Source organism: Dasypus novemcinctus, chromosome 14, assembly GCF_030445035.2.
Source record: "Dasypus novemcinctus isolate mDasNov1 chromosome 14, mDasNov1.1.hap2, whole genome shotgun sequence".
In the NCBI taxonomy this organism is placed as follows: domain Eukaryota; kingdom Metazoa; phylum Chordata; class Mammalia; order Cingulata; family Dasypodidae; genus Dasypus; species Dasypus novemcinctus.
In genome coordinates, this window is record NC_080686.1 from 98,557,047 (window position 1) to 99,133,762 (window position 576,716).

The window sequence follows — 576,716 nt, forward strand, 5'->3', positions numbered from 1 at the left end:
CTTGTGGATCTCCACAGCCTTCAAGAGAACCAGCACCTAGGGTTTTATCTGCTTTGGCTCTCTCTGGGGTCCTCCTGAGGTTTGCGTAAGCGTGACCCCTCTAATGACCTCCTGACTCTTTTTGGAAGATTTTATCCATATAAACTCATTTGTTTTTGCCATTTCCCCCTTTTATTCAAGGTCAAAAAGCAGTTTTTAACACTTGATCCTATATGTAGGCTGAGATATTCTGCTGGTCTGAGTTGACCCTTTTATTCAAGGTCTCTTTCTAGTTGCATCACCAGTTAGTGATTGGTAGTAATCCCTCAGCACTAGGGAGGCTCATACCCAGGAGTCATGTCCCATGCTGGGAGGAAGGCAATGCATTTACATGCTGAGTTTGGCTTAGAGAGTAGCCACATTTGAGCAACATGGAGGTTTTTAGGAGGTAACTCTTAGGCACCCTGCAGCTCTAGGGTGAAATATGAAATAGTTCATATTTCAGGCACACAGGCTCATAAACACAGTCGTCAATATCAAGGGCTCATTATTGGACCATCTACCTTGTTGGTCTTTGCCGTTGCACTTGGGGGATTAGTGTTGTTCCATTGGGGTGTGTGACAGAGCTCCCCTGGGTAGGAACTAAGCACTCCCTCAGTTGACTTTGTAACTGTAACTACTATAAAAATACCCAACATATATATCAGAACATTTTTATGTCCCCTATATACATGTCCTGGAGAACTCATGTGCCCCCCATCAATAACACCCCACACCAGGGTTCCTCCCCTGCCATAGTTGAACCTCTCTGTGGTCCAAAACTTCTTCAACAATGAAGCCTAATATATTGCCAAATTCAATTAATAGGAAATTGAAATATGGTGATGGGTTTAAAGTTGAGAAATAGAATACATAATAATTTAAAAATACTAAATAAAGTAAAAATATTTTGGTATATTAATAAAACGAAAAATATTGTAAAGCTTTGTTTTAAACATTTTGCCAGGAAAGGTAACATTTGAAGACTTAACTATGAACTTTCCAGAATGAATGAAAAATATAAATTCTGAGAACCTAAGACCTGAGCTGGAAGGGTTAAATAACTTTCCCAAGGCCACATAACCTATATGCAGTGGAGTCATATTCAAATTGGTTCAATTTGAGTCTATAGTTCTTCATTTTAACCAGTATGCCCAGGATACAAGCAAATCTTTGGTATTCTCCATGAGGGCTCAAGTCATGACTAACTCATGGAACAATTAAGGCTGTAAAAAGCCTCAACATTTGTCTGGTCCAAACTCAATTACCATCATGAAACTGCCAAGCAATATTTTCTAAAATGCATTTCAAAAAACATTTGCCCAATAAGATGTTCTTTCATGGGTGGTGGAGGGTGGGAGTGAGGAGGGTTCTCTAGTCAAATAAGTCTGGGAAACACTTTAGATGGTATATCTCATTGTAGAAGCACAGTGTATTATAGCATATTAATCTTTCTGTTAAGTCTGAAATAAAGACATCTGTTTGACACCAGAACCAATTTCTCCCCCAAATATCAAGAACTACTGACTTTCAGAATACTCTTTGTGCATCAAAGCCCTGTATAATACTGGAGACAAGTAATTATTCAATTTCCATTGTTTGACCACTTTCATTGTTAGAGAAGTCACTATCAAGGCAGCCTTCCCTATTTTTCAAACAGGTCTTATTGGCAGAAAATTATTTTTAATATTGAAAGGCAATGGTTCATCTTCTACCCATTGATATTACTTCTACCCCTTGAAGTTACAAAGAAAATTTCTTAATCCAGTTGAATCATGCTGCAGTAACAATGACTTCGAGATTTCAGTAGTTTACAACAACAAACATTTATTTCTTGCTCATGTACAACAGATCAAAGTGAATGAAGCTCTGTTCTTTTTCTTTTTCTTTGCCAGGACGTGGCCTGAAGGAGCATCCTCCATCTTGGCCTCCTGGGCAAGGAAAAGTGGAATGGAGGAACCACACATGGTTTTAAATATCAATTGTGGCAATCACCACTTTCTCTCACATTTCATTGGCTAAAGTAATTAACCTAGCTAAACCTACTGTCCGTGAGGATAAGGAAGGGAAAACCAATATTTGGGAGCAATAATACAAACACTAAGTCTGAGTTCTCCCTCAGAAATATTTGACATTAGCTACCATGTGCCCCTGAACGTTGTCTTCCTCTGCCTCCCCAGTATCCAATTCTTTTTTTCTATCTCTCTATGATATGATTTTCAGTATCCTTGGGGTATCCTTTCTGGATATGTTCCACTTAATGTTAATAAAACAATAATAATAATACATAATTGATGAATATAAGCCAACCATGCTCTACCCTTCATAGAGATCATACTTCATAATCCTCACCACAGTCCTGGAGATAGGTATTAATATGCTTATTATATAGATGGGGAAACTGAGGCACGCCAAGCTCAGCTTAACCAAATTCATAACTGCTGGTATACAGCAGAGGCTGTCTGACTATAATGCTCAGAGCTTAACCTCTGCTAAAGACACTGCTTCCTGACCTAGCTCTGTTCCCTAGATATGTAGGAGAAGTTGAGAATGAGTTGACATCTTTCTGCTCTTAAGAACATATGCTGTGGGACATAAATGTCCAAAAGTGAGATAGAAATTCTATGACTTAACATTTGAAGACTATTTTGGCACCTCTTTTAGAAGTGCCATGTCCTCCAAGCACCTGGAAGTCCATTTGTGCATTTAATGTACATTAAAACCATCTGTGCACTCTGGGTGCAATAATCAACAAAGTAATTTATGGGCATGATCTGGGCCACAGGTGGAAAATATATCTTACTTTATATGTCAACTCTGATTTTTAAAAAGTGACCACTGTGATTGCTGTATTTAGCAGGGTTCTAAGGCTTTATTCGGGATCTATTAAAAAAGTAACAAAACCAATGTTGGCTAAAAGAAAGAAAGAAGGAAGCTGTGACATGCAAGTAGTTATCTCTAAACCAGGGGAAACCTCCCATATGATCTAGGCAATAGATGTTCCTGCAAAAACACTAAACTATTATTTAATTTTATAAAAAGGGAGGAGAATAATATTATTTTAGTACCTCCCTTTGATCATATACTTTTTTCTCTTACTCTTCAAAACACAATGCAAATGCGTATCAGAGTTCCCATTTCACTGTCGAGAATACAAAGGCTCAGAGAGGCAAATGAACTCCTCCTGAGATCACATGGCTAGTAAATGGCAGAAACAGGATTCAGCCTTAGATTTGATGGACTCCGGCAGCTAGATCACAGCATGCCATCTTCTATGATTATAAGGCCTCAATAAAATGTCCCACTGTTCAATTAGTTGTTTTGGCATGATACAGCCCAATTTCAGGCTATCCAACTCCTCTCAAGTCCTGTCTTTCTCCATTCTTAACGGCTGAAGACTCATTCTACTCAAAACACAAATGGCTGCAATGCAAGTCACTTAGTGTTGGACCAGATCGTGCCTCCTAAAGGTGACAGGTTTGCATCACGACTTTATATAAACGCTCTTGGCAATGACTGCAGGAGGCAGGCAGGAGCGTGGCTCTACCATGCGACAAATATAGAGCTGTTGAACTTAAAGATCTAACAAGAGACTAACCCTCAAGGGAGATGCCATGCAATAAATAATTTTTGCCATAACACATTCCTTCCTTTTGCATAAATTTAACACTCCATTCTCTGCACAATATGTGATCTTCCTGCTAACTCCCCATAGACAAAAATAGCTCTGGTAAGATGTGATAAAAGACAAGTGGCAGAAGGGAAGGGAGACACGACACACTGGAGAACTTGACTTTAATGTAGGCTTTTCTACAATGGATATTATTTCTTGCATTCTTTATGAATAACAATACACAAAGGATGACACGATGGCACAGCTCTCTAGTGTGATGCAATCTCCAAAGCAGGAAATGAGTTCTATTTCTTTGACCCAAAAATACTGGTCCCCTGGTTTTTCTGCCCTGTGTTACCTGGCTGCTAGTCTCTGATTTCCTTCTTTTCCTGACAGCAAATGCCAATGGACTCCCTCCCTCCCCCTGAACGTGAAGGACAGCCCAGATTCCAGCTTTCACAGCCAATGCTGCCTTAGGTGGAAGGGTTCTGAGAAGATCTAGCAAAACTCAGATACACAGCCAGTACGTTTCTGGCTTTGCAGCTCAGTTTAGACTGTGTAGAAACTTTGAAGGGTACTACACAAACATATATAGGGGTCTCCCTTTCTGGAGATCAGACCATTAACAGAAAAGTCAGTCTTGGATGTTTCTAATCTGCCTAAACAATTTGTCCCATATTATACATTCCCCAAACATGGCCTTGTGGCATCTGGAAAATATTTCATTGCTGGACTGAATCTTGTGTTCCCTTTGATCTCAACAGCTTGCGTAATTTTGGTGTTCCTCTCTCTAGGGAGGAGGTACAGTGTTCTGAAGAATCCCTTATTCCCAAAGACAGAGAGCACCCTGGTTAGGTAAGGGCATCTGCTCAATATTCCTTTATTCTGGAAACAGCAACCTTTCTTTTCACTACCCTTCACCCTTCCCATTTCATTCTGCTGTGAATATATTACAGTAACTGGCTCCACCCCCAGGCTTCAGGTGAGCCCGTGCTGTGCACAGTACCTCGTCCCCTGCCAATTAGACCACAGGGAGAGTTCGAATAAGAGTGATCAAATCATAGGCACTGTAGTCATCAGAAGATTTTCAGTTTCAAGAGGCAAAAACCCCAACCCAAACCTGTGTAGACAGAAGATGGACTGTATGGACCTGTGTAAACTGAAAAGCTCAGGTGGATTTACTTCAGAGATCATTGGATAAAGGATTGCAAACGATGCCGTCAGGTGTGGCTGTCTCTGCACTGACCTGTGCTTCCCTTTGCCCCACGGCCAGGTCTCTCTGCATTTCTCTGGATGGGCTTCTCCGTCAGGCACTCTCCAGATGTGTTGGTAAAAGTACCCAAATGGTTCCAGGTTTACATTCTATCACATTGGCAATCTGGAGAAAGAGGATGCTTTTTCCCCAGTTGATTTAGTCCCAGGATTGACTCATTTGCCTAGCTTGCCTCCGTGTGCCTATTCCTAACCCCAATCACTGTGACTGTGATTGACCAAGCCTAGGTCCCAGGACCTTCCCTCCAGCTGGGGATGGAGGATGAGATTAGCCCAATACATGGACTAAGAACAACAAGGGGTAGTTCTTCAAGGGAACAAAGAGAAATATCACCAAAAGAAAGAGAATAAGATAGTGGACAGGTCCCCGAAGGTATACAGTTCATGCACAGTCAATCAAAATTCTTCCCAAGGATTTTGTATATAGGAGAAATGAGCTCCCTTGCCTCTTGGATTCTAAATTCCTGAAAACTCTGGTGGCCATGCCTCTGTATCAGGATGTGTTTGAGGCAAGTATCAGAAAACCCACTAAACTAGAGATACTCAATTTTCTCACATAGCTAGAAGCTTGAAGGTGGGTGGTTCAGGTTTGTCTTAGCAACTGCACAATGCCATAAGGATCTAGCCTCTTATTCTTTCTACTCTGCCTTCAGTGTCATGGTTTTTCATCCTTAGAATGGTTCACCTCATGGTTTCAAGGGAAGGCCATAACTTTCTTGCATGCTAGTATTTAAAGCAGAAAGAAGAAAGGATAGGTGGAAAGAGATCGTTTTCCTACAGCATTCTTTGTCCACGAAGTTGTTCTTGTCCCAACACTTGAAGCAAATTCCCCCCTTTTTCCATTGACTGATTCACATACCCACCTCTAGAGCAACTATTGTCAAAAAAGTAATGGCATTTCCATGATCTTCTGAGATGGATCTAAGTGGGAGTGGGGGAGGAACACAATCACTGTCCATCATTACCTGTAGAAAATCAGGGTTTTCTTAGCAAGGAAAATGGGAGGAGTGGTAGCAGATAGGCAGGTGTTTCAGTTTATAATTCTCTTCCCTGGAATTATGGCCCTAATGAATTATTCTCTTCAGCCTTGCTTCTGCCCTATGAGACACCTTTCCTTTTCAGTGAGAAAGAGTCTGTGTTTGCATGTTTGTAACTTTCTCAGCCTGCTGTTTGTCTGCAGAAATTTGGGGACCTGGAAGCCTCCTTTGATTTTGAGTTTTTCCTGTCATTTTTAGTACAAGCTGAGTCAATTCCCTTGAACGCTTTTTGGGCTTTCAATGTATCAGATTATACTCTATTCCATTAGACAAAAATCATCCCCATGATTTTTTTTTCAAGACTAGCTTCTCTATACTTTGTATGGCATGTCAGAGTGCTGTGTGACAACTTCCTGTGAATCACTTTTGTGAAGCTGACAAATGGCCTTAAATCTCCAGAAGTTTTAACAAAGGGTCCTAGAGCCACAGTCTTGATTAAATATTTGCCCTGAGATATATGCATGTTTTGTAGGCTCATGACTTTTACTCTACTCTTATTGTTTAGGTATGTTCTTGTATGAATGATACACTTCAATTAAAAAATTTTAATGAAAAAAAAAAAGAATTGTTTGCTACCTGGATATGAGAAGGGGCTGGATATGAGAAATATTTAGTTTGGGTCTAAGTCCTGGACTTTCTAGATCTTTTCTGAATTTGCTTTTCAAACTGAACAGTTTTTTCTTTAATTCATATTTCTCTTGAACTACCTTATAAAATACAACTGACACTTCCAGAATTCTAATCTAGAAATTTTCTTAGCCAGATCTACAAATTCATTTGGTACATTTTCCATCTTCCAAGTTATCACAGGTAACAGTTATCTCAACCATTTTTTTCTTTTACATAATTCATATTTCCATTTTTCCTGCCTCTAAAAATATCTTTCCCTATTTTATAGCATCTACCTTCCATTGGCCCCAATGACAACAAGCTTTATGTTATAGTAGCACCCGACCTCTAAGTACTAATTATCTACCAATAGATAGTGCTAAATAACAAACCATAAAAACTTAATAGTTTAAAGCATTTATTTCTTCATGATTCCTTGCTTTGGAAATTTGATCTGAGCCCAGCAGAGAACTCTTCTGCTGCATTACTCATGCTGGTGACTCAACGTCCAAAATGACCTCACTCACATGTTTGGCAGTTGGTGCTGGCTGTAAGCTAGTCTTCTGTCTTATTGCGGTCTTTCATCCTCAAGGAGGCCTCACGTAGGTTACCTCATATGCAATTTCAGGGTCCCAAGAAGGCAAGTATGGAAACTGTAAAGCCACTTGAGGCCTGTCCTCAGAACTCCAACAGTTTCACTTCCAGTGACATTGACTGGTCAAAGCAAGTCAAGGGTTAATCTGGATTCAAGACAATGGGAACTGGAGTCTTCTGGTGAAAGAATGAGCAATGGCACACTGGAAAGGGGCTTGAGTAGAGGGATTGGAGGAATTGTGCAGCCACATTTGCAAACAACCCACCACCACAGATATCCTCCCTACCACATGTTTAGCCACAATGTCCTCCCTACTGCATGTCTATGTAGGTCAATACAGAGAGAGAAACAAGGACAAGAGAGAGGGAGGGAGAGAGAGAAAGAGAGAGGGAACATTGTGCAAGTTTGTGAAATCTACAAGGCCAGATTCATTCCTGTAATTCTCCAGTAAATTCTCTTTTTGCACTTAGCTAAAATAGCTGTAGCTATATTTAGATGGAATTCTGTCATGTGCAACTAGAAGAGATGGACTAATATAGAGGTTCCTTTCTGATGGTCTATTGACTAAGACCTTGGCGTACTAAGGGCACACAGGACATTAGACCACTAGGAGAGATTCCAAAGCATAAACATAGCTGAATTTGGAGAGATGATAAGCTAGACCAGACACCAACCCCAGCTCATGTCTCTCATCTTTCCAGACAAAGGCACTGACTGCCTGAAATGGACTAGCACATGTGGGAACTTCTGTCAAATGTTGCCCCTACCATATATAGTTAATGCTTCTCTAGGTTGATCAAATGGACTTGAGGGTTAAATATTTCATAGAAGTTTACTCCTGAACACTGAGCTTAATGCCACATTGCCTCCTACAACAATGCTAGTTGACATCATAAGGTCAAAAGAGGTTCCTGGTCACTGTCTTCATTACACTGATGACCCAAGAAAAACCATAAGTATTAGGTGGAAACACTAACTATTGAGCCCCTACTGCATTGTTGGTCCCCATTTTTATCACTCAATCTCTAAGTCACTATGTCCTAGTTGCAGTTTTGGCTGCTGGCCTTTGTGTCAGTCTGCCTAGGACTTTGTTCCCCTGGAAATAGAAGCTGTATCCTTAAACTTCCAGACCATGTTGGAGGGCTATTATGTCCTGGCATCCCTGCAGGATAATCATAGCCTGCCAGATGGGTGAAAATCATTTTTGTCTTAAACTCAATAACTGATGTGCCTGCTTGACATCTTCACTGTGCTATCTTTACCTCTAGGCAACATGACCAGAATTGATTGCACAAATCTCTCCTTCCCAATATGCTCTTCCTCCAATGTTCCCAGTTTCAGTAGATAGCATTATTGTCATTCCATTTACCCAATCCAGAAGCCCAGGTATACATCCTTGACTATTTTCTTTTACCCCCTATATATATCAACTCTGACATATAAAGGTCTTATTGGTTCCTATTCTAGTAGTTCTTCAGGGCCATCTATTTCTCTCCATCCCTACCACCACCACTCTGGCCCAAGCCACCAGCATCTTCTACCCTGTTTCAGTCTGTTTTAGCTGAAAGCAATATACCAGAAATGGGTTGACTCTTACAATGGGGATTTATTGGCTTACATGTTTACAGTTCTGAGGCTGAGAAAAATGTTCAAATCAAGGCATCATTAGATGATAATTCCACTCCAAAGCCTGGCTGACAGTGATTCTGGACTTCTCTGTCCCACAGCAAAGCACATGACAGTGTCTGCTGGTCTCTCCCTTTTCTTCCAGGTTTTGTTGTTTTCAGCTTCTGGTTTCCATGGTTTTCTCTCCCATTGTCTGGATTTCACTCTCTTATTAAGGACTCCAATAAGAGGATTAAGACTCATCCTGGGCCATGCCTTACTGAAGTAACCTAACCAAAAGGCCCTACGTACAATAGGTTTACACTCACAGGAATGGATTGGCTTTAAGAACATGATTTTCTGGGGTCCAAATGGTTTCAAACCATCACATTCCAACTACAGGTCTTCCTTTCTCCATTCTTTTTTTTTTTTAAGATTTATTTATTTATTTAATTTCCCCCCCTCCCCTGGTTGTCTGTTCTTGGTGTCTATTCGCTGCGTCTTGTTTCTTTGTCCGCTTCTGTTGTCGTCAGCGGCACGGGAAGTGTGGGCGGCGCCATTCCTGGGCAGGCTGCACTTTCTTTCGCGCTGGGCGGCTCTCCTCACGGGGCGCACTCCTTGTGCGTGGGGCTCCCCCACGCGGGGGACACCCTTGCGTGGCACGGCACTCCTTGCGCGCATCGGCACTGCACATGGCCAGCTCCACACGGGTCAAGGAGGCCCGGGGTTTGAACCGCGGACCTCCCATATGGTAGACGGATGCCCTAACCACTGGGCCAAAGTCCGTTTCCCACCTTTCTCCATTCTTACCCAGCTCCACTTCATATTTCACTCAGAATCCAGGGTGAGCTCTTCAAAACACAATATGAATGATGACAAACCAACACTTAGTGTCCTCCAATTGCTCCCTTTTGTCATATCTCCTATTTATCCTCTAGATGACAGATTAAATGTTACATTTATCTCAACAAGAAAGTATCAATTGTGTGTCTGCCCTAAATTCCATGAAAGGCAAGCTCCATATCTAGTTTTCTCACCCCTGATTCCCCAGAACCCAGTTCCCCCATATAATTAATGCTCAGTTAATATTTGATGAATAAATTTTTTAATGAATGTCACTGCACATTCTAGCAGTCTAAGAGGGGCCTAATTAATCATCATTCTGAAATATTATAAAGAAAAATCTCTGTTCTGAAGGTTGGGCTAGATACTTCTTAAACTCTTTCCAATAAATACTTTTTGATTCTTCCTTAGAGCCTCTTTGTCCTAATTCTAAAATTTGGTAGTCACTACTTCATATTCCAGCTGCAAACATAAAAGATATAAGAAGCAATCTCCGTATTTATTAACCTATCGTAGGAGGCGCTATTTGTTGTTATATTGTGTTCATTAAGTCATCTTGTTTCCACTTCATTTTCAAGCCCTTCCTCCTAAATATGGGAGAAGGGACAAAATTCTATTGACTTGATTTATCATTATCTATAAAAATTTAAACTTTCCAGCCCAATAAATTAGGGGGTTGTTTTAGGCCTTACAAAAGTATTTGTCAAAGAGGTTACTTGAAATAGCAAACTCTCAAAGAGCATTTAAAATTGGATTTGATTTACAAAAATTTTATTTGTGCATAACTATTCAGGAACATATTGATTGCTTAAAGTGAGTATACTAGGACATAACTACCTTTAATCTTTTATAACAAAAGCAGCAATTAAAATTGCTTTTACTAAGCAATTTTTGAAATGGAGGGCTTGATCCTTTTGCTGGCTTCCCTCCCTCCATACCCCCACCCAGAAGACTCCCTCTCTCCCCATACACTTCTTCCTCCTAATTAAAAGAGGCAACAATTTTGGATCCTTTGTAGAATGCGTTTTCTGACAGATTGCATTCCATCTTATAGAAACTGAAAAAGCCAAGCTAGGGGCTTAATTTCATTTCAGTCCCTCTTTGTTAATATAGTCTCTTCTTGTTCTCACTTCTCAGAAGCATTGTTAGAAAGGGATCGATTTGTTGGTTATTAAAAAATGGTCAATTACCATGGTATTAGTTGGACCTGTATTCCCCAACCACAGCACCATTTTCATCCTTCGAAAAAGTTTGCCCTCTGTGTGCATGTCTGTTTGTTTGCTTTATTTAGCTTGTGGTGTGAAGAGCCTAATAAGGAATCCAAAGAAAGCTTGCTCCATCTCCACATTGAATTTCTTTATAGATCAGCCTCAGTCATTCATTTCCCAACTGGTTCTGATCAATACAGCTTGACTCGGCTTAAGGTTAGAGAAACTAACAAAAAACCTGCTACAAAAAAGTGGTACTGATTGGGTGCCTCCAAGCACCTTCTTCATAAAGGCTCTCTTTGATGGTGACCCATCACACTGATCCGCTGCCTCCTAGTGGACTTGGGGCGTGAGCATGACCCCAGCCCCAAAGCTGTCATTGTCCTGTTTGGCTTTGATTCTGTGAGTCACAGGCCAGGGAGCATGGTGTGAGCAAAGACAAGCAATGGCCCTAAAGAGTATGAGCGCCTGCCTCAGTTCTACTAACAACTTTCTGCTTGCGCTGTAGTGAGTTGCTCGACCATTTTGCAATTCCATTTCAGCATTTATAGAAAAAGGCAGGCAGGACTCTTGATACCAAAGGTCCCACTGAGCTCTGAAGTGCTAAGATTCCTGTGGAGGAAGAAAGGCTTGCTGTAGTGTCCAACATTTGCCTTGTTTTTCAACGATGTGCCCTGTTTGGGAAAAAGGATGAAAAACCGTTGTTGCTAGATCATGGAGAAGTGAGAGCTCTCTGCCACAGGCTTGCAGGTGGGGCTCTCCTACTCGCCAGCTCTGAGGTCTTGGCCACCTCACTTTCTCTCCCCCAGGCTGTGTCCTTAACTCTAAAATGGTGACGCCTAATTCCGCCCATTATCCCTTCAGGGGCGTTTGGAGGGTGGAAGCCACAGACAGGAGAAGTACTTTGGAAAGTAAAGCAGATGCATGGAAGGTCTGTTCATCAGGTGGCGGTTTCTTTGCCAGAGAACAGAGGCCTGCATGCCACCCTGGAGCTTCATAAATCCAGCTTCCTCCTGCTCCCCACTCTCCGGCCAGAAATCGTGGGTTATTTACAAGCTGTTGGAGGGCAGAGACTCATTAGGTCAGTGATGACACCCATCCTCTGAGGCTGCAGAGATTCAGGCGAGTGAGCTCAGCCAGCCTTCCATCCCACTAGGTAAAAGCCCTCACACCTGCTGGCCCACTAACCGGGCTGCCCGCAGATAGCGCACCCAGCACATTGGGAGCACAGAGCTCACAATTGTTCTAGGTGTGAAGTTGAAAGTGAGGCTAAGCTAACCCTATACCCTATTAGATCAACGTGGCATTCAAAGACTTAGTGAAGTTCTAACATGAGGCACAGTTAGTCTTTTCTCTTGGGATATTACTGATTTTTTTCTCAAATGGAGTATCCATAGATCCTAGTATCTAAAAATAGACTTATATTCAGCAGCCATTTCTTTTACACATCTCTGCATCCCTACTCTTTTGTTGTTGTTATTGCTGTTGTGGATACTTTATATAAATTTTCTCCTTTAATTTAATCTTTCCAACATTCCTGAAAATTTGGTATTCATATAGTAATATTCTTTGCATGAAGGAAGAAGGAGTGAAGGAATGAATGAATACAGTTAAATAATTAATCTTTTTGGAATGCCTTCTACATCCTGGGCACTGTGTTAAGTACTGGGGACCCAGAAATGAGCAGAACAGGCAAGGTGCTTGTCCTCATTGAGCTTATGAGACACATATTATGATCCCCATTTGTAATAAACTAAGAATACAGAATACAAATTACCTTGCTCAATCCCACAGCAGGAAAACATCGGATTAAGGTATCAAAACCAAGTTTGACTCTGGTCCCTATAGAATAACTGAGATGAAACTTATCTCTCTGCTCAAAGCAATGATGAAACTCTACAAAATATATGAAGCCACTGATTTTAGGCATTGGACACCAAACAGCCCAGTACTGAGATCCTTCAGAAAAAAGACTCACACAAGGTGAGCCTCCTACTTGTCCTATCAGTGCAAGGATGCTTCTCCAACTTCATCACAGAGAGGTGAAGCTCAAGCGAATGGCAGTCCCACTGAGCAGAGGAGGCAGAGATCATGTTTAGGGGCAGCATACCAGAAAGGAAGTGACCACATGAGATGGGAAGAAAGAATTATGCATGGAGGTGCCCATTGCCCATGCACAAGGCAAAATTCCACAAAGCCTAACGTAACAGAGAGCAGCTTCTGTGGGCTGAGAACTGAATGGAACAAGCCAGAGCTCATGGAAGACTGGAAGATATTGGAATTCCAGACCAGCCAGCATGGCGAGACATCATTGAACACCTTAACATGCAGGTGAGCCCTCAGAAAGGCCAAGTTTTATCAGTAAAGACCAATCCCTAGAGTAAGGATCATCCCTTAGGTTAAGTACAAAAGAAAAACCAACCAGCCTTAACAGAGTAGAAAACCAAGACTGGAAAATATAGAAGATCTGTCAGTAATTTAACACTCCCCAAACAAAATTTAATACTCTTTAAAGAAAAGCAGCATGATCCAGATTTTCTGCAATGTATCTTTCCGAATGTTCAGCATATAATTAAATTTCTAAACATGTAAAGAAGCATGAAAATGTGAACCATAATCTATTAAAAAAGTAAGTTAATAGATGCCAAGGTGACCCAAACAGGAATTAGCTGATATTAAAACAGCTATTATAAATAAATTAAGGTGGTAAAGAGAAAGATAAATATAATAATTGAAATGATTGGGAATCTCAACAGAGAACTGAAAACTATTAAAATGAAAAGAACTAATTGGAAGCTCTAAAACTGAAAATTATAATACTTAGAAATTTAAATGGCTGGACAACAAATTAGATAAGATAGAAGAAAGAGTAAATAAACTTGAGATTGATCAACATAAACAACCCAATCTGAAGAATATAGAGGATGGGAGAAGCATTTTTAAAAAAGGTAAAGAGCCCTAGTGACATGTGAATTAATATTAAGCAATCAATACCAATGCATAATTGAATACTCAAAAGAAAAGAAGAATATGGTAGAAAATATATATCAAGAAGTGATAATGGGTAGCAGATGTGGTTAAAGTGATTGGGGTTCTGTCTGCCGTGTAGGAGGTCCAGGGTTGAAGATGAGTTGGCCCAAGCAGAGAGCTGGCACAGCAAGATGACACAACAAAAAGAGACACAGAGGAGAGACAATAAGAGATGCAGCAGACCAGGGAGCTGAGGTGGTGCAAGAGATTGAACGCCTCTCTCCCATTCCAGAAGATTCCAGGATCGATTCCCAGTGCTGCCTAAAGAGAAGGCAAGCAGACACAGAAGAACACCCAGCAAAGGGTCACAGAGAGCAAACAGTGAGTACAAAACAATGGGGGGGGGGAGGGCAGTGGATAACTAACTAAGTAAATCTTTTTAAAAAAAGAAGTGATGGCTAAATTATCCCAAATTTGATTAAAATATCAGCCTATAGATTCAAAAACCTCAGCAAACTTGTAGCAGGATAAATACAAAGAAACTCCAGAATACCAAGAAAGGATAACAGTATAGAACTTAACAACATTAAAGTGATAACAAAGGAATATCATAAGGAATATTTTCCAATTAATTCTAAAACTTAGATGAAATGGACAAATTCCTTGAAAAGCATAACTTAACAATAATAATACAAATATTTAAAAATAGAAAAATTCATTCTAAAATTTATATGAAGAAGTAAAGAACCTAAAATAATCTCTTCCTGCAAAAGAAAAAGACATATACTATCTAATTTCCAGATTTACCAAAAAACTGCAGTAATCAATATAATGTAGTATTAGCCTAAGGGTGGGCAAATAGATCATTAGAACAGAGTGAGACAATCCAGAAATAGACCTAAGCATTTGGGTCAATTGCTTTTCAAAAAACGATGCTAGCAATTTAATAAGGAAAGTAAATTTCATTCAATAAATGGGGAAAAGAAAGGAATTTTAATATTTTCCTAATCAAACACAAAAATTAATTCAAGATGGATCATGTGTCAATAGATAGGTAGATAGATAGATAGATAGATAGATAGATAGATAGATAGATAGATAGATAGATAGACAAAAGTTGTAATTATTAATCTTCTTTAAGAGAAAAGAAGTAAATATATTCAAATTTTAACTAGGCAAATATTTCTTAGAAAGGACATAAAACAACTAAACATAAAAGAAAAAAGCTGATACATTGGACTTTTCAAAATTAGAGAGATTTCTAGTCATAAAAAAGAAAAAAAATTAATGAAGAGGTTAACTATAGACTGGGAGAAATTATTCATAGTACATATATCTCACAAAAAGACTTGCATCCAGAATATAAAATGATCCCTATGAATCAATAATCAGAAAAAAAAACAAGCAACATCATAAAAAATAGGCCAAAGACTTGAAAGACACTTTACAAAGAAGATATATGAATGGACAACACCTCATAGAGAGCGCTCTACATCATTAGTCATCAGGGGAATGCAAATTTAAACCACAACGAAATACCACTCCAAGAATAGCTAAAATTTAAAAAGCAACACCTAATGTTTACTGGGATATGGTGCAACTGGAACCCTCACACATTGCTGGTGGGAGTGTAATGATACAAATGCTTTGGAAAACTGATTGGTAGTTACTGATAAAGTTAAATATACATCTATCCTATGACCTAGAAAGTCTACCTGTAGGTATGGATCTACCCCAAAATAAGTGAAAATACATGTCTAAGAAAAGACTTTTATAAGAATTTATAACAGCTTAAGTTAATAGTTGTCCCATCCTGAAATAACCTGTCAATAGGAGAATATATAATATAATATTATATTCATTGAATGAAACTCTAGCAAAAAATTACGAAGTGCTGATTCCCATAGCAACATGGATGAATCTCAAAACATTTTGCTGAATTAAAGAAGCCAGACAGAAAGAGTTCATACTGCATGATTACATTTATATGAAGTTTAAGAATAGACAACACTAATCTATGGTAATTGAAATCAGAACACTGGGGGAGCTCTTCTTAGGCAACAGAAAAAGTTTAAGAGGACAAATATAACCATGCATTACATTTCAAGCCTTTTCTTGCTTCATTAATGCTACCATCCTTTGACCAAAGTGGGTAACACAGTAGAACCCAAAGTCAAGGAGTGGAGAAGTATTAATATATATTCTGCTCCCAATGGGAGCAAAGGGAAGGGTGAAAACTGGGGCCAATAAATCTACTAATAGGGCATAAAATTATAAGATCCATCTAAGAACCAATTATTGCTGGAATTATTTGAGTATGGTCCCTTTACTTCTACGGGAAACACCTGAAAAATGAGTCAAACAAAAAATCTGGATAAAAGTGACATGATACAAAGAAAAGCACAGATTTTTGAAATTCAATCCTTCTTTCCTCCACTTGTTGCAGCCCTTCAGCAGGTCTTTCAATTTCTCTGAGCCTCTTTTTCCTCAAAGTGAGTAGGTATATGTTAATTTATATTCATTTTCACTACCAGGGTGAGGTGAAAATGAACATAAGTTAACATATATGTACTCACTTGACACTTCTGTGTGCTTAATGCTTGTTTCCCCATCTGTCCTGATAGAGTGACAGAGAAAATGGAGAGAGCTTTATTTCCCAACTAGCTTCAGAACCTGGACTAAGGCAGGGAAGAATTTGGCTTTCTTGACTGACAAATACATAAGGAGGGAAAACCTGTGCCAATTCATTTTCTTTTTCTTTTTTTATTTTTTTATTTCTCTCCCCTTACCCCGCAGTTGTCTGTTCTCTGTGTCTATTTGCTGCATGTTCTTCTTTGTCCACCTCTGTTTTTGTCAACAGCACGGGAATCTGTTTCTTTTTGTTGTGTCATCTTGTATCAGCTCATGGTGTGTGCAGCGCCATTCCTGGGCAGGCTGCACTTTCTTTCACGCTGGGCAGCTCTCCTTACGGGGCGCACTCCTTGAGCGTGGAGCTCCCCAACATGGGGGACACCCCTGCGTGGCATGGCACTCCTTGCGCACATCAGCACTGTGCATGGGCCAGCTTGACACAGGTCAAGGAGGCCCGGGGTTTGAACTGTGGACCTCCCATGTGGTAGGTGGACGCCCTAACTACTGGGCCAAGTCACTTCCCCCAATTCATTTTCTTATTGCTTAAAGACAGATGAGTGATTGCCATCTCTTTTGGGTACTAAAACATTAAGTTATTGCCATAGAAACATAATGACAATGAGTAATTAAATGAAAGTGTTTTCTGAAATCTTTTTGAATTTCTACTTTTTTACTCAGTTCATATAAGCATAAGTCAAAAAAATGTAGCACCTGTCTTAACTTCTTCCAAATCAAATCAGTGAGTTATTTATGATAATTTTTAAAAATGAAATGAATGAATTCTTCTCCATCCTTATTCTGAGTGTGGAACTTCCATCTTTTTCCTAGGACATGGGATCTAGCCAACCAAAGCAATCTGGAGTTTAACCTTGTTTTACTTTTGCATCCTAGTAAAGGTCTCTGAGCAGATTGATAGATGTTGAGAAGTATCTACTACAACATCTGAATAAATCTAGATTCTCTTTGCTGGAGATTTCCAAAGAGTGATTCTTCAAAATTCGCAAGAGATCTCTCAGCTTTTTTCTTGTCTGTCCCTCTCCCTCATCCTTCAACCAGTCCACCAGAAGTCAAAATACAGTATACAGAATACAGTCCACATACTTTTGCACAACCCATTACCAATGACCAGGATTCTGGCTAGAGCCTCTTGAATCATCTCCCTGCCGCTACTCTTATCCTCCATCCCAATTTGTTTTCACATAGCAACTGTAGCAGTCTCTAAAAAAAACCATAATAACACCACTTCTCTCCTTCCTGCCTTTCAGGGTTTACTTACTGTAATTGAGATAAAGGTCGAAACTTATTTAGGGGCCAACAAAGGTCTATTTAGACTTGCGTGATGGTCCCCTGGCCCGTAGTTCAGCCTCATTTCCAGTTACTTAACTGAACCATATTGAGCCCTCTTCCAGCTCTTTGATGTTCTAGTTTTTTCCGCCACAGGTTTTTTTTTGCACCACAGGTTTTTTTGCATAAGCTGTTCCATCTGCTGGAGCACACTTTTTCCCCACTCTTTGCATGTTGAGGTCCTTCTCATCTTTCAGGTCTCAGCTTAAATGTCACTTCCACATAAAGGTCTTCCTGATTCCCAAAATAAAGTAGATCACCTTATTATTCTCTGCTACCACCCTATACATTTCCTTCCTAGTACTTACCTCAATTTGTTATTATAAACATGTTTATATTTTGACTTATTTAATATCTGACTCACCCATTGGATATAAGCCCTATAATGTCAGGAATACTACCTCTGTTTTGTTCACAGTACAACAGTGCATTGCCATGTTCCTGACCCTGAAAGATGTTCAATAATTATTCCTTAAATGGATGAATGAGTAAATGAAAGAGGCTGAGTATCAATGTTTACCAGAGAACCTAAAATTCCTCCAAAGCCACATCAGAGGACCCTCCCTCAATTATTGCCCACGGAACCAGAGGGAATCTACCCTGAAGTCAGGCAAAATTTCCTGGGCAATAAAGCACCAACCCAGGGATAAGAAAGATTGGCTCTTGTCCCTGATCTGTTTCCAATTTCCTATGCGACTCTCAGCAAGTTTTGGAGTCTCTTTGAGCCCCAGTTCCCTTGTAGTTAAAATGAGGGGCTGCAATCAAACCATGGGTGCTTAACCACAAGGCCCATGGACCCCTACAGATATTCATTTTATCTTATTTTAAGAGAGTTAGTTTTGTCAAATTTTAAAAAGTTCTTGACTCCAAAAATAGTAAGAAACACTGGATTAGGTTGACTGTAAAGTCCCACATGCCACAGACAACCTGTGCATCCATAAAAGGAAGATAAGTGTACTGGCCAAGATATGGTAAGGTAAGAGATCCAGCATAACAGTGTCTTAAACCAGATTGAGGTCTCCTTATGTCTCTCTCTCCTATCAGGCTAGAGGACGGCATTCCAAAGCTGGTAAGGATTCTATGGCACCTTCTGTCTTGTAGTGCTACCAATCCTACAGCGTGGCCCTGGTTGGAATGGGTTTTCCACCACATCTCTGTCTAGCCAGCAGGATCCGGTTAGAGGAGGAGTAAATAAAGGGAGTCCCTGCTATCTTCAAGGACAGAAGTAGAGATGTCACCTAGCACGGATGCTACCTTCCCTTTGGCTACCCCTGGCTGAAGGAGAGGCTGGGAGTTACAGTCTTTATTCTGGATGGCCACGTGCCCAGCTAAAGGTCAGGGATTCTAATATGGAAAAGTAGAGCAATGAACAGTCAGCCCAAAGCAGGGATTCGACAAGTCTTAAGTAAAGCGATGCATCATCGCTGCCCACTATCATACGGCATAAGCTAGGCAAAGGGAAACTCGGCTTGCAGGCTGCCCTGAGCCACCAGAAGTTTTGTAGATGTTGGAACATCTCAAACACTCTCAGGCTGTAAGAGAATTTAAGACTTGTTTTAATCCAGCCCTGTTTGTCTGCAAAAATCCTTCCTCAGCACCATTATGGTTTCTTCCTCTATTTCATTTATTCCTGTATGGAATTGAATATTTTTCAAGCACCTACATCTACTGCATATGCTTGAAAAACCCCATTTATTGAGAGCCTATCCTCTGGGAATGCACAGTCTAGTGGGGAGGCATACAATACATTGTACACTTATAAGTTCTGACAGAAGAGGGTGGGAACACAAAGAAGGTAGGGAGGGCTGAATTTTGAGGCATAAGCAATGGGCACAGTGCCTGGCAGGAAAGAGTCAAGGAGGTACTTATACAACCCTTGAAAAACGATGAAGCAAGGGAGGGAAGAAGGACATGGGGAAACAGAATTTATTGCACTGAAGCAAAAAAATGACAAGGCTTTTAGATCACTCATCCTGGTAACAATTACAACTCATCTTATGTTTAAAAATATATATTGCAGTATTTTCATTATCCAAAAATGGTGGTTCAGTGGAACGAACAGACTACATTTCTCTTTGCCTGTGCCCTTTTCAGGACAAACCCCCATTACTTCAAGTATCTTCCCATTCTGAGCTTGTTTGCCTGCCCGTCTCCCCTCCAGACGGAGAGCATCAGAGGGCGGAGGTCGTGTCTGTTTACCTCTGTTGACTCAGACTCTCGCAGTAGCTGACACAATAGGAGGTTCAATAATTGCTTGGCAAAAAAGTGAATGAGCAGGTGTTAGCCTGATGGAGGGGGCAACCTTCTGAGCAGAGGAAGCAACATGCAGAAAGACAGGAGGCTTCAGAGCCGCTGGAGCAGCGAGCGAGGCATCTCTGTTCAAGGGTAGCATGCAGAATCGGGGTGGAGGGAGTAAAGGCAGATGGATGAAACGGCCGTCACCCTGATGCTCTTCCCCAGGGAAGCTTCTCCAACCCCTAACTGAATACAACACTAATAGCTTCAGACTCTCTTTTATAGGACCTACCATAATTTGTAACCATGCTTTGAGCTCACGGTGGTAAAGAGTGCAGGCTCCTCTCCTGGGTGCAAATTCTGGCCCTGTCACTCATCAGCTGTGGGACTTTGGGCAAGTTACTCAAGATCTTTATGATGCAATTTTCTTATCTAGGAAATGGGAATAAAAATACCTGGCTTAATACCTTATTGTATGGTTTGGATGAAAGAATTCACTCAGAGTGATTAGAAAAGATCTTTGATCATTAGTGCTTGATAAATGCCAGCTATAAGATTGATTAGATAGGGCAGCAAACTTGGCCCAGTGGTTAGGCCGTCCGTCTACCACAAGGGAGGTCTGCGGTTCAAACCCCGGGCCTCCTTGACCTGTGTGGAGCTGGCCCATGCGCAGTGCTGATGCACGCAAGGAGTGACCTGCCACGCAGGGGTGCCCCCCGCGTAGGGGAGCCCCACACGCAAGGAGCGCACCCTGTAAGGAGAGCTGCCCAGCGTGAAAGAAAGTGCAGCCTGCCCAGGAGTGGTGCCACACACACGGAGAGCTGACATAGCAAGATGATGCAACAAAAAGAAACACAGAATCCCGGTGCCGCTGACAACAACGGAAGTGGACAAAGAATACAACGCAGCGAATAGACACAGAGAATAGACAACCGGGGCATGGGGGGGGAAGGGAAGAGAAATAAATCTTTAAAAAAAAAGATTGATTAGATAGATAACTGGCAGATAGATAGATAGACAGACAGATAGATAGATGATAAATCATTTGTGTAGGAAGTTGATTGAGTTATGTCTACCTTACTACATTATAATTGAGAGGTGGGAACACATCTTACTTTTATGGAAGCAGCCTAGCGAAATGTCTGGAGTGGAGAAGGTACCCAATAAATAAAGTTTATAGGATGACTGTTGGAGATGCATCTGGAGAGGTAGGCAGGAGCCAGGTGACACAGGACATTGTGAGCTGTGTTAAGATGTGTGGCCTTTACCCTGAGGGCTAGTTCAGGTTCCTGGAGGGAAATTAAACGGGGTGATTTGCAGTAGCACAGAGGATGGGCTGGGGAGGAAGGGGCGGGAGGCTCTGAGACCAGTCCCACCCAGTTGGCCAGGGTTCAGAGCCATCCAGGCTGATGAGAGCCTGGACTGAGGAAGAGGCAGCACGGAGGGAAAGGGGTTTTACCTTCTCCGTGGCTTTATGTAAGTTAGTGAACATCTCTCAACCCTAGTTTCTGTATTAGGAGAGTAGAGCTAAGAATACAATTCTCGCAGGGTTTTTGTGGGAAATAAATAAAATAAATGCAGAGTGATTGATATATACTCAGTGTGGCAGAGAACACATTTTATTCCACTGGCCCTCCCCCCTTCCTTCACCAACACATCTCTCCCTATAATACACAAACACACGTACACATATACTAAATTTTCCTTGACCAATAATTTAAGGAAATATAGCCTGATCTTTGAATAATAGATTCTTAAGGATGGGAACACTCTTCAAGGTCAATTAGTCCTACTTAGATTTTTAGAAATGAAAGGGATCCTAGATCACAACTACTTCAAACATACACAGAAATGGAGGGACCAGAAAGATAAGGTCACCTGTCCAAGGTTGCACAGGTAATAGGATTTAGAGCTGGAAGGTACTTATATCCCACTGCTGATTCCACAACCAGCACCTACTTATTCGAGCTGAAAGTTAGACCAAGAGCAATGACTATGTCACATCTAGGAATTTTATTAACCACATTCACAAATAGCTATGTCAGTTATCCCAAAACGAAGCAGAAACACTGGAGTAATAAAAGCTATGACAGTAACATATGAACTGTGTCTCAGGGACTCAGCTTCCTGCTTTACTTACATTAATTATTTCATTATTATTCACATTTCACAGATAAACAAAGTTTCAAAGAAATAAAATAATGGCTTATAAGTGATAGAATTAGGATTCAGATAAGTTCAAACATTAAACAATCTCCATTAAGTAGTTATTTGAGATTTGGTTGTGTGCCAGAAACTCTACTAGATACTAGATCGGTCTGACTCCAAACCCAGCAGTCTTACTCCAACATCCAGGCTCTTAAATCACCGTTCACTCATGCAAAGCCCTGTTGAAAACTTCATGTACTGAACCCCAGGACCAATTTCTCTTCATTATTCTGGTTCTTTTATATTGATATTTTGTCATCATTTTTAAATATATTTTGATATGATTTATTCTTACTTCCTGTCTTACAGGGCATTAAATTTCAAGTCAATCTAATCCAACAGGTGGTTCATTGAGTCACACTATCCAAATATAATATTCTAGAATAGGGGGTAAGGAAATGCAAAGATCACTAAGACTGGATCCTCACCCACAAGAACTTTATAGCTTCGTGTTAGTCAGTGTAAGGATTAAGTAAAGGTACCAGAGTGGGAAAAGGAAAGGGAAGATAAAATGGCACTTAATGAAGGTCTCTATCATGCAGGTTGGGTGCTTTCCATATGGGTCACATATCACCTTCATAAGAGCTGTTCTTGGTGGAAACAGAAGCATCGAGGGCTCAGAAAGAGTACCTAAACTACCGAAGCCCATACTGCTACTGCTACTGCTACTGCTACTGCTTGTGAGTGATTCTGACCCAAGTCTGTCTGACTCCAAAGCTTGGACCCTATTCATTACAACACACCCTCAACAGAAAGCAATTAGTTGGAGATAACAGAGGGAACAAAATTCTGAGTGAGAAGCTCTGTCTCCTTTAACTGTTCTCTAGAAAACTGAACATATAATGTTGGAATTGGAATGGGCCTTAGAGATCATCTGCTCCTAGGAAGGCAAATGGATATTTATGTTCTGGGCCAGCAGGAACAGCAGCTCCAAAGCTAACGAATATTACCCCCTGATTTATGGGGGAGGTCTCCATGGCCAGCGAGCTAGCTGTATTTGTGTGTTGTTGAAGACCATGAAATTAATCCCAGGCCTGCTGCTTTGCTTCCCATCCCCACAACTGTGGATGCCATGCAAAGTTTCTGGCGTAGGGATGACCTGGTTTAGCTCAGGTGGCTAGAAAGGTGATAGGATAAGAGTGGTTCAAGCCCAGGAGAAAATAGCTGAGATGGTGCTGAGGTTCTAGAACCAGGAGAGGGAATCAGGATGGAGACATATCCAGGGCCAGAAGGATGATTTTAAGAAGATGGTCAAAAGACAGAGGCAGGTGAGAAGACCCAGGGAGTGAAGACAGACAAGAGGGAGTATCTGAGCCCTTGAAAACAGCCAAGAACAGGGGACAAAACACAGAGAAGTGAGGCTTAAAACCTGTAATGAGACCTTGACAGTGAGGCAGGTCAGGTCCAGGATCAAGAGGGAAATGAATATTAATTGGACACCAAACAGGTCATTTTGGATACACTAATTCATTTATTCCCCACAATTGCATGTGGGGTAGGTGTTGTAATTCAGGTTGATAGATAAGGAAACTGAGGCTCAGAGAGGCTTGCCACAAAGCTGTCCCTGGAAACCTGGTCTTTTATTTCTAAGTAAATTGATCTTTCCACTACACCAGTGGCTCTCAATCAGGGGTCATTTGGTCCCCAGGGATACTTGTCAATGTCTAAAGAGCTTTTTGGTTGTCCCCACCAGAGGATGATACTGGCCTCTGTGGGTAGAGGCCAGGGATGCTGCCTCCCACAACAGAGAATTACATGGTCCCAAATATCAAACGTGCTGCCGTTTGATATACCACAGAGCCCAAAAACAATGTACTTTGAAGCAAGAACAGTTGAGCTCCTACAGCTAGCCTGGGATATGGTGGCATTTACCAGGGATTAGATTGTGGATAAGTGAATTTTTTTTCTGTTGCCAAAATCAGGTCCTTGCATTTCCAAAGAAACCATAATGATAATTTGAAAAAGTGTGTTGGGTTTGAAATTATGCATTCATTCACACGTTTATTGAATAGCCCACTACATCCCAAGCACGTTTTAGACTCAGGGGATACAGCATTGAACAGAAATCTTCAAATACTGCTATCTTGGCATTTACATTTTAATGAGAATACAGACAATAAGCACATTAGCATGGAGATGGCATATAAAACCACAGATGGAGTTTTTCTAGAGAGAGTGCATGTGGAGAAGAACAGGGCCCTGGGACTCCTCATTTCAAGAATCAGTAAAAGAACAGCGTCCAGCAAAGAGATGAGACAAAGCAGCCACAGAGGTGGGGGAGAACCAGGAGAGCGTGAGTTTCCCAGAAACCAAATGAAGAAAGTGTTTCAGAAAGAAGGGAGTCATCCTTCAGTCAGAAGACTGGTTGCAGATTCTCCTCCAGTGATACGGGTCACTGGCATTCCACAAATGTGTGTACCTCCCAGAGGCTCAGCTTGTTCTCCTGAACCTGGGAACCTGGAAGACTGTCGTGGGGATAAAGTCGGCTGGTAGATATGGAGTCCCTTTGTAAATCACTTTATGGATTCAAGAAGTCCTCACAAAGCGCTCCAGGAAACTAGTGTCCAGATTTTGGTTTCATGGTGTTTTGGGTTTTTTTTTTTTTTCCTATTTGAAACCATCAAAACAAAGTGAGACTAGTGATGGGAACAGAAGGAAGCTCTTGTCTGACAAATGGCAATGTCAGCGAGCCCAAGGCAAAGAGGAGACGATAGAGCACATCCAATGAAGTGCATCAGAAACAACCTGATAAAACAGTGAAGGAGAGATATTTTCAGGTTCATTAAGGATGCTCCGGCTATATTTTTCTTTTGTAATTTATTTTTAACAAGTTCACTTCATGGTCATTTTCCCTGACATTAGAGTAGAGCCAGTGTGGTCTAAAGAATCCTCTACTGTCTGGTAGGCAGAGAATCTGAGGGTGTTTCCCAGGGGATATTTGGGGGTTTTAGGAAAGGGAAAATAGGGAAGTGAATGCTGGGTAGGCAGCCTAAAATATCCACTAATGTGAATGACTCGCAGTTTAAATCTAGGAGAAGTTTTAAAAGGGATCCTTGATTCTTATAAATAGCAAATGTTACAGTGTGTTTGGGCCAGGCACTATTCTAAGCACTTTGAATATATTGATGCAGTTAATCCTTATAAGAACCCTATAGGCATGTACTACAGTGACCCATTTTACAGATGAGGAAACTGAGGTTTAGAAGCTTCCAAAGATCACATGGCTACTAAAGGGCAGAGCTGGGTGTGAACACAGAGTCCATGCAATTAACCACTATTCTATGTCCCTTCTCACCATAGAAATGAGTTAATGAGTTAACAGAGGTGCAGAGTTGAAGCACCTTAGCCAAGCTTGATCATCTGGCTAAGGTTTGGCTTATGTTTCTCTACTGGTACCATCCTCTTTTCTTGGACTTTCAACCTCTGTGGGGGTTGTGGACTGGCCCCACACCCAGAGGTGAAAGTCTCTCCCTCCAACAATTCTGCAACCTCAGGATTCCTTGAGAACAGCTTCTCAGGCAATCCTGGGGAAATCAGTCACCCAGCCACACAGCCAGATAAGTGTGTTTCCCTCTGGAATCCATAAAGACCACAAAGAAATCAACAAGTCCAAATTAAGGGTTGTCAGAGCCATCTGTTAAGATCATAGAAATCTGGACAGAAAACTGGAAAGCACATCTCAGGGCACAATCCCGGGCCAGTGAGCAAAGCAGAATGATTGGCTGCCTAAACCTTGTCCATCCCTATTACCTCCAATCCTATTTTTGTCAGGTCTCTCTAAACCACCTAGTCAATATCATCTCTCAATGGGGTCCTATACCAGGTCTGCCTGTGGAGATAACACCCTTTCCTTTCTCTCATTCTTCTGTTCTCCCACTCTGATCGGGAAAACTCCATGATGAATTCTGCAGTAAGATATTTCATTTTGAACTGACTCTTGTTTACTACAAATGAAGAACAATATGCCTGCCTATGCCAAGGCTGTTGGGAAAATATAAAGAAGAGTGGAATTGTTTCTGTACTTTTGAGATTAAAAATATGCTTTTCCTGATTGATCTTGGTACTTACATTTCTTACTCAGCAAGGAGAGGGATATATATATTTTTTGTTTGTTTGTTTGTTTGTTTGTTTGTTTGTTTGTTTAACAATTGAACAAAGAACATCAGCCAACTATCTGCTTAATATGGGTAAATCCATAGTATGGATGGATGCATGGATTGACGCTTGGATACTTGGATGGATGAATGGATGTATGAGTAGATGGATGCATGGATGAATGAATAGATGAATGGGTGCATGGACGGATGCATGCATGGATGGACAGATGCATGGATGGATGAATGGATGCATGGCTGGATGGATGCATGCATGGGTGGATGGATGGATGATGATTGGATGGTGGGTGGGTAGAATAATGTGTATACATTGAAGTTGAGGTTTACAGAGGTATTGAAGTTTTATATTGAAGCAGAGAAAAAGTTATTGGAAGACCATTAAACTGAAGTTCTCTTTTTAAAGATGAATTACATTCCTACTATGTGTCAGGCACTGTGCCCAAAGATTCACATAGATAAACTTTCTTAATAATCCTAGGGAGTGGACACTATTATTATACCCCCTTTATAGATGTGAAAACATATACCCAAATAGACTATGCAACTTGTCCAAAATGATTCAGCAAGTAAGTGGCAGGATAGTTAAATTTCCCTGGTGTGAGTTTTGACCCAGTAGGAAATAAGGAGGAAGCCTAACAAATCGTTTATCCCTGTGTCCTCCCTACAATGGACTGTTGGACAGTACAATTCCTCCACACAGGTTGTCTTCCCAAGATGTCCTGCTCACCGGGCAGATGCCCCAATCCACAACCTGCTATGCCTCTGTTGATCTCATCAGGGAGCAGTGGCCACTAACTAATGCTTCTATCTTTATTTCCTTTTACCCCTTTATCCTATCCTAGCTTTTACTGCCCTGGGTTTGCCAGTTCCAAATAAAGCCTCAGGATTTAATCTTTTCCAGGAAATTCAGGAGTAGACAACGTTCGTGAATGCCACATTTGTGATTTCAAATTCAGTGTCCAGCTGCTTATGACAGCCCTACCTTTCCTTCTTAGCCTGGCAGAGATCAGGTGATCTCGTCATTCCCCCACTGTGTGATTCAGTGAAAAGAGTTTAAGCCTGGTGGTTGGAGCCTTCGGGTGGCATCCTTCACATCCACCATGGCTCTTTTGAATTTTTCTAGAATCATCGACTGAATAACTAAAAAACTGCCCCCAGAAATAAGTAACACATGTAAGCATAAATTATTTAAGTTTGGTTTAAAACTATACTCATTGTGGTTTATAGTAGGCTCTAGTTTAACAGTTTCCCACCAGGTGAAAACTCCCCAAAGGAATGGGCTGAGAATTTCTCTAGCCTGGCATTCAGCATATAAAGATGAAGTTGTTGAATGAGACTGTGGTAAGTACTTCTGGAGATGGATGTGCTCATAAAGATGCCCCACAATATCAGATGAAACCCCATGGCCTTATCTGTACAATGTGGCCCTGAGCCAGAGGCAGAGCTTGCTGATCTCAGGGTGAACACCTACCCCTCTCCATCTCCTGGGAATTTGAAGGTTGGAACAGAATGTCTGAAATTAAAGAATGTTCACAAATTCTCTCTTTGTCCATAAATAATGTAAAATATGGTTTGACCTTGTAATACCCCCACAACATCCTAGTGGCAAGAGAAAGTTGATGGAGCCAGATATTAGTGCTCCCCTGGCAGCTGGATTTCTGCAGGCAAGATATAGTCATGGTGTCCAGTAAGTACAATAAATATTAATGGAAAGTGTAAATGAATGAGTGAATGAATGAATGATGGATTTGTGTGACATTCTGTTAAGAGACAGACACCTTCCCTCCTCCTCTCTTTGGCCCTTGCTTGAGAAATTTGCTCTATTCCTTGGAGCCAGAGAATTAATTAAGGTCTTTGTATACTCAGTAAGTGACTCTGGATTTTAGACCCCAGGGTAGACCCTCTTCCAAGTCAGCATCTCCTAAATGCAGGGGTGGATTTCTCTGAGTTGCCTAGACAACTTCCTTTAGCTTTACCCCCATCCCCATACTTTCCATTGCACCCTGCCTCTCTCTAGCCTAACTTTCTACTCCCACTACAATTCCCATCTCCAGCCCAATAAATAACAAGTGTCTGATCACCAGTGGTTAGGCATTGCCTTACATTGGATATGGTGCCTCGTCTAACATTCATCCATTCATTCATTCATTCAACAAATGGTTATTGAGCCTCTACCATGTGCCAGGCTACTGGAGAGAGAGCAGTGAACAAAGAGATAAAAATCCCTTTCCTTTTGGAGTTCATACTCCAGTGAGGGGGCGACAGAGAATAAACCAGTAACTGTAACTGTTAAGAAGAGAATAAAGCAGGGTACTTTGTTCATAAAAACTTAGGAGCACTGACTACACAGAAGGAAACAGAAATTCATCTGGCCATCCAGGGGCTCATGGACTGGAGAAGAGCCTGAAGGCTATGACAGAGGTTTGTAGATGTTCAAATGGAGGCACAAAAAAACAGAGAGGTAATCTCTATTGAAGGTGAGAGATGGTATAAGAAGGCCAGAAGGTCTTTGAAGCAGGCACTTCTTAATCTGAGGTTAGAATTGTTTGTTCACTGATCAGGCAAGGAAGATGGTTACCTCTCAGGTTGAATACTATTTTAATCTAGACCCTTGTTACTCAAGTGTGATCTGCAAACTTGCATGCTCATCCAAGCTGAAAAATAAAATAAAATTTTTAAAAATCTAAAAAAAAAAAAAAAAAGTGTGATCTGCAGAACAGATGAATCAGCATCACCTAGGATCTTGTTAGAATTTAGGAGTCCCGGGCCCACCCAGACCTACTTGAATCAGAGTCTGCATTTTAGCAAGACCCCTCCTGACCAGTATACAGATCAGAGTTTGAGAAGCACTTTTCTCAACCAGTGGCTTTCAAACTTAGCTGTACATGAGAATCACCTGGGGAGCTTTGAAAAAAATCTTAATGCCCAGGCTGTATCTTCTACCAGTTACGTCAGAATCACTGGGGTTTGGATGAGTCATCATTAATTTTTTAAAATGACTCTCCAGGTAAATCTCTGCCTTATAAAAATTTCTTGTCAACCCTAACCCATGCATTTTGTCACCAGTAAATATATTCAGCTGTCACACAATGGGACTCTTGTGAAATAATAATTCTCAACCCTAACTTTGCAGCTATGGCAAACCTGATCATAAGCCCTGAGAAAGCTTAATCAGAGAAAGGAGAACTTCCAACTGGTAAGTGGGGGAGGATATGAAGACTGAACGAGTGTGAAATGGATTTCCCCGCCTGGTGACAAGTTGGCAGATCCGGCCTCCTGCAGATGGCTCGGCTGTTGCAGACACAGTGCCGGTATATCTGACACATACGTGTTGGACTTCGTGTTCCTTCCTGAGCCAGAGCAGACGGATTTGGGAAGAGAGGACAGCGGGTCTTCAGAGAGAAGGAAAGCAGGCTGTCCCAAGTCCTCATTGACAACAGGCTCTGTTCTTGAGGAGCAGCCAAAACACTTATTTCTCACCAAAACTGAGTCATACTAAGAAAGGAAGAAGTAGAGCCAAGAGGCAAACTTTCCTCAAAAAGTTTCTTCCCAAGCCTAAGTCTGGTACCATTTGCCTATATGTATCTTTGGACCACTGCTTTCCAAACTCCCATTCCCCAACTCCAAATCTATAGGAAGGAACCATGGTCAAAAAGTGGAAGGCACCCTCGACTGGGGTGTCTGAAGACTTAGATGGACACCCTGAATTGGGTAGTAATTGCTGTTATGCCTTGGAAAGGATGATATAAAGTCTCTGAAGCTCAACCCTTGGAACACTGTAAAAAACTTTCATCACTATTTTATACCCTCTGCCTCATACTCCTGCACCTTTCCCCATTATTATCAGAAGTGGGGGCTAGCGATCTACTATCTCTCCCAAGGATGAAATGATGGAAGTGTTCAGGGTCAAAGCCAATGGCAAGGGGTTCATTATGGGGTTAGTCATGAGTCAATATCTCTACCTCCCCTCTCTCTGCATCCTAATTCTTTTATTCTATTTCTACTCTAGTTGGTCTCATCCACTCTCATGGCTTTAGTTGTATCTCTATCCTAAAGGCTCACAAATCCATGTCTCCAGTCTTGGCTTGATCTCTTGAGTCTGGCTACCCAATAGCCTTGAATTCAGTCTAAGCTAGGCAATGTGGTTTCCCTGGTCTGTACACACGCTCAGGTGCAGACACACTCAATAGAACCTGAGCCCCCTCTAATGGGCCCCACTCTTCATCACCCAATTATTCCTAAAAACTTGGCTATCATTCTTGACTTCCTCTCCTTTTCTCCCTACAAAGACTGCCAACTTCTACTGAGTCCATAGGAGAAATTTACCCCCACTTCTGTGCATTCTCCCTGCCATCATCCCAATCATTGTCATTGATCACACAGCTTCGTTTCACCCTCCCAGTACTCTCCAAGTCCTAGGACCCTCCAACCCACCCTTCTCACAACAGCAGTGACGTATCTGGAATGCAAATTTGATCATGTGATTCGTCTCCTGAAACATTTAGACAGCCTTCCATTGGCCATAGAGTAAAGCCTAAGCCTCTCAGTGTGCCTTCAAGGAAGGCTCTCAGAACAGCTTTACTTCACCTCAGAACCTCCCCATACCAGCTGCCCTCAGCATAGAGAATTTCTTTCAGTTCTTAAACACTCCATAGTCCTTACCTCGGCAACTGTGTACATGACTGCATCTTCCTTTCTCGTATACCTCCTCTTCTGGATGAATTTGTCTCATCCTTCAGGCTTCATCTTATGTTCCACTTCCTGCTAGAAATACATCCACAGAGAAACTGCATTGGGTGACCCTGCTAACGGCTCCCAAAGCTCCCTGTGTTCCTCCATCATAGAACTAACAGACATCTACTGTTTACAACCTGGTCAGGATGGTAATCTCCACAAGAGGAGGATCCCCATCTGCATACCCACAGTTATGGCATAAGAACCAGTGTAGAAAATCACCAAATATTTGCTGAAAAACTGAATGACTTCCGATCTCTTAAACCCTCATGGAGCCAAAGTCTAGTCAATCCTTAATATTGCTCTGATACAAGCATAAAAAAGGAAAATACATCAAACTACCTACAACTGTGGCTATAAATGTGGAAGGGGAATGGAAAGATTGAGAGACGAGACAAAATTAAATTAAAATGAAATCTTGAACTAAACGATGATGTCTCTGTGATGTGAACTAATGTGTCATGTGCCCCTAAGGCTCAATATTTTAAAAGATTGCAGATACAAGGACTTTTCACCCACTATCAACCTTCACACATTCATGTGTTTGCTTGACTCGATCCCTCTGACTGGAATGCTTTCCTTCCACCCTGGCTAATTTCCAGACAATAAAGTGGGGACAGTTATTCCTATCTGAGACCCAGATGGGCAAAGAAGATGAATTAAATGTAAAATCATGCAAAGTTCTATCTGCAGATACGGTTTAGACTATAAGAAAGAAAGAAGAAAACCCTGAGTCCTAGAGGACTCAAGCTGGCTTTAAGTAGTCCATCTTTTAGCACTTAAGTGAGTTACTTTCTTCACAGTAGCATCTAACCAGATTGCCCATAATAAAACTCCCAGCACCCTGTGGGGCACCCTAAGTGCTCTCCTACCTGCCAAAATAGCCCTCCTGCTGTCTTTCCTGCCAGAAACCCTGGTTTCTCTAGCAGGGACTCTGGGTATCTGAGTCAATGACTTGAAATGCAATAGATAGTCAATATAATCTTGGAGTATGAATGATTTTGAACAAATACGCTAATGCTTCTTTGTCGGTAGTGCCTACAGTCACCCCGTTGTCTGAGTCTTTCTTCACAGGGCCAAGTTCTGTGTAACGTGGACGTGTGACAATGTAACAGGCATAAGCTGTCTCATACATTTGTCTTTCTCAGTTTGAAATACCTGAGTCACTTGGGGAAAGAGGAGTCAGAAAATCATGAGAAAGGGCCTGGAAAAGAGAGTGTAGGACACATATTGACCTCTTCATTGCCTTACCTAAGACTGGTTCTGAACACACTTCTAAACCAGTACTACGGCTCCTCGCTCTAAAAGATCTCTCTCTCCTACCCCAAAAGAAACCCCCCTAACCTTCCCCACTACACCCGATCTTGGAATTTATTTTTCAAGCTGTCAAAACAGGAAGGCCTCTTCAGGGCACTGTTCTTTGTAAATGAAAGGGTGCCCAACTTAAACCAAGGGCACATGACATAAGAAAAGGATTCTTGTCTAAGAAATACCATCAAATAAGACAGCCTAGCCCCTGGTTTCCTTTCTGAAGGAAGCCTAAAGGCTGATAATAAATATTCACTGACTCCCAACCACATGCCAGGAATGGTGCTAGTCCTCAATTAATCTTCATGGCAAATGCAAGAGAGAGCTTTAGCCTCATTTCATAGGAAAGAAACCAAGGTTAAGGAGAGTCAGTACGTTGTACACATGGAAACAAAACAAACAGAATAGGAATTTGAACCCATACCTAGCGGATTCCCAAGGCCCTGCAATTTCCTCTAACATGATAAAATGACTTCCAGTTATTAAGCATTGCCTGGACTGACCCACACAATAAACATTTGCACACATGGCCTCATTTAATCCTGCATTGGCACTAGACTTGGATACTGCTGTTATCCACGTTGCACTTTTAAAAATATGCGGAATGAGTGGGTCAAATTCTTGTCTAAAACCACACAGTTGATAAGTTAGTAGAGCTTGCAACAGTGAGCCCCTGATGCTAATGACTATGCTTGTGAGCTGATAAACCTAAAATAAGAACAAGGCCTAGAGCAACATTGTGCCTGGGAATTTCCTCCTGTCAGCCTTCATGTTACTCAAATGTGGCCAGTCTCGAAGCCAAACTCAGCATGTAAATGCAATGCCTTCCCCCCAGCGTGGGGCATGACACCCGGGGATGAGCCTCCCTGGCAACGAGGGACCACTATCAACTACCAACTGATGATGCAACTGGAAAATGACCTTATACGGAAGGTTCAATGCAGATCAGCAGAATATCCACGTCTACATAAAATACCATGACTTTAAAATGCTGTTTGACCTAAAGTAAGGGGGAAATGAAAAGGAGAAATGAGTTTATATGGCTATGAGTTTCTAAAAAAGAGTCTGGAGGCTGGCAGAAGGATTGCCCTCATGCACAACTGAGCAGAGTCAGAGAGACAGATAAAGCAGATACAACCCCCAGATATTGGTTCCTTTGAGGGCTAAAGAGACCCATGGGAGTTATGGTCATGGCCAATGGGGTTAACTACCAGGGCAGATGGCCCCTCTTTGGAAATGGTGTTTATGTGTGATGAATCTGGACTCAGATGGGATCTCCCTTCATAAGACTTTCATGCTAATGTGCTGGAGGTGCAGTTAATGTTGGGGTTTAAGATATATTTAGGGGATTTGAATCTCTGGACTGACAATGTGATAGCCAGGTCCTGAGCCTCAACAGACTCCAGCACCTACAATCTGATCTATTGGACTTACCACACTCAGCTAAGATGGAGTTGAAGAAGGACAACCACCACACCATGGAGCCTAGAGTGATTACAACTGAAAATGGGAGGATTGCATCCAGCATCCATGTGGAATCTGAGCCTCCTCTTGACATAGAGGTGCAATGGACACAACCAATCCAATGTCCACATAGAAGAGGTGGCATTGGATTGGGAAAAGTGGACATGGTGGACGATGGGTATGGGGAAAGGCAGGAAGAGATGAGAGGTGGAGGCGTCTTTGGGACATGGAGCTGCCCTGGATGGTACTTCAGAGGTAATCACCGGACATTGTAAATCCTCACAGGGCCCACTGGATGGAATGGAGGAGAGTATGGGCCATGATGTGAACCATTGTCTATGAGGTGCAGAGGTGCCCAAAGATGTACTTACCAAATCCAATGGATGTGTCATGATGATGGGAACGAGTGTTGTTGGGGGGGGGGAGAGGGGGGTGGGGGGGTGGGGTTGAATGGGACCTCACATATATATTTTTAATGTAATATTATTACAAAGTCAATAAAAAAATAAAAAAATAAAAAAAAGTTAGTAGAGCTTGGATTCAAAGGAATTCTGGCCTGCCTGACCCCAAGTCTTTGCTCTTAATCATTCCTCAATAGATTATTTAGTCAACCTCAAAATAGGTTGACCCTAAAGATTTCTCTTCCAACCCAAAAATATCTTGATTCTCGTGACTATAAACATGGTTCTAGGACAAAGTGTATTTCTTAATTGATTCTGCTCCAGGAATTCCTTGGTATTTTGTCATTAGAAGCTCAATGAATTCTTGAACTTCATTTAGCTTATGCGCATAGGAATTGAAGCAGAAGACACACTGGAGCTTTTCTTCTTAAACTCTTCCATGCGTAGGCCTGAGGTGACAAAAGGAGACCTCAGGGGAGGGGGATAAGGACCCACTCTTGACAATGGATGGCAGGGTGAGACATAGATGCACTGCTTTGTTGAGGCAACAAACTGAAAGTTGCATATTACTGTGTCTGGAAAATTTACTGTTTTTAAGTAATATTTATATTGGGGAAACTTGGGGAATAAATATTATAGAGTTGCTGCCTCAGAGCCTCCTGCCCCCTGGGAGTCACTCACCATGGAAATGGCAGGGTTAGTCCAACATTGAGATGAATCAGGTGTTAACTTTACTCCATGTAGCTGATTCTTGACTCAAGACTCCTTTTATCCCCAAAAGCCCCTTTCACAGCCCTTCCCTCCTTCAGAGACACCAGAAGACTTCAGGGGATGACTTCATACTAAAGCAGAGAAAGTGATGGATTGGTTATGTGATTTACTCACTAATTTCCTCACGGTTTTCCCATAAATCCTAAAATATTGTCATTAGAGGCACAACTTTAGAGTTAGGAAGACATCATTATAAAGGAGAAATATTATGCAGTGTCATTAAATATTCTTTGCAAATATGACATCTAATGAATGAATAGTATTGCATTGAATATTTCTATTATTGGAAATTAAGGTTGTTTCCATTCTCACTACTTTAATGCTGCAATTAACATTTTTATACACCGATCTCTGTTAGAGCCTATTATTTACTTAGGGGAGTATACTTGAAGTGGATTAGGAATTCAAAAGTTCTGAAGCTGGTATGCATTGATATAATTTTTTAAAAACCGTTTTCCAAGTTCCATGATTTTGAAATTTTTCAAATATTTTGCACGATTTGTTATTAAGCTTGGTGTCCTCTCTCCTGTACTTGTGCCATTGGTTTGTCATGCCTATGTTCATTCAGCACATTGGGCTATCCTTACTAATTGTGTTCTTACTAGCATGTGTCTGTCCTTAGAGTCTGCTGTTGGCCTTTAAAATTTCACTATAGCCATCAAAGATGTAATTTGCTCCTGCCAACACTGGGTCAAAAAACATATCTATGTCTTCTGAGCCTCTGACTGTTATCCATGTGCAACCTCTCTCCAGGCTGAAAGAGATTTTAACACTCATGAGCACAAATGTTTATTCAGCTCTCTGTCTACCTCAGTGCATTACAAGTCAAGGACTGTCCACCTGGTTGTCCTTGAAAATTGTGACAATCTCCTGCCCACCATTCCAGTGCTAGTGCCAGTAAAGAAAAATGACCTGATAAAGGGGGATTACATTGGTTTCTGGGGAGTACCACTACCTCTCTGTACCCTCTCCCCAAGAAAAAAAGAAACAAAAATCTGTAGAAGACTATGTTCCAGAATTTCTCTAGGCAGGCAGATGTTTATTCAGAGGAGATGAATTTAAACTTAAGATACAATTGAGAAAAGTGTCAGCCATACAAGTATCAGGACAAAGAGCAATGTCAAAGCCTTGGAGTCTCCCAGGTCCAGGGCTGAGGGAATGAGCGGAGGATTTGATAGAGAATTGCAAACAGGGCCTTGAAGCTGTGGCAGGTGGAGCTGAGAGAGATACCAGCTGGCCGGAGCTGACAAGGAAGGAGAGTAGAAGCAACAAGCAGTGGGTGGATGCTGTTTTTATGACATTTTCTTCAAGTGGTTTTGCTTTCTGTTCTAAGATTCTGTTCTTCTTTAATCCAACTCAGAACTGATTTTCTCATTACTGATGATGTTATATGTGATATATTTGCTTATTTCCATTTAGCTTGTGCCAGAGGGATTCTTACCTACTCCAAACAGGGGAGAGTGTTTGTTATCTCTGGCATGCCCTTTAAGAATATGGACATCCCAACCCAAGATGGGGTGGGAGGTGATTTGTATGTCAGTCATGGAGAATTACGGGAGACTGAGGCTGCCCCCGGCAGCTCTCTATGTAATGGCAAGATACAGAAGACATTTAGTACTATACCAAGTTTGGGTTAAGGGTATATCTTACTACTAACAAACAAGGGCTGGGGGGTCAGGAAACAAGGGTTCAAATTCTCAACCTTAACCAACCAATTCCCCTTTATGGGTCACCATTTCCTTGCATATAAAACAAAAATTCTTTAATTGAGTCTAATAAACCCACTCTTATGCCCATCCTGGTCAATGAAAGCAAGTTCTCTGCTACAGCAGAAATTTGAGTGATCACTACAAAACCCTGCTCCACTTATATCCTGCCCCTATTCCCATCCTGGTGAGACCCTTCTTGAGTTCTTCTCCCTGGTTCTGAGTCCTGCTCTTCACATCCAGTCCTGGACGACTGTTCTATTGACCAGAAATCACCATCTCCTGACACTCCTGTGCAGGAAGTACCAATCCTTCAGAAGTAAAGTATAGACACCTCTTTGGCAGAAGGCAGCAGGACAGGGGAGACTTGGATGTATGTTAGCTATGATTTCAGCATGTTTTAACAACTCTTGAATTCTTTTTGTTCCTTTTATCATTATTGGAGGCTTTTGGAACTTTCCATTGTGGTGCAGAAGCACAGAAATGGAGTTTTATCCAAGCTTAAACCCAAATTCCTTAGAACGGTGTATGTTCCTCACACGTACTCTCTTTGAGTTTCTACTTGAGGCATCTCTACAGACAACCTAACTCCTCCTCAAGAGGAATTCAAAGGGTGGGAATATTGATCCCATGAGTGAGATGGGGAGAAGTGATTGCACGTGCTGGCAGCCTTGCAGATCCACGTGATAGGCTCACAGGACTAACACACTCTTCTGCCCCTGCAGCGGGGAGTCCTGAGAGTTGGGGAGGCCAAGTTCAACTTGGGGCCTGGGAGAGGTAGCATATTAAACTACAATGTCCCAACCATCCAGGTCAGTTTTAGAGCTGATTATTACTTATACTTCTCTGTCTCCAAGATGTCATTTCTTGATTTGGGCCCTCTCTGAAACACAGGTGTTTTTTATTGTCTCCCTTATACTCTCACTCTTTAGAGGGCTGGCTTGGAACCTTCAGAGATGGGCATTGGAACATCATTCAGAGACCAATTAGTGCAGAGAGACATGGCATCTGGCATGGTCAAGGTGGAAGTTTGCAGGGTTTCACACTGGTGTGCAGTATTTTTTACCAGGGTTGCACCCATGACTGCTAAATGACACTGGTCATAGACTGTTAGTGAGCCCTGATCCTTGAGTCTCACTGGCTGATTCAGATTTGAGCAGGTACCACTGAGGCAAGCATTAACTCTGAGGATAGAGTCTTTCAGGCCTGAGGAAGGCCTGTCTCAGAAGAGACAGAGCTCCAGTTTATAGACCTTTTCATTGACAATGGGAGAAATATAATTTTTTGCTTCTTTTACTGTGCTTCTTGGCAAGGACTGAAAATTAGGACTTCAACTGGCTGTAGGCCCCCAAGTTCTACAGCATAAGATCTTAAAAGGGAAATGCTGGGCATAAGTGGATCAGCTGCCCCATGTTCTTAGAATCAGTTGCTCCAACACTAATACTTCACCCCAGACCATGCCCGTCAACTGCAGAGACCGAGGTTTTTCCATCCACTAAAGCATAGTGGGTGTCAACAGAGGCATAAAAGAAGCAGCAGGGGGAGTGGCTGTCGGGTCAAGGGGTTGAGGTCCTACCTCCCACATGAGCAGTCCCAGGTTCAGTTCCCAGTACCTCCTGAAAAAGCAAAAACAAACAATAGGCAAAAAAAAAAACAACTCAGGGAAGCCAATGCGGCTCAGTGGTTGAGCACCAGTTTCCCACATACAAGGTCCTGGTTTCACTCCCCAATCCCTGGTACCTCAAAAAAAAAAAAAAAAAAAGGAGCAGGGGCTCATAGAACATAGGGTTTATGTTGACTTCTTGTGTTAAGTTAGAAAACAATATAATGACAGTTTTACAAATTTGATGGACAAGAAAGTATTTAAATGTGTGTGTCTGGAAATCTCTTTCCAGGTTATGGTTTGTCTCAAAAATCTCAGAATTGAACTTAATGAAAATATACCTCAGACTTACGATCAAGGCAAGAAAGAGAAATGAAGGTGGGCAGGTTGACTGAAGCCCGGGGAGAAGGCTAGTTTCCTTTACGGGGATTGAGATCTGGGCCCAGTCGAAATAGACATGAAGTTAAGTGCTATTTTAGAGAACTGGCTGGACAGAGTGAAAGGGAAGCAAAGACACTGGACTCACCTTCTCGAAAGAGGGAGCTAACAGGAAAGAAATATCTTAGTGGTTACCAGATTACAGAAAGCCCTAAATGTAACAGAGAATAAGAGTCAGGAACTGAGAACTCAAACTAGAGTGACGCTCAGAAAGGACCTACAGGTCCAGAAAAGTATTCAGAAGCATGTCCTCCCAGCCAGAGGTAGAGCCCATAACTGGAGCACCTGTAGAACCCCCGCCTGGGCCCCAGGGGAGCCACACCAAGTGGTCACGTACTTCTAGACAGACGCGAGAGGGGGAACTGCAACGGTTGAGAGAATAAAGTAAGCTTCAGGGGGAAATTGTGTAGAAAGATGTGCTTTAAGGGACACGCTCAAATAATTCCTGGAATTAGAACCTAGCACAGGTATGGTTCTTACAGGGGAACAGTCATGCAACAAGACATCGTGTTGAACTTGGGTTAGATGTTGGCCTATGGAAGGACTGTTCCTAGAGGTCATGAATGAACAGGCTTAGACAAGCACATGTCGTCATGGTTTGTTTGAATAATGAATGCTTCTGGAAGACCCAGTCGTTGACTTCATCTATTTTGCGGTGCTATGGTCACACGATAAAATCTAGACAGTATCTGAAAAACAAATGCTCCTGCCAGTTAAGACAACGAATGAAAAGAAAAAGGAAAGGAAGTTCTGGTCAATGGGGCATAAAAGGAAAGAACACACCTAAAAAGCTGGTGAAAATGCTAATAATTTAGCCAATCTAGAAACAAATTCAGAAACAAGGAGAAAGTGGACCATCAGGGCACATGCTGTGACTACAGGAAAATGCATGGCAGGGGAACATAGTTGCTATACACTCACACAAATCACCCAGGTCTGCCAAATTGCAAAGCTGTGTAGAGCAGCATTCTGGGATGGGTCCAGGACAGAGCTTCAGATCTCATTAGGCCTCTGGTGCCAGAATTTCAGAAGCCTCAATTGTATCTGCCACTCAGGAATCTGCTAAGGGTGCTTCTCCCTTAGGAGGCTAAGGGTGCTTCCAGCCCGCAGCAAGGCTGCAGATAGAGAAAGAGACAGCAGACCCTCAGGGCTGCAGCACTGGCCAGAGCTCACACAACTCAGCAGAGAGGAGCGAGGGTCATCCCAGAACTGACAGAGGCATGGCCATTTAGAGGTTCAGAGTGGAGCCCCGAGAAGAAGAGTCTCCGCAGGAGGCCTGCAAAAAAAATTATAAGACAAGATCACCACTGCAATGCCTCAACTTTACAACAGAGGCAGAAATTTCTCAATGGCCACATCTGAGAGGGGAGACAGTGTGTACAGGGAGATGTGGTTAATACAGCACCAGAATGAACTTTCTGATGCAAGAGGAATCTGGCAACTGGATTAGACCACCTGGCATCCAGAGACTTAGTATTTCTCAGACTTCTCTAAGATTTCCCCTAAGATTCTGCTCCAGGCTTTGAAGGACAGTGACTTTGGTCTAGATTAGGAAGGTGGCTCAGGGAATATCGTTTTGCTGAGGGTAGCTAGTCCGGGGATGGGGTTTTCTAAATTACTTGGGGCTGGTTGGATGGAAAGATTGGAACTGTGATATTGTTGTTTTATTAACTATTTAGATTCTTTGAAAGGTAAAACAAATATAAGAAGATACTCAGGATTGAACTAATTTGCAGGTCTTCAAGAACATTCATTCTAGTAGCAAACCAGACAGATGGGCTCTGGGGAGTACATATATCCAAGTTAGAGCACTTTTATGTGGTCATATAATCTCAATGCAGAACATCTGGGCATTGCGTTTAGACAACATGGCTGTGCATAACTGGCGATCTGGAGCGAATAATGAGGAGTGATTTTTTTAGCCTAAAGCCAGGGGACCTCATCTGGGAGGTTTCCATGTCAAAAGTTAAACTACCAAGGCAGACCCAGAAGAAAGGCTGACATTTGGGAGTAAGCCTTTAAAGGTGGAAGGGGGACTTTCCAGATCTTTCTCCTAAGAGAGATGCAATCCTGGTTGGCCACCCCAATGGATCAGGAGGACAAGATGCCCACATGTGTTGGAGGGGAAACTTTTCCTCTGTCTTCAAGTGTCTCCCAGTCTCTCTCCTCCTCCTTTGGTTTTCTGACCCAAGAAAGTAAGAGAGACGTATCTAGCTGTGGAGGCTGGAGAAGGCATCCAGGTATCGTGCTGCAGAGGCTGGAGAGGACATCCAGGCATCCTGGTCATCTGTGGGGGAAACTTGCCAGGGCAAGTGCTGCCCTTTGCAATTTGGGAAGGGCAAGTTCAGTTCCAAGGGAGATGTATTAGGAAACCCAGGTACATTCTCCCAACTAGCCTCTATTCTCCAACCTTGACTTCGGCTTATTAAAACTTATGTAATTTTTCATTTAACAATTTTCAAATTGCTGCAAACTGGTGTAATGTTCCATATTGCTTCCTGCTTGGATACTAACAGCGTCTTAGTGGAAATCAGAAATAGCAGCAGAGATTATCGAGGCAGCTCAGGAAAAGTGAAATTCAGGGGATGAAGCTGGGGCTGCATGGACCATCTATTCCACACCCAGAGACCTTTGCTTCTAAAACTTCAGAAACTCTAGAGCTATGTGTTGAGTGGCATTTCCTTTACACAAGATAAAATTATGTAATAAAATCACTTTTATTCAGCTATGTATTACATTCAAGGCTACATGCTGTATTTGCACCATCCATTTAACTCTCCTATGTATCCTACAAGGAGATTCAATTATTATCTCCATTTTACAGATAAGAAATTTGGCTCAAAAGCTCAAATGACTTGTCCCAAGGTCATAATCATAGCAAATGGCGGAGCTGGGGTTCAACCTCAGCGCGGTCTGACGCTGGAGCTAGTACTTTAACCACACCGCGCTACGGTTTTTCCTGAAATATGATTTTTAACACCTCATGGAGGGAAAGATGGGGTCTATGTGATAACCCTCAGGCCAACTCCCATAGGATTTTTTCAACAAATATTGAAGGGATGTCAGGAACATGAGTAAGCATGAGCTTTCATACCCTGGTGTAGAAATTTAAGCACAGTCTTTATAGAGCTCAATTTATTGATGCGTAGGAATTTGTTCTAGGAAAAATGATTATACCAGGGAACAAAGATATATGTGCAAAGCAGTTCTCTAAAACATTATTTGTAAAAGTAAAAAAAAATAATTTAAACAACCTAAATATCCATCCCCAGGAGGACCAGCTGAACGCATTAGAGTAAATCCATCTAACATAGCACCAGGGCCATTTGCAACGATAATACAGATCTATATGTATTGACTCGGAAATACGTTAACTGAAATTAAGTTACACAAGAGTACGCATAAATACTTTTGCTCTAAAAAAAACTTAAAAGTGTGGGTGAGTTTGCGCGGGCAAAGCCTGAAAGGATGCGGCAATCTGGCATCGGCAGCAGGGAGGCCAGCTAGCCTAGCGGTTAGGAGTGAGCACTCTACTGCCACGGGCCTGGCTTCCATTCTCAGCACCTGCTTGTGGCTTTCCTTAACCTTCTCAGCCTCAGTTCCCTCAACTGAAAAGTAGAGACAGTGATTCCTACCTTGTGGTGGTGACTGACGTTTAAATGAGATGAAAGTCAAGGCTCAGCACAGAGAGTTGCACACACAAGGCACATCTTGGGTTGCTATTTTAATCTTTCCATGGCTGCCTGCCCCACTTCTCTAGTGCTGTCACTACCCCAAACTCAGTGGATACAAGCAACAACCATTTTATTCCGCGGGGCACGCCATAGGGCAGGGTTTGGCTGAGTGATCCTCGGCTCCCCATGACTTCTCGGGTCGTTCAGTGGTACCTGTTGGTGGATGAGCTGGCCTAGAACGTGCGAGATGGTACCTTGGCAAGGATGTCTGGAAGACCGGGCTCAGCCGGGCTCTCGATTGGCACGCCAACACACGGGCGTGGTCCCCCCAGCATTGTGGTCTCAGTGCAATCGGGCATTTTACATGGCGGCTGACTGCCCCTAAAGCAAGTGTCCCCAGAGAGCCAAGTGGAAGCTGCCAGGCATTTTATGACATCCTCAGAAGCCACGCGGCGTCACTTTCAGCAGATGCTATTGGGTGAAGTAGTAGCAAGCCCCTCCCCAAATTCAAAGAGGAAGAGCTGTAGACCCCCTGGATCAAAAAGTGGATGTCGTTGTTGCCATTTTTTGGAAAATATATTCAGCTACAGAATCTGTATATGTCTATCTTAGCATTTTACAGATACATAGTATATACATCCATAAGCTAATGTCTCTCTCCATACAGAGATAAATGGAGAAATAAATGTAACTAAATGAATGAGCACACGAATAGAGATATGCATAAAGTTTGTATAAATTCTGTATCAGATTGCTTGGGTTGAGGAGGCGCATGAGAAGTCTGAAATGTTTGTGCAGGAAAGTGATGAAAAGAGGAAGGGGGCGCTTCCTTGTATATATAGCTTAGGTTTTGCCCTTTACAATAAGATGATGTATTTCATTTTGCTTCTCCTGTTGCTATGGTATCTGTCACTTTATTTATAACGATGTCTGTTCAGTTGCATCCATGCAGTCGAGAGGCTTTTCTGCTCTAAGAAAGAGCTATCGCAAGCACAGGATGCTCACCAGGGTCAGGACGTTCTCGCTCATTCTCTCTCACTGCCCTGCCTGAGTTGCGTCTCTAGCTCCCCCAAAGCATCACAACCAGAGCAGTCTTACCCTCGTCTCTGTCCCCCACCCCCAAAACTTGTCATGCACGCTAGAACGGAGGTCTGCCCTGGGCTGGCTCTGACCTTGCTGGCAGTTGCTCAGTCCCTCTGAGCCTCCCTCTTCCCTTCCCCCATTCCCTTTGTAAAACAAGTAGGCTGAAATGTCTAGCAATAAGGGAAAGGCTAAATGTAGATAAGTGTAAAAATGAGTGATACAAGGTAGTGAAAAACACTGAGACATGAAATGGCACAGCACTTTAATTACAACCACCCAAGACTGCATGTTAAGGAGACTATGGGGATGGTGGGCTCGTAGAACATTCTACTCCGCCATTCCAAGTTTTCTGTAATGTTACTATATTTATTTTCTACTGCAAAAAAAATCCTGCAACTTCTTCAAGCTCAATGTCAGTCCCAAATTCCATATGAATGCCCTTACACAATGTTCCCCCAGGTCACACCACTCTATTTTCTGAATTTTTACACGATGTATGGTTTAAAGATGTATTTTTTTATTTATTTCTCTCTCCTCCTCGCCCCCCCTCCCCAGTCCAGTAGTCTGCTCTCTGTGTCCATTCACTGTCTGTTCTTCTGTGACCGCTTCTATCCTTATCAGTGGCCCTGGCAATCTGTGTTTCTTTTTGTTGCGTCTTCTTGTTGTGTCAGCTCTCCATGTGTGCAGCACCATTCCTGGGCAGGCTGCACTTTCTTTTGTGCTGGGCAGCTCTCCTTACGGGGTGCACTCCTTGCGCATGGGGTTCCCCTATGTGGGGGACACCGCTGCGTGGCACGACACTCCTTGCACGCATGAGCTCTGTGCATAGGCCAGCTCCACACGGGTCAAGGAGGCCCCAGGGTTTGAACTGCAGACCTCCCATGTGGTAGGTGAACACCCTATCCATTGGGCCAAGTCTGCTTCCCATGATGTATGGTTTATATGACACATTCTGGCCCTTGATTAAGTGCCCACTAGGAGTCAGAAACTTCATGGATGGTCTTCTACTTAATCTTCTCAATACCCTGAGGAGTGGGTATACAACCCATTTCTGGATGAAGAAATTAATGGCCAGAGAAGGGAAGGAGCTCACCCAAGAGCGCACACCTATTAAGAGTTAGGTGATGGGAAGTGGATTTGGCTCAATGGATAGAGTGTACACCTACCACATGGGAGATCCAGGGTTCAAACCCAGGGCCTCCTGACCCGTGTGGAGCTGGCCCATGCGCAGCACTCATGCAAGCAAGAAGTACTGTGCCACGCAGGGGTGTCCCCTGCTTAGGGAAGCCCATGTGCAAGGAGTGTGCCCAGTAAGGAGAGCTGCCCAGGGTGAAAAAAGCACAGCCTCCCCAGGAATGGCACCACACACACAAAGAGCTGATGCAGCAAGATGATGCAACAAAAAGAGACATGGATTCTGGGTGCCGCTGACAAGAATACAAGCGGACACAGAAGAACACACAGCGAATGGACACAGAGAGCAGACAACTGGGGGAGGGCGGGGGGTGGGGTGGGGAAGGGGAGAGTCATAAATAAAAAATAAATCTTTAAAAAAAAAAGAGTGAGGTGATGATGGGCCGCCCCCATTTCGCAGCTCTCAGTGGCAAACCCAGCCTTTCCAGGGAGGAGGCAGGTGCCTCTGGGGCCCCACCTCTCTCCCAGGAGCTCGTCTTACCCACTGAGGTGCCTGTTCTGAGCACGCAGGGTTCTGTACCCATTGGCTGCACCCCTCTGCTGAGCATGGTCCACCTGCGCCAAGGAAGTCCAGAAGGGTCTGAGAGTAAAGGGCTCCAGGACCAGCCACCGGTGGGAGTGGGAGTTGGGGGATGGCTACCCCAGCTTCCTCATTCCTTGGGTCGGACATTTCTCAGGCGTGTTCCACCCTGACTCCCAGAGGTCCCCACTGGGAGCAGCTTCAACACCTGCAGGGACGCCTCCGCACTGATGCAACATGCACTGGCTTCCTCCCTTCCCACCTCCTCGTCACTGCTGCCTTGGATTCCTTCCCAAATAGACCACTGACACTCAGGATCTGCTTGCAGGGCAGCTCGGCCTCAGGCAAGGGCCCCAAGGGCCTGGAATCTGGTAGGGAGGTGGGGCTAGGGCCCTTGCCCTGGTGCTGTTTTTACTTAGCCTTTTTTTTTCCCGGGCACACACAACAGTGAACTTCATTTATTTATTTTTCTCTCTATTTTTTTTTAGTGTTACATTCAAAAAATATAAAAGGTCCCCATATACCCCTCACTCCCCCACCCACACCTCCCACATCGACAACCTCTTTCATCATCATGGCACATTTGTTGCATATGGTGAATACATATTGGAGCACTGCTGCACCACATAGATAGTGTTTTACCTTGTAGTTTACATTCTCCCCCAGTCCACCCAATGGGCCATGGCAGGACATACGATGTCCAGCATCTGTCCCTGCAGCACCATCCAGGACAACTCCAAGTCCTGAAAATGCCCCCACATCATACCTCTTCTTCCCTCACCCTACCATCAGCAGCTACCGTGGCCACTTTCTCTGCATCAATGCTACAATGTCTTCCATTACTAATCACAATAGTTCCCTAGTAGATATCACTAAGTCCACTCTAATCCATACTCTATTCCTCCAGCCTGTGGACCTGGGATGGTGATGTCTACTCCTCCTCTGTATCGAGAGGGGGCTTAGATCCCACGTGGCTGATGGATGCAATTCTCCTGCTTGCAGCTGTAGGCACTCTTGGCTCCCTGGTGTGGTGGTTGCATTTTTGATTACTTGGGGGGTTGGAGGCGAAGCTTCAGGGGGAGGCTAGTACAGATGGGGGGGCCTGGGGGGATGTGGGAGGAGCCAGCCCTGGTGCCCATGCTCTGACACACACACTGGGGGGAACCTCCCCTGCATTTCTCCTGCAAAGCAGCCTCAGCCGCCCCCACCCCATGCTCTGGGACAACAGGCCCAGGGTCATCTAAGTCTGCTGTCTCCACCCCTCAGGGTCTGGCAGAGTCGGACCAGCCCAGCCGTTATTGGGTATGTGGTTGTCTGTCCTAAAGTCACTGGACTTTCTCTTTAGGAAAGGTAAAAAGACTCCAAGATGGGAAGCAGACATGGCTCAACTGATAGAGTATCCGTCTACCATATGGAGGGTTCAGGGTTCGATCCCCAGGGCCTTCTGACCCGCGTGGTAAGCTGGCCCACACGCAGTGCTGCCGTGTGCAAGGAGTGCTGTGCCATGCAGGGGCGCCTCTGCATAGGGGCGTCCCATGCACAAGGAGTGCGCCCCACAAGGAGAGTCGCCCTGCGTGAAAAAAATGCAGCTTGCCCAGGAGTGGCGCCGCACACATGGAGAGCTGATGCAGCAAGATGACACAACAAAAAAAAAGATGCAGTTTCCCAGTGCCACCAGATAATGCAAGCGGATGCAGAAAAACACACAGCGAATGGACACAGAGAGCAGACAACCGGGAGAATGGGAGAGAAATAAATAAATCTTTAAAAAAAGACTGAAAGTTGTAAAACCAGATTGATAAGCCTCCAGGACCCTGCCGGGCGGGCATGCAGACTCAGGGGAAAGAGTGAGAGCTAATGCTGGTGAGGTATCCCCTGCCCCCCGCTGGGCCACCTTGGGTGCCAAACGTTCCCCATCCATAAAACGAGCACAATAAAGGCTGCTTTTGCATCTTTCCGAGGGTCCCACGAATCACAGTTATGCAACCCAGCACTGGACCCACACATGATAGAAACTTGCTAAATTGAAGGGTTTTGTCCTTCCCTCTTAATGCATCCCAGTTGCCCCCAGATCTAGAGCAAGGACTTTCAACCAATTGGGGAAAGGGGACTGGAGACCAGTGGGGTCAGCACCGCAGAGCAAACCATGGGGTTTGTATTAGTTAGCTAAAGGGGTGCTGATGCCAAATACCAGAACTGGGTTGGTTTTTATAAGGGGTATTTGTTTGGGGTAATTGCTCACAGATGCCAGGCCATAAAGCATAAGTTACTTTCCTCACCAGAGTCTATTTGCAACAGGATAACAGGATAGCTGCCAATGTCTTGTGAGGGTTCAGGCTTCCTGGGTTCCTACGTTCCTGGGGCTTGCTTTTCTTTGGCTTCGAGGTTCCTTCCTTCCTGGGGCTGGCTTCTCTTTCCTCTGCATTCTGACTTCCCAGGGCTCCAGCTTAAGTCCTCAGTATCAAACTCCAGAATCAAAACTCCAACATTAGAAACCCTCAACTCTGTCCTCTGCCATGCCTTTTATCTGTGAGTCCCCACCCACCAAGGGGTGGGGACGCAATGCCCTAATCAAACTCAGTCATGCCCAGATCAGATTACAAGCATAATCCAATATTTCTTTTTGGAATTCACCAATTTTATCAAACTGCTACAGGGTTCAGCCTTCCAGAACACTCAGCTTTCCCTCTCATTATCTCTTCTCACCCCAGTACTTCCCTTTTGTCACCAGGAAGTGAGACCCAAGGACCCAGGTGACCCGGCCCTGCCCTTGAGCCCTGCAGGGGACATGAGGTTGAGTGGGGGCACGCACCAGCTTGGGAGAGAGCAGCACTGAGGGTGAGGCTGGGGGCCCAGGGGGCCCAGGAAGGGGAGCAGTTGGACTCAGAAATAGTCCTGGAGCTGGACAGGGCTGGGGTCCCCAAAGCAGAGAACTTCCCAGGCAGTACCACCAGGTGAGTGGAATCCCGTTGGCCCCGAGAAGCGTCTTTCCCCACGGCTGCTCCACAGAGGGGTGGGAGGGAGCCAAGGAGGGAGCCAGGGAGGGACAGGGTCACCGGCCCAGGATTCCTGGGGGTGGCAGATGCCCACGAGTCTCCCTGTCCCGGAGCTGCCTCTGCCCACCCTCCCCTCTTCCTGGTCTGTTTGTGACCTGCTGAGGGTAGAGCTTCTTCAGCCATCGATGTGCTCAGAAAGATGCTTTGTGCCCTTGGGAGGCAAAGCACTCCGGAGACTTCTCAGATCAGTCCATAAGGGCGAGAAATCGTCGGGAGCTTACAAGATCAGGCTGCCTCTGCCTGACGCAAAAGGAATAGCCCAAAGGGAAGCAGTTTTGATTCACATCAGGGCAGCCTTGCCCATTTTGATAACAAGAGTCACTGGCAGCTCAAAAGTGGCCCTTGCTTAAAAAATAAAAAAAAAAAGCGGCCCTTGCTTTTTTCTGACTACAAACGGCCCACAGCTGGGAAGGCAGCACAGGTTTGAGGTTCAAAGGAAACTGAGGTTAATACCCTTCTCTGCTAATTAATTAATTGCTGGGTGATCCTGGGAAAGTTACCTAACACCTTCAAAGAGCAGGTGCTCCTTTTATAAACCTGTAATCATAGGAACTAAATCACCTGGATGGTTGGCATGTTAAAATAATGTATTTATGTCAAAATTACTCTGGAATTTAAAGCGCTATTTTGATTATTTTTGTGACTTGTCTCTTGCACTTTCTGTGGGTTCCCGCTCACCCAGAGACTTTCAGGCCCTAAGTAGTAGTAATACTTCTGGTTTCCAAACTCTCATCTGGAACGGATGCACAATGGCCTTGAAAATATTTGATAGATGAATAAATGAATGAACTATTGTGCAAATTAATTAACTGACCTATAAATTAAAGAAATAATCCAGGAGTAAAATCCAAAGCTTCACTTCAATAGCAGGACCACTTTCTACCTGGATAAACATAAAGACCAGATTAGAAACTTTCAATCCCAAGGTAAGCTGAATCCCAAGCAAAGGTGTGCATGGAAAACAGGGTGGGGATAGAGAAAAGAAGTAGGAGGAAGAGGGGAAAGGAGGTGAAAAAAAGGCAAGCAGGGAGCACAAAGCCCAGACTCCATGCTGGGAGGAGCTGGAGGGAGTTCAGGGGTGGGTCAGACCATGTGGGTGAATTTCAGGGGATAGCACGGAAGCAACAGCCTGCCTCATTCTTGGTGGCCCCAGCTCTGCCCCCATCACCAGGCCTCCTGCCACGGGACACCGCAGGGAAGCTGCTGATGTCCCAAGTCCTTTTTGGAGTAAGGGGAGAGGAGTAGGTTGAAAATAGTAAAAGAAAACCAATGGACAACAATGGAAATAACATCTCTGCTTCTGAAACTCTGGAATCCGTCATCTGAGCCATGACGGGCTGTCACTGGCAGCCATCGCAGCTCTTCTTTACTGGGTCCAAGGATGCCAGTACAGCCCTGCTGTGAAGGAAACAGGACAGAAGGCCAGGGCTGCCCTCGTGGGACTTCCAGTTTAAACACAACAGACAGAACAATCCAAGACAGCACGGGCACAAGGAAATACTGCAGGAGTCACGGCTGCCCAAACGCACAGTTCTTTTCCTGCCTCCGGGCCTGCATGCAGGTTCTCCGCCAGCTGAAGACTCCCCCGCCCCTCCCCCCCGGGTGGGTCAGCTCCTACTCACCGCCGTGTCCAGATGGGAGGCTCCTCGCTCGTAGCTCCTTTGGAGCTTCGTACCCACCCCACCCCAGACCTCCCTCTCACCTTGTATAGCTGTGGGCGGGCCCCCCTCTAGAGAGGGAGTCCTCTGAGGAGGGAGGACAGAGCACACACCTGCTACATGATTACCGCACAGACAAGCAAATGAATGAGTGAGAGGGTTTCAGAGCCCACTCAGCAGTTACGATACCAGAGGCCCTCAACGTACTTGACTCCTCCAAGTCTCAGTTTCCCCACATATGAAATAAAGAAGTAGATGAGATCTATGGGGTTTTTACCCCTGCCCCCAGCCACAAAGGGGAATCTACATTTGTTTTTACCATGGCACGTATTGCCCAAAATATTTACATTAATTTCTGTAGATAAAATCATATGATGGTGTTTCCTATGGCTTTACACGCTGCACATGCATCCTCTCCCGTGCCCCCCTGCCCCCCTGGAGAATCATGATCACGCATCACTCCATCCTCCCAATCTGAGGGTGTTTCCGGCTTGAAGGGCTGATTTTCAGTAAACCAGTCCTTCCACAAGTTTATTAAGCCTTCATTACGCGCTAAGGATCTGAATAATCTTGCCAACAGTGTGTCCACTCTCAGAGCTCACTGGCCAACAAGGAAGGTTAGCAGCTGAGCAGACGGTGAGGAAATGGCTGCACAGCTGCAGCTGTGAGCAGCTAAGGGCCTGTGTGGGGACAGAGGCTGGGCCACATGTTTTGTGGGCAGCATTTCGCTGCAACCTCACAAGAGCTGGGTAAGGCAAGTGCTGCTGCCGTTCCTTGTTTTGCTAGTATGCAAACTAAGACTCAGGCCAGTAGTTGAAGGCAACGACTGATAGGAGGTGGTCCTGGGAGTAGAACTTGCACAATCTGTCTTGAGCTTATGTTTTCAGCCTCTAGGCTGTGTTGGGTCCTGGGGTGGAGAAACCCAGGATGCTCTGGGGGCCAGAGCAAAAGCCAAATGCACAAGGGCAGAGTCCGAGCAAGTTCAGTCTAGCAGGGAAAGGCCAGAGGGACAGGTAGCTCTTCACTGCACTCCACCTGGGTTTGGGGTCCCTCAGGGCCCAAGTCAAAGAGGGAGGTGTTGGGAGCAAGTCACCTGGAAGGGCCTGGAAGCGCTCTCTTCTGTTTACCTACTGCTTGCTGGTCCCAAGACCACTCAACTTAGCAATTTTCCCCTCTTTTGTTTTTGTTTTTTCTGTTTTTTTTTTTTATTAACTAGACCTGACAGGCACAAGGACAGAGCCACCGCTTGTTTTCATAATCGTTTGACGAGCACATAATGAGAATCACTTATCAGATAAATATGCTGCAATTAGCTGGGAACCACAATGCCATCTGTGTTTTTTTAACGCCCAAATGCAGCTGAAGTCGGGGGGGGGGGGGGGAGCTTTCCCGGTGATGTGCAGAGGGAGGCAGGATGACGTGGGAGGGGTGCAGGCGCAGGTACTGCCAGGTGCTCTGGACAGAAGGCTGCAGCGTCGGGGACCTCTTGGGGTGGTTCAGCGGTGGGACTTAAAGTTCTGGCTGGGGAGCTGAGAGGAAACTGTCACTTCTTGAGGTTTCAGCCTCCTCAGAAGAGAGAAGTGGGCAGCCACACATCTGCTCCCTTCTTTAATCACTTTGTTAATTGGCCCTTGAAGGGAATAAGTCCTGTTTGATGGAAAACACAGCATGTTGTTCATAGTAGACACTTGATAAATATTTTCAGGCTTGAATTGCTTAGCGGCTTCTCTCAAGTCCAGACCAGCCCTCCAGAAGTCTCGGGCAAGGTGGCTGAGCCCAGAGAGTTCTTTGGGGATGGGGGATCCATGTGTCAGAATTGGAAGAGCTCAAGCTTGGGGGGAATATAGTTTGTTATGTTTGGTCTTGAACACTTAAGTATTAAAATGGAAGATTCGTTAGCATCTCAGTGCAAAAGCTGATGCCCCGATAAAGCTGATGGATTTTGTTCTCTGAAGCACCCCTTCTTCTTTCCTTTACCCCCTCTTCCCATTGTGCCCTCTTTTTGAGCCCCCAAGGTGATTCCTGGCAAGCCAGTAAACGCGGGCCAAAGGTCCTTGCCTCTGTTAGGAATGACATTTGACTGCATGTAATAGAAACCTATCCAGGACAACTTAGCCAAAGGAATATCTGAAAAGAGGGACCTCCCCCCAGAAATCAGAGAATAAAATTGAAACTATAATGTGATACATTTTCACACTCAGCAGACTAGTGAAGAGTTAATATTTGTGAGTCTATAGAGAAACTGGAGCTTTCATACATCCCTGGTAGCAACGTAAATTAGAAAAACCACTTAGAAAAGCAATTGGAGAATATCTGATAATGTTGGAGATGACTGTGCTCCACCATCTTGCAACTCCCCATCTTAGAGAACTCTGGAAAGACACTTTCCTGTGCCCAAGCAGTCACCTCAGGGAAGCCAATCTGGAATCCTTTGGGAGGGAAAAAGGAAGAAAGAAAAGGACCTGCCTATCTACCAAAAGAGAAATAGGTCAATTGTGGTATTTTTGAGAAATGGGACACTTATCCAGCAATTAAAATTAACCAATAAGATGTACATTTATCTGTACAATATTGAAGGAGAAAGAGAAGCTATGAAAAGTCTCATAAGCCTAAAATCATATGTGTAGTTTTTAACATACACAAAACAAAAATATGTGCATGTCTAGTAACAGCACAAAAGCGTAGTTTGGTAGGAGGGGCACAGTTTTTAGATCCGGATTACTTCAGGAGAGGAGGAGAATTGGGTGGGCAGGCTTCAGTTTTATTAGGTTTTATTACCTTTACTTTTTTTTTGTCTTTATTTTTTTAATGTTACATTCAAAAAATATGAGGTCCCCATAAACCCCCCACCCCCGTCACCCCACTCCTCCCCCCATAACAACAACCTCCTCCATCATCATGAGACATTCATTGCACTTGGTGAATACATCTCTGAGCACTGCTGCACCTCATGGTCAATGGTCCACACCATAGCCCACACTCTCCTACAGTCCACCCAGTGGGCCATGGGAGGACATACAGTGTCTGGAAACTGTCCCTGCAGCACCACCCAGGACAACTCCAACCCCCGAAAATGCCCCCACATCACATCTCTTCCTCCCACTCCCTACCCCCAGCAGCCACCTTGGCCACTTTCTCCACACCAATGCCACACCTTTACTTTTTAATAGTATATGAAGCAAATGTCTGCACATGGGGTTTCACTTCTCATTCTCTGTACTTCTAGGTACTTTTCAAAATGTCAGCGATTGTGGATAACAAGCAGATGCATGCGTGTCCGGCTGCCTGAGACTGGACAGTGGGAAACCCCAGCAGGAGTGCTCATCAGGCGGCAAGGTCGGGGGCGGGGGGTGGGGGGGCTCTAGCCTCCTCCACGGGGGTGGCCTGACCACACCTCCCAGCTCACAATGTCTGTTTTTCCCAGGACTCTCATCATTAAGATTTCAAACATAAACCACACCTCCATGTCAAACTCCAGATATTTTTGACCACACTGTACTTTCTGGAGCCAAAATCAGCCCCTGACTTTGAAAGATCTAGGTTTGCTTAAGTTGTTTATGCCAAGTATGGATTCCTAGCCAGGACCTTAAAAGCTATAAGCAAAAAAATACAGGAGCACAACAGAAACAGTATGCAGCAATTACCTGGGCCAAGAAAAATAAAAAGTAAAAGATGAAAAAGAAAAATTAAAAAAAGGAAGAAGAAGGAAAGGAAAGTTTTCATACATGTGTAGGACCTTTAACCTGTTCTGAACCTTTAAATGGAGTCAAATCTGTGGCATTAGCTGGAGGAAGGGATTGTGGGGGTCCCAAATATTTCCCTCCTGCCTGCATAGTTTAATCCATTCTCTCTGAATACTAAAATTCCAGAAGGATAGTATTCTCAGGACAACTGATGTCATTTTGCAGATGAACTGATTTGCATTAATATCAATAATAGCTACTATTGATGTAATGTTTGCAATTTGCCAGGCACTGTGTCAGGCATTATGCATTATCTCACTTAATCACCACTACTGCCTAGGGGTTGGGAATCCTTATTTTTATTTTACGGATGTAGAAAGGTAAAGAAACGTGTCCGGGGCACATGGTGGTAAATAGCCAAGCTGGGACTCAGCACAGTAGCAAATGAAATAAGTGTGTATCCATTCCTTATTGAGTTGTGCCTTTTCCTACTGTCTTAGTTTGCTGGAGCTGCTGTGACAAATACCACTAACTGGTTGGCTTCACCTACAGGAAATTACTGTCACACAGTTTTGGAGACTAGCAGTCCAAAGTCAAGGTGCTGGCAGGATCCTGCTTTCTCTGAAGTCTGCAGGGCCCTAGGGGTGGCTCAGTCTCTGCTTCTGTCCCGTGGTCATCTGTCTCCCTCTCTCTCCCCCTCACTTCTGCTACCATGCCCAAACCTCCTGTGCTTTTAAGGACTCTAGTCATGCTGGATGAAGGCCCACCCTGATGCAGCAGGGCTTCACCTTAACTAATAACAACTTTGAGGTCCTGTTTACCAGTGAGTTCATACCCACAGGGCCGGGAGTTAGGAAGTAAACATGTCTTTGTGGGCAACACAACACAATCCATAAAACATACCTTCCTTATACTGAAGCAAAGGCTATCTCTCACCCTTACCACTCCCTTCTGCTCCACACTGCCTACTCAACATCCCTGCTTGGACATCCAGCACACCTCTTGAATATAACATGACTTACTAAAGGATTCTATTTCTGTTCGCAAACTATTCCTCTCATAGTCCTTCCAGTCTTGGTAAATCGTCAACCCATCCCAAGTGCCTGGATCAAAAAGTTGCCTTCAAGTCCTCTCTGTCCCTCAAGCCCATCCAATCCACCAGTCCTGTGGTCTTCACCTCCAAAGGAGATCCTGGGTCTGAGCACTCACTGCCCCACTGCTCTGTCCTGTTCCAAGCCACCACCAGTCTTTCCCAGACAACAGCAGCACCCTCCCAGCTGGGCTTCCATCCTTCCTCCACCCCACCCCAGCCCTTCCAATTCACTCCCTGCAGAACATTCAGAGTGATTTCAGTGAAATCATTCACTGCACCCCTGCCTGTAAGCCTCCAGTGGCTTCTCACACTGAATAAACTAGTTGGGAAGCGTGGCTAACCAAGCCCTACACACCTGTCCAGCTTTGTGGGTGTGTGACCTGTGCAGGCACACTCAGAAGGCCCCCAAGCCTGGCTCAATGCTCTGCCATCTTGGAATTCTTCATTTTCGAACAGGTGCCTCACATTGTGAAATTAAAGTCGCAAACAAAGTTTATGCAGATTGTGATCAGTGCTTGGACAGAAGCAATTAGGGTGACTGACAAGGAAGCAAAAGGGTTGGGATGGGAATGGGGCAAGGGAGACCCCTGAGTTCTTGAGAAAGACCCAACCATCCCTTCAGAAAGCTCAGCACACCAGGGGGCTGGTCTGAAGTTAACATAAGTGGTCGGTTGGGAGAAGAATTTATCTTTAACTGGGAACAGGAAAGCTGTCAATAGTCAGAGGGGCTGTGAACTTCAGAGCCGGACCCCCATCTCCAGATGGAGTCCACATGAAGGATACGTAGGCAGAATGTAAGGAAAGTGGCTCTCTTCTTGGGAAAAGGGCCTCAGCAAAAGGTGTGGGAACACAACGTGCACTCAGTTCTGTCCTCACTGCCAGTTCAGTTCAACCAAGAAGCATGGAGCATCTTCTTAGGATCACGTACTGGTGATACAGGACTGAAAAGGAGCCATCCCCATCTCCAAGGAGCTTGCAATCTAGAGGGAAATGAGGAGTAAATGAGCAAATACATAGAGTATGATGAGGGCTAATAAGACTGGGGAGAATGAGTACCCAACCCAGCCTGGGATGGGGGGAGGAGACTGCCTGGAAGGAGGATGGCTAAGCTGAATCATGAAGGAAAAGTAGACCCACCAATAAGCTTAACAGGAGACATTCACCTCCAACACAAAATTTAAGGGTGTGCCATAAAGAAAAAAAAAGTAAGAGTAATTCAAGATAAATAATATTTTAATACAATATTTAAAAATTAATGCAAAAATCCATGATGAGCAAATATCAATTTTTTAGATAAAAGCAAGATCTATATTGCTGATTTTTCCTTTTTGTCTTGTGCTCCAATGTGGCTTGGCACAGCATTGTGTAGACTTTACCCAGATGAAGAAGGGTATGATGCACAGAAGGAATTACAAGAACAAATGCACAGAAATGTGTGATAGCAATCACTTTTATCTGCCCACCCAATATACACTGCCCCTTTCTTCCTTGATAGCTAAACCCAGTTTTATTTGGAAGCAGTGTGATCAGCTCAAATGCTGCCCACTTTTTCCCAGTATTCACGCAGCTTGACTTGGCAAGGCCACAGGGTCTGGTCTATGAAAATGAATCAGAAGTCTCCTCTCTGGGAACACTTTTTTTCTGATGAAAGAGAATTAAGCCCCTGGCATCACCAGTTTCCCACCTTACCCTTCCCCCTTCTTCCCAACTTGAATAACATGACTCCCAGATTGTGGCAGACAACATGAAGGAAAGGCCAAGACAAGCTCAGAGACCCCAGTTCTGATTTTGACACCGAAGCAATGCAAGCAAGGGGTGCTCCAGGCTTCTTGTTTCATGAAAAGAAACAAGGTATGTATTTATATAAGCTGTTGTGTCAAATTTTATCTTACTTGCAGCCAAATCAATCCCAACTGACATGATGCAAAGTGGGAAATGAACAGCTTCCCTCACCATCTGGGGCCCTACAATTGCCTTCTTTATAGGATGCAGCTTCACTACCCTAAAGACCCTGGAAGGCTGGCATCTACAGGGGATTCATTCTTGCCCTGACAGTAACTAAAACCTCCATTGTGAAGTTTGAGTCACCTCAGATTCAAGGTCTGTATCCCAAATGCCATGTTTCTGCTTCCCTGACCTTCCCTGGCTAAGAGTCTGCTGCTGACACCCGATCTTAATTAGCATGTCCTTTCTGATGCTTGGCTACTTTTAATCTCAACCCTATCAGCTCAGGCACCCTCCACAGATGGAGTTACATCCCATGCCTTGTTCCTAACTTCTTTCCTTACCCTACCTTGACTAACTCAACCTTGCTTCTTCCTCTGTGTCGGGAACGGTCCTGGAATGACATGGCCATGTCTGATCATATTTTATCTACATCCTGAAAGATGGTGGACATTGTTTTTCTAATAAGCAACATATTTCTCAATTCACAATTTATTATACATTTTTCGCTCCAGTTTTTTGTTGCTTGATTATTTCCCAAATTGCAGGACCTCACTTTAAATTAATGCTGATTACGATTTTTCCCTAGATATATTATCTTACATTTATCTATATTAAATCTCATTTCATTTGCTTCCCCAAACTTCTCTCTAGCCTCTCCAATATTCATTGTTGTTTGGAATTTGGTAGCACCTGAAATGTAATCAATATGACTTTTTTCTTAATCAAGAATGAGCTTAGAATAAATGCTTCTAACATTTATAGGAGAAGAACTAGTATTTATGGAACAGAATACCACTGCCTTGGTGTCTTGGCTGGGGTTCCCTAAAAAGCAGGCCCTAAGGCAAAGACCCCACGTATATAGTTTACGGGGAAGGAGAGCCCAGGGAGCACAGTGGGCAAGGGTGAAAACAAGACAGGGAAGGCAGCAAAGAACACATAATTGAGTGGGTTACTTCTGCTGGCCTCTAGGGCTCAGCCTGCGGAACCCCTCTGAGGGACCACTTAGAGCACTCCTCGTTAACTCCCATCCTCAGTGGCTGGTGCTTTCTCCTGGGAATGAACCTAGCTCTGGCAGCCAGGGAAAGTGGTCAGGCAGAGAAGCAGATGTAGAGGAGGAAGGCTTTCCATATACGAGAATTGTCCACAGAGCTGTGGGTGGCCTCAGAACCCAGGGGATGTGACCTGGGCATCCGCCATGGTCCACACTTTGCACCACTCAGACCCACTCTTGCTCCATGTTGTGTCCACTTTGTCCTATCTTTGACCCTCCAAGGTGGTGTCCTCAATATTCTTCATTGCAGTCCTCTACCGTTCATTCAAGACTATTGTCTGCCTTGACCAGTACTTCTGTTGGGGTAAGTTACTTTTCCCAGTAGGAGTGACTCTGAGACCCTGATTACAATGCCCTTGTCAGGCCATGGCTGATGAACTGCCCACTCATAGTTATTAGTGGACTTGAAAGTGCAAAGAAACACCCCAGAGAGTTTACTGTATTCCACACTTACTCCTCTTTGCTCTCATTATAGGCAGCAGCCCCAGCACTTAACGGTAATCAGTCATTTTTCCCTGAAAGAATAGTAACTCCTTTCTTTGCCTCGTGGTCTATCAGCATGAGGAGTCCCATATGACAAGGCAGCAACATAATTTCAGGCTTAATAGAACATTTAATGAGTTGTCTGGAAGAAACAGCCTTTCCCTGAGAACTAAGACCTTTAGTCCAATGAAGTCAAGAGTTGTAGGGTAGGAGGCCTTCCAGGTAGGGCTACCAGCAGATCCTGTCATCATGTGGCCATGGTCCCATCCCTCCATAAAGTGGGTCCTGGGTATGAGCTGATAGTATGTAGGATCTCAAGATGTTAAATCATGTACCCTTGATTCTTTGGGTTGTGGTGTTGGTTGGACACTGTGGGCAGGAAAAACAATGCCCAGGGTACATTTCCATTACAGTAAAGACAAGCCACCTCTGGAGTAGAAAAGGTCTCACTAGCCAAGGGGCTGCTTGCTCTCCTGGAGAGATGATCCCATATCATGACCTGTAAATATCCTTTCCTCAGATGACTTCTACTTCTATAATTCAGAACTTCAAAGGTCTGCTCTGCCAAGGTAAAATAAGTAGAAGAGGGGCTGTCCTTCCTTTCTGCCAAGGTCATTTCACCTCAGTTTACCCACAGCTTCACTAACACCTGAATATAATGGATTCAGTGAGGTAAGAGCCCATTCTTTGGAAACCAGCAATGATGCAGGACTGAACAGATCAAATGAACAGACTGAAGCACAATTAACCCAGTTAGCCAAACCACCAGCATCCCAATCTTTGCATATTTCATTTAAATTTAATAGCAAAAACAACTCAAAGAAATGAAAAATAAGAAATTACAGAGGATACACCAAGGGGTGAGAGTGTACTTTCTAAGCAAGTCAGGAAACCAGAAGCTATAAAAGAGAAAAAGAATGCACATAAGACCATAGAAAAATTAAGGTTTTTGCAGGATGAGAGGGTATAAAACAAACTCAAAAGATAAATGTTACATTGGGGGTAATATTTGCATTGCTCATGATAGATAAAGATGAATGTTGAAAGAGGTCTTACAAATTAATAAGAAGAATACCAACAACCCAAAAGAAAAATGGGCCAAGAATAGGAATAGGTAATTCACAGCAGAGGTTATCCAACAGACCAATAAACAAAACAGCTCCTAGGTAGAAACCAATCTATTTCAATAAAAAGCCCCCTCTTCTGTACATTGGAGAACAATTTCATGCTGAATGGAATGAAAATAAAGTGTCTATGCCTGTTGGAATGGGGACAAGAGATGCAAATGGGAGCTTCCTCTGACTCCAGCTCAATGGAGCAAAACACTGGCTCCTGACCAAGGGGCCTAGGAGGCTTACGAGCCTCCAGCACTCTGCTGGAAGGACTCGGGAAACTGTAGGAAGTGATGAGCCTCATTCACATTTTGGTAAGTAAACCCCCATCTATTCATATGCAGACTCCATCAGGTGAAGAGAAGAGAGCCAGGTCTGGTCTGAGCCCACCGCTGCCATTTACTAGCTACAAAACCTTGGCAAGTTAACATCACTTGGTCTCAGGTTCCTCATCAGTAATAGACAAGCAGCTCTACCTCCCTCCCAGGAGTGGTGTGCAGGCAGATGCATTGTTAGGTATGAAGTGCCTCTCCGAAACTGTGTGTACCTTCCAGTGTCCTGTGTTTAGAAAGAAGATACAGTACTGACTATGTGTTTTCTCTCCATTGATATGGATGCAAGATGCATTTTAGAAATAAAATCTCAGATTGAATGGTAGAACTTGCATCAAATCCACTGATTAAAACAAAAGGAATTTAGGTTCCCTCCCTAATTTTAGGGCCCAGGGACTCTGCATTTTATTGCCAAGGCCCCAGGAGATCCTCTGCCCAGTTGAGTTTGAGAATCACTGTAGGCTATGTAGGAACCTGGGAGCTATTCATGAAACTGGAGCAGACCGAAGGCCAGGAGGTGGCAAGTTGCCTTGGGAGCAGCACTAGATTTGGGATCAAAAGACCTGGGTTCAAGTCTCAGATTTTCTATTTCCTGGCATGTATCATTGGGTAAGACACTTGATTTTGTTTACTATGGCTGTTGTAACAAATTACCACAAATTTGGGGGGGCTTGAAACAACATATAATTATTCTCCAACAATTTGGGAGGTTGGTTTCACTGGCTAAAATCAAGGTGTGTGCAGGACTCATTCCCTCCACAGGCTTGAGGTGAAATCTGTTTCCTTGCCTTTTCCAACTTCTAGAGCAGCATTCCTTGCATTCCTTGGCTCCTGGCCCCTCCCACCATCTTCAAAACCAGCAGGTAACATGATATTTCCGTTGTCACAAGGACCTCCTCTGTGGTCAAAGCTCACTCTGTCTCCCTCTTCCAAGGACACTTGTAATTGTATTTAGGACCACCAGGATAACCCAGGATAATTTCCCCATCTCAAGATCTTCACCACGTGTGCAAAATTCCTTTTGTCAAGTAAAGTAACATTCACAGTTTGCAGGGATTAGGACCTGTATATCTTTGGGGTCCAGTATTCTGGCTACCATAAGAGCTTCTGTTTTCTTAAAACTGGGATAATGATGCTTACCTGATAGGGTCACAGGCATGATCACATGTTATTCTACACACATACATTTGGAAGCATCTGGCACGGGGTCTGGGAAATAGAAACTGAGCCATAAACACTAGTTGGCATGTAGTCTCGGACTGTGGGAACATGCCTCCTTGGAAAATCCCCCCACTATGCTGCTTCTTTACCAGTTAGTCACCCCACAGGCTGCAGCCAGGGAGAGATGCTCTGGGGGTCAAAAATAGCACCCAATTTCCAACACCTACCCTATACGACTGTGTGGCAAACCAGATTCTTCTTTACCTGAGTCTTGAGTGAAATGATCTTGCAGTTTCATTTTGCCAAATAGAAATTGCTTTATCTCTTATTGCTCTTTCAACCTTAGGGGAAGTGCTGCTTTTTTTTTTTTTTTTAATCCTCAAAACCTTTTAATATGGATCTGCCAGCAGATACCCCTCACTTTAAATAACTCTCCAACACTATGTTCTCTTCTTTCAACAGATTCTACTTCTCTCTCAAATTAATCTTCATTCCTTTTATTTATTCTTGATTCATACAGGTATGCACACACTTCTCATCTTGCATTCTTTAATCAGAGTTGTGCAGTTGTCCTGTTTTAATTATAGCCCTGCTTAGAAATTTATTCAGCATGTAAAATAATAACCTTTTTTTCCCCCTTTCAAGCCAGGATTGTAGCAAACACTATCTATCAAAGTTGACAAGTCAGTGGTGGAAACCATTCCACCAGGTCTCTCTAAAATTATCACGTGTGAAGATTTTTCAAAGAGAGTTCCTCAGAACCCAAATCAGCTTGTTCCTCCAACTGATGCAGCTCGGTAGCAGAGAAAGGAAACACAGAAACTTGTAGCCGGGAGCCTTCTTAAGAGGCCACCTGAGCTGTGTTTGCTGGCTCTTCTGCCCTTCCTAACTTGCTGCATGATCTTGGAGCAAGTGGCTTGGCCCTTCTTTGCCTCAGGTTCCATATCAATCCATGTAGGGATGTTGCTGTGAAAATTAAACTAGATAATTACTGGCACAGTTCCAGATATATGTATTTGTGTGCACAGGTCTATCTTCTACATCTATCTATTTACTGATCATCTATCTGTATACATCTATCATCTATCTATTGTTATTTATCAATCTATTCATCTATACCTCTATCTATACCTCCATCTGTACTTATGTCTATATCTATATCTAGATAGATAGATACATAGGGAGATGATTAGGTAGATAGGTAGGTAGGTAGGTAGATAGGTAGATAGATAGATAGATAGATAGATAGATAGATAGATAGATAGATAGATAGATAGATAGATAGATAGATAGAGACAGATAGATAATGGGTGGATAGAGAGAGACAGACAGACAGACAGAAAATGGATGTATGATGGATGGATGGATAGATAGGTAGATAGATAGAAAGATAGATAGATGGAGATGCAGACAGAGATGGATCTAACAATGGCTATGGCTATAGAGTTAGATGTAGATCATTGTTTGTTTTCTTCCACCAAACAAATAAGTAAATCATTTCAGGATATATTACTGCACTCATCAATCACTTATTTACTCATTCATTCTATTAACATTTATTGAGCACTCATTGCGTCCAAGACTGATGCTCAGGAACATAAAGCTGGGACCACAAATTCAGCACCCATGCCTGCCTGGTAAGCCATGCTAAGGCCCAGGGTAGCAGATGCTGTCATTGTCCACTCATTTCCCTCCCCTTCTTTCCTGTTCACATTTGCCTCCCTTCCAGCTGCCATCTTCTGCATTTCTTTGTCTGAGGGTTTTCTTTCTTTGGTGCCACTGGACTGGAAGGCAAAAGTACCAGGGAATTACTATGCCCCGGAAAGGAACGCTCAACCACTGACTGACAGGGTTCATGTCTCAGTACCCCAGCTTCCTCACCCCCTGTATGAGGCACCCATGTCATGCAAGGGCCAAGAAAGAGCTCCAGGTGAGAGTAACTTGCTGTGTGCACACGGGATGGGCAGATAATTCCCTCTATTGCCTGCCTTTCCTTCCCTCTCTCTCCTCCCCACTCCCTAACTGTTGTTTTCTTCACTTCCAGAATGAACTAGCAATCCAGTCATGCCTCGGGCTCTGCTTCTGGTTGCTTCCCACTGGTCCCCTGGGTGGTTCAGCTGCAGCCATTAGGAGCACTATGGATGGGAGAGCCACAGAGAGGAAGGGGCCTGGCCCCAGTGGGCTGCCCCGCAGCCTCCGCTGCTCACCTTGGAACTGCAGGGAATCCAAAGGTTTTGGTCCTTAAGACATGCTGTCGGGGCTGTTTGCTGTAGCATCCTAACCTTTTCCCCTAATTATACACCCTTCAGGAGCTCTCAGTCTAGAAGGGAAGGCAAACAGAAAGTAATGATAATTAGTGCCTAAAAATGCTAAAATACAAGTGTGCACAGGTTGTCAGGAAAGCCTATTTCTTTCACACATTATCTCAGATAATCCTCCCATAGGCCTGTGAGATGGGCGAGTAGCTCCATTTTACAAATGGCTAAATTCAAAGCACCAGCCAATAGGACTTCTTTCTGTCCCTTGAGTTGCCAAACTTCTTTTTGTTTCCAGACCTTCCAACTGCCTGGATCTTCTTCAACCACCACCAGCCCACCTCCCCCCGACCACGGCTCGATGACCCGACACTTCTGCAGGTCTCAGGATACCTGCACATCTCAGAAGGTCTTCTCTGATCCTCATGCTCTCCTGATTTGGGTCTTCACGGAAGCCCAGATGTGCCCTTTATTAACACTCATCATATTTGTTTACTTCTGCCCTGGTCACTGCTTGGCATGCAGTAGGCACACAAGAAATATTTTTTTAATTGAGTAAATGAAGCTCAAGAGGTAAAGGGACTTCATCAAGTTACAACAGGTAAGAAGCTCAGAACAGCACTGGCACTGTTTCCTGGAAACTAAGGGAGATGGTTAACTACTATTATTTGTGTTAATATTATTAACAAGTTGACACTGCTAGAAAGAAGCAGAAACAGGGCTCAAGTTCCACTTCTCTCTTCCAACTGCTCCCCAGTCTGTGCAGGATGTTTCATTTCCAGGAAGTTTCCCCTCCACCCCTCCAGCTCTCCCGCGGTGGGCTTGTCCTACCTCACAGCCCACAGCTATGTGCCTGTGTCTTAGCCCCCTTGCTAGACAGGGGCTCCTGGGACAGAGCTGAGCATTGCCTACCCTTCTATATATGACAGGTGCTCAGCAGATGCGTGTGGAAGGAAGGGGGAGAGAGAAGAAGGGAGGGCAGCAGGACCGACCGCTTGGGTTTGCCCAGGACTTTCCCGATTTGGGCACTTGAAACCACACATTCTGGGAAACTCCTGGGTCCTGAGTAAAAAGGATCAATGGGTCACCCTTTTCCCAGCCCAAAGCACCTCATGGCTGAGGGCATGGGAGGTACACAAACTACAGGGGCGGGGTGGGGGGTGGGGTACAGCTTGCCTTAGGAAGTTCTGAATCAATGAGGAAATGCCTGGGGGAGAGGCAGCTGGGATTTGGAGCCGGGTTATCTGAACCTCACAAGTAGAGCACTGGGACTTATCTATGAGGGTGGAGCCAGCTGGGTCCTGCTAGACTTACACTGCTTACAGAGACACAGTCAGTGGGTTCCAAGGCCAGGTTAAAGAACATCCTGGTGACCTCAGGTGAAGCTCCAACCCTCTCCACCAATTGGGAGTAAGGCTTTGACTCTGCCTACCTTTCTCCTTGGTTGATACATAAATGTGGGGACATGCTTGGCAAACCATAAAGGGCTACGGTAATGATAGCGCTGGCTTAGTTTTTTTAGATAACTCAAGAAACACGTACTTAAGCAAGAGTTAGGTGAGATGAGAAGCAGATGAGGCTCAAGTGATTGAGCTCCTGCATACCATATAGGAGGTCCCGGGTTCAGTTTCCAGTGCCTCCTGGAGAAGCTGAGCAAGAGAGCAAGCTGGTGTGATGGGCAGATGCAGTGAGCTGATGCAACAAGATGACACAACAAGGAGACACAAAGAGGAAAGACAATGAGAAACATGACAAAGCAGGGAGCTGAGGTGGCTCAAGCGATTGAGCACCACTTTCCCACATGGGAGGTCCCAGGTTTGGTTCCCGGTGCCTCCTAAAGGGAAGACCAGTAGACACAGAGAGCACACAGTGAATGGACACAGAGAGCAGACAGTGAGTGCAAAACAACAAGGGGGGCAGGGGGGCAGGCTGTGCTAAATAAAGAAAAATAAATCTTAAAAAAAAAAAGTTAGGTGAGAGATTTCAGGGATTCTTTTTATTTTTTTTAATACAATCGACTTTAGAGAGCGTAAACTAAGCTGCATAAGATCAACCCGTGAAACAGTAGAAGCCTGATGACAAGAGAGATTCTAATCCCTGAGAGAGGAAAATTCTAAATCTAAATGAGGAACAAAGTCCAGTTAATGAAAAGCCTGCAGGTTATTTACTCAGGCTGTCAACCACGGCTTATCTGAGAACCAGGGCAGATGTGCCTCAGAATAAGGGGATGTGGGTTTCTGCGACACACTCCGCCAAGCCCCCTCCCTCTTTACTTACAGAGCCAAGAAGCAGCACGGAATTCAATTTTGTTCTAACCCACAAAGACTCAAGGTGTTATCTTAGAATCACAGAGGGGATCAGGCCCTTCTACATCAGCTGGGGGTAGAGATGAGCTGCCCCTTACCCTTCCTTGGCCTGCTAAGTCTAGATATAGTCTCAGAATCCTTCTCAATACACCAAGGCTCTTGCTTTACATGTGAGCAAATTGGCCCAGACAGATGACATGACTCAGTCAAGCATTTTCTCCCCTGCGTACACTATGTGGAGAAAAAAAGAGCAAAGGGAAAAATTAAAAATGAATATAACATATATATTTATTCAATTGTAGTATAAAGCATACTAAAACAATTTTGTGGGGGGGAAAAAAGAATTAACTTTTCATCACTCCAAAATCTTTCCTGATCTTTATAAGCATATAACTTTACACTTATTTTTCCTAGCTATAATCAGTGCACGCACTCTACTTTCTTTTCTGCCTTATTTACCACCTTTTAATGCATGCAATGATGTGCCTTGACCCAGTCTAGAAAATTCTAAGTTTAACAACCATATATTAGGTCATTACCTTGTTGTACCAGAATTTGCTCTCTGACCATTTTCTTCAAAGTATATATTAGGTCATTACCCTGTTGTATCAGAATTTGCTCTCTGACCATCTTCGTCCAAGTTTGCTGATGTAAACTGAATGGCTTTGGAACAATTTTGTATAAACGTCTCCATTTTCACTTGGGGCTCTTCTTTGGTCTTTAGACCTGGATGCCTCCTGGGTCCTTGGCCACTTTCTCACCACCCATCAGTGCCTCGGTGATGTGACCTGGAGGCTCAGGGAATTTACGCCCAGTGGGCAAACACTTCCCAGACACATCCTTCACCTTTCCCAGCCAACAGAACACTCGATGGTTTGTTATGGCATGTCTGGGGATGTCCTGTACAAACAGAAAATCAGCCTTGTTCTCTTGGGTAAATATAACTTTCGCAATAGTCTGTTACTTTGTATTTTCCTTCCCTTTTTGCTCACTCTTTCTACCCTGGTATTTTATCCCCCAAAACAGCATTAGGTCTTGAGCTGTGCCTCGGGCTCTGTTTTTTCTAAGGAGACTGAGCTGAGGCATTGCCTAAAAGAATGTACTTGGATTTTCATCCATTTTATCTCATTTGAAGTCATCGGAAATAATTTCCAGGTCAAAGAAAATAGTTTTATGGATTTAGTAGAATGGTGCATTTCTCCACGAAGAGCAAAATCATAGTGTCTCAAACAAAGGAAAACTGTTTCCCCCGCATCCCTGCCAGCATTGAGTTTAATTTTTTGTTTGTTATTGGTTATTCAATAGGTGTTCAGTGATAAACGAGAAGTTGCTTTCACTTAATGTTACCTAAATTGCTAATGAAGCTATGCATTTTAAGTAAGAGTTTATTTTTTATTTTACTGAAAAAGAAAAACATTAGCCGTAAACTTTTGTCCCAGCCAGGCCTAGGGACCCAGTAGCCACAGCAGGGACTTATCTAGGTGTTTTATTGGAGTCAGATGCTGCAAACAGGCTTCAAAGAAACAGTGGGGCCCAAACTCCTGACCTTCTTGAAAGGGGGATCGCATGCCCCGGCCCTCTAATCCAGGGCCCGAATCTCCAGCTTCCAGGCTCTTTGGCCAGGCGAGCCTGATGCAGTCCATCTTAGACCTGCCAGGGCTGCTGAAATAAAGTACCACAGTCTAGGTGGCTTAAACAACACAAATGTCTAGAGGCTAGAAGTCGAAAATCAAGGCGTCCGTAGAGCCCTGCGTCCCCTTAAAGGGAAGAATCTCCCCGTGCCTCACCCCTGCTTCTGGAGGGGACCCAGCACCCCACAGCATTCCATGGCTTGCAGCAGCCACGTGGCTGTCCTTCCCTCTCTGACTCTGTCTGTCGTCAGTATCCAGTCTCCTCATGATGACACCAGTCATCTTGGATTAGGACCCGTCCTAATCCCGTTTGACCTCGTCTTAATGCCACTGGATGTTCACATTCACTGGACTGGGGGCAGGACTTGAACATGTTTTTTGGGGGGTCACGATTCAATCCATAGCACAGCCTCACCAAGGTATTTCTTCTGATATCTACACCTGGACCATTCTCTCCTTCAATCACCACTGACCTCAGGCTCAGTCTGGATTTCATTTCCTTAACCTGGGGACCTTTGAACGGCCCCCTCCTGAATAATACTACTTGTTGCTAAAGTGCTTTAAGACTCTTCCAAGAAACCTGGAGTCTTAGGACGAGGTGTTATTATTTGGTTGATGGGAAACAAATATCCACCTGATAATCATAATTATATTGTCAAAACTGCTTAAAATATCTACACTGTTAGGACTAGAATGATGTCAGGGAGTTTTGTGACTAGTAAATTGGAGCATTATCATGAAATTAAAAAAGAAAAGTTACATTACCAAGTAATTCAGGGAATGATTTGATATTTCAAGGATAACTACAAAGCAATTTCAGGAACGTGCAATTATTTTTTCACTCATTATTTCATGATGCATTGCTTGGCAGCAGTGTGGTTGACAATACCTTGGAAAATGGAAGAATAATGAATAATAAGTTTTTAAAGATCAAAGTAGTAAATCTCGGTGGGAAAACAGCTTGGATTTTCATGGTCCTTTAGTATTTTTGGAATCAAAACCTCATGATCTCACTGATATGAAAAAATTAGAATAAGCAAATTCATACAGTCAGACACTAGAATACAATTTACCAGGGCTAGGGTGGAGGTTGGAAATGGGGAAGTAAGTCTCAATTAGTACAGAACTTCTGTTTGGGGTGGTGGAAAAGTTTTGGTAAAGGATGGTGGTGTTGCAAGCACAACATTGTTAATGTAATTAACAGCACTGAATAAGATATTTGAATGTGGTTTAAGGAGAAAATTTTAGATGGTATATATGTTACTATAATTTTTTAAATTTTTTAAATTTTAAAAATACAACACAAACAGTGAACCCAAATGTAAACTATGGACTATTGTTAATAGTGCAATTATAATAATATTCTCTCATCAATTGGAACAAAGGTACTAGATTAATGCAAATGTTAATAATGGAGATGAATATATGGGAATTCTGTATTTTCTGCATGATTTTTCTGTAAACCTACAATTTTGCTAGTAAAAATAAAACAAATTTTACTGTCAGGAGGAGGGAAAAATAAACTCTTGTGGTGACAGACACTCTGTAATCTCTTGTACCTGAAATACACCTGTGACATACCGGGGCTCAGAAAAACTGACTTTCTAGCTGTTTCCTTGATTTGGGTGTTCTCTCAAGCTTCCATGCCTTTGCACATGCAGCTTCTATTGCTGAGATCCTGCTTTTCTCTTCTGGCAAACACTTAATTATACATCAATCCAAGGATCACCTTCTCTGTCAACTTTTAACAACTTCCCAGGTCCATTTAGGTGTTCTTTTCATGGTGGGCCAATGCTGCATAGACACACCTCCATTTGAGACCCACCACATTGAACAGAAATGGTCTGTTGCCTTACGGTAAGTTCCTTGAGGACAGAGATCACCTGCCAGCCTCTCCTCCCCCTGCCAGCTTCTCCTCCGGCCCATCTGCCTGCCTTATATGAACAAATAATGAATAAGCCCTGATCGGGTCAGGCACTTTGCTATGTGCTCAAGAAGCAGAGGCAAATAAGACATGGCCCTGCCCTCATAGAGCTTTTGTTTTAATGGCCTGTTATTTGGCATTGCAGACAGTGTCTGGCACAAAACTTGCCATTTAGTAGGTGCTTAATAAGTGTTTGAGGAAGTAATGGCAGAAAGAGAAAGGGAAGGAAGGGAGAGAGGGGGAGAGTAGAGAGAGGAGGAAGGGAGGAAGGGAAGTCATGGGCCAAATATAACAATATAAATTCACTTAGGACAAATGTAGGGTCTTGTTTTTGAGTCCCAAAATATAACTATATAGCCTAGGGGAGAAACAACTTAGCAGAAGTACCTGAGGAGGAGCACACTCTAGGTTGCAGTTTGCTTGAAGTTCAATTAATGGAAAAGACCACTCAAATGGCAAGGGTATTCTTGGGAGCTCAGACTGCTTTGGTAGCTGTGATCTTGGTAATTAAAATGGATGCTAAAGCTGACTCCACTGAAATCACAGGATTCTCACATCTATAACAGGTGACCAAAAGAAGAAAGACTAAAAGAGATGGTCCATGATCAATGTTGGGAACTTGCTACCTCTGTAGCCAAACATCCCCCACAACCATCGGCCTGGATCCTGGGATATGGGAGCCATACAGCAGGGTGCCACAGCTTTAAATGAGCCCGCAGAGCAGATGTTGATCTGTTCATCAGGACATCCCAAGTCATGCCCCTTTATAGTTAGATTTTCCACCACTTTGGCTTGTCTTTTTCACAACCAACCTAGCCCAATCAGAGTCAGGGCCCAGCTTTCCCATTTTTGCCCAACTCGACTCTGCGTGCTCACAATGTAGTTCCACCATGGTGGAGCACACTTCATCATCTAGTATAAATCGTTCTCCTGTTATCAACTCCATTGGATTTCTATTAATGAATTCATTTGGAAATGCCACCACTTCCAGCCAAGGGTGTGCCAGGAATGAGATATGACCGATTCCCAATAGAAATACAGTTTCTAGAAAACAGAAGGAGGATTTGTGCTCTTCTTTAGCCTGCTCAGATCCTATTTGTATAATAACATGTCTTTCTCGTATACAATTCATATTAATATATTAATCTCCCCCACTAGACCTTGAGCAGCTTTAGTGCAGGTGTTCTGTCTTAGCCATTGTGATGTGTCCTGTACCCCCTGTACATAAAAACAAACACACAGATAGAATGCCTGGTTAAACAAGCATTGGATTGTTAAATACCTGAAAATACCTGAAAACAATTCATTTTCCCATAATCACCTTCCTCCAGGAGAAAATAAAATCAAAGGTCAGGACACACTTGTAATCTGGGCCCCTGGACAGAACAGAAGCTTCCTCATTATAACTTGATCAATTGGTATCTGTCTTTTGCTATAATTTCTTTAGTATACATCAATTGCCATTTTGAAATGGCGTTTGAAGTTGAACTGAGATCAGTCTTTGATATGTGGTGGACTCTGCTCAGATATTGTCTACCCAGTCGGCCCCATCAGCCAATTTTGATCTTACTGGGATCTTCTTAGCCTTCAACAGCTCAGTGCAGGCCCTTCCTCCAGTCCAGCTCAGAGAGCCCTGGCATGCACTTCTGTCCCTGCTTAAAGTTCTTGGGGGTCCTCTGTGGCCTCTAACAATAGTTTCCAAAGGAATGTGTGGGAAGCAAAACCATGCTTCACATCATTGCTTCCATTTTATTTATAGTGACATTAGTGATAATATATAACTTATTTGCAATTTTTAAAAATGTTGAAAGAAGACATGCCATTTTATGTGTGGGGGTATTAAGAAGGTACACAAAGTAATCCTGTCTGATGTTCACATTCCTTGGCTGACTCACAAGATTTTGTGACCTGGTTCCTGCCTGCCTCTCTCTCCAGCTTACCAGCCCCCATTTCCCCAGCAGTACCAAAGTCCTAGCCCCTCCAAGACCCTCAGGTTTCCTGTGCTATCATATGCTGTTCCTTCTATTTGGAACACCCTGCCTCTCTTCTCTCCCTGGCCAATCCTGCTTATTCCTCAAGGCACAAATGCTGTAACCCCAGCAAAACTGCCCCTAGGTTCCCTGCTGACAGCTTGACTATATCCCTGGGAGAGAACTTAGGTTTCTCTTTGTTTCTGGGGCAGAGAAAGTGGCTTTTTCACATCCGCTCCCCCAAGCCTAGCACAGAGTCTGGCAAAGGCTGATTGCTCAATGGATATTTGGCTCATGAAGGTTTGAGAACCAGAACCCACATGAAACACACTGCCACCAGAGTCTCAGACCAGCATTCCTTGAACCACGCAGCTCTACTTGCCTCTTAAGACTTCTGAGGCCTCTGTGGTGGGGGTGGGGTTCCATGTTTCACCCTCCAATTGCAATGGGCTGATTAGGAAGGCCCTTTCTTGAGGTCTCTGCCTTGTTCATTCCTGTTAACTTAATTTACTTCCCTGGGCTTGCGCTCCACATCAAGCCTTTGCATTTGCTATTTATTCACTAAGTTTATCAACAACATCGGGAATTTAATCGAGATGTATGGACTATAAAAGGATTTACAGTATTGGCACATGTGTGGTTGAGGTCAGAACTGGAGCCATTAATCACACCTGAAAACTTGTCAACGAGGTGAAATGGCCAGATGTCTTATTTTCACAATTTTGTAATTCTCCTTGAACAACAACAAAAAATGCTCCATCTAGAAAAGATATTTCTCTTCTAATAGATGTCACCTCCAACTACATCTATATAACAAAATGCATTTTTATATATATACAAAAAGATTTGATTTAGACCCTAACAATGGGACTTAGGAAAATAGCAAGAGGGAGATGAAAGTAGAGCTCCTGATGGAACCAAGAATGACAAAAGAGGCCACTCTCACAGCCAAACTCAGCGTGTAGATGTGATGCATTCCCCCCAGCGTGGGACACGACACCCGGGAATGAGCCTCCCTGGCACCGAGGGATCACTACCACATACCAGCTGAAGAAGCAACTAGAAAATGACCTTGAATTAAAGATTCAATGCGGAACAGCAGAATATACCTGTCTACATATAATAACATGACTTCGGGAAGCGGTTTGACCTAATGTAAGGGGGAAATGGAAAGGAGAAATGAGATTATAAGGCTGTGAGTCTCTAAAAAAGAGTCTGGAGGTTGTCAGAAGGAATACCCCTATGTACAACTGAACAGAGTCTAAGAGACAGATAAGGTAGATACAACCCCAGGTATTGGTTCTTTTGAGGGATAAAGAGACCCACGGGTTCTATGGTCATGGCAGAAGGGATTCACTGCCATGACAGATGGCCCTTCTTTGGAGCTGGTGTTTCTGCGTGATGGAAATGGACTCAGAGGGGATCTCTTTTCACAAGACTTGCATGCTACTTTATTGGAATTGTAGTTGGTGCTGGGTTTAAGATATATGTAGGGGATTTGAATCTCTGGACTGATAATATGACACCCAGGCCCAGAGCCTCAACAGACTTCAGCTCCTACACTTTGACTTATTGGACTTACTCCACTCAGCTAACATGGAGTTGAAGAAGGTCAACCACCACAACATGGAGCCTAGAGTGTCTACAACTAGAAGCGGGAAGAGTGCATCCAGTACCCATGTGCAATCTAAGCCCTCACTTGACATAGGTGTGCAATGGACACAACCAATCCAATGTCCACAGAGAAAATGTGGAATGGGTGTGGGAACGGTAGCCATGGGGGCTGCTGGGTGTGGGGAACGGGAGGAAGAGATGAGATGTGGAGGCATTTTCGGGACGTGGAGTTGTCCTGGATAGTGCTTCACGGACAATTACGGGACACTGTAGATCCCCCCAGGGCCCACTGGATGGAACGTGAGAGAGTCTGGGCTATGATGTGGACCATTGACTATGGGGTGCAGTGATGCTCAGAGATGAACTTACCAGGTGCAATGGATGTATCACGATGATGGGAGAGAGTGTTGCTGTGGGGGGAGTGGGGGGCGGGGGCGGTGGGGTTGAATGGGACCTCATATATTTTTTTTAATGTAATTAAAAATAATAATAATAAATAAATATTTAAAAAAAAAAAAAGAATGACAAAAGAGTGGCCTATGAAGCACAAGGTACCATATAGAAATGGGGGAGCTTGAAATGGGGCAGTTTGTGTCCTCAGTGGGGCCACCATGTTCCTCAGTCCAGTCTTCATTTCTTAGTCCCAGAGATTTCACTTTTGGGGTTACTCTCAATATGACAGCTTCTGAAGGGTGCATAAAACATGGTGAATAAAGAGGTATACTTGGAATCAAAGATGGCCTTGGGCAAGTGACAAGTATTCTGAGCTTCAGTTCCATCATCTTGTAAATTCACCCACTAATAGTATTTATGTCTTGGAATATCCAAAGGGATAATTTGGAAAAAGTATGAAGCAATGTAGCTGGCATGTAGTCAGAACTTTTAGAACAAACAACTATAAAATATGGAGTATGCAATAAAACAATTGTCCATAGCAGGAAAAAGATTGGCAGTGCCTTAGTATGATGCTCAGTAAGATCCAAACTATAATTAATAAAATTTTTAAAAAAAACAGACTTCTGGGATGAAAAGTAGAAAATGCAGGATTCTATAGACATACAGACCTGAATTTGAACCCCAAACACTCTACAACTTAGTTTTGCAGACTTCTTTTCATCTTTATACTTTATCTTTAAAATGGGTCCAATATAATCCTCCTCCTGGGGCTTGTGTGAGAATTAAAGTACTAACACACATAAATTGCAAAGCTCAGAACCTGGCACATGATCAGTAAAGAGCTGTTATATCAATTTTCATTGGTTTCTACTAAAGGTACAGAAGGAAGAGCACTGCACTAGAAGGATATTGAGTTTGAGGTGCAGCTCTTTTACTAATAGGGGTCGGATATTTAATCTTTTGGGCACCTCAGTTTCCCCATCTAAAACACAAACTTAACTGTGTCATTGAGCAATTGCTGCATAATAAACCACTCTAAAATTTAATGATTTAAAGTAATGGTTTTCCATTCTACTTGCCAACTTTAGACTTCTTCTTTTTTTTTTTTTTTTTTTTTAAAGATTTATTTTTATTTATTTAATTCCCCCCCTCCCCCGGTTGTCTGTTCTCTGTGTCTATTTGCTGCGTCTTGTTTCTTTGTCCGCTTCTGTTGTCGTCAGCGGCACGGGAAGTGTGGGTGGCGCCATTCCTCGGCAGGCTGCTCCCTCCTTCGCACTGGGCGGCTCTCCTTATGGGTGCACTCCTTGCGCATGGGGCTCCCCTACGCGGGGGACACCCCTGTGTAGCACGGCACTCCTTGCGCGCATCAGCACTGCGCATGGGCCAGCTCCACATGGGTCAAGGAGGCCCGGGGCTTGAACCGCGGACCTCCCATGTGGTAGACGGACGCCCTAACCACTGGGCCAAAGTCCGTTTCCCTAGACTTCTTCTGATTTTACAAATCACTGGTTATACAACTCATTGGTTGCCAATCTGTCTTGGAATTGGAAATACCTCTACCTATTAGCCTTGCCCATATCTCTGAGGGGGGAGCACCTTGGTTGCCTGTCTGTCCTTGCTGCCCATGACTGCTTATCTCTGAAAGTTAAGTGCTGACATTTGACATCTGCTGTTCCAGAATCTTACATCTCAATTGACAGCAGGGAGCTACGTTCCACAAGAGCATCTCCTGGGGTCAACCCTAGTCTAGAAGACATACACCACTGAGCTTCTCAACAATACCAATGCCCCACTCAGCAATGCTTTTTGTATAGTCTAAATATGAAGGGGGTGTCCTCTGGGCCTTCTCAAAGGGTGTAGTCGGGTGGTGGGTTCTCTATTTTCATGTACTATTTCCATCCTAACACCTTCCTTCCCTGAGCCTTGTGACCTCTTCCTCAACATTCTCCACCTAATATTCTATAATCCATCGTATTCGCCAAGCCTCAAGGAACCACCAGAGCAGGGCACTAGGACTGGTTCCACCAGTCTTTTCCAGAATATTAGATCCCCAGGCATGAGCATGCACTCCAGTTTCAAGAAATTCTCCCCTAGCCAGCCTTGTCTTCCCCCCTCCTTGAATTAGTCCTCTTTCCTGTATTCCCTGGGTCTCGGCCAGTAGATATTGGCTAGATCCTTCCACCATTCTGGTATGTGAGCTCTCTCCTCCCAGTGCAGGGATTATGCTCCCCTCTTATTAATCTACAGGCAATGATGAGTGGGAGGTGGCTCTTGAAGAGGACATCCATCACCAGCCTCAAGTGCAGTGTTTGCAGGGTCTCTAGACAAAAAGAGGCAGCTCCCTTCTAACAGGGGAATAGGGCAAATTCTGCCAGCCCAGGAGGTGCACAAAATCCAGCTGTTAGGGTTCTCAGGCTCATGCACTCAACCAAGGTCTTAGGGTCTCTCTATTTTCCTCTCAAGTCCTGACACTGGCATAGGAAACCTGTCAAGATTATCTTGTTGCAGACCTACCATTCTATAGTTAGACCGTGGACCTGATTTTCAGTAGACTATGCCCTACAACTGCCACAGATAAGGACTCCTTTAAATGATGTCATCTAGACTTCTGATTTTCCGGTTGATAAGTGGCTGACCTGAGCCTGTAACTTCTGTCTTCAAAGCTACTAAAGCTCCCTATTGAATAAGAGTTAAGAAAAGCAGTTAATTCCCAACCCCTGGAGTCACTATTGCCTTGACACTTGTCCAGTACATTAACTCACATCATCCAAAATCTCATCTTCCACCTATGCCTCATTCTGATCCACACCAGAGTGAGTCTTAATGATTATGGTGCCACAGCATGCCAGTGGTTACCCACCACACTTAACACCAGCAGGGGACTTGTATTTCCATCTCACCAGTGACTTATCCCATTCCAGAGTTCCAGCATCTTATCCCAAAAGACTGCTCCTAAGACCAGTACTGGTGGGAAGCGGTTGTAGCCCAACTGGTAGAGCATTCACCTACCATATGGAGGATCCAGGGTTCGATAACCAGGACCTCCTGACCCGTGTGGTGAACTGGTCCACGTGTAGTGTCTGCCGTGCCTAAGGAGTGCTGTGCCATGCTGGAGTGTCCCCCACGTAGAGGTGGCCCATGCATAAGGAGTATGCCACGCAAGGAGAGCTGCCCCATGCAAAAAAAGCGCAGCCCACCCAGGAGTGCTGCCACACACAGAGAGAGCTGACGCAACAGCAACAACAAAAAAAGTGAGTTTTCCCAGTGCAGCCTGACAAGAATACAAATAGACACAGAAAAACACACAGCAAATGGACACAGAGAGCAGACAAGGCAGTGAGGGGAGGGGAGGGGAGAGAAATAAATAAAAAATAAATTTTTTTTTAAAAAAAGGGACCACTACTGGTACTACCTCCTAGTTTGAGCTTCCCCCCCCAAACCAGAGGCTAAGACAAGGATGTATGCAAGAAGTTTAATTTAGGGCAAATATAAGGGAGCAAGTGTGAAGGACCAGTGAATGTGAAGAAAGAAGAAAAAGTCAACCTAAGGGTGTGTTGCTGGGGTTGCTGCTATGAGCAACCAGGGCTGCATCCTGCCTGGGTCCTTCTGAAGAGGGCCCAGAATGGCTCTCAAGGGCTCTCACCCAAGGAGCTACCAGAAGGAGTAACAGCCACCTGCCAAGTCCCCCATTGTTTGAGAGTTGCTCTAGTGAGTGTTTCCCCCCGTGTTTCCAGGTTTACATGGGTGCTTGAGGAGTAGAATTGCACCAGCATCTGTCATATCAGAGAAGCCCCAAAATATGCTTGATGTGTGTTTGGGAGAAGAAATCCCAGCAAGAGGGGGTTCAAGGCTGCATGGAATTATCCATCCTGCCAGGGCTGGGATCAGATGAGCCTGAGAGGATGCCAGGCAGGACACAAAGGGCCTGATGCACCATATGTGGCAAATAATTTTTTTCTAGCCATTGTTCCCTTCCAGTTCTAACTTTGGTTAGTCTTGCCCTGAGTTGATACAACAAAAACTTGGTGTTGAGTGAAAATGTCTTTTAATCAAGTATGTGATGACAGATTTCTGAAAACAGCTGGATGCTTAATAAAATTTGTAATCTGTTAGCACTCTCACACACACACAGACATGAGAGAGAAGCAATAACCTCTGAGCAATATCAAGAAGGTGGTAAGCAGAACCTCCACCTGCCTTCATGCCTCAGCCCTCATCTGCACCCCCATGCTTAGGATAGTGCTTGGGGAAGTCCCATCTTGCAGAGACTATGGTTGAGGGGCAGGGAGGAGAGACATCTCTTCATTGGGTTTGACTAAATCATGGTCCTAAGGTCTTTGAAATCTCTTATTTCAATGCTTTGAGTAGTTCCGTGTTATCAGAGGTGGAAAATTGAATTCATCTTTGAAGCAGACCACTCCTTTGTTGTGGGAAAATCACCTTGCACATGGGTAGGGAAAACCCTTCCTTGTTGCCCATGGCTATTCAGACATAGAGCAAAATCCTTCTTCTCAAATTGATAATTTGAAGATACTCTAGATCGTACCAGCTAATTGGTTCTGAATGAAAAGGTGGTCGTATCATGAAAAGCTGGGTGTCCACAACTCATGTTTCCTAGAAAAATGTTTCTTCTCTATTTATGGATTTTAGATGGCAATGAATGTGAAATTTTTCATTTGTTTTTAGATGTGTGTATATAGGTGTGGGGGTGGGTCAGGGAGTGCATGGGAGGTATTGGTGTGTAATCACTTTCTTACAGGGCATTAACAACTGAGACCCTAAAGATGCAGAGAAGAGACATAGGCCTGGCTGCCATCTCCAGGTATAGGAGAACCTTCAGTTGACTCCATAGCCAAGTACTGTAAGTAGTCAGAGAGTCAGAATTCTGGAATGAGAATCACCAGCTTTGTGCCTTGTACTGCATATGGACAATTGTATTCTGATAGGATTCTCCTGCTGGAAGATGTAACACACAGATGCTTCCAGAAGGGAGTGGGCTTTCTCTAGAAAAAGCAGATCGGCAAAGAGAGGAGAGGAGTCTCGAGGCAGATGTGGAGATCAGGAAAGAGAGGGACTTTTGCTAATGGGAGTACAAAGGAGGACTCAGAGGCTTACTCAAAGGTGGTGGTGAGAGGAAGACTTTACTGCCTAGTGGGAGGGGCCACAAGTGAACACAGGGCACCCCCTATGGGCCAGCCCCTGGGAGAGACCTGGGCCTGCACAACACAACAGGAGCTCCATCTGGTGTTTAGGGCCCTCAAGGTGTAACTCCCTTATCTTAAGCCTGCACTCAGGTTCTGTTGACCCTCACAGAATCACACGTCTAGGCAGGGTGGGGCAAAGGGAAAGAGAGGCACCCACCCAAGAAAGGTTGGTGCTTCCCGAACTGCAGCACTCAGTAGTGAAAGCTGCCGTGGAGGAAGAGACATCTACAGTGAAAAATCAAGTGAGTTGGGGGCACCCACCCCAGTAGGGGCTGGGAAAGAGCTCAGTGGGAAGAGGCCCTGGTGCCCTCAAATACTCAGGTCAGAAGGATCCAGGGACAAGGGGATGGGCCAGGCAGAAGTCTTGCCATTTCTCCAGGGGATCTCAGGATGCACAGTGATTTGGAATTTCCTTTTTTCCTTTCTAAGTCAATTCAATACCCACCTGAGCTCTCCTTCAAAAGTCCCTGAAATTCAAAAGTCAGAGTTCCTCCATAGTTACCTGATATATGTCATTAACCATCTTTTAGCTGAAAACGGAACCCGTTAACGAAACTCATCTTAATAAACTTAGTTCGTATTTTTCACTCTTCTCATCTCCCTTTACCTAAATTAATAGATAAATTGAACCTGTGATAAGCTTTTAATTAAAAATTTCATCATAATATACAAAATACAGAAGATAAGGACATTTAAATATTAAATACAGATTATTTTCCCTCTCCCTCCTTCTCCACATTTCCTGTTAGTTGGCATATACAAAGCTTATTAGAAGAGAGACAGGAAAACTTTAGCATAACAAAGCACAACACTGGAGAAGGTTAATTTGGTGATGTGAAAGACTGATTGCCTTTTAACCCACTAATCCTGAATGATACCCTTATATACCTGGGGTTTGGAGACCCCTTCCCACTGCCACCTTGATGAATAAATGGCAATCTATGCCAGAGGCTGAATACTATGGAGGAAGTGGTGACAAGGAGAGTACATGGACTGTGGGCTTAGAAAGATAGATGCCTGGGGAGAGGAACTCTTCTCCTGACAAGCAAAGGACTTGTTATCCATTCATCTTTTGCCTCACTGGCTGACAGTGACCTTGTCTGATTATCTCCCATGACAGGGAGTATAAGACTGCAGTTGCAGAAGAAACAATAAAAATAAATCTCAAAATGTTTAACTTTTATAAATGATGTCTATTATTCTGGTCCAAAGAAATTTAAAGAAAGAAAATAGAACAACTATAATATATTGCAGTTTCATAGGTAATTGTAAAATATTATCAAGTTCTTGATGAATAAAAGACTCTTACAATCTAAGTTTGCCTCCATAGCTGAACAATCCCTTTGGGTATTTGGGACTCAAAGCTTTAGGAGTCAGGATCATAGACTTTCCTTGGAAATTTTCTGGTGTGGTTACAAACCAATTCATCGCTGATGTAAAGCCACAGGACCTTGAAATCTACAATGGCAATTAGCAGCATAAAGGATTTATCTAAAATGCCAAGGGTAGGTTAACTGATATCTTTCTGGGTGGGGGAGTGATAAGAAAACTTGAGAACACATCAATGCTTGTTGTGAATTCACAAGGATACACATTTCTTTGTTGTGTGATTATTTAAATCCAATCTCATTCTGCAAAGAATTTGAGGCAACTGTACAAGATAAAAAAACAAAAATTCAATTATTTGAGTATAGAGAGGCCAGGACTCAGGTAAGATTTTGAGAAGGAAAAATGGTTTATTGATGGACGGCCGGACTCGGGAACTTTCTGTTTCAATCCCGAGCCCTGAACAAGACTTTTTAGTCCCTTTCATACAGAGAGGAAAGGCCAAATGGTCCTTTTGTTTCAGTTCTCAATAGGCTTGAATTAGCATATATTTCCACATCTTAGGTAAGCTTTAGCATGGACCTCAGGCATTCGATAAGCTTTTAGCATATTTGGTTTGCATTTCCCCTGAATACTTAAAGTTTATAGACCTTGCATTGTTAAACTGTTTCCTGCTCACCAAGGGCAGGACTGCAGCCTTTTATCATCCCACACCCACAAGTCACAGATAGTTTAGGTTATCTCTGAAGAGACAAAGAGCCTCCCACCCATAGCCCACATCATTTCCCCCCTTTGCCAAAGTTCAACTTGCTAAGCTTTGGCATAATTATTGTTGGAGCTATGAGGAGGATGGCTGTTTGTTGTTTGGATTGATTAGAAATCTTTAGTGTAGCATCCAGGACTGTTTTTAAAAGTTTAGAAGTTTTCATTCTGGACAGCAGAATCCTGGGGCGGGGGGCCTCCTGTACGAAGTTGGATGAAGTTTTCATATGGTTAATAAGATGTTCGCTCTGAAAGAAACAAACTTAATTAAAAATTTGGAATACCTGTTTTTAAAAGAGGACATTGGATTACAGAGGTAGACAAGGTTAGGTGCCTATAAAGATGGCACTCCTTAAAAGCTGGTGGGAACAGCATATATATTCTTTTTTAAGTTATTCATCTTTAGAGAGAAATTGCAACAGACACTTAGCTTTGTCTGAAGACACATTCCAAGCTGTTCAATGATTGGCACTCATTCGCTCTGTCAGATGCTCCTGGGCAACTGGCACTCCTTGGGCAACTGGCTTCACTCATGATTAGAACACTAAGTTGGAAATTCTCTTAGTTTTCACCTGTGGGAGTGATCAGAAATACAGAATAAAGGTTTTTTTACACCTTGGCTTTAATTGTACAATTTCTAGCAATTTTGACTTGTTCAATAGGTGACTCACCATCAGCAAGCAAGCCTCACCTTTGCTACAAGCAGAGTACAGTAGAATATAGAAGTTGACTGAGACTGGCTGAGACTGCCACCTTATTCTATAGACATGTTTATTAACTGTTTAGAAAATGATTTTACCAGGAATTTAACATGTCTAATATACTTCTGCACTTGATCCAAAATAGAAAAGATAACATTATAATTATTAGGCATATATTTAGTACAGGATAAAAGTATACCACTTAATATTAACTAATGTATTACTTAATGCATAAGGATTCAGAGTTGCAATTATTAGTTTTGAGTTTCAGGCTTGTAATATTTTACATGTTATCTCTCCATGAGAACAGGCCATAATGCCAATTGTGTTTAAGTTTCACTTACAGTATCCTGGTATCATGGCTCCACTTAGCATGGTCTTCAACGCAGTGAGCAAGTCGCAGCATCCTTGATCTTAGAGAGATTTTCCAGTATTCTACTAGCCTGGTGCATAGTGCTCTCTGGCGATATCCATTGTACACTTGGCTATACTGAGTCATTATTGGCTGCTGCAGGAGCTTGAAACTGCAACATAGTTCCCATCAACTTCAGGAGCAAAACCAGAGGCTGATATAGCAAATATTTTTAATTGAGGGGTCAGTGACCAGCCTAGCCAATAACTCACATGGAGAGGCAAAATGCAATGTATACAGGGCCTGGTTTGAATGCACAAAAGAGTTTGATAATGTTAAAGTTTATTCCTTGTTTTTATATATATATTTTAAACAATTTAATGCAACATATCATATATTAAATGACTGTTTACTTACACAATTTTACCATGAAGATAACAGTAGGTACTTTAGTAATAGAGGAAAAAATATATATATTTCTCATTGTTAAAATGAAAACAGAATATTTCCAATAGAATCAAGATAACTTTTTATTACCATTTACTTAAATGTGTACTTTGCAGTGGCCTTCAGACAGGTTTTATTATCATGAAGTTATTTCTGCTACCAATACCAATCTTAAGTTTTTTAGTTAACAATGATTTCTAGAACTAAAAGTATTTAAACATTTTCAGTTTGGAAGATGTTTTACAAACTCTTTATAATTGACTATAACCACATTGACTAGCCACCTCATGTTTAAATAAACTTACTAAATTACAATTACCAATGAAAGAAATTTACTCTATTTAAGAGAGCATATCTACAATCTTTTTCCTTTAGCCTAATTTCACCAATGTGAACTTACAATTTTCATTACTCTAAAGATTTCGTACATATGTTAATTTAGTTTATAAATTAACTATGGGAGATTACACTCAAGTTAAATAAAATTGAAACCATAATAGTTTAAAATTGAAACCATAATAGTTTATGCAAGGAATGTTCTCTTTTTCCCTTACAGGAAGCTAAAAACTTCTTTTCTTTAAGTTATGAAAATTAATAATTTAAAAGCATACTGACTACCAGGTTTTAAAACACATTACACAATTACTTAATTTTTTTAATCATAACTCAGGAAAGATCTCTCCATAGTTTTTATGGACTTTCCTTTACTTACTGAAATTTGTTAATAGAGCCACTAATTACCTTTATTTTGTTGGAAAGAAATCTTCTGGAAGAAAATAAGGCTCACCAGATTGTGGAGAAAAAAAGAATTTATTCTCAATCTTGCAAGAAGGGGTGCAGAGCCAGATATGGCTGGTGCCCCGAACAAAGAAAAACGACACAATTTATACCCCTAAGCCTAGCCCGCAAGCTCTTCCTCTGTTTTTCCATAGATTGGATACTTCAGAAGTTACAGCTTATCTGAGATCTAACTTTCCCATGCAAAAGTTTGTGATTTAACTGATCCCTCTATCACGTTCCAACCATTTAGTTTTTACCTGCTCCCCTTTGTCAAATAAGGAATAGAATTTAGTGCTGAAATGGCACCGACTTAGCTCCTTCTTGGGCATCCTTCCACTGCCAATAGGACTGGCCTAAACTGGTCTCCTCCACTGCTGTCCAACCCAGGAGTGGGAGACTGAGACAGCAGGCCACCAGGTTACACCAATCAACATTTTTTTCTTTTATGTGAAAACTAACCTAATCTTTGTTTGTTTGTTTGTTTTTTACATTTTATGACTGACAAAAGGTTTAAACTGGGAAATTACCAGGCAAACTGATTAATTCCCTAGCCTAGTAGATAGGTTTAATCTGCCACACCTAGTCTTGCCTTTAAAGCTCTTGCAAAGAGGAGGCCCTTTCCCAATTGTTTCTATAATCAGATTTCTATGACCTTTTCATCCTGCTTAGTTTAATTTGGGCTTTAAGAATATTTATTTACATATATAACTGCATATTTAATTAACGATTTGAATAGAGCTCTTTTAAGAATTTTCGTTTGTTAATTTGATATTATCCTGATGTATGAAGACATACACTGAGCAAATGGGCAGACACAAAGAGTTAGACACAGAAACAAAACTCATTGATATTACTTATAATTTGCATTATTTTATATACTGTTTAGCTTAATTTGGGGTCCTGAAATATATATATTACTTATAACTGCATACTTAACCTCAACAATTTGAGCAAATAGGCAGACATGAATAGTTTGACACAAAAACATAACTTTAGTTACTTTAAACTTCTAATTCTTACAAAACAAGTGTGACTGCAAAACATTTCAAAGACTCCTGAAACTCTTAATATGCACTATGACTGTGCAGTTTTATACTATGACTACGCAGTTTTACACAAGAATTTTCTTTCTTAATTAATGGATTATTAACCAAAATGTTCTCAATGCTTTGGCACTATTTTTTTGTTTCAGAACTTTATATTTTACTTTGAATTTAGCAGAATTTTGGATAAGCAACAAGATTAATGTTATATATATTTACTGAGGCTATTTGAAGCCTCAGGGAGACAGACTGGTTTCTCTCATGAATTGCCACTCTTAGGATCACTGACCGTCAAGGCAGGAGACTTCTCCCCCCCCACCCCTCTTTTTGATTTTGGAGATAATAAAACTCCAGTGGTCATTTAACCTTATTCCATCAGGCAGCAATTTATTTAGTTTACACTTGAATTCATGAGAGAAAAGGTTACTAATACCAAGACAGGAGACAGTGATGTCCCAGCTCTTCTCTGGCCTGTAGGGGCAGAAGCTATTATGAAATAACCATAGGCAAAGGCAAGGGGTGAGGTTAGGCTTGAAGTAACCATAAACTAAGGAAAGGTTAAGTTTAGAGTTTACACTTAAATAATAATTTCAGGCTAAATTCATCCAGCTATAATTTCAGTTATTATCTTTCCACTGTTTTATAATATAAATGCATTTATAAATTATTTTAACTTAGTTACAGTTTTTATTAATTTTTTAAAAAACTTAATTTTGTAACACCTTTAAACACCTTTTTTTCGACTTATATTAAATGAACTTAACTATTACTTTAGTTTTTTTTTTAAGGTAAAAGAATAAATCTCTTGCAGTTAGTTTGAAATAAAAAGCTACTTTTCAGGATTTGATCTCTAGAATATAATGTTCTTTAAAAGAGAAGACTCTTTACCAGGTGCAATGGATGTGTCATGATAATGGGAGAGAGTGTTGCTGTGGGGGGAGTGGGGGGCGGGGGCGGTGGGGTTGAATGGGACCTCATATTTTTTTTAATGTAAATTAAAAAATAAATAAATAAATAATTTTTAAAAAAATAAATAAAAGAGAAGACTCTTTTTCTAACACTGAGGAAATGATGAGGTTAAAGCACAAGAAGCTATTTTGATAAAACAGATTCTTTGTATATTGATCTTATTCAATTTTAATAATAAAAATTTTCCTTCCACAAACCTTCTACACTTGCAGTATTCATTCAGGTTTTGTCCCACACTCTACTCTTTCCAATAATCAATCATTTTATCTTAGGACAAAATAATCTTCTGTTTCCTTAACAATAAAAACACATTCCATATATCCCACATACTAAGTTACCAGGAAAACTTACAACATAATTGCCATTAATACTAAAGAAGCTTGTTAAAATAATGAACCTTTCTTCACTTTAAATACTTAGTAGCATGTAATACCAGAAACAGTTTCTTTGGAAGCAAGTTGGCAGGGGAGGCTGGCTGCCAAATATATTTGTTATAAAATTACCTTTTATATTATCAATTCAGTTTTTGTTTAATAATGACTTTTTGCAATTAGCCATTTAAATACCTTAATTTAAACAATGCTTTGTAAAACTTTTATAATTATTTATACCTTTAAGACAAATTTTACCTTCACAGAACACATTCTCTTACTTAAAGTTACTACAATACCTTCTAAGAGCCTGGGCAGAATCCATACTGCATTTATTCTGATTCTGCTTTTTCACCCCCTTCACTTCCCCCCCTTCCAGGCAGTCGGCTGCACAACAATCAAACTGGAATGCAGCTTCTGAATAGAAGGTGTGGACTCACTGGAAAGGGGCAAGCCACTCCCCCCTTTCCAGCTTTCAGGCCAAAATGGGCAGACAGAACCTACTCAAATTCGGCAACTCTCCAGGGGACCCAGCCACCCTGACTGGGGCAGCCCCAATAAACTTGGGTGCGTGGCGCGGACACAGATGGCCTTCAAGCCCTGGCAAAGGGCCAGATCAGAGACAAGACAGCAGAGCATGCGCAAACATCCAGACTCCTCAGTTTTGCCCCATAATCATTTCACCCCCTTGCCAATGGCAAAGGGAGGGCTCCAGCTCAGCTGTAATTTTACTTTACATAAGGACACAACTCCAACACTAGCATTGAGCTGACACACACAGAAGCACAAAGGCCACTAATCTGACCCACAAGTTTATATATATATTTTCACCATGGCTGCCCCCACAGCCATCACAAACCTCAGAACACTTAACATTTGGTATAAAGTGAATTCATTCACAATTTAGCACCATAACAAAAGATTTCAGCTAGACTTTTTCCACTGTTTAAACTTTACACCCAGACCAAGCTCCACTAGAAAAGCCGATCCATTTTCCTGTAACCAAGTTTTTTTTTTTTTTTAATCTAGACCAATTTCCAGGATGTTAGGACTTGAACCTATAAACAGCCCTTTTTATTAAAATCAAGCCTCCACTCCTTTAGTGGATATAAGACTAGTACCAGATTCTAACATGCAGTTAGATAAACCCAAAACACCAGGGTTTTTCCCCGGTTTTTCTCCTTTTCCCAAGCCTAGAGAGAGCGGCTTCCCCCCAACTTTCTGGGGCTACTAGGGTTCTCTCGGGAGGTGATCAGCCTCCCCTTCCTAGCTATTAAAGCTAGGGCCTTCCAGACTGTGCTCACCCGGGGAGTCTTACCTTCTTCCATGTTTGGAGTTCTTTTTCGTTCCCAGAATCTTTCTCTTCAGATCTTCCCTTGCCCTCGATTTTTGTTGGGAAGATTCTGGTGGAGCCCACATCTTTTCTGGATTAAATTTAATCCAGGGGCGCCCAGATTTGGGGTTCACCTGAGTCCTCCCAGCTTCCTCGGGGATTTGGAAGGGGCAGCAAAATGCTACCGTCTCTGGCCTTCATTTGTTATCCCTTCGTGGTCGCCAAAAATGTTGTAGAATTTGAGAGAAGTTCAATTATTTGAGTATAGAGAGGCCAGGACTCAGGAATGATTTTGAGAAGGAAAAATGGTTTATTGACGGCCGGCTGGACTCGGGAACTTTCTGTTTCAATCCCGAGCCCTGAACAAGACTTTTTAGTCCCTTTCATACAGAGAGGAAAGGCCAAATGGTCCTTTTGTTTCAGTTTTCAATAGGCTTGAATTAGCATATATTTCCACATCTTAGGTAAGCTTTAGCATGGACCTCAGACATTCGATAAGCTTTTAGCATATTTTGTTTGCATTTCCCCTGAATACTTAAAGTTTATAGACCTTGCATTGTTAAACTGTTTCCTGCTCACCAAGGGCAGGACTGCAGCCTTTTATCATCCCACACCCACAAGTCACAGATAGTTTAGGTTATCTCCGAAGAGACAAAGAACCTCCCACCCATAGCCCAAATCAATACCTTCTTCCTTAAAAAGGAAAAAGGAAAAGCCACTGTTTTCATTTTATGGGGGTGAGTGCCCATGAAAAACCTTCAAAGCCAATTTGATGATTTGATGCTTTACAGATGGTTCCTTCCTTCATTCATTCATCAATGATGTCCTGAGCATCCTGTGCCAAAAGTCATGCTGGATGCTGGGAATAAAGCAATCCATAAGTCAAGGTCACTGCCCCCATTGAGCCACGGGAGGCAGACAAGCAAAAGGCCAATTTCTCCTTAGGGGGTGCTGTTCACAGATGGATCTGTGGGGCGGGATGGGTATAAGCCCTGGGGCATGTGGGAGGGTGGCAGGAGAAGGCAGTCCCAAGCAGCCTTCTAGTCTGAGACTGACAGTCCTTTGGTCCATAGGTATCTTTTTATCTCTTCTCCCTCCCTTCCTCCCTTCCTCCTTTCCTCCCTTTCTTCCCTTTCTCTCTCTCTTTCTTTCAACAAGCCCAGAAACCATTCACTTCCTTTGTCACATCTCCTTAACTCCTGTTGTCAATTGGAATGTCTTCAAAACCTCTAGATAATTGTCCTTCTCTCAACAGAAAATTGATTTTGCATGTATCATATCCTCTCCATTACCAGATATACCATACAGGGTAAAAGGTCAGATTGGAAAAATTCCTAGAACTTGAGAGCAGAGGATCTTCCTTCAGGTCTTGGCTTAGCGCCTTTTAGTTTTCTGACCTTAAACAAGTCAGCCAAACTCTCTGAGTCTCAGCACCTTACCTGTAAAATGGGGATTGAAAAGTGCCTGTCTCATAGAATGAGCATTAAATGTAACAATGGATGTAAAGTGCTGAGTACCCAGAAAGTGCTTGACAAATGCCAATTCCTCCTTGGGCTAGAAAGTATCTCAGAGAAGTGTTTCTGTAATCAATTCAGTTTTTCAACAAACACCATATGCCAGGCAAAGTAATGCGGAGACAGAGAAGACACAACCCTGGTGATCAGAGGCAATTCCAAATGCCTACTGGATCAATGGCTTCTACCTGCAGGGTCACAGTGTCACAAGACCTCATCTCCCATTTCTATCCAAAAACTATTCACCATATAAGGCGATCCTATTATATCCTCAAAGCCAATCATTGTCTAGTATAACAGCAAGTCTCCACAGAAGTCCCCAATGATCAGTGCTGCATACTATTCCTAAGCTTGTCTAAGTCTCCTCCAAAATTAAATCTTGGCTGGTCCTGTGCCTCATTTTGACCAGTAGAATGTGGCAGAAGTGACACTGCACAACATCCCAGGCTTGGCTGTAAGATGTCTTCAGTTTTCCCTTTCACTTCCTGAGTTACTCCTTCTTGGAATCCAGTCACCTTGCTTTGAGAAGCCCATGACACATGCTGAGGGCAGGTGGAAGAGAACCAAGGCCTGATAGTGACCAGCCCCAGCTGAGCTCCCCTGTGACCACCAACACCAACTACTAAACAGGTGAATGAGCCATCTTGGATTTTCTAGCTCAGTTGAGTCTTCTTACAACTGCAGCCCTGGCCAGCATCACATGCAAAATTCTGAGCCACCCAGCTGAGTTCAGTCAACCCATAGAATAGTGAATGGTTGTTTTAAGCTTCTATTTTGGGGTGTTTTGTTACACAACAATAGGTAACTGAAACAGTCAGTTTTGGTCCTGTTCTTTGTTTTGCACTTGTCCAGGTAAAAAGCCACCCAGAGAAGCCCCCTTGGCCCTCCTAAGGATTTGAACATCCATAGAAAGGAATGGCTGCTGAAGGTCCCAATACTTCCAATGTGCTGGCTTCTGTGCAGGGGTAGGAGAATATGCCACTGCCCCAACTCTGTTGCAGCCTTTGATGCTAGAGCCCCATAGTAACTCTGCTTGGGCCCACAGCTTCACGTAGGCCATCTTCAAGAGACTGCTTTCAATCCTCTCTCTAAAAGGACTGAAAATGAGTCCCTGGGGATGGTAGCAGATGCTTTCAGTGCCCTGGCTGGTGCCCCTGGCTTAACTCTGCCAATGTGCTTCCAGCATCTTCCAACGACAAGCATCTGTGTCTCTGGGCCAAGGCTCTGACTAGGGCTCTGCTCAGTGCCGACTAGGAGTTGGAGTTGGTGTATAAATATCCCAGCCCTCTTATCCCTCAGGTGGGATATTGCTAAGGCATAGGTTTTCGTTTCTCATAGTTTATCCATGGGATTAAGCTCCAGTGCCTGATATGGTAGTTGGCTTAAAAATGCACTCTTCAGGGGCTGCCTTCTCTGGGGGATCCCAAATTAAGACAGAGCTCATGTGGAACAGTTGCCATTTTGTCCCCACCTAAAGCTCTTCTTCTCCACCCCTTAGCACATATGGATTTATTTAATTTTTAAAAAGCCAATGTATACTGACCTAAAGATAGATCCTTGCCAGGTCAGTAAACCAAGTCATTGGGCTTCAGTTTCTTCACTTGTAGAATGGATGCTGTCTTAGTTTGCTGGGCTGCCATAAGAGTCTGAAGTGAAGGTGTTGGCAGGGTCAAGCTTCCTCCTGTCAAGGAGAAGCTGCTCTACGCCCCTCTCCTGGCTTCTGGCGGTGGCTTGCTGGCATCTGCAGCATTCTCTGCCTCGGGTGTCACCTGTCAGGCTGCTCTCTGTTTGTCAGTGTCTACCCTTCCTTGCTTATAAGGACACCATATTGGGTTAAGGGTCCAGCCCACTTCGATAGGACCTAACTGTAACTTGCCTTATTCCATCGGTAATGACCCCGTTTCTGAATAAGATGTCATTCATGGGTTAGAACTTAAACTTATCTTTTTGGGAGATTCCATCCAAAATAGGTGCCATAATAGCTATCATGCAGGTTATTGTAACCTCAGAAAGAGCATCTGCAAAGCCCCTAATATGCCCCCTACTATACAGTAGGCATTGGATGAAAGCGAGGTGCATTTATTAAACATTTACTGTATTGCAGACATTGTCCCAAGCATTATATATATATTAACTAATTTTGTCTTACAACAATCCTCCCAAGTAGGTATTATTACCATAATCTCTATTTTATAGATGAAGAAGAGGAGACAAAGAGAGGTTAACTAACTTGCTCCCTGGTTACAAAGCCAGTAAGTGGCAGGAAGAGGATTTGAACTAAGGTTGTGTGCCCACAGAGCCTACCCTATTAAGCACAATGCTACATTATTTCCAAAGTATAACTATTAGCTATGAAAGCAAATAAAGCGAGCTCAGGCTTGCAAATACATTTTCTTTTTAGATGCATTCAAAATATTAAAATTCAGAGGAAAAAAGACAAACCTGCTACTTGGTTAAACTGAGCTATTATTTTGCTAGTGAGCTAACTCTAAACTGCCCAGTCAATTCAGCCCAAACATGATTTAGATGTTTGCTGCATAACCCGGAGCAAAAAGAATGGAAGGTGCAGTGTAGCAGATCTTGGCTCATTCTAGAGAAGAACTTTCTCAGGATCAAAAATGTCCCACAAGCAAGCAAGCTGGGGCAATTTCTGGATTGCTGAGAGCATTCGAGTTGACACCACATCCCCGTGCCCTGGTGTTGTGATAGGGTTTATGCTTCACATGGTTAAGCTATAAGACTTTAAGAGCCCTCCAAACCTCTGAGATGAACAAAACACATTAGTCTTTACAACCCTAGAGTTAGAAACTGTTAATTACAGGTCAGTGAGATATTGCAGTTCTCCCAGGCACCTCTCCATGCCTCTCCCTTCCCCGCTTCTTATAAACAAGAGAAATGCTGCACAAAAGGCCCCAGGCACAGAGCAGGCAGCTGAGATGGGGTTGTCAGGTGGTGGCTATTCGCCGTAGCCTTGATGCTCGCTTCAGTGTGCCTACCGCTTACAGCTTGGCCGCAGGTGTGCTAAACCTTCAAGAGCTCTTCACAAGATCCCTCTGAGTGGGTGTCTTATCCCTTCTGGAGGCGAGGACACTGAGGCTGGGAGAGGGGCCCAAGGTCTCACCGTCGCTCAGTGGGGGCCCCAGGAAGTGAGCCGGCACCTGCCTGACCCGAGGCCTCTCTCTTCGCGGCTTGCCCTCTCCAAACCAAGAGCCGACAGGTGGCGGCAATCAATTCCCACTCATCATAACATGGGCGCTATCCCTAAATAACCGTGCTCAGTTTTTGGTGAGAACTACAAGAATGACTTAATTGAGGGAAACGGACTTTGGCCCAGTGGTTAGGGCGTCCGTCTACCATATGGGAGGTCCGTGGTTCAAACCCCGGACCTCCTTGACCCGTGTGGAGCTGGCCATGCGCAGTGCTGATGCGCGCAAGGAGTGCCGTGCCACGCAAGGGTGTCCCCCGCGTGGGGGAGCCCCACGCGCAAGGAGTGCGCCCGTGAGGAGAGCCGCCCAGCGTGAAAAGAAAGAGCAGCCTGCCCAGGAATGGCGCCACCCACACTTCCCGTGCCGCTGACGACAACAGAAGCGGACAAAGAAACAAGACGCAGCAAATAGACACCAAGAACAGACAACCAGGGGAGGGGGGGAAATTAAATAAATAAATAAATCTTTAAAAAAAAAAAAAAAAAAAAAAGAATGACTTAATTGAAAGAAAGGGCATTTTGTGGTAAGGAAAAGGTTGCCAGTTTGTTCCTCTGACTCTTGGCTCCTAAAGACATATATACGATTGATGGAACCACTGGAAGCACTGTTTTTCAATTTTTTTCCCCTGCATCCCACTGCATTGTGGTCATTTTCTAATAGCTACAGCTGTCACACCAGTTTGCCTTTAGCAGTCATCAGCATGCTTACCACCCTCACCGAGGGAGGGGTGAGGGGAGAGCACCATGGGGCGGGAAGGTGGCCTGCAGAAATTTCCAGACACAGCCAGGGCCTCAGCAGCCAGACCTTTGAGTATCAAATAAATCCTTGCCCAGGTGAGACTTACCTGAAAATTAGTCTACCTGTGGAAATGGAACTTAAAAATAGTAACTCTGGAAGCTATTCTTTTGCAAAAACAGAATCTTAGCATAATGAATGATAATGCCTGGGGTTCTTCAAATTGCAGCCCTGCTCCTGGTAAGATGATAGCGCAAAAGACTATTCAGGCGTGCAGGAGTGCTAGTTCCCAGCGCCAACCTTGGGCCAGTCATTTAATATATTTGGCCTCATTTTTTTTGGCCTCATTTTTTAAAAAGAAAACAAAAAGACGGAGGGAGAAGCAAAGTAGGTGGAGGAGAAAAGGGAGGTGTGGCAGGGGAAGGATTGGGTGAGAAAGGGAAGAAGGAGAAGGAGACAGAGAAAAAGGAGGAGATTAAAGAGAAGAAGAGGAAGAAGTGAAAAGGCGAGGAGGAAGATGAGGAAGAGAAAGAAAATAATCAACAGATTAGACATATTTCTCAGAGCACATGGACCTAAAATCTGCTTCTCTGACCACGTGTAAGATTCGTTTTCAAAGCACTGGAAACTGGGCGTGGCCTCTCTCCCCGTGGGGATCCGCTGGCGCCTCCCCCCAGTTTCCGCTCCTGCCCACAGGTGGGAGCCAGGCTGACCTTTCTCCCCAGGGCCTCTGCTCCCAGCTCCCGATCTGCAGAGGATGCAGAGGGGACGTGCCAGCGACCCCTGTCTCAGGAAGAGATCTTCCACCTTGGAACTCCGGACCGGGCAGTCCCCCTCCCTGCCCGAAGGGTCTTCTCCCTCAAAGTACAGCACAGCTCAGGGACAGAAACCAAGGCCCCGGCCGGGCGCTCCGCTGTCCCCAGGCTCGCCTCCAGCCGGCCTGCCTGTCCCCCGGACGTGCTGCCTTCCAGGAAAGGCTGGCCTCCCTGTCTCTGCCTCTAGACTCCTGGGTCCGGGGCTCTCTTCTCAGGAAGGAAGCAGCCCTGCTGAACAGGACCGACTGATAAGGGCTATCTGGTGAGTAGGTCAAAGGAAGGGCATGAAGCAAGAAAAACAAAGTGCATCCGGAAAAGGTTAAGTTCGTGTAAAACAAGCCATAGCAGGAGATTAGGCTGCAAAGTTGAGCAAAGCTTTTATTTGCCAGAGCCCCAAGAAGGTTTTTAGCAGCAAATGGTCAGATATGCATTTTAGAAGGGTCACTGCCTTCATCAGAAGATGGGGATGGGGGGACAGGAAGGAAAAAGTCCTTCTCATTTACTTCTCAGTATCCAGTACTTAGTGTGATGCCTGGTGCATGGGCACTCAAGCCAGCTGTTCATTAATTCATGAGCAAATATTTTTTATTTTTTATTTTTTAAAGATTTATTTTATTGATTTCTCTCCCCTTCCCCCCACCCCCACCAGTTGTCTGCTCTCTGTGTCTATTCACTGTGTATGTTCTTCTGTGTCCACTTGTATTCTTGTCAGCAGCACTGGGAAACTGCGTCTCTTTTTTGTTGCATCATCTTGCTGCCTCAGCTCTCCATGTGTGCAGCGCCACTCCTGGGCAGGCTGCACTGTTTTCCCATGGGGTGGCTCTCCTTATGGGGCGCACTCCTTGCGTGTGGGGCTCCCCTATGCGGGGACACCCCTGTGTGGCAGGGCACTCCTTGCACGCATTAGCACTGCGCATGGGCCAGCTCCACACAGGTCAGGAGGCCCGGGGTTTGAACCTTGGACCTCCCAAGGGGAAGGCGGATGCCCTATCAGGTGAGCTGAATCTGCTTCCCAGCAAACCTATAAATGCTAACATCTATCTAAGGGTCACTCTAGGCCTCCCACTCTGCAGTGATCTGGATAAACATTTCTTGTTTTATCTTCAAAACAACCCTACAGGAGAGACACACTTGCTCCCATCCTATGGGAGAGGACAGCAACACTTAGTTTGGTTCTCTAATTCATGCCAGGATGCAGAGTAAGACAGTGGCAAAGCTGGGATCTGACTGGGTAGTCTGGTTTTGAAGCCCCCGTGTTCCCAACTACTAGGGCCCAAAGTCACCCAAGCTCCCAAAAGATAGAAATCACGGGGTGCTTGTGAAACCTGCCATGACCAGTCCTCTCTGCTGGAAACTCTGATGCAGGGGTCTTTTGTCTACATTATCACTGGGTCCCCAGGTGATTCTTCAGGGCAGTTTGGGAAACATGGTGAACTAATAGAAATTTATTGAACTGGTCCAGAAGGTGACGGAAATGCCCGGGTGAGAAATGCCAGTGCCTCACCCCAAAGTCGAGTGGCAGGAAGAGAAGGGAGGACCGGACTGGGGAGATGTCCAAGGTCTGCACAGGGGTGGAGACAGAGGACGTGAGCCGGCCACTCCCTCGGCCTGACCACCTTCAGGGTCTGTGTAGCAGGCAGGGGAGGGCAAAAGAGGCAGACGGGGTCCACGGGACACCGCCACCACTGCAAGCACACGAAATGAGAGGGGACATGCAGTCCGGCCCGGGACTCTGCTCGGGCAGCGAGGAGTCCTCCAGAAGCCACTGCTGGGGGCCAGGGTGGCCCATAGCAGCTCCCCTGGGGGTGGTGTCCCACATCCTTTGCGGGTTGGATGAGTTCACTGCCCAGGGCTGTCCAGGGTCCTCCCTCGGTGACCTAGCCCCACGTTTCCCCTCTGTGTATCATCCCCAGATGCCAGAATAGTCCCTCTGCAGTTACTGTGGTTTTTTGGCAATGGCCACCCAGACCCTATTTGCTTGGCACCTCGCTTCATCCCTGTTCAGGTCCCACAGGCTCCTGACTCTTGATCTCGTCCCCCATTTCTGGCCTACTTGCTGGTCTCTAGCCTTGCTGACTGATTGCAGTCTTCTCGACATGAACTGCAATACCTGCTAAAGGACTTTGACCTTGATGCAATCCCCTGCTTTCTCTCCCTCCTTGGTGAACCCACCTACTGGCCCCTGCCCCCACCAGGCCCCCTGACACTGACCGGCCAGGCCTCATGGACTCACATCCCATCGGGGGAAGATGGGGACTTCACTGTAGGCCATGACCAGGGAAGTGGATTTGGCTCAATGGATAGAGAGTCCACCTACCACATGGGAGGTCCAAGATTCAAACCCAGGGCCTTCTGGCCCGTGTGGAGCTGGCCCCTGTGCAGTGCTGATGCGCACAAGGAGTGCCGTGCCACGAAGGGGTGTCCTTCACGTAGGGGAGCCCCATGCACAAGGAGCGTGTCCCATAAGGAGAGCTGCCCTGTGGGAAAAAAGGGCAGCCTGCGCAGGAGTGGCACCGCACACATGGAGAGCTGATGCAGCAAGATGATGCAACAAAAAGACACAGATTCCGGGTGCCGCTGACAAGAATAAAAGCAGACACAGAAGAACACACAGCAAATGGACACAGAGAACAGACAGTTGGGGTGGGGGTAGGAAGGGGAGAGAAATAAATAAAAAATAAATCTTAAAAAAAAATAAAGGCCATGACCAGTGGTGTGAACTTCTTGGTGAACCACAAGTGAAGGTAATTGGTGCAGACATTGCCGAAATCAGAGTTGCTTCTGCTTTGATGTCCCAATGAATCACCTGAGGAGCTTGTTAAAAGGCAGATGCTGATGCAGTAGGTCGGGGGTTGGGTTGGGGGGCCTGGCCTCAGGTGTTTCCCATGCTGCACTGGTCCAGCAAGCACCCTCTGAGCAGGGCAAGCACTGCAGTCTATTCTCAGGCAAACTCAGCCCAAGAGCGTGTGGTCAGGGGCCCCTCCCTGACCCACCCCCCTGCCCTCACTGGGCTAGCTGTCCCCTTGGGAGCTTCTCTAGCCACCGGCTCCACTTACTATCTTCACAGCACTTACCTACATAGCAGTCATCCACCTGCATATGCCCACTAACCCAACAGCTCTTTGAAGGCTGGGTAGCTAAATCAGGTGTGCCAAAAAGCAAGAGTCAGCAAACTTTTCCCATAAAAAGTCAGACAGTAAATATTTCACATTTTGTGTACCAAAGGGTCACTGCTCAACCCTGTCTTTATAATTCAAAAACAGCCACAGACAATGCCTATAGGAACGGGTGTGGCTGGGCTCAGCTATTTACACATGGATGACCACAGCCCCATTCCTTTTTACAAAAACAGGCTCTAGTTTGGATTTGGTTCAAGGGACACAGTTTGCCAACCCCCGGCCTAAGAAATTGTCTTGTTAATTTGGACAAAGCGTCAAGTTTGGTTATTTGTGTTTTATACCAATTATTTTGCTGAATTATATAGAGTCTACAAGGATTAATTTACTTGATTGCGGATTAGAGAGGTGTGCCAGCTGTTAGGCAAGGTCTCTTGGCTTCCTGTAGAGTGACAAGAATAGTGATGAGCTCACAGGTAGCACCTTCTTGTCCAAATGTCCCCACCAGTTGGCTGCCTGCCTTGAAAGATTCCCCAGGAAGGCAGCACCGGATAAAGAGACACTTCTGTGTTGCAGTCTAACAGCAACGGTGGCACTTTCTCATCTAACACTTGACCCTTCTCACGTTATTCGGGGAGCCCTTTCACCTACTCCAGATTCTTACCCATGCAGATCTGTGACGCTTTCATCAGTCCAAGGTAAAATGAGATAACAAAGGACAAGTCTCAACTGAAAGAGCATCCACCTATCATATGGAGGATCCAGGGTTCAAATCCCACGCAAAAAAAAGTACAGCCTGCCCAGGAGTGGCGCTACACACACGAAGAGCTGATGCAGCAAGATGATGCAACAAAAAAAAGAGACAGTTTCCCGGTGCCACTGACAAGAATGTGAGCGGGCACAGAAGAACACACAGCAAATGGAGCAGATATTGAGGGGAGGGGGGGTAGAAATAAATAAAAATCTTTTTTAAAAAATCTGTCTCCCTAGACCCCCAAACTTCCCATGATGGAGGGCCTTGTTTGTTTTGTTCACCTCCCAATGTCCAGCAAGAGGGACGCTCTTCAAGTTTGCCGTGGCTGGTTTGGTGCAGCAGGTTCCTGTCCATCAGAGCTGAGGATGGTCAGCAGGCTGGACAGGTGGGTCCCAGCTGACAGCCAGCCCTGCCCAAAGCCAAGCGCAGTGCCCAATATATGCTAAATGCTCCATTGGCATTTTCAAAATGATTAAGTGAATGAAGTAAATTGTTCATAAAGCTGAGTCAATTCAAAGAACTGAACTTTATTCTAAGAGTATATCCTTCCCATTTCCTGGAGTCAAAATGCTCTTTTAAGAAATGATTGTGATAGTAGATAGGAGGGCTTTTTTTCTTTTAACATCTTATTTAACAAAATTAAAAATTGTCAAACTATTTGGTTCCAAAATTATTTACAAATGTTGAATGTTCACCAAATTCAGAATTCAGGGAGCTGCTGCCCTATAGTATCTTTTATATTATTATTACGATATAATTCACATACCATAAAATTCACCCCTTTAAAGTTTTCAATTCAATAGTTTTTAATATATTCTCAGAATTGTGTAACAATCACCACTATTTAATTCCAGATCATTTCTTCAGCCCCCAAAAGAAACTCTGTATCCTTTAACAGTCATTCCCCATTCTCTCCTCTCCTCAGCCCTGGGCAGAGAGTAATCTACTTTCTGTATGTGCAGATATTTGCCTATTCTGGACATTTCTCTCACTTAGTACACTGTTTTCAAGGTTCATCCATTTTGTAGCCTGTATCAATGCTTCCTTCCTTTTTATGAGGGAACCACACGTTGTTTATCCAGTCATCAGTTGATGGCCATTTGGGTAGTTTCTACTTTCTGACTACTATGCATCATTGTTGTACAGGTTTTGCGTAGACATAGGTTTTCAATATATGCCTAAGACTGGAATTCCTGGGTCATATAGTAACTCTACATTTAACTCTTTAAACAACTGCCAAACTGTTCTTCAAAGTGGCTGCACTATTTTGCATTCCCACCATCAGTGTATACAAGTTCACTTTCTCCACATCTTGGCTGGTAGTTATAATTGACCATCTATGATAGACATTCTAGTGGATGTGAAGTGGCTTCTCACTGTGGTTTTGATTTTCATCTCCCTAATGTCTAATATTGTTGATCATTTTTTCATGTGCTTACTGAGTTTTTATTTATTTTCTTGGAAGAAATGTCTATTTAAATCCTTTGCTCATTTTTAACTGGATAATTTGTCTTATTATTGAAATGTAAGAATTTATGCATTCTGGAATCAGTCTCTTATCAAATATATGGTTTTCAAATGTTTTCACCCATTATGTAGATTGTCTTTTAGCTTTCTTGATAATGTGCTTTGATGAACAAAAGATTTTAATTTTAATGAAGTTCAGTTTGTCTATTTTTCCTTTGTTGCATGTGCTTTTGATGTCCTATCTAAGAAATCATTGCCTGATCCAAGGTCACAAAGATTTATGCCTATGTTTTCAAGTAGAATTTTATAATTTAGCCCTTAAATATAAGGCTCTGATTCATTTTTAAATAACTTTTAATATGGTGTGACTAGGGGTCATGTTTTACTCTTTTGCACGTAGATATCCTGTTGTCCCAGCATTGGGTTTTTTCCCCACCTCCTTCCCCTCCCACACTTTGCCCCATTAACAACATCCTTCATTTGTGTGGTACATTTTCACAATTAATGAACACTTATTGAAGCACTGCTACTCACCGTGGACTGTAGTTTACATTATAGTTTACACTTTGCACCACACAATTTTATAGATTTTGACAAAATGCGTAATGGCCTGCATCCATCATTGCAATGTCAATCAGGACAACTCCAATGTCCCCAAAACCAGCATTGGGTTTTTTTTAAACATTACATTTTCCATTGAATTCTCTCTGCATTCTCACCAAAGTCAACTGACCATAAATGTGTGTATTTCTTTGTGGACTCTATTCTATTCCACTGACCTGTGTGTCTATCCTCATGCCGGTAGCGCACAATCTTGATTACTGCAGCCTTTTGTAGTTTTGAAATTAGGAAGTATGAGTCCTCCTACTTTGTTCTTTTTCAAGATTGGTTTGGCTTTTCTGGGACCCTTACATTTCCTTATAAATTTTAGGATCATCTGGTCAATTAATGCCGTACACTATCTTATCCAGGCCTCACCTCATTCCTAGAATGTCATTGGGCAGAGATGATGATTTCCAGAGCCTAGGGGCTGTGTGTAATAGGCCTGCCAAGGATCCTGGGCCCACCCTGAGACCAGCTCTTCCTCTGACAACCCTCACAGAAAGGCAGGAGAAGCCTGAATGGATGGGACCCCATCCTGAGGATATGGGGCTCCTCATCTTGGACTCTACTTGTGAATGGCCTCTGGACCCTACTTCTCCAGGGTCCCTGTCCAAGGAGAAATACCAGTGGTTGCCAAGAACTTTGCCACCCGGGGAGCCCAATGGACCCATCCTGTCTTCCCTGCACTATTATTGTTGGTCTTTCTACTCATTGACCACAAGCCCCATGAGGGTAGGGACCATTGCAAACATCCTCTAGCCTGCTCCTCACCTGCTAACCCAGACTGACCTCCACCTGCTTCAAGCACTTGCTGGCATCCCAAGGTCAGCCAGTGTTCCAGACAATCTGCCCCAAACCTCTAGCTCTCCCTGACCAGCCTGTACTGGAACCCAGACTCTTGTGGCCATAAACTCATGACTGCAAACACAACCTAGTGAATGGATAAACAAAATGTGGTATAAACATGCAATGGAATATTATTCAGCTGCAAAAGCCGTGGAGTTTCTGAGACATGTGAAAACCTGGATGAACCTTGAAAACATCATACTGAGTGAAATAAGCCAGACACAAAAGGACAAATATTGTATGATTTCACTGATATGAAATAGAATAAGTAAATTCATAGAGTCAGAAACTAGAATACAGGTTACCAGAGCCAGGGTAGGGGTCAGGAATGGGAAGTTAATGCTTAAATTGTACAGAGTTTCTATTTGGGGTGAAGGAAAAGTTTTGCTAAAGGATGGTGGTGATGGTAGCACAATATTGTGAACATAATTAACAGCACTGATTGTGGTTAAAGGGGGAAGTTTTAGGTTATATATATATGTTACTAGAATATATATATATATATGTTTTTGAAGCATACCACTGAGAGAAAAGCAAATTGCGTAAAGACACCAAAGAGGCTGGACTGTCAATTACATTCCCCACATGGCAGATGGACGGACTCAGGCACGAGGTCAGACGTTTGCCTGCAGCCACCCTGCAGATCACAATAGAGTCGTCCTTCTCTCTCCCAGCCCAGGGCTCTCACCACTCTTTTTGTTCTTCAGCAGCCACATCCATTCCTTTCTGGCACCATTACTATACCTATAAATAGTATGTGTATTAGCCAAAGGGGTGCTGATGCAAAATACCAGAAATGTGTTGGTATTTATAAAAGGCATTTATTTGGGGTAGAAGCTTACAGATACCAGGCCATAAAGCACAAGTTACTCACCAAAGTCTATTGCCACGTGTTGGGAGCAAGATGACTGCCAGACATTGGCATGGTTCAGGCTTCCTGGGTTCCTCTCTTCCCAGGACTTGCCTCTCCCTAGTCTCAGCTCCTCTGTTATTGCCACAAGGCCAGCAGTAGACTATCATATGAATGACTTGTTTCTCTTCCTGGGGCCTTCTCTCTTTCCTCAAAGCCAAGCTCCTCTGTGTGCTTACTTCCCAGCTCCAGCTCAAGACACCAACCTCCCTTCTCTGCATCATGGTTTTTCTGTGAGTCCCCACCCACCAAGGGTGGGTGCACCAAGATGCAACGTCCTACTGATGTGACCCAATCAAAGCCTTAATCAGGGAAACGGACTTGGCCCAGTGGTTAGGGCGTCCGTCTACCACATGGGAGGTCCGCGGTTCAAACCCCGGGCCTCCTTGACCCGTGTGGAGCTGGCCCATGCGAAGTGCTGATGCGCGCAAGGAGTGCCTCACCACGCAGGGGTGTCCCCTGCGTAAGGGACCCCCACGCGCAAGGAGTGCACCCCATAAGGAGAGCCGTCCAGCGCGAAGGAGGGAGCAGCCTGCAGAGGAATGGCGCCACCCACACTTCCCGTGCAGCTGACGACAACAGAAGCGGACAAAGAAACAAGACGCAGCAAATAGACACAGAGAACAGACAACCAGGGGAAGGGGGGGAATTAAATTAATTAATTAATTAATTTTAAAAAAAAAGCCTTAATCATTATTTAATCAAGTAAAAGTAAAATCTCTGAATCCTATACACTCTAATATGCCCAGAGGAAAAGACCAGTTTACAAACATAATCTAATATTTGCTTTTGGAATTCATCAATAATATCAAACTGCTACACACGTATTATTATTTTTATCATTATTATTATTACTTTTTTCCATAATGTTGCCCACTACTCTTCCCCCACAACCCCACCTATCTAGGACTCAACTGACATTTTCAGGGGGGCGCTAAAATGATTTATTTTTTTAAATTAATAATAAACACATTAAATATTAATATAAATAACATATTATGAAAAATAATTATATGTTCTAAAACAAAAATTTTAGGTAAAAGAGTGGCATCGTTTTACATTTTTATGAGTCTCTTTAATCTCTGATGCAAAAGAACAGAGCTAGATTTTCATATCAGCTTCTACATTGAATCTGTTGTGATATGTTGGGTTTTTTTTGTTTTGTTTTGTTTTTGAAGCATATGAAGAAAATCCAACTTCTCAAAGATAAGTAATTAGAAAAGAAAGGAACATTTTAATAGCCTTTTTTGGATAATTGTGCATATTCTTCTTTCCACAACAAAACTCAATAACTAATTTGAACCTTAGCTGCAAATTAGAACCATCGAGGGAGCTTTTAAAATGAATCAGCTGAGTGTTTTTACTCCGCATCTCCTCCCCTATTCCCTGGGATGGCTCTTCCCTTGGCCACTTGGGTGGGCCTGTAAGTACCTCTGCCCTCTCTCAAAAGCTGTTTGCATGTAGATTCATGTAGTCCACAAATACTTGTTAAGTGCCTACTATGTGCCAGATGCTACACCAATACTGGAGATTCTTAAATAATGAAAGTGTGGCCTCAGCTCTAAAGACTTCTGGGATTTGGCAGTGACTACACATAAAGCCTTTACCATGTGCTAAAGGCACCATCTTAGACACTGTTCTAAGTGCTGCAATTATCCATTTAATACTCACAACATTATCAGCTCCATTTTATAGAAAAAGAAGCTGAGGCCGAGAGATTTAGGTCATCTCCCCAAGGTCACACAGCTAGCAAGTGGCAGAGCCAGGAGTCAGGCTCCAGAGTCTGTGAGTTCAGCTGCGACATAATATCCCAAAGCAGACAAAGACCCAAAGCTCAGGGGGCTGTTAGAGCCCAGAGAAAGCTCCTAACCTGTGGAAAGAGAACGGTCTTTCCTGGAGGAAGCTACTTTTGAGTTGTGAGGATGGCTAGAACATAGCCAGGTGAAGCTGGAGAGATGTTCTCCAAGCAAAGGGCTAAGCATGTGCAAAAACCCAGCGTGTGCGGGAGTAAGCCTTTTCAGGGACTGTGGGAGGTTTGATGAGGCAGGGCTGGAAGGACCAAGAGATCCATTCAAAAGCTTTCTTTAGAAGGTAGCATTATAATGTGTAGAGGCCAAGGCTCAGGTCTTGGACCCAAGGACTGCTCTGGTTCAAATCTTAGCCCCAGAGCTTCTTAGCTGTATGAACTTGAATCTCATCACGCCTCATTCCTCATTGGTAAAATGGGGGTGGTGATGATGTGCTTGCCTGTTAGGGGAGGGGTTGGGGTATGAATTGAATGAGGCAATAAGTGGAAAGCTCTTAGAACCATGCCTGGAACTGGCTAAGTGTTCTCTATCATCGTCGTTGTTGTCATTATTATTATTTGCTTTCATTCATTCATTCATTTAGCATACCTTTTGGGTTCCAAGGCCAGATGATTGAAGGGTTAGATGAACTCTGGGGGTAAGTCCCAAAGCTCTTGCTTGGAGCTATTCTCGTGGGAAAGAGAGTCCAAGGCGGGTGACAGGAGGGACATGCTTTCAGCCTGTCACTTGGAGTAATGCAGAACGTCCCCACATGTCCCTTTCCGATGACAGCCAGCAAGGCCACCACTGAAAGAAAAGGACTCCTATTAACACAGAACACAAAGGAGCGGGCATATTAACATTTGACTTTGCAGAAGGAGAGACAAGGGCACGGAGTGGGTCTCAGAGACAGATGTGGCCTCAGCGGGCCTTGGTGGGCTCACAATCAGTAGGCAGTCGCTCCCCAGGGGGACCTCTGGAGGCAGGTGATCCTGATAGTGATGTTCACACTATTGTGGTCACGGCATTTCTAGGGTGTTGCACTTTCCATGGGCACTTACAGCTATTGTTTTACTTGCTCCTCACCTTTCCTTATGAGTGAGCAGAGCTGGTCTTCCTTTTCCTACTTTATTGATTTGTATTGATGTAGTGACCTGCTTAGTGACAGAGCTGGAATCGCAATCAGGCTCTCTACCACTGAGGCCAAAGAATTTTTTATTGCAAATATATCCCACCTTACTGCTGATTGTTCCCAGGAAAGAGTGAGCAGATGTGGCTCTGTGCTACTGGAGCATGCTGGCAGAGTGGCCGCTGCTGTGGCCTGAGGGCTCCCCTAGGGGTGCTATGAGGAGGAAGGGGTCCTCCATCCATGGGAGGCCGCACCAGTTCAGGGATTCCAGACTTTGGAATATAATGGACCAGTGAAACTTGAATATTAAGACAAACATAGGGTTGCCAACTTTTTATTTGGCAGTGAGAACATAAAAAAGAAACATGAAAAACTCTTACTATATAATATCACAATGAAAAGATACTTCAGCATTTTCCCACTCCTTTAAAAAAAAAAGTAGGAGTAACTCGATATCAGATAAAGGACAATTCCTGTAAGACAGGTAAGGGCAAGGCCTTAGACCAACACATATCCCTTTCAGGTTTGCTTATACAGGTTGTGCACTACCTGACTCCAGGGTTGGGGTGCCATTCACGAGAGTTGTCCTGATTTGTCCTTATTTTCTCCTTCCCCACAGACTAGCAGAAATTTTTTAGGAAATAAACTGGCAGATCAGAGTGTCTTCTAGCCCATCAATTCCATAAATTGCAGTGCTCCAAGGGAATATAGAAACCATGAGGTCTAGAAGCTTCAAGTCTTGCTTCGAGGATAATAAAAGAATCCACGAAGTCTTCTCAAGGGCCACCTACCTAAGCAAGCACTGCCTTAATCCTGTTTATGTAGCAGCCTTCCATGCAGACACTTGTTGAAAAAAGTGTTTTGCAGTGAACAAAATGTGGAAAGCCCTTGATCCAAACCACATGTCCCATTTTACTGAGGGGTAACGCAAAGTCCCCGAGAAGTCCTATGACTTGGCAAAGACCACACGAGCCAGTGCATGGCAAACTGGTTTGGTGGTGGCTGGGAAGATGGAATATCATCCCTGCCAGTCTCTTAGATTCCTGGGGCTGCCATAGCAAATGACCACCAGCTGGTGGCCAACACAACAGAGAGGGATTCTGGCCAGAAGTCCACCCTCAGGGCGTTGGCAGGGCCATGCTCCCTCCAAGGGCTAGAGGGAAAATCTTTCCTTGGCTCTGTCAGGTCCTGAGGTTCCGGCAGTCCCTGGGGTCCCTGGGCTGGTAGCTGCACCACTCCCATCCCAGCCTCCAACAGCACGTGGCTGCCTCCCTTCTGTATGTTGCTGGGTCTCTCCCCTTCTTGTGAGGACTCCAATCATCTTGGATTTGGGCCACCCTACACCAGCATGTCCTTATGGCCTTACCCTAACTTGATGACATCTGCAGCAACCCTATTTTGAAATAAGGTCACATTCACAAGTACCAGAGTTTAGGACTTGACCATACCTTTTTTTTTTATGGGGGGGTGGGGAAAGAGTTCAATGCATAACAGGTACCAAGAGCTGAGCTTCAGTCCAGCCCCTCCAACACCCATCTTGGGCTGCTAAAGCCTAGGGGACCAGGAAAGGAGCTCTGAGGGCAGCTTGAGAGAGAATGAAAAGCATGATGACTTGGCAGGCCGGCTTTCCCTGTTCCCTCCCTCCCTCCCTCTCTCCTTTCCTTCCTTCCTTTGTTCTTCCCTTCCCTCAACCCTTTTTTCCTTTATGTTTGTCTTTTTGAAGTGTCACAAAAAATATATGAGGGGAAGCAGATGTACTCAAGCAATTGGGCTCCTGTCTACCATATAGGAGGTCCAGGGTTCAATGCCCAGGGCCTGCTGGTGAAGGCAAGCTGGCTCACACGGCAACCTCGCCCATGAGGTGTGCCAGCTCATGCAGAGCGCCACACCGCGCAGGAGGGCCACCCCACGTAGCAGTGCTACCCCGCACAGGCCAATGCAGAGAGCTGACGCAGCAAGATGATGCAACAAAAAGAGACACAGAGGAGAGACAATAAGAGACTTAGCAAACCAGGGAGCTGAGATGGCACAAGAGAATGATTGCCTCTCCCACTCCGGAAGGTCCCAGGATTGGTTCCTGGAGCTGCCTAGTGAGAATGCAAGCAGACACAGAAGAACACACCGTGAATGGACAAAGAGAGCAGACAATGGAGAGACGGGGGAGAAATATAATAAAATAAATAAATCTTAAAATATATATATATGTGAGAATATTTTCATTGGAAAAATATCCAGTAATTCCAAACAATAGAGCAAAAGCATGAAAAGTCCCTCCACCCAAAGAGACCAGATTCAGCTGATCATTGCACGTTCTTTCAGTTCTTTTTCTCCACCCTTAAACACACCCAAATCTACACATACACATATAGGAGAATACTAGTATGACTCTGCAAATTGCTTTTGTCTCTTAAAATATTCCATAGCCCTATTTCTGTATAATGCCAGGCTCTCTTTCAATAGCTAGGAAGTTTGCCCTGGACATGCTTTGAATTGTTGAACCACTTCTCTTCTAATGGGCATTTAGGTGGATTCCACTTTTCAATATTAAGAATAAATTTCTAATTGATATCATTGAACTAACATGTTTGTGAAAAGAATAAATCTTTACTTAGGATGTATTCAAATAAGAACAAATACAAATAAGGATGTATTTTGTCTTATGACAAAAGTTTATTGTAAATTTTTATACCTATTGCCAAGATTCCTTTTTAAAATCTCTCACAAGAATATATAGAAATGCTTATCTCCATAGTTAAATGTCATTGCTTCTAGGCCCTCTAAACTAACAGAGCAAGGAAATATATGCGTGTATACAACCTCATGCATATACACATATCTATAAATATTTCCATTGTAAACGTGTGTATCCATATTAAATGAAGCGTGAGTTCATACTGATGTCTCCAATTCTAATCCATTACCACATGAATCATTCTTTTTTTTTAATATTTATTTATTATTATTATTTTTTAATTACATTTAAAAAAATATATGAGGTCCCATTCAACCCCACCGCCCCTGTCCCCCACTCCCCCCACAGCAACACTCTCTCCCATCATTGTGATACATCCATTGCACCTGGTAAGCTCATCTCTGAGCATCACTGCACCCCGTAGTCAATGGTCCACATCATAGCCCAGACTCGACATGAATCATTCTAGCTTCCTCCTCATGCTTATCTAAAACTCCTACTCCACCAGTGAGACCCAGGCATCTGTTTACTTATTTTTCTTTCAACTCCAGAATACATGTATAGCAGTATAGGAGTAGAGGAACCTATGCCCCACGGACACCACATTATGAATTAGAGTGCCCATGTACAGTTTCTTTTGCATTTAGTTTCATATTCTCCACCTATTTCCAAAGTTCCTTAAATGGGTACCTTTTTCTTCCCTTCCATCAGTGAAGTCCTTTCATACATTGGTAATACAGTTACATTGTTTTGTCTCATTCTGCATTCTATTCTGGAATCTCCTGAACTTCTAAATGGTTTTCATTAACTTGCAAACCTTGAGGTTCACTTTATGTTCTGTAAAGTTCTGTGGGCTTTAACAAATGCATAGAGTCGTGTGTCTGCCTTTAGAATATCATACATAATAGTTTCACTGCCTTAAAATATCTCCTGTGCTTACCTTCCCCTTCTCCCTATCCACCCCTCCCCCCACCTCCCAGAGCCCCTACTAACTACTGATCTTTGACCATTTCTATAGGTTTGCCTTTTCTAAAATGTCGACTGGAATCATACAGTAATAACCTTTTCAGACTAGCTTCTTTCACTTAGTGATATACATTCGAGATTCATCCATGTCTTTTTGTGACTTGGTAGCTCATTTCACTTTATTTCCTAATAATATTCCATTGTACCCCAATTTGCTTATCCTTTCACCTATTGAAGGACATCTTGAATGCTTCCGGGTTTTGGTGATTATGAATATAGTTGCAATCTTAGTTGGCCAGGTTGCTGTGACAAATTCCATACAATGGGTTGACTTCAACCACAAGAATTTATTGGCTCATTATCATTTAAACGAAAACCTCATAATAAAACCCAAGGTCACATAGATTTTATCCTATATTTACTTCTAAATGTTTTATAGTTTTTTCTTTTACACTTAGGGCTGGGCTCTATTTGGAGTTAATTTTTGTGTAAGGTCTGTGTCTAGATCCTTCTCTCTTTACATGTGGATACCTGGTTGTTCCAGCACCACTTGATGAAAAGACTAACCTTTCTCCACTGAACTGCCTTCGCTCGTTTGTCAATGATCAGTTGACTATATTTGTATGGGTCTATTTCTGTTCTCTACACTCTGTTCCATTGATCTATTTGTCTACTCTTTTGCCAATACCACACTTTCTTGATTATTGTACCATTATAGTAAGTCTTTAAATAGGGTTGTGTAAGTCCTCCATCTTCATTCTTCTTTTTCAGTACCCTGTTGGCTCTTCTGGGTCTTTTGCCTTTCCATATAAACTTTAGAAAAAGTTTGTCAATGTCTATAAAATAGCTTGCTGAGATCTTAATTGGGATTGTATTGAATTTATACATCAAGTAGGGAAGAAATAATATCTTAACAATATTGAGTATTCCAATCCATGAACACAGACTATCTCTCCATTTATTTTTCTTTGATTTCTTTCATCAGAGTTCTGTAATTATCCACATATAGGTTCTGAACATATTTTTGTTACATTTATACCTCTCTGTTTCACTTCTTGGTTAATATAATAAATGTTATTATTTCTTAAATTTCAAATTCTGATTGCTCATTGCTGGTAGGTAGAAAAGCAATTGACTTTTGCATATTAACCTTGTATCCCGAGAATTTGCTATACTTGCTAATTAGTTCCAGGAAAGTTTTTTTCTGATTCTTTGGACTTTCCTATGTAGATAATCAAGTCATCTGTGAAGAGAGGAAATCGTAATTCTTCCTTCACAATTTTTCATTTGCTTGTCTTATTACACTAGTTATAACTTCTAGTAGAATGTTGAATAGGAGTGGCGAGAGTGGAAATCCTTTCCTTGTTCCCAGTTTCTCACCATTAAGTATGATGTTAGTTGTAGCATTTTATAGATGTTCTTTATCAAGTTAGGAACCCTTCCCTCCATTCCTAGTTAGCTGATAGTTTTTATGAATGAATATTGGATTGTGTCAAATGCTTTTTCTGCATACTTGATAAGGTTTTAAAATTTTAATTATTTATTTATTTATCCGCCCCCTCCCCTGTTGTCTGCTCTCCGTGTCCACTGTGTCCACTCACTGTGCGTTCTTGTGTCTGCTTGTATTCTTGTCAATGGCAGCGGGAATCTGTGTCTCTTTTTGTTGCATCATCTTGCTGTGTCAGCTCTCCGTGTGTGCGCCACTCCTAGGCAGGCTGTGCTTTTCTCATGTGGGGCGGCTCTCCTTGTGGGGTGCACTCCTTGCACATGGGGCTCCACTATGTGGGGGACACCCCTGCGGGGGACACTCCTGCATGGCACGGCACTCCTTGTGCACATCAGCACTGTGCGTGGGTCAGCTCACCACACAGGTCAGGAGGTCCTGGGTTTGAACCCTGGACCTCCCATATGGTAGGCGGATGCTCTATCAGTTCAGCCAAACCTTGTTCCCTGCATACTTAATATTATTATCTGATTTTTCTTCTTTAACCTTGTTGATGGAATGGATTGCATTAATTTGTTTTCAAGGGTTAAACTAGCCTTGCATATCTGAAATAAATCCTACTTGGTTATATATATACTTCTTTTACATTTAGTTGGATTCAATTTATTAATATTTTAATGAATTTTACATCTATATTCATGAGAGATATTGGTTTGCAGTTTTCCTTTTTTTTAAATGTTTTTATTTAGTTTTGGTATTAGAGTAATCCTGGACTCATTGGACATTAGAAAGTATTCCCTCTGATTCTATTTTCTGGAAGAGATTCTAGGGAATCGTTATCATTTATTCCTTAAATGTTTGGTAGAATTCACCAGTGAAACCATCTAGGTTTAGTACTTTCTGTTTGGGAAGATTATTAATTTTTTATTCAATGTATAAAATAGATAAATTTCTATTCAGATTATCTTTTTCTCCTTGTATATGTTTTGGTAGATTGTGTTCTTCAAGAAATTGAACAATTTCATCTAAATTATCAAAATTTTGATCATAGAGTTGCTCAGAGTATTCTTTTATTATCCAGTTAATGTCTTTGAAATCAGTAGCAAGGTTCCCTCTTATATTTATGATACTGGTAGTTTGTGTCATCTATCTTTTTTTCTTGGTTATTCTGGCTAAAGATTCATTAATTTTATTACTGTTTTCAAGTGGCCACTTTTTGGTTCCACTGATTTTCTTTATTGTTTTCCTGCTTTCAGTTTCATTGGTAGCTGCTCTAATTTTTATAATTTCATTTCTTCTGCCTACCTTAGATTTAAATTGCTTTTCTTTATCTAATTTCTGAAGGTAGAAACTTAGATGATTGAGTTTAGGTCTCTCTTCTTTTTTAATATATGCATTTAATGGTATGTTTCCCTCTAAGCATTACTTGTACTGCATCCCACAAATTTTAAGTTGTATTTTCATTTCATTTAGCAACTTGCACTGTTGGGGTAAGTGAATAAAGCTTTGACCACTATTTTCAGTTTGGCTCATTGTTCTAGCTGATCACCTCAAAACCTGATTGCCAGGCACCTGGGCTTTTAAGAAGAGTGAGCCATGGTTCGATTCAGGTGTTCAGATGAGCATGCTCACCGCATCACCTCCTGGCTTCTTGTGTTCATTGATGCCTTCCCCCCAATCAGCATTTCGACTCCTAGTGGGAGAAAGGTTCTCTCTGCCTGGCGCCTCGCACAGCACAAACAGGATAAAAGCCCTTTATCAATGAATAAGTACCAAAGATGTTCATCAAGGGAAGGGAATTAAATACTGTGGCGCAGCCTTCATGTGTTAGGTTTACAGTGTCTCCCTCAGTCCTCACCCAGCCCCTCAAGAGGAGGGCATGATCCTGCACATTAGGGTAAGCAGCTGAGGTTCAGAGATGTGAAGTGACTGAGGGAGGTGACCCTGCAGCCCACTGGACTTTCTCCTGCATCTTTGGCTCTCGTCCTTCTCTCCTGGGAGGAAAAGTATGAAGATTATTCAAAGGCAGCCAGAGCAAGGTGAGAGGAAGAGGGTGGGAGAAGAAACAGCATTTCCCTAAATCCCCAGCTGTGCCAGTGTCTTGCAGGTCATACCACGGTGAATCCTCATGCATCCTCTGACCTGCTGTTATTGGGGACCCCTTTATGGGGTCTGAGACTCAAGGTACCTCCATCTCTGGACAAAGGGAATCAATAATCTGTGAATTTGCAGAATATGATGAGGTCCCTGTGCCCCTTTCAAGAGATAAGCTGCCATTTGCATAGGGGAAACGTCTAAAAAGAAACTCTGCTTTAGGTCCTCTGTTCAGAAATCATACGTGCTTAGTTTCTCTGTATACATAAAATTATTGACAAGCTTGTCCTTGAGTGCCCATGTAAGGACAGGTCCATAGAACCACAGTAAAAAAGGGGGCCTGAACAGTTACCCTTTCCCCCAGTGCTTGATAAGTGGTGCTTCCAAACACTCAGCCATGTGGTCAACAACCTCTCTGTCCTGAGCGCTTCATGCCACACAGACAGACTCCAGGATATTTCAGAGAATTGAAAAACCCCACATTCAAGCAAAGGACCTGGATAATTCCTAGCTTGCAACTGATAAGAAATAAAGGACAAATAGAACTCCTTGACCAGACTTTGTCTCTTGGTGTCTTGTGCTTTCCTTCTTACTGTGCTGAAATTTGAAGAATCAATGTATAATCTTGCTCTGTAAAGAAAGCATGTGTAATTTTGGTAGACCCAGAGAGGATACCTGAGAGACCTTTGTCAATTCATCACTATTCCCTTCCCTTCTCCACTCTCCCCTGTATCACACAGGAGATACTAGAAAGTAAATTTCCAGGAAATCCATGCCAGCAGGTTCCAGGTTACGTTTTGCCAGGAAGAGGCATTCACGTGAGTGGCGGAAGGTGGAAGAGAAGCAGCAGCCATTTTTCTCTGGTGTTGTTCCAGGCAGGCTCAAGGGCATCAGAAGACAACAGATGTGGGGTTTTACCGGGAGCATCCAGGTTTACTCCAGGCCAATGCTGAAGGACCTAGGAGCGGGGACAGAGTTTTCCCCTGCTCTTACACTTCCTGACTCTCTGGGACCAGCAGTGCACTCGTGATGTCTCCTCCCCAGCACTTGCAATGACAGAACAAGTCTCTCGCTGCCTGCATTTAAATCCCTTCCGGCTCAGAATACCGAGCAGGGTTTTCTCTTCTGCCTCTTTCAGTGTTTGGTACGGGAGTGGATGCAAGAAACATTTGATGCCAGTTAGATTTGATGGTGGTAAGGGCCTCCTCTGCAGTGGAGAAGCAAGTGTGGGGAGTGCTTGGCTGTTAGACAAGCCACTGCAAGAAATAAATGAGCTCAGGGGACTATTAGCTGGCAATATAAGCAGACACGAAAGAAAGACCAGAAATGGGAGAGCCTGAAGGTTCAGAAAAACCGACGGATTCTAGACTTGAAATGGTAGAAAATATGATAGAGAAACTCTGGGCTACGTAAGCAAATGAACAGTAAGACCAACCCTTCCCACTTAGCTGCTATAGCCTCAGAGCCCTGTGAGGTCGACAAAGGCGTGAAGGTAAGGGCACCCTGGAGCAGAAAGAGGCTGGAAATTCCACTTGAAGTCTTGGGTCTGAATTTCTCAGGATAGAGTGGAATGTGTAGTTTTGAGGCAGAATTCCTTGTGATTTCTGGAACCTTTTTAGGACCTCCATCCCTCTACCTGATTGAGGGTAATCTCCTTTAATTAAAGTCAACTGATTTTAGATGCTAATCTCATCTACAAAGTACCTCCTTATGACAACCAGACCAGTGTTTGACCAAACAACTAACTGGACACCATAACTTAGGCAAGTTGATCCATAAATATAGCCATTACAAGGAGGAAACAAGAAATAAAGTACATTTGAAAAATGTTTTGGTACGATTATTGGTACCTAGATCTGACTGAAAGCAAAATGATAAGAAGTCTACTAAGTTATGGGGAGGATTGTATTACCAAAGAAACCACAAGCTCAGATTTAAAAGATCTTTGACTATTTAAGACTTAAAAGTTAAAAAAAATAATCCATCAAACTGCACTACACAACAAACCCTAAGCTAAACCATGGATTATAATTAATAGTACAATTAGGCAGCACACTTGGCCCAGTGGTTAGGGCGTCCGTCTACCACATGGTAGGTCTGCGGTTCAAACTCCGGGCCTCCCTGACCTGTGTGCAGCTGGCCCATGCGCAGTGCTGATGCATGCAAGGAGTGCTGTGCCACACAGGGGTGTCCCCCGCGTAGGAGAGCCCCACACGCAAGGAGTGCGCCCCGTAAGGAGAGCCACCCAGCACGAAAGAAAGTGCAGCCTGCCCAGGAATGGTGCTGCACACACAGAGAGCTGACACAACAAGATGACGCAACAAAAAGAAACACAGATTCCCATTCTGCTGACAACAACAGAAGCAGACAAAGAAGATGCAGCAAATAGACACAGAGAACAGACAGCCGGGGTGGGAGGGGGGAAGGGAAGAGAAATAAATAAATAAATAAATCTTAAAAAAAAATAGTACAATTATAAAAATGCTTTTTCATCAGTTGTAACAAATTCACCACATCAGTGCAAGGTGTTGATAGCAGGGTGTACATGGGAACCCCTGTATTTTACGCATGATTGTTCTATAAACACACTATGTCTCTAATTTTAAAAATAAGACAAAACAAAAATCCCTTGGGCCTCCAACCACTTTCCCCAATGGCCTAAGTTTCACCCTCTGGGGGTTCTTCCTTGTTAATTGTCTTCCATGACCACATCTGTAATAGGTGGTGGGACGAAGATCCTTCTCAGGGGGCTGTACGAACTTTGGAGGCTGCTTGTTTGAAGCATTAGGGCACCAAGATTATGGAGTTGCTTGATAAAGCCTCTAGACCTAATTCCCCTGACTAATGCATTGAATGACTATGTCAAGTCACACGGCAACTCAGGATAAAACAGGTCCAGGGTCTAGGTCTCTTGACCCTAACCCAGAGTCTAAAATGACAGGTTCCCCGTCGCCCCCACACCCGCCTTTATTCACTAGAACAGCGGCACCCTCATGTTGTTGATCAGCCAACCAACCCAGCCCAGGTTAGAAGCACACGGGAAGTGGTTACACATGGTCCACGGACCCAGTTTCTCTCCCCCTGCTGTGGGGAAGGACATTATGGAGGACTGTAACTACACAATCACCCTCCTTTATGAGCTCAGACAGCGTTTCCCTTTTATTACATTTACTGTCCTGGCTTGCCAAGGCGCTTTTACGACTGTGGCAATGATTGCCTCACTCTTGAGAAGCTCGGAATATCCCTCAGTGCTTCATGTAACTTGTCACAATATTTCTAACAGCAATTCCTCTAGTGTTTTTCTGTGAGATCCTCTCACAGACAACTCTTCTGACGTCGCTGCAGGGCCGGATACTCTGATGTAGGCCTCTTCTTTCTGGCCAGGGCACCTCTTTCCCAGGGATGTGCCCGCTCGGCGTCTCCCCTCTTTTCCACCCACCACCCACCGTCTGCCCAGGAATGTAAAGGCTGGAGGTTGGAGTCTGAAGGTTCAGAGCATTCTTTGTGTGGGGAGATAAAAGACACAGGCCATCCTGAAACAGGTTCAGAGAAGCAAGGGAAGTGCGCAGCTTTATGGAAAGGTAATAGTCGCAAACATCTGTTCACCAAGTGCTTTCCAACGTAATCTCTTTGGCTGGTACAATGGTTTGGAGGCGGTGACGGTGGGTGTCTCTGTCGTCTAGTGCTGCGTAACAAAGTGCCACAAGCTGGGGGGCTTGCAACAACAGGAACTTATTGTCTCTCCGGTCCGGAGGCCAGAAGTTCCCCATCACGGTGTCGCGGCTGGCCTCCTGCGACGTCTCCAGGGAAGACCCTGCTCCTGCTTCTCTCTTCTGGCCTCTGGCGGTGGCTTCCACGGCGTTCTCCCCTCTGTTCACCTCTGTCCAAATGTCCTCTTCTTGTAGGAGTTCCACCCTCCTCCAGTTTGACCTCATTTTAACTTGTCTAACTCCATCTATACAGACCCCATTTCCAAAAGAGTCACATTCTGAGGCACGGGGGATTAGAACTTCTCCATATCTTTTTGGAGGATGCAGTTGAGTCCTTACAGGAGGCTTTATGATTTGGGACATGGTCTTTAAGATTCACATCCTACTGGTCCCCCTGGGAAGACACTACCACCCCTACCATCACCCCATTTTATTTGGATGCTTTGTCTTTCCTTTGTTCTCCCCTAGTAGTCTTCACTTTTCTCTCATACTTTTATCTATTTTGAGAACAGAACTGTCATTCATCTCTGAATCCCAGATGCCTGCCGTATTCAGGGCCTCTCTCAGAGTGAGCTGTCAATGAGTATTAAGCCAACCTTGATTGAGCACCTATTATATACCAGGACCTGTACTAGGCACCAGGGAAATGAGGATGGATGGAATCTGATCTCAGAGAGGTTTAGTTCAGTGGGAAGACAGACAAGAAGCAAGTAGGCAAAGAAGAAGGAGAATGCCACAGAGCAGGAGGAGGCATGGAGAAAACAAAATGGGGACGGTGCAAAGGGTGAATGGTTGGGAGGGAAAACATTAGCTAGTGGGTCAAGGGGGGAAGACATATGGACTGAAGCTCGAATGAAGAGACAGCAGAGCTGGGAAAGGTCTGGGAGAAGAAAAGTCTGGGCAAGGAAGCAGCTCAAGGATGAGGATGTACTTGTGGTGTTAGAGGAGCAGAGAGGACAGCGGAGGGGAGGGAACAGGAAGGCTGCTGGGACAGCTCAGGCTCGAGCTGGGAGGCCAGGGTGGGGCCAGGAGCTCATTCTGAGAACAATGGGAAGTGACTGCTGGAGGGTGGGAACACTATGATTTGGTTCATATTTTTTTAAAGATCCCTTGTGACTGCTGGTAAAGAGGGAGGATGGTGGAGGCTCCGCCTGTAGACCCACAACACAGTGCCTCCAGGCTGGCGGGGAGGGTGTGGCGGAGGGAGCAGGGCTGGAGCTGACACGAGCACAGCTTCCCACCGAGATGGAGACAATCCAACTCCTAAAGATCGCATGAGCTTTTTAAAGCCTTGGCCACGTAGCAGGTACCTTCCATTTGCTAGTGCGTCTTCGCGTTTACAAAACACTTACTGATCAGCCCATAGGCCAGGCACCAGGAAGTGGGAATGAGTGTCTCCACGCCAAAGCTTGGGAAGGTAGAGGGACTTTGTTAATATCTCAGAACTGGGAGCAAGTTTCAAATGTGACTCCAAGTCCGTGCTGGTTCTGGTATACTAAGCTGTGTTCCCATCTGTGTGCACCAAGGTTCGGAACCTCCCAGGATTTTATGCTCTTCCCCCAAAGTAACTGCAGCTACATATGATAATCATAACTGACAATTCCCGGGCACTCACTGTGTGCCGGACTCTGCCCTGGCCATAAAGCACATCATCTCATTTAATGCTCAACAACCCTTCTCGACACAAGGAAACTGAGGCTCAGAGAGCTGAATTCACTTGCCGGACGTCACAGAATTAGTATAGAGCAGAGCCTGGTTTAAAACCAGGACTGTTAGACTCTCCACTGCCAAGGCTTTCTGTCTCCAGTAATACATGAATAAAACTGTTAGTGCTCCTAACACTTGGTGGGCGTTCTTCAGAAGTCACCTCGGCTCCTACAGGACGTGGACCATGGACCAGCCCAGGTTCACGTAACCACAGCGCCTCGGGACAAGGCAGCGCTGCTGTGCTGTCTGCTGAGCCCCTCCCGTCCTGCTGCCATGTTTCCGAGAAGACAGCAGCTACACAGCACAGCGGTCACCCACAGGGGATGACTTTCAATAAGCACATCAAAGCACCTGAACGTATAACCCAGGCAGAGCGCTTCAGACCGACACCGGAGAACCACCCCGGAACGATATCGAAAACCTTGCCAATAAAAGTGATGAAACACTTTTGCAAGTGACCCAAGACTAAAACTTTTTTTCTTCTTTGCCTGGAACGGCATCCCCTTTATCTGCCGTATATTGTAATCAGATACAACCTTGATAGAATGAAAGCAGAGGTCACACGGAACAAACTGGCACTTTACGTGCCCGGAAAATGGCTCCTTTGTAACGGGGAAATTATAGCATTTCTATAGAGGGATTCTTCTTAAAAGGACAGGCTGCTTTGTTGGAATGATGCTGATTTCAGCACTCTGAGGAGATGGCCCTTTCAGACTGTGGACCCGCTGAAATTTGTGGGGTTCCTTTTGTTTGTAGAAGCCTGCATATTTTACAGGGAGCAGATTAAAATAGAAATTCTAATTCATAGGCAATGTAGTCATTGTCCAAAAACATCAGGCCAAATGTAAAATGGTTTCCACTTTGCATTTTGCTCATCTAGTGTCAAATGTCATGTGGACACTGTGTAAAATACAGTTCAACAGAGCTCTGTGGTTCCCAAGTTTTACTTTCTGCCTATAACCATGTTGATTCTCTTGGGAAAACAGCTGACATTTTTCAGCAATTGTATTCCAGATCACAGTATTAGACTTGAGCATTTAAAAAGGAAAAAAACCTCTTAAGTTGAAATAATGTACAGGAAGAAAGGAAATATATGTTAGGTTTCTTGTGTTCTTCAATCAGCTGGAGCCAAGCCAAAATTTGTGAAATCATATTGCAAAGCAGAGTGTGAAAGTACAAGATGTGTTTGAGCTAAAAAACAAGATTTTGTGTCAATCCAAATGCCATGCATGTCATGTCTCAACATGCAATGTTATCAAAAATTAAGCAAAGTGTTTCATTTTCCCAGTGTCAAATTTAACACTTAACAATATTTTTGGCATTGTAATTACTGTTTTCATTCCATTAGGCGTTCTGTGAGTAGGAATGTTTTGTCTGCAATTCTAATAATCACTTATACTTTTTATGAGCAGATGCATTGCTTCATTAAACCTTATTATTTATAACTAATAATAAAAGTTTTACCAAACCTATTAAATCCCAGACTTGTGTTTCAAAAGTGCTTGCTTCTCACTCCCTTAATATGTTATGAATGAAATCGATATGATCATATTCATGAAACAGCTGTATTTATGGTGGGGTGAAATGAGACTTCTAATCTCCTCTCTTAGGGATTATACTTTAAAAAGGAGTCCAGTATGATGATGTTCTTTAATTTCATTCACAACGTAGAAGGCTATGTAATTGAACCTCAGGGCAGGAAGGGGTCTTTATTCATCTCAGTATAATGAGGCCATTATATTATTTCCCAAGAAATAGGGTAAAAGTTATGTTAATAGGAGAAATATGAATGCCTTGTGGTGACCAGACGACAAGTTAGAAGGAAGAATCAATCCTAGAGCTAGCAAGGGGAGTATGATTTCAGATATCCTGGGAGAGACTTAGCTCTAGACAAGATAAGAAGACCCTCACCCCACATCCTTTCCATCCTCGGAAGTAGCGTTGGGCTTCCAACTCCATATTGTAGCCATTTCCCCATCAATCTTGTCCTGCAGCAAAACCTTTAAAATATCTGATACTCATTGGACTCAACAGATCTGGACTCAAAGAAGGAGAGTGATGGAATAGATAAGAGCACTGTCCATGCGGTCAAAAATACATAGACTTAGATTCTGGTTTCTACCATCTACTCCATGACCTTGAACGAGTCTCTAATCCATCTGGACTGGATTTCAGTTTCTTCACTTCTAACCTGGGGTAATAGAGACTGGCTTTTCATCCCATTTCCTTTTTCTGGGCATTCTTTTCAACTATATGCACTGGGTAGAGCATTGTGACTAGTTCTCACCAAAGGAATGTAAGTGAAAGTAGGTTTTATTCCAAGCCAAGGTGGTTAAAAGTTAGTGTGCTTTACCAAGCTCTTTCTCTTTCCCTGCCTGCTGGCTGGATGACATCAGGACAAACTTAAAGTCATAATATGGTGGAGCAACAGATTGGAAATAGCCTGGATCACCCATTAGAGACAACCCACTCTGGAAAAGCTCTGTGAAAAGCCACCCCTCCGCCTGGATTTGCAAGACCAATAAACTTGCATTATGTTAAGCCATTGAGATTTCAAGATTTATACCTCATTGCAGCAGAACCTAGCCTATGCTAACTAACACATACTTCTTAGGCCTGTCATGAGGGCTAAATTAGATATGTAAGTGGACTGCCCAGAGCAGTGCCTGACATCTTGCATGTAAATGGTTACCACCTCCCCAACCCAAACTTACCCCTCACCTAAGTGGGGTGGTGAGCACGGATGAGGATAGAAAGCTTCACCTGGGGCCCTTGTGGGGCAAGTTGCTCCCACTTCATCTCTCAGGTTGTCTAACTTGCTCTGAATGTCATGACAGCCTAGAACATGTTGCAGGCCCTACATAGGTATATGCAAATGAAGTGCAACCGTCGATTCATATAAAGCTGATGAGGTTAACAAAGGCAGCTCTTGGGATAGAAGGTTAGAAACAATTTTGATGCAAAAGGGATGATTCCTCACCACCACCTCCACCATCTCCGGTCTTCCATAGCTGGGACAGATGATAAACCTTGGAAGCCTGCTAGTCCTGTCCGGGCTGTTGATCAGATCTTCCAATCAACGGAGCCAGGCTGGCAGGCCCCATAGTCTGACTCGGGAAATCTGTCCATTGCCACAGAGGGAAACGGACCCTTGCTGGAATGCACTCATCTCGGCCGTTTGGACACAAAAGGGACTGGTTTCAAGTCCCTTTTCTGTCTCAAATCAGCTGTGTGACTTTATTTCCTGCCTTATCCACGGGCAGCTTAGGGCAGAGCATGCTTTTCACATTTTATGCAGCAGCAGCAGTACCCACTTTTCGAACAAAATCTTGTGCAGAAATATAACATAAACATGTAAAAACAGGAATGTTTCTGTTGAAACAGTAACAAAGCAGGGAAACACACCCGACAATCCACTTCAGCAGCCTGGGAGGCAGCTCCCCAGGATCTTGTGCTCTGCAGGAGTCGGTCTGCAAACGTCAGGCAGAGCTATCTCTCAGGTCCTTCTGATCTCTGATATCCTATCACTTCTACGGTTTCTTTAATGTTCAGCTTCCACTCCCCAGAGCGGGCCCTGAGCTGCTGCCTCTCGTGGATCTCACTTTGCAACAATCAGTTTGCCCTCTTCAGTTCTTCTCAAATCTAAAGATGGGATGCTTTTCCTTTAAGGAACCAGAAAGAGATCTTTTTGCAAGTCTGAACCAACCCCGCCCCCTGAGATCCTACCCCTCTCGCTCTCCGATGCTGGAGGGATGAAGTGGATAATGATATGAACTGTACTTGTATATTAGAGTATTTGTAGTTTGTATGAGCAACTTTAAAGCCACCGCTTAATTTAAGGATGTGTGAAAGGGTGAGAGGAGGCAAGAACATGCTCCCTCACCTAGAAAGGGACCCACAGATGCCCCTCAAAGAATAGCCCCAGGCTTCTTGAACTGATGCAGGGTCTTCCTTCAGGTCACGCAGCCAGCCCTCTACGCCAAGCCCCTTGCCCTCCTGTGCCTCCACTTCCTTCCTGCCACCTCAGGTCAGATTTTCCTCCCTCTGGATGCTGCACTTGCTGGAAGACCTCCTTGCCTCTCAACTCCAACTTTCCTGTGGACACTGGCTGTGCTCCATAAGGGTTCCATTGTTCCACGCCCCTCCTGGAATGCAGCCCAAACCTGACATTCTACTCTTTGTCCTGGAGAGCCCGGAGACAGGACAAGACACCCAAAATATCCTGGGCACCACAGATTGGGTGCTCTTGTGGCTTCTCACAGGAAAAGCCTTTATCCCAGAGATCTGGCCCCTCCCACTCTGAGCGCCCCCAGATCCTGAGGCTACTCCCCACCCATCTTTTCCTGCAGGGTGTGCAATGCGGCTCTGCAGCTAAACCCTTGGCTTCTGGACATCATCTTTCTCATTCTCTATTCCTGAAATAAAACCCCCTCCAATGTCAACTGTCATACCTGCAGGGAAAGTTCTCATCTGGTTCTCCCTGATCCTGTAAGCAGAACTCAGTCAAGAAAAAAGTGGGAGAATAGAAGGAGAGAAGGTATGAAGTTTGCTTTAACAAGGTGCTCTGCAGCCTCTCATATGTGAACAACATATATTCCCATTCTCTTGAAAGGAAAACAGAAGCTAAAAGAGGACAAGTTGGTGGGTGGGTAAAACAAGAAGAACAAAATAATAATAATTGCTGACATACATGGCACATGCCAAGCATTGTCATGGTCATATACCTTAACTATTTGGCCTCATCACAGTTCTAGGGGCCAGGCACTGTAATTCCCAAAGACATCCTTTTTCCAAGGAACATGGTAAGATCTAGTGCAAGACTAGTAAGAATTCAAATTCATCCTTGCCACTTTTTGGCTTCCTGACAAATCCCTTCATTTCTGTGAGCCTCGGTTTCCTTACAAGCACAGTGGGAATAGTGACACCATGCATTCCATAGGCTAGTTGTGGATGTTAAAGGAGATCTGCACATAAATGCTTAGCACAACATTTGACATAATCAATAAACATCTGCTCTTTCCTTTATTCATAAATTTACTCAGTCCTTGAACACTACTGAAATTAACTAACCTAAGTGACAAGAGTAGAAGCAGGAAGTTAAATGAAAGTCTCAACACTTCCTCTGAGCCATATAAGTCTTCATTCATTCATTCATTATGAGAACCAACTCTGGGCCAGGTTCCATGAGAGGTGCTAAGAGTACAGTGGTGGCCAAGACGGACAAGACCCTTCTCTTATGGAGCTTACATTCCAGGGATGGAAACTGACCATAAACAAGGAAACAAATTATGTTAAATGCTTTGAAATAGACACAGCAGAGACAAGTTTATGTCTTTCTATATGTCAATACACATGAGTGTGCACATATACATGCATACACACCTGCAGGAGCACTCATGATACACAATGCATGGACATGCAAATGCACACACACGCATGCTCCCTCGCATATATGCATTTTTGCACCTTCTTTTACACAATCTTTACCCTGCTCAGCTGGAAAAATCCATTGCCTTAGGAAGGACTGGAATACTTAAAGAAGGAACACTAAGGAAAAGTATCTTTATGGAACTTTTGATTTCTAAAATTGTCACCCAGAGTGTAAGGACACTGGAGGATGTCGGGCAAGAGAAGTTCTCACCCAAGAAGGAGAAGAAGTAGGGGAAGAAGGAGAAGAAGGAGATGAAAAAGAAGGTAGAGGAGGAGAAGAAGTAGAACGTTTTCTAAAGCAAGAAGAGGCAGAGCAATCTGAAGGGTTCTCTTCCAGGGTAGAAATGCTGCCTCAGTCTCTGAGAAGCATCACCCCACCCACATATCCTGAGCCTCAGTCACAGGATGGAGTAATGCTACAGCATACCCTGGTAGGTGATGGTAAATATGACAATGTCCAGTTAGAGCCCCTCTTCTCCACTTTGCTCAAGTTAGAGCACAGCAGCATATGGATGGATAGCCCCAAGATGCTACTCCTATCTCCCATGCCATGTGACTTTCACACCACGTGTGCCTCAGGCAGGAGCCCGAAGCTGGAGGAAAGTCTGCAGAAAGTGGGGACATCATGAAGTCAAATGGCCGGGACTTTAGCAACAGACCACATCATCATCATCAAAAGAACCAAGCAGGGACACTAGGACACAACACTGATGACCCAATATTGGACCAAATTGACCACAGTACAGAGGAAACATCAGGTTGGGCTGCACACAGAAGCCCCATTCTCCTAACACTGGGAAGCAAACACTTCCTGAGTCCTTAGACAATATCTAGGGAAAAAAGTGGGGTGAGAAGCAGGGGGTGAGACTCAATAAGATAGAGGAGGAGCACAGAAAGAGTTTGGAGTTAAAATTGATGTATTTCCCCAAAGAAACTGAATTTACCTGAAATAGGCTGTTTTATGCTGTTTTAGATTAAAAGTTTGAGTTCTATTCTCCCCATCGTCTACTACCCATGACTGCCTCCAACAGCTGGAATGAAGAAGGCTAGAGGGCAAGATGAGATCACCTACAGAGAAAAAAAATTAAGCTATCATTTTTGCACATCTGATTTACAGTTTGTAAATTTCAGTTCCACTACATAAACAACACGAACAAGATGCTGAGAAAAAGAATAAGGGATAAGGGAGGTAGAGAGTCTTATCTAGTGTGATTAGGATTGGTCTTACAAGATGGTGATGCTCAAGCCATGACCTAAAGGATGAGAAGGAGCCAGACACACACAGTTCCTAGAACAAAAGGATCCCAGGCCAGGAGAACAAGATACAAAATGGCCCTCGGGTAGGAGAGAGCTTGAGAGGCTGGAGGTGTAAGAAGTAGAGTGATGCAACCTAGGATTAGCTGTAAACAAGGAGCAGGTCATGTCAGGCCTTGTAAGCTAGGGCAATAAGTTTAGATGGTTTCCAATGACCAGGGAAGTCATTGAAAGGTGTTAAGCAGGGCAATGGTCTGATCCAATCCACATTCCCTAAAAGATTCTTCTGGTGATGTGCAGATAATACAGTAAGGGAGCAAGCATGGAGCAGGATCATCCAAGAAGGCTATGGCAATTGACCACGCTAGAGGTGAGATCGCCTCTGGCTGAGGGAGTAGGAAAGGAAAGGGAGAGATCTGAATGGATTTGTGGAACATTCTAGAAAGGGACTCACCCAGATTTGCTGATTGCTGGTGGGTTGGATATGGGGATCAGGGAAAGGGAGGGGTGAAGAATGACTCCCAGGTTTAGAGCTTGCACAACTGTGTCGAGGCACCTGTCACTTACTGAGATGATGGACACTGGCTGTGGAAACTTTAAAACACGGCTGAAAATTATTAGTCATCCCCCCTCCCATAAAGAGGGGGGCTCCAGGTCCCATCCCCTTGAATCTTGTGACTGTGCAGCCAATAGAATACACAGTGGAAGGAACTTCGTGTGATTTCTGAAGCTCAGTCTTAAAAGGCCAAGAAGCATCCTTCTTCTTCACCAGAACACGTGCTCTTGGGTCCCTATATTGTCATCATTGCAGCTTTTGAGGCTGAAAAACAAGTTATCCAAGCAAGCATTTATTACAATCATGGATTCTTTGGGTCAGAAATGTGGACAGGGCAATGAGAGGAAGGCTCAACTTGGCTTCACTTGGTCATCCTGGTTTCTCAAAGGTTGAGGGCTGGGCTGATCTGAAGATTGGGAAAATTCAAACTTGTCTGGGTCTCCTTGGATATCTCTAACTCTGTGTCATCTCTCCATATAAGGCAGCTTCAGAGTCACCAGGCATTTTGTGTGTCAGCCCAGTACTCCAAGATGTGTGTCCCGAGAGCGTGAGCCAGGTGGAGCCTGCATCACCTTTTCTAAACTAGCTTCCAAAGTGACACAACATCACTTACACTCATTAGAAGCAAGCCACTAAGGCCAGCCCATGTTCAGGGAGAAGGGAATCAGACTCCACCTTTTGTGGGATCTGTGTAAGAAGTACATCGCTACAGCCATGGAGAAGGTACATATCAGCTCTCAGATCAACAGCTCAGATGAGTCCAGATTTCTGGCTCTCCCCACCAGGGCACCAGGCGTGTGAGTGAAGCTGTTTTGGACCCTCCAGAAGAGCCCATCTGCCAAGTGAATACCACCTAGCAGCCTCCATCAAGGCCATGTGGAACAGAAGAATCACTACGCCGAGCTTTGCCCAAATTCCCGACCCACGAAATTGTGAGCTATAATAAAATGATGTTTGTGGTAAGTCACTGTATTTTGGAACAGTTTGTTACACAGCATTAGATAAAAGTAGCACTGGGAGAGCGGAATCCTTTTGGGGAGACAGGGTGATTGGGAGAGGGAATCAAGAGCGCAGACGTAAACCTGTTAAGCTTGACGTTAATGACATTGTCCGCAAGTCACCTAGAGGAGTGAGCCTGGAGTACAGTCCAGGAGAGACGGGGCTGGAGCCTGGGCTTCATCTGGGGACCACGTCAGGGGCAGCTGCCGTTGGCGGGGGAAGCACTGACTTGCAGATCTGACAGAGCATGCTTGAATCTAGTTCAACCCTTCATTCACCGCGCAGACCTGGGGAAGGTCACCTCTCGAGAACCTCCCCATTCTCCGTGAGGAAACAGAGCTGGTCCATAGTTCCTGTGTAAGTGTGAAGCAATGATACCAGCGCAAAGCACTCAGCAGACCGAGCTTCCTTTCCCATGCTGCCCTCTAAGATGAGAAAAAAGAGGATAAACTGAGGCCTAACTTGGGGGTGGAAACCTTCACATCCCAGTGGAATGTTAATGAAGTGGAAAAGATGTTTATTTACATTATAATTGCCATGATACCTTAAAAAAGAACAATGTCCTAAGATGAATTGCAATTTCTAAGTAAATTAAAAATAGAAACTGCAAAAGCACGCCTCTCAGGTAACTCCCTTGCTTGTCTTACATAAACCGTCAGGAAGCCCAGGGTAATTTTTTTTTTACTCAAAATATCTAGAAAAAAATCCTTTTCTTTTTTTTCGCTGCTCAACCATATTCACATCCTTTTCTCCCCTGTTGAGATTTTTTTTTCTGTTGCACTTGACAAATGTGAAAAGATTTTTTTCCCCAGAGACTTTGTTAGGAATAAGAAGGAGCGAGGCCCCTGCTGTGTCCTCCTTCTGTCTTGCCTCCTTTTCCCTCACACAGACGACTCAAAAAGAGAGGAGGGGAAATTACACATCAGGGAAGGGTCTGAACGCGAAACAGAAAACAGGCCCGCGGAAATCACAGGCTGGTCAGAGGCCTTCTTTCCCAGATGGGTCCTCGATGGAGGGTGAAAATCCAGGGAGCTGCTTTACTGAAATCTGTTCTGGCCTCTGGAAAGCGAAGTGCCATTATCCCCCCCACCAACACCCTACAAAAGAATTTGTGCATAGAAAAACAAGATAATGTGGTAATCATCCTTCTCCTGAGATAAGTAAAATACTGTGAATAACTACAGGGATCTGGGGGCGGGGGAAGGAGATCTGGCTGGGGCTTCCTGAAAGCTTCTCTAGTCAGTTCTCCAGGTCCCTCAACACTCCCTCCTCCCTGGCAGAGGTCACAGAGGTTGCAAGGCTGCTCTGAGGTTTGTGCGTGGGAAGGCAGGTGTTTGGAGCCCAGGTGTCATGATCACCTGGTTTTGTCCCAGCCCCACAGTTCAGGAGAGAAAGGAGGTGACCACAGGGGCCAGGGCACCTAGCAGCAGCCCGGGGGACAGACCAGATCTGAACCCCACTGCTGCCGAGAGGGCTGCTCGCACACGAGCTCAAACCTGGCGCAGGTCCTTTCCCCGCCAGCAGTGGGCTTCTAGGGGCTTTTTGAAGACAAACTTGCATCCCCCAGCGGCCCCGAATGGAAGAGGAAAGGCACAAAGGCTGCAGGGATGAAGCACCAAGTTGAAAGCTGCTCCTGCTGGCCTGCAGAAAGGGAGGGCAGGGAGGTTTAGGGAAAGAGACATCCCGAACCTTTAACGGGGTCACCAGGCCCGTGACCTTGCAACTCCACTGGCCACTGAGGCGTAGACTCTCTGGTTGGAAGGGACCTTGAGGTCCGCCAGGGCAAGCCTGCTGCCCGGCCAGCGGGGGATCCTGCTTCCAGGGCCTGCATCCCCCGCTCTTGAGTCTGCTCCAATCGTCTCACCAAAGGAGCATCCCAAAGGAGCATCGCCTCCTGAGGGTGCTCCTCTGTAGCTCCAAGGCTCGGGCGAAATTTGTCTCTCAGTCCAGACAGATGAAGCGGTGCCTAAAACCTGCCCCCTTCCCTCCCACACCCTGCCCATCGTGCCTGGCTAGGAGGGGCCGCTACTGGCAGGAAAGCAGCCTCAGGGGCCTGGGGTCTAGGCCCTTTTGTCCTCTTTTTTTTTTTTTAAGATTTATTTAATTTATTTCTCTCCCCTTCCCTCCCCCCCACCCCACCCCACCCCACCCCAGTTGTCTGTTCTCTGTGTCTATTTGCTGCGTGTTTCTCTTTGTCTGCTTCTGTTGTTGTCAGCTGCATGGAAATCTGTGTCTTTTTTTGTTGCGTCATCTTGTTGTGTCAGCTCTCCGTGTGTGTGGCACCATTCCTGGGCAGGCTGCACTTTCTTTCACGCAGGGCGGCTCTCCTTACGGGGTGCAGTCCTTGCGCGTAGGGCTCCCCTACATGGGAACACCCCTGTGTGGCAGGGCACTCCTTGCACGCATCAGCACTGTGCATGGGCCAGCTCCACATGGGTCAAGAAGGCCTGGGGTTTGAACCACGGACCTCCCATGTGGTAGACGGACGCCCTAACCACTGGGCCAAGAGTGCTTCCTGCCTTGTCCTCTTTGAGCCTCCCTTGCCCACCTGTCCCATGAAGTACGGGTCCCTTTTGCCCCATGCCTGGTGATCCTTCCTCCCCATCCTCCCTCCCACCATCAGAAGCTCACCATTGAGCCCACAGGCTCCACCCACGGCTGCTCCTCAGTTGCCAGTAGGTTGTTTAAGGCAAAAGCAAATACTCCAGATAAACTCAGAGCAAAGGAAAACCCAGAGTAGAGAAAATAGGAAGCAGTTCCCCAGGAGCCATCTGCAGAGCTCTGCATCTGTATTAGTTTCCCGGTGCTGCTGTAACAAATGACCACAAACTTAGGGGCTCAAAACAACACAAATTTATTATCTTACAGAGTTGGAGGTCAGATGCCCAAAATAGGTCTCGCTGATCTAAAATCAAGGTGTTGGATGGGTTGCAGTCCTCCTGGAGCCACTGGAGGAGAATCCCTTTCCTTGCCTTTTTTAGCTCTGAGATCCTTCCTATGTTCCTTGGCTCTCTTCCATCTTCAAAGCTTGCAGTGTAGCATCTTCCAATCTCTCTCTGACCCTGACAATCATTCTTCTGCCTTTACATCTGAAGGATCCTTGTGATGACATTGGGCTCATCAGACCAGCCAGGAGAACCTATTTTAAGGTCAGCCACTCAGCAGCCTTACTTCTATCTCCCCTTGCCATGAGGCATCCCATATTCACAGATTCTGGGGATTAGAACATGGACATCTTGGGGGACAAATATTCTGAGAGCCATAGAATCCATGACCACCTCTGCCCCATAGACTGTGCATGATATTGGACAAGTCAAGAAACCACCCAGACCTGTGGCCTCATCTGTGGCCACTGAACCCTAAGGCTAGGTAAGCTCTCCTTCTACAAACTCCCATAGCACCACCCGCATCATGGGACCCTGAACAATTTATTATACTCATTTATTTAATATCCATGTCCCTGATTAGACTGTAATTTCCACAAGACAGAAAAAACAGTGTCTGTCTTACTCAGTGGTCCACCCTTAGTAATATACATAGTGTATTAGTCAACATTTGCTGTGGTAACAAGCAGCTCCCCAACCGAAATGAGATACAATGCTTTGCTCAGTGTTACAGGTTGAATGAAGTCATGTCTGCTCCATGTGCTTCCACATTTGAAGACCAAGGTAATGGTGGGAATGTATAATCCTCTTTCAGGGAAGGGAGCAAATAATTGGAAATAATAACACAATCTACCCCACCTAGGATACTGCCTGATGCAAACATTATTTTTTGACCAGGGGCTGCATCTGTAAAAACTGGCAGAATTTGGAATGACTGGGCAGGCCCCATACATGGCCACACCTTTTAGTCTTCATAACAAGTTTGCTGGGGATGCCTTAAAATTTCTACCTCACAGTTGAAGCAACTGCCTGCTGGAGGGAAAATTAAAGCTGGTTTTCTCTGTCCTAAAGTCATTGCCTTCTACCTGATGTTTTTCCCTTAATGAGTTCCTAGGAGGCTGAGACATGTGCAAATGTTTTCTTAAAGGACCAAAATTTACCATATAAGCACAAATTATGACTAGAGGAGGGAGGTTTGATGAATACGAATATGTTCTTCAAAAAGTTAAAAAGTTGATTTGTGTACACTTTCAGATCCCGTCTCATAACATAAAGCAATCACTGCAGAGAGAGCTTGTATCCAGGTTTTGCACCCATTCAGATTCTTTCCCCTACTCCTCTCTGAGCCGAAGCTGCTTCTCCCTATGGCAACATGCAGTAGTTGACATGTAACTGGTGAAAATTGCATTTGCTTTTCACCTTCTACCAGGATATGAGAGTCAACAATCCAGTAATCCAATTGCCTGGTGCCAATTTCATTTGAAATAATTGCTGATAAAATCAGAAAGGAAACTTCAGCAAATCTGAAAACAGAGTATGGCAGAACTCAATGGCACAATGGGCAAATATTAAATATTGTTTCAGTGCTTGGAATCAGACTTGATATTGAATCTCTACGAATGCTAGGTTAGGGGATTTGGATTAAAGTCAGGCAGAGTTAAGTCTGCTGTCATTCACGGCACATGGATTCTGACTCAGGAACTGATTCCTAAAGCAACTTACCTTCTCCGCCTCAAGTTCACAGTGATTAAAGATTTGGACTTAAGAGTAGTATCGCCTGAAATTAGGGTAGCCATACTAAGTACTTATGGAGCATGCCCTATATGACATCCTACATAAGCTTTGTATCCTAAAAGGTGGATATTACTCCCCTTCTATAACAGATAAAGAGTTTGATTCTTGTCCAGGTTTACACAGATAGTAAGTGACAGGGCTAGGACTCAAAGGACTTGAACTTTCCATTAGACCACACTGACCCTGAATATTTTCTGAATGGTAGTAGCCATATCACATATTTGAGGGTCAAAAATCTATCTTGGATAATCCTGTTTAGCTTTCCACACTGTTTAGTTTAATTATATGACTGCCACAGTCCACTTCATAATGTTGCACAGAAAAAAAAAAAACTGAATGTAATTAAAAGAACCAACTATTCAAACAGATGTGCTTTCACAAAGCTGATCGCAAAATGAATTTTTAAGCAACCTATCGTGTTTTACATGCAAAAACATCCCCATTAATTTATTCATTCAACAAACATTGATTAGTGCTTTGATGCCGGCGGGCGCTCTAATAGACACTGGGAACACAGAGACAAATGTGACGTGTCTGGCAGCAAAGGGTGATAGATCCAGGAAAGAGGTGCTAGGATGAGGCTTCTCATCCCCTCTTGTCTTCTCCACCCTGGGAAGGGCTCCAGCGCCAGCCCAGGCTTCTATACCAGCGCCACCTGCAATTCTTTTTTCCCATCCTCCAGCCTTGTCGGTTAGGCCCTTGCAGCCCTGAGACTCTGGGAGGGTCCAGACTGGCCCTTGGCCTCGGAATTGGCATCGCTACTCGTGTAGCCTGGGTGTCATCTGGGCCCCCCTTCCCTGAGAGACCAGGTGCATTCCCACCACTGCCCCACTGGAAGTCCAGCCCCGCCTGTGTGGCTTCTGCTCCTTCCTTTCTCAGAGCTGCTTCTCTTAACCTCTCACTTGGTGGGCGGTGCCTGTCCTACACCATGCTCACCCCAAGGTGAAAGCCAGTTCCTCCTCTGTTTCTGCGCATACACACATGATGCATTCGCAGTAAGAATTCCTCATGTTTGGTAAATTTTACTGAAAATCTGGCAACTATGGGGAGCAAATGCATCACATACCACACAACTTCCCGCTCTTATTTTCTTGCCCGGCCCACCTCAGAGCGCCCCTTCCAACTAACTGCCCCTAAGGTTGCGCTGAGAGATCCCAAATGCCTCTTCTTCTATTAGGCAGAACCACTCAGTTCCTACCCCCAGCTCCTCCTCCCCAAACTGCACACTCAAACCCAGCAAGCAGAGCCCAAAGGCCTTCCACTTCACAGGTTCCACCTGCCATACACCACCCTTATAATTCTAGGTAGAAAAACCTGCTTTGTTCCTGCTATACTCATGTCTTCCTTCATTTTACAAATTCATTCATCACTTACTACATGACAGCACTGTGCAAGCTACTAGAGATGCAACAATAAGTAAAATACTCAGAGTTCAGAGTCTTGTGATTACAGTGCACAAACCATGTGGACAGCACATGGTTGGGGGGGGTGCACTAGGTGTGTGAAAACATTCCACAACCAAGGTTCTGGGTACTCCAGGGAGCTTGCCTTCCTACTTTCCACCCCATTAGGATTAAGGTGGGTCCCAGCCTTCCTGGGGGGAGTAGACACCAGCATGCTCGTTCATCTCTGCTGCTACATGTCATTGTCCCTGCATATTTCTCTTCCTGGTCCACAAATTCTCTCCATCCAAGCTTTTCTTTCCCTCCAACCTCCAGTCTGACTGGTTTTCTTAAAACACAATTCTCCTCTGTCATTCACTGGCTCAAAAAATGCAATGCTTCCTCAGAGCATGCCACCTACCTGCATAAAGTCTGCAACACTCAGCACAGAATTCAAGGTTTCCCAAGATCAGTCTGGGTTATTTTCCAGCCATATGGTCCCCTTCCTCCCCTTCAGCCAATCTGGACCTGTTTTTGTATGTGTGTGTTGTTGTTTTGTTGTTGTTGTTGTTATTGTTTTCAACAGAAGGCAGGTGCTATCCTTGGTCCCAGCACACTGAACACATTTGCTGATCTTCAGGTTGTTGTCTTCCCCCGACATTCCTTCCCTGTCCTGCCAAGCTCCACTTGTCAAAGCCCCACATGTCCATCTTGGCCTGGAGCCACTGCCCCTTGCCTGAATCTTTCTCCAACTCCCAGCTAAAGGCATGTACCCTGTTCTCTGGACTCCTAACAACTTGTGGGAACCTAAATCATGTACCTTGGTTTGCCTTATCTTGTGGTCATTTCTGTAGGTGGCCCATCTCTGCTACTACTTAGTGTCCTTCTCTGGGGTAAGGATCACCATCTGTGATCAGGTTACCTGGGGGTAATGGGAAAGACAGTGAGTCCTCTCATTGGGCAGGGCCAGAGAGAGGGTTATGGACCTACTACTCACCTGCTTTTGGGGCTAGGATAACTGCAGGTATTGATTGCTTCCTCTATTCCAGAAACATTCATTGACCTCTTTTTGTGTTCCATGAAGCTTGTGGTAGATTGCATCATTGGCCCCACGTCTTCACACCCTCCTGTGTGCCTTGATTTGCATTTGGCGATGGGGTTTGCCTTGAAAATTGGGATGTGAGCAGACATGCTGTAAGCAAAGGTTTTGTAGAGAATCCCATCACAGTTCTGGCCAGGTCACTTCAGATCCTTTTCCTGTTGCTGTGACCTCAACCCTGGCTTGGGTTGTGCTTTGCTTCCAATAGCCCAAACATCCATCTTTTCAATTTTGTGGGTGGGGGCCAGGAACAGGAAATGCCATCTGAGACAGCCGGGCCTCAGGTAGCTTAGTTCAACCCTAACCCTTACCTAGCTGTGCCCCTCCCCTAACAGCCCCTTCCAACTGACACACTTCCTATTTCCATTCAGATTTCCAGGTCAGCAAATTCAAATTCCCTGTGCCAGCCCAGCCAGACACAGACCTACTCCCTCCCTCTCCCACCAGGTACTAGGACACTCCCACCTCCCCACCCAGGTCAGAACTCAACCACAGATGAGGGGTCCCACCCCAGGGACCCCTGTCTCCCCAACCTAACTGTCCCCAGGGAAACAGATAGGTCGAATAGGTGGGAGGAGGTCAGGGAAAGCATCTCAGAGCGCGTGGCATAAGGGGGGGATTGAGCTTTGAAGGATGGTTGGAGACAGTGAAGGGCAGGAGTTCAAGGTAGAAAAAACAGCATGTGCAAAAGCCCAGAGCATGAGAGCATAATGCTCCGTTCCTAGAATATGAAAATAACAGTGGATGTCGACCAAGCCCTTTACTACTCAGTCTTCACTACAGCCTATGCGGGAAGTGCCGCCATTAACCCTTATTTGAGGACAGAGGAACCCAGCCAATATCGGGGTTACTCGCGGTCGCCCCTCTAGTAAAGGAAGTGGCACTGTGCAGTGCTTCCTCCAGTCACTCACTCAACGTTTGCTGAATTGGGTTAGCAGAGCTGAGCTGAACCGCGAGGTCAGAAGCACCTGAAGAGAACCGGGCACCTCCCGCTGAGGAGCTCGGGCTTGATCAGGGAGGCAACGCCCCTTGAACGTCCCCCCGAAGTCCTTTTTAAGGGGCCCTGAAGGTTTAGAGCCCATCCCCCAGCAAAGTGGGAAATGTCTTCAAAAGGCCAACTTTTATCTTAAAACTTCCAAGTTTGCACACTAGACCACAATAGCTCAATGTTTATTTTGACTTAAAATAATGTCAAATTCATTAATATTAAATGTATTTCCTACCCCAGGAAGACGTTCTGTGTTTTTCTAGGGCTTCATGTCCTGCCTGGCCCAAGGTGGAGGATCCCAGTGAGAGGACCCCCATACGAGTGACAAGGCTGATGGACGGCTCGGGGTTCACCTTTCAAATGAGCTCTTTTGCGTTTGGACTATCTACACTGATAAAATCAGCCATCAGCTTCCTTTATTTTGAGGGGTCTAAGCTAATCAGGTTCAATTGGCAAAAATTCCTTTCTTTATCCCCATGAGAGGTCACCCCAAAGAGATGTGGGATGAAATAGTTCAGAATCAATTTTACATTGTAGCTCTATCCTGTACTGCTCTACCGACTGATGGGAACTAAGCCTAAAATGATTGGGCTGGAGGCAGAGGAGTCAAAAGCCTGACCACCATCCTTCTCTCCTTTACTGCCTCCTGGTGCACACAAAGCCCCCAATCTAGCCCCTTTCCACCTGTGCCCCTCCTTGCCCCCCTGCCTTAACCTAGGGGCTGAGATCTATTTCCACATGGAAACCTGAGCCTTCAGTGTGACTGGGGCTTAGGGCCCAGTCCTGCCCAAGGACACTCTGCCTCCCTTCTCCTGTTATCCCAAGAACAGCATCTGCAGTAGGTAGTCTCCAAGCTGGCCACCGTCAACACCTTCCCTCCCTGGACACATATGCAGCTTCTTATGTCAAGAGGTGCCGTTGGATACCAATCTTCTTGGATCTAGCCTGGCCTTAGAACTTACTGAATAAGAGAATATAGTGGGCTTGCAACTCCTACCGTCTGGTCTGTTGGACTTACCCTGGCCAGCTAACAGGGAGGTAAAGAAGGTCAACCACCACACCAGGGAGCCAAGAGTACCTACAACTGCAAGGAGGAGAATTGCATCCATCATCCATGTGGAAGCTAAGCCCCCTCTTGATATAGAAGGGGAGTGGACATAACCATCCCAGGGTCCACAGGCTGGAGGAATAGAGTATGAATTAGAGTGGACTTACTGATATTTTACTATGGAACTATTGTGATTAGTAATGGAAGAAATTGTAGCATTGATGTGAAGAAAGTGGCCACGGTAGCTACTGAGGGTAGGGAGAAGGAAGAAAAGATATGATATGGGGGCATTTTCAGGACTTGAAGTTGTCCTGGGTGGTACTGCAGGGACAGATGCTGGACATTGTGTGTCCTGCCATGGCCCACTGGGTGGACTGGGGGAGAGTACAAACTACAATGTAAACCCATTATTCATGTGGGGCAGCAGTGCTCCAAAATGTATTCACCAAATGCAATGAATGTGCCACAGTGATGAAACAGGTTGTTGATGTGGGAGGTGTGGGGTGGGGGGTGGGGGGTATATAGGGACTTCATATTTTTTTAATGTAACATTTAAAAAATAATAAAGAAGGAAAAAATAAAATAAAATAAAAAAGAATACAGTGGGAGTGTTGTTCTGGGACTCCTGTGGCCAGGTCAGAGGAAGCCTTCCAGCCTGCACCCAGACCTCCTGGAAGGTTTGCTCAGGGTGTACTCCTTCCCGGAACTCAGCCCCCCTGCTGCAAGCAGCTGAAGCCAAATGCAGGAGGCATGTGGGGGTGTCCCAGTTCACAGCTCCAGCCAAGAAACCAGCCATGTGAGTGAGCCCTCCTGGACATCCAGCTCGGGTGGGCCTTCGGGTGGCTGCGGACCCAGCTGACATCTTACTGCATGCCCTGAGAGACCCGAGAAGGAACCTCCCAGCAGGGCCCAGTCAAGCCACAGAATCAAGAAAGAGAATACTTTCAGGGTGGTTAATGTTAGGCAGCAGCAGATTCAGGAACACTGTCTGGGCCAGTAACCTTGGTTAAGGCAGCTCCTGCCAAGGTCATGTGTTATCTAGAGTTGCTGCAGCAATCTCAAGCAAAGCAGCTGGAAGAAAGCAGGGCTTTCCTATCAATACTGAGGGATCTGGACCCAGAGTGAAAGGGACAACCCACCTGTAGGTTTCATCCCGGACGGAAAGTAGCAATCTTTTTTGTTTATTTGTTTATTTTTTAAAGATTTATTTTTATTTGTTTCTCTCCCTCCCCCCTCCCCCCCATTGTCTGCTCTCAGTGTCCATTCGCTGTGTGTTCTTCTGCGTCAACTTCCATTGTCAGGTAGCACTGGGAAACTGCATCTCTTTTTTGTTGCATCATCTTGGTGCATCAGATCTCTGTGTGTGCAGTGCCACTTCTGGGCAGGCTGTGCTTTTTTTTCTCACGCGGGGTGGCTCTCCTTGCAAGTTGGGCTCCCCTACGCGGGGGACACCCCTGTGTGGCATGACACTCCTTGTGCACAGCAGCACTGCGCGTGGGCCAGCTCACTACACGGGTCAGGAGGCCTTGGGTATCAAACTCTGGACCCTCCACATGATAGGCAGACGCTCTATCAGTTGAGCCATGTCTGCTTCCCAAATCGTTTTGAATTCAGTTCTTCTGCAGGGCATGGAGGTGGAAGCGAGGGCTCCTCTTCTGCCCAACAGGAAATCTCTGACCCCTTGGGAGGGAAGATTCGACAGCCGTTATGCATGATGCTTATGATACTTATTTCCATGAAGTGTGAGAAAGCAATAGAAATGGTGTGTGCAGTACCATGTCTGGACCCAGGGGGCAGCACCCCACATGCCCCACACCTCTGGTGGGGGGAGGGTGTCACTGGTGGGCTGGGTGGCCTGAAGGCCAGGGCATGGGTGGGGTGCTCTCCTCCTTTCTCTGCCTCACTGAGTGGGATTCCCTCCCTCTCCCTCCTATACCCACAGCAGATGTGGTAAGAGGCCCTCTTTCCTCTTTCCCAGTATGATGGGGGATGGGGGCATAAGGTTGGAAATCTGGTCTGGGGTGAGATGGTGCAAGAGATTCCTCAGACCCCAACGCAAGGCCACCTGACATGGCCCCGCCTACCAGTGCGCTCTGCTTGGGGGGCTGAGGCCCAGGTCAGCGGGCAGTGAACTATTCCAGAACCTTCTGTCGCACATTGTTTCTCGCCTGTAGGGCTGGCTCCCTTGTGGGTTTCTGGGCAAGGGTGAGGTGACCTGGTCTAAGACTCAGAGGGGCCTGGGTTCCTTGGTCATAGAAATAAATCATCCTGATGCCATTGGCAAACACCTCAAGTCCCCCGTTATTCCTTCACTCAATATTTATTGAGCATCTACTGTGACAGGCTGAGGGAATTCATCGTCGAACAAAGAAGGCAGACATCACTGACACAATGTCAAATAAAAAACAAATTGTGTAATACCTTAGAAGGTGAAAATTGCTAGATGGTGTGACTGAAAATAGAGCCGAGAAGGGGGATGGGGTGTAATTTAAAATAGAGCAGCCAGGAACGGCTTCACAACGAAGACATTCAAGCCAAGATTTGAAAGGGGTGAGAGCAGGTCAAGCAGGTGTCTGGAAGGGAGAAGGAAAGCTTCTTTGCTTGGGGGTAGGAGAGTGCCTGAGGCAGCGCCAGCAGGGAGCAAGGGAGTGCGATGGTGGGAATGGGGCCAGGGAGGAAATGGAGGCCCAGAGCAGGAAGGGCGTTATCACATTTGTGGCCTTGACTTTGAAGGAAGTGGGAGCTCTAGGAAGTGGACAGGGGCCTGTGTCTGTTTGCAAGGACTCCCCCTGGCTGTAGCATTGAGGACACACTCTAGGAGCAAGGGGGAAAGCAGGGAGCGCAGTTAGAGAGAGGTCCTGAGAAGTGGCGAATTCTGGCTTTATTTTGAGACCATGAGAAGTGGCCAATTCTGGATTTATTTTAGGTCATGAGAAGTGGCCAGTTCTGGCTTTATTCTGAGGCCATGAGAAGTGTGGCCAATTGTGGATTTACTTTCAGGTCATGAGAAATGGCCAATTCTGGATTTACTTTGAGACCACGAGAAGTGGCCAATTCTAGATTATTTTTAAAAAAAGATTTATTTTATTTATTCCTGTCCCTTTCCCCCGTTGTCTGCTCTCTGTATCCATTCGCTGTGTGTTCTTCTGCATCCACTTGCATTATCCGGCAGCTCTACGAAACTGCGTCTCTTTTTTGTTGTGTCATCTTGCTGCATCAGCTCTCCATGTGTGCAGCACCACTCTTGGACGGGGTGCACTTTTTTCACACAGGGTGGCTCTCCTTGCGGGGTGCACTCCTTGCGCGTGGGGCTCCCCTACACGGGGGACACCCCTGCATGGCATGGCACTCCTTGCACATGGCAGCACTGTGCGTGGGCCAGCTTGTCACACAGATTAGGAAGCCCTGGATATCGAACCTTGGACCCTCCATATGGTAGACAGACGCTCTATCAGTTGAGCCACGTCCGCTTCTCTTGAACATGACTTTTGAGGGATTGGGTGTGGTATATGAGGGAAAAAAAAGTTTGGGCCTGTGCAAAAGAAAAAAAAAGACTCATCATTTAACTGAGACAGGAAATCTGCGGGAGGCGCGGGTTCCTGATATATTTCATCACAAATGAGATGATCGTTACTTATAATGGTTCTGTTTTGGGATCTCTTATTAACGGCATAAACTTGACTATATTGTTTAACCTCTTGAACCCCAGCTTCCTCCCCTGTACAATGGGAGTAATAATAACTAGCTTACAAGTTTGCTGTGTGGATGGGCAATAATATGGTAAGACACCTGCAGGAGATGCTTAATTAGCATTTGCTGAGTGACTGTTTGAAAGGAAGAATAAATGAGTAAATGAATGAAATATCTGTGGACATGATCATTACGTAGGAAAGGCCAAAATCACAAGTACGCTGTGTTCATGCATTCATTTTCCTGTACTATGCATTTAACATCATCTGAAATTGGTAGAAAACTGCGATTCCTGGTTCGGCAAGCATTCCACACTAACATGCATTACTTCCACGGTAGATTTTAATGCTGTAAGAAAATGGGAGCGTGGTTCGTAAGTTCTCCATCCTACTTGCTCTGAGCCATGAAGGCAAGGCAGCCATTGTTTTTATTTCCTAACTAGCGTTCCAGACAGAGAAGGCAGGTTGTGGGAGCAAACGGTTTAAACCCTTCTTTCCATTTGCATCCAGGGAAGTTTGCAGCTGGCCCAGCTTGTTACCAAGTAATGAGATGGATTAAATGATGTATTCAAACATAATGATGCTTCCTTGAGGGCTGCAGCTCTGCCTTCATTTTCTCTTGTATCTCACGTAGCAGCAAACATGTGCTTAACAAGTAAGGGGTAGAACTGAATTGAACTGATTCATTTGCACATTTGTTCATTCAGCAAAGTATCAGAGAACAATGCCAAGGCTAGGATTTACAGTTCACCGCTTACAACTCTACCCTTCAGGTAACTGTGGTATCAACATGCTCAGTCATTATAAAGATGTATTGGGCACCTATTATGAATCAGGAGCTATAGGAGGCCTGCTTATGATCTTATCTCCCATCCTCATAGCAGTCCTATGAAGTATTGTCACCCCACTTTAAAGATGAAGAAACTGAAGCTATGAGGATTCAATGGGTTGCCCGAAGTCCCACCGCTGCTATGAATCAAAGTTAGGATTTGAACACATGACTGTCTGACCGCTGACACTTTTCATTTCGCCATGGAAAGAAAAGCCTCTCTCCCATGTAAATAAATATTTTCTCACCAGCCAGCTGTGCACAGTCGAAGCAGACTCAAATTCCATAATTCCAAGCTAGTAGGTCTGGACTTAATTCAGTCCAATTAGCTTCCTTGTTTGAACACCAGACATTGTAGCACACATTGCTCAGAGGCAAGGAAGAGACTAAGACCTCCCTCCACAGGTCTTGTTTTCTGTGCCAGTGGGAGCCCAAGGGTCTCCTGAGTCCTACAGGTGGTTTGCTGGTTCCAAGCAGGTAAGGGAAGGCCAAAGTGATGGCAGTTTAGTCTCCTCACTTCCATTTTAACTGGAAGAATTGATGTGTTTTGATATTTTGGATGGGATGGAGAAAGGAATGGAAGGAGGGAGGGAGGGATGGAGGGGGGGAGGGAAGGAGGGAATGGAGGAAGGAAGGAACGAACGAACGAAGGAAGGAAGGAAGGAAGAAAGGAAGGAAGGAAGGAAGGAAGGAAGGAAGGAAATATGAATTACCTCTACTAGAGAATTTCTGTTCAATCTGAAACAAAGCCTTAGGCACAAACAATGAACCCACCATGGTGAAATCTCAGAAAGCAGTTAGTAGACAAAAACAATGTTTGGGGTGCTGAGACTCATTTCAGAGATAACCAAAATTCTATTATGAGGACTATGCCTATTTTAAGAATTTCTTTGCAGTCAAGTACCATAGAGGAAAAAAAAAGAGGTAGCAGATGCATTATGGGGAAAACACTTTGTATTAGAAAAATAATGTTGTTGATATCCTTTTAACAGATCTTTAAACATAATATTTTTCTTTGTTTAAGATAGCAGAGACCTTATACTGTGACAAAACTCTGTTCTATTGACACTATTGTCTATTAAAATATAGATTGTTGTCCACATAGAAGAGGTGGCATTGGATTGGGAAAAGTGGACATGGTGGACGATGGGTATGGGGACAGGCAGGAAGAGATGAGAGGTGGAGGCGTCTTTGGGACATGGAGCTGCCCTGGATGGCGCCTCGGGGGTGATCACCGGACATTGTAAATCCTCACAGGGCCCACTGGATGGAATGGGGGAGAGTATGGGCCATGATGTGGACCATTGTCTATGAGGTGCAGAGGTGCCCAAAGATGTACTTACCAAATCCAATGGATGTATCATGATGATGGGAACAAGTGTTGTTGGGGGGGGGAGAGGTGGGGTGGGGGGTGGGGTTGAATGGGACCTCACATATATATTTTTAATGTAATATTATTACAAAATCAATTAAAAAATAAATAAAAATAAACCACACACCCAAAAAAAAAAAAGAACTAAAAAAAAATAAAATAAAATAAAATATAGATTGTTTTAGATTATTTCAGAAAAATGCATTCTGCATATAGATGCTGATTATATAGATATTAAACAAGCATGAATTACCTGGCTATATCTTTCCTTCCCCAGAATTTCCTCTGTTGGGTTTTCAATAAATCGTTTTGTGCCTATACCTGTTTGATGGGGAGTTCCCTTTTCAGAGTCAAATTATGTTGTGGAAGATGAAAGTGGTTTTCAGATATTAAGAGAAAACATATTTTAAAAAATGAAAATAAATCCCCCAAAGGAATCACCATGATTGGTTTTAGTCAATGATTCATAATGAGATCAGCAAAAAAGGAAAGTATTCAATATGTGTCTAGTTGAGTGGATTTAATTGAATAGGATCACAAACTATTAGAGGCAGAAGACCTTAGAAATAACTTAGTCTTATTCTTTCTTTGTGAAGATGAACCAATAAGCAAAAAGGACTTTGAAATGCACACTGCAAGGTAAATTCTGGCCTTTGATCAGATCTTGAGTCAATGGTAAACCTTTTGGTCTCTCCCCAGTCTGTAAAAGTAAAAGGAGGATTCAGGACAGTGGCTCTTTCTCTAACCTGTCACTTTCCTGACCATCTGACTTAGCTGGGTCACCCTCGGTTCTTTTCATTCACAGCATTTATCACCATTTGTAATTTCCATATTGATGTGTGAGTTTATTTGCTTAATGTCTGTCTTCCCCACTGGGAAGAGGGTAACTCCACAAAGCCTGGGCCGGCTGCCTTTTGCTCCCCAGTGCTAGGGCATTGTATTCAGTGTTTTGCTGAATGAATAAATGAATGAATGTGTTCCCATCACGGTGGAAGTCGAGACTATACCCTGGATTTCCTAATAGCAGTAAAGGGAGAAAAAAAAATCCCAACTTTTTGGGCTCATGTAGATTTCAATTTGTATTAGAATGTCTGTGGATTTTTTTTTTACATAATTGACTTTCTAGACCTGATATATAACAAACTATTAAGTAATTTAACACTCTTTTTCACACTCTTAGCTGCTAAAACCCTGAAACCTGATGTTTCTCATGAGTACAGGAAAAGAATATCCTGTATTGAAAGCCTCACCTCCCACCTCCTTTAAGAATTCTCTAGATAATAGCTATTGGCATTTTTTCTAAATGCTAAAACTAGTTATCCATAAGGATCTTTTTTTTTTCCTTTTTCTTTTGTATTTGAGGCTACCACAGCTCTGAACAAATCACCCCAGTGTCAATTTGTTGAACAGGAAATGTATGCAGATGGCTTACGCAGCTCACATTAAAACCTATTTTTTTTAACTTATTACAGGGAAAGACTTGCTGTGAATGCATGACTATAGCAGTGACAAATCATTTGCCCATCTATTCGGCTAATATTTACTGGGCACTTGGGACCTCTGGCCTCGGGAAATCATGGCCCAGTTAGGGAGGGGGGAAAGATGGATAAATGAAGGGGAAGCTGCTGTGCCTTGGGAAAACCCAGCATGGCTTCACCTGAAAACGAGATCTGGAGGGTGAGTTTGAGGGAGCTGAATTGGGGACAGAGAAACTGGTCTTTCAGAATGCAGAACAAGGCCAGGAAGGTACGGCCGGCCGGAGTGACAGATTGGGACCAGGATAGGGATGTGTCAATGGCAGGTTTTCCAAAGTTGGTTAGGCTCCTGCATGCAATCATTCCTTTAATACACTGGGCCAGGCACAGTCCCAGGTGCAGAAGCACAAATGAACCCAATGAGCCTGGGCACTCACGATCCGTGGGTCAAGGAAAAAGTGGACAATTTCATTTAGTAAGAGGAATGCTTTGGCAGGGGAGGTTCAGAGTATTGGTGTGTACTTCGGAGTCATGGGCATCTCAAATGATCCAATCAAACTGACCAAATGATGATGAGTTTTGTGTACCAGGGAAGGCTGCAATTCAGCTAAAGAGACAAAATAGGAATACATAGAGAGCTAAATCTCAAGAGAAAAAAAGTTCCATTACTTATTTCAAGGCCTCTGCGGACTTAAAAACTGATGACCTTTGGTCTCAATTTCTTTATCTGTGAGATATGACTGATAATATCTTTTAGTAGATATTACACACACACACACAGACACTGATTTCAATTTTCCTTCTACCCTCCAAAATATCCTGATAATTCCAGCACTTTAGTATCTTCACATCTCCTTAGCTTCCTTTTCAGAGGTTGTGTCCTAAATCTTGCATCAGAAAAATAGGGCTTCCTCAAAAAGTACTGCTTTAATTTGAAGATAATTCAGACATTACTTCCAGCAGGAAGGAAATAGTGCATTTCACTCATGCTAGAATCACTGGAATCATGTTTCTCTCCTCACTCCTCGTCACCTCTCAACCAATGTTGTTGGGACTTGCCAATTTCACAAGTCTCCAGATCTGTGCAATATGCAAAAGGAGATAAAGGGGAAAATAAAGTGGAAGGAAGGAAGGAAGGATGGAGGAAGAAAGGGGGCAGGCACAATTTCTGCCCCTTGAAAATGTAAGTCTTTCACACAAGAGGAGATCTACGTCTAAGTGCGACTGAGGTCCTGATTTTTCCAGATTGGTTCAAGGTCACTGTGAGCTGGAGCAATCCAGAAGCTTCCTGAAAGAGGTTAGCAGTAATCACGAGTAAAATTTATTGTGATAGATCCAGAGAGCCTGAGAACACGGAGCAAGGAGAGGAGAGCATTGAAAGGTGCTGGACGGGGTCTTCAGCAGGCAACTCTTCAGTGTTGCTGAGGCAGCCCTTTACTGGACATGCTGTCACATCCTCAGGTCTCTCTCTCTTCCCTGTAAAATGGGGTGAAGAGGAGAATCCACGTTACTGAGATGTTGTGAGGACTAAAGAGAATTCATGGGAAAGGCCTGGGTTGGATTATATGTTCCATGTCCTCCTTAGCTATCGTGATGCTTCTGGAATTGAGAGTGGTGAAATGGAAAGGACCCAGGCTGGGGAGTGAGATTACCCTGGCTTTGAAGCCTCACTTAGGTGCTGAGTGAGTGGCCAGGGCAAGTGTTAGGAGGATGCTTGGTATAGGGAGCATATGGGGGGATGGAGAGGAGCCCAGCATCTATTAAATGCCTGCTATGAGTGGGACTCTGTGCTTGGTGATTTACATGAGCTATTTTATTTAAATCTACCACATGGCCATTATCTTCTCCATTATTATCTTTATATTCGTTCTCTTTATTATTGACATTGTAATTTTCATTTTACAGATGAGGAAACTGGGCCTCTGAGAGGCAACGTGATGCCCGAGGACACACAGCTGGAAAGCTGCAGAGAAGACACGTGAACGAGATCTGTCTGTCTAGGACACCCACATTTGCTCAGTTGCAGCCCGGACCTGGCCTTCTGCTGGGACCCTCGGCTACTTCTCACTTCTCACTTGTCGTCACAGCTGCCTGTTCAGAGGGCCTTTCCCTGATGACACCTGATGGTGATGCCATTCTTTATCACTGCACCCTGCTCTTCTCCCTGCAGAGGACTTGTCACAACCTGCAGTTCCACAGGCCTTTGTCTGAATAAAATTAACAATGAGAAGGAGGAAGAGAAGAAATTTTCATTTACTGAAGACTTTATTCTGGCACTATTCTAACCACTTTTCATTTATTATCTCATTATTTCTCTTGTAAGGTCAGTGCCTAGCAACTTGCACAGGTCATTTCATTTGAATTCCGTAAGAACACTCTGAAAATGACATCATTTTCATTTAACAGATAAAGGATGAGGGGCACAGAGCAGTTAAATAACTTACTCAAGCTCATAGAGCAAGTAAGTGGCATGTGTGACTCCTCCACTAGACTCGATGCTTTATGAAGGCAGGAACCCTGTTCCAAAGCAAGCAATTCTACTGATACCTATATGCTTAATAAACATTGGGTCAATAGATAAGAACCAAGGACTAAAGAATTATGAAGTTAGTGGTGATGCAAAGTTGTTTCCTTTGTGCTTAGAGACAGCTGCTGCATCTGTGATCACATTAATTTATTGAGTTCGGTTTTTGGGTGTTCAGGCACAGGGCTAGGTATTCAGTCCAGGTACTGGTGTGTGTATGTGCATGTGAATGGGTGTACATGTGTGTGCATACACACATGTATATATGTGCAAATGTGGGTGTGGGGTATGCAAGTGTGGGTGTATGCATATATCTATGTGAATGTGTGCACACGTGTGTGCATGTGCACATATGTGCATACATGAATATATAACTGAGTGTGTGCATGTGTGAACAAGTGTGTGCATGTATTATATGAATGGGTGTGTGCATGCGAATGTGTGCGCATGCATGTGAGTGTGTGTAGAGTATTTGTGTGAGTGTTTGTGTGTGCACGTATAATGGGTTGATGGGTGGAGTTTGTGGAAGTCAGTTGAATCTGGCCTAGTTCACCACCATGAAGCCCTGGGAAAGGGACCAGAATTTGAATGTATGCCAGCTGTGCTGCCCCCACAGTGTGAGGCCAGCCATAGAGGAACTGCTTAGCTCTAGGAGCAAAGAGGCCTTTCTCATGGGAAGAATGGTATGGAGGAGGAGGAAATAATGGAAAATAGGTTAGTAGCTGGATCAGAGGATAGTAAAATCTGACGCTATGGGCCAAAGGGAGCCATTGTGGGTTATAGAGCATCCATTCAATTCATTCATGGTACATTCCCCAATTCAAAGGATGTGTGTGGCTGGCGTGATGTTAGAAGAGAAGGGCAAAGGAGCAGTGCCCAATCCTGCAGAGCCCTGTGGGCTGAATAAAGGATTTGGGCTTTCATCTTAACCAGTAGCAATGGAGACCACTGAAAGGTTGCAAGCAAGGAGGAAATGGCCAGCTGTGCAGTTTTTAAAGATCATCTGGACTGTCCCATGGTGAAGGGACAAAAGGAAAAGAAGTGAGAAGAAGAGGAGGGAGGGAAGTGGAGAGAAACATGATACTCAAGAGGAAAACCAGGAGGGAAGTGGAGAGAAACATGATACTCAAGAGGAAAACCAGGAGGAAGAGTATAGAGTCACTGCTGGGAGTCAAGGCCAGGGCATCATCTTCCTGGGTTCTGGAATAGTTTAGGGGGAGGGTATTCAGTGAGTAGAAAACACTGGAGGGGAGTAATGTGGGAGATTGGAGAAAGAAGAAGAAAACAAGTCCTATTTGTAAGAGGATGGACAAATATTTTATGAAAGGCAAAGATGCAAATGCAAAATAAGTCACAAGTATCCTTTAAGCGGAGATTAGTTTGTTTTAAGGGCTCTTAAGCTAATTTGAGGGACTTGTTATAAGAGCAGATTTGACATCCAGGAGAAAGTCTTCAGTGACTCATGGCAACTGCTCCCACATAGACTCTAATTCTCCAGCTAATTTTAAAGGACTGTTTAGAAGCAACTTCTCCAGCACTGAGCATCTGCCTGGATTGTACTAGAAGTAAATTGTCCTCAGGTCATTAAAACATAACAGCTTCTTTAGCAGAAGTGGCATTATTTCTTTGGAGGACAATGTTCAATTCCTCCCTATATATTAGGAGATCTAGAAAATAAATCCTTAGTGCAGCCAGCAACCTCTGCCCCAAAGTTATGTGCACAGAGTGAATTCTTCTTTGACCTCTTTATTTGGTCTCTTTGACTTGATAAGAAGCGTAAATTTATTTCAAGGGGGATATAAACTTACTATAACAGTTAACATTTACTAAGCCCTACTGTGTGCAATCTCTATGCACATTATATTGCTCAATCCATCTCATCTTATAAGGTAGATATTTATAAGTGAGGAAACTGAGGCTTAGAAAGTGAGGCTTGTCACTTGCTAAAAAAACATAACAAATTTTGGAGTTGAAAAGCTGCTTCCAAAGTCTATGATCTTCCTGTATACCTCCTAGGGATCAGCCCTTCTTTTATTCAAAATAGGACAACAGAGCCTTCATTCTCATTGGCACAGGTAAGAAGCATCATTGAGCATTGACTGGTTAAAAAAGAAAAACCCACACAAAAATAAAAGCAAAAAAACCTCCCACAACCCTTTGTTTTCTAGCTCATTGATGTTTTAATTAACTAATGCCCTCTGTGAAATCCAGTCTCCCCAACTAGTTCCCTTCCAGTTCCCTCCCAGACTTCCTCCTTGTTCAAAGGTTTTCAGAGGTGGAAGGTAGAAGGAAATTATGGCCACTTACTAACTGCTGTGTGCTTGTATGAATATTTGACACAGGAATGATTATCCCCTTTTCACCGAAATGAATCTGAGGCTCAAAGGGGCAGTGAGTTGGCCGAGTCACACGTAGAAGCTAGAAAGGCGGAAGCAAGACGTTCTCTCCTACCTGCTGCTTCTGTTGCCAGTGATCTGGAGGCATCACTCTGGCTTTACTTTATCCGCAAGATAAAAAATCAAAACACTCTTACAGATTATTAGGCTATTGAATGCTAAACAGCAGATCCAGGTGACGTGTCAATTAACAGTCCTTTTGATTTCGCTGACTTAAGCATTTTCTATCTCTTTCCTGGACAAACATAGTTTTGATTTGTTTTCAGCCCCCAAAGGAGAACAATGTCTCAGACCAGTATCGATACTAAGGAAATCGATTGGCAAAGTTGGTTTACTAAACTGAAGCTATTTGATTTATTTAAGAAACGTTCCTAAAGCACTTACTACATGCTTGGCCCTATTCTAAGCACTTTGAAAACAGTTGCTAATGGAATAGTATAACTGATTTCTTTCTTATCACAACTCCTATCAGGTAGGGGTCATTGTAATACCTTTTTCACTAATGAGGAAACTGAGGCACAGAGATGTTAAGGAATTAGCCCAAGATCACATAGCTAGAGAAGCTGAGAAATGCAGGCTCTTGCAGTGATGTTCTTATCCAGTCCACTAAGTGGTCCTGGACTTGGGCGAAGTCCATACTTTTGGGCTGGAAAGGTGGCATTGGGCCTTCTGTGCTGACATGCCCTCTGTGTAGGCCAGGGAGCCCCAGCTCTCATGGGCCCTATCATATACGTCACTGCCTGCTCAGGTGCCTAGAAACTCGCCTCTCTCATAACTATCCTAACAGGGTATAGGAAGAAATTCTTACCTTCAGCTTGGGAGAGTGCAGGGAGGCCGTGTGCTGGCTGTGGGTGCTTGTACTCCCCTTACTGGAAGGAAGGAAAAGGGAATAAAATATGTGTTGAGCATCTTCTGTGTGCAGCTTGGTGCTTTGCATATAGTAGGGGACCCTGAGTGTTGGTAAGTGCCAGTGCCACCCTCTCTTCTCAGCATTTCTCAATTAACATCTCATTTACTCTCACCACAACCTTATATGGTTTTCCCTCTGTTTTGAAGATGAGGATGCTGAGATACTAAAAAGCTAAGTAACTAGTCCTAGGCCACAAATCTTCAATAAGCCAGAGGCGCATTCCAACCCACGGTTTCCCTTTCTAGGACCTGGGCTCTTAAACTCTGTGTCTACAGCTTCCTTAGGGTAACAAATAACAGAAGCAGAAGGATTGTGTCATTCTGTGTAACTCACGACTTTCCCTCCCAGGTGAGGAGAGAGGCATGGTGGAATTCTGGGTCATTCCAGAACTTGAGTTCCTTCTACAACACCAAGATGTCTTGACCTAGGTATTCTCCACCAGAAATCAGGGGTGCAAATAGCCTGGGTGAAGATAGCAGGCACCTAAGGGGAGAAGAGCATTCACCAGAGTAGAAATCCATAGTCAGCTCAAGACAGTCAAGGTTTGCCACTCCCCCTTTGCCCCTCCGATCCACTCTGTCCCCTCCTCAGCCCTGTTCTGTCCCCAGAGGTAGACCTCTATGAATGCATCCTTTGGGCTCCCCTGGGCTCCTGCTTCAGTTTGAGCTCAGCCAGTGGGAGGCACATGAAGATCAGAGGGGGGTGGGGGAGTGCAGCCAGGTGTTGAGTCCCCATCTCCAGGACAGGCCACGCCTTGGCACTGGCTGGGTTCTCTGTCTGCAGCCACAGCTCCTGTTGCTGGGCCTCCTCAGACCTCCACATCACTCCCGGGTTCTGGGACCTGCTCCTCCCCTCGCTTCTTCAGGCCTAGGAAGGCAAGGCTTTCTGCTGGAGCCCCAGAGGGCTCCATTTTCCTCCTGTTCCCCTGAGGCCCTTTATGAAAAATAGCACATTCGCCAGCTTCACCCCTTGCAAATAAGAACGGCCACAGGATATGGTTCTGGTTAAAGACAGGGAAGTAAAAGCCACTCGGAGGGGCCCCAGGTCAGCTTCTTCACAGCAGGGAGGACTCAACAGCTGTTCACCATCTTCCCTGTTCCCCTTCCCCTGCCAGGAACGAGGTCATTTTGTGTCCATGTGCATCGGGGACATCTCATCCTACCACCCTAGGGTTGGCGAAGCACGAAGATTGGAGGAGCTGGCACACTGACGACACCTGGCAGCTGCTGCGCCAGGCCTGGACAGTCTCCTCCTGCACCTCATTTGGTGTAGGTCAAGGACAGTCTATTTGGGTAAGCACTGACAGCCTGGTTTTCTATTCCAGTCCGTGAACCTCTTCTTCTAATTCTGCACAGCCCAATAACATGTCCACTAGCCACATGTGGCTAATGGGCACTTGGAATGGGGCTACATGAGTGAAGCAGCAGTCTTAATTTTATTTCGTTTTAACTAATTAAAATTTAAAAACGGAAGCAGTGAAAGATAATTTCCCATTAGACCCAACTTTATGGTTTTGGTAGGACCACATTTTGCTTTGTTGAAAATTCAGCATCAGGACTGAAGTGTGGTGAAATAAAATAACAGTGGATTGTGAGACCTTGGTACCCTCAAAAGTGAAATATCTCATTAATAATTTTTAAAGTATTGATTACATGTTGAAATAAAATTCTGAATAATGGGTAAATAAAAAAATCTTCTTAATTTCATCTGTCTCTTTCCACGTCCTTAACGTGGCTCCAAGAAGACTGAAAATACACGGGTGGCGCACAGAACCTTTCTGTTGAGGCTCGGCCATTTTGGGCCCGATGGCTGCCGGGCTCTGTGCTAAGCACCTCACACGCATCAATCTCGAGGAGATCTTGCAGTGACTGGCTGTAGGAAGTGATACTGCGTCCTTTTAGGAGTGGGAGCAGAGAAGCGGGGAGGCTGCCTTGCCCCAGGCATGCAGCTAATTAGGGGTGTGAGTATGGCCAGTGTTTGTCTCCCTACCTGGTGGGTTCAAGGGTAGCTCACCATGGAGAACTGTACGTGGATTGCTATGGTGCGTATGTCTATGCCGTGTGCAGACCTGTTACCAATGAGGTGGCTCAAAAACCGCGAGAACTGAGTCCCAGCGGAAGATTTGCCAGAAGAAGCTGGAATGCCCCTAGATACCTCCACCGCCTGAGGGCCGTTCAGACCAATCAAGACCACCTGATCATACCTCCTTTCGCACCCTGCCCCCCCCCCCCCAATAAACAATGGGCAAGGGATCTTGAGGGGTTATGCATCCTGGAATAAATCCAGACAGAGTAGTGACGCAGACTGATTATCTGTGGGAAGGACAGGGCTATGTCACAGAGAACCCAAAAACAGAATCTGCAGGGACACATAGAAGTCCAGGCAGGTTACTTGCCCAAGTCCACACCTCTCTCGTTTTGAGAACAAAAGTTTATCTTGTAATTCAGTTATCTTACATGAGTAAAAAGCTTCAACTTTATGTCCATTCTTCTTGGATAGCCATTTTTGTTAAGTTTATCTCTTCATTTGTTTACTGAATAAAAAAATGTGCAAGCTGCCATTTTAATATGAGCCTCGGACAGGTTTACTTTTGCAGTGGATGCTGAAAACTTCCAGACCTCCTTGGTTGCTGTTTGGATACTTGATAATGCACAGAGTATCTTATTTCTGATCATTTTGCCATATTTGGACGCGTGGAGCTTTTTGTAAAAAGTTCTGCTAATGTGGCAGGAATTGTTTTGTATGTGTATTGATGCATACAAGAAATAGTGCGTTAGGAGATGGACATGGATCTTTTTACGATTGTGGCAATAACGTTTATACATTTCAACAGTGCCTTTCAAATCACAGCCTCCTACAAAGCACTGGAGGCTGATAACTTGATACGTTGTTGAAATACAGCAAATCCTTCAGCAGTTCAGCATCACATATAACCTTTTAGACCAGGAAGCACAGGATGGAGGGCTGCTGCATGGAGGAAAGTAATAAAACCCATTTCTATGGTGGTTGTATCTGAGAGCTCAGAGCACTTCCCGGGCTTTCTCAGCAAATCTTTATTGTTCGCATCAGATCTCAATAAAATAGGAAAACTACTGCTATTAACCACCCTTTACAAGCTCAGAAGTAGGCAGAGTTTAGAAAGGGTTGGATGGTGAAAAGATGACCAAGTCAGCCTTGACGGGGTCGAATACCCAGGGCCAGCCCCGCCCCCAGCCCGTTCCTGGAGCCACCAGCTGCGCCAGCGCTCTCGGGCAGGTCCCGCTGCAGTCCAGGGCCGTTTGGTTGAGTTCATCTTTGAGAGAGAGAAAGGCTTTCAGTGAAAAAACATCCCTCCTGAAGGGGTTCTGCTTTTGTTTTCTTGCTGTCTCTCCCACTCTTCTAGGTATTTTCTTTCTTTTGTCCTTTTTCTCTTTGTCCTCGTTTTCTTCCCTCTCTCACAGTTTATCTTTCCTTTTTTTCCCACCTCCTCTGCCTTCTTCCTTTTTCGCTTTATTTCACCTAAGATGAGACTTCGTTATCCTCCTTCCTGGGATGGTGCAACAGTTCCCTTTGGGGTTCCCTTTGGGTGGAGATCTGCTAATGTCCCAGCAGTTACTTAACTGAAAAAAAAAGACTTTCGGGGACACGCGCGTCCAGATGTGGCCACTAGGGGGTGTGTGCGCGATAGCTGTGGTCGCCTCAGCCTTCGGCAGCCGGAGCCAGGGCGGCTTCCCTTTCGGTGAAATGAGAGTCTGTTAGAGGAACTGGCCTTTGCACCCACCACAGTGAGGGGAGGCTAGATCCACCTGTAGAGCAGGTGGATACAGAGGCAGAGGAGAGGGGCCCTCAGATAAGTAAGTTGGCAGGGCCACAAGGTCTGATTGCACCATACCTCGACAGGTGGTAGCACGTGTGTGCCCTGTGTGTGTGTGTGTGTGCGCCCGCGCGCGCGTCCAAGTCTCTACTTGCTCCCTGTGGCCCCTGGGACTTCCTGCAACAGTTTCCTATCTCTAAAAGTGGGTGGCCTGAGGGCTAGCTGGCCTGCGGGGTTCCTCGCAGCGGCTTTCTCAAAGTCGAGTGCAGGCGTTTCTTGGAGGTTGTGGGAATGAACTAGAGGCGAGCCCCCTCTGGCCCGTCCCCTGATTCAGGGGCGGCTTTGTGACTCCCCTCCCCCCCCACCCCTCTGCGGAGCTTCTCCGTGACCTCCCGGAGAAGCACGAGGAAGCTTTCCAGCCTGAGTCACAGGCGTCGGGAGTGCTTTCCCGCCGGCCTGGCAGCGGCAGACATCCCTGGTGTCTCTCCCTGACGGGAACGGCTGCTTTCTGGGAAGGCTGTGCCATCTTTCGGCGCTGGGCTCACATGACAGACTCACCTGCCGCAGGTGGCGGGAAGCCAGGCGTTAGGGCTGCCTTGGGGCGCGGACGGGCTCAGAACCAGTTTGGCTGGCGCGCTGTGGGCCGACCGCGGAGGAGGACAGGCCGGTCCCTGTCCACAGGGCTCTGGGCACGGGGGAGCCATGTGTGACCCGGGATCAGGGCGTGACCCATGCCGGGATGGAGGCCGGGCAGGCTGCAGAAGCTGTGCAGCTCTGAGGCCTAGAGCCTCCAGGGCGCGGCGGCTGCAGGACACCCTGAGGCCGTCCTGGAGGGCTGCGTTCTCCCTGCCCTGTCCCCGGAGCTGACTGCAGATCACAAAGCCAGGCCCAGCCTCCAGGGCAGCTGGACTTCGCCCCACCCAGGGCATGATAAGGTCCGGGGAGACTGGGATGGGACCCACCTTTCTCCAACAAAGGAAACAGGGAGCCTTAGTGGGAGCAGCAGTCCTGGGCAAATGGGAAACTGCCCCACAGATGCCCCCGCCCCCCTCCCTACCCTTGGTGCTTCCTCAGCAATTATGGGCAGGGCCTGACTTCCTGCCGTTGGTGTAGTCTTGCCCAGGTGGCAAGCCAGGTTGTCCTTTTCTCCAGGGGGCCTGAAAGACAGTGCCCTGCAGGTGGCTGGGCCTGGAGGGACATGCTGTGGGAGGCCCCGGCGACCCAGGGTGGCGCAGGGTTGGGGAGTGGCCCTCCTGTCTCTGGGGCTTGGAGGTGAATTGCTGAGCTGGGGGTCTGAGGGGAGAGGGCAGCCAGGATTTCTTACTTAAGGCAGGGCCCCCAGGTCCAGGCACAAGCTGTGCGGACTAAGTGGCCCCGGCAGGGCTCTAGTGGCTTTGGGGAAGTCTGCCTTTGTCTACAGCTGTGTCCCTGGGGCCCAAAAAGGCTCTGGCACATGGTAGATAGGTGCTTTGTATTAGGTGCTCTAATAAGCACCCATCAAGTGCTCTCCAGTGGATACCTGCAAGGTGGGCCCGGACGCCCTGATGGTGGCACTGCCTCTCAGGACTGCCGTGAGGTTGAACCTGCAGCTGCTTGCAGGAGAGTCACACCCGCGTCGGAGCTCCAACTTCCTCATCTTCGAAGGGATCTTCCAAAGGGCGAGGCCCCTGCACAAGGGCAATCTTGTCAAGACTTGCACGGTCTGCAGCAAAGCCAACCGCTCAGCCAGGTGGGGGTGGGGACAGTTTCCTGACAGCTCACAGAGACTTGTCTTCTTCCTCCATCGACCGCCCAGCACCGTCCTGTCGGAAGGCCCCAGGGCAAGGAGGGGCCGCAACAGGAGGGTCAGTCCTTCGTGGCTGGCTTCCAGGGGTACAGCACTCCTCCCCAGCTGCTGGGGCGACGTTTCTGCCCACCACTGGGACCGCGGAGGGGGCAGCGGGGCAGCCAGTCTTGAGCCTGCAGACTGCTACCTGGGAAGGCGGCGCAGGAAGAGGAGAGAGGGAGGCTGGAGTGGCAGCCGGGCCTGGCATCATCTGCTGACAGCCGCGGGACCGCGGGACCTTAAGCTAAGCAGCGAACTGCTCTGAGCCTCAGCCTCCTTCCCTGATTTGTACATGGTGATAAACAGTATCTTTAAAAGTATCTTTCCTGCAGGGTGTCCGGGAGAATTGGAAACAGTAAATGCAATGCCCTGGGCAAGGTGCTTGCACTTAGTCAATGCTTCATAGGAGGTAGTTCTCATTGAGGGTTTGCACAGCTGCTGGGCAGAAGGTCCCAATGGAAGATGGAGAGAGAGAAAGACCATTAGGACGGGGGCAGGGGTCTCTGCATGGGTCCAGGGCCCAAGGGTCACAAGGAGCAGATGTGTAGCTGGTCCTCATTCGCCTCTCCTCTTTGTGTGTCCCTGAGATTCTCCTTCCCCTTCCTCCCTTTTAAAGCAGCTGCCAGGAAATCACACCGTAGACTGGAAATCCTGTAAGGTAGGAATATAAGCCGGGTGCTTCCATTCAGTTGTTAGAGGAGGAAACATTTCCCATGGATTCTTTTTTTTTTTTTTTTAGAAATTTATTTTGTATTTATTTCTCTTCTCTTCCCCCTGCCCCCCCCCCGCCCCCAGTTGTTTGCTGTCTGTGTCCATTTGCTGTGTGTTCTTCTGTGTCTGCTTATATTCTTGTTAGAGGCACCGGGAATCTGTGTCTCTTTTTGTTGTTGTTGTGTCATCTTGCTGCGTCAGCTCTTCATGTGTGCAGAGCCACTCCTGGGGAGGCTGCACTTTTTATGCATGGGTTGGCTCTCCTTATGGGGCGTACTCCTTGTGGGCTGTGCTCCCCTATGCAGGGTACACCCCTGCGTGACACAGCACTCCTTGCACACATCAGCACTGCGCATGGGGCAGCTCACCATGGGTTAAGGAGGCCTGAGATTTGAACCCTGGACCTCCCATATGGTAGGCGGATGCTCTGTCAGTTGAGCCAAATCCGCTTCCCTCCCCTGAATTCTTAAACTGCCTTCAGGGAAGGCTGTTGGAGATGTGGACTCCGAGGCTCAGAGGGATAAGGTAACGAGGCCTCTCCTTGTCCTACTGGTCACCTTCTGGGTCCTGGGTCAGAAACAGAGGCACGTGGGATCCTGCTGGCAGTGCCCCCCGTCCTGGCAAGAGTGGTGCTTGCTAAGTGGCCCTGGGAGGTACAGCTGAAGGAGAGAGCAGGTGCAGGGGGTGAAACCCCACACAGCTAAGGCTTTATACTGTGCCGGACTGCTTTGGGTATTTCCTATGAGACAGCATGACCAATTCTCAGGCCCTCTTATGAGGTGGTACTATGATTGTCTCCATTTCACAGAGGAGGAAAATGAGGCAAAGAGAGGTAAATTAACCTGCTGGGGTAAGCGCTGATGAGAGCAGGGCAGGGATTCCAAACCCAGGCCCTTCAGCCCGAGGCCCCACGCTAAGCCTTCTCTTTTGACTGCTTCTTGCTTGACTGCTTCTGCGAGTTTAGACCGGAGAGGGGAGGAAGTGGAGGTGGGGATGGAGTACTGGAGAGTGAGGGACAGATGGATACTGGGGGGTGGGGGGCTTATAGCAGCGTTTTAAAGAGCCTGGGTGGCTCCTTTGATTTCGGATCCCAAGCTCTGGTTATAGAGCTGACTCGATTTGCATTGAGAGTGCAGGGGTTGGCATGGGGGGCTGTGGGGAGGGTTCCCATGGCCACAGGTGAGGGCACAGGCCTGCTAGAGGGGTGACAGGGCTCCCTGGCTTATTCCTTTAACAAACTAGCGTTTCCCCGCCTGCCCCCCACGCAAGGCCCTGGGGACCTTGCCCCGAAACCCAAACTCTAGCCCTGCCAGTGAGAAGCTCATGGCTGGGAGCGGAGGCCGAGGGGACGAGCTGTACTGGAAATATCATTCCTGCGGTCTCTGGGATTGACCAACCTTGCTGGGAAGTCCAAGAAGGCCCTCCGGGGAAGGTGACACTGCTGCCGGGACTAGAGCTTGGAGTTTGGCGGCCAAGGCAGGACAAAGACTCGGGTGTCCTTGGGCCGCTGGGGCTGTTTCCTCCACACATCCTGGGAAATCTGACAGCGGGCTGGGGGAAGGTGGGGGGACGGCACTGAGGGTCAGAGGACATCACCCCCACGTGTGTCGGGGGCCCTCCCCGCGAGGGCACTGGCGGCTCGTTCATCCGCACGCGGGCACGGCGGGCTTTTGGGGCGCAGAGGGTGACAACCGGGTGCCAAGGCGGGCCTGACAGTGACGCCCTCGGGGCGCGCGCTTTGCTGGAACCGACCTCGGCGCCAGGGCGTCGGGAGGCCCGCGCCCCGCGCCGCGTCTCCTTGCAAACACAAAGGGAGGGCGGCAGAGCCAAGGAAGTTGGGGACGGAAGTCCTGGGTGCCTCGCAGCGCCGGGCGCTCGCCCCGCAGTCCTGACCCAGCGCCTGCGGGGGGACGCCAGGGGCGACCCCGAGGCTCCCCTCTCCTTTCTCCCGGTCCCGGGGGGGGGGGCGGTGTGCGCACCCCGCTTTCCGGGGTCACTCGCTGGGTGACCTTGGGCGAGCCACGGGGCCTCTGGGCCTCAGTTTCCCGGCCCGGGCGATACGAGAGCGCGCCGGCGACGCTCAGCCCCGCGCGCTCCCGGTCCCCCTCCCGGCGCCGCGCCGCCCCCCGCGCCCGGGGCCGCCCGGGCTCGGGGCCCCGCGGAAGCGCAGCGGCCCCACGAGGCGGCGCGCGCCGCGGCGGGCGGGCGCAGTGCGCAGGCGCGGCGGGCGGGGCGCGGGGCGGGGCGTGCGGGCGGCGCGAGCGGGGCGCGGGGCGCGGGGCGGCCGCTCGGAGAGCGCGGGCGGCGCGCGGCGTGCGGGTCGCGGGGCAGCTCCGGCACGGCGCGGCTGGCGGGACTCGCGGGGCTCGCTTCAGGGGCGCGGACCGAGCGGCCCGGCCCGGCCCGAGGCGCCTCCTCAGCGCGCCGGCCCGCGCCCGCTCGCCCTCGGCGGCGGCGGCAGCGCGGGGCGGCGTCCCGGAGGCAGCGGCGGCCGGCGCGGGGCACTCGGCCGCCCCCGGGGACCGGGGCTGCGCGACCGGCGCCCGCCCGCCCGCCAGGCTCGTCCCGCAGCGCCGCGGTCCGCGCCGCGGGGGGCGCGGGCGGAGTCGGGGTCGCGGGGCCGCCGCCGCCCGCCCGCCCGGCAGCCTCGAGTCGGCGTCGCGGGTCCTGGCGGCCGGCGAGCATGGAGGAGAAGTACCTGCCGGAGCTGATGGCGGAGAAGGACTCCCTGGACCCCTCCTTCACGCACGCTCTGCGGCTGGTGAACCAAGGTGAGGGCGCGCCGGCCGTTAACGGTCGGCCGGGCCGCTGGGGCCCCGGAGGGAGCGGCCGGGGGCCGGGGCGGGGGCTGCCGCGGGGGGGCGGGCGGGGGGCCGGTGGAAACCTGGGGGCTTTTGTGTGGGGACTCGCGAGAATACGGGATACGCCGGTTTGGGGGGCCTTGGGAAGAAAGGGAGAACCTTGGGGGCTGGGGTTGTCGGGTGAGACTTGAAGAGATAATCTTTGGGGACTCGAGGATACCCCAGGGAAACTTCGGGGGGCGGGGGAGGACGGGGAGAATCTGGGGCTCTGTTGGAGAGGAGGGTGAATGATCTCATTGGAGGGGAGAGTGCGGGGGACTCGGGGAACTAGGGTGTTTGGTGTGTGTAAGGGACTGGAGAAAGAGCTGGAGGAAAATGGAAGGATTTGAGGGGATCGAATACAAACGAGGTGAAGTAGCAGGTGTCTGGTTGTTGGGGAAGTTTGGGGACATTGGAGGAGGTTTGGGATCAGACCGAAGCATCGTAGAGGAGAGGGACCCAGCGGTCCCAGTGGACCAGCCTTCAGTTCCTCCCGTCGGGCGGGTAGGACCGGCGGCCCGCTCTGGAGGTGGGCGCCTCATGCCAAGCCTTGCAGGCTGACCCTGGAGCAGGCACAAGAGCCCCCTTCTTGGCTTGCCTGTCCTCCCGTTGGGAAGCAACGGGGTGGGCGACCCTCATTCGTGTTTGGGGTTCAGAACATGAGGTAGGGCAGAGTCATTTTAGCATCTCTCCAGCCAGCCCCGCGTGCGAAAGGTCTTGGGCAGTCGGAATCGGGGTACGGAGGCAGGCGCACCCACCCGGGACAATATTCCTCAGGCTTCATCGACCCCGTGCTTCCTGAGTAATCTGCTGGGATGGACGGTAAATTCACCCTTCCTGGGAGCGGTCCCTGTTCCTCTTGTATTTGGAATAGATGTTTCGGATCAAGATGGGTTTGGGGAATCCCTGGATTGCTTTTTCTCTGGGCGATGGCAGAAGGCTTATCTGGTCAGAGCCGTTACCTTGTGCCCCAAATCGCTGTGTGCGAGTGAGAAAAGGTGGCTCCTGAGTTTAATCAGGTCTGCTGAGCTTAATACCAGTCCTGGCTCTTTTATTGTTGAAAGTGAAAGATGAGGCTCGCATACTCTATTTGTATATTTAAAAACAGCAGCCTCTGATACTTGCCTGTTGCAACCCGTTCTTCAGAGTAGGGTGTGTGTTGTGGAGTGGTGGTGGTGGAGAGGGTCTTGCTGTCCCCAAGAATCTGAGCATGATGTTTGAATTGTTGGACAGGAATGGGTTTATAGAGCTTCCCCATTTTATTTTAATGGCAGGCTTGTTTTTATTTCCCTAATAAAATGGGCTTGTGAAAAAGTAATGGGCATGTATTCTTTAAATTAGAGAAAAAGAATTAAAGTTTTATTCCCATGCTCTTCTGAACAGTTCTACAGTTAGGCTTGTACTCATTGTTCTTTTTGATTTACATATATCTTTTTTGGCCTGCTGGGCCGTCATCTCTATGAAAGAAATTTCTTTGTACATTGTGTGAGCTCAGTGGCATTAGAAATCTTCTGGATTGCGCGATGAAGTACATTTTTCTTAATAAGGAAACTGAATCCAAGTTATGTTGTACACATTTAAGGAAATAGAACAACTAAAAGCATAATGAGTTATATTAAAAGTCAGAATTATTTTTGTGTGTGTCATGTTGCTATAGCATTATGTTGCTAATACATGGAGAATTCTTTTGGTTTCTCTAGTGTTAATGGCTTCCAGTTACTTGGAACAGGTATTGGAAAAATGTTTTTGTTGTTGCTAAACCTGATATCCTTTACCTTTCCATCAAAAATGGAATTTTAGTTAGAGTTCTCAAATTGAATGGTTACATGAAGGAAAAAGGTGCTACTCCATACTCTTATTATTACTGTTAATTTAGATGACTTTAGACCAAACGTTGTCCCCTCACATCATAGACAGATATCCAGAATGCAAAGCTCTGTCATTTAAAATATTGATTTTACTGTTATGTAAGTCCAAGATTGCAAGTGAGGTTTTTTTTTTTAACAAGTGAGTTTTTAAAAGTGTCTTTAGTCTGAATTACAGTTGATTATTAGGAAGGTTTGTTTTTAAATCCGATAACCATCTTGCTGTTGGCTGTGTGAAAAGATTTATCTTTATTTAGCTATATGTTTATTTTCCTTTAAAGGGAAACTATATTTCCAGGGATTCTGCTTCTGGCCTCTGGATTTGATAGTACTAAACTGCACAGTGATAATGGGTCAGCATCGCAAACCTTTGTTATATTTTATGGCTTACATCTCCAGTGCTAACATTGCCTTATGTTTGTGCAGTACTTTAAAAGTTGATGAGGCACTCTAACAACCAGGCAGGATGTTCCATTCTCATACTCGCGTCCCTGCGAGGCAGGTGCTGGTGGCTCCATTTTTCAGGGGAAGGAGCTGAGGACCCCAGCTGTACAGGCTGGGAGGCGCCGAGGTTTAATTTGAACCCAGGTGGTCTGCGCCTGTGACCGTGCTGTTCTTTCTACTTCTGCCTTCCAGAAAGAGGAAATGAAACACTTCTCACATGCTAATTCAAACCCTGCGGAAATTCATATAAATACTATGATTGTTTCTGATTAGCCTAAATGTAGGGGAAATGCATCCTTCATGAAGACTTTTTTATTGGTCTCCATTGAAGCAGCAGACATCCCCGGTGGAAGAGTTTAATGCTTAGGCCAACGGTCACTTTTGAATTAAGGTACTCCTGTGACCGTTTTATTACTCTCATAATCAACACAGTACAATAATGAAACAGTTTAAAATTGACTCATGGTCATTTTTAAATTTCAGTATTAGTAAACATTGGTCAACTTCTAAACTGTGTTTTTTCTGTTCATCTGTAAGTAAGAACCTGAGGTAGGATGATATCAACATATACAACCTAATGCTTGTATGGGTCAGATTTTTTTACCTTTTTAGGCTTGTGTTTCATGGTGAGCATTAGTTGATAACTTTTATTTTGCTTTCCTGGGACAGCTGATTCTTTTATCGCCCTTCCCCTCTAAAAATATTGACTACTTTTGTTTCTTTACCAAAAGTAAATTGAGATTGGCAGTACTCTGGATTAGGTAATGTTTACTTGGTGTTAGGCTGAATCAAAGAAAATAGGTATTGGCATCCCTCCCCCGCCCCCCCAGGTGCTTCTAGGGTGACTTGACATAGTCGTCCTTTGCCAAGTTGGAGATGAAAGAAACCCTGCGTGTTCTATGTGATGTTTGCTGGTAGGGGATGTGCTGACTTACTGAAACACATCTTCAGAAATGTCTTACACATTATAATTTAATCCAACTCTCTGGTATTGCTTTGGATGGTTTTCAGTCCAAGCTAAGTAACCATTAAATAAGATTACATAACCCTGTATTTTTAATTATCTGATATAATGTATGGATTGGTGGCTGGTTCACTGCCAAGTTATATTTAGTTGCTGGTTACAAGAGGAAGTGAAGCAAAGGAGTCAGGATTAAGGTGGTGTGTTTGTGTCCGGATTGGTAAAGTAGGCATATTTAAAAATATACCAACTTCTGAAATATTAGGATTCTTAGCAGTACTTAGGATAAGAGTGTATAAAAGGAGGAACCTTACTTTGCCCTAATAACATTTCTTTGCCATCCACAACACCCTATGGCTTTTTTTTTTGAGGAGGGGGGCTCCCCTTTTGGAAAATATTTTTAATTTGCTTGAACATTATCAGACCTGTAGGGTAAGAGAGTAAGAACGAGGATTCCAGAATTATATATAGTGCTTTCATGCTAGTGTGTGGCCTTGCTTCATTCAGAGACCATGATTAGCTTAATTGTCTGTCTGTAAGGTATCAGCATTTTTTCTTAAAGAAAATAGATGATTTGACTCACACTTTGATGTAACCTGTTTCTGAGTTTTCTATAATGTATTTCAATTCACGGTGGTCCAGACACTGGGACTCAGTGTGTTCTAGTATCTGTTCATTAGTGACATGCTGATGGAGAACCTCCCATGCCAGGGATTTGGGCTGGGTCTTGGAGGCAAAGAGGGAAAACCCAGTCTCTGCCTTGGAGAAGCTCCTGCTCTAGTCTGCCTTTGCTTGAGGATGCTTGCCTTCACGGATGCCCTCTTCTTTCATAAGGAACATCATACGTTCATCCTGCCGCTATCCTGAAATATTTAGTGGCCTCAATGGTTTGGATTCCACTCAGTCTGAGCAGTTCTGAGGCACCTCTGTGCCAACTCACACCTGTAATCTCAGTTCTGGTAACAGCCAGAGTCATGGAAGTTATCAGCCCAATTTTTCATTACAGAAACTGAGACTCAGACAACTAAAGTGACTTGCCCATGGTGACACACTTAGGAAATGTCAGAGCCAAGTTCAAGCTTTGTTCTGCCCCACGTCCATTGTTCTTGGCTGTGGCGCCACTGTCAAGACTCAGCCCCAGCCACTGAGGGTGGTTCCTTCTTTTCTTTCAGCCTTTATTGGACTTCGAAGATGCTTCAATCCTCAATTTTCTGCTCTAAGACATCTCCTCTGCCGGTATTCTAGTTCCCACAGCACTGGGTGCTTAGCTGCCTATGGTGTGGTGCTGGCCACACGCTAGTGTTTGGGTCTTTGTGTCTTCCCTGGTTGAGTTGGAGCTTCCTGGGAGGCAGGGCCTAGCCCAACAGCTCTTACACTGACCTTCCTGTCAGTGTTACACTTTAATTATTGTAAAGATAGAAGAATTGGAAAGTATTTTGATTGTAATTCAGCTGTTCACTCATTAAAGAGTTTGGCTCTTTAGTTTGTTAGGGTACCAGGTTTGTGGGTGGGCATGGTCTCTGACAACTCTAGGAATAAAATAAAAGTAGGTTCTAGTGAAATGCAGTGTTAAACAAGAAGAACTCATTGCTCTTTAAAAGTGGTACAACGTGGTACAACAGTAGGGGTCCTTCTCTGGGAGATAATGAGATGTCATCAGATCTGCCTTGAATTAGATGTTTATTTACTTTTGTTCTGTCTTGAGCTTATTGAGCCAGTATACTCTAAAACAATTAGATCTCTTTCCCAAAACTCCTAAGGAGATTTCTTAAAACAGATTTAAACCAGAAATTTGGAGGCCTTTGTTGCATGTCTTCTTACTTGAAGGAGTTAATCTTCAATCTCAAATGCTAAACAGAAACCGAAAGCCAGAGGATCAATTGAAATCACAGATTGAATGCCAGCAGCCACTGCTGTCCGAAGACCCTTTAACGTGTTGCCACCATCCCTGCTCAGTGAAGATAGATGGTTTACATTTTTTTACCAAAAAAAAAAAAAAAAGCTGAGTGTTCCTTAGCATTGGGGATAAAGGTAATACCCAAATCTACCAAACTGAGGGCCTCTTCTGTGCCAGGTGCTTTTCAGGCATTACCTCTGATCCTCACAAGGTTCTGTGAGATTGGTGGTTTTATCCCTGACCCCTTCCTTTGTTTGTCCAAATGAAGTCTCTAAGACTCAAAGGAGTTTGCACAGTTAAGGTGCACAGCTGGTAAGTAGTTGGGCTAAAATTTTAAGTCAAGTCTGTAGTGTTTTAACATGATAATTTAAGAAAAGAGATAAAGGGACAGAATTTGGCATTGCTGTTTGTTTTTTAAATAAAACTTTCATTATACTAGAAGCCAGTTAGGATTTTCTATTGATAATGGTGAATTTTTCAGAGATGTTCTTGAAAATTTTTTTTTCTGAAAAGGCAAACTCACTTTTCCCTGTGCTCTCCAGAAGTATTTTCAGTCTTCAATAGGCATTCAAGATAAGGATTTTTAATTATGTACATTTTAGTGGTCAAGGAGAAATTAGGAAAACTTTCTACATTAGAGGGTAAATCAGATTCTCAGTGAACTAGCTCTGTTTTGAAGCAGCCTCTCAGAAGCACAGAACTTCTTATTTTAATACTCTGTTAATACTCAAGAATTGGTTGAGAATTTGATATGAGGAATTTATAGAGTCAGTTTATGTTGTGTTTAGAAATTCTCCGTCCCAAGAGAGACTCAAGGGAAAAAAAGTGCCACATCTACTCTCAGAGACCTGGTGTTGGTTCTCTGAAGGGGACGAGGAGTATGTTTGAACGTACTTGCCACACAATTGGGAATAATTTATCAAGAGCTTTTTCTGGGTTAGATGTCTTATGTATATTATTTCATTTAATTCTTCTAATCTTAAAAGGCTACATTATTTTACCTTATTTTACAGCTGAGAAAAGAAAACTCAGGTCAGGAAGGTAACGTAACTTGCCCGAGATCAGGCAGCTGGAAAGTGCTGGCTGGAATGCAGTGCCTGCTCCTCTGCCCCTCCCCAGGGGCGTGCACCTGTAACCAGGTGGAGCTGGCTTTTCCTACTTTCCTCTTTGACTTTGGTGGGGAATTCTCTTCTGTTCAGCTCTTAGAGTTAACTGCCAGCAGGGCAGATTGCATTCTGAACAGAGAGGCAGACAGTGGCGTCACAAAATGGGGCAGGAACTTTTTCACCAGTGCTGGCGTTGGAAGTCTGGTGGGTGGTGTCCATGGGGGCGGTGTTGCTACTCACCAAGGGAAAGAGCAGGCCCGGAAAGAGCCAGGCTAGTAGTGGATGCACCGACTTTCTAGTCTGTAACCTTGGGCCAGCTACTTAATTTCTTGGAACCGCAGTTTCCCTACCTGTAAATTGGGGACCTTTTCACCTTCCTTGCAGGGTTGTTGCTTTCAACATGATAAAAATACAGTGTCTAACGCATAACTGGTGCTTAATAAACATTGCTTGTTGTTTTTATGGAATGACCTGAGGCAGATGTGTGCATATTGGTATCACGTTCTAGACATAGAATATAAAATAAATTAATATTGTAACCATTTACTTCATTTCTTAGGGTAATTGTATGTTTGTAGAATTATTTTTAGTTCTCTAATCCTAGAAGTATTGAAGGAGAAACTTGTTCTTTAGGAAACTTCTTTCATTAATATCATTTGCAAAATTAGCAGCAGCTCTGATTAATTTTTATTACACTATTCAAGATTCAGCACCTGAAGCTTAGCTTAACAAATGAAGCTTCCATAAACAGTTTATGACTGCACATCTGAAAACATGTCTGGACACTCAGCATCCTCTCCCCACAAGCACAAAATATTTCACTCTGAATAAGTAAGCTGTAAATTTCCATAATTTTTCACCAGTCAGTCCCTGCTGCTATTTTAAGACTTTAAAAGGTGTTCCTGGCATATACTGATGGTCTTCCTTGGTATGATAAAGGGCATGATTATGTTGTAGCTCTCTTTTTGATATCTCTTTCTGATAAAAATGTTACATGTGGGGTCACTGTTGGTTCGAGCTCGCCTGGAGAAATTATAAAGGAGAGAGGGTCATTTTCCCTTACTCTTCCATACTTCAGCGCCTTTTGTGCTCTGCTCTTCTTCCACTAGGTGGCGCTCCACATAGCTAGGTTACCACTTTCCATCCACACTGGTAGATAGATAACTCCTGCACCAAAATTAGTCTTGATCCACAAGCTTGCATTGCTTTTGATTTTCACGCATTGACATTAAGTTTTCATATTTCTAATATCTCAGAAAGTGTGTTCTCTAAGTGTCCAGTATTTACAGAAAATCATATTTTCCGTTTGTTTAGTAGCCACCATTTCATGAGGGCCTGAGGTGTGCCAGGCAGCGTTGCTCGGTTCTTTTTTTTTACGTGTTGTTTAATCCTGGTGACCTCCCCATGAAGTTAGTTTTGTGTTTCTCATTCTGCTGATAAAGAAACGGAAGTTAGGGTGAAGGGACATGCAGTTAGTTCAAGGCTGTGTAAGAAGGTAAGTACTAACTTACTTTATAGGGAATACTGCCCTGAAAAAAAAAAAAAAGATACCCCAAAATGGGGAGTTGAAAACATTTTAATTTTTAAATTTGAAGTAACGTCAGACTTACAGAAAAACTGAAAAAGTAATTAAAAAAACTTACAAAGAACTCTAGAATACCCCCACCCAGATACCCAGATTTACCAGCTTTTTATATTTTGTCACATTGGTTATCTCAAAAAAGGGGGTAGGGTTAGTGGTCTGACTTCTGCCCCATGTCAGTTGTAATCTGTTTGTTTTGTTGGGGAAAATTACAGGCCTCACTGTTATTTGCCTTGGAGTGTATATAAGTAAATTCTTATTTGTACAAGGAAGTAAACAGTGTAAGGAAATCCCTGCTGCCTCCAGCCTTCTGCACTTGTGGGTCTGAGTGGATTTAGGGACTTGAGCAGTATCACAGACAAGGCCTGGGAAGAATTTGTGGTAAAGCTGCGACTCCATTTTTAATGATTGTTTAGCAGAACTAAACACTGGAGCAGGAGTCCACAGGGCCTTCCCAAATTTATGCTGGTGAGGTTAAGTATCTGTACTGCTAATTTACACTATGCTGCTTTATGTGCCTGGGCCTCCATCCCTCCTCTGCACATGGCAGTGATGCCCACCTCGTAGAGTGTCATTGGGATGAAATGACAGTGATTTCATGTGGCAGTGATTTCGTGCTGGTGTGGTGTATAAATTTTCAGCCTATTAGAATATATTTGTTCTAATTTGAGATTATTAAACGTTTATGTTTCTGCTCTTCACATGTTCTCTTTTATGCCTGAATTTTACTCCTCACCTCGTGGTTATCAGCTAGTACAGTGGATTATCAGCACGTAACTCTTTTTTAGGACTGTCTTTCTCCTGCTACCCTGTTTTCAGCCAGGGTATGCCCAGTGAATGTAAATGGAAGCAAAACACTTAGAAAAACCCATCTACCTTTTGTTTGCCTACATGTGCAAGCCATAGTCAATTGACAGTAATACTGAAATAAGATTCAGATATGGTAAAAAAGTAATTAAGAACATAACTTTTTGTTAGATAAGCTTGGGTTTGTCAAATCCAGGCACTGTTTCTTTGTGGCATGACCTTGGAAACCTTAACCCTCTCAGCCTCAGTTTCCATGTCTGCAAAGTGATGGTAAAAATTAATAAAGCCCCTTTTGGAGTTTTTGTGGGGTTTAAATGAGCTACAGGTGAAGAGCTGCTTAGTGTCATACTACGTGCCGGGCATGACACTAGAGTAAATACTTGTTGCTGCCATTGCCACAGTTGTTATCATTTCTTATCAAGGAATTTGTGGTACAGTAGGGGAGAGAAATGTGTAGAAGGAACAATTTTCAGCTTGTGTTAAGTGTTATGGTAGAAAAATGCAGAGAGAAGTTTTTGGTTCCTTTTTGTTTGTTTGCTGGTTTTTTTTTTTTTTTAGGAGGTACTGGGGATTGAACCCAGGACCTCGTACATGGGAAGCAGGTGCTCAACCATGGGGATACATCTGCTCCCTAATGAGAGTTGATTTTTTGTTTGTTTGTTTTTTAGGAGGTCCTGGGGATTGAACCTGGGACCACTTGAGCACTTTAGCTACATCCGCTCCCTGCATAGAAGTTTTGGGAGCTTGGAGAACAACACTCAGCTTAGGCTCAGGGTTAGGAAGGGCTTTCTTGGGTCTTAAGGTTTGAAGAGGTGTTAGGTGAGTGAAGAAAATCATTACAGGTATGGGGAGCAACTTGGGCAGGGATATGGAACTTTTTTGACTCCCTCAATAGTGAATTCCTGCTTCTCTGTGTTTCCGTATTCTTCTTGTGCTCCTACTTGTCATGATGCAGTACAGTTATTTGCTAACCTGTCCTTTCCCTTTCTTTCCTCTTCTCTGTCCTTTCCCCTCCTCTTAAAGGTCTGTATTTCTTCTTGGCATTTAAAAACTTTCCTTTGGAAATAATTGTCAACTTACAAAGACTTAAAGAATAGTGCCCCTGTATGCCCTTTTGTCTGTTAACATGTTGCCGTGTTTGAGTTGTCCTTTTCTCTGTATAGACGTATTTTCATGACTCTTTGTAGCATCACGTGCATTTCTTATGTCCCTTTGTCTCCAAATAAATCTTTAAAGTATATATATATATTTATTTTTTTCCCAGCCCCACCCTGCTGTTTTTGCTGTCTGTGTCCATTCACTGTGTGATCTTCTGTATCTGTTTCTCTTTTTGTCTTTTCTTCTCATCTTTTTCCTCTAGGATTCACCTGGATTCAATCCTGGGGACCTCTGATGTGGAGAGAGGTTCCCTGTCAATTTCCCACCTCAGTTCCTGGTCTCTGTTGCCCTTCTCTTTGACTCTCGCCTTCATCTCTCCTTTGCTGTGTCATCATCTTGCTGCATGACTCACTTGCATGGGCACTGGCTCACTGCGCAGGCACTTAAGCGGGTACTTGGCTCACCACGTGGGCACTGGCTCACTGCACAGGCATGCTTTCTCTTCTTTTTTACCAGGAGGCCCCAGGGATCAAACTCCCGTCCTCTCATATGGTGGGTGGGTGCCTTATCACTTGAGCCACATTCGCTTCTCCCATATATATTTTGAGTACTCTTTTTACTATTTGGCACAGCATTTTGTTCCAGACTTATCTTGTACTTGCCCTGGCCCAGCCCTAGAGTCCATCACTACTCCAAGGAGCCCTGGTTTCTCTTAGTGTGGGATTGTGTTTAGAAACCAAGATTCCAGCTTGCCTCAAGGCCCTTTTATCATCCAAAGCTGGGAAATGGATATGTGCCAGTGTCTTTATGCTAAACTCTAAGCCTAGGGACAGCAAAGTGTTTTTTATAAAAGGTCAAGTAGTAAATATTTTGCGTGGACTCTACATTCTTCTCAGGCTGTAGCTGTAGGAGAAAAGCAGCTGTAGACAATACATGAATGAATGAGTGTGGCTGTGTTCTGATAAAATGTTTTCAGAGAAACAGGCAGAGACCTGGGTTTGGCCTGTGGGCTGTGGTTTGCTGACCGCCCCCAGCTCTCAACTGTTGGAGACTAAGGACTCAGCCTTGGACAGCAGGGACACAAGAAAAGGTTTTTCTGGATGAGTGAATTAATGATAATTATGAGCTGTTTCTATTGAAGGCCATTCATTTCTCAAGATACGAGTCTTTTACAAACACAATATGCAAAGTAATGCTGAGAAAAAAAAACTTCGTACAGCTTGTGCAGGTGCATTTCTTGTCATGATGGAACGTTGCCCTTCTCTTCATGAAGGCCTGTCTCGAGGCCCAGCTGCACGTGCAGGGCCCCCAGGGGTGCCTGCCCTGTCAGTGTCCTCACGGGCTGCCGCGTCCCGGCTGAAAGGCAGAACTCCAGCACCCGCTGATCTGGTGAACAGTCTCAAAACTAGACTCAGAATAGACTTATTTCTTCACAACTTTATGTCATTTAATGATGTAGTTTATTCAAAAAAGAATTTCATTATAGCAGTGACAAATGGAAACTATAGAGGAACGATCCCATTCTCAGAGAAAACTCTTATCGATAAGAAGCCCACCTGGTGGCGAAGCAGTGACTCGAGCACAGAGTGTTGTACACTGAAAGTAGAAGGCAGCACCAAGCGGGTGGCCCCAGGCCCACTCGCGGCTTACATGAAAGGTGCAAGCCAAGTCAATGTAGAGTTTCTCAGATGATGCTAAAATAAAGCAGGCTTTTAATGATTGCTTACGTTAAGAAAACACAATCCCCAGAATTCAAATACCAGTTTTAAATTTGGTGAGCAGTATTTCTGTTTGTCAGCAAAGTATCTGCCTGTTGATCAGCCAGCAGCATGACTCCTGCTCAGTTCTTCCTGAGCAGAATTCAGAGAAGTGGTTTTAAAGTTGTTTCACAGAACAGTTCATGCATCTGTGGAAGCTTCTGGTCTGATGATATAGGAAAACTGGCAGGCCTTTTGTCCCCACTTGGCTTTTATCTTCAAGGTCTTTGATTTGATTAATAAATTTTAGTGTTTCTTTATAAGCACGGAAAGTCCTGTCCTAAGGAGACTATGCCTCAGTGTTTCCCTCCCCCTGCTACTGGGAAAGGAATATACAACCACTTTTGGCACGTTGCCCATTGTTTGGTACTCTGCCATTTGAGAAGGGGGGGGGGGAGGGCACACAATTCCCCCCCTTGTATGTACACAGCTCACAGTTACCCAGAGCAGCAACAGGGAGGCCAGAAAAGTCATGTAATTTACTAGCCAGTGATTGCATTGTGTAGTGGTGTACTTACTCTAGTCCCTTTTTTTCCCCAGGACAGGGCTTTGCTGGTTAATAGGTGTGTTACCTTTGGTAGTAATAAGCTCTGTGAGCTTGTTTCTTTTTCTATGAAATGGTCATTACACAATCTATGTAAAGTACCTGACTTATGGCAGATACTCAGAAAAGTCTTTTATTTCTTTGTCTTTATGCCAGCAGACCTTTTTCCTTTTAGCACAGGGTGGAGACTTGTATCTGGGAATATGTGCCTAGAAGACTGCTTAGAATTCTTGGCTCACTGGTCTTTGCTGGGGTATATTAGGTCCAATAAAGGATTCTCAGCAGAAAGTAGTTTTTGAAGGATGGTGTATTAGTCAGCCAAAGGGGTGCTGATGTAAAATACTGAAAGTCTGTTGGATTTTATAAAGGGTATTTTTTTTGGGTAGGAGCTTTACAGATACCAGGCCATAAAGCATAGCTTACTTCCCTCACCAAAATCTGTTGCCCCATGTTGGAGCAAGATGGCAACTGGTGTCTGCTTGGGTTCAGGCTTCCTGGGCTCCTCTCTTCCTAGGACTTGCTTCTCTTTTCTCTGTGTGCTTACTTCCCAGGGCTCCAACTTAAGACCTCAGCATCAAACTCCAACATCAAAACCCCCCAACTCTGTCCTTTGCCATGCCTTTTATCTGTGAGTCCCCACCCTACAAGGGTCGGGTACTCAATGCCCTACTGATGTGGCCCAGTCAAACCCCTAATCATAGGGCTAAATCATAATTTAATCACACCCAGGTACAGGCCAGTTTACAAACATAATCCAATATCTATTTTTGGAATTCATAACTACATCAAACTGCTACAGTTAGAATCAGCGTTAAGGCATAAGAGTATGTAGCATGATCTTTGATTCCAACTTCAGACTTTTTCACTCTTGACTTTCAGAAAATTACTCTCCATATTTCTGGGGGAGGAATCCTTTAGAAGATGATAGGTGTGAATTTTTCCACAGCTGTATCTTTCCCACTAGACTGGAGGAGGATTCCTTGGTTTATTTGTAAGGATCATGTGCCTGGGCTGAGTAACACCTCCCTGCTTAAAGAGTTTCCGCTCAGTAGGGAAGGTGGCCAGGTTAAAAGTCATTTATACTTTAGGGGCATTGCTCACTGCACCACGTGGGGGTCGTACGCCACCCTGACTGTGGGGGTGGGTGGGTTGTGTGTGTGAAGAGGGCCCCATGTGGGCCTTGGCAGAACTATGCCGTGGTAGCCTCTCAAGTTGCTCTGCTCAGTGTCACATCCTCGCCACTGTGGAGGACGGCAGGGCACTCGTCTGGCATGCAGCATGCCATGAATGAGTTCCTTCCTCCTCCCCTGAGGTGGGACTCTCGTCTTCCTCTTGTATTCGGAGCACCTAGTAGAGTGCACCCCTTCTTTTTTACCATTGCATTTATCACATTCGTTGATGATAATTTGTTGGGGGGTTATTGCTCCCACAGGAATCTGAGCTCCCTTCAGGCTGGAAATGCGACCTGTTAGCTGTACTTTCCTCTCCAGTGCTCAGCCCTGTGCCAGAAAACACTGGTAGGATAAATAGATAGGTGGTCCTCGTTTCTTCTACGGATTAGGGCAGTGAGTTAATTTCTGTGAGGAGAACGAAGGATTAGAAAGATTAGAAGAGAGTGTTTCCTCTTGTCTGAGCTTCCTGCTTCCGACTTTGAGGAGACACCTGCCATCTCAGGCGCATGTGCCAGGGGTATGCTGCCCAGTGAGGGAGTTCCTTGGGTCTGTGCTCAGACCTCCTAGGAAAGCCCCCTCTGCCATGTAAGAGTCGTTGGCATGTCCTACTCCAGTGCCGTTCTTTGTAAGGTGGGCGTTCTGCCACTTACCCGAGGTCGGGAGGATTCAGGGACATGTACTGCGCTGTGGAACTAGACTCCAGGCCCCGGAGCTGGGCCTTGGTTCCTGCTGTACCTCCAGCCCCTCTGCTGGCCTATCCAGCTGTCCCGCGACACGCAGCACGCCTTTGCTGAGCAGATGAAGTGTGGAGGGGCTGTCCTGTAGACTGAAGTGCTCAGTGCTGGGGTGACGGGGCAGGCAGGGACGAGAGCGGCAGGGGCCTTAGGGCCCACGGAGCAGTGTGAGTGCAGGTCCCAGCTCTGGAGCGCAGTGGACGGGAGTCAAGCAGGGCAGTGACATGCTGGCTCTGTTAGGAAGAACATTTGGGGCGAGGAACAGCATGGGCTGAAAAGTCTTGCGTTAACGGGAGTTTGGCATTGTAGGTGGTATTTCTGAACTTCACTCACTCAGGATGCACTGCTCTGTATTTGAAACCGTGGTTGAGGATGAGCTCCTCCAGGGAGAGGGTGCAAATCAAGAAGGAAAGGGGACGAGCGGAGGAATCCGCTGTGGCATTGCAGTTTATCTGGCTTGTCCACAAAGCTTAATGGCTCCTGTTGCTTCTCCCCCTCAGTGATCACAGGCTCCCAAATTGATTTGGAATTGGTTCACACTTTCCCAGTAGATTTTAAATTTAAACGATAGGCTTTGTGGCTTCTCATGCTCGCGGTACAGGTTGAAATTGCTGCTTTCTCTGTGAGTGATTTTAGTTTTTAGTTACTTGTTACAGCAGCGGATGGTCGGGCCCTTGAACCTGAACCCTGCAGCCTGGCAAAGGCCTCCTCTGAGCCTCAGGCTCCCTGGGGATTTGGGCAGTTGCCAGCCTTGCTCCTTTCCTGCAGGGCTTAGACTTGAGCAGGCTCAGTTGTCTGCTTCCTTTTACCTCCCTTTTGGCTTGCACCCTGGTTGCTGTTTGATCTTTTGAGTCAAGGTAGATGCCTCCTGCCAAATGGGTGGGACCCCAGGGCTTGCTTACTGCCACAGCCACATGGTGAAAGTGTGCCGAAAAACAGTTCCAGGAGAAAAGCCCAGAAGAGGTCTCCTTTTCAGAAGATGGCTTTCCTTCCCTTGCCTCCTTCCAATAAAAGCGCTACCTCCTAGTGCTCTCATAGAGCCTAAGCTCTTTCTCATTGGTGGTGTTGGTGCCTCAGGGATCCTTGGCATCCTTGAGATTGGAGTATGTCACTGACACTTTGTTCCTCATTTCCTTTGCTTAGAGATCATGTTAGGAATTAGTGAAGTGAATTCACAGTCTGCTAGTACATTTACTCTTACTTTTAAGTTGTCAGTTTCTATTTGAGAAACCTTTAAAAAGCCCTTTTCTAGAATAGTTTTGTCATCTGTTTGAAAAATGACAATAATCAGCTTTTCTAAGTACCTTGGTTTGGGTTCCTCATTTGAAGGAGAAATATTGACCTCAAGTCATATTACATAATAAAGGAAATTGTACTTCTTTTGTTTAAAAAAGAAAATCACAATGTTCAGGATAAGTTTCATACCATAAACTTTGCCCTGAAACCTAAAATACAGTACTGCTTGAGGCTAGCCAGATGCCCAAGGGAAATATGTTCTGTCTTGCTTAGCCTGTAAAATGCACACTTTATTTGAGTTGGCTGTACCTTATGAGGGCAAATTCGTCTTTGCTAAGTTGCAGCTTAGCTGTTCTATTTAACACTGTTGGTCTAAAATGCTAATGAGTCATTTCTGTCCTTTAATATCCTCTGCAGGTTCTTTATGGCAAAGGCTAGGAACCAGGCACTAGGAAGAGGACAGCTTACTCAACTTAGTTCGCTAAGAGGGGGTTTTCTTAGATTTCATTTTTTAAAAAATTTTTATTTTTTTATTAATTTCTCCTCACCATCCCCCCAGTTGTCTGCCCTCTCTGTCCATTCACTGTGTGTTCTTCTTTGTCCGCTTCTATCCTTATCAGCGGCACCGGGAATCTGTGTTTCTTTTTCTTGCGTCATCTTGTTGCATCAGCTTTCTGTGTGTGCGGCGCCATTCTTGGGCAGGCTGCACTTTCTTTCGCCCTGGGCGGCTCTCCTCGTGGGGCGCACTCCTTGCGCTTGGGCTCCCCTACGTGGGGAACACCCTGTGTGGCAGGGCACTCCTTGCTTGCATCAGCACTGTGCATGGGTCAGCTCCACATGGGTCAAGGAGGCCCCGGGGTTAGAACCGTGGACCTCCCATGTGGTAGGCGGATGCCCTATCCATTGGGCCAAGTCTGCTTCCCTCTTAGATTTCATTTTAAGTGAGGTACATTTGTACAAAGTAAACCAACAAAATTGCTTTTTCCTTTTTAAAATTTTCAGGCCAAGATGTTCTTTTTCTGTTCATTTTTTAAAAAAATAAATGATGTCTTAGATTTATTTTATTTATTTATCCCCACTTTAGCTCATTTTTTGTGGTCACTGGTCACTGTTTGCTCTCTGTGTCCACTTGCTGCATGCTCTCTGTCCGCTCGTCTTCTCTTTAGGAGGCACTGGGAACCAAACCCAGGATCTCCCATGTGGAAGAGAGGCACTTAGTCACCTGAGCCACCTCAGCTCCCTAGTTTGTTGTCTCTCTCATTGTATTTCCTCTGTGTCTCTTTTTGTTGTGTCCTCTTGTTGCATCAGCTTGCCGCGCCTGCCCACCGTGCCACCTTGCCTTCTCCAGGAGGCACTGGGACCTCCCATATGGTGGACGGAGACCCAATTGCTTGAGCCACATCTGCTTCCCCAGGTGTTGTGTTTTTTAATCATGTACAATAGAACAGAGAGGCTGGAAGGAAGGATGTGTTCGCTCTGTGTGGCTGCTCTAACAGATCACCACACCTTTAGTGGCTTTATTATCTTAGTGTCCTGGAGGTTAGAAGTCCATGATGGTTCTCACGGGACTAAAATCAAGGTGTCAGCAGGGCTGCATTCCTTCCCATGGGCGCTCTAGGGTGCCTTGCCTCTGCCAGCTTCTAGAGGTCGCCCCATCCTACACACTCAAAGACAGGAACGTTGCTGAGTCCTCTGCGGGCTGCCGTCTCTGGTTCTCACTTTTCTGCCTCCTCTTCCAGTTTATAAGAGCCCATGGGATCACATTGACTCACCCAGATGGTCCATCGTCATCTCCCCATCTCATGCCCAGCTGATTAGTAATCTTCTCTCTGCAGTCTTAACCTTAACCTTTGCCATGGAATCTCATATTCATAGCTTCTGGAGATTAGGAAGTAGGTATCTTTGGGGTCACCGTTATTCTGCCTACCACAGAGGGGCTGGGGGGAAAATTGATGTTTATTAAGGGCCTAGTATATCCTTGGCCTGTTTTTAGGGATTTTCATATATGACAGTATTCTTAGGGGGGCTACATATGTTAAATAACAAATGCCACAGAATAATAATGAGCTATTATTTGTTGAGTTCTTGCAAGTGTCACACTGTACCAGAATGTTTACAGACTATATTGCTCTTGATTCTCAGTAAAGCCCTCTGAGGCAAATGACATAAATTCCATTTTACAGGTGAGAAACCAGGCTCTCATGGGGTTTGCAACTGGCACACTGTCACGTGGCTAATATGTAACAGAGTTCTTTGGACTTTACCCATCTGATTTCCAAGCTCATATTTTTTCTGTTAGATTATGGTGGAATAGGAACCCCGGGCCTTAGGGAGCTGATTTCTCTGCTTCCCATATCATATTGAAGTGTTTTTAGGGTAATATTTGGAGTACCTATTAGGTATTTGTCAAAGGTTATTTGGTATCCATGCCAAAATGACTGGTTAGTGTAACAAATGACATGGCAGCTTTTCTTCCTTCCCTCTGCCCTCTCACTTCTTATCCATTCGTAAGCCATGCCACCTTTAGTAAGTATTTATTGAGCTCTTCCGTAGCCACCATTTTTGTTTTTCCCCAAAGCAGTCTCTTCTAATCCTAGCATAATGTAATGTATGAAATGGGAATCTTGACTTCAGGGAAAATCTGATGTATGAAACGTTGGGAGTTAAGTGATTTCCTGTCACACCGACTACACATTTCCCTCTGTCTGTGTGGCAGTGTTGTCAGTCTCAGGGCAGTGTAGACTCATATTGTAGCTAGGGCCTTGCCCTTCCTGTTTTTTCTCCCTGTTCTGTGCTTGGTGTGTTGCATCATCTGCTTCTCACAACAGCGCCTTTAAGGTAGGTCCTGGCATCACCATGGAACAGGTGGGAAACAAAGCATTGGAAAGGCTAAGTGACTTTCTCAGAGTTACGTAATATACATTGGAGCCAGGTCTCCAATTCAGGTCCATTTGATTTTAAAACTTCATAGCTCATGGCCTCAAAAAATTTGTACTTTAGTTGGTTAAACAGGATATAAAATTAAATAAGTAAAAAAGTTAAATTACATTCAAAAATGTAATTTAGAGAAAATGTCAAAAAGCTGTAATTATATGCTAGGTGAATTATACCAGCAGTTCATATGTTAGAAGTTCAGAAGGGAAAGATCATTTCAGGCTATGATAGTCAGTGATGGCTTTTGAGGGGGGGCGTTTATTATTACTTAATTTCCAAACAGTTGTTCTGGAATATTCCATAATCAGAAATGAATCCTGTAATGTTAACAATGGAAGCTACTACCTACATTGAACTTACTCTTCAGTTCTGTTTTCCTACATTAGTCATATAATGTTTGTAGCAGCCTTGTTCAAATAGGTGTTGTTACTCCCATTTTATTAGTAATGAGCCTGAGCCTGAGAAAGGTTAAGTCTGAGGTCTGACTAATGTGCAGTAGGACCATATTAAAACCAATCATTGTTTTCACAGATGTGTGCTTTACCAGATCACTTGAAATAATTCCATAAGATATGGGTGAAAATATTGTGTAAAGAAACTAAAAATGATCAATGTGGTAATTAAACAGATAAAGAACTCCCCAAGAAAGAGGGTTAAGTAGGGCTAAAATGTACTTGATTTATATTGACCCTGATGAGTTCATGACCTGACACAAACTAGGGCTTGATCCAGCAGTTTGTTTCAGGATACTTAATGTCTGTGATAGGTTGAGTAATGGCCCCCAGTGTCCATCTTACTGTCTAGACCTTGTGAATTTACCTGGCAAAAGTGACTTTGCAGGTGTGATTAAATTGGATCTTGAGAAGGAGAGATGATTGTGGATTATCTGGTGGGCCTGATGTAATCTCTCTGGTCCTTGTAAAAGGGAGGCAGGACTCCAGACAGAAGGCGGTTTGACAATGGAAGCAGAGATTGGAGTGGTGCAGCTGTAAGCCAAGGAATGCTAGTAGCCTGGGAAAGGGCAAGGAAAATAATTCTTCCTTGGGTCCTCCAGAAGGCCTTGTGGACACATTTTAGATTTCTGATTTAAAATCTATAAGATAAAACATTTGTGTTGTTTTAAGCCACTTAGAGTTTGTGGTAATTTGTTATGGTGACAATAAGAAACCAAAACAATGTCCATAAATAACTATGGACTGTTTAACAGTAATGGTTGGAGACTTCAGTACCTTACTTTGACTAATAGAACAAGCAGCAGATCAATAAGAAAATAGAGGATCAACAACAGTATAAACCAGTTACACCTAACAGACATCTATACAACACACCTCCCAGCAACAGCAGAAACTACATTTATTTCAATTGCATATGGAACATTCTCCAGGACAGACTATATACTAGGCAATATAGTAATCCTTATACATTTGTAAGGATTGAAATCATGCCAAGTATGTTCTCTAACCATAGTGGAATGAAATTAGAAATCAGTTATAGAAATAAACTTGAGAAATTCATGAATATGTGAAAATTAAAAGAACACACTCCTAAATAATCAGTGAATCGAAGAGGAATCACAGGGGAAACTAGAAAATACTTTGAGATGAATAATAGTGAAAATAGAACATACCAAAACTTATGAGGTGTAGCTAAAGCAATGCATAGAGGAAAACTTTTAGGTATAAAGCAAAAAAGATCTCAAATCAATTACCTACCCTTCTATTTTAGACACTAGGAAAAGAAGAGCACACTAAATCTAAAACAAGTGAAATGAAGGAAATAATATATTAGAACAGAAATTAATGAAATTGAGACTAGAAAAATCAAGAAAATTAACAAAATTGAAAGTTAATTCTTTGAAAAGATCAGCAAAATTAAAACTTCAGCTAGATTGATGAAAAAAAAATTAGAGAGGACTCAAATTATTAAAATCAGGAAAGAAACATAAGGCATTACTACTGACCTTATAGAAATAAAAGGGATTAAGAGAATACTATGAACAATTATTTGTTAGCTAATTGTAGTAGACTAAACTGTTTTCCCAGTTTGGACCTGTTCTTGGCCTTGGTCCACATTCTGCTGGGTGTGGACCCACTGTAAATAAGATCTCTTGACGATGTTGCTTCAGTTAAGGTGTGGCCCCACTGAATCAGATGGGGTTTTAATCCAAATTGCTAGAGCCCTTTATAAACAGAGTGAGAGACAGAGAAGTCCCAGGAAGCAGCCAGAAGGTAGAAGTCAGTGTACCCAGAAGGGAAAAGAGAGAATGCTGCCACATGTATTGCTATGTGCCAAGGAACCCCAAAGATTGCTGGCCAGCTAAAAGATACCTACCTTAGGAGGTAGCACGCCTTCTAGCCTCTGACACTGGGAACCAGTAAATTCCTGATGTTAATCCAACCCATTGTATGGTATTTGTCTTAGCAGATAAGAAGTTAAAACAGTTTTTGGTATTGGAAAGTGGGGTGCTACTATTGAAATAAATAAAAATGTGGAAGTGGCTTCAGAATTGGGTAGTAATGGTGAGAGGCTGGAAGAATTGTGAGGGCTCAAAAATGAGTGAGAGCTGCAGAGAAAGTCTTGTCATATTAGAAAATACATGACTCATCATGAACAGAATGTTGGTAGAAATATGGACGTTAAAGGTACTTCTATCGAGGCTTTAGAGGAGGACTGTGACATTGGAAATGGGAAGAAAGGCGATCTTTGTCATAAAGTGGCAGAGAACTTGTTGAAATTGAATTCTGGTGTTAGATGGAAGGCAGAGTTTGAAAGCAATGAAATTGGATATTTAGCTGAGGCAGTTTTCAAGCTAAGTGTGGAAGGTACAACCTGGTTTCTCCTCACAGCTTAGAGTGAAATGAGAGAGGAAAGAGATAAACTGAAGATTAAATTGTTAAACAAAATGAAACCAGCAGTTGATAATTTTCAGTAGTCTCAGCCTATCCAGATAGTGTGCTCTGAGACTAGGGCTGGCAGTGGCTCCATTGAGGAGCTCCCTATGCTTTCAGGAAGTGAGTTCCATGAGGACAGACCTCCATGGGAGGGTGTAACTGAGCAGTCCTTTGCTGAAGAGGGTGTGGCTAAACATGGCTCCAGTCATCCATTTCAGTGAAGTCAGGATTGGAAATGTAGTTATCCAGGGTGGATCTGTGGAAGCTTCCGTTGTCTGATGGTTTGTACCTGTGTGAACTGCATGCACAGTCGACCAGGTTTTTGCAACATTTGTATGAGCAGAACAACTGCCAGCCTGGAGTGAAAGGGACAGGCTCCAAAGTAATCAATGAGTCAGAGAGGAATGAATTGAAGGAAGAATGACATCAAGGGCAGAGCCGTGGAGGCAAATGTCTTGACCGAAAAGATCTCCTCAGGCTAGGAGAACAAGCAGGCCCATCCATATATGTGGAAGAAGTGGGTCCACCCTGCTCTTGGAGAGGCCAGCCATCTGTATAGATGTTTGGAGGGGGTCAGCTTTGCACCCCGTAGTTCACGTACAGTGCTGCCCCTCCAGTGCTCAGAGGGTGGGGCCTACACCGAGTATTGGAGGAGAGCATGTCCTCAGCACAAGCACTTGGAAAATGTGTCCTAATTCTGGGTGGAGCACTCTCTTTCCTCTTGACCTCTCAGAGCACTCTTGGCATATCTGTGTCATAAACCTTTATCACACTGGATTGCCATCTTTTTCTTACCTTTGACTCCCCTTTAGAGTTTAAACTTCTTAAAGGCAGCAGAGGTTGTGTATGCACAGTGCATGGAACAAAATAGGTATTCTGTAAAGGTTTATTCAGAGAATGCTTTAGTGAACTTATTTCACATACATCTGTGCTTTCCATTCAGATCATTTCTTTAGGACAGTTTTCTAGAAGTTGGATAGGTTAGAGTTCATCAACTTTTTAAAGGCTCTTGACGCAAATTACCAAAGTGATTTATAGCTTAAACTTCTGCCAACAGTATGTGTGAATACTTAGGTGGGGCCTTATAAATCAGAATTTAAGGTAAGATGTGTCAGGATAATTTGTGTTACTGCTCAGGCCATGTTTATTTAGGACTAAGTAGAAAACATCACCCTTTATGAGTATTTGATAATGGGAACATAATGTAATACTAGAAAAGTAGATATTTGGTTTCCATTTCCCATCCTGAATATGGTTACTCTTCAAATATAGCTTATTGTTCCTTGATAGAGTTAGATGGCAGAAAAATTTCTTTGGCATTCATCATAATGATCAGACAGTAATAGGCACACTGCTGGAATAAATCCTTTCTCAAAACTTGGAGAAACTCTTGGAGAAGCAAGTTCTCTCTGATCTCTTTATGGTTTTGCAGAGTTTAAAAAAAATTTTTTTAAGTTATGTGTTATTGGCTATTATATTAATATATAAATTTAGAGTTGCTGGTCACGTTGATGATCTTTAGGGGCTAAAGTTGTCCATAGGCAGAGAGAAAAATAAACAGTGATGCAAGGGGTGTTTGGATTTGCATCTGATAAAACCTGCCGTAGAATTAGAGTATTTGCAAAACTGCTTTGGGAAATAGGAAATGGATAGATATCTTCCTTTGCAAGTCTTAGTGCTAGAGAAAAGGGAGAGTAGAAATGAGTTCTGGGTTGTCAGACATTTCTGGAAGAAGCCTTGTGTCCTTGGCTGAGATAATTCATTATCAGTTCTGTGCTCAGATTGTTCTCATGTCTCCATATACCCAGCTGTATGTATGTGCCATCTTTTTATAATCTCTGTTTCTTCTCAGGTTTTTGATGTGTGTGTTTGTTAAGGGTGGGATGAAGTGGTGGTGCTTGGGAGAAGCTTGCTTTCTTCAGATTGATTTCATTTTTTGGACGAGTGGTCTGAGGTAGTTCATGTTCAGCAGGCTTGGGCCAGCCATCACCTCTGAGGACATGGGCAGGTTGAACCCCCCACAGCACGTTCCTCATCTGACAAGTGGGGCACCACCACCTCATGAACAGGGCTGTGGGAGGTGTTGTATTTGAATTACAGAGTGGAAAATGAAATGTTTGTCAAGTCTGACTAGTGCCCGGCACTTAGTGGCTTCTCAACAAATGTTTATTTCTCTTCTATAGGCCTCTTGTCAGAAAACCTGGGAAAGAATTCTTTGCCTTAACTAGGGGATGGGGCTTTGTTGTTCTTGTGTTGGGGTTGGCATCATGTTGTTTTTCTCCCATAGCCTTTCTAGACCTCAAGTCTCTTTCTACCCTGCAAACTTTCTCTTTCCCTTCCTCCATACCCCGTTCTTGCTAAAAAGAAAGATCAAAACTGATGAGTTTTCTCTATTGAAAAGTTGCATCTATTAATTAAGTCCTCCTTGCATCTGGCCTGTGTTTGAAAGTTCCTGATTTTTTTTTAAAAAGGAGTTATTGGGGATTGAACCTGGGACCTTGTACATGAGAAGCAGGCACTCAACCACCAAGCTACACCTGCTTCTTACATATTGTAGTTTATGGACTCCTTTCTTTCACATTAAACATGGAGCACAGTGGTCAGATCTGTCTGAAAATAGCTTCATCTGAGACCAGTAATTATAATAGTTGTGTCGTTGTACAGCACCAGACCCAAAATATGATGGATTGTGGCAAGTAGACGCACTCAGCTGCCCTGAGTGCATCTGTTGTGGTTTGCAGCTGCCCACACAGCTTGTAATTGCTGCCAGGCTGTGGTGTAGTAGAGCCTGGTCATGGCGGCTATGGGGAAGTCTGGGCATTTTCTGTAGTTGGGAATCTTTGAGGCTGATTAGTCTTTGGAACTAAATAGTGTAAAGCATGTGAATCAGATTCATGCTCTGAACAGACACCGGTTCCTGGCCTCTCCTTTGCCAATGCAGGCACTAGGCAGGCATCAGGTTTCTGCGGCTGCTGTGCAGCTCCCTGCTTTCCTGCCTTTGACCTGTTGTCTCTGGCAGGGCCGAGTGCACTCGGCTAGATCTCTGAGGCCTTGCAGCTGCTGCATTTTCTCTCATTTGAGCATTGGCGTTTTCCTGCTCATTTTCTTTCCCTGTCCAGGACGTCCAGGCCTCTGTTTCTGGATATGCTGTGTGTGTGTGTGTGTGTGTGTGTGTGTGTGTGTTTTGGGGGGGGGGGGGGTTCTTAACCTTCTTTGTTCCACGGACCCCTTTGCCAGTCAGGTGAAAAACATGGACCCCTTATTAGAATGTAGTGCCAGATAGTTTCATGACACTCAACGTTGGCATGTCTTTAAATTGTAGGATTATTCAAAATTAATTCAAGCTCACAGACCCCCTGAAATCTTTCCACAGACCCCTGGTTAAGAACCCCTACTGTAGAGCATGAATGCAGAATTCCAGTTTGTTTTCACTTGGAAAAAAAAAAATCCTTGATTTTGGAGATCTGTATTGCATAGTGACTTTGAAGAAGTGGCCTCTGGAGTCAGATTGCTTCAGTTGAAATCTCTTCTCTGGGCCCCCACTGTGAGCTGTACCCCGTCGTGCAGGTCATGTAACCTTTCCCTACCTAATAACTACCTCAAAATGTTGTTTTGAATCACTGACGTATGCAAAGCTTTCACTGGCTGGTAGTCAGTAAAAATAAGCTATTATTATTTTCACATTTCTATTAAGTGTCGTGCCCATTTCTGAGGAGGTGAAAATGAATAAGAAATAGTTCCTGACATAAGAAACTGCCATCTACTGGGATGTAGACAGTGTAACTGTGTACAGTGATGAATGCTGCACACAAAAAAACCATTCTCCATCTCACCCCTTTACTCAGCTTAGTTTCCTAGTAATTATAGCATTCCTTTACTCTTTGACATAGGATCTATTTGTTAGCTCATCGTTTATCATCTTTTCTCCCTACTGAAGGAGAAAATCATCTTTTCTCCCTGCTGAACTCTGGGGCAAATAGTCCACTCTGCTCATTGCTCTACCCCAACCCAGTAGCAGTGACTGACACACAGTAGGTATTCAGTAAAAGATCTTGAGTGAATGAGTACTAAAAGTGCTGTGGAGGCACTGAGGACTAAGCCTGGGTGGGACGACAGAACTACGGACAGATGGTACTTTTTAAGCTGGGCCTTGACATATGAGCAAGAGGTAAAGGACCTGTCAGCCAGAGAACAGAAGTTTGGAGATAAGAAAGCATGACTGAGGAAAACTGAGGAAAATGCATTACATCTGTTGTCACCATCAAATAATCTGAGGTCTAGTTTGCATGGAAGTGATAGCAATTTGTTTTCTCTTTGGTTGCTTACTTTGTTGTCAAACCCTGTCCTCATCTAAGCTCCTGCTTATTTAAGCAGGAAATTTATTTTTTAATGTAAGATTTCATAGATAGCTTCATTTTTTTTTTTCTACATTAAGTTAATTCCTAGAATACCAGCTATCCTTGAGTGATATAGTCAAGCACAAACAGGACTAAATAATGACGGCTAAAAATAATGGTAGTGGTGGTGGTGGTGATGATGACGACGGCATTTGCAAAGCAATTTACTGTCACCGAAGCATTTTTATTCTTGTTAATTCACTTGAGTCTCTTAAAAGCATTATGGGGTATACAGGATTAATTGGCAACCCTAGTTTCTATTTAATTACTTCATTTGCTTAGGTCCTCACAATATTTAGTTTACAAAAACACCAGGCAAGGATGCCTTATTATTATCAAGAGCCTTAGTTCTTGAGTTCTTTGTGGTCTCTTTGCTTTTGAGCTGTGCCAAGCAGTAAAACAGCCCTGGTTCCTAGCCCTGGAGAGGAAAGAGTAACTGCCCCGAGAAAACTGGTTCTTGCCTGCCACTCGGGTTCTCACTTAGCTTTTCTGGGGTGGGGTAGCCCCAGGCAAGAGCAGTCCTGGCTCCTTATCCTTATCAGCATGTCAGAGTCTTAGTTTGAGAAGCAAAGCAAAAGGGGACATCCGTGAAGGAGTCTAGGTCTCTCTCCAGTACCATTTATAAGCCTTGATTTTTCTCTCCAATGGTACCATCCCATCCCCAGAAGGTAAGCTCTATGAGGGCAGGATCTTTGTTACGGCTGATCCCAAACACCTGAAAAAAATGTTGGCATGTAGAAAATGCTCAGTTAACATTTTGGATTAGTGAATATTAAATGGGTGGTAGCCTGATTTTGACTTTAAGGAGTCATTTTGCCCAGAGCCCTTACCTGAGCTCCTTTTTATGAGTGAAAGAGAAGATTGGGGAAGTTTAGGTTCTCCCCAGAAATCAGAGTTTGGCTAGTAAGGTAGGGCAGATGGGAGCTTCCTTTTCTAAGGGAGATGATGGAGGCTGAGAGAGGTTAAATAACTTGCTTAGGGTTATAAGGCAGGTAAGTTGCAGCAGCACATTCAACCCAAGTTTCTAGAATCCAAATGGAATGACTCCTTCAGTGCCATTAGAAAGGATTATTAGTAATTTTCTGTAATCTGTGCATATTTAGTTATGTAAGTCTTGTGTTTTGTCTCATATGTTTTCAATATATTATTAACAAAGTTCAAATATAAGTAACATGATGTTTACGCATGTAGCAAACCCCATTCCATAGTATTCATGATAAATTAACATTCTCAATTGTGACAGAAATTTGTGAAAATGCTATTATCAGATCAGATCTGATCAAACATGAATCATACTACATGCAAATACTTATTTTCAAAGCACTTCTGATTGAAGAAAAGCAAGTTAATTCTTTTTCTCTCTGTTCTTAAAGTGGTGGTTTGAGTTAATCTGTTTGGACAAAATGATTTTTTTTCTCTTCTGATATTTTGATCTTAAACCTTCTGACCAATTTAAAACAAATTTTCTTATATGCTTTCATTTGTTTCTCTTTAAAATTTTTCCACATTTAAAATCATATAGATATTTCATATGTAGGATCTGTGTGTATTTGTTATTTGACCTTATTTGTCAATAGTTTTTAATATATTTACCATTAAATTTTAAGGTCCAAGAGGGCTTGTGTTGTGTTTGTGTCTGCTCATTTTAATTCTTAGCACATAATGGACTTCAAATGTTTGTGGAATAAATGAATTCATTGAACACCTATTGTATGGGCACTGTGCCAGAACTCTGCTCTCTAGATGTGTGCAGCCAAGAAAAAGACAGGAAGAGACATGAAGTTAGCTGTGATACTGCCATGAAGGACCCTTTACCCAAGTGCGGGAAGAGCACAAAGAAGACTGACTGATGGGTGTGTTTGGAGGAAATCTTCACAGGAGAGGCACACCTTAGACTGAGTTTAAAGCTTAATGGGGACTGAAGGAGAAGGGAGAAAGGATAACAGCATACAAAGAGAGAAACAGGGACCATGAGAGACCGTGGAAAATTCTGGAATGGTGAAGAGTTCTGGTGGATGGTTGCTGTAAGGAAGGACAGACAAAGAGAGGATTAGTTTGCCTTTTTTTTTTTCCCCCCCCAGCTTGCCTTAATTCCTTCTGAGTAGCCCTACTGATTGATGGAACCCAGCATGGGGTGAGGGTAGGGTAGCTAGCACCAGCGAATTATGGAGGTAAAACTGACACGGTGGATTTGGGCCAAGTGTGGTGGTATTGTTGTAGAATTTGAGAGAGGTTCAATTATTTGAGTATAGAGAGGCCAGGACTCGGGAATGATTTTAAGAAGGAAAAATGGTTTATTGATCGCCGGCCGGACTCGGGAGCTTTCTGTTTTAATCCCGATTTTTAATCCCGAGCCCCGGAACAAGATTTTTTAGTCCCTTTTATACAGAGAGGAAAGGCCAAATGGTCCTTTTGTTTAGTTCTTAATAGGCTTGAATTAGCATATATTTCCACATCTTAGGTAAGCTTTTAGCATGGACCTCAGGCATTGGATAAGCTTTTAGCATATTTGGTTTGCATTTCCCCTGAATACTTAAAGTTTATAGACCTTGCTTTGTTAAACTGTTTCCTGCTCACCAAGGGCAGACCTGCAGCCTTTTATCATCTCACACCCACTAGTCACGGATAGTTTAGGTTATCTCTAAAGAGACAAAGAGCCTCCCACCCATAGCCCACATCAGTGTTATATGCATTTCCAAGGATTATGGACCTTGCCCGGAAAGGGACTGGAAGACTCCTTTTTCTCTTTGATTGGGGCTTACAAGATTGTTTTACCATTATTGGAACTTGTCATACAGTAGTGCTTTAAAAATTATCTTTTTAAAGGAATGACATTCTGATACTTGTTACCTGGGTGAACCTTGAAAACATTATGCTGAGTGAAATAACCCAGTCACAAAAGGATAAATTTTATGATCCCAGCGTTATGAAAAATCAAGAGCAAGGATATTCATGGAGACATAAAGAAGATTAGACGTTGCCATGGGCTGTGGGAATGAGGAGTGGAGAGTCACTCCTCTGAGGGTAAAGAGTTTCTGTTTTGGCGATTAAAGTTTTAGTAATGGAAGGTGGTGATTGTTGCACAATTGTAAAAGTAATTAATGACACTGATTTATACACTTAAACTGGTTAAAGCAGGGCTATTGGTATTCATGATAGGAATTTCATATTTGATTGGAAATCCATCTGTTACCAGAAGCATTGAAAGAGCCCATGTTCAGCTTGAGGGCACTGAACAGCATCGTGAATTAAATACTGTGTGCAGTGTAACTTAGGTGGAAAGATGTGTCTTGATTATTGCTGTCAACTGAGTATATAGGTAGTTCCTGCTCATAACTGATGCTGAATAAGTGTTCTCTGAGTGAATGTTGTTGAGTGTTTATGTCCGGTTTTAAAAACCAACAATACTGCTTATTAGCTGTGTAATTTTAAAGAAGTTCCTTAACCTTTGTGGCCCTTCTCTTTTGTTAGGAGAATTAGAGTTAGGAGTAAAGGCCCAATAAAGGCATCTACAGGTAGGGGATGCCCATATCGGGAGCGGCAGTTGCTCTTATCATTATGGTTAACTTTTTAATATTGTTACCATCACATTATATAGCTAGTAATATATTTAGAGGACTCCATATTTGCTTTGTATTTCTGTCCATTCCTCCTTCTCTTAATGCCTTTACACAGTCTGTCTCCTTATCAGGTTGCAAACCCCATTAGATAGAGCCTTTTTCTGTATCATTCACTGCTATATCTATCCCAATGCTGGACAGATAGCAGGATTCCAGCCTTTTGAGTGATGGACAGACAGACTGCATATCTGAGGCTACCTTGTTCTGTTGGCATGTGGCAGTGACACCCCTGCCTTACCTTGCTCGGGACTGCCCATGGCTCTGTCTTTGCAGCCTCCTCCTGCACCTCCACTGACTGCCTTGGTGAGAAGCTCGCTAAGTGCGTGCGGGTTCCCTGGCCACTCAGGCTCCGCCTGTATGGCAGTTATGTTCAGACCGAACCCCTTACTAGTTGCATGACTTTGGGCAAAATGAGGTTTGTGTAAGGACTAAACTATTTTTACATTAAATCTAGACATCAGTATTATAGGCGCAGAAGTATTTTAACAGTCCCTGGCATTTACAGAGCACTTTTCATGCTCCCCCTCCATGCTCCCCCAACCGCCAGAAGCATCACAGTGACCCCTTGTGCCTGAGGAATATTGGCGTCCTTACTTGGGAGAGAGAAGCCATGGAGTTGTGTCTATGAGAGAAGGAGACTTTCCCTATAATCCAAGTCCCATGGCTATTCTGGTGGCCTTGCCAGCCCTGGTAAAGGACGAGTCCACCCAGTGCCCCTTACTTTTGATATACATTGTTTTCATTGAATTACAAGGCTTTGTGTAATCAAGTCTTAAGAGGTGTGCAAAGGAGCTTATTTAGAAAAGGAAGAGTCACCTGAGGTTGAAATTCTGTGGTTCACTGCCTGCAAATAGTAATAATGAACAATGGAGAATTGTGGGTTTTTCCTTTTTGTTTTTTTGTTAATTGGATTTTTTAAACCACTTCTTTAACACCTTTAGGTTTAAGCATGTCTTTAAAATAGGCAGTGACAATAAAAGCATGGGCAATAAATGGCATTTAATGTATGGTTTCATTTATTTATCTAATACTTATCTAAAATATGCTATAATTTGCCACTTGTTAGACACATGGATATTGAATGGCATCGTTTAACTAAAATATTTTCTAACATTTTATCTTTATCCATTCTCAAAGAAAAGTAAATATAAGGTTGTGCTGTTTCCAACGTTCAGGAATGCAGGAGAGGGAGCCAGTCCTTGGGGGACAGGGACGATGAACTGAGTTTGTGCCCTGCTGCACTTGCTTGACAGCAGCATGTGGGTGGAGGTGGTTGTGTGCAGGCTGTGGTGCTGGGCAGCCACCCGGTTGAAGCTTCTCCTCCTCCACTGGCTGTGCACCCTTATTTTGAAGTGGGGATATCAAAACATCCCTCTTAGTCTTGTTCTGAAGATTAAATAAGGTAATATCCTTTTAGTGTCTTTCAATTGTCTTTTTCCTTTTTTTTTTGACTTAGAGATTTTCCTGGCTCTCAATGTGTCAAAAAATTCTGGAATATATTCTGGATGATTTTCTGAGGCTGTGGGTTTTGTTTAATTCCTAAGGACAAGGTTGATTTTGTTTGCTTGTTTGTTTTAGCAGCCTGTCATCCTGGTTACGCTCAGGCCTCAAGCTCCCACAGCTCTCTGTTGGCTGCTGCTCCACAGCTCTGTGTTCTCAGTGTCTACAGTTCATGCCAAGCCTCTCTGGAGCTAGGCTCGGGCTCGAGTGGTGGTCAGCGCGGTAACTGTTCTTGAAGGCTTTGATGTGATGGGCTTTACAGCTTTGGGGTGGGTCCAGGAGTTTAAGCAGGACTTTATGAAGTTGTTTTCCTGGGCTTCCCTCTCTCTGGGGTCACCCTGGCACTTTGTCACTCTTAGTTTTTCACTCCCGTGGTGTTCGTGGGTAGAAGGACTGGGTTCGTTGTCCCTGCTATACCATGCTCTTTTTGTCAGCCCTGCTTCTGCTCCCAGGACTCGGCAGTAGGAGGGTAGATTTTAAAAATAGACTCTTGGTACCACAGTTACTCTGGTCAGAGTAAAGGGTTTTTTCCCTAAAAATTTTAAGCTCTGTTTGACCAGCACTGCCATTGGTTCCACTGCCATGTGATTGCCCAGTAGTTGGTGAGAGAACAGATAAAATCAGAAAAACTGAGAACAACAAACTAATCCAGAGGATTTTCCCAGCCCTCTCTGATGCCCTAAGGAGGCCCCTTTCCTGCTCCTTGGGGCAGAGCGAGAATAATTCTCAGCAGAAGCTGTGATCACAGTAGTGAATAGATTTAATATAAAATATCTTCTTTGAATAAGTCATCACAATTTAAAATGAGGGCCGTTTATTCTTGCCTCTGGTACTTTTCTCTTAGTAGCGTAAAATGTTAAGAAAGCAAAGAAAAATATTTTGAAGATCTGAAGAATGCCAAGTAATATACTTGATTTTGACAAAATCCTGGCAACAGTCTCCACCCTGTGATGGTGTGTGATCTGAGTCACCCATGGTGGCTTACGGGCCACATCTGGGTCTGTAAGACTGGCCCACGTAAAACGATTGAAAAAGAGTAAAAAGAAGAACACTATTCCTTGACATATAAAAATTGTATGCACTTCACTTTTCAGTGTCCACAAATAAAAGTTTGGAACACAGCCATGCCCAGGTGTTTGTGCTGCAGCGGCAGAACTGAGTTCTTTTGACAGATCCTGTGCTCCCAGAGCCTAAAGTATTTCCTGCCTGACCCTTTCAGAGAACGTTATCTGACCCCTGTTCTAAAACAAATTGGTAATAGAAATTTGACACATTTTACAGTATAAATCAGATTATTCAAAGTGGGAGCCAGATCTGGCTAGATGTGCATCATCAGGCTGCCACTCAGCTCCACTCAGCTTCGTGAAATATGAGCTGTGAGTGTTAAATGAGAGCATGGGAGCAAAACCCACTGCTCCCTAGTAGGTCTTCAGTAAATGTAATTTGCTTCCTGGCTTCCCTTTAGTTTCCCTGCTGACCTATTGATGTCTCTTTAACCCAGTCATGTAAATGAACTATATGTTGCCAGCTCCTTAGGGGAGCTTCCAGCCCCCTGGACTTCACCATGTGGCCTCCCCTCCCCTCTTGTAGCCCCTGGAAGAGAATCTTTTTCTATTCATATTACCATAGGCCTGAGAAGTGGTGTTTTCCCCCAGTTCCTGGTACCCCTAAAAGCAGATCCCCTTTTCCTGCTGCCTACCTGCCTACTTCCTGTATGGCTATTTATATTTATTCGTTCCAAAGTCGCTTTTTTATATTCACAGACTGCTTAATGCATATTCAAAGTTAGAACCAGTTTTTGTCCTCACTTTAAAAATTCAGTCGGGAGCACAGTGTGGACAGTTGGATAATATTAATATCTGCTTTTCTTTAGTAATGTACAAGAGCTTTCCAGATAAAAATAATAGTTAAAAAGAATAATATGATTCAAAAGACTGAAAGCTTCCTTTCTCAGTTTAACCCATTATCTTTCTGCTTCTGAAGCTCCTGTACGTGGGTGGTGTAGAACAGGAATCACACCACGCATTTCTGACTTTTTAAACTTGAAGGAACAAGATAAGGCTTAGATAATGCGGAACAGAGGAAAACGGCTTGAGTTTGGAGTCAGTGAGTAATCCCCTGATCAAAAGTTCCTGGCCAGATAAAGTTGCTGTGAGGGAAGGGAGCTCTCTGTACTGGGTATTCCATTTGTAAATTGATAATACGTTTAACTTAAAACCATACATTTTTATCTTAGCATTGTTTTCTTAAGTACTGCTTTCTGTACACTGATGGTGTATTATTTAGAATTGACGTCATTGCTTCCTTCTGCCTTCTTTCTTTGTATAGATTATAAACTCTTGGAGATTAGGTTCCCTGAGTTTACGTGGGTATATCTGTCTGTCTCTTTTAGCTTTGTTTAGAGGAAGGCTTAATAGAAAGATGCAGGATCTGCAGTTATATTTCATGTCTCTAGAGGCATGTGCGACCTCTTTTCTCTCCAACTACCTCTTGTGTTCCTAGAAGGGACAATTCTTAAGGTTTCAGGAAAAACTAAAATTTCCATTAAAAAAAGTCAGAGATGAAATAAATGAACTGGAACCATACAGTAAGCTATGCTTTATTTCCATCCAGATAAATTAGTGCTATGTAAAGACGTTTCTATTTTATGTGTTGATGTATGTGTGTAAGTTTCATTTTAAAATTAAGCTAAAAGAAAATGGCTTTGGTTAGAAAGCTGTGGATTAGAGAGCCTCAAGAGATAAGAACCAGGTGCCTGGCTTTTGGTTGTTGGGAACCGCGGAAGAAGAGTTGACACAGCTGAACTGTACGTCTGGTCAGTGGTTCTCAAAGTATGATCCATGAACCACTGGAGGTCCTTGAGACTCGTCCAGGGGTCTGCAAGGTCAAAACTATTTTCTTAATAATTCTAAAATGTTGTTTTTGCCTTTGTCACCGTGTTAAGTAATATTTTCACCAATAATTCTAAAGCAATGGTTGGTAAAACTCCTGCCCCCTTAGTGCTTAGCATAACTGAAGGTAGTGGCACCAAACTATTCTGGTAGTAAGTTTATTCTTCATTGCCAGTAGAAAAAACAAAAACAAAATCCACTTCCACTTATGAATGCCCCTCTTGGAATTGAATTTTGCCCTTTGAGTGCATGTCTTTGTAATATTCTGTGGTGATAAATGGCGTCAGCATAATCTCTTCTGGATACTGTATTAGACAGTGGTTGTCTCTAGGGAAAGCACTTATGTGTTTCAGTTGTTACTAGCCACTTTTTCCATGAAAGTCCACTTTTACTTGAAAGATCGACAAATAGATGAAAGTTATTCCTATGTGGGGTACCACAGACTTTTTCTCCAAAATGAATGCGTGAGATAATACTTAAAACAACTCACAGTATTTTTTGCCAGTGATAAAATTTGAGCTTTCAAGTAAAATTAGGATTTTATTCTTATCACAAACAGAACTGCTTTTCAATTCTTAAAGACTTCTGATGAGAGATTGGTGATATAAATAAAGGTGGTTTTTTAATATTATAAAATGAAATGTGTCAGCATTTGGAAGATTTATATGATTCAGTCAACCAGCATTTAAAAAGTTAAAAAAATTTTTTTTAAAAAAAGAGGCTTTAGATTACATAACTGCTACATAAAGAACATATTCCCATATGGCCTACTCCCTCCTTATCCCACACTTTCCCCCATCAACAACATCCCTCATTAGTGTGGTACATTTTTAACATTTGTTACAATTGATGAACAATGCATTGTTACTAAGTGTGGATTACCATATAGTTTACACTTTGTCCTGCACAATTTTATAAGTTATGACAAAATAAACAAGGGCCTGTATTGGTCACTGCCGTGTCATGCAGGACAATGCCAATGTCCCGAAAATGCCCCCTGTATTTCACCTCTTCTTCCCTCTACCATCCCTCAGAACCACCGGTGGCCACTGCCTTTCTATCAATGATAAGAGTTCTTCCATTGCTAAAATAGTAATAAGTCTATAGTAGAATAATAATAAGTTTAACTTTAGTCCATTGTTCATTTCCCAATCTTGAGGATTTAGGGATGGTGATGCCCACTCTGCTTCTAATTGAGAGGGAGCTTAGATCCCATGGGGCAGATGGATGGAACTATCTTGATTGTAGTTGCAGACGTTCTCTGTTGGGATGGGTGTTGTCCATCATCATCTCCTTGTTGTACTGGGTGAGTCCAGTGAACTGGAGAGTAGGTGTTGCAACTCTGCTGAAATTCAGGGTTCTACTGGCACACGGATGGATCAAAGATTTAAGTCTCTGGACATAAGTTTATCAGTATAGTGCTAATTATAGGTTCAAAAAAAAAGGGCCAGTAGAACCATGTGTAGAGACAACCTGTAAATGAGTCTAACTCAGTTATACTGGGTAGTGTAAATTCCTAAGGAAGGCCCACTGACAGGGTGCCAGATTCCTGAGCTGCTGCCTTCCTTATCTTTCTGGTGTCTCTAGAGCCTCCAGGAGCCTGACTCTTTGAGGCAGTTTGCTGTGGCAGTCAATGAGATTGTGCTGAGGCTTGCATAAGTGTAACCTCTGGAATGACCTCCCCACTCCCTTTGAAATCTCTTAGCCATAAAACATTTCCCCTGTTTGGTCAAGGTCTTTTTCCAGATACATTGCTAGTTGGCCCTTGATAATAATCCCTCAGGTGCCAGGGAAGCTTATCCCTGGAAGTCATGTACCCTTGGGGGGAGGGCGGATAGATAAGGAGATAGGTAGTGAGTTTATATGCTGAGTTTGGCTTAAAGAGAGACCACACTTGAGCAACAAAGAGGCTCTCAGGAGGTAACTCTTAGGCAGTATATAATACTAGGCTAAGTTTCAGTTTCACAAAAAAAGGTTCTTAAGTACAATCATCAACGTCAAGAACCTGGCATAATGGTCTGTCTTCCTTCACCTTCACTAGGTACTGCCCTTGTACTTTGGGGATCTTTGCTGTCCTATTACAGAATGTAGCAGAACTCCCCAGGAGGGAATTCAGTATTCTTTCATCAGCTGGCATTTTTGATATGATCATTACATGCGGTTACAAAATCATGCATGGGTAAAAGCCATTCAAGTACAAGACGGACCGATGAATTGAACAGAATATAAAAAGTCTATTGATACTCTTTAAGATTGTACAGTGCAACTCACCTTTGAAGAAGGTTATCAGAGAATATCAACAATTACCTGAAAAGACTATTAAAACACATCTCTTTTTTCCAAGTACACATCTGTGTGAGGCTGGATTTTCTTCATATACTTCAACCACAACAACATATTAACGCAGATTGAATTGCAGAAACATGAATTAAATTCAGCTGTCTTTAAAGCAATACGTTAAAGGTGTTTGCAAAAGTAAAACACTGTTGCCCTTCTCATGATTTTTTTCTTTTTCTTTTTAGAAAAGAGTTATTTCATGAAGATGTTATTTATGTTAACCTGTAGTGGTATATTAATTATTTTAAAATTAATAAATGTTTTAAAATTTCTCAGTTTTTATTACAAATACAGTAAATATAGAGAGATTATGACACATAAACAAAAGATCTTTGGTGTTATCAAAGTATTTTATGAGTCTAACTCTAAAAGGTCCTAAGACCAAAAAGTTGGATAATTGCTAGATGTGTGACACCATGTAAGGTGATATTGGAGAGCACCAGTGATTGTTTTTCTTCCTTTTTGGCTTCTTTACCTCGTGCTTGTAGTACTTAGGGGGAACAGAATAAGATTCAATAGTTTGTTGCAAGATACTTTTATCACTTACCTGTGGCTATCTAATACCAACTTATTATTTCTTATGACTCTTTGGGCTGGTGGGGTGGTTCTTTGGGTTGGTTCTGCCCATCCGGCCTCACATGAGTTCACCCAGCTGCCTCTATTCAGTGTAGACGGGAGGCTGGGCTGGAAGGTCCAGGATGGCCTCAGTCATGCCTGGCAGGTGGTACTGGTTGTTGATTAGAGCACCGCTTGTTTTCTTCCACATGGCCCCTCATCCCCCAACAGGCCGGACCAATTTCCTTAAAAGGCAGCTCTGGGTAGCTTTCTAAGAGAACAAAAACAGAGACTACACGGGTCTTTTAAGGTCTATGCTCCAGAAGTCTTTTAAGTCACTTCTGCCACCTTCTGTTAATCAAAGCAAGTTACTGGGCCAGCCTTCATTCAAGGGGTATGGAAATAGATCCACTTCCTGATGGGTAACTGCAAAGAATTTGTGGCCACAGTTAATAATCTATTATAATATTGTATTACTATTTAGTTTATTCATTCAAGAGGTAATTTTTTGTTTAGCTACATTGTGCTTGGCACTGGCTATATGCTAGTGAAGAAGCTCTTAGTTTTTTTTTTGTATGTGTGTATGGGCATGGGTTTGAGGAAGGCTGGTTACAGAGAAGTAAATGAGTAATTATCATACATTGTGATATTGTGATAAATATTATGTTAAGGATAATTTCAGAGCACTATCTGACCACCTAAGAGGGTCCTTAACCCAGGTTATGTCACAAACCCTGAAAATTTTATGTCATTACCTTTAATTTATACAAAGAGAAAGTGAGACCCAGAGAAATTAAGTAATTTCATGAGGAACTGAGTTAGGAATTGACTTTATGTTCTGGATGCAAAATATGTGTCACATCTATGACAATTCATTGTACATATTAGAGACTCCAGAAAGCTTGTTTTATGAATAAATTATATTTCTTGTTCAATAGCTAGTAACACCTCTTTGGATATTGTTCTTTCGTCTATTTAGTGATTGGTTACTCTGTAAACAATTCTGTATAAAAATATAGAATAGGTTGTTTTTTAAATTAATTCTTTTGTATATTTAAGACTATTTTAGTAGTTGTATACTTTCCCCACCCCAACCATCATTTTTATGATTATTTGACAAGCATATGAATTTGTAACCTGATAGAATAAGCCTCAAGACTGGAAAGAACAAATAAAATGCTAATAACTATTTGCCAAAAACCAGGGTTATGGCAATGTAGTGATATGAAGTAATGTATAAGAAGGCCCTTTCAGTCATAGAGTATGCTGAACAAATATACAGGACTGTTAGTATTAGATATGTGGGTTGTATCACTTCACTTGGTTATTTTCCAACTGAATTTTATGTGTCTTAAGTTCAAGCAAAATGCATTTTACGATTTATTTCTAAATAATAAGTCAAATGCTTGTGTATCTGTGGGTATTAAATTATTAATATCCACAGATATATATAAGATTTTATGTAATAGCTTAGGCAAAGCTTTATGTGTGGAGAAAGTGTTAAGATATATGAAAGAAAATGGGAATCAGAAAGGGAATGTTTAGGTCTGTGTTGCATTTCAAGTTAATTATTGTGTATGAGGATCAGACTTATTTTTTTGGCATGTGTGTATCTAATTGTTCTAGAACCATCTGTTCAAGACTACCCTTTCTCCACTGAGTTGCCTTCGATTATTTTTCAAAAATCAATTGATATATGAGTAGTTCTAGTTCTAGCCATACTTGCTCTGTATGGCTTTCCTTCAACCAGTGCCATGCTGTCTTGATTACTGGAACTTTATAGTAAATTCTTAATCAGGTAGTGTGAATCCTTCAGCTTGGTACATCTTATTCAGAATTTTCTTTATTCATATTAGGACCTTGTATGCATGTTCCTTTGCACTTATATATATATATTTTGGAATTAGCTTGTCAGTTTCTATTAAAAACCTTGCTGGGATTTTGATAAGGATTGCATTAAATTTATAAATGATTTATGGGAAAAGTGACTTCTTCACAATTTTCAGTCTTCTGATCCGTGGACACGGTATAGTCTCAATTTATTCAGATCTTTATTTTCTACTAGTGTTGTTTTATAGTGTTCAATGTATAGGTCTTGCACACATTTTTATTAAATTTTAAATAAGTACTTTATGATTTTTGATACTGAAATGTTTTTAAGTTTCCATTTTTAATTTTTCTGTGCTACTACCTAGAAATACACTTATATCAAGTAATTGAACTAAACTAACTCATTCTCTATAAGATTCCTTGGGGTTTTCTACATAGGTGATCATACCATCTGTGAATAAAGGCAGTTTCCATTTTTTTCTTTCGAAACTGGGCTACTTTCATTTCCTTTTCTTGTCTTACTGTGCTGGCTAGAATCCCCACTTCAGTGTTCAATAGTCACGTTTCCTGTGCATGGGTAGGAAGCATTCAGCCTTTCACCACTGATTATGATATTACCTGTAGGCTTTTCATAGATGCTCTTTATCAGATTGAGGGTGTTTCCTTTTTATTGCTGTTTTGCTGAGAGGCTTTTCATGAATGGATGTTTAATTTTTTAAAATGCATTTTCTGCATCTATTCAGATGGCCATATTGTTTTCCTTTTAAGTGTGTTAGCCTAGTGAACTACATTCAGTCATTTCAAATGTTAAACCATCTTTCCTTTCAAGGATGATCTATACTTGGTGATCATATAGTATCCCATTTATATTTTACTAGATCCAATTTGTTAAGGATTTTTGTCATCCTTTTTAATGGAATTATTGGTATGTAGTTTTCTTTTCTTGTAAAATCTTTATCTGCTTTTGGCATCAGGCTTAATGGCGACCTCATAAAAAGAGGTAGTAAGTGTTCACCCCTCTTCTATTCTGGAAGAGTTTGAGTAGGATTAGTATTATTTCCATCCTAGATATTTGGTAGAATTCAACAGGGAAATTCTATTTGGTCCTGGAATTTTGTTTGAGAGAAGGAGTTTAACTACAAATACAATTTCTTTAAAAGATACAAGGCTATTCAGGTTATCAATTTCTTTTTGAATGAATTTTGGTAGTTTATATTGTTCAAGAAAATGTAACTGACTTATCAAATTTGTTGATGTAAAGCTGCTCCTATACTTTCTTATTATCTTATTAATGAATGTACAATCTGTAGTGATGTCCATTCTCATTCCTGGTATTAGTAGTTAAGTCTTTCCTCTTTATTGGTCAACCTGGCTTAAGAATTTTGTGGAGGTTTCCAGTAGAACCAGCTTTTTGTTATTTCCTTCCTTCTGCATTGCTTGGGCTTAATTTGTTCTTTATTTTCTAATTTTTCTATTGGAATCTCTAATCATTGAAAGTATAGACCTTTCTTCTTTCTAATATAAGCATTAAATGCTTTTTATCAATGCAGGATCCAAAGCAAACTGGTTTCCTGGCCTTCTTCTAGCAGCAGATGCATTTTACTTATTGTCAGTATAGTATGTGTGTGGGGGAGAGGTTTTTATCTTCTCTAATCAGTGCCTTTTGCTTTAAACCCAGGTAGATTCAAAAGGATTTCCTCCTCTTTTCCCTCTTCTCCCCAGTGACCTATAGCTTTGTTTCTAACTGGCTGAAAACAGGGCAGGTGAGGAAGGGTATTCTCAAGGTTACCCATCCTGCCTCAGTGGCAGATGGTCTTGGCTTTGTATGAGAGCAGGGTCTGAGATGTAACCCGGTGTCTTATGCCTGCCCCCAAGTGTCATCTGATCACTTCTGCACTAACCAGAGGAACTCTCTTGGTTTCCTGCTTGGCCCGGTTTTGCTTGTGAGCATCATCTATTGGAGGCCTGTGGAAAATAGCTGGCAAGTGGGTGTGCTCTTCCAGGCATTTAAAATTATCTTGCTAGCCCACACTCAGCCTCTAAGAATTTGATAACGTTTCAGTTGTTGTCTTTCTTTTATGACTGCCACTTTTTTCTTCTGTGTTTTGCCAAAGGTGAAGCATTTCTTTGGAATATAGTTTACCTAGTGTTGTGACCTCAGTCCTTGATGAATTAAAAAAAATTTTTTTTGTAGATAGCCCAACTAAACAGTTTCTTTTGCTGCTTTCTATACCCAAGTTAAGGCTCATCCTGCTCTGATTTTAAATGCCTAAGTAGTTAATTACCTTTGGGACCCCAGGGACTAGGTGAATGAACTACAAGTATGGGAAGTATGTCCTGACAGAAGTTCAGTTTGGATTAGAACATTGTATCAGAAGGGTGATGATGTCTCCTTATTGAATTTATACCAATAAAAGGTAGTTTAGCTCCCTATTTCCTTTTCACCGTGGGTGTGTGTGGGTCTTTTATATTTCATTTACCATGTTGTATCATGATTTTGTCATTACAAGTCTGTTTATTCTATTAGATTTCTAGTTTCCTTAAAGTCAGGGATTGTTTTTATTATTCTTTCATTCCCTTTCTGCCCCTCCGTCCATGGCACCTGCGTCATCACTGTAGCTGGATGAACAGATGCCTAAATGGGTGAGTGATTAGGGGAAGAACGGTATGAAAAGCCTCTAGGGAGGACATGAGAGAAGTTGGGGAATGAAACCCTGAGATATAGAAACAGGTTACTTGTGTTGTAGGTATAGGTTTGTGTATCAGGCACAGTTCTCCAGAGAAACAGAACAAAAGGGTATATGTGTGGGAGAGAAAGAGGGAGAGAGAGAGAGTTATTTTAAGGAATTGGCTCATGTGATTTTTCACATGATTGTGGGGCTTGGCCAGTCTGATATCCATAGGGCACTCATTAGGCAGCCTGGAAATTCCAGTAAGAGAGATGCTGCAGTCTGGACTCAAATTTCTTAGGGGAGGCCAGCAGTCTGGAAATGGATGCTACAGTCTTGAGTCTGAAATGTTTAGTGTGACTGGCAGGCTTGAAATTCTGAAGAGAGTCAATATTATAGTCTTCAGGAAGAATTTCTTCTGTCTGGAATTTCTTCTTTGCTCTTCATAAAATCCAAATGATTGAATTGAGGCCCACCCACATTATGGAGAAAATTTCCTTAATGTCAACTGATTGTAGATGCAAACCCCATCTGTAAAATACCTCCACAGTACCATATAGATCAGTGTTTGATAAAACAATTGGATACCATAACCTAGCCAAGTTGACATATAAATTAACCATCACAGTGCACCCCTTGTCTTCCTGGAACCCATCAACATCTCTTCAAACCATCTCCAAATAAAGACAATAACAAAGGCATGTCTTCACCTAACATGATATAACTATCCTGTGTACAGTGGAAAGTACACTAACCCATTCTCCAGCACGAGAGGATGCAAGTCCTTGGTCATGTTCATTCTTGATATCCTGTCACTCATATACTATTATATAAAGTTAATACAACTTATGTAGGGGCTAAGAGAGGGATGAAAACAAAATATATGCTTTATATATGAGTGTGTGATATATATATTTACATATATGCACATACATAAACATTTTCCTAACAAAATTAGAAAGAAATAATTACAGTCCTTGTTCCTGCAACTAGTCATGTGGTTATAGCTGGTGTTTTTTTTCCACCACACATTCTGTATTCCCTTTGCCCTCAGCAAGCACCTCCATTGGTCATGGATCTTTGCCTGGTGGGGTGGCTCAGATTTTATTCCTCAAGATTCTGGGCCATTAGGTGGTACTGGCTGAAATGTGTTGTGGATTATTGGGGTTTCCATAGACTTTAATCACAGGGCATGGCAGTACCTTTAGAAATGCCCTAAGAGTTCTCCTTTATTCCATACATACTCTTCTTTACCTCTATTGTATAGTAGCAGTCCAATTTCTCCTTGGAAATTAGTATCAGTCACCCCATCCAGTGCAATAACTGTATTCTTTTACTGTTGCTTAAGAGGCATGAGAAGCTTGCAATGACCTGGTGGCAGTCTAAACTTCCATTTGAGTGCAGTCATTGTTGCATTTCCTCATAGAAGCATTGGCCCCTTTGGAACTAAGACCCCTAGGCTAGCAGAGCCTAGGGTCGCAAGGACAAAAGCAGAAAATTTCCTGATATATCTTTTTTTTATTTTTTTAAAGATTTATTTTTATTTATTTAATTCCCCTCCCCTCCCCCAGTTGTCTGTTTTCTGTGTCTTTTTGCTGCGTCTTGTTTCTTTGTCCGCTTCTGTTGTCGTCAGCAGCACGGGAAGTGTGGGCGGCGCCATTCCCTGGCAGGCTGCTCCTTCCTTCGCGCAGGGCGGCTCTCCTTATGGGTGCACTCCTTACGCATGGGGCTCCCCTACGCGGGGGACACCCCTGTGTAGCACGGCACTCTTTGCGCGCATCAGCACTGCGCATGGGCCAGCTCCACATGGGTCAAGGAGGCCCGGGGCTTGAACCGCGGACCTCCCATGTGGTAGACGGACGCCCTAACCACTGGGCCAAAGTCTGTTTCCCTCCTGATATATCTTTAGAGATAGTAGTGACTGATGCTACTTCCATTTCCACCCCTTAATTCCAAAACCCATTTATTCTGGCTTTGGGAGAAACAGCACCATGGATTGGGTCATGATTTAGAGCATATAAAGCTTCCTGGAGAGCAGTGCTCCAGCTCTGCAAGCTGTTACCACCTAACTGGAACCTTAATTGTCAAAATTTATACCAGAATTTATACCATTCTGTCAGCCTACCTGCTTCAGGATGATGGGGAACTTGGTAAAGGCCCATTGTCCCACTTCATGTGCTGTGAAATGAGTTTCTTGATCAGAAGCAAAGCTGTGTGGAATACCATGACAGTGGACGCAACATTCTCTAAGACGAGATAGTAGTTTTGGCAGAAGCCTTGTGTGCACGGAAAGATACTCTATATCCACAGTGTTTATTCCAATAAGAACAAAATGCAGACCTTTCCATGATGGAAGTGGTCCATTGTCATCGGCTTTGCACCAGCTAGTTGGCTGGTCCCCTCAGAGAATGGTGCCATATTGGGGCCTGAATATTGCTCTCTGCTGCTGGCAGATTGGACACTGGCCATACCCAGATTGGCCTTTGTGAGTAGAGGTCCATGTTGCTGAATGCATAATCTCCATCCCTGTACCATGGCCACTTTGTGACCCCCATCAAGTAATACAGAAATGGCTGGGGAAGAAGGCTGGCTGGTAACCATAGAATGGCTCATCCTAGCCACTTGATAATTAAATTCTCCTTTGCAGAGGTCACCTTTTGGTGAATAGTCACCTGGAATGCAAATATCTTCTTGTATTTTGCCTGCTCAGAGAGGTCTTTCTGCATATCTCTCCCAGATTTCCTTGTCATCAGTTTTTCAGTCATGATCCTGCCAAGTCTGACCATCCAGCCAGAGGACAGCCCATGAATTGGTATACAAATCAACTTTGGCCTTTTCTCCTTCCAGGCAAATGAACAACCAGGTGCACTGCTCAGAGTTCTGCCCACTGGGAAGGTTTTCCATCACCGCTGTCTTTCAGGGAAATTTCAGAAAGGGGCTGCAGTGCTGCAGCAGATTTGGGTGGTGCGTATCTTGTTTGGGTGGTACATATCTTGCAGACTCATCTGTAAACCTGGCCCCAGTTTTCTCTTCCTCAGCCACCTGATTGTAGGGAACTCCCCCTGAGGTCGCAGATACTGGCTGGGAGAGAGAGGGCAGTGTGGCAGGGATGGGGGCTGTGGACATTTGACCACTTCTTTGGGTAACCTACTTGTGCCATCAGGGCCTGTTTGAGCCCCAGAATGATTGTCATGACCATTAACTTAAGTTGGGATGGGCGAAGAGTGAGACTCTTAGGAGTGAGGGATAGCGACAGTGATAGGGCCAGTGGATTGGAGGTCTCGATGGGGTGGAAGCATTTTTAGGGATGAAGTAACAGAGAAGTTGGCTGCCTGAGAACCTGCAGAGTAGGTTCCGCCAGAGTTCGATGGGCACATACGACTGAAAAATGGAAGTAGGCCACTCAATAAAGCAAAATAGTGAAAGTTTATTAGGGAACTTACAGACTGGAAAGCTGGTCCTGGGCGGCTGCTGGATACTCAGAGTAGCGTTCCACACTACCCAGGGGGTTACAGGGCTATGTATGGGGTAAGGACAGAGGAAGGCACAGAGCTAAGTTGGGATGTGCAAGATCATAAACATGTTTCTTTGAAGTTGCTGATATGTAGCAGGAGTAGTTTAGTACAGATACCTGCCGTGCTTAGGACCATTCATGTGCACTTTATATGCACATACAGGGTGTTTTTTTGTTTTTTTGTTTCCCTTATTTATCTAGGAATGACTTCTGGTTTATGGCCTTACAGGAGTGATCTGGAAAGTTAGGATAGTGAGAAGCAGGAGAGTAAGAAGAAATTGTATTTGCTGGAAATAAGATTTGTGGTATGTCCATGGGAATGAGCACGTGAAGAAGAGGGTGGGATGGGATTATTGGAGAAGAGGGCAGGGCTAGGAGCTGAGCTGCAAGGTTTTCGGAAAGGTCTTTTTCATTATTGAAATCACCAAGAATTTTTCAGGAATCCATTTTAGAAAGAAAAAATGCAGGTGGTTCAGGTGATAAAATAGACAAGGAACACAGGGGAGTGACTGAGGATTCTATAGCAACGAAAAGGTATTGGTATAGTCTGATTGCTGGAGTGTTCGGGGAGGCAGGAGAGCTAATGGTCTCTAGGTGGGAAGATAGAATCTGGAGAACACTTACCTCATCTCTAGGTCAAGGGATGCAAGGGACAGGAATTAAAAATGGACACCTCTCTTGCTTCATCTGTAGGAGACTCTGTTCTCAGCAGGGAGCTCCCATTTCCGGTGTAGGGTTTTGTAAAGGAGACACCAGTAGCAATTTGGGGGCAAGGCATTTTGTGTAGGACTCCTCTGTGTCTCTGTGTTTTGGAGAACATTTCACCTCTCCAGCTTATGCTTACTAAATAACAATGTACCCTTTCTCAGTTGTGGTAAAAACCAAAAATTGGCTTCACTCATTTCCATAAGCCTTCCTTCCTCTTCTCAGTCCCTGTTAAGAACCTGCAAGAGAACAGTGGTGACTGTGAAGCGGTTGTAGTGGTAGATACTTTCGCTGATGCCTCCTGGCTCCTCTAGAGGGCAGTGACACAGTTTTAGTAATTGGGGAGAGGTAGGAGATGGGGTCAGATTAAGGAGTGTATAGAACGGATGTGTGTGAGAGGCTGCGTGGTGAGAATGATGGGAGTTTGGACTTCTTACAAACAGAAATCCAGGGCATGAGTCTTGATGGTCTCAGCAAGCTGTGGTGGTAAAGCCGTGAGTGCTGGGGAGAAGGGGAGTGTGGGGGCTGCCTGGAGCAGGCTGAGCTTCGAGGTCCCCTGCATGCCTGTTGAGGGGAGCATGCAGGTGGGGAAATGGTGGTAGTGTGGACAGCAGAGAGTGCCTGGGGCCTCTTTTCACTTGTTGCTTTATGGTGTGGCTCTGTCCAGCTCTCTTTACACTGTAAAATTTAGTAAAACATAACAGGTTGTTTCTCTTTCTTCTTGGAATCTGAGTTTGCCAACATCTTTAAGCCCATTGCCTTCATGAAGCTGTTAACATGATTCCCATGGGATAGGTTGATTCAGTGCTTCTTGTGCTAATAAGTTTATAGCTTCTGGGTTACATACTTAGCCTAACTATGAAGGAATTCTCCTTGTGTGGGAGGAGGCTTTTGTCGGTCTCCTTGCATATTTCACAAGGTTATGTCATTTCTATCCATTCTGCATAATTTCTTGCCAGAGCATCAGAGTACCTGGCTGCTAAGTTTCACAGCAAGGGTCTCAGGATTCAGACCAAGTTTGATTCCAAAGGCTTGCTCTTAGCCACAGCTGCCTTCCCTATCCATTACAGCCACTGTCTGGATGGAGAAGGGAGGTGGGTTGATGTGGGGTTGGGCAGTTGGTATCCTGAACTGAGTGCTTTACTGGTTTCACAGCCTTTTGCTTTCATGTTCACAGTCTTCAAGTGTCTCCAGCTCTTAGTACTGAAGTATTAGGAAGTGAGCAAGTAGGTGGGTAGTAAAGCAAAGCAAAGATGAAGGACTGAGGCTAAGAGTGGTGGAGGTTTTGATCTGCCAGGGCAGATTCAGGATATCATGGTAGTCATAATTCCATCCCAAGGAGTTGCCACATAACCTTCCACATGTTCCTGTGAATGCCTTCCCATCCTAATGGTATATTACTTGAATTGTGGCGAGAACCAACAAGTTTCCTGATTTTGCAAGGTCTTGGACCAGAATAGCGTTGTTCAGTTTGATTACCCCCACTTCACTAAAGCATTTGGCTTGGAGTACCTTTTTGGGGCTTCAGATAATCAAGTACGTGGTCAGGAATGGGTATGTCAGAGATGCTTTATTGGTCCTAAGGTCAGCTTTCGAAGAGTATTTCTGAAAAGAAGGAATTCTCTCATGACCTTAGCAGTTCCCCTGCAAGCCATTTTCTCTTCTATATTGCTACATTTTAATGGCTGCTTAAAGGCTTTCAGGGTTTGTAAATGTTTACTTTCTGCATGAAATGCATTACTTTTTAGTGCAGCCATCTTTTATGGCCTGTTATTAATCAGAAGCAACATACCTGAAAGCACCTTTGAGTGGGAAGGGGTCATCAGAGGCCTAACTTGTGAGGTTATGAGGCCAAATGTGTCCAAATAAAGTGATCTTTCAGAAGAAATGGAGAACTTTTAATGTGTCCAGACACAGCAGTCATTACTGTCTGCTCTGTGTCAAGCACTGTGCTTAGCAGGTGCTTTTTATGCACTGAACCTATTTAGTTTCTCAATAACCAAGAAAAGTAGGTGGCATTTTCTCCATTTTTTGGGGGGTGGAGGGAGGCGGTACCAGGATTGAACCGGGACCTTGTACATGGGAAGCAGGCACTCAAACTACTGAGCTATACCTACTCCCTGTATTTTCTCCATTTTTACAAATGAGGAAAGTAAAATGAAGTTAATATCTGAGGTCAAAGCTAGAAATTGATCATTCTTTTTATACTGTTCCATCCTGTTTCTCAAAAATGTATTACTCTGTTAATAACTAGGTCACTGTCAGATGGTGTACATGTGATGATAAAATAGGAGACAGTCCTGTCCTATTGTACTAAGTCACCTTGGCTGCTAGTAACTTCCTTTTCTTTAGGCTTCCCTGTGAGCCTAAGGTTTATGGTTTGATTCTTAGGGTAATGTGTTCATTGAAGGGTATTGCCTGGCTGTATATGAAGGGAATGAATGGCCTTCAAGTTGTTCACAAACTCAAAGATGAAGAAACTCAGTTATGTGCCATCTATTTTGTGTGGCTTGAAGGAACTGGAAGCTGTCAAACATAAACCATCTTTTTGGGGGGTGGGACAGGGAGCGGGGCAGTGGTGAAAATTAAGAGCACATTTAGTCTTAGTTACGAAGTGTGTTGACTGCAGTCTCCTAAGTGCTCACTCACCTGGGGCAGACCGTCCTTCCAGGACAACCAGAGTGATCTTCTGGCACCAGATGTGAACACATGTGTTCTTCTCCCGAAAGTTCTCCAACAACTGCTACCTTACATATCCCTTCTTTGACCCTACATGGACTAGATCATGCTCTCCCGCAGATGTGTTCTCAGAACCTTGTACACTCACCTGCCCAAAAGCCCCTCATCCTTCTCTATAGTTGTCTCCTTAATGTCTGACTTTCCTGTTCGAGTTTGGGGTTCTTGATTGCCAAGGCTGTCTTTGATTCTGGCTAAACTTGCTCAAAGGAATTCAGCAAATATATAAACAAAATTGACTTCCAAATAATGATTGAAGCTTAATTGCTATCTTTTTTTTTTTAAAGTATAATAAGTATACATATGTCAGCCATTCATTCATTGACGCATCCAAGGATATAGAAATTTAAAAGACATGGATTTTTTCCCCCTCCAGTCTCATGTACTATGTTGGGAATGACATGCAGTACTCTGTGGTTGTAAAAAAAACCAGGAGAATTTAGTTGTGTTTGGGAAGGGTAGATATTATCAGAGTGTTACTAATTTTTTTGCATCCCCAAAAAAGAAATGGAGTGTCAGAGATTAAGGAATTTGGTTAGAGTCCTATAGCTACTGAGTTCTGGACCTATCATTTAAAACTACTCCTTTAAAAAAAAACAAAACCTTTCTACTAATCCATCCTGATGCTTTTACAACTCGTAATAGACTTGATTGTATGTATATGTATTCCTTAATCTATACCAAATGCAAATTATAGCTCTTATCTGTAACTCTTGTCTTTCAACACTTGATCTTTTTGAAGATATAAAATCTTAGATGTAGGAAAGAGCTAGCAGGTCATATTTTCATATGTCACAATATCTACTCAGTTTTCTTTTTTAATAATTTTTATTCTAGAAAGAGATCAGTGTCTAAACTCATTTATCTTATTTCTTCATTGGAGTTTTTTACCTTGCCAGAAAGAAGGAGATCTGCTCAGGATTTATATTTGATCAGAGACTTTTTACATTAGGTGGCAATGAAAAAACATTTTTAAACAGTTTCGTTTTGCTTTTGTCTTGTCCTCTCCCATGTTAAAGTTCTTACCCCCTCCCACCTAATTAAAATGAAATAGAAAAACTTTTTTTTCCGTTTAAAATAAAGTTTACAGTTGTTCATCTTATTCACAATTTATGTTTAAGCCTATATAATGACTACAAAATGACTACCTTCGTGATTTTTTAAATGGAAAATCATGGTCTCATATTTAATGATGTTGCATCTCTTTTCTTAATAGAGGAGAATATATTACTAATCCCAGAATATCACTACAGTTGCGGAAGATCAGATTTAGCCCTAAACATGGGAAAAAAACTTTCAAGAAGAGTTGAAATTTCAGTCAAAAGAAGGGCAGTGGCCAGCCAGAGAAAGTGCATTTCATTGTGCGGTTCTGTGCTGGGATCTAGTAGTTTGGTTACTTTTTTTTTTTAATTAAGGGGTTAAGAACTAATATTTGAGCACTTACTGTGTGAAGGAGACTGTAATACATATTGTGTCATCTACAATTCTTTTTTTCCAAGCAATTCAAAACCAGCTCTGGCTAACCTATAAAACTTGAGTTTATCAGAAGGATATAATGGAAGATTGTAGAAGTAGGTTTTGAAATGTGCACAAACAACGGTGATTTGGAAGAGGAATTGTCTGGAAAGGAAGCAGAAGTACCCTCCCCCCTTCTTCCCAGAAGGCAGTTCATTCCCAATTGTAGGCCTCCACTGGGGTGAGGAGGGGTAGGGAGCTCAAAAAATATTTCCCAGAAGAATTGAAAACTAAACCTCAGGAAACTTGTGATTTAGCCAAGGTCACTTAACTAGTTCATGGCCAAAACCAAAAGGAACTCTGTTCTTCATGATTAAGACTCTTATGTATTTATTTACATAGTACCTCTGTGTGCATAATACTGTCCTAAGTGCTGAAATTTAGCCATGAATAAGTTAGATGGAGAAAATCATGGTAAATGCTATAAATAGTATAGGGTGAATGCTTTGGAGAGATGAGTAAAATGATTAATCAAGAATTAATGGAAGCATGCATTAAATATATCATTCTTGGATTAAATATTTCTCACTGAAGAATGTGATACCATGCTATAGCCCAAAACACGGACCTTTGATCAGGCCTGAATCGAGTACCTCCTACTTACAAGCTTGATGATAGGTGGGTAAAAATGGCCTTTTGTCATTTGTCTCCCTTCCTTGAAGATGAAGATAAAATTTAAAAGTGCCTACGTGCTTTTCTGATATTTAGTAGATTCTCAGTAAATGCTGCTTCCATTTCCTTCCCTCCTTTATTATATGCAGTACTGTTAAGGCTGGATAGACATTTATTTTATATAACAAGCAAAAACAAAAGCTGGCTGAATTCTGAGCCCCTTTTCTTTATTCCTTCCTAGAATTTAGGCCCTTGACTATATGGCATACGTAAAGGGGGGTGATTCCTTGACATTCATATTTTCAAAAGTTCATATAAAATGTCAGTCATGATATGATTCTTACTTTAACTTACAGCATGTTATTTCTATGAGTTGTAAAAAAATCACTTCCCAAATAATCAAATGTAGTTATTGTGCAAGAAATCTAAAAGGTAATAAAGAATGCCTAAGATCTAAATGTATTACAAGGACGGGAACGGACTTTGGCCCAGTGGTTAGGGCGTCTGTCTACCATATGGAAGGTCCGCGGTTCAAACCTCGGGCCTCCTTGACCCGTGAGGAGCTGGCCATGCGCAGTGCTGATGCGCGCAAGGAGTGCCGTGCCACGCAAGGGTGTCCCCCGCGTGGGGGAGCCCCACGCGCAAGGAGTGCGCCTGTGAGGAGAGCCGCCCAGCGTGAAAAGAAAGAGCAGCCTGCCCAGGAATGGCGCCGCCCACACTTCCCATGCCGCTGACGACAACAGAAGCGGACAAAGAAATAAGACGCAGCAAGTAGACACCAAGAACAGACAACCAGGGGAGGGGGGGGGAATTAAATAAATAAATAAATCTTTAAAAAAAAAATAAAAAAAATAAATGTATTACAAGGAAAGAATAAATTCAACAGATAGGAGCTGGAAGTGAGACTAAGGGAAAGGAATATAAAGACATACATTTTTATCTTTTCTCAGTAAGTTTTTTAAAGTATTTTGTCAGTTGTCTAAAAAAAATGCAGATTGTTTATCCTTTTCTTCCTGTCTTGTAGAAATGTTGTGCTGCATTCAGCTCACAATAGGTTGGCTCGAAGGGAGGGCAATGCAGAAATAAAGACACAAGAGGGGAGACAAACCTGGGACCAGAGTACTCACAGTTTCTGGAACTGAGAGCCTCAACCCTAGTTTTCCCATCACATTTATTGGGAAACTACCAAGCAGCTGTTGGCTATTTGAACTGCAGCATTATTCACAATAACAGGGAACAACTGCAACATCCACAATAGAACAGGTGTAACATTTACAAAAAACAGGTAAGTCAGTTTCCCACAACAATGTTAGTGTTTAGGAATTTTTTTCCCCTTTCATAGATATCATATATCAGAATTTTCTTTAACAAATATCTTGTTTATAGTGCCCGAGGTAGATTTATCCTTGTACAATGACCTTGTAATCACAAGAAGACATTTGGTAATTGTCACTTTTGCAGCCTTCAGCCCAAGGCCTTGGATTTAAAATATAATGTGTGCATTTCTTTCACTGAAATTCATATCAGCATATCTTGCACTTACTGTAGGAAATAAAGGATTAATTTCATTTTTCTGATGTAAGTAATATGTGTTAAGAGTACTTTGTGGTCAAGAGCCTATTGAAGGTTTCAAAACCACTTTTTCTTTAATATATTATTTTTAAGATTCCTATACAGCCTTCTTCTGGCATCTTTGTTTATTAAAATAGTGCGGCCTTAGCACAAATAGCAGTGGACTCGAAATAATCACTCAGAACATAGTAATCACTGGACATTGCTGTTCAATGCAGTTTCAATCTCCCTTCCTCCCTCCCTCCCCCTTTCCTTCCTTCCTTTCTTGTTTAGTTTATTTTTATTAGAGAAGTGTGATTTATAGAAGAATCTTGCATAATATATAGGATTCCCATATACCACCCTGTCTTTAACACCTTGAATTGGTGTGGTATATTTGTTACAGTTAATGAAAGTGCCTTTTTATAGTTTTAAAAATAGGCCATGGCTTAACTGTTCACACTTTGTATTGTGCAGTTCCATGTTTATTTTTTATTTTTATTCTAGTACTATATATACAACCTGACATTTCCCCCTTTAACCACATTCACATAAATCTGTATTTCAGTGTTGAGAGAGAAGTATGCTCACGGTGTTGTGCTACTACCACCATAATCCATTACCAAGAAATTTCCGTCATTCCAAATAGAAACTCTGTACAATTTAAACTTTCTGAACTATGAATATTTTTTTCACCTATACAAATGCCTCTCTAGTTTTACCAGTCCTGTGTTAAAGGAAATGATGCATTAAATGTCCTTTTCAATCTGTCTTTAGCCTACCCTTTCAGCTTTATCATATCTTATACATTTTTTAAATTCTGCTGTTCCTTATTTTTTGAAAACATTACCATGGATGTGTCTACAAAGTTTTACTCATGGCATTCCCTTCTGTATGGGATGCCCCTCCCACATATCCAAACCCACTCATTTCGGTTCCATTTAAAATACCACTTATTCACATTCCCCTTGATCTTTTGACCTAGAAGTGTTTACTACTCCCTCCTTTCAATTTTATAATTCTCTGTTGTACTTTTCTATTCTTAAGGTACTTAAAATATGTACTCTGACTTGTGAGTATTCACATGTAGTCTCTACAAAATACATAGCTTTTGATATAGGGTCAATGTTATTAACGTTATACAGTAACATAACTACCATTTATTGAGCCCAGAACTGCTTGACTTCAAATGCCATGTGTGCTTTTCATCCCATCAAACTACCTTTCAGGATCATTTATGTATTTATGGGTGAATACTCAGTAAATATTTGTTGAATGAATGGATTCTTACCGGATCTTCTGGGCATCTCTTCCTGCTGATCACTGCTTTTCCATATCCTTTTTGGCTTATAGCTATGTTCTAGATATCTATCTGTGCTGTATTACTAGCCTCTAGCCTCATGAAGCTATTTACATTTAATTAAAAGGAAATAAAATTAAAAATTCAGTTCTTCAGTCACACAAGCTACATTTCCAGTGCACAGTGGCTGCATGTGGCTAGTGGGTACTGTATAGGACAGCACGGACAAAGAACATTCCCATTGTTCTGTTGGACAGCGCTGGTCTAGATGTTTTTGGCTGTAGCCTAACTAACACCGTGCGCACATGTGGCATGACTATGAGATGTACTTCCAGGACAGGAATAACTTAGTAGACAAACTGGGCTTCATGTGGGAATATACCTGGATATACTGTAATAACACTCTGCAGTTTGGCATTTCTTTGTTAGGTCATCCCAGAAGCATAGTTGTCTGTAAACATTGTACATATGCACACTTCTGTTAATTGCTCTAGGAAGGTTTGTTTTATCTAGCATACCACCTTCACTGCTCTGTGGGGAAAGCAGGCATGACTTTTCCTCAGAAGTTCTGGGCTTAATTGAACTAGTCAAGCAATAAAAGGCAAAAGTCAGGTATAACCTGGTGGCCCTGGTTTAGCTGTAGTTGGAAAGGTGTTCCCTATACTTTTGTGCAACTTCTGCTTAGATGTGGTCTTCTGGATAAGAATTGCCTCGGGACCCTGGCTGTGGTCCTGCTGGTATTTGAATATCTCTTTTGGTCTCTGAGCTTTTTCTTTTACATTATCTCATTTACTGTCTACTTAAACCACTTGAGGTAATAAGTAAGCCTAGCTTTACGGGAAAGGAAACTGAGGTTCAGAAAGGATCAGTAACCCATCTCAGTAAGCCATTAGCAAGGGGTGAATTAAGACAGAAGGGCTTTTGAGGCTTCTCTTTCGTGTTCAGAGCCCTTCCCATTTTTCAACGCCTGTGTCCTTCCTGACTGTGAGACTACTGCCGTTGATTGGTTTTCGGACCACAGGAGAATTGGGAGGTATGATGACTCTCTACCTTTAGATTCTACCTTTTAAAATGATCTTTACTTTTAATTCTAATTATATCAATATTTCAAGTTCTTATTACATTTTTATTAGCCTTCATGTTTGCCTCTGCTCCATTAATATGCTGAAATATGGGAGTGTGGGATGTTAAAGTTTGTTACGTGTGATAACTAGGCATGGGCATGGAGGTACATCATTAATCCCCACAGCTCTAGAGGTAGATATCAATATCCTCATTTGATAGGCAAGGGAACCTAGAGCTCTGATTTGCTCCTCCCCCTCTCCCTTCTGGTGTCATACTGCAAGTAAGTGCTGGTCTGTGATTGGAACCCTTGTTTTTTATTAGTTTTTATTACTCCCAAGTCTCACTAAATCAAGCTCCTCTCTCCATATTATCATTAATTTATGCTCTCTTATTACAGGTATCATAAAGCTAGACAGTTGTGCTTGTTTGGAGGCTGTAGGTTAATACACTGTTCTGGGAGTGCCATAAATAAAAACAGGTGACAAAATAATTCGATTAAGCATTCACTTAGGGTTATTTCTGCATTTTCCTTCAAGCAACTTAATTTCAGATTCATCTTATGCTCATGTTTTGGCTTCATTTGTTCCCAAGCTTGAAATCGTGGAATTTAAAGGACTTGGCTGGCTGTAGCATTTGTGTATAATACCTGGAATACAGATTCTTTGTCAGAGGCGTAATTAACAGTATGATTTGTACATCTCCTGCCTTCTGCTATTCACCACACAGTTTGTAAACTTAATTAGTTCTTGGGAATAGCAAATGTTTTGAAAATGATAAACACTTTCTCTCTGAATAATATGTGTAGAATGGTTATATATTCGTAGAAATTTACCCTGTGCTGCTGAAATTAGAATGCTGATAGGTATGCCTCTCAAGGTAAACATCACCTGCAGTTACATATTCCCAGATTATATTGTCTTCCTCATCTTTTCACAGGGGAAATCAGAAATTTAGCTCAGACAATTCATCCTCCAAGAATATTCATTATGGTTCCATTGTATAGAGAACACCTATGCTAATGTCATTACATAGATGCTATTCTCCGAACTCTGGTGGTTATCATGATGATATATACTGGAGAGGTGGGGAATAAACGAGCACAGCATTCTCCAGGCCCCCCTCCTCTCAGCTCTCTAAGATCGTTGAAGTCTAAGAAATAAGGAGTAAAGTATTCTGGGTACCTAAAAGAGATGCTACAAAAGTATGCTGTGTGCCCAGGAAGTCTGATCTGACCTTCTCTTCAGAGCCTTATTATCAGTATTAAATCACAGGTCTAAAAAATTTATTTGGTTTTCCAAGCAATGTGGAACTAGAAGGGGCTTGATGCCATTCATTGCCTTAGTCATTCCTTACCCCAGGAGTTAGGCATGGGCATGTTCACACATGCCTGGATTTCACCCCATTTTCACACAATAAAAACTAGAGTTCACTGAGGCAGCATGACTGCAGCTCAGTGTGCCCCTTTGGCCCACGTCCTTCATGCCACTTCACTGCCCTGCCTGTGGCCAGTGGGGACCTGAGGGCCTTCTGAAGGCCTAGCATGTGACCCGCACAGTACCCAAGACCTCCAGCCTTCTGGGTCCCAGGAACTGTCCACCGTATTTCCAGGAATTCACTAGGATGGTGATGCAGACAGGGTCTTATCAGGTAAGTAGAAACCATGCCAAGCATTTTAACAGGGAGGATTTAAGAAAGGAGTTGGTTAGACTTGTGCTAAAGGATTGAAAAGATAAATGGTGAACAGCGGTGGCACAGGGACTACAGCAGACCGTCACCTCAGGAGCCGAAAGAGGGAGCCGGGGAGCTGGGAGTCAGATCTCTGAAGAGAGGGTCCGTCTTGCTGAGGTAATGCCGTGGGTCTGGTTCAGGGAGTATGGGGAGAAATCCCTGCCACTGCCAGTGTGGGGGGCCACTGTTCTGGCTGCCTGCAGGAATGAGAAGCAGGTCAGGAGGGATCAAGTCCCCCAGTCTCCCTAGCCTTCCCAGAGGGCCAAACCTCATGGGAACCACCTGGCAAAGCAGAAATATCGTTTCAGACCCCTGCCTAATATTCCAGAATAGGGCATAGATAGGAGGTCTGGGGCTCAACTGATGAATTAAAAACCTCTAAGATAGCTTGACACTGTCCTCCTCCCCCTGAAATAGTAACCCTTCTGACATACTCTGTATCAGTTCATGCTTTGAGGCCTTTTGGTGGTTTGGAAACTGTCGTTAATGTCATTAATGTAGTTACTGGTGAATTGTTGGAACTGCTGCTCTAAGGAGATTTCCTGGCTCCATCTTAGTGTTCTTACCCTGATTTGCCACTAAGATATAACAGAGCAAAACCATCCCACCTCATACGTTCATGGCAAGGGGATAGAAGACAACTAGACAGCAGCCCAAGGTACTTATCACTAGTTGTAGCCAAGAGTCAAGTTCTGTGTTTATCTTTAGAGTCTTTCTCATTTGCCCAGATAGGCCACATGATTACAGTCTGTAAGGTAATATTCACTTTATATTTAGCCTTAAAGCATTTCAGTCAGATGTTAATAAATTTGACCAGTAGAAGCCACTAGAGTGCCTAATTGTTTAAATACTTTATAGGCTGAAGGACCAAAAGAAAATGAACAAATGCCAGGGACTGGCGTTGGGGTAGTTACTTTATTTTAAAAGTTCCAGATGATTTTAATGTGCAGCTTGGTCTAAGAACTACTGGTCTAGAATGTGAAGAATTATACCTTACTTGACAACATTCTTTGGAAAACATACCCAGCAGACAAGTCCACTGTTCAGAGAACATCTGACTGACAAAGAGAAGAAATATATAAAATGTGACTTGAGTATTGTAGTATGGACTGCTTTCCCTAGCTTTAAAGTGACGTGGAAAGATGTCCTTTCCAATTATTGTGTATGTATCTCCATGGAGTTATTTCATATCCTCAAGGCTGTGAATATTAAAATATATGCAAATTCATTTTCATCAGTGTCTTAGCTTTCTATCCAGATTAAATCTGAGTAACAGCACGCATGTTTCTGTTGCATTGAATTTTGCATTTTAGAAGTTTTAATGCCTGTTACAGCAGTTATAGGTGGCTTAGAGGAACATTGAGTAATGAGGGAATAAGATTCGTTTTGTACTAACATTAAGTTGCATTTTGTTTTGTTTTGTTTCAGTTTTTAGTCTTACTCATTTTTCTAGCTTGTCTCGTATGGTTTTTTCCATGTTGTCTTTTAAATAGCACCAGAGTTGATGTTTTCATTGGGATCTGGTTTTCATCCTTGATTATGCTATATATCTTTAGACTTCTTTTTACAAAAGTGACCCTGGTGATAATAATAAAAACTATGATTTAATGTCTTAACTTCTTCTATTCTAATTTACTCTGACTCTTCTTTGCTTTATAAATAGGGACTCTGAAATCAGCTTGAAAATACATGGGCATAACATGACTATATCCTACTTTGAATTTATTTTGAATAGTCTGTTAGCATCCTTATAGTCTCTATTATTGTACATTCAACCAATAGAAAATATTCATTTTTAGTCTTATTAGATATGAAGGTAACAGAGAATGAAATGCTTGTATTATATGGTTGTTATAGAATATCATTAGTACAGTCATATTTCTGTCTCAAAGTGTGATAATGCCAGCGGGATAAATGAGGTAGATGATGAATCTTCACACAAAGGAAATGGGTTTTATAATGAATGCAGTCTGAACAGAACTAATCTCTTCCTTGGATCATTACTTCACCTAATCATAAAACCTTTTTTAATTCAAATCTTTGCAGGGTTCTAATTGGTGACCTCTGGAGCCTGATAATTGTTTAAGATAGCTGGTCTTTTTTAGTATTTCTAATGATATTTGCAATTAAAGATGAGAAATGTGGTTTAATCCTTGGGCAAATATAGCTGAAAAATAGGTATTCTTTATTTTCTTTCTTCAATCTTTAATAGCTATGATCATCTCCTCCTAATAGTTCCTGACTAAAGTCATTATTAACTTGAATTAACCTAATGCACTGGATTCTTCTTCTAGTCTGTGGGTTCATTGAGAATTCATTTGATAAATGTTTTGGGTGATATTAAGAATAATCCTGATTCCTTTGGAATATCCAGGCAGTTTGTCTTTTAGGGAATGTAAGAGCTACTTCATTTGCCTGTTGTCCAGGTTCATCGTCTTGCCTGTCCTTTTGGGTAATTAAGTAGAAGCGGAGCCTTTTTTTCTTCTTTTTTTTTTTTTTGCAACAAATTGCAATAAATATTTAGTTCAGAGCTTTCCCTACTACTAGATGACAGTGGGTTGCTAGATAAGGAAGTTTTTTCAAGTAATTTGCTGATTTTACTGTAAGGAAAGGGTAAAGGTAAAACCCTAGATGAACCTGAGCCCCAAGCATTTGTCGTTTTTATCACTGTGTATAGCAGCACACTGGAAAAAAAGTTTGCACTGTTGTGCATTCATTATGTGTTAAATGTGTTAACTTCCTCTTTTGCTTCTCTTCTAGTTCTCAGTGAGCAGCTGACACTCGGTGAACACAATTGACTGTCTCTAGAAAATCCCACTGATTTAGTGGAACTGGAATTTAATTTATTAGGTTTACCTATTGCTTGAAGGTTTTGTTTTGTTTTAAAGCCAGCACTGAATAGTGTGATATTTTGGGGAAGAAACAAAACCTTTGAGAATCAGATAATCTTAGAGACAAATTTTTGTTCTGCCACTTATTAGGAATAAAGGGAAAGTGGTTATGAGGACTAAGTAACCATTTGTCCTCACACTCTGAGCACTTATGAAAACTAAATAAATGTATGTAAAGCCTCCAGTATGTGTCTGGAATACATTTTTCAACTTGTTAGATTCCTTCTACAAGTTTTAGTGAACATCCCATCTCTAATTTCTACTCTCTGATCTTTATTGTTTTAAAATTGTAAAAAGCCTTTTGCAGCTTACATTGCAAAATAGTTTTATATTTTTGTGAATACTTAATAAACATTTATAAATGTTTTATATTGAAAATCATTAGAATTAATTACCAAAATCTAGTAACCTTTCTGTTTCTAAAGGCTTTTGAAGTCCTTTTCTTTATTTAGAGGTTAAATTTAAACTTTATGGAGGTACTCAGGAACTGTGTCTCTTTTCTGCCATGATACCTTTTGTTTGATGAATGACTTCATATGTTGAAGCGGAAGTTAAAGTGCTATCACACTGGAAACATTTGTTTTCTTTAAAAGAATATGACAAAAGTTTTATAATTTTGAGTAGCATTTGGAATGTTTTAGTTATCTGAATTTGATTGTCTAGAATCATTTTGTCCTCATAAATTCTTCTCGAAGTCCTTTCTACAATGACATGGATATAAATAAGCCGTCACAAATTAGGCATTGTTTTAACGAAATATATAGTGACTTACAGGAAGTGGACTTGGCTCAGTAGTTAGGGCGTCCGCCTACCACATGGGAGATCCGCGGTTCAAACCCCGGGCCTCCTTGACCCATGTGGAGCTGGCTTTTGCGCAGTGCTGACGCGCACAGGGAGTGCCCTGCCACACAGGGGTGTCACACCCCCATGTAGAGGAGCCCCATGCACAGGGAATGTGCCCCGGAAGGAGAGCCACCCAGTGTGAAAGAAAGTGCAGCCTGCCCAGGAATGGTGCGGCACACGGGAGAGCTGTCGGCACACACGGAGAGCTGTCGGAGAGCTGTCGCAGCAAGCTGACGCAGCAAGATGATGCGGCAGAGGGAAACGCAGATTCCTGGTGCCACTGATAAGGATGAAAGCGGTCACAGAAGAACACACAGAGAATGGACACAGAGCAGACAACTGGGGCAGGGGGTGGAATAAATAAAAAATAAAACTAAAAAAAAAAATTAGTACTTATATTTGATTTGCCTTGTGTTAGCTTTTCAAAGCATTTTGATAAACGTTTTTTTCTTTTGATACTTGGAATAACTTGAAATTTCCCCCCAAATAAAATAATAATCCAAGGCATTTTATTTCTCAGTCAAAATTCAGATCCCTCTAATACAGTAATATCAAGAAACAGTGGAAGGAACATGGACTGAGGAGTCAGATAAACTGGGGTTGGCATGGTGGATCTGTGTTAGCTGTGTGACTTCGGCTTAGTCATTGAGCGTCTCTAAGCAGTGATTTCCCCTCTGTAAACTGAGGATTATATCTACTTTGCAGCTGTATCACAAGGTTAAATGCCTGGAAGTTAGTCATTAAATAAATTCCTGCTGCTGCTATAGTTGCTATATTTTTGTGAATTATCCATAGTAGAGACTCAATCAACCCCTCTTTCCCTCTCTCACTGTCCCAACCTTCTACCCTTCTCTTTACTCCCTGTAAAACCTTGACTGTCATTGCCTTGGTGTTTAAGTGTTGCATGTATATTGAAGGCTATTTTACATATATGTCTTTGTTCTATGCTTACAAAAATGGTTTGCTTCCAACAAAAGTGGAACCATTCATAATACAGAATTATTTTATCGACTGTTTCTTACTCCCTAGCTGATGTATTTATGATGAGCTTCTTCCTTATTAGTCATGATATGCATCTCTACTCTGTTGTGCCATTTCTTTCTATTTGTGGAACATTATTTGCAGGATCATGAGCTGTTTGAATCAATCTTGTTTGGGTGGGTTTTAGTGTATTCTATTCTGGTTTGAATGTAATAGGTGTAGATGTTCAGTTTGGATTGCTTAAATAAGATAATTCCCCAGTAAAAACATTGGTTATGTTGGTGGTTAAAATTTTTTTCAGACGGGCGGCCATGGCAACATTTTAGTCATCTGTCAAAGAGCACTTATAGTGGATCTGCACACTATATATCTTTTAAGGTTAATTCAAATCCTGCAACTGGCCTGTTGTATTATTTTGAAATAGATTTCTGAATGTTGAGCATGTGGGCATTGTCGTTCCTCTTAGATGAGCATCTTATTTTCTTATAGGTCCCTGGTAAGTCCTTTGTGAACAAGCAAAAACAGGTCATTGTGGAGGGTGTCAAGAGTCACCTCTTATGCGGGGCGAGGGTGGGGAGGTAGGTAAAATGGGTAAGTTGATGTTTTAATTGAGTTGAACACAAGTGCATTTGCTCAGTTGTTATAAAGGTGTTAAACTAGACAAGCGCTCACCCTTTAAGAACTGGCAATATAGTATGGGCATTTATGGTATTTGATAAATACTGACACGGAACTTACCCTGTACTAGCTATTACTGTAAGTACTTTGCAAATATCAATCATCTAATAAAAACCCTTTGGGGTAGGTGCTGTTATTTTCTCTTTTTCTGATTAGGCAACAGAGACACAGAGGGATTAAATTATTTGTCAGCAGTCACATTGCTAATAAGTGCCAGAATAGGGATTTGAACTCAGGCAGTTAGGGTCTGGCTAAATGATTCCAAGGTTATTTCTCTGTTTCAGGTTTTATGTTTTAGTTTCTTTTTGGAGCAGTCTTACTATTAATGAGCAGATTGAGAATTAAGAATTTGGTAGTGAGCAGGTTGCTAGAGGTATCCTGGATGACAGAAAATTCTCTTATCTCTTTGGTTTGGGGTAGAGTATCAATTTTTGTCTTACCTTAAAATCATGGATACTGACCTGGTGCATTATGGGGAACCCTCCAGGAATGTAGTACACTTTTTATGTTAGTCATTTTAGCTTCAACATCTAAACAGGACATAGGAGGTATATTAATTATTAATACTTCTCCCCCCCCACCTTTTTTTTTTTTTTTTTTTTTGCTTCAGCTGCTATGTGCAAAGACTGCTTCTCTTTGATTCCTTTGTATTCACCTATCTGTATCATTACTTTATTTTGACAATACTGGAATCTTTCTTTACTTTTTCATTTGAATTTGGGCCTTGAACATTCCCTAATGTTATGCAGAATTCCTTCAGTTGTTCTCTTGACATTGAAGCAGCAGTTCTCACACAACTTCATTGTGTTAGAATAAAGTGAAGAGATAATCAGATGTGGCTACGTTAAGCAAGCCTGATACTTACATTTGAGCTTTACAGTTTCCCCAACATTTTCACATCTCGTTTTTAGGAAAAATAAATAAATTAACCTATTCATCCATCCATTCCTCCATCTATCGATCCATCCATCCTTCTCTCCATCTGTCTAATCAATGAGATTAAAAGGTATGGGCTTTGAATTCAGATAGGCCTGACTATATGAATACTGTCCTGCTACTTTAGTTGTCTAGTCTTTGGTAAGTTTCTAACCTTCTGAATACTCAGGGTCTTATCTGTAAAATGTAATGTAAACATAGATTTGTTAGGATACAGAGATAATTTAAATCAAACACAGAGCTCTATACTTGGCATGGCATTGTCAATAAAGAAATAATTAAAATTAGTCCTCGTATAATTGGTCTCTAAAGCAGGAGGAAGAAGTGAGATCAGGGTGTTTATTCTCTGTGCCTCCTTCCCTGCTGGATCCCGGTGGGCTGGCTGCCTCGCTCCGTGGAAGTCGCTAGTCCTTGTCAGGCTGTCCTTTCCATACTCTTTTTCTGGGTTTCAGTAGCTCTACTTTTTCCTTTCCTTGCCCTTCATTACCTTTGTTGCTATTATTGTTTTAGGCTCTCCACACCTTTGTGTATAAGCCCTTAGTTAAGCTCCCTTCAGATGAACCAGTTTAAGTGCCCTCTCGTTCCTCCTGGGACCTTCCCCTGAGCCTCTCTCTAGTCATCCACCCAGTGAAAGACCAGAAACTCTGGGGATAGGCCGAGTTGCCTAGGTAAAGGATGAATCCACAAGGGCTCGGCCTAGGAATTCATTGGCTTATTAATGCATTCTTTCATGGACCAATTTCACAAAGAATTTTTTTTTTTCTTTATAGAAACATTGCACCACAGATTTGATTGGATTGTTATCTAGACAAAAACATTATAATGACCTCTTGATGGAATGTGCTGTTAAAGTGCTCTGGACTTGAAGGTCTGGGTTTGACTCTTGGTATTGGCTAATTGAGTGGCTTTTGGGAAAATAATGCCTGGCTTTTGTCAAATGTCAAATGTGAATAGCAGTCAACTTTCTTGGAATATTGTCAGGATCAAATGAGATGAAGCAGGTAGGATTTCTGTATAAAAGGTAAAGCTGTTTACAAGAGCATTGTTTGCGATGATAATTCAGTGTCATTATTCATTCTTTTAGCATGTATCCCTGTAGAACCTACCAAGCCCTAGGAAAGGAATGAAAGGGGAAATTCCCAGTCCATTGGAGAAATCACATTGAGTAGGAAATTACACAAGTTCTAGCATAAAAGAATGCTGTGTGTTTATTTACCAAGTCTAGGAATTCAAGGACAGCCTTTCTAGGAAGTGAAATTTAGGCAGAGACACCAAAGAGAAGGAACTTGCTAGGCAAAGTCTACGAAAGTGTTTTAGCCTTGGAGAACAAGTTCAAAAGCGTAAGGCATCGTGAGTGTGGTGCTTCAGCACTTGTGGACTAGATTGCTCTAGCATAGAGAGCAGAGAGAAGAAAACGAGGTGTGTCCCTGTGTGTTTACTTTAATAGGCTTGACACTTTCTCTTTGTATGAAGGGTTTGCCTCCTTGATATGGTTCTCATCCATCTTCTGGAAAGACACCTTCTAGTTCATCCCTCATTTGTTCCTCCTCTGGACAGATTGTTTTCTCTCTCTAGTTGTGTTTGTAATCTGCTTAATCTCTCTCCACATACTGTCCATTTCTTTTTCTGCTCTGCTGCCAAATTAATTTTCCTCTAGGATGTCTCTTATGCTACAACTCAGCTAACAAGTTGTAGTAGCTCACTGTTGTGTTGTGAAAATACCTGGCAGTATCTTACCTTGACATTAAGACACTGGCTTGCTGCTTACGTCCTTATTTCTCCTCCGTTGGCCAAACAGAACTTATTGCCCTGAATCTGTCCCATCGTTCTACAAGAGCCCAGGATTTGGGATTAGGAAATTGAGTTTGTAACCGGGCTTCTTCGCATATTGGCTTTGTAAGTACAGGATTTTGTCATCATTACCTGCCTGATTTATTTCATTTGGTTTTGTTAAAAGAATAAGGGGGGAAAAATCTCATGATATCTTAGTAAACTTCAGATAATCAACTGTGCAGTCTAATGAAACAGATGAGAAAATGTGAACTAGTGTATCACAGGCCAATTTACTCCACAGAATTCATTATTTCTTTGCCTGGCACTCTCCATTCCTTATCCTTTAAGAATTGAGCACACATTTATCAGGTTTTTGAATAATTTTCAAAAGGTTTTTATTGCACTCTATATTTATTAAATTTGTGTACCTCCCATTATTTGAATGCATGTCTCCCCTTGTATGAGACTTGCTATTTCCTGTTTCCAGTACCAAGCCTAATTTCTTCAATGTATCAGTTACTAAGTCTGTCTTTTCTGGATAGATGTTAGTTTTTTCCCCCTTCAAGTGAAATCTACTGCACCTAAAATATAATGAACTTTCAAAATAACGTATTGCATGTAAGTCTCATAATACATCTTCTGCTTTAAGGTAGATGAGGCAGATTCCCTATCCACAGTTTCAATAAAGGTATACTTAGTAAATAACATAAATGAATGATCAAGAGGTAATAAAGCTCTGGATTTTCTGCCAATATGTAAAATACTAGCATGACCATCTCTGGAAAGTTTTTCATTTCACTGTCTTTAAATGGTTTTTTTTTAATTCTACAAAATTTTTGAAATGATAAAATATGCACGATTCAAAAATTTAAAGCAATATTAAAAGAGATATAGTGAGGGGAACGGACTTTGACCCAGTGGTTAGCGCGTCCGTCTACCATATGGGAGGTCCGCCGTTCAAACCCCGGGCCTCCTTGACCCGTGTGGAGCTGGCCCATGCGCAGTGCTGATGCGCGCAAGGAGTGCCGTGCCACGCAAGGGTGTCCCCCGCGTGGGGGAGCCCCACGCACAAGGAGTGCGCCCGTGAGGAGAGCCGCCCAGCGTGAAAAGAAAGAGCAGCCTGCCCAGTAATGGCGCCGCCCACACTTCCCATGCCGCTGACGACTACAGAAGCGGACAAAGAAACAAGACGCAGCAAATAGACACCAAGAACAGACAACCAGGGGAGGGGGGGAAATTAAATAAATAAATAAATCTTTAAAAAAAAAAAGAGAGATATAGTGAAAAAAAACCTCTTAGCCTCTGCCCTGCAATGTCCCTCCCATGCCAAAAAATAACCTCTGTTATTAGTTTCTCATATGTCAGTGGAGAGATATTTTCTGTGCATATGCAAGTGAGTCTTAACATGTTCTTCCCCCTCCCCCCTTCTTTTTCGTAACTGTCTTAAACCTGAGTGTGTCTAACAGTATAGTTGGTGGAGTTCTTTTTCTAAGTTTTTAAAACATTTTATTTTGAAACTTTCAAACTTATAGGACAGTTACAAAAATAATATAAACTCCATACTACGGACTACAAGATAACCCCTGTTCCCCAGATACCCTGATCCCCCAGTATTAACATTTTGCCACATTACTGTATCTTTCTGTCTTAGCTATCCATCCTCGTATAACCCATCTTTCTCTCTGTCTGCCTGCCTGCCTGCCTTTCTGTTTTTCAATCCATTTTCTGAACCCTTGAGTTTAGGTTGTATACATCATGCTCTTGAACACTTAATACTGCCATGTACATTTCCTGTGACCAAGGATATTTATTCACTTACATAAATAACTACCTTAAGTGCAGTTCTCAAGTTGAAGAAATTTAACATTGATGGGAAAGTTAGTTTATATTCCCACTTTTTAATATGTGCCAGTAATGTCCTTTAGAGTTTTTTCTCCTCCCTTAATTGGATCCCTTCCGGGGTCATGTATTACGTTTAGTTACCTTGTCTCCTTAGTTGCTCTTTATTTTCTTTAATTGTGGGAGAATATATTCAACATAACCTTTTCCATCTGAATCACTCCCAAGCATATCATTCAGTGGGATTATTTTCAATCACATGTTGTGATACTCCTTGCCACCTTCTATTGCTAAACTTTCTTACCTTCCCAAACCAAAACCCTATACCCATTATGCATTAACTCTCCATTTCCCCTACCCCCAAACCTTGGCATCCTGTACCCTACTTTCTTTATCTCTTTATGAGTTTGCCTATTCTCCAGTATTTTCTTTGTAGTTACCTTAAGGCTTAAATGTAACATCCTACATCTCTAACAGTCTTGTATGCTTTGATACCAACTTAACTTTTTTTTCTAAAGATTTATTTATTTCTCTCCCTTTCCCTCCCCCCACCCCAATTGTCTGTTCTCTGTGTCTATTTGCTGCGTCTTCTTTGTCCGCTTCTGTTGTTGTCAGCAGCACGGGAATCTATGTTTCTTTTTGTTGTGTTATCTTGTTGTGTCAGCTCTCTGTGTGTGTGGTGCCATTCTTGGGCAGTCTGAACTTTTTTTCGTGCTGGGCGGCTCTCCTTACAGGGCACACTCCCTGTGCGTGGGGCTCCCCTACGCGGGGGGCACCCCTGCATGGCAGCGCACATCAGCACTGCGCATGGGCCAGCTCCACACGGGTCAAGGAGGCCTGGGGTTTGAACCGCGGCCCTCGCGTGTGGTAGACAGACGCCCTAACCACTGGGCCAAGTCCGCCGCCTTAAGTTTAATAGTATACACAGAATATGTTCTTCCCTTCTGCCATCTTTATGTAATTAAATGCTTATACATGTAAGTCTGAAACCTCTGTTTAAGCCTTGTATTTTATGCATTTGCCTTTTAGATGCTGTAGGAAATAAAAAGTGGAGTTACAAACAAAAATAACAGTAGTACTACCTTTTATTTTTACTCAGGTCATTACACTTACCAGAATCTTTATTTCTTCACGCTGCTTTGTACTATGGTCTATTGTCCATTCTTTTTAACCTGCAGAGCTTTCTTTAGCATCTCATGAAGTTCCTCAGCTTTTATTTAGGAATGGCTTATTTGCTTTCTCATTTTTGAAAGACAGTTTTGTCATGTATAGAATTCTTGATTGGCAATTATTTTCAACATTTTGTGTTATCCCCCTGCCTTCTGGTCTCCATAGTTTCCTATGAAAAAATTGGCATTTAACCTTATTGCCATTCCTTTGTCCATGACACATTGCTTCTCTCTGTGCCTTTCAGAGTTCTCTCTTTATTTTTTGGCATTTGGCAGTTTGATTGTATTCTGTCATGGTATAGATCTGTATGGCTTTTTCCTGTTCGGAGTTTGTTGAACATTTTGGATGTGTATAATCGTATCTTTTTAAAGTTGGAAGTTTTCAGGCATTATTACTTTGAATATCCTCTCTACCTTTTTCTTCTTCTTCTGGAACTCCCAAATTGATTATAGTGGTAAGCTTGATGGTATCCCACAGGTTCCTCAGGCTTTGTTCACTTTTCTTCATTTTTTCTTCTTTGTGTTCCTCAGACTAGTGTGGTGATTTCATGTCTTATTTTCCAGTTCACCTATTCTTCTTTCTAATTCCAACTCCAATCTGCTGTTGAACCTCTCTAAGAAATTTTAAATTTCTCTTACTGTGGTTTTCAGTTCTGTTTGATTCCTTTTCATAATTTCCACCTTTATTTTGTTATTCTCTTTGTGATCATCATTTTCCTGATTTCCTTTAGTTCTTTCTCCATGTTCTCCTTTAGCTTTTTAAAATTTTTATTTATTTTTTTAATAAAGAGGTTGAAGGTTTTACAGAAAAATCATGCAGAAAATACACTTTGTATTAGTATGGTCCTTTGTTACAATTGATGAAATGATATTGTAGTAGTACTATTAATCATAGTACATAGCTTTGTTTCCTTTAGCTTTCTGAATATATTTAGGATCAGCTTTTTAAAGTCTTCGTCTGTAGTGTCTGAGGTCTGGTTCTCCTTATTGATGGTTTCTAATGGTTTAATGTTATCCTTTGCTGGAGCCATTCCTTCTGGTTCTTTGTATGTTTTATGATCTTTTGTTGAAACCTGAACATTTTGATATTTAATGTATTATTGCTGGAATTTAGACTCTTAGGTTCTCTAAGCTTTTATCTAGCTAGTGTTACGACAGAGCTTTTCTTGAATGCTGCTGTCTTTCAGAGCTTGTCCATAAAACGAGTTTAGGGAGTATCTTCAGGCCAAAGTGTAGGGCTCTCTGATCCTTTCTGTGCATGCCTTTTTTGGGGGGCATGCCTGTATGGCTGTGTGAATTCCTCCATTTACATCGTTACAAATGTTTCTTCTTTGCTAGGAAACAGTGTCTTCCTGGCCCAGATGGACACTCTATGCCCCTCAGCCAGCAATCCCCTGCCCCAGGCAGCCATGACTTGACTGCTCTCCCACAGCATTCTGCAGGAAAATTCCATGAGTCACCTTGTATTTGCAGAGCACATTGTTGAATGGTGAGCTTGATTCAGTACCTAAGTCATCAGCCAGACAGATTGAGCCAGGCATACACACTTCGGTATGTACGCAAGGTTTTACTTAGGTTTCTTGAGAGCAAGGAATAAGGGACCCATGCTGTGAGCTTGGGCTAGCTCTGAGTCAACCCAGTGAGTGGCATGAGAAGCTCCAGCCAGGACACTTTTTCTTTTCTAATTTACAAATAGATATAGTTTTACTTCTTCTTCCTTTACAATCTTTTTTTAACAAATCAGTTCAAAGTCTTTAAGTTCACCCTCATTTTTGAAGGACAGTTTTATTGGATACAGAGTTCTTTTTCTCTTTCAGTACCTTAAATCCATCATACCACTTTCTTCTTACCTCCGTGGTTTCTGATGAGAGGTCAGAACTTAATCTTAGTGAGGTTCCTTTGAATGTGATGCTTTAGTTTTTTCTTGCTGCTTTCAGAATCCTCTTTATCTCTGATATTTGTCATCCTGAATAGTAGTTGTCTCTGAGTAGGTCTATTCAGATTTATTCTGTTTGGGATGCGTTATCCTTCTTCGATATTCATATTTATGTCTTTCGTAAGGGTTAGGAAGTTTTCAGTCTTTATTTCCACAGATGCTATTTTTGCCCCTGTTCAACTTTCTTCTCCTTCTGGGACACCAATAACACACCTTTGTGCATTTTGCATTGTCATTCAGTTCCCTCGTGTTCCTTTCATTCCATTCTTTTCTCTTTCTGGTCTTCTGCCTTTCCAGTTTGAATGTTCTGTCCTTGAAGTCACTAATTCTGTCTTTTAGCAATTCAAATCTGCTGTTATGTGCCTATAGTGTATTTTAATCTCACCCATCATGTCTTTCATTCCCATTAGCTCTGTTACTTTACCTTGTAGGCATATTTTTTCTTCAATTTTTTGAATTGATTTAGGAGATTTGTGTGACTATCATTGATTAGTTGTCATAAATCCTGTATCTTGTCAGGATATTTGGTTTGTTCCATTGTCTGGGCCATCTCTTCCGGTTTCCTAGTATGGCTTGTAATTTTTTGCTGATGTTTAGACATCTGAATGTGTGGGTGAATTTACTCTGCTGGTCAGTTTATCTCTTTTGCCTAGTGGTGGTTTTTTGTTGTTTTTCCCATACCTCTTCTGATTTTTGGTTTAACTTATTCTGAATCTTTAAAATTGTCCAGCTAAAGTTATGAAAATCAAACCAGGGATTCAATTATGTGGTGCAGATGTTCTCCCAGGGTTGAGGCTAGAGAGACCGAAAAGCAGTTGTTCTCCTTGCAATTTCATAGCCAGCCAGCAGTTGGAGCTCATTGGTGAATCTTTCCATGGATGTGTTTATTTTAGCCTCTGCTTTCCTATGTTACTGGTCTGCAAGTTCACTGAAGAGTAGCCACCCAACTCATCCTCCCTCTTGCCTCGAAACAGCTGGCAGGGAGGAAGAAGTCTGTTTGCCTCTAAAGTCGGCTTCAGTGAGCTAGGAATTTTTATCCAGACTTAATATCTGAAGGTAGGGATGGGGGCCCTTCCCAGCTGCCTTGGGGTTTTAGTAACGCATGTTTGTTGTTGGAAGTTCTTCAACTCTCTGTTCTTTGCCCCTCTATTCTTTGCCCTCCTGAGAGTTGGCACAGCCCTCTCCTAATCTGCTGACCCTGTAAACCTGAAGTACCGCTGATCCTCTAAAACTGAAAAAGCTGAGACAAAGTAGAAATAGTTTAGTTGTGCTTAATCCTGTGATAGAATTTAAGCAGTTTTAATGAAGACTTGCACTACTATGATTTTTTATATTAAAAACTTATTGAGATTCAAAGATTATTTGGTTGTTTTTTATTCGATTTGTGGATTTTAGTAATTTTGTTAGGTTTAAAAGGAGAATTGGCTATTGCTTTAGGAAGCTCTGTATGGGATTGAGGGGAAAACAAAATAAAATCAAATGATCAAATCAAAACTTAAAACAATATATTATTACTGAAACTAGATTTCTTGGCTGATAGAAATTCAGTGTCCATAGTTTGAAAGCATAGGATTTAATCCCCTATACTATCTAAAACTGTAATCACAGATTTGCTTATTATTTCTGAGCTGGAGGATGACTTTGGTACACTAAACTTTATGTTACGAAATGTAATCTAGGGATTAGAGAGAGGCAAATCCTCTAAGCATCCGACCTTGAAAATTTGATTGGATTTCTTCTGTGGTTGGCCTTCCTTGCTGCAATTAACCCAAGGGTTATATCCCTCCTAGTGGGTGTCAAAAGTCCTGTCCTAGGAAAGATCAGAAGGGTGGTAGCATTGGTTTGAACTTCCACTTATAGTTAGACATGCGTGCTAACCAGGTGCCTGAAGATTTCATAGATTATTTTGTGCAGTTCCCCATTTCTTTTCTATTTTAGTCTATTGGATTTTGTAAAAATATTGAACTACTTATCCTCAACTAGAAAAAATTGATTGGACAGTGCATATTGAATGACAACAGCAAATATTTAACCAGTTTTGAATTTTCTAGCTGGAGGGAAGTAGGGCCTTAGAAAAGGGCATCTGGAGTGATGGTTTATGCTAGGGCTGGTTCACCCCCATGATGAGCCTCTTTCTATGGTGGTACCTGCATTTGTCCCTGAAATGCAAACCCACATGCTTTGCTGTCCTCACATGGCATTGGGCTTTAATTATTATTATCTTTTTAAAAAGAATAATTCTTAAACAGTGAACTATTATATTGCAGTATATTTTAATTCAAAGCTTACTTAAATTAACATCAAGGTATTTTGGTGACCTAAGCTTTGCAAAGCTGTGTATATCCAAAGAGGAAATTCAGTATTTTATATAGATTTTCATTATTTTCTTCTTTAAAATCACCCCAGGCATATCTCAAACTTTAACATAGTATATGGTAAAATACTGTTTTTAAATTTCACCTATATTTCTTTACTTGAATGTTACTGATGTCACTGGTGCAAGGATAGAACATTTGGAATCTTAATGTTACTGAGTTAAATATCAAATTGTGTCTCTGGTGTGAATTCTCAAAAATTATAACCAAGGATTTTTAATTTGAAAGCAAAATATGTAGTTAAATCTATTTTGACTCATATCCCTACATAAAATTTTTTTTTAGATTTTTTTTTGAGGAGGTCGTTTTGAGTGTACCTAATTTTGCTGAATCTTATAACTTTATTAAAGGCATTATCAATTCCAGCATAAATAGATAAATAAAAGGTCAAATTAATTTTCTTCTTCTTATTAAAGCTGAAGTCATGAATCATTATACTTGATGGAGCAGATAATGCATAACTTTTTGCTTCTTGTGCTCTTTACTAAGGGAAACAAAACTTAATTTAGCTCATTTCTACCATTCTGTTATTTTCAGACCTTGAGTACGTTTGTGTGTGTACACTTTGGAAAAAGTCCACATTCTTTTGAATCTATTGTATAAATTGAGAGGAAAACAAATTAACTTTGGAGTCAAACAGGAGTTTTATTCCCAATTCTGCCTTAACTACCTTTTTTTATCATAAAAGTGAGAAAAATAGTAGAGCCTCATTGGGTTACTGTGAAGATTAAATTATATATATTGGTCATTAGCATAGTATGTACAGCACAGCTCATTTCTCAGGAGGCATAGTTGCTCTTATTGGGACTATAATGCCTTACCCATATGCAACTCTTTTGAGAACTCATCTGAAACTATATGCTAAGTGCAGAGAAGGGCAAAAAAGGTAAACTGACCTATTTGTTAAATATTTATGATATCACGAGTAACTTGTTTTTCTAGATATATAACAACTCAATTGTGAATAGTCCCTTTAATTTAGACAGTAATAATATGATGGGCAGTATCATTAATTGAAGCATTCTTTAGAAAACTCGGATTTAGTAAAATAGACTTTTCTTGTTTTATCTGCTTTTATGTATTCTTGGGACTTTTAGTATGGTCATAACTAGTAAGAATGGACGGATTTATTAAAATTGGAAACAATTTTATCATTCCTGAATGACTTATAAATTAGCTTTACAAATAATGTTTATTTGCCCTTTTTTGAAAACTTCTTTGCAAGAGGTCACAAATCAAATGCCATCACTTTATTTTTCGAAACTGGATTCTTTTACTCAGAATAATAGAAATATAATTTTAAGAGAATTGTGGTCTCTTGAAGCTATTAAAAAGAATCATCCTAATCGTAATAGTCAACATTTATTGACTATCTTGCTGCAGGCACTAGACTGCTTGCTTTACATGGCTTATTTTACTTAATCCTTGGAACAGTCACAGTAGGCAGATGATCCCAGTGTTTTACAGGTAGGGAAACTGAGGCTTTGAGTATATCAGGTAACTGAATTCTGTGAGAGTGGTCGAATTGGCAGTTGAACCCAGCATATTAACCCTCAGAGTTCTCTTCTTAGTCTTTACATGTACTGACTTTGTATTATGTGTTTATAAATCACATAGAATCTCAAGGTTTTAGAACCAAATCCTTGAATGTGCTAGTTTAGACTATTTGTTTTAAATGTAAAGAAACTGGATCAAATGGTATTTTTTAGAGACTCACAAAGACAGTTAATTGGCCTATCAAGGTCCTAGAATCTTGAAATCTTTACATCCCATTTAATATCCTTTAAATTGTAACAGCTCCTAGTTGCTCATTGAAAATACTTATGTTTAATAGAAAACAGTCCAGCAATAAATGCACATCAGCAGTTGAATGGGGTGAAAGTTCCCCAATGTCCTTACTAGGCCCATCAGGCTCTTCAGTGGTGGTGAGTAGGAAGGAGGCTGGGAGCAGCTCAAGCCTCTAGCCTTGACCACATCCTCTCATTGTCCCAAGATGCCATGAAAATGTCATTTTCTTCCTGACAAACATGAAAAATGTTGGAGATATGGCAATAGTACACTGGAGTCAGACAAACATGGGAGTAAATCCTACCTTTGCCATTTATTAGTGAAGTCACCTCTCTGAGCCTCCTGTTTTTCATCTTTTCTGAGGCTTGAATTCCATCCTGAATGTGAAGCGCCAGGTCCAGGGATGGCACATATTAAATTCTTAAATATTCCTTGCTCAACACATGAAGCAGATAAATATTGGTAGCCCTCTGTACAGCTCCTGCCATCTTTGCTGCCTCTTCATGCTACTCTTTTCTTTGAGGCTAGCTGTCTTGTGGTCTTTGGAGGTGACAGTCCATTTACTTGTTTATCCACCCATAACTCAAACACCAATTTGTGTACCTCCTGTACAACCAAGTACCATAGGCAGTAACATGAATGAAACGATATACTCCTACTTTCCAGGACCAGGAACTTGAACCTGGCAAGTGCTTAGTAGTAGTTGTTTGCTGAATAAAGATAGAGACTTTACCCAAGACAAATTCGTGTCTTGGTTGGGGAGGCACCATCTTTGTTTTTGTGTCCTGAGGGCCGTGTTAGAGTGTAGAGTTGTATATAAAGTGCTTTGTGAGTATCAAGGTAGATCCTCCCACTGAGGGAAAGTGACATTTGCCCAGAAAAAGTGGGATTTAATGTGGTTGAGTATGGAAAGGAGATGTATGAAGATGACATCATCATTGTAGTACTTTGGGTATAGAAAAAAGTGTCGGCAAACACAAGAGTTGTAACAGGTGATGAGGTTAAGATTTTGTTGCGGGGGAGGCTGGTTGAGGTGTAGAAAGGAACTTTGAGGTCACCTTATACAGTCAATTCTCCGTTACACTGCCTCGGAGAGCCATGCGAAGTTGATGAACGGAGGAGCCAAAGTGCTTGCGGGCTTGTTTTTTGCTGTTAGATCAGCCTTACTCTGGGATTCCAGAATGCCCAGAGGAACATATTTTCTACTTTTATTTTTCCTGTGTTTGTTATCTAGCCCATTGTTCTCCTCCATTAGCATGGGCTATTGAGATTAGACTTTGCAGAGCCAAGATGTGTGCATTTTTTCCCTACTGAACTGGTGAAGAACCATTGATAAAACAGGACATATGTCATTACTAGAAAAAATGGCAGCATTTTAATAACCCTTATTTCTGTATTTTATTTCATGGCACAGTATAACTAACCATAACTCCCAACCTCTGTTCTTCTAATCACACACTTTATAACTTTTTTTTTCTCCACAGAAATAGAAAAGTTTCAAAAAGGAGAAGGCAAGGATGAAGAAAAGTACATTGATGTGGTGATTAATAAGAACATGAAGCTTGGACAGAAAGTGTTAATTCCTGTAAAACAGTTCCCTAAGGTAAGTCCTGAAGACTTGGCACAGGGGTGTTAGACTTCATCGCAAGGAAATAAATGTTTAATTTATATTGTCTGATAATATTCTAGCGATGCCCCTGTCCCTCTTTAAAGTTCGTTCACAACTTTCTTAGTGGCTACTGCCTCCACATCATGATATAATTTCTTCCATTGCTAGAATCATAATAAGTCTGTAGTAGAACACCAGTAAGTCTACTTTAGTCCATAGTTCATTACGTAATCCTGAGGATTCTAGAATGGTGATGTCCACTGTACCTCTAATTGAGAGGGGGCTGTGATCCCATCAGGCCGATGGATGGGGCTCTCTTGATTGCACTTGTAGACTCTCTCCTTCCTTGGTTTGGTAGTTGTCCGCCATCACCTCCTTGTTAGTTGTCCTGAGTGAGACCAATGAACTGGAGAGTAGGCATTGCAACTCTGTTGAGATTCAGCGCCCAACTGGCACATGGACAGCCTGAAGATTTGTCTCTTGGACATACACTTAAGAACTCTAGTACTAATTATAGGTTCAAGTAGAAGGACATAAGAGCCATGTATAGGGGAACCAGAACTGAGTCCACCTCTGTCAGTCTGGGGAGCATAAATTCTAAAGTAGGGCCCATTGGCAAGGCACCAAACTTCTAAGCTATCTGCCCTGACTGTAGTGTCTGGATGTCTCCAGTGCTCTGAGGAACCCAGCTATTTGTGGTAGTATCTCCTTTAGCAGTCATAGAGGTCCTGCTGAGAGGTGCATAAGCATAACCTCTGAAATGACCTCCCTATTCACTTTGAAGTCTCTAAGCCGTATAAACTCTATTGTCTGTATCTTCCCCCTCACTTTTGATCATGGTCTTTTTCCAATTGCATGCTAGTTGGTGCTTGGTGGTAATCCTTCTGTGCCAGGGAGGCTCATTCCCGGGAGTTATGTCCTTCCCCAAGGGGGAAGGTAAATGTATTTGTATGCTGAGGTCTTCTTAGAGAGAAGCCACATTTGAGTAACAAGGAGGCTCCCAGGAGGCAACTCTTAGGTACCCTATAATTCTAGGCTAAATTTCAGTTTCAAGAGTAAAGTTTCATAAGCACAGTCATCAATATCAAGGGCCCTTGAGTGGCTACTGGAGGTTCTGAGGGCAGGGAGAGGGAAAAACATTTTTGGGACTTGGGAATTGTTATTGTTATAATCAGTTGAGAACTAGGAAGCCTTACGTTTATTACCACCCACCTCTGCCTTTATTCAGTTTAGAGTTCAACCTTAGTATTTATTGTAAAACTCTAAACATTTGGTATATTCTTTTATTTACTACTTATTGTGTTTTTTAATCTAATATTTTAGTGCATTTATTTTTCATGTCAGGTATCAAACCATCCTAAATCCCTTTTGAAATAAGTTAAATAGACATCTTTTCCAACATTCTATTTTAAAATTTAAAAATGTACAGCAAAGTCAGAAGTTTACATTGATGACCACTATGCGCTTAACACCCAGATTCTACCATTCACATTGTTATACTTCATTTATCACATATTTGTCCCTTCCTCTCTCCATCAAGCATCCTATTTTTGACACATTTCAGTGTAAATTGGAAAAATACTTGAGCATGTATACCATTAACTGAGTTCTATATATTTTACAGTTTTTATGCTAAATTATATATAATGAAATGCTGAAATCTTAATATACAATTAACTGATGACTTTTGAAAAATAGCTACTCTCTTATTGCATTCTGGTATCCAGACAGAATATTACCATCACACCAGAAAGTTCCTTTATGTACCTCCCTAGGTAATTGCAGTAATTCCTCTTGAGGCAACCGTTGCTCTGCTTTTTCCCCCTACCTACTTATTCTAGAACTTTCTATAAATGGAATCATACGATTATGTCCTGTTTTGTAGAAGGCTTCTTTCATTTCGCGCGTAGTTTTTAAAATTCTTGCATATTATTGTAATTACCAAGTTTATTTCTGTTTATGAACTAAATAGTAGCCCCTTTTGTCAATATACCACAGTTTACCCATTTGCTGGAAATCTAAGTTATAAAGATATCCTTTTGGCTTTTACTTTTAGGTCTGTGTGCATCTCAAATTAATTTTTATGTATAACAAATTCACTTTTTTGTAATACCCATATTGATACCCAGTTTTTCCAGCACATTTGTTGAAAGGTGTTTTTACTCTCTTGATTGTTATGGCACCTTTGATGAAAAATCCAAAAGCCATGTAAGTGGGGGACTATTTCTGAGCTTTTATTCTCTTCCGTTAATCTACTTATTGATCCTTATGCCAAAACCATACTGCCTTGATTACTTTAGCATTATAGTAAGACTTGAAGTTAGACAATGTTTTGTCTTCTATCTTCTTTTTCAGAATTTCTTGGATATTCTAAGTCCTTTGTAATTCCATCTATATTTCAAGAGTATATTTGCCACCTTCCAGAAAACAAACTTCTGGAAATATGACTGCAATTGCATTGAGTCTGTCAATCAGTTTGGGGGAGATTTATCATCTTAACAATACTGAGTCTTCCATTCCTTGATCATGGTGTACCTCTCCATTTATTTAGGTCTTTAATTTCTGTCAGCAGTGTTTTTACATGCTTTGTAGGATAATGATTTTGTATGTCTTTTATTAAACTTATACCTAAATATTTTTTGTTTTTTGATATTATTGTAAATTGAATATTTTAAAAATTTCATTTTCCAATTTTTTTCCTTTAATTATGAAATTTTGTATATTAACCTTGTATTCTCCTGCCACCTTGCTAAATTCATTTATTAGTTAAAGTATATCACTCATACATAAACATAGATAAACAGTAAGTGTATAGTAATAGTTGTGAATTTACAAAACAAACATACATAGCATCATACAGGACTCTCATATCTCACCCTATCACCAATGCCTTGCATTGTTGTTAAACATTTTTAACTAATGATTAAAGAGCATCGTCAAAATATTACTACTAACCAAAGTATTTTTCCCCAACCCACCCTATTATTATTATCTTTATATTATTTATATATGAACATACATAAGCAATTAAGTGTATAGTGAAAGTTGTGACTTACAAAGCAAACATGCGTAACATCATACAGCGGTCCCATACATCAACCCTCCACCAACACCTTACATTGTCATGAGACATTTGTTACAAATTATGAAAGAATATTGTCAAAATCTTACTACTAATTATAGTCCTTACCTTACATTTGGTGTGTTTCCCCCCCAACCCACCCTATTATTATTATTAAAAAATATTTTTATGGCAGAAGTTGTAAATTTATAAAAGTCATGTACAAGTGCAGAATTCCAAAACAATACTCCTCTATCAACACACCACACTGTGGTGGAACATTGGTTACAGATTATAAAATAATACCATCTGATTGTTACCACATCCATAGTGTACATTTGGCACACATTTTCTATACTGCCCTATTATCAGCACAGTATATTTTTGGCATAGATACATATTATGTTATTATTGCTAACCACAGTCCATAGGTCACCCCAGTTTTATTTTTCCCATGCTTCTCTACATTCCCACCACCCTGTAATAGTTATATATATTTGCTCTTGTATCTGTACCATCAACCACAATTCTCACCTACCTCTGGGTTTATTGTGCTATTCAGTTCCTGGATTATTCTCTAGCATTCTGTCAGTTGGCATTTACACGCATAGGCTACCATTTTCAGCCACATCCCCATTTATAAACTAGCTGTTACTCACTGTATGTTACCATCTACTCTATACATTTCCACCCTTTTATAGTACAGCTCTTTAAAACTTTTACGTACATTAAACATCACTTGTCCATCTCAGTCCTCCTCTTATTTCCTTTAAGAATCCACCCCTACCACCAGGTCTTGAAGATATTTTCCTACATTTTCTTCCAGAAGCTTTATAATTTTTGCTTTTATATTAGGTTTCTGATCCATTTTGAATTAATTTTAGGATAAGGTGTGAGAGAAGGGTCCTCTTTCCTTCTTTTGACTGTGGATATCCAGTTCTCTCAGCGCCATTTGTTGAATGGACTGTTGTTCCTGAGCTATGTTGGTTTGACAAGCTAGTAAAAAATCGATTGACCATACATGTGAGGGCCTGTTTCTGAACCATCAGTTTGGTTCCATTGGTCTGTGTGTCTGTCTTTATGCCAGTACCATGCTGTTTTTTCCACTGTAGCTCAGTAAAATGATTTAAAGTCTGGAGATGAGAGTTTGCTTTTCCTTTTTAAGATGTTTTTGGCTATTCAGGACCTCTACCCTTCCAAATAAATTTGATAATCATGTTTTCAATTTAAAAAAAATGCTGGTGGAATTTTTATTGGGATTGCATGAAATGTCTATAACATATTTTGGTAGAATCGACTTCTTAATTATATTTAGTCTTCCAATCAGTGACCATCGAATGTTCTTCCATTATTTAGGCCTTTTAAAATTTCTTTTAAAATTGAATCATAGTTTTCTGAATACAAGTCCTTTACATCATTGGTTAAGTTTATTTCTGACTATTTGGGTTTTATGTGTCATATTTTGTTTTCACTATTTTGACACTTTTAGTTACTTTTATTGATAGAATCTTCATTTTTAGATGCTCTTCCAGGCCTCTCCCTCCTGCCTTTTCTTTTCAGGCTCTAGCACACCCTTGAATATTTCCTGAAAATCTGGTCTCTTGGTTAGAAATTCTCTCAGTTTCTGTTTATCTGTGAATATTTGAAACTTATTCTCATTTTTGAAAGGCAACCTTACCACATATAAGATTTTTGGCCTGAATATTTTCTCTTAGAGTATCTTTTTTTTGTTTGTTTGTGTTAGGCCAGTAATTTATTCAGGCAGGAAGGGAAGAGAAATGAGAGAAAATAACAGATCAGGGGTCCCAGGTAGAGTGGAAGGGGTCGAGAAGTGATAAAGAGGAGTGATTTATTTATAGGCTACATTTCCCCATTATAAGTTATAAATCCCCAGGTTTACTTGTGTTGTGATCCAAGTGGGGGAGAAGACAGCCAGAGTTGGAGTCCATAGGCAAGAGCTTTCTTGTAGTATCTTAAATATATCAGACAACTGTCTTCTTGCCTCCATGGTTTCTGGTGGGAAATCAGCACTTAATCTTATTGGGTATCCCTTATGTGTTATGCATTGCTCAGAATTCTCTTAGTCTTTGGTATTTGACATTCTGATTAGTATGTGTCTTGGAGTTGGTCCATTTGGGTTTTTTTGGATGAGAGTACATCGTGCTTCTTGAACATGGTTATCTATGCCCTTCATTAGGGTTAGGAAATTTTCTAGCATTATTTCTTCAAATATTCCTTCTGCCCCTTTTCCCTTCTTTTCGCCTTCTCGGACAACAATGATATGTTTGTTTACATGTCTTTTGCTGTCATTTAGTTCCCCGAGAACTTGTTAATTTCTTCAAGCTCACCAATTCTTTCTTCTGCCTCAAATCTGCTGGTACATGATTCTGAAGTATTTTTAATTTTATTTATTGCAGCTTTCATTCCCATAAGATCTGCTGTTTTTCTGTGTATGCTTTCAAATTCTGCTTTGTGCTTATCCAGTGTCTTCTTAATATCCTTAAACTATTTAGCCATCTCATTGAATTTATTAAAGAGATTTGCTTGCAGTGAACACACACCGATTATGCTTAGTTGTCTCAACTCCTTTATGTCATCTGGAAGCTTATCTTGTTCCTTTAACTGGGCCATATCTTCCTGTTTCTTGGTGTGGATTGTTCTTTTGTTGGTGTCTTGGCATCTGACTTACTAGAGTATTTATTCTGGGTGCAGTTTTTCTCTTTAGTTTAGGTCTTCCTGCCCTTTCTTCCTCGCTGGTTGTGCCATAGCAGCCAAGGGTGTAGTTGGTGCTGTAAGCTGTGGAGGTTTAAGTTGCCCCAGGGACGGATGAAGCTTCTCCCAACTTTCTCCCTTGCCAGGGGTAGGGACAGAGTCACAGCTGTGTTGAATAATCCAAGTCGTGCAGTCCTAGAGTGTAGTTGCCCAGAGAGGCTGATGAAGCTTCATGCCTTTTTCTCCCCTGCCTGGGGTGGGGATGGAGCTGCAGGTATGGGCAGCAATGTATGCAGTATGGGTCCAAGATGACCGCAGTTGCCCCGGTAGACTTCTGATTATTCAGTGTGTGCCAGCCAAATGTACCTACAGTTACCTGGATAGGCTGGTACTGGGCGTGCATCCTTCCTCCCTGTTGGAGGTGAGGCTGGGGCCTAGGCTAGAGCTGCAATCTGATCTGGATGGAAAGAAGCTGGTCCCTACCAGTACTGTGATTTTCTCTCCACACCTATTGCCTTTGTGCCAGATGTGGAGTTAAGATGGCAACTACTGACCTCTTTCTGACTTGGACAGGTTCAAACTTTAGTTGTTCTTAGGATTACACTTTAGGCAGCCGGATTTACTCATCAGTAGCTGAAGTTAGTGCCCAACTTTCTTTTCCTCCCCCGTTTTTGGGAAGTGGTGGTTTTATTTCCAGCCGCGGAACAGCTGACAAGGTGGCTTGTACATCCAGGATGATGGGCACTGGCCTCCGTGGCATGGAGCCTCTACTTACTGTTCTTCTCTGAAGATTCTTCATTTCTTCAAGGATGTGGCAGGATGTCGTTCTGGCCTCCTGCAGCCCCCAAACCAGTGCTTCAGGTAGCTCTGGGTGTTTACTAACTGCCTCGTAGCAGAAGCTGACTCTAGGAGCTCCTTACCTTCTAACATCTTGCAGTTGTCTCCTCTTTAGGTTATTTTATGTAAACAATCATGTTATCTGCTTAAAGTTTTTTCTTTTATAATTTATATACCTTTTATTTCTTTCTTTTGCATTATTATATTGGCTATGATCTCTAGAATAATGTTGAATAGAATTGGTTCAAGTGGATTATTCCCTGTCTTAAGAAGAAATCATTCAGCATTTTATTATTTAGAACTATAATTCTAATAATAGGTTATAGATGACCTTTGTTAGGTGAAAGAAGTTCCCTTCTATTTCAATGTTGCTGAGAGCTTTGATCCTGAGTTGGATTTATTGAAAAGAGCAACTGGAATTACTCTTCTACCAAAGTAGTGTTTATTGCAGTGAATCATGTTCATTGATTTTGCTAATTTAGACCAACTTTGCATTCCTGGGCTTAAACCCTACTTGTTGTGATTGTTATCCTTTTTATATATTGATGGATTCAGTTTGCCAATATTGTGTAAACTAACTTTACATCTATGTTTATGAGTAAAACTGTTCTGTAAATTTGGGTTTTGAGATTTTATTATTATTATTATTTTGTAATATCTTTGTCAGATTTTGCTATTAGGGTTATTCTGGTTTCATAAACTAAGTGGGGAAGTATTCCTTTCTTTTTGTTCTCGTATATTGGATTAGTGTTTTTTTTCCCCAATACTGAAAAAATTTACTAGTGAAGTTTTCTGGATTTGGAATTTAATTCAGTATCTTTAATTGATATGGGACTTGTCAGATTTTCCATGACATCTTTTGTGAAAATTTTCAGTTGTGTTTTTCAATGGCTTCTGTCCATTTTATCAATATTTAAACCTTTGCTTTTTCAAATACTTTCTTCTGACCCTTTTTCTCTACCTCTTTTGAGACCTCAGTTATACATATATTAGACGTTCGATATTGTCAGAGGTTCCTTTGGCTCTCTTGATTTTTCTTTTTCCTTTCCTTTTTTCAGATTGCATAATTATTACACCTGTATCTTTAAGCTCAGTGATTCTTACTTTTGTCATCTCCATTTTGCTAGTAAGCCCTTCAGGTGACTTTTTAAATGCCAGGTATCGTACTTTACTGTTTCAGAATTTTCACTTGATCCATTTATACATGTGTGTGCACATGCATGCATACACACACATTTTTTTTTTTAAACCACTCCAGGGGTTTTCTATTTTTTCCCTCATTGCATGGGTTGTTTTCCTTATGTCACTGAGCATAGTTATAATAGGTACTTTAAACTCCTACCTGCTAATTTCAAAATCTTGGTCATCTCAGGCTTGGCCTGCAGTTATGGCCTTTGCTCTTGTTAATGAGTCACATTGTTCTTGTCATTGGCATATTGAGTAATTTTGAATTGTATAATGGGAACTGTGAATGTTCTGTTGCGGAAACTTTGCAATCTGTTATATTCCTTGGAATATATGTCATTTGTGTGTGTGTGTTAGCAGCCACTTACTTAGTTGGATTCAAAATGCAAACTTTCCCAGGGGTAGGAGTTCATATCTCAGTTCCATTCTTTCCTTTTTTTTTGACTGTTGTACTTTGTTTTTGTTTTTTAAAAAGATTTATTTATTTAGTTAGTTTCCCACTCCCCCCACCCTGCTGTTTTTGCTGTCTGTGTCCATTCACTGTGTGGTCTTCTGTTTCTGTTTCTCTTTTTGTCTTCTCTTCTCATTTTTTCTCCTCTAAGATTCAATCCTGGGGTCCTCTGATGTCGAGAGAGGTTCACTGTCAGCTGAGCCACCTCAGTCCTGGTTTCTGCTGTGCTTCACCTTTACTCTCCCCTTTGTCTCTTTTGTTGCATCATCATCTTGCTGTATGACTCACTTGCACAAGCACTGGCTCGCCATGCGGGCACTCACCTTACCACATGGGCGCTTGAGCGGGTACTTAGCTTACCGTGCAGGCACTTACCTCATTGCGCGGGCATTCGGCTTGCTACGTGGGCACTGACTCACTGTGCAGGCACACTATCTCTCCTTTTTCACCAGGAGGACCCAGGTATTGAACCCAGGTCCTCCCATATGATAGGCGGAAGCCCTATCATTTGAGCCACATCCACTTCCCACTTTGGTTCTTTTTTATATGCATGATTCAGGAGTCAGGCAGAGATTTTGGCAGATTTTATACACGAAATTTGGGGCTCCCCAGCTCTGGCTCTGTCTTCTCATATTCTTTTTTCACATTTCAGCACAGTGTTTGCCCTGAAACACTGCTTGTCAGGCTAAAATTAAAAAATCAGTAGCTTCACCCCAGACCATTTCTTTCTTTTATGTGTTAACTCCCTTCCAGAATCTGCCTGTTTTTTCATAACTCCAGAGACTTCAGATAGTTCATTATAGTTTTATTTTGATTAAATTTTACAGTTACTCTGTATAAATGGTCAGTCAGTCTGTTAGGCGCTTACTCAGCCATTCCTGCAGAACTAGGGATATGCGTTCTAAGTAAATAGAAAACTCCATAATGGACAGGCTCATTTTAAAATAAAACATGGCTTATGGAAAGCTTTATAGATTGATTTTTCTATGTTCAGTATGCAATAGCTACAAATGTGAACAGATACTGCTTCTGCCTAGTAGAGGAAGATTAGCTTAAAATTAATGCTTTGTTTTATATGAATAAGCATATGAAATAAAAGTATATGAATAAAATATATGAATTAAAATCTCAAACATAGTTTTTCAGTGTTAACTTTGATGATATAGGGAAAGGCAATTGATAATTTTTGTGCCTAACAGAGAGGAGTCCATTTATAGTGTCTGAAGTAGACTCCATAGAAATCGACTACTTTCAAAATACTGTAGAAAAAAAGCATATTTCTGCCTAGCATAATTGAGCATGCAAGTTTCAAGCCAGCCTTGTATAAAAACTAATACAACATTGCCATCAGTTTAAAAGAAAAGCTTTCATGCTTGTGTCAGTTACTCGCCTGCGCAGGAGTAAGCTGGCAAGGCTTGCCCCTCTGGAGTAGCAGCGGTAGAGTACTGCTGAGTGCAGAGCCTACTCTGACTACGTTGTCAGCCTCTGGGATAAGTGAGAACAATTGAATAACTTCTCTTAACTGTTTTCAAAGATCGTTCAGTGGTACAATATTGAAAATAATGCAAGACTTTTTGTATTAAAACTTTAAAAGTATATTCCCTTTCTTGAGTTATCTGAACTTGCACATTATGAAATTCACAGTAAACACCGTTTTATTATTTTTTTTGAGGTTTTTAAACCTTCAGAAATTGTTCTTCCTAGATTTTCTGCTGATAAATGCTTATCCCTTGTGCTGAGCAGGGCCTAGATATATCCAAGTTAATGTAAACACCAAAGCAACAGGGTGCCCTGCCTTTGAGGACTTATAGCTGTGTTGTGGTTAGGGTTTAAATTCTTTTTGACACTTTTGTTTTATCGTTCAGCCATGCCACCCCCTATCCATTCACATGCTCTACATTGTTTAAGCACCTACCCTGAGCTAGGCACTGAGCTGGGAAAACCAGTGTGGTTAAGACATGGTCTCTGGTCACATGGAGCTCTCTGTTTTTGTGAGGAGCCCAGTAAGTAAATGTTCACGATGAAGTGTGAGAAATTTGATAGTAGGGTGCTCGAGAAGTACAGAAATGAGGTTTATTTTTATATGGTCAGAGAAGGCCGCCCTAGGGGGGCAGCTGGTAAGAGATGAGCAGTGAGGGGTGGGGCGGGAGGTGGCAGGGCGTGGTCTTGACAGGAGGTGCATCTCTGGAGAGCAGGTGTCTTGAGGAAGTGACAAGCCACTGTGTTTTTAAACAGGTTAATTTCAAAGTGATGCACAGATGTTTATGGACCATGTATATATAAAGTGCTAAGAGAGCAGAGTATGGGTCATTGGCCAGTGAGGACTGCAAAGTTAGAACATGAAGTGGCATTTGAGCTGCTTTGGAAGATGAGGTGGGCTTCTCTGGGTGTTTGTTTTTAGAAACTATTTCAGGAGAGGGAATGTCACTTACCAGATCATGCTAGAGTGAAAGAACACTTACTGACCATTAAAAAGTGAGTTGTAACAGGAAATTAAATCAATTATGTTATTTCTGTATGTATAATGCTCTATTGCTGTGGTAAGATGTCTGTGTTATATTATTAAGAGATAAAAAACAAAAAACAAAGGAGCAAGGTATAGAACAGACAGGATTCCAGTGGGAGAATTATTTGGAAAACATCTGACTAGAATCTGAACAGTAGTTGTTTTCTGGAGAGTAGGATTATGTGATATTTTCTACTTTGCACATTTCTTTATTTGGATTTCTTAACAAGTTTGTGTAAACTATTACAATTGGAAAAAAAGAAAATTTTTATTTCGTGGAAAAATAGTGCCTTAATTTAATTTAGGAGATGACTTTGTACTGTGGTTATGGTTTTCAAGATTTACTGTATTGAGTTAAATTCTCTAGTTCTAAATTATTTATGAAATTCCTTTATTTGCTAGCATTCTAAGGTGCTTATACTAACTTCAGGGACTTTATCTTGACCAGCATGATTTCTTTCATTATATGTTTTTCTATTTTGTGTGTATTTTAAATATGTTTAATATGGTCACAGATGTTCTTTAAGTTAAGAGTTTTTGAGGGAAAGAAGAGAAATGTACTTATAAAACATGTACCTTCCAGGAGTTTGAATTAAAGCTCAGGGAAACTTTCTTCAGTTCTCGGTGCCTCCTAAAAACAAACAAACAAACAATAAGCAAACAAGCAAAAAATCAACTCAGGGGAACTGATACCGACAGTGGTGAATGCCAGCTTCCCACATAGGAGATCCTGGGTTCAATCCCTAGCCCTGGTACCTCAAAAAAAAAAAAAGTATTTTTATTTTCTAATTTTGTTTATTATTAGTCACTAGTAGTGTTTTTCCTAGTATTTGTTAACTTTTTGGCCCTGTTTAACGGAGTAAAAATTAGGCCATCACAGATTATAGATTTCAGGAAAACCTCATTGTTCCCTAATGGCCATTGTTTTGGAATACACATTCCCTTTTCACTTTACTCTCATCCCATCATTTCAACACTCCATATTTTATTGTAGGAATTGAGGGTGTGTGTGTGTGTGTAAGATTATAAAGAGATGCAAGGAATAAAACTTCAGAAGCTACTGTTGTTGGAGATTTCCTCTAGGCTCTTCAGATCTTGTGCCATACAGCTCTGAGTCATGAAAATTGGAAAGTTAAGTTGATATTTGCAAATATGGTAGTAATCTAAAAATATTATGAAGGAATTCAAAACTCAGTTATGCTGTGATATTATTTCCCTTACTTTAATAGGCTTGATTATCGAGCCAGAAGTAGCACTTGAACTTATCTGTAAGTGGACTCCAGAAAGAGACAAATGGTTAGGGCTTTAGAAGAAAACTGCTGGGGGTGGGTGGGGTGGGCAGTAAATTATTATTAAAAATTATATTATTGTATTATTATAGTATTAAATTTTTATTGCTATTTTCCTGAACCAAATGGATAATTATAAAATTTGGTCGTATATAGGCCTCCCAAAGTCTCGCTACATTCAAAAGACCAGAAATGATACAGTACATGTACTTTGGTCACAAAGCATTAAATTTAGGAATTATTACTTAAATTGTGATGAATGCTGGTATGCATAGATTTTTTTTTCCTACTTGTACTTTGATCACAAAGCATTAAATTTAGGAATTATTACTTAAATTATTAAATTTAGGAATTATTACTTAAATTATGATAAATACTGGAATGCAACAATTTTTTAAAGATGTATTTTATTTATCTCACCCCCCAGCCCCATTGTTTGTGCTCACTGTCTGCTCGACGTCTTTTTTTTTTTTTTTTTTAAGAAGGCACTGGGAACCAAACCCGGAACTTCCCATGTGGGAGGAAGGCACCGAATCATTTGAGCTACCTCTGCTCCTGTTACATAAATCTTTAATCACATCTTTGCTTACTTTTTGTGAAAGGTAGTGGAGGATAGATTTCTTAAATGTGTTCCTGAACCAAAAGGTGAAAACATTTTTAGTGCTTTAGCAGTACATCCCCGGCTGAGATATGTTGAACAGTACTGTACTGATTTAGCTCTGGACCCCATGAGGACCACCAGGTGGGCTCAACTGAAAATTGACAACCGTACTTATGTATAGGGAAATAAGAGCAGCGTATAATCCCTTTCCATGAAGACTCACCGTCTGGTGGAACAAAACTGCTGAATTTCATGCTATAGACTAAGTTATAATCTGTTATCAAGATAAAGAATTGATACATAATGACCTGAAACAAGGGCCACATAATATATGAGAGTGAGGTACCAGCCATTGAACCTGGGGCCTCGTACGTGGGAAGCAGGTGCTCAGCCACTGAGCTATGCCCACTTCCAGTTTCTTGTTTTCATTTAAAATCATCCATTCTACAATTGTAGCCGCACGGTTACAGTCTTGGACTTTCTATAGTAACAGTTTGAAAGTCATTCATATATGGCCTATATAGTTTATTTTTGTATTGCCTCCCTCCCCCAGTGTAATCCAGTTTTAGCAAGTAACAAGAGATAGAAAGCCTGTAAGAGAGATCAGATTGTACATTACTTGTGTACTCCTGCCTGCATAGATGCATGCATGGTGTGTTTATTTTGCCCATATCATCTCCAGGAGAAGTTGCTTATATACTTTACTGGTTTTTAGAATTGCTAATATCTAAATGAGTTGGACTGTTTACTATTTAGAAACAGAGTTTATGTTAAAATTACAATCAGTGGCGCAACACTGAATTATCTCAGCCACTATCAATAATGGTGGTTTGTGGTTACCAAATTAATAAATTTAAACAGTGATATTTATCTATTTAACTTTGTTAAATAGTAGAATTTAATTTGGGGAAGAATAAGCTTTTATTCCAAAAATATTAAGTGAGAATCTACTAGATGGGGGAAAATGGTGACTTAAATATGAGTTCTACCTACTCTCCGTGAGTTTATAAAATAACGAGAGGAAAAGAGTAAATTTTACTAAATAATAAAGGGTACGGATGGAATTAACAAAAGAGGTTGAGGTTCACCATAAGAATTTAAAGGATTGAGGGAGATCTGGAGAAAAAAATTTATAAGTAGATTAAATTTAGTCCTTAATAAGTTTAGATTATTAAGCAGAGATGAGAGGAAAGGGCAGAATAACTGTTAAGCTAAAATTATGGGGCATAGCCATTTCTAGCATTCATTGAAATGGTAATTTGGCTAGATTCTGGGAGGTCTTTAACGCTATACTCGGGCATCAGAATTTTATTCTATAAGTGGTAGAGGATCCTGAAAGAGAATTGATTTTGAGTTAAATAAAATAGAATATGCAGTGTCAGGTATTCTGATATTATAAAGATTCTCTTTTTTTTTTTTTTAAAGTCCTGCCAAAATTTAGGTAATAGCAACACTTATTGGGCTAAGCACAGCACAACAAAGCACTTGAGTTGCAGGTGGAGGCTTTTGTTCACAAGCAGTGGTGGGGCCTTGAGGCGGGCATCTCAGCATTGGCTGCTTTCCCCTCCCCTTGCCAGGACCCCAGGGGAAGTGGTCTGAAGATATTGCCTCATCCTCTCTGTAAGCACCTTAAGGGGTTCCTGTGGAAAAAGCTGGGAGAAGTTGGGAGCCCTCCCGCCTCTGCAGCTCCCCGTGCTGGAGTCCTGCTTCTCCCTGCAGCTGCCTGCCTCTCCCCAGATGTGGGATTAGCATTTACCCTGCACTGATTTGCACTCTCTCCAGCCCCCTTCTTGCTGTTGTGGGGGTTGATGCTCTTTCCAGCTCTACAGCCACGCTGAAATGGGCAGGTCTCTCGGAGCATGGCAGTTTTGAGAAACTTGAAAGAAGTTCAGAAAGGTTAAAATCAAAAGCAGGAAAGCGGTGAGGCCTGAGAGGTGGACAAGGGCTGGGTCAGGAGGGCCTTTCACAGCAGTATCCGGGCATTTGGCCTTTTTTCAAGGAGAGTTGAACAGTTAGTTGTATTGTAAGAAGAGACTTCGCAAGGTCAACTTTGTGTTTCAAGAAAGACCTCGCTGCTGATTGAAAGAGGTAGAAGTGGATACAGAGAAAGTACTCTGCAGAACTGTAAGTCAGGGATGTTGATGGTTCAGTGAGGGTGGTTCTAGCGGGGCTGAAGAAGAATAGATGGGGTTAGAGATATCTAGGAGATAAAGTTGTTAAGATGTAATTAATTCATCAAGCAGTTATTAAAGGCCCTCTGCCTGGCGGCTGGAGATCAGCTTGTGAACACAAGGCCTCTCTGCTGCCCTCATGAACCACGTGTCAGGTCTGTGGCTTGGGCCACTGCATGGGTGGTGGTGCCATTTGCTGGGCTGAGGAACGCTGGAGGGAAGAGCATGTTGGAAGCTGTGGTGGCAGAGGGTATGGGTTCAGTTTTGAATGCTAAGATAGAGGTCAATAAAGCATCCCTTTTCTAGACTAAACAACTTTTCAGTGAGCACCCAATTAAGGGAAACCTTTTAATGGAGACAGTGACATGTCCTTGATGCTTAGTTGTTTATGACATGACAGGTTAACGGTAATTGCTCCCCAAGGAACAGTGTCATGTCACAAATATAGTTTAGATCAATTAAAGATCAATTAAAACTAGTGCAGAAGGCACTTACTCATACAGTGAGCCTCAGATATGCTTATTACATTTTGGTTTACCATCTTCGTAATCACGTGAAAATCGTTCTACTTACAATTAGCATTTATAATATATATGTAATGTAATTGATACCTGGGGAAAAACCACTGGTCTTGGAAGATGAAATCCCTTTCATCTTCCATGCAAATCTATGTACAAATGCAATTATTAATATAAACAAAACTTAAAATGTATTAAATTCTTACTGTTGTGCAGATACACTTGTCAAATAAAAAGTAAATCCAAGCTTAGTTAAGGAGAGACTTTATTTGAAAGTCTTCTTGCAGGAGTGGAGAAAGAGACCGTTGCAATGGGGAGAAGGCTCCGATGATGAGATCTGCAAGTGTCCCAAAGGTCAGGTGGAAAAGGGCTTTTCTTTGATAAGGAGGCATGAAAAGGCCATTAACAGGGAATCCAGTGGTGGATGATGGATTGTGGTAAACAGGACAAATATGAGAACATTTTCTCCTGAATGATGACAAAGGTAGTACTGATATAGGGTGTTAATCAGTTAGGTTGGGGGGAAATACATTAAATGTTGATATACATAAAAAAAGATCATTAAAAAAAATATTATCAAGGAAAAAAAACATGATATATGGGCTTAAGTTAGTTGTGTGTTTTTTTTTTTTAAAGATTGATTTATTCCCCCCCCCCAGTTGTCTGCTCTCTGTGTCCATTTGCTGTGTCTGCTTGTATTCTCATTAGGCTGCTCCGGGAACCGATCCTGGGACCTTCCTGAGTGGGAGAGGGGCGATCATTCTCTTGTGCCACCTCAGCTCCCTGATGTGCTGCATCTCTTATTATCTCTTCTCTGTGTCTCTCTTCATTGCGTCATCTTGCTGTGCCAGCTCTCCACATGGACCAGCATTCCTGTTTGGGGAAGCACTCTGCGAGGGCCAGCTTATCTTCACCAGGAGGCCCTGGGAATTGAACCCTGGACCTCCTGTATGATAAGACAGGAGCCTAGTTGCTTGAGACACTTCCACTTCCCAGTAGTCATGTTTTGACAATGCTCTTTCAAAGTCTGTGACAATGTTCCAAAACCATGGAAGGTGTTGATGGTGGGATGATGTATGGGAGCCTTGTTTGATGATATGCATGTTTGTTTTGTAAGTTCACAACTTTTACTATGTATTCATTGTTTATGTATGTTCGTGTATGAATGATATACTTCAATAAAATTTTATTAAAAAAGAAAAATGAATCCAGTGTGGAAGCAGGATAATGAGTGGAGGATGTAGGTAGGACAGTAGATGAGGGAATGTTTTGCCCAGACATCAGCCTGTTCTCAGGAGGGAGCATTTACAGGCTAACTTTGAGAGAAGGTCAGAGCTCTGAGGCCTGGGGAAAGGAGAGAAGCTTAACTGAAGTTTGATCCAGTCAAGTTAATGGATAATTTGTTCTGATAGATCACTGGGGACAAACAGTTCTCTAGTCTTTTGTGGTGCAAACAATGGAAATTGGGAGGTTCTGTGTCTGGCCTTGTCATGGGTAAACAAAAGGCACATCTTTAAGTCTTAACCTGAGTCATACAGAGAAGGGTGATTCTTTGCAATAAACCATTTCCAGGAAGACAGCAGGATGGGAAGCTTCCTTAATCCTGGCTCTTTTCCAGACACACAAGACTTGGGTAAAATTGAACTGTGTCACTTGGGCAGCACTTTTTTTTGATATGTTTTACTCTTCATAATAACCCTGAAGTGCTCTTAACATGCCACACTATTGTAAAAACATTGGTGCCTGGAAAGGCTGAAGACCTGCTGGGAGGTGGGAGCTCGCTTCATGAAGCACCTTTGGAAGTCCACAGAGGTGGAGCATCAGCAGGTGTTGTGCGCAGTGGGCAAACAGGAGAGGGCTAGGCTGCGAAGGTTGTTTAAGTTAAGTGGATGAACGTTAACATCATCTAAAGGGTCCAAAATACAGACTCAGCCTGTATATTACTTAGGCCTTTTCTTGGTGCAGCCACCAACTGTGGCTAGCTCAAGTATTGTTTGTTTTTTTAAATTGTGTTGTTTTGTTTTTAACTACATTAGGGTATCTTATAGAAGCCACAGAGGAACTGAACTTTTCAACTGAGAAAAGGACAGTAACAAGGGCTTCCAGTATAAGAAATAAATAGTAGCAATAGTTCATGGCTCTTCTCTCCAGCAGTGCTTCTTAACAGGGGCACACTTGACGTTTTGCGCAGTACACTTCTTCATCATGAAGGGAAGTCATTTATATTTCCAGCATATGGCATTCTAGGCCTCTGTCCACTGAATGCCACAGTGGCCCCCAGTCATTATGGCAACCAAACAAACATTCTGTATACTTGCTTATTTCCCCCAGGCAGGTGATGCAATCTGCGGCTAAGAACCTGCACCAAGTATCTTGCCATTATCATGACTCCGTTTAGAGGACACTTGGCACCCTCACAAGGGCTCCCTCACTGGAAATCAAGGGTCAGCTCCTGCACCAGCCTGTGTGGCCAGGGCGTGCGTGGCCATGCCACTGTGGTACGGCACTTGCCTGGATGAAGGGGAACATGTTCTTAGTGCAAAGTAGAGATGAGTTTGGTAACATAGTATTGTCCACCATAGTTAAAGGCACCACTTCCCTACTTACTGATGAGCATCAAGTATGCACAGCCCCAGGGCGGCTCTGGTAGGTGATTTTTATACGTGTTCCTACGACTTCACACAGCAGGTGGTGTGAACTGTGTTGGAGGTGAGGCCTCCTGAGGATTAACTCAAGTAGGGACGTAGAGCCTGCGCACAGTACAGGAAACCAGGTGCTGGTGGGGCTTGAGCACTCAGGTGTGCCTTAACAGCCGGTCGAGTGCGCACTGCAGCCCCTCGTGTGGTTCTCCCTCACCTGCCTTCCTGCCCTGGCACTGTTTGTGGTGGACATTTAACAGAGCAGACCGCTTAGGGATTCTGGGAAATGAATTTCCTTCATAAGGTGTGGAGTATAGGCCATGGCTGAAGTGGTGGTTATAAGGAACTAGATCAGTTTTTGTTATTTTATAATTTGAGCCCTACTAGATGTGGTTTGTAGAAAACAGCACAGTGTGATACATGTAGCCAGAACTTAAATATTAGTTATTAATGGATGAAATGTAGCATACTGTGCCATTTCCCAGTACTCAGTATTATAATAGTGAATTCCTTTTAGATATGAGTGCTACAAGTTTAATTTTTTTTGTTTGTTTTTCCTAGTTCAACTTTGTGGGGAAACTTTTGGGTCCACGAGGCAACTCTTTGAAGCGTTTACAGGAAGAAACCTTGACAAAAATGTCCATCCTTGGAAAAGGTTCCATGCGAGACAAGGCAAAGGTAATTTGATGATTATAGACAATGGTTACTTTTTTTTGTCAAGTTGTATAGTGTACTTTTAAATCATCCATTGTGTTAGTTACTATGCCAAAACTAATATCTCAAATGAAATTATATGAAAATGTTATGTAAGGTGATACATTAATGATAATGTTTAGATAGTGTTTTTTTTTGTTTTTTATGTTATTTTTTAGGACCAGACAAATGCCTTTTATTTTTTCACAGATCAGTTTTAAAGATACCTATTAATGAGCATAAATCCACCCAAAGTGTATCATCAGTGGTATTCACTATAATCACAAAGTTATGCAATCATCAATCATTTTTAGAGCATTTTCATTATCTAAATAATAAATAATAAAACAAATATTTTAATCCTTTTTCCGTAACTGTTATACTCATTTTAAAAATTCAGTAGTAATACTTGTATTTCTAATTCTAGAAGTAATATGTTACCTTTTAAAAAGTATGGTAATATTGAAGCTATTGTGAAAAGTAAATTCTGTCTATAGTCTTACTGTCACTATTTGCATTTTAAATTAGTTCCTTCTTGTATGTATGTTTCACATAGTTGAAATTTTATATTGTATGCGTTTTATCAATTTACTAAATTTATTTTAGATGTTTTAATGATTACTCAGTATTCTAACAATCTGTTCTTCTTGGATGTAATCACATTAACTGTCCCTCTTTTCTTAACAGCTAAAAACCACTGAGTTCTTTTCATTGACCATTTTCTTAAGTATACGAATTCTGAAAGAACCTTTCACATTTCATAGGGTATTGTCACTTAACTTTGTTCTTTCATTGTTAAAGGCTGGATATTATGGAGAGCCCGGTCCATGTTCAGTGATCACCTATCATGAAATGTTGAACAGTGATCATTTCATACCTGAAAGTTATTTAGACAAAATCCAGCCTCCTCACAAATAAGCACTAGAAAGAATACCTCTTAATAAAAATAATCTGTTTATTGAATAATTACCCTGAGTAAGGCATTGTGCAAGGCATGTTGCCTGTATTGCTTCACACCATCTTTGGAAAAATGATAGAAGATTCATACTATATTCCTTCTTTTACATGTAAAAAAAAACCCACTAAGATTGACAGAACTTAAGAATGTTATCTGAGTCAAAGAAGTTCAGTGTATTAGCTAACACAATAAATACAACCTTGGTTTTCTGACACCAACACTGTATGTTTTCTACATAGGTTACATAGGTTACTGTTTAAAAACAAATTCCTGTGTCCCAGTCTGCTTAGTGAATTTTCAATAGGTACGTAGTGATTCTAATCCACAGCCACGTTAGGCAACTACTCACTAAGTGTTGCTGTCTTGAATGGTGCTGTTTAAGATACTTTGATTTCCTAGCCCCATGTATTGTGGCAGTAGGAGAAAATAGAACTATATATTGATCAGAGTCAGAAATTATGATTTATCCTGTATGAAAGTACCATACCTTCATGGACACCATAACTGAGTTGTTAATAAGCCACTCCAGGTTTCTTTAAGGCCATCTGGTAATGGGGTGCATAGTATCAGTGAAAGCCTGGAGTCTACTGTCCTACTATTGTTGTTTGTTGTGAAAGTAGTTTCTTGGTCAGAAGCAACATTTTGTGGCATACAGTGGCTGTGATCAGGGTATCTGCTGGAAGGTTCGCAGGTGGAAGAGAAGTAGGGAAGGCAAATCTGTATGTACATTATATGTGCTAGCAACAACAGGCACTTGGCTCCTCGCAGCAAGAGAGAACCTAAATAATTGTCTTGCTATCAGGCTTTTGATGGTCCTTCCACATTATGGTGTCAAGGGCCCTTGGGTGTTTTCTGCTGTTGGCATATTGAACATGCAGCAGGGCAGCCTGCCTGTTGAGGGGAGTCCCCTGTTGTGAAGTAGCTTGTAACCTCTTTCCCTGCTGCTGTGGGCCCTTTGTTCCTGCATCCACTGAGAGTAGCACTGAAGTGCCTGGAAGCAAGCTGGTCTGACATCCCTGGAATAGGTCCTCTTGGCCACCTGGTCACTGAGAACCTGCTCTGTATTTGCATGGCACAGACTATGGCACACTTTGGCCACTTTCCTAGAACTTTGTCCACTGCCCTCTAGTCCTCTCATTTCCATGTCCTTGACCACACTGGCATTCCTACCTGAGTCCCCTCAGCCCATGGGTCATGGAATCATTATGGAGATTCTGCAAGTGGCTGATCACTTATATTCCACCTGGATACCCAAAAACTGGGGAAATGGTGGACGTTGTGGACTATAGTCTGCTGAGCCCGATGTCAGTGGAGAAGTGCATTTGCCTCTTGACTTCATGAGCCCTGCTCTGATTGGGGACCGTCAATGGAGTGCATTAGTTCACAGTGAATTCTCTGTTAATCATCAAAATGTCTAGATAGTTCCTCTCCTCATTGTGTAGTCACTTGAGGCAAAGGTCCATCTTTTTTTTTTTTTTTTAAGATTTATTTATTTCTCTCCCCTCCCCCCACCACCCTGGTTGTCTCTTCTCTAGGTCTATTTGCTGCGTCTTCTTTGTCCGCTTCTGTTGTTGTCAGCGGCATGGGAATCTGTGTTTCTTTTTGTTGCGTCATCTGGATGTGTCAGCTCTCCGTGTGTGTGGTGCCGTTCTTGGGCAGGCTGCACTTTCTTTCGTGCTAGGCATCCCTCCTTATGGGGTGCACTCCTTGCACGTGGGGCTCCCCTACGCAGGGACACCCCTGCGTGGCACAGCACTCGTTGCGCGCATCAGCACTGTGCATGGGCGAGCTGCACACGGGTTAAGGAGGCCCGTCTCACAAGACAGGCTTCTGCCGACACGGGAGGCTCAGTGGGCTCTAAGGGTGGAGTAATCAGAATCCTTCCACATGTTGCCAGTCCCCCTCTCTGCTGTTCACTATTATCCAGGCAGTCTCAAATAAGACATGGCTGCCATCTGCATAATCAATCATTCAGCAACACGCACGCGTGAACTCTGCATCTTTCTGTTAGTGCCGTTAGCCGTGGTCCCAAGCAGTAGGACGTTCTAGGATACTGCCTGGCCTTGAGACTTTGAGGTGAGAAAAAGCCCTGAGTGTGACCTCTGCTTCCTGGAACTCTTCAAGACAGTAAGAAATTGCTAGCCTCTTCACCCCCCCTCTTCCAGCCTCGTTTTACTCTTGCCCATCACACTGTACCAGAGCTCTGTCACATGGTCCTCCAGTTATGCCTTCTTAAGCTCTTCACTTCAGGTAACCACAGGTGATAATTCAGGTAGCAGCTTTGCTAATTGGTAGGCACTGCTGGTATCCTGACTGCTCTAATGAGATCTTCACTGCCTTTGGAACCAGATGACCAGTCTCATCTAAGATGCCCCTTTTTAAGAGTCTGTCATGCAGTGTCTGTCTGTCATAAACACTCTGTCAGGCCGGATGCTAGTTCACGCTAGCTATTTGAGGCAGAAAGAGATTTGATTCATAGATTTGAGTCTGTCAGTTGTAGCAAGGGATGAAGAGATTAGGTTCTAGGTTTAAACTCTAGAAATTTCTTCCAGAGCAATACTATAAGAATGACTCTCTGGGAAAGCTGCTTCCTTTGCCATAATCTAGATGCTGCCTTGCAATGGTTTGCTCCAGGGACACAACACTTCGGGAAATTGCCACTGCACCTGCTATCTTGAGAGTCACTCTGTGCCATCTCTCTCCCTCTCTGAGATCAATTACAAAATAATATCTTGCACATGTGTCTAATTGGCTGAGTAAAATTAAGCTCAGAACCCTACTTGTCAGGAAGTCTGAGAATGTTGTGTTTAGCTCTCAGCATTTGCAGTACAGGAAGGCACACCAGAACACATGGTAAACAAGCTAGTGTACTGCATCTGCTTCTTGCAAAAATTTTAGAAAATAAATTCAAAAAGAAGAAACTCTAGGGTGGTCTTACTAGTATTCTACTATAGATTTACTGTCATTCTAACAATGGAAGAACCTTATGTGATTGATGTGGAGGCAGTGGCCCCTGGAGTTTCTGAGGTCAGGGAGAGGGAAAAACAGGTGAAGTACAGGGACATTTTCGGGACTTGGAATTGTCTTGAATGACATTGCAACAACAGATGCAGGCCATTATATATCTTTCCATAACCTACAGAATTGGGTGGGAGAGAGTATAAACTACAATGTAAACTTTAATCCATGCTGAGTGGTAATGCTCCAAAATGTGTTCATCAATTGCAATGGATGTACCACACTAATGAAGGATGTTAATGGGGGCAAATGGCGGTAGTATGGATAGCAGGGCATGTGGGAATCCCCTATATTTTTTATGTAACATTTATGAAGTCTAAATATCTTTAAAAAGTAAAAATTCAAAACAAAACAGCAAAAAAAGAACCCCCTGTAGCTCCACTACTGTTACTATTTTGAATTTATTTTTCTGTGTCTATAGCTCTGTCTAGTAGAGGGCATAGGATAAAGTCAGATCTGTTTTTCCCTTTTGACAGTTAAGGTTTAGTTGAAATTATACCACTTTTATGATATTAAGAAATTTAAATAATTGTGTATAGTCTGTTTTTGTTTATATTTTCTTTCATTGGAATTCTTTAACTTCTTTAGTTGGCATTTAATATTCTAGAAAACTGTGAATACAGTGAATTCATTTTTAAATTTTAGTGTTATAAACTACATTTCAGAGGTCTTCTCATTTTAAATGTGTTTAGTTTCTTGGGCTAATACTTAACCTGAGAAATAACTGAGGCAAGAAACAGTTTGACTGAAAATAAGTCTGAACTCTTCAATATTGATTTCATTTGGTCGTGTTCACTAGATTAATTTTAGTGTAAAGGAATTCTCATTAATGTTTTTGTTTCCTAGCTGCTAAAACAAATACCCAACAATGGGTTGACTTTTTTAATGGTTCACGGTGTTGAGGCTTGAAGTCCAGAGTGGAGGAGTCAGCACGGCATTGCTTTCTCCCTAAGGCTGGCCTTGCAGAGTAACTGTGGCAATCCTTGAGGCTCCTTGACTTTGGCTTGTGATGATGTCCTCTCCTTTCTTTTCCAGGTTCTTTGACTTCTGGCTTCTGGTTTTTCGTAGCTTTCTCTTTCTGGCCTTCTCTATAAGGTCTTCCGTAATAGGTAATAGGATTAAGACCCATCCTGATTCAGCTGGCTACACGTACTTAAACTCATAAAATAACATCTTCTAAAGGTCCTGTTTACAATGTGTTCATACCCATGGGAATGGATTAAGATTACGAGCATGTTTTTCTGGGGTACATAACTCCAAGCCATGACAGATAGTTTATTTTTAGAGGGAAATATGAAAATATCTTCCTTTTGAGTTCTCAGAGTGTTCTTTATTTAAATTCTAAGGTGAACATATTTCATTTTCTTCCTTTATTTGCTACATTGACTAAATTATGGGAATCGTTAGTGATTATATAGTGGTTATATAGCGTAACAATCACAGTATGCTGTGGTGTGTGGCATATATATGATTTTGCATTTTCTCCCCCAACCCTTCCAGCCTTTTCCCCCACTCCAAATAGTAGCAGCATTCCTAACTAGCTAAAACAGCAAGCCTGAGAGTCAATCTTGTACCAATGCATAGCTTCTGCTCTGAGAACATCTGTTCCTTTAGGATCTGTTTCCTGTAAAAGCCCCATGTATCCCCCGTGTGCCTTGATAATCACTGTCAAGCCCTGTACCTTTGGTCCTTGAGGAGTACACTGCATTCTTTAGAAGGCAGCTTCCCTTCGGGGCACATGGGCATGCCCCACAAGGACCCCTCTCTGCTTGTGGTTAAGTGTGGACGATCGAGCTCAAAATATGCTCTCTCTTTTTTGCACCGGGGATTAGGACATCACCTACCCCCCCAAAATAAATACTCATTACTTGCCAGACTGGAATTGTCCAAATCTTTCTCTGCCCTGACATAACCACCTCAGTTTGGCAGGGAGCTGTCATTTTTACCAGCTCTTTCTGCTTGGGACATGGTCTTTTGAGCATTTAGTTTGTGCCAGACATGCTAGATGCTTTGTCCACATCATCTATGTTACAGAATAATAGAGTAATAAATACTATAATTACATAGTAATAGTTACCATTGCTATAGTCATCGTTTATTGCGTGCTTATTATATGTTAGGCATAGTTCTAAGGCTTTGTGTGTTAAGTCCTCTATTACTGCAGCATCCTTATGAGGATCATACCCTGCTTTTTTTATCCCATTTAAAATCACCCCTTTGAGGTAGGACTATAATTATCCCCACTTTACAGATGGGAATTGAGTAACCTGTCCAAAGTCATATTATAAACATTGCATTTTGAATTTGAATGTAAAACTTCAGAGTCTGTGTTTGTCCCCAAACACTATCCTGCCTGTCGTCATTAATCTATGAAATAGTCTCAGTTCTGGACTAACTCCTTACTTAATGGAATTGTGCAGTTAGAGGAAAGCTTCCCTGTTCCATCATAAGTTTGTGATAGAAAAGAAAATGCTTGGACATGAATCAACATTTGCAATCTGTAGTTAAAATCATTATTTTGGTACCATATTAGAAAAAGATGAGAAATGTTTATTTCAGTAGTTAGAATACCAATATTTATGAGACAGTATCAGATCAAATAATTAGAAATTATTACTAATACTGGTTACTAATAATTTTGTACAGTTGGCATAAAATAGAGGCTTAAGACAAATTTCAAAGGTAACACATAAGATTTAAGGGTAGCATATATTTGCTGTCCCTTTCTTCAAATATTTTTCCCTTTTTTTCTGTCAGTTTCTGGCTGACTTCCCATAAATGGGAAGGAAACTAGCATTTACTGGGTGCCTACCTGTTTTAGGTACCACCATACTAGGCAGTATATACCCTGAGTTGTCCCTTTTCTTCTTTCCATTGATCCTACATTGCTATTGCAGGTCTTAATGCCAGACTGATTTTGCAGGTTTGGTATTAGTAGATGGCACGTAATCTAGCTACACTTGAACAGTTAGTGGCCCTCAGCATAGCTAATATGCAGGTACATCTGACTCCAAAGCCTGTGCCTTTTCCTTGTTCTGTATGTTCATCTCTCCTTCCTATGTCAGAATGTCTAATTTAAGTCAGTTAAGTTACAAATGCTGAAGACTTAAAAGAGTGAAGGCATGGTGCAGCAGTGCTCCAAAATGTATTCACCAAATGCAGTGAATGTGCCACGATAAAAGAGGTTGTTGATGTGGGAGGAGGGGGATGGGAGGTATGAGGACCTCATATTTTTTTAATGTAACATTTAAAAAAAAATAAGGAAAACAAGAGTGAAGGCAGAGGTGTACCTGCTTCTGGAGTTTGCATTGTTGACCTCTTGGCTAATAATGGAATTAAAAGGGCTTGTTATTAGGATTTTCTGGTGCTGCCTCTTATGGGATAGGTTTTTTTTGAGGAGGCTGTGAAGGTTTTCTTCCTTTTGGAAATACTTACCTTTCGTCTGCACTGTGATTCTAATGTTTGAAACAGAGACTAATTGAAGTCCTAGATTCTGGAAACCATGTCAGCCTAATAAAGCTAGTTTGGAAAAGGTCCTGGAACAAAATCAGTAGTTCCTTAACCTGTTTATTATTAATTTTTTTTTTCTGAATTCGCTACCCTAAAAAAAAAGTTCTAAAAACCGCTCATAATTATGCAAAAGCAGGTAAAATCATGTAATAAAGTATTTCATTTATTATATTCACTATTTATCCTCAGAGTATACTATCTGGCATGCAGAAATCCTTGTTGAATGAACTTATGAATGAGTAGGTGAACATAGAACTGGATGAGGAAAAACTGTTTAGCCATTAATCGAACAAATAATTGAGCAGCTACCATATACCAGTCACTTTTCTACCCTGGAGAAAGCAGCATCAAACAGGACAACCAGTGTTTGTTCTGCATGGCAATCACCTTCCAGTGGGGGAAAATAGAAAATAGGCAAGTAAAAGAAATATGGTATGTTAGACAGTTTAGGTGGTGGTAATGCTTTGTAGCAGCCTATCAGGCACACGGTGTGGTCAGTGCAGGAGTGAGTTTGGGACTTAGGCAACAGGAGGAAGCAGATCAGCGGTGGCAGGCTACGGGACTCATTGCAGGTCAAAGAAAGAGTCTAGGCATTCTCCCGGAGGGGTAGGAGACCTGGGAGTGGCAGGATTAGATTTGTGTCCTAAATGTTCTTCCTCAGGGTTGCATTTGCTGTTGTGATCGTCTGTGACAAGTACATGCCAAATAAGCGTCAGGGAGTTCTCATTTCCTTTATCTTTTCTCATAATGACATGTTTTTAAACATGATATATATATTTTTTATATGTTGTGTTTTGTTTTGTTTTGTTTTGTTTTCAGGAAGAAGAGTTGAGGAAAAGTGGAGAAGCAAAGTACTTCCACCTCAATGATGATCTCCACGTTCTCATTGAAGTCTTTGCCCCTCCAGCAGAAGCCTATGCCCGGATGGGACATGCCCTGGAAGAAATAAAGAAGTTCCTCATTCCTGTTAGTACAGTTTTTCTTGATATTCAAGTTGTACTTTAAAGTCTTTCCTTTATTTTAATCCTTAATAATTCTTATCAGTAATTATAATTTACATAATACTTTACTTATGAAAGAACTTCAAATATGTCATCCCAGGTAGACCTCGGTGTCCCTGTGAACAGCTTGACATTATTCTTCCTTATATAAAATGAGGAAGCAAATTTGTTTAGATTTAGGCACATTAAGTTGGTACAGCTAAGGTTGCACAGTCAAAAAGTTGAGCTCAATAACTAGTTCAGTCTTTGGGAGCACCAAGTCCTAAGATGTTTTGTGACACTGAAAACGCCTCACAAATTGACTGTTCTCCAACCCAGACTTGTTAGTACTTGTCATGCCAAGCACTACGCTTGGTTTTGGGTATAAAACAAGAATAACAACAGTCCTTTCCCATAAGAAACATGCAGTTTAGGGGAAAAGAGAGTCAGTAGCTCGTGATCTCAGTACAGCATGAAAAATATATTGATAGACAAAAATAAAAATGAACACAGAGAGGAAGGGTACAGAGTAGATATCTTACTAGCTTCTGCCAGATGTGTTAGGTTTTGTTAGCAATTGGAAGTCTCTTCATAACTTTTCAGACGCCTTGCAATGTTAGAAATGCAATAGTATAAAAGAAATATACCTTTACCTCCATTACACAAATTAATTTAGGTCTTTAATGTAACTCACATGTTGTTGATGAAAAACTAAAGTGATAATCACTTTGGCCCTGTAGACAACTTATTTTAGAGAATCTGTCCCAACTGCTAGACATCTTTCTGGGATAAGACTACCTTCAGTGATCCCAGGAAGGTGTGGTAGATTGACTTACACACCTAAGGATGTGCATCATGGTCTCATTATCTGTGAGGAAAAAAACCACACACACACACACACATAGCTATTGTATTTGCGGAAAAAGGATATTTTAAATCAGGATAGCTTTGGCAAAGCCAGGACATGGAATTGCATTAAATATGGTATTTGGGAGCTGAAAATGGTTAATGTATTCTTTAGTTCCAATAAGCAAATGTGACAATCTATTCATTCAGTTTAAAAACAAAATTTTTGAATACTTGCTACAAGATAGGCACAGGCGAACTGACAAATGACATGGTTTTTTACTCTCTTGAGTTTATAGTCTAATGGGAAAGGCATATAGGAATCACATATTCTTTATAAGTAAATGTAAAATTGCAACTATGATAAGACCATCCAAGCAGAGGTTTTTGCTTTTGTGGACATATGCTAATGACCAGGGTGTGCTGAGCTAGCCAGGTTCACCATCTAGCCAGGTTCACCTAGACGGATTCTCTTTGCCAGAGATGACTGCAACAGTCAGTCTCATCCCATGACCTTGTAGGGTTTAATATCCCTCGCCTTGAGTCTGGGCTGGCCTAAAGAATTCTTTGCCTAACACAGATAGACTTCCTGCTATATATTTTCATCTGGATGTTGCTGAATTTGGTTTGTTAAGAGTGTCTTAAGAATTTTTGCATCTCTGATAATGAGGGATATTTGTCTATAGTATTCTTTTCTTGTGATGTCTTTGCCTGGCTTTGATATCAAATAAAAACTGGCCTTGGAAAATGAGTTTGAAAAATATTTCCTCCTTCTCTGTTATCTGAAAGAATTTGCAAAGGATCAATATTATTTTTATGTATTTGACAGGATTCACCAGTTTTTGCATCCTGGTCCTTGGATTTTCTCATTTTTCTGTTTTCTGTGATTCGAACTCTTCATTTTTCTTTTGTTTGCTTTGGGTTTCATTCATTTTATTTTTAAAGTGGAATCTTAGACTATCAATTTGAGACTCTCTTTGTTTTCTACTATAGGCATAGAAAGCTCTGAATTTTCCTCTAAGAACTTCTTTAGCTACATCCCACAAATTTTGATATATTTCTATTTGGATCAAAATATTTTCTGATTTCTCTTGACTTCCTCTTTGACCCATGGGTTATTTAGAACTGTGTGTTTTTAGTTTCCAAATATTTGAGGGTTTCCATAATTTCTTTCTGGTGTTGATTTCTAATTTGTATCTGCTGTCCTTAGAGAACATGAATGATTTTATTCCTTTTAAGGTTGCTGAAACTTGTTTAGAGGGTTAGTGTACAGTCCATCCTGGAGGACCCTGTTCCATGTGCACTTGAATCACTTTTGGTAATTTCATTTGAAAATGTTTTCCCATTCTCCAGGTTAACATATAGTTAAATAGAGTGAAAAATCACTATATTAAAAAAAATCCAATTTTTATGTATTTAATTAGAAATATAATCACTTTTCTACTCTTCACGTTTGTTAACAGTGTTAATATTAGAGTCGTAAGAGTTTCACTTTTCAGATAGGAAATTAAAGTGAGTAGTTTAAAATATAAAATTAGTAAAAATAATTTCATCTGTAAGGTATCATGTATGACTTGATTTTCCTACTGATTTTAAAGCATTATTGTAATGTCGGTAATTATGGCAGAAGAAACAATCACCCACAGATTTCAAAAAATTGCCTTAAATCTCATAGATGGTAAATTCATTGGGCCAAATTCAGGCTTGATTTTTCAATGTAATTGAATTACATTCCATATATTTTTTTCCTACTACAATGTTTTAACTAGTTTTAAAATGTAGTTTTTTCAAAGTTGATGTTTGAAGTCGGCTTTTTTCATCCTTGTGACACCTAAGTCTTACTTAAGGTAATGCTTTTCTGTTAATGGCATTTTGAATAGGGCTTTGTCATATTCTTTTCCCATGAATCTGTTCTTAACCATGTACAATTTCAGGTCACTTCTCATAGCACTTCAACAGGGCAAACGTTGAGCATTTATGCAGCACATTTTATTTAGAATGTGCTTTACAAATCATTTCTTAATCTACACACATTTTGTGTAAATTGGTTGAGAACAAATTAATAGGCTTATTTTAGAGAGACTGAAATAAAGATAGAAAAGATTCAAATGACTATTCCGAGGTATAGAAAATAATCCAAATGACTTCAAAAAAGCAAGAAAACAATCTATATTTAAAGTAAAATATAGACTTCTAGGCTTTAGACTTCCCCGCTACTAATAGCCACTTCTGTTTCTCATCATTTACCTTCCCTTCCTCCTACTTTGCAAGTGTTAGGCATCAGTCATTTCAACTTCCTTTTTCATTGCTATCCTTCCCCCCCACAGGATACCTTCTACAAGTTTCAAGTCATTGTTTACCTTCTCCTTCTGAAAATTAAAGTGATGGGTTTCTCTATAATTGCTCTAAATTTCTTTCGTGTTTTTAATCATAAATAATTCAGGAAACTGTCACCTGAATCTTGTCACACTCAGATATGCTCAAGTTTCTTCTATCCTACAATTCACCCTTCCTCCCTCAAATGGTGGTACTTTCTCTCTCCTTTTTTGTGGTCACCCGTTTCAAATAGGCTACCTCTCTGTGACTTACTCTCATTCACCCTGCATCCCACCTGTTACTGAAACTACGGTTCCTGAGGTCAGCAGTGATCTTTTTGTGATTGAATCCTATGGCATTTGCCCCTGCCTACTTGTTTTCTTTAGCTTTTGTGATAAGACCACTGCTTTCTTTTCCATCTCCATTTCTTGCCACACCTTTCCAGTCTACTTTTTGTGGGCCCTTCCTCTGCTACTCATTCCTTTATGTTCAAGACTGTGTCCTAAATAAGTCCTTTTTTCCCTTTGTGAATGTGCACCAAGCCATGCTATTTTTTTTTTTTTTTAAAGATTTTATTTATTTATTTATTTAATTCCCCCTCCTCCCCCGGTTGTCTGTTCTCGGTGTCTATTTTGCTGCGTCTTGTTTCTTTGTCCGCTTCTGTTGTCGTCAGTGGCACGGGAAGTGTGGGCCGCGCCATTCCTGGGCAGGCTGCTCTTTCTTTTCACGCTGGGCGGCTTTCCTCACGGGCGCACTCCTTGCGCGTGGGGCTCCCCCATGCGGGGGACACCCTTGGGTGGCACGGTACTCCTTGCGCACATCAGCACTGCGCATGGCCAGCTCCACACTGAGTCAAGGAGGCCCGGGGTTTGAACCGCGGACCTCCCATATGGTAGACGGAAGCCCTAACCACTGGGCCAAAGTCCGTTTCCCATGCCATGCTATTTATTGGTATCATCTCTGCCAGGGGTTCCTAAGGATATCCTCAGTCTTGGTGATTGATGAGAAGGATTTGCAGGACTCAGAAGAGCTACTATTCTCACAGTCATGGCTTAGTACAGCAAGGGGCTGCAGATCCAAATCAGCAAAGGGAAAATGTATATGGGGAAAGTCTAGGAAAACCAGACCCAAGCCTCCAGGCATCCCATCCCAATGGAGTTGCATGCGTATGCTCTTAATTCTTCCACGGTCTCTGTGTGGCAGCACATGTGAAGTGTTGCCAACCAGGGAAACTTCTTAGAACGTAGGTGTTCGGAGTTGTCATTGGTGGTCAGTCACGTCCTACAGCAACCACATGGCCCACCTCAGCTACTCAGACTCCAGCCCGCCCATCGATCCCCACCACTCAGAGTGAGAGAGGTAGTCACCACAGGTCATATTGCTAGGGCAAATGGTCATAGCACACAGGTCATATTACCTGGCCAAAGTGGCACAGCATGCCCAAGGCCTCCAACATCTACAGGCTCTCTTATCAGGCAAAATACTCCAAGTACCTAGAGGTCGTCTTCCAGGACCTGGTCCATGGTCAGCCCTGCAGACAGACCCTTCCCTGGAATGTGTAGGAAGGGCCTGAGCAGCCTTGGCCTGTGAGTTATTCACTCCCTGCCCATTTCTATGTCCATCATCAGCTCCTAAATTTCCAGTTCCTATATATGATTGCTATAGGACAACTTTATTTTTATATACCACAGGTCACTGCAAACTCAACCTTTCCAAAAGTAATTGCACCATCACATTATTTCTGTTCCTGATGCCCCTTCCAGAAAGCAGCTGACATTCTTGACTTCACTCATATACCCCCCACATCTAGTATATTACCCTGTCCATTCAAATCCAACCTCTTAAATAACTCCCAAATTCACCTCCCTTTTTCCTCACTTCCACTTTCCACATTACCACATACTGCAATTACTTAAGAGCTTCCAGAATTCTGGGAAGATGGTGGTAGAAAAACATAGGACTACTTCTCTCTCAGAAAAATAGGAGGACAGACAGAAATGGCCTAGAAAAAAAATCTAGGGTTTAGGACAGCAGGGCAAGGTGGACACTCCCCAGAAGAGAGAGGGACAAGGAAAAGAATAGTAACAGCAAAACTCTGAGTTAAAACCACAGTGCAACTGCCAATATCCTCCCCACTGTATAGATACTTTTGAATTCTCAGGCCTCTGACCTGACAAAGGGGACCCCAGGGATCCACCTCCCCAGGAAAGGGAAAGAGAAGGGTACAGCCTAAGGCTGACTCAACTTTTGACCCACAGATTTGGTCTGCTGTTTCCCACGAGCTCTTCCAGGCTGGGGAGCCTTCACCATTGTTTACCTGGGAGACAGCAAAGGACTGACTAAAGAGTTCCGACCTCTCTACTGACTGGGACTTGTTGTTGAGAATGCAGAGGGAAGTGGAATTATTTCATACGTGGGAATAGGGAGGGGACTCCCAGCAAAGGTTGGAGAATAGCCTCTGAGAAAGTTTGGTTTGCCAGACACTTAGGCTCCAAGTGGGATCCTCTGTGACACTGATCTGGTCCTGGTCTGTAAGCATTAAACTGAGAGAGCTGCCAAAGAGCACCATCTCCTGGCAGACCAAGGAAGTGCACATGAGGAAATTAAAAGTAAATAAGTAAGAGAAGCTTTTTCCAGCTTTTCTAGCCTCCCTCCCTGAAGCCCTAGGAAGTGGGTCCTCAACCCATACTGGGTCCAGGGCTCATAGTTGAACAATAACAGGGAAAATCCTAAAGACACAGTAAGGTTGAACCAAGAATCAAAGGACAGCAGTAACAGCCTCCTGCCACTAAATCCTTATGAGAGAGAAATTGAGCATCTCAGTAATCTCACCATCCTAATCAGATGGCTCGAAATCATCAAAAAACTACAAGCTATACAAAGAAAATGGAGAAAATGACCCAAGAAAAGGAATATATCAAAGCCTCATAAGAAACACAGGATTTGAGACACTAATCAATGAGATGCACACAAATTTGCAAAATAAAATTAATGAGTTGAAAGACAATATGGCTAGAGATAAAGGGCATCAAGAAGAGGCTGATCAAACACAGAAAAGAATTTGAAAACCTGAATAGAAACGTAATGAGCTAATGGGAATGAATGACATGATAGGTGAGATTTGAAAAACACATTAGAGGTATACAACAGCAGCCTTGAAATGACAGAAGAAAGAATAAGTGATACAGAAGACAAAACAGCCAAAATAGAAAAGAGAAAAGAATGGAAAAAATTGAGCAGGGGCTTAATGATAATATGAACTGCAACAACATACATATCATGGGAGTTCCAGAAGGAGAAGAGAAGGAAAAGGAGCAGAAAGAGTATTTGAGGAAATAATAGCTGAAAATTTCCCTGAAAAATTTCCCAAATGTCATGAAAGAAGTGAACACATGTCCAAGAAGTGTAGCATACCTCAATCAGAATAAATGTGAATAGACTTACTCCAAGACACACAGTACTCAGAATGTCAAATGTCAAGGAGAAAATTTTGAGAGCAGAAAGGAAGAAGCAAACCATCTCATCCAAGGGACACCTGGCAAGACTTAGTGCAGATTTATTGTCAGAAATCATGGAGTTCAGAAGACATTGGTATGATACAATTAGGATACTGGAAGAGAAAAACTGCTGGCTGAGAGTTCTTTATCCAGTAAAATTCCTTAGAATATGAAGGTGGGTATAAAATATTCACAAAGAAAAACAAGGAGAGTTCATAAATATGAATCCAGCTTTGCGGGAAATATTAAAGGAAGCTTTCCAACTTGGAAGAGAAAGGAAAGAGAGACTTTGGAGGAGAGTATACAAGAAACAACAGGAGAAAGGATAACCAAAACAGTAAAAAGACAGATGAAAATAAGATATGATATTTTAAAACCAAGTTAAAAATGCATTTACACTAATGTCATTGAATGCAAATGGGTTAAACTTCCCACTCAAAAGATACAGGATGACAGAATGGGTGAAAAAAACATGAGCTATCCTGTGCTCCTACAAGAGACTCACCTTAGACTCAGTGATACAAACCGCCTGAAAGTGAAAGATTGGAAAAAGATATGCAATGCAAACAGTAACCAAAAAAGAGCAAGGGAAGTTGTACTAATATCAGACAAAACAGACTTTAAATGCACAAAAGTTATAAGAGATAGAGAAGGCCATTATATATTAATAAAGGGGACAATCCACGAGGAAAAAATAATAGTCATAAATGTCTATATACCTAACCAGGGTGCCCCAAATACATGAGGCAAACAAACTGGCAAAGTTCTACAATAATAGTTGGGAGACTTCACACCCCTCACATCATTAGACAGGATAACCAGACAGAAGATCAGCAAGGGAACAGAGAACTTGAACAGTATGATAAATGAGCTAGACCTAGCAGACATACATAGAACGTTTCTCCCAAAGTGAATGAGTTATACATTTTTCACAAGTGCTCGTGGGTCTTTCTCTAGGAGAGACTACATGTTAGGTCACAATGCAGCTCTCAATAAATATAAAAAGAATGAAATTATACAAAGCACTTTCTCAGATCATAATAGGATCTAACTGGAAATCAATAATAGGAAAGAGGTAAAATTGCAAATGTGTGGGGGCTGAACAAAACACTGCTAAATAATCAGTGGATCAAAGAAGAAATTGTAAGTGAAATTAGTAAATGTATTGAGATGATTGAAAACAAGAACAGAACTTACCAAAACGTATGGGATAGAGTGAAGGCAGTCTTGAGAGGGAAATTTATAGCCATAAACACCTATATTAAAAAAGAAGAAAGAGCTAAAAATAAAAAATCTAACTGAACAACTGGAGAAATTGGAAAAAGGACAGCAAACCATACTCACACAAAGCAAGCAGAAGGAAAGAAATAATAAAAATTAGAGCAGAAATAATTGAAATTGAGAACAACTACTACCAAAAGAAAAAAATAAATAGAAAAAATCAACAAAACCAACAACTGGTTCTTTGAGAAGATCAATAAAATTGACAACCCCTCAGCTAGACTAACAAAAAAAAAAAAAGAGAGAACATGCAAATAAATAAAATCAGAAATGAAAGGAGCAAAGTTAGTACTGACCCCACAGAAATAAAAAGGATCTTAAGAGGATATTATGAGAAACTATCTGCCAACAAGCTAGACAACCTAGATGAAATTGAGAAATTTCTAGAAAAGCACAAACAACCCACACTGATGCTATAAGAAATACAAGGACTTAGCAAATGGGTCACATTTAAAGAGACTGAATCAGTCATCACAAATCTCCCAACAAAAGTTCAGGAACAGATGGCCTCATAGGTGAATTTTACCAAGCATTTCAAGTAGAATTAATACCAATCCTGTTTAAACTCTTCCAAAAAAGAAAAAACCTGAAGAGGAGGGAAAATTACCCAACACTTTTGTGATGCCAACATCACCCTAACACCTAAACCAGATAAAGATACTACAAGAAAATAAAATTATAGACCAATCTCTGTAATGAACATAGATGCAAAAATTCTCAACAAAATACTTGCAAATAGAATTCCAGCAGCATATCGAAAGACCAATGTTCTGCAACCAGGTGGGATTTATTCCTGGTATGCAAACATGTTTCAACATAAGAAAATCAGTGTAATAGCCCACATTAAAAATTGAGGGGAGAATATTGATCATTTTGGTTGATGAAGAAAAGACTTTCAACAAAATCCAGCATTTTTTCTTGATAAAAACACTTCATAAGATAGGGGTAGAAGGAGTATTCCTCAATATGATAAAAGGCATATATGAAAAACCCACAGCCAATCCTAATCAATGGAGAAAGTTTGAAAGCTTTCTCTCTAAGATCGGAAACAAGACATGGATGCCCACTGTCACCCTTGTTATTCAACATTGTGCTAGAAGTTCTAGCTAGAACAATTAGACAAGAAAAACATAAAAATAAAAGGCATCCAAGGAGGAAAAGAAGAAGTAAAACTCTTATTTGTGGACGAAATGATTCTATATTCAGAAAATTCTATAATGTCTGTAATAAAACTAGTTAAGCTAATAAATGAGTCAGCAAAGTGGCACAATACAAGACCAACATGCAAAAATCAGTAATGTCCTGTACACTAGTTTTGAACAATCTAAGGAGGAAATCAGGGAAAATATACTATTTGCAATAGCAGTAAAAAGACTCAGAAAACCAGAAATCAGTTTAACTAAAAGAGTACAGTACCTATATGCAGAAAACTACAAAACAATGTAAAAGAAATCAGTGATGGCTTAATGAAATGGAAAGATGTTGTGTTCCTGGATTGGAAGGCTAAGTATCGTGAAGATGTCAATCCTGCTAAAACTGATTTATAGATTCAATGCAATACCAATCAAAATTCCAACAGCCTACTTTACAGAAATGGAAAAGGCTATTACTCGATTCATTTGGAAGGAAAAATGCACCTGAATAGCCAAAAACATTCTACGAAAAGAAGAGCAATATGGGAGGAATTAACACTGGTTGATCTTGAAATATGTTACGAGACTACAGGGGTCAAAACAGTGTGGTATTGGCATAAAGATAGACGCATTGATCAGTGGAATAGAATTGAGAAACCAGAAATAAACCTTCATCTCTGTGGCCAGCTGGTTTTCAACAAGCCTACAAAAGCCATGTTGATGGGGCAAAAAAGTCTTCAACAAATGATGCTGGGAGAACTGGATGTCTGTAACCAAAAGAATGAAAGATGACTCCTCTCTCACTCCCTATGCAAGAATCAGTTAAAAATGGATCAAAACCTAAATATAAAAGTCAGGACCATAAACTACTGGAAGAAAATGTAGGGAAACATCTCTTAAGACCTTGTAGTAGGTGATAGTTTCTTGGACCTTACACCCAAAGCACGGGCAACAAAAGAAAAAATAGTTAAATGGGACCTCCTTAAAATTAAACATTTTTGCACCTCAAAGGACTTTGTCAAAAGGGTGAAACAGCATCTAACTCAATGGGAGAAAATATTTGGTCACATATCTAATAAGGGTTTCATATCCATGACATATAGAGCAGTGCTACAACTCAACAATAAAAAGACAAACCACACAATTAAAACATGGTCAAGACTTGAATAGACATTTGTCCAAAGAATTAATATGAATGCCAAAAAAAATACATGAAAAAATGTTTGGCTTCACTAGCAATTAGGGAAATGCAAAGCAAAGCTATAATGAGATACCATTTTACCCCTATCACAGTGGCCACTACCAAGAAGACAACTACAAGTGTTGGAGAGGATGTGGAGAGAGAGGAACACTTTTGCACTGTTGGTGGGAATGCAGAATGGTACGGCCACTGTGGAGGACTGTTTGGCAGTTCTTTAAAAAGCTGAATATAGATTAGTCACGTGACACAGCAGTGCCACTGCTGGGTACCCAGAAGAACCCAGAACAGACATCTGCACACTGATGTTCATGGAGGCATTATTCACAATTGCCAAAAGTTGGAAACAACCCAAGTGTCCATTAGCTGATGAATGGATAAACAAACTGTGGTGTATTCACATGATGGAATATTATGTAGCTCTAAGAAGAAATGAAGTCGTGAAGCATACCATAGCATATATGAACCTGGAGGACATTATATTGAGTGAAGCCAGCCAGACACAAAAGGGCAAATACTGTATGATTGTGCTACTATGAACTCAATATGTTGTGTGATCTCTTGGAGTTAATAACTTGAATATCTGTCACCAGAAAGTAGAATGAGTATAGAAAATGGAAAGCTGAGGGTTAACTTGTACAGAATTGTTTAAAAGGATGTGGTTAATCTTTGGAAATGAATAGAGAAGGTGAAAACCCAACATAATGTGAGTAACTAGCAGTAATATTATGTGGGTATGAAGGTTGTTTAAAGGGAAAGTCTAAGATCATGTATATTACTAAAAGGAAAGCTAAAAATGTAACATGGGTTTGTCTGGCATGTGAAATACGAATATGGATAAAATTGCATGTATGAGACTGTCTTTCTTTGAAACTGAACAAATATATGTTAATACTACAAGATGTTAATATCAGACGAAAAAAAAGCTTATGTGGAAACACAAAGTACTACACATTGTATGAATCATTTTATATAAAATGTAAATAATAAATCAGTTTGTAAAGATGAAATTAGATTAGTGGTTATGTAGGGCTGGGGAAGGACTGCTAAGGGGTGTGGAGTTTTTTTTTGTGGTGGTGAAATTCTAAAATTTTTTGCGGTGATGAATGCACAACATCATGATTGTACTAATAGGCATTGATTATACACTTTGGATAGATTATATGGTATGTGAATATATCTCAGTAAAACTGCTTAATAAATAATTGCACAAGAAAAGCCAGTAATAGCAACTATGTACAGTAGGGGAAACACAGATTGAGAGATGAAGGATTTTCTTATTTGTTTTTTATTATTACTATTACTGAAATAATGAAAATGTTCTTAGAATGATTGAAGTGATGAATGCACAACTATGTGATTATACCAAATAACTATTGATGGTACACTTTGGATGAATTGTGTGCTTTATTAATATGTATCAGTAAAATTGACTTGTTTAAAAAAAAAGCTTCTGGTAGGTATTTCTGCCTTCATTTTTTTCTTTAATATCTTTATTGAGATATAATTCATACACCATCAGATTCACCCATATAAAATGTTTTATGGCTTTAGTATATTCACAGTTGTACAATCATTACTGCAGTATAAGTTCAGAACATTTTAATCACCCCTATAACAAATCTGGACCTCAGTAGCCACTCCCCATTCTTCCCCCACCTGAGCAACCATTAATCTCCTTTTTTTATTCTTAAACGTTTTTATGAAGATAACATTCATATACCATACATTTCACCCATTTAAAGTATACTACCTTCAGCTATCTCCAAAATCAATTTTTAAGCATTTCCATCATTCTAAAAAGCCACTCCTGTACCTTTTAGGTGATGCTCCTAATTCCCAAACCCTTAGCCCCCTCTCTATTCAGCCTTAGGCAACCACTAAATCTACTTTGTGTCTTTATAGAGTATGCAGTATGTGTTTTTTTGTGTCATTTCTTTCATTTAGAACTTTTTAAGGTTCATCCACTTTGTACTGTATCAGTAATTCATTCCTTTTTATTGTTGAATAGTAATCCATTGTAAAATATATACCACATTTTATCTGTTTATGAGTTGAGGACTTACAGTTTATTTTTACTTTTAGGCTTTTGGATAATGTTGCCATGTATATTCATTTGCATGTTTTTGTGTGGACATATGTTTTTATTTCTCTTGGATATATATTCGTAGGAGTGGATTTTCTGGGTTGTATGGTAACTCTGTTTAGCCTTTTGAAGAACTGCCATATAGTTTTCCTAAGTAGCTGTACCGTTTTACATTCTCACCAGCAATATGTGTGGCTTCTAATATCTCCTCATTCTCACTAATACTTGGTATTATCTATCTTGGTTATCACCATCCTATTGGATGTGGAGTAATATTTCATTGTGTTATCAATTTGCATTTCTTTAATTACTTACAATGTTGAGCATCTTTTCTTGTGTTTATTGGCCACTTTTATATCTACTGTGGAGAAATGTCTATTTAAATCCTTGCCCCTTTTAAAATTAGGCTCCTTGTCTTTTTACTATTGAGCTGTAAGAGTTCTTTATATATTCTGGATATAAATCCCTTATCAGATATATTATTCACAAATATGTTTTCCCTTTTTGTGGGTGATGTTTTCATTTTCTTGATGGTGTCATTTACAATACACCAGTTTTTTATTTCCAGGTAGTCCAGTTTAATTTTTTCATTTGCGCTTTTGGTGTCGTATCTAAGATATCATTGGCTGATCCAGGGTGGATAAGGTTTACTCCTGTCTTCTAAGAGATTTGTAAATTTTGGACTTTGATCCATTTTGCATTAATTCTTGTATGTGACTTTATATAGGGGTCCCACTGGCTTATTTTGATGTGGACATGCAGCTGATCCTGCACCATTTGTGGAAAAGGCTATATTTTTCCTCGTTGAATTATCTTTGAACCCTCTTGAATATCAATTAACTACAAATTATTTCTGGACTCTTATCATTTCTAGTCTATTAATTCTATATGTCTGACCTTATGCAGTGCCACAGCTTGATTACTGTAGCTTTGTAGTAAAGTTTTAAATTGGGAGTGTGAGTTCTTCACCTTTGTATTTCTTCAATAAGATTGTTCTGTCTAATCTGGGTGCCTTGCATTTCCATATGAATTTTAGGATTGTCTCCTTTTCTGTAAAAAATGCTACCTGGAATTTTGATAGGTTTTGCTTTAAATCTGTGGATAATTTGGGAAGTGTTACCATTTTAACAATATTAAGTCTTCCAATCCATTAACATGGGATGCCTTTCCATTAAAAATATTTTTAACACTGTTTCATAGTTTTCGTGTATAACTCTTATCTCTTTTGTTAAATTTATTACTAAATATTTTATTCTTTTATATACTACTTTAATGGAATTGTTTTTTAAATTACATTTTTGGATTATTCTTTGCTAGTGTATAGAATTGCAACTGATTTTTGTATATTGATCATCTATCTTGCAATCTTGCTAAACCTCATTTATTACCTTTAGCAGTTTGTGTGTGATGGGGGTTCTCCTTAGTACTTTATATATACAAGATGCCATCTGTGACTACTTCCTTTCCAATCTGGACATCTTTATTTTATTTTTCTTGCCTAATTACATAGGCTGGAACCTCAAGTACAATATTGAATAGAAATTGTGAGAACAGACATCTTTGTCTTGTTACTAATCTTAGGAGGAAGTATTCAGTCTTTCACTGTTAAGTATGATGCTAGCTGTGGGTTTTTGTAATTGTTGATTGTTTTCAATCATAAAAGTGTGTTGGCTTCTGTCAAGTATTTTTCTATGTCTATTTAAATGATCATGTGTTTTTGTCCATATCATATTATTGTGATATTGCATTGATTTATTTGAAGATGGTAAACCAAACTTGTAGAGTCCCTGAATAAATTTCACTGTCTTGTTTTATAATCCTTTTTGTATGTTGCTGAATTTTGTTTTCTAGTATTTTTTGAGGAATTGAATAAGGGATATTGGTATGTACTTTTCTTTTTTTCCTGCTGTTTTTTGTCCTTCTTTGATGTGAGGGTAGTACAGAATTGAGAAGTATACCTTTCTTTTCAATTTTTGGGAAGAATTTATGAAAGATTAGCTCTCATTCTTCTTGAAATGTTTGAACGATATCTAGGCCTGTGTGTGTTGTTGTTCACTTGTTTTGTTCGTGTGTATGTATGTTTAAAGGTATCACATTTTGGCGGGTTGCATTTTCAGTGTTTCCATCTTAACATCTAATTTTTCTAATGAGTTCTGTTTTGATTCATTGGTTATTTAGGAGTGAAGTGTGTTACTTTCCACATTTTTGTGAATTTCTGAAACTTCCTTCTGATTTTGATTTCTAATTTTTTCTATTCTGGTTGGAGAATGTGTTTTCTATGTCTTTTATCCTTTTAAATCTACTTAAACTTGTTTTATGGCCTAGCATATGGTGAATCCTTGAGAATGTTCCATGTGTGCTTGTGAAGAATGGTGTTTTGGGGTAGATTGTTCTGTAGATTTCTGCTTCCAGTCTTAGAATGTCTTTTATATACACTAATGTAGAATGATTTTCCAAAACACAAATCTCAATATGTGAATTATCTTCTTAAAACCATTAAATGCTTCTGAGTACCCTTAAGTTCATTCACCTTTAAAATTACTTAAGGCTTTGAATGATTTGGCTTCTGCTTTCCTCTCCACCTTAGTACTTGATCCTCCCCCACCCTGCCCCCACTGCCACCACAGATGGTTTTCTGTAATTCACCATATAGCACTACTTTCAGTTCCCTGGCCCCACCATTACTTTGGGTCTTGAAATACACTTTTTGCCCTGCCTGGAATACTCTGGCCCCCCTCTTCTGTTGTTTCACACTCATCCACAGATGTACCTTCTATAGAGAGGATACTCTTATTTCCCACATCTGAGTTGGATGACTTTCCTTTCTGATTGTGAGGACCTGAACTTTCCTTAAGATTAAGGATAATCCCAGTGTTTCTGAGTTGAACTTCTGGACAATAAGGCAAAACGAGGGAGAGTGGACTTTCAAAATATTGAATCTCAAGTATTTGTGCAATATCCAAATGGAAATGTACAGAGAGAGGTTGTGATGTGGTTCTGAATCTCATCAAGCTGTTATGTTATATGTATGCTTTTCTCCACTGCTACTTGTGAGTTCCTTGGTTGTGTGGACCACGACTTATTCCTTTCTGGTTTTCTGTCACTTGCCACATCATAGTTGCTGACTAACTATAATTTGAATTAAATTGCAAATAATAATTCCCATACATCAGTTATATTTTTTAATTTTATTATAAAGGATTACTGGAAAAATATGTTTTCTTTAAGTCCTTAAAAACTTTTGATAATGCACATGTCCTCGAAGGCTGGCCCTCGACCTCCCTTAGTTCTTTCAGTCTGGAAGACCTCACACTCCAGGGCTTCACTTTAGGTCAAGGGGGGCCGTCAGGTGGGAGGAGGTGTGGGGAAGAGTTCATCCGCATTGCCGCCTGGAGCTCAGGTGCCAGGGCTGAGACAGGATGCTGGTTGTGTTGTAGTCAGGTTCCCTGGAGATAGGATCCCTTTTTGGAGGGGCTGGCAGGAGTTATGGATAATGACAGAAGATTGTAGCTTGATGAATAATAGTTTGTTTTTTTTCCCACATTTAATGGAAGTTAGTTCGTAGATTTTCATTTTGACACAGTGACCTCTTTTTTTTTTTTTGACTTTTTCCCTAATCCTTTTCTACATGAAATAAATGGTTTGCTTTTTGTCCTCACTACTTTTGTACTTTTACTCTGGTATGAGTTGTGATACCCTTTGTCTTTTGTGTAGGACTACAATGACGAAATCAGGCAAGCACAGCTCCAGGAATTAACATATCTGAATGGTGGTTCAGAAAATGCAGATGTCCCAGTGGTTCGAGGAAAACCCCCTTTGCGTACAAGAGGTGTACCAAGCACAGCAGTAACCAGGTAGGTGTAATTAACTGACATAAGTGTTTTTCAGGCTAACGTACCATAGCAATTTGATATAGTTATGAATTCCAAAAAGATACTGGATTGTGTTTGTAATCTGGTCTGTACCTGGGCAAGGTTAATTTATGATTAGGGCTTTGATTGGGCCATGTCATTAGGTTGTTGAGTCCCCATCCCTTGGTGGATGAGGACTCAAAGATAAAAGGCATGGCGAAGGACAGAGTTGAGATGTTTTGATGTTAAGAGTTTTGATGTTGGAGATTAATGCTGAAGCATTAAGGTGGAGCCCTGGGAAGTAAGCGCACAGAGAAGAGAAACCAGCCCTAGGAAGAGATAAACCTTGAGCCCAGGAAGAAGCAAGCCCTGGGAAGAAAGGAACCTTGAACCCAGAGAGAAGCAAGTTCCTGGAAGGGAGAACCCAGGAAGACTGAGATCTCGCAGCTGCCAGCAGCCATCTTGCTCCAACACATGAAAATAGACTTTGGTGAGGGAAGTAACTTATGCTTTATGGCCTGGTATCTATAAGCGTCTGCCCCAAATAAATACCCTTTAAAAAAACCAACCAATTTCTGGTATTTTGCATCAGCACCCCTTTGGCTGACTAATATGGGTACTATGGCAGCATTTATTAATATCAGAAAGTACCTCTGTCAGTTTATCACTACAAATCCTGTGAGAATACATTCAGAAAAGGTGAGGTATTTTAAGGGTATTTCCTTTGGAGTAAGATATTCCTGGGCCTAAATACAGCCTGTACCACTTGACTGGCTAATGACTTTAGATAATTCAGTTAATTCCTCTATTATTAGACCTTTAATTCTTTAACATGAGGCTTGTTACCAGGTAAGTCATAGCACTGATATGTGTTCCCCCCCTTGGGCACAGCATCTTGCTTGCTCACTTGCTTGCCACTTCACCAAGGCTGAGAACAATGTCTGTTTCTGGCATAAAATTTGCATCCAAATACTTGTTATTTTATTTATTACGAATGGTTTATGGGATCTGAAAACTACTGAGCTAGTGCAGAAGCAGAGTTTTTATTTCTGTCCCTGGATTGATGACTGCTTTTTCTTTTTTAAGAGAAGTTGTGAGCTTACAAAACAATTGTTCATATTGTGCAGAATTCCCATACATCAAAACCTTACATTGTTGTGAAATGTTTGTTACAGGTTATGAAAGAACATGATCAGACTATTATAAACTACTGCTATGGTCCCTAGCATACACTTGGTATATTTTTTCTATATATCCCCATTATTAACACTCTGTGTTATTATTGTACATTTGTTATAGTTCATGAAAGAACACTCTCATATTTGCACTGATAACCACAGTCCATCTTCCACCACATGGTTCACTGTGTTATACAGTCCCATGACTTAAACATTCTATCCAAAGTGTGTACCCAGTGGCTCTCACTTTCATCACAGAGTTGTACAGTCATCACCCTAATAAACCTTTGAATGTTTTCCTTATTCCAAAAGAAAAAAATCCCATACCCCCGTATTATGGACCTTTAGCAATGATATAATACTTTCTTGATTTTGATGCAAGAATGTTAGAATATTATTGTTGACTATAGTTCGTAAGTTACATTAATTGTGTTTTCCCATTCATCATCATATTCTTAATACCTTGTAATAGTGATGTTCATTTGTTCTAGTTCATAAAAGAACATTCTTTTCTTTTTATTACCTTTTTTTTTAAGGTTTGGAAAAAAATTTATTTCTCTCCCCTTCCCGGCCACCTGTTGTCTGCTCTCTGTGTCCATTCACTGTGTGTTCTTCTGTGTCCACTTGTTTTCGTGTCAGTGCCTCTGGGAATCTGTGCCTCTTTTTTTGTGTGTCATCTTGCTGTGTCAGCTCTCCGTGTATGCAGCGCCACTTCTGGGCAGGCTGTGCTTTTTTGGCGTGGGGTGGCTCTCCTTATGGGCTGCGCTCCTTGTGTGTGGGGGTCCTCTATGCAGGGGACACCCCTTCATGGCAAGGCACTCCTTGCATGCATCAGCACTGCGCATGGGCCAGCACACCACATGGGTCAGGAGACCCTGCACTTGACCCCTGAACCTCCCATATGATAGGTGGATACTTTATCACTTGAGCCATATCCACTTCCCTGTATTTGTATTATTAATCACAGTGTGCATCTACCTCTGGCTTCACTTTGTTTATATCCCTAGACTACCCTTTTCAGCCACAATCCCATATATAAACCAGCTGTGTTTTACTCACTATGTATTACTATCACCTCTATCCATTTCCACACTTGTAGGCAAGCTAATTGAAAATTCTACATAGATTAAGCATCAATACCCCTTCTCAGTCCTCATCCTATCTCCTAGTAACCTATAGTTTAGGTTTTAACTCTTTGTATTTAGTTTCTATTAGCGAGACCATACAATATTTGTCTTTTTGTGTCTGGCTTACTTCACTTAGCACAATGCCCTCAGGGTTCATCCATGTTGTCATATGTGTCCCAACTTCATTTCTTCTTACAGCAGCGTAGTATTCCATCTTGTGTGTGTGTTTGCATGTGTGTGTACACCACATTTTGTTTATCCATTCAATGGTTGATGGATACTTGGGTTGTTTCCATCTTTTGGCAATTGTGAATAATGCCACCATGAACATTGGTGTGCAAATGTCTGTTTGTGTCACAATTTTCAGTTCTTCTGGAACTATATTCCTAGAAGGGGGATTGCCTGATTATATGGCTGTTCTATATTTAGCTTCTTGAGGAACTGCCAAACTGTCTTCCACAGAGGCTGCACCATTTTACGTTCCCACCAACAGTGAAGGAGTCTTCCTATTTCTCCACATGCTCTCCAGCACTTGTCGTTTTCTAATTTTTTAAAGTAATTCCCATTCTTTGACGTTAGAGATGATATCTCATTGTAGTTTTGATTTGCATTTCCCTGAACGTTTTTTCATATGCTTCTTCACCATTTGTATTTCCTCTTGGGAAAAATGTCTGTTTAAGTCTTTTTGCCCATTTTTGAATTGGATTGCTTGCTCTTTTATTGTTGAATTGTATGGTCTCTATATAGCATGGAAATCAAACCCTTATCTGATAGGTGGTTTCCAAATATTTTCTCCCATCGAGTGCTCTGCCTTTTTACTTTCTTGACAAAGTCCTTTGAAGCACAGAGTGTTTAAGTGTGAGGAGGTCCTATTTGTCCTTTTTTCTTTCATTGCTCATGCAACAAAAAGTGATTATTTTGTTGAGGATTTTTGATGGCTGCTTTTATTGGGAAAAAATGATTTGAAGTTACAAGTCTTTAATGACTATGTTAAATTTGCTTGGTTATAAAATTATTAATTTTTAAACTTTTTTTTGCCTCAATATAAGTCAGTGGAAAAAAGCAATATACATTTTAAAATTAAACTGGTGACTATATTTTCAGATCGATTTTAACATGAAGTAATTTCAAATAGCATTCTTCTGGCTCTCCCAAGTTCTTTTGGGAGATTAAAAAGAAGTCAAGTCCCCTCTTAAGTGTTGCAGGTCACAACAATATGAAAGGAATTACAAACCCATAAATAGTATTGCTGAGCCAAAATCAAGGTGTTGGCATGTCGTGCCCCCTCTAGCGGCTCTAGGAGAGAACGTGGTCCTGAACTCTGAACCTCTGGTAGAACTGCCTTTGTCCCTGGGCTGGTGGCCACGCAGTCCAGTCCCTGCCTGCCTTGTTCACATTGATTCTCCTCTCCTCTCTGCCTCCTTAAAAGCTAGTTCCTAACTTAATCTGCCTCTGCCTCCTTCTGAATAGGGACACATGAGATTGCATTTAGGACTCACTCAGATATTCTGGAATAATCTCCCCATCTCAAAACGTTTAACGTTACCACATTCCAACAAAAAAGGGTCACATTTACAGGTTCCAGGGAGTAGGACCGGGTATCTCTTGATGGTTTTAATTCAGCCTACTACACTTGCCAAATTAGTTGTATCCTTGTTTTAATGGGAATGTCTACATTTTCCCAAATTGTGCCAAAAGCAAAAGTATACATTAAAAAAATTTTTTAAGGTGTTTTCCGTATATTACCAGTTTGCTTGCACACATGTGGAGTAAATATTGTGTGTTCATAATAGACTGGGTGCTTTTATTGATAACGTAGCAGATAAAGACCTCCCTATCAAGGAATTCTGTCTGTACCTCTAAAATTAATAAAGGGAAGTGGGTGTGGCTCGGTGTTTGAGTGCCTGCTTCCCATGTTTGAGGTCCTTGTTCAATTCCCGGTATCTCCTAAAAATAGTGATAATAATAGAAACTCAAACCAGACATTCAGAGCTCACCCAAAAAAAAAGGAACAGAGAAGAACATGTATGAGTAAAACAAAAGTTAAAAACATACTCCTTCCAGACTTGACACTTACATGACAGTGTCTTAGTTTCTTGAAAGCTCCTAATGCAAAAATACCAGAAATGGATTGACTTTTATAAAGGGAATTTTTTTTTGGAGTAAAAGCTTACCATTACTTGACTAAAAATGTGTCCAAATTAAGGCATCTTCAGAGATGCTTTCTCACCAAAGTCCAACTGCTAGCAGATCCTGGAAGCAAGATGGCAGATCTTTTGGGGTGTCTCTCTCCCTCTCCCTCGTTCTCCCCCTCTCCATCTCCCTCTCTCTCCCCTTCTCTGATGTGGGAAAACAGGAAACAACATGGTTTGAAGTTGAAATGTTTCCGAAACGCAGATAAAAAGTGTGGGCTTAGGAACACCAGGCCTTGACTAGATGGAACACCGTCTGGTCAGCACGAAAAAATGTTTGTGTGAGAAGGCGTTTGAACTTTGTATGACCTGTACCTTATTATAGTAAATAACAAACAGCTGCTTGTTAGTTCCTAAATAAATAAGATGTGGAAACTAGGGTTGAGGCTCTCAGTTTCAGAAGCTCTGATTCCCCTGGTCCCATTTTTGTTTCCTGTCTTGTGTCTTTTAGTCCTTTTATTTCGTCAGTTCTTGGTCACCTTCCCTTCATGCAAACCTATTGCTGAGCTGGTTTCAGCCCTTCTCTTTCCCCCTGTCTCCCTCCCCCCCCCCCCCCCCACCTTTCTCCCCTTCCCTGCCTCTCTTTCTCCCCCTCCCCCTCCTCCTTTCTCCTTGAGCCCCCTCCCCCTCCTCCTTTCTCCTTGAGCTCACCTGTGGGTGATCAGGCATTTCTCCCTGGGCCTCATCTCCTTGTGTCTCTCAGGGCTTCTCTGTCTTTCTATAGCTATAGGCAAACCTGGAGTCTTCCCTCTCACATGGTAGGGTCTAATGGCAGAGCTCCTTTTCTCTGTGTCTCTTCTTCTTCTCCCTGTGTTTTCAGTTTATAGAAAGCCCAGCAAGAGGGCAGAGACCCAACTTGGGTCACACCTCACTGACAGAATCCAAACAGAAACCCTAATCAAATGATCGAATCAAAGGTTTCTTAACTAAATTTAGTGCAATCAAAGGACCCCACAACTGCAGAAATGGATTAGTTCAAGAGCATATCATTTTCTGGGATTCACAGAATTCAAACAGTCACAGCCAGCAGTCTACCTATTCCTTTTTTGTAGAACAAAGGAGAGGGTGAATATCCTTCAGATATAAAGTTTAGAGAACAGAGTACACCAGATACTTTATTCCTTAAACCAGACCTGCCATTTTACTGACATAGTTTCTAATTTAGCTGTCAGTTTTTAAACTAGGTTAAAAGTGTTATCAACAGATGAGGAAAGGAGGAACTTTCTGTTCTTTGTTATGGAAGTCTGGGCTAGATAATTGTGAACTCTGAAGGATGCTCCCCTCCATTCTTCTTTTAAAAACAACTGACTTGGTGTTTGGAGCTTTCCCACCCGCCTCTCCTCCAGCCCGGCTGGCCCTTTCAAGTAGAAGGCAGTCAGTGAGTGAGTCTTAACCTCCTGAGCCTCATACCAGCAGCCTCAGAAAGAAAAAGTGAACAGTGGAGGTTAAGTCTCTCTTTCATATGTATCAATTTTAGGTGCTTAATATGGTGATTTTGTTATAAGTGAGGAAATTAGGCTGACCTAGGCAGTCAAAACTTTTATCAACCTGGTTTTATTCATTTTCCTCACAATTCTTTCCCATCATCATTAACATTATTAGGTTATTTGCCCACTAGGTATATGGAGTCATACTAAGGTATTACTATCTGCTGTAGAATTTTAGATGAGTCTTTTGGTCTTTGTAGCTCAGGATATTTATCTTTAAAAACGCTCTGAAGATTAGTTTGTTTTGTTTTGTTTTCATTTTTTTATTTTTTAAAAGATACCTCAATTACATAAATATTACAGAGACTATATAGGGGATTCCCATATGTCCCACTTCCCACACCTCCCACATTAGCAACATCTTTCATTCGGTGTGGTACATGCATTGCAATTTTGGAACATTGCCACTAAGCATTGAGTTATAGTTGACATTGTAGTTACACTCTCTACCATTCGACTCTGTAGGTTATGGCCAGATATCTGTTGTTATATCTGTTGTTGTAATGTCATTCAGGGTGATCCCATGTCCCGAAAATACCCCCCTATTACACCTGTTTTTCCCTCTCCCTAACTTCAGAACTTAAATGGGTCACTGCCTTCACAACAAGGGTATTTCTTCCATTGTTAGAATCACAATATGAAGATTGTTTTAAGTGTTCTAAAATTCCATAGGAATGGTTAAACAGCATAGTATTAGTATTGTCTACTTTACAAGATTCTCTGGCAGGAGGGAGGCATGATAATGTAAAAATCCTATTAGACTCAACGTTACAAAATGAAGTTTATTGGTTTATTTCCTAGGCTACTTAAAGTAGATACCATGACATGGGTTGGCTTTAAACAATGGGGATTTATTAGGTTACAGTTTGAGGCCGTGAGAATGTCCAAATCAAGGCATTGTCAGGGCGAAGCTTTCTTCCTGAAGACAGGCTTCCAGAGATCCTTAGTTCATCTACCACGTGGCAAGGCACATGGTGGCATCTCCTGGTCTCTTCCTTCTCTTCCCCATTTGTTGATTTCGCTACTTGCTCCCATGGATTTCTCTTGTCTGTTTTCATTCCTTTATAAAAGACTCCAGTAAAACGATTAAGTCCCATCCTGAATGAGGTCACACCTTAACTGAAGTAGCCTCATCAAAAGATCTTAAGTACAACAGGTCCACACCTACAGGAGTGTAGTAACTTTAAGAACAGGTCTTTCTGGGGTTCCTACAACTTCAAGCCATTACATTGATGGTGAAATCGAACCACTGCATTTGATAACATAGGACTGAGAAGAGAAAAAGTATCTTCTAGATGGGATTTATGTTGATAATCAACAGGACTTTAAAAGTTGATTCAGCCTCATAGGCTTGGAGCCGCACTGTGTTCAGAATGAGGGTAATACGGAAAAGCAGAAAGATAACAGCTGAACCGTTTCATAAATAAAGGAGTGGGGATGATTGTAATCTTCTTTCTGTTTGCCTTTTTCTTTTTTCAGTAGGGTGACTGGCTTCCTGACTTTGAAACTTAGATATGAAAAATATCTAGAAAAGTTTGTAGTGAACTGTCATTTTCATGAGAATGGTGTTTTGAATGACTTGATACAAGAAATTACTCATGGATCAGGAACTCATTATTCAGTTTGTAGATTAGTAAGAGGTTTTAAGATGTGGTGAAAAAGCACAGGCATTGGGTTCCAATCCATCTTTACTCAGTTCTTTGTTCTGTCATTTAACCTCTGAGCCTGGGTTTTCCCATCTGTAAAATGGGGTTAATTATACCTCTCCTGTAGGATAACTGTGAGGTTTACAAATAGGATACCTAAAGTGCCTCGCCAGGAATAGGCTAATAATAGGTGATCATTATTATGCAGACTTGTACTTCAGTTCACTCCTGACACTTCCCTTTTTTGTGTTTATTGAAGGATGAGAGGAGAGCAGGCAGAAGGAACAGCTAATGTCAGTTCTCATAGAAAGAGCAACAAGAATGCAAAGTCTGGTAGACTAAGTGTTTGTAAACATAAAGTAAATTGTTTGACTTTTAGCTGTAAAATTTATGAGCTACAGCAAACTACTGTGGGAAAAGCGGGGACTGTGGTGGCAGATGCCCAGAGTACTCCAGCTGGCTCCAGCATCACCAGTTGGTGCTTGGGAAGATGCCGATAGTGGGCTGATCCAGAGACGGTGCCTGCAGGCTCTGGTGACTGGGCTCAGCCTGATAACCTGGTGCCCCGTGAGGAACCCCTGCCCTGAGGCCTGTCCAGGGGCCTGTGAGGTAATTTTTTTTTCCTTCCAGGATCCCTAACTCACTTTCGAACCTTTCTTCATCCCTCTGCGGATGAGAGGTAATCCTTCCGAGATTTTTCTTCCCTCTTGCCTGAGTATGGCCGCCCGTAGCCATAGGCCCTCAGAGCATCAAAAAGGGTGTCAAAGCAACCTAAGACCAGACCCTCTGAAAAGGTGACTCTGGCAGCGCCTTTTGAGGTCTTCCATCCTGTGGCTGAGCACATGCCCCCAGGCCTCCCTGTGCCCGCCCGCCCAGGCCCCTGGGTCTCCGCTCAGGCCAGGGGCTGATTCCGGAGGTCTCGGATGGAGCCAGGCTCTGCATTTCTAAGACTCTCAGGTACTGCTGTGCTGCGTGGACCCTCTGCTGGTGAACTGGGCTTTAGAACCAGAACTTCTACCCACTTAATGCCACCCCTTAGTAATCTCTTTCCTGATTCTGTGTTCCATCCAATTTTCAATGTAATTCAGAAAAAATTTACTGAGCAACTGCATTGTTATCCCATATTGTATAGACTATAAAAGAAATCCAAGGCAATTTATTTCTTCTCTAGCAAGTCACAAACTTGTTCTTAGTAAAATTCTTGACAATATGAGACTGTGTATGAGGAAGCTCACCCTTTCATTGAGTACAAGAAGTTTATCTTTTTTCATCCAATGGTGCATCCCCTTTTTGACCCCTGATGATAGCTTATCTCTTCCTTAGAAACCTGTGTCATTATCCTCCAATTCCGATTATTAGTATGTTTTTATTCTCTTTGCTTAAAAACAAAAATAACATACATCTCTTTCTGTCATTTCTGTCAGCCCTAGTTCAGCTTTTGGAACTCTATAGCATGGGAGTTTTTCCTCTCTGGTAATGATGATATTGATAATAAAGAATATTAAAGGAGATGAGTAATTCACCCAAGGTCTTCTGTGGAGGGATTGATCAGATGTCTGTTATAGGAATTCAACTTTTAGTGTGGGATCACTATGAGTAATCAGAAAAGGAATCATGATATGGTGTGGCTTGAACTGGACATTAAACAAAAAAGAATAGGATTGGGGTAAGCATGTGCTCAATTTCTTGTTGCTGCTTTATAGATGAGCAAACTGTGGCATAGATAGAAGTCTCTGAGGTCAGTAATACAGCCAGTTAGTGCCAGGGGTGACTCAAGAACCTCTGCTGTGTTTTACCGCAGTGCCACACCCTGTTTTCAGGCCACAAGCATTCCCTGTCCTTTTCTGCTTCCGAGTCTTGGCACCCTCTGCCTGCGACTGTCTCCCTGTGGCACTGTCCCACCTTATTTTTTCACCATCCTCCCGACGACGTTTGTTCACAGGCACTCTCCTCACTCAGTCACTTGTAGCCTCATCTCTATCTCCCTTGCGCTTTAATACATGTTTCTCTTACCCTCTTTAAGCCATGCTGTCATAGCTGTTTGCTTCTCTGATTTTCTACTCTTAAACGCCATACTCCCTGAGGTCAGTACACTGACTTACTCATCTCCCTGGCTCCAGTTGCTGGCACAGAAAGGGCTCAATGGATTTGAATGACCTGACATGAGAAATAAGAAGGACTGGCTTTCAAAGTGGGAAAAGGTATGATAATACTTCTGAAGAACCCAGGTGCAGTGGGTGGGAGGTAGCCATTGCAAGCCTGCTGGCTGCCTGCCTGCCTGCCTGCCTGCCTGCCTGCCACCCTTCGTTGACAGCTTCCTGGGGCTCTTGTTTGACATTAGGAAAGCATCATTTGGCACCCTGGATGTCAAAAACCTTCTGGTTGGCTCTGAACTTGTAGAATGAGAACATTTATACAGGTTTTGTTCGACTGGATGTGCCACATGGTTGGCCAAGCTGTAACCAAGGAAGCATCGGCTTAGCTGCTTTTCTTATTTGTTTGTCCTGGGCTGGCATTTGAATTATGAGTTCTTGTCAGAAGTGGCTCTGTTTGCAACATTATTGGCCTCAGTTATTGTCTTCTCAAAACCTATTAAGGTAATTTTAAGAGAAATAACACCTTTTTCTCCTTTTGTCTCCCCTTCATCAGCTCCACTGTGGCTGCTCACTAATAAACCACCAGAGAGCACTTTAATAAAAAGTAATTTGATATTGAGGACTGAGGAAGTGTTTCAGGGGGAGGAATTCAGAGGATCTTAACTGTGAGAAAACACAGAGAAAGTCATTTGTGAGGGTAGTTCTGCAGTATTTTGTCTGGGATGTGGGGAACACCAGTCCGGTGCCAGCGCCTCGTTTCTCTATGTAGACGACAAGTTGGAAGGAAGCAGGGAGAGGATGGCTGTTCTGACCGTTAAGGTGGGATCTGTCCTGAGAAGATTTGTCTGAGAGGGAATCAAAGAATTTAAATGATACCACAATAAACTCTTTTAATTTAAAATTTCTTTTTTGGCAAGTATAAAAAGAAATAAATTTTCCCATATCTTCTTGTTCCTTCATAAAAAGAAAAAGGCCTTTTTAATATCAGTTAATCGAAAGTGGACTTGGCTCAATGGATAGAGCATCTGCCTACCACACGGGAGGTCCACGGTTCAAACCCAGGGCCTCCTGGACCCTTGTGCAGCTGGCCTACGCACAGTGCTGATGTGCACAAGGAGTGCCATGCCACGCAGGGGTGTCCCCTACATAGGGGAGCCCCTAGTGTAAGGAATGCGCCCCACAAGGAGAGCCACCTAGTGCGAAAGAAAGTTCAACCTGCCTAGGAGTGGCACAGCACACAAGGAGAGCTGACCCAGCAAAATAACGCAACAATAAGATAGACAGATTCCCAGTGTCGCTGACGAGAATAGAAGCAGACACAGAAGAACGCACAGTGAATGGGCAGAGAAGAGACAACTGGGGTGGGGGTGGGGGTGGGGGAAGGGGAGAGAAATAAATAAAAAATCTTAAAAAATAATAATATCAGTTGGTAAATTAATATAAATCATACCATACACAGGGTGAAACATTTATGGACCTGATTAACTGCTCAGTTTTTCTCATAACATTTGTCATAGCTTCATATTATAGGAATAAAAAGGCATCATCCTTTTCAGTCAGTAAAACAATTTGTAGTATCTATGATATCACTGTTAACTCATTTTTTAAAAAAGAATGGCATTTAACATTTCTGCTCAGTACATCATCTTTTGCTATTTATAGTCCTAAAAATTGGCAAACATAAAGGATCTCAAGCATTTGAAATGATAGATGAGGGTAAGAAAGTTTGTTTTACATTATCAGAAGGATAAAATATTAAATTCCTAAAATGAGTTTGCATCAAAGGAAATTTTGCCGAAATAATGTTCTCCTTCCTATCCATTTATAGACAGAGATTCTTAAATAATGAACAGATATGGAGATATTTTATTTTTTCTTTTTAAAAAACTGTGGAATTGTGTTAGGTATTAGGAATAGGAAGATTATGGGGAGGGGGGCAGAGCTGCGTGAGTAGTAGTAAGAAAAAATGACTGGAGTCTAGCACTTCTGCTGAGTAATTTCCCTGCCCCCCAACATGGCTTCCTTATCTGTTTACTTTTTGTTTTTGCTCATTGTTTATGCTGGTTTTCTGGTTTTTCTGTTAGGAGGCACTGGGAACTGAACCCAGGACCTCCTATGTGGGAGGCAGGCACCCAGTTGCTTGAGCCATATCTACTCCCTGCTCATTTTTATGTTTTTTGCTTTTTGTCTGCTCATTGTCTTGTTGTTTTTGCTCATTGTTCATTTATCTTCTTTAGGAGGCACGAGAAACTGAACCCAGGACCTCCCATGTGGGAGGTGGGCACTCAGCTACTTGAGCCACATTTGCTCCCGAGAGTAATTGTTTATAAGTAGCATTCATTCATCCATCCATCCATCCATCCAGTCTGGTGGTAGACAATGGGAATAAGAATGGTGGATCAAACGGATAGGTGTCTGTGCCCTTAAGGAACTCATGTTCTAACAGATGTGTAAATCCAGTAGTAGGTTGGAAATACATTTTTTCAGGGAACAACAAAAGAAGGAACTGTTTCCTGTAAGTGTCCAACTTTTGTTAAGATCTCAAATTACTAACTTCCGAAGTTAATATTTATTTTAAGACAACCCAAACGCAGAAAACTTTGATGAACTTGACACTGTTAGATGAATTTAAGATTACCTTGTCCTCAACTACAACTTTTTCCTTGATGATAATTCTGTAACTCTCTTGCGTAATTTGCACAGTAATTTTACAGCAACCAATTTAACACTACATTTTTCTATACATTTTGGATCCTGAAATGAGGGTTTCTTTATCTCAAAGGTAAGAACTGTCTGAACCTGCATGTTAATGCACTTCAGAATTACATGATGTTGTTTTGATGTATGGTATTAAATTTAAGAAACTGAGAGAATTGCTAAACTTCAAAGAAATACTTCTTCCTAAGATGGGTTATTGGTTCCTGAATGATTCTTCTATAGTTAAAGAAAATAAAGAAGTAGAATCAATTATGAAAAATGGAGATTTGGATATTATTATTTAACTACATGGTTCTTAATGGTGATTTATTTAGTTTCCCAAATTATAAAACTCAACTACCCCATAAGATTCAGAGGGCACCAGTGTTGAAACAAATAGGAAACACAAAAGAAAAAGGAAAAGACAAGTTTAAAATCTAAGCCTAGTTTTAGCATAGCCCATTGATACAAATTAGTGGTAAAAGGCTGCTCTGCAGGCAAAATGTTATCACTTCTAAGGTGCAGTTACAGGGCGGGCAAGAGCACAGCCTCAGTGTCAGTGCTCATTAATGGGCACCTGGTTTAACCTCCCAGAGATTTTATGTAGATTTAGATGGTCAGTTAGTCCTCTTTGACCTCATAAGGTATTTTTTTTCCCCGCTGAATTGGCTCCCTCATGTTTGCTCATTGTCTTTTCATTGTTTTTTCTTGTTGTTTGCTCATTCTCAGTGTGTTTTGTGTTGTTTTATTTTTTTGGCTCATTGTGTCTGCTTGTTGTCTGCTCATTGTTTTCTTTAGGAGGCACTGAGAACCGAACCCGGGACCTTCCATGTGGGAGGCAGGTCCTCCACTGCTTGAACCACATCCATTTCCCCCACCTCATGAGTTATTTTTACTAAGGTGTTTGCATTCCTGGTGTGAGGAAGCATGCATATTATTTCTCATTAGCTCTTCAGAGCCTTTCATATTTTGGTCCTGGCATCCATGTGTTGGTTCTTGTTTTTCTTGATATTTCTAATTTTTCCCATGTTAGCCCTGTTAGCTGAGAGTTTCCTTTGGGGTTCAGTTAGGAGGGCTCTTACATCCTTGGCAGCCTTTTCCAGCACATTTTGCACTTATACTTCTGTTCCATTTTAATCTTGTCAGCTTTTTATGTTTAAACTTAGGTCTATCTGGTTCTAATGCCTTCTCTTCTATGTGCTGCCCTTCAGGGCAAAAATCAACAAGAATTTTCAATTTCAGCAACCAGTGGACATGCAGTTAAATTGGCAAATATTTATTTAGTCCAGCACTATATTCACGGTACTTTGGTTTTAGTGTTGTGGTTGATGGAAAAATCATTTGGAATGTGAAGTTGGTAGCTTAGGGGTCGTGGTGAATGTATTTGTTAGAAGCAATTAGGGATTTCTTAGATATTTTAAAAACCTGACCTCCATTCATTCATTATTTCAGTGAATATTTACTGAACTCACACTGTATTCTGTGACTGTGCTAAATCCTCAAAATACAAAGGCAAGAGGCACGGTCCCTTCTCTACTAAGTGCCCATCTAGTCTGGAGTTAGACAAATCACAATATATATCGTGAGATCCTTGTAAGAACAGAGTTCAGCATGGGGTACTGGAAAGCATCAGAGACGGAGTGGAGCCCCAAACTGGAGTTACTAGATACTTTTGGAAGTAGTCTCTCTCAGGGACTAAAAACCAAGGGGAAATGTACTTAACTAATGTGAAAGTAGCTGATACGATCCCTCTTCTGCTGCCTTTAGGAAATGCTTACAAAAGTATGAGCCAAAACGTTTCTAGTGTCTGAGGACCCTTTCATTCTTTATACTTAGCATGGAGTTTTATGTAGTTGAACTGACTACATAAAGGGTCTTTTGTTCTTGACCATTTTTAGTAGGAGTATAACAACCAGAGGGGAATAGCATGAAATCTCTGGCACAGCAGTTACATGTGTTCTCATCAACCTGATGAGTGGTCAACTCCAACCACCTCTAGCTGCTTCCAGATGTGTCTAAGCAAGTTAACATACAGGCAGTAATTTGAAACTTCCAAAGTCATTTTGCACCACTACTTGTGGCCCATTAAAGGATCTGTGCTCTTTTCTTTAGCAAAAGTGAAAGAATCTGATGGTTCCTCCTATAAAGTTGTTTATTGTTTTACCAGCCAAAGTGGTGGCTTTGCAATAAGTATGCTTTGGATTAAGACTACAAATAGATGGTCTAGCTTTCTAGCTATACATATTAAAACAGAACCTCAGAAATAAAGGTTTTGTTTTTCCTTCTCCTCTGTCATGACATTCTTATTATGAACTGATTTATTTCATTCTCTACTGTTTCAGTTTTACATGCTTTGGAGCACTCGAATTTACAGCATTTGGTTAAATGATGAAGATATTAAAATACTTTTTGACTTAGATTTATTGTAACATTTCTGTATAAAATATGGTTAGCTCTCTGAATATGAATGACTTAAATTTTTATGTTGCATTTTTATTCAGAGAATGCAATAATTAATAATAACAAACTCATTAATTTTAGCAAGCGTTTACATGATTACTTCTCAAATATAAGAACATAGAGACAGCAAGAGATGGAGAGCATGAACTTTGGATTTCAGACACTTGTATATTAATCCCGACTACCAGTAACTAACTGCAGAGCACAAGAATAAAATGTATTACTTCTCTATTTGTAGTCTTACATAAATCATTTGTAAAATGGGGATAATGACATTAGTGTACAAATGGTAGTTGTGAGACTTTAAAGAGCCAACTATATGGGATGTCTGGCACATGTATTGTCAAAAAAATAGCCACGCTTTCATTTCTTTTACAGCTGTGTAAGATCCTCCCCTTCTAGATCTTGAGTAAATAACATCTCTAAACTCTGGGTAAAATACAAATAATTACCTGAAGCCACTGGGTCATGATTAAAAGTAGTTGTTGACACTTTAAAGATGGTGACTGGAAGGAGCAAATTCCTGAGTAGGAAGGCACGCTGCACTTGGCTCCTTGTGCAGGGGCAAAAGCTCTTGATTGAAAACTCATAGTCTTTGTGGCCAAAAGAATCAGAGATCAGATTTTGGAGCAACCCCAACCACGGAAGAGTGAGAGGGGAATTGTAGAAAGAAGATAATCAATTAGGGAGAGTCAGAAATTCCGTGGATAAATTGTGGCCAGAATTCTGCTGATCACTGAGCCACATTTGCACAGGGCATGCTGCAGACATCTCTGCTAAGGATGAGAGATTTCAACTGAAATTTGAGCTCCCAGTCAAGAGGCAGACTTTACAGTTTGATTCCAACCAGGATGTCTGATTAAACAGACAGTTGGAAAGAAAAGCACTACTTTTTGGAGGAATATAACAGATTCCTGAGTTTTCATAATACAGTGTTACATGATACGGCCCAAAACTACTAAAACAAATATATACAAAACGACAAAAAATTTTGATCCATTTTCAAAAGAAAAGGCACTCAGTGGAGACGGATCCCAAGGTCACCCAGATGAATTAGCAAAGATTTAACACAACTTTCATAATTTTCCAGTGACACAGGAGAAAATAGTATGGTAAGAAACAGCAACAAAAACATCCTGGTCTCTGAGATCCCAAGACGATTTGTTGTATCACATTAAAGTTTTGAAAACACTGCTCTAGGTCTAAGTAATCCTTCATGGAGAAAAGTTATACAAAAACAAGCCCAGCAAGTCTCAGGCTGAGGAGGAGTCAGGTCGGAGCAGAGGGGGCTGGATCCCTAATGGCAGGTATCCAGCTTTTGACTCCTAAAGCAGCAGAACACTTAGTACATTAACTGTCTTTTTCTAATTTCCTTTTCCTGGGGTCTGACCAATATCCTGCCAGAATGGATGTTCTCTCTAACAGGAAACAGCACTTGGGCAACCTTCAGTGCTGGCTACATCTGTTGGGAAAAGAGATCAGTCCACAGGTACCACTCCACAAGGAAGAGGGAGCTTATAAATGCTGCTCCCTCTGAGAGCTCCACATTTTCTTCTTGCTGGCTCATATCAGAGCAATTTTCCCAGTGTTGGGGAGTGTTGAGAATAGTGTTGAGAATAGAATAACAGCAGGTAGAGAGAGAAGAAAGCTTTTAGTTGCTAGAAATTAAAGTGTCGGTATAGTCCAAAGTAATCAAAATATTAAGGTGAAGCAGTATAAACTGTTGATTTTTAGTGACTTTAGAAATGTGTTAAACACTATATAAGTCCTGTCCCATCCCGTTCCCTGCCCCACCCCCCCATAACACTAAGAAATGATTTCTATATTTCCATTTTGCCACTATCTTGGAAAGTTCAGGCTCTTGACTAGTTTAAATTTAAAACTGTATGCAAAAGTTAAAACGGTAGCTACAGTGAAGGTGTGAATTCACTTCTGACCCCAGTGCTCTTATTCTTAGCTACCACTGCACTGATTTTGATAAACCAGGATGAAATAAAGAGGGCCTAATACAGGTTAACCTAAGAATGAGGTTTATTTCTGAGGGGAAAAAGAAGTTATTCTTTTTATTGCTTCAGACTTCTTATATTAGGATTAGGTTCATCTTCTAATACCAAGTATCCACATACAATGGCTTAACCAAGTAGAAAAAATATTCTTTCTTTGAACATAAAGTAATCCAGCCAGAGGCGCCATGTAGTGTGCACCGCAGCCGCCCTGCCCTTAGGGATCCGGCCCCCTCTGCTCCCACCTGACCCTCCTCAGCCTGAGACTTTCCCCTCCTGTTTCCTCCCTGATGGCTGTGCGGGGGTCGCTCCACCCTCCCACCCATGTCCACCTGCCCTGCGGGGAGAAAAGGAGGAGTGAAAGGAAACACCAGAGTGTGTGTCCACTGAGTAGTTCGCAAGAGCTTTCCCGTAAGTGTCACTTAGCATCATGACTCAATACCAGAACTGGGTCAGAGGAAGCTGGGAAATAGAGGGGTTTTATTTTATTTTCCTAAGTAATCTTTGTACTAACAACAGTTTCAGGTTTATAGAAAAATTGTGAAGATAATACAGAGAGCTCCCATATGCGTCCACAACCAGTTTCCTCTATTTTTAACATCTTAAATTTTATTGTACATTTGTTTCAGTTAATGAACCAATATTCACAGATTATTATTCACAGAAGTCCCTTTCAGTTTTCCTTAGTTTTGACTTGATGTCCTTCTGCTGGTCCAGAATTCCATATTAGGTGCAGTCATCATGTGTCCTTAGGCTCCTCTCAGCTGTGGCAGTTCATGAACTTTCCTGGTTTCTTTGACACTTTTGAGAAATACTGGTCTGGTATTTTGTAGAATGTCCCTGAATTGGAATTTGTGTATTTTTCTCATGATTAGCCTGGGATTGTGGATTTTGGGAAGATTGCCGGGTAAATTGCTGTTGTCATCACTTCATCTCAAGGACACATACAGTCTCTGCAATTTAGCACTGTGGCTACTACCTGGATCATCTACTGGCACCATTGAACCTGGTTCTCCCTTTCCACACTGTGCTCTCTGTGCAGCTCCCACTTAGGGAGCAAGGAGGAGCTGCAGCAATTACTTGGATTTCTTCTGCATGGGAGATTTGCCCCTTCTTTCCCACTTACTTTTTAATTTGATCATTTATTTATGTCAGGGTAGGCTCAAGGGTAATTATTTTATAAATTGTGTTATAATCCAGTACTACCTTATTGCTCAGATTGTTCCAGCTTTGGCCATTGGAACTCAATCAGGTGACTTGCTTTTTTGACAAACTAACATAGCACCACCATTGGAGGGGAAGTTTTTATTTTATTTTATTTTATTTTTCCTTTTTCTTTTCTTTCTTTTTTTTTTTTTTTTTCCAAATATCCCCTTACTCTCGCACTACAAAATGCTCCAGGCTTATTATATATTTCAACTCCAGTTCAGCTGTTAGAATATTTCTAAGGAGTACTGATTCCTTTTATTGGTATTCTTCTATTAGAAGCCAAGATCTGGGTACTAATTGTGCTTGTTGCTACTGGGGTGTAACATCTATCTTGAGTATTTCTGTATTTAACCATCTGTATTTATTCTGACTAAACATGAGTCTGTCCCGAAGTCTCTGATCCTAATCTGTTGCTGCATAGCTGATTTTAGGCTCATCCCTTATCCATAATTGCCCATTCTGGCAGGAGAAACCTGGCTCCCACCAAATGCCAGTCATTTATTTCAGTTTTCATTTCTCATGTACAGGTGTAGCAGTTTCAGTATTAGTAACTTGTATCCCCTGTAGGAAACTTTATCAACTAGAACAGGGATTATGTCAGTTTCTTTTACCCTTACTCTTAAAGACCACTCACTTCTAAATTTACTTAGCTCCACCCCAGCCTCTTCAAGGGATTGTTTCCTATATTTTAATAGTTACTGCTTTGTCACATTTAGCAGTCCATCCTCAAATATCATAATTTCCTAAATGAATTTTTTATTTGTATACATTTAATGTGCCCTTTTTGTACTGTAAATTAGATGGGTCTTATCAAATGCAGAGTTATGCACCCACCATTTCAGTATGGTAACATCATAAAGAATTTTCCCTGTGCTTCACTCGTTCAGCCCACCCTTCTCTCTGGAACCAGTGTTAGCCATTGATTTTTAAAAAACTGTCTCTATAGTATATGTTATATAATTGGAATTTTACAATATGTAGCCTTTTCAGCCTTGCTTGTTTCACTTAGTAATATGTATTTAGGATTCATCTATGTCTTTTTGTGACTTGGATAGCTCCATTTCTTTTTATTGCTACATAATATTCCACTGTATGGATAAAATCTAAGTTTGCTTATCTGTTCACCTATTAAAGGACATCTTGGTCATTGTAGCAATGATAAAGCTGTTATGGACATGGACATTTGTGCACAGGTTTTTGTGTATATATCAGTTAGGTAAACACTTGGGAGTGCAATAGCCAGATCTTGTTTTAAGATCATGTTTTAAAATGTTTTATTAGAAACTGCCAAGGGGCGGCAGACTTGGCCCAGTGGTTAGGGCATCTGTCTACCACTTGGGAGGTCCACGGTTCAAACCCCCGGCCTCCTTGACCCATGTGGAGCTAGCCCATGCACAGTGCTGATGTGCACAAGGAGTGCCGTGCCACGCAGAGGTGCCCTCCGTGTCGGGGAGTCCCACGTGCAAGGAGTGTGCCCCGTAAGGAGAGCCCACCAGTGCGACAGAAAGTGCAGCCTGCTCAGGAATGGCACCGCACACATGGAGAGCTGACACAGCAAGATGACGCCACAAAAAGAAACACAGATTCCCGTGCCGCTGACAACAAGAGAAGCGGACAAAGAAAATGCAGCAAATAGACACAGAAAACAGACAACCGGGGTGGGGGGGAAGGGGAGAGAAATTTAAAAAATTAAAAAAGAAAACAACTGCCAAACTGTTCCAAAGTGGCTGTACTTTGCTTTCTGACTAGCAATAAATGAGAGTTCCTGCTGTTCTAAATCATCACCAACAATTGGTATTGGTATTTTTTTATTTTAGCCATCCTAATAATGTGTGATGGTATCTCGTGGTTTTCATTAGCAATTCTTTAATGACATACAATGTTGAGCATCTTTTCATAAGCTTATTTGCCATCTTTGTATCTTCTTTGGGGGGGGGAGGGGGGCCTGTTCAGATCTTCTTCCTATTTTTTAAATTAGTTTTCTTAAAGTCTGATTTGGCAGTTTTTCTTTTCATGGGTTATTCTTTTAGTGTCATACCTAAAAACTCATCCAAACCCAAGATTACCATAGATTTTTTTCCTGTGTTTTTCTCTATAAGTTTTTAGTTTTTACATTTAGTTAATTTTTGTGAAAGGTATAAGGTCTTTGTCCAACTAAGTTGATTTTTTAAAAATTTGGATTTCTGGTTGTTCCAGCATCAAACAATGACTGTTTGACTCTATTTGTATTCATATTCTGTTCCATTGGTCTATGTGTCTTTTATCAAGTCCATGAGATTTTGATTAATTTATGTTTACTAAGTCTTGATGTCAGGTATTGTGAGTTCTCCAACTTTGTTCTTCACTATTGTGTTAGCTATTCTGGGTCTTTTGCCTTTCACATGAACTTTAGAATATTCATCAATATTTTTAAATAGCTTGCTGCGATTTTGATTGGAATTGTGTTGAATCTATAGGTCAAGTTGGAAAGGTTTAGTCTCTTAACAGTACAGTCTTCCAATATCGGAAAATGGAATATTCCAAAAGAACATGGAATATCTCTCCATTTATATAGATCTTTGATTTTTTTCATCAATTTAGTAGTTTTCAAATTACATTTAGATCCTGTACATATTTTGTTTGATTTATACCTGTTTCATTTTTCAGGTTTATATTGCAAATGGCATAAATTTTTAAATTTCAAATTCTTTTTTTTTTTTTTAAGATTTATTTATTTTTTAATTATCCCCTCCCCTCAGTTGTCTGCTCTCTGTGTCCATTCACTGCGTGTTGTTCTGTGACCGCTTCTATCCTTAACAGTGGCACTGGGAATCTGTGTTTCTTTTTGTTGCATCATCTTGTTGTGTCAGCTTTCTGTGTGTGTGGCGCCATTCTTGAGCAGGTTGTACTTTCTTTTGCACTGGGCGGCTCTCCTTACAGGGCACACTCCTTGCACATGGGGCTCCCCTACGCAGGGGACACTCCTGCATGGTTCGGCACTCCTTGCGCGCCATCAGCACTGCGCATGGGCCAGCTCCATACGGGTCAAGGAGGCCTGGGGTTTAACTGTGGACCTCCCATGTGGTGGGCAGATGCCCTATCCATTGGGCTAAGTCTACTTCCCAAATTTCTAATTCTAACTGTTCATTACTGGTATAAAGAAAGCGTTTGACTTCAGTATATTAAGTTTGTTTATGTTCTGCTACTTTGCTATACTCATTTATTAGTTCCAGGAAGTTTTTGTGGATTCTTCGTGATTTTCTGTGTAGATAATTATGGCATCTCCAAACAAGATAGATGTATTTCTTTCTTCCCAGTCTAATACCTTAATTTCCATTTCTCGTCTTATTCCCCTTGCTAGGTTTTCCCGTGCACTGTTGAGTAAGAAGAGTAGGGAAAGAATGTATCATTGTCATGTTACTCGTCTTGGGAAACATTTTTTGCCATTAATTATGAAGTTAGCTGTAGGTTTTTTGTAGATGTTCTTTGTCAAATTGAGGATGGTCCCCTTAGTCCTAGTTTCCTGAGAGTTGTATTATGCATGAATGTTGGATTTTGTCACATGCTTTTTCTACATCAGTTGATATGATCATATGATTTTTCTTCTTTATCCTGTTGCTGGGATGGATCACACTGATTTTCAAATGTTGGACCACCTTGCATACCTATAATAAATTCCACTTGGTTGTGCTGTATCTTTCTTTTCATACATTGGTGGATTCTGTTTGCTAATATTTTTTAGCTTTTTTTTTTGTATCCAAATTCATGAGCGACATTGATCTGTGGTTTTTCTTTCTAATACTGTCCATATCTGGTTTGGGTATTAACAAGGTCTCATCCTAGGGAAGTTGGGCAGCAGCTGGGCCAATCCCAACATGCCCTTTCTGGGCCTCCCTTAACACTTTGGCTGGTCATGGCCCCCAGATGGTGGCTTAGAAAAAACATTTTGGTCTCTATTCTCTGATATCTCCTCCACAGACAGAGCCCCAGGTCACCTCTGGTCCCCCCAACTGTCACAGGCTGGTCCCAGCCTCTACCTGAGGTCCTAGAAATAATTTTCAGGAGGTGCTTCTGTTATTCAGCCTCTTAGAGTAAGTCACGAAGTGTTTTCTCTGATTCTGTTTTCTGAAAGAGATTGTGGGAATTGGTATCAGTTCTTGATTAAATAAATTTGGTAGAATTCATCAGTGAAACCATCTGGGCCTGGTGCTTTATTTTTAGAAGATGGTTTGTTATTGATTTCATTTCTTTGCTAGACATAAGCCTATTCAAATCATGCATTTCTCCTTGTAAGTTTTGGCAGTTTGTGTCTGTCAAGTAATTGGCCCATTTCATCAAAGTTAACAGATTTGTGGGTCTAGAGTTTTTGATGGTATTCTTTCATTAACCTTTTAAGTTTCTTGAGGTTAATAACAATGGACCCTCTTTCATTTCTGATAGTGTCCCCTTTCCCCCCTTAGTTAACCTGGCTAGAAGTTTACCAATTCTGTTGATCTTTTTCAGTGAACCAGCTTTTGGTTTCATTAACTTTTTCTCTTATTTTTGGAAACTGAATTTTTAGCTGTTCATCTGCTACCCAGACAAAATTGAGTTTTTAATAAAGATGAGAATTAATCTATAGGCAACCAGTATTATATGCTACAGTTTTGCTTATTTGGACGACACTACCCATTTGAGGTGGGTCAGACTGTGTGTCTTTATTCTGGTTGTTGCCAAATTGTTGTCTTCATTTCTTTACAGAGGACTTACATATTTTCTCAGTTTTTTTTTTTGCCTACATTGCCATTCTTGGTGTGGTTTTCTCTTCCTTTCTTTTCTGACTTGAATTCTCATGTCCTATGTTCAAAACACATAACTATGCTGAATTCTACTTCAGAACATCCCTGTGTTTATTTAAGAATAGTATTTTAAATTACCATGTTAGATGTTTGTCATTTAGTCTGTCTTTGCAGAACTGCGGTATACACTTTTGGCCCCTGGCTCTGCTTTTGCTCTTGTGTTTTCAGACAGTTTAAAATGCCTTCTAAGCACCACTGTTATTGTCCATAAAGTGAGGAAAAGCAAGCCCACCTTGCATGGTCGCATAGAAGGTGAAGGTTGGATGTGTTTCTGACATGGCATCAAGTAGAATTCCTCAGTAAACGTGGCCTCCCCACAAGTAATAGCTTCCTGTTCTGATTCTAGCCAGAAGATGGGTCTTGGGACCTTTTTATTATACCATACTTAACTGTTACTAGACTGGCGGCCTAAATGATTTTACTCCTTTTGGGTAGATATCTGTGTCTCATTTACTTGAATTTTTACTTTGCATATGGTCTCATTATTTATTATGACTTATGGAACTTGGCTTTTTCTGAGGTATAAATACATATGAATAATGGAATGTAAGAGAATGTGATAATATTGCTAATTTGATCCTCTTTTATACAGGGGAAGGGGAGGAGTCTCAGCCCGGCCAGTTGGAGTTGGGGTACCTCGAGGGACACCAGCTTCCAGGGGCGTCCTTCCCAGCCGAGGGCCAGGGAGCCGCGGAAGAGGGCTCCTCACTCCCAGAGCAAGAGGAGTCCCCTCCACTGGTTACCGACCTCCACCACCACCACCTGCGCAAGAGGCCTATGGAGATTATGTAAGTGATCATGCCGCACAACAGCGCTGCTCCTCAGGGCCTCTGATTCAGGGGTGCCTTTGGGATTTGTGGCCAGCTCCCTCCTCGGCATCTTTGAGTTCTGAATATTCCCTCCAAATTGAACATTTATTGGGTCCTAAATAAATGCTCAGTAATAGAACTACAAAATGAGTGGACATGACTCCTCCTTCACACTGCTGAACCCTAAGGTTGGGAGGTGAATTTGGACAGTGGGGCAGGACAAGGGTGCAGTGTCAAGGAGACATGTCGTTCGGCTCATCAAGAATTTTAATGTCCCATTCTTTCACGTTACTCTCCAGGTTGCCTCTGCTGGATTTAATCATTTAAAAGTGATAGTCTATGTATACCAAGATGGCTTTGCCCTTAAGTGTTTCCTTTTAGGCTGTGCTGCTGAATTCATGGAATCTTAGTGGAAAGTCTTTCCAGTGAAGAAGACAAAAGTCCCCTATTTTTCAATTAATGCAAATCACTTAGTTTTCCAATTACCATTCAATGTTTCTTTATCACGTTTCATAGACTTACTTAAAATAGGAGAAAGAAAATTTAACTGTGAAAATTGGGAGTGAAAATGAATTCTCTAACAAGAATGTAAAACCCCCTGGGATTTTTACTATAACTTCCTAGTTTACCGTAAGTGAAGAAAATGAGAAGCATTGAGTAGATGTTTCATATTAGCAAGTGAAAAGTATGAAAGGAACAGTATATGAACTATTATCAAAGAATCAAAAGATTTTCACTTTTTGCTATAATGGAAATCTTTTGTTCGGTGATTAGTGCCTCTTTGCACAGTTTCTGAAAGATTACAGTAATCCCCTGCACCACCGATGACCCCTTCAGCTTCACTCACTGCCACCGGAAAGATCAAAGCCTGTGTCCTGGACATGCCGAGCTTTCTGAATCTCTCTGAATGTATGCAATCTCTTATGCTTCCCAGCCTCTGCTTAAGCCTACCACTCCACCTCGATTGCTCTTCTCATATTTCATCTGGCTGCTCTCTGTTTGGCCTTCTAGACTTAGGTCAGCTCTTACCGGGGAAGTTAAGAGGTGGTAACAACTGACCTGTCATTATGACAGGTGTCACTTATCTCTCTCCACCTAGATGGCAAACTTCTGGAAGGGCAGGAATGGGTAGTTGTTACCTCTTCATACTTGGCAGAGAATGCAAACTGGGAGCCCAGTGAATTATGTAGAATGGATAAAACCCTTAAGTCAGTTCACCATTTTACTCTTCACGTGGGGAAGAATGGGCCCTCTCTCTCTAGGAGGTACCAGGGATTGAGCCCAGGACCTTGTACAAGGGAAGTGGGCACTCAACCACTGAGCTATATCTTTTCCCCACTTTCTTTACATTTAGATGTGTTTCTCCTTAATATTCTTATCAAGCTGACAGTGATAAACATGCCTGGAGCTCTTCCACCAATGTGGAGTCTTTTGAAATTAGTGGGGCTGAAAAGGACAAGTAAATGTTGTTAAAGTAACTTTTGGATAGGCCCATTGCCCAGTTCTCTACCTCAACTTCTCTTATTTCTTTTAGCTTTGGATTTAGCATAGGTGTGGCTGGATGATGTGGTGGAAATTGCAGGCAGGGGATGTGAGAAATCTGAGTCCTAGGCCCTAATTTACCAGGAGTCAGGAAAGGTGTTTAATTTTTTCCATTTCATAGTCTTCAAAAAGATTCGTTGCCTTTCTTACATGTATTAATTCATTTTTCCACTCAACAAAGATTTATTGAATTTGTACCATGTGAATAAGATACATATGTTGTCTCCGCATGCATACTCTAATGGGTCTAAAAGAAATTAGATCAATAGAAATAAAAATTTCATGAAAGGTTAGAGTCCAAGAGAAGAAAAGGGAAGAGAAATTCAAGATGCTTGGCTTTGCTATTTGTAGCTCTGGCTTTTGTTGATAAATGATGGGAATAGCATTAAATCAAGTGAATTTGAAAACATTCTCTTGAGTTCATTTACTCCCCTTTGCATCTTCCACTGTGAATAACAGGTAATGGCTGAGGGGAAGAAAACCTCTGTGCTTCCAGGAGCAGGCAGGGCAGGAGATCTCTGGGAAGACGGGGGACCTGTGTGCTGGAGCCCCCCACATGCACCTCACCCTTCTCCTGATTGCGTTGTAGTTGCACCTGCAATTCCAACCCGTGTTTTCTGACTCCAGGGTCAGGATTCTCTGCCACACCACAGTAGTGCCTGCAAATAACTGATGGCCATATTTGGCTGGAGTGCAGTAGTTGTTGTTTTATTGACTTCATACAGGATCACTCCTGCATACATGAAGTGATCATGTGCTTTCTGAGTATGCTCTCAGTGCTGTAGTAGACACAGAAGAACTAGCATGAGTGTTCCTTCCCCCCGCTTGCGTTACTGTCATGAAGGGTTTGGATTATAAGTGCTGTAACTCTTCACTTCCTTTAGTACCTGTTATTTCTGGGAATCCCTATTAAACAAGCCAAACAGGACTTTCCCCGTTTAGCCCAGCACCTTTTGCAAGCTCTCTGAAGCATTTGTCACTGAATGCTGTTACAGCAGACGGGCTGGTAGCTGGGGTGTAAGGAATAGACAAGCCCCTCACCTTGCCTGCGGCAGCCCTGTCTCTCAGGTGCCCTTGTCACCTCATCTTTCCTCGCCTTATTCAACTTTCATTTCTTCCTTCTAGCCCCTCTAATACAGCTTTGCAGTCTAGCACGTTTCCAACCATTGGTTCATAGGTCTTCAGTGTTGGAGATCCTGCAGATTAGTCCTACAGCTCTCTTGGTCTTACAGCATGGGGGCAGGGGCAGGGGTCAAAGAACTTTTGTTCTGAGTATTTTTATTTTGTTTGCTTTCTTCTAGTAAAAACCCATGTAGATGCTCTCCCTATCAGTTCATCTGCATCATTCCAAATCAGTGACTTGTTCTTTCATGCCTCTTCACTATTAATCTGATTTAAGCTTTATTCCTGAGTACACGCAAGAGAATTTTAGATATTCAAGGTAGGTATATCACAAGATACACAACTTAGAAAGCCTAGAATCCTATAACATAAATATAGCAAGTAGGAAAATTAGAATTAGTCTTCTTAGATGAAATTATTAAAATTTATTACTCTATTGAATGGGAATAGCCATAAATTAAATTAAATTCTAAATTCCTGAAGTTGGGGGTTCCCATTCACCCTGTAATCCCAGCACCTATTTTTGTGTCTATCACATGTTAGTCTTTGATAAATATTTGCTAAATCAATGAATGTTCTCAGGACTGAGTTTAAAAGCATTGCCAATTCGGAGAAACCAGCCCTGATGTTTCCTGCATGGTTTTTCATTTTTACTCACATAGCAATTTATACATAATTTAATTATTACCATAGCCGTGTAATGTAATCATTAATTTGTACTTTTCTGTTTTCCTGGCAATTATAAATTTCTAGAGACAAGTAAAGCAGGGGGACTTTTATTTAGTTTGAATTAATAAATATTTTCTGGATTAAACAACCCTGTACATGGAATCTCAAAATCTTTAGGCTGAGACCTAATAAGTTTTCCTAACAAAAGTAGCCATTGATTTTTCTAAGTCACTATTGTAACCATCTGGTGGGAAGAAGAATGATAGTTGGCCTTTAAAAGATACTTCCCTAAACGATGCTTGCTTTCTTGTGCATAAGTAGCAGTTATAGGTCACAAGAGGGTACTATTAAGTCTTTGTAACCTCTGAAGGCAAAAGAGTGACATACACAAATCTCAGCTCTGTACAAAAATGAATTTTCAAGAAGGAAGCAATATTTAATGAGAAACTACTATCCACATACGTTAGTATCATGTTATTTTCACAACCAACCAATGAGACTTTATCTCATTTGTAAAATGAGAATCTAAGGTCAGGGAATGTGTATCTTACCTAAAGTCACAGCTGTTAAAGCAGGAATGAATTTGAGATTCAAAATTCTAGTCCTGTGTTCTATCTTGAACAATCAGTGCTATATTAAAAACACAGAGGCAGTGCTGTACTAACTGAAATTATAAACTCTCCCCATGTTTGGAGGAAATCCAGCAGATACCACGTGTTCCCACATCAGGAACTGTGAAAGGGATGTCAGAAGACTGAATTAAATAACTTTATGGTCTCTTGAACTTTCATAATTCTGTGAATTTAAGCTACCTTTTATATAAGAATGGGATGGGGTTAGGATTAATAAAACAAAACAAACCAAAACAATAACAGACATCTCTTCTATTGCATTTACTAGCAAAGAAAAATAGCATTTATTTTTAGAAGGCAATTATGTTCTGCCCATTTTAGGAATGTGCTTTATTAGGCCAAATGAAAGCCTGATAATTCATTCACAGTATTTCCTTGTCAGAATATGTCTTTTGAAATTTGACTGATCTTTCCGAAGGTGAGACTATGAAGATATTTATTTGGTCATTTATGATGTCATCTGAACCAGCTCTTCTTCATTGGATTCATTGTCACAAAATACTCCCTGAGTGTGTGTCATTGAGAAGAGCATCTGTTAGCAAATAAATCTGTTTGCTTGTGAGAAGATTATATTTATAGACGTAGGTGTGACACAAACAATAGCCTTTTGAGTAGAACAGGCTAACTATCATATCAGTAAGACCAAATACCTCTTAGTGAACTGTCTTATGAATAACTCTAAGAAAACAAGGCAGCTCACCAATCTTAGCTTTCCTCCAAAAAGAAGAAACAGATCATGGGTGTGTTTCAACCATTTGAATATAACTTTGGACCTTCTGTTCTACTTTTTACTTAGTAAAAATAGACATAATTACAGTAACTCCTCATTGCATTTTTGAGAACAGATATCCCTATCCCAAAATAATGCTGATCATTACTTACATCCAATAATTAAATAAACTATAATGCTTTTAATGAGAGTACTTTAACAATTCAAAATGTTGGTGTAATTACATAGAAAGGCCTGCCTGATGCTTCCTGGCATGGTCCAGTTTACATATGAATTTCTAAAGTGAATCTATTTTTGATAAATTGCTTTAGAACCTGTGTACAAAGAAAACATACAATCAGCATAGGTATATGTTCCCCAAACACTCTTACGGTGGGTTCATTCACTGTCTCTGAAAGATTGCGTCCATTTCCAACACCTCATCAAATGCTTGTATGTTACTAACTACCAAACTAAAGTCTCTAGTGGAGCCCCTCTCTTGAAGTGTGTCTGATACCATCTTCCTATGGCCACCTCTCCCTGAAAACCCTGCATACACTTTGAATGCTGTGGTGAATGCCAACCCTAAGGACCTCTTGCGTCCCAGAGTTCCCTGTTAAGGTGACGCATCCCCACGTGCCTTCCTTTCATCTCCCTCATTCCCTGTAGCCACACAGTACCCCGGTCTTTGCAGTTCTTCCTCTCAAATAACCATTTGATCTACAGTCCATCTGCATTGCAACTGCTTTCGCTAAGAAACTCATCCTCATCAGGAATCATTCTCACCAACCCCCGGTGTCTAGCTCATATCCTTCTATTATGTCTCACAGCTGTAATTAAGAAATTCAGAAACTGAACCTTTCGTGGCTTGCAATTATTTGCTTAGATATTTGTTTTCAAGTCTGACTTCCCATTAACTTTAAATTTTGTTCACTCTTGTATTCCCAGCACCTAACATATAGTAGTCACTCAATAGATATTGGTTGCTTGGATAGACAGACAGACATGTAGCCGATTGTCACAGCCTCTCTCATAGCTGCTCTTCCTTTCTTGCCTGGCCTCAGTTCCTTCCCGCCCCTCAAATCCTGTTTTCTTCACACTAGTTTGAGTGTGCTTTTTACTATGTAAAATCTGATAAAGCCCCGGCCCCTAGAACATCCAGAGAAAGAACTAGGTCAGAATGGTAGAAGGGTCTCTGTCTCTTCAGGATAAAGTTGAAACTCTTAAGTGATATCCAAGGGCCTCCTTGCCTGTCCTGTTTGACCGTCTGTCTGGCCTCACTGCCCTCCTGCTGTCCCCACTTGGTCACTTCTGTCCCTTTGCATGGACTCTTGGGTCCGTCTCAATGCCCTTTTGTGCCGTGGCCCTGCCAGCTCTTCAGTTGTGAAGCACTCCTGGCCCCAGGCAGGCCCAGGGAGTGGTACCTTTCATGACCCTTTAGCACTTGGTATCTAGTCTCTTTTCTTTCTTGTCTTTGTCCCTAGTAGACTGGGTTCTTTTAGAGCAGGAACTATGTCATCATCATCATCCTGTGTCCTGTCCCTCCCTTTCCCTTTTTAGTTTTGTTTGCCTAAAGTTTATCACAGGGCTTGACACTGGAGATACTAAAGTGACCTTGATGCTGGTGTTTATTCATAAAATAAACATTTTAATGATGATAGAAATAAACTAAAAGTGAGTGCTATGTATCTTTTGATTCCTAAAACAGAAGTTTTAAAAAATGTTAAAAAAAAAATAGATTCTTTTCAAATGCAGACTCACCATGATTGTATCCTTCAAGATTCATAAACTAAAGTTGTCTTAGAAATTCTATTACTTTTGAGATCATTTAAATTTGACTGCATCGGCCATCTATATTCATAGTGTGTACTCTGCCATTCACTAATATCCCTTGATTTCTTAATGCTGTGTAATCACTCTAAGCTTTTGAGGTTGAGGTGACAGGTTAATCACCTTTAAGTATTCATACCGTAGGACACTCTAGATGAAGTTGTACAAGGTCAGCAAAATGTGAAAGCTCTTTTCTTTAGCAGATATTTGGTATGCTCTGATTATCCAGCTACGAGGCATTTATTGAACAGACTATGGAGTTGGCCTCCAGTCCCTTGTGATGTGATAGGACCTACTTGGATGAGGAAGGGAAGGCCAAGCATTTTGGCTCCTTCAGGCCGTGTGGTGGGGAAGCTGTCTGAAGAAAACTGCTGTCGCCATTGTGTGCTGTCTTCGTCTGCCATAGTGTGCTGTCTTCGTCTGTAACGTGGGAATATAGAGCCTCCACCGCCTCATTTGTGCTGAGATAACTTGGAAATCTTGCTGACTAGTAACATCGGTCAAGGCCTTTAGGGAGAGCCAAATATATTTTTCAAGTGTACGTGTAATTTTTTAACAGATTTTTAAAAAGATACTCAGTAGTGCCACACTCCTTGTTCGCCTCACCTGAAGCTTTAATTGTGTGAGTAGTTTTGGAGACTTGAGTACAGATGAGGGACGTACTGGTGGCATATTTTACCAAAGGAGTGACTACTGGTAAAATTTCTTTAAAGTTAACTAATTTCAAAACTGTTTCCATTAGCTTGTTTTTGATAGTGAGGAATTTAATTAAAACAGTATAGATTGTGAAAAGGTTATTTATAAGAATGCATTTTAAATATGAATTGAAAAGCCTAGGGACACGTTTTTAGTTTGGATAAAAAGATGAAAGTTCTACAATTCAATTTTCATATTCATTTTCCTGGAAGCAAGGGTAAGAGCAGTATGTAATTTACTTGAAATGACTAGTAGGAGCTTCACAAGTTGATCTCTTCCCTAAATTGCTTGAATGATTGACCTACTTTATTTAATTTTATTTATTTATTTAAATTTGTTTCTCTCTCCCCCCTCCCCCCCAGTTGTCTGTTCTCTGTGTCCATTTGCTGCGTGTTCTTCTTTTGTCTGCTTCTTCTGTTGTCAGCGGCATGGGAATCCGTGTCCCTTTTTGTTGCGTCATCTTGCTCCGTCAGCTCTCCGTGTGTGCGGCACCATTCTTGGACAGGCTGAACTTTCTTTTGTGCTGGGCAGCTCTCCTTCTGGGGTGCACTCCTTGCGTGCAGGGGCACCCCTGTATGGCACGGCACTCCTTGCGCGCATCAGCACTGCACTTGGGCCAGCTCCACATGGGTCAAGGAGGCCCAGGGTTTGAACCGTGGACCTCCCATGTGGTAGACGGATGCCCTATCCACTGGGCCAAGTCCGCATCCCTTGATTGACCTATTTTAGAAATGTAAAACTTTAAAGAATAATTCCAAATATAAAATTTATGAATATGGAGAGTTTTCCTCCTTACTCTAAAAGAAAATAACGGGGTGGATCAAGACTTTGAAATAGCAAAGACATCATGTCAAGTAAGCTTTGCTTTCATAATTAGGCTTGCTTGTCCAAGTGAGGAGAGCAGTCCATAACTGCATCTGAGTTACCATGACTGAAATTCAAGTACCTCAGATGAGCAGGGGTGGTGGACATGGTTTGAGAACTATTAGATTAGTCCTTTGGTATAATAGGTTTCCTACAAGAACCTGCCACCTTGGTTTTGTTTATTGTTTTCTTTGACTGTTTGGCAAGCATTCATAGAACTCAGTCCCTCTATCTTCAAATAGATTAGAATCTATGAACACATTTGTGGCCCTCCCTTTGAATCCTTTCATAATTCCCTCCATATTTCAGGTGGTCATTCTCTACTATTGGGATCCATGCGAATACATCCTATTTAGGGTACTTTTCTTAGAGTGCTATAATCGCTCCTTTACCTGTCTTACTGTTTCCCATTATCTTTACGTTATGGATAGTACACATCTTGCCTTCTTATCCCAATGCCCAGCATATAGTGGGTGCTGAGTAAAGGTTTTGATTTAGTTAAGAGTGCTCCTTTCATTAGGAGATGTCAGCTTCTGTTACTTCATTAATTTGCCAGCATTATCAGTAATGTCTTCATTTTGCTACTTAGTTCATAACTAGAATCATCTCAAAAATTTTTGTTTGGTTGATTGTACTTTGTCTGATAGCTTTCCCTTTTTGCATTGGCCACTGGAAGATCATAGCCCATTTGGAAATCCAGCTTTACCTACTGTGAAGGACACGGTGGGTTGCAAATGTGTTCTAACTATTTTCATGGCATATATGTTGCCTCTGGCCCCATTTAATGGGTATTGATTTTATATTCTGTTCTACTGGGTGTGTTGCTTTCAGGGACCTATGTCTGACTTATATTCAAGCTCTAGAATAAACTTCACAAAAACTACATAAATTTCAGCAAATATTTAGTTCCTCCTTTGAAAAAAGTCATTTAAAAAATATAGACGATCAAACAAAAATTACATCAGCCTTACTCCTAAAAAGAGTGCTATCCCTTTGTATTAATATTTATATTGTCCTAAATTAAATAAATTGAAGTCAAATATTTAGTAAACGTATTTTCAAAAACAGTAACTAAGATAACCACTTTAAAACCAGTTTGGCTCATACCATCGTATGTAGTGACTGCTGATGTCCTTGATTTGTGAGTTGTGTTACATTAGAAATTCAGGAGAAGGGTTTGCAGGGGTAATGCTGTACTATAATAGTAATGCCAGCTATCCCTTATAAAGTTCTTTATACATGTCGGTCATTGTGCTTCAGTATAGTCTGTGCACACATATGTGTATATTAGTTCACATTTCTTCAGGGTACTTATAAGGATTACCATTTTGCAGATAAAGAAATAGATTCTGGTAAGTAATTGAACCTGCCTAAAATCACTGATAGTAAATTTCAGACACCCCTCTGTCTCCAGAACCTTTCTCTTGCCCCTAGTCTGTGTTTCTCTACCTCAACAGTTTTAGTGTATTCTCTGCAGTCATTAAATTTATTGGTATTGATAACACTAATATTCCAAGATACTTGTGCTTGATGTTATGTCCAGGCTCATTTAAATTTTAAGTAAATAACAATAAATCCAAAGATGCCGTATTTGATTAGTCCCAATGTCTTAGAAATCAAAAATAGGACAGGATTTACACTTCCATGGGTTTAAATGTCATTGAGTAACATATTTCATTTGATCTTATAAAATTTTTTCTGTACATTTTTTAATTCTACCATATTTTTTTTAAGATTTATTTTTATTTATTTCTCCTTCCCCCATCCGCTCATCCCTCTGTTCCCCCGTTGTCTGCTCTCTGTCCATTTGCTGTGTGTTCTTCTGTGTCTGCTTGCATTCTTGTCGGCAGCACAGGGAATCGGTGTCTCTCTTTGTTGTGTCAGCTCTCCATGTTTGTGGCGCCTCTCCTGGGCAGGCTATGTTTTTTTTGCGCAAGGTGCAGTCCTTGTACATGGGGCTCCCCTAAGTGGGGGACACCCCTGCATGACATGGCACTCCTTGTGTGCATCAGCACTGCGCATGCGACAGCTCACCACACGGGTCAGGAGGTCCTGAGTTTGAACCCTGGACCTCCCATACGGTAGGTGGATGCTCTATCAGTTGAGCCAAATCGACTTCCCCCGTATTTTAAAAATAGCTATAGGGTGTTTGTTATCGCGGATACAGAAGGCAAAGTTTGCCCGCAGTAGGACTAGAAGGATGACCTTTTGCTCTTGTTAGTTTGTCTTTTTATTGTTGAGCTGTAAAAGATTTTTTTTTTTACATAAAAATTTTGCATTTTAATGGAGTCCAGTTTATCTGTTTGTTCCCTCTGATTGCTTTTGCTTTTGGTGTCATATCTAAGAAACCATTGCTTAGTCCCAAATCACAATGGCTGACCCCTAGTTTTCTTCTTAGCATTTTAAACTTTTAGCTTTTACATATAAGTGTATGACCTGTTTTGAACTAATTTTTGTATTCAGTATAAGGTAGGAGTCTAAGGTCATGGGTGGATATTCAGTTGTTCCAACACTATTTATTGAAAAGGCTGTTCTTACCCCATTGAATTGTCTGGACACCCTTGTCAAAAATCAGTAAACTATAAATGTAAGGGTTCATTTCTGATTTCTCAGTTTTGTTTCACTGATCTATATGTGTACTCCACTAATACAGGTTTTTTAAGATTTATTTATTTATGTATGTATGTATTTATTTATTTCTCTCCCCTCCCCCCCCCCACCCCGGTTGTCTGTTCTCTGTGTCTATTTGCTGCGACTCCTTTGTCCGCTTCTGTTGTTGTCAGCGGCACGGGAATCTTTGTTTCTTTTAGTTGCGTCATCTTGCTGTGTCAGCTCTCCCTGTGTGCAGCACCGTTCCTGGGCAGGCCGCACTTTCTTTTGCGCTGGGCGACTCTCCTTTCGGGGTGCACTCCTTGCGCGTGGGGCTCCCCTACACTGGGGATACCCCTGTGTGGCAGGGCACTCCTTGTGCGCATCAGCACTGCACATGGGCCAGTTCCACACTGGTCAAGGAGGCCCGGGGTTTGAACCGTGGACCTCCCATGTGGTAGACAGACACCCTAACCACTGGGCAAAGTCCGCCGTCACTAACACACTGTTTTGATTCCCTTCGTTTTGCCATGTGTCCTCTAATTTTGTTCTTTATCAAGAGTGTTTTGGCTCTTCCTGATCTTTTGCATTTACATTTGATTTGAGGATCAGCTTGTCAGTTTCTGCAAAATAGCTAGCCTTGATTTGAGCAGAGATTGAATCTGTAGGTTAATTTTAGTTACATTATCATCTTAATGTTTTTTATATGAGCATGGGATGTTTTTCCATTTATTTAGGCTGTCTTTAATTTGTGTCAGAAATATCTGTAGTTTTCACTCGTATTCATTTCTTATGGCTGCTGTAATAAATTACAACAAAGTTGGTCACTTTAAATAACACGTATTTATTCTCTAGAGGCTATTGCTAGAGGACAGAATTCCAAAATCAGTTTCACTGGGCTAAATTCGAGGTGTTGGCAGGGCCACAGTCCTTCTCAAAGATCTAGTGGATAATTTGCTTCTTTGCCTTTTCAGCTTCTAGAGATGCATTCCTTGGTTTCTGATTACTTCCTCCATTTTCAGAGCTAGCAGGGTATCATCTTGTTTCAAGTGCCTCCTTCTATGGTCAGCTCTCCATCCACCTCTCTCTCAGAAGGACACTTTTGATTACATGTAGGGCCCACCTCCCGGGGTAGTCCAGGGTAAGCTCATCTGGGTGTCCTTATTTTAATCACAAGTGCAAAGTAAATTTTTTCATAGAAGGCAACATTCATAGTTATTAGAATTGTGATTATTCATCCTAACTGCGTCAGCCTTCGAGTCTTCCAGTTCTTTTGCTAATGTTTTTTCTTAAGCAAATTATTCTTTTTGGTGCTATTATAATTGAAATTGTTTCCTTAATTTTACTTTCTGGGTTTTCATTGCTAATATATGCAATGATAATTGATTTTTATATATTTTCCTGTATCCTGCACATTGCTGAATTCATTTATTAGCTCTAATATACTCTTTGTGGATTACTTAGACATTTTAATATATAAGATCATGCCGAATGAAATGAGTTTCTCCTAGTGCCCCTTTATCAGATGGAGTTCTTTCTAGTCTTAGTTTGTTGAGCATTTTTATTTTGAAAGATGTTGGATTTTGTCAGATACCCTCTCTACGTGTATTGAGATGATAGGTTGTTTTTGTCTGACATTCTGTTAATATGGTATATTATTCTGATGGATTTTCATGTGTTGAACCCACCATACATTCCTGGATAAAACCACTTGATCGTGGTGTATACTCCTTTTTTATAATCTTGTGGGTTCGATTGGCTAGTATTTTCTTGAGAATTTTTGTATTAGATTCATAAGGAATATTGGTCAGTCTTGTTCTTGTTTTATCTTTGTCTGGGTTGGTGTCAAGATAATCCTGGCCTCATGGAAAGCGTTGGGAAGTGTCTCCTCTTCTGTTTCTAGGAAGAATGTGTGAAGAATTGGTGTAAATTCTTCAAATTTATGTTAGAATTCACCAATGAAGCTACCTTGTTCTAGACGTTGTGGGAAGTTTTTGATTACTAATTAGATCTCTTTAGTTGTACAGGATTACTCATGTTTTTAACTTATTATTGGCTCAGTCTTTCTAGGAATTTATCCTTTTCAATTAGATTACCTAATGTGTTGTCATACAAATGTTCATAGCATTCCTTATCATCCTTTTCATTTCTCTAAGCTTGCCAATAATGTCTTCTCTTTCATGCCTGATTTTAGTTATTTGAATTTTCTCACTTTTTTCCTTGTCAAGCTAATTAAAGTTTTGTTTGTTTATTTTCAGTTTTTGTTGATCTTTTCAAAGAAAAACTTGGTGTTAATTTTCTGTTTCTTATTATTTTTTCCTCTTCCATTTAATGTTTTTATTTCCTTTCTGCTTGCTTTGAGTTTAATTTGTTCTTTTTCCGGTTTCTTAGAGGATGGTTAGGTAATAGATTTGAGAACTATCTTCATTTTTAATATAGGTGTTAAACCTTCTCTAAACCTTCATGTGTTCCTTGCCTTGGAACTTAATGGTCAGCCAGAGGAGAGAGCTCATGCTCTTAGGGCCTGCATGTATGTATGTGTGGCTTTCTAGATTTCCAGGAATACATTAAAGCTTGGCCAAAGTCCCTGTGGACATCTCATTCCCGACTTTTCCTCTTAAGCCTCTCAATTATCCTGTCCTTTGCAGCCAGTTTTCAAACATCACCTCACGCAGCCACCATGCTAAACAATTTGCCTCTAAGAGTTTTTGACAGATATCCTCAGGGAAAAGGCTCTTTTGCACTGGGCAAGTTCAAGGCAGGTAAAATAAAGACGGTTTTCTGGGAACATGGTCTAGAAGATGCTCCCACCCCTTGCTGCCCTCTCTGGAGGCCTCTGGCCTGCTGCTGTTGTCCTTGGCTGAGTGCTGTTGGTTTTCAAGTCATCTGCAGAGCTGGGAGACAGGGGTTGGAAGAGGACAAGTTAAAACACCACAAAGCTCACTCTTTTTACCAGGATTCAGCTGGCTTTTGTGAGTATATGGTCCTTGAATTGCTTTGAGTGTATGGGTTAATTTCCAGAATTCTGAAAATGTTGATTCTGACAAGTTTTCCTGTTTTCTCATTGCTTTCATAGAGAGAATTTTTGGGTATTCTTAATCCACTGTTTTTCCTGATATAACTCCCTTTGTTCCTAAAATATAATTTAACACATAGTTATAAATGCTATCTGAATTAAAAGAGATTAAGTGCAAAACACAGTGTTCTTTTCAGAAACTCCTCTTACATTCTTGTATTTCTCCTGTTCTACTGTAGGACTACGAAGATGGCTATGGTACTGCTTATGATGAACAGAGTTACGAATCCTATGATAACAGCTATAGCACCCCAGCCCAGAGGTAAGACGACACCCCGCTTCCTACAGGTGTATATACTCTAAGCAAAAGGATGGTAACTGACTAGTTGAGGTGATTCCTCCTAGCTTGGCTTTGATTGTGTTTGTTTTCTTCAGAGAAGTACTGTCTGTCCCATCAACCAGTATGGATTAGCCCACCCAAATTTACTGGAACTGTAAAGCACTCAGGATTGTGAAATAAAAAGTGAAATTTTATTTCTTCTAAAAATTTGACTTAAGTGTTCATTATATTCTGAGGAGGAACAAGAACTACAAAATCTGAGAATAATTGTGTCTTTAAGCAAAAATTACATCAGAAATGTTTTGTAAATATCCTGTATTGTCAGTACCTGGGTAGGAAAGAGCCTACAGTTTTGTTTTGTACTCATAGAATATTTCAATTTCTTAGCAGTAGTGCTTCTGTTTTCCAACAATTTCAGACTTCTCTTTGTGAATAATGAGCCAGTTCTAATTCATTTTCTAAAGTATTTACCCAGAAATAAGTATTATTAGAGATAATAATGTAGCTTTATATTTACCTCTCCTGATTACCTTGATATTTAATGCTATATGAAATCAGTATTTCGTATGTTCAGAATGTTTTCCCAAGTGCCTGGAAACCTTTTGATTTATATTAAATTTCTAGTGGATGACTGAGGTAGACATATGCAAAACACAAACACTGGCTTTCGAGTGATTATGAAGCACTAATAAATATGGACATGGTTATTTTGATGAAGCATGATTGCACCTTCGGTGAACTCATGTAGTGCCAGTTAGGCTCTGAAAAGAGATGTGCTTTTATTTGTTAACTCTGACACTGAGGTTGACATGGATATAAAAGCAACTTTTATTTTTGCTCATGCCATTTTTTCTCTTTCATAACTTGCAACAATTCTGGTGGAAACCTTGTGTGTCAAGTTTGTGTTCTTTACTGTGGTGGGGAAGAAGCTCTCCTTATATTTATTGAGCCCACTGCCTAGCACAGAGCGGGACAAGACTTTACATATAGTATCTCATTTAAGTGTCCCAACAACTTTACGAAGTATGTGACACCGTCCCCATTTGATAGCTGAGGAAAAGGAGCATGGCATGAATTAATTTGCCAAAAATCTTAGAGTGAGTGGAAAGATGAAATTTTAAGCCGGATCTTCTGATGCAAAGATTTGTACTCTTAAGATAATTAAGTCCTTCCCTAATTTTGTTTAAAAACAGATTTCCACAAAATCTTGATTTTTTTACTCTAAATAAGTCTTCCTTCTATGTGCCGAGTGTGCACGAGGTTTGCTGCACTGTTTCTATACGTTTCCTAAGGTATGCTGTCTAGAGCATAGGAATACATCATTCTTCCTTGAAGGCATCTAGATGATCTTAATGCAGAAGAGGAGGTGGACTAGCAAGGAGATTGCAGCATGTGCACCTGGCCACACAACTCCTAGGTGGTGCCACCCAGGCCACGTGACCAAGCGTGTGTCTTTGGCCTTGGGCATTTCTAGAGCCTCAGAATACTTTCCTGTGAGTCCTGTATAGTATCCTGTGTGCTGGACATTCAAGTCCAAGTGTATTTTATTGCTTGAACTGTGTGCATGCTTTATGAACAACTTGACAAAGTTATTTAGCCCAGTAGAAACAGAGTGCTATTTACAGCTTGCTTCAGTTTTTTAGATAAAGGGGAAGGAATCTAATATGTATTAATTACCTACTGTGTACCAGGCACCAATTTGATTCTAGGTGATTTTCATAGGGACCAGTCCACTCCTATGCAGTAAATATAATTATCTCAATTTCTAATAGATGTGGGAGCTGAGAAAAGGGTTTTTAAAAGTGCATCTGCAATACATGATTATAGTCCAAATCTTTTATTTTTCAATATTTGGTATGAAGAATCACATTTAAAGCAGTTTGCCCTGTTAAATGCTCTGATCTGTCAAGAGGAGTGATCTCATATAACCTCTGGTAAATCCAGAGGAAGCACACATTTATTTAGCACCTACACCAGTTCAGAGGTAAAGTTATCTAATATGTATTAATTACCTACTGTGTACCAGGCACCAATTTGATTCTAGGTGATTTTCATAGGGACCAGTCCACTCCTATGCAGTAAATATAATTATCTCAATTTCTAATAGATGTGGGAGCTGAGAAAAGGGTTTTTAAAAGTGCATCTGCAATACATGATTATAGTCCAAATCTTTTATTTTTCAATATTTGGTATGAAGAATCACATTTAAAGCAGTTTGCCCTGTTAAATGCTCTGATCTGTCAAGAGGAGTGATCTCATATAACCTCTGGTAAATCCAGAGGAAGCACACATTTATTTAGCACCTACACCAGTTCAGAGGTAAAGTTTAATCCTTTACTTATATGTATCATTTAATCCAACTGACAACAGCAAAATGTACTATATCTGTTTTACAGATGAAGAAACTGAGGCTCAGAAAAGTAAATGCTAATCCAAAATGTTAACCCAGACTTAGAAAGCTCATGGTCTTTCCACTCTAAGCTCTGTTGATATTAATATCTTTGATGGTGAGCACTCGTGTCCTTTGGTCACTTATTCACCAAGCCTTTACTGAGTGTTTATTTTGTGCTAAGCACTGTACTTAATGCTGGGAATACAAAGATTATTACAGCTGAGACCTGAGCCCTGAAAAACTCATAAGCTAAAAGGAAATATATATAAGTATTTCAATATAATGTAGCTTGGTGGCCAGTCTGAGAATTTGGAAGAACTTTCTAATATTTCCATAAGAAGCCAGTGCTCCACTCTGGGGGTGTCACTGAGGATGTGCGTCTTAGCTGTGCTGGGAAGGATGAGCAGGAGTCCCCAGCAAGAACAGCAAGGCATGCAGGTGTGACACAGTCAGTTTTGTTTGGAAAGTGTAGGTGATCCTGTAGAGCGAGAGTGTGTGATGCCCAAGAGGGGTGACAGGAGAGAGAGCTGAAGTGGGAGGACGAGTGACCATATACACCCTGGCCAGGGAGGCGAGACTTGATCCTCTGGGCAGCATGGGGAACCACCTAAGAGTTAGGAGTAAGCAATGATGCGTATAGACCTGGATCTGGAGAAATTAATTAGACAGCAGTGTAGAGGCTGGCTTGACAGATGGTCAGCCTAGGGGCAGGGACCAGTTAAGAGATTGGCACGTTATAAATTAGAAGGCTTTTGAAAGACCAAACCATCTCACGAACTGAAACAACCTGCATGATAGCCAATCCACCATCTTTGAAGAGGTTGTGTTTTACCTGAAGAAGTACAGAGAATTGTGTGAGGGAGCACATTGTCAAGTCCAGAAACCACTGTTTGTTAGGTACGCTGAATATTCTTTTAATCATCATAACCTGTGAAAACTATGGTTCAGAGCAATTAAGTAACTTGCCTACAATCATACAGCTTACATGTGAATGAGCCAAACTTTGAACCCAGTCTGACCAATTAGCATATGTCTTTTCCACCATAGTACTTTCAGGCTTAACCAAGCAGCTCTTCTACTGTAAATTGAAATGGAGCAGCTACATTATGTTTATTAGGAGGAAAAAATGGTTTTATGCATATATTTTAACATTGGTCTAAGCATACCATATACCAAATGTCTGAGAATTAGGAATCTAATATAAATTAGTTAGGATAGCAAATTTTCAAATCACCCCTAGTATCAAATAACAGGTGTAAAAAGGAAATCGTCACCACCATCTTCAGTTACTGTTTATGGTTGGCTTGGCAGTATACCACGGGCTTTATATAAACTCTCTCCCCTCGCAGCCTCCCTGCACCATCATTACATTCAGGACTAAGCGTATGTGGTGGATTGGGTTACATACCCCAGTATAGACACATTCCTGGTCTTGTCTTGATCTGCTTTCTTGTAGGTACAAACCCATTGTAGATAGCAGCTCTTGAAGGGAATATTTTAGTAAGGGGCAGCCAACTGAGTGAGAGTCGGCCTTAATCCAGGTCATAGGAGGCTTTCACAAACAAGAAATTCGGACATAATGAAACAAAGCCACAGGGAGAAGACAGAAGTCGGGAGAACCCGGAAGAGAAAACAGAGGCCAGGACCACGTGTCTGGAAAGCCCAGGAATTGGAGGATTGCCGCAGCCAGCCAGAAGGTGCCCAACCCTGGAGAGAAGTAAGCCTTTGAGGCTCTGAGGCTATGAGAATAAATTCCTGGTGTTATGTCAACCCTATTGTTTGGCGATTTGTTTTAGCATCTGGCCGAAAACTGAGACAGCATATCCTTCCCTTGCCTAAATTTTAGAGAGGTGAAATAGCTTATCCAAACTTAGGACTGAGCAGTGGTATGCATTTATGTTGGCCGGGAAGCATTCTCTATGTACTCTGCTCCTTTGCCTTTCAACTCACCTTTTGTCTTGGTTTTGATTTCAGTTGCTGAAACTAATTCTTCATAGTATCTCAATCCATTTGTAGCATTCAAAATTCTAATACTCTCTAATACTTTTGAATCCCTCAGGAGTTAGTTTTAAGCCTGAACTAGAAGCCGTATAAGACTTTGACAACCTTAATGAAACATGAATTTTGTTTATGCTACATGTTATTGTTGTTGGCTGACTAGTGAAACTGAGAACTTTGTTTTTCCAATTTTACATTAGATCCTTCTGTAAATAACATTCATCACCACTGCTTTACAGGAGCCTGCAGCCTTACTATTTTACCAATATGTAATAAATACCATGTGACAGTTGATGTTCTGCAATCTAAAATTTCTTGATTTTTGTACTTCAGTTTATATGCAATTAATTTCATAAGTCAATAATTCCCACAGTTCAAAATTTGAAAATAAATTCTATGCTGTATTTACTGTTCAGAATTAACTCAGACTTTTCTAGCCTGAACTTTAGAAGTACAAAGCTGTTTCTGAAATTGCTCTTTGAGACATCACAATGTAGTAGAAAGAACCCTGAGCAGAAGTTAAAAGAACTCTCCGGCACAGCAGCTACTAGCATGTGTGGCTGTCAAAGACGTGGCAAGTCTAAACTGTAGTGTGCTGGAAGTGTAAAACACACCATATTTCAAAGACTTAGTACAAGAAAAAGTGAATAGAAAACAAATACAAGATTAAAATTAATTTTGCTTGTTTATTTTTACTTTTAAAAATGTGGTTACTACTATTATTTCTGTTAGTGCTGAGCTAGAAGTCTCTGGGTGTGTCTGTCCCTGGCATTAGAGCATAGGGCGATGGTTTCCCACCTGGGGTACACTTCCCAGGGCTGAGCAAGACGATCTGGATGCAGGAAGAAAATTCAAGAGTGTCAGCTGATACTTTCATCTCATCCTCTTAAAATTCTATTTTATATATAAAATGCGCATATTAATGCTACAGAACACGTATTACACATTAACATATAAAGCTTGCAAGCTCAAAAATGTTTCTTTTTGATGCAGATCTGTTATTAAGAATGCTTGGAGCCCCATGCCATAGGGGTTAAGAGTCTGTCCTGTGTTCAGATCCCAAGTTTAGCTTTCACTGGCTATAAGTTTACTCTAAGTTAAAATATGTGGCTGTTAACCTTTTAGTTTAGAGGGTTTTCGTGAAGTGTAAACAAGACAGGAAGCACAAGGTCTGTCTAAACCAGGGGTCCTTACCCAGGGGTCTGTGAGCTTGCATTGAAATTAAAAAAAACATTATTTATTTGGATACATGTTGGTGCAAGTGTGATGTATTTATTAGCTAATACACAGTACAGTGTGGACTCAGTAAGGGATCTGTGGTTTTTACCTGACTGGCCAAGGGGTCCATTTAACGAAAAAGGTTAAGATCCCCTGCAACTGTGTGGAGGGCATTGTTATATTGTTCACTCGTTTTCTCGACTGTGAGGCCTTAGGGAGGTAACTAGTAAAGGTAGTTAGCACATTGTGGACTCTGAGTAAACCCTCTGTCCCACCTTTCTTGCTTAGCTTTAAGTTACTTGCACTTTTCATTTCACACAGGAATGGCTAAGACAAGCAGGAACTAACAGACCTGGAAGGGATGTGTGAGTGAATGTTTTATAGTGAGGCTGAGAAGGGAGGGGGATACTTTGCCAAGGGCTTCTCTTTCTGTGAACGATCAGCATAGATATTTACCATTAAGTGGGAGTTAGTAAGGTGAGTGGTGATAGCCCACCTGAAATCAAAATAGATGATGAGCAACAGGTGGTATGGCTGCCCTTTGGGTATTTATTATCCACTGTGTGGAAGGGTTCTTTTCAGCAATGATTATTAAACTTCATAATCTGTAAACATTTCACAACACTCATTTTCTAACAGAAACAACAGTTTCTCCCGGACTGTTTTACAAATTGGGGATTTTTTCTCACAATATTAAATACCTCATATTAAAAGTAGAGTACAAGTGAGAATCACTACAGAGAGATAGAAGAGTCAGTATAGTTCATCTGCATTTCCCCATTGATGTTTGTAATGACCTCTATAAAGCAAATATTAAAGTGTAAAAGAAAAGAATTGTTTATCTAACTTCACACATTTAATGAGTAACAAGCTGTCAGTACAATTAACTGTGAAGGGACATATAAACTATTCATTACTATATTGGAATGGTTCTAATATACATTGGCTCAAAAACAGTTATTGATTGCTTCCTTTTGGATACACAGCCTCTGAATAGCTGTAGTGCATAAAAAAGCTGTTCCTGCCCTGACGTGACTTGAGCTTTCATAGATATTGTAGTTCTCATTCCCAGAAACCCTTGGTAAGGGAATCCACTTCATTCTAAACTAAAAGGAATTATTTACATGTGTTATCTTATTTAAAATCCTAAAAATAATTATGGTATTTTAGCCTGTGTTTCTGAATAATTATAAATTTTCCAAAGAAATATTTGGTTCCTGTAATGATCATAAGGTAAATAAAACAAAAAGGGCTTCCAGAAAGTGCTAATAACCCCCTGAGGTATGTGGGTGACTGTGTAGTAAAAATATTTCGTTTCTGGATGAGTTTAATACTGATAAACTGCTAATATCCCATACCACTTTGTAGTTTGGGCTATACTTTCAAATACATATCCCATTTCATCCTCCAAAATCTGTGGTTTTAATGAAAACACTTTACTGAAGAAGAAAGTAGTAACAACAACTGCCCTTTTTTGAGAACTTCTTCAGTCTAGCACTTAGCTGTCCATTGTACTTTACATACATAATCTACAATTCCCATAATGACCCTACATGATGGTTTTTCATATGAAGAGGCTGAGCCTAGAGATGGTTAGCATCTTTCCCAAGAACACACAGCTGAGAACTACTTGAGCGTAGATTTTCTCTGTATCTAGAAACTATTACACAGCTAGGAAAACTTTTAAAAATTATAAAATCATTGACTTGTTTTGTAACAAAACAGCTCTTCAGCCCCTTTATTCAAGTAAGCAGGTAATGGAAGCTATCAGAAGGTAAGAACATGCTAAGGAAAGCATTGAGACTAAAATTAAACTTAAGTTGCTGTGTGCTCTGCTCTCTAGCTTGTTACTTCTTTTGGCAGCTTGTCCACATGTCCAGTAATGTCTTCTCAAGAACTGACCTGTGGAGACCTTGAAGGCAACCTGGATTTCTCACTTTGGAAACTATGGCCTATTGTTTAATGAAGATGTAACTACTTAAACACTAGTAAAACTGTCATTTGGAAAACATTACTTTGTTATATCAGGGCTCACTGACTTGCACTTTAAAAGTAGTAATGATTTGGTCTGGATTGAGAAGTTCATTCACCATGCCCTGTAAAATTTTTATCAAATATACTTCTACCAAGCCTGTTCCTTTGCTTTTCAACTACTTGCTGTCTAGCTGCTAAAGGAAGCTCATGACACAAACTGTACTTTCTGAGCTATCAGCATGCAGATACTTCTCTGTTGACGTCAGTTCTGTGTCATTATTGACAAAACAACACAAAATGGGAGACCAACTCAGATTATACTGTGTATCTGCAAATACCTAAATTCTCAGCCTGGGACCCTGTGATAAGGAAAAAACAAACCCCAAAAGAGGAGGGAGGGGCACAGTGAATAAATGAAGCTGCCACCCTGTTGCATAAAAAAGAACAGACTAGCCCAGTTGTTTATGTGTAAGTATTTCTGTTAATAGTAATGAGCATTTATTAACCATCTACTACAGTGTGCCAGTCACATTATTGTATGTTTGTCTGTATGAAGCCTCTGATCTTAATTTTAATCTTAAAATGTGGATGTTATTCCCATTTTGTTTTTGAGAAAACTACATTTCAGAGCAAGGTTAAATAAATGGCCCAAGTCAAAAACTTGATGATACTTCTGATATTTAAGGCAGGTTTCTCTTCATTATATGAGTGTTTTTCTAAGAAACTGAAAAGTTGTGTAGCTTCATCAGGAAGTTCCAGTTGTGCATATTTCCTTAAGTTAAACTGTGTAGGAATCAAGTATCTATTGTGTACTGTATTAGTCAGCCAAAGGGGTGCTGATGCAAAATACAAGAAATCTGTTGACTTTTATAAAGGGTATTTATTTGGGGTGGTAGAAGCTTACACTTACCAGGCCATAAAATATAAGTTACTTTTCTCACAAAAGTCTGTTACCATGTGTTCGAGCAAGATGGCTACCAAGAATTCAGGCTTCCTCTTCCTCTTAAGGCTTTGTTGTCCCAACTTCTTCCAATGTCAGCTGTAGGCTGGAATAAGTCTTATCTCCCAGGGCTTGTTTCTCTCTGGACTTCGCTGCTCTAGTCTCTCCACAAGGTCAGCTGTAGACTGTCAGGCAAACAGCTTGTCTCTCTTCCCGGGACCTCTCCTGTGTCTTCTCTGTTTCCTCACGTATCTACTTCTCTGTGTAACTAACTCCTCTGCCATGTAATTTTCTCTGTGAGTTCCTGCCCACCTGGGGCGATGGGGTGGACACTCAAAATCCTACTGATGTGGCCCAATCAAAGCCTTAATCATAATTTAATCAAGTAAAAGTAAAATCTCTGAATACAGTACAGAATAATATGCCCAGAGGAACAGATCAGTTTCCGAGCATAATCCTATATTTATTTTTGGAATTCATAAACTTTATCAAACTGCTATATGTACTTAGCAAGAATTAATTTCTCTGTGAGGTATTCTTTGACCTATTGTTTCATTCTCCCAAGAACCCCTGTAAAGTTTCATTCCTTAATTTTAAAAGTAAGAAAACTGATGCTGAGAGAACTGAGCAACTTGATGTAACTGATAAACAACATGTAGGCCTCATACTCAGTGTTCTTTAAGAGCAAGCCCATGTTCTCTTGCTTATCTTGAGTGCAAGTAATAAGGAAAAAACATTTCCCTCTAAAGTAAAGAAAGAATGACTGAACTTCTGTCCTCACCATGTGGAATCTTCATGCATGATCTCCACAAATGTATGGAAACAACGGTGGCAGGGCAAAGGCATGCCACTGGTAATAAATCAGTTGCCACTGTCAGCTCACTCATTAATGTTCTCCAGAATACATGAGATTTATCACTGAGGAATTGTAGAATAATGGTAGTGTATGGAAACAGAGTCCACCAGGGAGATGTACTACATCATTTGGATTTAGCACTGCCATCTGCTTAATAGCATCGAGAAGACCACAGCAGCACTTACAATCAGCCATTCATGGCGGTGACAGATGCTGCAGAGAGTGAACATACCAGCGAAAGAGTTCCATTACTAAAATGTAGATTATGTGACGGGGTTTCTAAAAGGTGGATATGTTGATTATCAAACCCCTAATTTTAAATCGTCACTGTATAATTTTAAGTCCTGTGGGATAAAGATCTCATTGAATCTCATGTTTTCTTTTTTGTTTAAAATGTATTTTTATTAGCTTGTAAAAGAAATTTCCTAACAATGAAAGTGAATGATATAACTTTGATATAATTAGGTGGCATGACTTGGTAAAAGGCTATAACTATCAAACCATGCAACCCCAGGTTTGAATCCCAGCTGCTGTATGATTTTGGCCAGGTTACTTTACTTTCTTGAGTCTCTATCTATAAAATGATGATAATATTTGATTTGTAAGACTGTGATTAAATGAGATAGCAGGTTTAATGTAAGTAGTGTATGTTTAATAAATGAAATCTGCTGTAGTGCTGGACACTGTATTCTAAACACTCTACAGTCTTATAAAAGTAGATATGTTATCCCATTTCATAGATGAGGAAATTGAAGCACAAAGAGGTTAAGGGACTTCTCCTAGATTCATAGAGAGTTAGTGCTGGAGTTGGTTTGAACCCAGGCTGTTAAAGCATGCTGTTCGCTACCTCTCTATATAATGGTTAACTTGAGCTTGGTTGATGCATCAAGAAATTATTACAGCCTTTTCTAAGGAAGGTTCCAATCAATAAAATCCCAACCAGTAAGCAAATCCGATTAAAGTCTCACATGCATTTTTGATGTCCCATCTTGAAATACAAGGTTGTTGAAGGACTCATTTAATTTAGATTGTTTAGAGTTCTAAAATGTTTTGGAAGCGTAGACTTGAGGTGAAAGGTTGAAGTTACTTGTCGAAGGATAATTTATAATAGAGAATGTCAGTGCTTGAATTACTCAGAATCTGTCTACCTCATTTAGTAGACTAATAGCTTTATAAATTGAAATAATTCAGACAGAGCATGAGTTGTATTTTACCCTGTATTTGTCATCATGAAAGCATATGTTCCTTTTGGAAAGTAATTTATGAGTGTGCATCAAGAGCCTATAAAATATTTCAACCCTTTGGCCTAATATTTACACAATAAGTGCCTGAACTTATAATACAGCAACGAGTGTTTGACAGTATAAATATATGTAAGAGGAGGCCTTTGAAAAGAATAAAAACAGATTTGAGGGGCAGAGTTCAGGGAAAGAGAATTGTAGATGATAACTCAGTAGTTTCTAACTTAACCTTTTGGGTGGATTGTGATATAATTAATGAGATCTGGGGAAAGTTAATAAGTCCAGTTTGGGACATGTTTAATCTGTGGTGCCCACAGAATTGTAATGATTAAATGAAATAACTCGAAGCAAAAGTATATTACCTACCAATGCTGCATACATATCACATTCAGGCTCAATCAACCTTATATAGCTGATCATTCTGTCTACAAAATATCACCAACTTATCTTGGAGTATACTGTGTGTTTAAAAGGAATAATGATTTTCATGGGTTTTTTTTTTGGGTCATTTCTTATTCTGATGTTTTTGTTTGTTCTGAAAAGGACCCAGAAATAGGCATTCATGTGCAAAAGTTGGGAATTATCAAACCTTTCCATGATTTCCCTAAATATGCCATTTATAAGGATTGCTATACCACTTCAAGAAGAATTTGTTGTTTAGAAATTATGAAATGGAATTATCTGATGTGACTAACTTCTATGAAGTGATTAGTAAAAGGTATTGTTTCTCATCTTACATTGCTAGATTTTTAGATAAAAAATCACATGTAAAAACACAATTTATGTATATAGGCTGATAAGACATTTTACAGATGGAGAAAAAAAACTTTATAAACTTGGCCAAATAGTATAGATAAAACAGTGCTTCAGTTAAGGCTGAATCAAGACTTGGTTAATGAGAATGATGGCTATTTTATATGCTTGGAGCTAGACTGCTTGGATTTGAATCACCGCTCTGCCATTTCTAGTAGTGTCTGCTTTAAGACTCTCATCTGTAAAATGGGGATGATGATAATAGATAATAATAATAACTACCTCGTTGGGTTATTGTGACGAGTATATGAGGTTATCTGTGGAGAGCACTTTAAACTGTGCCTGACATTGTAAATGCTGTCATTAGCTATTATTAAAGTTCTTAATAACCCCTTATCCAATATTCTTAGAACTAAATGTCTAAAATTCAGAATTTTTGAAAGTTAGAAAGACAATATGCTGTAACATACATTATTCAAGCCCGGTGGAGTCTGTTAGTGCTTCTCCAGGATGATGATTGTCACTCAGATTACTTTAGATTTCCTCAAGAGAAATTTGACTATGGAGGATATAAAGCACATGTGACAATTTGAACAAAAGGGAGGGTTTCCGGAGAAGGAGTGCATGGTGTGCAGCTTTGGCAGCTTTGTAATCCTTCCAGGTGGGACTCTCTTGCTAGCACTAGCAGTTAATCCTTAAGCAGGGTGGATTCAAAGACTAATCCAGGGCCATTCCTTTAAATAAGAAGCCTTCACTTAGCAAGACCTTTCTTGATCTGGCCCTAATTCTTAGATCTCAAGTCACCTGATTCATGCAGTCTAACTGTAGGCGGAATTGTTCAGTCTTGGTTCAATTATAGTTTGCTCAGTTATATATTTAATAGATCCCAAAGCTTAAATTGTAAGAGTACATTTAATGGCACCAAATTCTTCATAAGTCCTTCAGTTTCCTCTACATACTTTTTACTGACATTTTTGATATTTGGCATACTTCTATAAAAATTACATGCAGTATTTTTTAGACTTTTCCAAAATGGCGCAAATAGGACAATTTGCTTTTCTTTACATTTTACTCCTTCTCAAATTGTTTGCAGCAGAGCTATGGTTCCTTGAGTCAGTAATTATCTCGTCCAACAAGCCCTCCCTGATCCCCTCTCTTCTCCTTAAACCTCCCTTCTTCAATCTTCTAGTAGGTACCAAGCCCATCTTCCATATTCTCAAAACACCTTGTGTTCATCTCCATCCTCCAAAAGCACCTGCTACACTAATGAGAACTTTTCTCCTTTTATACAAAAAGCATCCCAGTGGCAGGGACCCTTGTATATAAAGTGTTTTTATTGGAAACACTGTAAGAAATCTGGTACCATTAAATATCTAATGTAAAAATGGATGCTGTCCCAACATGAGTTAACCAGGTAACCATCAAAACAATTGAAAAGTGCCCAGACAACTCCCTGCTTGTTTATTCACTTATTTATTGTTTCCCAATCTGATAACGGTGTAGCCTAGCTGTCTGTAAGAGGTTAGCCTCCACAGGCAGCTACGATTGAGATGCACTCTCTTTGACTAGTAAGTATTCTATAAATGAGATACCATATTAAGTTCTTCTCACAAAGCCTAGCACATGGTGGCTTAGTAAATGGTTATTTTCCCAAAGAAATAAATTATCCATGTTTCTTTAAAGGGTCATTCATTCATTCAGTAAACAACTGCTGAGTGTCTTCTATGTGCCAAGCACTATCCTGGGTACTTTAAAAGTATCAGTGAATAAAAATGATAAAGATCCTTGCCCTCGTGAAACTTAAATTTCAGGATCAGCCTCACTGAGAAGATGATTTAAGACTTGAAAGAGGTGAGAAAGTTTGCCCAATGGGGTTTATCTATGAGAGGAGGAATGTGTCCCAAAAGCCCTCTGATGGGGAATTGTATTTGGTATAATCTGTCATCCTTAAATTTATCATTTTCTTTCATTTGAATTCATACTTTCAAATTCTTTGAATTAAAAAATGTATAATCTTCCTTTGGGATAAGACATTTTTGAACAATTTGGAATAAAATCTCTTAACTTTTTCAGAATATGTTATAATAACTTTTTTTTAAATTTAAAGTTAATCCCAGCATTATTCGAAGCATTTACAGACTTAAAACTATGAAGTGACCAGAGAAGACTATCATCTACACACATTGATACCTTGGTTAGTAGACAACTGTTTGAGGCATAAAATATGGCCCATAAGGAGGCCCAAATTGTAATCCCTGGAACCTGTAGCTAAGGTGCCTTTCATGGTAGCAGAGATTTTGCAAATGTGATAAAATTAAGGACCTCTAGGTGGGGCCAGTGTAATCATAGGAACTTAAAAATGAACGGAGGAGGCAGGAGAGTCAAATGCGAATGCAAAGAAAGGCACAGAGAGTTGCATCACTGTAAAGATGAAGAGAAGGGGGCCACAAGCCAAGGAATGCAGGTGGCCTTTAGGAGCTGGAAAGGGCAAGGAAATGGGTTCTCCCCTAGCACCTCTAGAAAGAACACAGCCCTGCTGGCACCTTGAGTTAAACTCCACGAGTCCTGCGTTGGACTTCTAGCTGGCAGAACTGTCAGATAATAGATTTCTCTTAGGTAAGCCACAAAGTTTGTGGTAATTTGTTACAGTAGAAATAGAAACTTAATTCCATAGCTGATAGCCTGGTAAAAGAAGAGATGTGTCCTTTGCAGATATAAATCTTATTTACCTTGATCTCATCTGTCTTTTTCATGTAATTTCTAGCATTTAATTTAAAAATTATGAAATAAGAAAATATGACCCATAATCAGGAGAAGAAATAGTCATAACCAGACAAAGAGATGGCCCAGATATTAGAATTGTCAGACACAGTCTTAAATATAACTAAAATTACTAAAGGCTGCCAATGAAATATACCAAGAATGGGTTGGCTTTTACAATGGGGATTTTTTTTTTTTTTAGGTTTTAAAACTTTTTATTTGCATATTAAAAAAATTGTGCATTCCAATAATTAAAATCATTTGAACAAAAAAAAATGGCACTCTGATTAAACTGCATTTTACAGCCTGTAGGACACCTTGGACCAACTTTTGCTTTTACTCTAGATTTCACTGTCGTCCTTCACCAACATGCAAGTTCTTTTCCTTCCCTGCCAGCCAGACAGGCAGATGGGAGAGGCAGGCACAGCCTTCCTTGTCAGTAGTTCTCGATTCTTTGATGTGAAAAGGTGCAGCACAGTCATTTAAACTTGACCAAACTCTTTGCATCTTACAAAGTTAACAGCTAAAAGAAGTAAAATAAGAAGGCAATCCTTGTGGAATGTACAGTGCATATTGGCGGCACCCGCCTCATTACGATTCTCCTGCTTGGTTCTCCTGTTTGATCGTTTCTTTGGAAGGCAGTGGTTTTTTCTCTTGTGGTTCTGTCTTCTTCAATTTCGACTTATCGAATTTCTCAATCTCAGCCATATCGGGTTTGTCAGACATGGTTGCAGAGGAAGCCGAGCGAGCCGCGAGCGAGGAGAAGCCGGTCCGTTCAGGGTTTGTCGCCGAGTCTACAATGGGGATTTATTAACTTATAAGTTTAACTTTTTCTCAACCTCAGAACTGTAAAGGCATAGGTGAAACTCTGTCCTAAAGGTCAGCTACTGATGATCCTGGACTCCTGCCACGTGACAGGCAACAGTGGCATATCTGCAGGTCCCTGCCTTTTCCACTGAGCTTCCTTGCCTTCATCTTCTGACTGCTCTGTCTGTGGCTTTCTCCCTTAGCTTTCTGGGAGCCTCTCTCCATAACTCCATGAGGCTGTGCTGATTCAGCCTCTGGCCTCTGGGACCCTCTCTCTCAGCTTCTGGGTTCCTCTCTGTCTCTACAAATGTTTTCTGTCTGTGGCTTTTTATTTCTCCATTTATAAAGGACTCCAGTAAGAGAATTAAGACCCACCCTGGATCATGCAATCTGCATAGACCCTTAACTGAAGGAATTTAATCAAAATTTCCTACCTACAAAAGGTTTACATGAACAGGAATGGGTTTGCTTTAAGAACAGGATTTTCTGGGGTCCTTGAAAGCTTCAAACTGCCACACCCTGATAAATATGTTAGAGAAGATTGTGCAGAATGTGGACCACAAGAGTGAACCTCAGCAGGATGATGGAAATTGTAAAACAAAAAGAAAAAGGGCAAAGTGGACATGCTAGAAATGAAAAAGTACGATGTAAGAGATGGATAATTATTTTCATGACTTACTGGCAGACTGCACAACAGAGAAAATAAAAAGAGAATTTGAAGATGAGTAATAGATATTGTCCAGACACACAAAGAGAAAAAAAGGCACTCAAAGAGACAAAGGGACCTTGCATCTGAGATTTGTGAGACAATATAAAATAACCCAATGTGTGCTATTGGAGTTATTGGAGTCCCAGGATAAAAAGAGAGGATGAATAGCATGGAAGTAGTTTTTGGCTAATGGATGAGCATTTTCAAAATTAAGAAGGAAAAAAAACCACACATCAACTCACAGATCGCTGAAGCTCAGAGAACCCTAAGCAGGGTAACTATTAAGAGAAACATACCTCGGAACAACATGAACAAACTGCTAAACGCCAAAGGTAAAGAAGAAAATCTTAAGAGCAGCCAAAGAAAAAGACATACATATATACATACATAGGAGAAACAATAAGAATTTTAACTGGCTTCTTATCAGTTACAGTAGAGGCTAGATGAAAATGGAACTGTACCGTTAAAGTGCTGAAACAAACACCTGTTAAGGTGCGATTTTGTATAATGAAATGTCCATCAAAAAGGAGTGGGGGGTGCCAGGAAAGATGGCAGACTAAAAAAATTGCAAGAGTTTGTATCCAGCAGACCTGTACTATAAGAAATGGTAAAATATTTAGACTCAAGGGAAAATGTTACCAGATAAAATACTTGCTCTTTAAGAAGAAGAATACCTCAAAAAGTAATGTAGGGGAAGCGGACTTGGCCCAGTGGTTAGGGTGTCCGTCTACCACATGGGAGGTCCATGGTTCAAACCCTGGACCTCCTTGACCCATGTGGAGCTGGCCCATGCACAGTGCTGATGCGTGCAAGGAGTGCCATGCCACTTGGGTGTTCCCCGTGTAGGGGAGCCTGGAGTGCAAGGAGTGCACCCCGTAAGGAGAGCTGCCCAGCAACAAAGAAAGTGCAGCCTGCCCAAGAATGGGGCCGCCCACATGGAGACAACTAGATGACGCAGCAAAAAGAAACACAGATTTCTGTGCTGCTGATAACAGAAGCAGACAAAGAAGACGCAGCAAATACACACAGAGAACAGACAACCAGGGTGGGGGGGAAGGGGAGAGAAATAAATAAATCTTAAAAAAAAAAAAGTAATGTGGAAAATACAAAGGACTTTAAAAAATTCATATGCATTCGAATACACTTGTTTCTTTTTAAACTACTAATTGTTAAAATAAAAGTAATAATGTAGATTATGTGGCATATTTGGAAATATGACAGTAACTGAAAGGATGATAGATAGTTACTGGAGAAAACTTGTTAAATTACTCTTACATTGTTTGTGAAGCATTTGAGTATTTCTTGAAGATAGACTGTGAAAAGTTAAAGATGCATATTGTAATGTCTAGAGTAATACCCCCAAAATACTAGAGGTATAACTAAAAAGTCAAAGGAATAGATAAAAATATAATGATAAGTACTTCATTCACCCATAAGAAGGCAAAACAGGAGAATCAGAAAACAGAGCAGTTGGGAATATTAGAAATCAAATCCCAAGGCAGTTGATTTGGTTACAAATATATCAATAATTAAATTAAGCGTAAATGGACTAAAAGTCTAAATTAAAAAGCAGAGGCTTTCAGATTGCAAAGATGCTACTAGAATATTATGTAGAAGAATTATGCTTAAAATATAAATACATAAGCACTTTGAAAATAAAGGGATGGGGAAAGATATCCCATGCAATAGTATGCATAAAAAACTGGTATGACAACAGCAATTTAAGACCCAAAAGACCTCAAGACTGAGTATAATTAGAGCAAGGCATTTCTTAATGGCAGGGGGGGCAGTTCATCAAGAAGACATAAGCGATGTTAAATGTACACGCACCCTGATAACAAAGCATACGAATGAATGAATGAAAATGGAAGGGCAAAAAGGAAAGTAAACAAAATTATGATGATAGTAAAATGAGAAGTATATAAAAGATTTGAGGAAAAAGAAAAAAGGTACACATAATTTAACAATTGGAAGATAAACATTTAGAGACACTATGAACAAAAGCATCATAAAACATAGAGGTATTTTAACAACTTTGCGTTGTGTTTCACATACCATAAAATACTCCATTTAAATTTAAAATCTGAGTAAATACAGTGTTGTCTAGCTAACCTAGTGTCTTAGTTTGCTTGAACTTCTATCACAAATACCACAAAATGGCCAAACAACAGGAATTTGTCTCACAGTTTCAGAACCTAATAGGCAAAAATCAAGATAGCAAGGTTTGCCTTCTCCCCAAAATCTGTAGTGTGTTGGTCCTGGCTGCCAGCCATCCTTCGCATTCCGAGGCTTGAATCCCTGCTTCCCAAATATGGCAGTATTCTCTCCTCTTTTTGCTTCTGGATCTTCCAGGTTCCCCCTGTAACCTTCTCTTTATAAAGACTACAGGAATCCACCCTGCTTCAGGTGGCCACACCTTAACTAAAAATAACATCTTCAAGAGGTCCTGTTTACAGTGGGTGCATACCCACAGGAATGCAGGTTAAGATTAATAACTTGTTGGGGTACATAGTTCAACCTACCCTATACCATCCAGTTTGGAAACATTTTTATTACCCCAATTAGAGCCTTCATACCTATTTACAATTAATCTGTCTTTCTAGTTTACCACTAATTTATTTTTCCTATAAATTAGCCTTTTCTGGACATTTTATATAAATGGAATCATACCATATATAATCTTTTGTATTGGGTTTCTTTCACCATCATAACTTTTTGAGGTCTATCCACATTGTCGCATGATCAGTTTTTCACTACTTTTCATTGCTGAATTAGGTTGCATTGTATGGATATGCAATGTTTTGTTCATCTTTTGAACCAGATGATTGATATGCAGGTTGTTTGTGGGTTTTGGCTATTGTGAATAACTGCTGCTGGGGACATCCATGTGCAAGTCTTTGGGTGGACACCTGTTCTCATATCCTTTGAGTTGATACCTAGGAATGGAATTGCTGAGTCAAATGGTAAATTTATGTTTAAGTTTTTAACAAACTAACAATTTGCTTTTACAAAGAGGCTGTACCATTTTACATTCCCACCTGAAAGATATGAGAGTTCTTAGGGATGATTTTAACAACAAAAAATTGATGTATTTGATATGTAAATTGATGCAAATTAGAGTACCACAAAATTCCCCAGAAATACTGAAAACCCAACACTGTCTCACAAGGATGCTGCCAATCCCATAAAAAGTCCCATGATGCTTCCTTCCAGACTCAGTTACTTCACATTCATATATATTGCAGACCTCAATCACTAGTTTCTTAAAGAAAATACACATTTGAAGTCCAATATAGCAAACATATCTTTCAGAAATTTCCTCCCTAAAGATACCTCAGCATAGCAGATCAAAGGATTGGCTGCAGAAACAAATTCAAGATGGACAGATGATCCAATGAAATACATAAACCGACTCATAAAATGTTGACAGGCCATTTTGAATACTGTTGGAGAGCCCAGGAATCCCATACCAAACAGTGGCATGCTTGGCACACAGGGTAGTTGGACTTGGGTATTCACAGGTAGAAGTACAAGCATCAGGCTAAGGAGCCCACCTTCATCCTCTTCTCACCCCAAGTATGTATGCATGTATTTATTTTTAAATTAAGTCTTAGCAGCTTTCACAGCCTCCTCTTCACTTGGGGGCTGGTATCTGGCCCTTTCTTCCCTCTTGAGACTTTCCCACACCCAGTCTGGGGTGACTCTCTTCTTGTTACACCTGCCAATTGTAGTAACTTGGTTTCATATTCAGATGAATTTTTAAAGAATTCTCAATAAAATTTCTTGGACTGTATAGTGATGATATAAATATTTTTAAATTATCCTTTACCAGAAAAGGAAGTTATTTTTTAAAAAAAAAGATCTGATTTCATGTATTTCATTCTAGGAAATCTTAATTCTGTTAGGTCATGTTTCTAAGAAATTCATTCATAGTTGAATTTAAGTAGAGGCTCTAGTAGAACTGCTGAGACTTGAGTTATGTTGCAGGTATGAATTTGAATCCCTGCTTTGCCATCTACTCTGTGACATTGAGCAACCTACACATTAAACCTTATGAAACTTTATGCTTAATTAATAGAGTGGACAAAATAGTACTTAGCTTCCTGAAAGTTAAGTGTAATTGTAGAGTATTGTGCATATTTAAGGAAAGTATTAGTTGTTATTTGGGGTAGGCTTGTATCACTAAGGTAAGTTCTTCACTCAGTGAATGTTTACTGAGCAGAAATATATTAAATAACAAAAGTAAGCCCTCTGGGAGAAATGCTAATTTAGAAAGAACCTCTAATTTAATAATAGTAAAAGCAGCTATCTTTGATTAAGAGCTAACCAGATGCATGCAATACTTAATCTCACTTGAGCCTCACAATATTTTTTTTCCTATGTCTGGCTTTTAAAATTTTTTTTTTATTTTTAAAGAAGCTTTAGATTACAGAACATCTTTTGAAAGAGGTATTTTTAAAAACCATTTTACATAAGAGAAAATTGAATTAACATTGAATTAACTTTGCCCAAGCTCCTACACAGAGTACGTGGTCAAGCCTGGATTTTGACACGTTTGTCTCCAAAGCCTTGGTCTTACATATTCTATACCATCTTCCAAAATGATTACAGTACACTGGAGGAGCCATCTAAAATATGCAGATATGAGTACATCAGTAAGGTGGTTGGCATTGCATAGACATCATCAGCATCAAATCAGTATTTGTTGCTATGACACATACCAGACAGCATCACTGACATGCCTTTTAATGGATAGCTCGCCGGGGGTGGAGGACAGCTGAGCAAAAGATACTCTGGAAATAGTTCATTCCATGTGAAAACCTTATAAACAAACATCATTTTCCTTCTACTCTCTCTAATTGTTCTTAGAATCTAACAAAAATTCATAATTTAAAAAAAATTTAAAACTCCCTCAACCTTTTAATCAACTTTTCTACAGGAGGAAGTAGTGTAGTATGAAGGCCTATTTTCTGCTAAAATAAGAAAGCACAGTTAGATGTCACTGCATCAGAGAAGTATAGGATCCCCTGTATCCCTTCTTTCAGGATGCAGTACTCTGTGTTTTAGAACTAGGTTTAAGTTCCAGATTAACCATAAATGCAAACAAACGAGAGGTTTACTTTTCTCTGGTTTAAGCAGTCTGGATGTGCTCAGCTCCAGCTAATGTGACAGCAGCATAGACATGAAGGACCCAGGCTCCTTCTCTCCCTCTCTTCACCATCCCAAATTCCTCTCAGTGAGAAGGCCAGGCCAGCCTCCAAGCTGGGGTTCAGGCAGGAAGGAGGAGGGCAGCTAGAAGGCCAGGCCCGCTTGCTGAGTCAGCCTTCTCTCAGGAACTTTCCTAGATACTCCACTCAAGGATTTGTTCTTCTGTCATTGCCTGCCTCATCTGCAAGGGTGGCTGAGAAATGGTGTTTTTAACTAACGCTTTATCATCTGCTCCCCACCTCCAGTCTTACAAGGATCTGTTGGTAAGAAAGAAGGGAAGGAAAGGGTGCATATTAAATCGACCACAAATGCGTATTGGTTCTTCCTTTTTAACATAGAAACAGCTTTCCTTTTTCCTTTTAGATTTTTTTCCTTTTACTGAGATGTAAGGTACATGCATAAATTAACACCTGTCCTAAGTGAGTGTTACATCTACATACACACATGTAACCAAGAGAGAGACTATTTCCAGCATGTCAGAAGGTTCTCTGCTTTTTTCTTTTAGACTTTACTACTGGATAGCCTCTTCTCGTCATCTCCTTTTGACTCCCTGAATTCCATGACTTTTTAAAGTATCCATACTTGCCCTCTGTCATTCTGAGAATGTTTTGGTTGGTATTTAAATTATACAATAGTGAAAAGCAGGTGGAGTGGAAATAATCTGGACTTGGAAGTCAGAGCAACTGGACTTACATCCTGCAAGCAGCTTTCTGGCCTCATGACTTTAGTTTCTCCGTCACTTGTATCTCTGATTAGTGCTTTCTCATTTCTAACCCAGATTCAATATTGTTCTTCTGCTTTCAGTGCCTTTTTCTTTATCTCTGGCTCTTCTCTTACGTGTCGATGTAGACTTTCCTTCTCCCTGGAAGTGCTCCTGTGTCCCCCAAGACTGGATTGAGCACCCGACCTCTGATTCCTACTGACCCCTGTGCATCTCGGTGTGATAGCACTCTGCTTGCCTCTTTACACTTGTCAGATTTGCACGCTAGAATGAAAGTATTTTGTCGCAAAGACCAAGTCTTGTTCAGCGCTGCCTTCCTAATGAATGACTCATAGTAAGTGCCATTCCTATAGACAATATGTTATCTGAACCTCATAAACTGCTCAGGTCATCTCATTCAGGATAATGTAAAAGGTGAGAGTGGCTCTCTCCTTAATGGAAAAGTGTTGCTATTTAGCGTAAATCTGTAAAATAGAAATTAATTTATGTAGAGTCCCTAGCACAATGCATGGCATATGATAGGCGTAATATGAATGGTGCTTTTTATTGTGTTACTATATACTGAATCTTAGCTTGCACGTCTGTGTCTCCCATGTTCCTGTGATCTGATCTTTACACAGTGCCTAGTGTCGTATCTTGGCTTGCCAAGAGCTTCCAGGACTCAGACTTTTTCGTGGCCTTCTCTGTAGATGGGCATGACTCTATCTTCCTGAGGTTCTTACATAGAAGGTGGCCCTTTCCAGCTCTGTGGAGAACAGAACAAGAGAAAAAGGATTCTTGGCATCTCATAAAAGACAAAGGTTCTATGTGAAACCAGGGCTTTGTGTCAGGCCTGTTGGAGTGTGTTACTGTGACAAGTTACTCAGCCTTCATCTCTGGAAGTCTTTGAAAGTGGAAAGAGAATCATTTCTCCCAGCTGATTAAGACTTGAGCCTGGAGGGTGGGCCACATGACCTCTCAAGGTCGATTTCTTCCCTTTGCTTCGAAGTACCAATGAGTTCCTACTTCATAGTGGAGGTAAAATTCAGAAGTTGAGGGGAAGATGAGCCCTGAAAGACAAAAGGCATGTGTCTGATTCTCTGGCAAAACGTATTAGCATTTAAAAGATTTTTATTTGGAAAATGATTGTCACTGATCTTAAATGAGGCTTTGCAAACTTAATTACAATAATAGGGTTAAGAAAAATAGTCCCCATTTATTTTGTACAGATTAAATGGCAGGCTAGTGGAAGTACGTTGTGTATGTCTTGCTCATTCATTGTCACCCTGTCATATAAGACACCAGCTGCAGTAATCTGTTCCTGAGCATTAATGCTAAGCTGGACACGTCATTCATTCCTTCTTTCCGTGTTTTTCTTGAGCACCTTTTTTATCTCAGACACTTGGAGAAACTGGTGCTCAGAAAGATTCAGCTGTTTGCCCCAAGATTACACTGCTTCTAACTGAAGAACAGGATTAAAAACTGAGTCAGTCTTTAATGCAAGTTCTGGGTTGATAACCATCATACTTTTCTGTGTCTCCATAATCATAATTGACTTTGTTCATAGAACATTTTCGCATCCATGTCTTAGTTTGATCCTCCAGTAGCCAATAGAAATGGGTAGAATGTGCAATGAGAGGCACCAGCTTAAGGTGCCAGGTAAGACTGCATATACTAGAATGGGCCCCTGGGGCTGCTCTTGACTTGCTGTCTGCCCCAGCGCCTTATATCTGAATTTGTGTGCCAGAGATAATGGTACAACAAAGGCTGTAACCTAGTGAACTAAGTTATCCCTGTCAGGTTGCTGACTGTTTCATAGTGGTGAACTCTATCTAGCCAGATGGTTAAGTTCATGGAAGATTCCTGAAAGATCAGTAGTAGAATCTAGGGCAGAGGTGACACTAAAATTGAGGGCCTGCAGCTGCATTCCCCTAGTAATGGGCAGAGCACTTGCTGGGGGATATGCTGTCCTTCTGGTTCTGCCTTTGGACCTGGACAGTTGAGAGGTATCTTCCATGAGATGGTGGGAGCTGAGACCAGAGACCCTGTGGTCAGTGTTTACAGTGATGTGTACTTGGGTGTAGAAGTGAGGATGTCAGCACCCATAAGGTTTGAGAACTCCCTGGTGGGAACATTAGACAGAATTGCCTGCAGGGTCCCAGCTGAGCTTGTTGGAACAGAGTTGACTGTGCTTTCTTAAGAAAGGCACCCCTGGTCTGGAATTCATATGGGATCTCTGGGTTTCAGGAGACTGATGCCTGGGGGTGGTGATCTGGGCCACAGGAGTTGGCTGTTTTTCCTCCATCAGCTTAGACACCAAGAAGTTTAGAGCCTGCCTTGCATTTGTAAGGACCTTTGCTCTAGCCCTGGCCTCAGTTCTTCCGAGCCATGAGATTTGGGGCAAGATCCTTAGCCTGCCGGAGCCTATTTGTTTTTTCTGGTTTGTGAAATGGGGGTAATACTACCTCAGAGAGTTAAGAAGTTTAGTATATGTAGTGTGTGTGTATGTATGTGTATTTGTATATATGTGTATATATGTATGTGTCTACTCACACACACACCTACCACAAAGCCTAAAGCCCAAGCGTGAAAGAGCAGTCCCAATTCGCTGTTTTCACTCCCTCTCTGCCCAGTTTCTCATGAACCTGCTCTTTTTGTCACGACCCTGCTCCTGCAGTAGCTCTTCTCCAGGTGGGCAGCTGCAGGGCCGGCCCCAGTCCTCTCTGGCCTCCTGGCACCTGTCCCCACAGCAGACAGCAGGTGGCTCCGTCCTCCTGGGCTTCTGCCCTGCCTTGCAGCCATGTCTTCCCCTCTCCCTGGCTGCATTTTCCTCTTCCTGCTGCAGGCTCAGCCCTTTGACCCCTTCTCCCTCTGCTGTGACTCCCTCAGGAGCTCAGCAGATCTCAGGGTTGAAGTACCTTCCACATGGTGGGGACTCCCACGCTCATGGCTCAGTGAAGACCTCGCTCCTGAGCTCTAGAGTTCTTTGTCCACCTGCCTCCTCACCGCCTCCATTGGCATGTCTCCTTGGCCTCCCAAACCGAGCAAGTCCCAAACAAAACTCCTCCTCTCTCCCTGCCCCCAAACCTGCTTCTGCCAAACTCTCAGTAATTGGCAACTCTCTTCCTCCCTGAAGCCATGGAAGAAATGTCCAGTAATGTCCCAGCTCACGCAGCAGAGAAAAACAACAACAGGAAACTCAGGCCTCTGAGAGATCTTCCTCGGGCACCTGCCTTCTCACTTAGAAGTGGCAGTTCTCCCTGGCTTTTTGCCGGTGTGCCCCAGAAGACAGGGTTGGTTGGTTTTGTTAAAGCATGATATTGGTGAGCACTGAGACTGCAGTCGTGCTGGTGGGTCTATGCACCTGGTGAGAGAGGTTAGTGAGCCCATGGGACTAGGAGACTTTTCCAGCTAAAAGCCGCCTTCTTCAGGCAGTGTATAGGAAGAGCTCCGCCCTCCGCTAAAACTTCCTGCAGGCAGGTGTCTTAGGCCAGGGCTTCTCAGGGTAGGGCCTCAAGACTCCCTTACACTTTATACTCTTAACACTTAGGCCTCAAAGTGCTTTAGTTTATGTGGTTTTATGTCCATGAATATTTACCACTTTAGAAATGTGATAAACAGAGTTTTAAAATATTAATCATTAATTAAAAGAGTGGCATTGTTTTACATTTTTACAAATCTCTGAAACATCTGGCTCAATAGATCATAGCTGGAATCTGATGTGCTGTTATTTTGGTTGAAGTAGTTGGAACTGCAGGTGTGTGGTTGGAAAAGGAAAAAGTATTTTGATAGCCTTTCAGATAATTGTGGAAGGAGAATGGAAGGACAGTGACTGTGAATACTGTATGTGATGGTTAGGCTAATGTGTCAACTCAGCCAGGTAATCGTGCTCAGTTTTTGATCAAGCAAGCACTGGGCTAATTGTAATACTAGGACATTTATGGGCTTTAGTCATTAGTGAGTTTACTGCATAGATGGCTGATTACATCTTCATCAGCCAGAGAGATTGCCATCAGCAGTGAGTGGTGCTTTATCCAATCAGTTGAATACCTTAAAAGGGGAAGTGACTCCAGCATGCAGGGAGAATTTCCCAGCTGTTTCTGGACTGCCAAAGTCTCCCAGAAACCATCAAGAACCTTCATTGCACTGTCATTGGAGCCCCTGGTTTGCAGCTTGCCTGTGGATCCTGGACTTGTGCATCCCCACAGTCACGTGAGAGACTCAAAATCTCATACTATTTACAGATACCTCCTATTGATTCTGTTCCCTAGAAAGCCCTGACTAATAATACTGTATATATTTAAAATACCGTATTTATTTAAAATGTTATTATATGGTGAAGTCTTCTGGAAATACTAGTTTGGAAGGGGGCCAGTCTGGAATGATTACCTGGCTTATACATATCGAGTTCTTCAAATTTTCCTGTCACTTAATAAGCATTTAGTAAATGTTAGTTAAAATGCTGGTTTTTATCATAATGCTTACAGATAAGATTTACCTTAAAGGGTTGGGCCTACATAATCAGAAAATATCTTTTGTATTAAATTCACATACTTCAAAGTTTACTAATTTGACCTCTGCAGGTATTCACTATCCTCCCCCACCAAAAAAAAAAAATACATGTCACAACCATTTCAACAAAGCATTATTATTACAGACTGTTCATTTGGAGCTGGGTACAGTTTTCAGTCCCAGTGTTCAAATTAGCCTTTCATTCATCTCTTTGTTTTTGGAATTCTACTATATGCTAGGTTTAAGGACTGGAGAGAACTATTATGAATCAGACATGGATCTTTTCTTCTGACAGGTTTTTTTACCTGCAAAATTAAATTATCTACTTAAGGGAGGGGATTTGAGAATTAAGTGAAATTTTCTAAATTCATTGTAAACTAAAAAGGACTTATAAAAAGAAAAAGATGATTGAATAAAGAGCACAGATTAAATATATGCATACCCACCCTCCCTAAAATCCCATGTAGTGACCGAAACAAGTTTTGAAGGATTCCCAGAAAAGAAGAAGCAGATGGAACCAGATCAATGACAAAATCAGACCAAACCCCATTCAGGAAAAGGGTTCTATAATGGTAGGGAGGCTTAGAGGAGATTTTTTTTTTCCAAAAAGGCTTTAAATACTCAACAGAGCCGAACAAAAGGGACAAAAGGGCTGGGGTGAGAACTTGTTACATGTGAATGTAAACAAGTTCACCAGTGACAGGAAGTGGGGGCTAGTGCTATGAATTAAAGACTTCTGTAGCTTCCCTATCAAAAGGGTAAACTCCACACACCTTAGCGTTCGGGAAAAGCAGGCAGCCTGGTGTGGAGGAACATCACCTGGCATCAGACACACCAGGCTCACAGTTCCAGCGCTGGCCCTTTCTTGCTCATCCTGGCATTTAGCCTCTCAGAGCTTATTTTTCTTGTATATAATGGGAATAGAATCATAACTATTTCATACAATTGTCAGGAGGATAAATAAGACTAAGTGTTTATATAGCACACTTTAATATATGCATTGGCTATCAGTGTCCTTTATATACCAGGTGAACTAGTGATTTTGCTTCTTCAAGAGTTCATGGAATACTCTGCAGTTCGACGCCCACTCATGTCTCCCTTCTTTCCCATTCCTTCAGTCCCTTGACCACTCATCTGTCACCTTCATTGAATAGCCCCCTCCCTCACACTTTTTTCCCACCTTCCAGCAAAATTAGATTCTGATCCCATAGTATTTTGGAGATACTTCTGTGCTCATACTTACACCTCATTCTACTAAACTTTGTCTTTGCTAGCCTCTTAAGAGTTGGCACTGTGCCTTATTTCTGTATTCCCATTTTCCAGCATTGTCTTGCATGTAGTAAATACCCAAAAAAAGTTTCCTGAATGCATAACCATGCTTAGGTTTAGTGCTTCCTTTCGCTTATTTTTTTCAAGTCTATTCAACATTTAAAGAATGTTGGAGTGCCTTTGAGAATTTCTTCCATCTTGTACCTTCAGAATGCAAGTGGGATGGGAGGGATAGCTTGTTCACCTTTACTCTCACTTATTACTTTGTCTTTCGTAAATTGCCTGAGCACAGGTTCTCAGCAATTTTGTTGTTATTCATTTAGTCAGTGTATTTTTTTTTAAACCCCCCCCCCCCCCCGTTGTCTTTTCTCTGTGTCTATTCTGTGTGTGTTCTTTGTCCGCTTCTCTTGTCAGCGGCATGGGAATCTGTGTCTCTTTGTTGTTGCGTCATCTTGCTGTATCAGCTCTCCATGTGTGCGGAGCCATTCCTGGGCAGGCTGCACTTTCTTTCGTGCTGGGCGCCTCTCCTTACGGGGCGCACTCCTTGCACGTGGGTCTCCCTTTCGCGAGGATACCCCTACGTGGCACGGCACTCCTTGCGTGCATCAGCACTGCGCATGGGCTAGCTCCACACAGGTCAGGGAGGCCCAGAGTTTGAACCGTGGACCTCCCATGTGGTAGACGGACGCCCTAACCACTGGGCCAAGTCTGCTTCCCTAGACACTGTATTTAGCTAATATTTTCTGAGCATCTACTATGTAGTAGACATTGTTCTAAGGGAGCTTGTGAAGAAAACAGACCACATTCTTCCCTTGTGGAACTTAACATTCTCATTCTACTGAGACAAGATAGACAAGCATAACAGATAAGGATATTCTATGTTCTATGTTTGAAGGTGGCAAACAATGTGGGGGAAAATTGGGGTAAGGCAGATGAGGTTTGCCAGGACAGAGGGAATGAGAAAGGTGAAGGACTTAGCCATGCAGGTATTCAGAGGTAAGTGCCTCTAGGCAAAGGGAATCAAAGCCAGTGGAAAGAGTGACTATAGACTTCTGGACCCAGTCTAGACAAACTTGCCATTAACTAAGCTGGAGAGAAGCTTGAGTGGAGCAGATTTGGAGATAAGATCAGAAGTTCACTTAAGTTTGGGCCTTACTAAATGTGAGGTTGAGATATCTGTTAGAGGTTCATGTTGAGATGTTGAATAAGGAGTTGATATGAAGTGTAAACCTTAGGAGAGATGTCTAGACTAGAGCTATGAAATATGGGAGTTTTTTGCTCTTTAGGTATATTTCAAGTCAAGAGAGTAGATGAAATCACTGAAAGAATTCCTATAAATAGAGAAAAAAAGAGGACCAAGTTCTACTAAACTCTGGAACACTCCAATTTTAAGAGGTCTGGGGTAAGAGGAGGAACTGGCCAGTCAACTGAATAGAATGCAGGAGGAAAACCTGGACGCTATTGATTGGCCATATTACTTGAGAACAAAGAATTGAATGTTGAATTTAGTAATTTGGAGGTCAATGGTAACCTAGACAAAGGAATGAGAAGTTTCAGAGGAATAATAGAAATTATTACAATGGATTTGAAAGTGAAGGTAGCACTAGAAGGGACTGAGCGAAACTGGAAAGAGGAAATTGTGGTCAGAGAGTGGGATAATATGACACTGAAGTGAAGTAGACAAGATTGAAGCTCTTGATATGACAAGATCAAGGATGTGACGTGGGAATGAATGGTTGACAAGAGGGGTCCAGGAAATTGAAAGGGCACTTGTTTGAAGTATCATCTCCATGGATACTGGAGTCACCAAGACCTAGGACAGTGAAATCATGGGGTGACCAAAACTGGGAGTTTGCAGAGAGGGGTGAAGCAAAATCGTGTGAAAGTGGTAGTGGTGTGTATTTGGGGCAGAACTGCGGAAGTTAAAGAAAAAAAACACTTGGGAGGACTGCAGGTAAAGAGTTTTCATTCAAGGAAAATTTCCATTGAGCAAGGAGATAAGAACATGTTCAAAGAAGAAATTGAGGATATATTGGAGATTTTGCCATTCTGGGTGATGAATTCCAGAGGGCACAGTGAGAAAGTTGCAAAACTGGGTGGAGATGAGGACAGAGTAGGGGATAGGCAGAACCTCCTGAGTCCTGGAGCTAGAGAGTGACCTAGTGGTTTGGAGCTTCCTGAGCTGAGGGAAGCACCAGTAATGGGCCTAATGAGATTAATTTTGGTGAATTCAAACCAGAAAGTGGTGGAGAGGTTTGAAGAAGTTCAAGGGGTAGGGGCAGGAGTTCCTTCTTGATCCCGGTTGATAGAAGTAGAGTGATCTTGGGAAGGGTGGACTTTGTCCCAGTTGGAGTCCTGCTCAGAGTATGTGGTCCTTGCCTGGACCCCCGTCGGTAAAGAGTAGAGACTTAGGGAGACCTGGGTTTGGTCCCAGTGCTACAGTTTGCTCCTTGACCTCTATCCGGTGCAGGGAATACTTTCTTGCAGGGCTGGAGGTGATTTCTTGACTCCAGTTGATGGTATCTAGGACCTCTTTTGACCCCTGGAAAGGTGAGAGAAGCCACTGGATCTGTTAGGAGATAGGCTTCTCCTTGATCTCTTTTGATTGAGTTGAAGGGTATTCAACCTCTAATGTGTTTTCTTGCCTGTTATTAATATTTTAAGTTGTATCCACAAATGAAGACCATCTTTGTGTTTTTCTCTCCTAGGTCAGGTGTTTGGTTTATCCTCGGGAAATAGGACACATCTTTGGTTAATAGACATTGGAGGGGCATGAAATGAAATGCTGCGAAAGCAATTCAGATGGAACTGACAGGTGTGAGAAGGGGCTCAGCTGTGTCCTGCTTCTCAGCTTGATGACAGTCTTGCAATAAATAATCAGAAACTGAATGAAATGATAGCAAATGTCAGTTTAAAGTTTTCTCTTGTCAAAACTAAGATTGTCTTATCACTAAACCATTGCTGGACCAAATTATGCTACCTTTATCCTCCTATTCAATGGAAATCATTCTTCTGTGTCCCCCCCCCCCCCCCCTTTTTTTTTTTTTAATACTGAGCTGTGTTGGAGGGCTTCACTGACAGATTTCCAGTCTATACCAATGTTCATTACTGCTGAGTTCATTTAATAAAGGAGGCTTAGTTTGGTCCAAAATCCATTGCTGGATTTTTGTATTTATTAGTCTCAGTACCTGCCATTTATAGTTCTGAGCTAAACAATTGGGAACTGTCTGAGTAAAGTACGTTCTTTTCAACTTTATGAAGAGGTTATTCTCATTTTATATGTACAACAGAGATAAAATTCTCCAGGAGCATCAGGGCTTTATTTGTCCAAGGAGCCATTGTGATGTAACATCTGACCTTTGGAAAGAAGACTGGGGTTCATTTAATTTAGTATGGAGTTTCTAAGAAGCAGTAGCCAGGTTTTTTCCAACAAAATGAAAAGTCATTTGGACTGCTTGGGGGCCAGATGCTGCGAATGAACTGTCCAAGAATGTCAGAGCTGCCAGGGAACCTGAGCAGCCCCCAGACCCTGACTTCATGGACACCAGCAGGCGGAAGTGACTCTTCCCAGGGCGCATTGCAGGGGCAGACCTCGGGTTAGAGAAGGAGCTCTTGGCTGATACTTGATACTGACATGTCCTAAAAAGGAGATAGTTGATTCTAAGTTTCTCTTCTTAAGATGAGAAAAAATTCTACTTTAATAGCACTTCTCATATTTAAAATCTTAAGTAGCGAACCCATATTTTTGTTTCTTTTCTTTTTGAATGTGAAAATGCCTTTGCTCTTTTTAGTTAGTCCCTCTTCTTCTGACCATAAATGTGTATTATGCTTTGAGGTAAACTTTGGATTGCAGAAAGGAAGAGGAGTGTGAGGTCCTAGAGAGAACTAAGGCAGTTGGAAGTTGCTGTGCTCTGATTGTGTGGCAGTGGAGCAATCGCGACCTGAAAGCCCCTGGAGAGCAAACAAGAGGTGGCCCAGAGGAAAGCAGGCCCCGTGGAGGCCAGATCCGCCTCTAGCCTACGCTTTCAGCGCAGCGCATTGCAAATGCAGCATTCTGAGCCTTTGAGTCCAGGTGTGCCCAGACTCACTGAGCCCCATGGGCTTGCTGTAAAAGCAGGGATTTAATTTAGGTTCAGTGGCACTTCCCGTGAGAAGCAGGGCAGGACAGCAGGCACCTGGATGACAGTGATCATTCCATTTGCACTCCCTCCCTTTCTCCTCAGTTCTCTAGGGAAGCCAGCCTCTGTTTGAGGAACATGTTTTAAAAGTGTGTGAGCTACCTGCGCCTCTGTGGGCAAACTGCACATGGCCCCTTGGCGTGACAGGTCACCTGGAGGCACAACTCTCCTCTTCCACGACAGATGCTCGAGAGCCAGTGCAGCTCAGCCCAGCACATTCCAAGGGAACACAGAGCGCTTTCATCATCACCAGCCCATTGCGTTTTAATAGTTGACTTGTGTGGACAAGAGTAAACTGGGATAACAGTTTATTTTGCACATGGAGGGAGCGTTATAAAACTGAGGAACAATCTTGGCCCAGTGTTTTATCAAGACTTTCTAACTCTATTTGATAGAACTGCTTACAGACACTCAGTTTTCACCCAGGTCCTTACCTCTGTGCAGGAACACGGCTCCAGCACGACATTCTCCAAGATGCCCGCAGCATCTCCCAGGAAAGGGGCACCTTCTCTGCACCCAGGCCAGTCACTCAGCAGGTGTACAGTAAGGGTCAGTTCAGGGCCAGGAAAGGGGTGAGAAGTGGGTGAGAGTGCGCAAGGCTGGGGCCCTTAATCTGGGGGGCAGGGAGGGTTCTCTGAGAAGTGGCAGCTAGGCTGAAAACTGAGTGGGAGGTGCTTAGAAGGATGGATGAGAAGAACATCTCTGACGGAAGGCAGAGCAAATGTGAAGACCCAAGAAGGAACCTAGCTCCCATCGCTTGCCATTTTCTCACAGGTTTGCCACCCTGTGCTGTATTCCTTGGACTTGATAAGTCATCATGGTGTCATTTACTAGAGAAAGGAAACAACTGGAGGAGAGCCATGTGTGGGCACGGAACCTGTGAATGTGGCCCTGTAGGCAAATAGATTCAGCTGTGCTGTTCCCTGTGCCATTTTAGGCTGGTTTCTTAGCCTTTCTGGTCTGCAGCATCCTTACTTATAAAATGGGCCTGGCATTTCTGCTTAGCTCAGGGGTGAGGGCCGTGGGGGCCCAGCAGCTGGCCTGCAGGACACTCAGCAAGGCTTTTTGTTCAGAGTGACTTCCTACGGTACTGAGCCACACCATTTTCTGTTTTGATTAGAAACTTCATACTCGATTACACGAAGTTGGAATAATGTGGATGTTTATTTCCGTGACAATCCAAGATAGCAGATTCAGGATGATTGTTTCCTCATGAAACTCAGTAGAGTAGAAGCTCTTCCTCAGATACTCAAAATAGCAGCAGAAACTACATATGCTCGGGGTTTAGTAATCTAGATTTTCCACAAATCTGTTCCTATAAGAAATTATACATAACTCATATAAGTTGCATGTATGTAGCCTGTTTTGCATTTTCTACAGAGAGTCAGGGATAACATGCTCCCTCCCTCTTGATAGCTCAAGGGTGTTACATATTAGAATATAGATGCGCCCATACTCTGAAAAGATCATCAGCCTCCTGTAACCGACAGCCTTGGTGAGGGTGTGGCACGATTAGACTGCCGACATCCATTCACCTGCTCTCTTACGCCATCAGGGAGGCCGAGCTGGGTTTTGTTAGCCACTTCCTGATGGTAATGCAGTAGTGCTGATGAAATGAAACCTTTCATTCCAGTGCTTGTTTTGAAATGTATCAAAGAGGGAAGTGCCCACAGGTCGTACAGCATGAAGTTTTCAGGTGGGTAACGGTTAAAGACGAACTAGGTCCTTGCCTTCCATAAACTTCCCATCTAACAGAAAGAGGGCATGATTTTTGCTTCCTCTTCCACTCCGAGTGCCCTGCACAAGCCCCAGCCTTGGTCTTTGTATGCACCTGCCCAGCCATCTCCTTCCAGACTCTGCTTTTCCACATGGGAGGCTCTTACTTATGTGTGCTTCGAGCAGTTTCTGTGATTAAGGTGTCAGACATATTTCTTTATTAAAATTGGGGGACTAATTGGGAGTCTTTGATCTGAAAGCCTATGGCTTCTGCGTTAGGGCTCTGCCTTCTCCGTGGAAGGTTCTTTCCATATTTGGCCCAGCCCTTCATCCATTATCTTTAAGTTTCTACATACTTCATTGAATATAGTTTAAACTCGCCATCAAGCCATTTTGTCCTAACTTTGATCTTTTCCTTTGGTTTTTGTCTTGCTTTAATACAGTGGTGCTGATTACTATGATTATGGACATGGACTCAATGAGGAGACTTACGATTCCTACGGTGAGTGTGACTCGTCAGGATGATCCATAGTAGAGAGAGGCAAGGGGGCAAAGGAAGAGCCTTGTCAGTCTTAATTGGAGGGGAAATTCATAAAGACATAGAGCAGCATCCTCTCAGTTCATCTGTGCACCAGAGCCAGCTATTTCCAGTGGCTCTTTTAATATTTATATTTAAATTAAATATTTAAAGAGGCCTGAAGACTTGCAGAAATTGCATGAATTTAGATGCTGAACCTAAGAGTTTTTGTTTGGGTTGACTGCCATGTGCTGATTTTCTCATTTATAGAATAGTTTGCCAAACTGCAGACATTTGAGAGCAGGGATATTTTTGAATTGTCTCTGCTTCTTGACAGCCACTGCTCTAAAGTGATTTTCCCACCCCCATCTTTATATTTTAATTTATTCCCCCTTGCAGGTCCTCTAAAACATCACACCGGGAGTCATTCCATAAAGGTTACGAAAGCACTGAGCCAGTGAGATGTAAGGGTCTGTCATGCTTACAGGGAGACAGCTAAACCCCACTTAATTCAGGGGGAGCTGGTAAAGATGATGGAAAATCCATGTCCAGTGGCTCCGTATGCAGAAGGATGACTGGTTTAATTAAAAGATTTGGCGGCAGCAACATAATGATAATGAGTGCCTGTGCCGCAGGGCAAAGAGCTGGGAGAACATGAAGCGTCCATTAGCTGTCCAGTGCAAGCGAATGGGGCTGCTGGTTAATGGATGTTATGACATTTCTCTGAACATAACGGAAAAACCATTTTTCTGGTGTTCCTTTTGAAGTGCATTCTGTTCTATCACCTGCCTGAAGCCATGATGACTGCCCCTTGTTTTTTTTATTTTTTATTTTTTATGTTAGTCGTAACAAACACTTTAGAGAAATACATTGGTTTGCTGAATGCTGTCTACTTAAATTGATGCAAGTTAGCTTGAAGGAATGACGTTGATTGCATGTTTGTATCAAAAGAAGAGGTCATTTTAAGCATTTTTCCTTCACAGCTTTTAAATTGGTCTCTGTGGACAGACACATGGCTTTTAAATTGCTGGATGTTGCAGCAGAGAGGTTAACTGTTTAATGCCAGAGCCCTGCACATACCGTGCTGAAAGCCTTCAAGTCAAATAAGTGTTGGATTTGAGGAGAAAAAGATGGTAGAATGCTTTTTATTAATAAGACCATGGTCCAGGGTGTGTTCAGTATTCTGATGAGTGAAATTTGTTATTACATCAAGTTGATTTCATATCCCTCCAGTACAGCCTTCTCCATGAGCCTTTCTCTGAAGGGACCTATTGAAGAATAGTACAGCCTTCTCATGCCCACTGAGCTCGCTCTCCAGTCACAGATTTTTTTTCTTTCTCCTCTTTATTTTTGCTATTAGAAGAAATCTAAGTGTTCCCTTTCCTGCTCTGTTTCCCATTCAGAAATATGTTCTTAATGATCAGCAAAAGGCAGTGCAGAGCTTTTAAAGCTGTTAAGTAAGGAGCCAAAAGGAAAGTTCTTGCAAAGTTGGCTGCCATCTAGATTATGAGAATCATTTTTTCCTCTGCTGGTAGGTTTTCTTCATGAGACAATCATTTTGCATTGTGCTTGTAGTTTTTAAAAAAGTAAAACCCTTGAGTTTTTTCAGTATATTCAGCCTTCACTGTGGCATCTACCATTGGTTCAGGGCTAAGTTAGATTCTGAGAAATGCCAGTGGGTTCCATGGCAGCTGTCTAATTGTAATTCATCTTCCTGATTTTAGGACAAGAAGAGTGGACTAACTCAAGACACAAGGCCCCTTCCGCAAGGACAACAAAGGGAGCCTACCGAGACCAGCCATATGGCAGATACTGATTGTACTGTCTGATGTTGTGAAATAGCCCATCTCCACCAGTCCTGTATACTGTTCAAAGTAATTTTTTTCTATGAACACTCCCTTTTTAATAAATCAAAATGCTTAAAATCTGAATGGATGGAACTCAAAACTACTTTGTTGAAACCTGGGCAGAAAAAAAAAAGACATGTAAAATTTTGTTATTTCCAGTCTGTATATGAAAAATAGGTTATCAAAAGGAAAAAAATAACTTTGATTAACTAGTGTTAAACAAAAAAAAGTAGGTTTACTAAATATGTTAATCCATTCTTTTAATATAAGTCTCACCTTTCATTTTAAAGGTTTCCGTAGAATTTAGTTACTTTATCTTTCAGCCATATGCTAGTTTTTTTTTTCTCTTGCCAACGTGCGTAAAAAGGGAAACCAATTACAAGTGCAAATAATGTGGTATTCTTTTGTAACTCAAGTCTTGAAATGTTCTGTAGTGTTAAGCAAAGTCACCTCTTGCTTGATACTAAATAAACTTTTGAAAGAAATTTCGTGTGTGTGAGCTAACAATTTCATGTTTTTCTTATTTAAAAAGGCCTTCATAAATAGCTGTAAACAGGAAAGGAATTCATTTAACCAATGCTTGTCATAAAAGGGTCACACTAAACATTGTACAACTTATTTTTAAAAATGGTATAAAATTAAATGTACCGTTATATACTGACCTTAGATTTAAATTGCTGTTTAAAGAATCCAAATGGTATCAAGCTGCTTGAGTGGCACGTTAAAACTACGCAAAACCAAATCTTGTTTAAAAACTGGTTTTAAAATAACTACTGGGTTTTCTGAAAAAGATGTGATCAGTTTTCATCTTGTTGAGCGTTTTTTCACTAGTGCAACTTTGGATTTTTTATGAGAATTTTGGTACCTTAATGAACACTTCGCTCCATGCTGGAAGCAATGAGCACAAAGCTTTTAAAGACATTCTGACTTGACTAATTGAGGTCGCACTCGCCAAGGCTGAGGATGTGTAACCCTTAAACGGTCTTCATTTTCAAAGGTAAATAAATCAAATAAGATTTTAATCTCACTTAATTTATCTTAATATAACTAATAAAACCAGGGAGATTACAACTTAGCAAGTTTCATTATCCATTTTAGAAAAGTTTTAAGATCACCTAAATTCTCATTTTAAAAAGTTTAATTTGTTTTAGTAATCTAAAAAGCTGTAGTTTAGTCAGTTTAATTGGGGCCAATTATTCCCTATTAAACAAATGTAAAACCTCATAACTAGTTGTTTGTAATACATTATTTTGTTTATAAATGTTAGTAATTGAGGGCACTTCTTAAAACTGACAAATATTTAATAAAGTTATTCTTTAATCAGTTGGCTTAAGTTCTTTTTTAATATTGTAGATCATGTGAAATGTTTAATTTTTTTTTCTTGAGGATTTCTTTCTCTTCATTTTGAGTAAAAGGGTCTTTTCTTTTGTTAGGAAATGTCAGCCACCTTGGGATGTCAAAGGAGCTGGTTGTACATCTAAAGCAAGCAAAGGTAAGCACCTTGTTGTTCCAGTCGTTTTGATGTGTGATGGAAGAATGAAGATACCTTCATTCTTGTCTGAAGTTGCATGGAAAATGGCCCATGATGGTTCCCGCTTGCCAGCACTAGTGGTTATGGCAGATTCACCCCTCCGATCAGAAAAGCAGCTTCCGGAACGCGAACGGGAGCAGGTCAGGCCCTGTGAGCTCTAGTGTACGCCGCAGAGACCGGAGGGAGGCTTGGTGTATGACAGGAAGCTTTCAAATACTCAGATTTCTTTCTTCAGTAAAAATAGAACAACCTACTCAATAACATGAAAACACATTTCCAGATTATTAAGTACAAAAGTAATTTACCAAACTTAATGTATAATATGATCCCAGTTTTATTCTTTACCAACAGATGTGGGGGAGCAGGTGTAGCTCAGTGGGTGAGTGCCTGCTTCCCATGTACAAGGTCCTAGGTTCAATCCCCAAGACCTCCTAAAAAACACACAAACAAGGAAGCCATCTCTCATTGGAGAATGGATGTAGCTCTGAGTTTGAATGCCTGCTTCCCATGTACAAGGTTTAATCCCAGTACCGCCAATAAAAAAAGCACTGCGCACACTGTACCTATTTATACACAGGCAAGAAATTGTGAGGCTATGCTTCTTTAAGCAGTGATTATTTTAGGCACATGGAAGTATGATTGGTTTTTGGTGTGTTTTTCTCTACTTTCTGAATTTTATGAAAGGACAAATTATCACTTTTATAAGATAAATATTACAAAGTGTGTTTTATAAAATTGTTTCAAAGAACTGAAAAAAGATTTAGGGATCTGTGAAGGAAGAGTACCATTGATTTGGTCACACTTTTCAGGTATCCTTGTTTATTTTTTTTCCTAAATTGTCAAGACCCCCTTTTCTTCCAGGGAATCTTGCTTTTAAAAAAAAGTTTATACTTGAGTTCTGCCACTCTCTGTGTGACTTAGGGCAGTTCCCATTTTCTCCCTTGGTACAGTGCGAATGATGCTTATCTCCTGTAGTTGTTAAATAAGAATAAACACTGTTGTGATCTTGAACAGCGATACAGTGTGGCGTTCACCGTCAAAGCTGAATACACATATTAATAAATGAGAAAAAAAATGTTTTTCCTTAATAACCACAATTAGCCTGAAACCATCAAATTACCTTTAGAAAGAAAATAGTTGTTTTCACTCTCATAGACCAGTCTCTTTTTTTGCTTCTATTCTTGCATATAACACAAATGACATCATTTCTTTTCTTTGTGTAATGTTATATTGAAAAATAATGATTTTCTTCTTTTGAAAAATAATGCTTTTAGGAATTGGCATATCTTCTTTTTTCTTTTACTAAAGAAGTTTAGACTGCATAAATGTCACATCGAAAATATAGGGAATTCCTATATACTTCACCCTGTGCCCAAGCAATGATGTATCTAATAATGTCAGTTTCTTAATTCAGGAGTCATAGATAGTTTCCTAGAAGGTCAATCTTCAGATAACTCTTAAAAGGGAGCACAGTTCATAAATCTTGTGCAATTTTCTTTTCTTTATTTTTCTTTCTTTCTTTTTTTAAAAATAAGATTCCATAACTATCATCAGATTATGATCCAGAAAAGGTCAAGAACCACCTGGAACAGCACTGAACAGGAATTCTGCTGCTTGATTTTCAAGTTTTTTTCTTACCTGGCCTGTACTCTACCAAACCTTAACTTCCTCCCCTTTCAATAGGAAGACCCTCCTGAAGGCATAGTCTTCATAGTCTAAAAGCACTCTGCATCATTCCCAAATCTTTGCCCTAGCCTTTGTCCCTGCCCTCCTTGGAATGCATTTATTTTCTCATTTGAAAATTATTCCTTGATCCACCAGTTTTAAGGTAAACACAAAGGAGGCATTGGGAATACAGAGAACCATGGGACATCCATAAGAACCCATAAGCCATGTCTTAGGGGTGTTTAGAGTTTGTGTTGTACAATCCTATGCTGCGGTTGTTTTAATTTTTATTCTAGTAACATACATAAAAGTAAAATGTCCCCTTTTAATTACATTCATATATATAATTCAGTGCTGTTAATTACATTTACAAGGTTGTGCTGCTATCACAACTATCTATTACTACCAGCATTCAAGGAATTAACAATCTAATGGGTTTACTGACAAACCAGTAATTGCAGTTCCCTCTTCCTTTGCCTGTAGAAACTATACTCATACCTCTAAGACTTGGCCCAGTGTTCTTTCCTTCACAATGTCTTTGCCAGTTAAAGCAGGCCATAATCCCTCTGTCCTCTGAAGAGAATGTTTAGTTTGTACATCTTCATTTTAGTAGGAATATCTTGTGGCTTATATTGGCTGCTGGTTGCCATAACGAGGAAGCATTCTGTGCTGAGTACTGTGCTTACCACATCCCATATATTGTTTCATTGAATACTCACAGAAAAAAATGTCATCTTCATTTTGTTTATGTTTTTTTTATTAGAGGAGTTGCAGGTTTAAAGAAAATGCATAGTTCTAACATATACGTCCCCCCTACCCCAATATTAGCACCTTGCTTTAGCACGGTACCTATGTGTCCGTTGATGAAAGAATGTTATTTTAATTGTACTACTAACTCTACTGCATAGTGTACAATAGGGTTTATAGTTTGTATTGCACAGTCCTATGCTTTTTTGAGGATAGTTTTCTGGTAACATATATATAACTAAAATTTCCCCTTCTACAGTATTCAGGTATATAATTCAGTGGTGTTAATTACATTCATAATGTGGTTCCGTCACAACTATATTACCAAAACTTTTTACCCCAAAAGAAACTGTACCACTTAAGCAAGTCCATGCCCCACAGTGGCCCCTTTCTCCTCTCTTCTCTTTGTCAGTCAACAAGCTAAAGGTTTGTTGATTTTATTGGTCTCTTCTTCAAAGAACCAACTTTCTGTTTTGTTGATTCTCTCCACTGTTTTATTGTCTATTTCTTTGATATCCACTCAAATATGTTATTTCCTTCCTTCTGTTTTGTTATATTCTTCCTTTTGGGTTTAGATCCTCCAGTTGTGAAGTTAGGTCTCTGATTTGAGATATTTCTTCTTTTTTAATGTGAGCTTTTAGAGCTATAATTTTCTCTCTCAGCACTGACTTTGCTGCATCCTAAAAGTATTAGCATGTTATGTTTTCTTTTTCATGCACCTCAAGATACTTCCTAATTTCCCTTGTTATTTCTCCTTTGGTTGTTTTAAGAATAAGTTGTTTCCTTTCCATATATTGGTGAGATTTTTTTGTCTCCCTTTGTTATTGAATTGTAGCTTCATTCTCTTGTAGTCTTGGAATAGACCCATTGTATGATTTCAATAATTTTTAAATTTATTGACACTTGTTTTGTGACTGAAACGTGGTCTGTCCTGGAGAATGGTCCATGTGCCCTAGAGAAGAACGTATATTCTGCTGCTGTGGGATGGAGAGCTCTATGTATGTCTTGCAGGTCTAGTTGCTTAGAGTATTATCCAAGTCCTCTATTTTCTTATTGAACTTCTGTCTTGATGTTCTACCTATTATTGAAAGTGGTATATTGAGGTCTCCTACAATTGATGTTAACCCTTGAGTTACTTTCATTTTACAAAGGATGAAACTTAAGCTTCAAGAGGTGAAATCATTATGCACGGTCACTTTATAACTGATGGAGCAAAGATTTGAGCTCATCTACTTTCATCCAGTGTTTCATCTTCTCAGTGTTATACAGTCACTTCTTGGTACCAGTACTGGTTTCCGCATTAGACTAAAGGCTCCCTAGCAGGAGCTAAATCCCTAACAGTAAACCATAACAAGCCTTGAGCACTGGTTAGACATTCTGACTGATAACCCCCCACTTTCTCCATCACTATCCCACCCCTGTCCCACATCCTGTCACTGAGAGGTTCTTTGACATTGTTTAGATTCTTAGTCATTTTATACTCCAAGTATTCCAAGTTGAGACAGTGTCGGCATGCTTTTGGCTTCCCATACTGAGCTCTGCTCTGCTGCAGGCCGTGGGGATACAGTGATTTAAGACACAATTCAAGAGTTCCAGGTGCCACAGTCCCCTGAGGAAAGGGGCAAGGCAAGCCTCAGTGAGGGCTCTGGGGGGTGTGCTGTACCCTGATACTTTTATAGGTGCCAGGAAGAGGAATGCATTGCCAGAGAGGCAGGAGTTGGATGTTGGGATTGGCATGCCAGAGGAGAGATTAGTTGAGCTGTTTTGAAGGGCCAATAGAAAATAACCACATAGGAAGGTATTCTTGCAAGGATTCATATCCCAGTTCTGCCATTTACCGGCTTTGTAACCTTGGGCAGATTACCTAACATTTTAAACTATAGTCTAAACTCGCCTCTCCCCATCCATAAATGGGAATGATACTGATATCTACCTCAATATTGCTGTGAAGATTAGAAATGTGCCTGGGATAAATATAAGTTTTTGCTGTTATTTATTGGTAAATATAATATTTGGGATTATCAGAAATCCTGATCAATTTTATCAATTATATTTAGAACAAGAGAGGATGCTGGAAGGATTGGGGAGGGGTACATAAATGAAGCATTTCGTAGGTCCTGCTAAGAACCTTTCCAATTTTACGGCCTCCTCACCTTAAAACTTGCCCCACTCCATTGCCCTGGCTGAGATAATGCTCCTTCTGTCTGGCTCCCCGGAGGACTTTGTGTGAACCTCTGTTTGCACTCATTAGTAATCCTGAAGCTAAACAGGGATTGCCTTAAAAAAAACAGGGCCCTAATTTTTTCATTCTCTTGTCCCCATCTCTCAACACAGTGTTGGGCACAGAGTAAGGATTCAGACCATTGGTTACTGTAAGTGAATGACATGGTCAGTGGAGCAGTGTGGATCCTCACAGCCACTGTTAGGGAGGTTAGGAACATTCTGGAGAGACCAAAACAAATGACAAAAAACAAATCATGCTGATATGATTACAGTTGCCATAGTCTGTCTCTCTCAATTTAACTCAAAGTTGACAGTGACTCTGAATTACTCAATACAGAGACACAGGTTCCAGAACTTAAAACAGATGATTTTAAGAAAATTTGAAGAAAAAGTAAAAATGTAGTCAAAAGTTTAATAAAAAAATATAAGCCATTTTATGGGGTGTGTCATGAATGTAAAATTTAAAGTTTATTTTCTGTGTAAATAGTATACTATTTATATCGATATTGATTGTCTTACAGGGATAGAAAAGGAAAAAAATCCATCATTTACAGTAACAAAATCTGTTGTATGATTAGTTCTCTTTCCATCTTTGATTGGGAAAGGCTGTGGATTATTTTTAAATCTGAATTTCATCCTCCCCTATCTAACGAAAACATCCCATCCAGTGGAGGTTGATTCTTCCTGAGAGTTCTGTCTTAGGGAACTCCCGGTTATTATCCCTTTCCAAAATGAGCACCCATTGATGACACTGTTTTTCAGGCCTTAGTGTGATGAGTCCTCCAGTGTCCCCAGAAGCATTCGAGAGAAAGCTCAGGCTCCCTGGCTCTGAACAGAAAGCCTGGTGGGGTCTTGTTGCTACCTCTCTTGCCCGCCTCCTCCATCACTCCTCGACCCTGCCCCACTTTGCTCTAGCCCTTACCCCACTCACGCAGCTCTTGACCTGGCCAGCCCACACTTGGGGGGGGGGGGGGGGGGGGGAGGGTGTGTGTGTGTGTGTGTGTGTTCTCATTCCATCACCAGACCTTACTCATTTCTCCACGTCTGCTACCTAACAGTTCCTAGTATCTGACAGGTACTCAAAAAGGAGAGGGTAACAGAGCAGATACCATCGTGACGTGGACTGGTGGTACTATCTGGAAGCTAGATCTCTGCTCTGCTTGGTGAAATGCTTCACTTCTACCCCAATTGCAAAGCTTTAGGTTTTTCAAGGACAGGGACCAAATCCTAGCACAGTGCCTGGCACACAGCAGGAACTGACATTGTGTTCCGGTAGGAATTAGAGAGAGAGAGAGAGAGAGAACCACTAATTCTTAAAATACTGACACTGAGCACTATTCAGTATTAGTTTGGTTTCTCTGTAGAAATGAGGGAGCTACTTTTATTAACTACTGACATTTCTTCATGGGAAATGTGAAGTTCAAAAACTAAAATATGTCTTCTTTTTAATAGCTAATACCTTTGCTTGGTACAAAATCCAAAACTTTATAAGCATATGCAATGAAAAGTAGGCCTTAGTTCCCAGCCCTGCCTGCAGCCACCCAGAGGCAGCTGTTCATACTGGTTTTTTATGTATCTTTCCAGAGATAGTCTGGGCTAACATATACTTTTTCAAATCAATATGTGCTTACATTTTCACTTATAATTTACATACAAGACAGTACACTGTTTTCTACCTGCCTATTTCATTTTAGATTATATCTTGGAGCTCACTTTATAACCCTTTATACTAGGAAGCTGCCGTTTTCCTTGTGTGGGCTGAATAATATTCTATTATGTGTATATATCTCAATTTGAGAAATATGTCATTTGTTTCCAGTATTTTGCTCTCATTAAACGTGGTGCTGGAAAGCATAGCCTTATGCCTGTCAATGTACACACGGATGGGGCTATCTGTAGGATAACTGTGTAGAGTAGAATTACGGGGCATTGTTTTTTTTCTGGGTATTACAGTATTGTTCCCCATAGAGGCCATGGTGCATCTGAATATGCTTTTCTGAAGGAAGCTGGAACTCAAGATGCTACGTGAATCCGTTCACGCATACCTTGCTTAGCATCTGTTGCCACACACAAAATCCATCTGCTCAAAAGAGGTTCAGAAGGTCTGAGCTCCACGGCGTGGTGACCAGCATGTGGAAGGCCCTGCATGAATGAGTGAGAACATCGGGGTGTGTTGCCTCGCCAGGGCCCCTGGGGTGCTCAGCTCTGTGTGTTAGGGAGTAGCTGAGAGACCCCTGTCCCACAGCCCTTCTGCAGCTCGTGCTGTCTGGTCCCATCTGCAGGTGTGCCTGCAGGTGCATTCCAAGGGCCTGCCCACAGGGGGCAGGCTGTGCGCTAAGCATGATGCATGCGCCCAGGTAGGGAGGCAGCTCTGCCTTTGGGGCGCTCAGTGTCTCTGAGGAAGCAGACAAGACCCTTGCTAGCAGCTGCATGCCTCAGTGGCTTTGCCCGCCTTCTCCTTGTCTCTCCTTGTCCAGATCCTTCCAGGTCTTCAAGAACTTGTCATTTTCTTTCGGCCAAAAGCGCCCTCTCTTCTCCTCACTCTTGAGAGTGATGGCTGAGACTCTTAGTTATCAAGCTGTATTCACTGATAAACTCATTGATACTTCCTCATTGATAATCACAACCCTAATTAATATATTTGCTTAAATAGATGTCTTCCCATCTTAAGTTTAAGCCTTTCAAATAATCCACGTGCTTCGTCCAGCAGTTCTGATGCTCTGTGCAGGGAGCACTCCTTGTTTCTGCACTGGGCAGTTATCAAGGGCCAGTTCAAGGCAGAGAGGGTGCAAAGGAACGAGTGAAGAGCTCAGAGGAAGGGGGATGAAGGGGGATGAAGGAAGTCTCATAGGCCATGAAGCCTCACAGGGATTTTGAAAGTTAAGTTGAAATCTTACAAGCAGACAGGGAAGAAGAAAGATGCAGTAGGTGGTGCCGGTGAAGAGGAGGTAGGAGATGGCACCACATGTTTGCTGATTCATCTGCAGTTGCTGGGACATGAAGTTCCAGGAGAGGACTGGGGGGTGATGCCTCTGGAGAGACAGAATGGATTGGCTCCTAGGAGCCCTGAGCACTGCACCAGGCTGCTTTGGGGCACTAGGGCATTGAGAGTCCCCTAAGAGGGGCATGGGTGACCAGCTACCAGAAGCAGAGCAGTGCTGGGCATGTCTCCATTGCCATTTACCATCTGGTGCTTGCACTAGCAAAGTTCTGCTGTGTTTAGCACATCAAAATAAGTTCTTTGATTTCTTAGTTTGCAAAAAAAAATGTTTAAATATATCTGAAAATTCATTCTCTTATCATATGACAAGAATGCAACAAGTGTGCCTGTGTGAAAAAATAAGAGCTCATTTCACGTTTTAATATAGAGACTCCACGTGAAACATGATACTCCCATTCCAAAATCACTCATAAATGCCATAATGGATAGCTTGTGATCACCATTCTACTAACTAAGCATTCCTCTCTCTTTACTGAACTTAAATATTTTGTTCTTAATTTCTCAAATTTTAGTTCTGTTTTGCATTGTTTTCATAATATCTTTATTTCTGTTAAATTTCTACTTGTTTGCTTCCTCTGCCTAAATCATCCCATTCCCAACAGAGCATGTAATAATTGTTTCTTGATGTATACAAATATATTTCATTTTCCTCTCTTTCAGGAACTTTCCAATTATGGACTGCTTAAAGAAAAGCCAACCCACCAACGTGCCTAGTCAGTAAACTAATCCACTTGGGAACTTGAAAATCATCTTAATTTGTTCTTCATTTGCACAGCTTTGTGTACTGTGAAATGTTTTATAAAAAGTGGTATGCGTTTTTGTTACCCCCCCCAAAAAAAAAAAAGAAATCAATCTTGTTGTCTTTTAGTAACAAAAAAATGATTTGTGTAGTAGTTAATAAAGGCTGTCCATTTAAATCTCTTCTACTTGAATATAAACCTAGAAAAGCAAAATCTTGTTATTTCAGGGCAGGTCTAAATTTTGCACTCATGAGAACTATATATAGCTACAGCTCAACTGCAAGAAGTCCAGATTCTGCACATATTCCAGATTTGAAAGTGATTTATCCATCCCGGTTATGGACCAATAAATATGAAAGTGTTATGGCAAAAGTATTGTGTCACATAAAAGGCTAATTATAAAGGTTTCTGCAGGAAGCAGGGGGTTCTGAAAGAATAGAAGCCTGATTTTCATGCCTCTCTGTAATTTGTTTTGGAACATAAAGGTCAAAACCCCTGTGGACAGTACAGTTCCGTTTGTTCTCTTTTCATCGTTTCCTGGTGCACTGTGGTCTTAATTCAGTACGCCCCACGAGGATGTGTTTTATTTCCTTCTGCTAGAAGCTCTCACAACATGTTTCCTAGTCTTGGGATTTCAAGAACAATCTTAAGCATTGTTAAATTGTTGCTTTCTTACCTCAAAGACACATTTCCTCAAGGAATTCACTTCTTACAGTGCTCGTGTTTTGGGGCATTGTGTTACCACAAAAAATGTAAAGCTTTTTCTTATCCTCTTAAGAAGCATCCTATAAACCTAATTCTCTACTACATTTATACCTCTGGGTTTGTCAAATACACTTTTCTTCATTTCTTCAGAGACTCAAGGAATAAAAGCCTGGACGTTCCAGAGAGAGCAGTGGTATCAGTGCATTGAGCAGGAGGGAGAGACCTGGCTGGAGCCACCCAGACAGCCCCGTGCAGCGAGGGTCAGCCCACCATGGTCTTTCGGTGGAAATTCATTTTGAACAAATAAAAACTTGAAATCAAAAGCAGGATATGGTAAATGGAAACAAATTTGTGCTCCTCTTCGCTGCTGCCTTTGCACCTCCCGAATGAGAAACGCGCCAGTAAAATCCCATGGATTCAGACCTCCTCATGTTGTGATGCTCTTTTCCCCACAGAACAGTGCACTGCTTCCTGCCTGCCTGCGTGTCCTGGAGCTCATTTTATAAGCTCTGCTGAAGGTCTGTCTCTTCTCCTTGGTCCCACTCTTGCTACCTTCATTTGAGCCTCTTCTCTTATTGTCTGCATTACTTAAGTAAGCACACAGGCATAGCTAACCTGGCATCTGTCTGCCGGGCACCGTCCCGTGTACCAAGGACAGCGGAAGGCCAAGCAGGAGTCCGTTCTCAAGGAGGTTACTTGCCAGTGGGAGGCGACCAACCACCACCACCAAAACCAGAGTGTCAGGGGATGCTAGTGCTGTGGAGAACCGTAAGGCACAGTAATGGGAAGGGGATTAGACTCTCATTTGAGTGACCAAGATTACATTTTATTGGGACCTAGAAAAATAAGGAAGTAAGCCACACTGACACGAGTAGGTACAAAGGTCCTGAGGTGGAGCATGCTTGGGTGCTTGAGAAATAGCCAGTGCAGGCCACTGCAGAAGGAATGGAAGAGCAAGGGGCAAAGGAGAGTGAACTGAAATCTGGGAGGGGGGCAGGAAGGGGCTGGGGTGTGCAGAGCACCCTTTAGGTCTCTTACTCTGGAGCCACCAAGGGGATGGGTTGAACAAGGGAGGAGTGTGATAGAACGTTTAACAGCATTGCTCTGGCAGCCACACTGGGAATAGGCTAGATGGGTCTAGGTGGAGAGACCCATTAGGCCACTGCAGAGATAAGCGGAGAGGGAGTTTGTAGTCCAGAGATGAGAGAACGGACCCATGCAATGCTCTAACATTTCAAAGTCGGTGAGACAAGGTGCCAAGGAGACCAAAAGGAGCTGCCAGTGAGGCTAACAAGACCAAGAAAACCCGGCTCGGGCAGCAGCCGTAGGAAGGGCTTCAAGGAAGACAGGTCCCGCGAGATGAGGAGCGAAAGCTGATGGCGGCTTACAGCAGCACCGACTTACTGCACAGAGTGAAGACTAGGAGCAGATTCAGTGAAGAGTTGGAGGGGAGGATATGGAGTCAACTCTTCCAAGAATCCTGCCTTAAAGAGTTGTGGGAGAGGGTGTCCTTGAGATGACAAGCTTGAGAGTGGGAGGGAGGGAGGGGAGGCCTGCTGGAGGGCTCTCCCTGAGCAGGTGGGAGATCTGCGCATAGTCAGGACAACGCAGGGGTGCATGTGCCATGTAGGGTGTGCATTCCTCAGGCCACTGGCCCCACATGGGTGTCTGCTCTTCTGATGTCACAGTAGCTAGCAAATGGTTCCTGGTCTCGGGCTCTCCACGGCTTCCAGGACAACTCAGACTCTAAGGTGCACTGTAGAGATGCCCTTGTGGTTTGACTTCTACCTGCGATAACTGTCAAGTAATTCTAAAGCCTCTGGCATTTGGGGTATTATGGGGCCAGATCTTACTTAAATCCTCTGCTATAGCAGACCCCCTGGGACACCATACTAGGGGGTGAGGGGGGGGACGTCTTCCCACTGGCCTCTGTTGACAAGGGGACATGGGAGGAGGGTCTCCCGTGGGGCAAGGAGTTGCGGCTCACACGAGGCCTCTGCCCATTGACCTGGCCTTCCGGGCAGAGCAGCTGGATGCCCCTGGCTCGATAAACGTCCTGCCTCTCCTGCCTCTCCGTAAACCACCTTGCACCACCGTCCCCGCCTGGTCTCTGACACCCCCACGGACCTCTCCCTTTACTGGCCGCCGCTTGACGCTCTTCAACCGAGTCGAGTCTTTGTTTCTCTGGCATTTGCCTCCTTCACACGCACACTCTCCCGGGGCAGCTCTCTCCTTTGCTTCCCAACTTTTTCAGGATGTGGTCCTGACGAAAAACAGTACTATAGACACAGCCCGGGGTCCCCGACCCAAAGGCCGAGGGGAAGCCGGGTCTTTACAGCTCTGGTCGCAGCACAGTGAGGTGGGAGCTCCAGGCTTCCGGCCTGCTTGCTCATGCTCATCCTTTAGGACGTCGCTCCAGGGCCCCTGGCCCACCAGGTCCCACGCTCGCGACGGCGGGAGCACGCGCCCCTGCGGGAGGGGCTGCTTCCCCTTGAGCCCCCTCTCCCCGTCCGTCCGTCCGTTCCCCCCCCCCCCCCCCCCCCCCGTGGGCTCTGCGGGCTCCATCCCGGGGCCTGTTTCCTCGGCGGCCCAGTTCCTCAGCCATCGGGGCTTGGGGAGGGAGTACATGGAAACCCCGCCGGGTTGGGACAGGGAGCGGGAGGAGGAGTGCAAGGAAGAGTAACTGCTCAGGAGAAGCCCTTAGATTCGAAATGTGGCCTCATTTTTCGCCAGCAAAGTTGATTGGGGTCAGCCTCCGAATTGGGGTTCTTCCGCTCCATCTTCCTCGTTAGCAGCGGCTGTTCCAACCTGGAAGTTCTAGGACTAAAAGGCTCTGAGCAACGTCCGAGGGTTTTTAGAACAGAGCTGATGGCTTCTGTCCAAGTGGACTCAACTCTAGTCCCTCCAGCTACCTTTTTAAAGTGATGCCTCCAAGAGTTGTCAAAATCATGGTGGCTACAAAGCCAAAGCAGTTAAGCTCGTGGCTAATCTGAGGACCCTGCTCTTGGACGTGGGTGAAGCCTGCGGGGACCCAGGCCCGCCGCCCCGCCCTGAGCCACTGGAAGCTCCGCAGGGGGCGCTCTTCTCGAGCGGCCGCCCTTCTCCTTGTCCTGGTCCCGGGGGTCTGGCAGTGGAGCCACGCGCTGGAGCCCCTTCCCCGGCCACCTGGGCTCTGAGCCTTTCCTGCCTGCACAGGGCACCCGAGTGCCTGCCCCGGGAAGCGCGGGGCTTTTCTTGGCTCCTGAGCTCCTGCCAGCCCAGGGCTGGGACGGGTCCTTTTCAAACGCTGCCTAGCGGACTGTCCGCAAACTAAGCCGTCTCCAAGCATCATCGCGGTGTCCTGTCGTCCGAGGGTCCAGAATCGGCCCATTCTCGTTCGGTGTCCCCGGGGACGCGGTCCTCCAGGTCGTCGGGCAGGAGGGTCCACAGGCGCGTGTCCTCGAGGGTCGGTGGCCGGAGGTCTCCGCTCTCGCCCCCCGGGCCCTGAAGGGGGCAGCGAGCGCGAGGCGCCGCGACGGGCCTATCGTCCTCCCCCGATCTCGGAACGGGATCTCGGAACGGCAGCCCAGGCCGTAGCCACGGGTCAGCGCAGTCTCCATCCTCCCGGCCGCGGCGTGGGCCGCAGGGTGCGGAAAGAACGTGGCCACGCCCTCAGGGTGAGGCCTGGCCCGCAGGAAGCACTGGGTGCAGAAAGTTCCTCCTGCCCTGGAAAGGCCTCCCCTCCCCGCGCTCGCACACTGCCGGGGCCGGCCTCGGGAGCCACCCGTTCCCCCGGGCGTCCCCGCCTCCCGTGGGCCCAGCGCCTGACCGTCGTGTGCGCCGGAGCCGCGGCTCGCGGGTGCCGCAGCCTCCAGGGACGGTGCAGCCTGCGCGCGTTTCAGCAGCGCCGAGGACCAGCTTCCGTTCATACGAAAAGCCTCCCCTGGAAAAGGAAACGCGGCCTGCCCCGAAGACATTGAGGTCACTTTACAAGGCGGGCAGCGTTCCAGCCGCGAGGCCGCGCCCGCGCGCCGCCCTCATCCTGTCAGAACCGCGCGGGGAGCGGGCCTTAGGCGGCCCACAGACCGCTGACTTCTGGGGAAACGTGGCTCTCTAAGGAGCGCGGGCCCGTGGGCTGCCAGGAAGCCTCTTCCCATGTGAAACGGACTCTCCTCCCTCGCAGGAACTTTCCGGGCCCCGCGCTCCTCCACGTGGGGCATCACTCCGCGCCCGCATTGTAAATCCCCCTGTCCTGCGCTCGGCTCCGTGCGGTGCGTGCCTCCCAGCTCCCTGGGCGCTGCTAGGGAACGTGTGCCCGGCGTGGGCGCCCCCTGGAGGGCAGGATGCCGGGCGCACCCCTCCCCACGGCACCCAGGCGGGGCCCAGGGCAAGGCGTGCCCAGCGAGAGCGCGGGCTCCCCGCCGTCTCCTCCCACCCGCCGGGCAGTGAGCTGCCCTGCACCTTGTCCTCGGGAGGCCGGGCAGGGCCTTTGACACCCTGCGTCATTTGGGGTGCAGCCCTCCTTGCAGCCTCGCCGTCCCTGATGGGGGGGCTCCCGCCTCTTTCCTCTGCTGGTTTCCTGCCCCCTGTCTGCCGGCTGTGGGCCCAGGCTGGCATCCGAGGAGCTGGCTCTCTCCCTGACCTGCTCCTTCTCTCCTCTCCCGGCCCCTCCAGTTCTACCCCCTGGGTCCGGTGCCATCCAGTCTAACCCCGCAGAGCCGGAGCTGGCCTGAGCTCTGCCCATTTGGTTCTGCGCCTCTCTAGGTTCCAGCAGACCACCCGCGCCCTGTGGGTCCTGGACCTGCACATTGAGTTCCTAGCACTGGGGAGAGGACTCCCCAGACCCAGAACCTTCAAGCTGATGATGAGGTAGTTGAGCCATGGACAGTAGGAAAGTTGAAATTACCAGGGTGCCACTGGAAGCCGGTGGTTGAGCAACTGCTGCACCCAGGCTTGTGCTGAGGCAGGGGGACATGGGTGGGCAGGAGATCTGACAAAGAACATTTAGATCTCTAACTCAACTGAAGAAAATTCCACAAACAAAAGACTATGATGTGTTTGTCCCTTCTCCACCCCTCACCTGCAAAATCATGGCCCTGGGGAAGCTGTCCCGGGGAAGTTGATCTCAATATGCAAATAATATTCATCCATAGACAAAAGGAAGGAGTGCCTTCCCTTTATGGGCAGAAATCAACGCTATAAATCCATGATTTCCAAAGATGTCAAAAGATGATCACAGATGGATCACAAGGAGTCAAGATCAGAGTTCTTCAAAAGAGACACGTGAAAGGCAAAGCAAAATTCTTGGCAGCTGAGCCAGATGCTACCTTGAAGATGAAATTGTGGCTGCAGCAGTGCTGTCTGTGAACCATCTGCAGAAAGAACCTTAAAATCCAAGATAATTGCATGAGTGCTGGGAGGAGGCTAGGGCTCTCCATGTGGGTATCCTAGATTTAAAGACAGGCACTGCTCATGATGGGACCCTGCAAGCCATTTTCATATGGAAAAACATGCTGCATTAATCATGCCTAGGACGACCCAGGCTTGATTGAGGGAAGTTGTTTCTTCTGTCCCTTAAGTCTCAAACCAACTGATGCAGTCATACTACGAAACATTTATTTCCCTCTGATCTTTTGTCCTGTGAATCTGTTACACTGAGCAATTGAAGGTGAACTGTAGGTACCTGCTTTTTTTTTCCCTTTCTTGCTAAGTATTCAATGTGCCTGTTTCTCTGCCTCTATGTAGCTGACAGACATGTTTCGTTTGTCCCCCACAGTGTTTTAGTATTTTAAATTGTCAAATAATTCTAAACAATCGTCTAGATTTCTGACTTCTCTCAAAAAAGCAGATAAATCTGCAACTTCAGCCTGCATCTGCATGGCCACTGCCTGCCAGGGTGTGGAGTGGAATGGCCGAGGCACAGCTCTGCAGGTTGCCCCAGTCCTCGCTATTCTCTGTTACCCTGCGCACCCATAATGCTTCAGGCACATGTTGGGAGTCACTTGGTCTCAGCAGATTTTGGGGATTTTTTTGCCTGTGGACCAAGCAATGATGCCTTGGGCCATAGTCTTGTGTGGCAGGAGGGGTCATATTAGCTAGAAAAAGCCAGGCCCACACACCTCTAACCCAGTACCCCAATTGGATAATTACTTGGACCGTTTAGCTGAAACAGGCTGCTTACACCTCTCAGCTGGTTCCCAGGAAGCTCACCAGGGGAGGCGTGCAGGCAGAACACAAGAAGGGAGTGGTTCCTTGTCTGGGTCCCCCAGATAGTCCCTTCTCTTCATTGATAACCTACCAGGGGAGGGGCTCTCTGGGCAGCAGACAGCCCCCAAACCTCAACATTTGTCAGGCTCCTCCCCTACCTCCCCGAGGCAGGTGCAGCCCCTGCTGGGCATAAAGGAGGGGTCCCGTTGCACGAGCACAGGAGCAAGAGTCAAGGGCAAACAGCAGACCCCTCCCCTGCCCCACCGCCCCCAGCCCGCCCCCACAGCGCAGCCCCACGTGCTGCCTCCTCATACCTCCCTTGAAGGTAGTAACGTCCCCATGCTTTCGTGGATGCAGGGACCTTCCAGGTCTCAGGTCCTCTTCTCTGCTGGGACTCAAGGCTCTCTCCATCCTTTCATCCTCAGAGGGTGTTAGCAAGGATTCCCTGTCTGCGAGAGCTGGTGTCGGTAACCGCGAACCCAAGGATTTGCTGTGCGCGATGGCAGGTGCTCAGTGCATATTTGTGGCGAGGGTACACGCAGGAGAATGTGCATGAATGAAGTCCTGGGGACAGAGGCTCATTGCGCCACCAGGACCCCTGCAGCCCGACAACTCCGTGAAGGTTGGCACCTGGGTCAGCTACTGCCTACACCGCGTCCCTCTGCGCCCCGAGGGCCCTTGTTTGCCATAATCTAGAGCGCAGTGGAGGTTCTAGAACCAGCAGGTCCTTAGGTCCTTGGTGCTGTGACTGGGACCACCAGGGGGCTGGATTTTGCATGTAAATCAGATCAGGCTCCATAGCACACATGGTTCGAGATGGCCTCTGGGCTCTTGGAGCCCCGGTGCTCTCTGCAAAGCACCAGGGGCTGCTGCTCTGGAGAAGAGAGAAGCAGTGCTGCCCCTGCAGATGGCTGGGCCTGTGTTTCAGTGTGGAAGCCCCCTGCTGAGCCGAGCTGGGTTAACTGGTGTCCCCCACTGCCAGGGCCTCTCTGCAGGCCCGCCAGGGCCATGTGGGTGGTGGGTGGTGCCTGCGATACCCCAAATCCTCCTAAAGAGAGACCTACTGCTTGTCTTTGCTCTCCCCATCCTGGCTTTATGATTGGGGACAGTCCCATCGCCCTCTGGGCCTCAGTTTCTTCCACTGACAAACCAGAATGATAGCATCATGGGTTTGGCTGAAGGAATTGAAGGGGGAAATGGGCACCCAATGGAGCAGGTGATAGCACAGAGTGGGTGCTCAGGGAATGCAAGGTCCCCGCGGTGACCACGCTAGGCATGGGCCCAGGGCGAGGGTCACTGCCTCGGGACAAAAGGCGGGTCTCAGCCAGGTACCCAGCGTGCCCTGGAGCTCTCAGCAGTGGTGGGGAGGCGAGGGGGGGTGGAGCGCAGAGAAGCAGAAAGGGGAAGAGATGAGGGCCACCAGCAGGCGAAGCAGAGACACTCGACCGCTCCGCTCCGTAATGACTTGCTATTTTTAGATGGCAGCTCTCTGTTTGTGACCTGCTTTGTAAATAGATGCTTTACAGAAAGAGACGGCTATTCGGGGCCTCTTTCCTTCAGTAATGGAAGAAATTGTAGCATTGATGTGGAGAAAGCGGCCATGGTAGCTGCTGAGGGCAGGGAGAGGGAAGAAGAGATATGAGGTGGGGGCATTTTCCAGACTTGGAGTTGTCCTGGGTGGTGCTGCAGGGACTGATGCTGGACACTGTATGTCCTGCCATGGCCCACTGGGTGGACTGGGGGGAGAGTGTAAACTGCAAGGTAAACCACTATTCATGGGGTGCAGCAGTGCTCCAAAATGTATTCACCAGGTGCAGTGAATGTGCACGATGATGAAAGAGGTTGTTGATGTGGGAGGAGAGGAGTGGGGGTGGTGGAGTATATGGGGACCTCATATTTTTTTAGTGGAACATTTTTTTAAAAAAACAAACAAAAATAAATAAATAAAAGAAATAGGGCCATGCTACGGGGTCAGAGACTGGGCCACCTCTGTCTCTTCCACGAGACCCCGGCTCTCAGGGAGAGCTGCAAGCCAGCCAGTGAGTGGAGGGACATCACAGGGGCTGGCCCAGGCTCTGCCCCTTAAGTCTAGGCCCTTTTGAGGGCCTCCACAGCATGAACGTTCGCTTGGTTCTTCTAGAATGGCAGTCAGTGCCGCCCCCAGGCAGGGAAGAGGGTCAGCGGGCCAGGGCCATCCCAGCCCGGTGAGAAGAGATCAAGCACAGCCCAAGAGGAGGAGAAGGGAGTCAAGCCCCATGGCCCTTCCCAATACAGGTGCCCTTTCAGGGGAGTCCCCCAGGAAGCCCAAGAGCCGGGACTCACACTGAGACTTGCCCGAGCTGCCCGAGCTGGGGCTGGCATCCTTCTCCCTGGCTCCAGGACAGGACTGCTGGTGCCCCCGGCCTTGAGGTCTCCTACGCCCGATGGGCTGCGTGTCCCAGCCACCAGCCCCGGCTCTCACCAGTGAGGAGGGAGGGGAGTGATGTGCCACCTGCGGGCCAGGGTGCTAGGATGGTGGCCCTCTGTCCCCACTCCTCTTCTCAGCTGGTGAGGTCCAGAGGACAAAGTCACATGCCGGGAGGCCCTGGGCGGCTGCCAGAAGCCAGGGGCTGGGGTGGCTTTCCTGCCAGCCTGCCCCTTAGTGCCGGCTCTCAGGTCTGTGTTGCCTCCACCACCCCCGCGTGACTGTGGGTTCTCGGAAGGTCTGCGGCGAGCCCCGTCTGCTCCCTGAGCCTCTGTTTTCTCACTGAAAATGGAGGGATTGCTACACACCTGTCCAAGTCTCACGTACCTTGTGAGTCTGGGCTCACAGAACCATTCTGCTTCCAGCCTGAAGACTTGGCTTGGGCATACAGAGGACAGGGAGGATGGAGCCGCCAGTTCAGTCAAGACTCCTCCCATCCCCTTTCTCAATAGAGGCAAACCGCTGCCCCATCTCCCCTCCTTCCTGCGCCCTTTCCTCCCTTGATCCCCTTCCTCACCTCTTCAACCAAGCCGCGTAACCTCTCCAGGCTCAGTTTCCCCATTTGCAAGAATAGCAGACACAGAGGCTGTGGGTGCCCCACGTGTGTTTCCCGGGCCCCCCTGGAGGTGACTGGAAGTTTCTTTGGATAGAGCCCTACCTGGAGCGCATACAGATTCCCGCCCTGGGAATCCTCATGCCTTGACGGTGTGGTGGGGCCTCAGGAGATGGCGGAACCTCCCAGAGATGGAATTTGGTGGGTGAATATGCCAGGCTCCTTGCCCATGGTAGGAAAATGTGGAGTCCTGTGCTACTGAGTGTCACAGAGGGGTCCGCGGGGGTTGAGCCCGGGGCCCCTGCAGTGATCGCGCACCAACAGCCTTTGCCCCTGGTGACTCCACTCCCCCAGCCCCTCTGCACTTCTGGGGAGGCCCTCCCCCATAAGCCACTGGCTCCCAAGTCCTTGTCTCAGGGTTTGATTTAGGTGCAACCCAAAATTACACCCCCAAAATGTGCCCATGTCCTAATCCCAGAACCTGTGAATATGACCTACATGGCAGCGGGATTAAGTTAAGGATTTTGAAATGAGTTGATTATCCTGGATTTTCCAGTTGGGGCCACCTGGAGGGAAAAGGGACAGAGTCAGAAAAAAGATGTCACAGCAGAACCAGAGGTTGGAGCGTGTGCTCTGCAGTTGGAAGAAGGGGCCGAGAGCCAAGGAACGCAGCAGCCTCTAGGATATGGGTAAGGCAAGAAAGGATTTCCCTCTAGAACCTCCGGAAGGAACACTTCCTGCACACACTTTGTTTTCCGCCCAGTGAGATCCTTGTCAGATTCTAACCTACAGAACTGAGAGAGAACAAATCTGTGCTGTTTTAAGTCACAACATTTGTGGTAATTTGCAACAACAGTAGGACACAATCTAAAACAACTTAGGTGGACCTGGGGTGCAGTGAAAAGAGTTCAGACTTTGGAGTAAGGCAGGGCTACTTTGAATTTCCTGGCTCAGCGACTAACTCTGGGTGGTTTTAGGTGACGTACATAGCCTCTCTAATCCTTGACTCTCGGCCTTTCTGATAGATTTCCAAGTTGTTTAAGAGAAAACCCAGCAGATAGTGGGTAGTAGGAAGAAGCTGGAGCAATATATTTTTCATTTCCCTTCAATACCAACAGCATTTTACATTCTGTGAGAAGACACACCATCTCATTGCCTCTCAGAAGAAATATATTGTTCCTATTAGTTATATAATTGGATTCATACAAGTTGGTGGATTTGGATCATTTTTATTTACTCATTTTGTACCTTGTCTCACCTCCCATAAAAATATTTGGGTATGGTTTCCTGCAATGCATGCATGCTGTAGAAAAGGATGAAAATGAAAATGTGAGCAAATGGGGATGGGGGGGTGGGAAGAGAAGGAAATAGGGTCAGGAAATGAGATGAAGCTAGAGGAAGGTAAGGTTGGAGGGCAACATGCATACCACAAGGCCAAAAATGTACTTCTGAGCTTCCCAGTAGCCAAGGCAACAAGGGACTGAGGGTAAATGCAAGGCTCAGGTGTCCACAGATCCTTGCTTCAGGGTGTATGAAAGAACCCGCAGGAGCACCTCTTCAGCCTGGGGTGGGAGCAGGGGCAGAAGAGGAAGGGGGTCTGGAAGCCTTCCTGAAAGAGGCTATGCAGGGTGAGGAGAGCTGGCCAGGGGGAAAACAGGGCAGTCCAGGCAAAGCGAGCGACAAGAGCAGTGCACGGCAGAGAGAAACGGTCCATGCCGCTGCAGGGAATGAGCTGGGGGGTGAGCAGGGCCGTGCCAAGAAGGCCCGGGGCAGCTTGCTGGGCGCCAAGGACCTAGAACCCTGCGGGTGGGGAAGGGCCGCGGCAGGGTTTAAGTTGGGAACATCCCCAGATCCGTATTTGAGAAGGACCCGGCTGCTGTGTGGAGGGGGATCGGGGCGGCTGGACGCAGCACTGGCCGGTGGGGGCTCTAGCCAAACTCCTGGTGAGAGAGAGCACGCTGGTAGGAACCCAGGCCTGCTCTCGCCGCACGCCCCCAGGCTGCTGGTGCACCGTCCAAAGGCCCTTCAGGACCAGCGCAAGCCTCGGAGGCAAAGGCGCTCGCTCCCGGGTCCCCGTCATGGGCCCCTCCTGATGCCCCAGCCCGAGGCTGTTCCAGCAAAGCGGGAGGAGCTCTGTCCAGCCGCCGCCTGTCCAGAAAGCCCCAGGGCCCGCCTCCGCCAGGCAGGCTCCGTCTTAGGCGCAGGGTTTCCTGGGGCCAGAGCAGCATCTGTCCCCACCCCTCTCTGGGGTTGGCCCCCTTGGCGGGGTGGGGTGGGGGGGCTCCTCCTACCCACGACCGAAGTCCCGCTGCCCGAGCCCCGGGCGTCACGGAGCCGGCGCCCCAAACAAAGGCGCCTCGTGGGAAAGGGGCCAGCTCTGGAAACAGCCGGGCTCAAACCCCCGCTTCCGGGGATCTGGCCACGCCTCTCGCCTCCTCACCCTCCTCCCTCTAGCATTGCCCTCCCCCCTTTAGCCTAACCCTCCTCCCTCTAGCATCGCCCTCCCCCCTTTACCATCCCCTCCTCCTACCCTCGCCCTCCTCCCTTTACCACAGTGAGACCGGCTGGGGCCCGGGTTTGGTGGCCGCATCCTGGGAGCCCCAAACGGCCCAGAGTGCGCGGCTCTTCTCACGCATCGGGGGGACGACGCTTTCTGGATTCCCTCACATGTTAACGCTTGGTTTTGAGCTTTGTATCAGTTAGGGGACTTTGCTTCGCGATGGCCTGGAAAACCGAAACCAAGCTGGTAGGCACCGCTGGGTTCCAGGACGCAGAAGGCTCAGGGCCTGAGGCCAGGTGGCCTCGGGTGTGGTCCCTGGGGTCTGCGCCTCTCCGGGACTGGGTCTGTCCTCAGGGTCTCAAGGTGGCCAAGGGTCCCCCAGGGTGAACTCAGTGACGTCATCTTCAAGCCCGCAGGGACTGCGAGGTCCCTGATCATTGGACAGCCCCCGACCAATCCCTGCCCCGGGGGAATGAAGACTGGCTCTGATTGGCTCAGCCCAGGTCTCCGTCTCCACCCCCGAGGCTGAGACTCACCTCGGGGAGCACGTGGGCACCGCAGGCGGAGCGGGGGTACAGTTGCCCCAGACCCTGGGATTGGTGTGCGCCCGAGTAGACAGAGGGGCCGCGGATTTCTGAACAAGGCGGGGTTTGGGTTGGCTGGGGGCGGTGGGGGAGGGGGGGAAGCACTCCAGGGGGTGACAGGTAAGCAGCTTCTGCCTTTAACTTCAAATGACGCTCTCTCTCAAAAAAGGAGTGCCTCTAGGCTAGGGTTGCTAGATTTAGCAGATGAAAACACAGGATGCAAAAAATAAAAAGTAAATGTGAAAAAATAGGATGCCGTGTTCAATTTGAATTTCAGGTGAACAGCAAATCCATCTTTAGCATAAGTTGTCCTGAACTATGCGTGGGCCATACTTTTACTTTAAAAAAGTACTCATTGTTTATCTGAAATTCAGATTTAACTGGATGCCCTATATTCCATTTGGCACCCCTACAGTGTACACCCTCCATCTGTTGGGAAGGGTCTTCAAACTCTTCGAAGAGACATTAGACTTGTTCTGTGGGGGTCAGGGTGGGACTTGCCTGTGTCATCCCCCAGGGGGCAGATTTCCCAGCTAAAAATGATGAGGATACAGGTTCTTCCACTGCGAGAGTCACAGTAATTCACTGATGTGAAGACAGTGGCCACAGGAATTGCTGAGGGCAGGGAGTAGAGATGTGATGTGGGGGCATTTTTGGGACTTGGAATTGCCCTAAATGTTATTGCAGGGACAGATGCTGGACATTATATATCCTGCCATAACCCACTGAATGCCCTGGGGGAGAGTGTAAACTACAATGTAAACTATAATCCATGCAGTGCAGCAGTGCTCCAAACTGCATTCACCAAGTGCAGTGAATGTGCCACACTGATGTGAAAGGTTGTTGATATGGGAGGAGTGGGGGGGGGGGAGGGAGTGGGGATATATGGGAACCTCTTAAATTTTTTAATATAACATTTTGTGTGAGCTATGTATCTTTAAAAAAAAAAGAGAAAAAAATAAAGTGATGAGGAACCTTCCAACAGTCAGAGCAGTCTGGCGGTGGGGGGAGGGAGACCTTAAATTCCTGGGGGAAGGGGACTCTCTCTCCTGGGCAGGATGGAGCTCACAGATTTGGGTCATGGGGCGTGAGGGTGCAGAAGCTCCGACAAGTGTTTTGAGTCACATACCTAGGTCACATGCTCGCGAGGTCCCCGGCGAGGAGTAAATCACCCACAGACACGCACGCACCAGTGCCGGGCCTCGTCCGGGGTGCCCTGCCTTACTAGGGCTGCTGGCCCAGGGAGACCTTCCCTCGTCAGCCAGGGCCGCTCTTCTGTCTCTAGGCACCCGTGTATGCCCGGGCCCCGCACCTGCTAGCGCAGAGCAGGCGCTTCACCCTCAGCCTGGGTGCCTGAAGTCCTGAAAGGAGTCCAACGCTTTGCATTGGCCTGGAATGACGAACGCCCATGAAAGAATAAAAAATGGCCGTGGAAGAGATGTTTGGGGCTTCTTTATGTGCTTCCTCATGTATAATTTATTCTGCCTACCCCTTGGAAAGGACCTGAGGAGTCTTAACAATATTCAAACCCCTAGAGAGGAAGCAAAAAACCCACCCAAAATAAAGACCATATTTTTAAAAAGCAGGTCAATTAGATGGGCCAGGTTCTGGCACTGAAGCCCTCTCTGCCTCTGAGCGGTTGGTTTCTCTGAGGGCCCTGGAGGGAGAGCAGCAGGAGGAAGGAACACTCCTCCAGCACGTGGCTGCTCAGCGCAGGGGGGTGAGAGGGGCCCCCGCGTGCTCCGTCCTCTCGCCACCGCCTCGCACCCGCCGTCATTTTTCTCACCTGCAGCCTCCTCCTCCTCGTCATGAATAACAAGAGGGGACCACGACTTGGCCCCTCTCAGCGGGAGATGGGGCCAGGGGTTCTCCCTCACTCACAAGGAGCACAGGCCCTGAGGAACAGCCACTGGTCACCCTTCACACCTCCAAGCCTGTGACTTAGGTAAGATTACCGAGGATGGCTCGCAGGGCACCCCTGCCACTGTCTCCTGGAGGCAGAGGGAGGTTTTCCTCTCCAGAGTGGGGGGCAGCATTTGCCGGGTGGATGCTGGCTTGGCGAAGAGCTGGGGGCCTGCCCCTGAGGTGGGCAGCCAGACGAGGGTGGGCTTCGAGCCTGCAGGCAGGGCCTGGAAGGGCCAAAGGGGAACAGGCTCATCCTCCCAAAAACTCTTCCACTGGGCCTGTCCCTGGGAGCCATGGGAATGGCTGGGAGCACAGGGCACAGGCGGGCGGGAACAGAAGCCTTCAGTGCCTCCTGGATGGGGAGAGGAGGAGGAAGGGCGAGGAGGTCCCTGATGATGCTCCAAGGGCCGGTGGGAGCCTCCACCCCTGGTTAATGCGACTCCGTGCACACAGCTGAAGGAGAAGTGTGGGGCCATCGGGCAGCAGTGAGGACTGGGACTCGCAGGAGAGGAAGGTGCTCTCTGGGTCCCTGGTGGCTGGATGGCTTGAGGTCAGTGGTCGGGCCACCACGGAGGTCGCGAGGGAGCAGGGAAAACTGCACACCTCTGGCCAAAGCCCCTCCAAGCCTCCCACTGGGGTCCTCCATCCTGGCACCGCGACAGGGCGCACTGCGCAGCCTGTTGAGATCCACACACCTGGGCTCAACCCTGCAGGGTGGGCTCCAGCAGGTCTGGGGGCGGGCCCAGGCATCTGTATCTTTCAAAGTTAAGAATCGCTTGAAGCAGGGCTGCAAACCCTTGGTAATAACTCCTCGGCGTGGTTGTGCAGGCTTGGCTTGGATGCCTCCAGTGACAGGGCGCTGGCTCATCTCCTGCTGCCTCACCCAGCTCCGACGGGCCAAATCCTGGAGCACTGGCAGTGGCCTCTGGTCGGGCCCTTTACCCGCCATGCCTCTGCGCGCAGTCCTCTAGCCAAGCAACTTCCACCACCCCCGTGGGCTGTGGCAGTGGCGGGGACCTCCTCCTGCCTCCTTGGTGCACCTGCCCTCAATGGCCGTGTCCCCAGCAGCCCTGCTGGGCTGAGCCCAGCCCTCGTCCCCGGCAGCCCCCCAGGTCTTAAAGGACGGCCTGTGCACCTTGAGAATCCCCTGCCTGCCGTCCCCCCTGCCTCTTGCACTGCTGGGTCACCCTGGGTGAGGTCCACTGCTGCCCCAAATACAGACAACTCGGGGGCCTTGACCCTGATGCTAAGCCCACCCGCCTGGGATGTGAGGGCAACAGGAAATGAAAGAACCCGGCCCCCCTGATAAAAAGGTGCATTCGTCAGTTGTAACAACTGCCCCAATGCCAGGGGCTGGGGGTGGGGCGGTGAGTGGGAACCCTGTCTTTTCTGCATGATAGTTCTGTAAAGCCTCAAATTCTCTAATAAAGAAAGAAACAACAGCCCTCGATACAGGGTGATGGTCACAACCCCGATGCTTTGAATAAGCTCCTGGAAGAATTCCCATTGTGTTGGCTGGCTTTGCATTTGGTTCTAAGAAGCGGAAACGAGAGGAGCAGGACTTCAGACAAACAAGTCTCTTTCCCTCACTTGAGGTCGGTGGGAGAGAGGGGCCTGTGCGTCCTGGCGAGGATGCCAGCGAGCACTGTGCACCCAGCGATGGGTGGGTGCTGGGTGCTTAGTCACTCAGCTGAGTGCTGAGAACTGCGCTCTGAGGGAGGCGCTACTCGCAAGTGTCTTTGTTTGGGTTTTACCAAAAGTGGAGCCTAGCACACAGACTCAGGTGCAGGGCGTTTGTCAGTGAGGGGAAGGAGACAGCAACAAAGCTGCAGATGGTGGGCTCTGCCCTGGGGCGGGGAAAGCTGGGGGAGTGACCTGGACACCTCCATCCCGGGAGGGCTGAGCCTGGGTCCTTGTCCTCCTCACTGCGGTTGCATGCTCCCTGCTATCACGGGTGTGGCAGCAGCCAGGTCAGCTGCGCAGCGGCACCCTCCCTTCTCCCCGCCCCCACCCACGTGTGACTTTTCTTTGCCTGCTGGCCCACCAGCATGGGGACCCAAAGCAGCCGGGCAGCAGGCACAGCTTTGGATGCAGTGGAAGCCCTCCCCTGTCTCCTGGTGGCAGCACCCACCACCCTTAGACCCAGCGCATCAAATCCAGCATAGACTAGAGTTACCAGGACAGGAAGCCGATTTCTGCAAGTGTCACTGGGGAGTGATGGTGCCAGGGACCAACCTTCTTCCCCCTTTGTTCCTGGAACCAGGGGCTCTGGCTCGGGAGCACAGGCACTGACGCACTGGCCGCTGGTTCGGGGCCCACCATGCATCCTGCAGCAGAGCCCCGTGGGCCGCGTCCAGCTGCATCTCAGCTAGCCTGGCTGCCTCTGCACCAAGGGAGACGTGATGTCCAGCATGACCCGCAGACCCAAGGCCGCGCGCCCGTCATCATTCCTCCTTCACCTTCGAGTTGCCTCGCTCGTGAGTGGAGTGGAGGCAGGCTGACCCCACTGAGCCCTGCCCAGCTGCAGATTAAAGAGCAAATTACATGTTATAAACCAAAAGTCAGCAAACTTTTTCTGTACAGGGTCAGAAGGCAAAATTTTTTTTTTTTTAGGACTTGGGGTCTTCGTTGCAACTGTACAGCTCTGCTTGTTATAGCACAAAAGCAGCCACAGATGATAAAGATGGGAAAGGGCAAAGCTGTGTGCCAATAAAGCTTTATTTACAAACAGGTAGTAGGCCAGATGGGGCCCAAGAGCTGTCATTTGTGGACACTTGTGTCAAGTTCTAGGCTTGTTTATTATGCAGCAATAGATAACGATAATATCCGTGCTTCTCCTTCCCCCTCATCCCAGGTGTGGAAATTTGAGATTATTTATGAACCCTCAAAAAGATAAGGATTAAGGATTATATCTTTCAACTGGTCTGTTCCTCTGGGTGTGAGCCCTTTCGACTGTAATAGATTCAGCTGAGCTGTCTTTGATTAAGTTATGTTAAGATTAGGGCTTTGATGTGACCACATCAGTAGGGTGTAACTCAGGTGAAGCCCTCGCCCCCTGGGTGCGCCTATATAAATGGACACTCACACAAGACGACGATGGAAGAGAGAGCACTCCACAGACATGGCAGAGGCAAGAAATTGGATCCTGCAGGCCCAGAAGAGAGATGAGCCATTCACCTGATAGTCTGTAGCTAAGCCCAGAAAGAAACTAGCCCTATGCCAGCCTGAAGATGAGAGAGAGAAGGCTGAACCCTCGCAGAGACGGGCAACCATCTTGCTTCAACACGTGGCAGCTGAGTTTGGTGAGAAACCAGCCTTGAGTCGCACTCTTTAGGGCCTTATAACCGTAAGCTTCTACCCCAAATAAATGCCCTTTATAAAACCAAGAGATTTCTGGCACTTTGCATCAGCACCCCTTTGGCTGACTAATACACCAGGTCACCTTCTGTCTTAGTTCTCTGCCAGGGCTGCTGTGACAAACACCACTCTCTGGGTTGGCTTAAACAACGGGAATTTATTGTCTCATGGTTTCAGAGACCAGAAATCCAAAATCAAAGTCTTGACAGGCTGTGCTTTCTCGCAGAGTCTGGGGCATTCTGGTGCAGGCTTGCTGCCATCTTTGGGGTTCCTTGGTGTCTTAGTTTGCCACAAGGCTGCCAATGGAAAGTACCAGAAATGTGTTGGCTTGTATAATGGAGATTTTATTTAGGGTAAAAGCTTACAGTTCAGAGGCCATGAAATGTCCAAATCAAGGCACTAACAGAGAACCTTTCTCACCAAAGTCAGCTCCTGGTGATACCGAGGTCCTGCCACGTGGTGACGTGAGATGGTGGTGGTCTCTGCCGAGCCCACCTGCGGACGGCCAGGCACAGGGCTTGTCTCTCTCCAGGCCTCCTCTCAGTCTCAGCTGCTCTGCTTTCTTCCGGAGTTCCACTGCGAGCAACCAGCCTTATCTCCTCAGCCTTAAGCTGCTCCGTGGGCCCAGCCCCTCAGAGGTCCCTTTCCATGTCCCTGTGCTCTGCTGAGTCCAGACTCCCGGACCTCTCTCAGCCTCTCAAGGCTCTCTGTTTTCCTACTCTTCTCCCTCAGGGGGCAGGATCAATAGGGCAGCTTCTTTTTTCTGTGTTTCTCTTTGTGTCTCCATTTATATAGAGCTCTAAGTAAAGGGATGGAGATCCAACTTGAGTCATGTATCACTGACATGGCCCAGTCACACCCCCAGGAATGGGGTGTGATTAAATCAAACCCATGTGTGGGTTGATCTAATCTTGATTAGATCAAGAACATAGTCTTTTTGGGGGGGGATTCATAAAGTAACTTCCAACTGTCCCACTTATCTTGCACCTCTCCCCTCTCTGACTTCTTCTGCTTTAGGGCTTCTGCCAACTGTGTCCAAATGTCCTCTCTTTAGGCCTCTGGCCATATGGATTTAGGTCCACCCTCATTCACTTTGGCCCCACCTTAACTAATAATAACATTTTCCCAAGATCCTGACCCACGGGAAGGCAGTTAAGAGCTGAACGTGTCTTTTGTCTGGGAGATGACTCATCTCCAGCACTTTCCCTCATCAATGCGTGCTTGCTGCTGTCCCCTTGGCAAGTGATCCTGGGGCAGCTTTCTCAGGCCACCTGTGGTACCAATTGTCTTAGTTTGGATTCTCCTGAAAGCAGATGCCAAGACAGAGACTTGGGGCTGGTGTTTTTGGATGCGACCTTAGGACAAGAACGAAGGCGCTGGCAGGGAGGTCAGCGCAGAGGACATCACTGTGTGGCCAGGGCTTCTCAGACAGACGTGGCCTGCACAGAGGGCAGGGGACCAGGCACAGGGGACAGACTCCTGCCCTCCACAGCCCTATGTGAGCAGCTGTGCTTGGGAAGGAAACTTCCGAGCCAGACACACCAAGTCTGGTTTTGCGCCACCTGGAAGCTAATTCTGGTCAAGTCCCTCACCCTTGAGCCTCAGTTTCCTCACCTGTAAAATAAGGTTGGATAGGCTGCCCAGAGCTCCTCCAGGTCTGAAGCGATGATTTTTTGCTAAACAAAGGGCTTAAAACCTAGCTCAACCATATCCTGAAACCCAGGTGCGTCCTCCTTGCCACCTCCACATCTGAACTGGCTCCTGGAATTTTTTTTCGAGAGCTTGGGGGCAAAAAAGGAAAGAAATGCGAGAACTTCCCCAAGGAGGGAAACTGTCACGCAGGTTTCCTATAAATAAGTACTGCGCGTTGCCTCGGAAAGCTGCCACTCCCTGAAATAGCAGCACGGCGGGCTGGGCTCAGGGGAAATGAGGTCGGGGGCTCGTCCCTCCAAAACTGGCTCCCAGCTCCCCCCACAGCAATGTCAACCAGGCCAAACGCCCTCCTGCCTCTCTAGGGCAGCTCAGCTGGATGTTTGGTCATGAACTTGGGAGCAGAGGGCACCTAGGCCTGCCTTTGGGCCCTGCCTTCCCCTCTCAGCAGCTCGTTGACCCCCCGGCAGGTGGGTCTGCTCGTGAATAAGATGGGAATTATCATGGCATCTCTAACTGAAGTTACCCAACTGGCATTTGTGGCATACCTAAAATTGTGCGGAGGATTTAGTAAAATAATGTGGTGGGATTATTATAACAATTTTTTCTCAATGACGGGATAGTCTCCAATAGCTACCGTTATTATCTCTTAATTATTCTTGATATTCAACCTTATACTTTCCATGGAATCTCTTTGAACTCATCCATTAGGTTCATCTCCTTGGGATGGAGGAAGAACCTTCTGGCATCACCTTGGGCAGACCACCTTGCATTTTTTAGCTCCTCTTCTCCTGAGTAACAGACTGGTTAATTACACTTTTTGCAAGAGTGGTATGAGGGCTGAATGTGAAGATGAAAACGTTTAGGGCATCCTCTATAATCCTACGTCCCTGGGAAAGGCATGTCTTCTCGGCGCAGGGGAGTGGAACAAGGTGCTGCATTCACGTGGCCTCCTCACCTATTTAGGCACTAAATTTGGGATTTCTTCGCGGAAACGTGTCCAGCCCTATTAGCCAGGCGGGCCTGACCGCCTCCCTGGAATTAGCTCACTGAACGCGGATGATTCTCTGAATTGAGTCTAGTTATTAGCACCCTGTTTTTACCACGAAGGAGCCAAGGTCCCAGAGCGGGCAGGTGGAGGACTCACACCCAGGCCTGGGGGGCCGCTCCCCGCCGCGGCCCCACGACTGCCCTCGGTCCCCCGGGCCGCCGGGGGCGCTGTGGAGCTGAGGGGCCAGCCCCCGGGCGCCGCAGCTCCCCTCCCGGGCTGGAGCTGGATGACCAGCCCCCGGTCCTCCTCTGCGCACCTCGCAGAAGGCGCGCGGTTCCAGCAGCTCGGCCTCGGCGCCCCGCGCGTGCCTGCCTTGAGAAGAACAGGCCAGCGGCGGAATCCAGCCTGGAGGCGGAGGGCCGGCTTCTTTTAGAAGCTTCCAGAACAGGGCCTTCGAGAGCGCGGCGACCGGGCTGTCATCGTGGAGGAGGACCCTGGCCTTGGCACCGAGCTGGAGGGGCTGGCTCGGTCGGCTGCGAAGCCCCCGGCACCGCGTCCACCCTGGGGAGGCCGCAGGCGGTGGGAGGGGCCAAGATGGCACCCCCAGAAACCCCAGAACCCCCAGAACCCCCGGGCCGGCAAGCCGGGCCCCGCCCAGACCAGCAGCCCGGCCGCCCGCCCGCCCCAGCCCGCGGGGTTGCGGTGGAGCTCGGGCGCAGGCCGCGTGGGCGCTGGTCCCCTTTGCGGGAGGAGGGGCTCAGGCCGCTCGCTGGGAGGCCTTTCTCCAAAGACCTTCCCCGCCCGGAGCCACCTCGGCCCCTGCCCTGCGTGTGCCCTGCCTCCTACCGTCTCCTGCCGAGCTCCACCACGCCTCTGGGGACCGCGGGCCGCCGTGCGCTCTTCAAAGGCCTAGCGCCTGCCATCCTCGCGGCAGTCGGAGGAGGGAAGCTGTATTAGGAGCCCGTTTTACAGGTGAGGCAATGGAAGCTCAGAGAGATTGTGCGTCTTCAGAGACTATTCACCTGCTAAGTGGCACCGCCAGGATTCAACCCCAGGCAGCCAGTCCTAACGCTCAAGCTCTTCACCTGCTCAGTGGATGCCCCAGGGTTTAGCTCAGGGGCCGCCTGCTCCAGGAAGCCCTCCTGCACTCCCAGATTGCAGTGGTCTCCCCGCTTACTCCATGAACTTCTACTTCTCCGGTTAGATGGTGGGCTCCCCCAGGGAAAGACCTGAGTCCCGTGCCTCTGTTTTCCAAGCTCCCTGCCGGAAATGGCCTTCAGTGGGTGCTGGGTGGCTTAGGGCCAGTGGCTCAGCCTCTGACCTGATCCTCAGGGGATGTGGGGCTGGTTCCCAAGGGCCAGGGGACACTGTGTTTGCCATGTTCCTAGCACACGGCTGATGCCAGCTGATGGAGCTGCACCCAAGAGGGAAGAGCCGATGTCCTTCCAGGTCCAGTTGCCACTGCCAGGGGGGCTCTGGTACCCACATCACACCAGCGTCCTCCGTGGTTGTGGTCTTGCCAGAACACCATTAAGTGGCAGGTGACGCACAGCCCCCAGACCCCAGCCTCTGTACTGACGTCCAATAGTGTCTGCGCAACGGTGGCCGAGGAATCATGTGCCCTTTTTATGAATGAAGAAGGGACTTCCTAAATCGCTTCTCTGGGCTGGATTTTGCACTTTCTCAAGGCCCAGACACACGGAGCTACTTCAGTCAAGCTCCGGCTTTTAATCTGGCCAGGATGGAGATGGTGCCGAGCTCCGTGCTGCCTTGAAGTCCCAGCCAGGTTGCTGTCCCTCCTTGCCCCTGGATAGAGCTCCACGGTGTCAGGCACAGCAACAGAGGCCTGCACATAGGATCTTCTTTAATTATCAGAGCAATCATGTATGGTTAATACTGCTGTCCTCCTTTACAGATGAAGGAAATAAAGCTCAGAGAGGTTAAGTGACCTATTAGGGGTCACATAGCCAGGACATGGCAGACGCAGGATGCAGCCATGTCGGGTTGCCTTCACCAGGGTTGTTCTTATCCAGCAGCCGTGCTGGCGTGTTCCCTTTCTCCATACCAGCCATCATGTGGAAATTCCATTTCTAGAGACTGACCGAATCTTGGCATGGAGGGTTCCTTTGAGGTCCCCTCTCTGAGAACCATCTTCAGTCTGTTGGTGAGGATTGGAAATGGTGCATTAAAACATCTAGCTCAGTACCTGGCACAGGGTGGGTGTTCCAGAAATGCAAGCCTTCTTAGCGCAATTGTGCATGTGCTATTTATAGCTGTGACCCTTCACCTCCTTGGATCCCCGTTTCCTCATCGTTAGGATGCACGGGGGTTCTATAATACAAATTCCCTTCCAGCTCTGTCATTCTATAGCTCTGTCTGTCCAACAAAAGGCAAGCAGGATAGGGTAGAATGTCAACTGTGTAATTGTAAAGAAATAAAAACAACATAACTTTATGGAAGTGGCTTGCAGAGAGCATTCAAGTAAATGGTTTTCATTCATGGTTATGAGTTGGGCGCACATACAAAATTGGCAAAGCCCCCAAACAACACCTCTAGAATAGGCTTTGGCAAAAGATGGCCAACCCACCAAATCCGGCCCACGACCTGTTTTTATGGATAAAACTTTGTTGGCACACAGCCATGGCCATTCATTTCTGTACTGTCTCTGAGAGCTTTTGTGCCATAAGGGCAGAAGAGTTGAGTAGTTGTGACAGAAACTATATGACATGCAAAGCTTAAAATATTTACTATCTGTCCCTTGACAGAAGTTTGCGGACCCTTGTTCTAGAATATGCGAGCTTAACTTAGCCCAATAGGCATATCCTGTATGGAGATGATGTCGACTTAGTGAGATTTCTCTACTCATACATTGAGCCTAAGGCTTGTGGTTCTCTGAACACCAAGATCTTTCAAGCTCTTTGCCTTTGCTGTTCCCCTGCTCTAAATGCCCTTCCTTGCAGCCTTTCCCTGTTCTCCTGCTTGGTCTCCTCTGTGAAGTCTTCACTCATGTTACCTAGGCTCTTTTGAGGCCTAGAGCCACTGTGCATGCCCTTCTCCTATCATTTAAGGTCCTGGATTCATCATTGTGTCTTTTGTCTCTCTCCTCCATTGAACTGTAGGCTTCTGAAGAACCCCTGTTGGGAGGGGCCACTATTTTTCCATACCACGAACAGCGTCTAGCTTGTGATATGTGCTTAATAAATATGTTTCCATACGTGCATAATGATAACTCATCCAAATATGAACATGCTATTAATTCTAATGTTTCTCTCCTTACTTAAACAGGAGCTTCACAAAGACCATGGTGCACTTTAAAAAGCTAAAAAATATGCTTGCTAACAGGCTAACACAAAGCTGTACATAGCACTTCAAAGCAAATAATGGAAGTCTAGGACAGTCACACTGCACAATTGCCATGTGTGGCAACCTGGAAATAGCCTGGCCTTTGACATCTGAAGGATGGGATGGTATGCCAGGGGGTGGGGATCTTGGGGGCCATTTTAGAGGTCTGCCTATCATAAAAAAGAGAAGGAGGGGAGAACCAGCAAGATGGCAGCAGAGTAAGGCTCTCCTAGTCAGCTCCTGCTACAGGGCTGTTAGCAAACACCTAGAACTCTCTCGAGCTAGCTGAAGCACCTGTTCGGGGGCTCCAGGAGACCAGAAGAGCATCCTGCAACATCCTTGAAGGAATGGAAGGAGGAGACTGCCTATCTGCAGAGAAGGCTCATAAGTAGAGGGCTCTACGCCATGGAGGCCGGTGCCCATCCTCCACTGGAGGCACAAGCTGCCTTAGCAGCTGTTCTACGACTAGAATTGGAAGCTTCACTTCCCCAAAGCGGGGGAGGTAGAGACGGTTGGGCACCAATTTCAGCTGCTGGTGAGGAAATTCAGTGGGCTACAGTACGATCCTGAGAACAGCTTAGGTTTGAGCCTGTCCAAGTCAGAAAGAGGCTGGGAGCCGGCATCTGAACTCTGCGCCTGGCACGAGGGGACACGGGGCAGACTGAGAATCCCAATGCTGGTGGGGTCCAGCTTCTTTCCTTCTAGGTCAGATTGCAGCTCCAGCCTAGGCCCCAGTGCCACCTCCAGCAGGCAGGAAGCTGCAGGAAACTGCTCTAGCCTCTATGGGAAATTACCCACCAAGCCGCGGAAGCTGCTGATTGTCCTACTCTAGTGGCACGAGCCGTGCCCCAGGAGCTGTTCTGTGATGGGAATTGGAAGCTCCATTTCCCAGAAACGGGAGGAGGAGACAGTTGGCTGCCAGTTTTGGCTACGAACTGGGAGGCTTGGCTGGCTAAGAGATAACCCTGGGAACAGCTGGGGTGTGAACAAGCCCAAGTCAGAAAGTGGCCAGTAGCCGCCATTCTGACTCTGCCCCCAGCCTGAGCGAAACTCTCAGTGTTGACAGGAACCAGTTTCTTTCACACAGATCAGCCTGCGGCCTACCTAGGCTTCAGCCTGCCTCTGGCAGGGAGGAGGCTGAGGAGACCTGCATCAGCCTATATAGGTAACTTTGGCTGCCATAGACTGAAAATCAGAAGTCTACCAGGGCAACTGCGGTCATCTTGGACCTGCGCTGTATAGATTGCTGCCCACATCTGCAGCTCCATCCCTGCCCCAGGTAGGGGAGAAAAGGGTGTGAAGCTTCATCTCTCTGGGCAACTATAGTCTAGGCCTGCATGTGGATTATTCCACATATTTGTGACTTTGACCTGGCAAAGGAGAAAGTTGGAAGAAGCATCATTGATCCCTGGTGCAATGAGGGCAGCTTGAGCCTCCACAGCTTACAGCACCAACTACATGCTTGGCTCCTACTGCACAACCAACAAGGGAGAAACGATAGGAAGCCCTAAACTAAAGAGAAAAACTGCACCCAGAAAAAATACTCTAATAAGCTAGATGTGAAGACACCAACAAAAAATTACAATCCACACCAAGAAACAGGAAGCTATGGCCCAGTTAAAGGAACAAGATAAGCCTCCAGATGACATAAAGGAATTGAGACAACTAATTATAGATGTTCAAACAAATTTCCTTAATAAATTCAATGAGATGGCTAAAGAGATTAAGGATATTAAGAAGACATTGGATAAGCACAAAGAAGAATTTGAAAGCATATATAGAAAAATAGCAGATCCTGTGGGAATGAAAGGTGCAATCAATGAAATTTAAAAAAACATTGGAATCATATAATAGGAGATTTGAGGAGGCAGAAGAAAGGATTGGTGAGCTTGAAGAAATGGCCTCTGAAAGTGAACATACAAAAGAAGAGATGAAGGAAAGAGGGGAAAAAATTGAACAAGGTCTCAGGGAACTAAATGACAGCAAAAGGCATGCAAACATACATGTCATGGGTGTCCCAGAAGGAGAAGAAAAGGGAAAAGGGGCAGAAGAAATATTTAAAGTAATAATGGTCGAAAATTTCCCAACCCTATTGAAGGACATAGATATCCCTGTCTAAGAAGCAGAACGTACTCCCATCCAAAAAAATCCAAATAGTCGAACTCCAAGACACATACTCATCACAATGACAAAGGTCATAGACAAAGAATTCTGAGAGCAGCAAGAGAAAAGCAATGCATAACATATAAGGGATATCCAATAAGGTAAGTGCTGATTTCTCACCAGAAACCATGGAGGCTAGGAGACAGTGTTCTGATATATTTAAGATACTACAAGAGAAAAACTTCCAGCCAAGAATCATATCCAGCAGACTGTCTTTCAAAAATGAGGGTGAAATTAGAATATTCACACATAAACAGAAACTGAGAGAATTTTTAAGCAGAGACCAGAATTTCAGGAAATACTAAAGGGTGTGCTAGAGCCTGAAAAGAAAAGACAGGAGAGAGAGGCCTGTAAGAGTGTCTAGAAATGAAGATTATATCAATAAAAGTAACTAAAAGTGTCAAAAGAGGTGAAAATAAAATATGACAGATAAAACTCAAATAGAAAAAACTTAAACAATGATGTAAAGCACTTGTAGTCAGAAAACTGCAACTCAATGTTAAATCAAAAAAGCCCTAAATAACTGGAAGAACATTCCATGCTCATGGATTGGAAGACTAAATACCGTTAAGATGTCAATTCTACTCAATTGGTATACAGATTTAATGCAATCCGGAAAAAAATTCCACCAGCATTAAAAAGAAAAAATTGAAAACACAATCATTAAATTTATTTTGAAGGGTAAGGAGTCCTGAATAGCCAGAAACATCATAAAGAGGAAAAATGAACCCTCATCTCCAGACTGTAAATCATAATATCTACCTATAGTGGTAAGAACAGCATGGTACTGGCCTAAAGACAAACATGATAGACCAATGGAATCAAATTTATGGTTCAGAAACAGACCCTCACAGGCAAGTGATTTTTGACTAGCCTGTCAAACCCACACAGCTCAGACAGAACAGTCCATTCAACAAATGGTGCTGAGAGAACTGGATGTGCATAGCTGAAGGAGGGAAGGAGGACCCCTATCTCATACCTTATCTGAAAAATTAACTCAAAATGGATAAAAAAAAACTAAAAAAAGCAAGAACCATAAAACTTGCTAGAAGAAATCATTGGAAAATATCTTCAAGACCTGGTGGTGGGTAGTGGATTCTTGAAGGAGATAAGAGGAGGACTGAGTGGACTGCTGATGTTTAATGTATGTAGAATTTTTAATTAGCTTTACTGTAAAATTGTGGAAATATATAGAGTGGATGGTAACACAAAGTGAGTAACAGCTAGTTTATAAATAGGGATGTGACTGAAAATCATAGTCTAGTTATGTAAATGTCAATTGATAGAATGATGGAGAATAATCTAGGACCTGGATAGCACAGTAAAACAAGAGGTGGATGAGAATTGTGGTTGATGGTACAAGTGCAAGAGTGTCCTTTGTTAGCTAGAGCAAGTGTATATCACAACTGAAGGGTGTTGGGAATGTGGAGAAGCATGGGAAAAATACAGCTGGAGTGACCTTGGACTGTGGTTAGTAGTAATAATATAATATTCTTGCATCTATGCAAAAGATGTACTGTGCTGATACTGAGGCAGTATGGAAAATGTGAGCCAAATGTATGCTATGGGCATGGTAACAATCAGATGATATTATTTTATCTGTAGCAAATGACACACCACATTGTGGTGTTTTGATGGAGGGGTGCTGTTTGGGAATTCTGCACATGTGCATGATTGTTTTATAAGTTTACAACTTCTGTCATAAAAAATATATTTAAAAAATAATAATAGGGTGGGTTGTTGAAAAGCACACCAAGTGTAAGATAAGACTATGATTAGAAGTAAGATGTTGACAATATTCTTTCATAATTTGTAACAAACATCTCATGACAATGCAAGGTGTTGGTGGAGGGTTGATGTATGGGACTCCTGTATGATGTTATGCATGTTTGCTTTGTAAGTTCACAACTTTTACTATACACTTAATTTTTTATGTATGTTCATATATAAATGATATAAAGATAATAATAATAGGATTGGTTGGGGAAAACTACTTTGTTTAGTAGCAATATTTTGACAATGCTCTTTAATCATTACTTAACAAAGTTTAACAACAATGCAAGTTAATGGTGGTAGGGTGAGTTATGAGAGTCCTGTATGATGTTATATATGTTTGATTTGTAACTTTACAACTATTATCATACACTTATTGTTTATGTACGTTTATGTATGAGTGATACACTTCAATAAAAATTTTAAAAAATCAAAAAGAAAAAAAGGTAGGAGGACTCCTACTTTATTCCCAGTAATTCTGGCAACCTGAGTTATTAAATCTTAGAGAATGTCAGAACCTTATAGAAGGGAACTTAGGGGTGTTGCAGCATTTTTGTTTGGTACCATTCATCTACTCTTGCCCAGTGCCATAAAATTGTAATTTGTTTTTGTATTACTTTGCATTTTTCATTATTCTGAGGTTTTCTTATTATGTAATTTCATTGCATGTCCTTCTGGCAAGTCACATAAAGTCCTTAGCAGAACAAGAACAAGGTGGGGACAAATGGGCATTCACTCTTTCTAATGGTGGTGGCTCATCCCTCACTCAAGGGTTGGAAAGTTTCATATGAAATTGAGTGAAAATTTATACTTGTGTAGTTCTCATCCATTGGAACTAATGCCTACTGGAGCTTCATTGAATATATTACAAACAGTTGGCATTTTTTAAATTGCCATAAAATATTTTGTGGCAAAGAAGTGGATTATAATTACAAATAGGTAGCAGCTTTTGGGTGGTTCTTCATGCAGTTTTTATCTTTGGGGAGATGGTACAGTGTGGCAGTTAAGAACATAGACTCTAAAATTGAGATGCCTCTGTCTGACTCTTGACTTCTGTGCTTCCAGGTTGTATGACATTGGACAAGTCTGTTAACCTTTCTGTTCTTCATTTTTAAAACGGGAGTAGTAATAAGAATGAATTTACAGGGATTTCTGTCTCCCAAGTTCTTGTACTTCCAACTGGCCCCTGTCTCCTCCCGTTTCCCTGGGACTTTCAAGGGTCACAGCCCTGCTGAAAACAGTGTTGATCGCGTCCTCTAATGAAAACTAAAGCACCAACAGAGGGTCCTAGAAGCTCAGACAGGATCTAGCCCAGTTCCCCAGGAGAAGAGGCCAGAGACAGAAACAGAATATGACCTTAAGATACATCTCCAAGTGTGAGTCAAAATAACAGAAATTGGATAGCTTGGCTTTTGTTGGCATATTCTGAATTCAGAAATTACATTTTGTGCAAAGGGATGGTGGGAGTGTGTCAGTTTTCCTTGATATAACTTTAACTTAATCCCTTCTGTCCTTCAGCATGCAGCAGGGATGCTGCACCCTGGAGGATGAGTCCTGATGGAACTGAGCAGAAGGATGGACACTATGGGGTCCATTGGTGGAAATGACCTTCACGGTAGAAACCTGAACATCTAGCTCCCATTCCAAAGGAGAGCTTTCGAACTGAAGAAGAAGCTATTAGAGGATTCTTGGAGCTGGAAGAAGGGAGACAGACAACAGGAATTTTGGAGAAGGTAGGAATTCCATGAACTACAACCCATGAAATGTTCTAGTATTTCCTTTCTTGTCTTAGGCCTTGGTGAGAGGACTTGCATATAGCTGGACACAAGCATTTACTCCTAGTCCCTGTGTGGCCTTAACCTCTTTCTTGCTACTATGTAGGTCTTCCTGACATCATCCAACAGAAGGTCAGTGGTGTCCCGGGCTGGCTCATCCTGGCTCACAAGAACCAATTGTTAGATAATCTGGAATTGTGTCAGTGAGTTTTTAAGTCATTGTTAGTTTGAAGCCAGCCATGGTGGGAATATTTCTACCACGTTTCTACCACAGAAACTGGCAAGTGATACATATTTAGAATATATATACATATATGTGTATGTGTGTTTTTGGTACCGGTGGCCAGGGATTGAACCTGGGACCTTGTATGTGGGAAGCTGGCACTTAACCACTGAACCACATTGGCTTCCCTGACTTGGTTTTTTTGTTTGTTTTGCTTGTTGTTTGTTTTTGGCTTTTTTGGAGGCACTGGAAACTGACCCTGGGACCTCTCATGTGGGAGGTGGGAGCTCACCTACTTGAGCCACATGGGCTCCCTAGTGTATTTTTTAAGAGCTGGATTACTAGCACACCATTGCATAAGGTCCAGTACATTTCAATCCTCAGCAATACTTGTGCAATGAATAAATGAGTGAATGGATTAAGTAAAATGTTGCAACAACAAGCTCGGGGAAGAGACATGAGCCAGAAGGGGAACCAGAGCTGTCAGGTGACTCCAATAATAAGAATGGATGTCACTAATTAAAATGTACTGTGTTTCAAGTACCATTCTGAGGGCTTTACATGAGTTCACAGGTCTCTAAAGTAGTTAATATCTACTACCTTAGGAATGGAGGGTTATCGGAACATAGTGTGTGTATACTATTGGATTTAGTTAGTATCGAAGCAAATAAGATAGGTATGGATGTAGGATGTTAAATTTAAGCCCCATGGTAACCATAAAGAAAACATCACAGAATATGCAAACCCATAGAGACAGTAAGTAGAGTATGGGTTACCAAGGGTGGGAGGCAGGGACAGTGGGGAGGTAAAGCAAAATAAGTGTAGGGTTTCTGTTTGGGGGTGAAGAGAAAATGGTAGCAATGGATGGTGGTGAGGGTACTGCAACATTATAAGATTAATCCCACTGAATGTTAACTTTAGGAGGGCTTGGGATAGGAAGATTTATACTGTATACATTTTCCACAATTAAAAAATAAAGAAAAGCTAAAGAGATAATGATAAATGCAATGCATGATACTGGATGGGATCAAGCAAGAGGGGAGAAAAGACTTAAAAGGACATTATTGGGATATAAGCAAACTGTAATATAGACTGTAAGCTTTATATCAATGTAAAATTTCTTGAACTTAATAATTGCAGTTAAGGTGATTATATGTACATTTCCATGTTTGTAGGAAATGCACATGGTAGTGTTACGTGTTCAAGGAGCTTGATGTGTACAACCACCTCTCGAATGTTCAGAAGATAATAGACACATAGATCAATAGATGATAGAATGAATGATATGGCAAAGGTAGAAAAAAAGGTGATTTGGGGATGATGGGTGTATATTATAATTCTTTGTATGGGATTTATATTATTTTGCAACTGTGCTTCAAGTTTGAAATTATTTCAAGTTAAGAAGTTAAAAAGTGGTAGCCTTGGCTTTCATAGCTTCCATGCAGAGCTTCTTTGGGGATCTGATGAGAGTGACTAGATTCAGTTCCCTTCACTTCTTGCCCTCTGTCACCCATCTATCAGTCTTGTCAAGAGTTGTTGAATATTTTACAATTCCAAGTAGAACGGAAGTTGTGATTATGAAAAGAAGAAAGAAAAGCCAACTTGAATCCTTGAATGCCTGGAGATGTTTTTCCATCTCTTATTGTATTTCTTCTAGGAACTTAACATCTAGGACAGATCATCAAGCCTTGTGATCCCCCAAATAAACTCAAGACCTCAGAATATGAGCTCTCTATGCCTTGGAGAGTTTTTAGAATTGTGTGCAAAATGCTTGGACAGAGCTCATAGAGAATGGTGCCCAGAACCTAGCTGGAAGATGAAGATTTGGCCTCTGAAGAATTCCATGGGGAATTTGCTGGGATCATCATCCTGTCCAACCACTCCTATCCCATCTTATTCTTTCCCATCCTATTCCATCCTATTCCATTTCATTCTCAACAGATTTTGATCTGTCTCCATAAATACCCAAGTGGATCTCCTGGCTCTTTACCCAGGGCTGCTGTAGGCCATGACTGAAAAACTGTTCTCTGACACCTTCATAGTTGTTCATCTCTACTTTAAATTTTTTTATTTTAAGACTTGTTAGCTGTTTTTGCTGTCTGTATTGTCTTCTCTTCTCATTTTCTCTCCTCTACTTTAGAACTGGAGTGGCCACCTGGAGTCCCACCTGCTTATGTCAGCAGTGGTTTCAACACATCATTATTAAATTAACTGACAATGGGGTGGGGGAGGAGGGGAGGGATAAGTCCATCAAAAGCTGGCTGTCAGTAAATGTCAGGAAAAAGGTACACTGGGCAGAAATAATCAGGCACATTTAAGGATTTTCTTATTTAATTTGGCTTTTGCTATGCTCTGGTTTGAATCTCCAAACTCACTTATCAATTTTGATCTCAATGGTAGTTGCAACACATAGGGTGTAAAGAAATAGAGGAGAGAAAGTCAGTGTGAAATAAGATTTTTGTGTATGCATGTGTTTAAATTTTTAAAAATTAAGCAAATGGAGAAAAAAAGAGCAGGGTAGCATTTATGCTTTGCACTCTGGGAAAATACGTTGGCAACAAACAGAGAACATTGTCAGTACTGATTTGTTGCTCCTGTTGGGATGGTGAAACATGGGGCTTTCTCACTATTTAAAATTATTTGGTTGGACCACATGAAAATGCTGGATTTTTAAGTTAAAAATGGCCTGATATTGACATTTTCAGATGATTCAAATGAATACATACTAATTTGTGTGATTACTTGTTGAATGCCTATTTCCTGTGCTGAACTGAAATGTCCATGGAGACAGGAGCCACGTCTGTTTTTTGGGTTACTGAGGTGAGCCCAATGTCTGTGCTTTTGGTAACTAGATAACTATATTGAAAGAAGGACAAAATGACCCACGGAAGGGGAGTTCCAGCCTCTAGGGGCTGAGTGGAGGGCCTGCCCCCTCGTTAGGGCTGGATATGTGGTGAGCCCAGCCTCGAGACCCCAGGCCCTGATGACACCCTGCAGGGCAATCAATACACCAGGCCCAACTGTGTCCTCAGGATCAGCACGTCAGAGGCACGATCCTAGGAATGGGGCCGTTGCAGGCCAGCTTCTTGGGGAAGCAGACTCTGGGATGGAGAGTCAGGAAGGTTTTCAGGGGGTGCTCTGGAGAGCAGCCCCTATGGGGATAAGTATGGGAAGAGGCCTGGGCAGAGGGAGAGGCTGAGCTGTGGTGCAGCTGCGCTGAGGCTTCAGCCAGCCCTCGGGGCATTCTGAAGCTGGGATGGCCCTGCAGAGTTGTCTTGAGCTGGGGGGAGGGGACTGGGCCTTATACGCCAGCACTGACCAGTCCCTGTGGGTGGGTGACCAGGAAGGGGACATCACCTGGGACAAGGCATTCTCTTCAACCAACACATTATGTGAGGAGATCTGACAGATAACAGTCTCAATAGCTGGGGGCAAAAGCTTTTGAGTCCTAAATGGGGGACCTTGGTGGCACATCACAGCATCCATGACAGCTATAGTGAGAAGGTACAGAGAGGTACAGAATGGATGAGAGAGACACCTGCTGCCCACCATGTAGGTGCTGGATGAGGTGGGGGACCTGGGCTCCCAGCTGTGCCAAGAATACAGGGACCTCCACGAAGACCTCAACACCCAGATTCTCGGGAGCGTGGTAGGAGAGCTCAGGAGGTGAAAAGCCCGAGTCTTGTGTTTGCTTTGAGCAGAAACATTGGTCAGAGTTGAATTTCCAGTGCTTTTGCAGGTGGAGAAAGAGCCTGAGAAGGTCTCTTTTTGTACTTCTTTAGTGCAGCCCATTTCATGCCAGGCAAGTGTCCAATGAAACCTGGTAAAGTCATTATTTAGTGTTTATTTTTCATTATGAAAACAGTTATATCTTAATTTAATTTCTAACTTTAAGGAAGTCAGAAAAATACAAAGAAATAGACAAGCTGATATCATACATCAACTCCCCATCTGGAGATAACCATTGACACTTGGGACTCTTTTCTCCTATTCATATTTTCCTACAGAGATACCTTTATTATGAGTGACTATCTTGCTATGCATATAATTTTATATCTCGATGGTTTCCCCTAGCATCATAAACCAGTGATTTTGACTGCATGTTATTTTATTGATAGGATGTAGTGCAGTTTACCTGGCCAAACAATTTGATTGTACCCACCTTATTCCTGTTACTAACCGTGACATGCCTACATTTTTTTTTTTTTTTTTTTGGTAAAAATGTCTACTCTTAAACGATTAATGCTATTATTACGGAAACTTTCTACTATAGAAGAACCGGGTCAGAATGTGTGAGTATTTCTAATACCATCCATTGGAAGTTGTTTGGCAATGAATTGATTTATTTTCATTCTGCAGCAGGGGGCCATGTACCAACTCAGGAAGGAGGTGGTTCATGGTGGAGTCCAGGCTAAAGGCAAAGATGGCTCCAGGTGGCATCGAAAAGGTTCCACATCACTGTGTTCACTGTCTGCCCCTCTTCCTACCATTCACCTAAGTTCTCACCACCTCAGGTTGCACAGGTGTGGCCCACCCCAGGATGCCTTCCATGTCTCATGCACACTGAGCACCTTTTGGCTTTGATCTGGCTTCTGCCCTGGTTGCCTGGTTCCCTGGGTGCCTGGCTCCCTGGTTCCCTGGCCTATGGCAGGAAACAGCGAGAATGTGTGGTTTCTAGTTCTTTCTGTTGCTCACCACCCAGCGGGGGAGATCACCACACAGAATACATCATAGTTTTCTTAGTCATCTTTCTGTTATTAGAGGGTAAGGTAGTTTCCACTTTCTATTGAAAAGAATAATGCAGTGGGCATTTTCTTTGTATTCTTAGGACTTTGATGTAAGGTATTCCATGGAAACCTATCCTCTTTGTGATACTTTCCATGCAGGCATGGACACCATAATGTGCTCAGGAAATCTGTGGGTAATACATAAAATGAATTAATAAATGAATGCTGTTGAGTTGTTTTTTATAAAGTTTGCTTAGATTTTCCTCTATATTTACCAATTTACTTGCTCATTATCTCTTCCAAAGACATTTCAGCTTTCAGAAGAATCATTTTCCTTCTGACTAAAGTTCTTCCTTCAGAATTTCCTTCAGTGAGGGTAGTATATCATTTTATACTTGTCTCAAAATGTCTTTATTTTGCCCTCCATCTTTAAAGATTGTTTTGCTAGATATACTACTGAAGCTTTGCTTTTATTTTCTCTTAGTACATAGGAGATATTGTTTTTATTATCTTCTGACTTTGATAGTTGCTATTGAAAAGTCAGCTCTCAGTCTATTGTCTTTTGAAGGTAATCTATCTTTCGTCTCTAGATGCTTTTAGAATAGTCTTTTTGTTTTTGGTGTTCTTTGTTTTCACACTGTTATGTCTACTGTGATTTGCTGGGCTTCCCGAGTCCTGAGGTGTCTTTCATCATTTCTAGAAAATTTTTACCCATTTCCTCTTCAAATATTTCTTCTTCCCTATTGTCACTGTTCTGGAAATTTGATCAGTTGATAAACCTTTCACACAGGTCTCCTTGTTTTTAAAATCTTGCTTTTATGTTTTCTAGCTTGGTCTCTCTATACTACATTCAGAGTAATTTCTTTATAGTTATCTTCCAGCATATGAATTCTTTCATTGGTTGCTAATATAGAACCTTTAACTAATCTCTTGAGTTTTGATTTAATTTATATTATTTGTTTTATTTATAGAACTTAGGCCTGCTTGTTCATTTTTTATCATCTCCCACTCTTTGACCATGTGGACAGTTTCTCTTTTTTATTCCTTTAAACAATAATCATACCAATTCTCTATTGTGTCTATTTAGTTGTGAGTCTGATTCCATATTCACAGCTCTTTTTTCATTATGTGTTTTGGGATTTGTTAGAAAATGATGAACTTGTCTTCCTTGGGTACATATCTATGGGAACTCTTTCAGGATTGGAACAAAGTTGCTTTCCTCTAGAAATGATTTGTGTTTGCTTCACTTTAAAACAAATTCTGCAAATGTGTGTGAGAACTGGTTGTTTATGAACTCTCAGAGGAGCTATTGTTAGCCTCCAGGCAGGGCTGAGGTGTCCTCTCAGTAGGGTGTGGTTTCCCCCTCTAGTTCACACTGAGTCCAGCCCTTTGGGATCCAGCTGCACTGAACATCTCGGGTCAGGCCCCCCCCAGCAGCCCTGTGCTGTCCCCTGTGTGGTATGTGGCCCACACTCTCAGGGCTTGGCGTGTGTCTCCAGGTGAAAGCTGAGGTGGACACTGCTTGCCCTGCTGGCTTTCTTTTTCATTTTGTTTTTAGCCTCTGAGAATTTTCCTAATCTTTTTTCCAAGCTTGGTAGTGCATGAAAAATATTGCAAAACTGATGCCTTGCATTTTACTTGTTTTGCAATGAGAGGACAAGTCAGGGTGCTCATTATACAATACTGCCAGAAATAGAACCTCGCTTAGCTCAGGACCATGTCTTGTGACTCTGCCTCTCAAGCATGAAACCCTGGGCCCTCGCTTGGGGAGCAGCTCCCTAACCAACAGGTGCTAAAGTGGTTTGGGGTGGGCCCGTTCAGGCTGGGGCTGCTGAAGCAAGCCTGGAAGGAAAGGATCAGGAAGAGTGGTCCCCGAAGGCTTCCTGGAGGAGGCGAGACTTCTTCTGTGATCTTCATTGGATTCCCCTGTTGAGTCTGCTCTGCTTTCCTCTTTGGACTCATTTTCTTCTTTTCTATTGCCTCTCACCTGTGCTTATAAGGTAACAAAGCTCAAGGTGCATAATATGCCCCAGTGGGAGGTTCCTCCTGGGCCGATGAGCACCAGCTCTTACAGAGCTCACCCTGTGCAGCCCTGTGCTAAGCAACACCCATGCTGGTTTAATGCTTCTGCTACCCTCTGATGTGCAGATATTATTAAACCCATTTTACAGAACAGAAGGCTGGGGCTCTGAAAGAATATGTAATTTGCTCAGACCCGCCCAGCTAGTAAGTGCTGTGACGACAATTCGAAGGCAGATCAACTTTCGCCCCAGGCCTGTATCTTCTCGCTGTGTTGTCGTGGGCCCCGGCTGCAGACCTGATCTGTGTATCTGTGTGGGTCACTTTGCTGGGAGCAGAACCCTGCCTTTTCCTGCAGCTCCTGCTCCAGGCATGAAGTAGTTTTGTAAGCCATGTCAAGAAGAGCAAGTGGCCAATCTCCATATTCTAGCTCTCTGCAAACCTCAATCATCTGGCAATTTCCGAGTCCTCCAGCCCCGTGATTATTTTCCTTGCTGGTCTCTCTAATTTCTCATCACCTGCACGACCTTGTGTGAGGTGATGATGAGCTGACTCACAGTAATATCCAATTTTATCTCTCAGGCAGGCTTTCCACGCGGCCCTTCTCCACTCCACGGAAGGAGGGAGGCCAGAGGGGCCAGCAGGGGCCCAGGCGAGCCCTGCTCTGCCCATGTGTTGAGTGGTGACGCCCATCTCTGCGGGCGGCTGGGAAGGGCCTCCTGGGCGATGCTGGGGACTCCACGCAGGCAGCGGGGCAGAGCTCCCCGCACCGCTGTGTGCCCGCGGGCCACCAGTGCGCCTGCTAAAATGGGGGTTCTGAGCCGCGTGTCGGGGGTGGGCCCAGAGCTCTGCCCTCCTGACCAGCCCGGGCTGCGCTGCGGGTCCGTGGGCCACCTTCTGGTAGCCAGGGGGAAAGCACGGTGCTTAGGGCAGGGGTCAGGACAGGCTTTGGTGAGACGATGAGGCCACAAGCACCCAAAGTTCACTGTTGAAAAGGTCAATGACCAGCAAAGCAAAAGCACCACGGGGGCCACGGCGGCACAAATAGCAAAGACAGGAAGTGGGGGGCCCCAGGCTCACTGCCAGGAGCAGACAGATCCGTGGTATGGAGCTGGTGCTTACACCACTGCTCAGAGAGGTGAAGTAAGCAGCCCAGGGCCACACAGCAATAAGAGAGAGAGCTGGGATGGGAGCCTGTGGTGTCTCTCCATTGAGGGCTGGTGGGGGAGAGGGGAAGGGGAGTGTTTGTGGGGCGCCCTGTGAAAGGAGGCACTGGGAGTCCTTGGAGCCTAGGGGGGTCTCGAGGTGCTGCACCCACTGGACGCCCTCTCCTGTGCTCTGCCAGGTCCTTGGGATTCAGCCCAGGTGTGCTGCCCACTCAGAGCCGCCACCTTTAAAACGTCGCTCTGCAGGCCAAGGGGCTCCGATCGAGTCCTCTCACCGCCCCTCGCTGGAGAGACCAGTAGTAAATCTCAAGGGCTGGCTGGGGTGTGGTGGACGCTGCTAACCGCCGCCCACCAGGAGTCCCGTCTCCATGCGCCGAGCGGGATGGAATTCCAGCCAGCGGGTGGGAACGGAAGCCCCACGGGCAAGGCCAGGTCACAGCCGTTCCGACAGAAGTGCCTGCTCCCCGACCCAGTGTCCCCACCTGCCTCTGGCCGGCACGCCGATGCGGAGAGAGCAGCTGGCTTCAGTCACGCAGGGGAGGGCGACACCCTGCGGGCCTGAGAGCAGGTCCCTGGGCCCTGGCCTGTCCCTGGGCCCACCTGCCCCTGGACGTTCCAGCAAGACACGAAAACTGGGCTCATCTGACATCTGTGTCTTGGGTCCTTAGTTAGAGCCTCTCAGCCTGGCCCTTGACTAACACCCATTGGCGAGGTGAGGGTTTGGCTGGAATCTCCTGCGTCCACGGAGTCTGTGTGTCTGTCCCAGGCAGCTTGGCCCTCTGCGGGGCTCCCTTATTCCCATGGCTGCTCTGCCGAAGCCCTTAGGGTCCCAAATTCACATGTATTTTTGTGGTTCTATGATCAGTGTCTTCCCGTGGGACCCAGGAGGCCAGGGAAGTCATTTGAAGAAACGGACGCCTTACCATTATAGCCTTAGCACCTAACCTGATGCTGGCCTAACTGTTTTTGAGTCAATGAGCGAGGGAAGGAAAGAAGGCAGGAAGGGAGGAAGTGTTCCAGGTCCTGAGCACACAAGCCTCCTGAGGGGAGACCCAGGTTGAAGCGTCTGGAGGACTGGCTCATTCGCGCCGGACACCTGCTTGTTTCCCCTCACCGCTGCTTCCAGCTCACTCCGACCGGGCAAGGGGCCGCCTGCCTAGAGGCAGGAGCCCCGTGGTCCAGAGACAGCAAAGGACCGAGCGCAAGGGCAGTTGGCCTTTGTGCTTACTCGGGCATTTTGCCCACTTTATTTTATTTTATTTTTTATTCATTTTTAAAAAAATATTACATTAAAAAAATATGAGGTCCCCATTCACCCCCACCGCCCCCACCCCACCACTCCCTCCACAGCAACACTCTCCCCCATCATCATGACACATCCATTGCATTTGGTGAGTACATCTCTGGGCATCGCTGCACCCCATGGCCAATGGTCCACACCATAGACCACACTCTCCCACAGTCCACCCAGTGGGCCATGGGAGGACATACAATGTCCGGTAATTGTCCCTGCAGCACTACCCAGGACAACTCCAAGTCCCGAAAATGCCTCCACATCTCATCTCCTCCTTCCATTCCCTGCACCCAGCAGCCACCATGGCCACTTTTTCCACACCAATGCCACATTTTCTCGATTACTAACCACAATAGTTCATGAATAGAATATCATTAAGTCCACTCTAATCCTTACTGTATTCCTCCTTCCTGTGGACCTTGGCTTGGTTGTGTCCATTCCACATCTTTGTCAAGAGGGGGTTTAGATTCCACATGGATACTGGATGCAATCCTGCTTTCAGTTGTAGGCACTCTAGGCTCCATGGTGTGGTGGTTGACATTCTTCAACTCCATGTTAGTTGAGTGGAGTAAGTCCAGTAAACCAGAGTGTAGGAGCTGAAGTCTGTTGAGGCTCAGGGCCTGGCTACTATCATATTGTCAGTCCAAAGATTCAGATCCCCTAGATGTATCTTAAACCCCAGCACCAACTACAATTCCAGTAAAGTAGCAGGAAGGTCTTGTGAAGAGATCACATCTGAGTCCAGCTCCATCACGCAGAAACACCAACTCCAGAGAAGGACCAACTGACATGGCAGTGAACTCCATCTGCCATGACCATAGAACCTGTGGGTCTCTTTAGCCCTCAAAAAAACCAGTACCTGGGGTTGTATCTACTTTATCTGTCTCTGAGACTCTGCTCAGGTGTGCATAAGGGCAATCCTTCTGACAACCTCCAGACTCTTTTTTAGAGACTCATAGCCATATGAACTCATTTGTCCTTTCCAGCATTTTGCCCACTTTAGAAGCACCTCTGAGCCCGTGGGAACGCAGAGTCATGCTTCCGGCTGTTGCAGTTTAGGTGCCTCCCCAGCAGCCCGTAGCCTTCCCAGGACCCCTCGGCACAGCTCTGCCAGTGCCCATAGGGTGCTCCCTTCTTTTTATATTTTGCAGCAACTATGAACTTGGGTTGGAAGTCTGGGACCTACTTCCTGGACGTGTGGGAGTAAGTTCCTGATGACGCCGGCCTTTGTGAATCCCTGAGCATGTCTTTCCTACAAACAAGGGCGTGCTTCTCCAGGCCCCTTCCGGTCTTCGGAGCCAGGGCGTAGATACATCCCTTCATCCAGTCCTCAGACGCCGCGAGTTCCACCTGGTGTCTTGGCAGTGGGCAGGCCCCAGAGTCCCCGCCTTTCCCACCATCGATGGCCTTGGCACTTTGGAAACTTTCGGGCCGGCTCTTTCATAGAAGGCCCTTGGCTCTGCGTTGCCGGATGTTTCCTCCCGCTCTTTGGCAGGGATATGGCAGAGGCCCTGCTGCGCTCTCCACAGCCCTCGGGAGGCTCGTGGCTTCGATTTGCCCCGTGACTTTGAACACTTGGTTAAGAAGGTGTGGGCTAAGCTTCTCTGTGGTAAAGTGGCCTTCCCTTGGCATATAATATGGGTTTTGAGAGAAGGGACACTGAAACCTCATCAAGACACTCTCCAGGTATTCATTCATTCATTCATCACACTGCAGGTGTGATGGTGGGTTCCAACTTTATGCTGCGTTATAATCAGTCTCTCTCATTGCTACTTTGATGCTTGGGTTTCTCTGGTTTGGCCAGTGAGAGCCCCTTCTCGCTGGCTTCCCTCATTCTTTAAGTCTACCTTGATTACTCTCACATGGTGTTCCAGGCTTGTCTTGTATGTTCCCTGCCTGAGGACCAAAAAGAATTTCTCAGGAAGCCCTGATTCCTTTAAGAGAACAGTGCTTAGAAGTTAAGACCTGGATACCAGGTGTGCTTCTTATTTCAGGGGCATACTGCTGCCTGGCCCCCCTCATGGATATTTACAGCTACATTTGTTCCCACATCTATCTGTACTTATTAAAAACCAAGAGTTCATCCAAATTTAGCCTTCTCAAGAAACACAAGGCTTTTCTAGCTTTGTCCCTTTCTGTCTCTCTAGGTCTTCCTCCAGCAGTGAGAACCCTGACCTGCGTCATCCTTCCTGTATCCACTGAGGTGATCAGTCCTACTGTGTGTACAGTCTCTACGTCCATTGCTGCCACCTACCCTACATAAGTGCCCTCCTATTCCTGCTTGAGCCACACCCCAGGCTCTGCACCCCAAGCTCTGCACCACGTGCCATCACTCCCTAGGGGGGTGTCCTTCTTATCCCCCTTAGACTCCAGCCTCTCACACCAGGCCCCCTGCCCAGCACCAGATCCTGCTGAGCACATGCTGTTTAATGGTCTCTCTGTGCGCTTGCTCCCTCTTGGACTCTGAGCTCCTTTTCAAAGCACAGACTGTTCCTAAATCTTGTTATATCCTGTTACCTGCTCCTGTGCAGGGATGCAGAAGGCACTCAATGAGCGCTTGCTATTGAGTGAAGGAAGGCACCCTGGGTAAGGACACGGAGCATGAAGGGGGAGGAAGGGGTCGTTGGCACTGATGGGGCTGGAGCCCAGAACCTGGGAGAGGAGGTGAAGGTCAGATCCGCGTGGAGGGACTTCGGCTTGGTCCTCGGCCCCTGGGGAGCTGGAGCCGCCTTCCAGCCTGGCAGTGACAGGCCAGTGTGTGTTTTGGAAACAGCCACCTGGCTGCCCCATGGAGGACACGCTAGATGTAAGGCGAGGGGAACCCGCGGGCATCCAGGGGCCAGCCGTGGGGTGGAGCCCTGATGGGGATGAGAGGCAGGGGCTTGAAGGGCCCCTCGGTGTCCCATGTCGCGAGGCCGTGCGACCTCCCGTCGCTGACGTTTAGTCCTACAGTCACTTCTGCAAATGGAGATGTGGCTGCTCTCAGATGTGATATTTTTGATGTTCTCATGTATAAATGCATAAAAAGGAGAGATTCTTTTCATACTTCATCTACTTTCTTGTCAGTCTCAGCTTCATTTTCAATTCCCTACTTGAGTGTCCTAATTTCCTCCTTGATGGATTGCTTGATTCCATCCTCGTCGGCTCGCTGCTGAAGGGAAGCATTTTGGGCTTGAGTTTTCTTTTTGTCTTTTGTCTTTTTTTCTTTATTTAACTCCTGGAGGCAGCTGGGGAATGTGACAAGTTGCACCGAATGCAGGGTCCGGAGCCAGGAGCTGCAGTGGGCCCCCCACCCAGTGTCCTGCCTGATCTGGGACGGGCTTGACTGTTGAAACTTTAAAGGAAAACTCAGGGAAGGGGACTAAGAGCTGATACTATGTGCTAAGAAGTGCTTTCTCACCTCTGATAAACTGATGTGCTTTTGTCTAAAGAAAAATCGTCGTTATTTACTTTACCAGTTTCCATTCTTTGCCTTGACATCTCGGCTGCTTGGGGCCAAATGTTCTCTTCCTTTCTAGCACCTCCGCTTCCTGTCCGGAGGAAGTGCTCCACGCAGCCGCACAGCGAGTAGGTCCTCGGAGTCCTGTGCTGCTCACCACGGTGCCCCGTAGAACAGTGGGTCGCAGATTTTAGAGCCATAACAACGGTTTGGAGATCCCAGAGTTTTTGGAGGGGCCGAAGCACACCACTTTATAACAAGCGGTTCTGCCATTCGTTAGCTTGTGTGATGTAGGAAAAATGACTTAATTTCCTCGAGGCTCAGCTTTCTCCCTTGTAAATTGGGTGTAATAGTCCTTCCCCGTGAGCTGTTCCCTCGGCCTGCAATGCCCCCCACCACATGTCTTTGTAGCTCAGTCTCAGCTTCCAGGAGACCACCCGAGTTCCTGCCTCTTGCTCCCCAGCCCCTCCAGCTCCCCTCACGCTGCAGCCCACCTTTTCCCCGTAGCGGTTATTACCTGCTAACGTACTCCAAATGTGTGAATTTATTGGTGATTACATACGGGGTATCTCCCTCTTTGAAAATTTCAACTCCTCAAGGGCGGTTTGGTTCAGTGATGCACCTCAAGTACCTAGAAGGTGCTGGAAGGTACTGGATTATTTGAAGAGGAAAGGAAACGCCGCCTTCCTGCACCTGGCACCGTTGCTGCACTTGGCGGCCATTATTCATTATCACTCCCTTCTCACGGGCTCCCTCTGGGACCTGCTTCCAGCCCCCGGGATCTATGTTCCCTCCAGCCAGGCTGTCCCCAAGTAGATCTCCAAGCCTGACACCCTCCTGTATGGGAGCTGTCGCAATACCTGAGGGCTGGCGTGGCCTGGCAGGAGCGAGGCGTGCGTCTTTCTTCATGAGTGATGGGGACAGGCTCAGCTGGAAGGCTTCAGCGGGAGGAGCGGTGGTGGCCGGTAGGGGCTGGCACCAAGGCACATGCCACTGCTGGCCTGACGGAGCCTGTGGCAGAGGCTCCATCCCTGCTCTGCTCCCTCCACTCCTGGATGGCCACCAGCCTTCTCCAGAGCTGCGGAGTGGCTGGGAACAGACCCTCCAGCCGGGCAGCTGCTCCTGGTTCCTCTCCTGGGTCTGGGAAGCTGGGAGCAGGGGAGCTGCGGGGACACTGAGGGCCCAGCAGGGCTCTGGCTGCTTCTTGGTGGTGCCTGTATCTGAGGACCCCACTCAGCCTCTTCTCAGCTTCCACCTGTGGCCAGGGTGGGCTGGAGACGTCTTCCACCCATATGAGGGGCCAGAGGTTCCTCACGGCATGGGACAGAGGAAGAAGCAAATGGAATTGCATCTTGGAACTCTTCCCCAAGCCCTTGACTAGGTGAGGGACCCACTGACCCCAAGCTTTCCCTGGTAGCTGACAGGCAGTATATGTAATTAGAGTTTCATTATTTGTCTTCCTGTCAAATTGTAAGCTTCATGAGGGCACGAAACTGCATCTAGTTCAGTGTCTGATCCATAAACCTGTGTTGAAGTAATTAATAGGTAAAAGGGATGTTAAAATAGAACTTTTTCTGTCCCAAAGGACTAGAGTCAAAAAAGCAGGTAGCATTCCTGCTGAACGAGGCCGGGCCCCGTTCTAGGCTCGTTATTCGCATGTTTAATTATGACTCTTGGATGCTGGTGATCGAAGTGATCCAAACTGGCTTAGCACCCGAAAATTATTGATGGGCTCCTATAACTGAGAAATCCAGAGGATGGTCTGGTTTTAGGCATGACAATATCCCTTTCAAACAATGTCAGGATCTCGTTTCTCTTTTTCCATCTTTCTCCATGGTTTCCCCTGTGGTGTCACTATCCTCCCTTCCTTGTTGCAGGATGGCTGCTGTGGACCCACATCTTTCCAGCGTGGGACTGAGAAGAACTTCAGTTCAGAATTCCCAGCAAAAGTCTCATCTCCTCTCACCGTCTGCGACTGGCCCTGTGGCCATCCCTGGACCACTCCTGGAAGGTGGGGCATGCAGTAGAGTCTTTTGTGGGTGGAGTCAACACCACTAGAAGCACGTGGACTGAGAGTGGAGGCAGGGGGTGGGCCCAGGAGGACACCAGCATACGGTGATAAGGAGGGGATGAATGCGGGTGGCACAAGCAGCAGAAATCCACTCGAATGCAATAGCTAACTTCATCTTCTCAGTAATCACACATGGCAGGACTTGTTGTCTCCATTTGACAGATGAGGATCCTGAATCCAAGGGAGGTAAAATGACCTGCTGCCCATCACACAATTGGCCTGCAGCTCACAAATGATTTGAACCCAGAAAGGGCTTGGTATCATTTGTTTCTTGTTCTTCTATTCTACCCTAACTTTTTAAAAAGCAGTTTTAATGAGCTGTATTCACACACCACACCATCCATCAAAGCATACAATCAGTGGTTCTCAGTATAATCACAGAGTGAGCATCCATTGCCACAATCAATTTTTAGAGCATTTTCATTGCTCCAAAAAGGAAAGCCCCATACCCTTTATTCCCCCCAGCCCCCAAGTTGTTGATACATCGCATCGGTGTGGTACTTTTGTTACAACTAATAAAAGAATGTTAAACCATTACTGCTACCTATAGTCCATAGTTTGCATTAGGCGTAGTTTTTCCCCTATACCACCCTATTATTAAATCTCATTGTAGTTCGTGAAAGAACATACTTATATTTCTACCCTAACTTTTAAGTTAAACTTTAAAACCAAACTTTAAAATAAAAAAAATGAAATAATAATTTCAAAAAAGGAAATATATCCTAGTCCAGTTGCCACTTCTATGAAGCTTTCCTTTATTACCCCAGCTGGGAATAAATTCATTTTTCCCTATTTTAGGGTCTGAGAGCCTTTTATCTGAACATCTGTCATGTACCAATTTATTTTTTAGGAGGTACTGGGGATTGAACCCAGGACCTTGTACATGGGAAGCAGGTGCTCAACCACTGAGCTACATCCACTCCCTGTGATGTACCAATTTTAATGTGTTTTGTCTGAGTAATAGCACGCCATGGTATTTGTCAGGAGCCCAGGCACAGCTTAGCCATGTCCTCTGCTCAGGGTGTCACAGGCTGCAGCAAGGCGCTGGCCAGGGCTGTGTTCCCACCTGGAGGCTCGAAATGCACTCCGAGCTCACTCTGGTCATTGGCAGACTTCCTGCCCTTGCATTGGGATGCCTGAGGGCAGGCTTCTTGCTGCTGTGTGGCTGCCTGCTGTCCCTCGCGTGTGGCCCCCCCTACAGGCAGTTTCCAACATGGTTGCTTATTTCTTCAAGGCCAAGCATGCTCTCTCTCTAGTCTGCTGAGATAGGGTCTTACACTATTTAACCCAATCAAGGGAGTGACATCGCATGGTCTTTGCCACATTCTCATGGTTAGAAGCAAGTCACAGGTTCCACCCACACTCAAGGGGGTGGGGAGGGATCACACAAGGGCATGACCCATTGGGGGTCATCTTAGTGTATTTCCATCACAGGCTAAGACTGATGTATACCGGGGAAGTTTACTAATAATTCCCACAAAACATAAAATCTGGGGCGGGTAGTTCCAAGATTGATTCTGCAGCTTAAGGATGCCATCAATGACCTGGGATCTTTCCTTCTGTCTACTCTGCCATCCTCAATATGTCCTGAAGTCTTTTTCAGGGCCACAGGATGGTTGTTCTCCTCACATGACAAAATAAAAGTCAGGGTCAGAAAGAGACAGGGCTGGGGCTTTTTTCTTATGCTTCTACCTCTTTTGTTGAGGAAGGGACATGCTTCTCACATATTTCTCCTTAAATCTCGTTGCCTGGAATTGCATCACATGACCATTCTAGCTGCAAGGGAGTCTGGGAATGTGAGGATCTGGCCTTTTCAGCCTCTTTCATGGGAGGTGGGTTTTGCTGGCTAAGGGAAGGGAAGAGAAGAAGGGTTATTGGGTGGCATGGATGAGAGTGTGCCTGCCACTGCTGGCCGACCCTGCTCTCACCCACCTCAGTGGTAGGCTCTGCAAGAAGGTGGGCCATTGGCCATGGCTGGAGCACGCAGGTGGGAAAGATGAATGAAGAACACTGTCTCATGGTGCTCTAACTCACTGGCTTCCCTCTCTCAAGAATACAAGAGCCACATCATTTCTTCCCCAGCACTGAGGGCTCTCACGGCATGTAATAGGTGCTCAAAAAATATCTGTGAATGAGATTGGGGATGAAAATGACCCCTTCTGGAAGAAATCCTTGTAACGCCACTCAGAGCCAGGAAAATGTCCTTTGAAATTGACTTTGTTTTGTAGATAAACTTGCCGCAAAGTCCAGTCCAAATAATCCAATCAAGGGAAGAGTGAGGATTTAGGGCAGAAGCCTCATCATGTCTCCCCTGGGACCCATGGCAGAAGAGGACTGGGGAGATAGTAGCTGAGGGCAGCAGAAAGGATACAACCCACAGCACAAAGCACATCCTAATTTCAAGTATGGCTAGGGGGTTGTATTCCAAAGCTTGACAAGGCTCTGCACCCCTTGAGGATCTGTATTATGTGGTGGAAAACATACGAAATTGGGTTAGAATCCGATTCATTCTCTAGCTGTGCAACCATGGATAAGTCACTTGCCTTTTCTGTGCATATTGCTTACCATCAGTAGGAAGAGGATAAAAATAGCCTGTCTTTCAGGGTAGTTTCAGATATCACAAGAGATAGCTATATACAGTGCCCAGTATGTGGTAGGCAGTCAATAAATAGTGGTGATAATGATGATGATGACAATGACTATTATTGTTCATTGTTCTTAGAAAGCCACTGCCCATTTAATAGGTGTCAATAAATTATTCTGGTTGAGCTGGTTTCCTTCTGATACTCAGGAATTTCCTGACCACAGACAAAAAGTCTCGCTCAATTAACTCTGTGTTTTGAAGTGTCAATAAAGGCAGAGAACAGGCATTTTTTTGCTTCATGTTTTTATGATCTCATCATCTGCCATGGCTTTTAGATGGGGAATGTGATTGTCAATTAAGAATCTGAAAAAGAGTCCCCTTTATTAAAACACACACACACAACATAAGCATCATATTTCAAGCTGAATCTGAACTGCTGCTGGCTAGCTGAAATGTACTGCCTCATGTCCCAGCAGAGAAAATTTGCAGCTGGATTAATGCCCCCTTCTCTAGTAGTAAATCAATTTCAGGGAAGCGGACTTGGCCCAGTGGTTGGGGCGTCCATCTACCACATGGGAGGTCCGCGGTTCGGACCCCGGGCCTCCTTGACCCGTGTGGAGCTGGCCCGTGCGCAGTGCTGATGTGTGCAAGGAGTGCCCTGCCATGCAGGGGTGTCCCTGCGTGGGGGAGCCCCATGCGCAAGGAGTGCACCCTGTGGGGAGAGCCGCCCAGCGCGAAGGAGAGTGCAGCCTGCCCAAGAATGGTGCCACACACACGGAGAGCTGACACAGCAAGATGACGCAACAAAGAGAGGCACAGATTCCCGAGCTGCTGACAACAGAAGCGGACAAAAAAAAAATCAATTTCATACACAAGTGACAGGCAGCAGTGGTTGCTGGTTTGTAGTTGCCTTAGGAAAACCCGGGGGTAACCCCTAAGGCACCTCGGGCTTCTGCTTTGTGAATTATGTAGAAACACGAAATATTCCAGGGGAGCAGCATTTTGGAAAGCTCAGTCATTCCAAAGATGGGGTCGGGCTTCATTTAAGCCCCCTGCGTCCACCCGGCCAGATGCCCCGGCTTGGCCTTCAAAGCCGGGCAGGTCTGGGAGCCGCTCTCCTCTCTGTCTCCACCTTCCACAGGCTCTGGATTTCCTTCTTCCATCAGGGCTGCCCACGCTCTTTCCTCTGCCCCGTGTGTCTTCTCCTCCTTCTTGTTCTCCTCCTTCTTGGTTCTGCTGTCTCCTTGGCAGAGGAGTCTTCTAATGGCACCCCTGCTCTGTGCTCCCACCGCATGGAGCATCTCCTCCATGACACTTACACAGATATAATTAACTCTCCGTGAGCAATCGATGAACGCCTAATCCTTGCCCCCTCCTCAGCAACTTCCCTTTGGCTATGGTCAGCTCCTCCGGGGTGAGAGCTCTGGAACCCCCGCACCCAGCCTGGTACCTGACATATCAGCACATCTTTGCAGAAGGAATGAGTTAACAAAAGCTGAATGAATGAAGGGACCGGACATGGAGACATGCAGCAGCAGCATCTGGCGAAATGCTGCTCACGATGCTTGGGTGGGTCTGGGGGTGAGTGGAGGGAGATGAGTTTGGAGAGATGGGGGAGGGGGCCAAGGGGAAGGGCGTGTCTTACAGGGTCCGGCAAAGGGGTCCGAGCTTTATCCTTTAGATGCTGAGGAGACCTGGGAATTCCAGCCTTGGCTTCATCGCGTGTGGGATTGGCCTGGGAATTGTGGGCATCTCCAGGTGGGGACGCTGGAGGCGGGGTGGGGCCTGAGGGTCCATGTGTCTAACAGGCTCGTGAGGCCGGTGCTGCTGGCTGGGAGACCACGTGTTTCAGGTCCGACATGGCAGCCAGGAGTGGCCTAGAGGGAGAGGGAGACAGAGGCAGGGCCAGGAGTGGGAGGCTCTCAGAAGGTCGGGGCCAAAGGGCAGGGGCCAGGGGCCAGGGCTGAGGCTGGGCAGTGGGGTAGGAGGAGGGGGCCCCCAGGGTAGAAAAGGGGAGTGTCTTATTCAGGCCTAGGTTTCTGGTGCTGGGATTAAAAAAAAAATTAATAAAATAAACCACCTTCGGTTGTGCAATGGAAGCTACCTCACCTGTCAGTGCTTGTGGTTAGCTTACTTTAACATGGAAAGAACTCTATTTTGTTAAAAACACATGATTGAGTGGAGAACCGTGCTGGTCTCCATATCCTGCCCTGGGGGCCTCTCAGGGCTCAGGCGTCCTGGAGGACCACAGGCTGGGCAGAGGACGGGCTGCGTCCCCAGCTCCTGATCCAAGGCCCCCACCTGTGGGTGTCGTGCCCTGGCCCCAAACCCATCCTGGCTTAGTCCTGTTCCAAGATGTGCCAGCCAGTGCCATGCAGCAAGTCCCGTTTCCCCCATCATCACCTCTGACCTCCTGGACTCTGCCCTGTCCCAGCTCAGCCCAGAGACATGCACCTGCTTAGGCAATGGTAGATGCCACCAAGTCCCCGCTCCCGGCCGACTCGCAGGCAAAGACCACCCTGCCCTAGTCCTGGAGGGCATACCTCTTTCCCTCTGGTCACCCTTGGGACCCTGCCATCTTAGCCAAGCCCACCAAGTCAAGAGGGTCCTAGGCAAGAGCCAACTGGGCAGGAGCCACCTGGACAGAGTCTGCAGGTGGCCTATATCTGCTCTCCTCTTCTTCCCTAAGAACAAAGCAATAAAATGCCCATTTTGTTAGAGGGGGCAAAGCTAAGAGATCCTATTTCTCAGCCAGCATGCAGTTGGGTTTGGCCATGTGACTGAGTTCAGACCAGTAAGAACGAAGTGCAAGTTGTGGGATGGGCCTCAGCAGTGCTCCTTCACAGGCGTCTTACTCAGCGGGCAATGTCTCCTTTTGCCTTCCCCCATTCTCCTTCCTGCTGTCTGGAATGAGGACATGGAGGCTGCAACAGCAGCTTCATATCTTGGGTAGTGATTTAGTGATTTGTGCCCACTGCAGCTGCAGTGCTTTCTGCTTTTGTTTTGGCATCTCCCACTGCTGTACATGTGGATCTGGCACCTTGGTGCTTTTCTGGGGCTTTCTTCAATGAGGCATCTCATTTCTCTCTCCATAGGACCCTAGACTGCATCCAAACCTGGGGAAAGCCTTTGGCCCTCTCCATTCCCTGCTGCTGGATTGCTCTGAGCACACCCCACCGGCTCTCCCCGTGACCCACAGCTTTGTGCCTCTCACCTGAACCGGCAGAAGGAGTCAGACACTGTGCTAGGAGTTTTCACATATTTTGGGCCAATCGTAAAACAGCTCTCTGAGCTAAGTATGTAGTTGCATTTCTGTAGAGAACGCGGTCTCAGAGAGATTATATAACTTTCCCCGCATCATTCATTTGCTTGTTCATTCAATATTTATTTGGTGAGCTCCTGCAGGGTGCCAGACACTGTTGTCATTATTGAGGACAGACAGTATTCCTGCATCATGGAGGTTACATTCTAGGGAAAGGAGGTAAGCAACAGATAGGTAAATAAATACAGAGAAATCAGAAATGAGTGCTACCTAGACCATTAAAATAGGCTGATGGGATAAAGAGTTGTTGAGTGATTAAAGAAGGCAAGAGAATTAGATTGTCAGAAAGACACCAATCATTTAAAAATTAAGGGGTTGAACATTCCAGTTAGAAGGGACAACCAGAGCAGAAGCGCTTTCATGGGATCTAGCCTGGCATGCCTGAGGAACAGAAAGAATTCCAGTGGGCATGAAGGGTGGAGGCAGGTGGTGGAGAGGCAGGGGCCAGACCCCGTGGGCTCTTAGGAGTTTGCATTTTATTCTGAGTGCGAGAGGCCTTTTATTTTTATTTATTTATTTTAAAATTGTTGTTTTTTTTGGCTTTACATAGATCACAAAAAATGTTACATAAAAAACATAAGAGGTTCCCATATATCCCTGTCCCCCACATCAACAACCTCTTTCATCATTGTGGCACATTCATTGCATTTGGTGAATACATTTTGAAGCATTGCCGCACCACATGGATTATAGTTTACATTGTAGTTTACACTCTCCCCTAGTACTTTCAGTGGGTTATGACAGTATATATAATGTCCAGCATTTAGATTAGCAGAAGAGTTTCAAAGACATACAGAAAGATCTTGTCTATCCTTCTCTCAAATTCTCCTTATGTTAACAGCCATCTGATGGAACCATGGTCCATTTATCAAAGTGAAAAATTAACATTGGTACCATGCTCTTAACTAAATGGACAACATCATTCTGGTTTTCTCAGTTTTCTCATAGATGTCCTTCTTTTGTTCCAGGATCCCATCCAGGATCTCCCATGGCCAGGAGATGTTATGTAGCTGGAGTCTTCTCCAACCTGCACTGGCTTCTCAGTCTTCCCTGCTCTCTCATGACCGTGATGCTTTGGAAGCGCACTGGTCAGATGTTTTGTAGACTGTGCCTCTGCTGGGATTTGTCGGCTGTTTCCTCGGACTGAGGTCATGGGTTTGGGGGGAAGCATGCGCAGAGAGGCCCTTTTCATCACATGGTGTGAGGGAGCATGATTCAGCAAGCCTTAGTGCCGATGATGTTGAGCTCCACCCCTTGGTAAGGGTGGTGTCCCCCAGGACTCTCCATTGTAGAGTCACGATTCTCCCCTTCTTTGAAGGTTTTATTCCAGGGAGTGACCTGATTGTGTTTTGTAGTGGCCACCTGGATGGTTGTGCAGAGAATACTGTGTAGGGAGAGGCAAGGCAGGGGGAGCATGTAAGGGTCTGTTGCAGTTGTCCGGGCAAGAGGGGACAAGGTTCTGGATGAGGAGGGGTAAGGGTGATGGCAAGCAGTGGCCGCACGTGAAGGTTGAGCTGGTAGGACCCACTGGTGCAGCAGATGTGGGTGGGTGGAGGTCGAAGGGAAGAGGAGAATTGAGCATCCCCCCATGCTGGGCTTCAGCCGCTGGGTGGTGCCACTTACTGAGACGGAGGGGACCAGGGCAGCGCCGTGTTTGCCTGTCCCGTTAAGGATCTACTGCATATGGGAGGCACCCAGCAAATCAGTAACAAATCAACAGCCGCGTCAGGAGGGGATCCCAGCTCTCCTCACTCCTGCCAAGCCCTCTGGAATCAGACAGGGTGTAGGGGAGACAGTGAGAAGACCCCTTAAGATGGGCTCATTTTGAAGAAATAACACACAAGTGTCCTGAGGGAGTAACAGGCAAAAACTTTCCAACCACCTAAAATGAAAGCTCTTAATCTAATTTCATCCCCTCCTGACAGCTGTTGGTACATGTGGCAGCCTCATCAGTGACCTCACTGCTCAACTTAAAGAGTTTTCTCTTTTCTTTTTGGAAGACAAAGGCTCCCAGGCACCCTGAGTTTTGTGTGTGGTGCTGGGGCTGTTTCGATGGTGTGTCCTCTGCCTTCACAGTCTTGGCATTGATCAGCTATTGACCTCTTGGTTTCCAGTAACTGGTGTGGTTTCCAATGGCTCTGGAGAATCAAGACCTCTCAAATGGCAACGAATATTGTGCATTTGCTGTGTGGAGGGAGCTAGGGAAGCCCATGCTGGTGGCACATGAAAGGAAATGTTCATCCTGGTGGTGTCTGATTTTTTGCTAATGGGTCTTGGGAAAATCATTTCTCCCTCTCTGTGGTACTCAAGTATCCACATGACCTGAGGGAGATAGTTTCATTGTTTGGAAAATGTGCCGGACCAGCTCTCAACTTTACAGGGTGTGGTCTGTCTCTGACTCATCCCCTGCCCTCCTCCCTCGGACCTCCCAGGGGGTTGGCGCTAAGGTCTTTTGCTTCCAGGCCTTTCCTCCCGTGGCCCATCCTTCACGTAGGAACTGGTGCGATCGTGCTAAACCCAGGCTTGGACCTTTATTCCTCCACTTCCAAGGCTCCATTGTATCCACAATTAAAGTCCCAATTCCTGCACTAGATTCATCCCAAACCTTCATGCCCCCACATTCTATATCCGCTCCTGTCCTCACAGTCAATAGGGTGAGTGTACATCCTTATACCTTGACTTTGGGCTTGGCTGTGCGACGTTCCTGGACAAATGGCAGATTAGTGGATAAACTGTGCGTGGAGGCTTGCCATGTGCTTGTGCAGTTGGCCTTGGCTTCTTGAGCTCTGGTGATCTGCCATGAGGAAGAGCCTGTCCCCAGTAGCTGCTGCTCTGAGGATGAAGGAAGACATGGGCAACAGACAGGGGCCAGACCTGCAATCTAGAGCCCAAACCAGCCACACACAGTCTAGACCAGTTGACCTACCATCAACCTACAGAACTGTCAAGTGTGAGCACAAATGTTTACTGTCATAAGCCATTGAGTTTGGGGCTGGCTTGTTATGCAGCACTGTTCAGCAATAGCTGGCAGATAATTATCACTTTGTATTATGGTTATGAGAATGGTGAATGGTAATAATAACTATCTATGAGTTTCGTTACCCCTAAGATCGAGATTTTGAAGGCAAAACCATGCCCCTCTTCAACCCAACAGAGCTCAGAGCCTGGTATGCAACAGTGTCTCAGGATATGTGGGTGGGACAGAAATAATTGCAGCAAGAAGCAAGCATGGGAGTATAGCAAATGAGCGGTAATGACAGCAGCATTTATTGAGCACTGTGTGCTGGGCAGTGTTCTAATATTTTAAAATCCACTTTCTTATTTAATCATCCCAACAAACCCACGAGGTACTTACCATCACAGTCCTTGTTTTCCACTGAGCAGGGAGGGGCTGAGCCTCTGTGCATCATCCCCACTCCCCAGTAGCCTTGGAGTCCGTCTGCGCCATCCTGGGGGACAGCACATGAGCCACTGAGGTGAAAGCCTTGCTGTAGCTCACCAGGTGGAACTGGGTTCTGTTTGTTTTCAAAACCATGCTGAGATGGGGGCTGGGGGTTGGGTAGAGTCAGGATGAGATGAGGCCAAGGAAGACAAAGCATAGAGGGGCACTGCAGCTGGAGCTCAGGGGTGTGGAGAGGGGCAGGGAGCTGGGAGGGGCGGCTCTGCCAGGCTGCTGTGGCGGATGGTGGCAAGCAGTGGGATCTTACTCTGTACTTTGCTTCCAAACGTGCAGAGCAGAGAAGTTCAGCATAACCCAATCACCAACTCCTTTTCCTCTGGAATCTCTCTGAGCCAGCTCTGTCCCGAGGCCTGGCTCCCTGGCTGAGCTGGTTTCCTGGACTTCCATCACTCTCCAGCTTTGTCCACCAGCCTGCCTCCTGGCCCTGCCTCCTGTTTGCTGCGTCCCAGGGTCTCACATGCTGCCTAGCCTGGGGTGGGACTTCCATCTCGACACGGACAGTCACTGAGCCCTTGCAGCTCTCTTCATGGGCATGACCTCACCTTAACTGGTTTAAGCCTCACAGCTTCAGTTCCCACATTACAGAGAAGGAAACTGAGTCACTGAGGTTAGTGACTGCCAAGGTCAAGTAAATGGTAGGGCCCAGATTTGGACACAGGCAGTCTGACCAGAGGCCAGTCTCTTACTCACCAATACAGGGAGCCCCTCCACCCCCTTCTCTCCTCCCCCTCCCTCCCCCTCCCTTCCCCTTGGGTGCACAGTTAGCCTAGAGGATGTCTTAGTGTAAGTTACACAAAGGTCCCCTTTCTGCTGGGAAGATGTAGCCACCCCCACCAGGGGAAGGTGGGCTGGATTTTGGCTCTCACTGGCACCCTTGTTCAGTGTACGACCTGCACAAAATAGGTGCCAGCCCTGCCTCCCTTGGCTCTTAGGACAACCCTTGGTTTGGCATTTTGAGATGACTGTCCTCTGGACTCCCCCAAATGGCATTGCTGGCATTCATTGGTGTCCCCATCCAGTTGAGGGTGGTGGGCAGGGAGGACCCAAACTTTCTCCCCCAGTCCTTGCAATCCAAACTGCTGCACCACCGTGGCCCTGCTTGGGAGCCTCCGGGGGGAGGAAAGGAGGAGTGGGATGGTGAAGACCCAGGAATTGGGCAGCATGAGGCCAGCCCTTCTTTCAGCCGGAGGAACTCTGCTTCTCTCTGTTGTTACTGGGATTCCACATCCTTTAGTCTGAAGAAAGATCACCTGTTCTTTTCTAAGTTTCAAATTTATTTTCTAATTGTCTGGCACAGTCACAAAGCAGTCATTATTATTTCCCTTTTACAGCTCAGAAAATTGACTCATGCATTATTCAATGACTTGGATGGGGTAAGAAAATCGGTAAAGTCCATAGAAATATCACCAGTTCCCTAGTTCTCCTTCGTTTTTCATCATCTGACTCTGCTTTTCTAAAGCAGTGGTGATGTTGGTGGTGGGAGTGTGGTGATGGTGGAATTTGTGGTGATGTGTGTGTCTTTGTTCAAAATGTACCTTTGTTGGGAAGTCTTATTAAGTTGCCTTCTGTCATTGTTCCAGATTTATTGCTTTAATTTCTTTTGGCTTTTTATACACAGGAGCTGCATTCTCCTCTGTTCTACCTCAGTTTGAACCTGCCCACAGGGCATAAAAATATATTTTTATATTTCACCCTCTATAGTTTTCTTCTCTGGTGACCAATGTTAAGCAAGAAAATGATTTACTTTGGACTTGAGGGTCAGCAGAACGTTCAGCCATTTGTATCTGTAGCACTCATGTATTTATGGATGAGAACACGTAGACAAGAAGCTGGACCACTGGAGACAGCTGGAAGTCTGCTGGACGAGCCAGGAGTTGCAAGGAAATGTGACATCTCCTTCTCCATCCATCCTCTCCCTCCACGGCCAGGGCCTCCGCCAGCCCCACTCCTGAGGACTATCCCCTGGGCCTCTGGTGGGCCCCTGGGCTCGTCTCAAATGCTGGCCATGGGGTGCCTTGCGTGCTGGCCATGTAGGGGCCTCGCCCATCCCCAGAGGCTCCCACCAGCAGAGCCCGTTGCCCCAGAGAAGTGAACGCTGTCCTTGGACACACTGGGTAGTGCAGTTCTTATGAAATACAACAATATGATATGGCAGAGTTACTAGGGGAGGGGGGAGGGGAAGAAGGAAGGACGATAGGCAGGGAGGGAGGGAGGAAGAGGAAAGAAGGAGAGAGGAGAGGGGAAACAGAAATTCCGGATGCTTTCTCCCAGGCAGCCCACGTGACTTCATGTTCCCTGATGCTCTCCCCGCTCTGATTCCAGCCCATCGGCTGTGCAGACCAGATGCCAGAGCTCAGGGCTGACACTTCACTCACTCACCTGTTTCCAATCCATTCCCAGGCTGCATCATTTCCCCTTACCTGGGCCTGCCCTTCCCTCAGCTGCCAAGGCCAGGCCACACCCTCCTCCGCCCAGCCCACCTCCACCTGCACCCCCATTTTCCCGCCCCCAGGTCTCTGAAGACACACGTTTGTCCACGTCAGCCCCTGCACAAAGCCTCCCAGGACTCCTGATGTTCTGAGGACGGAATCCCAAATCCACACCCTCACCCACGAAGCCCTGGACAGTGAGTCAAGGGCTCAGTGGCAAACCATAGAATGCCCTGTGCTTAAAGGACAAAAGGAGTTGATTTAAGGAGATGGCATAGCATCTCCAGGAGGGCAGAGGGTTAGGCACGGAGGCTGAGCCAGGTCCAGTGCTCCATCGTCAAACGTGGCCACGGGCCGGAAGTTGGGGCGCCCTCCGAGGATGGACTGCGTGGTGCTTGCCCCTGCGCCACTTGTTTTGGAAGCACTGTCTCACCTGCGGGTGTGTGACGGCAGGAGCCTGGGTCACACACCTGCTGTCCCTGGGAGGGGCCTGGGGCGGGGTCCTGGTTTCCAACCTGGGGAGATGCAGACTGGAAGTGGGAAGCAGACGTTGGTGTTGTGAAGGCGCTGGGGCAGCCCAGCGTGCCCTCCCCAGGCCTTCTCACACCCTGGGGTCTTCTCTCCTTCTCCCCGCGGTGATGTCCTGTGCACCCTTCACATACCTCCCACCCCAGGCTGGACCCGCTCTCCTGGTCACGCTCTCCCAGCCCAGGGTAGACACATGTCAGCCCCTGTCCACCTCTGGCTTCACTGCCGCCGTGGTAGACAGTTCACGGGACACAGGCTGGCAGTGGCCCAGTCGCTGCATCTCCCTCCTCTCTGTCCTCAACTGGGGCTGCCAGGAGCTGACGAGTTTCCTGGATAGGGGCCTCCGAGAAGAAGGAAACGGGAGCAGCTGGGACACAGGGCAGGCGGCCACCAGCCTGGCTTTCAGCAGCTGGGACGGTTTCTGTGAGTCATTCCCCCTGTGTCCTTCTACTAAACCCCCTGGCCCCGCAGCCCCCTGGGGTGCTTCCAGACTCCCAACTTTGGTGATGGTGCTGCCTCCTAGTGGACGGCGCTCTGCTCTGCACCGTTTCCCGGCTACTCCCTTCCAGGCACCTGCGGAACAAAGCTTGCAGCTAGTCCCCTGCCACCCTGCCCTCCGGGGAGAAGGGGATCCCCCAAAGCGAGCCATCATCTCTGCCTTGGCACCTGCGTCTCCCACCACTTTGGCTGAGTTTCAGACTGAATCTTCCCCTAGAGCACCCTGTTGCCAACTGGAGAATTCCTGGCCTGTCCAGGTGGTTCCCAGCTCCTGTCTACACTCTCTGTCCCCCTGACTCAGTTTTCCTGTGTTCAGGAGGCAGAAAGGAGACCTGGGGCAGTTTCAAAGATAATTCAGGGCCGGGGTCAAAAACCAAAGCCAAGATGATGGGCGGCCGCCGGCTGGATCTGTGGCACCCCTTCTTTTCCTCTCTGTATGGCCTCTTCCAGAGCCTTCCTTTGCCCTCTCCTTCTCACTTCCCTTTTGAACCTGGGTCCCAACCTCCAAACCTCGAAGGACGATGGACCACGGCAGGTGCGTGTGTCCCAGGTAGCAGAGGATACCTTGGTGCTGACCCAGTCCTTTCTGAGGGAGGCGTGGGGCCCAGCTGCCTGCCAGCTCTTGGGTCACCCCAAGCAGCGGGCCCGCGTCAGACCACTGTCCTGGCGTGGAGTCTCCAAACATGTCGGTTTTACAGCAAACCCTCTGCCTCCTGAGATAACAAGATAACAAAATGCACCCGCCGGGGGCTGGAACCCCCCAGGAGGAATCCAGCAGCCCAGCACTCCCACCTGTGGGAGGGGACAGGAGGGGCGTGTTCTTTTGGCAAGGCCAAGGGCAGGCCAGCGTTTTCTGCAGAAGGCCGGACAGTAAGTCGTTTAGGCTTTGCAGGCCACTCAGGGCCTAGTTGCAACTACCCAGCTCAGCTCTTGCAGCACAGAAGCAGTCAGACAATGCACAAGTGTGCAGAGCGCGCCCGGTGCCCGTGAAACCTTTTCAAGCCGCTGAACTTTGGACCTCCAGCTGCCAACTCCCTGCTCCAGAGCCATCGCGTGGCTCCCACCCCTGCCGTGGTGAGTGGGCGTCACCTGCCATCTGGTAGGCGGACGCCCTATCCGTTGGGCCAAATTGGCTTCCCATCTTAGGAGTATTTTAAAACAAACCACCTCTTCCCTTGCCTTGGGCCCAACACTTCCTGCCCACCTGCAGGGGCCTCGAGAGGCTCCCAAGAGGAAAGCACGTGGTATGTTAGCAGCCGCCCTGGGCGTCGAGGTTCCCGGCCATGTCTCATAAAAGAGCTTACGGACAGGCCATAGGGTCGGCAAGGAAGTGGAGTCTGTTAAGAAACAAGAAAACCAGGAATGAGCTCAGTACAGCCACACATGGGTGTGTGCGCCCAGGTAGACCTTTTAAGACTCTTCCTCCCCCTTCCTCATGTGGGGGAGGGGCCAGCTGTGTGCTGCTCTGATTGATTGGCTGGCTGCCTTAGATCCCGCCTGGTAGCTCTCAGGGGACCAATGAGCGGCCTGTTTGGGTTATTGGGGGCTTCCCCTTGACCCTGGCATTGAGTTCCAAATGGCCCTTGTGGTCTTTCCAGCCTTGTTCTTAGCAGCAGGGCGTTTCCAGGCGGCGTCCCAGCCTCCTTCCCTCTTGCTCTAGACTAAGCTGCCTCAGCAGCTGGGACCCAGGAGCTCCGGTCCTCCAGGCCTGCGACTTGCTTGAGCCACTTTGCCTGGGGGAGGGGACAAGGAGGGTTTTGCACCCCGGCTGGGCTGGGGCACTCCCGGGGATGCGTCTCCTTGGGCAGTGTTCCAGGGCTGTGGCCAGCGGCGGGAGGGGATGCCCTCGCTCCCCCGCACAGACCCCCAGAGCCCTGCTGGGGTGAGGGGAGGGGAGCTCGCAGCTGGGGGAGAGAGGGGGGCTGTGCCCAGGGCCTGCTGGGGGGACTTTGCCAGCAGCAAGTGAGACCCAGAGTCCCTGCCTTGGGTTCCCACAGTCCCCTGGGCGTGATGGGGAGATGAGTGGGTTGTACCCTCACTTAGGCAGTGGGGAGGGGCACGAGCCCCTGAAATTTCTCCCTAAAGGGTGGAACCACCACATTCATCTCCTCCAACTGAGAGGCGTGGGGGAAGGCTGCTGCAGACCTGGGGTCCCTGGCTCTGGTCCCCAAGGTAGGTCTGTGTCCTGAGCCACCCCCCTCCCCCCACTCCTTGGGGTGCCCCTGCCCCTCCAGTGGCCCCCCCCCCCAGGCCTGAGCCTCATCGTCACTCCGAGCCGTCCGCAGGGCCGTGCTGAGTGGGCTTCCCCTGGGGAGTGGGGAGCGGGGGTGACAGCCCCGCCGGCTGGCAGCCCCAGCTCAGCAGTGCCACCGGGGCGGAGGGATTGCCCTGACGCTGGGGGCGAGAGGCCCCGGCCAGCGAGGCCGCGCAGGAATCCCCGGAGGTCAGAACCCATTACTGCCGCGAAATGCTCTTGCTCCGAAGACAGACTTTTCTCTGGGAGTGAGTTTTCCCAGAAAAGATTTTAAAACAACGGCCTAAGAGCTCTCTTCAAAAACCACACCTAAAAACAGAAGCCTGTCCTCTAGCCATCTTGACTCCTGGCAGAGAAAAAAGAAGTTAAAAGGGAAGGGAAATAGCATAAGCCGGGAGGGGTGGGCCTCAGGAGGGACTCTAACTGCGGGCGGGGCTTGGCCCTGCTGGCGGCGGGACCCCGCGTTCCTGGACCCCAGCCCTCCGGGACCTCAGCTTTCCCGGACCCCGGCTTTCCGGGACCCCGGCCTTCCCGGGACCTTGGTCTTCCCGGGCTCCGCGCTGGGGCCGGGGCGCCCGTCGCCCTCTCGGCGCCTTGCAGGCCCGGAGCAGGTTCCCGCGGCTGGATCCCGTGAGGCGGGAGGGGTGGAGCCGGCTGAGGCCCCTCACCGCGAAGCTGGGCCCCGGCCCCCTGTCTGGACAACTCCTCCGCGCCCTCGAGGGTAAGTAAAGCGGAGTGGAGAAGGGCCCCGCAGGGCGCCCGGCGCGGAGTCCCTGCTCGGTACCGTTCTAGTTCAGCTCACCTCGCGGGCACCGGGTGACACAGGTGTGGCCTCGGAGCCGCAGATTTGACGTGGAGCTCACAGAGGGCGAGTCCCGAGTCCGGGTCCCAGGCCCCCGCGGGCAGGGCGGAGCTGGGACCTGCTCTGCTGCCGCGTGCCCGGCCCCAGCCCCCTCCCCTTCCCGGCTTCCTCGACCTCCCTTGCCTTCCGTCGCCGTTCCCCTCAGGCTTTCCTTTCTCCGCCAAGCCAGGGTTTGGGGCCGGGAGCGGGGCTGAGAGGAGGCCGAGGAGGGCCGGGGCCTGGCTGAGCCCCGCGGGTGCCTCCTGCTCCGCCCTGGGCGCCCCCCACCCCACCCCGGCGGGCGCCTTGTCTCCTTATGCAAGCCGAGAGCCGTCCCTGCACCCCGAATATCGCTGGGGAAGCAGCACAGAGCCCCAGGCCCACCCTGGCCTGCAGAGACCCCCTGGCGGCCGCCCACCCCTCCCAGTCTCCTGGCCCAGCGTCTGTTCTCCAGGAGGGAGCGGCGCCTGTTCTCAGCTCCCTTCTCGTGTTTACCCGAATCAGTGGAGGGTGTGGACTTAGCATCTGCTGGTCTCTGAAATGGCCTAAGGAGAACCGATTCCCCCCAAAGACCCCTGACCTCTGCCTGCGCTCTTTCCCCGCCTGGAGCCCCCTTTCCGGGTCCCACCAGCCCTGCGGCGAGTGGCTCGGCCACCGCGCTCTCCTCGAGCTCCCGGCTGGCCTCGGTGTGAGACTTCCCTTTGCAACCCCCCGCAGGTCTCTGTGCAGTCCGCGCCTGCGTCTGGTCTGCTGCCCACTGGACAAGGTGCTCTGTCAGCGGGGCCGTGTCTTCTCCTCAGTCCCCACCACGGGGTCGGCAATGCAGAGTGGGGCGCAGGCGTCACCCCCGTGTCTGCTGCAGTCAGCCCCTGAGCCCAGCCACGGAGGCTCGGAACCGCGCTCAGGGGTGTCTGCTCGGGATTAAGTTCATCGCCTGCTCTAGTCGGTAGAGCTGTTCTTAGCCAATACATAGTAATAAGAAAAATAAACCCATCTTTTAGGCGTCTTCCCCCCAGCCACCACCCCAAGGTTATAAATTATGTACTGCCTGAGTCTGTTTTGACAGCTGTGATAAAGTGGGTTTCAGATTCCGACAGCGTTTCTCTTGAAAGAATGCAGCATTGTGCATTTTCAGTACAATCGCCACTGTTTCCCCCACCTCCACTTCTTCCTTCTCTAGAAAGAAAGTGTGTCTAGAGTAGCTATTTTTCCACTCTGGAGCCTTCTTCATCGCCTCCTTGTCCGAAAGTGATTAAAAAAAAACAACCCCCCCCCCAAACTCCTGACACTTATCACAAAAACTTAAGAGATAATGAGGGGGGAGGGGAATCACCTCCCTGCACTGATGGGCTGCGATCACACCCACCTTCTGTGCTGTGTTAGCATCAGTCTTTATTCGTGGGGATGGGTTTACTCCTCTGTCCACCAGTTCTCCCAAACCAAATCTGGCCCACCATTTGAGAGCCAGGATGAAGCTCCCAATTCCATCCACTTCTCCCGCCATCCCTCTTCTCTCCCTATGCTGAGCTCCTGTATAAGAGCAGAGTCTGCCCTCAGCTCCACTGCCTTCTACCCAGTTGATTTCCAATCGTGCTTGTGCCATCCCTGGAATATCTGTCAGTGCCACCTCTTCTCCATTCGTAGAGGGGCTGGCTCCCAAGAGACTCTCCGCCCAGCTTACCTGGCCTTTTCCTTTATCTAGGTGTTACTTGCATATAGTAAAGCATGTGAATCCCAGTGCACCCTCATATGTATACTTGTGTACCCACCCGATCAAGATATAGAATATCTCCAACACCCCAGCAGAATCCCTTATGCCCTCTCAGTTGATACCCAAAGGTAATTATTATCTGATCTCTCCCCTCAAGATGAACAGCATCAGGCCTTGAACTTCCTGTGAATGGAACCATGCAATACGTATTCTTCTGCATATAGCCTTTTCTTACTTCTCACCATTATGTCTGTGAGATAAATACATTTTGTTGCATTTAGCCGTAGATCTTTTTCATTACTAAGAACTGTTCCCCTGTATGACTCTATCACAGTTGAATTACCTATTCTACTCTTAATGGAAATTTGGCAGGTTCCAGCTTTTGGTTATTATGAATTATGCCATGAACATTCTTGTACATGTCTTTTGGTAGACATAAGTCTCCATTTCTCTTAATTTTTAGGACTAAGTGGAGCTTTACTTGATAACTGTGTCAAATAGTTTTCTGAAGTGCATAGACCAATTTATACTTCCATCAGCAATGTAGGAGAATCCCTGTTACTTCACATCTTCACCAATGCTTGTTATTGCCATTTGATTTTTTAAAATGTCAGTCCTTTTTTTTTTAAAGACTTATTTTTATTTATTTCCCTCCACCCCGCCCATTGTCTGCCTGCTCTATCTCCATTCACTCTGTGTTCTTCTGCATCCACCTGCATTCTTGGCAGCACTGGGAATCTGTGTCTCCTTTTGTTGCTTCATCTTGCTGCATCAGCTCTCCATGTGTGCGGTGCCACTCCTGGGCAGGCTGCGCTTTTTTCGCATGGGGTGGCTCTCCTTGCAGGGTGCACTCCTTGCACGTGGGGCTCCCCTACGCAGGGGACTCCCCTGCATGGCACAGCTCTCCTTGCACACAGCCCCACTGCGCATTGGCTGGCTCATCACATGGGCCAGGAAGCCCTGAGTTTGAACCCTGGACCTCCTATACGGTAGGCAGATGCTCTTTCAGTTGAGCCACATCTGCTTCCCTGTTGGTCCATTTTAACAGTCGAGTTGTCAGTCTTGATTTATATATTCTGGGTATGAGTTCTTTTTCGGATATGCTCTGTATGTGCTGCACTATCTTCTTCCAGTCTATGACTTATTTTATCACTCTTACTGGTGTCTGTTAAGGAACAGAAGTTTTTCATTTTAATGAAGTTCAATTTATCAACCTTTTCTTTTATGGCTAGTGTTATCTGTGACAAGTTTAAGAAATGTTTGCCTATCCCAAGGGCATGAAGGTATTCTCCTGTATTTTCTTCTCAAAGCTTCATTGTTCTACCTTTCGCATTTAGGTTTATGAACCATCTCGAATTAATTTTTATGTATTGTGCAAGGTTCACCTTGACTTTGGAAATAGCCTCTTTCCTGGTATCCCAGTTACTTCTCTTGCCTTACCCAATCTTTGCTGCCAGCATGATTGTCCTTTATAAGCACATGGCTCTTCTTCTTAAACTCTTTTGTGTTTCTCTGACTACAAAGTCTAAAGGCCACAGCCTGGCTTACGATGCTTCTCAGGATCAGACAGCTGCTGACCTTTCCAGCTTCATCTCCTATTAATCCTCTGCATGGCTCTTATACTCCAGCCACAGAAATTCTAAATATCTACTTCTGTAGCAGTTTGATATTATTGATGAATTCCAAAAAGAAATATTGGATTATGTTTGTAATCTGATCTGTACCTGGGCATGACTGAGTTATGATTAGGGCATGAAGTCTCCACCACAAGGGGTGGGGACTCACAGATAAAAGGCATGGTGAAGAATAGAGTTGAGTGTTTCTGATGTTGGAGTTTTGATGTTGGAGTTTGATGCTAAAGACTTAAGCTGGTGCCCCAGGAAGTCAGCATGCAGAGCAAAGAGAAGCCAGCCCCAGGAAGGAAGGGACCTTGAACCCAGAGAAAAGCAAGCCCTGGGAATGTAGGAACCCAGGAAGCCTGAACCCTTATAGACATCGGCAGCCATCTTGCTCCAAATAGACTTTGGTGAGGGAAGTAACTTATGCTTTATGGCCTGGTATCTGTAAGCTCCTACCCCAAATAAATACCCTTTATAAAAACCAACCAATCAATTTCTGGTATTTTGCATCAGTACCCCTTTGGCTGACTAATACAACTTCCATGCTCCTTCATATTTGTACTGCTCTTTCCCTCTGCTTGGAGTGAACTTTCTTCCAAAATTGCTAGGGACTCCATCTGTATGCAGTTGACCCATATTTTGGGTAAAGGCTTCCTGACTTGCCCACGGCTAATGCCAACCAGTGCATTCCCTTCTGCATCTCTCCCCCTCCCCTTTTTATTTTCTCTCCCTCTTTCATAGCTAGGGTCCTTCCACACACATCTATTATTAATAGGAATCCCCTGGATAAAGTTTTTTGGTCTTGAGCACCCATTCCCACTCCATTCTGTGCCTTCCCACTGCAGAGTTAGGAAAGCACTTTCTGTAGCCAGAGTCCTGGATGTCAAAGGAACTCTACCAATTAGAACAGCTTGCATGAAATTCGGCAGGCAGAAGGGAGGTGGAGGCATCATTCTTACTCTTTTCTGGTGGCAGGAGAGAAAGTGGAAATATGAGTGTTTAGAGGCAGATGATGTTGCTGGACTCAGCTTCCCAGAGTCTTGTCACCCTCTAGGAGGATGTTGGGCATTGTAGCCATTGGGAGGATTGAACTCAGTGTCTTAACAATTAAGTCAGTGGTTAACCAGACATATGACTGTTGACCTTTGGTAACTCCCCTTCATTCTGTCCCTCCTCCAGAGAAAGAGATAAGTACTTTGTCAGGAAAGTTTTTCTCCTCTCTGCATGAAAAAAAAGCTACTTTTTCATCCAACATGGCTCTTCTTTTGGATATCTCATAAACTACCCCCAGAATTAGTAACTTGAAATAATTGTTATCCCTCATGGTTCTATGGATTAACAAGACTTAACTGTGTGGTTCTTGCTTCTTCACAGGATTCAATTCATGTGACAGCTGGGACTGTAGTCATCTGAAGATTCAACAGGGCCAGGCATCCAAGATGTCTGGTAGCTTGGTTGGAATGGATAGAACAGCTGTGGCTTGGCTAGATCTCCCTCTTTGTGTGTTTTCTCTGCTTGGCTAGCTTGGGTTACTTTACAGCATAGCTGTCTTGGGGTCATCGAACTACTTACATGGAATTTGGTTTTCACCTGAGTGAAGGTTCCAGAAGACCAAAGAGCAAGTTGCAAAGGTTCTTCTGACCTAGGCTCAGAAGCCACACAGTGTCATTTCCTCCACATTCCATTGGCTAAAAGTATAGGACCAGCCCAAGAGGGGGCAAGGGTTATAAAAGAATGTGAATGTTGTAGGCATAGTTCACCAGGGCCCCTCTTGGAGACTAGCTTGGACAGCTCCTTGCCTATTCTCAGCAGTGGACAGATTTCTTTTTGTCCTCAGGTGATTCCAAAATCAGTCAGGACAGGACATTCATTAGACCAATAATTTATTCCTTAGTCAATTTTCCATCATGAAAGCCTGCTCAGCCCTGAAATCTTATCTAGGTGTAAAAAGTCCAGAGATGAACCTAAAAGATGCCCCAATAATGCAATCTCAACAATGTAAGCATGTCTTCCAAACTGCTATACAATGCCCTGCACCAATTAATTAATATCTGTAAGGCTCAAGAGCACAGTATGAAAAATAGAGACTAGATAGCTCCCAGATACTACATGGGGACCACAGGTTAAGAAGCATTTTCATTGCACCCAACAGGGCTCATCACAAAAACCAGGTGATGGAATTAAGATACTACACACTTTACAGAAGAATAAATGGAGTTTGGGGGAAGTAGACTGCTTTGCCCAAGGGTATGGCTGTTCTATGACTAAGCTGAGGCCCACAAGCATGTAGTCAGAGTCAAAGTACAGTTCTCCTTTGATGATAGTAGAGATAACCAGTTTTTGTCATGCATGCCCTTACTCTCCCTCTTATATCTATGCAGACATCATTAATCAATCATGCCCCTCCTATGTCTATGCAGACATCACTAATCAATTATGGTGTCTATTACACTGAGTTGAGACATTTGCTCATAATCCATCTCAGTTCAGCTTTCTGCCAATCATTGATGCTTGAGATAGCATCTCTTCCTGATCCTGGTACTCGATTATGTTGCCACTTGGGAGGCTAAGCAAGGCCCTAAATGTGTCTTAGGCTATATTTTGGGGGCTCTATCCACATTGGAAAGATTGCCTTCTCTTTGATTCAAGGATTTTAAAACATAAAGAATATTCTCTATATACTCAATTCTGAGAAGTATATCCACCCCCCTCCCCTCTATGATGTGATATTTTATCATTTCTGACTTTGGGATGTATATTACAGTCAATATGGTGATGTTGTTTTCCTTCTGAATAACCACTGCTTTGTTGGGGGTGGATGGTTCAATTGACAGCATCTTAGAACTGAAAAATCATTCATTCATCTATGTATTCATTGGTCCAATAAATATTTATCTGTGGCTATTCTATGTGAAGGTGGGTACTGGGCAATCAGCCTACACCAGTGAGCATGCTCCAGTCTCCGTGTGTGAAGACAGGGTTCTCAGTCTTGGCACAATTGCCATGGGGGTGGGATAATTCTTGTTTTACGTTTTGAGGTGGTGGGGTTGTCGGGTCTGTCTCCTGCCTTGGAGGACGTTTACCAGCCTCACTGGCCTCTACCTGTTGACTGCCGGTCGTATCCCACCCCCGCAGCGGGACAAGCAAAAATGCATCCAGAGAGTGACAGATGTGGTCAGCGTGGGGGTGGGGGTACAAATCGCCCCGGCTGAGGACTCTTATCTGAGTTGGCTCCCTAGGTGGTCCTAACTTTTTATCTTTTGTCATATTATTCATCCGTGGCCTAATCATTTCACCCAAATATGGACCTGGACAAATTTCTCTCCCTCCATGTGCCTGGGGAAGTGGATTGGAGCTTCTCTTTTTTTGGGTCCTTACTGTGTGGTAGACACAGGACCGAGACCTCTGCACACCCTTTTCCCACTGAATGCTGACGCTGAAGAGTCTGTGTGTGAGAGGAGGGCTGGCAGTGCGGGCTCCAGCCTCAGTCTGGCTCTCGGTTGTGTTGCTGCTCATTGCGTGTGGCCTTGGGTGAGGTAACCATAGTCCCTGAGCCTCACTTTCTCCATTTGTAAAATGGGAGTTCTAATCATTGGAATTATACGAATTAAACAGCTATAACATAAAAATATTTAGAATGGTGCCAGGCACATAAGAAATATTTCATAAAACATAGTTATAATTGTTACCCTCGATGATGTTGGCATTATTGTCCCCAGTTTTCAAATGAGGAAACTGAAACACGGAGGTTCAGTGTTGCAGGATTACACAGGCGTGGGAGTGGCAGAGTGGCGGTGGAGAGGCTGGGACCACAGCGTTAGCAGGCAGCTGCAGTCTCCGGTTTCTGCTCACTGCTGTATTCAGCCAGGGTCAAGGGGTTGCAGGTTAGAACACAGGGGCGCCCCACAAAACAGGTAATGGGAAAACATCAGGACTGTGAAGAAAGTAAATGAGAGGCACACAGCGAGACCGGCGGAAAATAACAGTTGAGAACCAATAGAGAAGACAGGTGTCACGGGTCACTGAGGTGCAGGCGTCTTATCACAGCCTTTGCAGGCGCTGGGTGGAGTGGAGCCTGTGCTGTCTGGTTTTGGTGAGTGCCTGCTGTGTGCGGGGCTCTGGCTGGGGCTCCCCTCCCTTAGGACAGTGGCGCTGTGCTTTGTCTTACAAGGTTTGCTTCTCTAGCCCGGATGAAGATGTCTTTCCCTGGGCTTGGAGCAATTTCCTGCTGGGGGCTAAGTCTTACTGTCTAAGTCACCAAGGACAAATGCCTGGTGATACTCCATGATTGCTTGTTAGGGGGAAGAACAAATGATCTCATGTGATTCTTATGGAAATCCTCTGATTTAAAGTCGCCTTTCACAGTGAGAAAATGGAAGCATTTACCTTTGGTAAATGGTTAGTGAATGGAAGGACTAGATCAATCCACCCAGACTGCAATGCTCCTTCCACAGCTGTCTACGTGGATGGACGCATAATGAATATTCAGAATGTATGACGTATATGTGTGATGGCAATGAATGACTCACACATTTACTCATTTACTCATGCCTTTATCTAATACAGCTATTGACCCATTGGTACATGCCAACTAGCCCTTGAACTTGATCCCTTACTCTCTGCACCACTTGATTTAGCACTTGAGCCTGCTACTTGTACTATTCATTCATTCATTCATGCATACATTTATGCCTGCATTCATTTATTCAGGAAATAGGTGTTGGGTGCTTGCTCTGATCCAAGCAGAGCTTAGGTGTTGGGGATTCATGAGGGAAACTAGGCCTGTTTCTCCCCTAGGAGCTCCCATCTTAGTGCTCGAGACAGACTGATAAGTAGTAACTATTTCATCTGACAGACAACTGCTAGAATATGTACAAGGCGGAGTGGGGACTACTGCTTATAGATTGTTTTTTTGGATGCACATCTCATTTCTTCAAGTGGATGGTAAATGCCTTGGAGAGTGGATATGCATCTGCTGTGCTCTCCATGGGCCCCTCTGATGGCAGCTTAGGACTCAGAATATCATAACTTGGTCAGAACCAACTGGTATCTATGTTGGGACCTTGTCTGGGAGCTGGAGAGAGAAACTGAATGGATTTAGGGTTTGATGTGGCCCACAGTGAGGGAGTGAAGCTGACCAGATGTTCAAATAGGTCCAAAGGTCTAATCTGGGCTGGGGTTGGCATCTGAGCAGCCAGAGATGTCCATGGGGGCTGGATCAGTTAGTGATGAGGGAGTTACAAACCTCTCTCAAACTCGATATCTTAAAGTAACAAGCACTTGCCATTGTTAACATGTTGGGGAACAGTTGAACTGTGCTTCTGTTCTGCTGGGCTCACGCATGCCTCCATGGTCAGCAGGTGGTTCACAGAGACAGCTCTGCTAATCCACGGCCAGCTTGCTCACAGGGATCCACTGGCCATCAGCTGGTCAAGGATGGCCTTGGCTTAGGCAGGGCTCTTCTTACCACATAAGCTCTCACCTCCCACCCGGCTAGCCTCTTTAGGCCTAGGCTCAGGGCTGGCACAAAGGCCCTTTTGCTGTGGTCCATTGACCAAAACAAGTTGCAAGGCCAGCCTAGATTTGAAAGGTGGGAAATGGACTCTGCCTTTTGATGGGAGGTTCTGCAAAGTCTCATTATAATAAGTGTGGACATGGGAGAGTGGGAGGATTAGGGCTGCTTTTGAAATCAGTAGACCAGAGTGGTGGAGTGAGATGAATCAGTTGGGTGTAGATCCTATTTCTGGGGAATCCCTCAGCCTGGAACATGGCCCTACACCATGGCTGGAATCATGAGACTTAGAGGTTGGCCCTTCGCTGGTATTTGAGCCTCACCCAAACATGATAGTTTGCAAGATATGACTCTAATTTGGTTGGAATTCAGGATTTTAGAAGGCCAATATAACAACCCATTGAGTTCACTGGTCAAATACAGCTGGATTTATAGTGGCTGCAAGAACTCAGTGGTCCAGTTCTATACCCTGCACAGTGCAGCAAGTTTACTCGCCCTGCAGCCGGGGGCTGAGGTGGTGCCTGATGTGCCTCCTGCCCTACTCAGAGGGATTCAGAAGCTGGGCTGGGGCTGAGCCCACACCTAAAGTATGTCGTACCTAAAGCCAAGCAGGCCTGGGGAAAGGAGGGAGAGATGGATGGCAAGGCACTTGGTTCACCTGCAGAATCAAGTAGAAATAGACAGATGAATGACTCCTAGCCCTACCCATATTCTAGTTGTTGACCTTGAGCAGGTTCCTTAAGCTCTCTGACATTCACCTTCATCATCTGCAAAATGCAAATAGTGAGCATAACCCCTGCGGTGAAATTTAAATGAAGCAACACATATAACTGTCTAACACAGAAAATACAATTTCATTTAAAAATCATGTAACTTTTCAGTCTTTAATTAATCTGGCACCAAAACGTTGTACTAAAAAATGTGAAAGACTCCGTCTACTACCTAACTGTGTGACTGAGGTCTATGAGGTAAGCATTTTCTTCAAGCCTCTGGGGAGCAACCTCATTCCCATGCTATGTGAATCCTGCTCAATTCCCCTGGGTGGTGTGGGATTAAGTTCACTGAGCTCTTTCCTGGTCCTAGGCTCTGTCCATCCTATTCTCAGGCTAAATAATTGGTTCAAGGTTATGCAAATGACCCAGACCTAATCATCAGATTTCTCTCTGAGACTTTGCCAGTGCAATCCAGAAAGAGACCTTGTCTTTCCACAGTATCATGGGCTCTAATGACCACTGAAATATGAAGCTGCTGGGGCCATCTTGCTACCATGGCGATAGAGATGGAGAATAAAGCCAAGCAGCGGCAAGCAGTGCAAAGAGATTGACAAAGATGGAGTCTTGGTGCTGTGGTGGATGTCCTGGATCAAGGTTGACCTGAAGTCAACACTACCCTTGGACTTCCTAGTTATGCAGGTTAGTTTTTGTTTGTTTGTTTGTTTTTTGCCTAAGCTTTTTTGCGATAAGGGTCTATCTGTTGCAACTAAATGGTCCCAAATAATATGTCATGCAACTTCTCTGCATCTCAAAGTTCTCATTCATAAAATATGGAAAAAGTAACTCCCATTCCTTTTAATCCACAATTGTTTTGTGGATTAAACTCATGTTTTAAGGGGATAGCAGGGTGCCCAGCAGGGGAAAGGCTGGCATGGGCCAGATCAACGAGGGCCTTGGATGCAGGATCATTGGTTTGGACTTTTCATCGGCAGTGGGATGCAAAGAAGGTCTTCCTTTCCTGTTGATTGCTGCAGATCTGCCAATTTTTTGAGTCACTGGTGGTTGAGAAAGGCCAAGGAGTCTACCTACATCAAAAGAAAAAGAAGAGGAGAAAAGAAAAGAAAAAAGAGAAGGAAAGAAAAGGAAAAGGTAATGAGATTTTGGGGGAAAATTGAAGTGAATAGCCCTTTCAGGCTACCAAGAAGGCTATACCCCTGTGCTTATTATCTACACACCCCTGTTTATTAAACATTCTTATTGACTTGAGTTTCTCAGGACTCTCTGTACCAGACAGCTCTAAATTACAGTAACTGAATATCCTGTCTTCATTTGCTGAGTGGCCATTCGAGGGCTGATTGTCCTTTAAAAAAACGCTTTGCTCAAGCTTGTTCTTTGCAAAACCTATTGCCTAACAAACACACAGTCAAGATTTGTCCAGATAAGCATTTGTATTGGGAGGAAACAGCACAGCAGATCCTTGCTTTTTGTGTATTTCCAACACAATAATATCCATTTGAACTTATTTAACAAGCATTTGTTGACTGTATACTATGCACCAGACACTGTGCTTGGCATTGGGAAAAAGAAAGATGAATCATTATGGGTGGCTTCAACCTTCTAAGGTATTTAAAATGCAGTCAATTGAGAGAGACGGGCATTGGAGAGAATGTTTTCACAAAAACTCATATTAGGAATTGTAATGACTCATTGAGCATCAGCTATGGGGCAGACACTGTGCTTGTGCTTCCCACAAGTTATCTCACAAAATCCTCATCACCACCTGGAAGATTCTTATTGCCATTCAATATGTGAGGAAATTTAGGCTCAAACAAGTTGAACTGACTTGTCCAAAATGTTGCAGTCTCCAAGTTTCCTACTCAATATTCACTCTCCCTTCTTCCTTGATGACAGAAGCTCTCTCTATTGCTCTATCCAGTGGCAGTGTTCCCAATTTAAAAAGTGTTTTTTCTATTTTCTCTTTATCATGGGAGTGGTCAAAGAGATGTATGAAGTCTTTGTTGGTTGAGTCTTCTGAGGAAACTCTTTAAAAGAAGGTAACAGCTCAGAGAAGCATCCCTTTGCCTGTTCTCCACTTCTTTCTTCTTGCTTGGTACAAGGCTATGATCACTGGTGCACCTACAGCCTTCCTGGGCCATGGGATGAGCTTGAGAATGGAAATCACAAGCAAAGAGTGTTGGAGGAGAATGAAAGAAGTCTGAGTTGTCTTATTACAATGAAGCCACCCGCTAGTCCTAGATTGCTTACTCCAGACTTATTTTAATGAGAATAACCATTATCTAACTTAATTTACTGTTAATTAGATTTTCTGTTGTATACAATAAGCTACTTTGCTAAGGTCAGATAGCTAGTAGGTAGTAGAGCTGGGGTTTGAAATGAGATTATTCTCATATGAAAGCTCATTTTGTTAACCGCTATGCTGAACTGCTGTTCAATACTTAGAAAACATTCACATATGTCCTTTACATGTGTGCTGTTGTGCTAAGTACTGAAGAGACTGAGATGAAGAAGACAGTATTACAATAGGATGATGACATGTATCAAAGTCACACAGGAGAGACAATGACTAACTATGTGGGTGGGAAAGGGAAATTGCAGCGTGGCCATCAGTTGGGATTTTTAATGTTTGAGTTCATTAGCAGAGAGAAGGAAGAAAGGCATTCAAAACAGGATGGCACATTCCAAAAAGCTAGATGGGAAAAAAAAACTTTAATATTTTCAGAGTTCATAAAAGACAGAGCTGTCTAATAATCATAGCTGGTTTTCTTTGGAATAGCAGCATTGCGTGTGTTTTTGGTTAGCCTTTGCTTTGTAATAAACCACCCCATAACTAAAAAACTTAACACAAGCAATATTTTATTTGTTCCAAATTCAATAGGTCATCATTTGGACCTGAGGTTGGCTGGGCAGTTCTTCTGGTTTTGCAGGCTCTGACTGACCAGATAAGGAGTTGATATCACTCTAGTCATATGGGTATTTTCTGGTGATCCTTGCATTGGAAAACACTCTTTATCATTGTGTTTTTCTATTAACCAACTCTGAGAAAATCAGTTTCTCTTTTCCTTAGGTTTTCAATTGGCTTATACCTAGCATCCATTATAACATACATGGGTCAGCAATTGTAAATTATTTGGAAAGGAGATATTCTGAATAGTGGAGCTATGGGAAATGTATTTTGCAATGTATCACAGTTTAAATAATGGTTCTACATTTGCCCAAAACTCATGTCTTCATATTCTCTTTGGGTATTGAGCTAGGCAGCTGGACTTTATACTGCTGTTAAACATGAAAGGTATTATTGCTGCTCTTAAAGCTGCTCGGATTGATGCAGTGCCCCATTAACTTGAAGAATATTGTCACACAGTAGCCACAGAATTGGTGTTTATGCCCTAAGGAATGGTTGGGGGGCTGCCATGGTAAGCTGTCTCTAGCAAGGACAACCTTCAAATTTTCTGCTGAAGACAATCATCTTCTTTCTCCACCAGGTAACCCTAAGCTGTCCAGTCATCAACACAAAGTCCTCTGGGACATTGCTGAAGGAATGAGGGATCACAAAATTGAGGAGGAGAGGTTTGGGGGCACATACCCACTAGCATTCAATCTTTGAGATGCAGCCACAATGGAAAAGGGATGAGTCTCTTTATGTGTGATCTTCAGTGTAGAAGTGGGTTGTTGAGTAGGCGTTTGAGTCAAAAGAAGACCAGAAATTTGGGCTGGGCTCAGCCTGGCTTCTTACGGCCAGAGCCATTGGTGAGCACATGTTTGAGTAGCAGAGGGCAAAGTCTGGGTGGAAGAAATGCAGACTTAAATGATATTCAGAAGTCCATGTCACTGGAGAGGAGAACTCTTTCCTTTCTGCTAAGCCTTACACCACACCCCAGGCCTCATGGGTTCTTCTTGGAATACTCTATTTTATAAGAGATCAGTACCACCCTCTTGGCACTGTTAGGCACACTATTAATAACCTGATAGCATTTTACTTCCTACAGATTTCTTGACATAATGAATAGTAGAAGAGAAGGTACCAGTCCCGTTTCCCAGCTGAGGAAAGGGAAGGTTGGAAACACCAGTGATTTGCTTGAGGCAGGGCTCCTGGTAGTGGGAGGAACCAGGACTTGAACGTAGGTCTCAGAGTTCTTCCTGCTGTCCCATCCTGGCTCTTTAGGTACATGTATGTGCAGTCATAGGCATCTAGAGCTCCTGGATGCCCTTCACATGCTCTCTAATTCTACAGTTAGCACAAAGTGCCTAATGCATGCCCGAACATGCTCTCGGCAGTGTGGCCACAGTATGAAACCATCAAGTTATCAAACAAATATAACACTGCTCTGAGTAGTACTAAGTGCAACGAAGAACCATAAAGCAGAGTGAGGAGATGGTGGTATTGGGGGGAGGAGTGGCGACTTTTTCAGGTGTGTGGTCAGGGAAGCCATCTCTGAGGAGGAGGCATTAGAACTTCATCACTGGACTCAGGTTTTATGAGATCTGAAGATTATATAACTTTGGGGGTTCTCTTTAAAATAATGGTACAGGATTAAGAGCAGAAAATAAGGTTAAAATGAATATTGTGAAGGAGAAAGGAGAAAAGAGATACATTTTATGAAAATCTATGAAATCCAAAATAATCTCAAATACTCCAGAAAAGTAAGCGCTCTCTCTCTCTCTCTCTCTCTCTATATATATATATATATATATTTATTTATTTATTTAAATTATGCCCCCCCTCCCTTTGTGGCTTTTTGCATGCTGTCTGCTCTCTGTGTCCATTTGCTGTGCATTCTTCTGTGTCTGTATTTATTTAATTTCCCCTCCCCGCTTACGGCTTGTTTGCTGTCTGCTCTCTTGTGTCCATTCGCTGACCACTCTTCTGTGTTTTTGCTTGTCTCCCTTTTTTGTTGCAAGACCTTTGCCGATTGGCTCTCTGCGGCGCTTGCAGGCCAGGCAGTGTTCTGAGGTGTCTGTGGGCCAGGCAGCGCTCCACAGCATGCAGGCCAGCCTGCCTTCACAAGGAGGCCCTGGGACGTGAACCCAGGGCCTCCTATATGGTAGATGGGAGCCCAACTGATTGAGCCACAGCTGCTTCAATAACCTACATTTTTTATTAACTTCCTGGCACACCTCTATAATGTGTTTTTCCTAAAGATTTGGCTGCTTGCCCTTTTATTGTCTCTTCATAGGATGACAATTTTCTATTAGTTTCTAATGAGAGAAGAGAAGCTTACTCAGTCTTTCTTCTAGCATGGTAGATTAAATTGCTTTTACGCTAATTTAAAATGTTTTTTTTTTTCAGTGTTACAACCCATTGTTTTCCATGTCATATAAATTTTTTTTGTGATTGTTATCGACTCTGGGAAAAACTCTATCAAATTTCTGCCATTTATGAGTTGTAAGGTTTCCGGGCATTTCAGGACATTTCTTGTATAATGACTAAGTAGTAAATACTCTTTGTTGTTTTTTTTTTTTTTAAAGATTTATTTTATTTATTTCTCTCCCCTCACGCCCCCGCCCCAGTTGTCTATTCTCTATGTCCATTTGCTGCCTGTTCTTCTTTGTCTGCTTCTTTTGTTGTCAGCGGCACAGGAATCTGTATGTTCTTTTTGTTGAGTCATGTTGTGTCAGCTCTGTGTGTGTGTGGCATTATTCCTGGGCAGGCTGCAATTTCTTTCATGCTGGGCGGCTCTCCTTACAGGGTGCACTCCTTGCGCGTGGGGCTCCCCTACTTGGGGGACACCCCTGTGTGGCACGGCACTCCTTGCATGCATCAGCACTGTGCATGGGCCAGCTCCACGCGGGTCAAGGAGGCCCAGGGTTTGAACTGCAGACCTCCCATGTGGTAGGCAGACACCCTATCCACTGGGCCAAGTCTGCTTCCCAGTAAATACTCTTTGAATTAATGACACTCATTAACCAGCTTGTCAATGAAGTCTTCTTGCAGTGGTATGTTTTGAGTTTTAGATGATCTCTGTTGATGTAAGCATTTTTTAAAAAATCTGCCAGAAATTTCAATATTTTCCCAGTGTGTTCAGATGATTCATTCCTTTACATTGATTGAATGGTCAAGTAATCAAAAAATCTGAATTATTCCTACAAAAGCATAACTCTTCCTTTTAGTGGATTACCACATTTAGTATGACCTGAACATCATTTTTGTTATAATTTGTTTCTAAATGTCAAGAAAATTTCCACTGATTTTTGTGCTAGTACATTTACTTCTGTTCCCATTAATTCTAATTGAGTTTCCTCATCTTAATAAATAAATTTAAAGATGATAAAAGATGTACCCTTCATGTCCCCCGCGTGGGGGAGCCCCACGCACAAGGAGTGCACCCGTAAGGAGAGCCGCCCAGCGTGAAAAGAAAGTGCAGCCTGCCTAGGAATGGCGCCGCCCACACTTCCCGTGCCGCTGACGACAACAGAAGCGGACAAAGAAACAAGACGCAGCAAATAGACACCAAGAACAGACAACCAGGGGAGGGGGGGAAATTAAATAAATAAATAAATCTTTAAAAAAAAAAAAAAAAAAAGATGTACCCTTCATAAACATCCAGTTCAGGAGCCTATAATTTCTTATTTGTTTTACTAAAACATTCCAAAAGCCTATTCAAATTACAGTTAAAATGGTATATTTATGCGTTAGCAACTTTTTGAATATGCTTTTCATGTTTTGTTTGTGCTCAGATTTTTCTGCCATGTTCTGTTTGTGCTCTGTATGCCAGAGTCCTTTAAATGTCTTTTTGCCCAAATTGCAAGTCTCAAATAGCTTCGTAATGGGCAGACCATTTTGTCACCCTTAAAATTTTTAAAGATAAGTCCAAGTTAGCATGTGTATATAAAGCAACACATCTACAACTCACACCTGAGGAGAAAACATTTAATGCCACTGAATACCAGAGTTGTCAGCAACCTCAGTGCCGTGGAGGCAGCCTTTTCCTCAACAGGATTAAGGGAATGAGCTGCGCACGGCTCATACGGTGCCATTCTTAAGTGTTTTAAAAGAGCGCATGCAGTCCTTTGTCCCTCCCTCCTTTTCTTAATACAGGTATTTCATGTGACTGACTGTGAATGACGTTCAAGGGCAGGTTAGAATAGTCCAAAACTTGTTTACTTTGTCATAGACAGCTGTCACTTGGCAAAAAAAGTTAAACATTTCGCATATGGTTTTCTGTTAAAAGAGTAAAAGTGCAAAACATTTGCCATGGATGAATGTCTGTTACAGCCAATGGAGAATCTACAATAATGGGGTGGCATTTAGTGTCTGGTTTATTCGATGTACCATTTAATGGGCCACGTTTACAACCAGCAGCCCCTGCCATTGGCCTTAGACTAGGCCAGCCGAGAGCTCAGCGGTTCGGTCCTTACTCGCTTTCAACAGCTGTTTCAGAAACATCTTTTCTGTCTGTCTTGTGTTCTGCTTGATTCTTTGTAGATATGACTGGAGTCTTGAGATTGGAAAAAAATTTCTTTTATTAAACAGAGGTGGATGGAAAGATTGCTCACTGTAACAGCTATCACGAAAGATCACGAACTTATTAAGGTCGATGAATTTGGCCAAGTGAAGCTGCTGTCGACCTCAGTGCCAGCCTTGTCGATTGTACAAATTGTGTTGTACTTTGTTTTTGTTTTCATCTCCCTGCAGCTTTTGGTTTCTGTTTGGGAGTGTCCTGAGGCTCATAATCTTTGCTATTTCTTCTGTGGTCACTTTATTTTTCTACTTTTTTCTATCATGCTTCTTTCCGTTATCTTTATGATTTTGATTCTCAGAGTTTTAATTTCTATTGTGATACAATAAGAGTTTTTGACATATAGATGATTCTGTCAGTCTTTGTTCATTTACTTATTTGCTTCCACTGAGCTATTTCCCTTCCAACATATATGAATTTTGGTAGAATTAATAATTCTGAAAATGTGTAAAATTCTTCTGAAATTAAGGCATCCACAAGAGCAATTCAAATGCTTTTAGAAATCGCCACTACTTTGTATTAAGCTACTTAATTGTGTAATCCAGTTATTCTTACTTTGCCTCCTTGGACTCGCAGGTGTTTATCACTTATTTCTTCAGGCTATTTTGCTTTGTCAGTGACAATTTTGCATTCTCTTTCATCTGGAACTAGCAGACTTCCTCAGGACAAGATGCAGTGGTTATGCTACATACAATCCGATATGTTGGGATGTATGAAACATGCACCTTGTTACACAGACAGTTTTATTTTCTATTTTACCACTGCATGTTTACATCCTATAAACACAGGGATTGTGATGAATTCTATTTTTTTATGGTCCCCATTACAAAAGAAAAACACCTACAGTGCATTTATAATTATATCTGCTGAGTTTTTTGGGCATATTAATGAGAGGAGAGAACTTCTGTTTTGATTAGACATCAGTTAGAACTAAACCCTCTTCTCTAATTGTACATGGTAGGTGATTGGAAGAATTTTCCACAGACTAGCTTCTGACTGTGTGTGTTTCAGATCTTGTTTCTTTTCCACTAGCCCCAAATGCCTTGTGCTGGGACCTAGAAGACAGATTTATATCATGATAGACCTCTGAATCTTTGCACCCTCTTGCTGGATGAGTTGACCCAGAGGGTGAGTGGAGACCCCTGGAAGCTGTTCTTGTACCGGGATGGCTAGCAGTAACTTAACGAGAAATGGCAGTGACAGCAAAACATGTAAATACATGTCTCAACAAGCCCCCACTAAAATATCCCCAACTCAAATTTTCCTCAACCTCACCCCTCAAATGCCCACTGGTGCACCAGTGCCACCCAACCTGAGCAGATTTGTGAGGCTGGACACAACAGGGTGGACGCCAGGATGTTTCTCTCCAGGCAAGGCTACCTGACTGTAGAAACATGCTGCCCCTTCTCCCTGGCCCAGAGCGGCCCTGTGAGAACAATAGTTCTGAGGCCGCAGCTTGGTTCGCTTATTTTCATTTCACCTCTGGCTTGGCCTTCCGAGTGGGAGGCCCTGGTTGGTGTTCGGGGGCTTCTGGTCTGCCAAGATGAGGAGCTGACTCAGGCTGTGGTTCTTTCCTCCCTGAAGCAACCCTGAATTCTGAGAAGTAACGAAAAACCATGACAGACTCTGGGGAGCCTTAAAACTCTCTTGAAGTGGTGTGTGTGTGTGTGTGTGTGTGTGTGTGCCTCTTAGTGAGGGTCCGAGCTAAAGTCTGGGGTGGAGTAGTAGCAAGAAGGTAGGTCTGAGGAGAGCGTTAAGCTCTTCCCCTCTACCAGAGAGGGTGTGAGTTTACAGAACAGCCCTGCATAGCATACGGGACTCCCCGCACTACCCCCCACCAACACCCTGCCGTGGTGTGGAACATTTGTTATAACCAATGACACTACATTTTTACAATTGTACTATCTGTTGAAGTCTATGGTTTAACTTAGGTTTCACAGTTTGTGTAGGATAGTTCCATGAGTATTTTTAAAAAGTTTTATTCTGCTATCATATATACAACCTAACCTTTCCCCTTGTCACCCCATCTAGACGTATGTTTCAGTGCTGTTTGCAATGTTGTGCTAGCATGACCAGCACCCATTGCCAAGCCTTTCTATCATTCCAGCTAGGAACCCTGCGCATTTTGAGCCTTAACTTCCCATTCCCTCTCCAACCCCGTCCCCTGGTAACCTGTGGTCTAGAGTCTGACTCTCTGGCTTTGCTTACTCTAAGGTTTCAAATTGGTGAGCTCATACAATTTTTGTCCGTTTGCATCTGGCTGGTTTCAAAAGTGTTGCCTTCACCTTTGTGGTGGGAATCAAGGGCAAGAGCCCAAGCGGTCAGAGCCAGGGGCCAGGGGTCAATGTCAGGGCAGCAGAATGTCCTGCTGGGGCCCGGGGCTGGCACAATGCCACCTGGAGGTCCCGGCCACCTCCCTGTGGGGCTTCTTCATCAAGGCGTAAAGGTGGAACCCTGAGCAGAGGCGTTGGTGAGGAGTGGTCTCCAGGGGTCCCGGGGTGCATCAGCTCTGAGGACCCACCATCCTTCCCTGTAAACAGACCTGAGTCCACCCCGAGGGGGGTTTGGCTGTGGCCCTTTCCCCACACCCCCCACTCAGAGTAGCTGGTGTACCACATGCAAAACCAAATCGCTGAACAATGGGCAAAACCCCTTCTGAAGCATGAGGGTTGAAATAAAGAAGACAGATATTCCTCAGGAAATAAGAGAAGCCATTAGTAATGGGAGGCAAGTGTTTAAAAAGTCATAAATAAAAGTCACCCAGAACCAATTGGAAATATGAGTAATAAACCCTGATCAGCTGATTTTTTGTACTCAAGATCTCAGTCCTGGTGATGGAGAACTACACAGGTAAGGCCCAAGGAGGAACAGAAACCTGGAGGACTCACGCTCCAGGGCAAGGGGCCAGCACCTGGCCTGGGTCCATCTGTGTGGCTGCCCCTCTATAGTCAGGATCTGGGGGAATTTTAGGAAAGGCTTTCTGTCGAAGATTACAGGCAGGCTGAGGCTCAGAGGATGTAGTGTAAAAAGAAGTGGTTCATAGATGAGCAGAAGAGAACAAGACATGCCTGGGGAATTGAGTAGATACTGGTATTTTCAAAGCTTGAGATGTACCAGCAGAGAAGACTGGAGCAGCTCCTTGGCACTTTCACCTCTCTGGTTTCAGATCCACCATCTGTATAATGAGAATAATCATTGCAACCAATTGCCAACATTTATAATGAGGTTTAAAAGGAATCAAGGGGAAAGCGGACTTAGCCCAATGCATAGGGCGTCTGCCTACCACATGGGAAGTCTGCGGTTCAAACCAGCAGTGGGCCTCCTTGACCCGTGTGGAGCTGGCCCATGCACAGTGCTGATATGCGCAAGGGGTGCCGTGCCATGCAGGGGTGTCCCCCGTGTAGGGGGAGCCCCATGCATAAGGAGTACGCCCCGTAAGGAGAGCTGCCCAGCATAAAAGAAGGTGCAGCCTGCCCAGGAATGGCGCTGCACACACGGAGAGCTGACGCAGCAAGATGATGCAACAAAAAGAAACACAGATTCCTGGTGCCGCTGATAAGGATAAAAGCGGTCACAGAAGAAAACACAGCAAATGGACACAGAGAGCAGAAAACTGGGGGTGGGGGGGGGAAGCAGGGGAAAAAAATAAAAAAAATAAATCTTGAAAAAAAAAGGAATCAAGGGAGGGAAGAGTAAGTACTTAGTGAAAACAGGCACAATTAGAGTACTAAGCTCATAATATTGTTACAGATTAATTGAAATAATATGTAAGAGTACCTGAACTAGAGCAAAAAAGCTCAACAAAAACTTGCATTTTCTTTTCATTTTGTTCTACATCTGAAACATAAAGAGAAATGAAACTTGGCTAAGCAGCCCTCACTATGTGGTAACTCTGGAGAACTTACATCATGGTAGAAATGGAAACTGCCAAACTCTTTGGGAAAGGCCCCTTGTGCACCCAGGGCCCCTGGGACCAGGAGGAATAGAAATTAACCCAAGTCAAGGGCAGGGATGGCCTGAGGTGCAGGGCTCATAACTGTTTCATGAGCAAACGTGTGGCAATAACCCCGATCAGCCTTTAGAGACTGGAAATGGGATATCTGTAAGTTTTTCACTTTTGCTTTTCGTTGCCAAGTCCTGTTGATACAGGAGATTTCTCGGCGTGCAGCTCTTCATTCGGTAACCACGAACTGCTGGCGTGGTGCTAGAGCCTACAGAGAGGAGTCCCGCTGGCCATGGAGGGGCCCGGGGATCATGGCACTACAAGACGGGGGAGGAATTCTCTTACAAGGAAAGGGGAGACGCTGTGGGAGCCCAGGAGAGGGGGCCCAGTGGAGAGACTGGGAAGCCAGTGAGCAGTTCTTGCGGCAGTTCTCAAGTCACTTCCTACAGGAAGCTTTCCTTGTGTTTAATTATATCCTCGTCTTGCTACCTCTTTACTTTATACATATTTTCAGATTAGACGTTGCAGAATGACACTGTAAATTGGAGCTGGGATTTAAATTGAGATCTGTCTGATTTCAACTGACATGACCTTTACAATTCTCTAGGGGACCTTGACTTCTTTGCACATCAGCAAATTATAATAATTTACAGCTAATTAACTAATAAATAGCGATTACCTACAAGGTTAAAAATGAAAGGATGGAGAAAGTATACCAGCAAAATTCAAAAACAAAGCAAGAGGTGCAATGTTAATGTCAGATAATGTAGAATTCAGAATAAAAATGAATAAAAATATTGTGAGACAAAGTAGGACACTACATGAGGGTAAAGGATGACCTTGACGATGAGGATATAGAATGCCTCTGCACCAGATAATACAGCATAACGGCATTGATTTTCAAAAGCAAGTGTACAGGAGCCATACAGATAGATACACACCAGTCGGAGCAGACACACATAATAGGAAATGTCAACAAAACGTTTGCATTCTGTGAAACTCAAGAGGAAAAAATTTGTAAGAATATGAAGTCTCAAATAAGTAATTAATAAGGCAGTTCTAATGGATACATTGAACTTTAAAGATTGAAAATCAAGAAATGTTTCATGGAATATTCACTAAAATTGAACAATTACTAGTCCCAAAGGGAACCTCAACAAATTACAAAAAGTAGAAATACTACAGATGTATTCAATAATAATTAAATAAAACTAGAAATTAACCAAATCAGAAAAACTATTTAGGTATTAGAAAAAATATATATATGAAACAATTCTAGGTTCAAAGAGAATCTACAAGCTCAAAGTGAAGAATATTTAGAAATATAGCCAATGAAAACACTGTGTATCAGATCTTACAGAGCACAGCAATAACAGCATTCAGAAGAAAATTCATATCTCAACAAACAATAAAGAATGAAAGTATTTGGATTTAGTATCAAAAGCAAGAAGTTAGAAAGGGATAGCAACATCCAGAGAGAAGCAGATGACAAAGAATGATAAAGATAAAAGCAGACATTGATGAGTTAGAAAATAGGAAAAGAACAAAACTAATAAATAAAATGATGATTCTTGGGGAAAAGTGCACTGCTAGTTAATTTAATAAAGAAAAAAAAGGTGGCAGGATTCAGTGCAAATACATAACATTTTTAAAAGGGGAGAAATTACATCAGGAAGAGGAAATTAAAATAATAAAATAATAGATTGCTCAAATCTATGCAAATAAAATTGAAGATCTGGGTGAAAAGACATTTTCTAGGAAAGCATATGTTATCAAAACTAACATAGATTAAGAATGTCAACAGGACAATTTATATGGGAGAAACAGAGAATATTATCAAAGGGCAATCTCATACACAAAGCACCAAGACATGGTTTCACATGTCCCATGGTTTCACAAAGGACTTTTGCCAAAGATTTAAAGAGCAGATAGTTCCAGTGTTATTCAAATTCCCCCAGAGTATCAAAAAACAAGAAAAACTTCCAAATTCTTTTCATGTCATGAGCATAGTAGTGACTCCAAAGCATAAAAAGTACACAGAGATGAAACTATAGAAAATCTCACATATGACAGTAATACAATATTCTAAATAAAGTATTAACAAACAATCCAGCAGCACATTAAAAAAAACACACACAGCAAGACTTAGTAAAGTTTATTTCAATAATTCAAGAGTGGTTCATTATGAGACAATGCATTTAATTTATCATATTAAAGTATCTAAGGCAAACATTTTCATGATAATCTTCATAGATGCTGAACAGGCATTAGACAAAATTCAATATCCATTCTTGATTTTAAAAATCGCTCAACACAAAATTAGATTTCACAAATATTTTCTTAACCTAGAAGATGGTAGTTCTTTTTTCCCAGAGGCAGTTTCAGGATTAATGAGGAAGCACTAGAAACATTCTCACTAAATTTAGGAAAAAGACAGGAATACACAACTATCAATACTATAATTTAGCATTATACCAGACATGCTAGGAAGAGAAAGAAATTCTAGATACAAAAATTGGAAAGGCAGAAGTGAAATCATTGCTATTTAAAAATGATATGATTATACACTTGGAAAATTCAAGAAATGTAACCAAAAATCAATATAAACAATGAAATAATTCAGTAAGGTAGCAGGTTTTAAAATGAATATATAGACATGAAAAAATTAATGTGTACCTGTATGTACAAACACAAATACCCCCCCTCCCCCAAAAGGCCAGATCATAGAGGGTTTTGGATGTCATGGTGAAGAATCTGGGCTGAAGGCAATGAATGACTGGAGGAGGCAGGGGCCAGTGTGGAGGCAGGGAGAGGAGTGAGAGGCTCTATAGAAATGGCCCAGTTGAGTGCTGACGAGGCGCTGCTGCGCTTCAGTGATAATTAAAGGGATGGAGAGCACAAGGATTCAAGAAATATTTAGGAAGTAAAATTGACCATCTATGGGGTAATAGCTTGGCCCATGGTGGAGGCCAGCATCTAATTGTTACCATATCCTCAATATTTTTTTTTCCTCATAGTATCATCAATTCAATAGTTACTATTATTTTAGCTACAGGCAGAAAGCAGAGGTTGGCATTTATATCTTGATTCATTAAAGAATGCTTCAGTTCCTCCCCTGCCCATTCTTTTCTGTACCTTCTACACTGTTACTTGTAAGTCAAAATGAATATCAAAGAAAAAAAAGAAAAAAAAGAATGTCAGATAGTGTCCTAAATTCTCTTTCATGGGGTCTTTCAAGTCCAAAGTCATTTATGGAATTAAAAAATGGGCCAACAAATATATAATACTAATTCAGGGTATTAATAATCAGATGTTGGGGGAAAATACACCAAATACAAGCTATGGGTAAGATGATAGTAATATTTTGATGATGCTATATCACAGTCAGTAACAAATGTTTCACAACAATGCAAGGTGCTGGTGGTGGGGTGATGTGTGGGAGCCCTGTATGATGATATGCATGTTTTCTTTTTTGTAACTTTAAAACTTTTACAATACAATTATTGTTTATGTATGAGTGATACATTTCAATAAAATTTTTAAAAAAGTAATAAAAAATGGGCCAAAGTCAAGGTAGGTAGTCTAGGTAGAAACTCAAGTGAGTAGGTCTGGGATGAAATGTAGATGATTTGACAAATTGCCATATGTGGTTCTGGGATATTTTAAGTTCTGTTTTATTGGCCCTTGTTTCCACGGTGTGTTGAGATTTTTGCAAGATATTCTGTCTTTTTGCATGAGCATGGGACAATATGAGAATGATGGAAAAGACAAAGAAACGATAGACGCATCTTTATGCTTCTTTGCACAAAAACATAAGAATGCTCATTACATTTTCCAGGATGGTTTTTGAGCAGTCAACTACTCATTGACTTGTGAACTTGTTTTTGCAAAAGAGCCAGCCAAGATGGGGACCACAATTAAGAAGAAAATAGACTGAAGTTACTTTTAAAAATATTAGTACATCTCAAAACCGTTTGGGAAGCAGACGTTCACAAAATCAAAAAATCCTAACTTTACAAAGTCCTTATTACCCCCGTCCTCTACCTTTTTGGACCTGAGTTTTACAGACAGTCTAACCTAGGTTGGAAGTAGAATCTATGGACACTGAACTCTGCCAATCTGGCTTAATTTCCCATTCAGATTGGCTTGGTAATCATAGCTGCCTAATGGAACTTCATCTCCAAAATTTCTAATCATCCTTGCATCACGCAACGGATAAAGCTAATCATATTTTAAAGAGACTAAATATTACAGTGGCATAAAAAGGTCCATTATGTCTTAGGCAGGAATATTAAACATCTGTGATCTGGGAGAAGAAAGAGTCAGAGATTAAGTTTGATGTTTCACCCAGTGAAAACTGGGTGATAAAAACAATTAGGGTATTAATGGAGGAAGATTCTGTGCTTTTTAGTATCATTGACCTTTCCAAGCCTACTGCCTCTCTGTGCGTGGTCGCTTTGATTGCTAATCTCCCAAGAGGCCCATCTGCGCAAAGGATAATTTAGGGGAATGGATGAAAATTCGTTCAATTCCTTTGGCTCCTGCAGCTCCACCCCATTACCTGGCAGATGACATCTCTGCTGGCTGGTCCTTAATCCCTGAGCCACTGACCTGTGGGAGCCCCGCACCTCTGCTGCTGGAGAGGGTGGAAATAGTAGCGTCTGGATGTATACTTCAGGGTATTGCAGGCCAGGCTGGAGGGAAGGACAGACGTTGAAAAAGTCACACGGGGCTGTGCTAGTGCTCCTCCTCCACTTGCCAGCTGTGTGTGACCTTCTGCAAGTGGCTTAGCCTCTTTGAACCTTATTTCCTCCTCTGTAAGGGGGCGGTAACGATATCCAGGCTTGTGAGGAACAAAGGACATTTGTTAGCAAAGCACTCAGAGTAGTCTCCAGAGCGGAAACTAGTTGACTAGAACTTGTCAACACTAGTTCTTTTTCTTTTCCTCTTTCACTTTCCAGGTTCAGGGTGACAAGCTCTTTCCACAGAAGGATATTTGTTCACTCATTCATTCCTCCTCCCCCCCCCCCCCCCCCCCCCCGAATTTACAGAGTGCTGATTAAGGGCCAGACACAGGACTTGGGATTCAAAGATGATTAAAATGCAAGTTATCTTTAGGAGGCCCAAGTTAAGTTGATTAGAGAATGGGCAGGATCATAGCTTTGATCTGAAGATGAGTCAGTTAATTTTGTTCTCTATTTTTGCTTTAAATAATTATAATTATATATATGTATATAATTATAATAGTAACTAATGTCATGTTCTAAGCACTGCAGCGTTTTGAATGTGATTTTTTTCCATTAAATATTATTTTTTAAATTAAAAACACAGATCTATCAAGTTTATTAAGGGATAAATTTGAAGACAGGAATAATGTTTTAAAGTTTTTCTTCCAAGATCAATTTGCCCAGATATAGCTTTCCAGAACTTTCTGAGACTATTTCTTTGTAAGTGTATGTATAATTTTGTATTAATTTATATGTGTATTTATGTTAAAAATGTAGAATTTTGAAAACAAAATGGACTCTTATCTTACTAATTTATAGCATGAATTTTCACCCAAAAGCAGATTTTGAATCTCTTTTCATGTTCTATAGTTTTAACTGTTTAACTGTTTCCAACTATTGATACTATAAGCAATTCTGAAACAGTTTTGCATATACATCCTGTGTACTTAGCCAATTATTCCTTAGGATCAATTTCTAGAACTAGAACTCTAGAGGCAACTTTTAAAATAAGATATTTTGATGCCTAGAGCCAAATTTGTTTCCAGAAACACTGCTAATTTGCACACCCATGAGCAATACATGAGAACTTTTCTCTTTGACTTCACCCACACTTTTCCCATTCTTTCCCACCTTTTCCAAAGTAATAGCTGAAGACATTTTATTTTTTGTTTTTATTTCTTCACTCTTTAGTTAGGCTGATCATTTATTGGCTATTTATATGAACTCAGTCATTCTTAAAATAAATGTAATAAAGTTCGAACTAATTTTCCCAGTTTTAAAATAAGAAAATTGGTTTCAGAGGGGCTACTATGAATTAACCAGGTGTGTGTGGCTGACAAGTGCCGGGCTGGATGTCTACGGGCAGCCATCTTGTGCTGAGCTTGTCCTCTCTCTGCTTGACTCCCCTCCACCCATCTCCCCAGGCAACCAGTTCACAGGTGGATGGATGATGGATACCAGAGGAATTGGAAGACATAATTGGTGAACTTATTTCTCCTATATTTAACAGGGATAGCTGGGGGAGGCACTGGGTCCTAGACATTCTTCTCCATCACTGCTTTGTCTTGGTAAAAATCTACAGAGACCACCAGTACCAGGCTGGAGTAAGAATATTGAGTTCAGGGGTTGGATAAGGGACTTAGTATGAAATAAACAGCATTCAAGGAGATAGAAGCATATTGGGGGCAAAGTCACACTTCGATGGGAGAAAATTTGAAGGTCAAGATCGTCAGTTGGTCTGGGATTCAAGTAGGCAAGTGATGATGAGAAACAGGTCTTTGGAGTTCTTCGACTGAGTCCTTTCTGTCGGGAGGTGTCCTGTAAACTGTTGCTTGCACAGTTTGCTCTTCTACATGTCAGGTGGAGGAATGAGCTGAGATACGTCCTTCTGCCACCAAAGCTACACACCTGCTAACACCGTGGGCTGTGACCCTCTTCCTTTCCAAGGCCGTTCCTTTGACGTGGTTCTGGATGGAAGATGTTGCCCCTGGCTGGTGTCCATGTTCTATCAGTCACCTCTACCTTCTCCGGGTATTCAACCTCACCTTCTGTCCCTTTCCACCTGAGCTTCAATGTGCTTACGTCTCTCCCAACTTAGAAAGAACCCTACCCTCAAACACCACAGCTGACCTGCATTTCCTGCATTTGAGTGCATTTGGTGCTGTATTACTCAGCCAAAGGGGTGCTGATGCAAAATACCAGAAATTGGTTGGTTTTTATAAAGGATATTTATTTGGGTGGAAGCTTACCGTTACCACACCATAAAGCATAAATTACTTCCCTCACCAAAGTCTCTTGCCACACTGTTGGAGCAAGATGGCTGCTGAAGTCTGCAAGGGCTCAGGCTTCCTGGGTTCCTCTCTTCCCGAGGTTCATTTCTCTCCAGCTCAGCTCCTCTGTTTTCTCCACAAGGTCAGCTGTAGACTATCAGGCAATCAGCACCTTCTCTCTCCCCAGGGCTTTTGCCATGTCTAAGGAGCCTCAGTGTTCTTCTCCTGTGTGTTCACGTCCTCACACTAAAGGAAGAATGATGGGCTAAAAATGCTCAAGGTTCTAGCTCAAGACTCCAGTATCAGAACTCCAACTCTGTCCTTTGCCATGTTTTTTATCTGTGAGTCCCCGCCCCCTGGCGACACTCTGCTGCATGGCCCAATCAAAGCCCTAATCATAATTTAATCATGCCCAGGTACAGGCCAGTTTACAAACATAATCCAATATCTATTTTTGGAATTCATGAGCCATATGAAACTGCTACAGATGTCTCCAGTTCCTTGCTGTGCCTATCAATATGCTGGCATCTGATGTCCATGCCCACCACTGCACTGAAACAACACTTGTCATGGTCATCAGCAGCCTTCTTGCTAAATCCAATGGTCCTTTCCCACTGCGTGTCTTCCTCAGCCTCAGGGAGTCCCAAAACTGCATCCTTCATTTATAAAACTCATTCATTACCTTCCTTGTCCCTACTGTATCTGAATTTACCTCCCACCTCTCTTCCTCTTTCTCAGATCATCCACTGGAGTCTGCCCATCCCTAAGTGTTGGTGTTGCAGTTTAGGATACTCAGGAAACAGACTCTAAAGCAGACATTTGTGGTGGTGGACTTGGCCCAGTGGTTAGGGCGTCCGTCTACCACATGGGAGGTCCACGGTTCAAACCCCAGGCCTCCTTGACCCGTGTGCAGCTGGCCCATGCGCAGTGCTGATGTGTGCAAGGAGTGCCGTGCCACACAGGGGTGTCCCCGCGTAGGGAAGCCCCACGCGCAAGGAGTGCGCCCCGTAAGGAGAGCTGCCCATCGCGAGAGAAAGTGCAGCCTGCCCAGGAATGGTGCCGCACACATGGAGAGCTAACACAAGATGACGCAACAAAAAGAAACACAGATTTCTGTGCCACTGAAAACAACAGAAGCAGACAAAGAAGAAGACGCAGCAAATAGACATAGAACAGACAACCGGGGTGGTGGGAGGGAAGGGGAGAGAAATAAATAAATAAATCTTTAAAAAAAAATAAAGCAGACATTTGTGTGCACTTGGGTTATGGGGAGTGCTTTGAGGAGACACACCTACAAGGCAGCAAGGGAAAAGAATTGGGCCAAGGGTTAAGCTGAACGATAATGGTTGCAACAGAGCATTATTATTTTGCAAAGTTTGGGAGCTGGGATGGTTCTTCAAAAATTGTTTCACTGTGAGGCAGGAGAACTGTGCCTTTACTACCTCCGTCGTCAGACTTGGGGGGTGGGAATCTGGCCCAGGCAGCTCTCTTTGGATGAGGGACTTCCAAGGTAAAGCTTGAGTCTCAGTCCTGGAGGGAGCTGAACCTCCTGCTTCTCCTGCAGTGGGTGTTCCTCAAAAGGCTGCTCTCCGCCTCTTTGCTCTTGCTCCAGGGCCTCCACATGGGCGAACAAGCAACCCCCGTGGATTCCACTGCCTTCTAGATCCTAATGCCTCGTTTCTCCATTCCAGACGTGACTCCCAAGTTAGCTTTGCAACTTGCCACTGCAAGACACCCTTTCAGTTGTCAGTAACCGCAAACTTCATGTCATGCAACAATAATGAATACGAATTTCACTTTGTTCTCTAAAATACCATTTCCAATCTCAGAATGTGCCAGAAACCTGGACAGCACACTGACACTTCCACCACCTCACTTCCCAAACCTGGGTGGTCGCTAAAGCCTGTAGATTCTTCTCCTAAGTGTGAGTGCTGCTGCCTCCCACAGCCTCTTCTCCCAAAGGGCTTACCCGCCTCCCTCAGACATGCTAATTTGCCGTCTGTTCCTCACACTGAATGAAGAATGAAGAATAAAAATGCTCAAATCTGTTCTTCTCCTCTAATAAATTCTTCAGTGGCTCCTAATTGTTAATTTATTAATCCCACCACTCCGCCCCAAGTGCACGGTAGTGACCCCGGCAAGCAAGTCATGAGTCCTGCAAGTTTGGTTCCTGGACAGACATACAGAACTCCTAAACAAAGGAGAGCACCATAATACTAGGTGGCGATAAAGCTGGGCCAGGACACAGAGAGGGACATTGGGGTGTGCCTGCCGGGGTCCTTTTACATAAATTACTCAAGGAAGGTCTCTTTAAGAAGGCACCTTTGGAGCAGAGCCCTGAGAGTGAGTGTGAGGGAGTCATGGGAAGATCTGCGGGGAGAGCGGCCCGGGTGCCTAAACAGTAGTTGGAGCTTGTTGGCAGGTTGATGCGGCTGGAGCCAAGGGAATGAGGGGGGACATCGAAGGGGCCGGGGAGAGACAGAAAACAGGAGGCCTTGCTGTCTGCTCTGAGGATTTGGATTCTCCTCTGATGGAGTTGGGAGCATGTAGATGGCTGTGGGCAGAGGAGGGTCATGGTCTCCCCAACGAAGGCCCCCTCGGCTGCCGTGTGGAGAATGGCTGTCAGAGGGAAGGGTGCAGGCCGGCTCCGGAGGGCCAGGCCACAGCGATCGGCCACGTGCGCGACGCTGGAGCTGAGGGCCTTGTTGGTGATAACAGTGTAACCAGCCCCCAGCACAGGCTCTGTCTCCTCATGACTGCTGAATGAATAATTTAAAGTCTTGATTAAGAAAGAGCCCTCTGGGGAAAGGCAGGAAGAGATGAGAGGTGGAGGCATCTTTGGGACATGGAGCTGCCCTGGATGGTGCTTCAGAGGCAATCACCAGACATTGTAAATCCTCACAGGGCCCACTGGATGGAATGGAGGAGAGTATGGGCCATGATGTGGACCATTGACTATGAGGTGCAGAGGTGACCAAAGATGTACTTACCAAATCCAATGGATGTGTCATGATGATGGGAACGAGTGTTGCTGGGGGGGGGGGGGGAGAGGTGGGGTGGGGGGGTGGGGTTGAATGGGACCTCACATATATATTTTTAATGTAATAGTATTACAAAATCAATAAAAAAAAAAAGGAAAAAAAAAAAAAAGAAAGAGCCCTCAGCTGGAGGTAGAATTTGAGTCCATTGTAATAGTTCATCAGAGAAACCACTGCCTCCAAGAATACTTTGCTACTTTCCTTAATCAGACAGGATTGAAAAATATATTTGCTTAAAGTAAGACCTGTACCCGTAATAGTTTAGAGTACAAGTTATATGGAGATGATCACCAAAAAACTCAGCGCTCTCCTTCCCCAGCCCTCTTTTCAGTTCTTCTTTCCAAAGGCAACTGTATTCTACTCTTGGCCATTTTTCATCCTTGTATTTCCTTCCTTATCTCTAAATACAAGGTTTTTACTACCATTTATTGATGTTTCAATTGTGGAAGCTCTCTATTGACTTTATAATTGTGGGAGATGAGAATATAAACGTTCCTACACCCTCTCCACTCACATTCTCCTTTTTTTCAACATCTGAAAAGAGTTACATGACAATGTTGGTTACACCATACAGTGTGGATGATTTATGACTATGGAAATATCATTCAAGCAATATTTATTCAGCAGGAGGGTGCAATTACTCTATTTCCTCTTTGATATATCTTATTTATTTTCCTGGAGTTAATAGTTACCTCGTGTGTTATTTATTTAGTTTTTAGTATACCTACCACTAGATCATACCTAATCTTTCTAAAAAAATTGCAAACATCTTCTGCACCTGGGCAGGTGCATTGGTTCACGTATTATTTTCCTTTACAGGTTGTGCACCTCTGTGGGAGCCCGGTGGGTTGGGATTTCTCTGCACCTCTGCTCTGATGGGTCTGGGTCAGTTCCACAGCTATCATCGAGGTGACTTCCTGTTGTCTGTCGCTAGTGTTAGACCCCTGCTTCCTCAGCCTCTGTGAATCTCCCAGGACTGCATTCCACTTTAGGGGACAGAAACCTGAGTACAAAGGCAGAAACAATAGCTTTTCTCCCCCACCCCACATTCCAAGAAGTTAGCAATTGCTGCATTAGTTCAATGACTTAATGATGTCCAGATTAGCGTCCCTGTAGTTCTTCTGGTCTTACCCCCACAGTTGCAAGATTGTTATTGCCACTCCAGTCATCATAGCTGCTATTTCAGTTTTCTAGCCTGCTCAGGAAAAGACTATGGAGTGGGTTGGTTTGAATAATGAGAATTTATTAGCTTGTGGTTTTGAGGCTAAAAGAATATCCAAATCAAGTCATCATCAAGGCATTGCTCTCTCCCCAAAGACTGTGGCACTCTGGGGCTGGCAATCCTTCAAGTCCTTGATGGTGGCACTAATCTCGAGAGTCCCTTCAAGGAATCTGGAATAGCTTTTTATTTATTTATTTACTGAATCTTTTTTTAAAATTTAATTTTTAAATGATCTCTTTTTAAAGTTAATAGATCACACAAAACGTTACATTAAAAAACATATACTCCACTCCCCACTCCCCACCCCCATGGAATTGCTTTTAATTTACTATTTTGATTGGAAAAGACAGTTCTAGTGGCTTTCACTTGACGTTTCCTACCGTAATAACCCAACTCCGTAATTAAGGAACCAATGTGGGGATTATGCCAGTTGCTGAGTATGTCAGTTCCAAATATGCATTCTGGAACTGGGGAAATAATCACAAAATGTGTCCAGGACCCAGTAGACACACTGGGAGACAGACCTGAGCTAAAACTCCATAGATCGATTGACCTCCAGACCCCACTACTCTGGGGCACTGCTAACGTTTAGGGTCTCCTGGAATTAATGTCACTTCTATGCCAGCGTCTAATAATTCTCCAAATGTCTGATCATTTGCTTTTCCCCAATTCACTGTTATCCTGGTAAAAGGCCATAGGACTCTTTGGGGAAGGCAGGAGGAAAATTAACTGTATAAATTTTTGGCCGTGTAATAGGGTCCTTTCGCAAGGAGACCTGGCCTCCCCTTCATTCAGGGGCCTCTAGATCTGTAAACTGTCTCGAGTCTAGGACTCGATTAAGGGGGCTATGACTCTCTGTTTTTGTGATTTAAGCTAGACTTTTGTTCACTTGACTTAGAACTCTTCTGCTTATAAGATCAAATAAGACTTTAGTAGCCTGTTCTTCTATTTTACCTCTAGGTACCCATGATCTACTAGCCAACTCCCTACATCTGTGTGAATCAACTTTGATGGTTGCTTCAGGTCTGCTGTCCATCATGGGAGCCATGCCTACCTTGTCTTTGGTGATTAAATGCTACCAGTTGGCTTCTGACATGGGGGATCTAATCATCCCCACTGGGTTTGAGGAATTAGAAATGTCTTGTGAGCCAACTACTGCAAGACATTCAATTGCAATTTTATTCAGTGAAACAGGACTTCTTTCTTCAGATGGAGGTGTGAGGGCTGTTTCCTCAGAGGAGGTGGTGGCAGATTTATCTGACACAGCAGGCTCAAGCTCTTCAGGTGGTGGTTGGATGCCTGGCTCTTCAGGGCAGACACAAAGTGGAGTGGCTGATTCCTCAGGGCAGACCCTTTCAGGTTTTTCTGGCAAGGACTCAGCAGCATCTAGATTTCTGAGTCCCCACCATGCTTATTATCAACCCATGTGCCCCATTCCAATTTTCTGAATCCCATTCCTGGCCAATCAATGTTCTCACTTTAATAGTAGACACCCTCTAAGTTTGGGAATTTAGTTTACATTGTAATGCAGCTACTAGTGCAACAAGAATCTGAGTCTGGTTTTCAAAAATCTTAAGTCTGCGGCTACATGAAATAAGATGTTCTTTCAGGGCACACATGTGGAACATAAGTTGCGAATTTGAAGCCTTGACTTTTCACAACTGCATGCAGTGAATTTAGGGACAACCAACCAACATCATTGTACTTTTTAACTCTATAAAACTCTGTTAAGGTGTGAAAAACACTCACCCAGAGCCTTGCCTCTTACACATATTTGTGTAACTGTATCCTGTGGTGGTATTTTCTGTATCTATTGCCAACTTATCCCATGTACTATCAGTGCCATCTTAATTGTTGGAAATAGAATCATTTGTGACTTTGAATCTAATCAGGTTAGAGATCCAATTCCACAAACTTAAAATACAACTCAGAAACCTCATCCTTAAGTTTCTGTTTCTTAAGAACCACCCCTGCTACCCAAATCTGTAATAGTCAGGGGTCTCTGGGGAAACAGAACCAGCAGGAGATGCACACATAGTATGTATACATTATGCTAATATATTATCTATATTAAATAATATATAGGTATAAACAATGTAAATATTATAAGATTTATTACAGTAATTGGCTCGCCTGTCTGTGGGGAGGGCAAGTCCAAATTCCCTAGGGCAGGCTGTAAGCTGGAAACTCTGATGACAGTTCTCAGGGAATTCCTAGCAGAAGCTGGTTGGCAGAAGTAGAGATGGAAATTCTCCCTTTGAATGCTGAAATCATCACTTCTCCTTTTAAAGCCTTTAACTGAATTCATAAGACTTCTCTCATTGCTGAAGGCAATCTCAGTTGACTGTGGATGTAATTAGCAATAGATGCAATCAATTTACTGATGATTTAAATTCATGAAATAGCCTCACAGTAACAATCAGGCCAGTACTTGCTTGACCAAACCACTCACTGGTCACCATAATTTGGCTAAATTGACTCATGAACTTAATCATCACAGCTATAATCAAGAGAGAATGATGATCCCAGCTCTATGCATCCCCCTTTATTAGGAAAGCAAAATAGTTTTCAGGACCTGTCTCCAAAGACTTAGGTCCTGTTGGACAGAACAGGTCACACAACCATGCATTGCTAGAAGTGAGTCTGGGAAAGAAAAAATCATGAGTATCATGCTTGGCTGGCATCCATCATGGCCTACTACTTGGACTGGATAAATTACTGCCCCAGATAAAACTAGTATTTTATCAAACAAGAAGGGGTGGATATTGGATAGCCAACCAGTAGCAGCTCGTTTTCTGTAGGGGCCCCCTCTGTAGGCATAAGCTTAAGCTTGCCTGCTCCAAAAGTTTAATTATCCATGTACATTTGCTTTACATTCCCTAAAATTTACTTTCCCCTTTACATCTGCTGTCATCTACTCTGTCCTGGTTCGTCTTTGTAGACCCCAGAACATTTCGTTCTTAAGTTAACCCATTCCTGTGCCTATAGATGGAGTGTAGATGAAGACTTTTATTTAGATTCAGGTAAGGTACCCTTGGTTAGACTCTTGATGAGAATGCTCTAGGGCTTTTGATAGGACTACGTCAGTGAGGTCTCCACTTTCTTGCTGGGTTTTATGTCATATAAAGTGAGAACACACACAGAGAAAGAAGAGACACAGAGAAAGGGAGCGCTGCCATTTTGACCCTGTCATGTGAGAAAGAGGACTCCAGGTTCACCTGCAGCTGCAGAAAGATAGAGAAGCCCTGAGAGGCTCAAGGAGATGAGGCCCAGGGAGAGAGCTCCTCAAGGCTGAGCTTGAGGAGAAAATGGAGAGAGACAGGCTGACCTGCCACCTGGCCACGCCATGTGGCAGGACTCCAGGTCTGGCTAGCAGCTGAGCTTTGGTGAGAAAGCATCTCTGATGATGTCCTGATACGGATATTTTCATAGCCTTGGAAGCATAAGCTTTTACCCCCAATAAATTCTCTGTATAAAAGCCAACCCATTTCTGGTAATTTTGCATTGGCAGCCTCTGGCAAACTAGAACATCCTCTCTGAAGCTTCTTGTTTTTATGGGTTTGTAGTTTTAAAAATGTCCTTACTCTCAGCCTTGCAGAGTTTCAGGAAATAGCTGCTTTTAACTGTAAGCCCAGAACACAATCTTAACTAGCTGTGGACCATCAAAGCTCTCTTGTGTTCCCTGTTTTAATAATGCATTGTCCCTAAGGCAGGAAATCTTCCTCCTCATCTTCCCTTCCCTTCCTGAACTCGCCCAAGTGCCTTGTTCACTGCAGGTGCAGAAAACATATTTGCTGAAATGAACTGTTTTTGGGAAATATGACTTTATGTCTTATTCAGGTCCCCCATATGACAGCTTCAGACTTTCCCCCCCTTGTTTCGGGCTTCCACAGAAATGTAGAATAGTAAATTCTATTTTTCAAAGCAAGGAAAGTAATGAAGCTCCTGGGGCAGAGTTTTGGAGTCCCGAGACAGGCCAGGGTGTGTATTTAGTCCGAGGCATCTGAGGTGGCAGATTGGAGTTATCTAGAAGGGAAGAAGGAGGTGGGTGGCCATATCCAAGAAGCCCTGCAAAGCTGTAAAGGCCCAGGTGGGGGCTGACTCACCATGGGGTGGAATGGACAGGGTCTGAGAGATGGCCTGTTGTTGTTGGTTTTCTTAACAGTCTGGTTACTGACTGTGTGACGTCAAATGGACATGGGGTAGGGTGAGCAATCAGGATTCTGAAGGGGACCATCTGATTTGGTTTCATCCATTTTGGGCATCAGAATCTTGAGTTGAATATCAGATAGTATCCACTCAACCCCAACCATGCATAACAGTATGGAAAGTGCTCTTCCAACTCAGAGTATGAAGACAGTAGGATTTTGAGAAAATGGCCTGCCAGCATTCTGTGAAGAGATGTGGCTGTACTCTACTTCACAAATGTTAGGAAATATATTGTAAACTCAGGCCGGGATGCAGTGTGTTTCTATGCCTTCCTCATTGCAAACCCCTAACTACAAATATAGCTTAGGAAAGAGTCTTAGGAGAATGGGGCTGAATTTCTCTCCCTTCCTCTCTTTTTCTTTCCCTGTCTCTCCAAAAAGGTTTAATGAGTATAATTGACGTGCAGTAAGCTGTGCACATTTAAAGAGTACAATTTGCTAAATTGATTTTATGTATACACCCATGAAACCATTACCACAATCAAGATAGTGAACATCATGCCCCAAAGTGTCTTCATACACTGATGTAATCCTTCCTTGGCCACTTCCACATTGCTGAGCTAACACAGGTTTGCTTTATGCCACTATATATTAGGCTGCATTTCCCAGAACTATTTAAATGGAATCGTGCACCATGCATTCTTTGTCTTGCCTCTTTCTTTCACCCATGTTGTGCATATCATTACTTTATTATTTTTACTGCTGAGTAATATTTCATTACATAAATACAGTGGAATTTGTTTAGACATTCATCTGTTGATGGACATTTGGGTTGTTTTTTGTTTTTTGGCTATTGTAAATAAAGCTGTGATAAATGTTTGTGGATAGGACTTTGTATGGACTGTATTCTTTCTGTGACTCTCACATGCCTTTACTTCCAAAGGAGCTGGGTGGCCATGACTTCTTTCAGGACATTTGTTACCAAGTCTTAGCCTTCTCTTAATATTGTTTACATTACAGCCTTTACATTGGGTCTGTACTAATGAATTGTTCTGGAAACTTCTGCATCCCTCACATACCATCTGAAAAATGCTGGCTGAGGTTGAGGGACCTTGCAGCTCTCTGTGTAGCATGAGGTGGCATTCTGTTTAACACCTCTGTTCTGGGAAAGGCACTTTATCAACTGGCTATAGCATTGGGAGGGGACATTTTAAACCCTGTTGGCAGCAAGAATAATATCCTGCTAGGAGTTCATACCAAAAAAGGACTCTCCTCTGGGCAGTGACATAGATGCCAAGATATTTTCTGTACAGCCCTATTAAAGTACTCCTCCAGGAACAATTGTTTAGGGATGGCTTAGGTCTGTATGATAAACTTAGGGATGGATGATCATGTAGATTGTGTCATAACATAATATTAAAAGTCTTTGTGTGTCTTTTTCCCAATCAAAACATAGGTTGCTACCCAAACTCCTCATTGGCATCATGACTATATTATTATTTTTATTACTAATTTTCTTTTTAAATGTTTCTCTTCCTTGACAAGCCCTTGACAAACTTACAGGCCAGGGTTATTTCGTCTTTATCACTCCAATGCCAGGTTTTGTTACTGTGTTTGGCTCAGTTAGTATTTTTTGCAGTGATGAAATAAAGAAGCCTGAGTCCTGTGTTCAAGTACTGGTTATGTAACTAAATGGCAATGTGACCTTGGGATACCACATAACTTCCATGAATTTGGTTTTCTTGTCTGTGGAGATGAGAAAATGGATGTGAAAGTATTTTTGCAAATTGAAAATACCCATCAAAATAAGTTATAAATTGGCTATTCAAATAATGTATTTGTAAGGCATTAAAGAGCAATGTTTTAAATAACAAATAAAAAAACAAAAAATAAATGACAAGTAATGAATAAAATGATCTGTAAGTCTTAATGGTCCTTTCCTATTTGGCCTTGTGATTTCTACTTTGACTTGCAGGTTATTTAAGACCATTTTGTTTAATTTCCTCATATTTGTGAATTTACAACTTTCAGTCTGTTATTGATTTCTAATTCCACTGAAGTCTGAGATCACACTGTATAATTTCCATTCTTTTAATTTCTTGAAGCTTGTGTTATCTCAGCTTACAGTCTACCAGGAGAATGTTCCATGTGTACTTGAGAAGAATGTGTATTTGGCTGTTGCTGGGTAGAACATTCCATAGATATCTTTTAGATCCTGGGTGGTTTGTAGTGTTGTTCAAAACCTCTATTTCCTTGTTCATCTTCTGTCTAGTTATTCTATTATTGAAAGTGGTGAATTGAAGTTTCTAACTATCATTATTGAATTGTGTATTTCTCCCTTCAGTGCTGTCAGTTTTTGCTTGATACGTACTGGGGATCCAGTGTTAGGTGCATATATGTTTGTAGTTGTGATATCTTCCTGACAGATAGACCATTTTATCATTATAAAATGTATTTCTCTGTCTCCAGACACAGTTTTTGCTTTAGAGTCTAGTTTATTGGAATTAATATAGCCAATTCTGCTCTTTTTTGTTTGCTGTTTGCACAGTATATCTTCCTCCATCCTTTTGCTTTCAACCTATTAGTAGCTGTGAATATAAAGTATGTTTCTTTCAGATAGCCTATAGTTTTTCATGTTTTATAATCCATTCTTCAATCTCTGGCTTTTCATTGAAATGTTTAATCTATTTACACTTAATGTAATTGCTGATAAAGTAAAGTTTTCATCTGCAATTTTGGTATTTGTTTTCTATATAACATACATCTTTTCGTTCCTCTATTATTCCATTATGGCCTTCTTTCACGTTAAATAATATTTTTTTAGCTAAATTCACCTGTAGTTTCTTTTACTTTCCATGAAAATTAAAATTAGCATCTTAATTTAAAAGAATCTAGCTCAGATTAACACTAGCTTAATTTCAATAATATATAAAACCTTTGCTCCAATATAACTGCATTCTCTCTCCTTCCTTTTTGCTATTATCACAAAATTGCATCTTTATGCATTTTAAGTTCATCAATACAGTTTTGTAATTATTGATTTACACAGTTAGTAAAATCAGTTGGTAAAGCAAAATTTGTCTTTTACATTTATCTGTGGAGTTACCTTTTCTTTTGCTTTTTATTGCTTTGTATGGATTTGAGTTACTGTCTATCTCTTTTGGGTTCACCCTGAAGGATTTCTTTTAATATTTCTTACAGGTAAGATCTGCTAATGATAAAATCTGTCAGTTTTTGTTTACCCCATGTCTTAGTTGGCCAGATCTATAACAAATACCACAAACTTGTTTGGGTCTAAGAGCCGGAATTTTTTGACTCATAGTTTTGAGTCTAGAAGAAATCCAAAATCAAGCTATTGCCAAGAGTTGCTTTCTCTCACAGTCTGTAATGTTCTGGTGATGGTTTGCTGCAATTCTGTGGGTTACTTGACTTATATCTCTGCCCCCATCCCATGGCAATCTCTCTGTCCTTGTGTCTGCTCTTCTACTTTCCACTGATTTCAAGCTTCTGGCTCTTTCTTGTGTCTTTCTCCCTGTAAAAGCTGCAGTAATACTGATTAAAGGCCCATTCTGATTCAGTTAGACTATACCTAAATAGGATCTTAAAAGACCCTAATCACAAAGGAGTCCTCACCCTGGCTCACCTTATCATATTTCAAGATGCTATTTACATATGGTTTCATATCCACAGGAATGTGTATTAAAGATTAAGGACATGTTGGGACACATAATTCTATCTACTACACCTAGGGGTGTTTTAATTTCTTCTTCATTTAAGAAGAATAGTTTATGTTAAGCCACGGGTTTTAAAACTGGGAACCTGCCATCTCAGTTTCCATATCTTGGCTATACCCTCCAACCTGCCCCTCAAGAGAACCATTCATGGATATGATTGAGAAATCCCTAAAATTTGGTGGAGCTCCAATTGAAAACCATTGCAAAGGGGATGGGATGTCATCGAGAAGTTTGAAGCTGTTGAGTGACATGAAGAGATCTGTGTTTCAGCAAGACTGTAGTAGTGTTAATGGACTGTAGGAAGGAGACATGGACTCAGGAGAGTTTTAAGAAGGCAATTGCTTCAGTGTTAACTAAAACTAAGTATAGAACTGAGAATGATACATGTACCTTGTACCTAGTTGTGGTGGTTTGGAGCTGTAACCTAGAAAAACCTTTTGATGAGGCTGCTTCAGTGAAAGGATGACCCACCGTATTCAGGATGGGTCTTAATTATAGCACTGGAGTCTTTTATAAATGGAAGAAAGCCATGAAAGCAAGAAGGTAAAATCAATGAAACCCAGAAGAGAAGGGAGAGACCAGAAGATGCCACCATGGGCTTTGCCATGTGACAGAGAAACCAAGGATTGCTGGCAGCTGGGCTTCAGGAAGAAAACGTCACCCCAGTGATGCCTATTTGAAAATTTTCTTGGCCTCAAAACTGTTAACTACTAAATTCCCATTGTTAAAGCCAACCCATTTCACGGTAGATGCCTGGGAAACTAAGACAATAGTTATGGATATAAAAAAGTCCATAATCACTTTAAGAGTAGATGGCAAGCCTGTTATATCTCTTGCTTGAAAAGCAAAAGACCATGACTCTTCTTAATCAAAGGTCATCAAGATGAAAGTTCAAGAGTGTGTCATGGTGTCGTCTTTTTTAAACAAGGGCATTTGGTTGAAAGGAAGCATGCATACCTCTTTTGGGTCATCCTGGCGGAAGAATGAAAATTCTGAGCTGACTCTTGGTCATAAAATGTAGAATATTAGCACAAGCAATGATTTTTCCAATCCAGCTAAGTTCTAGGAATGCTAAGCCCAAAGTTGAGCAAACAAGGAGTTAAATACCTTCCATGCCTGTCTGTGCAAAAGGTGTTAAATATGATGACCTCATGGTAGGTAAGATGTATCAATTTCAAAGTCATACAGCTAGAGACTCCAGTGTCAGGAGGTTAAAGTATAAAAGAAATAAAATGGAAGCTGAACAACTTTCATGTCTATTTGAGACTAGCTGGAGAACTATAATTATTATCTGTTGCCATAATTTAACTCTCTCTGTAGGCATAGTGTTTTGCTTATGCTACCTTTAATCCTTATAGGCTCCCTGCTTGGTCAGTTGGTTCAGTCCCCAGCTATCATCAAAGGTTTTGTTCATGTGCCATTTCTTCATGAAGCCTTACCTGACTACCTCAACCCCTATTAGAAGCAACTCTCTAGTCTTGGTATCTACAGGTTTTCTCTTAGCATCCCTCACCACATTTTGCACTTTGTTTGTTTTGTGCGGTAACTACTTCCCCTTGGATGGTAGAATCTGTGCTTGACTCATCCTTTTTCATTTAGCCTTGCATGCTTCAAGAAACAGCTATCTGGTGTAGGAGATACCAAGAAAGTAAATAAGGTCTGAAGTGGTAGGTTGGATTATGTACTCCAGAAAAAAATATGTTCTTAATTCTAATCCATTCCTGTAGGTGTGAATTTATTGTAAATGAGACATTTTTCAGATGTTATTTTTAGTTAAGGTGTAACCCAGCTGAAGGAGGTTTGAGCCTTAATCCTATTACTGGAGAATAAATGAAGAGAGAGATATGTGGAGGAGAAGAAGCTAGAAGTCAATGGAACCAGAAGGAAAAGGAGAAGACATTGCCATGTGCATTACCATGTGACAGAAAAGCCAAGGACGCAAGGATCACTGACAGCCAGGCCCAGAACACCACAGTCTTGGGGAAGAAAGCATTGCTTTGCTAATGCCGCTGTTTTTGACTTCTCCTAACCTCAAAACCATGGACCAATAAATTACCATCGTGTGAACCAACCCACTGTGTGGTATATATTTTAGCAGCTGGGAACCTAAGACACCTGGTGTTTGCCTTTATGCAGTTGGTTCCCATTATAATGAAAGAAGGAGGAACTTAAATATAATTTCAGAGTGCCCATACTGATTTCTGGCTGTAAAGGATGAGAAGGGAAATACATATGGAAAGGTTTGGAGAGATGAGGGTCAATGTCATGCTTGCTTTTGCACTGCAAATTCCATTTTGTATGGCTGGAGCATAAGGTAGATGGTGGGCAATGAGTCTAGAAAGGTATTTTTCAAAGTCGTATATTCTACCACTGTCTAGTGCAGTGCCTGCAACACAATAGATACTCAAACGTTTGTTGACTTTCTTGCTTTCACTAACCACATAGTATTTCTTATAAAGCCCTTTGATACCTCCTGTGTGATATTTCAACCCAAATCTTGGTGGAGTGTGGGGACAGAATGAGAAAGCATTGCTTTGAAGACTGGGGTTTGGGATTTGATTTCCTAGCCCTCTTTTGGCCTCTTCTGCTTTTATTCTAACCTAGAGGACCTCCTTGAAGTCAGCAGAAAGTTTGGGTTCTTGGTGGGACTTAAGTTCAGGCCCTTAGACATTCTATTTTAATAGACAGGCGTAGTTGAGTCCTTTTAAATGAAAAAAAAAATCAATAAGGCTTTGATCTGAAGACTTTGCTTTTCATTTTCTCTCTCTTTTGTCAGGAGTGAAAGTCACTCTGTACTGAAGAAAAATTATGTTCACAGATGAAATATGTTTTCACTGATGTTTTTTGATCAGTTCAATGCATACCAAGTGCTTTCAGGGAGTTGGGACCCTGCTGCAGCTGGGCAGACTTGTGAAAACTGAATTTGTGCATCTGTTGGTGTTTTTGTGAACTCTGTGATTATTTTAAGGTGCCTGTTGGAAGTCAAGATCTTCATGGCTTATTAAATTTAGAAATAGAGAAACCCCATGAGATAAATGGAGACTCCCTTCCGGAGGCAGGAACTCTTGCTCCAGCCCTGGTCCTTGCCAAGTATTACACTTGGTGTCAAACCCTCATGGGTGATTCATCATGCCACTACTTGCCAACCGTTGATAGGTCCGCACTGTGTGCTGGATGAAGCTCTTCATGGCACAGCACAGTTTGGCCTCATCCGAAAACTCTTAGGTAGAAATGGAAAGATTCAAGTTCAACGTGCAGTTTGGCTGCTGACTGTTCTTGTTACTTTAGATAGGTCTCTGTGCTTCCTTGGGTTTCATGGCTCCCATAAAACAATGTGATTGAGAAAGATGATCTCTAATTTCTCTTTTTGATTTTTTGTTGAACATTCTTTACCTGTGTCTGAAATTTTCAAACCTATCTCTCACCAATATTTACTAGATGTCCACCATAAGCAGGAAATTCCAATATATTATCTCCTTTGTTCTTCACATAATTATAAGAAATATTTGCATGTTAGAGGAAGGCAAACAGAGATGCAAGGTCACACTGATGGGATGAGGCCAAGTATGACAGACTGAGGTGTCAGATAATGTCTGAGGAAATTGTGCCCTCTTATTCTGTCCAATGTTCAATAGTATGAGTTTTACTAAACAAATGAAAACCAAAAGGTCTCAGCACCGTAATAAGGTGAGAATTGATTCTAGTCTTCATTAAAGGAGCCCCAGGACATTTTTTTAAAGAGACATAAAAGTAAATATGTAAAGAAATTTAGCTGAGTGGAAATCTTGCACAGTATATATTGAATGAATGAGTGAATTTTAAACTGGGTTTCAGATGACTTGTATATCATTTTTATCTCTATTAATTTATTATGATATTTATGATCATCTTGGTTATTATCTTGGTTAAGTGGAAAAGAATTCTAAGATCACAGTTATCTCATTAGTAAAATGGGTGGTTGGACATCAGACATATTTTTCTAATTCTCAGATTCTATAAAACAATTAGGAATATTGTATTAGTAAAAGTTACACATATTGGGCTTGGAATTCTCAGAAATCATACTTTAAAATCTAGAATTACTCCTTTGAATAGTTGATGCTAAAAGAAACTATCAGTTAGCTCCCAAACAAAGATCATGCAACTTCCAGCTACAAGGAGAAAGGGCTTAAATTCTCCCCACTATGAAGGTTTTCCCCTATTGATTAAGGGCTCCTCTTATCTTTTCACGAACTTTTCCCCTCAGCCTATTAATATATTTGTCTCTATATCTTTAAAATAGAATAATTTCTTTGGGTCCATGTTTCCTCTGGTTACCTCTTTCTCTTGACTGAGGGGTAGGCTTACACCCTCACTGTACTTCTTCCTGGCATTCATCAGTGGTACATTTTCCTTGAAATGCTCTGCTCTGATGTTTTTCATCTCACCTTTTTTGGGGGGGCTTTACTCTCTCTGCCTATTTAAATATTAACATCCTGTGGGATTCTGCCTTCAGTCTTTTCATGTGACACAGGTTGTACCTGGGTGGGCACATCTTTCCCCAGCTCTCCAGTTGATGGCCTCAACATGTGTATATCTGAATATCAGGCTTCTGTCCCATGGCATTCTGCATTTGAGTGTCTCAGACATCTCCGTATATCATTCCACTGCTCTTCCTCTGCTCCTCATCTTAGTGAAGGAACCATAATTCACCCAATTGCTTGAGCCAAAATTGAGGCATCATCTCAGATGACAAAACTTATATCTAACATCATTTAGCTGTTTACCATGTGTCTGGCACTATGCTAAGCTCTTCATATGCAGTGCTCTATTTAAAAATCACACAACCATAAGAGATTTTAATTATTTTCATTTTACAGGTGAGGAGATGAGGTTTGGAGAGATTCAGCAAACTTCTCAAGATTACCCAGCTGATAAGATATGGACACAGAGCTTGAACCCAGGTTGATCTGACACAGAAGTCCTTGCTCTTCTCACCACTGGCTAATGGTGATGTTCTTATTCATGGGTTGGGGGATGGGCAGGACCATGGGTGATGGTGTCTTATGAAACAAGATTTATAATTCACTTTTGTGTGCTTTCCGTGTATAAAATAAATAACACAAAAATAATACTATGATTTATATCCTCCTTTAACCCACAGGACAGCATATGCTTTATCCCCTGATTTACACCAGGATGATGCTGGGATTGAGACGGGAATGTAAGCGATCAGAACAATCTGTAGAGTATTTCACAAGGATAACAACTTCTTACTCCCCTTCCCTCCTCTCCTCTCCCTCCCTTCCCTCCATCTGTCTCCCTCTCCCTCCCTCCCTCTCTATTTTTTTCTTTCTCGCTCCCTCCCTCCCCCTTTCTTATTTACTCCCTCCCTCCCTCCTTTTCTCTCTTCCCTCCTTCCTTCTCTCCCTCCTTCCCTCCCTCCTTCCCTCTCTCTCTTTCTTTCTCCATCATCCAGATGCATCCATTCATCCATTCATCTGTAAATCAGTCCTTCCATCTGTCTATCCAATCATAAATCCATCAGTCAAGTGCAATGAACTCTTAGGTACCTTACAGATTTAAAACTTGTTTATAAACTACCTGAGGGCGAGGACCACATTTTTCATTCTTGCACTTTCTACAGTGTCTAGCCTGTATAGTAACTACAAAAGTATTTGCTATATAGAGTAGAAAATATATAGGAGCTTTCATGAAATTCTTTTTGAAAAGCCTACACACTTCTCAAGCAATGGAATTTTGGTAGTTTTTTTCTCTAAATAGGATATTAGGGACGGTACTGCTTATCTCACACATTTCATAGTTGAGCAGACAATTTATTGAACCTACTCATGTTCACATCATGAATTAGGGGCAGATCTTACAAGCAGGATTCATTTCTTGAGACCAGTAGTTCTCCAACCTGGCTGCATGCTATTCCTACCAAATGAGCTCTTGAAACACACTTATGCCAGGGCACCACTGCAGATCCTCAGATGATTCAAATGTGCAACTACTGACTCTGAAGCCCTCATTTTTCTCCATTAGGCCTCCTGTGTTTTGTATTATCTGCAGGTGTAACTAATTCAAGGTATGAGTGTCTCAGGCTTCTCTGGGAGTTCCCCATGTGGCATCACCCCAGACCTGCAAGACACAGCAGAAACCATGAAAGGTCAAATAGCCACTGAAGCTACAATGGGAGGAAGAAAGGGGGTTTGACAGCTCTGAGAAGAGGAGCTGGAGTCTCCCTTGCATATCATGGCATTTTGAAGACTGTAAGTTACTCTTGACCTTTATTCTGTGCACTTGTTAATTTAAAAAGAGAGATTCTTCATAAATCTTCCAAGATTCAGTCAAGTGAACTTCCTGTGATAAGAAACTCTAAAGATTTTGGTGCTCTGACAATAAACCAAGGTTTGCTTCCTCCCCCCGCCCTCTTCCTCCCTCTCTCCCTCTCTTCTTTCCTTCCTCCCTCTCTTCCTTCCTCCCTCCCTTTCATCCTTCCTCCCTCCTTCCATGTCTTCCAGCGAGTCAATAATCACCCACTGATTGCCTATTGTGTCCTGGGACATTGCTCAGCTAAAGGTGATGGTGACTGGAGAGGGCAGTGGGTAGGGGGAGATGAAAAAGATACAGCGCCTTCCTTGAGAGCTCTTAAACTTGACTGAATTGGCACCACTTCGTGGGTGTGTCTGAGAAGACCAGAGATGATCAGGCAGCTTGGGTATGATTTCAAAGCAGGTCTCTCTCGATATTCACATACTCATGTTTTTGCAAAATTCACAAAAGATCATTCTGTATACTTTTTATTAAAGTAGGTTCCCAAATTGTATAAACTTTTGGTTTATCAAAGTCTGGCTTGCTCCTGCTCCCAACAAGCTTTTGTCCATCATTCTGTCTTCAGCTCTTACTGAATACATGTTCCTGGCTCATTATGCGCTGGCTATTTGACACAAGTAATATAAGGACATGGTCTAGCATAAAGGACAAGCAGCTTTGAGGAGTGGAGGAGCCAGAGGAATAAGCTGGGACATTTCATTTACTCTGTCTCCCTCTTGGAGAACCACCACACACATATTGGGATTTTAAGTGCTTTGAGCAGTAAAGAAACAGGGACAGTTTTCAAGCCTGCATTTCTGGACTTAATTCAGATCCAGGAAATAATTTTCCTCCCTTTTGGTATAAAACCTATTAACATTCCTTGGAGCTAGTATCCCGTAGAACCCACTTTGAGAAGCACTGAGCTAGGAAATGTATTTGGTCTGGCCCAGAGTCTTCCCTGGTATTGGTGGGAATAGAATTGTGTTTGCATTAATTATGCCATGATTGTTGTTGAGTCAGTTTTAGGCCTGGACCTGCATTACATACTTGAGATTCAGTGGTTCTTGCTTTCCAGGAGCTTTTGGAAAAGATAGACCTATGTCAAATAGATGTGTAATTATAAATACTAATAAATGCTATGTGATCCAAGTATAGAGTGTTAGGGAGATCCTTATAAAGGGGGGTAGGACTTTAGTTAGTCTTGACGGTCTTGGAAAACATCTTTGGAAAAGTGATAAACGATTTAAATTCTGTAGAATAAATAAGAATTAGTAGACAAAAGATTGGACCAGGAGCAGCAGGAGAACTCCAGCCATTGGGAATATCATGTACAGTGGCCTGGGATGGAGAAAACATGACACAATCAAGGAGCTGAAGGAGCAGACTGAGAACTCCCCACATTACACCTTCTTCTTAGTTATAGAGCCTTCTGGATATTTCCTTCTTCTAGTACTATAAGGGTAATGCCTTGACTCTAAATCACCTATATGGACTGCTGGGTAAATGCCCTCATCTTACTGACCTGAAGACATTTCAAGACTTTAGAGATATGTTGTTTCCATGCCAACAGCTTTGGTTTCACAAGGCAAGTACAATGTGCATGCTTTGCTCCTGTATACCTTATCAAAGGATATTCTTCTTCTGGTTTATTGCCTGCATTTCAGTGGAAGAGTGACAGGTGTTATTTTCCTTCTTTTCACTTTTTAAAAAAACTGTTAATGTTGCATTAAAAGAAGATGGTAGTGGGGAATCTTGTATAGAAGGAAATGTGCATATATGACAGAAAGTAGCTAGCACAGTCTTTGGCACATAGAAGATGCGCATTAAATCCTTGTGGAATGAGATGTGTTTGAGATGCCAGTGACTTGCCCTCTCTTCAGCTCTGTGGATGCTGATACTTTGGTTGCAACTGTGCTCCTGAATCTGGGCATTTCTGCAAGTCATCTTTCCACGTGTCCAAATTCTGCACCTAAATGCAAGAGACTCCCTCCTGTGCCTGGCCAAGGTCTGCAGGATCATACTGCTAACCAGGAGCTTGGAAGGCTGGGCCACTGCTCATCAGGAAGAGAGGTCCCCCTGGAGAGAATCTCTGAAGTAAAACTGACATCCAAATCAGGACAGGAGTCTTCTTTGACTGTATCTCCATGAAGCAGATATGGAGACCAGAATTTGAATGCAGGCAATTTACTTAAAAGAGATCCCAGGAACCCTAGAAGGAGAGATGGAATGAAACAGGGGAGGGTATGGGCACACAACAGGAGCTCAATCTCTTTAGGGGCCCCTTGGAGCCAAGGTAGAACATACATCTCAGAGTTATTTGACATGAGGTGTGAGGGTACTGGGTCGTTTGCTTCCAACTCTGCGTTTTCATTTGCAGGGAGCTGCTTTCAGTTACCTCCAGCTTACCTGTATGCAGGTAGAGTCACAGATGTTCAGGAAGAAACTTGCCTGTATAGAGGTAGGTGCCAAGGGATGGGAAGGGCTACCAATAGTGTCTACCACAGAGTTTCTTCCGCATAAGCTAGGACTTGTCAGTGCTCTTGGGAAAATCGAAATGTAGCTGTAGAATTGCAGAAGAGTGGCAGATGGACTGTGCATCTTGGGCAGAAGTCCCTTTGGGAAGAGGAGGTTTTTTCCCTAATGAGGGCAAGACAATGAACTAAAAGGCAAATTTCCACATTTTAATACACGGGGTCCCTTCTTCATAATGGCATGAATCAGGACAGCATGCAAGTCTATCAGCTCTTTTTTTATTTTCCACAGTGATGCTACTTTATTGTTTTCTCATATTAATAACTACTATGAAACTGTCAGGATTATTTTTTCTGCTTTTTAAAAAATCATGCTAGCATTCTTTGACTTACTCTTGCCATTCAACAAGACCTCTGTGAGCTGGAGTTTGGAAATTCAGTCAAGAAGAGCATGTAGGAAGAGCACCCAAGAAGAGAGGCATTGGCAGTTTGTTCAGACAGGGGAATCCACACTTATTTTTGTCACAGACAAAAAGCACTGAAAGTACCACCGTCAAGGTTTAAGCTGGAAATAGAGAATTAGATCTTCCAAAGGCTGCTCTTTAGGACCAGAGGCAATTTGTTCCCTTGGGGTTTGCTGTAAATAGAGTTTGGTAACTCGCTTTTATCACACTGACCTTAACCTGTACAGATATACTTGTTTCTTTATCTAAGAAAAAGACTGTTGCCAGTTGGCTGCTTGAGATCACTAAAGGCTACTGAGTTAGAAAAAAACAAAAGCATGGTAAAACTGTGAGCAGGTCAACATTATTTTTCACTTCATACTATTAATAATGTCTAATGTCACTTTTCTGACAACTCTTCACTGCCACCACTAAAAGAAGGTTACTTCTGGACAGGAGAAAGCAGGGAACAGAGGTTAGAGTAATCCATTTTCAATTTAACACTTGAAGGTGCTTCTTTATGCCAGGGGAAAAAAGTTGTCCTGAGAAGCAGACATCCCCAGTCTTGCCTTTAGAAATGTGCAGCCTGGCAGGGAAGATGAGAATAATGGGACATACTTAGAGGGAACACCAATAGCTACTGTAGCAGAGCTTTCTGTGGTGTGTTATGGATGGAGAGAGGAGCAGAGAGAGGTTCTTGGATGAATCTAGGTGGGAACTGCTGACGGCGTGACCCTGCGCAAGGAGCCATGAGAGGGAGACACTCTGGAGGCAGCTTCAGTACAATTCACTAATAACTCACAGGGCCCCAAATGATTATAATTTCTGGTTGGGTGCTGAAAAGAGGCACAGGATGGGGATTTGGGTGGGAGGAGATGATGAGTTCCATTATGTGTTACAAACTGGGTGCTTCTGGGACACTCTTGCAGAGTCCTTTCTGTAACTGGTCACATGGTCACATGGTCACATGGTGACCTTTTCTGTAACTGGTCACATGGTCAAAGTTCATAGTCATCATTGCCTTCTTCCACTACCCATTTCATGTTCCTGTTACCCTCAGCAAGCACCTCAGCTGGTCGTAATTCTTTGCCTGGTGGGGTGATCCAAACTTTCATTATTCCTGAGGATTCTGGGCCATTGTTGGTCCTCTTTGGATTGGATTGTTGCAATTTTCCATTGACTTTAATCACAGGGCATGGCAATACTAAGAGCTCTAGAGGATCTCCTGTCTCTACCCTGCAAACTTGTCTCTACCCCATTATGTAGGTACAGTCAGTCCTCTTCCCCTTGATAGTCAGGATCAATCACCCCAGCCAGTACAGTAATTTCCTTCTTTGCCTGTTGATTCAAAGGCATGAAGAGCCCAAAGTGGCCAAGTGGCCGTCTTCACTTCTAGTTCAAGAGAATCGTTGTGTTCCTTGGCTGCAGCCCTCCTTTTGGAATGAAGGCTTGTAGACCAGCAGAACTTAAGGTTGCAAGGACAGGAAGCAAAAATTTTCTTAGTGTATCATTAGGGGTAATAATGAGTGGTGCCACTCCTTTTTCCACCCCTTGATCCCTGGGCCCATAAATCCTGATTCCAGGAGAAATAGCATCATAGAGTGGACACTGATTTAGAGCATACACAGCCTCCTGGAGAACATTGCCCCAGCCCTACAAGGTCTTGCCACCTTGTTGGCATTGTAATTGAGTCTTTAAAAGGCTATTCCACCATTCCAGCTGCTTCAGGATGATGGGCAACATGATAGGAACAGTGAACTCCTTGGGCATGTTTCCATTCCTGCACATCATTTGCTGTGAAATGGGTTCCTTGATCAGAAGCAATGCTGTATGGAATACCATGGTGGTGGATAAGACATTTAGTAAGTTCATGGATGGTGTTTTGGAAGAAGCATTTCATGCAGGGAATGCAAACCCATATCTACAGTATGTGTCTATTCCAGTTAAAACAAACTGCTGCCCCATGATGGAAGTGGTCCAGTATAATTAATCTGGCACCAGGTAGCAGGCTGATCACCTCGGAGAATGGTACCATATTGGGGACTGAGTGTGGGTCTCTGCTGCTGGTAGATTGGGCACTCAGCAGTGGCTGTAGCCAAGTTAGCCTTGCTAGGGGGAAGTTCAAGTTGCTGAGCCCATGCATAACCTCCATCCCTACCTCCATAACCACTTTGTTCATGAGCCCATTGAGCAATGACAGGAGTGGCTGGGGAATGAGACTGAGCATTAGCCACAGATCAGGTCATTTATCCACTTGATTATTAAAATATTTCTCTGCTGAAGTCACCCTCTGGTGATCACTTACGTGGGACACAAATTTTTCATGTTTTTTGCCCACTCAGAAAAGTCAATCTGTATACCTCATCCTCAGACCTCTTTGCCACCAATTTTCCAATCATATTCCTTCCAAGTCCCTGACCAACCAGCCAAACCATTGGCAACAGCCTATGAATCAGTGTACAAGTGCACCTCCAGCCATTTCTTCTTCCAAGCAAAATTAACAACCAGGTACACTGCTCAAAGTTCTGTCCACTGGGAGGTTTTTCCCTCACCATTGTTCTTCAGGGACATCCCAGAAAAGGGTGCAGTGCAGCATCTGCCCACTTTTGGGTGGTACCTGCATATCTTGCAGAACCATCTGTAACCTAGCCCTGAGTTTTCTCTTTCTCAGTCAACTCATTGTAAGGAACTCCCCAACAGGCCAAAGCTGTAAGCTGGGAAAGAAAAGGTAACAAGGCAGGAGTGGTGACCACGGGCATTTGGGCTACTTGCTCATGTAATTTACTTGTGCCTTCAGGACCCACTTGAGCCCTGTCTCATATATATCATTTCCACTTTATTATGGAGTGCTGCTGTGCATGCCCACCTTTATAGTTTGGTAGGTCAGACAATACCCAGTTTATAACAGGCAACTCAAGTCTTATGGTAACTTGGTGGCCCATGGTTGCATGTTCAGTCTCTTCTAAGGCCCAGAAGGAGGCCAAAAGCTGTTTCTCAAAAGGAGAGTAGTTATCTGCAGAGGATGGCAGGGTTTTGCTTCAAAATCTAAGGGTCTGTATTGAGATTCTCCTATAGGGGCCTGCCAAAGCCTCCAGACAGCCACTAAAACTTCCAGCATCTTTTGGATCTGCTAGATCATAAGGCCCAAGTGACAGTGCAGCTTGCACAGCAGTCTGGACCTGTTGCAGAGCCTCTTTGCTCTGGTCCCCAATCAAAGCTGGCAGCTTTTCTGGCCATTCTGTGAACAGACTGGAATAGCACACCCAAATGAAGAGTGTGTTGTCTCCAAAATCCAAAAAGATCAACTAAACGTTATACCTCTTTTTAGGCCATAGGACAGGCCAGATGCAACAGCTTATCCTTCACTTTAGAAGGGCTATCTCTACATGCTCCACAATACTGGACACCTAGAAATTTCACTGAGGTAGAAATTACCTGTATTTTAGTTGGATTTATCTCCCATCCTCTCTCATGAAAATGCATTACCAATAAGTCTAGAGTCATTGCTACTTCTTGCTCACTAGGTCCTATCAACATGATACCATCAATGTAATGGACCAGTGTGATATCTTGTGGGAGGGAGAGACAATCAAGTTCCCTACGGACAACATTATGACATAGGGCTGGAGAGTTGATATACCCCAGAGGAAGGACAGTGAAAGTATATTGTTGGCCTTGCCAGCTGAAAGCAAACTGTTTCTGGTGGTCCATACTAATGGCAACTGAGAAAAAAAAAAACATTTGACAGATCAATAGCTGCATACTAGGTGCCAAGGGATGTGTTGATTTTCTCAAGCAATGATACTGCCTCTGGGACTGCATTTGGAGTCACCACCTGGCTAAGTTTATGATAATCTTCTATCATCCTCCAAGATACATCTGTTTTCTGTAGGCCAAACAGGAGAGTTGAATGGGGATGTGGTAGGAATCATCACCCATACATCCTTCAAATCCTTGATGGTGACTCTAATCTCTGCAATCCCTCCAAGAATCTGGTATTGCTTTTGATTTACTGCTTTGCTAACTAGGGGGCAGTTCTAGTGGCTTCCACTTGGCCTTTCCTACCATAATAGCCCTCACTCCACAAGTCAGGGATCCAATGTGGGGATTCTGCTAGTGACTGAATATGTCTATCCCAATTATGCATTCTGGTACTGGGGAAATAATCACAGAATGGGTCCAGGGACCCACTGACCCCACTGGCCCCACTGTGAGATGGACCTGAGCTACAACTCCATAAGCCCCTACTCTGATTGGTGGACCATAGTGATGTTTTGGGTATCCTGGAATTAATGTCACTTCTGAACCAGTGTCTAATAATCCCTGAAATGTCTGATCATTTCCTTTTCCCCAATGCACAGTTACTCTGGTAAAAGGCCGTATGTCTCCTTGGGGAAACCTGGGAGGAAGATGCACAGAATAAATTTTGGCAATGTAACAGGATCCTTCCCCAAGGGGACCTGGCCTTCTTCTAATTCAATGGGCTCTAGCCTGTAAACTATCTCAAGCCTGGAAATTGATTAAGGGGCCACGAGTCTCTGTGTCTGTAACCTGAGTTAGGGTTTTGTTTACTTGACCTAGAAGCCTTCTGCTTATACAGATCAAGTAGGAATTTAGTAGAGTGTACTTCACTTCAATGGACCCCATGATCTATTAGCCAACACCACAGCTTTATGCAACTCAGACTTTTTTGACTGTTGCTTTGAGTCTGCCTTTCATTGTGTTAGCCATGCCCACCTTGTCTTTGGTAATTAACTGCTGATACTTGACTTTTACCAGCCTGAGATCTGATTATCCCCATAATGTTTAAGGATTCTAGTTCCATTACAGCAGGTTCTATAGTAATATCTGGACTACAGAGAAGAGCAACCACAGAGCTCTTCAGGGAAGATGGAGTTAGTCTTACAAATTTATTCCTCACAGCCCTGGTTAAAGGTGTATCCTTTGGACATTCCTGGGGTGGGTGGGCAGGTCTTAAGTGATAAATCCATTCTAGCATTTCAGTCTCCCTAAACCTTTGAATTCCCTCTTCTACTGTATACCAGGGTAAATTGGGCATCTCAACCTCAGACATTCTAGGCCATCTTTTGGTCCATGTTTCAGTTAGTCAACCTTTTGGTCCAAGGGCTCAGTTAGTACCCTTTCTAACCCCTCAAGCTACAACATTAATCCAGAATTTCTACTTAGTGGGTCCATATCAATAAATTCAGCAAGATTCAACTTTATATTCCTTCCACCATTATCCCATGCCCTTAGTATCCATTCCCACATATATTGCCTGATTTCTGTCTGTATAAATTGGAAAACTAATGCAGTTCTTTTAGAGTATACTCATGGGTCACACTTTGTACTTCACCTTTGGGAGGCTTGTAATTTTAGTCTAGTAATAGGTAGACTACTTCCTCATGGGTCATACCTTGTACTTCACTGTTGGGGGCTTGTTGTGATTTTAATCTAGTAAGAGTTAAATAAGGTTAGTGGGGGTGGGTAAGGAGAAGGATTGGAAATGCCTTATGAGCTACTGACCTCAGGGCATTCCTTTGCATTTTCATCTGCTGAGACTGGATTAATCTCCTCAGGCAGGGGTTGGAAGGCAGATGCCTCAGGGCAGGGTGGAGGTTGGGCAGTGTAGGCTTTAGTTTGGCTGGAAAGAGGTCCAGACTCCCTGAGGCAGGCCATCACAGGTTTATCTGGCAAAGTCCTAGCAGAATTTAGAGTTCCAATGTCCCCACTGAGATCATCATTAACCCACATGTTTCCATCCCAATCCTTAGGGTTCCACTCCTTTCCAATCAATGCCTTCATTTTAACAGCAGACACCTTGCGAGGTTGAGATTTTATTTTCCTTTGTATCTCTGCTACTCATACAATGAGACTCTGAGTCTGATTTTCAAAGATCTCAAGTCTGGCTACATGAAACAAGATTTTCTTTCAGAGCATACATAGAAACTTTCACACCATTCATGTGGCATTTAACTTGCAAATTTAGCTCATCTCTTTCTTTTGTATATATCCCCAGAGTATCTAGGAGGAGCCAGTCAACATCATTTTACCTTTTGATTTCACAAAACTCTATTATGGTGTTGAAAACACTTTCATCCAGATCCTAGGCTCTTAGAAGCATGGAAGTAGGGGAATCCAGTGGTGATATTTGCATATCTCTATGACCAACTCATGCCAGACTGTTAGTGGCCTCTTGATTATTGGAAAGGGAGTTATTAGTACCTTTGAGCCCAATAAGTCTAGAGAACCAACTGCAAAACCCCCAGAACCACTTTAGAAATTCTATGTTTAAGATTCTGTTTCTGAAGAACCATCCCACTTCTGACACCAAGCTGTATTAGTCAGGTTTCTCTAGGAAAACAGAATCAACAGGAGATATCTGTAAAGAGTATGAGATTTTATAAAATTCTCTCACATGACCAAAGGGATGCACAAGCCAAAATTCCACAGGCCTGCAAACTAGGGACTTCATTGAAGGTCCTTGATGAGTTCCCAGGAAGCATTGGCTGTCCTAAATCGAGCTGGAAAATTCCCTTTTAATGCTGAAGTCACTTCCCCTTTTACGGCATTCATCTGAATGGATAGAACACCTCTCTTTGCTGACAGCAACCTCTTTGGTTGATTGTAGATGTAATCAACCATCTATGCAATCAACTCACTGATAATTAAGTTTCATAAATGCCCTTGTATTATAATTAGCTCAGTGTTTTCTTGACCAAATAACTGTGCACAATTCTGGCCGAGTTAGCACATTAGCCTAACAGTCACACTAACCAAGCTTACACCTCCACAGGCTGGGTTCCCAGGCCAGAAGAGACAATCCTAGTATGTCAAAAGTTCTCCTTTCACATTCAACAAACAGATAAGTCACTACCTCCTCTAAAAAGATGAGTGAGGGGTAGAGAGAAGATGGACCTCTTCCCTCTGTGATTTTCACTCTTTGGAAATGGAGTGAAAATTTCTTCCCTTATTGAAAATATAAAGCATGCTAAACTAGTAACCCCTTAGTTAAAGGTCTAACTGACTCTTGAGTCCATTTTTATCCTTCTGCAATAGGGGCTGCCAGTTAAGAGTTTGAGCTTTGGAACAAAATTAGACATTTCCAGACATACTTATTTCTCACACCTAACATCCCACTCAGATGGACTCTTCAGAAAAAGCCATCCTTCTCTTGGAAGCCTGGTCCTGGTTTCCTATCCCAGTCCCATATCAATTCTTTTTGATTAGTACTCAGTATTGTTCTGGTGATTCTCTCTCCTAGACAAAGTCAAGACCAGTGGGTAGGTTGAGTATGAGTTGTCCTTCTTCCTTAAATAGACTTTGGAGTTAGTATTTCTTTTACCCTGTTATCAAGAAAAAGATTGTCATTCCTTATTGTGACTCTATGGGGTAGCAGCTATGCTGCTTGTCTAAAAGTTTGGGAGATTTTCTCTCTTCTATCTATAGTACCTTTGAGATGGAGAATGTCAGATGAAGTGGGAATCCATGTCTCTTCTTGCTCTACACTCTAGGCAGTTAGCTAAGGGCATTCCTGTTTCTCTTTGCCTTGAGTTCATTACAACACTAACTTAATACCACTCAGTTTAACTCTACTCAACCCAAATCAACTGAGATCATAAGGAGATGAGAGTCTACACACATCAGGAGAGAGCCATAGTAATTAATCATTCAAACATTAATTGAGTTCTTACTATGTGCCAGATAAGTACAATATTGAATTGATATAGGAAATTATGGAAGTACTAGGGAAGTGTTAGATCCGAAGGGGAAGATTTCCCAGAGGAATTGATATTTGAGCATTTGTTTTAAATCACAATTCAGAATTATCGAGGCAAAAAGGGGAGCTAAAGATATTTCCAACAGAGGTAATGTTACAAAGACTCAAAGGTGATAAAAAGTGTGGGGAGTTCTAGAAATTCCAAGCATAGGATGCAGAGAGGTGAGGGGATGGGACTGATTTGAGGGGGATGCAGTGAGGTGGTTGGGAAGATCAAACAGCATTCTGTGTTATGCTTGGACATCTGGGATTACCAGGAAGGAGCCAACTTTCTGAACTGCTATTGTCTCACTCTCACAAAGAGCATTTCCTGGTTTGACAGTAAGGCTTGGATGAAAATCTTAGAATCCTCACCTGTACTTTAGATAGGATTTCCAGCCCTCACTTGCTGTTGGCCTCATCTACCTCTCTCCTGCTCATATTTTAGCAGCTTCATAATTTTCTTTCTTTCTTTTTTTTTTTTTAAATGTGCTTTTTATTTTTTAATTATTTATTTTTTATTTTTTTTAAAAAGATTTATTTATTTATTTAATTCCCCCCCCTCCCCTGGTTGTCTGTTCTTGGTGTCTATTTGTTGCGTCTTGTTTCTTTGTCCGCTTCTGTTGTTGTCAGCAGCACAGGAAGTGTGGGCGGCGCCATTCCTGGGCAGGCTGCACTTTCTTTTTCACGCTGGGCGGCTTTCCTCACGGGCACACTCCTTGTGCGTGGGGGCTCCCCCACGCGGGGGACACCCTTGCATGGCACGGCACTCCTTGCGCGCATCAGCACTGCGCATGGCCAGCTCCACACGGGTCGAGGAGGCCCGGGGTTTGAACCGCGGACCTCCCATATGGTAGACGGACGCCCTAACCACTGGGCCAAAGTCCGTTTCCCCATAATTTTCATCTTTCAAAATTGAACATTTCTTTCCAGATTGCCAAGCAGGTGATATATCACAACCCTTTTCTGGAGACAAAGAGTTATCCTGGATCACTGATGTTTTGTGTTTGATGTTGAAAGAGTATGGCCTTACCTTTCAGTCCCCTTAAGTACCCACTACGTGCAGAATGAGGATTTTTAAAAACTCTTCCTCCCCTCTGCTACTGGTGTACTAAAGCATTCTAAGGTAGAGATTTGACAGGGATCTGCTCTTTGCAAATTAAAAATAAGAATCTTACAACACAAATGCGTGTTCTTAGTGGTATATGAAATGACCTAGCTTCCACTTCTCTGTAATTCACAGAGAAGTAAAACTAATTGCAGGGAGGGGAAGAGTTAGGATCAGAAAATAGGTCTCCTATTGCCAGACCTCAGGCTTCTTCACAGTCCCACAACATCAGACTGTGGTGTCTGTGGGAAAATATCACCCTGCTGATAAGAAAGTCCTTGCATCGCTAAATGTACTGTGCCACAGACACTTCCTGCAACCTGGGTCGTTCTACCCTAAATGATGTCTAATTATGTATTTCCATGGTTACTTTCACAGATAATGACGAGTCCCCCAGCCCCCTGAAACATCACAGGACTTTAGGAAGTAAGTCGAAGAGAGAGCAAAACAAAACCACAAAATTACCATATTCCAGCAAATAATCAGAGATGAAATTGGCTACTGAGGCATATTATCTCTCACTAATTATCATTTTAAGCGATGAAAAGCTCAAAATGAATGGTACTTTCTCCACCCCTGTGCTGCAGAAATCTCCTTTTCCCAACTCCAGGAGCTCAGGGTCCAATTATTTGAACTTAATAATTCAGCCCCATCTCCTTGGCCTGAATTCCATTTGTTGCTGTAAATGGGGTCCACACTTCTCACAGAAAGTGTAGTTGTTAAAAATAAAACCCCTACTCTTCCTGTTTCCTCTTCCTACTCTCTAGTATGAAGAATGACTATAATTAAGAACAGCTCAATTAGCAGCTACAGCTGAGTCCTTTGACCCCCAAACCTGGCAAGGGGTATGTACCTTTTGCCTTGAGTGGGCTGCCATTCCTAAGAGTCAAATTCAGACATGCACTCCAAATCATTTTGTGTGCAATAAAACTTTACTCTCCATATTCCCTGTCATGTATTTCCAAAGAGGGATTTGAATTCAAGAGAGAAGGGAGCCTCCTCAAAGGGTACCAAGTTATCTTCATTTGGATGGAAATGAAAATGGTTTATTTTAATTAGTCCATTGATTGGGCACCTCCTTAAAAACAGGGGGAGTTCTGGTCATGTTCTAGGAGCTAGGCTTGACAGAGATGCAGTCAACATGATGTTTGTGTTCAGGGAGTTCTCTTCAAGCAGTGGGAGATGGATTCATAAATGATTTGGGTGCAGTGTAATAATTGCAGTTAGAGCTAGGTGGCTTCTACAGTGGGGGCAGTAGTGGCCGTGGAGGTAGGTATGGGAAACCTTCATGAGTAAAAAATGCCTTTCCCTCGGTCCACCTCTGGAAAATTAAGTCTGGCATTCAACAGAGACGAGAGTGAATTGCTTAGGTTGAGTAACTGAAGGGCGAATGGAACCATGAGGGTGAACATTATGCAAAGTGTTCTCAAAGGATTTCATGCTGGGCCCCAAGCCTCGTGGTCACTTGCATTTTCCATGTAAGTCTCTTTATTTATTTTTTTAATTCATTTTTAAAAAACATTACATTAAAAAAATATGAGGTCCCCATTCACCCCCACTGCCCCCACCCCACCACTCCCCCCACAGCAACACTTTCCCCCATCATCATGACACATCCATTGCATCTGGTGAGTACATCTCTGGGGATCGCTGCACCCCATGGCCAGTGGTCCACACCATAGCCCACACTCTCCCACGTTCCATCCAGTGGGTCATGGGAGAATCTACAATGTCCAGTAATTGTCCCTGCAGCACCACCCAGGACAACTCCATGTCCCAAAAATGCCTCCACATCTCATCTCTTCCTCCCATTCCCTGCACCCAGCAGCCACCATGGCCACTTTTTCCACACTAATGCCACATTTTCTCGATTACTAACCACAATAGTTCATGAATAGAATATCAGTAAATCCACTCTAATCCTTACTGTATTCCTCCTTCTTGTGGACCTTGGATTGGTTGTATCCATTCCACATCCATGTCGAGAGGAGGCTTAGATTCCACATTCCATGTAAGTCTGCATGCACGCTCAGCTTGGACCATCCAGACACCCCATTTCCCTAATGCAATGCGCCTTCAGGTCTAGCCCATTGTTTCTTCCATAGCCATCCCCTTCCCCCTATACTGCTTCTGTGGAATTCTGAATCATCTATGGAGGCCTGGTTTGAGGCAGTGTGCTCTTGTGGAAGGAACATGGACTTTGGAGAAAAACCCTGTCCTCAACAAGAGCTCTGCTATCGAACAGCTATGGTAAGTAGAACTCTAACACAGTTTTTTCATGTATAAAGACAAAGGTAATAATCACTACTTCAAAGAGCTATTGTAAGTATTAAGTAAGCAAAAATAGGACACTCACAAGATGAGGCATGGTGGGTGCACATACATTAGAAACTACTATCTCTTCTGCATTGTGGGATCAAACTGAGATGAGTTAGAAACATATAGGGAGTTCAAGTCCTACTAACAAAAAGATACAAACAATCTTCAATGGTTAAAGTCCCAAACCAGAAGCTATGGGAAGGCAGGAATGTGAGACTTAGACCTTTCATTAAGGAGCTGATGGTCCAGGGCTGGAGAGAAGATTCATCACACATACGAGACAAGGCAACTCTAAATTGTGTTTGTAGTGTCTACTTGTGAGTATCGTCCTTTGAATGTCCAGTGACTCTCATGGTGCCTTTTTTGAATGAATGCATAAATGACTGGATTGAATGAGTAAATGAATATGCAATACTTCAGCATCATTTCTAGTAACACATCCAAAGTACATGCTTGATGTATGATTATTGACTATTTGAATTAATGAATGAATGGTTTACATTACATGTCATTGAGAATTTGTGAGTTAGAAAGATGTGCAGGAAATCTGGGCTCAGAAAGAATTGGATTTTGTCCTGGATCTGTCTTTCACTTACTCTCTGTGTGACCTTGAGCAAGTTAATATTGCTAACTACCCTGAGACTTGGAATAGCAGAGATTACACAAGGATGGCTCATTATATATGTGCATAAATAGCTCAGAATGGGTTTCTGGTATGCCATTGCCCACATGCTACACTCATTTTCAATGCTGAATTTGTTTTCCTTGACATACAGTGCATCTCAGACACTTAGGGAAGCCACTCAAGGCCTTCATGGAGGAGTCCGTGCTTGTGTTGGGTTTTAGAGGTTCAGTAGGAGTTAATGGGGGAGGAGGAACTGCTTCATTTAGGACAAAGAGAGAAGTGTGCTGATAAAATGAACACAGTAGTGTTGGGGCTGGGAGGTTGGGGAGAACGTACAAGGGGCAGGTGGAGGTGAGAGCAGACATGTAGGTGAGGCTGGAGCTCAGAGGTTCTTGCAGGACACTGTAGAGCATCTTGGTTCAGATCGGGTAAAAAATGATTTGAGTGAGGGCCTGTCCTCCTCACAGGGCAATGCCTGATGAGGGAGCTGCGGTCCCTATGCTTGGTGCATACATTCTCGTAGAGAAGAAACAGATGACTTCAAAGCAACGAGGGGAAGGCTACCAGGGAGGTAAGGACAGGCACTGGGTAGAGAAGTATAATTCTCACCACCGTTATTGTCATGTAGCTCAAATTATAATCACCACATTACAGATGAAGAAACCAAGCTTTGTTGGACTCCCAAGCTTGGGCTCATTCTGCTAAAAAGGATATGGCAGACAAAATGCCAACAACAGGGGCTGTGTTCCAAGCTGTGCTTTGGGTGTGGATTCTCTGTTGCTGGTTTCAAGGCCACAGAAATGCAGACTCACCCTCGGGTCACCCCAGCTGTCAGAGGGAAGAGGGAGGGTGTCCCGAGCAGGTCTCTGCATGTCCTGTGGTGCCAGGCCTTGGTGCCTTTTTTACCCGCCATCTCCCTTTGCCCCCTGACAGACTGCCAGGCAGTTGCTAGGCAACCTCTCTAGCAAGACTGTGCATCCTGGCATAAATTGCTGTTATGCACGGGGAGAGATTTCTCCCTCCTCTCTCCTGCGTTTTAAGCAAAGAGACATCCTAAAATAGGGCTTTTTTTTTTCCTATTTCTTTCTTTCTTTTTTTTTTTTTTGACAGACAACTTCTGTGTAAATGTTGAAATTTGTGTTGTCTGTCAGGAGCAGTCAATCTGAAAACTTTGCTGAAGAGAATGTATATTTAGTAATGGTGACAAAGAGAGAGAAACATTGAGATGTCAATTATTCTGGCGAGTTAATGCAAAAGCTGGGTATTTAAATCAAGTGGTTTAGGGGAATGAAAAGGAAAGGAGAGACTGGCTCAGTACAGATCCGTGTATTTTAAACAGTGCAGGGCTCTGTTTTGTTTAACGCCATCTGTTGCCGAGGATGCCCACAGTGTCAGCTTAAACCCATGAGTGTCTGCAAAAGCATTTTTGGTGCTGAAGCAATGCTCACTCCAGATTCTTGTAGGGAAAAAAGGACTGGATTTATAAGTCAAAAGGCTGGATAGATTTGAGTCCCAACTCCGTGGGATTTTCATATTTAGATCCTGGCCTGGCCATGCCCTTTGTTAAAATGTCAGTGATTTCTGAAGGATTTGGTAATTAGCCTGTCACCCTCAATCCTCCTCCAGAACCTCCTCCAGATCCCTCAAGGCCCCAAAACCTATCTTCTGCACCCCCTTCCCAGAACAGCTTGGGGCCTCCAGGACCCTATTCCAGTGCTTGTCTGTGTGATCAGTCCCTGGGCTGCCTGCTTCTGAAATCTGTCAAGTGTCACCCTACAGTCCCACAGCAGGGGTTCTCATTCGGGGGTGATTTGCCCCCAGGGGACGTTTGGTCACGTTTGAGACATTTTTGGCTCTCACAACTGGGAGTGGGTAGGGTGGGTGTGCTGCTGGCATCTAGTGGGTAGAGGCCAGAGACGCTGCTAAACATCCCACAAAGCACGGGCAGCCGCCTACCACCGCAGAGAACCCCCCAGCCCTGAACGTCAGCTGGGCCAAGGGTGAGAAGCCGGCTCTCCGGGAGTCATCTGGGAGAGGAACCGGCTGAGTAACCATTGCCTCTTCCACCCTTTCTTACTACTGCCTGGCGCTGAACAAATGGCCGAATGAATGACCAATGCACCTAACGATTGAGTCAATATTTTCCTTTCTAGTTTCCAAAAATTGAACACTCTTCCAACAGCCTGGTTTGTAAGTTAATTCATGGATATAAACTGGGATTCAAAAACTGTGATCTGACTATCAAAGCACATTTATTATTGAGCAAGAAATGATTGGGGATTAAGTGTCTTGGGGTACAACCTAGAGGGGTGGTCTGTGATTTGCTGGTGCCCATAGGGTTTTCGATACATCTCTCGGGTGCCTTTTCTTGTTCTTAGCATCCTCCTTGTTTCAGCTTCAGAGCACCAGCCAGGTGGCTCTTCTCCCATCCTATGAGATGTGATGGACTCCTCCCCATGCTTGGCTCCCAGCCCTGCTCCCTGCTTCTCCCTCTTGTGATATTGGTGACCTGGACACACCCTCCCTCGTGTCTGGCCTCACCCTGGTGCCCTACTTGCAGTTTCTTGACTCCCATTTCAGTGCCCGAATGTCTCATTTTTCTGTCCCTGTACCCTTCATCTGCATGTGTTCTCCATGCCCTTCCATCCACAACAGCATCTCCAAGTTGAGAATGCCCATCTCTCCCCAGGCCAGTTCTCTGTCCTGATTATTGCACAACAGACCTGAGAGTCAACATTTCCATGTCTCCTACACTCTTCGTCCTGCTCCTGGGTCCCCATCTCCGTTGATGGTGCCCCCCACCTTCCAGTTTTCCACATCTGAATCATGTATCCACTTCACTGCCAGTGGGCCTGTGGCAACCAGTCAATTATCAAGCTCTGTCAATTCCATGCCCTTAGTCTCTTTCCACTCTCTCCACTCTTTTCCTATTCCCATTGCTACTGCTTGGTTTCAAGTCTCAGTAATTACCACCTAGTGCAGTAGTTTGCCCCCCAAACAATGAGTTTCTCCATGTCTGGCCAATCTGTCCTCCATCTGCCTGGTCTGAACTGCCATGCTGACCAGATCCTGCTGAAACCCTTCACTGGGTCTCCCATTACAATCATGAAGCGTTCAAGCTTTTTATTATCACAAACATTCTGTTCCTGATCATTCATTTATTAATTTTCTTTTTTCTATTCTTTTTTGTTAATTCCAAAAATATGCAATTAGCCCTTACACAAAACACCAGTCTTGGTCTTTGTGCTCAGCCCAGGGCATACGGGGATGAACAAAAGCAGAAATGGTCCCTGACTCCTTGGAGCTTATACCTGAATTGGGGAGACAGGCACAAATAATGAGGTCATTACAGTAGAGGTACTTGAAGGCCGAGGAACAATCAGCTTTATGAGAATGGACAACAAGGAGTGGGATTACTAAACTGCTAACCTAGTTTAGGGGTAGAGAAAGCTTCCTAAGAGGAAGCAATGCTTAAGCTGGCAGCTGGGAGGTGAGCTAAAGGAGAAGAGAGGAGGGAAGAGGTCCTGGACCCAGGAACAACATAAATTGGGGATCAGCACGTGTCTAAGAGCTGGGGAGACTGGAGTGATGGAGTAGAGGTGAGATGATGTGAGGTGAGGTGGGAGAGCAGGAGCAGACCCAACCACAGGGTCCTGGGTTCTGAAAGGGACCTGGCTTTTATTATAGATGAAAAGGTTTTTTTAATTAAAAAAATATATTTTTTTATGAGGGAATGAATCACAGTTGTCTTTATTTTTTTAAAGATTAATTTTAAATTTATTTCTCTCCCCTTCCCCCCCACAGTTGTCTGCTGTCTGTGTCCATTCACTATGTGTTCTTCTGGGTCCATTGGGAGTTTTTCAGCAGCACTGGGAATCTGTGTCTCTTTTTGTTGCATCATCTTGCTGCATCAGCTCTCCGTGTGTGTGCAGTGCCACTCCTGGGCAGGCTGCACTTTTTCCATGTTGGGTAACTCTACTTATGGGATGCACTCCTTGTGCGTGGGGCTCCCCTATGCGGGGGGCATCTCTGCATGGCATGGCACTCCTTGTATACATCAGCACTGTGCTTGGGCCAGCTCACCACTTGGGTCAGGAGGCCCTGGGTTTGAACCCTGGACCTCCCATGTGGTAGGCGGACGCTCTATCCATTGAGCCAAATCCGCTTCCCTCACAGTTGTCTTTAAAAGACCACTTAGGCTGCTCTGTGGGAATGGACTAGGAAAAGGTGAGGGTTGGTGTAGGGACGTCCTGCTAGGAGACTCCCAAGTGAAACACGGTGGTGGCTCAATCCAGAGAGAGGGTCCAGAGGTGGAATCCCCAGGACCTGGTGATGGTGTTGGAGAGAGGGGCTCCCGGGTTTCTAACTGAGGAACTGGCAGCTTGTCCTCATTTATTGAGATAGAGAAGACAAATGAAGGGGCAGGTGTGGGTTGGAGGAAGCTTTAATATTTAGGGTGGGCTTGCTTCTCTGTTGGCCTTTCCCCCCCAGCATGTCTCATCTGGGGCATCCATCATGAACCACAGTTGTTCTATGACCCCTCAGGCTCTCTTGCCTCTAGGCCTTCCCACCTACTGCTTCCCCTTCAGCCCAGCATGCTTGGTATGATTTTCTTTCCCTGAGGTGACCCTCCCCTGACTACTTACTCTTTCCTCACCTGGAACACCCTGAATCCATTTCCTCCCTAGTTTAGTCTTCTATGGGAAAGCTTCCCTGACCTCTTCCTCCTCTCTTCAGCTGGCTTATGTATTTTCATTATGAAGTCATTTCTCACTGGCTGAGTGTACACCATGCAAAGAAGCAGATGTTAGGGGAGGGTTTCCCACATCCACATATTGGCATATTTGTGCCTTGCTTAGACCCAACCAGGACCCAGGTACACTTAAATTTAAGATAACGATACATATCTACCTTTCAATACATGGTTGCTTGGAAGGTACAGTGTAATAATGAAAATGGAAATGCTTTCTAAACTCAAGGTGATTTCTGAGGTGTTAGATGAAACAAAATAGGGTACTAATAGTTTTAACTCTACTATTCCTGGAAAGTAGAATTCAGTTACAGAAGTTTGAAAGAGAGCTCCTTTTATCGCCTACAGGTATTTTCTAAAACCATCTCCTAAATGAGGAAAACCAGAAAAAGTAACATGATGGGACTCTAGTGAACATATTTTTTAGAGCAAATGTCACCAAATACTGACTGGACCAAGACTAGCATTAATGCAGTTTTTACCTTTGCACAGTAAATCTGTCAATGTTAATGTTTTCAAGGGACCTATTTTGGGAAGAACAATCCTTTCTTTTAAACTGGTGTTCAGTGTGTTTGTGTATGTAGTTTGATTTGTATTGGCAAAAAGTAAGTTAGTTGCCTTTTCTTGATCATTCAATTACTAATGGTTTTGAGAAAATAAGATCTTCATTATACAAAAATTTGATCCATTATTTTTTGGATACTTTTCATTTTGGAGATTTTTTTTTTTAGCATTTTGATTAAGAGCTGAACAATCTCTAAGAGAAATAAATAGAGCTGAAAGTTTTGGTCTACTTACTCTGGTGTTCTTTGTGAGACAGCAGGTAGAGTCAGAAACTGATTTACTGAACTCCAGCTGAAATGGACCTTAATCCCACACTCTTCCTTGGAGTTGCTTCCATACCCTCAATAATATCCCTACATAGCTGTGGTCCTCCCTAGTTACCAAATATCCACTAGCTCCTGAGAAGACCATGCCATCTTTGAATGGTTACAACCCTTCTTTAAACTGAACCCAAATTCTTTACACTACTTTCATATATTGATCCTAAGTGTCCCCATGGAAAGAAGCTTCTCTTTTCTTCTCATGTAACCAACTTGGATTCATAGGAAATACATTTAGAGAAATCCAAGCCGTTTGCCATCTCCATTTGGGTTGTTCTTTCCGTCATAGCCAGGTGTTAGGACTTAATCAGCCCATTTCCCACCATGGGGTCCTGGTGGCCCAGTACAGAGTCCTTGAAATGATGCTTTAGCTCCCAGGTGATAAACCCTTGGTTGCAAATCCATGTACTCTTTCTGGTGTCTCTTATTCCTGTTTGGCACATCTTGCCTGATGTCTACCTCTCTGTCCATCTGCTTCTGCATGAGACTTTTGGTACATTACCTATTTGATTGACTGAGGCATGACCCTTGGATGCTGACTTTGTTCCAGTTCTCTGGGTTCTCTGAGGTGAAGATTTGTATGTGTGTATGGGTTATGAAGGAAGTGCTTCCAGGAGAACCTGCATAGAAATGGGGTAGGCAGGATAGGGAGGGGAAGTAACTAGGGTGTAGCTTCAGGTGAAGTCTGAGCCTGAACATGCAGGGAGCTCTGGAGTGTAAATAACATCAGTTTGTCCTACTTCTAGTTAAGGGAGTTTTCATACTCTGTCCAGTCAGTCATTGTTCAGGGACTGCTCCATGTCATACACTTTGGGCTCTCAGTTTGTGCAGGTAGCTCTTTGATGTGGAATGTCCCTGTCTTGCCCAGCCCATCACTGCCCACTCTGAGCTCGTGTCCAATCTGAGGATGGACCCCTGCCCCCCCCCCCCCCGCCTTGTCCATCAGGGTAGTGTGTGACAGTGTTTTGACTATACTCCAGCTTGCCAATAGATTTCCTTGGCTTTATTTGGACTCTAGGTGTGTGCATTAGGTTCCTGTGGTTGCTGTAACAAGGTACCACAATCTGGGTGGCTTAAACCAACAGAAGTTTCTTGTCTCATTGTTCTGGAGGCCAGAAGTCTGACATCAAGTTGCTGGTAGGCCCATGTTCCCTCTGTAATCATAGGGGAGAATCCTTTCTTGCCTCCTCTTAGCTTCTGGTGGTTGCTGGTAATTTTTGGTGTTTCTTGGCTTGCAGCTACAGTATTTCATTCTCTGCCTCAGTTATCATCTGGCAGTTTCCCCTCTGTGTCCAAATTTTCTCTTATAAGGACACCAGTCATATTAGATTTGGGTTCTTCTTAATCCAGTTTGGTCTCATCTGAACTAATGGCATCTTCAAAGACCCTTTTTCTGACTTCAGGGTTAGAACTTCAACATCTTTTTGGGAGAGACAATTCTGCCCATAACAGTGTGCTTTGGCCAGACAAGTACAGAACAGAATAATGATACTTCTCTTTCTCTATCCATCAGTGCAGCTACAGTGGAGCTGTGGATTTCTATTGGAAGGAGACAACTTCATTTGGAGCTTCTTGTTGAGTAAGCATCTGAATATTTTGTCACAGGTGCTGTGGCTGAGCTATCCTGGCTTCCTCTGTGGTTGGGCCAATGTTTGGACTGCCATATATGCAGTTGCTGCCCCACTGCAGATACTTAGTAAAAAGTCCTGTAGGAAGCATGAGTGAATGCATGACTCTGGCATGTGGGCTCTGGGGAAGGGACAGACAGAAAAAATTGAGATGAAGTGGCTGGGATACAGATGAATTTCCCACTGGAATGAGAAGCGGCATTAACTTCTTGAATTCTCTGCTATTATCATGGGCCAATCAGGGAGGCCTATTGTGATGTTCAGGCTAACAAGTCAATTTGGGTTGGTAATGGTGCCCAGTCAAGCAAGCACAGGGGCTAATTGTAAAACAAGGGAATTTCATGGACTTTAATCATCAGTGAGTTGATTGCATAGATGGCTGGTTACATTTACATTCAACTGAGGAGTTTGCTGTGAGCAATGTGTGATGTCTTATCCAATCAGTTGAAGGCCTTAAAGGGAGGAATGATTTCAGCATTCGGAGAGAGAATTCCCATCTCACTTTAGATAGCCAGTCTCCTGGGGAACTCATCAAGGACCTTCATTGGAGCCCCTGGTTTGCAGCCTGCCATATGGAATTTGGACTTATGCATCCCTATGGTTGCATGAGACAATTTTATAAAATTGCATACTATTTACAGATATCTCCTGTTGGTTCTGTTTTCCTAGAGAATCTCGACTAATACACCCATTATTGGCCTTTTTCAGGACTCAGGTAGTGAAACAGAGGTTTCCTATATATCAGGATAGAGCAACCTGCTGCTCAGCACTTGGCTGTAAAAGTTCATTTATGTCATAAAACAGTGCTGTTAGCACAATGCAAATTTCATTATTGGTATATGAGGCCGGCTGAAATACTTGGGTGAATCCTTAAGGAAAACACTATTATTATCCTTGATTTGTGATTTCATAGCTGTAGAGGAGGGAGAAGGGCATCAGATTGGTTTTTTTTAACAGTAACCTGATGATGAAAAGAAAAAGTTCACCAAATATATTGTTGTCTTGTGTTTTTCCTTGAAATGTAAAAATAATACGTAAACAAAGCCTCGTACTGCAGAGGATATGAAATTGCAGTGAAATAAATTACGCTCCATGCCAGGACTTCTCGTCTCCCTCCATGTTTAATAAGCTCTGTCCTGTTAGAATATGAGAGGGTGACTCTGTTTTTTTTCCTGCTGCTATTTTCTCAGGTTTAATTCCCACTCTTCCCTTTAATTCTGTTTAGGAAAACTTGTGTGGTGAGAGATTAACCTGATATATAGCAACCAATAACCTGGTTTGTGTAGTTAAGGGAAGTGACTTGGCCTACAGGATAATTTAACTTTGGGAATGGTGAGCTTTATTTCGGGGTCAAAGTCAAAGTACAGCGGGTCTTATGTAGTGGAAAGAGCAGGGTTTTCACCACATGGCCTGGGCTGAGTTCTGGCTCCCTTCCTTACTAAGCTGGTGACATTTGACAAGTTGGTTAACTTCTCTGAACCTCAGTTTTCCTCATTTACCCAATGGGGATAGTGATGGCAGCCATGCCACAGAGAGGGTGTGAAGATTAAATCAGAACATATATGTGAATACAGAAATATTAAAGCCGTATGTGAAAGTAGCATATTATTAACATCTCTGGGCTTTGGCTGCCTCTAGTGTCAAATGAGGTGTTGATCTGTACAATTTCTGAGTTTGCTCCCAGTTCAATGGTCATCAGCCTAATGAAAAGGGGCAAGTGGCCTACTTATTTTATACTGTGTGTGTGTAATGACCTCTGTAGGTTGCAATGCCTTAAATTGGGAAGAGTGAGGAACAAGGGTGAAGACGATAAACTGTCTGCCCTTAATGTATTTTAAAACATCAAGAGAAAATGGTCACAGGAATACATTAACCCCAATGGAATCAAAGGCTGAGGGCAAGAGGTTGGGAGCTGCAGATGTGAAAGGATATAGGGACCACACTGAATGCAGAATTGCCTTGTATAGAGGTTCCGTATTGGAACTGGTCTTAAGTTTTTGACCTTGGTATCTCCATTTGAAATATGGAGATTTGGGGTCCAGTTGAAATCCCCTCTTAGTGGGATGGTAAGATTTTGGAGTTACACAGAATGAAAGAAAGGTATGGATAGTTTTGATGCTAGGTGACTAGCTTCCCAGATATGTGGGCAGGCTGTCTTATTCAGAGTCAAAGAATCAATGACTATTTTAGAGTTGGGTGGATGGATTCTTAGAGAGTATCTAGTCCTTAGAGGGAGGGAGAAGAGCTCTCTGGGGATGATATCTATTTTATTATTAAGAATATGTCTGCTCCACACTTTTCCCTCTTCTGCACCATCTAAAGCACGTTCTCCAACATTGTCTGCACCCTAGTATCCTGGGGAAAGTTTTAAAAATCCAGGTGCCTTGGCCACTTCCCAGACCAATGAAACAAGAGTTTTTGGGATAGGACCAGGGAATTGATATTTTGAAAGCTCCCCAGGTGACTTCAACTTGCAGCTATGCCATGATTGAGGATCTGTGGCTTAACAAGACTTTCCAGCTCCTGATTTCCTCTATCCTGTTCATAGTAGGGGGCTCATTTCTAACCTGAAGGCTTACCATGTCCAATCTCTTGATCAATGCTCACCCCAGAGGGTGGGTCTAAAAAGGGCCTCATTGTCCTAATCCAATACCAGGGGTGATCCAAGCCCACTTCTTTGACTTCATCTTCTATGCCTATCTACCTACGCACTCTACTCCAGTTCAACTGGTTTTCCTTTTGTTCTTCCAACACTCCAAGTCCAGTCCCACTTTAGAACCCTTGAAACTGCCATGCCCTTTGACTGGGATATTCTTCCACAGTTCAGTGGTGGCTCTTTTTCACTTTTCAAGTCTCAGCTCAAAATGAACTTCCCTGGCCTCCTCACTTTTCCCTCACCTCCAAGTACTCTCAGTCAGAATTTTCAGATTTATTTTTTCCTACAGCACTGATTGCTCAGTGAAATCATTTTTTTCCTTGCTGATGGTCCCTTTCCTTCCACTAGGACGTGTGCTTTGTAAGTGCAGGGGTCTTGTTGTCTGGGTCAAGGGGTGGATCCAGGGTGGTACATGGTCCCTCACAGATGCCCATCCATATTTACTGGTTGGTTGATTTCTTCTGCCAGTTACCCAGGTGGTTACACTGGCAGTTATCTTTGATCCCTTTCCCTCTTTATCTGAGTGTATCTTCCATTGTCTCTCAACCTCCATGGTGTTTTACACAAGTAGCTAGATATTCACTAGCTCAGTGGGATTTACAAAACTTTCAGACACTAGTGGACGGACCCAGTATATATTAAGCATGTAGACTCTTCCACTCACAGAAGCATCCTCACCCTTTAAAATAATTCATTTTCCTCCTGCTGCAGTATCACCAGGTTTGGAAAAAGAACAAATTCAGGACCAAAATGCTTCAGTTGTGAGCTGTTTGTAAGCTCTACTACATGTCCTTCCTGGAAGGGGTTTATTACTCCATAGCAGCTTGATATGGTTATGAATTCCAAAAATATATGTTGGATTATGTTTGTAATCTGGTCTGTACCTGGGTGTGCTTAAGTTATGATTAGGGTTTTGATTGGGCCATGTCATTAGGTCATTGAGTCCCCACCCCTTGGTGGATGGGGACTCACAGATAAGAAGCATGGCAAAAGTCAGAGTTGAGGGTTTTTGATGTTGGAGTTTTGATGTTGGAGTTTGATGCTGAAGCCTTAAGCTGGAGCCCCAGGAAGTAAGCTCACAGAGGAAAGAGAAGCAAGCCCTAGGAAGAGAGCAATTCTGAGCCCAGGAAGAAGCAAACCCTGGCAAGAGAGGAACCCTGAATCTAGACAGAAGCAAGACCCTGGAAGGGAAGAACCCAGGAAGCCTGAACCCTTGCAGACATTGGCAGCCATCTTGCTCCAACATGTGAAAATAGACTTTGGTGAGGGAAGTAACTTATGTTTTAAGGCTTGGTATCTGTAGGCTCCTACCCCAAATAAATACCTTTTATAAAACCAACCAATTTCTGGTATTTTGCATCAGCACCCCTTTGGTTGACTAATACATACCCTAAAATGGAAACTATCCCTTGTGAAAAGTGTTAAAGTATGTTTTCAAGACAGTTGGACTGCAGCCTGCAGGGCAGTCATCATCAGGCCTCAAGCCTCTCCCCACTTTCTCAGCCCTGAGGCCTTTCCCTCAGACACACAAATGAGGTGTTCTCTGGAGCCCTGGGCCTGAACCTAAAGCTCATGCCATTTTGGTCACAAAATAGAAAGAGATAAAGGAAAAGGGATCACAAAGACTTCTTGAAGCCATAAGCCTGGGAAGGGCGACAAGGCAGGAAGCAGAGCTGCATTGCCCTGGCCCAGAGCACGTAGATGATATAGATGGTAACATAAGCCCTCTTCCTGGCCAATATCTGTTGTGCATCTGTTCATCCATATAACTCCCTCTCATGTTCTCACATGACCCACACATCTGTGAGCAGGGTGGTTCTGATCTGATGACTGTCTCTGGACTTGGAATAAGGAAACTGAGGCCCAGTGTGTCTAGTGACCTGCCTAAGGTCACACTGTTGACAATGCTGGCCCTGAGAGTAACATTTAAGGGTACATAGTGTCCATGAGGGCCTGGGTTCCAGCAAAGGAAGGCAACGATGATGAAGACGACCCTGGACTTAGAGCCACTTCCAACCCTGCCGCTTACCAGCTGAACGGCCTTGAGCAACTTCCTGCCCCTCTCCAAGAAGCAGGTCTTTGGTCAATAAATAATGGGCATCTAAGATTCTTTCTTCTCCTGTGTTGTGTCTCTCTGACACTCTGCGCACCATTTCCCCAAACCACTATAGAGTGTAAAGGTCAGTGTTGCTTTTAGGGGTAAAAAGTAATTTAGTGTAAATATAGTTTCCTGCATTTTGAACCGGTATTGGCCAGACTTACACTCTGCTGGGACTTATGCATAATATAATCAACAACAAAGAAAGTAGAATCAGAATTCTTGGGTAAAACTCCTGATTCTGTCTCCACTAGCTGGATAAACTCGCAGGGCTTTGGTTTTCTCCTCTGTGAATTGTGTGTGGTGTTAATGCCCTCCTCCCAGGGTTGTAAAAAGACCAAACAAAATAGTGGACATGAAGGTGTTAGACATAGCACATTGTTATTATTACATGTAAAGTGTCAGGGAAGGATTCCCCTGGTTCCATAGCCTACCCTCCTGCCCCCTCCTCAATGTTCTCATTCAAGTTGGGGAGCTCACTGGCTGTAACCCACTTTGCTTCTTTTCTTACTCTGCTCCTAGGCAAAGTAGAGGTATCTCTCTCATTGAGAAATATGACAAGATTAAACTGGGCATTGTCAGCTTGGCTCAGACTTTATTTCCCATTTTGAGAACAATTTGCTTGCAAAGAGCATGAAGCTGACGACCCTCCCAGGGCAAGAAGGCTGACTTTTCCCACGGTCAGCTGGGTCTAGGGGACAAGTCTGCCTCGTTCTGCAGGCCATGAACAGTCTCGCTGGCCTTACTCTAAGCCATGGCTACAAATTTAGACTTATATGAAAAAAAAGGTAACTTGACCTCCATCTGTTTGCTCTTCATCTGATTCCTTAGTTTGTTCAGAACTTGGGTAAGAAAGGGGAGTATAATTAATTGTTCCCTTCTACCCCTCCGCCCTGATACACTGGCCCCAATTCCCATTTGACTAGACCTAGTCTTGTTCCTCAACATATGACTTTGAGAAAGACTTTCCATCTCCTACCAAATGATCTTCAGGGGGAGCAGGTGATGCAACCTCATCAGTCATTTATTCCGGTGTTTCGTAACCCTCGCTGACACCGTTCTCCTTCTGGAGCTAACCTACATTCCACCCGCCACCATTTATTAAGCCCATTCCCTCCAGGCTCATGGCAGCCAGCCTTATTCAAGGAAAGATGAATACCTCACTCACAATCACCCTCTCCTTTCTTACAAAGTCACCTCTCTGCCTGGCATTATTTGTTATCTGGAGCGATCTCCCGTAATGCGGCTTTTGTTGGGTCATCTTTCCCTAGCATGATCAATGACCAGAATTAGAAAAATAGACCAGGATCCCCTCTGCAGATGACCTTGGTCTCCCTGTGGGCACGTGGTGTTTACACATGTCCAGGCCACTTTTACCCCTTCCTTTGCCTGCCATGGTCAAGCACATGTAGGCCATCCAACCTGTCAGAGACACTCACCATTTAGAAATGCCACCAGCCTTGCCGTTGCTGATAAAGCACCAATCTCATTACAGAACACTCCAGGCCTGGACATTGCTGGTGAATAAGTGTCTGCCTGTGTGTTCTGGAGGTGTCCCAAAGACCTGTGGACATCAAGTGCCCTGCTCAGAGATTTGGGCCCTGCCTTAAATTCATGTGAAATTTAGTCTTGATTTCATTGTTTTCTCCTGGATTGAATTTTCCTTTCTTTCCCCACTGTATCAGTCAGGAAAGGCTAGACTGGGCTGCAGTAACAACAAGTCCACAGTCTCCATTCCCATGGAAGGTTCTGCTCCCTGTGGTCATTCAGGGTCCAGGCTGATGGAGCAGCCACCATCACAGATACAGGTGCAAAGGAGATTGGGAAGAATTGTGCCCTGGTCCTTAAACCTCAAGACTAGAAGCAACACGTACTTCCATCCACATTTCATTGGCCAAAGCAAGTCCCATGGACACACATACTTCTTCAGGGGTGGGGGACTGCAATCCTCTCACACACCTGCAAGCAAAGAGCAAGAAAACTTGGTTGGCAGAGGGCACTAGTGATTATCACCTCACAATTCTGTCTCCTTTTATTCTGAAAACAAAACAGATTAAAACTATATGCCATCTATTAAAATGAGGAAACTATCCAAGCATATATTCTAATTTACTCATTGCATGAAGCAAATTTTAACACAAAGGGAAAATTATTTTCTCAAGGTCATACAGTGAGTCAGTGACACATTTTTACTAGAAATCAGGTCTCTTTGCATTTTCCCCCCTTGTGAATGATGATGTCATGTAGACCCATTGCTTTGTTGATTTATCCATGTATGTTTGCATTTCAGATTCAGTATGGTTGTTGCTAATTTTAGTGTGAATGGCTGTGGGAGGGGAGTGCTACTATGGTCAACTAACAGCAAGGGAACCAGTTAATTCAATAACCCCCGGGCTGATAAAGGGAAAAACTGAACGGCGTTCTTCATGGGAACAGGCGCCTACATCTAACAGCTGTAAGACACCACCTCAGAGGATCATCCAAGGAAATGATGCAGCCCCTACTGGTTCAACACAGTTCTAGGCACTTCCACTGAAAATACCTGGGCCGATGCCAGCAGCGACCTCGAGGGCCTTCTCCATACATGGGTGGTGCTACTTGTTATGTTTCCATGAACTCACTTAATTCTCTAATTTGGCAAGTAGGGACTGGCAGTCACAATTTCTTTGAAAATATCAAAGACCAAATAACGAGCTTCGGGAGTAAAACTAGTGAATGTAGAGAATGGCTTTTATTATTACCAGCCCATTTAATTCTTGAGTAGAGTGTCTCGATTTCAAGTTCTTGTGGTCATTTATCTGTTTATTGTTTTTGGTCATTTTTCCACACCAGTGTGTCTGCACGATGAGCACAGGGACCTTGTCTGTCTGGTCCCCATTGTATCCCTCCCTAGCTCCTGGCACTGTGCCTGCCATATTGCAGGTCTTCCACACATAAGACTTTTGTGTTGTTATAGGTGTGGGAGGCCTGGGTCTCAGGCAGGGATTTATTATTATTTTTTATTTTTTCACTTTTTTTCTCTAGTATTTTCTTTTAAGTTACACTAAAAAAATATAAGAGGTCCCCATATATCCTCCACCCCCTCACCCCACTCCTCCCACATCAACAACCTCTTTCATCATCATGGCACATTCATTGCATTTGGTGAATACATTTTGGAGCACTGCTGCACCACATGGATAGTGGTTTACACTGTAGTTTACACTCTCCCCCAGTCCACCCAGTGGGCTATGGGAGGACATACAATGTCCAGCAACTGTCCCTGCAGTACCACCCAGGACAACTCCAAGTCCTGAAAATGCCTCTACATCACATCTCCTCTTCCCTCTCCCTGCCCTCACTTTGATGTGGCCACTTTCTCCACATCAATGCTACAATTTCTTCCATTACTAATTGCAATAGTTCCAGGCAGGGATTTAAACTTCCTGGTTCAGTCACTTTGCTTTGGAAGCTGGGTCTGACCCTCTGCCATATCCTTTCTTTCTCACACCATTTCATGGCGGTGTCTTTGTGCCCTAAATATCATAATTTTAATATTTTTAACATTGCTCCCAACTTCTCTTGACCTCATTCTTGCCCTTTCTTGCTCTCTCCCGTTCCATACCCTTTTTTCTTGCTTCTGTACTTTCTCGGTTTTGATGATCAAGATCTAGGAGTACCAACTCCAAAACTCACATTTTCAGAGTGGTTCATGGCTGGGTGGTTTTATTCTGAAATGAGAAGACACACCTCACATGCATATCAGAACCCAGACTTTGATGTGGTGTCATGCAATCTCATTTAATCTTTCTGCTCATTAGTGCACTGAAATTCCCTTTCATTATTTCATTCATTCCATTTTAATCTTGCAATTTAACTGGAGAATGTAATAATTGGGTGCACTATATCCAGGCCTTCCTGAAAGCTGATGCACCCTGTAATATGGTTCTGGTCTGGGTTACTCAGTGACTTGTCCATTTAGGCAGCAGTGCTGTTATTAGCAAATTCACCAACTGCATACTGAGTGACTGCTGTGTGCCAAGCATCTTGCTAGTTGTGATATCATGATTAAGACATGATGCCGTCCAGCAAACAGCTCGCAAATCAATGGGGAAAACACACAGAAATAAAAAAGCCATTGTGATTATGTAAGGAAGATGAAGATATAGCTGTGCCAGTGGGCAATGAGAGCATCGAGGAGCCTGCATAATTCAGCATTGCTGGCTGTGGCAGACAGACTCCTAGATGGTCCCCAATTATCATCACTCCTGGTAAAATCATGCCCCTGCAAAATCCCCTCCCTGTGGCTTCCTTCCAACTAACAGAATACAGCAAAGGTAAGGGGATGTCACGTCTGTGATTATGCTACAGCAGACTCTTTCTTGCCAGCTTTGATGAAGCAAGGGGCCATTCTGTCAGTTGCCCTAAGGAGAGACCCACTTGGTAGGAAAAAGGCAGCCTCCCACCAATAACCTGCCTGGAAACAGACTCTGCCAGCAACCACATGGGCTTGGAGGGACTCCTTCCCTGTTGACCTTGAGATGAGAGCTCAGCCCTGGCTGACACCCCGATTGCAGCTTTGCAGAGCACCCAGTTCAGTCATGTCCAGATTCCTGGCCCCCAGCAGCTGTAGACAATAAATGTGCATTGGTTTGAGCTGTGAAGTTGGTGGTAGTATCATTTCATAGCAGTAGATAAGTCATACCGTGTGCAAGGAAATGCTGCTAGAGAAAGTCACGCCTGGACTGTGCCTAAAAGAAGGAGGAGGAGTTAGCTGGGTGCTGCAGGGAGGGGTGACGGAGCTGCGGGGAGGATTCTCAAAACTGTGGGCACAGCAGGGGTTAAGACACGAGGCCAGAAAAAGCTCGGGTTGCGAGGGAACTATTAGGCTGAACCGTATGAAACTGCTGCTCTTCCGTGTGCTTTGATCTACAAAAACGCCAATTTCATAAGGTTCAGTCTATAATAAGCAGCCCATTGCTGCTAGAGCTTAAAGTTTGAGATGAAGGATGCCCTGTTAACACTCACTTTGACTCATCTGATCCGTGTATTTTGCCTTAAAAAATAAAACGGGCTGTTTTTGTGAAATCCTCTTCATTTCCTTGGACTCATCTGAAGCATTAGAGTTTTTCCAGGAATGTTTAAGCATCCAGGCTTGATCGCACGTGGCCACAGGGAAGGATGCTTCAAGGTTTGCAGAGTGCTTGTTTTTCCACTCCCGAGCTCATCTGTGGCCAGACAACTGTCCTCCACACTTGGCAAGACAGACACGGGTGGTTAGGGAGGGTGATGGCCAGGCTTGAGGTGGGAATTATCTCCATTCCTATCATGCTGCCTCCAAGCTTCCCTACCTCCCCGCCCCCTGCACACGCCCCCCTCTGAGCCGGGCCATTTTCCCTCCTGCACAAGGCCCCTCCCTCTGCACTCTCCCACCATCACTTACCAATCACTACCTCTCCAGTACCTTTTTTTTGAGTTTTTTCTCCTCTATTTCTTTAAAATGTTACATTAAAAAATTTTGAGGTCCCCATATACCCCCCCACCCCCCTCACCCCACTCCAACATCAACAACCTCTTTCATCATCGTGGCACATGCATTGCACTTGGTGAATACATTTTGGAGCACTGCTGCACCACATGGATAGTGGTTTACATTGTAGTCCACACTCTCCCCCAGTCCACCCAGTGGGCCATGGCAGGACACAAAATGTCCAGCATCTGTCCCTGCAGCATCACCCAGGACAGCTCCAAGTCCTGAAAATGCCCCCACTTCATATCTCTCCAGTATCTTTAACTCTCTTCTCCCTCTTGACTTTTTTCTTTTAGCCAATAGAGACGGTTAAGTGTCTTTAGTTCTTAAAAGAAGTCCTTTTTGCCCCCTACATTTTCCAAATTCCGTTTTTAGTTTTTCTCTCCCCCTCTTGTTCTTGAATGAGTGCTGAACACTCCTGGACTCTGGTTTTCTCCTCGCCCCCAGTGCTCTGACTTCCAGGCCGGTCCGTAAGGACACCCACTTGTTCCCTTTCTCTCTCTGCTTTGTCAGCGCCTCCTCCTTCTCTCCTTTTTCTGTCCCTCGTCCCCTTAAATGTGGATGCTCAGTGGCCTCAGTCCTTGGGCCGCAAGGGCTCCGCGGATGATCTCATCTCCTTTAGCCCTCATCCCGCAGCACTCGCTGCCACTTCTGTCTCTCCATCCCTGACCTCCACGGACCCCCTTCCCCAGCTGCACCCCGACACTTCCTGCTGCATACACGGAACTTCGTATGGAATCGGGAACTGTCTGTGACTCCCGCAAACCCCAGAGTGCTGCGTCTCCCTCTGCTTTTGATCCAAGCCACTGCCTATGTCGCCTTTCGTGCCTCACTCCCTCCTCGTCCTTCACGGCTCAGCGTGGGGTGGGGGGGTGGGGGGGGTTGGGGGGTGTGTCTTGCTGCTGAAACCTTCCTGAACCCCTCACCCGGCCTCCACTCCCCTCCCCCCCCCCCATTTACTGGTTCCCACTTTGGCACCATGACCTACTTGAGGCTGCTGCCTTATTTGGTCTATAAATTTATCGAGGGCATAGGCTTTCCTGTGTCTCACACTTGCATACCTAGAGGTGATCACTGTGCCATTCATTCATTCATTCACGCATTCATTCATTCAAAAAGCAATCCTATGGCACCTGCCCTTTGCTAAGGACCTTCCTAGGCACTGGGGTTCCACTGTGAGCTCAAAGTGTGTGTGAGGCTCACAGCGTAAAAGCTAAAACTTCCTGGAAGGTGGCGGACTTGGCCCAGTGGTTAGGGCGTCCGTGTACCACATGGGCGGTCCCTGGTTCTAAACCCGGGCCTCCTTGACCCATGTGGAGCTGGCCCATGCGCAGAGCTGATGCGTGCAAGGAGTGCCATGCCACACAGGGTGTCCCCGTGCAGGGGAGCCCCATGCGCAAGGAGTGCACCCCGTAAGGAGAGCCACCCAGCGTGAAAGAAAGTGCAGCCTGCCCAGGAATGGCGCCGCACACATGGAGAGCTGACACAACAAGATGAGGCAACAAAAAGAAACACAGACTCCCGTGCCGTTGACAACAACAGAAGCGGACAAAAAAGACACAGCAAATAGACACAGAGAACAGACAACTGGGGGTGGAAGGGGAGAGAAATAAATAAACCTTTTTAAAAAATCCAAAACTTCCTGGGAGGCGTGATTTGGCACAGGGCGTCACGGGATTTTGGAGAAGTGTCACCTAACTCAGGGGGAGTCAGGGGAGATTTCCCAAAGCACAGACCTGAGGGAGAGAATGGATTTAACTCAGGGAGAAGTTCGGGGCAGGCAGTAGGAATGTTCCAGGAGGAGCAACAACCACGCCCAGCCCCAGAGGTGAGGGCAAGCGTGGCTTGCTGGAAAGAGGGAAGGCAGCTCCCAAGGTGTGAACCCGCTTTTGAAGGAGGATCCCCTGAGAGTGGAGCAGAAGAGGATTTTGTCATTCTAACGTCAGCACGAGGACCAGATGGAGAAGGTCAGAATGCACGCAGGCGCCTCCTTATGGGGCTTTTGCATCACGGCAGTGCATTGGAGTTGCTGAGCGAAAGTTTGATTTGAACAAACATATTGTCAAAGGTGTTGTTGACGGAGGTAGCAAAGGCAACCCTTGAACTTGGGTGCCCAGTCACGACCGTCCTTCTGCTCCACAAGTCAGCCGCCACAGCCGTCACCAAGGCTGGCCTGCGACTGTCCTCCCTCACAGAGGGGGGAACCAATCTTGAGTCACAGGTTTGTCCCCCCGGCTCCCTGGGTCTGGAATTGACTTTGGTGTTGGCTTTGAGTGACCACGTGGACGGTGGTTTTTCTGCTGCCTTTAAGTGGCAGAGAGAGAACAGATGTGTCTGCTTTGCTTCTCTAGGTTTGCCTTGATCAGAAGCAATCAAAGGATGGGGCTGCCGCTGGGATCTGCGGGGAAATCAAGCCTTCAGCTGGCCTTGGTGCTGCCTACGCGAAGACGCGGAGTGCAGCTGCAGGCAGCCTGCCTCCCAGCTGGCCCCCATCCGGGCCTTCGAAGGCTGGTAATAACGCCGGCTCAGCAGGACAATCGAGAAATAAATTTGTCTGTTTCTGGAAGCACAGAAAAGAACCAAGAAAAATGATATTTGTGTTAGATGTTGCCTTCTACGGTGCATTCTTTCAAGAGTTCTGGTGGTGTTCTTTCTGGGCGTCTGCCTGGCGATGTGTTTCTAAGCCCATTTCCCTCAGCATAATGTGGCTTTCGGGAATTGGGAGCTGGATGTAGGAGGAAGGACCACCACAGGCGGGGAAGCTTTTCTTTTCCCTCTCCTTGCATGGGCATCTGTCACCGGCTCATTGCTCTGACATCACCCCGTTAACCCCCCACCCCCTGTGGGCCCCGCCCATGTGCATTCTCTACCTCAGGGCCTTTGCACTGCTTCCTCTGCTTGGATGCTTTGCCCCCATCACAGCCAGGAGGCCTTCCCTTAGGGCATCCTGCCTGAAGTCTCGCTTCTCCTTCTGCCATCCTTGACTTGGCTCTACCCTGTTTCCGTTGCCGTAATTCTTATTTATTTGCTTCCTCACTAATTGCCTGCTTCCTCCGCTAGAATGGAGGGAACTTCCGTGTCAGGCGTGGAAGGTCTGACTGGAAACCCAGGACCTCGTGCGTCAAGGGTGCTGGGGAAATCATCACGTGACATTAACGAAGACCTTTAAACAGTCTGCGGATACCATCCACTCTTCCCCGGCCGGGGAGCATGTGTGGCAGTCACAGCGGAGCCGAGGCCTGCCTGGAGGCCCGCAGCCGGCTGGTGGGTTTTTTTTTCTTCTTTATTTTCTTTTAAATGCTACATTCAAAAAATATGAGGTCCCCACATACCCCCCACACCCCTCACCTCACTTCTACATCAACAACCTCTTTCATCATCGTGGCACAGTCACTGCACCTGGTGAATACATTTTGGAGCACTGCTGCACCACATGGACAGTGGTGTGGTCTACATTGTGGTCCACACTCTCCCCCAGTCCACCCAGTGGGCCACGGCAGGACACACAATGTCCAGCATCTGTCCCTGCACCGGCTGGTGTTGAACTGATGGGCATTCGTCCACTCCCGTTCAGTTTTCTGTTCCTCTTGTTTGGTCTGTTCCGTAGCCTCCTCCTTGGGCAGTCTCCTTGCCTCCAGTCTCCTGGCCTTCGCTCCCTCTCCCAAGCCCCGTACTGTGATCTTTTTTTCTTAAGAGAACACCAGCCTGCCCCTGTTTCTTGCCTCCAAAAACTCCTTTGGTGGATCCCAGGATTTCACTTCCTTCCGGCTGCGGTGGCCCTTTATCTTTAAAGACACCTTACCCTCTGCCCTCTCTCCCCTCCCACTCCCTTGGAATCTGGGTTCCAGTTAATTACAATCAGCTATTCCCTGCACCTTGAATAGTTTTCTGCTGTCCCATCTCCAGGGCGGTTCCCAAGGCGACCGTCACCATGGAATTCTCTCCTTCTTCCCCACTTGGCCAGTGGAAGTCCTCAGCTCGCGAATCGCCTTTGTGATAGGACTTCCTGTTCCCCTGCCCAGTGGAACCACTCTTTTTGTTTCCTGTATGCCTGTCTCTTCATAGCTGAACATCAGCACGAGCCCTTCTCATCTGACATTTAGAGCGAGGTATGGGTGCTGCTGCGGGGAAAAGTGAATAACCTGCTCCTGGCAGCCACGTTCTGGCTCGATTGTGATTACTACAGGAAGGAAGGCGGTTGGAGACCACAATGTCTTCTTTATTATTTATAACATATATTAGAGAAAGAGGCTTATATCAATATCTCTGGGCAAGGGCCTTCATTCTGAAGCCCAGAATTAGATAGACACCCTTGGAAGGCCTGAGCATTGGGGGATGCAGCCAGCTCATCTCGGAAGGGCAATTTCAAAGGTGGCCTCCTTTTACCCAAGCTCTCCTCTAATGCAGCAAACCAGCCATTCCAGCTCCACTGAGCTGGAATACGGAGCGGCAGTGCCTGCTGAGCCCTTGTCCCAAAGATGGCAATGCCACGTGACTGGTAGAAGCACCACCTTCTGGACGTGCTCCAGCCGCGGAGGCTGGTGGCAGTGCAGTGAACACTGGCCTGAGAGTGACGTGGACCTTTCTTAGCTTTTTACCAGCAGGGCCGTGATGAGTATGCTCGAAGAACTCTGTGCACCTGTGTGAGTATTTCCCTGGGACACCACCGCAAGTGGAACTGCTGTGCTGATGACATTACCTGTTGGTATTTTTAATGTGTTTTACCAATTGCCTTGTGAAATTTCAGTCCCAACTACTGTGTATGAGAGTCACATCGGAAATAACATAACAGTTCATTGATGGGGGAATGATTGTGTATCTGTGCTATTTTAGTTTGCTAAAGGTCGCCAAAGCAATATACCAGAAATGGGTTGGCTTTTATAATGGCAATTTATTAGGTTAAAAGCTTATGGTTCTGAGGCCCTGGAAGTGTCCAAATCAAGGCAGCATCAAGAGATGCTGTCTCTCTGAGTTCAGCTGTGGATGCATGGCAGGGCGCTTGGCAGGGCGCACGGCAGGGCACAGTGCTGGACTCCCAGGCTTATCGGCTTCTGGAGACCTCTCTCCTTTTCTGCTGCTTTTTTCTGTGCCTGCTGCTTTTAATCCTCTTATAAAGGACTCCAGTAAGAGCATTATGACCCACCCTGGGCCACGCAATTGAATCAAAGGACCTTAAACGAGTCATTTCATCAGGAGCTCCCACCTACAAAAGGTTTACGTGTACAGAAATGGATTAGGTCTAAGGACATGATCTTTTCTGGGATCCACAAAAATCTTCAAACTGTTATATATACTATTCAATATTATGCAGTATTTAAAATCAGACATAGAATTATGTGTATAAACTGAGAAAGATCGGCACAGCCTAATACTTCAAGGGATAAAGGAAAATGAAATTTAATTCATGCTGATACAATATATGTAAGATATACACTATCCAAAACTTATTTATTCTATAGGTACATATACCCAAAAAAAGGTCAGGCTGGCTGTCGTCTACCTGCTGCCTGGGTTTACCTGTGATGAAGGAAGAAATACTGGGGAGGTAGTTCCCATGATGAGCATAGTAGCATAGTGTGGATTTTGTCACCATGACTGTATATTTATAGATCACATGTAATTAAAATGAATAAAAAATAATTGAATTAAAAGTAACTAATTAGACATTGGTTAGAATCCAAGTTCTGTCACTTGTATAAGTGCCCTAAAGCCATTGACATACGGATCCTGAACAGGTATTACCATCTATCACACAGAGATAATAAAATCCACCTTCTGAGCTCTGTAGGTTAAACCAGGTATTAGCTAGTATTTATTGAGCTGTATGTGCTTGCTCTAGTGATTATTATTCCCTCCCTTCCTGCTTCCCTCCTTTCTTCCCTCCTTCTTCCTTTCCTTATCTCAGTGTCCCCAAGCACAGGGAAGAGCACATCTGGCTCATTTATTTCTAATCCTGGTGATCCATTGCTCTGCACGTCGAGGGTCCTGAGTGGGGATGCTTGTCGACTAAACTCCCGAGAAATTTATGAGCTTCTGGGAAGACAAGTTGTGCTGCTGATGTATTCGGAAGATGAAGGGAGTCTCTTGGTACTGTTTGGTTTTTCTGCCTGCAGAGGGGACACAGAGGCCCCTCAGTGCGTCATGAATTCCTGGGGTTAAGGCAGGTGGGCACTCCGGCATCTCTGCAGAGAAAAGACCCACGACACTGGCGGGTGCTACTGGCTGGACCGCTGTCATGACAATGTGAGGAGATTGGTCAAGGCTCTGGATGATTCATGCCTGGATTAAGCTTCGGATAGGAGGAGGAGCCTTGAGGGTGACAGTATCTTTTGGAGTTTCTTTCCTAGGCTCTCTAAGTGACTTCTAAGCAAGGTATAAGTCTTCCTTATTATATCAATTAGTCATTATAGATCTCTGGTAAGATGCTTGTTACTATTCACAGAACCAGGATATAGGCTGGAGTTAGGAAGTGCCTAGGCATTCTTTTACCAGTTGGGGTACCAAAGCTCAGAGAAGTCAAAAAGTTCTTAGGCCTAGGTTCCACAGCAAGCTATATACAATTCAGGAATAATAATACCCAAGAGTAATCGTTGGTAACAGTTTGTGTTACCAACACAAACTGTGTGTTACACAGTTTGTGTGAATTCTTTCAGACCTGTTCTTAGGCACATGAAAAAAGTACACACAAATGGGATGATGCGGTCATTACACATTCTATCTATCTATCTATCTATCTATCTATCTATCTATCTATCTATCTATCTATCTATCTATCTATCTATCTATCTCTGTCTGTCTGTCTGTCTCTTCATCATCATCTATCTATGTTATCTGTCATCTATCTCTATTATCTATCATCTGTCCATCTATCTAATCTCTATGCAGTATATTTGGAACTCTTTCCATTTTCCACTCAACAGTCTATCATGGGCAGATATTAAGCCATATCTACACATCAGGTTTTCTTAGTTATTGCTATGTAACAACCACAGAATCTCAGTAGCATATAATGTAAGCATATATTTCTCCTTCATGAATCTGTAGGTTGACTGGGGAAGCTCTACTCCCCCTATCTTTTGTTCTTCTAGGGCAAGTTGGCTAGTAAGCACATATTATTTTCCTGGCAAGGTTAGAAGTTACCATAGGGTCAGTCAGAAACACGTAATGCCTTTGGCAGCTTAGGCATGGGAATGGTAGAATTACTTTTGTGACGTTCTATTCATTGAAGAAACTCACGTGGCCAAGCTCAACATCAATGGAGCAGGGAAAAGCATACCTCTTATGGAAATCAGGGCAGGGGTTAGGGCGTGGTGAGTGAATAGTTGCCAAATGATAATCTGTATACCTACTGCACACTTAAAATTTTTTTTTCAAATTTTATTTTTTAAAAATAATTAAATTGTATAAATGATATCTAAAAAATGTAGGGTATTCCTATATACCCTACTTCCTACCCCTCCCACACTTTCACACATTAACAACACCCTTTGTTAATGTGGTACATTTGTTACATGATGAACACATATTGGAGCTTTGCCAGTAAGTGTGGATTATAGTTTAAACTCTCTCTTGCACAGTTTTGTAAGTTATGACGAGATATATAATGGCCTGTATCTGCCATTACAACATCATTCAGGACAATTCCAGTGTCCCCAAAATGCCCCCATATTATATAAAGCCCCCATATTATACCTATTTTTCCATATTATACTTATTATACCTATAATAGGTATACCTATTATACCTTTCCCTTCTCTGAGAACCTTTGGTGGCCACTGCATCTACAACAATGATAAAAGTTCTTCCATTGCCAGAATAACAGTAAGTCTATAGTATAATTAACAGTACGTCTATTCTAGTCCATTGCTTATTCCCCAGATTCCTGAGGATTCTGGGATGGTAATACCCACTCTGCCTCTAACTGAGAGGGAGCTTAGATCTCATGGGGCAGATGGATGGGACTATCTTGTGTGCAGTTGTAGGCTCTCTCTGTTCCTTGGGATGGTCATTGTCCATCATTATTAGTTGATGGACATTTGTTAGTTGTCCTTGGTGAGTCCAGTGAACTGGAGAACAGGTGTTGCAACTCTGTTGAGATTCAGGACCCAACTGGCACATGGAAAGCCCAAAGATTTAAGTCTCTTGGACATAAACCTATCAAGTATAGTACTAACTGTAGGTTCAAATAGAAGGAGCAGAAGAGCTATGTGTAGGGAAACCACAACTGAGTCCAACTCTGTCATACTGGGGAGCATAAATTCCAAAGTAGGGTCCAATGACAGGGCACCAAATTCCTGAGCTGTCATCTCTGCCTATAGTGTCTGGATTTCTCCAGAGCCCTCAGGAGCCCCTGCTATTTGAGACAATATTTGCTTTGGCAGTCAATGAGATCCTGCTGAGATATGCAAAAGTATAACCTCTGGAATGACCTCCTGACTCACTTTGAAGTCTCTTAGCCATATAAATTAATTTGTCTTGACCCTTCCCTCCTCTTGGTCAAGGTCTTTTTCCAGTTGTGTTGCTAATTGGTGCTTGGTAGTGATCTCTTGGTGCTGGGGGGCCTCATTCCTGGGAGTCATGTCCCACTCTGGAGGGAAGGTAATGCAGTTATATGCTGTATTTGGCTTAGAGCGAGGCCACATTTGAGAAACGAGGGTCTCAGTAGGCAACTCTTAGGCAACCTTTAATACCAGGCTAAGTTTCAATTTCAAAACAAAAGTTTCATAAGTACAGTCATCAATATCAAGGACCTGTCAATGGTCCATCCTCCTTCACTAGTTGCTGCCCATGTACTAGGGGGATTCTTACAATCCCATTAGAGAATGTGGCAGATCTCCCCAGGATGGGACTTGGACATTCTTTCAGTTATTGTGCAAATCTCTACCCACAATGACAATGTCCCATGAACACTTGAACCCATTCATTTGCCTTATAGGTAAGCCCTAGGTTAACTTCTTCCCATGCATCCCGCATCACTAACACCCTGCATCAATGATCCACCCCTGCCACAGTTGTAACCCTTCTGTGATCCAAAACTTCTTAAAAAATGAAACCAACAAATAACCGAATAAGAAAATGAAATAATGATAGTTCTAAAAATGACAAATAAAATACAAAAATTTAAAAAGAATTTGAAATAATAGAATAAAAAATTTTAAAAAAATTCGGCATTATGTCTTTCATCACTGTAAGATCTGTTGTATGTACAGAGACATTTTCTTCCATTTTCCCCCTCAATGTCTTAATTTTTTCATTTTATCTTGCTATTAACTATGGTCAATGATTTACATTATGGTTTACATTTTGGTACAGACACTTTTATAAATTTTGACGTAACTTAACATGGCCTGCATCCATCACTGCTAGGTCGTGTAGAACAATTCCAATGCCCCCCAAATGCCCCATGTTCCATCTATTCTATTCCTCTCCCCTCCCCTCATGACCTACAGCAACCGCCAAGCTTTACTCCTTGAAGAACAATATTCATAGTTACTTGTAGTAACAATTGAGGACTTGAATACTAGCCTGTTCTCCCCTATTAGGTACTGCCTATGCTTTCAAAAGACTCCCACTCCTCTAATTGAGAACATTAGGCCTCCCCAGGATGGAAGCCCAACACCTTCCTGCTCATTGTGTGGGTCTCCATCCACTGATGCAATGCACTCTGACAGGATGAATAGTCACATACTCCCTAGAAGTATGCCCCAGGTGCACCCTGTCCCTCATGCCCCTCACAGCCAACACCCTAAACCAGTAACCCTTTCCTGCTATATTTGCCAAAAAAAAAAAAAAATTCTCAACATTGTAGTTTCAACCACATACCCACAAATCCCTAGATTTCACCTGCTCCCTCCCCCAACCCTCCCCCCAGTTCCATGGACAGTGCAACCCTCCCCACCCTACCCCCTTAACAGACCAGCACCGCCCAACCCAATAGCATCACTGTACCATTGTCATGCCCATCCACTGCACAACTATACCCTTCCATTTTATCCTAGACTTTGTCCTTATAGACATTGGCTCACAATGTCTATTCCTTTTCTGTCTCCTGTAAACCTATCTTCCAAACTCTAGCTCTGTGAGTCTGCTCAATTTACTTAATTCATATCAGTGAGGTCATATAATATTTGTCCTTCAATGCCTGGCATGCTTCACTCAACATAAGGTCTTCAAGGTTCATCCATGTTATCCCATGTGTTAATACTGCATTCCTTCTTACAGTGAGTAATATTCCATTGTATGTATATACCAGACTTTGCCTATCCATTTATTGATGGACATTTGGGTTGTTTCCAGCTTTTGGCCATAGTGAATAATGCTGCTATGAACATTGGTATTACTGCATACTTTTTACAGTTATGGTTTTCTATTGTACAATAAGTTATTAAACCAATGCCCTGTTGGTGGACATTTAGGAGATTGCTCATTTTTTTCTACTACAAAAAGTATTTTGAATATCCCAAAAGATATATACATTCATACTTATCCAAGCATTTCTGCAGAATAGTTTCTTTGAAATAGAATTGCTGGGTCAAAGGATATATACATTTTATTAAACCTTTATTATTGAGATATAATTCACATACTATAAACTTTACTATTTTAAAGGGCACAATTCAGTGGTTTTTAGTATATTCACAATGTTGTGCAATCATTACCACTATCTAATTTCAGAATATTCTCATCACTCTATCTGTTAGCAGTCTCTTCTAGTTCCTCCCTCACCCTATCTCCTGGCAACCACTAATCTATTCTCTGCCTCTATCAGTGTGCCTATTTTGGGCATTTCATATAAACGGAATTATATAATATGTGGCCTTTTGTGTTAGGCTTCTTTCACTTAACATGTTTCCAAGGTTCTTCTGTGTTGTACCATGTATCAATACTTCATTATTTTGTGTGGCTGAATAATATTCCATTGAGTTGATATACCTGTTTTGTTTATACATTTGCCCATTTTTAGACATTTAGGTTGTGTCCACTATTTGGCTATTATGGATAATGCTGCTATGAACATTTGTGTACAAGTTTTTGTATGACCATATGTTTTTATTAATAGTTCTCTTGGGTATATACTTACAAGTGGAATTTTTAGACGATATGGTAATTGTGCTTAATTTTTTTTTCCAGGCTCTGGGGCTGGGGATTGAATCCAGGACCTTGTATGTATGAAGCTGGCATGCAACCACTGAGCCACATCAGCTCCCCTGAGTTGTTTTTTCATTTGTTTTGCTTGTTGTTTTTTTTAGGCAGCATCAGAAACTGAACCCAGGACCTCGCATGTGGGAAACAGGTGCTTAGCTGCTTGAGCCACATCTGTTCCTCTGTGTTTAATTTTTAGAGGAGCTGCTAGACTCTTTACCACAGTGGCTGCATCATTTTACATTCCCACAAGCAATGCATGAGGGTTTCCAACTCTATATCCTTGTGAATACTTGTTATTTTCTGCTTTTTAAAAAATTATTATTATAGTCATTCTAGTGGGGATGAAGTAACATTCACTGTGGTTTGATTTTCATTTTCCTAATGCTAATGACTTAGTCTCTTTGTGTGTTTATTGGCCATTTGTTTTGTCTTCTTTGGAGACCTGGCTATTCAGATCTTTGGCCCATTTGAAAAATGAATTCTTTGTCTTATTGTTGTTGAGTTGTAAGATAATTTTATATATTCTGAATACTAGGTCCTTATTAGCTATGGTGGTTTGAAGCTGTGTGTACCCCAGAAAAACATGTTTGTATGTCCAATCCATTCCCGTAAACCTATTGTAAGTAGGACCTTTTGATGGAACTACATTCAGGATGGGTCTTTCTCCTATTACTTGAGTTCTTTATAAATGGAATGAGTATATGCACACACAGGGATGGAAACCAGAGGAAGCAGAAACGCAGACTGAGCCCAGATCAGAAGGAAGAGATGAGAAGTTGCTACCACGTACCTGGCCACGTGGCAGAGGAGGCCAAGGAGCAACGGCAACTGGTCTTTGGGAAGAAAGCATCACCTTGATGCCTTGATTTGGACATTTTTGGGCAAAACTGTAAGCTAATCAATTTCAACTGTTTAAGCCAAACCATTTCATCAGATATATGATATGAAAATATTTTCTTCCATTCTTTGGATTTTCTTTTCACTTTCTTGGTAGTGTCTTTTGAAGCACAAAAGTTTTAAATTTTGATGAAATCCAATTTATTTTTTCTTTGATTGCTTGGACTTTTCGTGTCATTTATAAACCTTTGCCTAATCCAAGGTTACGAAGCTTTAAGCTGATTTTTTTTCAAGAGTTTTACAGTTTTAGCTCTCACATTTAAGATTTGATCTATTTCAAGTTAATTTTTATATATGTTGAGAGGTGAGGGTCAAATTCATTCCTTTGTGTGTGGATATCCAGTTGTCACAGCACCATTTGTTGAAAATTCTCCATTGAATTGTCTTGGCACAATTGTTGTCAATCAAAGCACATATTCATTTTCAGTTGTGTTAAGTACTGAAAAATTGACAAGGCTATCTGTATTCTAACCTTTATCAAAACCACCAAGGTTATTAGCAGTGTCTTTATTTTATAGCTGAAAAAAAATGCAGCTCAAAGTGGTTATGAAACTAGCCCCAAAGTCACAGGGTTAGTTAGAATCAGAATTGGGGGTGAAAATCCATATCTCCTGATTCCGCCTTTGGTGCTCTATTTATATGAATTACTCCTATTGGAATCAATTACAGTTTTATTATAAATCATCCTGCATTATTTAAAATGTACAGGAATTACAAGGGATGCAGAAAAACCCAGCAAATGTTCTACAGTCCTTGAGAATTGATAGAACATTCAATGTCATAATAATAAAGTTAGAGATGGTTCTAAGAAAATTTCATCTATTATCTTATCTTGTCCTCATAGCAGCCCTATAAGGAAGAGACTGTTATTTCCCGCATTTTAAGCCTTAAAACATGGAAGCATGGTGAAGTTAAATACCATAACCAAGATCATACAACTTGAGAGTGTGTCCAAGCTGGGATTCAAACATCAGGCTCCCACATCATTGTGCAACTGTCAGAGTTTCCTTGCTTGAATATGGAAATATTTGCTTCTCTTTCTTAAAGCCTAAAGCTGGTGAAGATGTGGAGTGCATTTTTCTCCCATGCATTGTTGGTAGGAATGTAAGTTGGTACAGTCACTTGGGAAAACTGGCCCTACATATAAAAACTAAATCTATGTATATTTGGTGTGTTAATTTCAGGCATGTGCCTAACAGAAATGAGTGGCTAGGTCTACCAAAACCCATTTACAGGAAGGTTCTTAAATTGTATGCTTGATTAACATGTATCAATAAAATTGATTTGTTAAAACACAAACAAACAAAAACAAACCCTAAAGCCTGATCTAGGCCAGAGCAGCTCTGGGCCACCTCTCAAGTAGCCTCCCAACTCTCTCCACCAAAGAAAAGGAACACCTAACTGAAATCAGTTAACAAAACAAAACAAAACAAGGAATGAGCCTGTGATGGTTAATTTCATGTATTTAGTTGGCTAGGTTATGGTGTCCAGTTTTCTGGTCAAGCAAGCACTGCCTTGATTGCTACTGTGATGTTATTTCATAAGTAGATTAGCATCGATAGTCAGTTGATTACATCTTCGGCTGATTACATCTACAGTCAACAAAGGAGATTGCCCTTGGCAATGAGGGGAGTCTCCACATCCAATCAGTTGAAGCCAGATCTAGAGATTTGAGAAGTCAGAAAGAAAAATTTCTGCCTCTTCTTTAGCCAGTCGGGCTTGCAAACACAGAGGAGTTGTCTGTGGAGCTGAGTCTAGTGGAAGAAGAGGCTGTGTGTGCAGTGTAGTTACAAAAATAGTTGGGCTCCATGAAATAGTTGGCATCCATGGTGGGCATGGTGATGGGACCATAAAGCAGAACATGTGCTCTCTATTGGGACTCAGAGGATTCTCCACACGCCAGGCGGCGCTGAAGCTGAGCCTGAGGACACAAGACCCTATCTGTTGGCACAGGGAATGGGAGAGTGTCATGCTGAGAATATGGGCTCTGCAGGCCGAAATCCTGGGGCAACAGCCAACTTCTCCACTTACCAGCTCTATGACCCAAAACAAGTTACTTGACTTCTCAAACCCTTCCTTTTCTTCTGTAAAATGGGTTGACAAGTGTAGCCCATCTTGTTGGGTGGTTGTCAGGATTAGACAAGGTCATTCCTTACAGCACTCAGGGCAGCACTGGCAACCACCCTTTCAAAGTCAAGGTGCATGGTGGTGACTTCAGGCATGGTGGTGACTTCATGCCGTGTGGACAGCTTGGGGGTGCAGGGGGTTACGCACCCGGAGAGAGTCTGAAGAGGGAAGGAGAGGCCTCAAGTCTGACCTCATAGCCCACCCCTGTGTTGGGGATGGGGAGCTAGTGAAGGGCTCTATGGTGGACAGTGTGGGGGTCATGCTTGTAAGAAGGGACCCTCATTCTGAATGTACCAGAGGGGGAGGGGAGGGGGTCAGCAGTGCGGAGGGCATTGAGGAGGGTCGGCCTCATGGCCAGGCCAGGTGCAGAACAATCAAGAATAAAATACAGGGAAGCGGACTTGGCCCAGTGGTTAGGGTGTCCATCTACCACATGGGAGGTCCGCGGTTCAAACCTCGGGCCTCCTTGACCCATGTGGAGCTGGCCCATGCGCAGTGCTGATGCGTGCAAGGAGTGCCGTGCCACGCAGGGGTGTCCGGGAAGCCCCACATGCAAGGAGTGAGCCTCATAAAGAGAGCCACCCAGTGCGAAAGAAAGTGCAGCCTGCCCAGGAATGGTGCCGCCCACACGGAGAGCTGACACAAGATGACACAACAAAAAGAAACACAGATTCCCGTGCTGCTGACAACAACAGAATTGGACAAAGAAAAGGACCACAGTGAATGGACACAGAGAATAAACAACCAGGGGGGAAGGGGAGAGAAATAAAAAAAAAAAAAAGAATAAAATACAGGATTCCTACATACCACCTTACTATTAAGATCTTGCATTGGTGTGGTAACTTTGTTATAATTGATGAAAGCACACTTTTATAATTGTACTATTAACTATAGTCCATGGTTTAACATAGGGTTCACTGTCTAGTGCAGATCTATGGAATTAAAAAAAAAATTCTATTACCATATACTACCTAACATTTCCACTTTCAACCAAATTTAGATATATATATTTCAGTGCTGTTAATGATTCTCAAAATGTTGTACTGCCATTGCCACCATCCATCACCAAAACATTATAGAACAGGTAGATGCTGTGTCATCTGACTGCCATTTCCCCTACTCACTCCCAGACCACATGGATTTCTCCTACTCTTGGGATTTCCAACTGAATTGTAGTAGAAAAGAGAGACCAATGGCCAAGCCGTTCAGGGCTCAGACGGTGGCAGTGATGGGAAGTCCAGTCTGTGGCAGGGGGCTGAGCACTGTTGCCAACTGGTCTGCCCAGGTATGTGCTGGTGGGTCAGTGCTGGAGCTCCACCCTTTGTGTCTTGGAGGAGGCCTGAGCTGTTGACCTGGAAGGAAAGGCCAGATGGAAAATACTGAGATCCACCTTGAGCCAGGGTCCCTCACAGCCACTTTGAGCCTCCTGTTAGTGCAGAGTGGAGGTCAGTCTTGCATGCCTGCAGAGTGTAGGAGGTGAGGCACAGGGACTTTGGAGCCAGATCGCCAGGGTTGGAATCTCAGCACAACCTCTTACTAGGCGTGTAACTTTGATTGAGTTACTTGAGATTGAGTTACTTGAGAGCAGTGCCTCAATAGTGTCATCTGTGAAATGGACATAATGCTAGTATCTGTTTCATAAAGTTGTTATGAGGATTAAAACATAGAAATATGTTAGAAGAGCACCTGAAACATGGAGAGTGCTCAAAAAACATGAATTGTTATTATTACTGTTGTTGCTGTTTGCAGGGATGGAAATCAATAGCTGATGAAGGTATCTTGTGCTGTGGAGTAGGGGCTGGACACCTGGTTTCCAATTCAAGCTCTGCCATCCACAGCAGAGTGACCTTGGCCTTTCTGTATTTACAGGGACAAAGTGAGTTCCCTCAGGACTCGAGCTTGAATGCACATGGCTGTTTAAGTCACTGTGAGATTTAAAACAGATGATGAAGGGGGCTGGGGGGTATATGGGGACCTCATATTTTTTGAATGTAACATAAAAAAAATAAAGACAAAAAAAAACAGAAAAAAAAGAAACTATTAAAAAAAATAAAACAGATGATGCTTTGAGCCAAGTGGGTCCGACTGTTGCTTTGTGATAGTGTGGGAGTGTCTTTGTAATTCAGAGGTTGCATGGAAGTTGAGAAGGAGTTAAAACTAGGGAAGAGATGTCAGCTTAGCTCAGGAGGCAGGAGTCTGAGTGAAGTAGGAAAGGTTGGATGATTGAAAGGTCCCGTGATGATTGAAAGGAGCCGGGATGAAGGAGGGGCAAGGGTGGCCCCGTGCACTTTCTAGCTACCTAAGGAAGACCTTCTCGGCAAGGGTGCCCTTGCAGAATGGAATGGGGAGTGGGGAGGCAGAGCTGGGGCTGGAAGAGGGAGGTCGCTCTGAGCCAGCCCGCGGTCCTCGCTAACCCTGAATGCAGACGTCCGGGTGGCAATCTGGAAGGACGCGAGCTACAGCTTCAGTGAGGAAACTTCTTGGGAGAAGTGGTGATGAAAGCAGATCTGCAGGAGAGAGACTGGTGACTGAGGCGTGGAACAAAGTCTCAGGAATAAAAGGAAAGAAATGAAAAAAAATAAGGTTTTGTTTCATTGATTTATTTCCCCCTTAAACCTAAAAAGCAAAGCTACAGTGGGGATTTGAGTCGCTGAAGTGTGTGCATGTCTTCTTGCTCAGCTGGCTTTTATTCTGCCAGGGATGCAGTTCTCTCTTAAAAGTCTTTTGATTTCTGCTGCGAGCCCATGAGTCACTTCAAAACCTCCTCGTGCCTCCCTCGGCACATCCCACTCCTCCTCTGTCTTCAGGAAGAGCAAGGTACGCGCCCATGTAACAACAGCTAAGGGTTTTAAGCTCTCACCAGGCCTGGTTTGAATGATTTTCCTTGGATCATCATATGTAATCCTTACAACCAACCCTGCATGAGAGACTCTATTATTTCTGTTTTGCAAATGAGTAAATTGAGATTCAGAGAAATGTGTAAGCTGTTCTAAATGACCAGCTAGCGGGAGAGAAACCTGAGCTCCCAATGTGGACGGGGTGGCTCCAGGGTCCCCTTCTTAACCAAGTCCCTGAATCTCACTTACATCCTATTTCAAGGGAAGGACCCCTCCCCCCATCTTAAGGTGGGGGGACAAGGAGGATTGAGTGCTCGGAGGGCTCCCTGCAGCAGGGCTTCCTTGCAGCAGCAGACCTTCCAGGTGGCGGTGATCTCACTTTCTCAGTCTTGGGGTGTGGGGAGGGCAATAGCCTCACCTCTTTTTCAGGAAGGAAAACACAAGGGGTGTCTTTAGACTCCCACCCCACCCTACGCTGCTCCTTGAACATGGAAAATGGAGAGGCAGCGCCGGAGGAGGGTCTGCAACCTCAGGGTGGATAAAGGCAGAGGAAGGATGGCTGTAGAGAACAGACCAGCCCTGGGGACAGTCTTTCAGCAGCACTGTCACTGCGAGTTCAGATAAAAGTGGACAAAGTCCTGTCAGGGCTGGGGGTGAAGTGAAGGGGTCAAGTAGCCCTGAACATTCTACTATCACTAACTGCTTCGTTTCTCTGAGCCCCCTGGATTCTGACAACTTGAAGGTAGGACCTGGGTGTTCCTTTCCGCCTCTTGTATTTCTAAGGCTTAATGCGGCATCTGCATTGACGTCAAGCCACGTTGACGTGCACCAAGAACGGATGTGGCTAGACAAGGAACAGGGAAGGTCGGTCCTGCCTGTGAGCTTGGAAGGGCTGTGACTTGCAGAGGGAGTGGAGACATGACATTCATTGGGGTCTCTTGATATTGCAATGGAAAGACCCCCAAAGAAAATGGCAAAACAGAAAAGAACTCTTGGGGTCACACAAAGAAAACTATTTCGGGTTTGGAAGGACTCTAGGCCCGGCTCCCTCCAGTTGCTTAAAACTGTCCCCAGGGCTTCTTTACTCTCCCCCATCTCTTCAGTCTGCTTTTCTGTGTTTTGGCGTGAGGCTCAGTCAGACTTAGCTTGTATGGCAGGGAATGATGGTGACCAATGCCTTCAGGCTGCATTGGTCCTTCAGTCAGGGACCTGAGAGGATAATGGAGCCTGTCACTCAGGGCATCAGTCTCTAGCAGGACTCTGATTGGCTCTGCTTGAGTCATGTGTCCATCCCTTTGTCCATTCATAGTGGTCACAAAATGGTGTCCTCTGATTGGCTTGACAAAGGTCACATGAGGTTAAGAGGATATAGCCTTCCACAAACCCATGGACAGAGCAGCATGCACTGAATGTTAAGGGATGGGTTACAAAAAAATCATATTTCCATTTCCAACATACAACCATCTTTCTGTCTGTATTTTAGGTCTCACTAGCTTAACATGTCTTGGCTCTTATTTGACAGAGCGTGAAAGAAGGCCACACTGGAGTGGTGAACCCTGGTGCTACAAGGGTGGCCCTGTTATTGTGAGCATGTTAGCCTCAGAGATAGAGAAAACATTGGGAATTAAGCAGCAGGAGCGAGGAATCAGTATGGCAGTGTGGATGGAAATACCATGACTCTTTTGACTTGAATTAAAAAGGAGCAGGACTGGGTAATTCAATGGGATCCTGCTTATGAATGGGACGAAAGGGGAGAAAAAAGTATTATATGTTGAGAATCATTTGGCTGCTTAGTACTCCTAAGAGGTTATTATGAGCATTAAATGACACAGTATCTCAAAAGCACATGCTGACCTATATAAAGTACTGGGGGTACATTATTTCCTCACTCCTGAAGTTCCCTATCTGGGCAGGGGCATCTATTAGTGTAACACGCATGGCTTTCCTCTGCCTGATTCCGATTTGTAAGACTGGGAAAGGAATTGTGCATCCTTAGTTCTACCTCTTATTCTCTTCTTTGTGTGGTGGTCAGTGGGGGGGTGGGTGGGTGGGGGGGACAAAGGGTGAGGGCAGCTCTGTCTCCATGCTGTAAATTGTACAAGAGCAGGACACTCCCATGGAGGAAGGATAATTCCAGAGTCCAGTATTAGGATTCCACTTGCTTATAGATATAAGCCACATTTTCCAATTTTAGCTTTTATTGAAAAACAAAGGAGACATTGTGACCTTTATCCATTTTACTTCTTTATCTCTTAATTGTTCTAAAATTTGATGGAGAGTAGAGAAGCTATTTAATGCTCACTTTCAACCCCAGCATCAAGCACTCAGTATCATTTGGCTCTTTATAATAATAATAGTAATCATTATTATTTTGCATCTCCTCAGTGTTTCTCAGAGTGGTACCATGAGACATTTGCATTCACATCACCCTGGGCCGGGTGTGCTTGTTAGAATTCAGATCCCCAGGAATCTGTCTCTCTAGGCTTGGTCAGAATCTCTGGGAAGAAAAGATGGGTAGAGCCCAGGATTTTTCATTTTAGGCACAGTAGAGCTGGAGAGTCACTGCATTTTCTTATTTAATTCTCACTAGAGTCACACAAAGAATAACAGTGCTTTTCTTCTAAAGGGGAGCACCTTAGGCTTAGAGAAGAAAATTAATAATTAGCTGCCCAAGGCCACGCAGCCAGCAAGGGGCAGGATCACGACCCCTGCCTGTGGGCCTCAAGCACTTGCTTTGCATATTTGAGGCTTTGCAGTCCTTCAGACTGTGAAGAGCTCTGAGGCTAAACAAAAACCTAGGAATGGTCCCTGGACTCACGTTGGCTATAAATTAATTGGGGTCATGAGAGGCACATATGTGAAAGAATAAAGAATTTGGATTATCGGCACTAGTTTCCAGTGAAGGGTCCTAGACCGGGAGTTACAGGACTTGGAGGAAGGGAGAGCTGATCTGGGGTTAAAGTGCCGAAAATTCCAGATGGAGAAAATTCCAAGAAGAAGGTGGGGTTTCAGAGTGATGCTCTAGAATGAGTAACATCTGTGTAGGGAAAGGTGGGGGCAGGGGAGAGAAGCATATTCCAGGTAGAAGGAACGGGACAGGCCAAACAAAGACATGGGGGTAGGAAATTATAATCCAGTTTGCAAGCAGAGCCACATCAGTCACACAGCTGGCAGGCCGTAATGACTTGGGCTTGGCTTATTAAGCACATTTGAAAATTGGGTGAATTGCTTGATTTGGTAAAAAATTACATGGTACATTTAATCAGGCCTCCTTTAAGGAACAAATGTCATTAAACACCACTTAATTAGCTGCCCCTGCAGTCTGACTGGGTGAGAATTATATCCTTGACAAACTACAAAACATTTTTAAGGTCAAACGTGGAGAATAAAAATACCATGGGATGCCCTGGGGTAATAGGTCTATAAAAGTTTGCCTCACTTTCATTCATTGGAAAGATTCATTTTGTATTGCAGCTAAGCAGAACTTGAAGGGCCTTCTTTGGAACAGGATCTTAAGACCCTGCGTGTTTTGGTCTTTATCCTGCAGGAGTAAAAATAAAAGAACCGGAAAAACAGACACATACACACTCAGTAATACATTTGTATATCAGCCTGCTGATTTGTTATGGGAATAAAAATGTCTGCTTGCTCTATTAACCCAGGAGACTGTGGTATATTGTAGTGATCCAAGCCCTGGCTATGCCAGGACAGAGAAGGCATATCAGAAAATGTAAAAGAGGTGGACAGAGTCATTTACTTTCCTGTATTTTTTTTAACTTTATTTCAACTTCAAAAAATAAAATAACAGACAAAATCGGCTTAAAAAATTATGGAAGCATTAATTTAAAATACCCTGTCCTGGCACATCTGTTTTATGTAATTCTACAAACAAACTCAACTGTTTCCCCAGTGTTCCAAAAGAGATTAATGAAAACAACGGGAAAAAAGGCTTGAATCATCATAAAACTAAACCCCATATGTTTTTATTTGACCTTTAACATTGATATAGTACCTTCTTTGCCACAAAAATATTACAATATTACCGTTAGCTATGGTCTATAAGTTACATTTGTTGTATTTCCCCATGTATCACCATATTCTTAACCCCTTGCAATAGAGAGACATTATTTTTTAAAATAAAATTTTATTGAAGTATATCATACATACATCAGCAATCATTATATAATAAAAGTTGTGAACTTACAAAACAAACCTGCATGTCATCATACAGGGCTCCCAGATCTCATCCTACCACCAACACCTTGCATTGTTGTGAAACTTTGTTACCAACTATGAAAGAGCATCTTCAAAGTATTGCTGCAAGCCCCTATCTTACAGTTGGTGTAGTTTTCCCTCAATCTACCCGACTATTAACACCCTGTATTAATATTATATGTCTGTAATGGTTCATGAGAGAACGTTCTCACATTTGTTCTGTTAACCACAGTGCATCTCCACCAGTGGCTTCCTTGTGTTATACAGTCCCATGCTTTGGACAATCCAAAGTGTGCACTAGTGGCTCTCATTGTCATCACAGAACTGTGTTGTCATCACCTCAGTCAATTTTATAATGTTTCCATTACGGGGAACATTCTTGTATTTGTATTATTAACCACAATCCTCATCTACAACTGAAACTACTATATCATACAGTCCCTAGATTATCCTCTAGCTCTTTCAATTAACCTTTTGTTGAGTATTTCTTTGTTTATATGGATCTAGCTAGGTGGGTGATTCCTGTGGCTTAGGTTATGTATGTTTGAAGTTTTGATGGCGTGTATATGACCTCATTACCTGGTAAGATATTCTTATAGTATTCATATGTTTAATATATATAACACTTATATATTATATGTGTTTTTTTTTTAATTTTTGTTGCTTTGAGAACAAGCCAAGGATATTTATTTGGAGCAAGGGCATCAACTACCATCACTAGCCTCAGGCAGAAAATCAAAGGCAGATAAAGAAGTGGGAAAGATTTTTTGTGAAGAAAAGGGAAGCTGGAGGATGATGACTGGAACTGTGGCATCCTCTATGATTGGATATGGGAGCACATTTGGCTTTCTCCAGTTGGTCTTACTTTGGAAGCAGAAGCAAAAATTAGGGAAGCAGTCAGTTATTGATTAAATCCTGGCTATTTGGGACCAGTTGCTACAGGGGTTGTGGTTTGGCTTCCTGGGCTGGTTGCTGCAGATTGTGAGTCCGAATTCCATTTTTATATAGGGTCCAGCCATTGTCCACTTGTATGTTCAGCCTCTCACCATCCTTGGCAACTCTTGAGATAAATTTGTAGTAGTCAGACATTGGAATGGGACTGTGTTTTTTTTAATCCCGTTTCTCTGATTGTTAATGGGGTTAAACACCTTTGAAGTAGAATACTTCAGCATTGGTTTTTATTCCAGATGCCTAATGTCATGTTCTGATGCAGTTTCTTGAATGTTCCTCTTTCCCTTCTGATTTGACATGCCATCTGTCATATAAAAGTTCTTACTATCTCATGGCCTTGGACCAAATTTTAAAAACTATTTTTGCAATTCCATACATGGTAATAGTTAAAGGCACTGCCGAAAGACTTAAAAATGTATATGCATTTTTATATGTATGTCTTAGTTTGCCAGAGTTGCTATGACAAATACTGAAAACCAACAAGCATTTATTGTTTTGCAGTTTTGAAGGCAAGAAGTCCAACATCAAGGCCATGCTCCCCCAGGATCAGTAGCATTCTGGTAATGGCAGTGCTTAGCTACTTGTCAATCTGTCTATCCTTGCTGACTTCTTCTGACTTTTGGATTCCTCATTCTTCTGATAGTTCTCTGAATTTCCTCTTTATAAGTCCTCCAGTCATATGGATTGAGGCCCACCCTGACTCAGTTTGGCTATGCCTCGATAGGATCTTGGAGATCCCATTCACAAATGAGTCCACACTAGAACACCTTAACATATTCAAAGATACTAATTACAAATGCGTTCACACCACAAGAACGTAGTTAAGACTAGCATGTCTTTTGTGGTGTACTTGATTCAATTCCCAACAATCTATAAAGCCTGTCTATTCCTAGTGACCATCATCTTGTGAGTGCAGGAGGTGCTTGGCACAGAGGAATCCCAATATATATTTGTTTAACATAGGAATGGAGGAACAAGCACAGAGCCCAGGCAGCCTGCATTTTAGTTACTTAGGCTCTCTGAGCCTCAGTTTCTTCATCATGAAATTATATGGCACACCCCATCTTTATAGAGTAGGTTATTTAATTTTTTTTTTTTTTCACCAGACTTCTTGTTAAAGACAATGTCTACATAACCCAGGTTGGGATTCTGACACTATGTAATCTCAATAGAGAAAACGTTTTAATTGCAGTCAGTAAAATCAAGTCACAATTAATTGTTCACAAATTGTCATTTTAGTAGAAAAGGATTTCCAACTCTCTGGTCATTCCTTCATCTTCCCCCCTTCCTACCCCCCACAGAAGTCCATAATGGACATTTTCCCATGTTTTACATTCTTTTGGGGTTGATTAAATGTAATTTATATCTTTGTGATAAACTGTAATCCAAATGATGCAAACTAGTAAGTGTAATTTGAACAGTTTCTCTTTTTAAAAAATCAAGTACATTTCAAGTATTTTGGTCAGATATTCAATTCTTCTGCCCTGTGTAACATGGGAAAAATAGGTCTTAGATGGGAAGGCCATTCTGTGAGTTAAATGACACAGTGTCTGAACGGAAATGGACTTGGGGATTTCAGGGAATGGTTGTCGACCCTCTTTTCACTTTCAAGGCCAATTCCTTTTAGTCAGGCCTGGCATTGCTGACTATTCACTGGCTGTGCATCGAAGGACAATATCTCTCTGGACCTCTGATTATCTATCTATAAAATGGAGTTTTCAGACAAAATCATTTCCAACACTTACATTGGTTCCCAAATTTGGGAATGATTAAACAAAGTAACTGGAGGATGAGGTGGAAGAGAGAATGTGGTTGATTGCAGTACTATTCCTGAGTTCTCACTCCTTTCTGCATCCTTTGCCTTAAGACCTTGCACTTCTATCCACTGTGGAAGAAGGATATTACTCCACCCTATCCAAGCTGGACATGCCCTGGCAAATGCCTTAGGTCTTTGTGGTGTGGATGAAAGGGACAGAGTGTCAGTTCCCCACCTAGACCGTAAGTAGCACTGTGTATTTCCATTTGCCCTTCTTGCACTTTTACTTCTCCCCATGAGAAGAGCACTCTCTTGGATATAGTTGCTGCCCCTTCAGCTTGGACCCTGAATGAACACAGGTACAGCAGGGCATCCCCAGCCTACCCACCCACCTGCGAGCCTGAGAACAAAAGCTCCATGTTTCAGCCCTGGTTGATATGTATGGTGAAAACATACCACTTTGCCAACAAAAGAAGCAATGGCAGAATATATCTTTGACTTGGGTATCCACTCTTGGTATGTTAAGACAAGAAGGAGGAGATAAATGTAAGAAAGAATAGAAACCCATCCCAGGTAACAATAAACATTATTAGCTTTCTGTGTAAAACTCCTTGCTGAGCTGCTTACTGGTATTATTTCACTTATTTATAAAAGTCTTAGGAAAAAAAATAAAGTGACTCAAACAATATTTTTGGTTTCCCAGTGCATATAAAAGTTATGTTTACACTATACTGTAATCTATTAAGTGTGAAATAGTATTATGTCTAAAAAAGCAATGTGCATACCTTAATTAAAATGTGACACAGTGACAAGAAGTGAGCACATGCTGTTGGAAAAATGGTGATAATAGACTTGCTTGATGCAGGGTTGCCACAAACCTTCAATTTATGAAAAACACAAAATCTGTGAAGTGCAATGAAGTGAAATGCAATAAAATGAGGTATGCCTGTATGTATTCTATATGTACAATCTCTCTATCTACCTGTCATCTATCTATCTACATATTTGAGTGCCTCGTAAATGCAACTTGCCCTCAAGTAGATTAGAGGAATCAGGATTTACCACCAGATCCTGCAGGTAGCCTTGACAGATCTCCAAGAGAGGAGTGGCTGCTCCCTGTCCCCCACCCCCTGCCATATCTCTGCTGTCTGATGAATGTAGAACAGAAGGAACCTGTTATTTCACCTCTCTGAGCCTCGGTTTCCTCATCCATATAATTGGGGCTAATAATTATTGGTTGAAGATGAGGGTTAATAAGAGAAGGAAATGGACATGCCCAGAGCATGGTCTGCAGATCATGATATCTGCTATACTTCCAACCCCACTGAAGAGGCAGCTGAAAAGAGACTCATTTAGTACTGCAAGAGCCCACTTCTTCCTGAATAACAGGTGCTTGGACTGGGGACAACACCTGACCCAAAGGCAGCCAATCCATAGGCTGGCCAGCAACCCATGCTATGGACTCTCCTAAAAGGAGAGCAGGGTCTATCCACTTCCTTCTCTTGATAACTTGGGCTGGGGAATAGTGAGAGAATGAGTCAGGAAAGAGCATGGACAGAAGCTGGAGGCCCCACCAAGAGAACACATCAGGCAAGTGGGAATTCATGGCAAGGAGGAGTTATAGGGAAACAGAAGCTGTGAGAAAGCAATACTGCAAGACTGGGGAAAGGCTTACAGTGTAAAGGGAGGATAAGGCAGGTGATGGTGGAAGCAGGAAGGAGGAATCAATCAGAGGGAAGCAGAAAGGCCATAAGAGATGGTGCATGGCCCGTGGGATGAAAATGAGAAGAGCAGGTACACCTAGAGCTGCTGCATTTTTTGAACACTGTCTGAGTCCAGAGTCAGGCCTTGTGTAGCCTTTATAATAAACAGTCCTTTCCTTGAGATTGTCGGCATAATCCTTGTTCCTTATTAGCAGTAAATATTAGTTGATTATGGATTTGTGAACCTTATGGATGATGATATGAATGATTATCAAGAAAATATTCCTTCCCCTCCACTTCCACTGTGGGAGGTGGATAATTTCCCATCCTGTCGGTATTGGACTTGGGCATGTGACTTGTTTTTGTCCTCCAGTGATCCACCATGAGTAAAAAATACATGAAGTGCCTGTAGCCTCTTTAGTCTGCACCTGGAACAAATGATGTAGAGTAGATTCTTGACCCAGTTGCAGCCTGGAGACAAGCCCAGAGACCCACAGCCTCAGGCAGAGCCACCAAGCCATGCTCAGCTGGCGTCAGTCAAGTCACAGTCAATCCGAAGAGCTGTCTGCCTGGAAAATATGCTTCTGTTATAAGCACTAGATTTTTGTTATGCACCATTATGACAGCAATAGCTGACAACTGCACCATGTTTCTGACTCACAGTTTCCTTATTTGTAAAATGGGGATAATTAACCTCATAAAGTTATTTTAAAGATTGAATGAGCTGTGTGCAACCCAAGAATATATAAAGAGCAAGCAGGGGGAAACAATGTGGCTCAAGGGATTGGGCTCCCATTTACCATATAGAAGGTCCAGGATTTGATTCCCAGGGCCTCCTGGAGAAAGGCAAGCTGGCTTGGGGGGACAAGCTGGGCTAAGAGGGAAGCTGGCCTGAGCAGAGTGCTGGCCCATGCGAAGTGTTGTTCTGTTGCAGAGAGCAGGTGCAGCAAGATGATGCAACAAAAAGAGACACAGAGGAGAGACAATAAAAGATGCAGCAGACCAGGGAGATGAGGTGGTGCAAAAGATTGAGTGCCTCTCTCTCACTCCAGAAGGCCCCAGGATCAGTTTTCCAGTGCCGCCTGAAGAGAAGAAAAGCAAACTCAGAAGAATACACAGAAAGCAGACAGCGAGCACAAAAAACAAGGGGGGGGGGGTGGCGAGGAAGGGGGGAGAGGAATAAACACCAACAAAAAAAGAACAAGCAGGTAATTTGATGAAGCAAGATCTAACGTAAGACAATAGGAAGTGTTTGAGATTGTGTCAAACTGATGAGCAACTGCCTTCTAACTTGGGCAGCAGTCACTCACAGACATGGCCCAGTATTGTCTGTTATTCTTTTTTTTTTAAAGAAAAGATAAAATATTTATTTTAAGTGTCCCTTTTTAGAAACACTCTCCAGGCCAAATAAACATATCTGGATCCAGACCCTGGCAGCACAATTGAGGCCTCTTTTCTCCATCTTATTAACAGCTTCCTCTTCTTCAGGAATTGTCTGAAGTTACTTCTTTTTTGTGGGGACTTCCTTGGTTGTTCCTTGCTCCCAAGCAGACCTGGTCAGTTTACCCTTCGTGCCACCCATGTACTTGCCAATAAGAACAAAAATGAGAGGACATTTGTTACCTCTTATTAAGGGCTGTCTGTTCATTCCTGTATTCAGTGACTTACACTTAGGCTTTATGGATCCATTAAATTCTTACACCAACTCTTTGGCATAGACATTATGATCCCTTAAAAAAATGAGAAAGAAAATCAGTGCAGAATTTAAGCACCTTGCTCAATGTTCCATGGAGAGTATGTAGCAGGACTAATGTTTATCCCATCTCTGACACCAAGGCCAACGTGCTCAGTCATTGCATTATATGACCTAGAAGAGTGCCCGGCACTTAGCAGGCCCTCAATAAATGTTCGCTAAAGAACGGATGAACTCAAGGAAAGAGTGAGCCCATACTGTCTTTCTTACTTAAGCTAAATTCTACTCAAAGATTTATTATTATTCATTTATTTTTAAGCATATCTATGTCTTGACTGCTGTGTGACCTTGAAGTTAGGAACTCTGTCTCAATTTCATAAGCCTCACACCAGTTGAAGTGCTTGGAATGTAGTGGATGTATATAAGATAAAAAAAAGGAATGAGATAGATGGATAAATGAAAGTAAGAAAGAGTGATGAATCTGTATTTGAGAACATTTGTGGGGAGGGTATGATAGATGGAAAGGGTCCAGACTCCTTCCCTGTTAAACCAAAGAGTGCTCTGATTTTGCTGCAGGGGCACTGGAACAGGTACAGTTACTTCAGTGGATGGAGTCAAGGTCCTGGTTTGTCTGACTGTCAAACACTGTCTTTGAGGAATGATCTCCTCTTTAGGAGCTCACAGCTATCTCCAAGTCCAGTGGGAGCTAGCTCTAGACAAGCCCATTCTCCATGGCTTTCACCCAAAGCATTTGCATCTGTATCAGGAGAGCTTTTAATGGAAACAAAAGCCCATTTGAAAGAAGCTCTCTTCCCCTTTCTTTTGTCCTTCCTGTTCTGTAGAGGCCAGCTAAAGAGAATGTTTATAATTAATTCCTCACACCTCTAGTTCACTGAATATTTACTGAGAGAACTTTCAGGAGTATTTTATTTTTTTAATTGTCCACTGGGAAGAATAACAGGATCTGAAATTTAAGCAGGCTTGCTCCTGGGAGTGGGAGAAGTAGGCAGGGACTTGAGCTGTGTGATCTGAAAAGGGCCAAAAACACCTCCTTAGGAAAATCAAGTATCAGAGAATCTGCACTCAGGAAGTTCCACTTTGAAGAGTTGTAGGCAGAGGCTACTGGTTTCTAGAATAATCTGAGTGAGATAAACGTAAGTTCTCTGTGATAACGTCTTAATTGTCTATGGTCCTTTACAGTCTTCAAGTCCTGTGATCCACAACACCTCACAGAGTGTGCAAAACAAACCTGTGGCTTAAGCTTTGTCATCCCCATTTTGTGGATGTACGCGAGCTGTGTTTTATTAGGTTCTGGCTCAATGGGGAACTTAAGCTGGTTCTAGTCAAGGCCATCCAAGGCTGGTTCAGAAGCTTTCCCTTTAATCCTCTTACAGTCAAAACCACCATCAAAACTGCCATCACCACTGTCACCATCACCATCACCATCATGACTCCCACCACTAGCACCATCATAACCATCACCACCATCATCTCCATCACCACCAACCACCGTAATCACTCTTCCCATCACTACCACAAACCAACACCACTATCATCTCTACCTCAGCCACTACCATCATCAACTCTACCACTATTCTGTTTCCACAATCAAAATTTCCACCACCACCATGGCCACCATATTATCACCATCATCACCAAAACCAATACACAGCATCATCTGTAACACCATCACCACTATCACCACCACGCTAGGTGCCCAGAGGTCTATTGTATTCTTTCTGGGTCTAAATAGTACCCTGGCAACTCAGGTTTTGGTGGTGATGGTAGTTTCCTACATGGGGTAGATTGCTTGGAGATAGAGCAATATCTACGGCCCAGCTGGGATTCACCAGTCAGCAGAATAAGAGCTGCTCTGTTGAAAGGAAGTGTTTGCAAGATGACATCAGGAAGGAGAGTCAGCATAGCTCCTTGTACACTTACTTGAAGAGTTGGTGCCCAAGCAACACCTAGGTGTTGGCAAAGATGGTGCCCATAAGAGGAGGGGCTGGGCTGTCTCCATACTCAGACACTGCCACTTTTCCCATGGTCTCTCAGATCTGTCTCCTCCTGGATTTTATTTCCCACCAACACTCAATTGTCCCCAATTGTCCTCTGTCTGTTTTGCCCCCACAACTCCATGGGTGGAACCATGTTTTCAGCAAGGGTGGAGAGGGAGAGCCTTGCTCTCCAGGCTTTTAATCTCAGCAGGAAGAGATTGCTTATCTTTTTCCCCTTTGCTTTCTGCTGTACCATCCCTTTCTTGCAGTAATATATGTCCAGCTCCTTGGGCTTCAAAATTTGATCCTTGGAGCAGCAGATTAGCACCCCCTGGTGAACTCATTAGTAACTGTATCTCAGGCTCCACCCAGACCCACTGAATCAGAATCTGCATTTTAACAAGATTTCTCTGGGATTCATAAGCACCATGTTTATGAAACACTGCTTTAGCTACCTGGTTGAGGGAAGGCAAATGGTGAGAATATTACAAAATAGCTATAAATAAACCTGGGGTTTCATAAATATTTGCCATACAGATGACAGAATTGAGGCTCAGAGGGGAATTTATGTGCTTCATATCCCACTGGTTAGGAAATGATAGAGCAAACTGAGACCCTGGACTTCTGCCACCTGAGTTTGAGCTTATTTCATTACATCTTGCTGCCCCTCATGTCCAGGTCAGACAACTGTTCTGTGCCCCAGAATTGAGGTCACGTAGGCAGTCAGTGCAAGCAGAGAATACCCACCCAGCCTCAGGAGTCTGCAATACAAGTTCTAGTGGAAAGTGCAAAGCCAGCTGCAGGATGTTAGACGAATCCTCAAGCAACATCCCTTCCCATCTGGCGCTTGTTATTTTCCTCCTAGCTTGAATCAATCTGACATTATTTTATTCAAGCATTTGCTTATTTCTTATTGCTCCTCCCACTATAATATAATTTCATGAGGCCATGGACCTTTTCCATCTGTTTGTTATGTTCCCAGCACTGGAACATGGAAGTGCTTGATAATTATTTGCAGAATGAATGAATGAAAGAGAATTGAGGTCCTAACAATCAGCATGATTTGTTAATGTCGTTTGTTCAAGTCACAAAGGTAGGAAATTGTATGCCAGGTACTTCCTTTGGTATTCTATAGGTCTGGCTGCCTATGGTAGGGAAGACTATTCTAGTTTTCTCCTGAGGGTGAGTATCCCATGTGACAAAGCTAGGAAAGAGCCAAGCATCTGCCCACGGTAACATTTGCTATCTCTGCTAGACTCAGGACTTGAATATGGCTCTATTGATGCTTACTATGGTTTTTAGATGCAGGGAAATATGAAGAGAATGAAGGGAGGAAGGACTTGTTCATCTACACCAAATATCAACTCTTAAGTCAGGAGGCATTTCCTGTACATTATCTCCTGTTACTCTACCCAACAACATTAAGCAGAATAGGTATTATGATCTCAAAGTTTTGCTGAGAAGTTCAATGCCAAAGAGCTCTTGCCTAGTACAGAGCTGATGTATGTTTTGAGATAAAAGTGTTTTATTCCAAAGTTGATGCTCTTTATTAGATACCATTTTGTCTCTATATTCCTTCTTATTTAAAGGAGCCATTCTCTGTAAAAACCTCAGCAAATTCTGTAATCATTTTAACTATAGTCTACCATAAGGAAAAATATTAAATCATAAAAAGCTGGTATCAAGTCTTTATTTTAAAGCAATAGTTTTCATGTTTTTCCCTGGACCCAGCCTGCATCTCCTCAATCTTCTGTACCTTCTCTTTCTTCTGCCTTAGATAATGAGTCCTCAACCCTTGTAGGATCCTCACACTACCAAGATAGTCACCCGTGTTCTCTAGTCTTCACTTCTTCAGCAGCAGAGGTTGTCTGATATGTTCTGGAAAGATTTGCAATGAGAAACTTTCCTTCTGAGGAACAATCAGCAAGTGAAATCAAATCCCTGTCCCTTGTAAAGGAGACTGCGAGGTTTAGATTCAGATCGCCTCGGTTCTGAATCCCATCTCAGTCATGGAATCACTGTGACATCGCAGGGAATGGCATCGTGATTGCCATCCTCGAGTCTTCATCTGCCAAGTGGTGGGAAACACCTGACACAGAGGCTACTCTCTGGCCCAGGCCAGGATGTGGTGTTCATCAGCACTGGCTGACTGAGGATCGCACGAGCTGTGGGAAAGGGAACAAGATGTCTCCCATGCTCTCATCATTTTCTGTGTGGAGATGCTCCCACCCATGTGTGCAAAAGTGGAGGATAAATGGGAGACCTAGAGAGCGAAAAAGTCTCCTTGCCTCTACCAGGGTAAAGAAAGAAAAGCCAACAGGTAATGGTAACTACACACTTAGGATGCACAAGCTTTGTATGTGTCACAAATGGGTGAGAGGAAGATGACCTGTTAGATGGACAAACAAAAATTACATTTTATTTAGTAAATCTTTAGAGAAGGCAACTATGGCAAGATGCACATGATTTCATCAGATGACTGAAGCATTAGTGGGACTAGAGCAAGGAGAGGCAGTTAAAAAGGAGAAATACATATTCCTGGACTGCATTCGAGTGTACTTACAGAGTCAGAACTAATTTGGGGAAAAGATTGGCCTAAGGGTTACCTAACGTACAAAGGATTGTTAAGCAAAATATATAACATTAGGAGCTTTTAAAAGTGGATGTGGAAGAGAAACATTTAAAATATATTTTTTAAAAATATATTTTTATTGTCTTTTTAAAAAAAGATACATAGATCACTCAAAATATTACATTAAAAAATATGAGGTTCCCATATACCCCACTCCCCACACCACCCCCACTCCTCCCACATCAATAATCTCTTTCATCAGTATGGCACATTCATTGCATTTGGTCAATACGTTTTGGACCATTGCCACATGGCATGGATTATAGTTTACATTGTAGTTTACACTCTCTCCCAGTCCATTCAGTGGGTTATGGCAGGATATAAAATGTCCTGCATCTGTCCCTGCAATATTATTCAGGACAACGCCAAGTCCTGAAATACCCCATATCACATCTCTTCTTCCCTCTCCCTGCCCTCAGCAACTACTGTGGCCACTGTCTCCACATCAATGACACAATTTCTTCCATTGCTAGAGTCACAATAATTCTATAGTAGAATACCGGTAAGTCCACTCTAATCCATATTTTATTCCTCAACCTGAGGACCCTGGGGTGGTAATGTCCACTCCATGTCTAAATCGAGAGGGGGCTTAGATCTCACATGGCTGATGGATGGGATGCTCCTGCATGCAGTTGTACACTCTCTAGGTTTCCTGGTGTGGTGTCTAGCTTATTTGCAGTGCCATTTACAAAAATTACTAGGCTGATCGTACACAAAAGTCTTACCTCTTTGTTTAAAACAGATCTAAGAAACCCTATGGAAAAATCATTTTTAAGTAAGAATAGGTCCTTTTCCTTTCACTTTCAAATGTATGCAGAGACTCAACTACAGCTTCTGCTAATCTACCTCCAGTTACAATGTGTTCTTGGAAGTACAAGCAACACATTTCCTTGATTATAGATGTGAAATTTGCACTTTTCACTAACTCAGACCGTTGTCCCCTGGGCAGTCTCAATTAATGAAGTTTTACTAGACTTGTCGCATAGTAGCAAATTTATCCACTGGAAAATTAACAGAAAGACAACCTGGGGCCTTTTAGGAGTAATTAATGTGTTTGGAATTGCTGTGGAACTCTAATTGCTGGTTATAAAACGTACAGTCTTGTTACTTTCTTTACTAGGTTGATGCGGTTTTGGCTTGGGTGCTGGGGAAAGTGCAGGTGGAGAATTACCACTTATTAATAATTCCGTTTCACAGACTGACTCTTTCATGCTAGACCCCGTTGATTTATCTTCCTGATGCCATGTTGAAGTCTGTGGATTTACAGCTGATTTATTTTGGCTGTGTTAATATGAGCAACGTCACTGGGCCTAATGATTAAGTATTCATGGTTGGCTATAAATTACTCTCTTTCTTTGCTCTAGATAATAACAGATTATTTTTCACCACTTCTGAGTGTGAATTATGAAGGGCAGTTACTTCTTCAATTTCCAGCACATCTAGCCGTGAAAAGGTTTGTGCCTCTAATTCTCCCATTTCAGAGGAAGTCAGGTTTTATTTATTTATTTTTTGAGATGATAATCTGAATGAAATGAATTTCTGCTACTGAAAATTTATCCAGAGACTGTCATCTAGTGGAAAGGAAAACTGGGTTGTGTACATCGGGAAATGCACTGTGGGAATAGACAGAAATTCAATGTTGCCAGGCCTCGGTTTCCTAATCTGTCAATCAGGAATGACAATGTATTTGCTATGTCCTCAAAATTATTGTGAAAATTAATAAGACTATAATAATACCTCATAAGAGGAAAATGGGGTGTTACAGTAGTATTATCATTATTAGTTTTTGCCCTGAAGTACCCTAGCTAGGTTTTCCTCGAGAATCACTAATTGAATTAATATAATTTTGAATTTTGAATTTTAAATTATATATTGATCACTGAATGATATAACCACCATTAATTAAGCTCTAACAGTATTCCATGCAGTGGGTTAAGTGCTTTGCACAGGTTAATTTGCTTGGCTTTTAGCACATCTGTGAAAATTCTAATTTTTACTTCTTCCATTTTTAAAGAGAGAAAACGGATTCTCAGGTGTATGGAGAACTGGTTGAAGGTTCACAAATCTCTTCTGCGACAAGACGGATTTAAACCCAGGGTGCTGGGCTGCTGGCTGTGCTCTCGCCCCAAGCTACAGGGCAATGTTTGTACTGGGCACACAGAAGTCCTTGTAAAGTCCCTCTAGGTATGTCTTTTATAACCTACTCAAATTTCTATAGATTAGGAAGTGGAGCTTTGGGGAAATTAATATGAATGGCTTGAGGAAATTAGTGAGGTCTTAGACATTCGAGGTCTAGACAAAACAGAGCATGCAAGGATGGGAGGAGGTGTTGCTGAGGACCTGATCTCAGCAGTTCAGGTCCAGAGAGATGTGCGAGGAAGAATGCATCAGCTGATGTGGTTTGCATGTTCAGGGGTCCTTTCTGCTTTAGACATGCTAATGGTCTAGGGAGGCAAGTGACCTCAGCAGGACCCATCCTCACATCTCTTCTGGTTCTGCTGTCCCCTGGGTTTAGAGCCAGGACTCCCAGAAAAGGGAGAAAACACGTTCTCCTCCATCTTACTCCGGCCACCTTCCCATCCCTCAAACATTTGAAATGAGGTCCTCTGTGGTAGAGAAAAGCTAGCATGTGAGCTCTTGTTTGAAGGCATTAAGGTCCAAGGTGAAATAACCACAGGAGGAATTAATTTTCTGAGAAGAGAGAAAGGAAGTGCTCTGGGGGAAGGTAGAGAATAGAAAGGCAAGAAAAAGACAACTTTTAAGTGTTCCCTATGGTTTAAAGTCATGTGTTTCAATGAGTTCATATTTCAGTGAATGTTTTCTTATGCTACAAGCACTTTGAAAATATGCCTGTATTTATTTGTTGAGGTCAATGGTTGAAACTACTGATGTGTGGGACTGCTACTCTTTTCTTTGCTCTCCTTGGCTCTTTCTACCAACAGAGATCATTGACCTACCCAAGGGTGGTAGGACAGGTAATTAGGGCAGTCGTCTCAGACTGAGGAATGGAGTAACTTGAGAGACTCAAATGAGCTGGGACTGAACTCGAGGAGTCAGCCCGTTGCCCCTTTCACAAGTGAAGCATAGTTGCCACTTGGGATTTTAATTGTGTATTTGGAAAGTTTGTGTTTCATACAGTTCCTCCCACTTTCATGATCATTACCGTCTATGCAGGCCTCTGTAGCAGTAGCTTCCTAGCTGGCCTCCTCGCTTCCGGTCTTGTTCCATTCCAGAGGTTGATATGAAGGGTATTTAAGAGATGCTTTAACTAAGATGCCAGATAAAGAGGAGAGGTGGGCCAGGTGGATGGCTCATAAGTTGATTTGGAGCAGACTAGAGTTGAATATGTCTCTAAGATGTATAGTTGGTTCTATCCAGCAGTCATTATATCTAGAAGTTTGTAGTTTACTTGAGAGGTAGGAATTGAAGAGTGATTTAAAAGTCATGGATGTTTAGATGGTCATTAAATCCACTCTATCTGTGGAATGATGAGGGTGCCCAAGTAAATTGTAAAAGACCTAGAATTGACCTCTGGTAAATACCAGCTATTGAGGTAAGTTGGGCAAAGACCAAGAAGGAGCAGTTGGAGAATTGGAAGGAGACTACTCTTTCCAGAATCCAAGAGAAGACATGATTTCGGTCAACAGGTTTCAACATCTGAGAGGACTTAGGCTGGGATTTAGGAAATAAGGAGACCATTGATATTCTCAGTAAAAGCATTCCCATGAAGGGTGGTAGGGTCAAGAAAGAACCACATGTCTCTGATCAGATTGAGACTTCCTGGGAATTCCTCACTCTGTTCATGGCATGCCAAGACACAAAGCAGTTCATTGCCCATGAACCCTCTCTTCATTAATTTATTTTGCATCCTGTAATCCTAAAGGGAGTAAGAATCTTCAAGATCCCATTCTTCAAAATATAACCGGTAAAACAAAAATATTTTAGAAAAATTTATTTATTTTAGTTTGGACTGAACTCTTTCAGTTAAAAGTATTGTTCATTTCAGTCAAACCCAGTTATTAATTCACCTCTTCAAACAACTAAAATAATAATTCAATTGCTTTCACAAAAATAAGCCAATTAAAATGTCAAGTGACAGAGTAGGAAGTTCAAGACAATTTCTCAAAGGATTAAATCTTGATTTCTTGGAAATAGTTATTGACTACAGAATTACATCCCCATACATATTCTCTTACACACACACACATACACACACACCACTTTTCGATAGCCCACATTATATGACAATAGATTGGCTTGCAGACTCATGTTTAATTAGCTCTTAACAGAGTTGGCAGGGGAGCTTAGTTGTAATTCATGTGAAGGACTCAGGAAAGTCCCCCTTTTCAAGCTTATTTTACAGCAGATGGGGTTCCACTCTGCTCTATCAGTGCTACCTTTAGGTCAGATCTGTGTTCTTGCTTCTAAACGTGATAATAGAAGAAGCCTAGGAGTTGGAGCCCTGGGATTTGAGAAGCCTGTAGGTAGCCATTATGCCATCCTCTGAACGACTACAGTCAGAGCAATGGGTGTGTCCCCAAAGAGCAGGTATCGATGCTCTTCCTCAGGAGACTCCAGTTGTGAATACAGGCAGGACCCAAAGAGACAGTGCCTTAAGCATGCAGAAATGTACTTCCATGTAAACGCCCAGGAAGTGGTCCAGGTCTGTTATGGCAGTTCAGGGTCTCAGGGTCTCAGGCTGTTCCCACTGGTTTTTACTGGCTTCCGTGGTGGCATCTCCCTCGTCCATGTCTTTAAAGATGGCTCATCACTGCATCCATAGAAAAATGAGGAGAGAAACATGGGAGGGAGGCCACAGGCAAAGCCACCCTTTCCAAAGCAATGATCTAATATGGAAGAGGGGCACCTCATCCCCGTGATTTTCCATGCCTGGAAGCTCATCACATGTCCACACCTGGCTGCAAGGGAGGATGGGAGATGAGGTCTTTATCCGATGATTATGGGCAAGGGAAGAATGAGAGGATGGAAATGTGGGTACAGTCAGCAGCTCAGCCATAAGTGAAGTCCCACAATCAGACCCACCTACCAGCCCTCAGACTCTTGTCTTCAACAGGTGGGCAGCATGCTTAGTTCTAAATTTCTGCTGCATCACTTGTGAGGTGTGAGATCTTGTGGAGATTACCTCATCTTTTCCCCCTTTACTTTAACTTGTAAAACAGGGATTATAATTTTATTGACCTACCTCATTTGGATTTGTTACAAGGTTCAAATGATGAAAAATCCCTTACCCCAGTACCTAGCATAGCATTTTGATTAGTACTAATAGTTGCATTTTAATTGTCAGTAGTTACTATTATAATAAAATGTGCCCCTTGCACATTTTGTTAGTATTTTAAACTATTATTATTATTAAGGGTCTACTCTCTGCTAGAGTTTGTATTAGACACTGGAGATACAATTTTGCTTTTTGCTGAATTATCCAGTGTCTAACAGAATAAAATATGATGGTAGAGAAGAAATGTAAACCACTACGTGCAATTACGTGTTACAGTCATTCTGGTCAAAATGAGTACAGTTTATCTTCATTTGTAGAGAGCCTTGTTCACTATTAACACTGGTCATAACAATTGTGCTTGGTCTTCTTAGTCATACTTACTTCCTTTATCACCATTACTGTTAGATCATGCCATCATGGAGAGAGAAAGAAAGAGGGAGAGAAAGTAATCTCAATTTCTACATTGAGAAAGTCACTTTTTACTCAAGAAATATATTTGTAAAGGAAGGGCTTCTTTTTGTTTTGTTTATTAAGATTTTTTTCTTAAGTTATGAGGAGATAAATAATGGCCTGTATCTGTCATTGCAACATCATTCAAGACCATCTCAATGTCCTGAAAATGCACCCCATGTTATGCCTATTTTTCTCTCCTTCCTCTCGGAACCTCCAGTGGCCACTGCCATCAATGATAAAAGTTGGAAGGGTTTCTTAATACTCTATGACTGTAATTCTTGTCAGGGAAGTCATTGATGTTATCTTTAACAGGTATAAATTCTAATTTGACATTTGATCTCTAGTTACTTGTAGCCTGAAGTAATTTTTCTTTAGTGCTGGATTCTATATTAATTAGAAGGGAAATTTTTGAAAATGCTGTCCATTAGTATTTCAAATAACATCAGCTGGCAGTTCGTCTTCTTCCTCAAAATCTTGCTTTTTGGAGCAGTAAAAATGTTCTTAAAATTGATTATGGTGATTGATGTACAACTCTGATTATACTGGGAGCCATTGATTATTTGGATGGATTGCATGGTATGTGCATGAAACTGCTTTTAAAAAACACCATTCAAGTCATGGAGGAAGATTCAAATGCCACAAACTAGAAAATTACTTACTATCCCTCTTTTTCTCTTGATTTAAACATTTTTTACTTTTCATTTTCATGTTTTAAAGATAGTTGGACGTACATTATTATAGTGATTTTTCCTCTGTCACATGCAACTCACAATGCTTATAAAGTATGGGTTAGGATCATTTTGTCGGTTTCTCACCAGGCAAGTATCATGAATGTTAGATGCAGCAAATCCTTTGGTGCAAACAGTTGGTTTTACAGGGAGTCAGGCAGGTCTCAAGCCCGGGTCTTCCTCGTCAGAAGGTTGGGCTTTTCCTGTCCACCTGCTGTGTCCAGCAATCCTGACATCCAGGCTTGTGTCCTTTCTGATGCACAATGTGGCCTCCCTCTTATATTTGGGCAGAGTCTGACTTTGTGAGAGCACAGCAATATTTGCACACTTGTACTTATCCCCTGACTGAGTAGGATGATTAAGTTGTTGAGTTAATTTAAGTTTGCAGCCAGTATCAGTCCCGAGGGATTTCCTTCAAGCTGGTAAAGGCAGCCTTTGCTGCAAAACTCTCAGGCCTTTGGGTGGTGAGGGAACCAAGTTGGAAAACACATTCTTGTGACTTTAAAAATAAATTCTTGTCTGCCAACTAGAAACAGCCTCCTAATGTGCCACATCCCACATGCATTTGGATTTAATTTGTTTGCTTTTCCCCTGTGATTGCTCTTTAATTATTGCAATGTTGAAACAACTTGCACTGTCTCCAAAAATATGCTACAGTAGGTGGGGGAAAGACAAGGGGGTAAAGAACAAGCAGACTGGAATAGTTGGGTAACAGCTGCTGGAGATGCGTTTTGATGCTTGGGGTGGGGAGGAGTGTTTGCTTAGGGCTTTTCATCCTCACCACTTCACCTTCCAAAGGAAAGGATGACTGGTGTCCAAAGGTGGCTTCTTGGAAGTCAATTTACAGTCTCTTGAGATAAGTTAGGCTGGTTAGACTATGTCAGCAGCAGCAGGAAGATACAAATTCCACTTTATCCAAAATCAAAAGCACAAAGCAGGATGCCTCCTACTCTTGCCTTCCCTCTCCCATGAACTACTTTCTTGAGATGCAATGGCGAGCTCACATCAGAATTCCAAGTTCTTCATTAATGCTCCGAGAATATCTGATAGGGTCAAGCTGTGCTCCTCGAGAGCCTCTGCCCTTCACAGTCCTTGATGACAATGGGAAGTGGCCATCATAATAGCTGATGGTACGAGTATGTGTTCATTTTAATGTCTTGTTCTCACCGCCCCCCCCTTTATTTATGTTTGTTACCTGAAGCTGTTGCTTTTTTAATTTAATAGGAGACTTGTCACTTCTTTGCCAATGGGCCAAAATATCATCATATCTCAGCCAGCAGTGGACAAAGCATCTTATCCCACAGTGGCCTTTTTAAAAATATATTTTTATTAGAGAAGTTGTGAACTTACAAAATAGTCATGTACATATGTGGAATTCCCATACAACATCCTTCCATCAACATACTACATTGTTGTGGAACATTTGCTACAGATTATGAGATAATATCATCAGACTATTACCACTAACTATAGTCTATAGTATACATTTGGTATATTTTTCCATACCCCGTATTGTTCCCACAGTACATCTTTAGCATTGATGCAAGAGTATTTCAGATTGATGTTAACTGTAGTCCATGGGCTACATTAACTGTATGTTTCCCATGCTTCTCCACATTCTTACCACCTTGCAATAGTAATGTACATTTGTTCTAGTTCATAAAATGGCATTTTTGTACTTATACTATTAACCACAATTCTCATCTACCTCTGGGTTCACTGTTATTCAGTCCCTAGATTCTCTAGCTTTCTTTTTTTTTTTTAATAAAAAATTTTTTTTAAAGATTTTTTTATTTAATTCCCCCCTCTCCCCCAGTTGTCTGTCCTCTGTGTCTATTTTGCTGCATCTTGTTTCTTTGTCCACTTCTGTTGTCGTCAGTGGCACGGGAAGTGTGGGCAGCGCCATTCCTGGGCAGGCTGCACTCTCTTTCGCGCTGGGGGGCTCTCCTGACAGGGTGCACTCCTTGTGCGTGGAGCTCCCCTACACGGGGAACACCCTGGGTGGCACGGCACTCCTTGCGCACATCAGCACTGCGCATGGGCCAGCTCCACATGGGTCGAGGAGGTCCGGGGTCTAGCTTTCTTTCAATTGACATTTTAAAATTTATTTTTATTTTTTAATTGTCTTTTTTTAAAAGATACATAGATGAAAGAAATGTTACACTAAAAAATATGAGGTTCCCATATACTCCAACCCCCTGCCCACTCCTCCCACATCAACAACCTCTTTCATCACATTCATTGCATTTGGCAAATACATTTTGGAGCACTGCTGCACCACATGGATTATAGTTTACATTGTAGTTTACACTCTCCCCCAGTCCTTTCAGTGGGTTATGGCAGAATATATAATGTCTGGCATCTGTCCTTGCAATATCATTTAGGACAACTCCAAGTCCCAAAAAATACCCCACATCACATCTCTTCCTCCCTCTCCCTGCCCTCAGCAACTACTGTGACCGCTGTCTCCACATCAATGATACAACTTCTTCCATTGCTTGAGTCACAATAGTTCTATAGTAGAACACCAGTAAGTCCACCCTAATCCATATTTTATTCCTCCATCCTGTGGACCATGAGATGGTGATGTCCATTCCACCTCTAAATTGAGAGGTGGCTTAGATCCCACATGGTTGATGGATGCAGTTCTCCTGCTTGCAGTTGTAGGCACTCATTTCCCTGGTGTGGTGGTTGACCATCTTCACCTCCCTGTTAGCTGACCTAGGTAAGTCCAACAAACAAGAGAGTAGGAGTTACAACTCTGCTGAGGCTCAGGGTCCAGCTGGCACATGGACAGTCCAGAGATTCACCTGAGTATACACCAACCCCAGTACCAACCACAGGTCCAGTAAAAATAACAAAAGAGTCATGTGTAGAAAGGTCACATATGAGTCCAACTCCGTCACACTCAGGAGCACAAATTCCAAAGTTGGGCCCACTGACAAGGCACTGAAGTCTAGAGCCATCAGCCATGACCATAGAACCTGTGTGTTTCCATAGCCCTCAGGAGCACCAGTACCTGGGATTGTATCTCCTTTGGCTGTCTCTGGGACCACACTGAGACATGCATAAGTGTGATCTCTCTGATGACCTCCCGACTCATTTTAAAGCCTCTTAGCCAAATAACTCATTTCTTTACCATTTCTCCCTTTTATTCAAGGTCTTTTTCTGGTTGCATCACCAGCTGGTGATTGGTAGTAATCCCTCAGGGAGGCTCATCCTGGGAATCGTGTCCCACACTGGGGGCAAGGTAATGCATTTACATGCTGAGTTTGGCTTAAAGAGTGGCCACATTGGAGTAACATGGAGGCTCTCAGGAGGTAATTCTTAGGCACCCTGCAGCTCTAGGCCTAGTTGATATTTCAGGCACACAACTCATAAGCATAGTCATCAGTACCAAGGGCTCATGGGGAGGCCTGATGTTCTCAGACATAGGGAAGGGTGTCTCTTGAGAGAGTTGGTGACCCCCAATGCGGGAGGACAGTCTAGTGTGTCAAGCCGTCAGCATTGTTGCAAGTATCTGTGAATCTGGTTCTTCAAGCAGTAAAGCTTCGTTGTCACTGTGGACACTGAGGGGAGGGAAAGAGAGGAATAGAAGAGATGGAAGCAGGAGTAACTGGGGGGCAATGCAAGTGTTCCACAAGGTTGTGCAATGATGGATATAGGACATGTTAAATTTCACCAAAGATTTATAAAAGTGTATAATCTAAAATATAAACCATAATGCAAACCAAAATGTAACCATGCTTGGTAGCTATGTTTCAATTAACATTTACATCCCTAGGCCACCCTTTTCAGTCACAATCCCATTTATAAACCAGCTGCATTAGTTCTACTCACTATGTGTTACCATCAATTCTATTCATTTCCACACTTTTACAGTCAAGTTAATTAAAATTTCTACATACATTAAGCATCAGTAGTTCTTCTCAACCTTCCTCTTATCTGCTAATAACCTCTACTCTAGGTTTTAACTCCATGTATTTATTCTTTGTATTTATTTCATATTAGTGAGACCATGCAATATTTGATTTTTTGGTGTCTGGCTTATTTCACTTAGCATAATGTCTTCAATGTTCATCTGTGTTATCATATGTATACTAATTTCATTGCTTCTTACTGCAGCATAGTATTCCATCATATGTATATACCACATTTTGTTCATCCACTCATTGGTTGATGGACACTTGGGTTGTTTCCATCTTTTGGCAATTGTGAATAATGTTGCTATAAATATGGATGTGCTAGGTTGCGAGGCTACAATTCAGTTTCTTTAGCCATACAGTAGATGCTGTATGTTTGTGGAGGCTGAATCAGATAATATCTAAGGAACCCCCTCCCTCAAATATATGCCTGAATGATTTTCTTTTAACTTTATGATTTAGTTTCTTGGGATGAAACATGATACAGTGGGGAAGAATTTGACAGGTGTCATTCAGAGATGTTTTTAGATCTTGCTTTTGAGTTCACAGTTATTGTGAGGCTTACATGAGATTAATTTCTCTTACCATTCCAATTTCCTTACGCTCAACTAATATGAAATGAAGGCTTTAGTCTGTAACACTTTGCTTTATTTTAAAATATAAGTCCATTTGTAGTATGTTCATCAGACTACATGGCTGCCATATTGAGGAACTATCCAGCCATTGTTTGCATGTGCTTAGTTGTGTCTGAGGAAACCACTCAAGCAGATACAGATGACCTCAGCCAATAGGAATGGCAGGTATGAATGGTGCTTGGGGAGATTGCAGTAGAGGTCATGCACCCAAGGAAGGTAGCTTGTCCTTGTGCCTCCCTCTTGCTGATGAATTGCCCAACACCATCATCACGGGACATTACTCTGATAGTGTATCACTTGGTCCTTCTGCTTGGATGACTTTCATGAAACCAGGGCCAGTGGCATCTTCAGAGAGATGCACTCAGGTGGGACTGGGACTTGCCCACCACAGAGGCAGAGGCAGAAATTTGAGGTGGGAGAGGAAAGGAATAAGGATAATACATTTGTAGTGATATTTATACAAATAAGCTTTCAAAGGGAAGGAGCCTCTGTGCGGGCCAGAATGGAAGAAATGAGGTCAGTCAGCTCAGAGAGGGGATTCCAAATGCAGAAAGGATCTTGACTTCACCTCTAGCACATGGCAGGGACCACTCAACCTCCCATCTGAGGACATATATCTGTCCTAAGAACTCTCTAGAATGAAAAATAAGGCTCCACATACCTTGAATATAATTCACAAAGTTATCAATAGAGTGGGAAGAGCATGCACTTAGGCACAGAATAACTTTGAATTCTAGATCTCTTATATACTAACTGACATTTTAGGAGAAATTATATAACTTCTTTGGGCCTAAGTATCTTTGGGTATTAAACAGAGATAATTACACCTACTATAGAGAGATTCTGTCAGAAATAAATTGGATCACAATCTAAAACATCTGGCAATTAGCAAATGGTCAATTAAATATATCTTTATCAGCATGTGACTTTGGACACTTTCTCCCAATTCTCATCTTTGGAGAGTCTCAATCATTATAATAATCAAAGCTCTGCCTTGATCCCCTCCCCCAAGTTATTATTGGCCCTGCTTGCTACCAATGGATGGAGTCCAGACTTGCTTTTTTTAAAAAAATTATTAAAGTATATCACTCATACATAAATGAACATGAACAATAAGTGTATCATAATAGTTGTGAACTTATAAAACAAACATACATAACATCATACAGGACTCTTGTACCTTTCCTCACCCTACCACCAATACCTTGCATTGTAGTGAAATTTTTTAAACTAATGATTAAAGAGCAACCTCAAAATGTTACATTTGGTATGTTTTAACCCCCAAACCAGCCTATCATTATTATTATTATTATTATATCATTTATACATGAACATATATAAACAATAAGTGTATAGTAACAGTTGTGAACTTACAAAGCAAACATGCATAACATCATACAGTGGTCCCATACCTCAGCCTACCACCAACACCTTGCATTGTTGTGAGATATTTGTTAAAAAATTAAGAAAGAATTTAGTCAAAATCTTACTCCTAAATCTAGTTCTTGTCTTACATTTGGTGTATTTTTCCCCCAACCCACCATATTATTATTTTTAAAATATATTTTTATGACAGAAGTTGTAAACTTATAAAACAATCATGCACATGTTCAGAGTTCACATACAACACCCTTCTCAACACACCACTCTGTGGTAGAACATTTGTTACAGATTATGAGATAATATCATCAGACTATTACCAGGTCCATAGTGTACATTTGGCATATTTTTTCCATGCTCTCCCATTATCAAACACAGTACATCTTTGGCATAGATGCATGCATGTTATATTATTATTGTTAACCACAATCCATAGGTCACTCCAGTTGTATTTTTCCCATGCTTCTCCATATTCACACCATCCTGCAATAGTGATGTATATCTGCTCTAGTTCACAAAGGACACTCTTGCATCTGTACCAACCATCAACCACAATTTTCACCCTCCTCTGGGTTTACTGTGTTAGTCCTATATTATTCTCTAGCTTTCTTTCTTGGCATTTACATCCCTAGACTACCCTTTTCAGCCACATTCCCATTTATAAACCAGCTGTTACTCACTATCATCTGTTACTATCAACTCTATACATTTCCACACTTTTACAGTAAGGTTAATTATTACTTTTACATACATTAAATATCAGTAGTCCATTTCAATCCTCCTCTTATCTCCTTTAAGAGTCCACCATCTACCACCAGGTCTTGAAGATGTTTTCCTACATTTTCTTCTAGAAGCTTTATGGCTTTTGCTTTTATGTTTAGTTTTTTGACTGATTTTGAATTAATTATTGTAAAAGGTGTATAAGGTGAGAAAGAGGCCCTTTTTCATTCTTTTGGTTATGGATATTCAGTTCTCTCAGCACCATTTGTGCAATGGACTGTTCTGCCCAAGCTGGGTGGGTTTGACAGGCTTGTGAAAAATCACTTGACCATAGATGTGAGGTCTGTTTCTGAACCATCAATTTGGTTCCATTGATCTGTGTGTCTGTCTTTATGCTAGTACCATGATGTTTTTACCACTGCAGCTAGGTAATATGATTTTAAGTCTGGAAACGAGAGTCCTCCAACTTTGCATTTCCTTTTTAAGAAGTTTCTGGCTATTCAGGATCATTTATCCTTCCAAATAAATTTGGTAATTGTGTTTTCCAATTATTTTAAAAATGCTGGTGGAATTTTTATTGAGATTACATTGAATCTGTATATCAATGTGAGTAGAATTGACATCTTAATGATATTTAGTCTTCCAATATGTGAACATGGAATGTTCTTCCAATTATGTAGGTCTTTTTAAAATTTCTTTTAACAATGAGCTATTTTTCTGAATACAAGTTCTATACATTGTTCGTTAAGTTTATTCCAAAATACTTGAGTTTTATCTGTCATATTTTATTTTCACCACTCTTTAGACACTTTCAGGTACTTTTACTGCTATAATCTTCATTTCTTCCAATCCTCTCTATCCTGTCTTTTCTTTTCAGACTGAAGCACACCCTTTAGTATTCCTGCAAAGCTGTTCTCTTGTTATAAACTCTGACAGTTTGTTTATCTGTGGATATTCTAAAATCATCTTCATTTTTGAAAGACAATCCTGGTGGATATAACATTCTTGGCTGGAAGTTTTTCTCTTGCAGTTATCTTAAATATCTCACACCACTGTCTTCTTGCCTCCATGGTTTCTGATGAGAAATTGGCACTTAATCTTATTGAGTATCCCTTATATGTTATTAATTGCTTTTCATTTTTTGCACTCAGAATTCTCTCTCACTTTTTTGGCATTTGACATTCTGATTAGTATGTGTCTTGGAGTTGCTCTATTAGGATTTATTTGGAGGGGAGTGTGCTTTGTTTCTTGGACATGGATATCTATTCCCTTCAATAGGGTTGGGAAATTTTCTTCCATTATTTTTTCAAATATTCCTTCTGCCCCTTTTCCCTTCTCTTCTCCTTCTGGGGCACTCATGACACATACATTTGCTTCTCTCTTTCTGCCATTTAGTTCCCTGAAAACTTGTTCAATTTTTTCCATTCTTTCTTCATCTGTTCCTGTGTATGTTCACTTTCAGAGGCCATTTCTTCAAGCTCACCAATCCTTTCTTCTGCATCCTCAAACCTGCTATTATATGATTCCAGTGTATTTTTAATTTCATTTATTGCACCTTTCATTCCCATAAGATCTGCTATTTTTCTATGTATGCTTTTAAACTCTTCTTTGTGCCTATTCAATGTGTTTACTATCCTTCATCTCTTTAGCCCTCTCATTGAATTTATTAAGGAGATTTACATGAACATCTATGATTAGTTTTCTAAACTCCTTTATGTCATCTAAAGGCTTATCTTTTTCCTTTAACTGGGCCATATCCTCCAATTTCTTGGTGTGGATTGTAATTTTTTGTTGGTGTTTTGGCATCTGGCTTACTAGATGTATTTATTCTTGGTGAAGTTTTTCTCTTTAGTTTAGGGCTTCCTGCATTTTCTCTCTTGCTGTTTGTGTAGTAGGAGCCAAGGATGTAGTTGGTGCTGCAAGCTGTGGAGGCTCAAGCTACCTTCATTGCCCAAGGAACCGATGAAATTTCTCCCAACTTTCTCTTTTGCCAGGGGTAGGGACAGAGTTGCAGCTATATGGAATAATCCAAGTTGTGCAGACCTAGACTGTAGTTGCCCAGAGAGACTGATGAAGCTTCACTCCTCTTTCTCTCCTACCAGGGACAGGGATGGACCTGCAGATGTGGGCAGCCATCTGTGCCATGAGGGTACAAAATGATCACAGTTGCCCCAGGAGATTTCTAACTATTCAGTCTGTCAGCCAAATGTTCCTGCAGTTACCCAGAGAGCCTGGTGCAGGGCTCACCAGCTTCCTCCCTGCGAGAGGTGGGGCTGAAGCCTAGGCTAGGGCTGCAGGCTGATCTGAGTGAAAGAAACTGGTCCCTACCATCACTGTGATTTTCAGTCAGCCTGACTTCCCCTCATGTCAGAATTGGAGTCAAAATGGCAGCCACTGGCCTCTTCCTGACTTGGACAAGTTCAAACTTTAGCTGTTCTTAGGATTATACTTTAGTACGCAGAAAATACTCATCAGTTGCTCAAGTTGGTGCCCAACTGTCTCTTCCTCTCCTTTTTTTGGGAAGTGGCGCTTCCAATTCCAGCAGCAGAGTAGCTCATGAAGCCGCTTATGCTTCCAGTAGAGGATGGGCACTGACCTCTGTGATATGGAGTACTCTCTCTACTCCCGAATCTTCCCTGCAGAAGGGCACTCTTCTCCTTCCGTTCCTTCAAGGATGTTGCAGGATTGTTTTCTGGTCTCCTGGAGCTCCCTAACAGGTGCTTTAGATAGCTCTGGGTGTTTGCTAACTGCCCTATAGCGGAGCTGACTCGAGGAGCTCCTTACTCTGCACCATCTTGCTGGTTGTCCAGACTTGCTTTTGTCAGGACCCAGAGTTGTCTCTGAAGATGTAAGCCTTGGATGGCTCTCCCTGATGCTATCTACCTATCTGGAGCTGATTATAAACCAGTACAGCTACCCCTTACCAATGATAAAGCTTCTTCAACTATTGCCTACTTTGATTATAAACAAATCTCTGATTGTTGTACTGTGCCTTGCCCCCACCCTGGGCTGCACTTTATGTGACTAGGCCAGTTCTTTCCAGCTCCTTTCCTATCTACTCCAGTGAGCAGATGCAGTTCCATTTACCTTCTTGTCTTCTCCTTGGGCTTGAGGACATGGATCAACTTGGTCTATAGAATCAGAAGATTTATCAAGATTTAGGTTTCACCAAATGCCCTGAGTGAGTCACTTTTCATTTGCTAAGGCTGTTGCAATGATTAAATATGATGGAAATAATGACTGATTGTTTCTTGAGCTCATGCTACATAATTAATTATTGTGCTAGCTTATTGCACAATTTTTCTCATTTAACCCTCATAAAATTTCAACATCATTGATAGCCGGTGTCTATTATTCCCATTTCACAGATGAGAGTGAGAGTCAAAGTGAGGATGAGGAAAAGGAAAGGCAAATATGAGAGAAGGAAGATGTAAAAAAGGGGAGAGAAAAAAGCAAAAAGTAAAAACAAGTCTCAAGAAGAGAAGACACAAAGGCAAGTTGCAGCAAGTAGCTTATGTAAGTGCTTGGTGCCCTCTGCTTTGTAAGCAACAACACTTCTAAAATCTTAGTGTCATAAAAAAAAAAAAGAAATGGAGCCATTGAGTCAGAGTTCTACCAGGACAAAATGTTTACTTGTGCTTTGTCTGAATCCCCAGATGCCAAGATTTTTCTTACACCTTAGAAAATCAAACCAGTCTGAGTACTTTTTCTCCTCTTGTGTACAGACCAAGGTCTCCCAGGACTCATACCTACAGGCTAGGGCCATTACTGGCCACTCGGTGGAATTATTTCAATGCTCAGCCAACACTGCATTCATTCAACCATTATTTACTGAATGTCTTGAATGTATCAGGTGTGGACTAGCTCTGGGAATAAACTGAGAGCTACAGGGGTGCAGTCATCTTTTGTTTTTGGGGCGGGGAGTGGGTGGATAGGCAGAATGATGGAATCAACTGCTTTTTGAAGTAAAAATGATTTCACTTGCAAAATGCTTCTTTACTTTGGTTTCAGGTGCTCCAAATAAAAGCATTTTCAGACCTAACCTTTAGCTCAGTGAATAATGTACACAATCTATGTAGATCAGCTTGGACCTTCTGCAATTTCTATTTTCCCTACTTAACAGTTACACTTAACCTGATCCTCATTTGTAAGATAGGCACCATCATAGTCATGCCTACATCACAAAGGTATTGCAAATGTTGCCGGTGTTCTTTGTTAACTATACAGTGCCCCCCCCCATGCACACATAACACACATGCATGCACACACACACACAATATTTTTTGATAAAAGGCTTTATAGCTTATAAAACAAATGTAAATTCTTTATTCAACAGTCACAACAGTCTTTTAAAATGGTATAATTTCCCCCAGTTTATAGATTAGGGAAAAAATTCAGCTGACAGTTTAAGCAGGCAGGATTCTGACATAGGTCTTGGAAACTCCAATTCCAAGTCCTGAGTGTCAAGCTGTCAGCTGCCCTTTCTTATCTCCCAATTATTTTTGGTATTTGGTAGGTCTTTCATAAAAATGCTGTGGCCCATGTTGAAAAAGAACTTGCTATTTTTGACATGTTATAAGAAGAAAGGGTGAAAAGAACAAGCATTAGTTGGCTTCACTCTATTTAACCCTCCAAATTCCTCTGTGAAATAGACCATATGGTCTCCATATTATAGATGATAAAGTGCAGAGACCCAGATTTATCTCTAGCTCAAGGTCACCCAGCTGGGAAGCCAGAAAGTGTTTTCTGGAGCCCCTGTGTGCACTTTGGCAACACGACCTCCTCTTTTGCAATCCCCCCCGGGTTCTCAGGGTAGCACAGTCCTCAGTTCTGAGCTCTTTTCATGATGCTTTGCATTTTCTGATCGAAAAGGCCCTGTGGGAATATATGCTAGGAGGCAATTTAGCCAAATATCCTTTTTAGCAAATGATTTATTTACCGCTGCTAGGACAGCATTTTCCCCTAATCTTTCCCTGGCCCTCTTTGTCATTTCCTGTCTCTCTTGCTCATTTCTCGCCAGGAAGCCTCTTATCATTGCTGATTTGGGGCCAGTCCATTGTGTCCCCACAGCAACTCTGAGGCTAATGGGTGCCTAGAAGTGAAGCCAAGCTTAAGGCCACCCCGGAAACACGACTATCTTCTCTTAAATAAAGTTATTTTTTCCCATAGATTCCAAAGGGGACACCTCCCAATGACCTCTCCTCCCCACATACTACTCACATTGCCCATCCATTCATCCTTCTCCCATCCAGGGCTAAATGAGCAAACTTGGATTATTTGGGTATAGGAAACAAAAAGATAAGGGTGCCCTTGGCCTCTGTGTAATTTTGAGTATATGGGAAGGTGGACTTGAGAGAAAGGAGGCCACGTTAGAGGCTCAAGAAAAAGGGAAGAGATAAATATCATGGGATCAACATCAACCCCATCATTTTATGCATTCAGAGGTTCACATGGCTGGTACATGTGAAGACAGAAGTAAAATTTACTGGAAGCCTTGCACATCTTCCCCTCCTCAAATGACCTGTCAAGATGGGAAAGAATGATCTCACTAGTAAGGCCTAATGGAGTTTAACAAGGTATTGTCTAATAGAATGAAGCCAGCCCAAATCATCCTGGACCCCTTTTTCCTATGTACATGGCTTGCTCCCTCTTACCCTTCAGATCCTTGTTCAAATAGCACCTACTCAGTGAAGTCATCCCTGCCATTCTATTTAAATTGTTCTTACAACCTCTCCATCTTCCTTTCTCACTTTATATTTCTCTGTAATGTTTACCACCTTTGGAAACACTATATGTTATACTTATTTATTTGTTCACTGTCTATCTTCCCTTGCTAATGTGCAGACTTCATGATAGGGGGTTTTCAAATCTTTTGCTCACTGTTGCCATCCCAGTGCTTAGAACAGTGTCTGGCACATAGTAGGTGTTCAATGAATACCCAATGAATGAATGAATGCATGAATGGAGGAAGGGAGGTCATCTAGTGGTGAGACTGAGAACTCTGTCTTAGGTACTGCCAGGATCAGTTTTTTAAAAAGTCAATTTTTAAATTTTTAAATTTAATTTATTAAATTGTCTTTTTAAAAAGGTACATAGATCACAAAAAATGTTACATTAAAAAATATAAGAGGTTCCCACATATCCCCCACCCCACCCCCCACTCCTCCCACATGAACAACCTCTTTCATCATTGTGGCACATTCATTGAATTTGGTGAATACCTTTTGGAACACCACTGCCCCATATGGATTATAGTTTACATTGTAGTTTACACTCTCCCCCAGTTCATTCAGTGGGTTATGGCAGGATATATAATGTCCAGCATCTGTCCCTGCAATATCATTTAGGAAAACTCCAAGTCCCCAAAATGCCCCCACATCTCATCTCTTCTTCCCTCTCCCTGCCCTCAGCAACTACAACAGATACTTTCTCCAGATCAATGCTACAGTTTCTTCCATTACTAGTCATAATAAGTCTATAGTAGAATATCAGTAAGTTCACTTTAATCCATATTTTATTCCTCCATCCTGTGAATCCCTGGTTAGTGATGTCCACTCCACCTCTATATTGAGAGTGGGCTTAGATCCCACATGGCTGATGAATATGATTCTCTTGCTTGGAGTTGGAGGCACTCTTGGTTCCCTGGTGTGGTAGTTGACCATCTTCACCTTCCTATTAGCTGACCTGTGCAAGTCCAACAAACCAGAGAGTAGAAGATGCGACTCTGCTGAGGGTCAGGGCCCAGCTAGCACATGGACAGTCCAGAGATTCAAATCTCCTGTGTATACACCAACCCTAGTGCCAACCCCAGGTTCAGTAAAAGTGACAGAAGAAACACATGTAGAAAGGTCACATGTGAGTCCAACTCCATCACACTCATAAACACAAATTACAAAGTAGGGTCCACTGACAAGGCACTGAACTCCAGGGCCATGATCATAGAACCTGTGTGTCTCTGTAGCCCTCAGGAGTACCAGTACCTGGGGTTGTATCTACTTTGGCTGTCTCTGGGATCCTGCTGAGGCATGCATAAGAGCAACCCCTCTGATGACCTGACTCTTTTTTGAAGACTCTTAGCCATATATACTCATTTGTCTTTACCATTTCCTCCTTTTATTCAAGGTCTTTTTCAAGTTGCATCGCCAGTTAGTGATTGGTAGTAATCCCTCAGTGCCAGGGAGGCTCATCCCCAGGAGTCATGTTCCATGGTGGGGAGAAGGTAATGCATTTACATGCTGAGTCTGACTTAGAGAATGGCCACATTTGAGCAACTTGGAGGTGCTCAGGAGGTAACTCTTAGGCACACTGCAGCTCTAAGCCTGGTTCAAATTTCAGGCAAACAGTCTCATAAGCATAGTTATCAGTATCAAGGGCTCATCATTGAAGCATCCTTCTTCAATGGTCTTTGCCCTTGCACATGGGGGATTGTTGCTATTCCACTGGGGAGTGTGACAGACCTCCCCTGGCTAGGGACTCAGCACTCCCTCAGTTGTCATTTATAACTATAACTACTATGAAAATACCCAACATATATCTGAACATTTTAAGGTACCCTATATACATGCCCTGGGGAACTCCCTCCCAGCCATGTGTCCCCCATCAATAAGACCCCACACCAGCATTCCTCCCCTGCCATAGTTGAACCCCTCTGTGGTCCAAAACTTCTTCAAAAATGAAGCCTAAAATATTGCCAAATTCAATTAATAGGAAAATGAAATAGTAGTGGTAGGTTTAAAGATTAGAAATAGAATACATAGTAATTTAGAAAAACTAAAATAAAGTAAAAATTAATTGGGGTATTAAAAAATGAAAAATATCATAAAACTTTGGTTTTGACGTTTTGCCTTTCATCACTGTAATAGATGTTGCCCTGCATATACAATGGCAAGGCAATTTCTTTCATTTCTTCCTTACTGTCTACATCCTTTCTTTTTTTTTTTTCCTAATTTTTAGTTTTATCTTCAAAAAAGTTTTAGATTATGGTAAAGTCACATATACAATATAGGGGTCTCACATATGTCCAACATCAAACCCCTTTTCCCCTTTCCCAGCAATGCAGGCTTCTAGGGAGCATGTGAGTGCTCATCTTGTCACAGTGAGGTATATCATTAGGTGGAGACTCACAGAATGAGTGGGAAGGCATATCCACATCCTGGGGAGGCTTGATGTTCTGAAATAGGAGGAATTGTGTTTTTCAAGAGAATTGGTGGCTCCCAATGGGGGAAGACAGTCTAGTATGTCAAGCCCTCAGCATTGTTGCAAGTATCTGTGAATCTGGTCCTTCAAGCAGTGAAGATCGATTGTCACTTTGGGCCCTGAGGGGAGGGGAAAAGAGGAATAGAGTAGATGGAAGCAGGGTAACTGGGGAGCAATAGAAGTGTTCCACAAGATTGTGCAATGATGGATATAGGACATATTAAATTACACCAAAAATGTATAAAAGAGTATAGGCTAAGATATACACCATAATGTAAAACATAAGGTAACTACAAATTTAGAAAATTGTACAATCTAAAATATAAACCATAATGTAATCCAAATTGGAACCATGTTTGATAGCTATGTGTCAATATCTGTACATCAGCTGCAGCAAATATAATATGAACACGTAAAAAGTCAATTTTGTTGATACATATTAAAAAAGCATAAGCCCATTCAAAGTGTACAATCAATGGTATTCAGTGTAATCACATATTTGCGCATTCATCACTTCAATCATTCTTAGAATTTTTCACTATTCCAATAATAATAATAATAAAGAAAAAACAAGCAAACAAAACTCATCACCTCATAATCTCTCTATGCTCCCCCTACTGTACATAGTTACTATTCTTTTTTAAAGACACGTGATATACAAAAGCAGGTTAGACGGGAGGATTTGCAATCAGCAGCTACAGAGCCTGGTTTCCCAGTCTGGATTGCTTTTGCCAATGAATCTCTGAAATCAAGATTGGGACTTTATATTCATTTTGTTGACTATTGGCTTTTTTACTTTGACTCAGGCTTCCAGCTAAGAGAAATTGTTTTGTATGTGGATTCTGACCTCTAATGCTAGATGATTTTACCTTCTACATCTTCCCTTTCCTGGTGCTCTATCCCTCCCAGCCTCACATCTATAGGCCATTCTTGTAAAACCTGGCTCTCATCTAGCCATCACCTAACTAATCCTATGTCAAAGCTGAGTGTGTTTTAATTAAGCATCCTGGAGAATAATCCTTTCATGTCCTCATCTTAAAATTCTGTTTTTACTGCCATCCATTCCTCTGTTTCTCTATATGATACAAAGTAGGGTGATTTTTAGTTGGTTTATAGACTAAATTAAAGTTTTAGCAAGTACTCTGGATTCATTCCTTGTAACATCTCATGATGTGCCATTAAAAAAAACTCTTTAAAAGGAGAAGATAGTTACTCAACCATTTGCAAAGTGAACTCATTCTCACCTCTTAGCTTCTTTCAGGCCTCTGGGGGACCATCTCTCTAGAGGGCTGGGAATGAGTCATTGGCCTGTCACCTCAGAATGGTCACATTTCTTCATTACCCATTTAGTGCTCATGTATTGAGTCTTTGAAGTAGCCTGGTTTGCTACCATAAATCATCTAGCTCAGGGGTTCATAACAAGGGGTCAATGAGCTTAAATTGAAAATTTTAAAAAAATCATTATTATTTTGGGGACGTGTTAGTACGTGTGTGATCTATTTGTTAAATAACACACAGTATAGTGTAGACTTAGTAAGGGGTGCATGGTTTTCACCTGACTGGCAAAGGGGTTCGTGGAACAAAAACGGCTAAGAATACCTGCTCTAGCTGGTCCCTGGTCAGGGAGATTTGCTCACTCAAGCTAGGTTCCTGGTCACAGTCTAGAACTCTCTTACTTGCTTCTTGTCCTGTTTGTCCAGTCTCAGTTCAAGGCTGATCAAATTCCTAAACATTTTGGCTTAACCTCCAGGCTCTGATCTCATGCTGACTTCTGATCTTGATGACATGTTTGGCTTGCCTAGTTTGGGCCATCAGTTCTTTTCTACAGACCAGGCTTGCACTCATCCAAGAGGCCTGTATTCATCTTTCTTTTTTCTTTTTTCTCTGCAGATGATGTTTATTTTTTTTCCCCCAAATTCGACACAATTTATTCATTTTTTAAAAAGATATTACATTAAAAAAATATGAGGTCCCCATTTGCCCCCACCACCCCCACCCCACTACTCCTCCCCCAATAACACTCTCCCCCATCATCATGTCACATCCATTGCGTCTGGTGAGTACATCTCCGGGCATCGCTGCATCCCATGTCCCGTGTTCCACACCATAGCCCACACTTTCCCACGTTCCATCCAGTGGGCCATGGGAGGACATACAACATCCGGCAATTGTCCCTTGGGCACCACCCAGGACAACTCCAAGTACAGAGAATGCCTCCACATCTCTTCTCTTCCTCCCCTTCCCCGCACCCAGCAGCCACCATGGCCACTTTTTCCATATCAATGCCACATTTTCTAGATTATTAACCACAATAGTTCATGAATAGAATATCATTAAGTCCACTCTGATCCTTACTGTATTCCTCCTTCCTGTGGACCTTGCCTTGGTTGTGTCCATTCCACATCTATGTCAAGAGGGGGTTTAGATTCCACATGGGTATTGGATGCAATCAATCCTCCTGCTTTCAGTTGTAGGCACTCTAGGCTCCATGGTGTGGTGGTTGACATTCTTCAACTCCATGTTAGCTGAGTGGAGTGGGCGATCTGGCTGTGACATCTGTCACCCCATTGATCGCCAGGGTTGATTCGGCTGATCTGGCTGGCTAGGCGGGTGTCCCCTTCCTCCCTCACTGCTCCATGTACGTCCCTCCCAAAGCTGCGCTCCCGGTTGAAGAGGACGACCTTCCCCGCTAGAGGAGGACCGTTCTTTGGTCAAGGGTATACGAGTAGCTGCGCTTCCCTGCTAGAACCTCCAAACAAGCTCTTTTCTTGACTGCTTTTATTTAAATATTGAGACTCACCAAGACTGAGCCTCCAAGCCCTGCTGTCTGCCCTGTTGCTTTGTAAGAAATACTCTTATGTGTGGAGGAAATGTTAACCAAGGAGTCACCAATGTTTTGGAATGATTTTCCCTCTGATAACATAAGCAAGAAAGCAGGTGGAAGGAAAAGATTAAACAGTAAAAAAAAAAACACAGAGAATATAGGACAGGAATTGTTCAAGCAATTGGGTTTGATGATGCTAGAATGTGAGGGAGAGTGGGATGGGGAGTTGGTTTACACTATCCATGGAATTGAGGGGAGGGCTGGAGGAAGGAGCAGGTGAACTCTGGGGATTTGTAGGACTGTGGTCTAACCTGCAATTGTGGGAAAGTTCTTCTGGCAAATATAGCAGGAGGGTTACAGGTGCAAGGTTTTGGGGGTAGTAGGATATATAGTCTAGAGTTCACCTAGGGCATATTTCTGTGAAATATGATAGTGTTCGCCTTGTCATAATGCATTATCTTAGTGGGTGGAAAGCCACCCAATAAACAAGAAAAAATTAAATTCCCATCCTGGGGAGTCCTGCTATGTTCTCAGTCAGAGGAGCAAGAATCTCTTGAAAATATAGGCAGTGCCTAATAAAAGAAATTAGATCAGTATGTCCAGCTCTCAACATTATTGCATGTAACTATGAACATTATTCTTCAAAACCTGAAACTTAGTGGTTACCATAGGTTCCAAAGGGACGGGGAGGGAAGAATCGAATAGATGGAACATTGGAATTGTTCTGCTTGATCTTGCAATGATAGATACCTATAAAAGTGTACTGTGCAAAATGTAAACCATAATGTAAACCACTGACAATGGTTAGTAGCAAAAACAAAACGCCTTGTGAATCAACCATATGATGAAGCTCTAGGGTGGTATGTAAACATGAAAATGGTTGTCAGTGGAAGGTTGGGAGTCCAGTGCCTGCTGTTTATTTTACTGTGGTTGTATGAAAATGGATTTCACTCAAATTTTAGAATCTCTTAATTGCAATGTACGTTAAAGTTTATTTATTCTAATCATCTAGCTAAAGAGTGGAACTCCTCCAGACTTTGCTATGTGGTCTGTCTATATGAATGCTTCTGCTATTGCTTGGTGATCTTAGATTTGTAGATAAAAGGAATTTACATATTTGAAGACACGTACTTACTGTGGTGATGGTAGAACACATTTAATTCCACTCCGGGGACTAAATCTTACTGCAAATTTCTGTGTTTCATAAAACAAACTTTTTCATACTTGGTAGGACTTACTTTTCAAATCCTAGAGTTAGTAGTCATTCATTCATTTGCATTTATTGATTGATTCATTGGGCATAAAGTTCTTGAGCAATGAACTTAGTTCCAGGACTGGAAATACTGAAAGTTGATAGAGCTGCTCTTTGTTGAGTGTGATGAAGACACATCTCCTCCCACCATCCCTTGGAACACATCACTACACAGGTACTCTTTCTGCTTACTTTGGAAATGGCCTTTGACTCTTTCTCAGTAGATCACTCTATATAAGTGATTCCAATTGGTGCTTTTGGAAATATGGTTGTGGTATGAGACAAATTCACTATTCAGGACTAAGGGAAGAGAAAAAAAAACCCATATGTAAATCTTGTTGATAATGATAAATGCTATGGGTTGGGTTAGGCTGAACCATTTGAAATAGCCATTTTTTAATAGATCAAGAATATGTGGAATGAGACATTTTCACCTAGACCTTTAATGTTCTATTGGACAACTATATCATTCATAAATCATAACAGTTTTTTTCTTCATTTCTTGTTCATTTTCTTTTAATTTATTTCTTTTTTTACTGTGTTTTTTAAATTCCTACCTCACTGGTAATTTTTTTCCCAAAATTATGAATGAATGTTGGATTTTATAAAATATTTCTCTGAATACAATAAAATAATTATATTTTTAAAACCTGTAATCTGATAATGAAGTAAATGATATTGATGGATTTTCTAATATTAAATCATCTTTGCATTTTTGGTACTATCTGTGTATTATCTTTTGATGTAATGTTTGGATTCATATTGGTAATATTTGTTCACAATTTTTGCATCTAGTTTATGAAGGAGATAGATCTGTGCTTTCTCTCTCTCTTAACGTCCTTATTTGTTTTATTATCAGGTTTATACTGTCCTCATAGGATGATGTCAATTATATTGTCTTTTATATTGTTTGAAGGAATTTGTAAAAGATTTGAATCATGAGTCTAAAAAATTAGGAGAACTTGCTTGTATTGATGTTAGCCTGACACTTTCTATGTGGCTATATTTTTAACTACTGTTTTAATTTCTTTAATAATTAAAGAAATATTAATACATTTTGTTTCTTTTCTGTTTGTTTGGTAAATTTCATTTCTTTGGGGATATTTATTTTTCACCTAAATTTTAAAAAGTATATCAGCACAAATTTGTTCACAAGATTTTCTTATTAATTTCTGCTGAATCTGATATCATGGCACTTTTTTTACTCCTATATTTTTATTTCTTCCTTCTCTCTTTTTATCCTAAATAATTTTGCCAGATATTTTCTATTTTTTTAGGATAGCTAACTAATTTATTTTTGATTTCTGGTTTTCTCACTTATATACATGTGCTCTAATTCTTTCTTATTTTAAATTCCCTTTCTTTCTAAAACTATTGTCTTTATCCTGTTATTCTTTTTCTCACTTCTTAGGTTGAACACATAGTTCATTAATTAATTTTCATCCTTTCTTCTATCTCTTGTAAATGTTGCTTTTTCTACATCCTACAAGTTTAATATATAGTATTTTCATTTTATTTCTTTGTTTAAAGTTTTAGTTTCAATTTTAATTTATTCTTTAAACTGTAGAACTACATTTGCATATATGAAAATATACTAGGATTTAAAAATTCATCTTTTATCTTGTTATTGACATCTTAATTAATTGCATTTTTGTCAAAGAATGTAGGTCTGATATCAAGGGTTAGCATTATATTGAGACTTTCTTTGTAGCCAGTAAATAATCAATTTTATAAATGCTCTATATGTGCTTGAGAAAAGTGTATTCACTAGTTGTTTGGTAGGGAATTCTAATGTGTTATTTCAAACTACTGATTCCATGATTAAAACATTTGTATTTTCACTGTTTGTTATCTACTATGCCTATCAATTACTATTTCATTATTTCAATTAAAATGTAGGAGCCTTAAAACAAAGTAAGTTCATTTACCATTCTTAGTACTTTTAATTTCATATATTTTTCAGAAGAAGTGTATTGACTTTTGGGGTTTTTAATAATTTTAAAACTTATGATATAAAAGAAAATAAAGAAAAAAAAGAAAGAATAGGCAGGCATCGGGGGTTAAGTACATATGTAGGCTCTATATTTTAGCTCTGTGACCTTGGACAATTTATCAATCTCAAGACTCTGGTTTCTCATCTATAAAATGAAATTAATAATGGCACCTATCTCATTCAGTTGTTTATGAGTATTAAATTAGCTAATATGCAAAATAAAAACAAACAAACAAAAAACTTTTGATAAACCCCAAAATACAATTTTATTGTTTTTGCTTTATTTGTTTATTTTCTTCTTTATTTTCTTGTTTTTGCTTTAAACAGTCATTTTTTTCAAAAAATTAAAGAAAAGGAAAAATCACTTATACTTATTTATTACATAAGTAGTATTTCTGATACTCTTTATTGCTTCCAATGGATGTGCGTTTCCAGTAGATATAATTTCCTTTCAGCCTCAATGAGCTTCTTTTAGCATTTCTTGCCATGTAGCATGTCTGCTGTCAACAAATTTTCTGATTTTATTTTTGTCCTTACTTTTGAAGGCTATTTTCACTGCATATAGGATTTGGGGTTGACTTTTCTTTCACTCAGCATTTTAAAGATGTCATTCTATTGTCTACTGACCTCCATTGTTTTTGAGGAACATCTGTAGTCTCTTCTTTATTGTTTCTTTCAATGAACTACCTACTAATTAGAAATGAGTTGTGTTTAGTTTCTGTTTTTTTTCTCTGTGTTTTTAAGATTTTTTTTCTTCTTCATTTTAGGTTTTTAGCAGTTTGATTATGATGTATCTATGTGTGTGTTTCATTTTGCTTACTTTTCTCAGTTATCCCCAAGCTTCTTGGTTCTGCAAGTTAAAGTTTTCATTATTGTTGCAGTTGTTGTTTATAAATTTGGGGATATTTCGCCATTATTTTATTTTCTTATATCTTTTTATGCCTTATTCATTCTCTTCTCCTTTCTAGCATTCTAATTTTACATATGTAGGCTGATTGTGATTGTCCTAAATCTTACCATGATTCTGATCATTTAAAAAATATTTTTCCTCTTTGTTCATTAGGCTAAATAATTTCTAGTGATTTGTCTTCAAGCTAACTGATTCCTTCTTCTGTTTCCTCCAATCTGTTGTTAAAGTCTATTCACTGATGTTTTCATTTCTGGTATTTTACTCTTCTGTTCTATATTTTCCATTTTATTTTTCTAATTTAAATGTTTTTATTAATATTCCCCTTCTATGTATTCATTATATCTATGTATTTTTTAAATCTTTGAGCATTTTTTGTAGCTCTTTCAAAACCATTGCTAATTCCTCCTTCTGTTTCATCTCATGATTTGTTCCAATTAAAATTTGTTTCTTAAATTATTTGTCACATTTTCCTTCACTTGCCTAGAAATTGATGAAAGCAGGCTCTTGTGGGTAATGTGTTGTAGGAAGTCTGGTTTGTACAGTCTTCATTTAAAGGACAGTAGTTATATTATTGGTTGCATCCTCTCAATCCTGTCATGCTTGCCTCTATAATTCTGTGAGAGGGGTATCTATTTTGGCTTTGTTTTTCTTACTAGGACATGGACCTTATACTAAGATATGTTCCTTACTCCTGAAGTGAGACCTTTCTGGGGTCTCAAATGAAGGCTCAGTGAAGTGTTTCCTCTCCAGTGGTCTGGAATCCCAACATCCGGAGAACTTTGTGACCTCTAGTCTTCTCTTAGATCTTTAGCCCTACTGCAGCTACTGTTTGTTAGGCCTTGCTGCGTCTCTTTCAATGCAGGTCCAGCTTAACTTTCTGGTATGACCTGCAGTGACCCACACATATACTTCTTGGACCCCTCTGTACACAACTCCCTCTCCCTGGTAGCTTCCCCACAGATTCCACCATCCCCAAACACCATTCTCTGCCACCCTAGCTTGACTTGAGCAGGACACTCTGCTTGTGAGCCTGGGTCTGGATTACTGGTTAGAAAAGGGCTCTCAGGTAATGTGGGGGTTGTCATGGCCTTAGGGCATGTATTTCCCTTCCTCTACTGACCTTAGTCTTGATCTGCCTCTTCTCCAGTTTCTAAAAACTGTTGCATCGTCTTTATCTTTTTCTGCATTTTTAAAATGTGTATGGTAGCCATGGTGAAGTCAGTATCCATGGAGTTTTTATTTTCCACAAATATATTTCATTTCTTAAAGTTTGAGCTTATGTCATGCCCATCCATTCATTCCCAATAGTGATTATATTCATCTTAGTGATGATGTCTTTATTTCTCTAAAGATTTCATACATTGTGATTTAATGTTATCTATCCCACAATTCAGTAACTGCAATTCTTGAAGAATTAAATGTGCTGTTTCTCAGCAACAATCCCCTAAGTGCAAGGGCAAAGATCAGTGAAGAAGGATGGCCCAGTGATGAGCCCTTGATACTGATGACTATGCTTATGAGCCTGTGTGCTTGAAATTTCAACTAGGCCTAGAGCTGTAGGGTAACTAAGAATTACCTCCTGAGAACATCCATGTAGCTCAAATATGGCCACTATCTAAGCCAAACTCAGCATGTAAATGCATTACCTTTCTCCGCACAATGGGACATGACTCCCAGGGATGCGACTCCCTGGCAACGAGGGATTACTACCAATCACTAGCTGGTAGAAAAAGACCTTAAATAAAAGGGGGATAATGGTAAAGACAAATTAGTTTGTATGGGTAAGAGTCTTCAAAAAAGAGTCAGGAGGCCATCAGAGGGTTTGCTCTTATGCATGTTTTAGCATGATCCCAGAAATAGCCAAAGTAGATATAAACCCAGGTACTGGTGCTCCTGAGGGCTACAGAGACACACAGGTTCTATGGTCATGGTAGATGGCTCTGGAGTTCAGTGCCTTTTCAGTAGAACCTGCTTTGTAATTTGTGTTCCTGAGTGTGATGGAGTTGGACTCAGATGTGACCTTTTTCCACACGCCTCTTCTTTCACTTTTACTGAACCAGTGATTGGCACTGGGGTTGGTGTATACTCAGGAGACTTGAATCTCTGGACTGTCCATGTGCCAGCTGGGCCCTGAGCCTCAGCAGAGTTGCAATTCCTACTCTCTGGTTCATTGGATTTACCTAGGTCAGTTAACAGGGAGGTGAGGATGGTCAACCACCACACCAGGGAAGCAAGAGTGCCTATAACTGCAAGCAGGAGAATCACATCCATCAACCATATGGGATCTAAGCCACCTCTCAATTTAGAGGTGGAGTGGACATCACCATCTCAGGGTCCACAGGATGGAGGAATAAAATATGGATTAGAGTGGATTTACTGGTATTCTACTATAGAACTATTGTGACTCTAGCAATTGAAGAAATTGTAGCATTGATGTGGAAACAGTGGCCATGGTAGTTGCTGAGGGTAGGGAGAGGGAAGAAGAGATGTGATGTGGGGGTATTTTTGGAAATTGGTGTTTTCCTAAATGATATTGTAGGGACAGATGCTGGACATTATATATCCTGCCATAACCCACTGAATGGACTGGGGGAAATTGTAAACTACAATGTAAACTATAATCCATGTGGTGTAGCAGTGCTCCAAAATGTATTCACCAAGTGCAATGAATGAACCACAATGATGAAAAAGGTTGTTGATGTGGGTGGAGTGGGGAAGGTGTGGGGTTTATGGGAACCTCTTATTTTTTTTAATGTAATATTTTTTGTGATCTATGTATCTTTAAAAAAGGCAATTAAATAAAGAAAATTAAAAATAAATAAATAAGTACCAAACAAATAAAGAACTTTCACTTCTAAAAAAAATAAATATGTTGCTTCTAATTTTTACTGATTCTCAATCATGGTAGGCTGGTTTCTTGGAAATTTGATGATCTTTAATTTTTGACATTATTACTTGATCCTAATTTGTCAGAATCTGCAAGGTCAAAATTGGAGAAACCTTTCTCCAAGTATAGGTATTTCTCCTGATTTCCAGAAGTAGCCACCAGCCTGAAACCACCATTCAAAATTTTTGGCTCAGTTCTGGAGCCCAGTTTGATCCTCAGTTCATCTCACAGCTCTCATGTGGATACCTTGTCTTTAGGCAATAACCCACTTCCTGCCATTATGCTGGCCATAGCTCCAAACTACTTTATCCCTAGTTCTTTTTTTCCCTCCTTCTTTCTTGGGTGGGGAAATCATTGGAAATATCCTTTACCTTTTGTGAGAAAGATAATACTTTAAGTAATGTGTACTCTACAGTATGTTTTATGTGTGAGACTCTATCAGAACACATAGTCAGTTAAAGTGCCAGAAATGGATATTATTCTATTATCTTCATTCATTTGCTTTATCATAGGATGAAGATTTGCATGTCATGATTCATTAAGCATGGCATTCAAGATTAATATTTTTTATATTACAAATTAATCAGAAATAGAGCTTAAAATAGTGTATTTTAAGGAGTATTAGAATGAATAGGTACTTAGGGCTGTAAGAATGAGAAGGGAAGAAATATGTTCTAGAGCTATCTTATTGAGAGCCACAGAGACAGGTGGTGACTTCACTACTTCTTCATCAGTTTGGATTTCACATTTAGTGCATCACTAGCATGTTTATTTGATCCAAACATTTATGATATAGTGTGAAATGTATATAGAAGTAAATATTCCTGTACTGAATATATCTCTAGAGATCCAAGAGAGATTAATGTAGCTAAGTTTGAGCCTTGAAAGGAAATAATGACAGGCATGTGCCTGCCTAAGAAAAGCCATACACTAAATATTTTTTGAGTGAATGACTTTAAGTTTCCAGGATTTAAGGGCCTTGCAAACCATCTAAACTTCTGGGCCGTTTCCCCTGGTTATGCTGAATGAAGGAGCAAAGCAGGTGACACTGACTTGATACCCTTGGTCCACCTCTGAATATCTGTTACTACATTGTCCTTATAACCCTAAGGTCATAAATCCAATAAAGGATGGGGTTCTCAGGACTCAGACTCTACTCAAGCTTGAGAGAAAGTCTTTGTGATGAAGCAGAAAGAGCATGTGACTGGGAGTAAGACAGTCCTAGGTTTTTTATTTATTTTTAGCATACTTTTAATTAGCTTTTTAAAAAAAGATACATAGATCACACAAAATGTTACATTAAAAAATATAAGAGATTCCCATATACCCCACTCCCCATATCCCCACTCCTCCCACATCAACAACTTCTTTCATTAGTGTGGTATATTAATTGCATTTCTTGAATATATTTTAGAGCACTGCTGCACAACATGGATTATAGTTAATGTTACACTCTCTCCCAGTTCATTCAGTGGGTTATGGCAGGATATATAATGTCCTGTATCTGTCCCTGCAATATCATTCAGGAAAATTTCAAATCCCTAGAATGTCCCCATATCACACCTTTTCCCCTCTCCCTGCCTTCAGCAACTCCTGTGGCCACTGTCTCCACATCAATGATATAATGTCTTCCATTGCTAAAGTCACAATAGTTCTATAGTAGAGTACCAGTAAGTCTATTCTAATCCATTTTTATTCCTACATCCTGAAGACCCTGGGATGGCAATGCCCACTCCACCTTTAAATTGAGAGGGGACTTAGATCCCACATGGCTGATGGGATTCTCCTGCTTGCAGTTGTAGACTCTCTTGGTTCCTTGGTGTGGTGGTTGACCATCCTCACCTCCTTGTTAGCTGACCTGGGTAAGTCCAATGAACTGGAGAGTGGGAATTGCAATTCTGCTGAGGCTCAGGGCCCAGCTGGCACATGGACAGTCCAGAGATTCAAGTCTCCTGAGCATACACCCACCCCAGCACCAACCACAGGTTCAATAAAAGTGACAGAAGAGGCATGTGTAGAGAGGTTACATCTGAGTCTGACTCCATTACACTTAGGAGCACAAATTCCAAAGTAAGGCCCACTGACAAGGCATTAAACTCCAGAGCCATCTGTCATGACCATAGACCTGGGTGTCTCTGTAGTCCTCAGGAGCACCAGTACCTGGGGTTGTATCTACTTTGGCTGTCTCTGAGATCCTGCTGAGCGACCACTCTTTTGACCTCCTGACTCATTTTGAAGTATCTTAGCCTTATGAATTCATTTGTCTTTACCATTTCCCCCTTTATTCAAGGCCTTTTTCTAGTTGCATCACTAGCTCATGCCTGGTAACAATCTGTCAGTGCCAGAGAGGCTCATCCTGGGAATCATGTCCCACGCTGGGGGGAAGGTAATGCATTTACATGCTGAGTTTGAATTAAAGAGTGGCCACATTTGAGCAACATGGAGGCTCTCAGGAGGTAATTCTTAGGCACCCTGCAGCTCTAAGTCTAGTTGATATTTCAGGCACACAAACTCATAAGCATAGTCATCAGTATCAAGGGCTCATCATTGGGCCATCTTTCTTCACTGGTCTTTGCCCTTACACTTGAGGGATTGTGGCTGCTCCATCGGGGAGTGTAACAGAGTTCTCAGAATGGGAACTCACCAGTCCCTCAGTTGCATTCTCCTTAAAACCTGCTGCTTTACTGAATTCATTTATAAGTTCTAGAAGCTTTGTTGTCTGCGCATAGGATCATGTTGTCTGCAAACCTTGCTCTTTATTCCTTGAACTTGCAATGTTAACTCAGTCACACAAAACCAGTTTAAGCCACCCATAGCCTGTAATTAGAAACAGCTCCCTAGTCACACAATGGTAGTAACAAATGAGAATATTTACAAGAAAGTGCTTTGAAAACATTCCCTTATTATACAACGGAAACCTGGTTATAAGGAGGTAACTGACTTAAATGCAGACAGAGCAGCCTTAAAAACCAGGTCATTCTTCTTAGGCTTTCTAGTTACCAGGAAATAGATGAGAACAACTTTGAGTTTAACTTCCAAAGTAACTTGGCAGTGAGACTGAATCAAAAAATGTTAAAAATATTTTAGAGAATTCATTCTCTATGAATTAGGTTAAATATCAAAAAGAAAAAAAAAAGGTAATTTCCTATTCAGCTACTTTCTGGAGGATATTTAACTACTGGGAATTATGATTCAGAGAACCCTGAGGCTCATGAAAAATGTGGTCATTTGCATATGGGACCTTGGAGGTTTCTCCTTTCTAGCTGTTGATTTGCTCATACCCTCAGGGTTGGAAAAGCAAAGTTATTCTTGGCCATCAAAGTTGTATTTGGTAAGAACAAAACAAAGCAAACCAAAACAAAATGAAAAGAAGACAAAATAATAAAGTACCATTAGGCTGAAAATAAGGTGATGTAGATGCTTGTCTCAGCTTTTTCCTGCACAAAAGCCTTGAGCCTGGTCTAGGGGAAAGCTATCCAGGCTGGCTGAGGTCTCCTCTGGCTCCCTCCACCCTCATGTCCACACCTGATGACACCTGACAAAAAGTGGTTGAGCTACATTCCACTGTCCAGGGAGACTTTTCCAAGCATGCCTTCCACCTTCCATTTCAAATGTGTTCCCCTTGCTCAGGTGTCCTCCCATCCATTCCACTGACCTTCACTGAGTCTCCTTTTCCTGGACACAATTTGGCTGGATGATGTGCCTCACTTTTGGAGCCATTTCCCCCTAGATGCTGCTCTTTGATTGTCCTGCCTGGCTTCGGGCTCTGAAGCCTTTTAATGCATAATACTCTGTCCTCATGCCCAGAATGGGTTCTTCGTGGAGTTGCCCAGCCCAAAGCACCACCTCTTAGGCGCAGCATTGAATTGAGCAGCTGGATTGCCATTTTTATATTCAAATTCTACCTGCTTCAGGAAACTTTCCTCATAGCTTACACTTCTAAACCATCTCTCCCTTTTCTGAAACCTAATCATACTTTATCACTTATGTGAAACTTCACACTTTCAATCGCATCATTCCTTCATTCCTTCCCACAGCACTATGAACTCCACAAGGTAGATCTATATTTGATTCATCCAGCATTTTCCCACTGCCAGTCTGGGGATGGTAAAGCCTCCCCCGTCCCCGACGCCGCATCAGATGCCTTTGCTATCATAGCTCCTCCTAATGGAGACAGGGCTAGACCCTCTTCTCATTTTCATATGCTGGACTCTAGCACATAATGTTTTGTTTCCTAGAATGTTCTTTTTGTCCTTTGTCTGGTTAACTCTAACTCATCCCTCAGCTTCTAACCACATCATCACTTACTCAGAGACACCAACTCTAACACCTGTAAAGCCCCTGCCATCATTCTTAAGTGTTTGTGTTTCATAGTACCTAAGCTGTGTTTTCACTTATAATTATGTCTCTGTGGTCAGGCTCTCAGCTCCCTAGTGATAGGAAGGGTAACTGTTTTTGCTCACCATGTTGTAGCCAACATTTACAAAGGGCTTGCCCATATTTTATTTTTTTTTAAAGAATTAATGGTCTACAAGTCAACAAACTTTTGTTAAACGAATGATTGAATAATTAGTTGCATAAGTTAATTGTCTTCATTGGTGACGTGGAGTATCTTTCCATCTTGGTCACCCGAAGAGCTTTGGTTTACTTTGGAAAATACAACCAAGATGCACAGAGTTTCCCAGCTCCTGCAGGCCTCCTGATGTCAGGAAATTGCTCTCTCTGCAATGAAAACAGCAGGCATCAAGTCTACAAGCCTGTACATAAAAGGACCCATTATCCCGGGAGCCAAATGTCACTGCTGGAATGGCTTCCAAACGCTGCCAAAAAGAACATTATTAATAACAGTAATGATAATAATAGGGATCATAATAACACATATTAAATTTTAATTTATATGGCACCCAAGCTCTGCAGCTCTGGGAGGGAATCACTCTCACAGCAGAGGGGAAGGAATAAAGCAAAACTCCAACTGAAAGGAAATATGATACAATTTGGGCCCAGTGCCAGACTTTAGACTGCTGTGGGCGGGGGGAAGGGGGATAGAAAAAGGGAAGGAATTTACCAGACTTCAGACTAAGTAAGGCTTTATGCCAGAGTCCTGAATCTCAGGGATACAACAGAAAGAGGTGGAAATGTACATTTTAGTCTCATTTCGAGATAAGTACTCTTCATCATTTGAACTAAAAACTCATAAAATATGACCCTAGAATCTCCTGGAAGAATGTAGAGAAGAAGCCTCCCCCAACGCAGCTTGAGTCTTTGTCTGTGAACTAAAGAGTCAGCAGTCTACACTCTGTCCACATAGGCTATGGTCAAACAACTGGGGAATGTCAAAAAATAAAGCAGGGGTTTTGGTGGTTGTTAGGACCCTTGAAATATATTCATTGATAAGAGGATTAATGATTCTAAAATGGTAATTAAAAGTTAAAAAGAGGAATAGTTTTTATTTACTCTGGCAATATTTTATATGGTATGGAAAGTAGGGACCTTGAGAGTAGGGCAGACCTGGCACTGAGTCTGCCCTGTCTGATTACTGTGTGACCTTGACTATGACACTTAAATTCCCTAAACTTCCACTTCCTATTATTAAATTGAGAGCAATAATAGAACCTAACCTCATAGGTTAAAGAATTCTCAGGATTTCTTAGTAACTCTCATTCAACAGAAATTGAGTGCTATGTAGTAGTCCAAACTTAAAGGAAAATAAGAAAGTAACTTAACAGGCCCCCATATATATAGTACTAAAGTTTAATAAACATTTACAATGTGTGTTTCAGTTTTTTTAATGCTTACAAAACACGTTGTATAGCTATAGCTTCCTTATCTGTTTGGAGGGAATCATTTCCCTGAATAGGAAATTTCCCCTTTGAATCCAATGTTGCCATATTTTTCAGTAATTTGTGATAATAATATTTATATAATTCATGTAATCATTTTAGCATTGTTTGTGTAGTCAAGAACTTTACATAAAAAGCATAAGTAGTGCCAAGCTTTTCCTTTCTTTGTGACTTATAATTTTGGATCTTCCATAAGTATTGTGCATTCTTTGGGACTTCACTTTGCATTGGATTGTGCAAGGGTTACGATGGAGTGGTTTTGCATTTGCTTCTGCCAGTTACATCTACCAGGTTTCCCAGCTCTAAGTAACTAGTTTTCACATTAATATATTGCCTTGGCAAGTTTTGCATCATGTGGGAAGTAAAAATTTAGATTTCATAATTGTAAACCAAGATTTGATTTTTTCCCTCCTTCCCAGAGCATTCTAAGGCCTCACTGGAAATAACTTTGGGTCCATATTCCTACTAAGTCTCTTCAAAGCAGTCTGGGCTTTTTCTATCAAGAATCTCATAATTCCTCCAAAAAAATATCCCTTATCCATGAATAAAACTGTTCCAACATTTTTTGTACCTGCAGGCAGCATAACCCCACTCTCCTGGCACCGATTTCTATTTTAGTTTGCCAAAGGTGTGCCAAGGCAAAGTAACAGGAATGTGTTGGCTTTTATAATGTAGATTTATTTGGAGTAAAGTTCCAAAGCCATGAAATGCCCAAATCGAGGCATCAGCAAAGACTTTCTAACCAAAATCAGCTACTGTTGATCTTGGCATGTTGCCACGTAGTGAGACAAAATGGCTGCCGATCTCTACCAAGATTTCAGCCTTCCTGTCTGGGTTATTTCCAGGTTTTTGGTGTCCTCTTGAGCTGCTCCATGGGCCCAGTCTCTTGGGGCTTCTTGCATAAGCGATCCTGTAGCCTTCTTTCTCCTGGCATAGGGCTTGTCTCTTAGGGCTTCTCTCCTTGCAGCTCAGCTGTGGGCAAAACTCGAGTCTTTTCTCTCACATGGTAGCATCAAACATGACGGCTCCCTTTTTCTGTGTCTGTGTGTCTGTGTATCTGTTTATTTCAGACCCAGCAAGGGGGTGGAGACTCAACCTGAGTCATGCCTCACTGATGTAGTCCAATCCAAAGCCTTAAAATGATCTTCTCAAATAGTCTAATCAAAGGCCCCTCAACTGAATTTAATGCAGTCAAAGGGCATCGTACCCAGAGGAATAGATTAGTTTACAAACAGAATCTTTCTTTTTATGGATTCATAAACTATTTTCAAACTGCCACAGGGATGAATGAGCTTTCTTTCACTTTCCTGGGGTGTGGGCATTGCACAGCTCACTAGCTAATTCCTCCTACTTTATTCTTTTTCAAAGACTTTTTATTTTTTAGTATTTCAGTTTTTTGGACTTTCTACATACATTTTATAAAATTCTTGTCTATATTTATAAAAACTCTTACTGGGCTTTTGATGGGAATTGTTTGAACTTGTATATACAGTTGAGGAGAATTTTTATTACTAGGTTCAGTCTTCCAATCTATTGGCGCTTGGAATGTATCTTCATTTATTTAGACCTTTGTGTCCTGTGATCAGCATACAAATCCTATACCCAAAATCAGCTCTTTGTTTCATTGATTTTCTCTATTGCTTTTCTGTTTTTAATTTTATTGACTTCTGCTTTTATCCTTATTATTTCATTTCTTCTGTTTGCTTTATTTTCTGTCCTTTTTTATGTGTTCTTGAGGTTGGAACTTAGATGATTGATTTGAGACCTTTCTTTTTTTTACTGTGTGCATTTAATACTATAAATTTCTCTTTAAGCATTGCTTTAATTCAATTCCTACAGGTTTTGATATTCTGCATTTTTTCCCCCTTCAGTTCAATGTATTTATTTGGTTTTCCTTGGACTTTTATGTTCGATCTATGGCTTAAATAGAAGTGTAATGCTTAGTTTTCAAATGTTTTGAGGTTTTCTTATTATACCCACATACACACACACATATACACACACGTATTCCTGTTATTGATTTCTGATTTGAGTCTGTTGTTGTTCAAGAACACACTTTGTATGATTTCCATTCTTTTAAATGTGTTGAAATTTGATTTATGACCCAGGATATGCCCTATTTTGGTGTCTGTTCTGTGGGCACACGAAAAGAATGTGTATTCTGCTGTTGATGGATGGAATGTTCTATAAATGTCTATTAGATCCTCTTGGTTGGTGATGATGTTAAGTTATAGTTGTTTTTCTATCTAGCAGGTATATCTGAGCAGGGGTTGTTAAAATCTTCAAATATATTTGTGGATGTAACTATTTCTCCTTTTATTTTTATCAGTTTTTGCTCACATACTATTTTTACTCACATGGCTTTATTGTTTGGTATGTACACATTTAGGATTACTGTACTTTCTTTGTTGATTAATGCTTTTATCATTATATAATGTCCTTCTCTGTCTCTGGTAGTTTTGTTAGCTCTAAAGTCTACATTATACAATATTAATGCAGACACTAATGCTTTATTATAAGGTTTGCATGATTTATCTTTTTCTATGTTTTTACTATCAGTCTGCCTATTTTGCTCTATTTGAAGTGAGAAAGTGAGTTTCTTGCAGGCAGCATCTAGGATCATTACTTTTTATCTACTCTGCCGATATCTGTCTCTACTTGTATTTAGATCATTTACTTTGAATGTAATTATTGATATGTTAGGGCTTAAGCCTATCAATTTTTTTTTCTCTTTGTTCTCTCTGTTTTTAATTTCTCTATTTTCTTTTGCCTGCTTTCCTATAAGTTACTTGATCAGTTTTTAAGAATTTGAGTTTCATTCATCTGTACTGATTTGTGTATGTTTCTTTGTATAGCTTTTTAGAAGTTGCTGCATCTATTATATTATATATACATAACTTATCAATCTGCTGGTATTGTCATTTAACCAGGTCAGATGAAACGTAGAAACCTTCCTCAGCTCACTTTCCTTAGCCTTAACTTCTCCAATTATTATACAGTTGTCTTAAATATTTCCTTTACATATATTTAAAACCATATCAGATAGTGCTATAATTTTTGCTGCCACTATTAAACATAATTTAGAAAACTCAAGAAAAGTATATCACATTTACCCTGCTTTTTGTGTTTTCCTTCCTTCCCAATATTCTAAGTTTTCTTCTTTTATCATTTCCGTCTATTCAGAAATTTTCTTTTAGTTCTTTTAGGATTAACATGCTGTCTACAAATTTTCTTAGTTTTTTCATCTAAGAATGTCTTGATTTCCTCTTCATTCCTGAAGGAGATAAGATTCTAGGTTGACAGTTCTTTTCTCTGTTCTCCATAGTTTCTGATATGATATCCACTGTTACTTAAATAGTTTTCCTCCTATTGGTAAGGCAATGTTTCTCTCCTGCTGCTTTCAGTAATTTTTCTTTAAGTTTTCAATACTTTGATGGGTGTGGGTTTAGATTTTAGGGGATTTATCCTGTTTATAGTTTGCTAAACTTTTGAGTCTTTAGGCTTAATTTTTTTCCTAATTTGGAAAGTATTCAGCCCTTATTTCTTCAAGCACTTTTCCAGTTCTGCTCTCTTTGTCTTCTATTTCAACGACTCAATCAACATAATTGTTAAATCTTTTGTTATAGTTCCTCAGGTCCCCGTGGTCCCATCTATTTTTTTTTTTCCAGCCTATTTTCTCTCTGCTCAGATCATGTAATTGTTCTATCTTCCAGTTCATTTCTTCTTTTCTCTGTCCTTTATTCTTCTCTTGAGCCCATTCATTGAGCTGTTTTTATTTTTATGTTGGTATTTTTCAGTTCTAACATTTTTATTTGACTCTTTATATCTTTTATTTCTTTGTTGAAACTTTCTAGTTTTTTATTTATTTCAAAGGTTCATAATTGCTTGTTGAAAAATTTTATGATAGTTGCTTTAAAATCTTTGTCAGTAAATTCCAACATATCTGTTATATCCATTGATTGTCATTTTTAAAAATTCAGTTTAAGAACTTTAGTTCTGGGTATAACAAGTAAATTTTCCTTGAAACGTGGAGTTATGAGACTTGAATCTTATTTAAACCTATTTTATTTGATTTAATCTGAGCATCACATCTGCAGACAGAGGGCATCTCTGTCTTATTTCTGCCAGACAAGGGGAGATGTACAGGTTCTCAGCTTGACCCCATTGACACCTGAGCAGGAATCCTTATTAAAAAATGCTGAGTGTGGGCGGGAATTAAGGCTCCCTGCTTATGAGGGGTAAGAGTGCTTCCCTACTGCTCCCATGTGGTCTCCCCTGAGAGCTGATACCCTGTGAGGGACGGGCTGGGTAGTGAAGGATGAAATTGCTGCCTATCCAGTGGGCTTCTCCGCATGCCTCCCCAGCAGGGAAGGAGAGTGACGCTTCATTACTGCAAGATGGGTGTGTGCGACAGCCCCGTTTCCGTTTCCTCAGGTGGTCCCCACTAGCACGGGAGGGAGTGCAGGGGGATGGAAATCCCGTGTATCTGCTTACCCTTCCTGACACTCCATGGCGGGAGGGAGGACCTCCTTAATAACTTGGTGGTGGTGGAATTCGAGGCTCCCTAATGGGCTTTTGCTGACAGAGGTAGGTGCCACGGTTTTTATCTGTGGTGCTTCACTGGAGTAGCATTGCTATTGCTTAAAAATTTTCTGGCTTGAAAGCCTGCCCCTTTCTTGGTTCTTTGTTTACAAAGAGAAGGCTTTTGCTGGGCATTTTTGATCTGCATGCATTGTCCTTTCTGGACAGCTGACTCCTTCAGCTCCAAGTCTGTGATATGTGAAAAAGGAAATTCCAGAAATAACAACTCTGTTGTTCCTTGGGTCCTGAGGTCCCTAACCGTGCTGGCTTTCTTGTCTCCACTTTTCAGAGTCTTCTTATGTTTATCTGGCTCTAGAATTCTGAGCTGACAGTTATTTTCCTCGCCACTTTGAAGATATTATTTCATTTTTTCCTGACATCTGTGATTGGTAATGAAAAGTCGACTGACTTTCTATTTATTGTTTCTTGAATTAATTTGCATTTGCTGGTTGTTCTTCTTTTATGTTCTACAGCTTTATTTTTATTTTCATGGTGAAATTAGGATTTCTTTGTATTACCTTGTTAGGAACTTGTTATTCAAGATGAAGACTCTTCTTTCTGCAATGCCGATAAACTTCTCATCCAGTTTTCCTCCAATATGAGTACTTCCTATTTTCTCTATTTTCTTCTTTTGAATTCCTCTTAGATGTATGTTGAGCTTTCTTAATTCCACTTCTATCTCTCTTTCCAACATTCAGGGAGTTTCCCGCAGATCTTTCAGTTTACTAATTATTATTTCAATCATTTCTAATTTGTATCAAATTGAAATTTAAACAACTATTTATTAGTGAAAGTTTTATTTTGGGCATTTTCAAACTTACTTGTTCTTTTCACAGTTTTTTTTACTTTGTTTTTTTACTATTTCTATATTAATCTCTTTTATCACTGTAAATTTATTTATATAATACTCTTTTTTAAAAAGTGGTTTTTGTTGTGTGCTGTTATTTCCAGTTCTTGAAGCATTAATTCTCATATTCACTGTACCTGGTGACTCTCATCTTTGTAGCTTGTTTTTTACATGGCTGTTAATAATTTGTTTTGAGCATTTTTTAACACTTTTTTTTCTTCCTTTAGGAGTTTCCCAACTGCTTCTGAAGGAGCCTGGGGTTTTCAATAGTACCAGATTAGTTTTCGACGTTAAGCCTAATGGAACAGACCCGTGCTTCAATTTCTCATTGGTACCTTTTATCCATATCTGATGCCCTTAAAAGAGTCAAGGGCCTCACTACCTAGACAGTAGATGGAGTTTTCAGGCAAGGACAACTCTTCAAGAATCTGGCATTTATGCAAGGGCTCAGTTCTGTGTCTCTGCTTTCATGGACCTAAGACCAGAGCTCCTGTTTCTTCCCAACAGTACCCGAGGCTCCATCACTTGTGGTTCACGTCTTGGTCCAGAAAGATGAGTGCCCTCCAGCATTAGTTCAGGCTTAACATGCTGGCTTTAATTTTCCTTTTCCTTTTGGCACCTGAGAATTCCTTTTCTCTCTTTAAACTCACCTGTGTGTCAAACAGTTTTTCATATTATTTCTGCATAGCTATAATTTTATAACAGTAGGAGTTTTAGACTGTATCTGCTTAGATTGCCCGGGTTGCCAGAAGTATCCCTTTCATTAAGTATATTTTCAGGGATTCCACACACTGCTCATGTAGACCTGAGATTATCTTGCTTAAGAGCAGTAGGAAATGATCGTACATGCCATACCTGTGAAGTAAGGGAAAGAATGACTTAGGATCAGAGAATCTTATAGAGCGTAGTTAAAGGAATACCACACATAACAATATGAGATTTTTACTTTTTAAAGAAAATTTAAAAAAATTTTTTTAAAGATTTATTTTATTTATTTCTCTCCCTATCCTCATAGCTTTGCGCGTGCTGTCGTCTGTTCTATATGTCTGTTCATTGTGTACTCATCTTCTTTTTAGGAGGCACTGGAAACTGAACCTGGGACTTCCCATGTGGGAAGGAAGCATCCAAAGGCCTGAGCCCCCTTTGTTTCACTTGTGTCTCTCCTTGTGTTTCCTCATGGTTATTCTTCATTGCGTCATCTTGTCATCTTGTCTTGTTGCATCAGCTCATGGTCTCGCTCATCTTCTTTAGGAGGCACTGGAAACTGAACCCAGGACCTCCCATGTAGTAGGCGGGTATCCAACTGCTTAAGCCACATATGCTTCCCTCTTATTTATTTTTGTATTACTTTACTTTCCATGTTTTCTGGAATGAACAAAGATTATTTTTGAAATTATAAAACCTTATTTGATGTAATAAACACAAACAAGAGACAAAGAGTGATACCCATGGAATTGGGGCCTGTCACCCAGTACTTCTGCCCTTCCTTTCTGACTCTGGTAGCACTCTCTGTAGCACTAGGATTTTTATGTTGGAACAAAGCAACACTTGACCTTGATTTTTCTGCTTTTCTCCGTTCCCTAAATCTGGAAATAGATTTCACATGTTGGTGTTGCTTTATTTTTCCCCTCTTAAGAATATGTTATTGAAGAATTTATAAAAACAAAAGGATGGGACTTCTGCAAAAAAGAGTGTCTGTTTCCTCTGAACAGCAGGGATGAAGGAGACTTTGGGTGGTTTCCCAGGAGATGCATTTCTGGCATGCCTGGCTCTTGTCTCCTGGCAAATACCTTGATGCCTCACCACAGACAGTAGCCCTTTCTTCTTTCCTCCTTCTGCCCACAGCCTGCTAATGGCATTTGGAAGAGCATAGATAGATATACCAGGCATGCTTCTTAATCAGATCAGAATGATTTTTAATATAAACTTCAGAAATCAGCAAAGAGTATAGCTTTCTCATTGAACAAGGGAAATGCTCTCTCACAGATGTGCAAACAGGATTTGTGAAAGCTCTTCTCTTTTTAGTAAGGGGAATGGAAACGAGGTTAGAGGACTCCATAACAAACAGAAAAGCAGTCAGTGAGCTCTAGAAGGCAGAGGGAGCAGTAAAGTTCCATGTATCCCGCAAATATTCCAGCTGGTCGCCCTGAGGTATCCAAGGATAGCTGGCCTTCTTGAGCTTAGAGCTTGTACCCCACTTCCCATCCCCAACTAAAACTGATTTTTGACCCTGAATATTTATTCCTTTATTCTTCTTTTGAAACCACATATAGCAAGAAAACATTTAGCTAAATGTGCATGTGTCCTGAACAAAACTACATTTTCTATCCCTCTGTGTAGTTCCCTGTCATCATATGGCCAAGTTCTGATCAATGGGATTCAAGCAGAAGTACCATGTGTGATTTGGAGGAAAGGTTCCCAAAAGGGAGGGAGCATGTCTTTGTTCACTCTCTTCCTTCCTGTTGGGAGACATGATGGTTGATACTTGAGCAGCCATCTTGGACTCTAAGGTAGAAGCTCTGTACTGAGGAGGCAGAGCAGCAAGGGAGAAGGGATCTGGGTCTCTAACAAATTCAAGATATCACCTACCTGCCCTACACTGCCAATCCCCAAACTTACCTTGTGTGAGACAAGAAAATACTTTTGTATCTTGTTTAAGTGCTAGCTTGCAAACTTCATCAATCTTAGATGGGCCTTATCTTAACTGACATACCTTCTTTTCACTGTCGTTTTTGTCTTTCTCCTTTTCAGCTTTTAATAACATTTAAGACAAAGTTCCCAACTGTACCACCTTTTTCCACTTTAACGAATTCAAGGGATGATCTGTAGGTGGATCCTCTGGTACCAAAAAGTCAGCGCCCTTGGACACTGGGGCACTGGTGTTGGGATATGAGGGTTGCAATGTAATCTTTAAGCAGTTATTGAACACAGACTTTGTGCATTTTCCATCCTCTTCCTTCCTGATTATCCTTTTTTTTTTGAGTAGCAAATAGCTAATTAAGTGAGAGTAAGACAAATTTAAATTATATACTCTATTAATAGGGAGTTGGTTACAATGTGAATTTTACAACTAATTTGTGTAGAATGCCATTTCCAGACCAATTTGCTGAAGTTACCCCCCTGCACGTGACTTCAGACTGGGGAACCTAGTGCTTTAATTATAAGCTAGACAAATACAGACTGTGAAATCTTGTTTAGTGTGTTCAGATATAATGAGTTTTCAGAAAGCTGTGAGAAGGAAAATGATCATTTATTTATGTGAGTTTTGCTTCTTGACATTTTATGATTGTATTTGTTTGGTGTACTTGATTATTAAGGTTTAAAGGCACTCTTTCCAACATAAGGTGGAAACACACCAAGAAGTCAATAATTGTATAGAGTATTTCTACTCCTGAACTGGAGAGAAGCTCCATTACCTGAACCAGGGGGCCAGATCAATGTGGAATCCAGGCAATGTCCGTGTTTCTGTCTTGGTGCTGCCCGATGAAGACCCCTTGGCAATAAGAGTCAACATATTGCCCAATGAATGTTAAACCAGAAATGAGACATGAAGGAAACATGTTCATATTTCACTAAGATGGGCTTGATGCAACTTAGGCTCTCCCATCAAGCTGGGACAGTTGTAGGCACTTACCCCAATGCACTGGTCTATTGTCTCTTTTCCTAAGACTAAGTTTCAAGAAGACAGTACCTCCTCTGTCATGATCACTGTGGTAACCTCAGTTCCTAGCCCAATGACTAACACAAAGAAAAAGTTCAATGTTGAAATGACAAATGCCACCTCCCACCTTCATAATAAAGTTCAGGTTCTTTTGCATGAAATTTAAAACTCTTCAAAATTTGGTTTTAACATTCTTTACTAGCCTTGTTTCCTACTCTCCCCTGACAATTACTGAGCAATCATACTGAAGCTATCATAGTTTCCCAAGCACGCATGAATTCTTATACCCTGTATATTTGCTGAGAATAACCTTTGTAAACTCTTAAAAACATGTATTTTTTTATTAGAGAAATTGTGAGTTTATAGAACCATGTATAAAATAAAAGGTTCCCATGCACCACTCCACCACCAACACCTTGCGTTGGTGTGGAACATTTGATATAATTGATGATAGCACATTTTAAAAAATTTACTATTCACTGAAGTCCAATGGTTTAACTTAGGGTTCACTGTGTAGTGGGTTTTAAAAAAATTATATTCTATTTAATTTTTGCGTAGCTTATCTCAAGTAAGCAACTGCTTCTAGAATGAATTTAATAACAAACATCTATGGATCAGCTCTGTTCCAAGAATAACCCAATGTTCTGTGATGACTCTCACCAGTGCTCTTAAGGATTTTCCAGGGCAGGGATGGAGGACACTAGGCTGGAGCCAAAGACATGAGGGTGGAGCATAGTGACCACAGGTCAGCAAATTTCTCACTAGAAGTCCAGTCCATTGCTTCTTCAAGAAGAAAAGGTGAGTCTGTGGAATGGAGAACCAATGTATCTAAAAGCTGGCTGCTTTGACCAACAAGACTTTGCCCTGCCCACCTCTTCTTTTCCTATTTCTGATCATTTTGGATTTCAACAGCACCAACTGCTAATAATTCCCTGTGAAACACTTTGTGCCATTGCTTGTGCTCTTCCCTCTGACTGTCTGATCAACTCCTCTTTAAAAAGAATTAAATCAGGAGTCTTCCTCCACGAAGTCTTCACTGATTGTACTATCAATTTGGATTAAATGGTCATCATATGTGTCTGTCACAGTTTTTACCACTTTTAAATATATATTTGTATGTCCAACTGCACCTCCGGAGAGTCACCTGGTGATGTTGAAGGTGGCAAGGATATTCTGACCCTTCAAGTGTGAGGGCTGGGAATTTGAATTTTAATAAATTCTCCAAGCGATGTTGTGCCTTTTCAAAACCACTCCCCTGGATTCCTTGACATCAGGGCAGCTCTCAGATCACTGTGTCCTTGGCAGAGTATCTCACATGTAGGAGTTGGGTAGTACACGATCAGTAGCGGAATTAGTGAGTGAATGAATGACAGTACCCTGGTTGGCATCAGAACAAATGGACCACTCCTTGGCTACCTGGTGTGGTGTCTTCAGCTCCCAGCCTTTGCTTATCAGGTCTCTCTTCTAATTCTTACCTTTCACAGTTGTACTTATCCTGTTTTTGCCTCTGGATACTCCCTTGGGGTTTAGCTCTTTTATCTATGGTAACATGCTGTTTAATTTACTTATTTATTAAGTTGGTCTGTCTTCCCCCACCAGAATCTAACCCACATGAGGTGAGGGATCTTGGTTTAGTGATAGATTGCAGTTACCCATAATAGTTACTGGTGTGTAATAGACAGTAAATATTTAGTGAAGGATTGAATAAATGAATTTCCAGAGATGGACCCATTTTTGTTCAGGCATCACTCTTATACTTGATTTGTGTGGCTGTACTTCTTTCTCTGGTTTCTGCCAAGTAGTCCTACATTTTTATCCCTCCTCCCAAGTTCCTTGCTGGACACCCCAGTTTACAGGCTCTGCCTACAGAATACCATTTTGGCCATACCACAGACTGACCCCTCCTAGGGACTTTAAAATGTCACTGGCCATTCCTAACCTCCAGATGATCAGGGAAGCATCACTTGCTTTGAAGTAGCACCACTTCCATGCAAGCCAAAGTCCCAGCTGCTGTCTTTGATTTATTCCAAGGCTGGGCAAGGAAACCTCTGCTTCCTGCTTAGAATGCATAGACCCCCCCCCCCCGGGAAATAGAGATGACATGGGTTGGATTCATCATCACAGATGGCATCCATCACCCCATCCTCCTAAATGGTTCCACATTTGGGCAAGTAGGATGGGACAGAATGGCTGGCTTCAAAGGCTTTCTGGCTTGATAATGGGTTACTTGGCAGAATCTTTTTACCTTGAGGTCACTGGCTTGTAAACAGCCCAGATTCCTGGTGATAAACAGGGCTTCTCTTTGACAGCTGGGCTATAGTGTGTCTGGAAAATGATGGGTTTTCTGACCAGGCTCTGGTGAATAATTGAGTCTCGTTCTCATGGCAGGGATTGGGGGGAGGCTAAACATTAAGCCTGTCTCTCCCATCTCCGTGGCCATGGTCCCTTGGGCAGGTGGCAGGAGCTAGCCATTTGGAGAGGGATCATTTGGGATCACTGATCGGGGGATCTGAGCATGCCCATATGTGACAGGAGACTTCATGGAAATAAGGACATGAAGTGGGAGTTACCAGGTGGGAGGCTGAGTGGGGAGTCAGGCAGTGGGGTCAGCAGTGGCATCAGCAGAGTGGCATAGTGAAGCGAGCACAGGGATGGGGTAGACAAGGCACGATATCCGATTCTGGTGTTGCCATTTTCTGCTTATGTTATCTCTAGTTAGTTAATGAAATGAATTTCAGGCACTATTTTCTTAATTTGTAATATGAAAATAGAAATTCCTTTCTCATGAGGTTATTGTATGGCCCGTACGTGTACAAGTTACATAGCAATGGAAGTT

The 576,716-nt window shown here is 42.9% G+C and overlaps 1 protein-coding gene and 4 long non-coding RNA genes across 8 annotated transcripts; 3 read left to right on the forward strand and 2 right to left on the reverse strand.

Annotated features, from left to right (window-relative positions):
* Positions 1–141,362: 141,362 nt before the first annotated feature.
* Positions 141,363–142,661, reverse strand: LOC139436436 (uncharacterized). Its single transcript, XR_011645706.1, has 2 exons — positions 142,465–142,661; positions 141,363–141,930 (listed from the first exon to the last, which is right to left on the reverse strand). It is a non-coding gene; the product is annotated as an uncharacterized lncRNA (long non-coding RNA).
* A 2,624-nt stretch (positions 142,662–145,285) lies between these two features.
* LOC111764566 (uncharacterized) lies at positions 145,286–146,767 on the reverse strand. The gene is made up of 3 exons (XR_009180512.2): positions 146,618–146,767; positions 146,183–146,243; positions 145,286–145,475 (listed from the first exon to the last, which is right to left on the reverse strand). It is a non-coding gene; the product is annotated as an uncharacterized lncRNA (long non-coding RNA).
* Positions 146,768–154,882: 8,115 nt separating this feature from the next.
* KHDRBS3 (KH RNA binding domain containing, signal transduction associated 3) lies at positions 154,883–346,570 on the forward strand. Of its 3 annotated transcripts, none has more exons than XM_058276081.2 (10): positions 154,883–155,384; positions 229,700–229,818; positions 248,356–248,472; positions 256,793–256,939; positions 273,025–273,164; positions 296,666–296,861; positions 310,791–310,873; positions 344,040–344,102; positions 344,566–344,624; positions 346,364–346,570. In XM_058276081.2, exons 1-10 carry the CDS (start codon positions 155,297–155,299, stop codon positions 346,453–346,455), a joined length of 1,104 nt encoding a protein of 367 aa, XP_058132064.1. In that variant the 5' UTR covers positions 154,883–155,296; the 3' UTR covers positions 346,456–346,570. The 3 variants fall into 3 exon arrangements, with proteins under 3 accessions (XP_058132064.1, XP_058132065.1, XP_058132066.1); XM_058276083.1 differs by lacking the exon at positions 154,883–155,384 and adding an exon at positions 156,254–156,275; XM_058276082.2 differs by lacking the exon at positions 344,040–344,102 and having other exon boundaries at positions 155,221–155,384.
* Positions 346,571–353,634: 7,064 nt separating this feature from the next.
* LOC139436437 (uncharacterized) lies at positions 353,635–357,520 on the forward strand. The gene is made up of 2 exons (XR_011645707.1): positions 353,635–356,366; positions 357,249–357,520. It is a non-coding gene; the product is annotated as an uncharacterized lncRNA (long non-coding RNA).
* Positions 357,521–416,763: 59,243 nt separating this feature from the next.
* Positions 416,764–463,547, forward strand: LOC101436573 (uncharacterized). Of its 2 annotated transcripts, none has more exons than XR_011645708.1 (6): positions 416,764–417,076; positions 427,250–427,450; positions 427,744–427,900; positions 462,171–462,300; positions 462,455–462,514; positions 463,366–463,547. It is a non-coding gene; the product is annotated as an uncharacterized lncRNA (long non-coding RNA). The 2 variants fall into 2 exon arrangements; XR_188268.5 differs by having other exon boundaries at positions 427,786–427,900.
* Positions 463,548–576,716: the final 113,169 nt, after the last annotated feature.

Coding starts and splice junctions, on each gene's coding strand:
- KHDRBS3 (XM_058276081.2), top strand. CDS start 155,297: ATGGAGGAGAAGTACCTGCCGGAGCTGATGGCGGAGAAGGACTCCCTG. Junction 296,862..310,790: donor AAGAGGCCTATGGAGATTAT/GTAAGTGATCAT, acceptor GTTCTACTGTAG/GACTACGAAGATGGCTATGG. Junction 310,874..344,039: donor TATAGCACCCCAGCCCAGAG/GTAAGACGACAC, acceptor CTTTCATTCCAG/TGCTTGTTTTGAAATGTATC.